At 43.4% G+C, this 575,280-nt stretch overlaps 13 protein-coding genes, 3 long non-coding RNA genes, 2 other non-coding genes and 2 pseudogenes across 52 annotated transcripts; 6 read left to right on the top strand and 14 right to left on the bottom strand.

Moving 5' to 3' along the window:
- Window positions 1–26,518: 26,518 nt before the first annotated feature.
- Window positions 26,519–43,635, top strand: ZFP3 (ZFP3 zinc finger protein). The gene is made up of 2 exons (XM_008997263.5): window positions 26,519–26,637; window positions 38,455–43,635. The coding sequence occupies exon 2, from the start codon at window positions 38,463–38,465 to the stop codon at window positions 39,972–39,974; it is 1,512 nt and encodes a 503-aa protein (XP_008995511.1). The 5' UTR covers window positions 26,519–26,637; window positions 38,455–38,462; the 3' UTR covers window positions 39,975–43,635.
- A 1,399-nt stretch (window positions 43,636–45,034) lies between these two features.
- Window positions 45,035–60,628, bottom strand: ZNF232 (zinc finger protein 232). Of its 8 annotated transcripts, XR_004743420.3 has the most exons (6): window positions 57,274–60,628; window positions 54,553–54,927; window positions 54,143–54,269; window positions 51,400–51,880; window positions 48,367–48,494; window positions 45,035–47,510 (listed from the first exon to the last, which is right to left on the bottom strand). XR_004743420.3 is itself a non-coding variant. In XM_035301077.3 (5 exons), exons 1-5 carry the CDS (start codon window positions 57,694–57,696, stop codon window positions 48,452–48,454), a joined length of 1,449 nt encoding a protein of 482 aa, XP_035156968.1. In that variant the 5' UTR covers window positions 57,697–60,628; the 3' UTR covers window positions 45,035–48,451. The 8 variants fall into 8 exon arrangements, 7 of the variants coding, with proteins under 7 accessions (XP_035156968.1, XP_035156967.3, XP_035156965.1 ...); XM_035301077.3 differs by having other exon boundaries at window positions 45,035–48,494; XM_035301076.3 differs by lacking the exons at window positions 45,035–47,510; window positions 48,367–48,494 and having other exon boundaries at window positions 51,084–51,844; window positions 57,274–60,625.
- Window positions 60,629–64,595: 3,967 nt separating this feature from the next.
- On the bottom strand, window positions 64,596–87,651 carry ZNF594 (zinc finger protein 594). The gene is given in 5 exon segments (XM_078374083.1): window positions 64,596–66,449; window positions 66,452–66,829; window positions 66,831–68,575; window positions 71,086–71,373; window positions 72,436–87,651. Coding segments are annotated over 4 exon segments (2,433 nt in total). The 5' UTR covers window positions 71,363–71,373; window positions 72,436–87,651; the 3' UTR covers window positions 64,596–66,416.
- A 12,709-nt stretch (window positions 87,652–100,360) lies between these two features.
- Window positions 100,361–125,178, bottom strand: SCIMP (SLP adaptor and CSK interacting membrane protein). Its single transcript, XM_008997266.5, has 5 exons — window positions 125,072–125,178; window positions 114,658–114,781; window positions 112,243–112,306; window positions 108,268–108,341; window positions 100,361–104,199 (listed from the first exon to the last, which is right to left on the bottom strand). Exons 2-5 carry the CDS (start codon window positions 114,767–114,769, stop codon window positions 104,015–104,017), a joined length of 435 nt encoding a protein of 144 aa, XP_008995514.3. The 5' UTR covers window positions 114,770–114,781; window positions 125,072–125,178; the 3' UTR covers window positions 100,361–104,014.
- Window positions 125,179–136,760: 11,582 nt separating this feature from the next.
- LOC118153818 (uncharacterized) lies at window positions 136,761–164,198 on the top strand. Of its 2 annotated transcripts, XR_004743425.3 has the most exons (4): window positions 136,761–136,862; window positions 144,797–145,169; window positions 148,772–148,829; window positions 164,055–164,198. It is a non-coding gene; the product is annotated as an uncharacterized LOC118153818 (long non-coding RNA). The 2 variants fall into 2 exon arrangements; XR_013535836.1 differs by lacking the exon at window positions 164,055–164,198 and having other exon boundaries at window positions 148,772–151,784.
- A 12,244-nt stretch (window positions 164,199–176,442) lies between these two features.
- On the top strand, window positions 176,443–302,872 carry RABEP1 (rabaptin, RAB GTPase binding effector protein 1). Of its 4 annotated transcripts, XM_035301082.3 has the most exons (18): window positions 176,443–176,679; window positions 220,907–221,035; window positions 247,884–248,087; window positions 250,835–250,995; window positions 253,418–253,537; window positions 262,119–262,254; window positions 267,087–267,265; window positions 270,914–271,045; window positions 277,303–277,770; window positions 278,977–279,081; window positions 280,876–280,992; window positions 286,868–286,966; window positions 291,006–291,146; window positions 294,853–295,042; window positions 295,647–295,702; window positions 297,754–297,852; window positions 298,744–298,860; window positions 300,127–302,872. In XM_035301082.3, the coding sequence occupies exons 1-18, from the start codon at window positions 176,646–176,648 to the stop codon at window positions 300,226–300,228; spliced, it is 2,589 nt and encodes an 862-aa protein (XP_035156973.1). In that variant the 5' UTR covers window positions 176,443–176,645; the 3' UTR covers window positions 300,229–302,872. The 4 variants fall into 4 exon arrangements, with proteins under 4 accessions (XP_035156973.1, XP_035156974.1, XP_035156975.1 ...); XM_035301083.3 differs by lacking the exon at window positions 278,977–279,081; XM_035301084.3 differs by lacking the exon at window positions 220,907–221,035.
- LOC100397986 (hippocampus abundant transcript 1 protein pseudogene) lies at window positions 241,691–243,398 on the bottom strand (annotated as a pseudogene).
- LOC144582660 (uncharacterized) lies at window positions 274,591–277,908 on the bottom strand. Its single transcript, XR_013535840.1, has 3 exons — window positions 277,780–277,908; window positions 276,077–276,153; window positions 274,591–274,712 (listed from the first exon to the last, which is right to left on the bottom strand). It is a non-coding gene; the product is annotated as an uncharacterized LOC144582660 (long non-coding RNA).
- A 214-nt stretch (window positions 302,873–303,086) lies between the features above and the next one.
- NUP88 (nucleoporin 88) lies at window positions 303,087–337,765 on the bottom strand. 5 transcript variants are annotated; one of them, XM_078374085.1, is made up of 17 exons: window positions 337,668–337,765; window positions 332,563–332,732; window positions 330,632–330,757; window positions 327,218–327,304; window positions 325,656–325,832; window positions 321,772–321,958; window positions 320,823–320,970; window positions 315,317–315,415; window positions 311,688–311,778; window positions 308,425–308,526; window positions 305,549–305,707; window positions 304,828–304,953; window positions 304,654–304,719; window positions 304,436–304,516; window positions 304,034–304,160; window positions 303,759–303,877; window positions 303,087–303,326 (listed from the first exon to the last, which is right to left on the bottom strand). In XM_078374085.1, exons 2-17 carry the CDS (start codon window positions 332,718–332,720, stop codon window positions 303,263–303,265), a joined length of 1,917 nt encoding a protein of 638 aa, XP_078230211.1. In that variant the 5' UTR covers window positions 332,721–332,732; window positions 337,668–337,765; the 3' UTR covers window positions 303,087–303,262. The 5 variants fall into 5 exon arrangements, with proteins under 5 accessions (XP_078230211.1, XP_002748345.1, XP_035156978.1 ...); XM_002748299.7 differs by lacking the exon at window positions 337,668–337,765 and adding an exon at window positions 336,703–337,029; XM_035301087.3 differs by lacking the exons at window positions 325,656–325,832; window positions 337,668–337,765 and adding an exon at window positions 336,703–337,029.
- An 81-nt stretch (window positions 337,766–337,846) lies between these two features.
- On the top strand, window positions 337,847–350,299 carry RPAIN (RPA interacting protein). 9 transcript variants are annotated; one of them, XM_008997267.5, is made up of 7 exons: window positions 337,847–337,948; window positions 338,968–339,138; window positions 340,444–340,504; window positions 343,577–343,688; window positions 343,778–343,898; window positions 345,399–345,539; window positions 349,956–350,299. In XM_008997267.5, the coding sequence occupies exons 1-7, from the start codon at window positions 337,868–337,870 to the stop codon at window positions 349,983–349,985; spliced, it is 717 nt and encodes a 238-aa protein (XP_008995515.1). In that variant the 5' UTR covers window positions 337,847–337,867; the 3' UTR covers window positions 349,986–350,299. The 9 variants fall into 9 exon arrangements, 7 of the variants coding, with proteins under 7 accessions (XP_008995515.1, XP_002748346.1, XP_008995516.1 ...); XM_002748300.7 differs by having other exon boundaries at window positions 343,835–343,898; XR_013535838.1 differs by lacking the exon at window positions 343,577–343,688 and having other exon boundaries at window positions 343,835–343,898.
- On the bottom strand, window positions 350,198–356,742 carry C1QBP (complement C1q binding protein). The gene is made up of 6 exons (XM_002748302.7): window positions 356,409–356,742; window positions 355,704–355,854; window positions 352,827–352,920; window positions 351,091–351,186; window positions 350,712–350,834; window positions 350,198–350,582 (listed from the first exon to the last, which is right to left on the bottom strand). Exons 1-6 carry the CDS (start codon window positions 356,647–356,649, stop codon window positions 350,433–350,435), a joined length of 855 nt encoding a protein of 284 aa, XP_002748348.1. The 5' UTR covers window positions 356,650–356,742; the 3' UTR covers window positions 350,198–350,432.
- A 1,242-nt stretch (window positions 356,743–357,984) lies between these two features.
- DHX33 (DEAH-box helicase 33) lies at window positions 357,985–390,636 on the bottom strand. Of its 2 annotated transcripts, XM_002748303.6 has the most exons (12): window positions 390,275–390,636; window positions 381,633–381,793; window positions 380,686–380,913; window positions 379,708–379,878; window positions 373,638–373,823; window positions 372,803–372,914; window positions 371,465–371,624; window positions 371,226–371,314; window positions 368,040–368,167; window positions 367,132–367,335; window positions 365,261–365,347; window positions 357,985–361,480 (listed from the first exon to the last, which is right to left on the bottom strand). In XM_002748303.6, the coding sequence occupies exons 1-12, from the start codon at window positions 390,561–390,563 to the stop codon at window positions 361,172–361,174; spliced, it is 2,124 nt and encodes a 707-aa protein (XP_002748349.1). In that variant the 5' UTR covers window positions 390,564–390,636; the 3' UTR covers window positions 357,985–361,171. The 2 variants fall into 2 exon arrangements, with proteins under 2 accessions (XP_002748349.1, XP_003733027.1); XM_003732979.6 differs by lacking the exon at window positions 381,633–381,793.
- On the top strand, window positions 360,032–360,091 carry LOC118154329 (U7 small nuclear RNA). Its single transcript, XR_004744198.1, has one exon. It is a non-coding gene; the product is annotated as a U7 small nuclear RNA (small nuclear RNA).
- Window positions 390,637–395,875: 5,239 nt separating the features above from the next.
- Window positions 395,876–408,606, bottom strand: DERL2 (derlin 2). 7 transcript variants are annotated; one of them, XM_017972615.4, is made up of 7 exons: window positions 408,497–408,606; window positions 407,582–407,644; window positions 404,754–404,827; window positions 403,554–403,647; window positions 401,985–402,180; window positions 401,660–401,750; window positions 395,876–396,376 (listed from the first exon to the last, which is right to left on the bottom strand). In XM_017972615.4, the coding sequence occupies exons 1-7, from the start codon at window positions 408,587–408,589 to the stop codon at window positions 396,271–396,273; spliced, it is 717 nt and encodes a 238-aa protein (XP_017828104.1). In that variant the 5' UTR covers window positions 408,590–408,606; the 3' UTR covers window positions 395,876–396,270. The 7 variants fall into 7 exon arrangements, with proteins under 7 accessions (XP_017828104.1, XP_002748350.1, XP_035156986.1 ...); XM_002748304.6 differs by having other exon boundaries at window positions 407,582–407,647; XM_035301094.3 differs by lacking the exon at window positions 395,876–396,376 and adding an exon at window positions 397,827–398,907 and having other exon boundaries at window positions 407,582–407,647.
- Window positions 408,607–408,811: 205 nt separating this feature from the next.
- MIS12 (MIS12 kinetochore complex component) lies at window positions 408,812–414,084 on the top strand. 3 transcript variants are annotated; one of them, XM_008997276.5, is made up of 2 exons: window positions 408,812–408,845; window positions 411,973–414,084. In XM_008997276.5, the coding sequence occupies exon 2, from the start codon at window positions 412,013–412,015 to the stop codon at window positions 412,628–412,630; it is 618 nt and encodes a 205-aa protein (XP_008995524.1). In that variant the 5' UTR covers window positions 408,812–408,845; window positions 411,973–412,012; the 3' UTR covers window positions 412,631–414,084. The 3 variants fall into 3 exon arrangements, with proteins under 3 accessions (XP_008995524.1, XP_035156989.1, XP_002748352.1); XM_035301098.3 differs by lacking the exon at window positions 408,812–408,845 and adding an exon at window positions 408,995–409,199; XM_002748306.7 differs by lacking the exon at window positions 408,812–408,845 and adding an exon at window positions 408,995–409,108.
- A 10,388-nt stretch (window positions 414,085–424,472) lies between these two features.
- Window positions 424,473–426,026, bottom strand: SMIM48 (small integral membrane protein 48). Of its 2 annotated transcripts, XM_035301101.3 has the most exons (3): window positions 425,854–426,026; window positions 425,056–425,137; window positions 424,473–424,975 (listed from the first exon to the last, which is right to left on the bottom strand). In XM_035301101.3, exons 1-3 carry the CDS (start codon window positions 425,973–425,975, stop codon window positions 424,850–424,852), a joined length of 330 nt encoding a protein of 109 aa, XP_035156992.1. In that variant the 5' UTR covers window positions 425,976–426,026; the 3' UTR covers window positions 424,473–424,849. The 2 variants fall into 2 exon arrangements, with proteins under 2 accessions (XP_035156992.1, XP_035156991.1); XM_035301100.3 differs by having other exon boundaries at window positions 425,056–426,026.
- Window positions 426,027–441,659: 15,633 nt separating this feature from the next.
- On the bottom strand, window positions 441,660–443,176 carry LOC144582659 (uncharacterized). The gene is made up of 2 exons (XR_013535839.1): window positions 442,920–443,176; window positions 441,660–441,968 (listed from the first exon to the last, which is right to left on the bottom strand). It is a non-coding gene; the product is annotated as an uncharacterized LOC144582659 (long non-coding RNA).
- A 408-nt stretch (window positions 443,177–443,584) lies between these two features.
- Window positions 443,585–443,647, bottom strand: LOC118154323 (U7 small nuclear RNA). Its single transcript, XR_004744193.1, has one exon. It is a non-coding gene; the product is annotated as a U7 small nuclear RNA (small nuclear RNA).
- NLRP1 (NLR family pyrin domain containing 1) lies at window positions 443,629–503,461 on the bottom strand. The gene is made up of 18 exons (XM_054256217.2): window positions 503,244–503,461; window positions 502,638–502,933; window positions 501,511–501,684; window positions 500,606–500,809; window positions 482,868–484,482; window positions 478,521–478,691; window positions 469,335–469,505; window positions 467,631–467,801; window positions 465,022–465,111; window positions 458,255–458,346; window positions 457,660–457,764; window positions 457,193–457,352; window positions 454,862–455,085; window positions 450,494–450,756; window positions 449,879–450,004; window positions 447,369–447,510; window positions 444,827–444,871; window positions 443,629–444,439 (listed from the first exon to the last, which is right to left on the bottom strand). Exons 2-18 carry the CDS (start codon window positions 502,906–502,908, stop codon window positions 444,120–444,122), a joined length of 4,344 nt encoding a protein of 1,447 aa, XP_054112192.2. The 5' UTR covers window positions 502,909–502,933; window positions 503,244–503,461; the 3' UTR covers window positions 443,629–444,119.
- On the bottom strand, window positions 490,298–491,168 carry LOC103793222 (NEDD4 family-interacting protein 2 pseudogene; annotated as a pseudogene). The gene has a single exon (XR_013535837.1). The product of XR_013535837.1 is annotated as an NEDD4 family-interacting protein 2 pseudogene (transcript).
- Window positions 503,462–575,280: the final 71,819 nt, after the last annotated feature.

A 575,280-nucleotide genomic window follows, 5' to 3' on the forward strand; every position in this document is an offset into this window, starting at 1 on the left:
GTCATTGTTGGATGTGTGCCTGGGGTGATTGTGATTTGTTGGATTATAATAGTGCCTTGTATGGAGCCAGACAAGGTGGCTCATGCCTGTAATCCCAGCACTTTGGGAGGCCGAGGCGGGCAGATCACGAGGTCAGGAGTTCGAGACCAGCCTGGCCAATATGGTCAAACACCATCTCAAAAAATACAAAAATTAGCTGGGCGTGGTGCCACTCGCCTGTAATTCCAGCTACTCACTGCTTTAGCAGTGAGCTGAGATTGTGCCACTGCACTACAGCTTAGGCGACAGCGCGACACTCTGCCTCAAAAAAAAAGTGCCGGTGTGTGGGCCCCACTGAGGGATGGATACTGGAAGTAGAAAGTGGAAGAAGGGGCCGGTCGCGGTGGCTCACGCCTATAATCCCAGCACTTTCAGAGGCCATCGTGGGTGGATCATGAGGTCAAGAGATCAAGAACAGCCTGGCCAACATGGTTAAACCACGTCTGTACTAAAAATACAAAAATTAGCTGGGCATGGTAGCACATGCCTGTAGTTCCAGCTGCTTGGGAGACTGAGGCAGGAGAATCGCTTGAACCCGAGAGGCGGAGTTTGCAGTGAGCTGAAATCAAGCCACTGCTCTCCAGCCTGGGCTACAGAGTGAGACTGTCTCAAAAACAAAAAAAAAAGTGGAAGATTAGTTAATGAAGGAGAACATCACTGGGCACTGCTGTGTCCCTAGATCAAATTTGTTCTTTTTCTTCTTTTTTTTTTTTTTTGAGACAGGGTCTTCCTCTGTCACTCAGACTGGAATGCAGTGGTGCTATCATGTCTCACTGCAGCCTTAAACTCCCAGCCTCAAGTGATCCACCCACCTCAGCTTTCTGAGTAGCTGAGACCACAGGTGTGCACTCCCATACCTGGCTAATTTTTGAATTCTCTGTAGAGACTAGGTCTTGCTAGTTTGCACAGGCTGGTCTCAAACTCCAGGCCTCAAGCAATCCTCTCAGCTTGGCCTCCCAAAGTGTTGAGATTATAGGCGTGAACCACTGTGCCTGGCCCAAATTTGTTCTTGTGTGGGGTGAGAGGGCTAATGCAAATGATAAGATCTATCATTGTGGTTTCAATGGTACATGCTTTAAACCTTAGCTTCACTCAGAATTTTTAGAAAAGAGCAAGAAATAGCCATGGGATGGAGGTGGGGGGCACAGGGAATAACCAAGGGGACCCAAGGTCTAACTTGCCAAGGTATAGAGTCCTTCTCACCTGGAAGATCCCCATGCTCCCTGGCAGATGGGCTCCCTGGTGTGCTCCACTATGGCTACACAGCCCTAAGGCTATTACTTGTTGTCTCAGTTCACCATAACCTTATAGCACCGAACAGCACTTTTTTTTCCCTTTTTTTTGAGTGCAATGGTATGATCTCGGCTCACTGCAACCTCTGCCTCCTGGGCTCAATTGATTCTCCTTTCTCAGCCTCTGGAGTAGCTGGGATTTTTTTTTTTTTTTGAGACAGAGTCTTACTCTGTCTCCCAGGCTGGAGTACGGTGGTGCTAACTTGGCTCATTGCAACCTCTGCCTCCCAGGTTTAAGTGATTCTCCTGCCTCAGCCTCTGGAGTAGCTGGGACTACAGGCGAATGCCACCACACTCGGCTAATTTTTGTATTTTTAGTAGAGACAGGGTTTTGCCATGTTGGCCAGACTGGTCTTGAACTCTTGACCTCAGGTGATCCACCTGCCTCGGCCTGCCAAATTGCTGGGATTACAGGCGTGAGCCACTGTGCCTGGCCCTTCCTTCTCCATATCTTGACAACCTCTGAACGAATAGCTCTTCTTAGATAGGGGCTGAGTTTGAAGGGAGAGGCATAGGCTGTCCCCATTCAGCAGGCAACAAGATGATGAGCCCTCCTACTCACTCATAACAGCCAGTGCAAATGGGTGGGAGGGGCAGGGGTAAGGATTTTCCAAGTCTCCAATCTCCAATTTTTTTTGGTTGTTGTTATTTTTGAGACAGGGTCTCCTTTTGTCACCCAGGCTGGAGTGCAATGGCAAGATCATAGCTTGCTGTGGCGTTGAACTCCTGGGTTCAAGCGATCCTCCAGCTTTGGCCTCTGGCTACCACAGGCGAGTGCCATCATGCCTGGCTAACTTTTTACTTTTATTTTTATTTATTCATTTTTTTGAGATGGCGTCTCGCTGTGTTGCCCAGGCTGGAGTGCAGTGGTGCAATCTCTGCTCACTGCAACCTCCGCCTCCCGGGTTCAAGCGATTCTCCCATCTCAGCCTCCTGAGTAGCTGGGACTACAGGTATATACCACCATGTCCAGCTAATTTTTGTGTTTTTAGTAGAAATGGGGTTTTACTATGTTGGCCAGGCTGGTGTTGAACTCCTGACCTCAAGTGATCCACCCGCCTTGGCCTCCCAAAGTGCTGGGATTACATGCATGAGCCACCACGATCAGCCTGTTTATAAAAATAAGGTCTCACTATGTTCTCCAGACTGGTCTCAAACTTCTGGTCTCAAGCAGTCCTCTTGCCTTGGCCTCTCAAAGTGCTGGTATTACAGTCGTGAGTCACCATGCCCAGCCATCCAGCTTCCAATTTTTCACTCCCTCTATTTCCTTACCCAGAAAGTACCTGGAATCCTAGACAATGGTTAGGATTCCTATTTTGAAGACCTCACAGTAGCATTTAGCATTCTCATGTTGGAGATGGATGGGAGATTGGGCACAGAATCCCCACAGCCTTTGGGGCACTGGGCTGGCCTTACAGTCAGCACCTGAAGGCCTTTCATTCATGAAAGTTGTGCATGGGATAAACTCTTCTTACTGACTTCCTATCAAACCTCCTGTCTTACTTTCTGCGTCTGTATAGAGGAAGGTCTTTGCAGAGGAATGTGCTGTCTTGCTGCATTTGCCTTCTGCTCTGGCAACAGCTCTCCACCCTCTCCTCTATCTCAGGAACACCTGGCCTCAGGGCTCAGAGGAGGCGGTAAACCCAATCAGTCTGAATTCTTATCTTAATCCTTCTGGCTTCAATATGGTTTCTCAGGATCTTGAACTCTTCCCCACCCTGTGGGTGGTTATAAAAGGCCATAGGTTTTTTTCTTTTTTGGGGACCGAGTCTCACTTTGTTGCCCAGTCTAGAGTGCAGTGGCGCGATCTCAGGTCACTGTAAGCTCCACCTCCTAGGTTCAAGCAATTCATTTGCCTTAGCCTCCGGAGTAGCTGGGACTGCAGGCACATGCCGCCAGGCCCAACTAATTTTTTGTATTAAAAGAGACGGGATTTCACCGTGTTGCCTTGGTTTGTCTTGGACTCCTGAGCTCAGGCAATCTGCCCGCCTCGGCCTCCCAAAGTGCTGAGATTACAGGTGTGAGCCACTGCACCCAGTGAAAGGTTATAGTTCTTACCCCTCCAGCATGACTGTCTCTGGGCCTGGCCTGGTTTTGATAGCTCACCTGGTGGGGAGAGAAAACCCAACCAACTGGTATAACTTAAGCCTTTAGGGTGAATTTAAGATTGCCTTGTCTCCTGCCCAAACAGATACTTCTGCAGAGCAAATATTTTGTGAAATAAGCCCATAGATGAGGTTTGATGCTCTTCCATTAAAGACTTGGTCATCTTTGGATCTCAGATCTCAGAGAGGCCTTGAGCGGCAACACTGACTTTTGAGGGCTGGAAAGAACTTTACAGAATAATTTAATCCATCATCTCATTACATTTCTTTCCTGTTTTTTTTTTTTTTTTTTTTTTTTTTTGAGATGGAATCTTGCTCTGTCACCCAGGCTGGAGTGCAGTGGTGGCATGATCTCAGCTCACTGCAGTCTCCACCTCCCGGGTTCAAGTGACTCTTCTGCCTCACCCTTCTGAGTAGCTGGGATTACAGGCATCTGCCACCTCACCCGGCTAATTTTTGTATTTTTAGTAGAGATAGGCTTTCACCATGTTGGCCAGGCTGGTCTCGAACTCCTGACCTCAGGTGTTCTGCCCACCTCGACCTCCCAAAGTGCTGGGATTCTAGGCATGAGCCACCATGCCTGGCCAATCATTGTCTTCATTTTTGAAAGTATTTATGGAAGGCCCACTGTATAGAATGCATTTTGTTATGTATTTGGATGATACAAAGGCATATTATATATATAAGTAAAATCCTGCAAGGCCTGGCCCTTTCCTTCCTCCCCTACCTCCTTTCTAGCACTCTTGGTTTCCCACCAAATTGCTTATGGTTCTTTTCAGACCCCACACTGTGTCCTGCCTTTGTGCCTTTCCTCTTCCTGGAAGATCCTCCACACCTCACAGCCCTCTTCTACTGGCTGGCTCCTACTCACCAGTGAGTCTCAGCTTAGCTGCTGTAGTTCCAGGAAGCCTTGACTCTCTCAGACTGGGTTAAGTAACTTCTTCCTTCTTTCCATCTTTCCTTCTTTTCTTTTCCTTTCCATTCCTTCTTTTTTTTTTTTTTGAGATGGAGTTTTGTTCTTGTTGCCCAGGCTGGAGTGCAATGACGCGATCTCAGCTTACCACAACCTCCACCTCCGGGTTCAAGTAATTCTCCTGCCTCAGCCTCCCATGGGATTATAGGCATGCACCATCACGCCCAACTAATTTTGTATTTTTAGTAGAGAAGGGGTTTTTCCATGTTGGTCAGGCTGGTCTCGAACTCCTGATCTGAGGTGATCCACCTACCTTGGCCTCGAAAAGTTCTGGGATTACAGACATGAGCCACTACACCCGGCCCCTTTCCTTTCTTTCTACAGGGTCTTGCTCTCTTGGCCAGGCTGTAGTTCAGTGGCGCAATCACAGCTCATTGCAGCCTTGATCCCCAAGGCTCAAGCAATCCTCCCACCTCAGCATCCTCAGTAGCTGTGACTACAGGTACATGAAGCTACACTTGGCAAATTTTTTAAATTTTTATTTTTTGGTGGAGACAGGGTCTCACTATGTGTCCCAGTCTGGTCTTGAACTCCTGAGCTCAAGCAGTCCTCCTCCCTAGCCTCCCAAAGTGCAGGGATTACAGGCGTGAGCCACTGTGCCTAGTTCCCTTTAATTTTTAAGCTTACCCTATCACCACACTTACCATATGATCATGAAATTAGAGATTTTGTGCTTGTCATCTCATCTCTTGACCTCTAACTCCTTACCATTAGTGATTGAACCTTATTCACCCTTCTAGTCAGATCCAGATTTTCCTCTATTAGAGACTACAGCCTGGTCAGAGAGAGAAAGCAGCATGATCTTGTAACATGATTCCATCAGTGTGGGTGTGATAGATGCCAGAAGAGCAGTACAAATGAGGAAACTGAGGCTGTGATGACTTGCCTAAAGTCATTCTCAGCTTCTTGGCAGTTGGCCAGGCTGGAAATCTACCTCCAGCTGGAGGCAGTAGCCTCGGAAGGAGTTTGAAACCAACTCAGCCTTTCACCTCAGAGCCCGCAGCCTAAACAAGGGAATGTTCTGGATGACGAGGCAGTAAGAGTAGTGAAAGGAGCATAAGACTGGGCACAAGGAGGCCTGAGTCTTGGTTCATGCTTTGTTCCAGCTGTCCTCTTGCCTTCAATTCACTTCAGTCCATGACCAGAACCCACTGGCCAAATGGGCTTCCCCAAGATGTCACACCTTTTTCTGAGCATAAGGTGACTTTTGTCCTTCCCAAAGTGTTGGGAGCATTTGAGAGCAGGCTTTAAACCTGGCATAAACAGGCCTTAAAGAAACTGGCCATAAACAGAATATCTATAGCACTGTGACATCCTCGTGATGGCAGTGACGCACATTGCTAGAAGTTGTTGGTTTACTGGAGCCAGGGAAAGATCTAACCCGCCCTTGGGCGGAAGACCTATCGAGGGGTTTCTGAACCATAAACAATAGCATGAGTGACACATGCCTTAACTACATGTTCCAGCTGTAATAGATAAGCGAGCCAGAGCCTGTTTCTTGCCACTAAAGAATGCTTTGTTCCCTGCAAAGAATGCTTTTAGTTAAATGATGATTATCACTTGCTTGCTGTCAATAAATGTGTGGGTCAGACTCTGTGCGAGGCTCTCAGCTGGGAATGCTGAGGCCCCCTGTCTATCTCATACCTTTTTGCGCTCTATCTCTGTGTCTGTTTCTAAATTCTCTCAGCATTACCTGGGTTGGGGTCTCTGCAACCGAGCTGGTCTCGACATCCAAGTATCTCCTGGCCAGTAAACTGCCCTTCCTTAAGATCCAGCTCGGCTTCTATCTCTTGAGTGAAGCCTCTTCATTTTCCTCACCAGGTGTGGGCTGAGGTTTTTTCTTCCCTCCTCTGAACTCCCATAGAAAAAATTTATTGGCCAGGTGTGGTGGCTCACATCATAATCCCAGCACTTTGGGAGGGCGAAGCAGGTGGATCACCTGAGGTCAGAAGTTTGACCAGTCTGGCCAACATGGTAAACCCTGTTGCTACTAAAAAAAAAAAAAAAAATAGAAAAATAGACTGGGCCCCTTGGTTCACGCCTGTAATCCCAGCACTTTGAGAGGCTGAGGTGGGCGGATCACCAGGTCAGGAATTTGAGACCAGCCTGACCAACATGGTGAAACCTCATCTCTACTAAAAATACAAAAATTAGCTGGGTGTGGTGGCGTGCACCTGCAATCTCAGCTACTTAGGAGGCTGAGGCAGGATAATCGCTTGAACCTGAGAGGTGGAGGTTGCAGTGAACCAAGATCATGCCCCTGCACTCCAGCCTGGGTGACAGAGTGAGACTCCGTCTCAAAAAAAAAAAATTGATGTTCTCCTCTTAGGAAGCTGAATCTTGTCCTGCTTTACTATTTACTTATGTGCTTATCTTGTTTTCCCCTAGTAATTTACCCCCATTGTGTTTCCCCCTCTTAAGAGCAAAAGCCATATTGATTTGTGTAGGTTCCTTATTACCTAACTTATGCTCAAATATTTGTTGACTAAAAGAATAGTTCCCTCTTATCAGTAAACTGCAGTGGCCAAAGGCGTGGACTCTGAGCCAGTCACTAGTTGTGTTACTTTGGAAAGTCACTTAAGCTTTCTGTGCTGAATGTCCCCAACAGTAATGGGAACAATGGTGCCAACTTCATGAGGCTGTGCTGAGGCATCCACGGGCACCTGGTCCATCCCTGGCACATAGTAAGCACTGCCAGTGTTAGCTCCTAGGCCATTCCTCCTTCCAAATGTGTCAGAGATGCGAAGCTGTCCTTGCTACTGAAATACTGTCGGGGAATGAGACATTTCCCGTTCCTGAGAGGCTTCTTCCCTGACCTCCAAATCTGCTCTGACTAATCCACTGATAAGTGGTGAAATTTTCCGAGGGAGCTTTTCTTGTCCTAGATATTTTTGTGGATTACTTGGTTTGGGTCTGCAGTTTAAAGTAGAGTGTAGATTTACTTTTGAGACAGAATCTTGTTCTGTCACCCAGGTTGGAGTGTAGTGGCACATTCATGGCTCACTATAGCCTTGACCTCCTGGGATCAAGTGATACTCCCACCTCAGTCTCCCAAGTAGCTGGGACCACAGGCATGCACCACCACTCACATCTAATTTTTTTTTTTTTGAGATGGAGTCTCTCTCTGTCGCCCAGGCTCAAGTGCAGTGGCATGATCTTGGCTCACTGCAGCCTCTGCCTCCCAGGTTCAAGCAATTCTCTGCCTCAGCCTCCTGAGTAGCTGGGATTACAGGTGCCCATCATCATTCCTGGGCTAATTTTTGTATTTTTAGTAGAGACAAAGTTTCACCATCTTGGCCAGGCTGGACTTGAAGTCCTGACCTCATAATCCAACCACTTCGGTCTCCCAAACTGCTGGGATTACAGGTGTGAGCCACTGTGCCTGGTCTGGGCTAATTTTAAAATTATTCATAGAGATGAGGTCTCTCTATGCTGCCCAGGCTCATTTCGAACTCCTGGGCTCAAGCAATCCTTCTGTCTTGGCCTCCCAAAGTGCTAAGATTATAGCCATGAGCCATGGTGCCCAGCCTAGGTTTACTTATTTTGTGTGTGTGTGTGTGTGTGTGTGTGTGTTTTACAAGAAGGAATGCCTTTAGATAGCTTCCTGATTTTCAAAGAACCCACAGAGGTTTCGATATTGGTACGAGTTAGTTAGAGCTGGAATAGTAATGCCACTGGAGTTAATGATGATTAGGTCCAGAAGTCAAGTCAGCATCTTAGGATCAACATGGTTAACAACTTCGTGGAACAAAGACAGTATTCCACAACAAATGCTCAAAACAAACATAGATTCTTTTTTTTTTTTTTTTCTGAAACAGAGTTTTGCTCTTGTTGCCCAGGCTGGAGTGCAACAGCTCAGTCTTGGCTCACTGCAACCTCTACCTCCAGGTTCAAGCGATTCTCCTGCCTCAGCCTCCCGAGTAGTTGGGATTACAGGCATGTGCCACCACGCCTGGCTAATTTTTGTATTTTTAGTAGAGACGGGGCTTCTCTGTGTTGGTCAGGTTGGTCTCGAACTCTCAACCTCAGTTGATTGGCCTGCCTTGGTCTTCCAAAGTGCTGAGATTACAGGTGTGAGCCACCAGGCCCGGCCCTCAAACAGATGTAGATTCTTGTAGCAAACATGCAGACTCAAGGTTTCAAGGTTACAAAGTAACAATTCTCACAATTATGAAAATGACCTTTCTAATATGAAGGAAAAGCTCTTTGCCCCTTATAGAAAACCAAAAGAAACTGAAACACAGTTTTAGCAGGCCAAGATACAGAATAAGTAAAGATTTAACACAAAGGCTAATAACTCACCCAGGGCCTTGCATTCTCTAACCATTTCAGTCTGCATCCAAAGTATTTGGCTTAAAGGTTTCTAAGTCCATAGGGTGAAGTGGATTTTCTCTCTCTCCCCCGACCCCACCCCATGCTCTCCACTTGCTCTGTCGCAAGGCTGGAGTGCAGTGGAGCCATCTCGGCTCACTGCAACCTCTGCCTCCCAGGTTCAAGCAATTCTCCTGCCTCAGCCTTCTGAGTAGTTGAGACTATAGGCACACGCCACCATGCCCAGCTAATTTTTGTATTTTTAGTAGAGACGGGGCTTCACCATGTTGGTCAGAATGGTCTCAATCTCTTAAACTTGTGATCCGCCCATCTCAATTTTTGAAGTGCTGGGATTATAAGCATGAGCCACCGCGCCCGGCCATGACATGGATTTTCTTAGGATGAAGGAGACTGAGGTGCTGAAGTGGGAGGAGGTGAGATAACACTTGAAGTGGAGTGAAAGCGGGCTACAACTCAGTGGAGTGAAAACGAACATATTCCCCTGGACCATGGTTTTCCACCGGGCATGGTGGCTCATGAACACTGGAAGGCTGCGGAGGGAGGATCGCTTTGAGCCTAGGAGTTCGAGGCTAGCCTAGGCAACATGGTGAAATCCCACCTCTATGAAAAAAATACAAAAATTAGCGGGGTGTGGTAGTGCATGCCTGTAGTCCCAGCTACTCAGGAGGCTGAAGCAGGAGAATCACTTGAGCCCAGGAGGCAGAGGTTGCCGTTAGCCCAGATGGCACCATTGCCCTCCACTCTGAGCAACACCTTGTCAAAAAAAAAAAAAAAGAAAAAAGAAAAAGAAATAAACATGTTTGTTTCCAGTTGTCTATTAGCCACACTGAAGCCCTGAAGCTGAAAGCAGCTAATTCTTTGCCTGTTTTTCCTCTCCTACACCACTAATAATTTCTGTTATAGAAACTTTGACTATTTTAAGGCTCCTGATTGTAGCTGTGCTTCTTTTCACAGAGCCTACATCTGGCACCAGACAGAGGCCTGCAGGAAAAGTGAGCCTTCTCAACAAGCCCTGCATTCTTTCAAAGAGGGAACAAACAACAGACACCCATTTTGGGTGTCTTCCCAGGCACGGGCGCTGAAATTACCCTCCGTTCTGGTGTGGGGCAAGGGTGGGATTGGAGGAGGCTGCCGGGGCAAGCATGGTCCTCCTCATGCTGTTGCTTGTCACCTTTTAAGGGCATTTATTTTGTTTCTGTTCTGATAAACAAATGAAATTTTCTGTGGAGGACTGGAGAGATCTTAAAATATGTTTGACTGATTTTTACTAGGCTCCTCTAGTGGATTCAAATTTCATTTGAGGCTACTGAGTCTAGCAGGGGTCAGCAATCCTTTTGTCCCTTAGGGAACTCTAAACCTATGATTTTCAGCACAGAACTTCACCAGTTTAACAAAAGAAATAAAAAAAGACAACAAACCTTCTAGGAAGAAGAAAAAGTTGAGAGGAAGAGAGAAATAAGAGTAGAAGTGGGAAAGAAACACAGGAAGACCAGAAATGGCTGAAGGGCAAAGCAGCAGGTGCATATGGTAAGGAGGGCCGCAGCCCCCAAAGGCAGGTCAGGGATAGTTCAGAGTGCTGAATCCACAGGCTGCCTACACTGAGAACTTCTTTGTTGTAAATAATCATCACTGCTTTATCCTTTGTTCAGTCCTGCCATTCCCCGCATTGATGTATCTTGTGATGGCCCAATATTCCTTCCTCCAGCACAAGTTTCCGAGTCTGTTGAGGACACAGGCTGTCCTGCCCTGTTGGTTTCCACTTTGGAAGCCATAGTGTTCTCAGGAACCACTTTTTTTTTTTTTTTTTCTTGAGACAGGGTCTTGCTCTGTTGCCCAGGCTGTAGTGCAATGGCACAGTCTTGGCTCACTGCAACCTCTGCCTCCTGGGCTCAAGTGATCCTCTCACCTCAGCCTCCTTAGTAGCTGGGAGCACAGGCAAGCACCGCCACGCCCCACTAATGCTTGTATTTTTGTTTGTGTGGAAACAGGGTTTCACCATGTTGCCCCGGCTGGTCTGAAATTCCTGGACTCGGGATCCACCTGCCTCAGCCTGGGGATTACAGGCATGAGCTACCCTGGCTGTTAATCCATTTTATGGATGTATCTTAGTTAAAACACTTCCCTCTGGATACATTAAAAGTGTTTCAGACTGTTTGGTATTATGAACAATGTTGCACCAAATAACTTTGTACACATGTAAATTTACAGACAATTAAGTGTATCTGTAGAATGCATTTGCAAAAGTGGAATTGCTCAAAGGGTGCATGACTATTTGGAAAGATTTTCTTTCCCTGTAATTTGCACCAATTTGCACTCCTTAACAATGAATGAGTGCTCTTACCTCCCACCCCGCCCCCAACAAAGTTGTATCATTAAAAAAAAAAATCTTTACCAGTGAGCTAGGTGAAAACGTGACACGTGACAAACAAAATTAACACCATATGTATCAGTTTGTTCAGGCTGCATAATGAAATACCACAGACTGGGTGGCTTAAACCACAGACATTTATTTTCTCACAGTTGTGGAGGCTAGAAGTCCAATATCGAGGTTCCAGCCAATTTGGTTTCTGGGAAAGGCTCTCAGCTTGGCTTGCAGATGGCTGCCTTCTCCTATGTCCTCACATGGCCTTTCCTTCGTGCAAGTGTGCAGGTTTGGGGGAGGTGGGGGGATGGTGGGGTTAGGGGAGTGCTGGGGAAAGGGAGAGAGAAAGGGAGAGGATAAGAGAGCTCTCTGGTGTAGCTGTCTCTTTTTCCCCTCCCTCCCTCCCTCCCTCCCTTCTTTCCTTCCCTCCTTTCTTCCTTCTTCTTTTGAAGACAGGGTCTCACCCTCTCATCCAGGCTGGAGTGCATTAGCCCAGTGATCATGGCTCACTGTAGCCTCAACCTTCTGGGCTCAAGGGATCCTCCCACCTCAGCTTCCTGAGTAGCTGGGACCACAATCAAGCAGCACCACCATGCCCAGCTGTTTTTTTTAACTTTTTGTAGAGATGGCATCTTACTATGTTGCCCAGACTGATCTCAAGTTCCATAGCTCAAGCCATCCTCCCGTCTTGACCTCTCAAAGTGCTGGGATTACAGGGGTCTGAGCCACTGCTTCTGGCCAGGGCCTCAAATTTCTGACTTCTTTTTTTTCGACAGAAGGAGTCTCACTCTGTCATCAGGCTGGAGTGCAGTGGCGTGATCTCAGCTCACTGTAACCTTCCGCCTCCCAGGTTCAAGCAATTCTCCTGCCTCAGCTCCCTGAGTAGCTGGGACTACAGTGCCTGCCACCATGCCCAGCATTTTTAGTAGAGATGTGGTTTCATCATGTTGACCAGGATGGTCTCTAACTCCTGACCTTGTGATCTGCCCACCTCAGCCTCCCAAAGTGTTATTACAGGTGTGAGCCACCACTCCCGGCCATGATTTTATTTAACCTTAATTACTTTCAATTAATTGTTCCAAATACAGCCACGCTGGGAGTTGGGTCTTCAACGTATGACTTTTTCGGGGACACATATGTTCAGTCCATAACAGTATAATCAGAGAATTCATATCGTAGAAGAATTATATAAACATAGTAGATGTGAGAGCCCTTTCAAAGGGAAGTTCAAGCTCATTAGATATTGTTGAATTCATAGTAGAAAGAAACCTTATAAATGTAATAAATGTGGAAATTTTTTTTGAGACAGAGTTTCGCTCTGTTGCCTAAGCTGGAGTAAAGTGGCATGAGCATGGCTCACTGCAGCCTAAACCTCTCAGGTGCAAGCAATCCTCCCACCTCAGACTCCCGAGTAGCTGGGACTACAGGTCCATGCCACCATGCCCAGCTAATTGTTTTAGTTTTTGTAGAGAGAGAGTTTTCCTATGCGGTCTAGGCTGGTCTGGAAATTCTGGACTCAAGTAATCCTCCTGCCTCCCAGAGTACTGGGATTACCAGCAAGAACCACCACCCCTGGCTGGAAAATATTTTAAATGGTGATCTCAACTTGTTCAACATCAGATAATTCATTTGGGTGGAAAACCCTGTAAGCACATGAATGTGGAACAGCCTTCAGCTGTAGCTTAGGTCTTATTGAACATCACCATATTCACATTGAGAAAAAAACCCTGTGAAAGTAAGGAGTGTAGGCTGAGCACAGTGGCTCATGCCTGTAATCCCAGCACTTCGGGAAGCTGAGGTGAGTGGATCACCTGAAGTGAGGGGTTTGAGACCAGCCTGGCCAACATAGTGAAACTACTCCCAGCTACTTGGGAGGCTGAAGCAGGAGAATTGCTTGAACCTGGGAGGTAAAGGTTGCAGTGAGCTGAGATCGCGCCATCGCACTCCAGCCTGGGTAACAAGAGCAAAACTTCATCTCAAAAAAAAAAAAAAAAAAAAAAAGTAAGGAGTGTGGGGAAATATTTAGCTATAATTTAGCCTTACTGGAGACTTCATGTTAGAAGAGAAATCCTTTGAATGTAATGACTGCAGGAAAGCTTTTCCTCAGAGTCCTCATCTTATTCTACATCACTGAATTTACTAAGGAGACAAATCCCATAATTTATTGAATGTGGTAAACCTTTAATCAGAGCTCAAATCTTAGTCCACATCAAAGAATTACCTCTGGGGAGAAAACCTGTGAGTATCATAAATATTGGGAGTCCTGCAATTATAGTTCACGCCTTACTATACCCCAGAGAATTCATACTGGAGAGAAACTGTTTGGATGTAATAGATGTGTAAATGCTGTCTGGCCTAGGTCAATCTTTATGACAATATCAAATAATTCATTTCAGGGAATAATCCTATGACTTCAGTGAAAAAGAAGACCTTCAGGCAGTCTAAAAAAAAAAAAACCAAAAACACAGAGTATGCATGTTTACACATGTCCCTTGATATAAAAATAATTAGAAAAAATCTAGAGGAGGTGGATTAGTTCACATATTGAATTTCATGTGTTCACTGAAATTTAGACACCTGATTTAAGATACTCCATCCATACAAAATGGCAGCTACAGCCGAGCATGGTGGCTCACGCCTGTAATCCCAACACTTTGGGAGGCTGAGGCAGGTGGATCACAAGGTCAGAAGTTTGACACCAACCTGACCAACATGGTGAAACCCTGGCTCTACTAAAAATAATAATAAAAAAAATTAGCTGGGCGTGGTGGCACATGCACCTGTAATCCCAGCTACTCAGGAGGTTGAGGCAGGAGAATTGCTTGAACCCAGGAGGCTGAGGTTGCAGTGAACCCAGATTGAGCCACTACACTCCAGCCTGGGCGACAGAGTAAGACTCCGTCTCAAAAAGCAAACAAACAAACAAAACAAAGGTGGCAGCTGCATCAGGAGTCCTGGGACTCAACCTCTGTCTTCATGACACTTTCCCAGCTACAGTTGAAATTCTTGTTTGTAGGTACCTAGCGCCACCTGATGCCCAGCAAGAAAACTGTCTCTTTATTCCCAAGCAGGGAAGAGGACACCTAAACCTGTAAACGTTACCTCTTTTTCTTTTCTTTTCTTTCCTTTTTTTTTTTTTTTTTTGAGACAGAGTCTCATTCTGTCACCCAGGCTGGACTGCAGTGATGTGATCTCTGCTCCCTGCAATCTCCGCCTTCTGGGTTCAAGCCATTCTCCAGCCTCAGCCTCCTGAGTAGATGGTAGTTTTTAGTAGAGATGGGGTTTCACCATGTTGACCAAGCTGGTCTCAAAACTCCTGACCTCAGGTGATCCTCGTGCCTCAGTCTCCCAAAGTGCTGGGATTACAGGCATGAGCCATCATGCCTGGCCAACCCTGGAGAATTCTTTTTTTTTTTTTTTTTTTTTAGGAGGAGTTTCACTCTTGTTGCCCAGGCTGGAGTGCAATGGCACGATCTCAGCTCACTGCAACCTTTACCTCCCAGGTTCAAGCAATTCTTCTGCCTCAGCCTCCTGAGTAGCTGGGACTACAGGTATGCACCACCACGCCCAGATAATTTTGCATTTTTAGTAGATACAGGGTTTCACCATCTTGGCCAGGATGGTCTTGATCTGCTGACCTTGTGATCTGCCCGCCTTGGCCTCCCAAAGTGCTGGGATTACAGGCGTGTGCCACCATGCCTGGCCTGGAGAACTCTTTTAAAAGTAGTTAAGAGAACTCCAATGCTAGCTGGGCACAGTGGCTAATGCTTGTAATCCCAGCACTTTGGGAGGTCAAGGTGGGCAGACTACTTGAGCCCAGGAGCTCCAGACCAGCTTGGGCAGCATAGTGGCACCCCCATATCTACAAAAAAATTTTTTTTTTTTAAAATTAGCTGAGCATGATGGTGCATGGCTGTGGTCTCAGCTAAGCAGGTGGGAGGGTCACTTGAACCCAGGAGGCAGAGAGCTGTGATCACACCACTGTGATTCCAGTCTGGGCAACATTGTGAAGCTGTGTCTCAAAAAAAAAGGAAACAACCCAGGATTGGAGCTCTCGTTGAATCCGCAAACAGGGACATGGATGAATCTGGAGAACGTCATCCTCAGCAAACTGACACAAGAACAGAAAATGAAACACCACATGTTCTCACTCATAGGTGGGTGATGAAAAATGAGAACACATGGACACAGAAAGGGGAGTACTAAACACTGGGGTCTATTGGGGGGAAAAGGGGAGGGCCAGTGGGAGGGGGAGGTGGGGAGGGATAGCCTGGGGAGAAATGCCAAATGTGGGTGAAGGGGAGAAGGAAAGAAAAGCACACTGCCATGTGTGTTCCTACGCAACTGTCTTACATGCTCTGCTCATGTACCCCAAAACCTAAAATCCAATAAAAAATTAAAAAAAAAAAAAGGAAAGAAAAGGTACCAATGCTTGCCCTCCTCCTCCAAATTTTAATTGATCTGGGGTGAGGCATGGTGTTACAGACTTAACTGCATTCCCCCAAAATTTATATGTTGAAGCCTTAATCCTAAATGTGACTGTATTTGGAGATAAGGCTTATAAGGAGGTAATTGAGGTTAAAAAAGGTTGTAAGGGTGGGAATCCCTATCCAATATGATGGGTGTCCTTATAAGAAAAGGAAGAGACACCAGGAGTATGCACACACAGAGGAAAGGCCACATGAGAACACAGAGAAGAAAGAGGCCATCTGCAAGTCAAGAAGAGAAGCCTCAGGAGAAACCAAACCTGGACATTTTCATCTTGGACTCTTAGCTTCCAAACTGTGAGAAAATAAATTTTCTGTTAAGTCACCAGTCTGTGGTACTTTGCTATGGGAGCCCTAGCAGACTAACACAGGGACATCAATTTATTTATTTATTTATTTTTTAGATTGAGTTTCACTCTGCTGCCCAGGCTGGAGTGCAGTGGCACCATCTGGGCTTACTGCAACCTTTGCCTCTTGGGTTCAAGCGATTCTCCTGCCTCAGCCTCCCAAGTAGCTGGGACTACTGGTGTATGCCACCATGCCCGGCTGAATTTTTTGAATTTTTAGTAGAAACAGGGTTTCACCATGTTGGCCAGGTTGGTCTCGAACTCCTTTCTGCAGGTGATCCGCCCACCTCAGCCTCTCAAAGTGCTGGGATTACAGGCACGAGACACTGTACCTGGCTGGGACATCAATTTCTTTACACTCTCCAGGTAATTCTAAGGTGCACCTACAATGATAATCAGGGCATATCTAAGCACCACTTAAACATGGTGGTGAGCCAAAGATATAAACCTAAAGGAGAACAGCCTTGGGCTGGGCGCAGTGGCTCACACCTGTAATCCCAGCGGTTTGGGAGGCTGAGAGTGAATCACAAGGTCAGGAGTTCGAGACTAGCCTGACCAACATGGTGAAACCCTGTCTCTACTAAAACTACAAAAAATTAGCTGGGAATAGTGGCAGGCACCTGTATTCCCAGCTACTTGGGAATCTGAGGCAGGAGAATCTCTTGAACCTGGGAGGCAGAGGTTGCAGTGAGCCGAGATTGGGTCACTGCACTCCAGCCTGGGTGACAGAGTGAGACTCTGTCACAAAAAACAAACAAAAACACAGCCTTGTATTCTAGGCAGAAAATGGGCTAAAAACATTGAGAACTCTTCAAATACTGCAGAAGGCTGGGTGTGATGGCTCATGCCCTTAATCCCAGCACTTTGGGAGTCCGAGGCAGGTGGATCACCTGAGGTCAGGAGTTCGAGACTAGCAAACTCTACTACATGGCAAAATGCCATCTCCACTAAGAATACAAAAATTAGCTGGGTGTGGCGGTGAGTGTCTGTAATTCCAGCCACTTGGGAGGCTGAGGCATGAGAATTGCTTGAACTCTGGAGGTGGAGGTTGCAGTGAGTCGAGATTGTGCCACTGCACTCTAACCTGGGTGATAGAGAAAGACCCTGTCTCAAAAACAAAAACAAACCAAAACACACAATATATCAATATTGGTTTAGTAGCTGCAACTAATGTACCATAGTGGTGTAGGATGTTAACAAATGTACATAGAGAAACTTGGGTGTAGGGTGTATGGGATTCTCTGTATTACAATTGCAATTTTTCTGCAAATCTAAAAATATTCTAAAATTGGCTGGACGTGGTGGCTCATGCCTATAATCCCAGCACTTTGGGAGCCTGAGACAGGCAGATCATGAGGTCAGGAGTTCAAAACCAGCCTGCTCAACATGGCGAAATCCCGTCTCTACTAAAAATTCACCAAATCTCGTGGCAGGTAGCTGTAATCCCAGCTACTCAGGAGGCTGAGGCAGGAGAATTGCTGGAACCTGGAAGGCGGAGGTTGCAGTTAGCCTATATTGCGCCACTGCACTCCGGCCTGGGCAAAAGATTGAGACTCCAACTAAAGAAAAAAGAAAAAAAGAAAAAAATTCTGAAATTAGAAGTTTATTTAAAATAAATAATTACAAAGATGGCAAAGGTGTACTGTTACAATTTTTAATGTTTTATATGCTATAACATTGCCCTTGTGTTTAGGAATGGTACGAATGTTAACACTGAAAACGTGCACATAAAAATCTCTCCTTTTTTTTTAAATGGAGACAGGGTCTTACTATGTTGCCCAAGCCGGCCTCAAACTCTTGGGCTCAAGCAGTCCTTCTGCCTTGGCCTCCCAAAGTGCTGGGATTACAGGCATGAGCCACTGCTCCTGGCCAGTAAAAATCTTTCTTTAAAATGAAAGTTGGAAAGATCACCTAAGCCTGGGAGGTAGAGGTTACAGTGAGCCATGATCACACCACTGCACTCCAGCCTGGGTGATAGACACCCTGTCTCAAAATAAAGAAATAAATAGGCCAGGCGTAGTGGCTCATGCCTGTAATCCAAGCACTTTGGAGGCCAAGGTGGGCAGATCACCTGAGGTTGGGAGTTCAAGACCAGCCTGACCACCATGGTGAAACCCCGTCTTAAAAAATAATAATAAAATAAAATAAAAATAAAAAATAAATAAACAAAATAAAATAGAAGTAAGATTTCTGCAGGATTGTCTGAGAGAAAAAAAGAGAGACAGAGGAAGAGAAATGGGAGTAAGATATAATCAACTCCTACAAACATGTTTCAATGACTACCATGATACTTGGTAGTACAAACAATTAAGGAGTGAGCACCTTGTGAAATCTCAGAGATAATGAGCACAGCCATAAGGCAAGATGAGTACATTGCAGGTTTATGGCCCATGTGATGTCATCACCTCACCTGATCTTTATTACTGTTGGGGAAATTGTCTTTTTTTTTGCGGGGAATTATCTTAAACTATGTGATGACTTCAGAAATGCATTTCTCGTTTCTAGCATAAAACTGACAGCTCTGTACTTGGTGGTCTTTGTATCAAGCATGTCATAGGAAGATGTGGTAGACCCTATTCCCATTTTCTTTCTTCACTTTTTTTTTTTTTTTGAGACAGAGTCTCACTCTGTCACCGAGGCTGGAGTGTAGTGGTGCAATCTTGGCTCACTGCAACCTCCACCCACCAGGTTCAAGTGATTGTCCTGTCTCAGCCTCACGAATTGCTGAATAGCTGGGAATACAGGTGCCCACCATCATGACTGGCTAATTTTTGTATTTTTAGTAGAGACGGGATTTCATCATATTGGTCAGGTGAAACTCTTGACCTTAGATGATCCACCCACCTTGGCCTCCCAAAGTGCTGGGATTATAGGTGTGAGCCACTGTGCTCAGCCCCCATTTTCAATAAGGGAACCAAGAGGTTAAGCAACTTAATGAAGGTCTCAGAAATAGTATAGGGCAGAGGCACAATCAGAATCCAGATCTTGTGATGCTTACTCCAATACTGTTTCCACCCTCTTGATGGCAGGCCCTGTTGCAGGCAGTAGAACTGGTCCTTAACCCTTAAAGGGTATGCTGGCCTCCCTTTCCCCCTTCTTAGCAGAACTCCACATTTACTCAGAGTTACTATGCCTTGTCTGTTTTCTGGAGCACATGAACTCCAGAAAAGCTGGTTTGGTCCAGCTCTAGGTGGTTCCTCAATAGTCTAACCAGGGTTACTCAGCTCTGCAGCACATTGGAATGACCTCGTTTTGCCTCTAGAAATTCCAAAATATTTGGTCTAGAAAGCAGCCTTGGAATTCCCACACCTTCCCTGCCCTGGCCCAAGACTGTGTTATGTTGATGTTTAACGTTGCTACCAAAGAACAGAAAAGGATTTGCCCATTCAATCTGCCTCAGATAAGGTCACGGAGCTTTGACTGGATATAATTTTTGCTGACCTTATCCGGAGAAGTCAGGATGCTTTCTCCTTTGAAGCAGAATGCTTGGCTTTGAGCAAAGCCCTTTGAGTCTTCTCCTCAACAAGGTAGAAGTTCTAGATCTTAGAATATAAAAAATAATTCATGTGTTAGATGATTTTAGGGCAGATGGCCAGTCATACAAGCTGAAGGCTGAAACAAAGTAATAGGTGAATGTTGGGTGCAATTGTTTTGAGTAGGGACTAAAGGGGCAGAATTGTTCTTTGTTCTATGAGAAGGCTGAAATGTCCACTGCATTGCATAATTTAACACTTAATCCTTGTCAAGAGAAAGGAATTCCCATGATTTTGAAAAGTCTTAATACAATTATTTATATCCATCTCCACACTGCCCATCACCTCTGGGTTCAGCCACTGTCTCCTATGAGTCTTACAACCCACATTCCATATTAAGCAGTGATTATTTGGATGATGGGAGATGTCACCTACTTACCCTGTTTGGACATGTTTGTCCATCTCTGCTAGTAATGCTATTTTTCCCCTTGTGGGCTCTGGTGACTTTCAACAGTTGCCCATTAGTGCTGGAAATGGGCCCAGATTCTTCCAACATTTTGGCACCAAAGACACTGCCAAGAACAATCTAACCCTCCTTGGGTCCAGCACTAATAGGTCAAATTACATACTCAATCACAAGTGGAGAAGAGTCTAGTTTTGAGCATCTGTTGAATATAACTACAAAACTGCTGTGGTCCTATGGAAAAATAAGGAAAGACCAAATAGAGTTTAAAAGGTACGTGTAGTGAGACAAGAAAGATGAAAAGGAGCAGAAACCCAAATGGATTTGAAATATCTGTAGGCTTATCATGGTGACTCACGCCTGTAATCCTGGCATTTTGGGAGGCAGAGGCAGGAGGATTGCTTGAGCCCAGGGGTTTGAGGTCAGCTTGGGCAACACAGGGAGACCCCACCTCTACAAAAAATACAAAACATTAGCCGAGCATAGTGGTACACACCTGTAGCTCCAGCTACTCAGTAGGCGGTGGCAGGAGGATCACTTGAGCCTGGGAGTTGAAGACTGCAGTGAACCCATACCATGGCACTGTACTGTAGCCTGGGCAACAGTGTGAGACTCTGTCTCAAAAATAAAAATAAAAGAAATATCTGCAAACATCAGCTCCTTACACTGGTTGCACACTTACTTCACCTCAATTCCATTTGAGAATCTTCCCCGTATTTTAAGTTTTCTAATATCCCCAGTCCAAGATCCACCAATCTCATTAGTCAGTTATCTGGTTTCTACATTTTGGTTCCCTGACCTTCCAATGTTATATAGAAATTGTGGACTCTAGTGCCAGCTAGTGTTTCTCATTCAGTCCTATAAAAAAGTTGAATTCAAATAACTATTGAGGCCTGGCATGGTGGCTCACGCCTGTGAGCTCATCCCAGCACTTTGGAAGGCTGAGGTGAGTGGATCACATGAGATCAGGAGTTAGAGACCAGCCTGGCCAACATGGTGAAATCTTGTCTGTACTAAAAGTACAAATATTAGCTGGGTGTGGTAGTGCATGCCTGTAATCCCAGCTACTTGGGTGGCTGACAGAGGAGAATTGCTTGAAACCAGGAGATGGAGGTTGCAGTGAGCTGAGTTCACGCCACTGCACTCCAGACTGGGCACAGAGGGAGACTGTCTCAAAAATAGAAAGAAAAAAAAAGCTGGGTGTGGTGGCTCACACCTGTAAGTCCAGCACTTTGGGAGGCTGAAGTGGGTGGATCACCTGAGGTCAGGAGTTCGAGACCAGCCTAACCAACATGGTGAAACTCTGTCTCCACTAAAAATACAAAAATTAGCTGGATGTGGTAGCGGGCGCCTGTAATCCCAGCTACTTTGGAGGTTGAGGAAGGAAAATCACTTGAACTCAGGAGGCAGAGGTTGCAGTGAGCCGAGATTATGCCACTGCACTCTAGTCTGGGCAGCAGAGGGAGGCTCCATCTCAAAACAAAACAAACAAACAAACAAAAAACCTATTCATCTAATGTGATGTGAGGGTCTCTGAAGTCAGCTGGCTGCCTTTGCTCTCTTGACCACTTTACCCTGTGCATAAAATTCCTGCCACTAGTTTTCACTTTACCCTGTGCATAAAATTCCTGCCACAGTTTTAGACTTATGCAGTAAGGTACTGTTTCTTGAAGATCACTGTTAACATCGGAAGACTTTCCATATAAGCTTTTGCTTTTTTTTTTTGAGACAGAGTCTCACTCTGTTGCCTAGGCTGGAGTGTAGTGGCATGATTACTGCTCACTGCAACCTCTGCCTCCTGGGTTCAAGCAATTCTTCTGCCTCAGCATCCTGAGTAGCTGGGACTACAGGTGCGTGCCATCACACCCGGATAATTTTTATATTATTAGCAGAGACAGGGTTTCATCATATTGGCCAGGCTGGTCTCGAACCCCTGACCTTGTGATCTGCCTGCCTCCGCCTCCCAAAGTGCTGGGATTACAGGCGTGAGCCACTGCACGCAGGCTTTTTTTTAAAGATGGAATTTCACGCTTGTCTCCCAGGCTGGAGTGCAATGGCGTGATCTTGGCTCACTGCAACTTCCACCTCCCAGGTTCAAGCAATTCTCCTGCCTCAGCCTCCTAGGTAGCTGAGATTACATGCCTGTGGCACCACGCCCAGCTAATTTTTGTATTTTTAGTAGAGACAGGGTTTCACTATGTTGGCCAGCCTGGTGTTGAACTCTTGACCTCAAGTGATCCACCCACATTGGCCTCCCAAAGTGCTGAGTGGAGTGAGCCACTGCCTCTGGCCCCATATAAGTATTTGTCAGTCAACATGTACAAACCATCTCTGGTTAGCTATGTGCTACAGGTGCAATGACTCCTGGCAGAGAACTGAATAGGGAGATGGAAAATACTCTTACAATGGCCAGGCATGGTGGCTCATGCCTGTAATCCCAGCACTTTGAGAGGTTGAGGTGGGCAGATCACTTGAGGTCAGGAGTTCGAGACCAGCCTGACCAACATGGAGAAACTCCGTCTCTACTAAACATACAAAAATTAGCTGGAAGTAGTGGTACGCACCTGTAGTCCCACCTACTCTGGAGGCTGAGGCAGAATTGCTTGAACCCAGGAGTAGAAATTGCAGTGAGCTGAGATGGCGCCACTGCACTCCAGCTTGGGCAACAGGGCAAGATTATCTCAAAAAAAAAAAAAAAAAAAGAAAAAAAAAAGAACATATTCTTACAAGACAACACAAGCTACAACAAGTCAACTTAACTCAAATACTAAGAGTCAAGAAGGGCAGTAGAGAAGTGGTGAGAGTGAGAGGAGAGGACTCGGGCTTTGTGCATGTTCTTGTTTTGAATGAGGTCTTGAAGTAACCCAAACACCATCATTGTACAGGGTTTTATTTTGGTAGAAAGGGGATGCTTTATGCACATGTTAGGCAAATGTGGATTTGCTGAATGTTAAATTTGAAATTTCCTGTTTTGACCATTAGCTGACTATGAGAAAGATTTAATCATAAAGAAGGGATCTTGAGCTAGGCATGGTGGCTTACACCTGTAATTCACTGAGGTGGGTGGATTACCTGAGGTTGGGAGTTAGAGACCAGCCTGACCAACATAGAGAAAACCCTTCTCTACTAAAAATACAAAATTAGCTGGGCGTGATGGTGCTGCCTATAATCCCAGCTACATGGGAGGCTGAGGCAGGAGAATCGCTTGAATCCGGGAGGTGGAGGTTGCAGTGAGCTGAGATTGCTCCATTGCACTCCAGCCTGGGCAAGACTTTATCTCAAAAAACAAAACAAAAAAAAAAAAAAAAACAAAAACAAAAAGAGAGAGAGAGAGAGATGGAGTTTTGCTCTTGTTGCCCAGTCTGGAGCATAATCTTGGCTCACTGCAACCTTTGCTTCTTGGGTTCAAGCAATTCTCTGTCTCAGCTGCCCGAGTAGCTGAGATTACATGCATGCACCACCATGCCCAGCTAATTTTGTATTTTTAGTAGAGATGGGGTTTCTCCATGTTGGTCAGGCTGGTCTCAAACTTTTGATCTCAGGTGATCCACCCACCTAGGCTTCCCAAAGTGCTGGGATTACAGGTGTGAGCCGCCGCGCCTGGCCTTGATCTAAGCAAACTTTGACACGTCATTAAACTCTTTCTGGTCTCCCTCACCTATAAATAAGTTTTCTACAGTTGCCATAGACATTCTAACCTTCTAGAGACTCTCACCATGGCTAATATATATGAGAGGATTTTGTAAACTATGTTGGCTATGTATAGAGTTTGGATTTTTTTGTGATTGTTGTTTTAAACCAAAGCCTAAATTTTGCTCACCTGTGTAAGATCTATACATCATTATTTCTTATATGGCATTGAAATAGTGAAGTCAAAAAGGATGGTTTAATGACTTACTACTGCAAAGGGTAGTGAGTTTGAATGATCCCAAGATTTTTCCAGAGAGAGAATCTGCAAGTGTTGGCAGCAGAATTAAGCCCCAGAAACAAAGAGACCCTTTATTTGAGAGAGGTCCTAAGGTAGCAACACAATTATAGTTTGTAGTTGCAGTGGGAATGAGGGCAGCATCATTGGCAGGTGTGTGGCCTAAGGGAAAACAACAGTATGAAGAGGAACCTGAGCGTGCAGGATGGCTAACAGACTGTTTAGCCCAAGGACAAAGGTGCATCATTGAGAAGGAATCTTGTTGGTGGACTGAGTATTAGTTCACTGAAGATTATTTTATATTTTATTTTTTGAGATGGAGTCTTACTTTGTCGCCCAGGCTGGAGTGCAGTGGTGTGATCTTGGCTTGCTGCAACCTTCCCTTCCCGAGTTCAAGCAATTCTCCTGACAGCCTCCTGAGTAGATGGGATTACAGGAGCCCGCCACCATGCCCAGCTAATTTTTGTACTTTTGGTAGAGACAGGGTTTCACCGAGTTAGCCAGGCTGGTCTTGAGCTCCTGATGTCAGGTGATCTGCCTGCCTCAGCTTCCCAAAGTGCTGGGATAACAGGCGTGAGCCACCGTGCCTGGCCATAATTTTTTAGATATTATTCTAGAAGAACAGCCAACACAAGTGAAAAGAGACAAATGGGATTACATAAAATTAAAAACCATAACCAAGGAAACAACATAGTGAAGAGACAATCTATGTAATAGGGGAAAATATCTGTAAACTATGTATTTTATAAAGGATTAATATGGAGAATACATAAGGAAAATGCAAGCAACTCAAATGGCAAAATAATAATAACAACCTGATTTTAAAATGGAAAAAGAACTTGGATAGACATTTCTGAAAAGAAGACATACAAATACTCAACAGGTATATAAAAAACACTCAAGATCACTGATCAGAGGCAGGAGTTGAAGACCAGCCTGGACCACAAAGTGAGACCCTGTCAAGCCCGTAATCCCAGCACTTTGGGAGGCCGAGGCAGGTGGATCAAGAGGTCAAGAGATGGAGACCATCCTGGTCAACATGGTGAAACCCCGTCTCTACTAGAAATACAAAAAATTAGCTGGGCATGGTGGTGCGTGTCTGTAATCCCGGCTACTCAGGAGGCTGAGGCAGGAGAATTGCCTGAACCCAGGAGGCAGAGGTTGTGGTGAGCCGAGATCACACCATTGCACTCCAGCCTGGGTAACAAGAGCGAAACTCCGTCTCAAAAATAAATACATAAATAAAATATTAGTGGAGCATGGTGGTACATGCCTCTAGTCCCAGCTACTTGGGAGATTGAGGTGGGAAGATCAGTTGAGCCTGGGAGGTCAAGACTGCAATTAGCTATGATGGTGCCCTAGCACTCCAGCCTGGGTAACAGAGACAGATCCTGTCTCAAAAAAAAAAATAAATAAAAAAATAACTCATCATAATGGAAATGCAAATTAAAGTTAAAATGAGATATAACCTCACCCTAGTTAAAATGGCTATTATCAAAAGACAAAAGATAAGTGTTGGTGAGGATGTGGAGGTTGCGCCACTGCACTCCAGCCTGGGCGACAAGAGGGAAACATCTCAAAAAAACAAAGAACAACAACAAAAAACAAGCTGGCTGTGCAAAATTACAGGGTTAGTAACAACGTTCTGAGGTGACCGGGTGCAGTGGTTCACGCTTGTAATCCTATCATTTTGGGAGGCCGAGGCGGGCAGATCACCTGAGATCAGGAGTTTGAGACCAGCCTGACCAACATGGTGAAACCTCGTCTCTACTAAAAATACAAAATCAGCCGGGCGTGGTGGCGGATGCCTGTAATCCCAGCTATTTGGGAGGCTGAGGCAGGAGAATCGCTTGAATCAGGGAGGCGGAGGTTGCAGTGAGCTGAAATCACGCCACTGCACTCCAGCCTGGACAACAAGAGTGAAACTCAGTCTCCAAAAAAAAAAAAAAAAAAAAAAAGAAAGAAAAAAAAGGTTCTTAGGTGAGAATGGGCCAAGCTGCAAAGCTTGCTCAGGAAACCCAGGAAGGCTAGCTGCAGAATGCTGTTTTCGTGGCGGGAGCGGCTTAACCTAGGCCTCCTAATTTAGGTAATTCCCAATCTTGAGATTTCAGCCCAAATGTCACTCCTGCAAGGCCTCCCGGAACTCAAAGCAGGTCTCCCTTCGCTCCCGCCGAGGAACGGCCAGTTCCCAGCATCTATAGCCCTGTGTTTTTCAGACTCACCGAGTCTGGGCAAGGGAAGGACGGGATAAGAGCAATGCGGGTTGGGAAAGTTAAAGGGTCAGGAGTTCAAGACCAGTCTGACCAACATGGTGAAAAAAAAAAAGTAAAAATAAAAATAAAGTTAAAGGGATCCCGCAAACAGTCCCCGCCGGAATGGAAAAAGGATTCCGGAGTTCTTCAGCCCTGAGCGATGCTTGGGGAGGGACATCAGGGCGCAGAGCAGCCGATCGCGGAGCGGAAGTTTATCCCTGGAGCCCTTCTAGGAAACCCGGAGGACTCAGCTCGTCAATGATCCCGGGGCTGAAGCCGGCATCGACGGGTGCACGTTGCTGTTCCAGGGAGTCGGCTCGGCAGGCGGCGGCGATATTGAGCTTGGGCTAGGGCAAGAACCGGCGAAAAGCAAAGCCGGAAAAGGCAATGGGGCGTTGGTGCGCTGACCACCTGTTCCTCCAGGGGAGTGCGACGCGCGCTGATTGGCTGGAGTGCCGCCCGGGTACCGGAAGTGGCTCATGCCTGTCGCCAGTGACACCGGGACAACAGCTGTGGGCTCTGTGCGAGTGGCCCAGCAGCACCGAGCCTGAGAGGAGTGAGCGAGCGCGGGGCGGTAGCGGCCTGCGGTGAGACCTCATTCCGTCACGGCTGTGGGGGGAGGCGGCGGCTGGGCTCCCAACTCCCTAGAGAGCCGAGCGGAAACCCTACGTTTAGGCCCTATCTGACCGGGGTTCGCTGTGTGACCTTGAACTTTGTGCCTTCCCGTTCCCCCCGCCCTCAGACCTTCATTTCCACCTGCACACAGAGAGGGTAGAGGGTGCCTGGACACCGCCAGGGACCGTCCCAGCTCTTTGGTGCCTGTCAACCGTGGAGACGGAAGCAGCAGGGCCACTCCCTTCTGTCCCGACGTGGGGACCCGTGGGAGCTGTGGTTTTCTCAGACATTCCACCCCCAAGTAAACCGCTAGGACAAACTGGCAGGCAGTGCCCAAAACTTAAGGCCTCAGTGGCAGATTGTGCCCTGTGCTGCCAGACCAGGATATTGGCTTATGAGGAGTGTTTGTGAAAAGGAGACAGGTTTGAGCTGCAAAGATAGAGCCTTGTTGATTATGGGTACCAGGGGGAGAACAGAGGAAAGGAAGATAACAGTGCCATAAATTAAATTATCACCCAGACTGGGAGAAGGAACTTATTTTTACAGTTATTGACATCAGCTATGTGTCAGACATTATCCTAGGCTCTTTAGATACAATGATTAATGAAATATCCAGGTAGCCATCAAGAGTATTGGAGAGGCTGGATGAGGTGACTCATGCCTGTAATCCCAGCACTTTGGGAGGCCTAGGTGGGAGGATTACTTGAGCCCAGGAGTTCAAGACCAGCATGGGCAACATAGTGAGACACCTTCTGTACAAAAAATAAAGAAATTAGTTGGGTAGTTGGGTGTGGTGGCGCATGCTTGTAGTCCCAGCTACTTGGGAGGCTGTGGTAGGAGGATTTTCTTGAGCCTGGGAGGTTGAACCTGCAGTGAGCCTGGGCATTAGAGCCAAGACCCTGCCTCAGAAAAAAGGGAGGTGTTGCAGATTCATTATATATATGAGACAGTTACACAAATTCACTTAACATTTACCAGGTATCTGAAATATACTAGGCACTGGGAATACCAAGATAAATGGAACAGCATTCTTGCTTATGGTCTAGAGAAGAAAATAGGTATGAAAATTAATAATGCGGCCAGGTGCAGTGGCTCATGCCTCTCATCCCAGCACTTTGGGAGGCCTAGGTGGGCGGATCACAAGGATAAGAAATCAAGACCATCCTGAACAACATAGTGAAACCACATCTCCACTAAAAATACAAAAGTTAGCTGGGCATGGTGGTGTACGCCTGTAGTTCCAGCTACTCGGGAGGCTGAGGCAGGAGAATTGCTTGAACCCAGGAGGCAGAGGTTGCAGTGAGCCGAGATTGCATGCGCCACTGTACTCCAGCATCGGTGACAGAGTGAGACTCTGTCTCAAAAAAAAAAAAAAAAATGTAATAATGCAGTGAGGTAGCTGCTACAAGGTGAAGGAGTAGCTGCCTGCCTTGGGGGTCTGGGAAGAAAATGGAGGGGTTGGCCAGGCGCAGTGGCTCATGCCTGTAATCCCAGCACTTTGGTAGACCAAGCAGGTGGATCACCTGAGGTCAGGAGTTGGAGACCAGCCTGGCCAAAATAGTGAAACCCCGTCTCTACTAAAAATACAAAAATTAGCTGGGCATGGTAGCACATACCTGTAATCCCAGCTACTTAGGAGGCTGAGGCAGGAGAATTGCTTGAACCTGGGAGGCAGAGGTTGCAGTGAGCCAAGGTCGCACCACTGCACTCCAGACTGGGTAACAAGAGTGAGACTCCCTCTCAAAAAAAAAAAAAAATGGAGTGGTCTGCCCATGCTTGTGAAGTGCACAAAGTAGGCAGTAGATTAGGAAGTGGGAATAACTTGTTCTCAAAGGCAAAGAAGCTTTAAAGAATAGAAAATGTTTGATTTGCAGGATACTGAGCATGACTGCAGCTTCCAACAGTTATTGGAGGGTGTAGGACAGTAGATGAGGAAGGGAAATGGGTTTCCTTGGAGGGATGTTATGAGTCATGGGAAGAAGTTTTTATTCTGTAGGCTTTGGGGTACAATAAACAGGAAGTGTCTTGATAACTATAGTACAATGAACGAGAGAAAAGGGCCAATGAAATGTTGGCTCAGAGGACCAAGAGAGAACCTCTTTCCTGCAGATGTTAATGAAGACTTTGAGAAGGAGGTTATCCTTGTACTAGATAGGGAATATTTGGTAGGATCTGGTCTTTCAGAGGTTAAGGAAAATCATTTGCATCAGTTAAAATGCTTTTGTCTGTAAGTAACAGAATCTAACTCAAGCTGGCTTTAAAAGATGCAAGTATACAGGGTCTCATAATTGGAATTCAACAGGTATAGGCCAGGCATGGTGGCTCACACCTGTAATCCTAGCACTTTGGGAGGCTGAAGTGGGTGGATCACCTGAGGTCAGGAGTGCAGGACCAGCCTGGCCAACATGGTGAAACCCCTTCTCTACTAAAAATATAAAATTAGCTGGGCATGGTGGCAGATGCTTGTAATCCCAGCTACTGGGGAGGCAGAGGTGGGAAAATCGCCTGAGCTTGGGAGGTGGAGGTTGCAGTGAGCCGAGATTGCACCACTGCATTCCAGCCTGGGTGACAGAGTGAGACTCTGTCTCAAAAGAAAAAGAAAAAAAGAGGTGTAGTGGTTTTAGGACTGATTTAATCCAGTGGCCCAGGCAGCATTTCCCTTGTTTTTCTTAGCTGTAGCTGCCCTCATCCACAAGCTGGTAGGGAGATAGCAGCAGCAGGTACAGGCAACAATATATAGAATTATTTTCCTATGGTTCTCTCAGAATGGCAGGAAACTATTCCCAGAAGCTCCCAGCAAACTTCCTCAAAATACTGACCCAGATGAAGGTGGTTGTCCATTTCTGAACCAGGAATTCCTGCATCCTTACTGTTTCAGAACCAGTCCCTTGCAAGAAGTAGGGCATTTATTTAACTGGGTTAACTCAGTTGGAGTTTACTGCTGGAGCTCTTGGATGAGGTTAGATTTCTGGCAAAGAAAACAAAGCCACTGCAAATAGTTTTGCTTACATACCCCGTAAAATAATTTTGGAAGGTTTGTATCTCTTTATACATTTGCACATTGACATCTAAAACATTTTCATTTTTCATCATAAATTTTAATGAGTTTTAAAGGATATTACTTTTGAGGTATTAAAATTTTTGACATTTCAAAATAGAACCTCATCCCAGTTTCGCATAAACTTTCCCTTGGTTATGTTCCCTTGGTTACCTTCCCTTGGAGCACAAAGAATGTGCTCATCACATCCTTCACTCTCTCTGAAGTCTCCGTCTGTTAGCATCTCACTCCTCCCTGTCCACCTTCATTTGCATCCCTATGTCACTCAGTCATCTTAACTCCGTTCTGACTAAACTCCCTAGGCCTCACCTCCTCAGTCTTCCACCACACACCTCCCTGGATTCTCAGGCTGCCAGCACTGTCACTGAAAGAAGTCAGGAGACCATAGTGATTGGCCCCTTCTTCACTCTGATGCTCTCCAGCATGCTTGTTTCATCAGGAGGTGGTGAGGGTTCATGTCTGTAAATTGCTTTGCACATAGTAAGAGCTTATCATTATTCTCCCCATCAAAATGTCAGTGCTTCCCTGCTCATCTTCCCTCCTTCCATATTTATCCCAACCTTGTACATTCTACACTGAAATTCAAATGTTTTTTCTGTTTCTTTTCTTACTCACCCTCACCCTATACTTCCTGGCCTCTTGCTTGCCCACTTTCTGCCCAGAATGCTATAGTGCAGTAGTCTTCAAATGGAAATATAGGGAGGGGGTGCAGAGACACTTTCTGTAACATCTATGGGCACATAGATTGTTGAATGGAAATCAACTTCTAGATCTTTGACTTTATTTTATATCCTTGCCTATGACTGATTTGCTTAAGAATGGCCCTATTGGCTGGGCATGGTGGCTCATACCTGTAATCCCAGCACTCTGGGAGGCTGAGGCAGGCAGATCACAAGGTCAGGAGTTTGATACCAGCCTGGCCATCATAGTGAAACCCCATCTCTACTAAAAATACAAAAATTAGCTGGGCATGGTGGCGTGCACCTCTAGTCCCAGCTACTTGGGAAGCTGAGACAGGAGAACGACTTGAACCTGGGAGATGAAGGTTGTAGTGAGCCAAGATCACGCCACTGCACTCCAGCCTGGGCAATAAGAGCAAAACATCGTCTAAAAAAAAAAGACCGCATGTGGTGGCTCATGCCTGTAATTCCAGTACTTTGAGAGGCTGAGGTGGGTGGATCACAAGGTCAGGAGTTCAAGACCAGCATGGCCAAGATGGTAAAACCCCGTCCCTACTAATAATACAAAAAATTAGCCAGGTGTGGTTGTAGGCACCTGTAATCCCATCTACTCGGGAGGCTGAGGCAAAGAATTGCTTGAACTCAGGAGGTGGAGGTTGCAGTGAGCCAAGATCGTGCCATTGCACTCCAGCCTGGGTGACAGAGTGAGACTCTGTCTCAAAAAAAAAAAAAAGAAAAGAAAAATGGGCCTGTAACCTGTAGGTTTCTCTTTTCTCACTTTTTTTTTTTTTTTTTTTTTTTTTTTAATAATTATTCTTTTCTTCCTTTAGGCCCGACTGGGCACAGTGGCCTATGCCTGTAATCCCAGCACTTTGGGAGGCTGAGGTGAGTGGATCATTTGAGATCAGGAGTTTAAGACCAGCCTGGCCAACATGGTGAAATCCTGCCTCTACTAAAAATACAAAAATTAGCCAGCCTGTGGGAGGCTAAGGCAGGAAAATTTCTTGAAACCAGGAGGTGGAGGTTGCAGTGAGCGGAGATTGCACCACTACACTCCAGCCTGGGTGACAGAGTAAAACTCTGTCTCAAAAAAAAAAAAAAAAAAAAAAAAAAGAAATAAAATCAAGACACCACTCATCCATCTCCTTAATGTTATTATGGTACATCACTCTGGGGTGGAAAATCCTCTAGAATGCCACAGTCAATGTGTTGAAGAAGTGAGTTTTGTGGACCTTTTATAATACAATTTCCAGTCTTTGCTTTCAACAAAATTTTACTTTATTTTTTGAGACAGGGTCTCTTCTTATTCTGTTACCCAGGCTGGAGTGCAATGGCGTGATCACAGCTCACTGCAGCCTTGATTTCCCAGCCTCAGGTGATCCTCCCAACTCAGCCACCCAGGTAGCTTGGGACTATAGACATGTACCACCATACCTGGCTAATTTTTTGTAATTTTTGTAGAGACAGGTTCGCCATGTTGGCCAGGCTGGTCTCAAACTCCTGGGCTTAAGTGATGTGCCCACTTTAGCCTCTCAGAGTGCTGGGATTATAGGTGTGCCTAGCCCTGACAAAATTTTTAAACGATATAATCAGGTTGTCAGTCAGCTGACAGATTATGTAGTAGTTTTTACTATAAATCACAGTGTGATGTTTTGGCAGGTAAGTTAAAAAAAATTGCGATATTGTTATCGCAACAAAGTGCCATAAATGTAGATTTATGCTGTTTGGGCAAATTCAGGTCTGCCAAGTTGCGGATCCTATTCTGAGCTATAGAGACCCAATAGAGGTCTGCCTGTCATCCCCAAACCGAGGACCAATGGTCAACCTCTGCTCTTTTAGTAGCACCTCTATCTTATCTCTTTTCAGAAACATTTAATTTCAGATTTAGAAAAGTGAGGAAGTGAGAAACAGAAAGATAGAAAGTGCTTGGGAATTTGAATTTAGGCTATGAGAAGTGGAGTATTTCCATATGAGTCTGAGGCCTAATATATGGCTGTGCCTTTGGAAAAAGCAACGAAATGGAGATTGGCTTTGGTTTGTATTTGAGAAGATACCCATAAAGCAGTAATTAAGAAATGACATTGATATCGTACTGGCGGAGTGTAAAGTAAAAGAATGGTCAGAACAGGTAAGATTTAGTTGGAGGGCCGGGCAAGGTGGCTCATACCTGTAATCCCAGCACTTTGGGAGGCTGAGGCAGATGGATCACCTGAGGTTGGGAGTTTGAGACCAGCCTGACCAACATGGAGAAACCCCATCTCTACTAAAAAAAAAAATTAGCCAGGCCTGGTGGCACATGCCTGTAACCCCAGCTACTTGGGAGGCTGAGTCAGGAGAATCGCTTGAACCTGGGAGGCAGAGGTTGTGTTGAGCCAAGATCGTCCCATTGCACTCCAGCCTGGGCAACAGAGTGCAACTCTGTCTCGGAAAAAAAAAAAAAAAAAAAAAGATTTAACTGGGGAAGACTTTCTCTGTGTTTTTTTGAGATGGAATCTTGCTCTGTCGCCGAGGCTGGAGTGCAGTGGGGCAATCTTGGCTCACTGCAACCTCTGCCTCCTGGGCTCAAGCGATTCTCCTGCCTCAGCCTTTCGAGTAGCTGGGATTACAGGCACGTACCACCCTGCCCAGCTAATTTATTTTTGTATTTTTAGTAGAGATGGGGTTTCACCATGTTGGCCAGGCTGGTATTGATCTCCCAACTTCAGGTGGTCTGCCTGTCTTGGCCTCCCAAAGTGCTAGGATTACAGGCATCAGCCATGGCACCCTGCCAGGGGAGACTTTCTGAATTTGAGTTTTAAAATAGGTTCCGGTTACTTGACTGGGGATAGAGACATACCTAACTTCTGTTGTATCTTGTTTTACTGTGAAAAAGTGATTTCTACTATAATTGAATATCTGAGATTGAGTTAAAAAAAAAGAAAAAAGTAATTTCCAGCCAGACGTGGCGGCTCATGCTTGTAATCCCAGCACTTTGAGAGGCTGAGGCAGGCAGATCACCTGAGGTCGGGAATTTGAGACCATCCTGACCAACATAGAGAAACCCCACATCTACTAAAAATACAAAATTAGCTGGGCGTAGTGGTGCATGCTATTTGGGAGGCTGTAATCCCAGCTACTCTGGAGGCTGAGGCAGGAGAATAGCTTGAACCCAGGAGGTGGAGGTTGCAGTGAGCCAAGATTGGGCCTTTGCACTCCAGCCTGGGCAACAAGAGTGAAACTTCATCTCAAAAAAAAAAAAAAAAGTGATTTCCATTTGTTGTGGTACACATGTCAGTTCTATGAATGCTGATTTTGTAAAGAACTAGATGATGGAAAAGAAGCAACTATAGGAGGCATGAAGATGAAAAGGAAAGGTCAGAGAAGGAGTTGAAAGCAACTGGAGACTGAAATGCCAGCTTCTAGAACTTGCTCTTGGGTAGGGATTAGAGAGAAATTTATTTAAGACAGTACATCCCAGCTCAGGTGGCACCATGGAGGAAGGCGATAGCTAAATTCTCTACAATAGCTTCTTACAGTTGTATAGATATACGTACTTATAATTTTCAAAGATTTCAACAGAAAGGAGAAGTACAGTTTTTAGATGCCTTCTCTTCATGGGAAAAATAGAGAAGATGCTTGGGGAAAGTTGAAGAAAGTTCCATCTCATTTTCAGGTGTAGCACAAAGAGCTTTGGAGACTTCAGGATTCCAGTAGATCAGGTTCCTTTCAGGTGTCTGGGGAGGGGACATTGCCAGGGCTGCTCTGATGAATGACTAGAGATGCCCGGGTCTGATGGTATTAGTAACCTAGTTACCAACATCCTGTGGATAATGGGAGGCTGGGCAGAGAAAAGGGCAGTCCAGAGTCACCCACCAAATCTCCACCTTTCCCCTTCCCTTACCAAACAACTCCAGCCTCCACTGCTGCTCAGGGTCTTTGTTTGTTCAGTAATCTCATCTTTTCTTCGCTCTTAACCCATCTCTCTGCTGAAACTACTCTATTCCTTCTAATGTAAACGTGTTCGTATCTCTTCCATCAGAGAAAAGCCTTGATCTATAGCACTGTCCATCTTGGTCTTCTCTTTTCATCCACTTTTTTTTTTTTCTGAAGCAGCAAATGCATTACTCAGTCCACTACCACCTGGCTTCTGCTTCTGTCATTCCACTGAATCTGTGCTTACAGTTCATTTGTGACTGTCTATTGTCCCAGTAGACATTTTCCAATTCTTATCCTACTGAATCTCTCAACTGCATTTGACTTTTTTTTTCTTTCGAGACAGTCTCACTCTGTTGCCCAGGCTGGAGTACAGTGGCTCAGTCATAGCTTACTGCATCCTCTACCTTCCAGGCTCAAGTGATCTTCCCACCTCAGCTTCCCAAGTAGCTGGGACTGTAGGCACATGCCACTATGCCTAGCTAATTTTTAAATTTTTAGTTTGTAGAGATGGGGTCTTGCTATGTTTCCCAGGCTGGTTTCAAACTCCTGGGCTCAAGTAATCCTCTCACCTACTCCTCCCAAAGTACTGGCATTAAAGGCATGAACCACCATGCCTAGCCTTTGTTTGATATTTTTTAATTTTCTCTGCCATTGCCTAAGTGACTTCTGTGATACAGTGTTCCAGTTTTTCAGCTCCACTACCATTCTTTATCTTCTTGGCTAATTCTCTTTCTTTACTTACCCCTTTATTAACAGGGTCTGAACAGGAAACAGCTCATTCAAATTACAACAATTTGAGGAGAGTTTATTTGCAAAGAGGTTAATTAGGAATGACCTAGGTGAAGAACCAGGGGCTGGCAATAATAGAGTAGTCACTAGCCCTGAGCCTGAAGAGACAGGAGGGAGCAGAGGTTACTGGAACCCAGGCAGTGAGACTATTGAGTAGGATAAACTTGAGAGGAGTAGGGACCTCAGGTGAGGGACAACACCAGCCCAAGGCGACCTCACAGGCAGGAACTGGAAGAATAAATACCCTGACCCCTTTCTCCACCCCGCCCTTTCCTCCCTGCTTCCAGACCCCTGCTGGGGCTCCTCATTGATGGAACACAGCTGGAAGTCAGAGGGCCTGTTGATGTGTTCCATACAGGTTAGGCTTCTGGGGCAAAGAGGACAGGGAGAAAGGTGTAAAGAAGATCTAGAGGGGAAAATCAAGATAACTAGAGTACTTGTGACTGTTAGCTTTGACTCCTAGGTTTCGGCTTGCAGTCTCTAATAGCTCTCACCTATACTCATGCTGAGTACTCTCAAGTCTGTATCTCTAGTCCTGACTAAGCTTTAGACCAACATATTTTGACTGGTTCTTTGACACCTCTCTATGGATATCTTGAAACTCATTTTGTCCAAACCAAAGCTCATTCATCATCTTTACTGCTCTACTAACTCCTCCTCCAGTATTCTCAGTATCGTAGCACCACCATCCATCTAATTACTATCTCTCAAATTGAGTGAGATCTGGGCACCATCTTTGACTCCTCCCTCCTTACACCTATATCCAGTCACACAGGAAGTCTTGCAGAATTTGACCTCTTCAGTATCTTTACAGTCTGTCTCTTCTTCCCCACTGCTACTAGTGCTCTAGTTAGATCACATCGCCTTTGCCTTGATGACTGTATCAGCCTCCTGGCTGATCTTGCTGTGTTCAGGCCTGCTGTTTTCTGCTTCAGCCAGTGTGCATCTGTGTGTAATATTAATCTGCACAGGGACTTTGTCACTCCTTGGTCTAAAAACCATCCCATAGTCTGCATTGTCTAAAGGATGAAGTTACATACAGGCCCATGTCCCCTCAGAATTGCCTTCCACAGTGAACACTTTTACTGATGGGAGGATTGTATTCCTCACTTTTACTGTAATGCACAAATGCACTGCCCTCAGCAAAAGGCCACTTTAATATTAGTTCCAGGTTGTTTACCATCTGAACAAAGGTCAGGCTTATTCTCCTGGCATTTGGACCCGTTGTCTGTGGTGGATATAGCTAAATACCTAGGGCAATTATATTAGGAATAGGTTTGGTCTCGTAAAATAACAACAACAACAAAAACCCCAATGGCTTAAGCATGGCAAAAGCTTATTTCTCTTTTAGATAAATGAAGCCCAGTGGCTGGCATTCCAGGAAAGGTATGGCAGTGCCATGGAGTCATCAGGGACCCAGATTCCTTCCAGCTCTGATCCTCAGTCCTAGGGTATGCCATTATACTCATGGTTCAAGATGGTGTCTAGCTATCACATCATGCTCTGGGAACAGCATGGAAGACAGGATGGAAGAAATGTATCCCCTCATCCTTTAGGAGATTTCCTAGTAGTCTCCATGTACTTTCATTTGCATTTCAGTGTTTCATTGGCTAGAATATTATCATGTGGCCAATCCCAACTGCAAAATTTAAAAAGCTGGGAATGTATTTTTTTTTAACTAGGCTAATTGCCACACTACATAAATTTATTATTCTGTTAAAAGGCAATGGAGAAAAATAGATCTTGGGGTAGACAACTAAAATTTTTGCTACAACTAAAAATTTTCATAAAGGTTTTAAAAACGTACTCTTTTTTTTCTCTCTCTCTCCTAAGAAACAAGGTCTCTTGCCCTATTGCCCAGGCTGGAGTGCAGTGACACAATCCTGGCTCACTGCAGCCTTGACCTCCTGGGCACAAGTGACCCTCCTACCTCAGTCTCCCCAGTAGCTGAGACTACAGCCTGGGTAACATAGGTGGTACTTCTGTGCTAGTTATAGCTAAGACACATTACCCTTTTGAATGGGTAAGCCCTATAAATCTCATCTCCTACTCTATAGAGCTGATAACTACCAGAGAACAGAACTAAGAATAGTTCTCTTGTTACTCATTTTGCAGTTACTTCCCCTGTACACCCAAAAGTTATTTCTATTAACTTGCCCTTTTTTTTTTTTTTTTTTTTTTTGAGATTTACTGGGTGAGTCTTACTCTGTCACCCAGGCTGGAGTGCAGTGGCAGAATCTTGACTCACTGCAACTTCCCCCTTCCTGGTTCAAGCGATTGTCCTGTCTCAGCCCCCTGCAAGAAGCTGGGACTATAAGTATATGCCACCAGGCACAGCTAATTTTTGTATTTTTAGTGGACAGGGTTTCACCATGTTGCCCAGATTGGTCTCAAACTCCTGAGCTCAACTCAGCCTCCCAAAGTGCTAGGATTACAGGCTTGAACCACCATGTCTGGCCTTGCCTTGTCATTTTTGTCCCTTCTTTCAACATTTATCATATACCTATCTATTAATATGGGGCCACCATTTTCCCTAGATGTTTTCTTTATTACCTTCAGGTTCCAACCCAACTCACCATTAATAGTATGGATCTTTTTCTTTTCTCTCTCTCTTTTTTTTTCAGGTATGTCTTAGTAGTGTGAAAATGGGAATAGTGTGGATCTTTTTATCAGCATCTCTTTACCATCCATTTCTTACTTTTCTCTTTAAATCTTTTCTCACTCCTTTTAGTCAGCACCCACTGTTTAGCATGTCCACCATAATCCTAAATCTTTATTTTCTCTTTGGCAGCATTCTGTCATTTTCCAGACACCAAGACTGTTTTTGTTTTGTTTTGTTTTTTGTTTGTTTTTGTTTTGAGACAGGGTCTTGCTCTGTCACCCAGGCTGGAGTGCAGTGGTGCATTTCAGCTCACTGCAGCCTTGACCTCCCCAGGCTCAAGCAATCCTCCTACCTCAGCCATTCCCCTCCCCTGACAAAGACTGTTCTCCTCTAGTGTTATCTTTATTTAAATATGGCCGGGCGCGGTGGCTTAAGCCTGTAATCCCAGCACTTTGGGAGGCCGAGGCGGGTGGATCACGAGGTCAAGAGATCGAGTCCATCCTGGTCAACATGGTGAAACCCTGTCTCTACTAAAAATATGAAAAAATTATCTGGGCATGGTGGCATGTGCCTGTAATCCTAGCTACTCAGGAGGCTGAGGCAGGAGAATTGCCTGAACCCAGGAGGCGGAGGTTGCGGTGAGCCGAGATTGCACCATTGCACTCCAGCCTGGGTAACAAGAGTGAAACTCTGTCTCAAAAAAAAAAAAAGATACGGTCCCTTCACATACTTACTCTCATTTCAGATTGTGATATGGGGACTGAGAACAAGGAGGTGATTCCCAAGGAAGAAATTTCTGAAGAATCTGAGCCACCTGGGTCAATGTTAGAAAAATTTCCAAGAGTGGTTTACCAAGGTCATGAGTTTGGAGCAGGATGTGAAGAAGACATGTCGGAGAGACATTCGAGAGAGTCCATGGAAGAGATTATGGAGCAGATGTCTCCTCAGGAGAGAGACTTTACATCAGGGTTGATGATCTTTAAAAAATCACCCTCAAGTGAGAAAGACCGGGAGAATAATGAGGGCAAGAGAGGCTGCAGTCCCAGCCCAAATCTGGTTACACATCAGGGAGATACTACAACAGAGGGAGTGAGTGCATTTGCTACCTCTGGCCAAAACTTCATAGAGATTTTAGAACCTAACAAAACACAGAGAAGTTCTGTTGGAGAAAAGCCTCATACATGTAAAGAATGTGGGAAAGCCTTTAACCAGAACTCACATCTCATCCAGCATATGAGAGTTCATAGTGGAGAAAAACCTTTTGAATGCAAAGAATGTGGAAAGACATTTGGAACTAATTCAAGCCTTCGACGGCACCTGAGAATTCATGCTGGAGAGAAACCCTTTGCTTGCAATGAATGTGGAAAGGCATTCATTCAGAGTTCGCATCTTATCCACCATCATAGAATTCATACTGGAGAGAGGCCCTATAAATGTGAAGAATGTGGTAAAGCCTTCAGTCAAAATTCAGCCCTTATTCTACACCAGAGAATCCATACTGGAGAGAAACCATATGAATGTAATGAATGTGGGAAGACCTTCAGGGTTAGTTCACAGCTTATTCAGCATCAGAGAATTCATACCGAAGAAAGATACCATGAATGCAATGAGTGTGGCAAAGCCTTCAAGCATAGCTCAGGCCTTATTAGACACCAGAAAATTCATACTGGAGAAAAACCATATCTGTGTAATGAATGTGGGAAAGGCTTTGGACAGAGTTCTGAGCTTATCCGGCATCAGAGAATTCATACAGGGGACAAACCCTATGAATGTAATGAATGTGGGAAAACTTTTGGCCAGAATTCAGAGATTGTTAGACATATTAGAATTCATACTGGTGAGAAGCCCTATGTATGTAAGGAATGTGGGAAGGCCTTCAGGGGAAACTCAGAACTTCTTAGACATGAGAGAATTCACACTGGAGAGAAGCCCTATGAATGCTTTGAGTGTGGAAAGGCTTTCAGGCGGACCTCTCACCTTATTGTCCACCAGAGAATTCATACTGGAGAGAAACCACATCAATGTAATGAATGTGCAAGAACTTTTTGGGATAATTCTGAGCTGCTTCTCCACCAGAAAATTCATGTTGGAGAGAAACCGTATGAATGTAGCGAGTGTGAGAAAACATTTAGCCAGCATTCCCAACTTATCATACATCAGAGAATTCACACTGGAGAGAAGCCTTATGAGTGCCAAGAATGTCAGAAAACTTTTAGTCGGAGCTCTCACCTCCTCCGACATCAAAGTGTTCACTGTATGGAGTAATCTGCAAAATAGGAAAGCTTTTAGTGGGAAAGCTAAAGTCCAACTTATTCATTTGTTCATAATATGCACCCCACATATTCAAATCAAATGAATGGACAGAACCTCCCCTGTCCTTTCACTGATTATTTAAACAGTTGGTTGAAGAAGATGAGGCACCTTTTTTTTTTTTTTTAAGACTTGGGGTCTTGCTCTGTCGCCCAGGCTGGAATGCAGTGATGCAGTCATAACTCACTGCTTCCTTGAACTCCTGGGCTCAAGCAGTCCTCCTGTGTCAGCCTTCCAAGTGGCTAGGACTGCAGGCACTACTGAGAAACTTTTATGAATTAGTCATTCAGAAGTTTCAATGTATTGAGTTAAATTATAAAAGCTATTTCAGGCCTTAATTTCCCCTCTGTCCTTCCCTTCCCTTCCTTTCTCCTTCCCCAGTGAATCACATAACATGAAGGGTCAGTACCAGCCATCCTAAATTACTTTTCAGCAAAATTGTGAGAACAGGATTCTACCACCTCCTAAGAATGACAGAGTTGACTCATTGAATGTTACCCCCTGAAATATTAGAAAGTCATAAATTAGAAGACACACCTCATTCTACTGTCTACTGTTTAGCATTGGAATAATTTAGTAAGCTTTTATTAGCTTCAAAATCTTTCAGCCATGCTGTCAAGTTAGAAGATGGCAGCATTAATGAAGAGAAGCAGGAAGTGGTCATTTCACATCTGTTAGGCTTCCTTATTCATCCGAAGAGGCTGCCATGATGGAGGAACTGACAGGCAATTTACAACAGTATTGTAAGTGAAGGCCTTAGCATCCAGAGGGGCTGATTAGGCAACACTAGGGGGTAAACAATTGAAGTCAGACTATTCAGCATGGGCAGAAGCAGCTCTTCAGGAGCTGTCCAAAGTTCAGGGGTGCTCAGACTGCTCGCAAGAATTCTGCTGCATTCATTGTCGGCCCCAGCTCCTACTACTGCTGACAGATACTGTGACAGGAAGTAGCAAAGAGGACTGTGGCTTCACCTCTACCAGGCACCTGGCTACAGTGATGAGCCAGTTCACCTGATAACAAACCAGGGTCTGGCCTTGCCAAAGCACTTAAGTTCTCATGACCTGGACCCCACTGGAGGCACTGCCTTGGTCAGAATGTGGTAGCCTTTTCTTGGTTTTGCCCCTTGGCCTTGAAATTCTTTTTTCTTAAATAACTTTTAAAAAATAGAGCTAAGATCTTGCTGTGTTGCCCAAGCTGGTCTTGAACTCCTGGGCTCCAGCGATCTTTTTGCTTCAGCTTCTCAAAATACTGGGATTGCCGGTGTGAGCTACCGTGCCCGGCCTTAAAATTCCTCCTTCACCATTTTTGCTTGTTTTTCGTGTTCTCCTATATCTTATTTCTTTTTTAAGGAAAACACAGCTTCCATTTTTCATGTGTCTGTGTTTCTATGGCAGTGGTGTTAGTGGGTATTGCACTAATGCCTGGGATCTGGTCTTAGTGCTGGACCTTGAATAAGGCACTTCACCTGCTGGTCTCCAATTTTCTCATCTGTAAAATGGAGGAGTTGAACTAAATGATCTCTGAAGTTTCAACCAGCCCAGTAATTCCTTAAATCTTTAAAAATTTAACTTTATATCTCTTTATTGTTCTTTGATCTTGTCTTTGTTACACTAATATTAGTCACTAATATTTATTGAGTGTTTACTACATGACAGGTAGAGTGCCAGTTTACATTTTAATTTTCACATCATTTCTATGATGTGAGTCCTCATTTTTTAAAAGCTTTATAAAAGTATAATTTATATACCATAAAATTCAGCTGTTTTAAGTGTTCAGTTGAATGATTTTTAATTTACATAGTTACACAACCATCAATGATGTGGGTATTCTTACCCCAATTTAAAAGGAGGGGCAGAAGGGGCAATGTTAAGTGATTTACCCATGATTACACAGCTATTAAGTGCTAGAGCCAAGACTCCAAACCTGGTTGATGCTCTTAACCACTGTGCTGTGCTGCAGATAGGCAGATTCATCACTGCCTTATGTGAAATCCTGTGCACATTTTCTATTACTAATTTCTACATAGATTTGAATATAGTGAATTTAAATAATGTCCTTGGTAGCGGAACTGACCACAGCCAAAAAAAAAAAAAAAAAAATCCACCAAATGGTTTATTCTGTACTCCAACAGGTGTCTCGCAGGCTTATATCCTTGGTATCCTTGGTTTGAGAAAAGAGTTGTACAAATAGATGACTGCACAGCTTCCACATCCTTCCAGATACCTCTGCCTCTAACAGTCACACTCCAATAGGGAAAGTTCTTTGATTTACTTCTTCCCTTAGGATGATTACAAGTGTGTGCTCTCATTCCTTTTTTCATTGCTGGAGCACAAACTGAATTGCGCCCAGGCTATATCTTTCTCACATGAAACCTGGATCTCACCTGTCCCATGCCTGATTCCTGTGTTTGCATTTTTTTTTTTTTTTTTTTGTCTCTCCCTGTCCCCTGGGCTGGAGTGCAATGCCACAATCTTGGCTCACTGCAACCTCCACCTCCCAGGTTCTAGCAATTCTTCTGCCTCAGCCTCCTGAGTAGGTGGGATTACAGGCACATGCCACCACGCCTGGCTAATTTTTGTATTTTTAGGAGAGATGGGGTTTCACCATGTTGGTCAGGCAGGTCTCAAACTCCTGACCTCAGGTGATCCTCCGCCTCAGCCTTCCAAAGTGCTGTGATTACAGGCATGGGCCACCGCACCAGGCTGTTTGCATATTTTATTTCCATATTTACCTCTTGTCAGCCCTGATAGAGAATGTGGCGCCCCTTCAAGCTTCTCCTAAAAAGTCTATTCACACAAACATCCCCGAGCAATATGTACTTCACTGAAGATACTGTGTAAGAAGCGGAGAAGAGTTCACACTGCATTCTATTAGACGCTTGGTTCTCAGAAGTACCTTATTGGCCAAACCACCAATGTTTTTTCTGTTTGTCCTCCCCTCTCAAGGCTCAGCCACCTCACCTCCTGTTTTGCCTACCAGATATCCAATCCATCCCCTCACCTCCCCTGGGCCTAGCTCAATTACCTTCTTAAACCCATCACTGCTCAGCAAAATGTCTAGTTAACCATTCATTTAAACATTAGGAGGCAATTTAGTGACCTGTTGCACCTGAGCAGGTTCTTCAGGGGGATGTCTCATGACTCATTTCCAGAAAAATCTACCATACATAGATATACCCCTGCCCCAGAGATTTCTGGTGAATGAAATTACCTGCATCTTGTTATGTACACTATATGCAAATCCTGTAACCTCAATTCCCTGTCTTCTTAACACATCTTACCCAGAGATCTCAGGAAGATTCCTCTTTTCCTTCTGTTTGCCTCCCTCCCTCTTCAACTTACTTGGGAGTCAGCATCTGACCATAATCGTGACTGGTGATGATTTGTGCAAACACAATACTATCAAGGAAAATACATGAATTGTCTTAATTTTAGACCTTTTTTTAAAAAAAAAAAAAACCGCACAGGCCTCACAATCTTAAAAGTTCTACCTAAATACCCAGAAATATCCTTCAGAATTTTTGAAGCTATGCCCGTGTACATTTTTTTCTTCCCGAATTTTAATGGTATACTAACACCTTAGGTAAATAAAATATTTCTTTACAATGTTATTGATATAATGCCTTTGTAATGTTTGTTATTCCAAGTTGCATTATGTTTCATTATGGTTTTTTAATAGGACTTAACCAGTTTTGTCCCCACCTTGTAAGTTTCATCTTACCTAAGTACCCCAATATGCTTGTTACCTTCTGGTTTTGCCTACAATGTACATTATGTGTCCTTGATCATCTGCTTTGCTTGGTGAGATCCTTCATCTTAAATAACAGGACAAGTGTTACCTACTGTGTGTGCGTTGGTATACACATTTTACTTCATTATTAGCAACTTAATGTAAGATATTTTCAGACCATTTGTATGGCCTTTAAAAAAATCACCTTATTACTGAAATGTCAGGGTGGCAGTGGGTGCTGCTGATTGTTTACCATTCAATTTTTACAAGTGTTCTGATTCCTGGCGGATGTCAGGTTCTTAATGCTGTTACATCAATAATCTCCTTTGAGAACCAGGAAAGCTCTGCCAGGCAGTTTCAGAGAATTCATGGATCTTCTGAAACCCGTCCTCTGACCCCCTGTTCCCGAAATTAAACCTTTATCTTAAAAAAAAAAAAAAAAAAGGCTGGGCGCGGTAGCTCGTGCCTGTAATCCCAGCACTTTGGGAGGCCAAGGTGGGCAGATTATGAGGTCAGGAGTTCAAGACCATCCTGGCCAACATGGTGAAACCCCATCTCAAAATAAAAATTAAAAATTAAAAAAAAAAGGGGTCCAAAGTGGCTCCCGCCGGAGGTCATGGCGCTCTCGAAGGCGAGGTCATCAGTTCAAGGCTAACCTGAGCAACCTCATAAGCTTAAACTGATTGGCAAAAAAAGAAGAAAAAAAAAAAATTAAAAAAAAAAAAAAAAAGACAAGTCACTTCCACAGTAACTTCCTCTTCGCGGCACCCCTCAGCTTTTGGAATGAATCTATGTCAAAAAGACTTGCCCGGGTGAACCCCTGGAAATGGAGGTCGGCAGGACCCCAGTAAAAGCCCAGTGAGAAGGGGCGGGGACGATTCTGGCGATCACATGAGAAAGGGAGCAGCCTCAGCAGGGCAGGTGGACACAGTCGTCGGCCACTCGCTGGCCACCTGGGACGTGAAGCACCTGCACTGGGCGCGGCGCCTCAATTAGTCCAACGGAGTCAGCGCTGCGGAACAGGAGAGAGCTTGGTGTCTGAAACGCAGGGCGGCCATGCAGCCTGGCGCCCACCTCTCCCTCTCCCCGAAGCGCTGAGCCAGCACGAATGCACAGAAGGGAAGGATGAAGGTGGCTTGAGGGCAGAGGCCGACCGGACGGTGGAAGCCCATTTCAGGAGCCCCGGGACCCGAGTTCGAGCCCCTTCCCAAGCCCCCGGGCGTCTTTCCCACGCCGTGGTCTCCCAGCCCTGGGAATTGACGGTCACTCCACTCTCCACAGTACTGCGGACGAGAACACCAGTTGTTTTTAATAGTTGATAATACGCTTTACAGCAGGTGTCTTCTGCTAGACCCAATTCTGTTAGTACTCATGGTCTCCAAAAAGTCCCCCAAATGCGCTCGTCGGCCAGCCTGTCTGGTATCCGAGAGGTAGAAGCCTCAGCGGTGCAGGCGGAAGCGTGTCTGTCGCGGGGCTGGGAGGACCGCTCGTTAGCGCAGGACCTCGGCGGCCGGAGGCGGGACTCGAGGGCTGAGGGGCGGAGACCAGGGGGTCGGAAGCTGAGGGCTGAGGGACCGCCGGGCGGGCTCACGGCCGCGTGCGCGGTCTGTGGGGCGTCCGCTAAGACTCCCACGTGCGTGTGCTAGTGGGGTGGGGTGGCAGTTGGGGGCAAATCAGTGGGCCTGTGCTTTTGTCTCTCCGCCTTCTGGTATTTGCAGTTTGTGAGAGCATTTCACATCCCACGGATATTTACAGAGTCCCTCCCGTGGCCCAGGCTTTTCTGGGCACCAAGACAGGCCTAGTATAACTATTTAATATCTAATTATTACAATTAAACATTCGCAGTAGGAAAGTATAGACTCAAAACACGAAAGGCGGGGTTGGCTTTGGTAAGAAGTCATTGAAGTCACTAAGACTGTTGGAGGGGCTAAGAAGATAGGTATGAAAGTTAGGAGTGTCAGAGACAGTGGAGTTGATTATTTGAGGCCTTTTGCTAAGAGGGACGGTGGTTATGCGCTGAGAGTGGGCAGAGGTCTGGGAGGCTTTCGGGGCAGTTTAACCAGAGAATCAAGAAAGGAGCAAATCTAGGCTAGGCACGTGGCTCACGCCTGTAATCCTAGCACTTTGGGAGGCTGAGGTGGGCGGATCATATGTGGTCAGGAGTTTGAGACCAGCCTGGTCAACATAGCGAAACCCTGTCTCTACTAAAATTACAAAATTAGCTGGGCATGGTGGTGTGTGCCTGTAATCCCAGCTACTCGGGAGGCTGAGGCAGGAGAATCGCTTGAACCCGGGAGGTGGAGGTTGCAGTAAGCCGAGATCATGCCACTGCCCTCCAGCCTGGGCGACAGAGAGGGACTCTCTCAAAAAAAGCAGCCGGGCACGGTGGCTCACACCTGTAATCCCAGCACTTTGGGAGGCTGAGGCAGGTGGATCAGGAGGTCAACAGATCGAGACCATCCTGGACAACATGGTAAAACCCCGTCTCTACTAAAAAATACAAAAAGTAGCTGGGTGTGGTGGCGCGTGCCTGTAGTCCCAGCTACTTTGGAGGCTGAGGAAGGAGCATTGCTTGAATCTGGGAGGCGGAGGTTGCAGTGGGCCGAGCTTGCCACTGCACTCCAGCCTGGTGCCTGACAACAGAGAAAAACTGTCTAAAAAAAAAAAAAAAAGAAAGAAAAGAAAGAAAGAAAGAAAAGAAAAAGTAAAACAAAAGCAGCAAATGCTTCTATGCCTTTGGTCATTTGGGTATGTTGAGCATTCTCCAAGCTGTACATAAACAGCTTGGAGATAGATGGGGGTGCGGAGGCACATTAGTTGGAGTAGGCACTATAAATCTAGGTTCCAGTCCACTGACTCTGAAGTCGGGGGAACCCCAGGAGTGCCCTGAATGTGGGAAGGACCTGGGAGAGCTTGATGCCTTCAGGTGGGGATGGGAGATTCCTTGGCATTCAAGTTCACGCTGGTGAGAAACACTACTATGTAGAGTATGGGAAAGCCTTGAGATGGAATTTTCACCTTGGAGTTCATCGGGAAATTCACACTGGAGAGGACCTTTGATGCCAGTGTGGAAAAGACCAGCCCAGTTCTTATCAACTTCAGCATCTGAGCATGCACAGTGGCCAGGGATATGGGGACTTAACTCACTGTAGGACACTTTCATTCTAACATGAAATTTTAATCTTGCCTCTTCTTCATTTCTGGCAGTAATTTTGCTTTGCTCCTTGAGGACAGGGCTAACTCTTGTAGAAGAGTGTTCACCCCAGGGTTGTCAATCATTAATAAATGAATGAATTAATAAATAAGTGGCAGTAAATTATCTTATTTTTCTATGATGTGGGCAAGTACACTGTTCAACAGGTGAACCAAAACCTTTCTTTCGTTGGAATTGATCATAGCATTTACCCAAAAACAAGATAGCCCCAGGTTGCTTTAAACACATCCCTGCTGGGCTTGGTGGCTCACACCTGTAATCCCAGCATTTTGGGAGGCCGAAGTAGGTGGATCACCTGGGGTCGGGAGGTCGAGATCAGCCTGACCAACATGGAGAAATCCTATCTCTACTAAAAACACAAAGTTAGCCAGGCGTGGTGGCGCATGCCTGTAATCCCAGCTACTCGGGAGGCTGAGGCAGGAGAATCGCTTGAACCCGGGAGGCAGAGGTTGCAGTGAGCCGAGATGGTACCACTGCACTCCAGCCTGGGCAGCAAGAGCAAAACTCCATCTCAAAAAAAAAATCCCTTTTACTTGCAACCTTCAGTCCTGAAAAACAAAGGAAGAGGAAGTCATATCTTTTGCCTGTATCATCCTCAAAAATATTTCTTCCATACTCCATGCCAGCCTCCTGCCCATCCTCCCCATGCTTTGGAAATCACAGCTCTCATCATACCACTTATTTCTCAGGACTGTTCTCCCCACACCCAACCTGTCCCTGGAGCCCAAGGCATCCCGGTCCCAGAACCTCCCATCCCAGCACTGGCACCGGCACCATGCACCAGCGACCCTGATCTACTTGTACTCACATATACCCAGCACTTTGATGCCTCCTTGCCTTTACAGACTCCATCCCTCCTCCCAGGGCCACTGTCTATTTAACACCCATCCCCACCCTTGTTTACCTCCAGCTTCAAGGACCATTGCAATGGATTTGTCCTCTGAGGCCTTCCCTGACTCTCCTCCAATCCTCCTGGGAGTAGCAGTTTCCTGCCACCATACCCAGCTAATTTTTTGTATTTTTAGTATAGACAGGGTTTTACCATGTTGGCCAGACTAGTCTTGAACTCCTGCCCTCAGGTGATCTACCCACCTTGGCCTCCCAAAGTGCTGGGATTACAGGCATGAGCCACCGTGCCAGTCTGATTATATTTAATTTTAAATTTAATTAATTAAATTTTACATTGGTTCCTGGGCAGCAGAGATAGTCTCATTACTGGGACCAAGCACTCATCTGTCTGGGAAGTGTTGCTGACTAGGACAGTGCATTTGGTTTTCTCTGCTCCACAATTCAAGTTGGAAATGCAAAAGTCCCACTTTTCTTCCTTGCAGCTCTGAGTAAAGGATGCCATGTGTGCAGACTCTGAAATCATATTTAGATTCAGATCTTGGCCGTGCTACTTACCAATTATGTGGCCTTGGACAAATTATTTCATCTATTTTAGTTTTCTTCATCTGTAACTTTGCAATATAAAGCCTCCTTCTGAAGTTTAGTAGTATAGTTGAAGCACTGCTTCAGTAATGTTCAGGTGCCTGGAAGAGAAAACTGACTCCTTTAACCCTAAGCCCAAAGCTTCCCCGTTTCCACGTGCTCCCTGGCCTACAGCTCTCCTCCCTCACCCCCAGGGCTTATGGCCACACTGTCTGTAAGACAGCCACTCTGTCTGTCACCTGTGGCCTTGGGGTCCTCATGGGTATGTGCAGAGGTAGGTGCCTAAGAAAGGCCTGTAGGATGGGGTTCCCCAACAGAGCCTAAGGCTCTTGGGAGGAAAATGTGGACCCACCTGCACTGTTTGGCTTGAAGCATAAATTGAGCTAGAGTCTAGAGGGAGGGTAGGCTGTTTTCTTCCTGGCAGTCAGATCGATCCCCAAAAGTCCTGATCTTACCCCCTTCATACTTTTCAAGTCTGTCTCCTTTTCTACATCCACATGGCCACTCCCTCAGTTTAGGTAGTAGTATTACTTGGAGGTTACAAGTCTCCTAGTGAGTCTGTTTTCAATTTTCCACACTGTAGATGATCTTTCTCAAGTGCCTGAGTAACTGATGGTGTCACTCCCTAGTAATGGCTTCCCACTGCTCTTAAATCCAAAATCCCTTATGTGGCTTAAAAGGGCTAAATAGCTGCTAAATTTCATTTCTCCAGCCTCATCTAATGCATTTGTCCCTTGCACTCTATACAAGTACACTAAAAAATATTAATTTTTTTGAGATAGAATTTTGCTATGTTGCCCAGGCTAGACCACCTCAGCCTCCTACGTAGCTAGGACTGTAGGCACCTGCTACTGTGCCTGGCTTGTGTTGGTAAATATTTAACAACTAGCTAACAGCTAGTTCAAAACCAAAATAAAAAGTCTCTCATTTACTGTGTATGCTGATTTCCATAGTGTGAATACTCCCATCATGGTTAATTTCAATGCAGATTTGAGAAGTGATGTGCAAAATTGGCTCTTGCCAGCCTTTATAGACCAGCTCTAGCACAACACTGGAATAGCCACACCCTAATCAATAAGGTCTGAATTTCGATATTGTTCAGGGGGATGGGGGCTCTTCTAAGTTTACTTCTTGAGAATTCTCTCTCAGCCCTAGAGGTAGTAGTAGTAGCTGTTCCCTTTTCTGCTATTTCTGTATCTTTTAACACAGGGTCTCACTCCGTCACACAGGCTGGGGTGCAGTGGTATGATCATGACTTATTGCAGCCTCAACCTCCTGGGCTCAGGTGATTCTCCCACCTCAGCCTCCCAAGTAGCTGGGACTACAGGCACACACCACCACACCTGGCTAATTTTTTGTCTTTTTGAAAAGATGGAGTTTCATCATGTTGCTTGCTCAGGGTGGTCTTGAACTCCTGGGCTCAAGTGATCTGCCCACCTCAGCCTCTCAAAGGCTGGGATTACAGGAGTGAGCCATCATGCTTGTCCTATTCCTATATTCTTTTTGTTGAGATGGAGTCTTGCTCTGTCACCCAGGCTGGAGTGCAGTGGCATGATCTTGGCTCACTGCAATCTCTGCCTCCCAGGTTCAAGCTATTCTTCTACTTCAGCCACCCAAGTAGCTGGGATTAAAGGCACACATCGCCATGCCGGCTATTTTTTTTTAAACATATTTTTAGTAGAGATGGGATTACACCATGTTGGCCAGACTAGTCTCAAACTCCTGACCTCAAGTGATTCTCCTGCCTCGGTCTCTCAAAGTGTTGGGATTACAGGCATGAGCCACCACACCCAGCCCTTAAATTCTTTAGAGATTTATTTATTCCCTTTAGCAGCTAATCCCTTTTTGCTAATACTTCTTTAAAGTTTCTTCAAATTTTCTGTCCCCTGACCGACACTTGCAGATGTGACCCTGTCTGAGCAGGCAGACTAGTATGGGTCTGAGCACTGCGGCTCATGCCTGTAATCCCCATACTTTGGAAAGCCAAAGTAGGAGGATTCCTTGAGGCTAGGAGTTTGACACAGCTTGGGCAACATAGTGAGACTCCATCTCTACCAAAAAATAAACAAACAAAAAAACCTGGACCAAAGACCCATTCACAATAAATACCAATATAACTAACACTTCCCAAGCAGCTGCTCAGTGCCAGGTTAAAAATTCTAATGAAGTAGGACAGGGACAGTGGCTCACACCTTTAATCTCAGCATTCTGAGAGACTGAGGTGGGGAGATTACCAGGTCAGGAGTTCCAGACCAGCCTGGCCAATATGGTGAAACCTCCATCTCTACTAAAAATACAAAAATTAGCTGGGCATGGTGGCGCACACCTGTAGCCCCAGATACTTGGAAGGCTGAGGCAGAAGAATCGCTTGAACCCGGGAGGCGGAGGTTGCAGTGAGCTGAGATTGTGCCACTGCGTTCCAGCCAGGGCAACAGATCAAGACTCCATCTGAAAAAAAAAAAAAAAAAACAAATTCTAATGAAGTAGATGTTATTGGTGGGCAAACTGGGCAGTTCAGAATCTCGCCCAAGATCATGCTAGAAAGGAGAAGCAAAACAACTTGGCTATTACTTGCAGCCAGTGGCATTGTAATTGATATCGGTATCTTAATCAAAGGACATGAAGGGATGATCTACAGGTGGAACTAAGTAAACAGTTTTTCCTAAATTAAGAAAGACACAGGAAAAATCTTAAGAAGCTTATAACTTTTATGGGATCCAGTCCTAAAGTAGATTAGAGCGACACAAAATTCTGTCTGGAGCATTCTCCCCTTCAATTCAATGCAAAGGCTCTTTTCTGGCATGAACTCTCCGATGTCTAATGAGCTCTGAGCACCATCCATAAGCTTTCCCACATTCTTTACAAATAAAAGGTTTCTCTCCACTGTGAATTCTCCGATGCTGACTTAGATATGAGCTTTGACTAAAGGCCTTCCCACACTCATTACACTCATAGGGCTTCTCTCCTGAATGAATCCTTTGATGCTGAACAAGATGAGCACCCCACCTGAAGGCCTTCCCACATTCAGGACATTCGAAGGGTTTCTCTCCTGTATGAATCCTCTGATGCTGACCGAGGTTTGAGCTCTGTTTGAAAGTTTTCCCACAGTCACTACACTTATAGGGTTTCTCTCCAGAATGAACTCTCTGGTGGACAACAAGATGTGAGTTATAAATGAAGGTTTTACCACATTCACTACATTCATGGTCTTTCTTCCCTGTGGGAATTTCCTTATCGGTGACAACCATCTGTCTGAAACTTTTCCCCTGGGCAGGGGACCACCTCAGTCTCTCTGCTTTGGGATTTCTCTGCTGCAGTTCTAAGGTACCCTCAGAGGTAGCTTCAAATGTAGAGGTGTCAGTAGCAAGTCTTTCTGAGAACACCTGTGATTCCACTTCGGTAACAGGTGGTTGTGGCAATGATTCTTTGTCCTTGGGCTCTGGGCCATCTTCTGTAACAACTGACAGAAAATGTAAATATACCTGTTCTGAATGTATGAAGAAACAACACTTAGATTAAAATTTACAGTTCTGGAATAAAAACAAATGCTTAAAAACTACTATATATGAGACAAAGATGGGAAGAATATTTACTTAGCTATTACCAACAGTTATCTCTTGGTGATGGGACTACACAGAGGAGTGGGTTTCTTCTTTTTAATTTCTCCCATTTATTTGCCTTTTTCCCCTAATTTTTCCATAGTGAAACACTAGAGAAGTTTTATTGAAAAAATAAAAGCAGCCTGGCATGGTGGCTCCTGCCTGTAATCCAAGCACTTTGGAGGCCAAGCTGGGCGGATCACCTGAGGTCAGGAGATCAAGACCAGCCTGACCAACATGGTGAAACCCTGTCTTAAAAAAAAAAAAAAAAAAGAAAAAGAAAAAAGAAAAGCAATTATGATGCACAGTCCTTTTAGGATTTCCCATATTTTCAAGAAATTAGGGAGTGGTCAACTGATGTGTGAAGGAAGAAGAATCATTAGGGTTAGGAAAAAGGATGTTTCTAAAGGCAGAAAAACTGCCCTTCCTGGATCTGTAACCTTCACCTCTTCCCTTCCATTTCCCAGCTGCATAAATCTATAGCCTCTTTAGAGGAAGCTCAAATAGCTGCCTCCTTTATCAAAAGGAAGACTTCCAGCTCCCTGCCTCCTGTTTGATGCTCTCTGCCTTTCTCTTCCTTAAAAAAAAAAAAAAAAAATGAAGAGTGCATTGCCTTTTTTGTTTTTAAATGTCCATGGCACATTTTATGTTTTATCTGTTGTAGTGTTCTCTATTGCCTAAAGAGAACAGAAACTAATTGTTTTAAGATAACTCAAGATCATTTGATTTTTTTCTTTTTCTTTTTTTCCAATAATGGCTATAAGCAATTTTTTTTTTTTTTTTTTTTTTTTTAAGACAGAGTCTTGTTCTGTTGCCCAGGTTGGAGTGCAGTGGGATGATCTCTGTTCACCACAACCTCTGCTTTCCTGGTTCAAGTAATTCTCGTGCCTCCTCCTCCCCAGTAGCTGGGATTACAGGCATGTACCACCACACCAGGCTAGTTTTTGTATTTTTAGTAGAGACGGGGTTTCACCATGTTTGCCAGGCTGGTCTTGAACTCCTGACCCCAAGTGATTCACTGACCTCAGCCTCCCAAAGTGCTGGGATTACAGGTGTGACCCACTGTGCCCAGCCAAGAACATTTGAGTAAAAAAAAAAAAATCATTTTTTCAGGTTAAATGCTATGGTTTAAAACAATCTGAAATATGCTTGCTATAAAAAAACAACAGAATAGCTAGCTTCATTTTGAAAGTAAAGTAATAAAATTGATAAATGAATAGAGGCTTACTAAACAGAAGTAAAGGAGACAAGAAAAAGTCTGGAAAAAAGGCAAGGAAGAAAGAAGAGCTAAGAAGTAGAAACATACTTTTGGGACAGAGTCTAATTAATCTCCATTTCTATTTTTTCCCACTGTGTAACTAATAAGAATTTGATTTTTCAAATGCTTTGGTTTGGTGATAATCATAGGGAGGTTATGGTATAAAACCAAATATCAAGTAGACTCTTCTTATTTAGCAACAGATTCACAAAATGGTCAAGATGCTGCAGAGGCCAGCAAGGACAGTTCACACTCCTGAGGCTGTAAGTCTAGTGTTTGCCACTGGGAGAGAGGAGAGGTTGTTTGTGGGTATATATGCAGGCCAAGAAGGAAGTTTTTGTAGTGAATCTGAGGGGTAGAAGGTAAGGGCACATATAAGAGTTTCAAATATGGCTGTTTACCTGAGGAAGAGGTGTTAGATAAAGGTGATGACAGGCTGCATCTCACATAGGAGTGCTTTATGGCTTAAAAAGTATGTTTTGCAAGGCCTCAGGAAGTGAAAAAAAAAAAGATCTCAAGGCTGGCCTTTAGCTCAGGGCAGAGTTATTATAGACTAAGAGTTAAGTGCAGTGGAGATGATAAGGCATATGTGAATGAATTATTTTCCTGGTCCTGATTTAGGGCTCTCTAAAGTTAAGAGATGCTGGCCAGGCTTTATATCCAGATATGACACCAGTTCAACTTAATCCTCAGAGATATTTTATGAGGTAGGTTATTCTTACTCCTAATTTTATGAGTGATGAAATGGGCAAAGTCTCTCACCTAAGAGATAAGAAGAGTAAGGCTGTGATGATGATACCAAACATTTGAACACCTACTACTATTTACCCTTTATAGGTACTAGCTACTGTGCCCTTTCTCTTCTCCCTCCCCACAGAAACCTGCTCCTCACCAGTCTTTGGGAAAGGCTGGGTCTCCTTAGGCTGGAGCTGGATGCTCACTGCTTCCTGGGCCGCTCCCCGAGATTCCTTCTTCTCCCATGGCTCTTCCTGTGCAAGTCCATGTGCAGGGCCTGGGACCTGGAGGTGATCAGGCACCGCTCAGTTGATATGGGACCAAAGCTTCCAAGGAGACTTTAGAGAGCCTCCTCGGAGTCAGCACAGGGGAAGGAAGAGGAGCTAGAGTCAGTCTCTTTCTCATTCAGGGCTTGAGGGCAGAACAGACAGACACAGAAACACATACTAACTGCTCTACTTGGCCCAAGAGAGGTTTGAACTTGGCAACTCCCCCTACTGCTGCCCCTCTCTTCAGCCTGAAGGTCATTGATCTGGCTCCCATAACAGACCAAATCCCCCTTCCCACCTGCAGCTCTGGTTCAAGTCCTTTCTCTAAATCCTCCAGCACAGTCACAGCCTCCTCTCCACTCTTAGGGTGATGTCCGCGCACCCAGGATTGGAGCTCCTCAGGCAGGATGGTCAAGAATTGTTCGAGCACCAGTAACTCCAGGATCTGCTCCTTGGTGTGTTTCTCTGGCCTCAGCCACTCAGAGCAGAGTACCTGTAGTTGGCTCAAGGCCTCCCGGGGACCAGGAGTCTCCTGGTAGCGGAGTTGCCTGAAGCGTTGGCGGAAGATCTCTTGACTGGCAGAGTAGTTCCCAGGTAGCCTGGTCTCATACTCACAAGACTGTTCCTCTTCCTTTGGTTCCATCATCATAATCTTCTCTTGTCCTTGTATACCCTGAAGGGCCAGAGTTTCAGCTGCTGTTAGTGATATAGCCATTCTAGTCCGGACTAGCTCTGCAGAAGGCTCATACCAGCTGGAATCTTGCAAGATCCCCCTGTAACATAAGAATAAATCATTCCTCTTCTTTTTTTTCTTTTCTTTTTTTTTTTTTTTTTTTTTTTGAGACAGAGTCTTGCTCTGTCACCCAGGCTGGAATGCACAATCCACAATGGCACAATCTCAGCTCACTGCAACCTCCACCCCCAGGGTTCTAGTGATTCTCCTACCTCAGCCTCCCAAGTAGCTGGGATTACAGGCACTAGCCACCACACCTGGCTTATTTTTTAGCATTTTTAGTAGAGATGGGGTTTCGCCATGTTGACCAGGCTGGTCTTCAATTCCTGACCTCAGGTGATCAACCTGCCTTAGTCTCCCAGAGTGCTGGGATTACAGGCGTGAGCCACCGTGCTCAGGCTCCTCTTCTTTTTTTCATTCATTAAACATACACTCAGCACCACAAAAAGGCAAACCCTGTACCATACTCTTTACTCCTGGTTTCTCTTCCACTCCTCCCCAGAATTCTGCTGCACTAAGTCAATTTTTTTTGAGAAACTTGCAGTATGGTAGAGATGGAGATATAAAGTGGTTTTCTCCAATACAACTAAATGAATGCCATTAACAGGAAAAAAACGTCAAGAAAAAAAAAAGTTCTGGGGCCAATGGGAAGAGATGACTACTGGGGAGAAACTAGTTTGAAGCAAAACTCAAGTTTCCAGATGCAGAGCCCAGAGCCAAGCAGCTTTCAGTGCAAGGTGGGATGTGTTGGGGAGGCAGCCTTCTCTGAGATGGCTTCTCCCACTTTAAAAAATTTCTGAAGTGGCCAGTCACAGTGGCTCATGCCTGTATTCCCAGCACTTTGGAAGGCTGACAAGGGGGGATCACCTGAGGTTGGGAGTTCGAGACCAGCCTCACCAACATGGAGAAACCCGGTCTCTACTTAAAATACAAAATTAGCCAGGTGTGGTGGTGCATGCCTATAATCCCAGCAACTCTGGAGGCTGAGGCAGGAGAATCACTTGAACCCAGGAGGTGGAGGTTTCGGTGAGCCGAGAAACCAGCCTGGGCAACAAGAGTGAAACTCCACCTTAAAAAAAAAAAAAAATTCTGAAGTAGTAGCAGCAGCAAAAGAAGAATATAAGTCCCCTCTAAGGAGTTGGATCTCATTCAAATGCTGAAGATTTGTACCAGGGCCCAATTAAGGGGCAGCTATGAAAAAGTCTTGGATACAGTGACCTGCGTCAAGGAAATCTGCCAGGTGTAAACCAAGAAAGCATCTGAGATAGGTCTCAACCAATTTAGTGGTTATTTTGCTAAGGTTGAGGATGTACCCAGGAAAAAGACACACAGACCATAGTAGGATCTGTGGCCTGCCCTTTTTCCAAAGAGGGTTTTGAGGGCTTCAATATTTAAAGGAGAGAAAGCTGGCAGGAGGGGAAGAAGGAGAGAAGAGGAGGGAGGGTAGGTAATGAGATAAGTGGCCACATTCTTGTGAGGATTTGATTAGAGTTCACTGAATCCACATGTTGCACGTGCAAAGAGGAAGTCAATTATGAATTTGTCTCGTGCATAAAACAAAGTAGACATAGAGGAAGAAGTCAAATATGCTTTGTCTCTGGGTGGGTGGAGGGAGATTTCTAGTCTTGTCTGGTGAAGATGGGCTCTTCTTTCCATTGCCAGGTCATCTAGGGGGTTATGTGGCTTTCTATCTTGCAGTTATCGGTTTAGGAACAAAAGGAAAAGCAGTTTTTTGTTTTTGTTTTTTCGTGACTCAGTTTCCAAGCTTAACTTTTCCCTTGGCATAGTAAGTTTGGGGTCCCGAGATTTTATTTTCCTTTCACACGGGGAGGAGGTGGAAGGCACCAGAGGCCACGAAAGGAGCACAAAGGGGGACTGCTGGCAGAAGACAAAGGAGGCGCAAAGAAAAACGCAGAGCCGGAGTCTCCCGGGTGATGCCTGGAGACGCTGGCCCCAGCAGCAGAACTTCTCTATCCCAGCCTCCGGCAGTTGCCCTCCCAGGAGCCTGGGAAGGGGGCTGTCGTCCATGTCAGGTACAACTCACTCTCCCACCCTTCACTCCTTTAGCCAGGGATCTCGAGAAAAGAGAAGAGGGACATCAAGACCCCCCTCCACGGCACGTGACGCAACGCGGGCAGCGCAGCGTGGGCACTGTGGGCGACCCAAACCCCTCTCTACACACACCCGCGGAGCTACCTGCCAGGCCTGCTCACTGCAGAGCCGCTGCGGGACGGGCAAAAGCCAGAACGCGAGGTGGACCTCTGGCAAGCCGCCGCCAACACTCACCTCACAGGACCAGGAGGTTCCATCGGGGCGCTGCCACGAACCGCGCCACTTCCAGCCCTCACCCCAGCTGTGGGTTTGCGCCTGCGCAGGTCTCAGCCTCGGCCTCCATCTCCCAGAAGCCTCCGCGCCGCCGACTCTCGCTAGCGGACTCGGACCCGGGCGCGTGGGCGCTGCAGAGGGGTTGGGAGGCCGGGAACCGGTTCCTGGACGTGAGCGGAGCAGGAAAGAGCGCGCCGCCTGCACGTCTGGACTTGGCGCGGCTGGGTGCCCTGGAGGCCCCTGGGAATTGCAGTCCTTGCGCAGGTGGAGAGCGAGCCCTTGTAAGCGGGTGACTCCACCAAGTTTGGCGAGTCTCTTGTGGAATTGTACCTTTAACGGGCAGTGCTGGCGGACAGAAGTCAGAGAAATTCTGGCCTTGTACATGGCCTGTGGTAACGCTTCTGTATGTTCTGTTTTTCAGTTACCTCTTCCCAGACCTGATGAGCGGGGTCACAACTGTGGAAGACGGTCCCCTCCACGAAAAAATATTCCCTAACCATTGGCCTATACAATTCCTCGGGCGTAGTGGGAGGGGAGGAGAAAAAAAGAATTCCAAGGTTTCATTTTATTGGGATGGGGGAAATAGGGATTGATTTTTTTTATTTATTATTATTATTATTTTTTTGAGAGATGGTGGCCAACCTGGTGAAACCCTGTCTCTACTAAATATACAAAAAAGTGAGCTGGGCATGGTGGGGGGCGCCTGTAGTTCCCAGCTACTCGGGAGGCTAAGGCAGAAGAATCGTTTGAATCTGGGAGGCAGAGGTTGAAGTGAGCTGAGATCGTGCCACTGCACTCCAGCCTGGGCGACAGAGCGAGACTCCGTGTCAAAAAAAAAAAAGTTTAATTAAAAATAAAAATAAATGAATCCATCTCACTATCAAATTTGCAGGGTATTTATTGATCCAGTCTCTCAATACTTTTATTTTTATTTTTATTTATTTTTATTTTTTTTGAGACGGAGTTTCGCTCTTGTTACCCAGGCTGGAGTGCAATGGCGCGATCTCGGCTCACAGCAACCTCCGCCCCCTGGGTTCAGGCAATTCTCCTGCCTCAGCCTCCTGAGTAGCTGGGATTACAGGCACGTGCCACCGTGCCCAGCTAATTTTTTGTAATTTTTAGTAGAGACGTGGTTTCACCATGTTGACCAGGATGGTCTCGATCTGTTGACCTCGTGATCCACCCGCCTCGGCCTCCCAAAGTGCTGGGATTACAGGCTTGAGCCACCGCGCCCGGCCTCTCAATACTTTTATAAAACAGCTTAATTCTAGTCTCTCCAAGAAAAATTGTTATTCAACTATGTTGTATCATAGTAACAGTTCTCAGATTATTAAATTTGTTTCTCCAAGATACAGTATCCTTGAAAATGCGTATAGATCCTTCCCCTTTTTCTTCCAAATCCTTGCAATTTACTTATACTGGGCCAAGTCCCTTCTGACTTCAAGTAGGATCAGGAAGTGCAGAATCTGGTAATCCTAAGGTCATGGTTGGGGGATATATTATCTTTTTTCCTTCAAAGTGCCATTGATTATCAGGTAATTCACTATTTACCTATCTCTCGCCACAATGAAAGTTCTTTTTTTGTTTTTTTTGAGATGGAATTTCACTCTTGTTGCCCAGACTGGAGTGCAGTGGCGGGATCTCAGCTCACTGCAACCTTCACCTTCAGGGTTCAAGTGATTCTCCTGCCTCAGCTTCCCAAGTAGCTGGGATCATAGGTGCCTGCCACTCCGCCCAGACAATTTTTGCATTTTTAGTAGAGACAGGGTTTCACCATGTTGGTCAGGCTAGTCTCAAACTCCTGACCTCATGATCCACCCACCTCAGTCTCCCAAAGTATTGGGATTACAGGTGTGAGCCACTGTGGCTGGCAAAAGTACTTTTTCTTATTAATATTGTGTCACTGGTTGCGGTGGCTCACACCTGTAATCCCAACACTTTGTAAGGCCAAGGCAGGAGGATTGCTTGAGCTTAGGAGTTTGAGACCAGCCTGGGCAAAATAGCGAAACCCTGTCTCTACAAAAAAGACAAAAATTAGCTGCATGTGGGGGTGCATGCCTGTAGTTCAAGCTACTTGGGAGACTGAGGCAGGGAGATTGCTTGAACCAGGGAGATCAAGGCTGCAGTAAGCTGTGATCATGCCACTGTACTCCAGTCTGGGTGAAAGAGCAAGACACTGTCTCAAAACCAAACAAAAACAAAATTAATATTTTGTGTCTCTAAAGCAAAAATATTCTGGATTCTGGAAGTAGTCTAAGATCTAAGCCTCCAGCTATAATGAATGATAGCTCTTTTATCACATAATTTAGATTGGTACTCAAGTCAGCACTGTTATCAGTTACGTGCAGGCATCGATCACTGTGTTCCCTAGACTTCTGACCCTGGAGTTAAAGGGAAGAGGAGGAGAGTGAAGATGTAGATTGAAGAGCATGAAAAGGGGGGAATTTTTATGCTACAGGAATAAACAAATTAAAAAAAAAAAAGAAAAGGGGGGAAGGCAGAGTTGGTCCCAGAGAACTGAGAAAAATTAACTAGATCTAGGCTCTTGCTATAGCCAGCTGCCAACCCTTAATTCCTGCATCACAGCCAAGCCTAAGCACACCAGGCTAGTAGATCCCAGATTGCAGCTGAGCCTTACTGTATGAACCATGCCTTTGCACAGAGCATTTCAGTCCTATATGCAAAAAGGAGGGAGACAAAGAGGATTTTTAGGGCAGAAACTAATCTGTTTGATATTTCAATCGTGGGTACATGTCATTATACATTTGTTCAAATCCATAGAATGTGTAACACCAAGCATGAACCCTAATGTAAACTATGGACTTTGGGTGATTATGATGTCCCAGTGTAGGTTTGTCCACTGTAATAAATGAACTACTGTTGTGGGGGATGTTATAATGGGGGAGGCTATGCATGTGTGGGGCCAGGAGATATATGAGAAATCTCTGTGTACCTTCCTTTCAATTTTGCTGTGAACCTAAAACTGCTCTTAAAAAAAAAAAAAATGAAGTCTTTAAAATAAAATAAGGCTGGGCAAGGTAGCTCACACCTGTAATCACAGTACTTTGGGAGGCAGAGGACGGTGGACTGCTTGAGGCCAGGAGTTCCAGACCAGCCTAGGCAATACAGTGAAACCCCGTCTCTACTATGAATGCTAAAATTAGCCAGGTGTGATACATGCCTGTAATCTCACCTACTTGGGAGGTTGAGGTGGGAGGATAACTTGACCCCAGGAGTTTGAGGCTTCAGTGAACTAAGATTAGGCCACTGCACTCCAGCCTGGGCAATCAGAGTGAGACCCTGTCTCAAATAAATAAATAAATAAAAATAAAAATAATAACTAGAATAAAGGGAATGCTATGGACTGAACTGCATCCCTCCCAAATTTACAGACTGAAGCCCTAACCCCTAATGTGATGATAACTGGAGATGGATCCTTTGGGAGAGAATTAATTAGATGAAGTCATGATGGCAGGGCCCTCCCAAGATGTGATTAGTGCTTGATTAAAAAGAGACACCGGAGGGCTTTGGGTTGGGTCTGTCTCTCACTGCCATGTGAGGACCCTGCGAGAAGACAGCCAGGGAGGTCTCACCAGAACCTGACCATGCTAGCACCCTAATCACAGCTTTGCAGCCCTCAAAATTGTGAGAAAATAAATTTCTGTTGTCTGGCATACAGTCTATGGTATTTTGTTATAGCAGCCCAAGCTAAGACAGAGGAAACCTAGGGGTTGATGTGGGAGCGGGGACTTCAGGTAGAAGGATCCCGTGTCAAAAGGCAAAGCCAAAAATTCTGGAAGGAGCCAGGAAGGCATCAGGATGTCTCATTTTCTTTGCTAGAGGCATCTTTTGGGGGTTGGGGTGGTGGGTGGGTAGAAGGAAGGAGACGTGGCCAGTGAACCTCTGACTTTTAACTGAAGTTATTTCAAAACAGGGAACCAGAGGGTCGGATGTGGTAGCTCACGCCTGTAATCCCAGCTCTTTGGGAGGTAGAGGTGGGCCGATCACCTGAGGTCAGGAGTTCAAGACTATTCTGGCCAACATGGTGAAACCCCATCTCTACTAAAAATACAAAATTAGCTGGACGTAGTGGCGCCCCCAGCTACTTGGGAGGCTGAGGCAGGAGAATCGCTTGAACTCTGGGGGGTGAAAGTTGCACTGAACTGAGATCGTGCCACTGCACTCCAGCCTGGACAAGAGAGAGACTCCGTCTCAAAAAAAAAAAAAAAAAAAAAAAGCAAAACCCCAAAACAACAGAATAGAGACAGTTTTTGTTTTTTGTTTTTGTTTTTGAGATGGAGTTTCGTTCTTGTTTCATAAGCTGGAGTACAGTGGTGTGATCTCGGCTCCGCCTTCTGGGTTGAAGCAATTCTCCTGCCTCGGCCTTCCGAGTAGCTGGGATTACAGGTCCCACCACCACGCCCGGCTAATTTTGTATTTTTAGTAGAGACGGGGTTTCTCCATGTTGGTCGCGGCTGGTCTGGAACTCCCAATCTCAGGTGATCCGCCTGCCTTGGCCTCAAAGTGCTGAGATTACAGGCATGAACCACTGCTTCTGGCCCAAGAACAGGGACAGTTCTGTATCCCAGAGGGATTTATTTGTGTTGCCTGCTCAAGACTCAACAAGCCACCACCCTATAATACTCATCCAGCCCCGGAGAAATTTCGTTTTTTAGACTGTCAGAAGGTCCCATGAATAACCGTGCAGTCACTGAATGAGCTTCTTACTCACAAGCCCAGGTCTCTCTTGCACTCGGGCCTCGCAGATGGCCTCGTGCGTGGACTGGCGGTCCAGCCTACTGGGAACACTGCCCGGGCGCACCCCGCGCCACTTTTGGCCACTGAGGCCCGGGTCCTCTAGGCGCCGGGCTAGGGAGTCTCCTGGCTATCAAGGCTGTGGCAGCGTCGGGGGACCGGGGCGGGTTGCGTGCGCCGGGGGGCCTAGAAGCTGCAGGGCTGGACGCCGCTAGTGGGCGCCAGGCACGGAGACCCCTGAGGCGGAAGGGACAGGTAACGGCTCGGCGGGACTAGCTGGCCCCCGGCGCCCAGCGTCCCATGCGTGGCCGCTGCGGGAGCTTGTCTGCAGGCGGCCATCAGTCTTCGCCTCACTCGGCGCTACCTCGGTGGCCGCGCCCATGCTGCCCCCGCCACAACTAGTCACGAGGAGCCGCGGGCCGCGCTCTAGATGCTCACTGCGAGGACTTCCCGCGTGCATGCTCTCTGTCCGCCGCCACCCACGGCCCAGCTCCGGGCGGCCCTACCCACCCCTCCCGGCTTCCTGGGGTTGGGGCGCACCATCAAGTCGAACCGAATCCTCCTTTTTTCCTAGACAAGCCAGGGCTGGAGGAAGGGGCCGCACTTCCGGCCCACGGGAGCCGACGTCGTGTGTGGCGTCTGAGGGTCGGGCGTCTACCTGGAGTCACTGAGCCGACCAAAAGGAAAAGGTTAGTCCCTGTCCAGGAAGAGCACAGCCTAGTGGGGCGGGCGACAGGTTACAGTTGCTACCTTACAATGGCCGCGACCCGTGGAGGTACTAGACCTTCACCAGGGGTCTGTCAGGAAACGCGAGGCCTGCACAGGAAGGAATTGGGAGACCCAAGACTGTACCGACAAAACTGCTTTGGAGTCGGGCAGACCTGGATTTGAATTTGTTTCTTCACTTACTAGTTGTGGGACTTTGGGCAAATTTGCCTTTTTTTCTTTTTCTTTTGAGACGGAGTCTTGCTCTGTCGCCAGGCTGGAGTGCAGTGGCGCTATCTCGGCTCACTGCAACCTCCACCTCCCGGGTTCAAGCGATTCTCCTACCTCAGCCTCCTGAGTAGCTGGGATTACAGGCGTCCATGAACACGCCAGGCTAATTTTTGTAATAGAGACGGAGTTTCACCATGTTGGCCAGGATGGCCTTGATCTCCTGACCTTGTGATTCACCTGCCTCGTCCTCCCAAAGTGTTGGGAATACAGGCGTGAGCCACACTGTGCCCGGCTTGCAAATTTGCCTTTCTAGGCCATAGTTTCTTATTTATAAAACAGGGTTAACGTACACTCACTGAGGTAAATAAAAGAGAAAATTTATGTTAAGTGCTTATCTTGGCACCCAACATGTACCAAGTTCTAAAAAATAATGGAGCTAGGTAAAGAGGGAACAATCTTGACAGAAGGAACAGCTCATGGAAAGGCCACAGTTCAAGAGGGCGGTGCCTACATTCTTGGGAAACTGCAGAGAGTTCATGGGTAAATAATGGGTTAGGAAGTAAACTCATTTGCAGAAATCTCGAGTCTGATCTAGTTGGGGAAGGCTTTCTGCAATTTTGCATTTTTAGTAGAGACAGCGTTTCTCCATGTTGGTCAGGCTCGTCTTGAACTCCTGAACTCAGGTGATTTGCTTGCCTTGGCCTCACAAAGTGGGGAAACCCCACTATAGTATCATATGCCTCTCCTTTCTGGTACTTACTATGGTTGTAACTTTATTAATGATTCTAATCTTCTACCATTATAAGCTCCATCAGGGCAGAGACTGTTGTCCATTTATGCTCACCCTGCTTTGTAGCACCCGATACTTAACACATACTAAAAGCTCAATAAGGCCTGGCATGGTGGCTCACGCCTGTAATCCTAGCATGTTGGGAGGCTGAGGCTGGCATATCACGAGGTCAGGAGTTCAAGACCAGCCTGACCAATATGGTGAAACCCCGTCTCTACTAAAAATACAAAAATTTAGCTGGGTGTTGGCATGTGCCTATAATCCCAGCTTCAGGAAGTTGAGGCAGGAGAATGGCTTGAACCCAGAAGGCAGAGGTTGCAGTGAGCGGAGATCGCACCACTGCACTCCAGCCTGGGTGACAGAGCTAGATTCTATCTCAAAAAGAAAAAAAAAAGCTCAATAAATATTTATGGCACAAGTGGATACCCCTCTTCCCCAAGGAGATTATCAGACTCTGACTTTTCCTCAGTTTTGGTTTTCCTGGAGTTTGGTTCTTTAGCTGTTTAAAATCTTACGAAGGCAAACTTTGATCATTTAGGCTCTTTTTTCAGAGTTCCAAAGTAGACTGCTCCCTAACAGGTTTTATTCTGCAGAATTCAGGTTTACACAATGGACACTATTACATTAACTTCTGCTACCTATAAAAACTTTGGGCTTTTATTTCATAAATTATCCAATTATCTAAAGATTAACTATTGTTCTCCTTCAGTCCCCACTGGCCTGTAAATTCCTTGAACAATGACTATCCTTCTTTGGCCCGGATCTACTTATGGCCCCTGGCACATACTAAACAGTCACTAAGTAATTCTTAAATAACTTTTATTTCAACATTCAGTTGAAAACATTCCATACTGTAACAAAAGTTTCAATCTCCTTTCAGAAGCTCAGTACCCTTAGTTTGATTCAAGCTGTATCAGAGATGAATAGGTTAGTCTGCAATCTGGAGTTTGTAAGTAATAGTTAATATTTGAAAAAGATCATATATTTGCCCCCAAAAGGGATAAAAAGACTAATGTTAAAAAAAGTAATAAAAATGTTAAATGTTAAATTTGCTTTTGGCTGTAATTTTAGTACCTAGGTCTGCCTACATGGTGCCAGTCAGAAGCATAATTTGTGTTGTAGATGCCTTTATATAATAAAAAAAATTTAATAAATGCAGTTTCAGAAACATAATTTTTTAATCTTTTAAAACACAGGACATGGGGAGAATAAAAAGAGGGCCTTGGTGGTTAAAAAGTTGGAAACCACTGCAATAAATTACCTTCAAATCCCTTTAAGTATTCTGCTTATCCTTATAAACATTAGCTCTCACTGTACAGCACTGTAAAGACAAGTAAAAGACTTTGACTTTTTTTTTTTTTTTTGAGATGAAGTTTTGCTCTTGTTGCCTCAGGCTGGAGTGCAGTGGTACAATCTCAGCTCACCACAACCTTTGCCTCCCAGGTTCAAGCAATTCTCCTGCCTCAGCCTCCCGAGTAGCTGGGACTACAGGTGCACCCCACCATGCCCGGCCACTTTTTGTATTTTTAGTAGAGACAGGGTTTCACTATGTTGGCCAGGCTGGTCTCGAACTCCTGACTTTGTGATCTGCCCACTTTGGCCTCCCAAAGTGCTGGGATTACAGGTGTGAGCCACCATGCCTGGCCTACACTCCTTACTTTCACAGCGTTTTTTTTCTTTTGTTTTGTTTTTTCTTTTCTTTCTTTTTTTTTTTCCCTCTGAATAAACCAATGCTTTGACAAAAACACAGGGTTTTTTTTTCCCCCCCAGATTTAAACTTGTCACTGGACTAGGAAGACAAGATTGAAATGGCTCTTTCCATGAAAAATTTAGTTTTGTGGTTGTTGCCAAAGTGATTTATAATGATTTTAACAATGATAGACATCCCCTAAAACATTCTCAAGTAATTATACCCTTGGGGTGGTGCAGTGGCTCATGCCTGTAATCTCAACACTTTGGGAGGCTGAGGAGGGAGGACTGCTTGAGCCCAGCAGTTTGACACCAGCCTGGGCAACAGAGTGAGACTTGCCTCTTTGCATTTATACAAATAAATAAATAATTTAAAAAGTTACATCCTTGGGACCATATTCTAGTGTCAACTCTGAGACAGAAAAAAAAAAGGCAATTATGTCCAACAGCTTTTAGCTTTTCCACTTGATTCTACTTACATGTTTTTCATCCAGTAGGACTTTTCTCTACTTTCCCACCTTCATATGAATTTTCTAATGATAAAACTCATTTGTAGTGCAATAAGATGTAGTCTCCATCAGGCTTTTCCTAGTTTTACCACATTCATAAGGTTGCTGCTACCTATTAGAATAGGTCCTGTTTGTAGACTCTTACTGTCCTCAAATTCCTTTCAATGTGAAGTTTCTGGTGTTTAAGAAAAGCTGTCCACCCACTGAAGGCCTTACCACAGTTGCTACATTCAAAGGGTTTCTCTCTGGTATGAATTCTTTGATGACTAACAAGGTGTGAATTCTGACTAAAGGCCTTCCCACATTCAGGGCATTCATAGGGTTTCTCTCCAGTATGAACACAATGGTGTCAAATAAGATCTGAGCCGCCCCTAAAAGATTTTCCACATTTGTTGCATACATAAGGATTTTCTCCACTGTGAATTCTATGATGTCTTACAAGGTCTCAGCTCTGATTGAAAGTTTTCCCATATTCTTTACATTCATATGGTTTCTCTCCTGTATGAGTTACCTGATGTCTGATAAGTTCTGAGCTGCCCTGGAAATTCTTACCACACTGATTACACCAATAAGCTTTCTCTTCCTGGCGAATTCTCTGCTCTTCCCTAAGCTCCTCATCCTTGCTGAAGGTTTTCTCACATTCTTCAAGTTTCTCTCCAGCATGAAGTTTCTGATGTTTGAGGAAAGCTGTGCGCCACATGAAGAGTTTCTCACATTCCTTACATTCATAGGGCTTCTCACCACTATGAATTCTCTGATGTTGAATAAGGAGGGAATGCTGCCTGAAGGCTTTGCCACATCCAGTGCACTGAAAGGGCTTCTCTCCAGTATGGATTTTTCTGGTGTGTAACAAGGTGTGACCTCTGGCTAAACACTTTCCCACATTCACTACATTCATGAGGTTTCTCTCCAGTATGAACACGATGGTGTTTAATAAGATCTGAGCTGCTCCTAAAAGATTTCTCACATTTGTTGCATACATAAGGTTTTTCTCCACTGTGGATTCTATGATGTCTTACAAGGTCTCAGCTCTGATTGAAAGTTTTCCCACGTTCTTTACATTCATATTGTTTCTCTCCTGTATGAGTTACCTGATGTCTGATGAGGGTTGAGCTGTCCTGGAAGGTCCTACCACACTTACACCAATAAGCTTTTTCTTCCTGGTGAATTCTCTGCTCTTCCCTAAGCTCCTCATCCTTGCTGAAAGTTTTCTCACAATCTTCAAGTTTCTCTCTAGCATGCAGTCTCTGATGTTTGAGGAAACCTGTATGCCACATGAAGAGTTTTTCACATTCCTTACATTCATAGGGCTTCTCACCACTATGAATTCTCCGATGCTGAATAAGGAGGGAATGCCGCCTGAAGGCATTCCCACATTCATTGCATTGATAGGGCTTCTCTCCAGTATGGATTTTCTGGTGTGTAACAAGATGTGACCTCTGGCTAAAGGCTTTCCCACATTCACTACATTCATAGGGTTTCTCTCCAGTATGAATACGATGGTGTCTAATAAGATCTGAGCTGCCCCTAAAAGATTTCCCACATTTGCTACATACACAAGGTTTTTCTCCACTGTGAATTCTATGATGTCTCATAAGGTCTGAGCTCTGATTGAAAGTTTTCCCACATTCTTTACATTCATATGGTTTCTCTCCTGTATGAGTTACCTGATGTCTATTGAGGTCTGAGCTGCCCTTGAAATGCCTACCACACTGATTACACCAATAAGCTTTCTCTTCCTGGTGAATTTTCGGCTCTTCCCTAAGCTCCTCATCCTTGCTGAAGGTTTTTTCACATTCTTTAAATTTCTCTCCAGCATATAGTCTCTGATGTTTGAGAAAGGCTGTGCACCCACTGAAGGTCTTCCCACATTTGTGACATTCATAGGGTTTCTCTCCACTGTGAAGTCTCTGGTGTTTAGTAAGACAAGAAGGCTGCCTAAAAGCTTTTTCACATTCATTACACTTGAAGGATTTCTCTCCAGTGTGAATTCTCTGATGTGTGACAAGGTGTGAACTTTGCTGGAACATCTGTCCACAATCATAATATTCACAGGGTTTCTCTCCAGTGTGAATTCTGTGATGTATAGTAAGATCTGAACTTTGACTGAAGGCCTTCCCACATTTATTGCATAAATATGGCTTCCCCTCACTGTGGATTCTCTGGTTTAGGATGAGGTTTGAGCTTCCCTTAAAAGCCTTCCCACACTCTTTACACTCATAGGGATTCTCACCACTGTGAATTTGCTTATGTCTGACCAGATTAGAGCTCTGATTGAGGTCTTTTCCACATTCATGACATATGTAAGTTTTCTTTCCTTTATGAATTCTCTGATATATAATAGGATTTGAACTTTGATTAGAGTCTTTCCCACATTCATTACACACATATGGTTTATTTCCAGTATGAATTATCTGATGTATGATCAGGTTTGAGCTCCTGCTTAAGGTTTTTCCACATTGCTTACATTCATAGGTCTTATTTATACTACAGATTTTCTGATGTTCAGTTAATCCTGACTTCTGTTTGAAGTTTTGGCCACAGACATCATATCTATGGGAGCTTTGTCCTGCAGAAAGTATTTCTTCGAGGGAGAGATCCAAGATGGCCGATCGCTAACATCCCGGGATTGCAGCTCTCAGGGAAGGCGCGGAGAACTAGAGGACGCCACACTTTCAGACAAATTCTGGTCGCTCACGGAGCAGGAGATCCCCCAGTGGAGGAAACACGGGTGGCCAGCGCGACCCTCGTGGCCAGTGCAGCAGTTCCGCCGGCACCTTGGCACAGCAGCTCTCGGAGCAAAGTAAACAGGTTCGGAGGACTGGCACCGGCCCCCAGCATGACACCAGAGCCCGGCGCAGCCGCTGTGATGGCACCTCGGCGGGAGAGCGCTCGGCGCAGAGTAAACAGGACCGGTTTCCCTTCTGACTGAGGTTTGGAGCCCCGGGAAGGCAGAGTCACCTACTACGGACACAAGAAGGAAGCCAGACAGGAGAATCCTGGGCAGAAAAGCACCATCAGTTTTAACGCTGCTGCTCTGGCCCTGGGAACTAACAACCTGGACGCCCACTCAAGAGACCTAATCTGAAAGTTGGTAATTTCAAAGAGACAGGAGGATAAATTTACAATGATGGGAAGAAACCAGCGTAAAAAAGCTGAGAATACTCAAAATCAGAACGCCTCTCCCTCTAAAGATGATCACAGTTCCACATCAACAATGGAACAAGGCTTGATGGAGAATGAGCGCATCCCAATGACAGAATCACTCTTCAAGGAATGGATAATAAGAAACTTCGGTGAGTTAAAAGACCATGTTGTAGCCCAACGTAAAGAAACTAGGAACTTTGAAAAAAGGTTTGATGAAATCCTATTGAGAATAGACAACTTAGAGCAGAGTATGAGTGAATTAATGGAACTAAAGAATACAATACAGGAACTCCGAGAAGTATGCACAGGTTTAAACACTCGAATTGTTCAAGCAGAAGAAGGGATATCAGAGGTCAAAGTCCAACTTAATGAAATAAAACGTGAAGAAAAGATTAGAGAAAAAAGGATAAAAAGGAATGAGCAAAGTCTCCAAGAAATGTGGGACTATGTGAAAAGACCAAATTTACGTTTGATAGGTGTACCTGAATGCGACGGAGAGAATGAATCCAAGCTGGAAAATACCCTTCAGGATATTATTCAGGAAAATTTTCCTAAACTAGCAAAGCAGGTCAACATTCAACCCCAGGAAATACAGAGAACACCACAAAGATATTCCTCAAGAAGAGCAACCCCAAGGCACATAATCGTTAGATTCACCAGGGTTGAAACGAAGGAGATAATACTAAGGGCAGCCAGAGAGAAAGGTCATGTTACCCACAAAGGCAAGCTTATCAGACTTACAGCAGATCTCTCAGCAGAAACTCTACAAGCCAGAAGAGAGTGGGGGCCAATATTCAACATTCTCAAAGAACAGAACCTTCAGCCCAGAATTTCATATCCAGCCAAACTAAGCTTCACAACTGAAGGAAAAAGAAAATCTTTTACGAACAAGCAAGAACTCAGAGATTTTATTACCACCAGGCCTGCTTTACAAGAGCTTCTGAAAGAAGCATTACACACAGAAAGAAACAACCAGTATTAGCCTTTCTAAAAATACCCCAAAAAGTAAAGAGCACCAACATAAAGAAGAATTTACACCAACGAATGGATAAAACAGCCAGTTAACATCAAATGGCAGTAACCCTAAATTTAAATTGACTAAATCCCCCAATCAAAAGACACAGCCAAAACCCAATGGCATGTTACATCCAGACCTGTTTCACATGCAAGGATACACAAAGACTCAAAACAAAGGGATGGAGAAAGATTTACCAACCAAATGGAGAGCAAAAATAAATAATAATAAATAAAAAGCAGGAGTTGCAATTCTCGTATCGGAGAAAATAGATTTTAAAGCAACAAAGATATAGTGGTAAAAGGATCAATGCAACAACAAGAGCTAATGATCCTAACACCCAGATATGAGACTTAGATTCAATGAGACAGAAAGTTAATAAGGATATCAAGGACTCGAACTCAGATCCAGAACAAGTAAACTTAATAAATATTCATAGAGCTCTCCACTTCAAATACACAAAATATACATTCTTGTCAATACCACATCACACCTACCCATAAGTTTAAATGAAACATTGATTGGCCATTATTAATACTCAATTTTTTTCAAAATAAAGCAATATTTCCATTTACTCTCCCTCTTTCTCTTCCTCTTTCTTCCTCTCCTTTACTTATTTTTTTTTTCTTTCCTTCTCTCAAAAAAAAAAAAAAGAAATCAACTTGTAAACCTCTAGATCCAGGTCGGCAATGTCTCTCTCATTGCTTGATTTCCTTCCTTCCCTTCCCTCCCTCCCTCCCTCCCTCCCCGCTTCCTCCCTTCCTTCCTTCCTTCCTTCATCCCTTTCTTCCTCCCTACCGTCCTTCTTCCCTCCCTCCCCGCTTCCTCCCTCCCTTCCTTCCTTCATCCCTTCCTTCCTCCCTACCGTCCTTCTTCCCTCCCTTCCTGCCTTCCTCCCCCCCCAAAAAAAAAAAAAAAAAAAGAAAGTATTTTTTCTCCTTCATTACATCCATGGCCGATCTCTCCTACAATGGCTTTCTCAGGGATAATATGCATTTCCCTAATATCTCTCTCTTGGGAAGGGGGATGTCTCACTGCATCCTTTAAAGGGTTTACCCAGTGCTTTAATAATCTGTCCTCAGAATTACTGGTTTCAACTAACTCACTTTTCTGGATCATCTGTCTTTGGAATTTTTCAGATGCAGTCCTCACTGACTTCTTTTCTTCAGAAATTTCCATCTTTGATTTCCATTCCTTCATCTTATTCATGGTTTCAGAATCTGAAATGATAAGTATATCATTCTATAATTCCTAAAATACAAATATCACCTCTTCACTATACTGGGCTGTCTAAGAGGGAGGAACAAAGAACTTAGAAGACCTTTCCCTGCCAGAGCTGAGATGTGGACTTCACTAGAGACACTGCGGCTATCATAGGAACCTGTGCTACCACATACCCTGTTGGTGAAGAAACCTGCTGGAGCTGGGCTGTGGGAGTGGCCTAATTCACTGGGGAAGGAGGACATTCTGGAGTTAGTCCACAGGAAGTGGCCTGTTGGATGGAGAAGGAACTTGCTGGATGGTGTGGCTGGGCCTGAACTGGTTCACAGGAAGCAGCCCACTAAGGTAAGTGCCACCAGGCCTCCCACAAGTTGATCTGCTAGCAGCCACATCAGCAAATAAATAAATAAATACATACACAAATAAATAAATAGAACAGCACACCGGTACCAAGAAGCAAAGTTAGTTTCTCTTCCTGTGGGCATGCATTGTCCCTCCAGTATCCTCTGTTGACAAAGTCTAAATCTTTTTTTTTTTTTTTTAAGACAGGGTTTCACCATGTTGGTCAGGCTGGTCTTGAACTCCTGACATCAGGTGATCTGCCCGCCTTGGCCTCCAAAGTGCTTGGATTACAGGCATGAGCAACCACGCCCGGCCCAAAGTCTAAATCCTGTACCAACTGGCACAGGAGAAATGTTTATAGGATCCAGCTTCGTAGCATAAGTAAACAAAGATGGGTGAATTTAGAGTTGAGAGTCAATAAATTAATAACCAGCTCACTGCCCATTCCTCCCAATATACCATGATAGTTAAGCAGATCTGTACTATGCCTCAGAATAAAAACATTTGGCTCTCATTTCAACAGAAGTCAATTATCCTTTTTCCAGACCTCACATTTTTCTTTTTGATATTCTGTGGAATTGCTTCCTTTTGTATGGCAATTTTATTTCTTCTCCTGAAATTACAAGATAGATGAGCTTATTGCTTTTGGTTGTCTATGTTATCAAATCCCTGACCTTGCCCAGTATATTAGTCCATTCATGCTGCTGGTAAAGACATACCTGAGACTGGGAAGAAAAAGAGGTCTTTACTTTTTTTCTTTTATATTTTTTCTGTTGCTGAAACAGAATAAGAAAAAGAGGTTTAATTGGACTTACAGTTCCACATGGCAGAGGAGGCCTCAGAATTATGGCAGGAGGTGAAAGGCACATCTTACATAGCAGTGGCAAGAGAAAATGAGGAAGACGCAAAAGTGGAAACCCCTGATAAAACCATCAGATCTCATGAGACTTATCCACTACCATGAAAATGGTATGGGAAAAACCACCCCCATGTTTCAAATTATCTTCCACCATGTCCCTCTCACAACATGTGGGAATTTAGGAGTACAATTCAAGATGAGATTTGGGTGGGGACACAGAGCCAAACCATTTCATTCTGCCCCTGGCCCCTCCAAATATCATATCCTCACATTTCAAAAACCAGTCATGCCTTCCCAACAGTCCCCCTAAGTCTTAACTCATTTTAGCATTAACCCAAAAGTCCACAGTTCAAAGTCTCATCAGAGACAAGGCAAGTCCCTTCTGCCTATGAGCCTGTAAAATCAAAAGCCAGCTAGTTACTTCCTAGATACAATGGGGGTACTGGTACTGGGTAAATATTGCCATTCCAAATGAGAGAAATTGGCCAAAACAAAGGGGTTATTCAAGGGCCTATTCAAGTCCAAAATCCAGTGGGTTAGTCAAATTTTAAACCTCTAAAATTATCTCCTTTGACGCCAAGTCTAACATCCAAGTCATGCTGATGCAACAGGTGGGTTCCCATGGTCTTGGGTAACTCCACCCCTTTGGCTCTGCAGGGCCTGGTCTTGGGTAACCACCTCCTGGCTGCTTTCATTGGCTGGTGTTGAGTGTCTGTGGCTTTTCCAGGTGCATGGTGCAAAGTGTAGGTGTATCTACCATTCTGGGGTCTGGAGGATGGTGGCCCTCTACTCACAGCTCCACTAGGCAGTGCCCCAGTAGGGACTCTGTATGGGGGCTCTGACCCCACATTTCCCTTCTGCACTGCCCTAGTAGAGGTTCACCATGAGAGCCCTGCCCCTGCAGCAAACTTCTGCCTGGGTATCCAGGCATTGCTATACATCTTCTGAAATACAGGTGGAGGTTCCCAAACCCCAGTTCTTGACGTCTGTGTACCCACAGACTCAACACCATGTGGAAGCTGCCAAGGCTTGGGGCTTGCAACCTCTGAATCCATGGCTCAAGCTCTACATTGGCCCCTTTCAGCCATGGCCAGAGTGGCTGGGATGCAGGGCACCAAGTCCCTAGGCTGCACACAGCATGCGGACCCTGGGCCTAACCTGCAAAACCATTTTCTCCTAGGCCTCCACGCCTGTGATGGAAGGGGCTGCTGTGAAGACCTCTGACATGCTCTGGAGACATTTTCCCCATTGTCTTGGGGATTAACATTCAGCTCCTTGTTACTTATGCAAATTTCTGCAGCCTGATTGAATTACTCCTTGGAAAATGGGTTTTTCTTTTCTATGGTATTGTCAGGCTGCGAATTTTCTGAACTTTAATGCTCTGCTCCCCTTATAAAACTGAATGCCTTTAACAGCACCCAAGTCACCTCTTGAATGCTTTGCTGCTTAGAAATTTCTTCCATCAGATACCCTAAATCATCTCTCTCAAGTTCAAAGTTCCACAAATCTCTAGGGCAGGGGCAAAATGCCACCAGTCCCTTTGCTAAAACATAACAAGAGTCACCTTTGCTTCAGTTCCTGACACGTTCCTCATTTCCATCTGAGACCACCTCAGCCTAGACCTTATTGTCCATATCACTATCAGATTTTTGGTCAAAGCCATTCAACAAGTCTCTAGGAAGTTCCAAACTTTCCCACATTTTCCTGTCTTCTTCTGAGCCCTCCAAACTGTTCGGCCTCTGTCTGTTGGTACCCAGCTCCAAAATTTCTTACACATTCTCAGGTGTCTTTTGAGCAGCACCCCACTCCTGGAACCAATTTACTGTATTAGTCTATTTTCACACTGTTGATAAAGATACCTGAGATTGGGAAGAAAAAGAGGTTTAATTGGACTTACAGTTCCACATGGGTGGGGAGGCCTCAGAATTACGGCGGGAGGCCTCAGAATTACGGCAGGAGGCGAAAAGCAATTCTTTTGAGACTGAGTTTTGCTCTTGTTACACAGGCTGGAGTGCAGTGGCGCGACCTCGGCTCACTGCAACCTCCGCCTCCTGGGTTCAGGCAATTCTCCTGCCTCAGCCTCCAGAGCAGCTGGGATTACAGGCACGCGCCACTATGCCCAGCTAATGTTTTGTATTTTTAGTAGAGACGGGGTTTCACCATGTTAACCAGGTTGATCTCGATCTCTTGACCTCGTGATCCACCTGCCTCGGCCTCCCAAAGTGCTGGGATTACAGGCTTGAGCCACCGTGCCCAGCCTGAAATTCTTATATGATGGTGGCAAGAGAAAATTGAGATGCAAAAGTGGAAACCCCTAATAAAACTACCAGATACCGTGAGGCTTATTCACTACCATAAGAATAGTATGGGGGCGGGAAAGAATAGTATGGAGGAAACCATCCCCATGATTCAAGTTATCTCCCAGCGGGTCCCTCCCACAACATTTGGGAATTACGGAAGTACAATTCAAGATGAGAGCTGGGTGGGGACACAGCCAAACCATGTCACCCTGTCACAAAAACACATTACTGAGCTCCTTGGGAGAGTCATTTCATGTTGGTCCTGCTGTAGAGACTCTAGTCATTAATCTTCTTGCAATGAATAGCAGCAACATGGCACACTGATTAAGAGCACGGACTGCAGGGCAAACTGCCTGAGTCTGAATCCTCGCTCCACCACTTAATTATGGTGAGACCTCAGGCAAATCACTGGAGCTCTCAGTGCCCTAGTGTCCACATCTATAAAACTGAGATAATAATAGTATTTACCTCCTAGAGTTGTTGCAAATCAAATATATATAAATATATGTAAAACATTTAGAACAGTGCTTTGCATACAGAAAGCACTATGTGTCAGCTGCTGTTATTATTACTATTATTAATAACCCTTTAAATACTAAGTAATGTGTCCCTAGCACAACCCTCCATAGTAAGGCTGGATTCATTAATTAATTTTTTTTTTTTTGAGATGGAGTCTCACTCTGCCATCCAGGCTGGAGTGCACTGGCGCTATCTCCACTCTCTGCAACCTCTGCCTCCCGGGTTCAAGTGATTCTCCTGCCTCAGCCTCCCGAGTAGCTGGGACTACAGCTATGCACCACCACGCCCAGCTAATTTTTGTATTTTTAGTAGAGACAGAGTTTCACCATGTTGGCCAGTATGCTCTTGATCTCTTGACCTCGTGATCTGCCTGCCTTGGCCTCCCAAAGTGTTGGGATTACACGTGTGAGCCTGGCCTTTTTTTTTTTTTTTTTTTTTTTTTAGAGATATGGTCTCATCATGTTGCCCAGGCTGGTCTCACACTCCTGGGCTCAGTCAATCCAATCCTCCTACCCTGGACTCCCAAAGTGCTGGGATTGCAGGTATGAGGCACAGCACCTGGCCTTGGATTTAATTTAAATACCATACCTTCTCCTGCAATTGAAAAACAGTGGGCTTATTTCTTTCGGGTGTCCATATTATCCAATCCCTGACCTTTATTATTGGAAAGAATTGGCTTTGGCATAATTTTCCCTTAAAGTGTTTATTTCTTTTGGTTTGACATATATTGTTCAAAATTCAGAAACAGATTACTATTTCAAAGACAGTAGAATAAAGGCTGTTGAATTTGTTTTTTCTTTTTTACAAAATCTTGTGATCTGAAGGGCTTTATTGTGTCATACTGAACTCTTGAAAATCAAAAGCTGAGGAAAAGTATGCATCTAGATTAGATGAGGTATTTGTGGCAGCAAATTTGTATGAAGGCTTTGAAGTGCCTGGGCTCAATTTCCTCTGCTTCTTCCCATAGTCCTTTTTAATAAAGAGCCTGCTTCATTCATTATTAAGTAGTAATTGTTAAGATAAATTTGTGGGATGTATGCTTAAAATAAAATTTTTTTTTGCCGGGTGCAATGGTGTGTGCCTGTAGTCCCAGCTAATCGGGAGGCTGAGGTGGGAGGAATGCTTGAGCCCAGGAATTCTGGGCTGTAGTGCTTGATATGCCAGTCGGGTGTCTGCACTAAGTTTGGCATCAGTATGGTGATCTCCTGGGAGCGGGGGACCACCAGGTTGCCTAAGGAGGGGTGAACTGGCTCAGGTCAGAAACGGAGCAGATCAAAACTCCTGTGCTGATCAGTAGTGGGATCGTGCCTGTGAATAGCCACTGCACTCCAGCCTGGGCAACATAACGAGACCCCATCTCTTAAAAAAAAAAAATTTTTTTTCAAGGAAGAATAAAGGAAAGAAAGGAACATAAGTAACAGATTAGAAACATACATCCATGGGAATACAAAGAAATTAATAGGAAACATTCAGCAGAGAGTTCTCCATGATCTCAAAGAAATTATAGACAAAATAACTTATTTAAATAAAAACCTAAAGAAGAGATATAAGGGTTTAAAACAGATTACACATTTAAAATTTTCACATTTTTAACTTTTTAAAAATAATATTGAGCCATGTAGCCAAAAAATAAGAAATGAAAAAGGAAAAAATAGCAATGGGGACTCAGTTTACTGCCTAGGCTGGTCTTGAACTCCTGGCTTAAAGTGATCCTCCTACCTTGGCCTTCCAAAGTGCTGGGATTATAGGTGTGAGCCACTGTGCCAGAACTTTTATTTTTGGGACAGGGTCTCACACTACACCCAGGCTGGAGTGCAGTGGTGTAATCACGACTCACTGCAGCCTTTACCTCCTGGGCTGTGGTGATCCACCTCAGGCTCCCAAGTAGCTGGGATTATAGGCATGCTCCACCACACATGGCTAATTTTTTGTAGAGGTTGGGCTTGCTATGTTGCCCAGGGTGTTCTGGAACTCCTGGGCTCAAGGAATCTTCCTGCCTCAGCCTCCCAAAGTGCTAGGATTACAGGTGTGAGCCACTGTACCCAGCTTGTTTTTTAAGATGAGTTTTGCTCTTGTTGCCCAGGCTGGAATGCAATGGCACAATCTCAGTTCACCACAACCTCCACCTAGGTTCAAGTGATTCTCCTGCCTCAGCCTCCTAAGTAGCTGGGATTGCAGGCCCACACCACCATGCCCAGATAATTTTGTATTTTTAGTAGAGATGGGGTTTCTCCATGTTGACCAGACTGGTCTCAAACTCCTGACCTCAAGTCATCCACCTGCCTCGGCCTCCCAATGTGCTGGGATTATAGGTGCGAGCCACCATGCCCAGCCTGTTTTGTTTTTAATACATGCTCTCATTCTGTCACTCAGGATGGAGTGCAGTAGTGCAATCATAGCTCACTGCAACCTCAAACTCCTGGGTTCAAGCAATCCTCACACTTCAGCTTGAAACCATAGGCACACACCACCATACCTAGCTAGTTTTAAACAATTTTTTTTTTGTGGAGAAAAGGTCTCACTATGTTGCCCAGGCTGGTCTCAAACTCCTGGCCTCATGTGATCCTTCGGTCTCCCAAAGTGCTGAGATTAGTGACATGAGCCACTGTGTCTGGCCAAAAACAAATTAGATTAGAAAACAACAAAAAGTAGTAAGAAGTGATTTGGTAAAGCTGAGGAAAGAAATGGAAGGGCAAATGAAAAGCATTATGTAGATGAAATCACGTAAGGAACCACATAAATAATCACTACAAGGTCACAATGAGACCCAGAGAAATAATAAAAAATGAAATGAATGCAAATGTGATTACAGAGAAAACCAATGACTAAAGAAAGATAATGAAATACATATAATTAGTGTTCCTAAAAAAGCAAACATAAAAAAATTCAATATGTAGCAGAAGAAAGTGTTGCTGAAATAAAGACTTAAAATCTATTGGAAGGGTACACTGTGGCTCATAAAAAGTAGACAGAACAGTCAAAACTGAGACATGTCCTGGTGAAGTAACTAAATTTCAGGAATAAATGAGTAAATGGGCACCTAGGCAGAAAAGGAAGTCATGTGCAAGGCAGAATTTCAGGTTGACTTTGCCCTTCCCCACAGCTACACTCCACACCAGAATTAATAATGCCTATATAAATCCAAGGAGAAACAAAGTGTGAGCCAGTAATTTTTTTACCCAGCAAAGTGTTCTCTCACATTAAAAGCAACAGGCAAACATTTCCAGTTATGTAAAAACTCAGGGAGTATGACACTTATAAGCTCTTTTTGAAAATAACTATTGCAATGAGATATAGCCAATAAAGAAGTGAATTAAAATAAATACTCAGGAATTAGGAGGGCATTGTAAAAAAAATGAATGGTCTAATGAAAAAAAAAAGAACAGTTTTCCTTTTGTCCTTACACCACAATCAATCAACACAGAAGACTTCTGTAACCAAATGTTTATTTTAATTATTTTTATTTTTACAGATGGGGTCTTACTGTCACCCAGGCTGGAGTGTAGTGGTGCCATCATAGCTCACTGCAGCCTGAATTCCTGGCCTCACATCATCCTCCTGCCTCAGCATCCTGAATCGCTGGGATTACAGGCAAGATCTGAAACTACCTTTGCAAAATTATAATTGAGGAAATTATGACAGTGAAAGAGATCAGACCTAACCAACCCCATCTTCCTTCTAACCTCTAAACTGTCTTTGTTCATTCTTGGTATGGTAGGTCAAACTAGCCCTGGGAAGGAATTTAGTTTTATAGATTAAACTCTGAAACAAAATTGATAATAGCTCTTTCCTAAAAAAACCCCTTTTTGCCTGGGGACCAGTTTGCCTTTGTAAGACTAGCGAATTAGCTACCAGATGAGAAGTTATGATTTAGGAACCATATAGCCTCTGGCTGGAAGAGTTTGAACCTCCCCAGATTGCTCCTGGGAATAACATCACCATTACAAAACCTAAGATTAGTGCTTGAGATATTTTGCAGACCCTGCATTCCCATGCAGCAAATGACACCACCCAGACAGATAATCTGGCCCAACCAGTTCTGTAATCCCACCCAGGAATGTAAATCAGCAAGTAGAACTCACTTCAGCCCCCTATGATTTCATCTTTAACCCGACCAATCAGCACTCCCCACTTTCCGAGCCCATATGAGCCATGTTATCCTTAAAAATTCCGAGCCCTGAATGCTTGGGGAGAAATAATAAAACTCCAGTCTCCCACATAGCCAACTCTGTGTGAATCACTCTTTCTCCTTTGCAATTCCCCTGTCTTGATAAATTCCCGTGTCCTGATAAATTGGCTCTGTCTAGGCAGTGGGCAAGGTGAACCCTGGGTGGTTACAGAGCCACCATACTCTCTGACCAAATGTTCTGGGGTTTTCCTACACACACCAAGCAAGCAATCAATTCTGCAGCAACACCAGCTAGGTGTTCTCTAACTGAGTTCAATTTGGACACTATCTACCTGGAGATGGGGTCAGATCCCACAGGTTGAGGACTCAATTCACCAGACTGCACCACACTTCTGATGCCAATCACAAGTCCCAGGTTGTTTTACCTGTGCTTCTGACCAACCAGGTATAAATTCAGGGATCCCAAGCTCTCTTCTTGGGTTAAATTATTTACTAGAGTGGTAAACTCTGCCACTGAACTCAGGGAAGCATGTTCTTACATTTACCAGTTTATTATAAAGGATATTACGAAAGATACAGATGAAGAGATGCATAAGGCAAGGTGAGTAGGAGAAGGAGGAGCAGAGAGCTTCCATGCCCTCTGTGGGCACACCATTGTCCAGGAAGCTCCATGTGTCAAGCTATCTGGAAGGGCTCCAAACTACATCCTTTGGGGTTTTAACTGAGGCTTCATTAAGTAGGCAAAATTGATTAAACCATCGGCCAATGGTGATCAATGTAACCTTCAGTCCTTCTCTCCTCCCCAAAGCTTGGGGGTGGGGCTATTGCAACTCGAATCCGGAAGCTATCTTGTTCCCTTCCCACAGCAGTCAACTCATTAGCATATAAAAAGATATTACTTTGGAGACTTTAAATATTTCAAGATTTTAAAGATTTTAAGGACACCAGGAAATGGTGACATAGACCAACTATTTATTTCACAGTATTACAGATGGTAAGCACTGAATCAATTTAAATGTAGAAGAAGTAAGATTAACTAGGAATTATGGTTGTAGAAGAGAAAATAAATGCTTTAAACCATGACAATGTAAAAATAATTATATTACAAAAATTGGGCTGTGAGGAATAGTAAGTGTAAGGTTCGAATGAGGCAACTGAGGCCAGTTATTGAAATAAATTTAATCGGCTCCTGGGCGAGGTTCTATGGTCCGGGAAAAGGGGACCAGAGAAGTACACTGACTTCCTGGGGCAGGGGCAGGGGTTATGGCTATGAGGAACGAGCAACAGCTGGGTGTTCTGATTGGCTCCAGGGGAGCGGGATTGGGACGGGGCGGGCGGCCATTGGTTGGCGGGTTTTCCGGTGCGAGAGACGGCTAGGGTTGCATCAGCTGGCGTCTTTTAGAGAAGCCATGTGGCAGAGCCTGGTGCCGGGTGCAGAGTCATGTGCTGAGTGCAGAGGTGGGTGTGTCCCGCCTCCCGGCAAGGCAACCGGCCTTATAGTAAGTATAATCGTAGTGGGACTAAGTATAAATTGTGCTAATTTACCTGTCTTTCACGATGGAATCAATGGATACCATCTAAAGTAGAAATGTTAAACAAGGGACATTTAATAAATATTTTACATAATTTAAAAAAATGACTCCAAATTCTTAATGTCTTTTGTAATCTTTTTTCCCTTAATTTTAGAGGAGGGATCTTTTAAAATTTCAGAGGAACACTTTTTCCATAACATATTTTTACCACAAAAATTCGACATGCTTACTGTCAGGCCGGTAGCCTCGCCCAGAAGGCTCCGTGATAACCGCTCCCCTGCCTTTCCGCCGCTGTATGCTCTGCCCAGGAACACTCCAAGCCAACCACGCCCTGGCTGATGCAATCTTTGCACCAGAAAGCCCGCCCAGCCACCCCGTTACCCAACAACGGCCCGTTCTGTTCTAATCCGGTTCCCTCAGGGCCAAATAGAGGGCCTTGCTGTTGCTCGTTCCCCATGCCATAAAAAACCCCACACACCGGAAAGACAGCGCGACTTCTCTGGCCCCTTGTGTCGGAACACAGAACCTTGCCCAGGAGCCGATTACATTTCTTTATTTCAGTAACTGGCCTCAGTTTTCCAACAGAGTAAAGCACAGAAAATAATCACCCATATTCCACCACCCTAAGATAATTACTGCTCATGTTTTGTTGTATTGGTATATATTCTTCCAGTCTTATTTCTTGGCAATTTTTTTTTCTAATACAGTATGTTTTTCTAATACACTTCTCAATTTTTTCCTCTAATTCCATAGATGAAAAGGATTTATTTCTTTAAGGAAATCCTCCCCTCAAAAGAAGTCAAGAGCAGAAAGGGACAGCATCTGAAACATAGGCCTTATCAGAGGAGAGTCCTCCTTTATAATGTAACTCAGCCGAACTCAGTTTCTGGGAAAAGGGCTGCAGTGTTTCATCTCATTCACTGATATTTTTTTTTTGAGATAAAGTCTTGTTCTGTTGCCCAGGCTGGAGTGCAGTGGAATGATTTTGGCTCATTGCAGCCTCCGCCTCCTGGGTTCAGGTGACTCTCCTGCTTTAGCGTCCTGAGTTGGCTGGGACTACAAGTGCATGCCACCATGCCCAGCTAATATTTATAATTTTGTAGAGACAAGGTTTTGCCATGTAGGCCAGGCTGGAACTCCTGACCTCAGATGATCCACCCACCTCAGCCTCCCAAAGTGCTGGGATTACAGGTGTGAGCCACCACACCGGGCCCTGATTTTTTTTTTTTTTTGAGACAGAGTCTCGCTCTGTTGTCCAGGCTGGAGTAGAGTGGTGCAATCTTGGCTCACTGCATCCTCCACCTCCTGGATTCAAGCAATTCTCCCTGCCTCAGTCTCTTGAGTAGCTGGGATTACAGTTTTTGTTTGTTTGTTTTGTATTTTTAGTAGAGACAGGGTTTCGCCATGTTGGTCAGCCTGGTCTTGAACTCCTGACATTGTGATCCGCCTGCCTTGGCCTCCCAAAGTGCTGGGATTACAGGTGTGAGCCACTGCGCCTGATTCATTCATTGATTTTTTTTTCATCTAACAGTCATTAACTGAGCACCTACCTTGTTCCAGACATTGTACTAGATGTTGGGTATACAAAGATGAAAGTAAGATGGAGGGGAGATGTATGTGTAAGTGGATAGTAACATACTGTGACTAGTGCTATCAATGAGGTTAGCACTGTCTGCTACGGGAGAACCTAGAATTAACAGAATACCGTAACTGCCTGTGAGGGAAAGAGGGGTCAGTTTTCTGACTTAGGCAATGGTGGGACATGGTGCTGTTAATGAAGACAAGGTCAGAGGTAGAAGAGTAGGGGTTTTTTTGTTTGTTTTTTGAGATGGAGCCTCGCTCTGTTGCCCAGGCTGGAGTTCAGTGGCATAGTCTCAGCTCACTGCAACTTCTGCCTTCCAGGTTCAAGCGATTCTCCTGCCTTGGCCTCGTGAGTAGCTGGGATTACAGGTGCCGACCACTTGTATTTTTGGTAGAGACAGAGTTTTACCATGTTGGCCAGGCGGTCTCGAACGCCTGACCTCAAGTGATCTGCCTGTCTCATCCTCCCAAAGTGCTAGGATTATAGGCATGAGGCACCGCACCCAGCCACAAGAGTACATTTGCAGGTCTGAAGATGAGTTTAGTTAGTTTTGGTCAACTCTTAGTTTCTAATCGGACTAGAAAGGCAGAGATAGTGCAAGCTCAGGGAGGGTCAAGGAGGTATCAATTTCCAGTTATACAGATTGGGCTAAATATCTTTCAACAAAGAGCAAAAACATCTTGTCTCCAATAGTCAAAGCAATTGGGAATCTCTAAGTCAACTGAGTTCTTGAAAAACTTCTCTAGTTTTTTGTTTTTCTTTTTTTTTTTAATGTTCAGACATCTTTGAGGTATAGAAGAAATAGTTTTTTGTTTTTTCAACCAAAATTCAGAGAACTCAGAGTACATGGATTCTAAGTTAGGGTTCAGTGCCTTTACCCAGCGAGGCCAGCTCTGCCTCCTTATCTAGTGTCTCTTCTTTGTAGAGATCCCAGAGTACAGGCCTGGAGCCCAGCATCCTTTTGTGATTCATTCACAGCCATATCCTGCAGCATCTTGAATTTCTGAAATAGAAATTGCTGCTCAATAACCACCAAATAGAAAGTTAATAACAGATGCTGATACCTTCTTTTCTCTCTTTAAATCTCTATGACTTCTCATATAAACTTGGTCTCAGTAGATGGTCTTGCCTCTAACTTTAAAATGTGAGAACATGTGGTGAAAATCACCTTACACTATCCTATCTTTTCAATGATTCTTTTTGTTTACTGTAGTTCCGCTCTTCCATTTTCTAGTATTTACTTCTTCTTTAACTGAATCCCTGCTATGAGTCAGCAATTATACTAGGTGGTTAAAATACCATAATGAGGATGACAGTCTCTGTCCTTGAAGAGTCTGTGGTGGCAATTACAGACAATGCCAATTAAATGGGTTAAATGCTCAGTAAGGGTAAGCACAGGGTGCTGTGGAACCTCACAGGAATGGGGTGAGCATGGCAATTTCCTAAAGGAGGTAGCTTCTAAGCTGAGGCCTAAAAGGTAATTGGTAATAACTGGACTAAAAGAAAAAGGACTTTTCAGACTGAGGTTACAGCATATACAAAGGCCAGGAGGTGAGAGAGCCTATGATGAACTTATGAATGTTCCATGTAACTGAAGCCCAGAGTTCAAGACTGTAAAAGAGAAAGTTGGTGCTGTAATGGTTTAATTATGGACTTCCTTGTCAACCAGGCCAAGGGATTAAGACTTTTTCATGAATGCAGAGGGCCACTGAAAGGGTTAAAGTATAATCTGACCTAATTAGATTCATCTTTTTAAAAGATTGTTCTGGGAACACATCTCCTTAGGACCTCCCGAGGCTGTGTCACAGAAAAAACTAAAATAAAAGAGTGTTCTGGTGCTCAATTATTAAAAAAAAACTGTTGAATAAATGAAGAGTAGGTTAGTGCTCTTCCCTCTTTCCTTTGACTAAATATCCCTGAAAATCTTTTCTTTTCGTGCCTTTTTTTTTTTTGAGACAGAATCTTGCTCTGTGGCCCAGGCTGGAGTGCAATTGTACCATCTCGACTCACTGCAAATTCTGCCTCCCAGGTTCAAGTGATTCTCCTGCCTCAGCCTACTGAGTATCTGGGATTACAGGCGCCTACCACCACACCTGGCTAATTGTTGTATTTTTAGTAGAGATGGGGTTTCACCATGTTGGCTAGGCTGTCAAACTTCTGACCTCAGGTGATCTGTCTGCCTCAGCCTCCCAAAGGATTGGGATTATGGGCGTGAGCCGCCATGTCTGGCCCTCTTATTATCTATTTCTATCCATATGACCAGTTTTCATTTAACAAATAGATATCATGAATTTACTGGTGTAGACTGAATGTTTGTTATCCCCTGAAAATTTATATGTTGAAGCCTAATCTGAGATGTGATGTTATTAGGAGGTAGAGCCTTTGGCAGGTGGGAGAGCCCTCATGAATGGGATTAATGCCCTCATAAAAGAGGTCTAGAGAGCTCCCTGCCCTGTCGGCCATGTGAAGACACAATAAAAAGATGGCCTTCTATGAACCAAGCCCTCAACCAAACATAAAATCTGCTAGTACCTTGATCCTCAGATTCTCATCCTGCAGAACTGTGAGGAACAAATTTCTGTTGTTTATAGACCACTCAGTCTATGGTACACTTATAGCAGCCTGAACAGATTAAGATACCTACAATGTCCAGACACTGTTCTGGGCCCTTGGATACACTGGTGAACAATATAATCCCTGCCCTCACTGGGCTTGTAATCTAGATTTTTAAAGACAGACATACAATAGATTAGTGCTACCTAAAATGTGATCTAGCTAGGCATGGTGGCTCACACCTGTAATTTCAGTACTGGGAGGCCGAGGTAGGAGCATCACTTGAGCCCAGGTGTTTGAGACCACCTTGGGCAACATAGTGAGACCTCGTCTCTTAAAAACAAAAAATTAGCCAGATGTAGTGGCATGTATTGGCTGGGGAGTCTGAGATGGGAGGATCACTTGAGCCTGGGAGGTCAAGGCTGCAGTGAGCCATGATCTCACCTCTGCTCTGTAGCCTGGGTGACAGAGCAAGACTCTATCTAAAAAAAAAATAATAATAATAAAATTAAATGAAGTAAAATAAAACGTGTTCAACACACCAGCAACATCAGCATCACCCAGGATCTTGGTAAAAATATGATTTTCAAGCACTATCCCAGACCTTCTGAGTCGGAGTACCTCAGGGTAGGGTCCAGCAATTTGTGTTTAACAAACTCCAGGTGATTTTTATGGATGCTAAAATTTGAGACGCTCTGCTCTAGTCAACATACCTTTTTTGAGGGACACAGTTCAACCCATAATAGCCATGTGTTATGTACTGTTCACCTAAGAACAAATCTATGCTTTGGTATCCTCCATTCCCTTCCCATATGCTATGCTGCTTCTATTCTGTACCTTTGGTCATGACTCTTTATTTGTAATGCCCTTACTAGTCTTCACCTATGTCTGGATTCAAAAACTCAAACAGTTGCAAGAGACCAGGCAGTTAAGCATAATGAGTGAAGTAAACTAGATGATAAATGATAACTTATACTTTGCCTCAGTGTCAGGGAGACAATGGAGATTAGTGGGGACTGGGGACTCCGAGTGTGAAGGAAGGAGCTGCTACTCACCTTCTGCTAATTACATCATACAAGTATGTGGGCCCTGGCTGCCCAGATCTTCTGATTTTTTTAAGATATTGGAAGTCTAGATTTTGTCTGAGTGTGTGTGAGAAATTTCCTAATTTAAAAATGTTGGCCATGGCCGAGAGCAGTGGCTCTCGCCTGTAATCTCAGCACTTTGGGAGGCCAAGGCGGGTGGATCACAAGGTCAGGATATCCAAACCAGCCTGGCCAACATGGTGGAAAATTAGCCAGGCGTGGTGGTGTAATCCCAGCTACTTGGCAGGCTGAAGCAGGAGAATCGCTTGAACCTGGGAGACAAAGGTTGCAGTGAGCCAAGATCGCGCCACTGCACTCCAGCCTGAGCAGCAGAGTGAGACTGTCTCAAAAAAAGAAAAAAAAAAACCTGTCCACTAATTGAAATAAAAACAAACAGCATAAGCCCCCCCCCCAAAAAAAGTGTACACTCAAAGCTAGCCCAGGGGCCACCATTTTTTAGCTTAAGAAATACCACTATTTCATGCCCAGTTCTTAGTATCTTTTAACTATGTCAGTCCTTTTTAATTCACATTCATGGGCATGCATTAGGTGATGCTAAACAAAGAGCCTATGCCTACAGGAAGACTCACACACGAAACAAGGTAGTAAGAGCCTATGAATTAGATGCTAAAAGTGCTTCGGTGGCAATCCGGGAAGGTTTCTCAAACGAAATGACTTCTGAAGCTGCTCCTAAAAGGAATGTAGAACCTTACAAAGAGACCAGCCCACCTAAATCCCTCCCTTAGACTGAGTAGTAGAACATATCTGAGCCATATATACAGTTCATTCCTGTGGCTTAGTCTAGTCTCCACAGCGGGGCTCTGTCACTCCTGGGATGCAGAAACCAGGATTGGGTTACATATACAAATGTACCTGGCACAGCGTTGGGCGAGGAATAGGATCAATTTATGTCTCACGGTGAATTCTGGGCCTGGGGGCGATTCCGTTTGTGGTACCGACAGGAGGGAACTGGAACAGGCAAGATTAAGGGGACGCGCCAGGGGGCGGGGCAAGCCGAGACCGAGAAACCGGCCCAGGGCAAGGAAGGTCCAGTCATTCGCACCGGCGCCTACGTCCTCCTGAGGTCCCCCAGGCTTTTCCCCATCCAGAGGAAGCAGGAGTCTAGGGTCTGAATACAGGGCTCTGCTCCATTCCTCGCCTCCTGGAAGACGCAGGCGCCGGGGCCCCCAGCTCTGTGAACACAGCGGGGTCTCACCTCCAGGCCACCCTCAGCCTTCCGCTCGGTCGTGGCGGGGGCGGGGGGGGGCCCTCCACGGATGCTATCACGTGGTTCCGGGTCCTAGTGCCACCATCTTAGACAGCGCGCCGGGGCCTGGCGAGCACTTCCGGCGCGCTGCTCCCGGGAACTGCAGTCTACCTGCCAGCGCCCTGCGCAGCCCATCCCCTGGCTGCTCCAACCAATCCACGCGAGCTCCCCTGGCCGCCTCCCACCGGCTCCGGTGTCTCCTCTGCGCAGACTCCCTCAGGACGCCGTTATGTAATTTATTCAGTCTACAAATATGTATGGGCTCTGTGCCAGGCACTGGTGTTACAATGAATGTTGAGCAAAACCCAAGGCATTCTCAGAGAACTTGAAGTCATGTGGCGGATACATTGAAACAATTGCATTAATAAATTTAAAATGATAACTTGTGAATGTCACACTGGAGAGTGCATGGCACCCTGATTGCGTATGAAGAAAGATTTGACCCACACAGGAAGATCTGTAAAGGCTTTTCGGAATTCAGTTATCCTTGGAGAGAAAGGTGGATGAAGGACAATGAAGTAATAGAAACCCAACTCTAACTTTGGCATCACTTGGCTCAAATAGCAGGAAAGGCTTCAGAAAAGGCTAGAGTTCAGGGATTGAAACACCATCAACAGGATTCCTTTTGTTCTCTCCATCTTTCAGTTGTGCTTTTCTCTGTGTTGACTTCATAGAGTTTTCCATCTGGAGAAAGGTTTCAGTCCTCAAGATTAAAGGAGACTATAGCAATTACAGAATAAAAAGTGACTCTGATTGGTTCTGCTGAGATCACATGCTCAACCCTAGACCAAACACTGTATCCAATGGATGAGGTACTTTGATTGGTAAGGTTGAATTACATATTGGGTTAGAAGAGAGCCAGGTTAGTAAAGTCATCAGGTGAGAGAGGTGTCGTTTCTGGAAAGAAGATATTTTATTAGTTTTTGTTCTTACCAGAAAAATGAGACAGCTCTTTGGAGAGGTATAGGGATAGGAAAACCAATGTGTTTACACTTTAATTTAAAAATCCTGATAAAAAGCCACTTCGGGAGGCTGAGGCAGGCAGATCACGAGGTCAGGCGTTTGAGACCTGCCTGGCCAATATGGTGAAACCCCGTCTCTACTAAAAATACACAAACTAATTGGGCCTGGTGGCACGCGTCTGTAAACCCAGCTACTTTGGAGGCTGAGGCAGGAGAATCGCTTGAATCCAGGAAGCAGAGATTGCAGTGAGCCGAGATCGTGCCACTGCACGCAGAGTGAGACTCCGTCTCAACAACACACAAAAATTAGCCAGGGATGATGGTGGGTGCCTGTAGTCACAGCTACTCGGGAGGCTAAGGTGGGAGGGTCGCTTGAACCCAGGAGGCAGAGGTTGCAGTGAGCAGAGATCGTGCCACTGTTCTCCAACTTGGGTGACAGAATGAGACTCCATCTCAAAACAAAAACAAACTCAAAAAACAGTAAAGGGCATTTTGCCCATAATGTGTGAATGTGTGAACAACTTCTCCTCCTCCCTCCCCCTCCCCTCTCGTCCCCTCCCCTCCCCCTCCCCCTCCCCTCTCGTCCCCTCCCCTCCCCCCCTCCCCTCTCCTCCCCTCCCCTCCCCCTCCCCTCTCCTCCCCTCCCCTCCCCCTCCCCTTCCCCCCTCCCCCTCCTCCTCAGCATGGTCTCACTCTGTCACCCAGGTTGTAGTGCAGTGGCATGATCTTGGCTCACTGAAACCTCCCAGGCTCAGGTGATTCTCCCACCTCAGCCCCCGGAGTAGCTGGGACCACAGGCGTGCACCACCATGCCTGGCTAATTTTTCTCTTAAAATTAGAGATGGGATTTCACCATGTTGCCCAGGCTGGTCTCAAACTGCTGAGCTCAAGTGATCCACTGTCCTTGACCTCCCTGAGTGCTGGGATTTCAGGTGTGAGCCAATGGCACCTAATCCCATGTATGAACTTTTTATTTATTTATTTTTATTTTTAGGTTTTTTTTTTTTTTTGTAAACTTTTCCTTCCTTCCTTCCTTCCTTCTTTCCTTCCCTCTCTCTCTCTTTCTTTCTTCCTTTCTTCTTTCTTTCTTTTACACTAAGTCTTGTTCTTTCACCCAGGCTGTAGGAAAGTAGTGTGATCTTGGCTCTTTGCAACCTCCACCTCCCGGGTTCAAGCAATTCTCCTGCCTCAGCCTCCCAAATATCTGGGATTACAGGCACATGCCACCACAGGAGGCCAGTGTTTGTATTGTTATGGAGATGGGGTTTCGCCATGTTGGCCAGGCTGGTCTCGAACTGCTGATCTTAAGTAATCAACCTGCTTTAGACTCCTAAATTGCTGGAATTACAGGCGTGAGCCACCACATCCGACCCCATGTGTGCTTATTTTTTTCTTAATTGAGATGAAGTCTTGCTCTGTTGCCCAGGCTGGAGTGCAGTGGCATGATCTCAGCTCACTGCAGCAACCTCTGCCTCCCAGGTTCACACAATTCTCCTGCCTCAGTCTCCCGAATAGCTGGGATTCCAGGCACCCACCACCATACCCGGCTAATTTTTGTATTTTTAGTAGAGATGGGATTTGGGTATGTTGACCAGGCTGGTCTCAAACTCCTGACCTTAAGTGATCTGCTCACCTTGGCCTCCCAAAATGCTGGGATGACAGGCCTGAGTCACTGTGCCAGGCCCCCATGTGTGAACTTCTTAGTACGCCACTAGGTGGCAGTGATTTGCAGCCCCTGGTTGTATTAAACAGACATCTTAAATACACCTTTAGTTTTAGACAATAGAAAAATGTGCTTCCTATTAAGCAAAAGTCCTATGGCCTTCATGCATTCCTGTAACTAAGAGTCTAAATCTGTGAAAAGATGCCCATGAGACACAGTTAAATTGAAATAGCAGGTTGCAGAACAATATTTGTATCTCCTTACTTTCTTTTTTTCTGCCTCTCTCCCTTCCTTCTCTCCTTCCACAGAAGTTGACTGAGCACCTAGTGTGTGCTAATATGTGCTAAGTTACTGGAAATACAATGGTGAGCAAAGCAACACCAATGCAGTGCCCATGGATTTTTTTTTTTTTTTTTTTTAAGATGGGGTTTCACCATGATGGCCAGGCTGGTCTTGAACTCCTGACCTCAGGTGATCCACCCACCTCGGCCTCTCAAAGTGCTAGCTAGGATTACAGTCATGAGCCATCGTGCCCGGCCGTGCCCATGGATCTTATGGTCCCTTACTGATGATAGGTTGGTTCCACCTTCTCATTATAACAATGCTACAAAGAACATTTCATACGTGCACTTGAGTTCTCTAGGGCAGTGGTTCTCAAAGAGTTTTCTGGGCCATGAGACCAAAACTATTTTCATAATAATATTAAGATGGTATTTACCCTTTTTCATGCTTACTCTTCTCATAACTGTTCAGTGGACCTTTCCATGAGGCTCCATGACATGTGATATTGCAACAGATTGACAGCAGAATCAGATATGAGAATCCAGGTGTTTTCTGTTAAGCCAGACATGAAAGAGATTTGGAAAAAATGTAACATACACAGTGACACTTTTCTCACTAATATTTTTTGTTTGGGAAAATATAGTTAGTTAGTTAATTAATTAATTTTTTTGAGATAGGGTCTCACTCTGTTGCCAAGGCTGGAGTTCAGTGGCATGATCATAGCTCACTGCAGCCTCAAACTCTTGGGCTCAAGTTATCCTCCTGCCTCAGCCTACCAAGTAGCTGGGACTACAGGTGCTCACCACTATGCCTGGCTAATTTTTTTATATTTAGTTTTCGTAGAGATAGAGTCTTGCTATGTTACAGGCTGGCCTCTCACTCCTGGGCTCAAGCAATCCACCCACCTTAACCTCCCAAGTATGTGTGTCTACAAGCTCTTGCCACTGAGCCTGGCTCCCTCCATCTTTTTTTTTTTCTTTTTTGAGATTGAGTTTTGCTCTTGTTGCCTGGGCTGGAGTACAGTGGCATGATCTCGGCTCACTTAAACCTTTGGGTTCAGGCGATTCTCCTGCTTCAGCTTCACGAGTAGCTGGGATTACAGGCATGTGCCACCACGCCTAGCTAATTTTGTATTTTTGGTAGAGATAGGGTTTCTCCACGTTTGTCAGGCTGGTCTTGAACTGCTGACCTTGTGATTCACCTGCCTCAGCAGCTCCCAAAGTGCTAGGATTACAGGCGTGAGACACCATGCCTGGCTCACAGTTTCAGTTTTACTAGAGGTTGCCAAATTGCTAGCTGGGATTACACCACCACACCTGGCTAATTTTTTGTATTTCAGTAGAGACGGGGTTTCACCATGTTGTCCAGGCTAATCTCAAATTCTTGACCTCAGCCTCAGCCTCAGCCTCCCAAAATGCTGGGATTATAGGCATGAGCCACCACGTGTGGCCTTTTTTTTTTTTAAGAAAGAATCTCACTTCATCACCCAGGCTGGAGTGCAGTGATGCAATCTTGGCTCATTGCAACTTCTGCCTGTCAGGTTCAAGTGATTCTCCTGTCTCAGCCTCCCGAGTAGCTGGGATTACAGGCATGAACCACCACACCTGGCTAATTTTTATATATTTAGTAGAGACAGGGTTTCATCATGTTGGCCAGGCTGGTCTCCAACTTCTGACCTCAAGCCATCTGGCTTCTCAAAGTGCTGGGATTACAGGCATGAACCACCTTGTCTGGCCAAAAGCTAACCTAAACCAAAACAACAACAACAAAAACAAAACTCCACCCAACCAGCCAAACAAAAACACTGGATAAGGAGGGCAGATCACTTGAGTCTAGGAATCTGAGACCAGCCTGGGCAACATGATGAAAACCCGCCTCTACAAAAAATAATTTTAAAAAATTAGTTGGAAGCCTTTACTGACTTAGAAAAAAAAATTAGCCAGACATGGCGGTACATGCCTGTAGTCCCAGTTACTTAGGAAGTTGAGGTGGGAGGATGGCTTCAGCCTGGGAGGCAGCGGTTGCAGTTAGCTGAGATTGTGCCACTGCACTCCAACCTGGGTGACAGAGCAAGACCTGTCTCAAAAAAACAAAAGCCAAAAAAACAAAAAAAAAAAGCAGAAAAAGAAAGAATGAAAGGAAAGACATCTATGTATTCTTTGTGTTTTTGTTGTTATTGTTTTTACAAAATCTCAAATTGTAAAGAATTGTGAAATTATTTTTATTTTTATTTTTTTGAGACAGAGTATGGCACTGTTGCCCAGGCTGGAGTGCAGTGGTACGATCTCTGCTCACTGCAATCTCTGCCTCCCAGGTTCAAGCGATTCTCCAGCCTCAGCCTCCAGAGTAGCTGGGATTACAGGTACCCAGCACCACACCCGGCTAATTTTTTGTTTTTTAATTAGAGACGGGGTTTCACTATGTTGGCCAGGCTTGTCTTGAACTCTTGAGCTCATGATCCTCTCACCTCAGCCTCCCGAAGTACTGGGATTACAGGCATGAGCCACCACACCCAGCCAAGAATTGTGAAATTATTAAAGCAGGCTAGTAAAAGAAAAATAAAGTAGGCTACTGATACAACAGTGAGTTGGTCATTATCTTTTCTAAACAATACTATGAAAACCAAGGTGATTTTATCTTAAATGTTCTCAGAGGAAGTTTTTCTTGGTCACCAAGAATAGCTTTGTAGAATCAACATTACATATATCGGAAAATTTATTTTTGCTTGGTGGCTCATGGGGGGGGTAAAAGTGTATAATTTATGCAAATAAATCTTTTTTAACATCAGGGGAATTTCATTATTCTTAAATACGACCTTCTGCGATTTTTGTTAAAACCATTTTTCACTAACGCCTAATTTGTAAAAAAAAAAAAATATGGAGGCATCTAATGTTAAAAAACTCAAAGACTGTTTGTAGCTCACTTATAAATGAGAGTTTATTTTAACCAATTTAGGGCTATTCTTTTTTTTTTTAATAAAAAAGATGGGGTTTCACCATGTTGGTCAGGCTGGTCTTGAACTCCCAACCTCAGGTGATCCACCCGCCTTGGCCTCCAAAGTGCTTGGATTACAGGCGTGAGCCACCATGCCCAGCCTAGGGCTGTTTTTTGATTGTTCATAGAATATTTAAATTGTTCAAGTGTAGCTGATCTAAAACTTTAGTGGCATTAATTTTATTTATTATTATTATTTTTTTTAAGACGGGGTTTCACCATGTTGGTCAGGCTGGTCTTGAACCCCCGACCTCAGGTCATCCACCTGCCTTGGCCTCCAAAGTGCCTGGATTACAGGCGTGAGCCACTACACCTGGCCTATTATTATTATTTTTTAAAGATGGGGTTTCACCATGATGGCCAGGCTGGTCTTGAACACCTGACCTCAGGTGATCCACCTTGGCCTCCCAAAGTGCTAGGATTACAGGCGTGAGCCACCGCGCCCAGCCCAAGGCATTAAATTTTGGCAATGAAATATGTTGAGCAGGCCAGGTGCGGCAAGGCCAGGCTCACACCTGTAATCTTAGCACTTTGAGAAGCCGAGATGGGTAGATCACCTGAGGTCAGGAGTTGGAGACCAGCCTGGCCAATATGGCGAAACTCCATCTGTACTAAAAATACAAAAATTAGCCGGGTATATTGGTGGGTGCCTATAATCCCAGCTACTAGGGAGACTGAGGCAGAAGAATCACTTAAACCGGGCGGAGGGATCGTGGGTTGCAGTGAGCGAAGATTACACCACTTCACTCCAGCCTGAGCAAAAAAGTGAAACTCCATCTCAAAAAAGAAAAATGTTGATCAATATGAGAGGTTGAGTTTTACAGTTAAGGGGCAAATGCGGTGATATTAATTGACTGTTTCTGACAGTAGTTTGGCACATAGTTAAGTGCACACTCTCCTCTAGTAAAGTGTAATTCGACCACAGTCAACAGTTACCTGTGTATTTATGCTGGAGGGTGCAACCAACTGTTAATTTAAGTGAGGTTCCATTCTGCCACTTAGCCATGGCAGAGCACACAAATGTGCACTCAGGGAAAGCAGATGGTATAGGTTACACACAGAAGCACACTCCAATTCAGGAGACATGTCAACACAGAAATAATACTATGATGCAACATACATCACAAAAACAGATGGAAATTGTTTCATTTTTGTTTGTTTGAGATGTAGTCGTGCTCTGTCACCAGGCTGGAGTACACTGGTGCAATCTCAGCTCATGGCAACTTCTGCCTCTCAGGTTCAAGCGATCCTTCTGCTTCAGCCTCCTGAGTAGTTAGGATTACAGGTGCATGTCACCACTCCCGGCTGATTTTTGTATTTTTAGTAGAGACAGGATTTTGCCATGTTGGCCAGGATGGTCTCAATTTCTTGACCTCATGATCTTCCTGCCTTGGCCTCCCAAAGTTCTGGGATTATAGGCATGAGCCACCAAGCCTGACTGGAAAATTTTTTTTAATCTGTCTTTAGGGAATTATCTAGCTATTAGTGGGGTTACTTGAGGGAACTATATCCTTGGCAGAAAAGATGGTTCACTGTATTCATTTGTCATAATAACCAGACTCCTGCCAGTTAGTGGGTTCTAAAGTTGTTGATACAGACATGAATAGGTTTGAATGTAGAGTTCTGTATGGAGGGTCCTTTCAACAGAAAGATAAACCAAAATTGTTGGTCTTAGCCTTTTGGATTACCGACTTTATCTGAATCTCTTTAAAGAGATTCAGATAAAGATTCAAAATTGGCAGATTCAAAATTGGCTGAGCGTGGTGGCTCACACCTATAATCCCAGCACTTTGGGAGGTCAAGGCAGGTGGATGGCTTGAGGTCAGAAGTTCAAGACCAGCCTGGCCAACATGGTGAAATCCCGTCTCTACTAAAATACAAAAATTAGGCTGGGCATGGTGGCTCACGCCTGTAATCCAAGCACTGTAGAGGCCAAGGCAGGTGGATCACCTGAGGTCAGGAGTTCAAGACCAGCCTGACCAACATGGTGAAACCCCGTCTTTAAAAAATATATATATACAAAAATTAGCTGGGCATGGTGGTGGTGGGTGCCTGTAATCCCAGCTACTTGGGAGCCTGAGGTAGGAGAATAGCTGGAACCTGGGAGGTGGAGGTTGCAGCCACTACACTCCAGCCTGGGAGACAGGGTGAGACTCCGTCTCAAAAAAAAAAAAGAAACAGTCAAAACTTAGAAATCATCCAACTCAACTGTTTATTTGATAGAGTTATATGGGAGCTAGAGAGGATCACTTATTCATTCATGCATTCATTTGACAACTGTTTACCATTCATATATTCATTTGACGTGAAGACACTGTCCTAATTGTGAAGAAGTAAGACGAACATATAATTTATCATCCAAATCAGGACACTTTTGAGAGTGAAAAAGAGTGCTATTAATGATACTGAGACATCAAACAAAAGCCAAAAGTGTCTGGAGGCAAACTGAATGCAGAGTTACCCTATGACTAAGACATAATCCTATCCCTGAAGAACCCCAGTGTCTAATGGGAAAGAGAAAGGTGTAATCACAAGATAGTGATAATTTTGCATTATGGGCTGGGTGCAGTGGCTCATGCCTGTAATCCCAGAACTTTTAGGGGCTGAGGTGGGAGGATCAATTGAGCCCAGGAGTTCGGGACCAGCCTGGGCAACATAGTGAGACCCCCATCTCTTAAAAAACCCACAAAAATTAGCCAGGCATGGTGCCATGTGCCTGTAGTCCCCAGCTAGTGGGGAGGCTGAAGTGAGGATTGCTTAAGCCCAGGAGATTGAGGCTGCAGTGAGCTGTGATCACACCACTACACTCCAGACTGGGTGAGAGAGCAAAAAAAACCCCCACAAAAATCAGCCAGGCAAGTTGACATGTGCCTGTAGTCCCCAGCTACTAGGGAGGCTGAAGTGAGGATTGCTTAAGCCCAGGAGGTTGAGGCTGTGTGAGCTGTGATTGCACCACTACACTCTAGACTGGGTGAGAGAGCAAGACCCTGTCTCAAAAAAAAAAAAACAAAAGATAAAAAACAAAAAAACAAAAGGAATAAAGGAGGGAGGGGAGGGGAGGGGAAGGGAGAGAAGGGGAGGGGAGGGCAGGGCAGGGCAGGGTGGGGAGGGGATAGGAGGGGATGATGCTTCACTTGGGTTCTTTTTTTTTTTTTTGAGGCAGAATTTTGCTCTTTTTGCCCAGGCTGGAGTGCAACAGTGCAATCTTGGCTTATTGTAATCTTCGCCTCCTGGGTTCAAGCAATTCTCCTGCCTCAGCCTCCCAAGTAGCTGGGATTGCAGGTGCCCACCACCATGCCCAGCTAATTTTTTCTATTTTTAGTAGAGATAGGGTTTCACCCATGTTGGCCAAGCTGGTCCCAAACTCCTGACCTCAGGTGATCCACCCGCCTTGACCTCCCAAAGTGCTGGGATTACAGGTGTGAGCCACACACTTGTCTGCTTCAGTTGGGTTCTAAGGAGTGAGTTGGAGTTTACTGGGTGGAGATGGAGGGGGAGGGCATTCCAAGCAGAAAGAGGAGAATGTATAAATCCATAGTTTTCAAGGAACTGCCAGTCATTTCTCGAGGTCAGGGCATAGTGGAAGAAGAGGTGCTTAAACGGGGCTAGTGGGGCCAGATTAGCAGGGCCTTGATGGTGAGCTAAGGAGTTTGGACTTAATCCTTGTACATAAAAGGGACTGAAGGATTTCAAACATGATCATACCTTCATCAGATGTGTGTTTTAGAAAGTTTACTCTGACACCAAACGGGAGATGCATTGGAGGAGAAGAGACTAGTAAAGAGGCTTTTTTTTTTTTGAAACAGGGTCTCAATCTGTTACCCAGGCCGGGTACTGCAATGCAATCATGGCTCACTGCAGCCTAAAACCCCTGGGCTTGCTATGTTGCCCAGGCTGGCCTTGAACGCTTGGTCTCTTACCTTGGCTTCCCAAGTACTGAGATGAGAGGTGTGAACTACCATGCCCAGTCCAGTAAAGAGGCTTTTCCTGGAGCTCCAGCTCCAAGAGGCTTTTAACATAGTAAGACTCCCATCTCTACAAAAAATAAAAAATTAGCCAGGTATGGTGGTACACACCTACCATCCCAACTACGTAGGGGGCTAAGGTGGGAGGATCGCCTGAACTCAAGAGTTTGAGTCCAGGGGTTTTAGGCTGCAGTGAGCCATGATTGCACCACAGCACCCCAGCCTGGGTAACAGAGTGAGACCCTGTCTCAAAAATAAAAAGTCTCTTTTTGTTGTCCAGGCTGGAGTGCAGTAGGTCACTACTGCTTGATCACAGGTCACTGCAGCCTTGGCCTCCTGGGCTCAAGTGATCCTTACACCTCAGCCTCCTGAGTAGCTGGGACTATGGGCATGTGCCACCATGCTTGGCTTATTTTAAAATTTATTATTTATTATGTATTGTGTGTGTCCATAGGAATCAATATTTTAAAAATTTTCTCTAAAAAATTTGAAGAGCGCATGTGTGGGCTGGCTCCTTCCTTTTATCTTGTGATCTTGAGAGCAAGATGGGTCACCAGCAGCTGTACTGGAGCCACCCGCAAAAGTTTGGCCAGGGTTCTCGCTCTTGTCGCATCTGTTCACACCAGCATGGTCTGATCCAGAAATATGGCCTCAATATGTGCCGCCAGTGTTTCTGTCAGTATGCTAAAGATACAAACCAGTTTCATTATGTTGGATTAAATGATCTTCCTTTAAAGGATTATCTAAGGCATCTACCATGAAAACCATGATAATTCTTTATACATAAAATAAACATTAAAAATTTTTTTCTGTAGAGACAGGGTCTCCCTATGTTGCTCAGACTGGTCTTGAATTCCTGGGCTCGAGCGACCCTCCCCCTTCGGCCTCCCAAAGTGCTGGGATTACAGATATGAACCACTGTACCTGGTCACCTTTGATATTCTACCTGAAAAAATAACAATAATGAATAGTGTATTTGTAATGCTGAACTGACTCAGAGAGATGGCAGGTTGCCTATCTAGCCATTCTTTCCTCCATTTCTCTTGATGGCAAAGCCCACCTCCAGCCAGAAAAATGGGACATACCCAGCTTTCACTTCCCACCCTCTCCTATAGCTGGGCTCTACAGTCTGAATATTTGTTCCTTCAGAATTCATATGTTGAAATTAATCTGCAAGATGGTGGTATTCAGAGGTGGAGCCATTGGGAAGTGTTTAGGTCACAAGGGTCCTGCCCTCATCAATGGGATTAATGCCCTTATAAAAGAAGTCCCAGAGGCTGCCCTCTCTTTTGCCATGTGAGGACACAGCAAGAAGGCACCATCTTTGAAGCAGAGTGAGTCCTTGCCAGTCACCAAATCTGCTGGCTCGGTGATCTTGGACTCCCAGGTTCCAGAACTGTCAGCAATACATTTCTTTCCTTTTTTTTTTTTTTGAGTCAGAGTTTTACTCTTCTTGCCCAGGCTGGAGTGCCATGGCATGATCTCAGCTCACTGCAACCTCTGCTTCCCTGGTTCAAACGATTGTCCTGCCTCAGCCTCCCGTGTAGCTGGGACTACGGGCATGAGCCACCACACCTGGCTAATTTTTGCATTTTTAGTAGAGATGAAGTTTCACCATTTTGTCCAGGCTGGTCTCAGACTCCTCACCTCATGATCTGCCCTCCTTGGCCTCCCAAAGTACTGGGATTACAGTTATAAGCCACCGTGCCTGGCCTATGCATTTTTGTTCTTTATAAATTACCCAGTTTAAGGCACTTTTTTTCTTTTTTTGTCTTTTTTTTTTTTTTTTTTTTGAGATAGAGTTTTGCTCTGTTGCCTAGGCTGGAGTAGTGCAGTGATGCAATCCTGGGTCACTGCAAACTCTGCCCCCTGGGTTCAAGCAATTCTTGTGCCTCAGCCTCCCGAGTAGCTGGGATTGCAGATACGCGCCACCTGCCTAGCTAATTTTTGTATTTTCAATAGAGAGAGGGTCTCATCATGTTAGGCAGGCTGGTCTCAAACTCCTGACCTTAAGTGAGACACCCACCTCAGCTTCCCAAAGTGCTAAGATTGCAGGTGTGAGCCACTGCACCTGGCCTAAGGTATTTTTGTTTTAGCTGTCCTGATAAAGGCAGAAATCGGTGCTGAGAACTGGGTGCTGTAATAACAAACATCTAAAAATTTGGGGGTGGCTTTGGAACTAAGTAATGGGTAGAGGCTGAGTTTTGAAGTGCATGCTAGAAAAAGCCTGTATTGGCTGGGCGCAGTGGCTCATGCCTGTAATCCAAGCACTTTGGGAGGCTGAGGTGGGCAGATCACTTGAGATCAGGAGCTTGAGACCAGCCTGGCCAAAAGGGTGAGAGCTGATCTCTACTAAAAATACAAAAATTAGCCAGGTATGGTGATGCACCCTTATAATCCCGGCTACTTGGGAGGCTGAGGCATGAGAATCGCTTGAACCTGGGAGGTGGAGGTTGCAGTGAGCCAAGATCGAGCCACTACACTCCAGCCTGGGTGACAAAATGAGACTCTGTCTCTCACACACAAAAAGGCCTGCATTGTTGTAAACAGATTATGAAGGGTGATTCTGGTAAGGGCTCAGAAGAGGAGAGCTACAGAGAAAGCCTCAATTTTCTTAGAGATCACCTAAGAGGTTGTAACAGAATGTCTGTAAAAGTATGGATGTTAAAGGCCATTCTGATGAGGTCTCAGATAAAAATGAAGAACATGTTATTGGGAACTGGAGGAAAAATTATCCTATAAAGTGGCAAAGAATGTGGCTGAATTGTGTGTCCTAGTATTTTATGGAAGGTAGAAATTCTGAGTGATAAAATAGGATATTTGGTGGAAAAAATATCTGAGTAAAGTGTTGAGAGTGTGGCAAAGCTTCTATTGAATGCCTAGTAAAATGCTAGCAGAGAGAAACCAATTAAAGATGTTATTTATTTATTTTTTGAGACGGAATTTCACTCTTTTAGCCCAGGCTGGAGTGCAGTGGTGCAATATCAGCTCACTGCAACCTCTTCCTCCTGGGTTCAAGTGATTCTCCTGCCTCAGTCTCCCCAGTAGCTGGGATTACAGGTGTGCATCATGATGCCCAGCTAATTTTGTATTTTTAGTAGAGGTAGGGTTTAACCATTGTTGGCCAGGCTGGTCTCGAACTCCTGACCTCAGGTGGTCCACCTGTCTTGGCCTCCCAAAGGGCTGGGATTAGAGGCATGAACCACCACACCTGGCCAAAGATGTTATTTATAATACAAAAAAAAAAAAGCAGAATTTAAAAATTTAGAAATTTACCAACCTGCTCGTGTTGTAAAGAATGAAAAAGCTGTTTAAGAGAAAACACCAAGAATGTGACCGAGGAAACTTTTGATAAGGAGATTAGTATGAGTAGATGGAAGCCAGATGCTCAGCATCACAGTGGAAGAATGATTCTGAAAGCATTCTGAAGATCTTCAGAGGCTACCCTGCCCATCATAGGCCCAGAAAGCTAGGACCTTGAAGGCAAAGCGATTTCAAGGCTCTGCTCCCTGCATGTTGGCACAGGGTTCCTGAGATATCCTAGCTATGGCTCAAGTGGGCCCAAGTGTGGCTCAGGCTATCCCTCTGGAAGGCATAGACAGTAAAGCATGGTGGTGTTAAAGCAGTTCCATCTCCACAGGTGCACAAAGTACACGGGCTGTGAGGGCATTGCTACCTCTACTTAGATTTCAAAGGATTCCTGAGGGAAGCTTGAGGCCCAGACAGAGTACAGCCAAAGGGGCAGGGCCACTGTAGAGAGCCCCCACCAGGACAATGCCCAGCACAGCCATGGGGACAGGTCTGCCTCCAAGACCCCAGAGTGGTAGGGCCACCAGTGTGCAGCTCCAGCCTGGAAAAGCTGCAGGCCAGAGACTCCAACTCATGAAAGCTGCAGAGTAGTCTGTGCCCAGCAAAGCCGTGGAGGTAGGGCTGCCCCGAGCCTTGGGGGCCCAACCCCCATGCCAATATCTGGGGGCTAGGACATCAAGTCAAGAATTATTCTCAAACCTTAAGACTTAATGTTGTTTGCCCTGTTAAGGTTCAGACTTGCTTGGGACCCATTACCCCTTTCTTCTTTCCTATTTTTCCCTTTTAGAATGGAAATGTCTATCCCATGTCAGTCCCACCATTGTGTTTTGGAAGCACACAAGTAGTTTGATTTCATAGGCTCATAATTGGAGAGCAGTTTGCCTCAGGATGAATCATATCTTGATTTTTGCCCATAGTTGGAATGAGTCAACATTTAGTTGAGATGTTGACTTAGACTTCAAAGCTGATGTTGGAATGAGTTAAGACTTTTAGGGCTATTGGGATAGAATAAATGTATTTTGCATATGAGAAGGACATAGATTTTGTGGGGTCAGTGGCAGAATGCTATGGTCTATGTTTGTGTCCCCCAGAATTCACATGTCACCCCAAGATGATGTTATTAAGAGGCAGGCCCTTTGGGGTGATTAATCCTGAGGGCCCTGCCCTCATGAATGGGATTAATGCCCTTATAAAAGAGGCCCCACGCCAGTGCAGTGGCTCATACCTATAATCCCAGCATTTAGGGAGGCTGAGACAAAAGGATCATTTGAATCCAGTAGTTTGAAACCAGCCTGGTTATGGAGTGAGACTCCATCTTTACAAAAAAATAAATAAATAAATAAAAAATAAAAAGACGGAAAAAGAATAGCTGGGCATGGTGGCATGTGCCTGTAGTTCCAGCTACTCAGGAGGCTCAGGTGAGAGGATTGATCACCTGAGCCCAGGAGTTTGAGGCTACAGTGAGCTATGATTGTGCCACTGCACTCCAGCCTGGGTGACAAAGTAAGACTCTGTCTCAAAAAATAAAATAAAAGAGTCCCAAGAGAGCTGCCTTCCCCTTCTATCAAGTGAGGACATAGTGAAAAGATGTGAGGCAGAGAGTGAGCCCTCACCAAACACCAAATCTGCTGGCGCCTTCATCTTGGACTCCCCAGCCTCCAGAACTGTGAGCAGCATTTCTGTTTTTAAAAAATTATCCAGTCTAAGGAATTTTGTTATAGTAGACCAAATGGACTAAGATCACGGGTATGTGGACCACTCCAGGCCAATGAGACATTAGGGAAAGTTGCTGGGTGCTGTTGGGACAGGAGACCCTGGGGTTTACTGGGGTCTCCTAAGACCCTGGGTATGTGGACCATTCCAGGTCAGCAGCCCACTTCTCTGGCATCTCATTGGCTGCAGCACATCACACCGGGCCTTGTGACTCTTCCTAGATGCCCAGGGATGGTGTTCTTGAGGGAAGGGGCTTGAGGCTGTTTTCATAGATCTTGAGGAAGTGATGATGAAAATGATGAGCAGGGGATTTTAAGCCCCCTCCACTCTCATCTTGAATATGCCATTGTTACATGCCCTCTTTCTTTCCTGTTCCCCATAATTTTTCCTGTAGCACCCCCAACACATCTATTGCTAAATGATGCTTCTAGGTGTAAATCAGAAGGTAACTTTTGTCCTTTGTCCATTGTTACGGTACAACCTGTACTTGCTTAGAAACCAGCATCTTGTGGGCATGGGGAAGAAACCTAGGTGAAAACTCGAATCTTTATGGTCAATTTGGCCTACATCATTTATTTATTTATTTATTTATTTATTTAAGATGGAGTTTTGTTCCTGTTGCCCAGGCTGGAGTGCAATGGCACAATCTCAGCTCACCATAACCTCTGCCTCCTGGGTTCAAGCAGTTCTCCTGTCTCAGCATCCTGAGTAGCTGGGATTACAGGCATGCACCACCATGCCCAGCTAATTTTGTATTTTTAATAGATATGGGGTTTCTCCATGTTGGTCAGGCTGATCTTGAACTCCTGACCTCAGGTGATCCACCTGCTTCAGACTCCCAAAGTGCTGGGATTACAGATGGGAGCCCGGCCTTGGCCTACATCATAAAAAGGCAGTGGGGTTTGCAGGGTGTATAGGTAGGGAGGGTTCACAAGAACAAAAAGTACTCCCTGCCCTTGCAAACTTGCAAGATATGGTGTGGGGACTTTGGCACAAGAGCACTCAGCTATAACTCACCCACAGCCTCACAGTGCAGGAGGTGGGTAGAGTGGAAGGGGTAAAGACTGGCATGCTTGGTGAAGGCCTTGCTGGGGATGGCAGCCTGGGAGGGTCTGTACCACTGAATGCTGACATTTAAGATCACTCAGAACCATGCAAACCAAGGGAATGAAGAGGGAAAGAGTACCAAGAAATGAGTAGTTTCTCATAGGGGGAGCTATGAACTCATAGCTCACTGTAGAGTTTGAGACCAGCCTGGCCAACGTGGTAAAACCTCATCTCTACAAAAATACAAAAATTAGCTGGCCATGATGGTGGGTGCCTGTAATCCCAGCAACTCGAGCCCATGGTCGTCCCCATGGAAACTTCCCTCAACAGCACAAAGCTGACCCCTCTGAGTCCTCAGAGCTGAGCATCTGTGTCCTCTGGCTGTAGTCATCTGATCTCAGGGGTGTCTTCATCTAAGGTTTGGGAAGTGCTTTATCTTATAGAGCTTCATAAAATCACCACTGGCTTTCAAGGCCCAGAGACCTCCTGAAGTTCAACCATTCTTGATTGTTTTAAAATAAATCATGTGAACCCTCTTCAGCTTTGCCAAAAAGAAGAAATGGTTGTTTCAAAATGATGCTTTTCAGTATTTGCAGGGATTTCAACATCGTCATAGTCATCTTCAGGTTCAATGTAGCTCGAGATGGAAACAGTCTTCTTATTTTTAACTTTATTTACCAATGAGTATGTAGCTAGTGGCTGACCTGGGGTTTCCTGTGGAGCTAGAATACAGAAAAAGATCCTTAGATGCAAAGCTATCATGTGTTTTTATATTTTTGACCAAGTGACTCAGTGTGATTTTTACGTTTCAGCGATCTTCCCACTTCTGGTGGACCAGATCCCCATTTTATAGAGGAAATGTAAATGTGGACATGACACAGTTCAGGATCACCCAAGTGAGTAAATGGAAAATATTTTTCAGACACCTTGACGCCCATGTCTCTCTGCCTAAGACTGCACTGCCTGGAAACCATGAAGCAAAAGCTTAGAAAAGAAACAGGCCAGATGCAGGGGCTCACACCTGTAATCCCAGTACTCTGGGAGGCCAAGATGGGAGTATCACTTGAGCCCAGGAGTTCCAGACCAGCTTGGGCAACATAGGGAGACCCACATCTCTACAGAAAATTTTAAAAATTAGCTGGGTGTGGTAATGCATGCCTATAGTTCCAGCTACTTTGGAGGTTGAGGCAAGAGGATCTCCTGAGCCCAGAAGGTTGAGGCTACAATGAGCCGTGATCACGCCACTGCACTTCAGCCTGGGCAACATAGTAAGACCCTGTCTCAAAAAAAAAAAAAAAAAAAAAGAATGGATGAAAAGAAACAGACCAGAGCCCAGTAGTCATATGAGTGCTGTTATGTTACAGATCCTGATTTTCACAAGGAAATGAAACTAATCATATTGCCTTTTGGCACACTACTCCCAGTAAATTACTCTATTTTCTAGGACTCTCTGTGATTGCTTATGTACAAATCTTTCTGCCAAGAAGAGAAGTTATGGTGTTGTTTTCAAAAAGTGAAATTAGTACAGAACAAATCCATAGAAGGCTGGGCACGGTGGCTCATGCCTGTAATCCCAGCACTTTGGGAGGCCAAAGAGGGCGGATCACCTGAGATCAGGAGTTCGAGACCAGCCTGGCCAATGTGGTAAAACCTCGTCTCTACAAAAATACAAAAATTAGCTTGGCATGATGGTGGGTGCCTGTAATCCCAGCCAGTTGGGAGGCTGAGACAGGAGAATTGCTTGAACCCAGGAGGCAAAAGTTGGGGTGACCCAATATCGCACCATTGCACTCTAGCCTGGGTGACAGAGCGAGACTCTGTCTCAAAAAAGAAGGAAGGTGCACTGGAACCAAATCATTTTCTGAGTGCCAAAAAAAAAAAAAAAAAAAAGAAATAAAAAAAGAAAAGGAAGGCAGGCAGGGAGGGAGGGAGGGAAAGAAAAGAGAGAAAGAGAGAGTAAGGAAAGAGAAAGAAAGAAAGAAAGAAAGAAAGAAAGAAAGAAAGAAAGAAAGAAAGAAAGAAAGAAAGAAAGAAAGAAAGAAAGAGGAAAGAAAAGTACAGGTCCATAGGTAATAGAAAGATGATGAAACAGCTCAGCTCCGTCTTTGATGAGGATTGGAACTGCTTCTCCCACAGTCTCATCTTTTCCTTAAAAAACCTGAAATGCGGCCAGGCACGTTGACTCACACCTGTAATCCCAGCATTTTGGGAGGCCGAGGTGGGTAGATCACAAGGTCAAGAGATCGAGACCATTCTAGCCAATTTGGTGAAACCCCATCTCTACTAAAAATACAAATATTAGCTGGGTGAGGTGGCGCGCACCTGTAGTTGCAGCTATTTGGGAGGCTGAAGCAGGAGAATCACTTGAACCCAGAAGGCGAAGGTTGCAGTGAGCCCACTGTGCTCCAGCCTGGTGACAGAGGGAGACTCCATCTCAAAAAAAAAAAAAAAAAAAAAAAAAAAAGATAAAAAACAAAAACAAACCTGAAATGCCACTGCTTGCAGAACTCTACAGTTTGACAGATCTGAGTTTATGTTCAGATTCTAGCAGTCATTAGCTGTCTCCCCTCCCCTCCCCTCCCCTTCCCTTTCCTGCCCTCCCCTCCCCTCCCCTCCTCTTCTTCTCCTCCCCCTTTCCATAGGTAAGTCACTTCTCTGTGCCTCAGTGTCCTCATCTATCAAAGGGGAATGAAAATGTACCTGCCTCATAGAGTTGTGAGGATTGAATGAGCTGAACCTGTAAAGTGCTTAGTGTGGGACCTGAAACACTGTGCATGTTCAGTAAATGTCATCTAATATTTATCTATCCAATCAAAATATTTTTCTTTTTTTTTTTTGAGACAGATTTTCGATCTTGTTGCCCAGACTGGAGTGCAATGGCGCGATTTCTTCTCACCACAATTTCCACCTCCTAGGTTCAAGCAATTCTTCTGCCTCAGCCTCCTGAATAGCTGGGATTACAGGCCTGCACCACCACACCCAGCTAATTTTTGTATTTTTAGTAGATATGGGGCTTCTCCATGTTGGTCAGGCTGGTCTTGAACTCCCACCCTCGGGCAATCCACCCTCCTTGGCCTCCCAAAGTGTTGGGATTAAAGGCGTGAGCCACTGCACCCTGCTTAAAATATTTTTCTTAAGTATCGACTAAGTCCCACGCCCCATTCTAGGTAGTGGGTAAATATTAATAGTGGTGGACAAGAAAGGTTCCTGTTTTTCTGAAGTTTATACTTCAGTGGAGGAAATAGTACACAAATGAACAATAAGTAAATAAGACAATTTTGGATAACTGTCAGTTTCATAAAGGAAATTAGCAGGACTACTTTAGGTTGAGTGGTCAGAAAGGGCCTCTTTGAGGTGGTGACTTTTGAGCTGACATCTGAAGGATGAGGAAAAGCCAGCTATGCAAAGAGCTTAAGGAAGAACATTCCAGTCAAAGGAACCAGGCAGAGTTTTTCTGATAGGAAGTGAGAGGCCCAGTGACACCCCATGTTTCTTTCTGTTTATGTTCCAAGCTAGGATTTGAACATTAATTTACGCATTTATATCAGGATATTGGGTGCATTGGTACTTATTCTGCCTCCTTTTCGCTTTTTCATTCCTTTTTTTGTTTTGAGACAGGGTCTCACTCTATTGTCCAAGATGAGACCTCCCAGGCTCAAGCGATCCCCCAAACTCAGCTGTCCAAGGACCTGGGACTATAGGTGTGCACCACCATGCCCAGCTAATTTTTGTAGAGACAGGGTTTTGCCATGTTGCCCAGACTGTTCTCAGACTTTTGAGCTCAAGTGATCTGCCCATCCTGGCCTCCCAAAGTGTTGGGATTACAAGCAGGTGCCACCGTGCCTGGCCTCTGGCTGTTTCTTTTAAACAGGATGCTGGCTGGGTGTGGTGGCTCAAGCCTATAATACCAGCACTTTTGGAGGTTGAGGTGGGTGGATCACTTGAGGTCAGGAGTTCATGACCAGCCTGGCCAATATGGTGAAACCCCATCTCTACTCAATATACAAAAAATTACTGGGTGTAGTGGTGTGTGCCTATAATCCCAGTTACTCAGGAGGCTGAGGCAAGAAAATAGCTTGAACCCAGGAGGTGGAGATTTCAGTGAGGTGAAATCTCACCACTGTACTCCAGCCTGGGTGAGAGAGCAAGACTCTGCTTCAAAAATAAAAAAATCAGGGCCGGGAGCGGTGGCTCATGCCTGTAATCCCAGCACTTTGGGAGGCTGAGGTGGGTGGATCACCTGAGGTCAGGAGTTCAAGACCAGCGTGGCCAACATGGTGAAACCCTATCTCAAAAATAAATAAATAAATGAAAGTAAAGTAAAATAATCAGAATGCTGCATCTATACATCCTAGTGTTATAGACTGAATGTTTGTGTTCCCCCAAAATTCACATGTTCAAGGCTTAACCCCCAGTGTGGCTATATTTGGCCATAGGGATGAGGCCTTGATACAACAGGATTAGTGTCTTTGTAAGATGAAACACCAGAAATCGGGCTCTCTGACACTATTCTCCAGCTTGAATGCACCAAGGAAAGCCCATCTGTGGGGACATAGCAAGAAGGCAGCTGTCTGCAAACCAGGAGGAGAGCCCTCACCAGAAACCTCACAGAAATTGGCCAGCAACCTAATCTCAGACTTATAGCCTCAGAAAAATGAGAAAGTAGATTTCTGTTACATAAGCACCCCAGTCATGGTATTTTTATTACAGCAGCTTGAGCTTTCTAAGACATCTTGATAAACTTGTTATCCTAACTGTAAATGAAACTGCTACCAGTAAAATATACTTACAAGAGTCTTCTAGAGAAGGCCAATTCCTCGGTGGCAGAGGCGGTAACTGACCTGGAGAATCATTAAGAACATTCCTAGACAGAGAGAAAGGGAATCAGTGTTTGGTTTGGGCCATGCCTGCTCTCAGCAGATTTAAGATAAAATGTCAAGGAAAATGAATGGATTGAACATTCAAATCTTGGACTGAACAAATTGGAAGCATTTACTTTCCTTTCTAGGTCCTGGATCCCATTGTAATTGGCACCCTAATGAAACCATTTTCTCTAGCCCAGGAAATGGCTGAAACCAAGGAGAGGGAAATAAAAGTGCTATGACTCAGAGCATGGAGCACATGGTTCACCTGAGCTGGATTAGGAGCGGTAGGCACTAGATGTATTTCTATTCACAAAACAGATAAGCCAGGCATGGTGGCGCACGCCTGTAATCCCAGCATTTTGGGAGGCCAAGGTGGGCGGATCACCTGAGGTCAGGAGTTTGAGACCAGCCTGGCCAACATGGTGAAATCCCATCTCTACTAAAAAATATAAAAATTAGCTGGGCATGATGATGCACACCTGTAATCCCAGCTACTTGGGAGGCTGAGGCAGGAGACTCACTTGAACCAGGGAGGCAGAGGTTACAGTGAGCCAAGATCATGCCACTGCACTCCAGCCTGGGTGACATAACAAGACTCTGTCTCAAAACAAACCAACAAAAAACAAAAAACGGGTGAACTCCTAAAGCTGAATGTACATACACCTTGAGACAGCATTTCCACTGCTGGGTCTACAGCCTATCGAAAGCATTTCCCAGCAGTGGAAATGCTGTTCACCAAAACATGCATTAGAATGTTCAGAGCAACACTATTCATAACAGCTCCAAATTGGACACTACCTGTGTTAGTCTGGGTTCTCCAGAGAAACAGAGACACATAAAATTTGGCATCACACTACCAAAATGCCTATCAGTAGTAGAATGCATAGATTAATTATGGTATAGAGACTGGGCAAGGTGGTTCACATCTGTTGTAATCCCAGCACTTTGGGAGGCAAAAGAGGGAAGATGGCCAGGAGTTTGAGGGCAATATAGGGAGATCCTGGGCAACACAGGGAGACCCTATCTCTATAAAAAAATCAAAATAATTAGCTAGGTGTGGTGGCATACACCTGTAGTCCCAGCTACTCAGGAGACTGAAGCAGGAGGATCACTTGAGCCCAGGAGTTTGAGGTTACAGTGAGCTATGATTGCACCACTGCACTTCAGCCTGGTTGACACAGTGAGACCCTGTCTCAAAATAAATACATAAGTAAGTGTAGTGTAATCCCACAGTGGAATATTCTGTGAACAAGAATTGAACAAGAATGAACAATCTACAACTACATAAAATGAATCTCATAAAAATGATGTTGAGCAAAAAAGCCAAGCACCAAAGAATACATACTATATGATTTCATTAATAGAATGCATAAAAACCAAAAAGTTAATTTATGCTATCACAGACAGTGATTACCTTTGGGATGTAACAGCTGAAATGCTGTATAAAATAAGCCTCTGAAGTGCCAGTAATATCCTGTTTTCTTGATCTGGGTGCCAGTTACCTGGGTCTATTCTGTTTGTGGAAATTCATCAGGTTGTACACTTACTATGTCCATTTTTCTGTATTTATATTTTACTTTGGTAAGAAGTTTTAACTAAAGGATAAACTCTAAGAAAGTGTCCTTACTTGGGCCTCCATCTCCCTAGGTACACTAATTTGATTCCTATATGCTATAAAGTCCCCCTGGGAATGAATAAACATTTTTAGGTTATTGGGGTGAGTGCAGGTGGAGACACCATCCCTCTGTAGCTCTTCCTAAGAGAAGAAAGCAATTCATCTGACTGCTAAATTTGGGGAAAGTCTGGCTCCTCTCACTTTCTCCTCTAGTGCTGGCCTGACTGTAGAAATCACAGATCGTGCTCCCATCTTTGCCATTCAGAGAAAGGGGTCTGCTCAGTGGGGGAGACCTGAGGTTTTCTGGAGCTGCCTGTGAACTGGGCAGGAAAGTCACCCAGTTCCAAATTAGGAAACTCACTAGTTCACAGAAAAGAACCACGTTCTGCAATCCCAGTTTTATTCTTTTTTTGTTTGCTTGTGTTTTGTTTTTTTGAGACAGGGTCTTCCTTTGACACCCAGGCTGGAGAGCAGTGGCACCATCACAGCTCATGGCTGCCTCAACCTCATGGGTTCAAGTGATCCTCCCACCTTAACCTCCCAAGTGGCTGAGACTACAAGCAGATGCCACCATACCTGGATAATTTTGGTATTTTTTTCAATGGGGCTTCTCTATGTTGTCCAGGCTGGTCTCAAACTCCTGGCCTCAAGCCATCCTCCCAGTTTGGTCTCCCAAAGTGCTGGGATTATAGGCATGAACCACTGCCCTTAGCCAATCCCAGTTTGTTTGTTTTTTTTTTTTTGCTTTTTTTTTTGAGATGGAGTTTCACTTGTCGCCCAGGCTGGAGTGCAGTGGCATGATCTTGGCTCACTGCAACCTCCGCCTCCTGGGTTCAAGCAATTCTCCTGCCTCAGCCTCCCAAATAGCTGGGATTACAGGCACACACCACCATACCTGGCTAATTTCTGTATTTTTAGTAGAGACGGGGTTTCTACTAAACCTCTGTTGGCCAGGCTGGTCTCAAACTCCTGACCTCAGGTGATTCGCCTGCCTCAGCCTCCCAAAGTCCGGGATTACAGGTGTGAGCCACTGCACCCTGCCCAATTTTTATTTGTAATAAAGGCAATATTTTAGCCACCTGGCTGCCTGACACATTTATCTTATTTCTGAAGGGGATCAGAACTGATGGAGGCAGGGGGGATCTTATTTGCTGGACCCCCGAAGCTACAACAAAAACCATTTCAGAAAAGTATAGATTTTGCCAGGCATGGTGGCTCATGCCTGTTGTAATCCAAGCACTTTGGAGGCCAAGGCGGGCAGATCACCTGAGGTTGGGAGTTCAAGACCAGCCTGACCAACATGGTGAGACCCCCTCTTTATTTTATTTATTTATTCATTTATTTTTTTGAGATGGAGTTTTGCTCTTGTTACCCAGGCTGGAGTGCAATGGCGCGATCTCGGCTCACAGCAACCTCCGCCTCCTGGGTTCAGGCAATTCTCCTGCCTCAGCCTCCTGAGTAGCTGGGATTACAGGCACGCACCACCATGCCCAACTGATTTTTTGTATTTTTAGTAGAGGCGGGGTTTCACCATGTTGACCAGGATGGTCTCGATCTCTCGTGATCCACCTGCCTCGGCCTCCCAAAGTGCTGGGATTACGGGCTTGAGCCACCGCGCCCAGCCTTCCCCTCTTTATTAAAGAAAAAAAATAAAAAGAAAAAAAGAAAAGCATAGATTAAAAAATGTTTTGTAGACAGGGTCTCACTATATTGTCCAGGCTGGTTTTGAACGCCTGGCCTCAAGTGATCCTCCCACCTTGGCCTTTCAAAGTGCTGAGATTACAGGCATGAACCACTGCACCTCACTCCAAGCATAGGTTTTGTTTTAGATAGTGTGTATATTCCAAAGAAAGGATTGGCTCTTGACTGACTCGTGGGAAATAATCTCTAAACCCTTGGACTATCCTGCCTAATAAGAGTGTCTGCAGGAGAATCACTAGAACTGGGGAGGTGGAGGTTGCAGGGAGCCGAGATTGCTTCATTGCACTCAAGTGTGGGTAACAACAAGACTCCATCTTGGAAAAAACGAGAGAGAGAGAGATAGAGAGAGAGAGAGAGAGAGAGAGAGAGAGAGAGAGAGAGAGAGAGAGGAGGGAGGACCTACCCTACATTCACAATGTTCTTCCTGAGTCTCTGCCCATATGTGGAGAGATTTGGCAGGTGTGAGGTTTCACCAACTCTACAGGAAATGTGATGTCATTCTGTTTCAGTAGCGGAGGTGCAAGAGTGGAAGTGAGCAGGCAGATCTCAAAAGTAAAAAGCCGAAGGATTTCCCCACCACTTACTCATACATCTTTTCTTCATCTGCTTGGTTGTGTTTCAAGGGCTTGGCAATTTCCCATTTCTTGCCTAAGAGGGGGAAAAGCATATTCATTTAAGAAGAATTAGCAAAAGTTGTGATTTTTGAATTTAGCTTGGAGAAGTCACACTTAGGGACACAGAGTTAATAAATGATAGAGCTGGACTTTGAATCCAGGCCGTCTGACCACAGAGCCTGTGCACTAACCCAGTGTGGGTGGTGGTTTATTTCCTCTATGCCTGGCACTTAGGCAGCACCCAGAAATGTTGGTTGAATGAATAATTAAAAGTGTGGTTGGGAGGAAATCAGATAAAGAATCAGAAAAGCAGTTTGTAAACTGTGATGTGCTGGACATATAAGTTGTTATTAATTATAGTCTACTTGTTAATGGGAGTGGTTGAGGACAAAAGGAAAGTAAGTAAAGTTTTTGTTCAGGGTCATTCTTTTGTTCCTATTTGAGAATGGAAACTTTTTCCCCCCTAGATGGAGTCTCGCTCTTGTTGCCCAGGCTGGAATACAGTGGCACAATCTCAGCTCACTGCATCTTCTATCTCCCAGGTTCAAGCAATTCTCCTGCCTCAGCCTCCCCAGTAGCTGGGACTACAGGTGTCTGGCACCACGCCCAGCTAATTTTTGTATTTTTAGTAGAGATGAGGTTTCATCATGTTGGCCAGACTGATCTCAAACTCCTAACCTCAAGTGATTCACCCACCTTAGCCTCCGAAAGTGCTGAGATTACAGGTGTGAACCACTGCACTCAGCAAGCATGAAAACTTTTTTAAAAGGCTGAGCACAGTGGCTCATGCCTGTAATCCCAGCACTTTGGGAGGCCAAGGCAGGTGGATCATTTGAGGTTGGGAGTTTGAGACCAGCCTGGCCAACGTGGTGAAACCCCGTCTCTACTAAAAATACAAAAATTAGCCGGGTGTCGTGGTGCATGCCTGTAATTCCACCTGCTTGGGAGGCTGAGGCAGGAGAATCAGCTGAACCTGGGAGGTGGAGATTGCAGTGAGCTGAGATCACTCCACTGCACTGCAGCCTGGATGACAGAGTAAGACTCTGTCTGAAAAAAAAAAAAAAAAAAAAGACAAAAAGATAGAGGACTGTAAGGGTCCCAGGATACAGTTTTTTTGTATTAAAAATTTAATTACAATAGAGGAGAAAGAACACTGAACTGGAAGCCCGGCAGACCTGAATTCTGGTCCCAACTCTGCCACCAGTTCCTGTGGCATCTCAGTTAAGCTCCCATCTTCTTTTGAACCTTAATTTTTTTATCTCTAAAGAGAGATTGAGAAGAATGACAAAAAGATTTCACTTCTTGTGTATCCCTGACCTTTTAGCACTTGGCTGAGCAGGAATTTTGAGGCTGTGTTTAGATTCAGTGAGTGGATAGTGGCTTGATCATTGAGGGATGCCTGTGCAGGGAAGGTGGCTGTACCTCTCAGTATGCTTACCATCCCCAGGTGTACTCCCTGCTTAGGTCATTATTTAAAGGGACGAGATGTCAAGATAACACACCATTGAATCAAGGCTTTCGTGTTTCTGGAGATGAACAGGAAAGTTGAAACCCCACTTACAGATAATCTAAAGTTAGTGTTAATTCTCAGGCCACTTATTTATGTCTGAGGGTACCAAGAGGTTTCTGGTCTAGGTGGGGATAATACCAGAAAATTCAGAGTATGGTCTCAGAGAAGGCAATCATGGTGGCCAAACGTGTTGGCTGTGGGTTGAGTCCACATTTTATTCCTCAAGACAGTTATTTATTTATTTGGAGTTGGAGTCTTGCTCTTGTCGCCCAGGCTGGAGTGCAGTGGCACGATCCCACTCCAACTTCTGCCTCTTGGGTTCAAGTGGTTCTCCTGCCTCAGCCTCCTGAGTAGCTGGGATTACAGGTGCCTGTCACCACATCCAGCTAATTTTTGTATTTTTAGTAGAGACAGGGTCTCACTATTTTGGTCAGGCTGGTCTCGAACTCCTGACCTCGGGTGATCCCCTTCCTGGGCCTCCTAAAGTATTGTCACCATGCCCAGTCAAGACAGTTCTTAATATTCCATATACTTGTGTTCTTGCAAGATGCTGTTATCAGTAGCCACATAGGAAAGAGAAAGCACTTGAGTGTACTGTGCCTTGAAACAGATTCTGCTTTCACTCAGATGATTAGGGCTGGAGGGCTCTTGGAGATTAGTTGATGTCCCTCCCTTCACTATGCAGATGAGGAAACTGAGGCCACCAAACCACAATGTAGGTGGCAGGGCTAGGACTCAAACTCAGAAAGCAAGATGCTTAATCCCAAATTCAGCCCATTCAGGCCCAGAATTAATTTTCTTGCCCTAAAGGAGCTCTACTGTACTGATAACCACCTGGCTCCCCAATCCAGTTGTCCAGGTAAGATGGCCATTACCTTGTCTAAGCTGCCACCTACAGACACAGTACAGGATGAGGCCCAGGCCCACAGAAACAATGATGATGGCCACAGCTAAGATGATCCAGAAATTGTTCCTCCACCAACTCATTGCAGTGGAATCCTGAGAAAAATGAAGAGAGAAGAGGAGGCATAAATTAAAGATGTCCTGGTGTGGGATGGAGTGGGGCAGTTATCTACTGTGTGTTTTTTGTTTTGTTTTGTTTTGTTTTGTTTTTTGAGTCAGAGTCTCACTCCGTCACTCAGGCTGGAGTGCAATGACGCAATCTCAGCTCACTGCAACCTCTACTTCCTGGGTTCAAGTTATTCTCCTACTTCAGCCTCCAGAGTAGCCAGGACTACAGGCACCCACCACCACTCCCGGCTAATTTTTTGTATTTTTAGTAGAGACAGAGTTTCACCATGTTGTCCAGACTGGTCTGAAACTCCTGAGCTCAGATGATCCACCTGCCTCAGCCTCCCAAAGTGCTGGGCTTACAGAAGTGAGCCACTGTACCAGGCCAATCTTACAGTGTTGTGTAGAGATGCAGACATCTGCTTAGGAATCAGGCACTGGTTCACAGTCATACCCTACTAATTAGCAGCTGGGGGAACTCAGGCAAGTCATCTGTGAGCCTCATCTGTAATATGAGAATGATACCTCATACTTCACCGAGGTTTGTGAGGACTGGAGATCAAGCATTTACCTTCTGGGCACTCTAGAAATGGTAGACATCACTGCTCTTTCAAACATGTGGCAGAAGGGGGAAGGTGCCATTTAAAGCAATAATTGACTGCAGTTGTTTTTAATCACAAGGACAAGACATAGCAGGGGAGAGATTTTTGAGAGCTTTTGTTTGAGGTGAGGGTTACAAAAATACCTGGAGAGGTCTTTTTGAGTGAGATATGGTCAGAAGGGTGAAGCTGAAGATATAGAGCAAACTGAGTTGGTCTGCATAAGAGAAGTAACAGGAATTTGGGGGCTGGAGGCTGACAGACCAGAGAGGGGGAAAGTCTTGGAAAAGGTTAGCAGCAGAGGGAGAGGTCAAGAAGAGAGCGGCAAGTTAGAGCCTGGTTAGGAAGTTCCTGTAGTGGCAAATGACCAAGGTGTTTCTAGGACAGTTATGTCTCATGTTCAGCCTTAAATTGCTACCTAGGTTATGCTATGATGTCGCCTTTTGTTACCATCAAACCTCCAATAAAACTGTATAACATGGCTGGGTGCGATGGCTCATGCCTGTAATCCCAGGACTTTGGGAGGCAGAGGCAGGCAGATCACTTCAGGTGAGGAGTTTAAGACCAGCCCGTCCAACATGGCAAAACCCTGTCTCTATTAAAAATACAAAAATTAGCCAGGTGTGGTGGCTTGCACCTGTAGTCTCAGCTACTTGGGAAGCTGAGATGGGAGAATTGCTTAAAGCCAGGAGGCGGAGGTTGCACTGAGCTGAGATCATGCCACTAAATTCCAGCCTGGATGACAGAGCAAGACTACATCTCAAAACTAAAACAAAGGCCAGGCATAGTGGCTCAAACCTGTAATCCTAGCACTTTAGGAGGCTGAGGTGGGCAGATCACTTGAGGTCAGGACTTTTGAAACCAGCTTGGTCATCATGGTGAAACCCCATCTCTACTAAAAATACAAAAAATTAGCTGGGCAGGGTGCTGTGTGCCTGTAATCCTAGCTACTCGGGAGGCTCAAGAATCACTAGAATTCAGGAGGCAGAGGTTGCAGTGAGCTGAGATCATGCCACCACACTCCAGCCTGGGTGAGAGAACAAAACTCTGTCTCAAAAAACAAAAACAAAAATAAAAAAACTGTGTGACACACAAGCTTGTGTGAGTAGAGCCTAGGAGGAATGACATGTGTGCATAATTTTCCAAGCCACAGGTGACCTGTGGACAATGAGCCAGAACAGCAGCTGATAAGCTCCCAGTGACAGTGGGGTGCAGGCTGCAGGATGGACTAATAGGAGTAGCCTCCAGGAATTCACGGAGATCCTGGGGAGGGGTTGGGTTCCCTTCATCCATGGAATGGGCACTTGGCCATTTCATTTGCATATTATAGTAAAAATGATCCTTGAGAGATCATTGGGAGATATTCAGGAATGCTGGTTACAGGAGAATCAATTTCCTGTGTTATGGTTTAGTTAGTGGAAACACCATGCATGTTTACACAGTACTATTTCAGATTCATGCTTCTGAGTACTATTAATGATGTAACAAGGTGCCAAGGCAGGTGGCAGAATTAGGCTGCTATAAAGCCACTCTTACTACAAAGACTAATTTGGCTGAAAATTTTAAAATGTGTTTAAAATAATACAAATGTGTTTGTATTATTGGTATAGTATCTTTGTTAAGTTGTTATATTATGGTTTGGATTTTCAGTTGCAAACTGAAGTCCCAGCTACTCTGGAGGCTAAGGTGGGAGGCTGGCTTGAGCCCAGGAGGTGAAGGTTATATTGAGCTGAATTTGCACAACTGCATTCCAGACAGAGCAAGACTCTGTCTCAAAAAAAAAAAAAGGTGCTTGCATGAAAGGATGCTGAGATCCAGTGCAAAGATGCAGCCATGTCTCTCAGGAACCACAAGAGACCTCTCAAGTGTCAAGGGTTGAGTCCTTCATCAATGGGCCAGTTGGAAGCCCCTACCCCACCATACAAACTAGACCAGTAGTAATGGCTCACTGATGGATACTTCCAATGGAAAATTCTTTGTCCCCCTCAGTCCAATGCTGAGAAACTTAATGCAAGGAAGTGGGTGTTGAGAGCTGAGCAGCCTCCACCCCTCTTTCTGCTCACCTCAGTGGGGCAAAGGGGAGAGCTTTGAGTCAAATATAAGACTCAAATTTCAAAATAAGCATGACTAAAATTTAAAAACTGAAATGAAGCCAGGCGTGGTGGTGCACACCTGTAACCCCAGCCCTTTGAGAGGCTGAGTCGAGCAGATCACTTGAGCCCAGGAGTTCAAGACCAGCCTGGGCAACATGGTGAAACCCGTCTCTACAAAAATTACAAAAGTTAGCCGGGCGTGGTGCTGCACACCTGTGTTCCCAGCTACTTGGGAGGCCAAGGAGGGAGGATCAATTGAGCCCAGGAGTTTGAGGCTTCAGTGAGCCCTGATTGCACCACTGCACTCCAGCCTTCAGTGATAGAGTGAGACCCTATATCAAACAAACAAACTGAAATAAATCCACTTAGTAATCTTTTTTTATTTTTGAGACAGTCTTGCTCTGTCACCCAGGCTGGAGTGCAGTGGTGTGATCTTGGCTCACTGCAACCTTCACCTCCTGGGTTCAAGCAATTCTCCTACGTTAGCCTCCTGAGTAGCTGGGATCACAGCTGCCCGTCACCACACCCAGATAATTTTTTTTTGTATTTTTAGTAGAGACAAGGTTTCACCATATTGGGTAGGCTGGTCTTGAACTCCTAACTTCAAGTGATCCACCCACCTTGGTCTCTGAAAGTGCTGGGATTACAGGTGTGAGCCACTGTGCCAGCCCAGAATGAATTTTCAAAAGGGAACAAGGATTAGAGAGGGGAGTGACACGGAATAGAACTAGAGAGAAGGGGCTTGGAGGCAGGCAGTTGAGAGCTCACATCTAAGTTTCCATTTCCTCTGAAGTGGGAGGCAAAGTCAACAGCCTGGGGACTGAGGTGAGAGTAGTCCAACAGCACATACCAACTCCTCCACCTTCCAGCTTAGCCCCCATTCCCCATTCCCATGGCACTTCACAATTTCATTTGGTGAAGCCTTCCTCATGAGGCTGTCCTTCCTCCTTGGCTGCCAGCTCCTAAGTAGAACTCCTCAGCTACTTGAAGGGATGTTGCTATCCCTGCAATAAGTATATGTGAAATGTGTTGGGTGCGGTTGTTCATGCCAGTAATCCCAGAACTTTGAGATGGGAGGATGTCTTGAGCCCAGGAGTTCAAGACCAGCCTGGGCAACAAAGTGTGACCCTCATTTCTACAAAAAACTTTTAAAAAATTTGGGCCGGACATGGTGGCTCACGCCTGTAATCCCAGCACTCTGGGAGGCCGAGGTGAGAGGATCATAAGGACAGGAGTTAGAGACCAGCCTGGCCAACATGGTGAGCAGATCACTTGAGCCCAGGAGTTCAAGACCAGCCTGGGTAAGACGGTGAAACCTGTCTCTACAAAAATTGCAAAAGTTAGCTGGGTGAAACCCATCTCTACTAAAATACAAAAATTAGCCAGACATGGTGGTGTACACCTGTAATCCCAGCTACTCAGGAGGCTGAGGCAGGAGAATTGCTTGATCCTGGAAGGCAGAGTTTGCAATGAGCTGAGATTGCACCACTGCACTCCAGCCTGGGCGACAGAGCTAGACTCCTTCTCAAAAAAAAAAAAAAAAAATAGATTGGGCATGGTGGCATGTACCTGTGGTCCCAATTACATGGGAGGTTGAGGTGGAATGATTGTTAGAGCGCAGGATGTCAAGGCTGTAGTGAGCTGCGCATGACACTGCACTGCAGCCTGGGTTACAGAGCAAAATCCTGTCTCAAAAAAAAAAAATTGAAATACATTGAGCACAGTGGCTCACACCTGTAATCTCAACACTTTTGGAGGCTGAGGCAGGAGGATCACCTGAGACCAGGAGTTAGAGACCAGCCTGGGCAACCTAGCAAGAACTTGTCTCTACAAAAAAAATTAAAAATTTGCCAGGTGAGGTGGGTGCATGCCCCCAGCTACTCAAGAAGTTTAGGTGAGAGGATTGCTGGAGCCCAGGAGTTCAAGGCTACATTGGGCCATGACTGTGCCACTGCACTCCAGCCTGAGTGACAGAACAAGACCCTGTCTCAAAAAAAAAAAAGTGAAATGTATTTTTCTTCCAACTGAGCCTGTTATAGTGACAGTTGTCTCCTGGTATATTTGTTCTCTTGGTTTATTTGTTCCTTGTCTGTCTCCCACACTGATGGGTAAGCACCATAAGAGCAGGGGCTTTGCCTCTAATTACCTCTGTGTTTCTAATGCCTAGAACATCACCTGGGATAGGACATTCCATATGTATCTGTGAATGTATGAATGAATGGATGATGCCCCAGTCTCTTTCCCCTGTTATAGATGGACTTCCCCTCTGCTGATGCAGGCAGAAGACACTTTGGGTCCAGTATCTGAAATTCCTGTGCTGTGCAGTCTAATTCCAAAGCCTCATCTGGACACACGACCCTGGGCAGGCTTTCTGTCCTCTATTGGCCATTGGCTACTGGCATCAAGAGTCTGGCTGGGAAGCAATGGCCGTACAATGTTGGGGAGGTGCAGTTCCAGCTTCCCCTTTGTTTCTCCCCATTCCTCTAGTTGTCCACGATGACATTTTTAAGGAACATGAGTGAGCCTGTTGCAATTCTGGGTAGTTTCAGCAGAAAGGATTGAGTAAGACATTACACAGGAAAGAAAGCAGATGGGTGAGAGAGCCGCTGAAGGTAGTCACCACATCAGTTTCATTTTCACTTCTCCAAAGGGCCTTTATAGGGAATCAGGGACATAAATCACATTCCTTCCCCAGGAATTTCTGAGACTGTGGGTTTATTTAGCTTTTTTTTTTTTTAGATGGAGTCTCGCTCTGTCACCTAGGCTGGAGTGCAGTGGCACGATCTCAGCTCACTGCAACCTCCATCTCCCAGGTTAAAGCAATTCTCCTGTCTCAGCCTCCCTAGTAGCTGAGACTACAGTCCCAAGCCTCCACACCTGGCTAATTTTGTATTTTTAGTAGAGATGGGGTTTCACCATATTGATCAGGCTGGTCTCAAACTCCTGACCTCAGGTGATCCACCCACCTAGGCCTTCCAAACTGCTGGGGTACAGGCATGAGCTGCTGCTTCCTGCCTATTTAGCAGTTTTAAAAAAAGATCTTCAGCAAGAAATATAGTTTACATTATGAAAGGTATACACGTTTTCACATAAATGAAACACTGAAGGGCCCCTAGGCTGGCTATCAAGGGAACAAGTTTCTTTTCTTTTCTCTTTATGTAGAGGCAAAAAAATGTTGTAGAGACAAAAAAATGTTGCCTAGGCTGTTCTCAAACTTCTGGCCCCAAGTGATCCTCCGCCCCAGCTTCCCAAAGTGCTGGGATTACAGGCGTGAGCCACTGCACCTGGCCAGGGGTAATAGGTTTCCTGTTTGTTCCCACTTGGCTGGGCACTAGCTGTTGCACTTGGAACAAGACCCTTAATATCTCATCTACCTCCTTGAAGTCTTCTGAAAAGCTTCCAAGAGATGATGCATACAAAACAGCTCTGTGTGCAAAATATCACCAAGTATGAGGCATTATTAAGGGCAAACCAACAAAGTTCTATTTACAGTTGCCAGTGTCCTCTAAGAAGGGCAGCCGCTGACAAGGAGAATCCCCTATTCTCCCTGCAGAGCATCTTCAGATCTGCAAAGCTGGCTAGGCTAGGAATAAGTTTGCTGGTAGGAACTGGGGAATGTTGAATTCCTCTGGGTTATAGAAGGGGAGAATTTGGAGTTCCAGGAGAGAAGGTGATGAGAAAAAGGGATGGAAGGATGAGAAGAAGGGATGGAAAGATGAGAAGAAGGGATGGAAGTATGAGAAGAAGGGGAGCCAGCAGGGTGTTGCAAAGGTAGGAGTGAACCCGAGGGCTAGATTAGCCTTGCAGAACTTAACCTACCTTACCTGATTTTAGTCACTTGCTTCTAGTTGATCTCAAAACCTATATAGCTGCTGGGGGCAACGGCTCATGCCTGTAATCCTAGCACTGTGGGAAGTCGAGGCTGGAGGATTACTTGAGCCCAGGAGTTGAAGACCAGCATAGGAAACATGGCAAGACCCTGTCTCTACTAAAAATGGGGTAGGGGGGAAAGCCAGGCACAGTGACTCAATACCTGTAATCCCAGCACTGTGGTAGGCCAAGGCAGGTGGACCACCTGAAGTTAGCAGTTCAAGACCAGCCTGACCAACATGGAGAAACCCTGTCTCTACTAAAAATACAAAATTAGCCAGGCATGGTGGTGCGTGCCTGTAATCTCAGCTACTTGGGAGGCTGAGGCAGGAGAATCACTTGAACCTGGGAGGCAGAGGTTTCAGTGAGCCAAGATCGTGCTGCTACACTCCAGCCTGGGCAACAAGAGCAAAACTCCAACTCAAAAAAAAAAAAAAAAAAGAAAAAGAAAAAAAAATAGCCACATGTGGCAGCGTGTGCCTGTAGTCCCAGATACTCAGGAGGCGGAGGTGGGAGGATGGCTTGACTCTAGGAGACTGAGGCTGCAGTGAGCTGTGATCACCACCAATGCACTCTAGCCTGGGTTATAGAGTAAGACCTTGTCTTAAACAAAACCAAACCAAACCTGTAGAGCTAAAAGTCATGTAGCTAAGCAATGTTTAACTGGATTTCCACTGGCTTCTTTACAGATAACATCTCTGATGTATAGGTCATCATAGTAATGGTTAAGTTGTTTTTCAGGGGCCAGGCATGGTGGCTCACACCTGTAATCCCAGCATTTTGGGAGGCCAAGACAGATGGATCACCTGAGGTCAGGAGTTCGAGACCAGCCTGGCCAACATGGTGAAACCCCGTCTCTACTAAAAATACAAAAATTAGCTGGGTATAGTGGTGGGCACCTGTAATCCCAGCTACTCAGGAGGCTGAGGCAGGAGAATTGTTTGAACCTGGGAGGCAGAGGTTACAGTGAGCCGAGATCATGCCATTGCACTCCAGCCTGGGTGACGAGAGTGGAACTCCATCTCAAAAAAAAAGAGATGTTTTTCAGGAACTTGGGGTCAGCTATTATCCAGTTCAATCCTTCAACTTGCTCTGTATGGGTGTCCAGTAGGTAATCTTTGATGTCAGAACACCACGAACTCCATCCTCGATCCTGCTAGTGCCACCATTTTGTGAACCTGCATCCTATGAAGAAACCACGAGGCTTGACTAGGCTTGCACTGATCGCTGATTTCCTACTTTTTCTTGCCTCCAATCACCTTCCCCACACCTTAGGCCACCTACTGCTTTGTTCTATCAATGCCTCTAAACCCCATCTTTGAGGAAGTGGATTTGAGACCTGTTTTCTTGCCTCCTCACTTGGCTGCCTCATGAATAAACCCATTAGCTGCTGCAAAACTGGTCATCTCAGTGATTGGCTTACTGTGTGATGAGCAGAATGGGCTTCATTTGGTATCAAGAGAAGAAACTGATGGAAAGTGCTCAGAGATGGGGTGGCAAAGACATTTTATGTTCTGTGTGCAGCTGTTTGCACTGATGTGTTGTAACCCCCTCTGGCTGCCCCCTCCTTAGTCTTTAGTAAAGCCTGCTGCATCTGCCAGTGCTTTTGTGAGCACATGTATTCTGGCAGTCTGGGGAACTAAGAAAGGCGTGTAGTTTCACCCCTGGGTCAGTGCAGTATAAACAGTTTTACCCACAGAGGCTGCAGTCTGACGCTGACTGTGGAAAAAGAGGTGGCCTCCTAGGGAGTCCACAGAAGTCCTGGGGCCCTTTGGACTTCAGCAGGCCTGGAATGAGGGTTTGAGCTGATCTCAGCCTAGATCTCAAGGGTCTGAGAGGCTGTAGAGAATATTTAGGTTGGTTGGCATGAGCAGTTCTTGCCCCAGTTCACCTCTAGTTTCCAGATTTCCTGATCGTTGCTATTCATGCTTCATGCTCAGTGAGCTCTTGTTCCCACTCGTCCTTCTTCTTCTTCTTCTTCTTCTTCTTCTTCTTCTTTTTTTTTTTTTGAGATGGAGTCTTACTCTGTCACCCAGGCTAGAGTGCAGTGGTGCGATTCGGCTCACTGCAACCTCTACCTCACGGTTCAAGCGATTCTCCTGCCTCAGCCTCCTGAGTAGCTGGGATTACAGGCACGTACCACCATTCCCAGCTAATTTTTCTGTATTTTTAGTAGAGATGGGGTTTCACCATGTTGGCCAGGCTGGTCTGGAACTCCTGACCTCAAGCGATTCACCCACCTTGACCTCCCAAAGTGCTGGGATTACAGGTATTGAGCCACTGTGCCCGGCCCCACTCATCCTTCTCGCTGATGACAGCATCAGAAATGGCCATGTGGATAGTCACTGGCAACTTAAAACCCAAGTGTACACAAGGAAGTACAGGGCAGGGTAATTAAAAGGAGTCTAGCCCCTCTTCTCCCCCTCTCTATCTTTTCATTTCTGGGAAAGATGGGAAGCCTTGCCTCACTCCTCTTTCTCCTATGGCCCCATCCCCACCCACTTCAGCCAGTCAGCCTCCAAATTTCATCCAAGTCCTTGTCATGTCTGTATCTGGACCATTCCATTTTTGCTGGTCCCCAGCTGCCATCTGGCTCCCCACTGGCTGCCAAATACCAGTGTGAGCCTGTCCCTTCCCTTCCCTGCTTTAAGCCTCTCAGTAGTGACTTATTGAAGCAGAGTGAAGCCTGCGCTCTGCATTGCTTCATGGCCAAGACCTCAAGGACAAGTGGATACATAGGGCAGTGGGAGTGGATATGGCAAAGCCAAACCCACATCTCTTCTCGAAATAATTTTCCAGAGGGCAAAAGTAGATGGCTCCACCAAGAACTCACGCCAACCAACACACTTTGATCTTGAGGCCTCTGGAAGGGAAGGTGCCTAGTGAACTGCTGAAAGCCAGAGATGCAATGACAAAGGTACCAAGACTAGTGATGTTCCATGTCTTTCATCTAAGAGACCTAAGATGTAGTCTAAATTCACACCACTGTAATCCCAGCACTTTGGGAGGCTGAGGCAGATGGATCACCTGTGGTCAGGCAGGAGTTTGAGACCAGCCTGGCAACATGGCGAAACTTTACCTCTACTAAAAACACAGAAATTAGCCAGGTGTGGTGGCACATGCCTGTAGTCCCAGCTATTCTAGAGGCTGAGACAGGAGAATCACTTGAACCTGGGAGGCAGAGGCTGCAGTGAGCTGAGATTCAGCCTTGCACTCCAGCCTAGGTGACAAAGCGAGACTCCATCTCAAATCAATTAATTAATTAATTAAAATAAATTTACACAGTTAGTGCTTCGATCCCACCCCTATCTACAGCATAGCACCATGAGAGCCTTCTCACATCAAGTCCAAAAACACACTCTCAGCATCTAGAGAATGAGAATAACTCATTACAGTTTACACTGCTCACTCCCAGTCATTATCTCATTTCAACCCGAGAGGTAGACTTCTTCATCGCCCCAACATATACGTGAGGAAAAGGCCCAGAGAGGTGAAGTGATGCCTCCGGTCACTCAGCCAGTTACCGGCAGAGTAGATTCTTTAACGCAAGTTTTTCTCCAACCCCACCCAGCGGTTGTACCGGGGCTCCAGGCTGCAATCCCCCGGCCCTGTGCCCATGAAGTGGCTCCCATGGACACGTGCCCTGATGCCAGCACTGGCAGATGTCTGCCGTGAAGAAAGCAGGAAGCTTTCCCTTGGAAAGCCAAGACGCTAACCTGAACTGTGAAGGTTTCCAGATGTGAGCAGCTGCAGAGACAGCAGTGGCCGGAGTGCTGTGGCTCAGGCACAGCTGGTGAGAGGCATTCCTCATTCACAGGACCTCATCCACCGCTAGAGACAGTTTGAGCCCTATCCTGACCACTTCCTCTTTCTTGTCAGCCCACAAGGGAGAGACCTGTGCATCATCTTTAGGCAACCATTCCTTTTCCAGGGAAGCTGACGAGGCTGTCCAAAAGCCAGAATCTTCTCACTGCCCTGTGTCACTCCCACAGGGCCCACCAGAGGACCCTCATGGTGTGGGAGAGGGTCCTGGTAGGGGCCAGGGGCCAGGGTGGAGACTTGGCAGTGGGGGTGGGTGAGGTGTCCCCACAGACGTGTTTGCCCTGAGCATTACTGGATGTAGCAGCCTCAGTGTCAAGAAGAGCGACAGGATGCCGACTCCCATGCAGAGACAAACCCAGGTAAGAAACCAGCTCATGTGTGACAAACTCACCATCTCACAATGAGGGCGACTCTTGAAAACTTCTGTGCACCCTGGAACTGCTGACACAGCTACTGCTTAGAGGAGGCAAGGGACAGGCTTCCTTTTTCTAAGGGTATGTGAGTGGCGGCATTGAGAAATGTGTCCAGTGGAGCATTTTGACTGAGTTGGGTACCCTTATGCAAGATTGTGAGACAGAACTCTCAGTGAGGCTCATGGCCTCTGATCATGGGGGCTGGGGTGGGGAAACCAAGTAGCCATTTTGTTGAACTGGCAGGTTCTGACTCAAATGAGCAGTCACAGTAGTAAAAATAGGCAAATGGATGTGCATTGTGTTTGCCCAGAGCAAATGAGTTATCACTTTCAGTAATGATGATAACCTGATATGTCTGGTAAGTAAGTGTTTAACAAACATCTGGCTGTGGCCCGCATGGTGGCTGACCCCTGTAATCCCAGCAGTTTGGGAGGCTGAGGAGAGCCGATCATCTGAGGTCAGTAGTTCGAGACCAGGCTGGTCAACATGGTGAAACCCTGTCTGTACTAAAAATACAAAAATTAGCCAGGTGTGGTGGTGCACACCTGTAGTCCCAGCTACTTGGGAGGCTGATGCAGAATTGCTTGAACCCAGGAGGTGGAGGTTGCAGTGAGCCGAGATTGCGCCATTGCACTCCAGCCTGAGCGACAGAACAAGACTCCATCTCAAACAAAACAAAACAAAAAAATCTGGCTCAGAAGATTCCTGATTTAGTCTTTGCTTATTTATTTATTTTTGCAGCCCAGATTTTATGTTACCTGTGAGGTTTCTTTTCTCTTTCTTTCTTTTTTTTTTTTTTTAGGGAAAAAGAGAAAAAGAAGGGGGAAAAAAAAAGAAAAAGAGGGAAAAAGGAATATTATTTCATTCCTAAAATGGGTTTCAAGAATGGCCGATCAATATTTTGAGTGTTTAAAGTGGTTAATGCATATTTTATGTGTTTAAAATGGAGGCCTCTATTGTGTTTATTTGTTCTGGCTCTGAATTCAAGTCCTGGATATCGTTATCAATTTGTTGTCTCGTTGAATCTAAATCTCATTATGTGTCTTATGTATCTGGGTGTTAAGATCTCTTATTGTTGCATTAATCCTTTTACCCTTGCATCCTTGTAGCTTTGAAATCTATTTTATTAAGTGTGAGAATTGCAACTCCTGCTTTTTATTTATTTATTTTCGCTCTCCATTTGGTTGGTGAGTTTTTTTCCATCCCCTTGTTTTGAGTCTTTGTATATCTTTAGATATATCATTAGATTTTGTGGATAATGTATATTTTGTGTGTTTAAAATGGAGAGCTCTATTGAGTTTATTTGTTCTAGATTTAAGTTCCAGCCCCGGATATCGTTATCAATTTTCTGTCTCGTTGAATCTAAATCTCATTATGGGTCTTATGTATCTGGGTGTTAAGATCTCTTATTATTACATTAATCCTTTTACCCTTGTATCCTTGTAGCTTTGAAATCTATTTTGTCAAATGTGAAAATTGCAACTCCTGCTTTTTATTTATTTATTTTTGCTCTCCATTTGGTTGGTACGTTTTTTTTTTTCTAACCCTTTATTTTGAGTCTATGTATATCTTTGGATATACCGTTAGATTTTGTCTGTATTTTTTGATTGGGAGATTTGGTCGATTTAAATTTAGGGTTGCTGCCATTTGATATTAACTGGCTATTTTGTCCTTTCGTTGATAAAAATTATTCTCTATGTTAATGCTCTTTACTTTTTGGTGTATTTTTAGAAAGGGTCATACTGGTTGTTCCTTTCTGTGTATAATGCTTCTTTTAGAAGTTCTTGTAAAGCAGGCCTGGTAGTAATAAAATCTCTGAGTACTTGCTTGTTCCTAAAAGATTTTATTTTTCCTTCAAATGTAAAGCTTAAATTGGCAGGATATGAAATTCTGGGCTGAAAGTTCTGTTGATTAAGTATATTGAATATTGGCCCCCACTCTCTTCTAGCTTGTAGGGTTTCCGTTGAGAGATCTGCTGTAAGCCTAATAGGCTTCCCTTTATGGGTAACTTGATCTTTCTCTCTGGCTGCCCTTAATATTTTCTCCTTCGTTTCGATCTTGGTGAATCTAACGATTATGTGCCTTGGGGTTGGTCTTCTTGAGGAATATCTTTGTGGTGTTCTCTGTATTGCCTGGGGTTGAATAGTGTCCTGCTTTGCTAAATTAGGAAGATTTTCCTGGATAATGTCCTGGAGAGTATTTTCCAGCTTGAATTCATTCTCTCCGTCACATTCAGGTACACCAATCAAGCGTATATTAGGTCTTTTCACATAGTCCCATATTGCTTGGAGACTTTGCTCATTCCTTTTTATCCTTTTTTCTCTATTCTTGTCTTGTCATTTTGTTTCATTAAGTTGATCTTCGACCTCTGATACCCTTTCTTCTGCTTGATCCATTTGGCTGTTTAAGCTTGTACATATTTCACTAAGTTCTCGTGTTGTATTTTTCAACTCCATAAGTTCATTTGTATTCCTCTCTGTATTGTCTATTCTTTTCAACGTTTCATCTAACCTTTTTTCCAAGTTCTTAGTTTCTTTACATTGGGTTAGAACAAGTTCCTTTAACTCCCAGAAGTTTCTTATCATCCACCTGTTAAAGCCTACTTCAGATAATGGAACACAGTCCTTTTCCATCAGGGCTTGTTCCGTTACTGATGAGTCCTTTTCCATCAGGGCTTGTTCCATTGCTGATGGGTTCTGATTTTGAGTATACTCGGCCTTCTTAGGCTGTTTATTTCCCTTCATTGTAGATGAACCGCCTTTCTAATTAGGTTTCTGAGTCGACGTCCAACTTATTGATTCCCAGTGCTGGGATCCGAGCAACCCACTGTGGCAGCCTAAATAGCAGCGATAAGACTGATGGTGCTCTTCTGCCTGGGAATCTCTGGTCTGGCTTCCCTCTTGAGTTCGCAACAAGCGGCTCTGACTTCCCGGAGCTCCAAACTCGGGTCAGTAGGGGAAGCAGTCCCGTTGGCGCTGCATGAAGAGCTGCTGCACCGAGATGCCGGCAAAACCGCTGCAGTGGCCACAAGAGTCGCGCTGGCGACCCGTGGGGCTCCTCCACTGGGAATCGGCTGATCGGTGAGTGATGAAAATTCATCTAAAAGTGTGGCGTCGTCTCGTTCTCTGGGCTTTCACTGGGAGCTACAATCCTGAGCTGTTAGTGGTCGGCCATCTTGGATCGATCTCTCTATTTATTTATTTTTTTATTGAGATGTAGTCTCCTTCTCATGGCTTCCATGGGCCTGTCTGGGCCAGTTCCAGCATGCCACTGAATTGATAGATCCCATTGTTGAGCATCTGCTGGGACTAAGCCTGAAACTAGTGTTTTTCATCCCTTATCTCACATCTTACCTCTCCTTCACTGACTCAGAAGATTATCATCTCCATTTTACAGGTGAGAACATGCTCAGGGAGGCTGCATCACTGAATCAACTTTGCACAGCCAAGAAGAGGACTTTAAACTGAGGTTGTGAGGTAGGGGGAGGTTGAGACAAGGTCTCTCTCTGTCACCTAGGCTGGAGTGCAATGGCATGATCACAGCTCACTGCAGCCTCCAACTCCTGGGCTTAGGTAATCCTCCAGCCTCAGCCTCCCAAGTAGCTGGACAACCTGTATATACTACCATGCCTGGCTTTTTTTTTTTTTGAGTTGGAGTCTCACCCTGTCACCCGGGGTAGAGTTCAGTGGTGAAATCTGAGCTCACTGCAAACTCCGCTTCCTTGCTTCAAGCAATTATTCCTCAGCCTCCTGAGCAGCTGAGACTACAGGCACTCACCACCACACCCAGCTTAATATTTTTGTATTTTTAGTAGAGATGGGGTTTCACCATGTTGGCCAGGCTGGTCTCAAACTCCTGACCTCAAGTGATCTCCCTGCCTCGGCCTCCCAAAGTGCTGAGATTATAGGTATGAGCCACCATGCCTGGCCCCTGCCTAATTTTTATTTATTTATTTATTTTTGTAGAGATGAAGTCTCCCTGTGTTACCCAGGCTGGTCTCAAACTCTGGGGCTCAAGTGATCCTCCCACGTCAGCCTCCCGGAGTACTGGGATTATAGGCATGAGCCACCATGCCTGGCCTGTGCTCCTGTGAGATCCTCACCTCCAAAATTGAGGATCAAATTTCAACATGAGATTTGGAGGAGACAAACATCCAAAGTATATCATATCAGCCTGGGCACAGAGGCTCATGCCTGTTGTCTCAGCACTTTGGGAGGCCAAGGAGGGTGGATCACTTGAGCTCAGGAGTTCAAGACCAGCCTGGGAAACATGGCAAAACCATGTCTTTACCAAAAAAAAAAAAATTAGCTGGGCATGATGGTGCACGCCTGTAGTCCCAGCTACTTGGGAGGCTGAGATGAGAAGATCGCTTGAGCCTGGGAGGCAGAGTTTGCAGTGAGCCAAGATCATGCCACTGCACTCTAGCCTGGGCAACAGAGCCAGACTCTGTCTCACACACACACACACACACACACACTCACTCACACACACACTTGCATGAAACTAGAGAATTTTAAGCTGATAACAACTTGAATTCAATTGCATACAAAAACTATACTTTTACTCCCCACCTGCCATTTTAAGTTTTTGATGACACAATTCACTTCTTTTTATATTGTGCATCCATTAACAAATTATTTTAGCTATGGTTATTTCTAATACACTTGTCTTTTAACCTTCGTACCAAAGTTAAAGGTGATTTGCACTCCACCATTAAACTACTAGAGTATTCTGACTATATACCTTTACTGGTGAATTTTATACTTTCATGTTTTCATGTTACTAATGACCATACTTTCATTTCAGCTTGAAGAACTCCATTTAGCATTTCTTGTAAGGCAGAGATTATAGTGATGAACTCCCTCAGCTTTTGTTTGTCTGGGAAATTCTTTATCTCTTCTTCATGTTTGAAGGACATGTTTTTTGGAGTCAAGTATTCTTGGTTGGCAGTTTATTTCTCTGAGCACTTTGACTATCTCATCCCACTATCTCCTGGCCTGCAAGGTTTCTGCTGAGAAATCTGCTGATAGTCCAATAGGGGTTCCTGTGTAATTTGATTAATTTCTTTGCTTTTGCTTTCAAAATTCTCCCTCTGATGATTTCTTCCTCCTTCTCATCTGCTGCTGCTTCCTCGTCCTCTTCCTCCAGTACTTCTCCTTCTTATTCTTCTTCCTCTTCTTTTCTTTTCTTTTTGAGACAGGGTCTCCTTCACCCAGGCTGGAGTGTAGTGGTACAATCAGAGCTCACTGCAGCCTTGACCTTCTGGGCTCAAGTGTTCCTCCTACCTCAGCCTCCCAAGTAGTTGGGACTATAGGTAGATGCCACCATGCCTGGCTAATTTTAAATTTTTTGTACAGGCAGGGTCCCACTGTGTTGCACAGGCTGGTCTCAAACTCCTGGGCTCAATGATTCTCCCACCTTGGCCTCCTAAAGTGCTGGAATTACAGGCATGAGCCATCATTCTCAGCCCCTCTGACTTTGATTTTTGACAACTGGATTATAATATGTCTCAGTGAAGTCATCTTACATTAAATCTGTTTGGGGACCTTTAAGCCTCATAAACCTAGATGTCCATATCACTCCCAAAATTTGGAATGTTTTTAGTCTTTCTTTCTCTCTCTCTCTTTCTTTCTTTCCTTTTTTTTTTGAGGAGGAGTTTCACTCTTGTTGCCCAGGCTGGAGTGCAATGGTGTGATCTTGGCTCACTACAACCTCTGCCTCCCAGGTTCAAGCGATTTTCCTGCCTCAGCCTCCTGAGTAGCTGGAATTACAGGTGTGTACCACCACACCCTGCTAATTTTGTATTTTTAGTAGAGATGGGGTTTATCCATGTTGATCAGGCTGGTCTCGAACTCCTGACCTCAGGTGATCCACCTGCCTTGGCCTCCCAAAATGATGGGATTACAGACTTGAGCCACTGCACCTGGCCACTCCGTCATTATTTCTTTAAATAAACTTTCTTCTCCTTTTGACTTTCTTCTCCTTCTATAGCTTACCTAATCTGTATATTATTTCTATTGATTGTGTACCATAAATCCCTTGTTTTTTAAATTTTTATTTGTTTTTTTTCTTCTGACTGGATAACTTCTAATAATCTATATTCTAGTTTGCAAATTCTTTTTTTTTCTGCCTGATCAGGTCTGCTGTTTAGCTCTATACTGCATTTTTCACTTCATTTATTGTATCTTCAGCTCAGAATTTTAGAAAAATTTTATCTCTTTGTTGAACATCTCCTTTTTTAAGGAGATGTATTGGTTTCCTAATTTTTGTTGAGTTGTCTGTGTTCTGCTGTAGCTTGCTGTGTTCCCTTAAAACAATTATTTTGAATTTCTTGTCAGGAAATTTTTAGATCTCTACTTCTTTGGGGTTGGTTACTGTAAAATCATTGTATTCCTTTCAGGGTATCATGCCTCCTTGGTTTGCATATTGCTTGAAGTCTTACATTACTGTCTTTGTATTTATTTGAAACAGTCACTTCTTCCTGTCTTTAGTAACTGGCTTTGGGAGGAAAACACCTTCACTAGTTAGCCAGGCTAGGGATTTTGAGGCTATCTTGGACTTTTACTATGGATGCACCTACTCCACTCCTCTCGTTCTCTCTTGGGTATTCCTAAGATGATATGCCTTCTATTGATACTGCAAAGCCAGGCCAAGCATGGAGAGTCTCCCATTTGTTTTCCATGGGGCAGTGTCCTGAAATGCTGATTTGTGTGCCTTCTCCCAATCACGCAGTGTCAAACCTGTTAAATGCATGTATTTGCAAACCATCTGTAAAGCCCCACACTTGCTGTCCAGGGTACACCTGTAGGGGTCCAGCCATGGGGTACTGAGAGGGGTGAAGCACATAGAGTATTTGGGGTGTCCATGGGCCAGTTTGGGAGTCTGCAGGTAAGGCATCCCAAGCAGTTTATGGACAGGCCCCTGATGGAGTCTGTGAAGCAGCTAGTAAGATATGTGGCCCTTTGTTGAGTTTTACACTCGGATTCCTGTGAGTCTCCTGCCTCTCTTCCTTCCTCCCACATTCTCCCAGCTACTTGTTCATGTGGATCCCTTCAGTATTCTGGGTGGAATGAGAAAGAGGTAGGACTCTTGGGAAGCATCCTTCACAGCTGGGGAAATCAAGTGTTCACTCATACTCTTCCATTTCCCTGTGGGAGTTACTGTGGGCTGAGGGGGTCTGTCTTGTCACAGAGCTAGCTATACTGCCTATGGGGAGGGGTGATGCAGGTAAAGAGAAACTGTTCTTTTTATTCTCTTCAATCTTCCTATGTTTAGATTTTTTGCTCCAATGGTGTTCTAGAACTTCTTCCCTGGACTCCCATGGTTGTGAAAACCAGCGCACTGTGGAGGAGATAAAATAGTAGGAAACTCCTCTTCCACCGTCTGGCTCTCTCTGCCTTCTTCATATTTACTGTTATTATCTGATCTCCCAGCTGGAAAACTCCTGGAGGACTGAACACCTTCTCAAGTACCATCAGAGTGGACAAAACATAAACTGCTTTTCCTCTGATCTCATACCACCATCAACACAGAAGACTTCTATGAAATGTGTGGAAATGTATCCCTACCAACAAACAAGCAATCACTTCTGCATTCAACACCTTACAGGTGTTCTCCAATTCAGTTTCAGCACTACCAACGTGGAGATAGCATCAGATCACACAGATTGAGGGCTCAGTACCACAAGACTTCCTGTCACTTCTGACATCAATCATAAGCACCAGGATATTTTATCCATGCTTCTGACCTACTGGCTACAAACTGGGGTTCCCATGACTTCCTCCTTTGGGTTGATTAATTTTCTAGAGTGGCTCACTGAACTCAGGGAAACATTTATGCTTACCAGTTTATTATAAAGGATATTACAAAGGCTACAGATGAAGGGTTGCACAGGGAAAGGTATGGAAGAAGAGGCACAGAGCTTCCATGTCCTCCAAGGATGCACAGCCTTGCAGGAACCTCCACATGGTGGGCTACCCAGAAACTCTCTAAACTCTGTCCTTTGTGGTTTGTATGGAGGCTTCATTATGTAGGCTTGATTGACAAGACCATCGACCATTGGTGATCAGGTTTAATTTTCAGCCTCTTTCACCTCCTGGGAGGTGGAGCTAAATGTGCCAATTTCTCTAATCCTTTCTGGGTCTCTTCAGTGATCAGTGCCCATCCTGAAGCCTAATATGAGCTGCCAGCCATAAGTCAACTCATTAGCTTACAAAAATATATCACTCTGAAGATTCTAAGGATTTTTTTTTTTGAGACAGGATCTTACTCTGTCATCCAGACTGGAGTTCAGTGGCATGATCTTGGCTCACCGCAGCCTCCACCTCCAGTTCAATCTGTTCTCCTGCCTCACCCTCCCAAGTAGCTGGGATTACAGGCAGGTGCCACCACTTCTGGCTGATTTTTTGTATTTTTAGTAGAGGTGGGATTTCACCATGTTGGCCAGGCTGGTCTCAGATTCCTAGATTCAGGTGATCCACGCACCTTGGCCTTCCAAAGTGCTGGGATTATAGGCGTGAGCCACCGTGCCTGGCCGGATTCTAAGGATTTTAAGAGTTGTATGACAGGAAATGGGGACAAAGACCAACTATGTATTTCTGGTGCCTAGATTGGACCAGAGCAGTTGGACCAGAGCACGTCCAGGGGAATGAAGCGCAACCTCTAGTGGTCATCCGTGGTGCTTTCTCCTTCTCAGGATTCTGGTCCCCACTGACCTCCCAAGAGGGATGGCTGGACACACAAGATGTTCACCTCTTAAAGCGGCAGAGACCATCAGGCTAGAGGACACTCAGAAAGGATTCTAGTCCACTCTTCATTCCATGACTCAATTTTTGTCAACATCCAGGTGGCACTCAGCTTTTGCTGTTTTGTTTCTTCTCACTCAGTCATCCAAGTCATGTGTAAAATGAGGATGTTATCCTTTGTGCCACTCACAAGTGTCAATTAATCCCCATCATGAGAAAAAAAACTGAAGAAAGGGAAACTATAAAATAGCACATTAATAGGTTTTATTACAGGTTTTTTGTTGTTGTTCTTTGTTTTTTTGCCCGGACACAGTGGCTCACACCTATAATCCCAACACTTTAGGAGGCTGAGGCAGGTACCATCACCTGAAGTCGAGAGTTTGAGACCAGCCTCACCAACATGGAGAAACCCCATCTCTGCTAAAAATGCAAAATTAGCTAGGCGTGATGGCACATGCCTGTAATCCCACTTTGGGAGGCTGAGGCAGGAAAATCACTTGAACCTGGGAGGTGGAGGTTGCAGTGAGCTGAAACTGCGCCATTGCACTCCAGCCTGAGCAACAGAGTGTGACTCCACCTCAAAAAATAAATGAATAAAATAAAATAAAGTTTATTTAATTTTTTTTTTGAGATGGAATTTCGCTCTTGTTACCCAAGCTGGAATGCAATGGTATGATCTTGCACAGCCATCACTCATCATTAACTATCACAGAAAACATATGAAAAGTTATTACACATCACCAGTATAAAAATATAAGATAAAGAGTTTATTGTGGTGAGATTTTAAGCTGACATAGTCCTTCTAGGGGGTAGTTTGGCATTGTGTAATTGTATCTGTTTGCTAAGGATGCTATAACAAACTATCACAATCTGGGTGGCTTAAAACAAACAAAATTATTGTATTGGCTGGGTGCAGTGGCTGACGCCTATAATCCCAGCACTTTGGGAGGCCAAGCCGGGTGGATTACTTGAGGTCAGAAGTTCGAGACCAGCCTGACTAATATGGTGAAACCCCGTCACTACTGAAAATACAAAAATTACCCAGGTATGGTGGCTGGTGCCTGCAATCCCAGCTACTCAGGAGTCTGAGGCAGGAGAATTGCTTGAACCAGGAGGTAGAGGCTGCAGTGAACCAAGATGGTGCCACTGCACTCCAGCCTGGATGACAGAGTGAGACTCTGTCTCAAAAAAAAAAAAAAAAAAAAAAAGAGCAAATTTTTGTCTCACAGTCCTGGAAGCTTGAAATCTGATTGAAATCTGAAACTGAGGTGTCAGCAGAACTATGTTCTCTCTGAGACTCTGGATAAAATTCTTCCTTGCCTCTTCCCAGCTTCTGGTGATGGCCGGCAACCCTTGGCTTACAGCTGCATTCACCCAATATCTGCCTCTGTCATTGTGTGACTGTCTTCACATTGTCTTCCCTCCCTGCATGTCTGTGTCTGTGTTCACACTTCTCCTTTATAAAAGGACCCCGGTCATATTGGATTATTGGACTCATCCTAAATTGATCACCTGCAAAGACTCTGTTTCCAAATAAGGTCACATTTACAATTGCTAGGTATTACAACTTCAACTTCTTTTGGGGGAAGAAACAATTTAACCCATAAGAGTATCCAAATGTAGAACGAATGTACTTTTGACTCATCACCCCAAGTTTTAGAAATGTACCCTAAGGAGATACCTAGACAAATAGCAAAGAGGTTTAGGGTAGTCTTGTTTATAATAGTGAAAAATTAGAAGTAACTTAGTAGTGCATTGTATACTAGCTAAATATGTTATTTGATACAATACAATGGAACCAAAAATTGGAGATGTAATCCTATATTGATTGCCATAGAAAGATAATCACAACATATTATTGAGTGAATGGAGCAGATCATAAAACACCGTGCATAATGGTTTATAAATGTATATTCTTAAATCTATGTCAGGAAAGTTGCAGCTAGGTGCAGTGGCTCACACCTGTAATCCCAGCACTTTGAGGGTGAGGCAGGCGGATCACAAGGTCAGGAGATCAAAACCATGCTGACTAACATGGTGAAACCCTGTTTCTACTAAAAATACAAAAAATTAGCTGGGCATGGTGGTGTGCACCTGTAGTCCCAGCTACTCAGGAGGCTGAGACAGGAGAACATGGCGGAGGTTGCATTGAACCAAGATCGCACCACTGGACTCCAGCTTGGGTGACATCTCCAGACTTCGTCTCAAAAAACAAAACAAAACAAAACAAAAAACAGTGAGTTGGTGGGATGTTCAGATATTTAAATTTTCTTCTTTTTAATGTTTCAGGATATCCAGGTATGTTTGTAAATCACAAAAACAAGAACTCATCTTTAAAGAGCTCTGAGAGCAGCATGTGAGGCCAAAGCATTCAGGTGGAACCGGAAGTCATCACTAAGCAACCCTGGCTGCTTTTTTTGTCCTCTGTAATAGCCAAGTAGGTGCTGCAGCTCCTCTGCCTTTCCTGATCTCAGCCTCCATGTCATTGATGTGGGGCCTTTCCAGCTCAGATGGAAAAAGGCAAGTGTGTAAGTATTTGGGGGTGTGACAGGGGGCAGCCATCTCTTGTGTATGAAGGGAGTCCCTGGCCACTTCTCCCCATTTCTGGAGGTAAAAATTCCCATGAAAGGTACTAAGAGCATTGGGCCCCTAATCCCCAGAACTCATGAATATGTTATTTTATATGGTGAAAGGGACTTTGCAGATATGACTAAGGATTTTGAAGTGGGGAAGTCATGCTGGATTATCCATGTGGACCTCATGGAATCACAGGGTCCTTCTGAGAGGGATGCAGAAGAGTCAGGGTCAGTGGCAGGGGATGTGCTGGCAGAGGCAAGAGACTGGGGAGATCTGAAGAAGGGGTCTCCAGCCAAGAAATGCAGGTAGTGTTGAGGAGCTGATAAAGGCTGGGCATTGTATTTTCTCCCGGGACAGGGATGCAGAGACAGTAATGATTTCAGCTCTCACCCTTGAACCTTCTCTCCTCTTCATTCCCAAACATAAGTCCACTAGCCCCACTACCGTTCAAATGACTGGGAGCCACATCAACCATAACTCTTGTGATTTACCAGTTGTAATAATTATTTTCTGTGGCCTGGCTATTTATTTATTTATTCATCTATTTTTGAGACAGTCTTACCCTGTCACTCAGGCTGGAGTGCAGTGATGTAATCATGGCCCAGTGCAGCCTCAAACTCCTGGGCTCAAGCGATCCTCAGCCTCCTGAGTAGCTGAGACCACAGGCATGCACCACCACGTCAGGCGTGTGTATGTGTGTGTGTGTGTTTTCTGTAGAGATAGGGTTTTGCCATGTCTCCTAGGCTGGTCTCAATCGATCCTCCTGCCTAGGCCTCCCAAAGTGCTGGGATTACAGGTGTGAACTACCTCACCTGGCCTATAAATGTATTTCTTAAGGAGAATAAACAGGGACAAATCTAAGTCATTTTTTTCAGCTCTATTTTTTTAATTGCATTTTAGGTTTTGGGGTACACGTGAAGAACATGCAAGATAGTTGCATAGGTACACACATGGCAGTGTGATTTGCTGCCTTCCTCCCCTTCACCTATATCTGGCATTTCTCCCCATGCTATCTCTCCCCAACTCCCCACCCCCGCTGTCCCTCCCCTATTCCCCCTAACAGACCCCAGTGTGTAGTTCTCCCCTCCCTGTGTCCATGTGTCCTCATTGTTCAACACCCGCCTATGAGTGAGAACATGTGGTATTTCATTTTCTGTTCTTGTGTCAGTTTGCTGAGAATGATGATCTCCAGGTTCATCCATGTCCCTACAAAGGACACGAACTCATCATTTTTGATTGCTGCATAATATTCCATGTGTATATGTGCCACATTTTCCCAATCCAGTCTATCATCGATGGGCATTTGGGTTGCTTCCAGGTCTTTGCTATTGTAAACAGTGCTGCAATGACATTCGTGTGCATGTGTCCTTATAGTAGAACGATTTATAATCCTTTGGATATATACCCAGTAATGGGATTGCTAGGTCACATGGAATTTCTATTTCTAGGTCCTTGAGGAATCGCCACACTGTCTTCCACAATGGTTGAACTAATTTACACTCCCACCAGCAGTGTAAAAGTGTTCCTATTTCACCACATCCTCTCCAGCATCCGTTGTCTCCAGATTTTTTAATGATCGCCATTCTAATTGGCATGAGATGGTCTCTCAATGTAGTTTTGATTTGCATTTCTCTAATGACCAGTGATGATGAGCATTTTTTCATATGTTTGTTGGCCTCATGTATGTCTTCTTTTGTAAAGTGTCTGTTCATATCGTTTGCCCACTTTTGAATGGGCTTGTTTGTTTTTTTTCTTGTAAATTTGTTTTAGTTCTTTGTAGATTCTGGATATCAGCCCTTTGTCAGATGGGTAAACTGCAAAAATTTTTTCCCATTCTGTTGGTTGCTGATTCACTCTAATGACTGGTTTTTTTTTTTTTTTTTTTTTTTTTTTTTTTGCCGTGCAGAAGCTGTGGAGTTTGATTAGGTCCCATTTGTCTATTTTGGCTTTTGGTGTTTTGGTCATGAAGTCCTTGCCTACCCCTATGTCCTGAATGGTTTTGCCTAGATTGTCTTCTAGGGTTTTTATGGTGTTAGATCTTATGTTTAAGTCTTTAATCCATCTGGAGTTAATTTTAGTGTAAGGTGTCAGGAAGGGGTCCAGTTTCTGCTTTCTGCACATAGCTAGCCAGTTTTCCCAACACCATTTATTAAATGGGGAATCCTTTCCCCATTGCTTGTTTTTGTCAGGTTTATCCAAGATTGTATGGTTGTAGATATGTTGTGTTGCCTCCAATGCCTCTGTTCTGTTCCATTGGTCTATATCTCTGTTTTGGTACCAGTACCATGCTGTTTTGATTATTGTAGCCTTGTAGTATAGTTTGAAGTCTAGTAGTGTGATGCCTCCCACTGTGTTCTTTTTACTTAGAATTGACTTGGCTATGCGGGCTCTCTTTTGGTTCCATATGAAGTTTAAGTTGGCTTTTTCCAGTTCTGTGAAGAAGGTCATTGGTAGCTTGATGGGGATAGCATTGAATCTGTAAATTACTTTGGGCAGTATGGCCATGTTCACGATATTGATTCTTCCTAACCATGAACATGGAATGTTTTTCCATCTGTTTGTGTCCTCTCTTATTTCGTTGAGCAGTGGTTCGTAGTTCTCCTTGAAGAGGTCCTATACATTCCTTGTTAGTTGTATTCCTAGGTATTTTATTCTCTTTGTAGCAATTGTGAATGGCAGTTCGTTCTTGATTTGGCTCTCTTTAAGTCTGTTATTGGTGTATAGGAATGCTTGTGATTTTTTGCACATTGATCTTGTATCCTGAGACTTTGCTAAAGTTGCTGATCAGTTTCAGGAGATTTTGGGCTGAGATGCTGGGGTCTTCTAGATATACTATTATGTCATCTGCAAATAGAGACAGTTTGTCTTCCTTCTTTCCTATTTGAATACCCTTTATTTCTTTTTCTTGCCTGATTGCTCTGGCTAGAAGTTCCAGTACTATATTGAATAGGAGTGGTGAGAGAGGGCATCCTTGTCTAGTGCCAAATTTCAAAGGGAATGCTTCCAGTTTTTGCCCATTCAGTATGATGTTGGTTGTTGGTTTGTCGCAAGTAGCTTTTATTATTTTGAGGTACGTTCTGTCAATACCGAGTTTATTGAGGGTTTTTAGCATAAAGGGCTGTTGAATTTTGTCAAAGGTCTTCTCTGCATCCATTGAGATAATCATGTGGTTTTTGTTTTGGTTCTGTTGATGTGGTGAATTACGTTTATAGACTTGTGTATGTTGAACCAGCCTTGCATCCCCGGAATGAATCCTACTTGATCATGGTGGATAAGCTTTTTGATGTGCTGTTGCAATCGGCTTGCCAGTATTTTATTGAAGATTTTTGCGTCTATGTTCATCATGGATACTGGCCTGAAGTTTTCTTTTCTTGTTGAGTCTCTGCCGGGTTTTGGTATCAGGATGATGTTGGTCTCATAAAATGATTTGGGAAGGATTCCCTCTTTTTGGATTATTTGGAATAGTTTCAGAAGGAGTGGTACCAGCTCCTCTTTGAGTGTCTGGTAGAATTCGGCTGTGAACCCATCTGGACCCAGGCTTTTTTTGTGTGGTAGGCTCTTAATTGCTGCCTCGACTTCAGACCTTGTTATTGGTCTATTCATAGTTTTGGCTTCCTCCTGGTTTAGGCTTGGGAGGATGCAAGTGTCCAGGAATTTATCCATTTCTTCCAGGTTTACTAGTTTATGTGCATAGAGTTGTTTGTAATATTCTCCGATGATGGTTTGAATTTCTGTGGAATCTGTGGTGATTTCCCCTTTATCGTTTTTTATTGCATCTATTTGGTTATTCTCTGTTTTTTTTTGTTTTTTTTTTTTTAAATTAATCTGGCTAGTGGTCTGTCTATTTTGTTGATCTTTTCGAAAAGCCAGCTCCTGGATTTATTGATTTTTTTTTAAATTTTTTATTGCATTTTAGGTTTTGGGGTACATGTGCAGAACATGCAAGACAGTTGCATAGGTACACACATGGCAGTGTGTTTTGCTTCCTTTCTCCCCTTCACCCACATTTGGCATTTCTCCCCAGGCTATCCCTCCTCAGCTCCCCCCCCCCACCGCTGGCCCTCCCCTTTCCCCCCCAATAGACCCCAGTGTTTAGTACTCCCCTCTGTGTGTCCATTTTAGTACTCCCCTCCGTGTGTCCATGTGTTCTTATTTTTCGTCACCTGCCTATGAGTGAGAATATGTGGTATTTCGTTTTCTGTTCTTGTGTCAGTTTGCTGAGAATGATGTTCTCCAGATTCATCCACGTCCCTACAAACGACACTAACTCATCATTTCTGATTGCTGCATAATATTCCATGGTGTATATGTGCCACATTTTCCCAATCCAGTCTATCATCAGTGGGCATTTGGGTTGATTCCAGGTCTTTGCTATTGTAAACAGTGCTGCAATGAACATTCGTGTGCATGTGTTTATTGATTTTTTTGAAGGGTTTTTTTGTGTCTCTATCTCCTTCAGTTCTGCTTTGATCTTAGTTATTTCTTGTCTTCTGCTAGGTTTTGAGTTTTTTTTTTTTTTATCTTGCTCCTCTAGCTCTTTCAATTTTGACGATAGGGTGTCAATTTTGGATCTCTCCACTCTTCTTATGTGGGCACTTATTGCTATATATTTTCCTCTGGAGACTGCTTTAAATGTGTCCCAGAGATTTTGGTATGTTGTGTCTTCGTTTTCATTGGTTTTGAAGAACTTCTTTATTTCTGCCTTCATTTCATTGTTTATCCAGTTAACCTTCAAGAGCCAGTTGTTCAGTTTCCATGAAGCTGTGCGGTTCCGAGTGTTTCTGAATTCTGAGTTCTAACTTGATTGCACTGTGGTCTGAGAGACTGTTTGTTATAATTTCTGTTCTTTTGCATTTGCTGAGGAATGATTTACTTCCAATTATGTGGTCAATTATAGAGTAGGTGTGATGTGGTACTGAGAAGAATGTATATTCTGTGGTTTTGGGGTGGAGAGTTCTGTAAATGTCTATCAGGTTTGCTTGTTCCAGGTCTGAGTTCAGGTCCTGGATATCCTTGTTAATTTTCTGTCTGGTTGATCTGTGTAATATTGACAGTGGAGTGTTAAAGTCTCCCACTATTATTGTGTAGGAGTCTAAGTCTCTTTGTAAGTCATTAAGAACTTGCCTCATGTATCTGGGTGCTCCTGTATTGGGTCCGTATATATTTAGGATTGTTAGCTCTTCTTGTTGTATTGATCCTTTTACCATTATGTAATATCCTTCTTTGTCTCTTTTGATCTTTGTTGCTTTAAAGTCTATTTTATCAGGGCCGGGCGCAGTGGCTCATGCCTGTAATCCCAGCACTTTGGGAGGCCAAGGTGGGTAGATCATGAGGTCAAGAGATCAAGACCATCCTGGTCAACATGGTGAAACCCCGTCTCTACTAAAAATACAAAAAATTAACTCGGCATGGTGACACGTGCCTGTAATCCCAGCTACTCAGGAGGTTGAGGCAGGAGAATTGCCTGAACCCAGGAGGCGGAGGTTGTGGTGAGCTGAGATTGAGCCATTGCACTCCAGCCTGGGTAACAAGAGCGAAACTCTGTCTCAAAAAAAAAAAAAAAGAAAGAAAACAAAAGTCTATTTTATCAGAGATGAGAATTGCAACTCCTGCTTTTTTTTGCTCTCCATTTGCTTGGTAAATTTCCCCCATCCCTTTATTTTGAGCCTTTGTGTATCCTTACATGTGAGATAGGTTTCCTGGATACAGCACACCGATGGGTTTTGGCTTTTTATCCAATTTGCCAGTCTGTGTCTTTTGATTGGTGCATTTAGCCCATTTACATTTAGGGTTAATATTGTTATGTGTGAATTTGATCCTGCCATTTTGATGCTAGCTGGCTGTTTTGCCCATTCGTTGATGCAGATTCTTCATTTTGTTGATGCTCTTTACCATTTGGTATGTTTTTGGAGTGGCTGGTACTGGTTGTTCCTTTCTATGCGTAGTGCCTCTTTCAGGAGCTCTTGTAAAGCAGGCCTGGTGGTGTCAAAATCTGAGTACTTGCTTGTTTGCAAAGGATTTTATTTTTCCTTCACTTATGAAGCTCAGTTTGGCTGGATATGAAATTCTGGGTTGAAAGTTCTTTTTTTTAAGGATGTTGAATATTGGCCCTCACTCTCTTCTGGCTTGTAGGGTTTCTGCCGAGAGATCTGCTGTGAGTCTGATGGGCTTCCCTTTGTGGGTAATCCGATCTTTCTCTCTGGCTGCCCTTAGCATTTTCTCCTTCATTTCAACCCTGGTGAATCTGACAATTATGTGCCTTGGGGTTGCTCTTCTTGAGGAATATCTTTGTGGTGTTCTCTGTATTTCCTGGAATTGAATATTGGCCTGCCTTGCTAGGTTGGGGAAGTTTTCCTGGATAATATCTTGAAGAGTATTTTCCAGCTTGGATTCATTCTCTTCATCACATTCAGGTACACCTATCAAACATAGATTAGGTCTCTTCACATAGTTCCACATTTCTTGGAGACTTTGTTTATTCCTTTTTGTGCTTTTTTCTCTAATCCTGCCTTCTTGTTTTATTTCATTGAGTTGATCTTCGACCTCTGATATCCTTTCTTCTGCTTGGTCAGTTTGGCTGTTGAAACTTGTGCATGCTTCGTGAAGTTCTCATGTTATGTTTTTCAGCTCCATCAATTCACTAATATTCCTCTCTAAGTTGTCCATTTTTGTTATCATTTCTCAAATCTTTTTTCAAGGTTCTTAGTTTCTTTGCATTGAGTTAGAACATGTTCTCTTAGCTCACAGAAGTTTCTCATTACCCACCTTCTGAATTTTGATTCTGTCATTTCATCACATTCATTGTCCATCCAGCTTTGTTCCCTTGCTGGTGAGGAGTTGTGATCCCTGGTGTTCTGGTTTCGGGTGTTTTCCTCCTTTTTGCACTGGTTTCTTCCCATCTTTGTGGATTTATCCACCTGTCGTCTGTGTAGTTGCTGATTTTCAGATTGGGTCTCTGAGTGGATGTCCAGGTTGTTGATGATGAAGTTATTTTTGTTTCTTAGTTTTCCTTCTAACAATCTGGCCCCTCTGCTGTAGGACTGCTGAGGTCCACTCCAGGCCCTGCTTGCCTGGGGATCACCTGCAGCAGCTGCAGAACAGTAAGGGTTGCTACCAGTTTTTCTTCTGCTATCTTTGTCCCAGAATGATGCCTGCCAAATGTCAGTCAGATCAGTCTTTTGTGAGGTGACTGTTTGGATATATGGGGTTCAGGGAGCTGCTTGAGGAGACAGTCTGTTCTTTTTAGGAGCTCAAGTGTTGAGCTGTGAGCTCCATTGTTCTTTCAGAGCTGCTAGGCAGGTACGTTTAAGTCTGCTGCAGCAGAACTCATAAACTGCCTTTTTTTCCCCAGGTGCTCTGTCCTGGGGAGTTAGGGCTTTATTTATGAGTGTCCGTTGTGCTGCTGCCTTTTTTTTTTTTCAGGGCTGCCCTGCCCAGCAAGGAGGCAGCCTAGTCACTGTCTGCCTGCAGAGGCTTTGCTGAGCTCCGCCCTGCTGCCGTTGAGCTTCCCTGTAGTCCTGTTTATATGGGTGTGGTTAGAACTGCCTCAGCAATGGTGGCCTACCTCTGTAACGGCGGGCTCTCTCTGTTGTGGCGGGTTGCCTCGGCAACAGCAGGTTGCCTTGGCAGCAAGCTGCCTCAGCAATGGTGGACTACCTTCATAGGAGTAGAGTGCCTTGATAATGGCAGACGCCCCTCCCCCACCGAGCTGCACCGTCCTGGGTTCAGCTGTGCTTGCCGTGAAACTCTCAACCCTGAGCGTTTTCAATTGCTGTTTTTTTTTTGCTTGTTTTTGTGGGGGTGGGACCCGCCAAGCCTGATCACCTGGCTCCATGCCTCACAGCCTTTTTTTTTTTTTTTAAGTTGAACGGTTGATCTCTTCTAGGTGTTCCAGTTGCCTGCTGAAAGGGCACCAGGATCTGTGTGATTTCCCATGTGGCGACCCACTGCACTGGCTGAAACAACGGTGCTGCCCAGGAATCTCCTGGCCAGCTTAAAAGGGCAACCAGACCAGTGTATTTTGTATGGAGAGCCGCTGCACCGTGGCGCCAGCAATATAGCTGTGCCGCTAAAACAGCCGCGCTGGCCAAAACAGCCGCGCTGGCAACCTGTAGGGCTCCTCCCCCTTGGAATCACCTGGTCTGTGGGCAATAAAGATCCATCTCGAAATGCGGCATCCACTCACCCTCTGCACTTTCACTGGGAGATGCAATCCTGAGCTGCTCCTAAAAGGGCCATCTTCTTTTTAAGCTTTAGAGGTTAGTACCTCCTCATTCTTCCACTTGGGTAGGAAACTGGATTTTCTGGGAGTGCTGGTAGCTGCTGGCAGTGGATAGGGAGTTCTCCGTGAGCAGATGGAGCTTGATCCAAGTGCTCACAAGCACAGCACCCGGCCTGGGCCCTCCTTGGCACTGTGCAGAACAAGTAACTAGGAGTATAGGCATGCACCACCATGCCTGGCTAATATTTAAATTTTTTGTAGAGATGAGGTTTCATTGTGTTTCCCAAGCTGGTCTCAAATGCCTGGCTTCAAGAGATTTTACTGCCTCCACGGAATGTAGGGGAAAGGAAACTGCTTAACTTTTGAGGATGCAAAGTTATGCAGCTTCTACTTTGTCCTCTTAAGACTCCCACTCAGTGGGCAAGGGGAAGCCAGCCACTGCATAAGAGGCCCAGCTACTCCGAGACCCTGCCATGCTGGAGAGGCCACGTAGAGCCCTGGGTTGGCAGCCCCAGCTGAGCTACAAGGCCACAGCCAATGTAAGCAGCCAGCCATGTGAGTGAGCCAGCTTGGACGTCCAGCCCTGTTGGGCCTTCAGATGACATCTGAGCAGCTGCTAGGGAAATGCTGAGTGAGAATTGCCTGGCTCAGTCCTTTGCAAATTCCTGGCCCACAACATCATGAGTAAACCAAGTGGCTATTTTAAGTCAACAAGATTTGGAGTAACTTGTTACACATCCGTACTGGTTAGAACAACTTTTTCACTACCCTCCTGCTCCACTTCCACAGCTCCAGGGGCAAAGCCTAATGCCCATCTTGCTGCAAACAGTGTAACTGGTCGGCCTCTCTATCACAGCTGAGTGCACACCTGTTTTCTCTTCCCAAGCCCTCACTCCTTCAATGAATAACAATCCTTTCTTTTGAGAAAATGTCCCCCATAGCCCACCTTCTTTATCAATCACTTTTTTTTTTTGTTTTGGTCAGAGCTGCCATATTCCTGTTTTCACTTCCCACTCCCACATGGGAATGCAGGCGGCCTCTAGGAGGTAAAGAAGGCAAGAAAATAACTTCTTCCCTAGAACCTGCAGAAAGAACCTGTATTTCACATTTCAGACTGCTAAACCTTAGCACCTCCAGATCTGTAAGAGAATATCAAACGTGTGATATTTTGCTGCAGCAGAAACAGGAAGTGGATACACCCTTAACACCTGCAGGAACCTCCCAGTACTTTTTTTTTTTTTTTGAGACAGACTCTCACTTTCTCACCCAGGCTGGAGTGCAGTGGTGTGATCTCGGCTCACTGTAGCTCCCCCTTCCTGGGTTCAAGCGATTCTCCAGCCTCAGCCTTCTGAGTAGCTGGGACCACAGGCATGTGCCACAAGGCATGGCTAATTTTTGTAGTTTTTAGCAGAGACAGAATTTCACCATGTTGGCAGGCTGGTCTTGAACTCCCGACCTCAGATGATCCACCTGCCTCGGCCTCCCAAAGTGCTGGTATTACAGATGTGAGCCACCGCGTCTGGCCTCAGTACTTTCTTGTTTATGTCTAAGCCAATTCAAGGAAGGCTGCCATCATTTGCTACCAAAACAATCCTTATACAACAATAGCAAATATCCTTCCATCTCCTCCATTCTGGTCCTTGAAGCCTTATCCAAGGTGAGGTCACAGTCATTGTTTGTTGTTTGATTGAGAACTAAGAGGGTAGAGTAGGAGGAAAGAAGTTTATTTTTTAAAATCATGCATACTAAAAAAGGTTCAGGCCCTGAGAACCTGTGAAATCTTGCCTAACTTTGGCTTTCCCCACAGAAACCCACCAGAAAAGTATTCAAAGTTGTATACAGCACCCTTGAAAAAACTAACTCGATCTTAGAAAAACACTCCCTTTTATATTTCATACAGCACTTTGCCAACTAGGATAAGATGTTTTGCTTAACAAACAAACAAAAAACTGCATCCAACCAGATGAAGATACCAACAAGCACACTCTTCCACCATCAGTTCTCATCAGAGGACTCTGTAACTATAAAAGATCAGGCCTCGGCCAGGTGCAGTGTCTCACACCTGTAATCACAGCACTTTGGCGGAGGCAGGCGGATCATGAGGTCAAGAGTTTGAGTCCAGACTGACCAACAGGGTGAAACCTCGTCTCTACTAAAAATACAAAAAAAGTTAGCTGGGCGTGGTGATGGGCACCTGTAATCACAGCTACTTAGGAAGCTGAGGCAGGAGAATCACTTGAACCCAGGAGGCAGTGATTGCAGTGAGCCGAGATCACACCATTGCACTTCAGCCTGGGTGACAAAGCAAGACCCCTCTGTCTCAAAAACAAACAAACAAACAAACACCAAGGAGGGTAGAGAGAGGAGATGTTTTGTTACCTATGTCTCCGAGTTGTTTTTTAGAAACATGGACACCCACCAAATGGATCTGCTGGCCCAGAGACTTTAGATAAGGGCAGCTGAGAACTGAACTCTGACTTCTGGTCTTTGTTCTAAATTTCTTCCTGAGGGGCCTGGAGGAAGTCATGCCCAGGAGCCAGAGCTGACATTCTTTTCTGCTGACCCCAAATTTTTAGACAAAGCTTTGCTTCCTGAATCAATTGCAAATGAGAAAATCTTTGAACACACCTATGACCTGTGGCCCCCTCCCTTTGAGATGCCCTGCGTTTTTAGGTAAAATCAATATATAGCCTGCATGTATTGATTTACAACTTTGCCTATAACTTCTGCCTTTAAAAATCCTTGCCTGGCTGGCTGTGGTGGCTCACTCCTATAATCCCAGAACTTTGGGAGGCTGAGGCAGGTGGATCACCTGAGGTCAGGAGTCTAAGATCAGCCTGGCCAATGTGGTGAAACTCCATCTCTACTAAAAATATAGAAATTAGTGTGGTGATACATGCCTATAACCTCAGCTACTTGGGAGGTTGAGGCAGAAGAATTGCTTGAACCCAGGAGGTGGAGGTTGCAGTGAGCCAAGATCACACCACTGCACTCCAGCCTGGGTGACAGAGCAAGACCCTGACTCAAAAATAAATAAACAAACAAAATTAAAAATAAAAACCCTTGTCTGTAAGCCATCGGAGAGTTCAGGTTTTAAGCATGAGCTGCCAGATTCTCTTTGCTTGGCTCCCTATAATAAATGCCCCACTTTCTCTGGCTGCAATCCTCATGTCAGTGGTTAGCTTTGTTGCTTCAGGCAGACTGACCGAAGTTCATTTTAGTAATAGGATGAGCAAATATAAGCAAACGGGGTTGGGGAAGAAAGTCAAAGCAACTTCTACACGACAGGGCAGAATATCCACATCTATAAACAAGAATTATTTTTGCATTGCAATCAGTTATCCATACTTTACAGAGAATTGGGATCAGATAACCTAGAAAGACATCCTCTAGAACATGGGTCCGGTCTGTGGCCTGTTAGGAACTGGGTTGCACAGAGAAGCCTCATCCGTATTTACAGCCACTCCCCATCGTTCTCATGACTGCCTGAGCTCCACCTCCTGTCAGATCAGCAGTGGCATTAGATTCTCATAGCAGTGCAAACCCCATTGTGAACTGTACATGTAAGGGATCTAGGTTGCACACTCCTTATGAGAATCTAATGCCTGATGATCTGTCACTGTCCCCCACCACCCCCAGATGCAACTGTCTAGTTGATGGAAGACAAGTTCGGAGCTCCCACTGATTCTATGTTATGGTGAGTTGTATAATTATTTCATTATAATGACAATGTAATAATAATAGAAATAAACAGCACATTAAATGTAATGTGCCTGAATCATCCTGAAACCATACCCTACTGCCCTGCCCCCTGGTCCATGAAAAAATTGTCTTCCATGAAATCAGTCCTGGTGACACAAAACCAGTCCCCAGTGCTGCTCTAGAGTTTATATAATGCACAGCCTTTTGATGAAACCCAAACTTCTCTCTATATGAGAGATGGCTGAGGCTGAGAAATTCAAAAGAAGAGTCAGTAGAATTCTTTTTTTTTTTTTGAGATGGAGTCTCGCTCTGTCACCAGGCTGGAGTGCAGTGACGTGATCTTGGCTCACTGCAACCTCCACCTCCCGGGTTCAAACGATTCTCCTGTCTCAGCCTCCCAAATGGCCAGGACTACAGGTGTGTGCCACCATGCCCAGCTAAGTTTTTTGTATTTTTAGTAGAGACAGGGTTTCACCCTGTTGGCCAGGATGGTCTTGATCTCCTGACCTCGTGATCCACCCGCCTCAGTCTCCCATAGTGCTGGGATTATAGGCGCGAGCCATGTGCGCCTGGCTTTTTTTTTTTTTTGAGATGATTTCACTCTGTTGCCCAGGCTGGAGTGCAGTGGCATGATCACGGCTCACTGCAGCTTCGAACTCCTGGCCTCAAACGAGCCTCCCACCATAGCCTCCCAGTAGCTGGGACTACAGCCATGAGGCACTATGCCTGGCCAGGTCAGCAGAACTTCTGAGAGAGAAAGGGCATCAGGAGCAGTTTGTAGACCAAGAACAAGAGCCCTCAGATTTCTGAGAGATACTGGAGCTTCCACTGTTAAATTGTTACCTATAATCTGGGTTTCCTGCTGAATTTTGCAATGAACTTCTTTGATATGAGAGATCTCAGGGCTTGTTTCAGGGACAGCCAGGAAGGGAGAAGTCAGAAAGCAAGGCTGGATCCCAGAGATTGTGGGCAGGGCGCCTCTCAGTTTTTGAGATGAAGGCAAAGCTACAAGGGAGGGCCCCCTGGAGCGGGAGCAGCCTTTGATATTCTCCAGGCCAGGGAGAATATCAGTTGTGCTTCCCACAACTGAAGCCAGAAAAGACAAGGTTACCTCAAAGGAGTCCCAGGGATTCCCTAAAAAAGGACTCTGGGGAGTCTGTGAGGGAATTCCTGCTGGGTAGGGACCTCTTAGAGCCCTTATGAACATAGGTGTGGGAAGCTCTGCCCACAGTCTCTGCCTTGTCACTCCCAAAGTTGAGTGGGGAGAATAACTCACTTCGGAACCCCCTGAACTGAAGAGAGTCTCAAAAAGTTACAGCCTGGCTGGTGTTGCCAAACCCTGCCTCTACCCTCATCCAGACTCCTCCTGGGGTGCTCCATAAAAATTATAAATTGTCAAAAGTTTGGAAACATTCTCACTTCTACCACCAGATGGTGACCATCATCCCTTCATGGGCTATTTTTTTTTTTTTTTTTTTTTACACGGAGTCTCGTTCTGTCACCCAGGCTGAAGTGCAGTGGCTCCATCTTGACTCACTGCAACCTCTACCTCCCGGGTTCAAGCAATTCTCCTGCCTCAGTCTTCCCAGTAGCTGGGATTACAGGTGCCCACCACCACGCCCAGATACATTTTTGTGTTTTTATTAGAGATTGGGTTACACCGTGTTGGCCAGGATGATCTTAATCTCTTGCCTCGGCCTCCCAAAATGCTGGGATTATAGCCGTGAGCCATTGTGCTCTGCCTGGCTAATTGTTAAACCAGACAAAACAAGAAGTCCTTACACCCATATCTCACACCCATTAGGATGGCTACTTCTCTCTCTCTCTCTCTCTTTCTCTCTCTCTCTCTCACACACACACACACACACACACACACAGAGAGAGAGAGAGAGCGAGAGAGAGAGAGAAAGAATCTGCCTGTGCACTCTTGGTGTGCACGTAAGATGGCACAACTGCTATGGAAAACAGTATGGAAGTTCCTCAAAAAAATAGGGTTCCATATGATCCAGCAGCAATTCCACTTCTGGGTCTATATTCCAAAGAACTGGAAGCAGGATCTCAAAGAGATACTTGTACATCCATGTTCATAGCAGTGTTATTCACAATAGCCAAAATATGGAAGCAACCCAAGAATCCATCAATGAATGAATGGATACAAAAAATGTGGTTATAGAAATACAATGGAGGCTGGGCGCAGTGGCTCATGCCTGTATAATTCCAGCACTTTGGGAAGCCGAGGCAGGTGGATCACTTGAGGTCAGGAGTTCGAGATCACCCTGGCCAACATGGTGAAACCTTGTATCTACCAAAAATACAAAAATTTTCTGAGCATGGTGGTGTGCATCTGTAGTCCAGCTACTCGGGAGGCTGAGGCAGGAGAATTGCTTGAGCCCAGGAAACAGGGTTTCGGTGAGCTGAGATCATGCCACTGCACTGCAGTCTGGGCAACAGAGTGAGACTCCATCTCTAAATAAATAGATAAATAAATAAATAAATACAATGGAATGTTATTCAGCCTTATAAGAAAGTAAATTCTGACACATTCTATAACAGAAATGAATCTTGAAGATGTTATGCTAAAGCGAAGTAAGCCAGACATAAAAAATAAACATTGTGGCTGAGTGTGGTGGCTCATGTCTGTAATCCCAGCACTTTGGGAAATTAAGGTGGGCAGAGCACTGAAGGTCAGGAGTTCGAGACCAGCCTGGCCAACATGGTAAAACCCCCATCTCTACTAAAAATACAAAAATGAGCCAGGTGTGATGGTAATGCCTGTAATCCCAGCTACTCGGGAGGCTGAGGCAGGAGAATCACTTGAACCCAGGAGATGGAGGTTGCTTTGAGTCAAGATCATGCCATGGCACTCCAGCCTGAGTGACAGAGTGAAACTCCATCTCAAAAAAAAAAAAAAAAAAATTTCCAAAAGCAGCAAACTAATTCCAGTGACAGAAAGCAGATCTGTGGTTGTTGTAGGAGGTTGGAGGTGAGGGTCTGGGGGGGAACTGGGAAGACGGGATTACAAAGATTATATCACTGCATTCTAGCCTGGCCGACAGAGCAAGACTCTGTCTCAAAAACAAAAAACATTATATAATTCCACTTATATTAAGGTACCTAAAACAGGCAAATTCATACAAACAGAAAGTAGAATGGTGGTTGCCAGGCACTGGAGCAAGGGGGAAAAATTCACTGGTAAAATTGGAATCATACTTAACACATCAAAACTAATTCCAAACAGATTTTAGTTAAGATTTAAATGTGAAAAATAAAACAAATATTCTTAAATATTCATGTCATGAATAGTAAATATAATTTGTCTTTGTTACGATTTTCTTTTTTCTTTCTTTTTTTTTTTTGAAATGGAGTTTCACTCTTGTTACCCAAGCTGGAGTGTAATGGCGCAATCTCGGCTCCCTGCAACCTCTGCCTCCTGGGTTCAAGTGATTCTGCCTCAGCCCCCCAAGTCACTTGGGACTACAGGCACATGCCACCAAGCTCAGCTAATTTTTGTATTTTTAGTAGAGATGAGGTTTCATCATGTTGGCCAGGATGGTCTGGATTTCTTGACCTTGTGGTCTGCCTGCCTCGGCCTCCCAAAGTGCTGGGATTACAAGCATGCACCACTGTGCCCAGCTGGCCTTTTCTTTTTTTTTTTTTTGAGATGGAGTCTTGCTGTGTTGCCCAGGGTGGAGTACAGTGGCACAATCTTATAGATAATAGACCCACACGACAAGCTCAGTTTACCCAAAGCACAAGAATCATGAAGAACACCATATCAAAGTGCATCTTAATCAGGCTACTTACCACCAGCAATAAAGAGAAAATATAATAGCAGCAAGAAACAAATATAAAAATGACAACAAGCTTCTCGTTGGGAGTTAATGGGATACAGAAGACACTAAAGCAACATTTAAAAAGTACTAAAAGGGCTGGACAAGGTGGCTCATGCCTGTAATTCCAGCATTTTGGGAGGCCAAGTTAGGGGGATCATTTGAGGTCAGTTTGAGACCAGCCTGACTAACATGGTGAAACCTGTCTCTACTAAAAATTACAAAAATTAGCCAGGTGTGGTGGCAGGTGCCTGTAATCCCAGCAATTTGGGAAGCTGAGGCAGGAGAATTGCTTGAACCCCGGAGGCAGAGGTTGTAGTGGGCTGAGATTGCACTACTGCACTCCAGCCCAGGCAGAGTTCCCAGACAGAGCAAGACTGTGTCTCAAAAAAAAAAAAAAAAAAAACCTAAAGAAAATCAAAATGAAAGCTATATTATATTCATGGATCAGAAGACTCAGTAAGATTTCAGTTCTCCTCAAATTGATCTACAAAATCAGCACAGTTCCAATCAAAACCTTGGTGGGTTTCATTTGGTAGAATGAGCTGATTCTAAAATTTATATAGAAATGCAAAGGAGCTAGCATAGCCAAAATAACTTTGAAGAAGAATAAGTGGGAGGACTTACTACTTGATTCAAGAATTCTTATAAAGCTACAGTAATAAAAACAATGTATTATTGTTGAAGGTAATAAATGAATAGATCCATGAAACAGAACAGAAAGTCCAGCAATAAACCTGCACATATATGGTCAGTTGATTTTCAACAAAGGCGCAAAGGCAATTCACTGGAAAAAGGATAGTTTTCAATTATCTAAATAGGTCATTGAAACAGAATTGTCAATGTAAAACTAAATTGCAGGCTGGGCACAGTGAAATAGTTCTAAATATATATATATATATATAGTCAATTGATTTTCAACAAAGGTGTAAAGTCAATTCAGTGGAGAAAGAATAGTCTTTTTAAAAAATAATGCTGAAATCATAGGACATCCATATGCAAGACTCCCCCCAAAAAATAAACAAAAATCATAGAACTAAATGCTAAATGTAAAACTTAAAACTATAAAACTTCTAGAAGAAAACACAGGAGAAAATCTTCATGCCCTTAAGTTTAGCAAGGATTCCTTAGATACTATTTCAAAAGCACTATTTATAAAGGGAAAAACACTATTTCAAAAGCACAATTTATAAAGGGAAAAAAATCAATAAATTGAGCTTCATCAAAAGTAGAAACTTCTCTTCAAAAGACACTGTTAAGAGAATAAAAAGACAAGGCACAGACTAGAAGAAAATTTTTGAAAATCACATATCTGATAAGGATTTGTGTACAGAATTTATAAAAGACTCAAAATTCAATAAGGAAAATAATCTACATAAAAATGGGGAAAATAAGCCAGGCACGGTGGCTCACATGTGTAATCCCAGCACTTTGGGATGCTGAGGCGGGTGGATCATGATGTCATCAGTTCAAGAATAGCCTGGGCAGGATGGTGAAACCCCATGTCTACTAAAAATACAAAAATCAGCTGGGCGTGATGGTGGGTGCCTATAATCCCAGCTACTTGGGTGGCTGAAGCAGAGAACTGCTTGAACCCGGGAGGTGGAAGTTGCAATGAGCTAAGATTGTGCCACTGCACTCCAGCCTGGGCAACAGAGCGAGACTCCATCTCAAGAAAAAAAAAAAAGAAAGAAAAAGGAAAATGGGGAAAGTATTTGAACAGACACTTCACCAAAGGCACACACATGGCAAACAAGCACACATAAACATACTGAACATTGTTAGTCATAGATTGGTAGTCATGAGTTGCAGTACATTCGTACAATGAAATACCACTCAGCAATAAGAAGAAATGAACCACTGATACACAGAACAGCATGAACAAATCTCAGGATAATAATGCTGACTGGAAGAAGCCAGAAAAAACAGAGCACATATTGTATGATTCCATTTCTATAGAAAACTCCAAAAGCAGGCTGGGTGGAGTGGCTAACGCCTATAATCCCAGCACTTTTCTAGATTGAGGCAGGCAGCTCACCTGAGTTTGGGAGTTCGAGACCAGCCTAGCCAACAAGGTGAAACCCTGACTCTACTGAAAATATAAAAATCATCCAGGCGTGGTGGCAGGCACTTGCAATCCCAGGTACTCAGGAGGCTGAGGCAGGAGAATTGCTTGAACCCAGGAGGCGGAGATTGCAGTGAGTGAAGATCATGCCCTGGCACTCCAGCCTCAGTGACAGAGTGAAACTCCGTCTCAAAAAATAAAAAACTTTGAAAGCTGCAAACTAATCCCAGTGACAGAAAGCAGATCAGTGGTTGTTGTAGGAGGTTGGGGGTGAGGGTCTGGGGGGAACTGGGAAGACAGGATTACAAAGGCACAGGAAGAAACTTTTGGGGTGAAGGGTATGTTCTTTGTTGTGATTGTGGTGATGATTCTATGGGTATATACAGATATCAAGACTTCAAATTGTACACATTAAATGTGTGCAATGTATTTCATGTCAATCATAACTCAATAAAGCTGTCAAAAAAAATATAAAGAAATAAAGATGAATTTGGAATTGGGAAGGGTGAGTGTCAGAACACAAAGGACTCAGAAGCCAGACCAAGGGGTGTAGAACATCCCCCAGTGATGGGCCAGCACCCGAGCGTTTCAGACAGGAGTGAGTTGTGGGAAGCCAACACTGTCAGCAGGATCTGGAATGGACTGGAGGCCAAAGCAAGGAGTGTGGGCAATGGACCCACTAGAGTGGTGGAGGTGGATTCTAGAGATAAAAGAAGGGGGTCATTCAGAAATGAAGGAGAGGTTAGAAACAGAAGAGGGAGAAGCAGCTGGATCCATGACAATTTAGGGCCCATCCCCCAGCTCCCAAAGCAGTCATTTGATGAACCAAATTGAGGGCAAAGAAGGTTCTTGGAAGCTTGAAAAAAAAATTCCTGCTATTTCTGCTGCTTTCTGGTTTCTCCCCTGAGAATGGGGTCCTGTGACCACAGCTCTTTCTGCTGACCGCAGCTGGGTGTTCCTGCTTATGGAAAAGAACCACTCAGTCAGTCCCGCTCACTCAGCAAAGGGGCCTGTGATCATGGTCCTGCACCGGACTGGCCTTCAGGACTGCAAGAGGCCCCAAGGGGCCAGGTCTTCCTGCTGATCTCAGGGGCACCACCTTTACCCTGCCCAAGCCAAGAACTATTTTCTCTCTCAAGTCAAGTTCCTCCTTTGGTCTGCCTTCTATCTCTCTAGTTATGATACAAGCCATGAATATTCTTCCTGCCCTGTGACTTATTTAAGAGCCTAGGCCAGTCGCAGTAATCTCAGCACTTTGGGAGGCCGAGGTGAGCGGATCACCTGAGGTCAGGAGTTTGAGACCAGCCTGGCTAACATGGTGAACCGCATTTCTACTGAAAATATGCAAAATTAGTCAGGCGTGGTAGTAATCTCAGCTACTCAGGAGGCTGAGGCAGGAGAATCACTTGAACCTGGGAGGCAGAGGTTGTAGTGAGCCGAGCTTGTGCCATTGCACTCCAGCTTGGGCAACAACAGTGAAACTCTGTCTCAAAAAAATAAAAAATACTTTTTAAATTAGCTTATTTAAAATGATCTAGTTTACTGAAATTCACACAGTTCTATTTGTAAGCTACTATTCATTACTTAAGCATTGGTTTAAATTAGAAATAAGCCCCCTATTCATCAGTAGGGTGATAGATAATAGAAAGTATAATACATTATACACTAAAATACTACACAAATGAGTTAGATACATAAGTACTGAATGAAAATGTCAATTAATGTATATGTTTAATTAAAATGCAATTTACAGGCTGGGCATGGTGGCTCATGCCCGTAATCTCAATGGCTTTAGGGAGGCCAAGGCAGGCAGATTGCTTGAGGCCAAGGAGGCAGATCACTTGAGCCCAGGAGTTCCAGACCAACATGGCAAAACCGCATTTCTACTAAAAATACAAAAATTAGCCAGGTGGCGCATGCCTATAAAATCAGCTACTCGGGAAGCTGAGGCATGAGAATCACTTGAACCCAGGAGGCAGAGGTTGCAGTGAGCAGAAATCACATCACTGCACTCCAGCCTGGGTGACAGAGGAAGACTATCTCAAAAAAGAGCAATTTACTGCTAAATTTAATATAAAGTACGTTCCCATTTTTCTGGAAGATATGACTTTAATCTTATATTTTTAGCCATTCATTTTTATGATATTTGAATCTTTTGCCAAAATAAAACATTTTTTGATATAAAAAGTGATTTTAAAAGCTTGTTTTTTTTCAAAGCTCAATTAACAACTTTTTCTTACTAATTTATTATTGAATTTAATTGAAGGTCTGTCCTCATTGGCTAAGTGATTTACATTATGTAAACACAGAAAAATTTCTTATAGCTGGGTGTGGTGGCTCCCGCCTATAATCCCAGCACTTTGGTAGGCTGAGGTGGATGAATCGTCTGTGGTTGGGAGTTCGAGACCAGCTTGACCAGCATGGCGAAACCCCCAACTCTACTAAAAATACAAAAATTAGGCAGGTGTGGTAGCAGGCACATGTAATCCAAGCTACCCGGGAAGCTGAGGCAGGAGAATCATGGAACCCAGGAGGTGGAGGTTGCAGTGAGCTGAGATGGCGCCATTACATACTCCAGACTGGGCAACAGAGCAAAACTCCATCTCAAAAAAAAGAAAAAGTCATTACTGCCTTGTAGGAATTTAGATCAGAAGAAAAACCAAATTCACAGAATGCAGCAGCAGCAGAATATTCTGAAAAAGGTTTGGACTTGCTGCCACAAAATTTTGGTTATAGACTTGGCAGTCACTAATAAGCTGCGTCCAGTCTTTGACTTCTGGAGGCTGGCATTCTTCATGTGCAAAATGGAGATTAGAAAAAAAAAAAAAAACAACACTAATGTATGAGGTTTGAAGAACAAAGGTGGGATTGCTGAGGGTGAAGCGAAGAATAATGAGCCGAGGTAAGCAAAATGAGAGGTTAGACTAAGTGTACACATCAGATTCCACCTGCTTTACCCTCTCCCATAGTCCAAAACTATAGCTATGCTAGAGAATGGATTTACACTGGTCACTGAAGGAAAAGCTCAATTGCATGACTGAAAGGATAACCACAATAATCTCACCTCTACAATTCAATAATGATCTTAAGTTACTATCATATGCAATGAGACAAGGAAAAGAAACAAGAGGTACACTTACAAGAAATATAGACTCAAAATTATAAGACTCAAAACTTTAAACCTGCTTTAAAACAACAACAGCAATGATTGTTCGCAATAATATTTGATGAGAAGCCTGGACAGGAAACATATTTTTGCCAAAATTGTTTGAGAATGTTTGAAAATTAGCTGGACAGGCCGGGCGCAGTGGCTCACACCTGTAATCCTAGCACTTTGGGAGGCCGAGGTGGGTGGATCACCTGAGGTCAGGAGTTCAAGTCTAGCCTGGCCATCATGGTGAAACCACATCTTTTTTTTTTTTTTTTTTGAGACGGAGTTTCGCTCTTGTTACCCAGGCTGGAGTGCAATGGCGCAATCTCGGCTCACCGCAACCTCCGCCTCCTGGGTTCAGGCAATTCTCCTGCCTCAGCCTCCTGAGTAGCTGGGATTACAGGCACGCGCCACCATGCCCAGCTAATTTTTTTGTACCTTTAGTAGAGACGGGGTTTCACCATGTTGACCAGGATGGTCTCGATATCTTGACCTTGTGATCCATCCGCCTCGGCTTCCCAAAGGGCTGGGATTACAGGCTTGAGCCACCGTGCCCGGCCTGAAACCCCATCTTAAAAAAAAAAATTAGCTGGACATTTTGGTATGCACCAGTTACTCAGTAGGCTACTATAATCCCAGCTACTTGGGAAGCTGAGGCAGGAGAATCACTTGAACCCAGAGATGGACGTTGCATTGAGCTGAGATTGTGCCATTACATACTCCAGCCTGGGCAACAGAGCGAGATGCAAAGAGAGAAAAAGAAAGAAAGGAAGAGAGAGAGAGAGAAAGAAAGAAGGAAGGAAGGAAAGAAAGAGAGAAGGAAAGAGAGAGAAGAAAGAAAGAAAGAAAAGAAAGAAAAACAACAGAAAGAAAAGAAAGAAAGAAGAGAATACCGCCTTGTAGGAATAATACAAGCTGGAAGGGATAGTTGTTCATTGAACCTGGCAAACTGCAGTGAACCATAATTGTGCCACTGTACTCCAGCCTGAGCAACAGAACAAAACTGTGTCTCAAAAGAAAGAAGAAGAAATGTTAGCACTCTTAGGGATTAGCCAGGTGTCACCAAAGATCTAATTTATGATTAAACTATATTTGCTTGCTTCCTTGTCACTGTGATGACAGTTCCTCTCAGCGTGTTTACTGGTATTCAGGGAGAAGGGAGTAAAGAGGCTCCAAGAGATATTAATCTGTTGGAGTACAAAAGGTTTTTTGTTTTTGTTTAATCTCACAGGAATGCAAGCTTTAACCACAAGTTTGGGAATCATAAAACTTGTAAAATTTATTTCTTATGACAAATTGTATTTGCTCATTTAGGCCCCAAAATATGCTTGTAAAAAATTGAACTTGCCCACTTAATTTGTAAATGAATCCAGTGGATTTATGATAATTCATGTATCATTTTATAATGATGTATTTACATTACGTAGACATTGATTGGCTCAATGAATTGCTGGTATAGCTGGAGAACCAGGTTTGAGGTTATGTAGTAAAAACCACAACCAAAATTATGGCATAGAAATGTCTGGTGAGGATACCTCTGCTGCATTCCAGGGGGTAGGAGCTGGAATGATGCTGCTGCTGGCACTGGGAACTGGAAGCCACTGCTGGCATTGTTGCCGCTACTGCCACCATCTCTACCACTGCCAGTGGAGGTGTTCCACTGCTCCTATTTATTCCTTAGCTTCAAGTACAAAATTTAAGATAGTGCATCTGGGCTGGACACGGTGGCTCACGCCTGTAATACAAGCACTTTGGGAGGACAAGATGGGCAGATAACAAGGTCATGAGATCAAGACCATCCTGGCCAACATAGTAAAACCCCTGTCTGTACTAAAAATACCAAAATTAGCTGGGCATGATGGTGCATGCCTGTAATCCCAGCTACTTGGGAGGCTGAGGGAGGACAATCACTTGAACCAGGGAGTTGGAGGTTGCAGTGAGCTGAGATGGCACCACTGCACTCCAGCAGACCTGGCAACAGAGGAAGGCTTCGTCTCAAAAAAAAACAAAAAACCTAGTGCATCTGATTAGATGCACCTAGGTCATCTGCTTAGTCCTAGCTGCAAAGAGGGTTGGGAAAGTAGGTATCTTGCAGTTTCAGCATTGATGTTGGGAGGAGGGTTATGCCATTCACCAGGGCTGTTAGGATGGGCAAAAGGGTTCCAATACCTAAGAAAAGGGGTTCTGAGTCTGAGCAGCCAGTAAGAATGATTCAAGTCCAATATATCTGGTTAAGCCCAACTATCCTGTTACTCTGTACCTGGGCCCCAACAAGTAAATGCTGTAAGCAAAATCACTTCACCATGCAGATTAAATCACTTTTAATTTATGGCCTCAAGTCTCAAATGAACTTGCAACACAGCCAGACTATTCTATTTCTATCCACTTTCTAATACATTCATTTTTCTATACACTATTTCATATTATTCTTCCCACAAATCTCTAACATCTCCTCCTCATTTCAATGGTGTCTTTGTTAGTGATCCCTAGAGAAAACAGATGCAATCAGAGGATGTCTATTGATCTTCTCTTGCTACAAATGCAACCTTTCCACTAGTGCTCTGAATCCCATCCCCTCTCATCAACTCAGAGTTTGCTCCTGTAATCTTCCCTCTTTATTTTATTTTTATATATCAGAGACAGAGTCTTGCTCTGTTGCCCAGGCTGGAGTGCAGTGCCACAATCTGGGCTCACTGCAACTTCCACCTCCCAGGTTCAAGCGATTCTCCTGTCTCAGCCATCCGAGTAGCTGGGACTACAGGTGCATGCCACTACGCCCAGCTAATTTTTTTATTTTTTAGGAGAGACAGGATTTCACCATATTGGTCAGGCTTGTATCAAACTCCTGACCTTAGGTGATCCACTGACCTTGGCCTCCCAAAGTGCTGGGATTACAGGCATAAACCACCACTCCCAGCCTTTTTTTTTTTTTTTTTGAGACGGAGTCTTGCTCTGTCACCCAGGCTAGAGTGCAATGGTGTAATCTCAGCTCACCACATCCTCTGCCTCCCCAATTGAAGTGACTCTCCTGCCTCAGCCTCTTGAGTAGCTGGGATTACAGGCACATGCCACCATGCTTGGCTAATTTTTCTATTTTTAGTAGAGATGGGGTTTCGCTATGTTGGCCAGACTGGTCTCGAACTCCTGACCTCGTGATCTGCCCACCTTAGCCTCCCAAAGTGCTGGGATTACAGGCATGAGCCACCATGCCTGGTCAATCTTCCCTCTCTCATACTCCAGTGGATCATTCCCATTGGTATAGAAACATATCTTGGCCGTAGCTCACGCCTGTAATCTCAGAACTTTGGGAGGCCAAGTCAGGAGGATCACTTGAGCCCAGGAGATCGAGACCAGCCTGGCCAATGTGGTGAAACCCTATTTCTACAAAAACTACAAACATTAGCCAGGTGTGGTTGTGTGTGTCTGTAGTGTCAGCTACTTGGGAGGTTGCAGTGGGAGGATTGTTTGCGTCCAGAAGTTTGAGGCTGTAGTGCAGTGGCACGCTCACTGCATTACAATGAGCCATGAGCGTTCTACTGCACTACAGCCTGGACAACAGAGTGAGATCCTGTCTCAAAAAACAAAAAAATCAAAGAACAACAAAAAGATGTTTTAATATTACTCATCTCCAAAGACATAAACAAAACAAGACAAAACCCTGCTTCAAGCCCATGTCCTCTCTCAACTCTTGACTCTGTTCTCTTTCCAAAGAAACCTCATCATTACAGTGGTCTATTCTTGTGCTCATTCTTCTCATCTGCAACTTTTTCTCAAGCCACTTTATTTGGGCTCTTGTTCTCACTATTTAATCAAGGTCATTAATGACCTACGCCTTGCCAAAACCAAAGTTTGGTTGTTTGATTTTTCTGTTGGCATCTTATTGAACTTAGCAGCATTTGAAGCAGTTGAAAACTTTGTTCTTCATGAAATACATTATTTTTGTCTTTGTCAATCTACTTGGCTGACTCTATCCTTAGCAACCTTCCCTCCTCTATCTACATTCACTCCCCAAGTGATTTCCAGCCCCTTTGCTTAATTAATTTTTCCATGAATTTTATCATATTTCTCCTTTATCATATTTCTCTTCTTATTTAAAAAAAATCTCAAGCTAGGCCAAGCTCAGTGTCTACCCCTGTAATCCCAGCATTTTGGGAGGCAGAGGAGGGTGGATCACCTGAGGTCAGGAGTTTGAGACCAGCCTGACCAACACGGAGAAACCCCCATCTCTACTAAAAATACAAAATTAGCTGGGCGTGCTGACGCTATGTACTCAGGAGGCTGAAGGAGGAGAATTGCTTGAACCCAGGAGGTGGAGGTTGCAGTGAGTTGAGATCGCGCCATTGCACTCCAGACTAAGCAACAAAAGCAAAATCTGTCTCAAAAACAAGAAAAGAGAAAAATCTCAAGTTCACCAAAAGGTAAGAAGAATAATAACTATGAACACTCACATATTCTTCAATAAAATTCATAAATTGGTAATTTGCCAACATTTGTGCACATCCTCTTTCTTCCTTTTTTCCTCACCTCTTTCCCTTTTCCCATAGAGTTTATTTTTTGCTGAGACATTTGAAATCAAGTTAGTTGGTATTTTGTTTGTTTTTTGTTTTTGAGACAACTTCTTACTCTGTCACCCAGGCTGGAGTGCAGTGGCGTGATCTTGGCTCACTGCAAGCTCTACCTCCTAGGTTCAAGCGATTCTCCTGCCTCAGCCTACCAAGTAGCTGGGATTACAGGTGCCCACCACCATGCCTGGCTTATTTTTATTTACTTATTTTTATTTTTAGTAGAGACAAGATTTCACCATGTTGGCCAGGCGGTCTGGAACTCCTGACCTCAGGTGATCTGCCCACCTTGTAATCCCAAAGTGCTGGGATTACAAGCATGAGCCACCACTTTTGGCCTGAAAGCAAGTTTTAATCATCATGATATTTCTCCCTTAAATACCTTAGCACGTACATTCCAAGACTGGAGTAAGGGTTTTCCTAAATAACTATAATACTATTAATACATCTAAGAAAATTAACAATAAATTAGCATAATCTAATATACAGTTCATCATCAAATTTCCCTACATCTCTAAACTAAACTATTATGTTTATAAAAATTTTTCTTTTATCCATATCCAGAGTAACCATTCCAGTAACAAAAAAAAGGAAAAAAATAAAATAAAATGAATAAAAATTTTTCTTTTAAATTCAAGATCCAATCAAGATTTACCTTTTACATTTGGTCATTATGTTTCTACTCTCTTTTATTGTAGAACAGATACCCCCACATACTGATTTTTTTTTCCTTCACAAAATTGACTTTTTTTTTTTTTAAATAAAGACAGGGTTTCACCATGTTGGTCAGGCTGGTCTTGAACTCCTGACCTCAGGTGATCCACCCGCCTTGGCCTCCAAAGTGCTTGGATTACAGGCGTGAGCCACTGCACCTGGCCAAAATTGACTTTTTTAAAGAACCCATTCTTGTAGAATGCATTATAGATCAGTGATTCTCAACTGAGGTGATTTTGCCTCCTAGAAGACATTTAGCAATGTCTGAAGGTTTTTTTTTTTTTTGAGACAGTCTCACTCTGTCTCCCAGGCTGGAGTGCAGTGGTGCAATATTGTCTCACCACATTCAAGCAATTCTCCTGCCTCAGCCTCCTGAGTAGCTGGGACTACAAGCACGTGCCATCACATCCGGCTAGATTTTGTATTTTTAGTAAATATGGGGTTTTGCCATGTTGGCCAGGCTGGTCTCAAACTGATCTCAGGTGATCTTCCCGCCTTGGTCTCTCAAAGTGCTGGGATTACAGGCATGAGCCACTGCACCTGGCCTTATTTTGTTTTTGAGATAGAATCTCGTTCTGTCCACTTTTACACTGTTGGTGGGAGTGTAAATTAGCTCAACCATTGTGGAAGACAGTGTGGCGATTCCTCAAGGCCTTAGAAATAGAAATTCCATTTGACCCAGCAATCCCATTACTGGGTATATATCCAAAAGACTATAAATCGTTCTACTACAAGGACACATGTACACGAATGTTCATTGCAGCACTGTTTACAATAGCAAAGACCTGGAATCAACCCAAATGCCCATTGATAATAGACTGGATTGGAAAAATGTGGCACATATACACCATGGAATATTATGCAGCAATCAGAAATGATGAGTTTGTGTCGTTTGTAGGGATATGGATGAATCTGGAGAACGTCATCCTCAGCAAACTGACACAAGAACAGAAAATGAAACACCGCATATTCTCACTCATAGGCGGGTGATGAAAAATGAGAACACATGGACACAGAAAGGGGAGTACTAAACACTGGGGTCTATTGGGAGGAAAAGGGGAGGGCCAGTGGGAGGGGGAGGTGGGGAGGGATAGCCTGGGGAGAAATGCCAAATGTGGGTGAAGGGGAGAAGGAAAGAAAAGCACACTGCCATGTGTGTTCCTACGCAACTGTCTTGCATGCTCTGCTCATGTACCCCAAAACCTAAAATCCAATAAAAAATTTAAAAAAAAAAAAAAAAAAAGAATCTCGTTCTGTCACCCAGACTAGAGTGCAGTGGTGCAATCTTGGCTCACTGCAACCTCGACCTCCCAGGCTCGAGAGATCCTCCCACTTCAGCTTCCCCAGTAGCTGGTACTACAGATGCTCGCCACCATGCCCACAAAAAAAAAATTTTTTGTGTTTTTGGTAGAGACAAGTTTTCGGCATGTTGTCCAGGCTGGTCTGGAATTCCTGGCTCAGGTGATCTTCCCACTTCAGCCTCCCAAAGTGCTGGGATTATAGGCCTGTGCCAACATGTTCAGCCTGAAGACACTTTTAGTTGTCACAACTGGAAGGGTGCTACTGGCATCCAGTGGGCAGGAGCCAGGGATACTGCTAAACATCCTACAAAGCACAGGACAGTTCCTACCACAAAGAATGACTCAGTCCAAAATGTCAGTAGTGCTGAGGTTGGGAAACCCTAGTCCAGATTTATTTGATTGTTTGTTCACGATTAGATTCAGGTTCAATGTTTTTGGTTGAGAAAGCTACTCAAATGATGTTATGGTTTTTCGTTTTTTGTTTGTTTTTTTTTTCTTTTGAGACAGAGTCTCACTCTGGGTTCAAACGATTTTACTGCTTCAGCTCCCAAGTAGCTGGGACTATAGGCATGTGCCACTGTGCCTGGCTTCTTTTCTTTTTGGTATTTTTAGCAGAGACAGGGTTTCACTGTGTTAGCCAGGATTGTCTCAATCTCCTGACCTCATGATCCATCTGCCTTGGCCTCCCAAAGTGCTGGGATTACAGGTGTGAGCCACCGCACCCGGCCAATATTACGGTTTTTTAGTGAATCTCATTAGGAGGCCCTGCCTGTCAGTGCTTCCTCTTGGTAGTCTTCATTTCTGATGACTTAGTTAAGCTAAGACTGCTGTTGTAGATTTGTAGACACCAGGTCATTAAAAATCAAAAACAACAACAAAAAAAGACAGCCGGGTGCAGTGGCTCACACCTGTAATCCCAGCACTTTGAAAGGCCCAGGTGGGCAGATTACTTGAGGTAGTTCGAGACCAGCCTGGCCAACATGGTGAAACTCCATCTCTTCTAAAAATACAAAAAGTAGCCAGTTGTGGTGGTGCATGCATGTAATTCCACCTACTCAGGAGGCTGAGGCAGGAGAATTGCTTGAACCCGGGCAGTGGAGGTTGCAGTGAGCTGAGATCGTGCCACTGCACCCCAGCCTGGCAACAGCCCAGGCTGGGGTGCAGTGGCTCACGCCTGTAATCTCAGCACTTTGGGAAGCCAAGGCAGGCAGATCACATGAGGCCAGAAGTTCGAGACCAGCCTGACCAACATAGTGAAACCCCGTCTCTGCTAAAAACACAAAATTAGCTGGGTGTGGTGTCAGGTGCCTGTAATCCCAGCTACTTGGGAGGCTGAGGCTTGAATCTGGGAGGCAGAGGTTGCAGTCAGCCCAGATTGTGCCATTACACTCCAGCCTGGGCAACAAGAGTGAAACTCCGTCTCAAAAAAGAAAAAAAAAATCCCAGCTACTCTAGAGGTTGAGGTAGGAGAATCACCTGAACACTCAAAAAAAAAAAAAAAAAAAAAAGGCAACAGCTTAGCAGCCACTGGAGGGCATAGTGAGAGGTGAGAGAGACTGGTGCCTTCTTGGGTCTTTCTTGGGCATGTGCACAGCCCTACCCAGGCATGTATCCTTCCAGAGTCCCAAGAATAAATCAGAGATTATCAAACAACTAATGCAGACAATTGTCACTATTTGATCTATCTGGCAGCTCCCTGAAAATCTCTACTCCCAGGGCTTGTCTTTATTTGAACAGACTCAGAGTTCACTCCATGCAAACAGTCCTATCCTATGGCATTTCTTGAAAAAAAAAAAAAAAAAAAAATCAGCTGCAATTGCTTAACATTGCAGCTACCCTAGGTGGTAATGCCAGCTAGGGCTAAAAAGAAGATGATCAAAGAGTTTAAAAGGAAAAACTGGGGAATGAGATGTCCATAGAGGGCTTTGATAATCTCTGACTTTTTCTCTTTTTTTTTTTGAGATCGAGTGTTGCTCTGTTGCCAGGCTGGCGTGGTGCAATCTCAGCTCACTGCAACCTCTGCCTCCCAGGTTCAAGCAATTTTCCTGCCTCAGCCTCCTGAGTAGCTAAGACTACAGGCAAGCGCCACCATGCCCAGCTAATTTTTGTTATTTTTTAGTAGAGACGGGGTTTCACCATGTTGGCCAGGCCGGTCTGGATCTCTTGGCCTCATGATCCACCTGCCTTGGCCTCCCAAAGTTCTGGGATTACAGGCATGAACCACCATGCCTGGCCAATCTCTGACTTATTCTCAGGACTCTAGAAGGGTACATGTACATGCAGGGCTGCGTATATGCCCAAGAAAGACCTGAGAAGGCCTCAGATCTTATCTCTGGTTGACCTTGAGGCTATGCACAAACAGGAAGTGAGGGATAAGGGAGAGTTATAAACTGTCTCCTGGAGCATCGCAGGTGTGATTCGACATACACACTGAGCCGCTTGGCAAAAGCTGTGAAGCTTATTGATTCAAGGCAATTAAGCAAATTTGAGCGGGTGAGGTGGCTCACGAATGTAATCCCAGCACTTTGGTAGGCCGAGGCAGGGAGATCACCTGAGGTCGGGAGTTCGAGACCAGCCTGACCAACATGGAGAAACCCCATCTCTACTAAAAACACAAAAATTTAGCCAAGCGTGGTGGTGCATGCCTGTAATCCCAGCTACTTGGGAGGCTGAGGCAGGAGAATCACTTGAACCTGGGAAATGGAGGTTGTGGTAAGCCGAGATCGCGACATTTCTCTCCAGCCTAGGCCACAAGAATGAAACTTTGTCTCAAAAAAAAAAAAAAAAAGAAAATCTGTCCAGTTATTACCTCACTATTAATGTAGCTGAGTAGAAACTTCAGTAGCTACATAGACAGAAAATACAGACTTCAGAATTAGCTCAGGAGAGGCCAGGTGCAGTGGCTTACACCTGTAATCCCAGCATGTTGGGAGGCCGAGGTAGGAGAATCCCTTGATTAGAGGAGTTTGAGGCCAGCCTGAGCAACATAGCAAGACCTCATCTCTACTAAAACAAACAAACAAAATAATTAGTTCAGGAGGGGTATTAAGAAACAAACAGGCTGGGCACAATTGCTCATGCCTGTAATCCCAGCACTTTGGGAGGCTGAGGTGGGTGGATTACCTGAAGTCAGGAGTTCAAGACCAGCCTGACCAACATGGAGAAACCCCGTCTCTACTCAAGGTACAAAATTAGCTGGGTGTGATGGCACATGCCTATAATCCCAGCTACTCCAGAAGCTGAGGCAGGCGAATTGCTTGAACCCAGGAGGCAGAGGTTGCAGTGAGCCGAGATAGTGCCACTGCACTCCAGCCTGGGCAATAAGAGCAAAACTCTGTCTCAAAAAAAAGAAAAGAAAAGAAATAAATAGCAACAGCAGCTGAATAAGCTGAAAAAATGACAAGTCCTGGGGATAGGCAGATCTGATTTCCAGAGTTGCTTTATGATTTAGCATGTTCCATTTTCAAGAAAAAAATATGAGATACACAAAGAAACATGAACATATGGGTGAGATGCGGTGGTTCACGCCTGTAATCCCAGCACTTTGGGAGGCCAACGCAGGTGGAACACGAAGTCAGGAGTTCAAGATAGTGACCAACATAGTGAAACCCTGTCTCTACTAAAAAAATACAAAAATTACCCAGGCGGATGGCAGGTGCCTGTAATTCCAGCTACTCTGGAGGCTGAGCCAGAGAATTGCTTGAACCTGGGAGGTGGAGGTTGCAGCTAGCCAAGATCATGCCACTGCACTCCAGCCTGGGCAACAGAGCAAGAGTCTGTCTCAAAAAGAAGAAAAAAAGATTTTCAGGTAATCTGACAACCTGAAAAACTGTTTTTAGTGATATATATGTATGAAATCCTATATTTAGTGTTACACGGTGTATGTGCTGCTATATTTAGTGATTTATGTGTGTGATAGTGTCTAATGGTGCTTGTGTATTCTCTTGTGTGAAATACTGTTTTTAGTCATGTATATAGTACGTGTACTGCTGGGTTTAGTGATGTGGGCATAAAATACGGTATGTATAGGCATGTAATATGTGTGCAATTGCAATATATTTAGTGATAAATGTATGAGACACTGTGTTTACATGTGTGTGGTGTGTGTCCTAATGTATATGGTGACATATGTGCTAAGTGGTTCATGGTATCTATGCTGCCACTATGTATTTAGTGAAATATGTGTAAGATATTATGCTTAATGGCACATCATGTGTTTTTTATTAAGTAATATATGTATGAGATACTGTGTTTAGTGGTGCATGGTGGGTGTGCTATTTTATAAAAAAATAAAAGCTTTCCCTGTAAGATCAAGAACAATACAAAGATGACTACTCTCACAGCTTCTCAACAATATCAGACTGGAAGTTCTAACTTCCAGTTCTTGACAATTAGGCAAGAAAATAAAATAAAAGGCATTCAGGGGAAGAAAGAGGTAAAACTATTTTTATTCTCAGATGATGTGATATGGTATACAGAAAATCCTAAGAAATCTATTAAAAAACTGTTATAACTAATAAATCAGTTTAGCAAGGGTGCAGGATACAAGATTAACATACAAAAATCCATTGTATTTTCTAGCCTGGGCAGCCTGGTAAAAATCCCATCTCTACAAAAAATACAAAAATTAGCCTGGTGTAGTGGCGCATACCTGTAGTCCCAGCTACTTAGGTGGCTGAGGTAGGAGGGTTGCTTGAGCCCAAGAGATCAAGGCTGCAGTAAGCTGAGGTCACACTGCTGCACTCCAGCCTGGGCAACAGAGAAAGACTCTGTCTTTTAAAAAATTGTTTTTTGGCCAAATGTGGTGGCTCACACCTGTAATCCCAACACTTTGGGAGGCTGAGGTGGTGGATCACCTGAGGTCAGGAGTTCAAGATCAGCCTGACCAACATGATGAAACTCTGACTCTACTAAAAAATACAAAAATTAGCCGCCTGTAATCCCAGCTACTTGGGAGGCTGAGGCAAGAGAATTGCTTGAACCCAGGAGGTAGAGGTTGCAGTGAGCTGAGATTGTGTCACTGCACTCCAGCCTGGGCGACAGAGCGAGACTTTCCATCTCAAAAACAAAAAAGAAAAGAAAAGATATACAAATGGATAATAAGTACATGAAGAACTATTCTACCAGGCACAGTGGCTAATGCCTGTAATTCCAGCACTTTGGGAGGCCGAGGTGGGCGGATCATGAGCTCAGGAGCTCCAGGCCACCCTAGCCAACATAGTGAAACCCCATATCTACTAAAAATACAAAAAATTAGCTGACTGTGGTGGGCACCTGTAATCCCAGCTACTTGGGAGGCTGAGGCAGGAGAATTGCTTGAACCCAGGAGGCAGAGGTTGCAGTAAGCCGAGATCCTGCCATTGTACTCCAGCCTGGGTGACAGTGCAAGACTCTGTCTCAAATAAATAAATAAATAAAGTGTAATAAATAAATAAATAAATAAAATGTAGACAGTAGTCCAGGCACGGTGGCTCACATCTGAAATCTCAGCACTTTGGGAGGCTGAGGCAGGTGGATAACCTGAGGTCAGGATTTTGAGGCCAGCCTGGCCAAAATGGCACAATTGCATCTCTACTGAAAATACAAAAGTTAGCTGGACCTGGTGACAAGTGCCTGTAATTCCAGCCACTCAAGAGGCTGAGGTGGGAGAATTGATTGAACTCAGGAGGCAGAGGTTGCATTGAGCTGAGGTTGTGCCATTACATACCAGCCTGGGTGACAAGAGCGAAACTCTGTCTCAAAAAAAAAAAAAAAGTAGACAATAAATAACAAGTGTTGGCAAAGAGGTAGAGAATTTGGAACCCTCAAACATTGCTGATACAATCATCAAATGGTGCAGCTACTTTAAAAAACCGTTTAGCAGTTTTTCAAAATGCTAAACATAGAGTCACCATATGACCCAGCAATTCTACTCCTGGTTATATAGCCGAGCAAAATGAAAACATATGTCTACATAAAAACTGCACACACATGTTCACAGCAATGTTATCTGAAAATAATAACTCAAATGTTCCTCAACTGATGAATGAATAATCAAATGTGGGACAGCCACACGATAAAACATTATTTGGTCACAAAGGGAAATAAAATATTGATAGGTGCTATGAGACAGGTGCCTTGAAGACAAACTTGGTGAAAGAAGCCAGACGTAAAAGCCAACATATTGTGTGATACCATTCATATAAAATGTCCACAATAGGAAAATCCATCTGCATGGAAAACAATTAGTAGCTAGTTGCCAGCGTCTGTCGGAAAAGGAGACTGGGGAGTGACTTTAATGGGTATAGGGTTTCTTTTTATAGTATTGAAACTTCTAAAATTGTGGCGATGATTGCTTATGTTTGTGAATATACTACTTCAGTGGATGATTTCAAAGGGTAGATTTTGAAATTTGAGTTATATCTCGATAAAGCTATCATTTAAAAAGTTGTTGGGCCAGGCGTGGTGGCTCAAGCCTGTAATCCCAGGACTTTGGGAGGCCAACGCGGGTGGATCACGAGGTCAAGAGATCGAGACCATCTTGGTCAACATGGTGAAACCCCGTCTCTACTAAAAATATGAAAAAATTAGCTGGGCACGGTGGAGCGTGCCTGTAATCCCAGCTACTCAGGAGGCTGAGGCAGGAGAATTGCCTGAACCCAGGAGGCGGAGGTTGCATTGAGCCGAGATCGCGCCATTGCACTCCAGCCTGGGTAACAAGAGCGAAACTCCGTCTCAAAAAAAAAAAAAACACCAAAAAACCACAAACACACACACACACAAAATAAGCCAGGTGTGGTGGCACACTCCTGTAGTCCCAGCTATTTGGGAAGCTGAGCCACGAGAATTGCTTGAACCCGGAGGTAGAGGTTGCAGTGAGCTGAGATTGGGCACTGCACTCTAGCCTGGGTGATGGAGCAAGACTCTGTCTCAAAACAACAAAAAATAAAACAAAAAAAAGTTTCTCAGCTTTGGCGGGGCATGATGGCTCAATGCCTGTAATCCCAGCACTTTGGGAGGCCGAGGTGGGCAGATCACCTGAAGTCAGGATTTTGAGATCAGCCTTGGCCAACGTGGCCAAACCGCATCTCTACTAAGACAGAAAAATTAGCTGGGTGGCATGCACCTGTAATCCCAGCTACTTGGGAGGCTGAGGTAGAAGAATAGCTTGAATCTGGGAAGGGGAGGTTGCAGGGAGCTGAGCTCGAGCCACTGCACTCCAGCCTGGGCCACAGGGCAAGACTCCATCTCAAAAAAATAAAAAATTAGCTGGGCGTGGTGGCTCACACCTGTAATCCCAGCACTTTGGGAGGCTGAAGCAGGTGGATCACCTGAGGTCAAGAGTTCAAGACCAACTGACCAACAAAAAAGAAAAGAAAAGAAAAAAAAATAAACCAAATAAACCATTCTGCCTCTATGAATAGACAACAGGTCTCCCCCAACCTGTATCTTTATCATATTGTTCTTAAAAGGATTACATCAGTCAACACAAGATTAAAGCACTTTGCCTGCTACATGGCACATGATCTACACTAGTAAATGTCAGCCATTTTTATTTCCAGGCAATTATGCCACTGTGTGGTTGATGTTACAAAAGAATTCTGTGAGAAGGGTGCATCTACCAGCTCTGAAGATATTGTATCTAGCAAACTACATATATCAAGTAATAATGGGCCAGGTATGGTCGCTCACACCTATAATCCCAGCACTTTGGGAGGCTGAAGTGGGCAAGTCACTCGAGGTCAGGAGTTCAAGACCAGCTGGGCCAACATGGTAGAACCCTCTCTCTACCAAGAAAACAAAAAAACGACAAAAAATTAGCCAGATGTTGGGGTGTGCCTGTAGTTCCAGCTAACTTGGGAGGCTAAGGAAGGGGAATCACTTTAACCTGGGAGACAGAGGCTGCAATGAGCTGAGATCACACCACTGCGATCCAGCCTGGACAACACAGCTAGACTCCATCTCAAAAAACAAAACAAAACAAAAAGTAAAAATGGATCCCTCTTTGTATTATTAATCAACAATTAATTTCAATTAGAACTGGAATAAGAACAGGCTGGGCAAGGTGGTCTGTGCCTATAATCCCAGCACTTTGGGGAGGCTGAGGCGGGCAGATCACCTGATGTCAGGAGTTCAAGACCAGCCCAGCCAACATGGCGAAACACCGTCTCCACTAAAAAATGCAAAAACAAGTAGTCTGGTGTGGTGGCACGCACCTGTATTTCCAGCGACTCAGGAGGCTGAAGTAGAATTGCTTGAACCCGGGCAGTGGAGGTTGCAGTGAGCCACGATTAGGCCACTGCACTCCAGCCTGGATGACAGAGGGAGACTCCATCTCAATAAAAATAAAATAAAATAACTGGAATAAGAACTTTTAATAAGGGCAGGGCACGGTGGCTCACGCCTTTAATCCCAGCACTTTGGGAGACCACGGCGGGCAGATCACCTGAGGTCAGAGGTTCAAGACCAGCCTGGCAAACATGGTGAAAACCCAGTCTCTGCAAAAATACAAAAATTAGCCAGGCATAATGTCAGCTGCCTGTAATTCCAGCTATTTGAGTCTGAGGCAGGAGAATCAGTTGAACCCAGGAGGAGGAGGTTGCAGTGAGTCAAGATCGAGCTACTATACCCCAGCCTGGCTACAGAGTAAGACTGCCTCAAAAAAAAAAAAAAAAAAATCACACCTTTTATACTTAATAAAGACTTTGAGCATACATTTTTTTTTCTTTTCTTTCTTTTTTTTTGAGATGGAGTTTCATTCTTGTTTCCCGGGTCGGAGTCCAGTGGTGCAATCTTGGCTCACCACAACCTCCACCTCCCAGGTTCAGCGATTCTCCTGTCTAGCTGGGATTACAGGCATGCCACCACGGCCAGCTAATTCTATATTTTTAGTAGAGACAGGTTTTCTCCATGTTGGTCAGGCTGGTCTCAAACTCCTGACTTCAGGTGATCTGTCCACCTCGGCCTCCCAAAGTGCTGGGATTACAGGCATAAGTCACTGCACCCGGCCAGAAGCCTCTTCTATAGAGGACATCAGCATCTGCTATCTTTATGGCTTATGCCTTGTGTTAGTCATCACAACACAGAGGATGCACTGGCTGCCCTATCCTGGTCAAAGATCTCCCTGCTAAGCATGGATTTGCACACCCAGGAAAATCATTTATCGGGGGCTGGGCAGGGTGTTGGGGGGACCCTGCTTGCTCTCCCAAATTCACACCAGCCATTTGGGGGATATTAACTGCTCAGAAATCTAGAGTCTGTAGATAGGCTCTCCCCTCATGTTGGCAGGACCTGGGGCAAAAGTACAAACATATACCTAAATTATTAAAATTACAAACCGGGTTGGGTGTGGTGGCTTACACCTGTATTCCCAGAACTTTGGAGGCAGAGGTGGGCAGATCTCTTGAGGTCAGGAGGTCAGTAGCCTGGCCAACATGGTAAAACCCCGTCTCTACTAAAATTACAAAAGTTAGCTGGGTGTGGTGGCGCATGCCTGTAATCCCAGCTACTCAGGAGGCTGAGGCAGGAGAATTACTTGAACCTGGGAGGCAGAGGTTGCAGTGAGCTGAGATGGTACCACTGCCCTCCAGCCTGGGCAATAGAGTGAGACTCTGTCTCCTAAATAAATAAATAATAAAATAAAATTACAAACCAACTAACTGCTAACCTTAATATAGTCTATTCTTCTATTGACAAATACACATTTTTAAGACCCGGAAGACCAGGTTTAAATTTAGAATTCCTGGACTCCTGGAATTATGCACATGAATGAGGTGGCGAAGGCAGCACAGGCCCTGGCCCAACTATTGTCTCATGGCCTACTTGGCTTCCTTTCTTACCTCTGTCCTGAACTATGTGGGATCTGTGGACATAGGAGCTCAAATGCCCAAGTGTCATGTCACCCCTTCAAGCAAAGCTGCCCTGTAGCCCCCTTTTTTTAGATGAGAAATAATCATTTTAAGTATATCTTATTTAAAACAAACAAATGATTTAATTAAAGCAGAAACTGATTCTAAGTAGTGGATTTTCTGATTATCATTTTATTATTCTTATTATTATTTGAGACAGAGTTTCACTCTATGGCCCAGGTTGGAGTGCAATGGCAAGATCTCTGCTCACTGTAACCTCCACCTCCTGGGTTCAAGCAATTCTCCTGCCTCAGACTCCCAAGTAACTTGGATTACAGGCATGTGCCACCACACCTGGCTAATTTTGTATTTTTGTTTTCACTGATGACATCTGAGAATTATAAGCTAATTTTGTATTTTTTTGTAGTAGAGATGGGGTTTCTCCATGTTGGTCAGGCTAGTCTTGAACTCCTGATCTCATGTGATCTGCCCACCTCATTTTCCCAAAGTGCTGGGATTATAGGTGTGAGCCACCGCACCTGGCTTATTATTATTTTTTATTTTAAGTTCTGGGATACATGTGCTGAATGTGTAGGTTTGTTACATAGGTATACATTTGCCATGGTGGTTTGCTGCACCTATCAACATGTCATCTAGGTTTTATGCCTCATGTTAGTCATTACAACATAGAGGATGCATTAGGTATTTGTCCCAATGATCTCCCTCCCCTTGCCCCCCAACAGGCCCCAGTGTGCGATGTTTCCCTCCCTGTGTCCATCTGTTGTCATTGTTCAGTTCCCACTTATGAGTGAGAATACAGAGTGTTTGTTTTTCTGTTCCTGTGTTAGTTTGCTGAGAATGATGGTTTCCAGCTTCATCCACGTCCCTGCAAAGTACATGCTCATTCTTTTTTATGGCTGCACTTTAGCCCCTTTTAGGGATGCCTAGATTCTGCCCTAGAGAGAATGCATCTGGGTGGGAAAGGGGCCACAGCTTCAGCCATCTGGGAGGGGAATTCTGGGCCCATGGGTATTCAGAATTTCATCCTGAAGTGCCAAACCCTGTGGACTCCCTCACTCTGGCGTGGGATTGCATTAGGGTTTTCCTAAAAATATGAAAATGTACATAATTCCTCATGCTCCTATCTGATTTAAAAATAGATTTTTAGGCCAGGCGCAGTGGCACACATCTGTAATCCCAACACTTTGGGAGGCCAAGGTGGATGGATCACCTGAGGTCAAGAGTTCCAGACCAGCCTGGCCAACATGGCAAAACCCGGTCTCTACTAAAAATACAAAAATTAACCAGGCATGATGGCATGATGGTGGGTTCCTGTAATCCCAGCTACTCAGGAGGCTGAGGCGGGAGAATCTCTTGAACCCAGGAGGTGGAGGTTGCAGTGAGCCAAGACTGTGCCACTGCACTCCAGCCTGGGTGGCAGAGTGAGACGCCGTCTCAAAAAACAAAAACAAAAACTTTTAAAACTACCTGGCATGGGGTGCTTCAGGTGCCAAAACCAGATGGGGAAGGGTGATCAGAGGCAATTTCCTAATGTATGAGACCCAGGGCATGTTCTCCTGCCCCGTAGAAGGGCCAAACTTGTATCAGTTCTCTCCTGCCATGAGAGCAGGGTCTGTACCTGGCCGTATCCCCAGCATCTATCGCCACTGAAAAGTCAAACATATTTGCTTAATGGATGGCATACTGGCCTATGCATCAGAAGACCTGGGGGGTCCAGGCCCAGTACTGTTGGAAACAGTTCGTCATACTTTATTACCTCATTTAAACTTCTCTTAGCCATTATATTGATAAAAGTTCCAAGAGGTGAAGTGACTCTCCCAAGGTCACACGGATAGAAGAGGTAGAGGCTGGAACTGCACCGCGCCATCTGTCCTCCTTTCTTCTTAGTTTTTTTCCTCTGTGCCGGGATGGAGAACCGGGACCAGCCCCTTCGAGAGGCCGGGCCTTTCCTCTTGCCCCTGTACTCCAGCTTCTCTCCGTACTCAGCCTCCCTGGGCCGCTGGATCAGGCGCCCACCTCTGCCCGGACGCTCCCCTCCCGCGGCTCTCCGTCTGCCTCCCGAGGCCCCGCCCCTCCCCTCGGCCAGCGTCACGTGCCGCCCCATCCCCCCGCGCCTGCGCACTGCTTATTTCCCGCTGTCAGGATGAGGAGGCGGAGGTCGGCGGTCGGGTCCGTCTCTGCCCGCGGCTGTGGCGGCGCCGGCAGCTCCAGCCTTAGTGGTTCCTTCCTGGGCGGCGGCGGCGGCGGCTCGGTCGACGCCTCCTCCGCCAGCTGAGCCCGCGGAAGCCCGGGACGCCGCTTCCCCCCGCATCCCCGCTCTTCGAGGCCGGCCGCCTGGTCATGGCGCAGCCGGGCCCGGCTTCCCAGCCTGACGGTGAGGCGCCCACCATGGCAGAGCGGCGGGCGCGGCCTGCCCGGCGTGGGCGTCGCGGGAGGACGTCGGGGCGGGCGGCGGGAAGGGCGCGCGCAGGCCCGGGGGGTGACCCCGCCGGGCGGAGGTGGGAGCGCGCGGGTGCGGCGCGCGAGGGCGACAGTCGCTGGGAAGGGGGCGGGAGGCGCCGGTGCTGCGCTTGCGGGAGGACGGAGGGAAGGGCGTGGGGAGGCTGCTGGGTAGCGTGGGGGAGTGTGGGGAGGGAGCGGTTCTGGGTAGCCGGGGGATCGGCACGTGGGTTCTGCCCGTGGGAGAGGATGGAAATCGGGAACATGTGCTGTATTCGTTAAAGGAAAAAAAATCTTTGCTTAGGTAGTGTGCCCTCCCCGCTACCCCAGTCCTTGCTCTAGAGCTCTTTGCATCCACTTACTGTATTGGGTACAGTAACTGGATTTAGTAGCATTCCCTGAGTGACAATTGTGGCTTAATTGTAAGTGTTGGGGCCTGGGAGTCTAAAGGACCTGGTTTCTTAACCAGCAAGCTCAGGGCTCATTTTTTAGCCTCGTTAATCCCCTCAGTATTCTCACCCACTAATTAACCAAGAGGTTAATTCATGCCTTTATATTTTATCTATAAAAATAGCAACACGAATGGATATAAAACGATAGTATTATTATGGAGGTGTTAGGAATAATGAGAATGGTATTTGATAATGCTGAGGCCTACTTGCACTACTTGAAGATTGTGGAACAACAACAACAACAAAAAATGAAGTTGAAGAAATCTTTCATTTATGGCGTTTGTATTCTTGGAAGGAAAAAAGGGCCCCATCCTAAATAATGAAAGTTGGTTGTCAGAGCCCTTCATGACCTTCTGGGAAATTGGACTAAGCTGTGCTTCACAGATTGACAGATTGACTACATCGTTCCAGGTTTTACCACCTAGAATTGATGTTTGAAAATAATGTGCTTGGTCTTTATTTAACAAGATCCTACTGTCTCTAGTTGTGAAAGTTCATTCTGGTGTATTTCTGTAATCAGCGTGTGTACTTAGCATCTTTAAGTGTGAGTGGAGTAGAATGTTGGGAAAAGGTGCTTGGTAAGGAATAGGTACTTTAAAACTTGCCTTTGCTTGGGTTGTCTCAAAATAACCTTTCATGAAACCCTTACTCTTTATTCTTGCCTTTGGGGAACTTGAAACCATGTTATCAGATTTTAAGGTTCTGGCCGCTCTCTGGGAAGTGTGCTCCAAAGCCTGTTAGCCTGTAGTTTTGGGTGTTGTTAGTTGCCTAAGGGGAGATGTCCAGTAAGCACTTGCACCTTTATAAGAACCTGCCTACTCTTTCTGTTCTAGTAGAAGGGAAGGGAAACATTTTTGGTGGGCTGTCAGAGGAAACTGGGATATTTTCAGGCTACATTTTAATGATCACCTTTTGCATTTGGTATCAGGCAAGAAAACTTTGTTCCTCCGCATCCACTTTGTTACTGCACACAGGCAGGATACAGAGAGAGCTTGTGGTTCTGATCAGGAGTGGTAGGTATGCATAGCTGGCTGCTGTGTTCTCTTGAGTTGCATGGAAACAAACGTCTGGGCAGCTCAGGTGACATGGCAGTCTGGAATCAAAATTCCCTGCCTCTTTCAAGATATGAAATGGTCTTCCTTGTAAATAGGCAGAAGTGACTAAGCACTTGAAAGAGGCTAATTAGCTTTAGGAAATCTTGTATTCTTCCTATTTTAGTTCCGGTTTATTTCCTATATTTCAAATCTTGTGACTCTAGGATGAGATTTAGTTCTCATATATTGCAATTTTTATTTTAAATTTATTATTATTATTTTTTACAGTAAGAGAGAGATACTTTGGTACATTTGAGTGCCTGTGTCAGTGTCTTAGAAGTTCACCTGGGGTTTAATTTTTTTTTTTTTTTTTTTGAGACAGTATCTCACTCTGTTGCCCAGGCTAGAGTGCAGTGGCATCATCTTGGCTCACTTTGACCTCCTGGGGTCAAAGCAGTCCTCCCACCTCAGCCTTCTGTGTAGCTGTGACTACAGTTGCCCAGCTGATTTTTATATTTTTGTCAATATGGTGTTTTGCCATGTTGCCCAGGCTGGTCTCAAACTCCTGAACTCAAGGGGTCTACCTGCTTAGGCCTCCCACAGTGCTAGGATTATAGGTGTGAGCCCCTGAGCCTGGCTTTTGGGGATTTAATTTTTATCTTTAGCTGAACTCATGTAGAAGCTTTGGGCATACTTGAATTTCCTAGTCCTGCCGATTAAAAAAAAAAATCGCCAGAATTCTTTTGTGTCAAACTGATGGTGAAAGATAACTAACTGCTTAGTCTTGACTTTATCTCGTTTTATGCTATTGCAGAAGTGATTGTCTTTTATGACTTAAAAAAAAATGTAACTTGTCTGTTTTTCATGGCCATATGGTAGATTAAGAAAATAGATATGTAAAAACAAAAAACAAAAACAAAAAGATAAAAAAGAAGAAAATAGACTTGTGTGTAAATTGAAGGAATGAAATGTAATCATTTTATTCATTCATTTTAATTACTTATTTTGTAAATTAAAAGTTTTGGATTACAGTGCTTGGATTACAGGCATGAGCCACTACGCCCGGCCAAATGTGAACACTTTCAAATTTTAATGTTTATTTTAGGTCGGGCATGGTGGCTCACACCTGTAATCCCAGAACATTGGGTGGCCCAGGTGGGCAGATTACCTGAGGTTAGGAGTTCGAGACCAGCCTGGCCAACATGGCGAAACCCCATCTCTACTAAAAATACAAAACTTAGCTGGGTGTAGTGGCAGGTGCCTGTAATCCCAGCTCCTCAGGCTGAGGCAGGAGAATCGCTTGAACCGGGGAGACGGAGGTTGCAGTGAGCCAGGAATGTCATTGCACTCCAGTCTGGGCGACAAGAGCAAGACTCCATCTTAACAATACAAAAAAATTTAAGGTCAACTATATCTTTGAATATCTTTGAAGCATTTCCTCTGATTTTTTTTTTTCTTTTTTATTAAGATGGGGTTTCACCATGATGGCCAGGCTGGTCTTGAACTCCTGGACTAAGGTGATCCACCCACCTTGGCCTCCCAAAGTGCTAGGATTACAGGCATGAGCCACCGTGCCTGGCCTTTTCTTTTCTTTTTCTTTTTCTTTTGTAGAGAAGGTCTCACCTTGTTGCCCAGTCTGGTCTTGAAGTCCTGGGCTCAAGCGATTCTCCCATCTTGGCCTCCCAGTGTTGGGATTACAGGCATGAACAACTGCACCCAGCCTACTTCATTATTTTTTATTCTTGCCCTGTTGACCAGCCTGGATTCCTGAGTCTTTCGTGTTACAGACATGCTACCTTTTACCCCTGAAAGATATGCTTTGCATACATACTTCTGCAACTTCCCTCTCTCACTTAATAAATATTGGTTATCATATTATATATTTATACATGATCTTATGGCCATGTAATAATGTTCTGTAAACACTACAGGCATTATCTTAGGAAATCTTCATAGCAATGAGGTGAATACTATTGAAATAGTATTGCTTCTAATTTATTGATGAGGAAACTGAAGCACAGAGAAGTTAAAGAAACATGCCTGGTGTTACACAGCTCCTAAGTAGGGGAGCAGGATTCAAATCCAGGCCATCTGGCTTAGGTACTAGATCATGGACTACTTTCCAGGTCAGTGTTGTAGATTTCCTCATTCTTGTTACAGACGATCTCTCTCTCTCTCTTTTTTGTTTTTTTTTAAATCCCCTTTTTGTCTTTCACCCCCAAGACAACCTCATCATATGCATGTATCATGCATGATTTATTGCCTATTTCTCTATTGTGGGGCAAGTAGATTGTTTCCAATTTTTAATTATGTTACAAGCAGTGTTATAATCGATGTCCTTGTGCATATTTTTTAGGTACTCTTTTACTTCTGTAAGACTAGTGAATTAAAGAGCATGAGTTCTCAGTGGTTTAAATTTTAATACCTGTTGCTAGCTTACTCTTGAAGGGATCAGTTTACATAGTTGCCAACAACATATGGCAGGTGGATTTTCCCTGTAATCTTACAAGCTCTGGATGATGTCATTTGTTTTAAATTTGTGTCTTTTGATAGATCAAAAAAAGAGGTATTGTTTGGCCAGGTGTGGTGGCTCACACCTGTAATCCCAGCACTTTGGGGAGGCTGAGGTGGGTGGATCACAAGGTCAGGAGTTTGAGACCAGCCTGGCCAACATGGTGAAACCCTGTCTCTACTAAAAATACAAAAATTAACTGGGTGTGGTGGTATTTGCCTGTAGTCCCAGCTACCTGGGAGGCTGAGGCAGAAGAATCACTTGAACTCAGGAGGTGGAAGTTGCAGTGAGCCGAGATTGTGCTACTGCACTCCAGCCTGAGTGACAGAGTGAGACTCCATCTCAAAAAAAAAAAAGTGGTATTGTTCAATTGATAAGTGTTTGTGTGCCTATTCTATGCCAAATCCTATGCTAGGATCTAGGAAATGCAGTGATGAATAAAAACAGACCTAGTCCTTATGCCTAGGTAGTGAATCATTCAACCATTAATTAGACAATCCTACAGACAAATACAAAGTTATTTATTCAACTAATATGAATGTATACTATTTGTAAGACACAATTCTAGGTATTTGGAATATATCAGTAGGCAATGTGGATAATAAATAATCCTGCCCTAGTATGGGAGAAACAGATACTAAACAACAAAGTAAGCAAATGATATGGATTGTTAGATGATAAGTGCAGGGGAAAAGAGAGTAGGATAAAGGGGCTGGGCACAGTGGCTCAAGCCTGTAATCCCAGCACTTTGGGAGGCCGAGGCGGGTGGATCACGAGGTCAAGAGATCGAGACCATCCTGGTCAACATGGTGAAAGCCCATCTCTGCTAAAGATACAAAAAATTAGCTGGGCATGGTGGCGTGTGCCTGTAATCCCAGCTACTCAGGAGGCTGAGGCAGGAGAATTGCCTGAACCCCAGGAGGCGGAGGTTGTGGTGAGCCGAGATCGTGCCATTGCACTCCAGGCTGGATAACAAGAGCGAAACTCCATCTCAAAAAAAAAAAAAAAAAAAAGAGTAGGATAAAGGGAACAGGGCGAGACTGGTTTTAAATAGGCTGGTCAGGCAGCTTTATTGAGAAGATGACATCTGTGCAAAGACTTGAAGTAGAGAAGTTAGCCTTGCGGATATCTGGTGGAAGGGTGTTCTAGACAGGGATCTGTTTTTGCATATGCCTTCAGGGAGGAAGCATGTCTGGCATGTTTGAGAAATGGCATGGAGGTCAGTGTGGCTGGAATGATTTTTCGGGGCCTAGGGGAAGAGTGTAGTAGGATATGAGGTCAGAGACATAATGAGGTGGAGGCAGATCTTGGTGGGCCCTAGAGGCATTGCAAGGATTGGCTTTCACTATGGGGAACCATTGAAAAGCTTTAACAGAGGAGCGATGTGATCTGACTTAGGTTTTAAAAAAATCACTCTGGGCTGGGCTTGGTGGCTCACACCTGTAATCCCAGCACTTTGGGAGGAGGAGGCAGGCAGATCACCTGAGGTTGCGAGTTCCAGATCAGCCTGGCCAAATGGTGAAACCCAGTCTCTGCTAAAAATAGAAAAATCAGTCGGCTTGGTGGCGCATGGCTGTAATCCCAGCTACTTGGGAGGCTAAGGCAGGAGAATTGCTTGAACCCAGGAGGTGGAGGTTGCAGTGAGCTGAGATCATGCCACGATGCTCTAGCCTGGGCAACAGAGAGATTGTCTCAAAAAAAAAAAACAAAAACAGAAACAAAAAACCACTCTGGCTGGTCATGGTGTGTCTCACACCTGTAATCTCAGCACTTTGGGAGGCTTAGGCGAGTGGATTGCTTGAGCCCAGGAGTTTGAGACTAGCCTGGACAATATGGCAAAACCCCTTCTCTACAAAAAATACAATTAGGCGGGTGTGATGGTGTGTGCCTCTAGTCCCAGCTACTCAGGTGGCTGAGGTGGGAGGATCACCTAAACCTGGGAGGTCAACACTGCAGTGAGCCATGATCTTGCTATTACACTCCTGCGTAGGTGACAGAGTAAGTCCCTGTTTCACTCTGGCTGCTGGATTGGCAGTGGAGTAATAGGGAGGAGTGAATCTAGGAAAAAAGATGAAGTTTGGACCAGGATGTATCCATGGAGGTTATATTTTGAAAGTATGGCTAACAGGATTTGCCGATGGTTTGAATATGGGATGCAAAGTAAAATGAGTAGTTAAGAATTACTCACAGGTTTTTGATCTGAGCAACTAGATGGACACATGCTATGAATGGCTGTAATTGACTTATATGACCTATTTACAGAGGTCAGGAAGGGTTTTGAGGAAGTAGTCTTGGAGCTGGGATCTGATGGATGGGCAAGAGTCCCATTTTTGGAGGAAGCAGAATGAGTAAGATAACTGAAGAAAGGTCACTGTGCCTGGGTAGAGGAGTAGGTATGGGCTGGCCTGAGGGGTCTTTTTCCTTAGAGCTGTAGGGGAAGTCTTTGAAGGGTTTTAAGCAAGTTGATGTGTGGCTCGATGTATCTCTCTCTCTCTCTCTTTTCTTTCTTTCATTTTTTTTTTTTTTTGATGGAGTCTTGCTTTGTTGTCCAGGCTGGAGTACAGTGGTAAGGTCCTGGCTCACTGCACCCATCGCCTCGGGTTCAAGTGATTCTCCTGCCTGAGGCTTCTGAGTAGCTGGGATTGGTACATGCCACCACGCCTGGCTAATTTTTGTTGTTTGTTTGTTTTTTAAGATGGGGTTTCACCATGTTGGTCAGGCTGGTCTTGAACTCCCGACCTCAGGTGATCCGCCCACCTTGGCCTCCAAAGTGCTTGGATTACATGTATGAGCCACCACGCTCGGCCTAATTTTTGTATTTTTAGTAGAGATGAGGTTTCACCATGTTGGTCAGGCTGGTCTCAAACTCCTGACCTCGTGATCCACCCACCTCAGCTTCCCAAAGTGCTGGGATTACAGGCATGAGCCCCGTGTCCAGCTTATATTCTTCCTTTCCTTTCTCATTTTCCTTTCCTTCTTTGTGTGTTCTCTCTCTCTCTCTCTCTCTCTCTCTCTCTCTCTCTCTCTCTCTCTCTCTCTCTCTCTGTTAGAGTCTCACTTCTGTCATGCAGGCTGGAGTGCAGTGGCGTGATCTTGGCTCATTGCAACCTCCACCTCCAAGGTTCAGGTGATTCTCCTTTCTGAGCCTTCTGGGTAGCTAGGAATACAGGTATGAGCCACTGTGCCTGGCTCGCTCGCTCTTTCTTCCTTTCCCTTTCCCTTTTTTCCTTTTTCCTTTTCCCTTTTTCCCTTTCCCTTTCCTTTTCTTTCCCTTTTTGTCTTTTTCTTTCTCTTTCTATTCTTTTCTTCCTTTCCCCCCCTCCCTCCCTCTCTTCCTTCCTTCCTTTTTTTCCTTTCTTCCTTCCCTTTCTTGATGGAGTTTCACTCTGTTGCCCAAGCAAGAGTACGATCTCGGCTCACCGCAACCCCCATCTCCTGGGTTCCAGCCATTCTCCTGCCTCAACCTCCCAAATAGCTGGGATGACAGGCATGGGCCATCATGATTGTCTAATTTTGTATTTTTAGTAGAGACGAGGATTTGCCATGTTGATCAGGCTGGTCTCGAACTCCTGACCTCAGGTAATCCACCTGTCTTGTCCTCCCAAAGTGTTGAGATTACAGGCGTGAGCCACCATGCCCGGCCTATTTCATTTCTCTTATTTTTTTGAGACAGAGTCTTGCTCTCTTGCCCAGGCTGGAGTGCGGTGGCATTATCTCTGCTCACTGTAACCTCTGCCTCCCAGGTTCAAGTGATTCTTGTGCCTTAGCCCCTAGAGTAGCTGGGATAACAGGTGCCTGGATAATTTTTTGTATTTTTATTTTTATTTTATTTATTTTTTTTTTTTTGAGGCGGAGTTTTGCTCTTGTTACTCAGGCTGGAGTGCAATGGCATGATCTCGGCTCACCGCAACCTCCACCTCCTGGGTTCAGGCAGTTCTCCTGCCTCAACCTCCTGAGTAGCTGGGACTACAGGTATGCGCCACCATGCCCAGCTAATTTTTTGTATTTTTAGTAGAGACAGGGTTTCACCATGTTGACCAGGATGGTCTCGATCTCTTGACCTTGTGATCCACCCGCCTCGGCCTCCCAAAGTGCTGGGATTATACAGGCATGAGCCACTGCGCCCAGCAATTTTTGTATTTTTAGTGGAGACTGGGTTTCACCATGTTTGCCAGGCCGCTCTCGATCTCCTGGCCTCAAGTGATCTACCCTCCTTGGCCTCCCATGGTGCTGGGATTACTGGAGTGAGCCACTGTGCCTCGTCGACATTTGGCTTTTTAATTTTTATTTCCTGGTTAGGAATTATATTAATTATGGCTTTTTTTTTGTTTATTGGCTTTGTTTCTTTTTTTTCTTTCATTGTTTCTTCTTTTCTGGCTTGCTTGCTTTCCTCCCTCTCCCTCTTCCCCCTCCCTTTCTCCCTTCCCCTCTTTCTCCCTTCCCCCTTCCCCCTCCCCCCTTTTTTCTTCCCCCTTTTTCCTTCCCCCTTTCCCCCCTCCCCCTTCTCCCTCCCCCTTCTCCCTTCCCTCTTCTCCCTCCCCTCCCTCCTTTCTTCCTCCCTTCCCTCCTTTCTCTCTTCCCTCCCTCCTTTCTCCCTCCCTTCCCCCCTTCTCCCTCCCTTCCCTCCTTTCTCTCTCCCCTCCCTCCTTTCTCCCTCCCTTCCCCCTTCTCCCTCCCTTCCCCCCTTTCTCCCTCCCTTCCCTCCCTTCTCCCTCCTTCCCTCCCTTTCTCCCTCCTCTCTTCCTTTCTCCCTCTTTTCCTCCCTTCTCTTCTCATCCTTTTCATCCTTCTTTTGTACTTTGAGTTGCTGTTTCACAACTTTGATTTGTGAATGTTTATATCCGTTTCCCATTTTTCCATAGGGTTGTCTTTTTCTCAGTAATTTGGAGGAGCTCTTTGTAAATTATATTAGCCCTTTGGTATGTATTGCACATTTTGGTCTCACAGTTTGTAATTTACCTGTTTTAAATTTTTTTTATTATGCAGAAAGCTTTAATTTTTCTTCTTTAAAGATGGGGTTTGGCTAGGTGTGGTGGCTCATGCCTGTAATCTAAGCACTTTGGAGGCCAAGGTGGGCGGATCACCTGAGGTTGGGGGTTCAAGACCAGTCTGACCAACATGGTGAAACCCCGTCTTTAAAAAAAAAAAAAAAAAAAAAAAGCGGGGAGGGTTTCACCATATTGGCTAGGTTGGTCTTGAACTCCTGACCTCAAGTGATTTGCCCACCTTAGCCTCCCAGAGTGCTGGGATTACAGGCCTGAGCCACCATGTCCAGCCAGAAAGCTTTAATTTTTATGTAGACCTGACCTTTTTTAAATTTGTAGTTTCTGGGTTTTTTATTTTGCTGAGGAAGACCTCCCCAACTCTCATGTTTGTTTAAAGAAAAAAAACCTTTAATTTTTATTTCCTGGTTAGGAATTATATTAATTATGGCTTCTTTTTGTTTATTGGCTTTGTTTCTTTTTTTTCTTTCATTGTTTCTTCTTTTCTGGCTTGCTTGCTTTCCTCCCTCTCCCTCTTCCCCCTCCCTTTAATTGCCTGTAATTCCAGCAATTTGGAGTGTGAGGCGGGTGGATCACAAGGTCAGATTTTGAGACCAGCGTGGCCAAGATGGTGAATTACAAATTGCCTGTAATTCCAGCAATTTGGAGTGTGAGGCGGGTGGATCACAAGGTCAGATTTTGAGACCAGCGTGGCCAAGATGGTGAAAACCTGTCTCTACTAAAAATACCAAAAATTAACAGGCATGGTGGTGTGTGCCTGTAATTCCAGCTACTCGGGAGGCTGGGGCAAAAGAATTGCTTGAACCTGGGAGGCAGAGGTTGCAGTGAGCCTTGATCTCGCTATTGCACTCCAGTCTGGGCAATAGAGTGAGACTCTGTCTCAAAAAAAAAAAACCCACAAAAAACCCCTGAAGTTGTTTTTTATGTTTTGTAGTTTAATACATCTGTAATTTATTTATGTTTAAATTAGGGAAGTTTAATGTAAAGAATTTTTTTTTTAATTGCATTTTAGGTTTTGGGGTACAATAATTTTTTTTTGAGACGGAGTCTTACACTGTTGACTGGGCTGGAATGCAATGCGTGATCTTAACCCACTGCAACCTCCGCCTCCTGGGTTCATGCAGTCCTCCTGCCTCAGCCTCCTGAGTAGCTGGGATTAAAGGAGTCCCGCCACCGTGCCTGGCTTATTTTTTGTATTTTTAGTAGAGATGGGGTTTCACTATGTTGGCCAGACAGGTCTCGAACTCCTAACCTCATGATCCACCTTCTTGGCCTCCCAAAGTGCTGGGATTACAGGCATGAGCTACCGATCCCGGCCTAATATAAAGAATTATTAACTAAACTGGAGATTACCCACTAAGACAAAAGAAAGCCCTAAAGAATACAGGATTAGTAGACATAAGGAACAGTCATTGCTTCCAGGGCTGAGGCAGAGCACCCTTTATTTTTTTTCTAAGTAGATAGGTAGTTGTCTTAACGTTTATTCAATAACTTATGTGTTTGGTTTGTAAATTATAACTTGGTAAATCTCGCAACCTTTGCGCTAGCAGAGATAGTTAATCTGAAAAAATAAAAGCCCTGCACTTACCCATAGCTTTTGTCATTCTGATATCCCAACCTTGAATTAGTTAATGGACTTTAGTTTTCTTGTCTTACCTGGCTTTCTGTGGAGATAATTGCTCTCCACAGATTGCTTTTGAATCTTAACTCTTAATTTCTAAAATATCTCCATTTGTCATACACTAGGTTTTTATCCACTGAAGTTTGATGTATTCTTCCTGTATAGTCATTAATTTGAATATTGTCTTTATAGAAGTATTTAGTAAATGTTGTTTAATTTTGTGTGGTACAATTGTGCCAGGTAATGTGAGGGGGAGAAATATAGAAATGAATGATACATAGTTCCTTTAAGAATTTTATGATCTAGTAGAGGAGTGGGCCTTAGGAATGTAGACTGAGAAGTGCCCAGTGGGAAAGCAGGTAGAGTTGGTGCTGTTGGATCACAGAAGAAGCCATTACTCTAAGTAAAATTACAGAAAGAGCTATGAAGGAAGTTATATTGGATCAGTTTTCTTATCAGATAACTGACTCCATTTCATTCCTTCTGGGGAGAAGGAACTTACCACCTCATAGTTTTGACTAGTTCTGATGTTTTATTTATGTCCTTCCTATATATTCTCTTTATTTCTCTTATCATATGTCTTGAATCTACCTAACTTTCTTAAATTATTATTTAATTTTTTTTTAGACTAATCAAGTGCAGTAGTGAGAAGGGAAGAAAGAGTAGAACAGGGAGTTCGATCTATAACTGACTGTAAACAATCAATTGAGATAACTCACTACCTTTGGGCTAGCCAAATTATTTTTAAAGTAGAGGTAAGCTCTGTCTACACTGCCTAGGCTGGTCTCGAACTCCTGGGCCCAAATAATCCTCCTGCCTCAGCGGTGTGAGCCACCATGCCCAGCTTACTTAACATTCTTTTGATTTTCTTTCAGATTCGGGTTATTAATGACCTTCAGTAGTACCTGATATTTTCTAGATGTATGTAACCTGTACAAAGTGGATAAAAAGTCATATAACTGAAAGGAATCCTAGAGAATAGTTATTTCCCTCAGTTTACAGATCAGGAAACTAAAGACTAAAGGTAAAAGTGACCTGCACTGTAGCAGAGCCAATACTAGAATTTAGGATTAGATTTGGGGCTGTTACCTCTCTTCTGGTGACTGCGTTTTATGTGGAATGAGCTTTCTCTAGAAGCCTCATTATGATGTTGCCTGGTAAGAATCATAGAATTGATGTAGCTTGATTATTGTCAGAATGTGTAAGATTTCCTTGGTAATCAGACCTTTTTCTTTAGTATGTTAATGCTTTTTTTTTTTTTTTAGAGGAAGTTTTGCTTTTGTCGTTCAGGCTGGAATGCCATGGTGCGATCTCGGCTCACGGCCATCTCTGCCTCCCAGGTTCAAGTGATTGGCCTGCCTTAGCTTCCTGAGTAACTGGGATTACAGGCATGTGCCACCAAGCCCGGCTAATTTTGTACTTTTTTTTTTTTTTTTCCTGAGATGGAGTCTCACTCTGCTGCCCAGGCTAGAGTCCAGTGGCTCGATCTCAGCTCACTGTAGCCTCCACCCCCCCCAGGTTGAAGTGATTCTCCTGCCTCAGCCTCCTGAGTAGCTGGAGGTATTAGAGACAGTGAAACCCCGTCTCTACTAAAAATACAAAAAATTAGCTGCATGCCATCTCACCTGGCTAATTTTTTGTATTTTTAGTAGAGATGGGGTTTCACTGTGTTAGCCAGGATGGAATTGATCTCCTGACCTTGTGATCTGCCTGCCTTGGCTTCCCAAAGTGCTAAGATTACAGGTGTGAGCCACCACACCCGGCCAATTTTGTATTTTTTAGTAGAGACAGGGTTTCTCCATGTTTTTCAGGCTGGTCTCTAACTCCTGACCTCAGGTGATCTGCCTGCCTTTGCCTCCCAAAGTGTTGGGATTACAGGTGTGAGCCACAGCATCTGGCTAGTATGTTAATTCTTTAAACAAGTATTTATTGTTTATGCTTATTGATGATGGGCTTTGTGTTTGGGCTATTGTAGCAAAATAAAAATGTTCCTTTCCCATAACCCAGAAAGGGATTTTGGCAAAAACAGCCCCAGCGACTATGATAGAGCCTGTGGCATGGCAAAAAGAGAGAAATCTTTCTTATCTTAATGGGTTTTAAAAGTCTAGTGGTAAATACAGACATATACCATGAGTAGAGGGTAATTTGTCTGACTGATAATGGTATCCTCAGGATAGTACTTGTCAGAGAATAAAAATATGGGTAATAGATTGAAAGATGGACAACAATATGCAGTTGTTAAAATATTATAGTTCTTCCTCATTCACTATATTTTGGTAACACATGGCAGAGACATCATATTCCGAAAGTTAATGTAGGACCCTTCCTCCACTTCTCCTCCACTGCACCTCCAGTTATATTGGAGAAAGTAGCATTTTGGTTAAAGCCTTGAGAGTTGCGTAGAAATTTTGACCAACGGAAATGGAAATGGTGCTTTGGAGAGAGCAGTTAGAGGAGGGGGATAATCTTTGCAGGGTAGGGGTGCAGAATGTGTAGTATGAGGTGTGTGAATAATCTGGTGTCCTGGGAGTGTGAGACCTACTCAGAGACAGGTTTGAAAATGGGGAGCCCAAAAAAAGAAAAAAAGAATAGAAAAAGGGGAGTCTGAAAGGTGGAAAGCTTTGCTGCCAGCCAAGGAGTTCGGATTTTTCTAGATGATGTGGCTGGAACCATATGTTTTGATAGAGTAATACTGTGATCCATACTGTGCTGTAGGAAGCTTGCTCTGAAGATTAATCAGAAGATAGACCATAAGGCAGATGACTGGTTAAGGAGATGGATTGGGCTATTGCTCTGGTCTAAGAGGGAGATGATGGAGTTATAATGTATGTCAATAGGAACAGAGAGAAGGAAATAATAGGTGTGGGAATTAACTGTGGTAAAGTAACACCTTGATGAACATTTGATTTGAAATTTGGGCAGGAGAGAAATTGAAGAGGATTCTGAGATGTAAATACTGTCTACCCATCTCGGCAACCAGTGGAAGGGCACATGTAATAGTAAAAAGCGACAAATTTTGGTTTTTTAGATATGTTGATCTGGAATACTGGTGAGGCAGCCATGCAGAAATAGCTGGTAGATAGCTGGAAATCTAGGCCTGTTTGCTCAGGGAAGACTTCAGGGATGTAGATGTCAAATTCCTAGGAGTCATGAAGGATGAAGGATGAATATTGCTCAGGGAGAAAAGTATAGGCTATTTAGAAGGCCACAGAAAAATAACAGATTGGGAGCGGGAAGGGAAACCAGCGAACCTTATAAAAAAGGAGAGCTGGGCCGGGCGCGATGGCTCACACCTGTAATCCCAGCACTTTGGGAGGCCGAGGCGGGTGGATCACAAGGTCAAGAGATCGAGACCATCCTGGTCAACATGGTGAAACCCCGTCTCTACTAAAAATACAAAAAATTAGCTGGGCATGGTGGCGTGTGCCTGTAATCCCAGCTACTCAGGAGGCTGAGGCAGGAGAATTGCCTCAACCCACGAGGTGGAGGTTGCGGTGAGCCGAGATTGCGCCATTGCACTCCAGCCTGGGTAACAAGAGGGAAACCCCATCTCAAAAAAAAAAAAAAAAAAAAAAAAAAGGAGAGCTAGGATGATTAGTGTTAGAAGTCAGTATTGGAGAAAGTTTGAAGAGGGGGATGGTCAACGGTACAAAGTGCTTCAGAAAAGTCAGATGAAGGCAGAAGTGGTCACTGAAATCAGCAGTTAAGTGGTCATCAGGACCTCTAAGAGAAGAGTTTCAGTTAGGAAGGTGTAAATACATAAAGGTAGCATGTATAGACTAAATTTTGAAAGTATGGTGATATATGTTAGTGGGACAGTTACTTGAGGGAGTAGTAGGACTGTGGCAAGGAGTGTGTGTTTTAAGAATAGAGATTTAAATAATTGTAGATGATGAAGGACTGCCAGTGGAAAGGGAGAAACTGCCTAAAGATGTAAGATCAAGGAGATAATAGATGGAGCTGGGTCTCAGGGTAATTGAATGCAGTTGAAATAGGACAAGAGCATCTAAGTTTAAAGAAGGAAGACAGGAACTTCATTCTCCAAAATGGAAAGGAAAAAGGGATAAAGGGAAGGAAAAGGTAGAAAAAACTCTGAGATAGAAGAGAGAAACTGACTAAATATATGGGGCCTCCATTCTTTTATCCATTTATTCAAATATATATGATTTGAACATAACATGTACTATGAACAAGGCAGACACGGTGCCTGTATTCATGGAGGGTACAGTTTTAAGACCTTTATTTCAGTCAAGTAGATTAGGTTGTTTATACCCTCCTGGGTTTTCTTACCCAAATAATACAGAAAATAATTTGGCTCTTTTCTCAGTTGTCTCAAAGGTGATATAACAAGTACTATTCTAGATGCAGAGGAGAGCATTTTGGGAGGCTGAGGTGGGTGAATCACCTGAGGTCAGGAGTTCAAGATAAGCCTGGCCAACGTATGAAACCCCGTCTCTACAAAAATACGATAATTAGCTGGGCATTGTGGTGTGCTGAGAGGTGGAGGTTGCAGTGAACTGAGATCAAGCCACTGCACTCCAGCGTGGGTGACAGAGGGAGACCCCTTCTCAAAAAAAAAAAAAAAATGCAGAAGAGGGAAGTTACTAAATTATATGCATTGAATGCCTTGGGCATTGGGCCTTACTTAATTCTTTGATGGACCCTGGGTTGAGAAAGGCTGGTAATAAATACAGGATAAGATTGGGTCCTTATGGTGGGAAATTTGATGGATTGAGGGGAGCAAACCATGATGTGGACTGTCATTGCTTTGTTAAGGCTATCAAAATTTAAAACAATGTTTTTTAGCCATTCAATCCCCAGTTGATATCTACCTTCTCAACTCCTGCTACATTTATTGTATAAATAAACTGCTGACCCCATCTAGATGTGATCTTCCTACTGTTCTTAGTTAAGAACAGAAGTTTTCTAGCTGGGCATGGTTATGCACACCTGTACTATCAGCTGCTTGAGCGGCTGAGACAGGAGGATTGCTTGAGCCGAGGAATTTAAGGCTGTAGTGTACGGTGGTCATGAATAGCCACTGGTCTGTAGCCTGGACAACATATCGAGACCTCTGGTTCTTAAGAAAAGCAGAATGTTTCTGAAAATAATTCTGTTCTTCATTTTGTGAACGTAGTAGGGCTCTGTAGAGAGTAATGGAAGGATATTAACAACTTAGGTCTGACACTGCAAAAAATTGTTTTGGATTTATGCCTAACAGATGGAAATCTAATGTCTTTTGAACACTGCCACTTTTGGTAGTATCTGTAAGCATTAGAAAATTCTTAATTTTGGGGGTCCAAATTATTTCCCTTTTGGACTTTGGTTCTGATCTCTTGAGCAAATCAGAATTAGGCTATTTTCTCTTGTACAGGAAAGGTTATCAAATATTTAAAGAGCTTTCTTCCATGTTGGCAGCTCCTGATAGGAGGGTCCTATGCCTTCATTATTTTTGTGTGGCATCCTCTGGTAGGCTAGCCAAATGTTCTAATGCCAAGTAGTTTGATAATGCTCTTTTTAAAAGTGAACCTAGAATTGGTGAAAATATTTCAGACACAGTATCTGTGTGACTTGTGCAAAGAACAGGAAAACGTTCTCTTTTGATCAGTACTCTTAACTCTCTCTTTAATATAGGCTAACATTTCCTCAATTTATGTTTTAATATTAGCAATTCCCAAATGACATGATATTGAACATCTTTTCGTATTTTTGCCATATATATATATATATCTTCTCTGGTGAGGTGTCTGTTCGGGTTTTTGCCCATTTTTTAATTGGGTTGTTCATTTTCTTATTGTTGAGGGTTTTCTTTGGTAGGGTGGTGTGGCTTGGTAAGTAAGCACTAATCGTTGAGTTTTTTTATGTGTGAATTTTGGATAACAGTTCTTTATCAGCTATTTTATTTGCAACTTTTTTCCTAGTCTATGGCTTGTCTTATTCCCATGATAGTTCTTTTGCATAGCAGATGTTTTGAATTTTAATGAAGTCCAACTTACCAATAATAGTTGACTCTTGAACAACATGGGTTTGAACTGTGTGGGTCCTCTTATATGCAAATTTTTTCAATAAATATATTGGAAAATATTTTGGAAATTTTCAACAACTTACAGCATAGCCTAGAAATATAAAAAAATTAAGAAAAAGTTATGTCATGAATGCATAAAACATACGTAGATACCAGTCTTTTATAATTTGCTACCATAAAACGTACACAAATATGTTATCAAAAGTTAAAATTTATCAAAACTTACACAAATACACTGTGCATGAGGCAGATGATTGGTTCATGGTGCCGTTTGTAGTGGAGAGAAATGTAAACAAAATGCAGTATTAAATCATAACTGCATAAAATTAACTGTAGTAGATACTGTAGTAGTGTAGTAATTTTGTAGCCACCTCCTGTTGCTATGTACTGGAATCTTGCATGTACCTACTTAAAATGCTCATCAGTCAGGCAGGGTGGCTCACAGCTGAAATCCCAGTGCTTTGGGAGACTGAGGCAGGTGGATCGCTTGTGCTCAGGAGTTTCAGACCAGCATGGGCAATATGGTGAAACCCCATCTCCACAAAAAATAAAAAAATTAGCCAGGCATGGTCCTGTGCACGCCTATAGTCCCAGATACTCAGGAGGCTGAGGCTGGAAGATCCCCTGAATCCTCCAGGAGGTGGAGGTTGCAGTGAGCCGAGATTGTGCCACTGCATTTCAGCCTGGATGGCAGAGCAAGACCTTGTTTCAAAAAGAAAGAAAAAAACCTAATTACCTCTTCAGTAAATTGCGTGTCACAGTAAAAAGCAATCTCTTGTGGTTCTCAACTATTTTTTATCATGTCGTATTATAAACCTTGAGACCCATACAGAATGCCACTAATGATACTAGAAGTGCTCCCAAAAAGCAGAGAAAAGTCATGATACTACAAGAAAAAGTTGAATTGCTTCATAGGTACCATAGATTGAGGTCTGCAGCTGTGGTTGCCCACCATTTCAAGATAAATAAATCCAGCATAAGGACCGTTGTCAAAAAAAAGAAAAAGGAAATTTGTGAAGCTGTTGATGCAGCTAAGCCAGCAGGTATGCCTTGTACTTTTTGCGAAATACCTTTTAATGTCATATTGAAATTGCAACTCTTAGTTGGTGCAGGATTGCTGTAAGACATACTTATAGGCTCTAATAAGAATTGAGAAAAAGTGAAGTCATTATATGACAACTTAAAGTACAGGAAGGTGAAGGGTCTAAAGCTGGAGAATTTAATGCCAGCAAAGGACAGTTCGATGACTTTAGAAAGAGGTCTGGCACATTAGCTGGGCGTGGTGGCGGGTGCCTGTAGTCCCAACTACTAAGGAGGCCGAGGCAGGAGAATCCCTTGAACTGGGATGGCAAAGGTTGCAGTGAGCCGAGATTGTGCCACTGCACTCCAGCCTGGTGACAGAGGGAGCCTCTATCTGACAAAAAAAAAAAAAAAGGTTTGGCATAAAATATGTCAAGATAACAGTAGAAGCAGCTTCTGCTGACCAAGAAGCAGCAAACAGATTCCCAGATGCCATTAAGAAAATCACAGAGGGTTGGGCACTGTGGCTCCCACCTGTAATCCCAGCACTTTGGGAGGCTAAGGCAGGTGGATCACAAGGTCAAGAGATGAAGACCATCTTGGCCAACATGGTGAAACCCTGTCTCCACCAGAAATAAAAAAATTAGCTGGGTGTGGTGGTGGGCACCTGTAATCCTAGCTACTGGGGAGGCTGAAGGAGAATCGCTTGAACCCGGGAGGTGGAGGTTGCAGTGAGCTGAGATCGCACTCAAGCCTGGCAACGGAGCAAGACTTCATCTCAAAAAAAAAACATATATATACTCGTGATAAAACAATTTGTAAATGTATAATATAAAAGAAAAGTTGATATGAACTAGTTAAGATCATCCCTTAGAAACATGTAATGTCCTGTGAATATTTTTTTCAGTTTTTAAAAAATGTGTTTTATGGTGATTTAAAAATGGAATCAGGGGAGGTGCTATGGCTCATGCCTGTAATGCTAGCACTTTGGGAGGCCGAGGCAGGCAGATCACCTGAGGTCGGGATTTCGAGACCAGCCTGACTAACATGGAGAAAACCTGTCTCTACTAAAGATACAAAATTAGCCGGGCGTGGTGGCACATGCCTGTAATCCCAGCTACTCGGGAGGCTGAGGCAGGAGAATCGCTTGAACCGGGAGGTGGAGGTTGTGGTTAGGTGAGATTATGCCATTATACTCCAGCCTGGGCAGCAAGAGTGAAACGTGAAACTCTGTTTCAAAAACAAACAAACAAAAAAGGTAGAATTATGGCTGGACACAGTGGCCCATGCCTATAATTCTGCACTTTGGGAGGCTGAGGCAGGAGGATTACTTGAGGCCAAGAGTTTGAGACCAGCCTGGACAACAGAGTGAGACCCCTGTCTCTACAAAAAATAAAAATAAATTATACAGGTGTTGTGGTACTCATCTGTAGTCCTAGCCTCTTGTGAGGTTGAGGAGGGGGAGGATCATTTGAGCCCAAGAGGTTGAGGCTGCAGTGAGCTATAATTACATCACTGCATTTCCAGCCTGGGCAGCAGAGCAAGACTTCATCTCTTAAAGAAGGCCTGGCATGGTGGCTCATGCCTGTAATCTCAGCACTTTGGGAGGCCTGGGCAATGGATCACCTGGGTCAGGAGTTCGAGACTAGCCTGGCCAACGTGGTGAAACCCCATCTGTACTAACAATACAGATATTAGCTGGGCATGGTGGTGGCTGCCTGTAATCACAGCTACTTGGGAGGCTGAGGCAGGAGAATCGTTTGAACCTGGGAGGCAGAGGTTGCAGTGAGCTGAGATTGTGCCATTGCACTCTAGCCTGGGCAACAAGCAAAATTCCATCTCATTTAAATAAAAAAAAAAAGGTGGAGTGGGGAATCATGCTACAAATGCTGTTCTCAAACTATATTACTTTTGAAGTTAGTTATTGTTTTCATGTTTGCAAAATACAGATTTATTATAATTTTTAGTTGTATTTCTCTCATTGATGAATATTCGTGCCATTCCAATAATGCTACAGTGGATGTTTTTGTACGTATCTTTGCACATTCCTGTGTTTTCACAGGATTAATTCCTTGAACTGAAATTACTGAGTCCAGAGAATGTGAATATTTAAAAATTTAATTTGAAGTGCTAAATTCTCTTTTGAAAAGGTTTGGCAATTTCCAGGCTGATTAAGGTATATAAGACCAGTATATACGGCTGGTCACAGTGGCTCACGCATGTAATCTCAGCACTTTGGGAGGGGCGAGGTGGGTAGATCTCTTAAGGCTAGAAGTTCAAGACCAGTCTGGCCAATATGGCAAAACCTCCCTCTCTTCTAAAAATACAAAATTAGTCAGACATGTTGGTGTGTGCCTATAGTCACAGCTACTGGGGTTGCTGTGGCATGAGAATTGCTTGAATCTGGGAAGCAGAGGTTGCAATGAGTTGACATCACACCATTGCACTCTAGCCTGGTTGACAGAGTGAGAATCTGTCTGGAAAAAAAAAAAGGCTCATAGTCCCTTAATTTAACAAGTTCTTTGCATATACAGAAGTTGACCTTTGCCTTTTTTTACCCAATTTATTTTTTAACTTTGAGATGTTTTGGCACATGGAAGTATTTTAATTTTTTTGTGTGATTTGGTTATCAGTTTTTTTCCTTTATGATTTCTAGGTTTATGTTCTACCTCTTGTGTTATCATCTAGTATTTACTTTCAATGTTGGATCCTTATTTATTTATTTGTTTGTTTATTTTTTAAAGACGTGGTTTCACCATGTTGGTCAGGCTGGTCTTGAACTCCCAGCCTCAGGTGATCCGCCCGTCTTGGCCTCCAAAGTGCTTGGATTACAGGCGTGAGTCACCACGCCCAGCCTGGATCACTTTTTATTTTGGAGTTTATTTTGCTGTCAGGACTGAGATAAGCATTCACCTTTTACTACTTATTATTAGTATTTTTTTTTTGTTAATCAATGAGAGCTTCTTATGTTGCTCAGGTTGGCCTTGAACTCATAGCCTTGCCTCCTCAAGCGCCAGGACAACTGGCCAGAGCCACCGTGGCTCCCTACTTGTTCTCTTTTTAAAAAACTATTATTATTTTTTGAGATGGAGTCTTGCTCTGTCACCCAGGCTGGAGTGCAGTGGTGTGATCTTGGCTCACTGCAGCCTCCACCTCCTGGGTTCAGGAGGCCTCAGCCTCCTGAGTAGCTGGATCTACAGGCAGGTGCCACCATGCCCAGCTAATTTTTGTATTTTTAGTAGAGATAGGTAGTTTTGCTATGTTGGCCAGGCTGGTTTCAAAATCCTCCCCTCAGGTGATCCACCCACCTTGGCCTTCCAGAGTGCTGGGATTACAGGTGTGAGCCACTGTGCCTGGCCTTACAACTTATTTTCAGATGTCTAGCCAGTTGTTCTTGTACCATGTAGTGTCTAATCCATTTTTCTTCATTGATTTTGAAATACCACTATTTATCATATGCTAAACTTTCAGGAATGTTTGAGTTCATTTCTAAACTATATTCTGTTCAATTGATTTACCTATTCTGCTGTCATACCACATGGTTAGAATTACTGTTCCATTCTAGTCTTCAGTGTTTTAATATTTTATTTTAGATGGAGTTTTGCTCTTGTCACGCAGGCTGGAATTGCAGCTCACTGCAACCTCTACCTCCCAGGTTGAAGCAATTCTTCTGCCTCAACCTCCTGAGTAGCTGGGATTACAGGCACCCGCCATACCACGCCTGGCTAATTTTTTGTATTTTTTGTATTTTTTTTTTTTTTTTTTTTTTTTTAGTAGAGATGGGGTTTCATCATGTTTGGCAGGCTGGTCTCAAACTCCTGACCTTAGGTGATCCACCAACCTCTGCCTCCCAAAGTGCTGGATTATAGGTGTGAGCCATTGTGCCCGGCCTGTTTTAATATTTTAAAGAGCCAGGCACCCTTCATTATTTACTATAATGTTCTTGATTCTTAAGCATTCAGATAAAATTTGGAATGAGCACATTAAGTCCACCCACTGTGTTTCCCTCTCTTGTTTTACGAAAAGGACTTAAAACATATCTGTTGCATTTATAAGCTCAAGAGAGCATACATTGTTAAACATCTTTACAATTAAGGTAAATTAATGCATTAATTTAAGTGCATCAATTATATTTATTATTATTGTTTTTTGAGATAGTCTTTCTCTGTTACCCAGGCTGAAGTGCAGTGGCGCGATCTTAGCTGCCTGCAACCTTGGCCTCCTGGGTTCATCTGATCCTCCCAATTCAGCCTCTGGGGTAGCTGGGATTACAGGTGCTGATGACCAAGCCTGGCTAATTTTTGTATTTTTAGTGGAGAGCGGGTTTTGTCATGTTGTCGAGGCTGGTCTTGAACTCCTGGCCTCAAGTGATCTGTCAACATTGGCCTCCCAAAGTGCTGGGATTATAGGTGTGAGCCACTATCCTCGGCTGCATTAATTATATTTTTTAATTCTTCTAATTTTTTAAAGGTAGTATTGACACTATTTCACAATTTAGGCTATACAAGTTTAATAACTTGCCTAGAATCCAGGTTGCCATGACTATGTTCATTCTACCTATCCCTCAGGTCAGTTTTAGTTATTAACTTAGGTCATTTTTTAAAAGACAAAATTAAAGCTCCAATTTTCTTATAAAGTACAAAGAAAGTAAAGATAACTAGACTTACACATAATTCTGTCCTTTAATTTTTTCTATACTTTAATTTTTATATCTACAAATAAAAATACTTAAAAACAATTGATCATATTGCACATGTGGTTTTGCATTCTGCCATTTTCATTTAATTATGATGTGAATGCTTCTCTGTGTTGTAAATTTTTTTTGAGACGGAGTTTCACTCTGGTTGCCCAGGCTGGAGTGCAATGGCATGATCTCGGCTCATCGCAACCTCCCATCTCCTGGATTCAAGCATTTCTCTTGCCTCTGTCTCCCAAGTAGCTGGGATTACAATCGTGAGCCACTGCACCTGTTTGTTTTTTTTTAGTAGTGGTTTTGGCCTGTCACGATGGCTGTGCCTGTAATCTCAGCTCTTTGGTAGTCCGAGGCGGGTGGATCACTTGAGGTCAGGAGTTTGAGACCAGCCTGGACAACATGGCAAAACCCCATTTCAACTAAAAATACAAAAATTAGCCAGGCATGGTGTGTGCCTATAATCACAACTTTTTTTATTTCTCTGCTTTTCTATTATACAAGTTGTTTACAGAAACTTCAAATTAAAAAATTACACTGTCATTTGCAGTCCTTAAAATAAATTAAAAGTTCTCAATATTTTTTTTTGCTAAACATTTTTTTAAAGTATGAGTCCTTGTTTAAAAATAAAAGATTTTCTATAAATAATACATGTATTTTGGTTTTAGTGCTCTCGCCCTAAGGTTTGAAGTTTACTTTTTCCAGTACCTTTTTCCTCCATGATGACCTTTTTTTCTCTTTTTCCCTCTCCCACTCGTGCACATGTGGGGGTTTCTGGGAGAATTGGCCTTGCTGTACTGTGATTGGCGAAGACGTGAAACTTTTAACTTAAATTATTTCTTTTGTTTCGTTTGTGTATTTGAAGTTTTAGTTATCTTCAGACTCCTTGCTGCACTGTGATTGGTGAAGACGTGAAACTTAAAAAAAAATACTTAAATTGCTTCTTTTGTTTCGTTTTGTGTATTTGAAGTTTTAGTTATCTTCAGACTCCTCTTCGGCTTCCCTTCCAGCAGCCACATGAAGAATGCCGTGACTGCACCTGGGAGTTGGGGTTTGCAGTGAGCTGAGATTGAGCCACTGCACTCTTAAAATGAAAGAACATTACAAGTCTAATTTATTATAGAAATGTATAATTTTCCTATTACTGCAATTTTGATCATTTATAAATTGTTCCTATTAATTATATAGGAAACAACATTCTTGTACATTAATCTTGGATCTCATCTTTATTTCTTAAGAGTGTTCTGGATCTGAAGTGTGACAATTTGATCTATATTGTCAAATATAGATGTCTGTATTCTTGTCAACATGAAATGTAGAAATAAAATGTTGTTATTTTATTTCTGTTATCCTTGTCTGTTATCTTTGTCAACATGAAATGTAGAAATAAAATGTTGCCAACAGGTAAGGCATACAAATGGTATCTTACTGATTTTAGTTGCGGTTTGTTTTTTCTTTTACACACATCCTCACGGAAAACGTAGTTGCAGTTTTAGTATGATTGGCTTTTGTTCATTTTTTTCCTTTTTTGTTTTTTATTGTTTTTAAGGCGGAGTTTTACTCTTGTTGCCCAGACTGGAGTGCAGTACCGTGATCTTGGCTCACTGAACCTCTGCCTCCTGGGTTCCAGCAGTTCTGCCTCAGCCTCCTGAGTAACTTGGATTACAAACCACCATGCCTGGCTACCTTTGTATTTTTAGTAGAGACAGTTTCACCATGATGGTCAGGCTGCTCTTGAACTCCTGACCTCATGTGATCCACCCACCTTGGCCTCCCAAAGTGCTGGGATTACAGGTGAGAGCCACTGTGCCTGGCCTTTATTTATTTACTTTTGAAACAGGGTCTTGCTCTGTAGCTCAGGCTGGAATGCAGTGGCATGTTGTGATCTTGGCTGATTGTAATCTCTGCTTCCTGGGTTCAAGTGATCCTCCTACCTCAGCCTTTGGAGTTGCTGGGACTACAGGCATGTACCATCATGCCTCACTAGTTTTTGTATTTTTAGATACAAGGTTTTCCATGTTGCCCAGGCTGATCTTGAACTCCTGGGCTCAAGCTATCTGCCTGCCTTGGCCTCTGAAAGTGCTGGGATTACAGGCGTGAGCCACCATGCCTTGTCCATTTTCTTATCAATTTATAAATACTGGCCAGGCACGGTGGCTCATGCCTATAATCCCAGCACTTTGGGAGGCTGAGGCAGGTGGATCCCTTGAGGTCTGAAGTTTGAGACCAGCCTGACCAATGTGAAGAAACCCTGTCTCTACTAAACGTAAAATTAGCCAGATGTGGTGGTGCCTGCCTGTAATTTCAGCTACTTGGGAGGCTGAGGCATGAGAATCGCTTGAACTCTGGAGGCAGAGGTTGCAGTGAGCCGAGATCTCACCTTTGCACTCCAGCCTGGGCAACAAGAGCAAAATTCCATCTCAAATAAATAATGTATAATTATCTTCATAGATATTGGCCTTTGTTTTTTATTTGTCACAGATATTTTCCAAGTTTGTCCTTTGTCTTATTTTGGCTTTTGGGGGTCATTTTTTTTTTCTGAGACAGGGTCTCACCCTGTCACCCACGCTGGAGTGCAGTGTTGTGTGATCATGGCTCACTGTAAGCTTGACCTCTTACCTCAGCCTTCTCAGGCCCCTGTAGTAACATGCCACCATGCCTGGGTAAGTTTTGTATTTTTTGTAGAGATGGAATCTCCCTCTGTTGCCCCGACTGGTCTCAAACTCCTGGGCTCAAGGGATCCACTTTCCTCAGTTTCCTGAAGTTCTGGGATTACAGGCGTGAGCCACTGCACCTGGCCACTGGGATAATTTTTGATATAAAGAAATCTAAAATTTTACTTGGACAAACTTAGTTGGTAATAATTTGACATTTTAAAAGATGTTCTCCGTCTCAAAATCAATTAGATAGCCACTCATAATTTATGTTGTTCTATGTTTAAATTTCTTTTTAAACAGTGGCTAGTTTTTTTCTACATCATTTCAATTATTAAGTTGTTTCTATGTGAGCTCTTAGTCAAGTTAGATCTTCCACATCTTGCATTTGTCACTAATTTTCTTTCTGTATTTTAAAATTACAGATAAACTTTATATTGCCCATTGCAGACAATTAAGAAAATGCAAAAAATTGTAAAGTGAGCAGTCAGCAAAGACAGTTTATTAACACTTTGGTATACAGTCAGCCCTCTGTATCTGTGGGTTCCACATTGACAGATTCAATCATCTGGGGATTGAAAATTAAAAAAAAATAAAACAATAAAAATACAAATTAAAAATGCAATATAACAACTATTTACATAGCACTTACATTGTATTAGGTATTATAAGTTATTTAGAGGTGATTTAAAATACATGAGAGAATGTGCATAAGTTATATGTGAATACTATACCATTTTATATAAGGCACTTGAATATCATCAGCTTTTGGTATCCAAGAGGTCCTGGAACCAATTTCCCTCAGATATTGAGGGAAAACTGTTTTGTCTTTGTAGTTTTCATATGTGTAAAATCTGTGAAAAAACAACTTAAAAATTTGGTAGAAAATTACAATACTTTATTTTTTTTGAGACAGAATCTTGCTCTGTTGCCCAGGCTGGAATGCAGTGGTGTGATCTTGGCTCAACCTCCACCTCCTGGTTTCAAGCGATTCTCCTGACTCAGCCTCCTGAGTAGCTGGGACTACAGGCGTATACCACTGTGCCCAGCCAGTTTTTGTATTTTTAGTAGAGATGGGGTTTCACCATTTTGGCCAGATGGTCTTGATCTCTTGACCTGGTGATCTGCCTACCTTAGCCTCCCAAAGTGCTGAGATTACAGGTGTGAGCCACTGTACCTGGCCACAATACTTTAATAGCATTTTTTTTTCCCACTTGAGAGATGTTCAAGATGTATTATTAAATAATAGTTTTAAGGCTGAGGGTGTGGTGGCTCACACCTGTAATCCCAGCACTTTGGGAGGCCAAGGTGGGCCGATCACCTGAGGTCGGGAGTTCAAGACCAGCCTGGCCAACATGGTGAAACCTCATTTCTACTTTAAAAAAAAAAAAAGCCAGGTATGGCGGCATGCACCTGTAATCCTAACTACTTGGGAGGCTTGGGAAGGAGAATCGCTTGATCTCAGAAGGTAGAGGATGCAGTGAGCTGAGATCACACTACTACAATCCAGCCTGGGTGACAGAGCAGGACTCTATCTCAAAATAAGAAAAGTTTTTTAAAAATGGTATGTAATAGTAGTATTCTAATATATGGATTCCATAATATGTTTAGTTAGTCCTCTATTGGTAAATATTTTTATTTATTTTTCTATTGCAAATGATACTGTGTCAAATATCCTGATACATGTCTCTAAATATTTATTCAAATATTTCCCTCTGCTAAATCCCTGTTGTGTCAAAGGTTACATACATTTAAAATTTGACACTTTTGATACATTTAAGTTTTTATATGTTCCTTTGCATCAGTTAGGAATAGCTCTACTATCAGACCAGTTGGAAAGCCAACCCCTAATAGATTCAAAAGTGAAGGGTTCAGTTTTTCTCTGTGAAACGTTCACAAGTAGAGCATTCTAAATTTGGTTCAACTGCTTAAGGATGTCAAAGATCCTGAGTTTCTTCTGTTTTCTGCTTTCTTCATCTGTGGGCCTGTTTGCCACATCATTATTTTTTGTAGATTTAGTTCTGATTTCCTTTTGGGAATATTTATTCATTTAAATCTTCTGTTTTCTTTTTTTTGGTGGGGATGAGTTTTGTTCTTGTTGCCCAGGCTGGAGTGGAATGGCAAGATCTTGTCTCACCACAACCTCTGTCTCCTTGGTTCAAGCGATTCTCCTGCCTCGGCCTCCTGAGTAGCTGGGATTAAGGCATGTACCACTACACCCAGCTAATTTTGTATTTTTTAGCAGAGACGGGGTTTCTCTGTGTTGGTCAAGCTGGTCTCGAACTCTCGGCCTCCCAAAATGCTGGGATTACAGGCGTGAGGCACTTTGCCCAGCTCTCCTTCTGTTTTTTTTTTTCCAGTTATATTTATAGGGTTCTCTAGGCACATGGATCATCCTTATATTGGTTAGTGTTTGTTTCTCATAGCTGTTTCCTCTCTAATTGGCTTACGTTTCTTTATAATTCACTGAGATTATCTCAAGTCTTTTTGATCTGTTTAACAAAATGGATTGCATTAATGGATTTCTGAATGTTAGTTTTTGCACACTTCTGATAAACTGAACTTGGTTTTGATGGATTGGTTTTTTTTGAGACGGAGTTTTGCTCTTGTTATCCAGGCTGGAGTGCAAAGGTGCGATCTCGGCTCATCGCAACTTCCGCCTCCTGGGTTCAGGCAATTCTCCTGCCTCAGCCTCCTGAGTAGCTGGGATTACAGGCACACGCCACCATGCCCAGCTAATTTTTTGTATTTTTAGTAGAAACAGGGTTTCACCATGTTGACCAGGATGGTCTCGATCTCTTGACCTCGTGATCCACCCGCCTCGGCCTCCCAAAGTGCTGTGAGCCACCGCGCCCGGCGGATTATTATTCTAGTATGTAGCTAGATCTGATTTGCTAAGATTCGAGAATGTTTGCAGTTAAATTCATTCATAAATGTGATTGGCTTATAGTTTTTCATTTTAGTACCTCATTGGGTTTTGGTACCTTGATGTTACTAGCTTGGTAAAATGGGGAACATTTCATCTTTTACTATACTGAGGACAGTTTACATAGTATAGAAAATACTCTCTGATCATTTGATAGAATTTATGTTCTCTTTCAAGATTCCCTCTTGAGGCCGGGCATGGTGGCTCACGCCTGTAATCCCAGCACTTTGGATGGCCAGGGTGGGTGGATCACCTGAGATCAGGAGTTCAAGACCAGCCTGACCAACATGGAGAAACCACCGTCTCTACTAAAAATACCAAAAAAAAAAAAAAAAAAAAAAAAGCCATTGCACTACAGCCTGGGCAACAAGGGGGAAAAAGACTCATCTTGAAACTTGTATAGCTATTGCAAAATTTATTTTGTCAATTTTCTTTTTTTTTTTTTTTTTTTGTGGGAGTAAGGTCTCATGCTGTAGCTCCAGCTAAAGTGCACTGTTGCAATCATGGCTCACTATAGGCTTGACCCCCCTGGGGTAATTGATCCTCAACCTCCTGAGTGGCTGGGACTATAGGTGTGTACCACCACACCTGGCTAATTTTTTTTTTTTTTTTTTTGGTAGAGACGAGGTTTCACCATGTTGCTCAGACTAGTCTCGAACTCTGGGCTCAAATGATCTGCCTGCCTCAGCTTCCTTGAGTGCTGGGATTACAGGCATGAGCCACTGTGCCTGGCTTTTTGTTTTCTATTTTTAGATATTGACTTTACCAATGTTTTGGAATTTTCACTGATACTGCAGTCAGTATTCTTGAAATTATGTTTTTGTACATGTCTATGATTATTTCCTTAGGATAAATTCCTGGTGGTGAAATTGTAAATCACCCCTAGTTGAGAACCACTGGTTTAGGACAAAATGCTTTAGGATACTGCCTTTACCAATCTGATAATAAAATTATACACAAGACTTTAAAAAAAAAAAACCCCAAAAACTTAGTAGCATATTGCCTTTATTGTAAAGGAAAATAATTTGTAATAAGTAATGTAGATTGCTTTCAGATTTCAACATGTAAATGAGCAGTGCGACTACATAAAAGAAGAACATTCGTAGGAAGTTTTACACCTGTTTACAATTTCTGCTCATGTGACTCATGAGTCTCCTGTGTTAAACACCTGTAATTATGGGGAAATCTACCTAGGCCTTGGAGCCAGGCAGGTCAGTGTTTGAATCCAGCTCTGCTACTTACTAGCTGTGTATCAGTAGATTAGCTTAATCCCAGAATGTTTCTTCATCTATAACTGGGGTAATGTCTATTTTATGGTTTGGTTTGAAAATTTAATAAGCCAGCATGCAAAATAACTTGGCTGATACTCCATGAAGAGCTATATGTGAATTATTTAATCCTTATTACAATGCTAGAAGATGGTCCTATTCTTAGTCCCCATTTTTACAGGTCGAGAGAAGGAACCAATTTGGTGGGAGGGCTGGGATTAAAACCCTAGTTTAATTCCAGAGCTTGTGCTCTCAGCTGTTATGGTCTATGGCTTCTCATAGAATAGTTGATAAATTGGCAATAGATACTTGATTGTTAGCTCCTGTTACTACATATTGCATTTTCTGTAGCTTTAATAAAGACTTCTCCCCCAAGTATTAACCACAGCATTCTTTCCTTAAGTCTTCTCTTACCTCTTGGTTCTTGTGTTCCCTTCCTGAGACATACAATTAATCTCCTTCAGCCATATGTAGGCAGATAGCTGTTTTTCAAAAATTCTGTTCCCTCTCTGTGTGACCTTGATGTGTCGGAAAAGCTCATAAATAATGCAGCCAACTTTCCTTGTAAATAAAATATAACCCCGTGTTTTTATTATTTATTTATGAAGACCTTTTCATCTGGTAAGTAACCCCCACTGTAGAGTTTATAGCTAGTGTAGCCATTTTATAACAAAAGTACAGGGAGATAAGGAATTACATCTATATTTAAAAATTTTCTGCATTACAGTCAAGGGCAGGGTGTATATAGGGAATTTGATTTGTTTTACAGTATAATTAAATATGGTTCTAAGAGGTATCTTATGTTGCTTTAGGCTTTTTTCCTGTAAATGATAAAAATCTTAAGAACATTCTGCATCAGTTACTATTTATATTAGAGGAATTGGTAATAACCAGAGATAATGATATTCATTATTAATAGTTCTCCATTGTGAATTATGTGTGTATGTGTGTAATGCCTCGTTATGTCTTCATACGGAACTTCTTTAACACTTAAAAAGATTGGTATGTAGAGCCACCAACTTCCATGTGTCATGATTATTAATATATGGCTAGTCTCACCTATAACCCCCAACTGTCCTCCAGGATTTTAAAATAGCAATCTGATTTCATTTGGAAACATTAACAATGTATTTGTAAACCTACCACAATACTATTATAACACCTAAAACTAGTTAGCAACAGTTAACAATATCGCCAAATAGCCATTCTATATTCACATAATCCCCAGTTGTCACGTACACGTGTGTGTGTGTGTGTGTGTGTGTGTGTGTGTGTGTGTGGTGGGGGAGGGGTTGTGGGAGGAGGATGTTTTAACCTACCACACTGATATCCAAACTATCCCATTTTTGGGCCAGTGTATGGCCTCTTTAAATTGACTCCTAAATCTTTTTATATAAAACCCTAACAGACAAAGATGTTCCAGGCTTATCTTGCATACTTCCTGCCCTGGACTTGCAGTTGGTCCTTTTTCCTAAGGGTCCCTAGTTCCATTTACTGGGAAATGGCAATTGGAGAACACAGTCTGGGTGCTAGGCATATAGCATATATTTTTCTTATCAATTTTTCTTAAATAAATCACTATTGTCATCGTTATTATCCTTAAACAGAGAACACTAGGCATCATTGAATCTTTTTTTGTTGACTTAGTATTATGGAAGTTAGTTTTGGTACTGAGCAGTAAGCTGATGAGTCCCTGGAGCCACTGAAGTTTCTTTTGAGTTAGTTTTGTTTGCCTTTATATTAAGTGGTTCTGAATTCCAGTTCATTTTTAGTCATGGTTTTATTTTTGCCATTCCTCCCTCCTGTCCTTTGGGTTTGTTTCTCATTTACAGAGCAGCTATTCAACCTGCTATCTGCATTCATTTCTAAACTGCTTTCTCTCTGACTGGATTCCAGGCAAAACTGAGGGTTATTAGGAGATACGTTCGGGTCTTACAGAGTATAATATGCAGTTAGATGGGAAGGCAAATCAACTCAGCTAAGGATTCAAGTTCATGAGTTTTTCATTTCTTTTAAGCTTGAAGGCTTGTTTTGGGGTGGGGACAGTGTGGTGGTGATGGTGTATGGAGGGATATTTGTTCTTTGCTGGGTGGTCAACATTGCTAGACCTCTGTGGACTGCTTTAATAAAGGTATTCTCAATTTTAGGAGCTGGGAAATTAAAAAAAAAAAGTATTTATTTCCATTTAAAAACCGTTTAAAGTGTAATCAGCTTTTTTTTTTTTTTTAAAGCTTCATTTTAGAATCGTACAGAAAAGTTGGGAAGACAGTACAGTTTTCATATACTGCACTTCCACTATTAATAGCATCATATAGAGGTACATTTATCAAAATTAATGAACTCATATTGACACAGTATTCCTAACTTAAAGTTTGTCATTTATCAGATTTCCTTAGTTTTTACCTTAGGTCCTTTTTCTGTTCTGGATCCTGTCCAGCTGTTATATTACATTTGTTGCCAGTCCTCCTTAGGCCCCTCTAGACTATGACAGTTTCCGTCATTTTGGTTTGATGGTCTTGCCAGTTTTAAGAAGTACTGGTCAGGTATTTTGTAGATTGTCCCTCAATTGGGATCTGTGTGATATTTTTCTCATTAGACTGACATAGCATCTTGGGAGGAAGAGCACAAGGGTAAAGGGTCGTTTTCTTTGTGTCACATCAGTGGTACATACATGGCTTATCAGTGATGTGTAGCCTTGACCACCCCTACTGAGGTAGTACTGGTCAAGTTTCTCTCTCTCTCGGGGTGCAAGCGGGGATACCTTTCTATATTGTACTCTTTAGAAGGAAGTCAGTATGTGCTCCTCCATCCCCATATAAGTTATGAAATCAACCAGCTTGATTGTAAGCAGATATTTCAAGTGTTTTCTGTCTTGTAACTCATGTTAATTCCCTGTAGATTTGTTGCTGTTGTTTTTAAATCATTGCTTAGCACCCTATGAGCAGTCTTTAAGAGTATGGTGGTGGGAGTGACAGTGTATTATGTTTTACTCAAGCTTCTTGGTTGCAAACAAAAGTTTGTTCTGTCTGGTCTAAACAGAAAAGGTATTTTTGAGAAGATAGGAGGTTGCTTACAGAATCATTGGGAAGGCCAGGAGAGAGATTCTAGATCATTCGCAAACTTTAGCCTGGGTCTAAAAAAGGCTTTTTTTTTTTTTTTTGTGACCAAGTTTTGTTCTTGTTGTCAAGGCTGGAGTGCAATGGCACAATGTCAGCTCACCACAACCGCTGACTCCCAGGTTCAAGCGATTCTCCTACCTCTGCCTCTTGAGTAGATGGGATTACAGGCGTCTACCACCACGCCTGCCTAATTTTGTATTTTTAGTAGAGAGGGGATTTCTCCATGTTGGTCAGGCTGGTCTCAAACTTCTGACCTCAGGTGATCCTTCTGCCTTGTCCTCCCATAGTGCTGGGATTACAGGCATGAGTCATCGTGCCCAGCCCGAAAAGAGCTTGTTAAAGCATATTGCTTGGGCCCTATCTCCAGAGTTTCTGATTCAAGGAAGTCTGTGATGGGGCCTGAGAACTTGCATTTCTCACAAGTTTCCAGATGATAGTGATGTTGTGGTCCCAGAGCTACACTTGCAGAATCACACTTCTATACTAAACTTTAAGGAATACCCAAAAGCTGCTATAGAACTGACCTTACAGGAAATTTGCATCTGGTGTCGTTGGCCTATAGAAATTCACTTTAATACTATTGTCACTGCTGCTTGGACTGATACCATTTCTTATTCAGGAGCTAGACCTGTACCCCTGGGACACGACTAAAAGTCTTACAGCAATGAAAATGGAACCTTGTTTCTTTACACTGCTCTATTGTGAATTGAGGTTACTTTTGGATGTGTTTGATTGGAGAAGTCTAGGTCACATGTCTGGATTCTGGTTTTAAGGGAGATTGGGGTTTTGTGTGACTTATATTTTGGGAAGCGGAAACTCATAAAATGGAAATTTCTTTAAATGTAAGACTATTCAAAAGATGATAGCCATGTATGTGGCGATTGTCAGCTATACCAGCGCTACTGAAAGTAACCTGTTCACAAATAGTTTTTAATGGTCTTCGAGGAGAGAAGGAACTTAGACCAGAATATAAATCCATGTACTGCTTTCTTCACTGAAAAATATCAGTAGAACTAAGCAATGTGCTTAGTGTCTTCGTTTGTTTTACATTGTGGCACAAACTACTTGTCTTAATTTTAGAACAGTAAACAAACAGTTTGCATACCAAACTTAGATTAGCACTGCGCTGCTGGAAAGAATAAGGGAGAAGGGAATCTAGGGTGGTATTGAGGTGGCTGACATTGGTGTTTAGATTGTTTGCAAAGTATGGCAATACTTGAAGCAGGATGATGAATTGGGAAAAATAGAGAAGGGAAAGTGAATTAGAGGTAAAAAAATGAAAACTCTAAATATCCAGGCTATTTATTTATTTATCTATCCAATAATCCCTTGGAGATGTGATAAGAGCCAAAGAATATAATTTAAAATTTTTTAGTAGCCACATTTACAAAGTTAAAAACAAAACAAAAAAACCCTGGTCAGGTGTGGTAGCTCATGCCTGTAATCCCAGCACTTTGGGAGGCTGAGGTGGGAGGATCACTTGAGGCCAGGAGTTAGAGATCAGCCTGAGCAGCCAAGCAAGACTTTGTGGCTACAAAAAAAAAAAAAAAAAAAGTAAAAAACCTAAACAACCCCAAACAGAAAAACAGGAGTATACAGTGGCATTTCATTGTGGATTTGTAGAGACTGGGTTTTGTTATGTTGCCCAGGCTGGTCTCGAATTCCTGGGCTCCAGTGATCCATGATCTATCCCCCTCAGCCTCTCAAAGTGCTGGGATTACAGGTGTGAGACACTGAGCCCAGCCTCTTTTCAAATTTTAATGTATTCTGGGTACTAGTCTTTTATCAGGTATATGTTTGCACATACTTTCTCCTAGTCTGACTTACCTTTTAGTTTTCTTTTTTAAACCTCTATATACTTAATAATTTTCTTAACAGGTTTTTTGGAAAAGGGAAAGTTCTTAATTTTGATGAAGTCTAATTTACCAGTTTTTTTCTTTTATGTTTTATGCTGTATGTGTTCTATCTAGGCAATCTTTGCCTATCCCACGTTAACAATTAAAAATATTTTTTTCTTCCTTGAAGTTTTATACTTTCAGTTCTTCCGTTTTAGTCTGTGGATTCATTTTTTCCTCTGTACATGGTAATATGGATTCATTTAGACTTAATTTTGGTTATGTGGTGTGAGGCTCTTTTATGTTTGTTCTTTTTTCTTCCTTTTTTTTTTTGTATTTTGATAGCCATTTCTAGCTACAGTTACTGAAAAGACTGCATTCTCCCCATTGAATTACTTTTGCTCATTTATTTAAAAAAATTGATTAAACATATTGGTGTGAACCTATTCCTGGATTCCAGTCTTTTCCATGCGTATGTGTGCGTGTGTGTGTCCTCTCAGTACTGTTGGCTTTATAGTAAGTTTCAAACTTGGATAATGTAAGTCTTCCAACTTTGTTATTTTTCAGAATGTTTTAGCTATTTGTAATTTGCATTGTAGTATAAATTTTAGAATCAACTTCTACAAAATCAGTTTCTACAAAAGGTGCATGCTGGAATTTTGATGAGGGTTGTATTGAATCTATAAATCAATCTGGAGAGAATTGACATTGTGTGTGTGTGTGTGTGTGTGTGTGTGTATGTGGTGGAGTCTCATTCTATCACCCACAGTGCAGTAGAGTTGCACAGTCTTGGCTCATAGCAACCTCCGTCTCCCAGATTCAAGATGGTGAAACCCTGTCTCTAGTAAAAATACAAAAAAAGTTAGCTGGGTGTGGTGGCAGGTGCCTGTAATCCTAGGTACTCAGGAGGCTGAGGCAGAAGAATTGCTTGAACCCGGGAGACAGAGGTTGCAGGAAGCCAATATGGCACCACTGCACTCCAGCCTGGCTGACGGAGTGAGACTCCGTCTCAAAAAAAAAAAAAAATTGATTTAATAGTAATAATATAAGAACTTTACAAATTTTTAGTACTAAAATTCAAGCACAAAGGTTTAACGTCATTGTGAGTGAATTTTAAGAGTCCCAATCCAGATTCCAAATTGGCATGATATATTATAGCTCTATTTTGAATACCAGTAGAGTTATAGGCAGAAAACTATTATTAATTTTTTGAGACAGAGTTTGGCTCTTGTTGTCCAGGCTGAAGTTCAATGGCGCGGTCTCACTGCAACCTCTGCCTCCAAGGTTCAAGCAATTCTCCTGTCAGCCTCCAGAGTAGCTGGGATTACAGGCATATCCCACCATGCCTAGCTAATTTTGTATTTTTAGTAGAGATGGGGTTTTTCCATGTTGGTCAGACTGGTCTTGAACTCCTGACCTCAGCTGATCCGCCCCCTTGGCCTCCCAAAGTGCTGGGATTGCAGGCATGAGCCACCATGCCCGGCCTGGCAGAAAACTAAATCTTTTGACTGAGTACTTACCTAAGCCTGGTATTTTTTGGAATATATGTCTGTCTGGTAAGTGAGGAACTAAAATATTTGAATATCCTAATAGAGACTATATCTACTGTTCAGTCCAGTGATGTTCATGCTTTTTCATCTGGCTTGACATTATCTGGTGTTTGAAATACTTGAGAAGTAGGATAAAACCAGATTGTACAAATTAAATAGACAACAGACCATTTTTATTCATACATAGTTATATCAGCTGTTGAACACCAGCTTTTAGACAGTTATAATGATTGGACTCTATAAATCAGAAATTAAGATGATTTTAAAACTATCTGGTAAAATTCATGTAATAGTGGTTGAACTGTAGTGTAAATTGACTAGTATTGGAAAAAAAAAATCCAGGCTGGGCATGGTGGCTCCCGCCTGTAGTCCCAACACTTTGGGAGGCCTAGGCGGGTGGATCACGAGGTCAAGAGATCGAGACCATCCTGGCCAGCATGGTGAAACCCCATCTGTACTAAAAATACAAAAAATTAGCCGGGCATGGTGATACATGCCTGTAAACCCAGCTACTTGGGTGGCTGAGGCAGGAGAATCGCTTGAACCCAGGAGGCAGAGGTTGCGGTGAGCCAAGATTGCGCCATTGCACTCCAGCCTGGGCAACAAGAGCAAAAAAACTCCGTCTCGGGAAAAAAAAAAAAAAATCCATAGCTTATTTCAACTGTGTAATTGAGAAGTTGCTTGATTCTGAGGTAATCATTAGTTGGCAACCATTGGAGACTTTTCCATGGTTCACATTGTTATTATTTATTGCATTTGGGAGTACATAGTGGAATATAGTTATATAGCATTATAATAATACAGGAATAGACCCTGGAATGTAGTTTATACTGCATTATCAATTTATTGAACATTCACTCACATCCAGTGATCCCCAAATACTTGACACTTGTTTATAGCCCCTCTTTCTTGCTGTCCCTCTGTCTTTTATTTTATTTCTTATATTTTCTTTTTAAAAGCTTTTTTTTTTTTTATTATAGAGACGGGGTTTCACCATGGCCAAGATGGTCTCGATCTCTTGACCTCATGATCCACCTGCCTTGGCCTCCCAAAGTGCTGGGATTACAGGCGTGAGCCACCGTGCCTGGCCTCCTCTGTCTATTAATAAAAGAGCAAGAAAGAGGGACAGCAAGAAAGAGGGGCTATAAACTCTCTTGTCCAGGCTAGAATATAGTGGCACTATTACAGCTCACTGGAACCTCAAGTTCCTGGGCTCAAGTGATACACCCACCTCAGTTTCCCTTGTAGCTGGGACTACAGGTGTGCACCTGGAATGCCTGGGTAATTTTTCAATTTTTTTTGTAGTGATGAGGTCTCACTCTGTTTCCAAGGCTGGTTTCAGTTTTGTTTTGTTCTTTTTAAGATGGTGATCATGTAACCACTCCCTCGGAAAGGTTGTAGCTCACCCTGAGGCTCGTTTCAAATCCCTGAACTCAAGATCCTCCTGTCTGAGCCTTCCAAAGCCACTGAGATCCCTCTCCTCTACCTTTTTTTTGGGGGCAACTGACTTTTATTATGCTCCCATTTCCCTTCTGAATTTTCTGTGTACTACTAGAAATTCCTGTACTTTTGTTTACAGTTACTTTTGTTCTGTATTTTTCTTAAGGTTTTGTTTACCTGCTTAATTTGTAGCTTTGTGTGAATATAATTTCTAAAACATTCAAAAAATTATAGAATAAGTGGCTTATGAACATTTTAGAAAATTAAGTGATACAGTTATCACTAGAAAGGTATATCTAGAACAAATTTGACCAAATAAACATCTTCGCTTTTTCCAGCAGAAGGATAAACCCGGAACTATGAAATCCTGAAACTGTTAGTAAGTAGCTGTCATTTGAGTACCTGTTTTCTGGAGCTACTTTTATATGATGCTGTATCTGATTCTTACAGCATGTAATACTCTGCAAAATGGGTACCATCTTCATTTTAATAATGATATTTGGGAAAGATTAAACTCTTTGCTCCAGTTCATATAATGAAACCTTGGGTTTGGGGTGAAACAAGTTTCTCTGACCTCAAAATTTTTGATAGCTTACCTTTGGATTTTAGTAAGGCATTTGCCTACACTGTTCATGAAATAATGGATAAGGTGAAGAAATGTGCTTTGATACTAAGAATGGTTGGAGTGAATTTATAACTAATAAAACAGTCTTTCTAATAAGTCAGTATCAACCTCCACCAAGATTTCAGGTGGTGTACCAAAGATCTGTTAGTCCTAACCAATAACTTTGTGTAAAATAAAAAATAAATCAACTACCGGTGCTTTGGTGAAAACTGCATTAGCTTTAGGTTGTAAGAGGAGCCTTGGTTTAATAGCAGTTCAAGTGGAAAGGGTTTAAGGACAGTGTTGGATTACATTAATCTATGGGATAACAATGACAATGTGGGGTTGTGGCCAAAGAAAGAGTAGATTTACTGTAGGTTGTTAAGGGCATGGTTCCCTGAAAAAAGGAGACAATGTTTATTTTAGACTCTATGCTGGTATTATGTTTAGATCAGACTGTCATATTGTATGTGGAATTTTGGCTAAGTTTAGTTTGCAACTTGGGTGAGCAACTTGGATAACGAAGCATTTAGAAATCGCGATTAGGAGAATTTTCATCTGGAGAAGAAAACAGGGTGGGTGTGCAATGTCAGATACTAGGAAATCTATTTTCTAATTCTGGAGAGCAGAACCAAAATCTCTAAGGAGGCAGATTTAGGGGAATGTTACTAAAAACAGCTTTTTTTTTTTTTTTTTTTTTTTTTTTTGAGATGAAGTCTCACTCTGTTGCCCAGGCTGGAGGGCAGTTGCGCTCTCTTGGCTCACTGTAGCCTCCTCCTCCCCAGTTAAAGTGATTCTCAAGCCTCAGCCTCCGCCTCCCAAGTAGCTGGGACTACAGGTGCCTGCCACCATGCCCAGCTAATTTTTGTTTTGCTTTGTTTTGTTTTTAAGTAGAGATGGGGTTTCACCATATTTGTCAGGCCGGTCTTGAACTCCTTACCTCAGGCAATCTGCCCGCCTCTGTCTCCCAAAGTGCTGGGATTACAGGTGTGAGCCACCATGCCTGGCAGGTTTACCTTAGTTTATAAAGTTACTTTATAAACTTTTAAATTTTTTAGACTTCTTTTTCAGAGTGCAATGGTCCCAACATGGCTTACTGCAGCCTCGACCTCCCAGGTGCAAGTGACAGGTGCATGCAACCACGCCTGGCTAATTTTTGTATTTTTAGTAGAGATGGTCTCAATCTGTTACCCAGACTGGTCTCAAATTCCTGGCCTCAAGCAGTCCTCCCACCTTGGACTCCCAAAGTGCTTGGATTATAGGTGTGAGCCACTGGGCCTGGCTGGGAAAATCTTATGTTCAGTTTAAAAAATGATTAGTTGGGACGGGGGCGGGGGAGGGGAAGATTAGTTTGTAAACTGTGAGTTTCTTAAAAGCAAAATGTAAAAAAATGATTTTTTTATGTTAAAATATTTTAAGACCATTAAATTATGTATACATTTTATTGAGCAAAGAGAATGAGACAGAGCAATAAAATAACAATTATTAAAAAAGATAAAGCATCTCATTACCTTTTGATTTAAATGTCATCAACATATTTTATTCTGAATGCCATTTGAGATATTCATTCCAGTCTTTTTTTCTATATAATTTTTGGATATCTTAAACTGTGCTATATGTAAGTTTGTGAATTCTTTTTATTTAATATAAATTTTTCTGGCTTGGAATTTGTTTTACTGAATGGATGTACCTACCATACTTAATAGTTTTATTTTATTTTACTTTAATTTATTCTTTTAGAGACATGGTCTCATTCTGTCACCCAGACGGGAATGCAGTGGTGCAGTCTTAGCTCACTGCACCCTCCACCTCCCGGGTTCAAGCAATTTTCTTGCCTTAGCCTCCTGAGTAGCTGAGATTACAGGTGCGTACCACCATGCCTGGCTGATTTTTGTAGTTTTGGTAGAGACAGTGTTTTGCCACTTTGGCCAGGTTGGTCTTGAACTCCTGTTCTCAAGACATCTGCCTGCTGGCTGGGTGCAGTGGCTTATGCCTGTAATCCCTGAACTTTGGGAGGCCGAGGCAGGCGGATCCACGGGGTCAGGAGTTTGAGACCAGCCTGACCAATGTGGAAACTCCGTCTGTACTAAAAATACAAAAATTAGCTAGGCGTGGTGGCGTGCACCTGTAATCCCATGTACTCATGAGGCTGAGTTGGGAGAGTCACTTGAACCCGGGAGGTAGATGTTATAGTCTCGCCACTGCACTCCAGGCTGGTCGACAGAACAGGACTCCATCTTAAAAAAAAAAAAAAATCACCTGCCTTGGCCACCCAAAGTGCTAGGATTACAGGCATGAGCCACTGCGCCTGGCCAGTAGTTCTGTTTCAAAATCCATTGATACACAAGTTAAGACATTTGAGTTTCAGGAACTTTTCAGAGTCTTTGATCCCACTGGAGTTGTTGTTGTTATTATTATTTTTTTGTAAATTGCTTGAAATAGGTGTTTTCTTGGATTTTGAATATCATTAAACAAAAAGGTTTTGGTTGTAGTAAATTTCACACTGCTTATATCTTTATCAAATTTAGTATAATGAGGCCAGATGTGGTGGCTCACGCCTGTAATCCCAGCACTTTGGGAGGCCCAGGTGAGTGGCTCACTTGAGGTTAGGAATTTGAGAGCTGTCTGTCAATATGGTGAGACCTCTTCTCTACTAAAAATACAAAAATTAGCTGGGAGTGGTGGCGGGCACCTATAATCTCAGCTTCTTGGGAGGCTAAGGCAGGAGAATCTCTTGAATCCAGGAGGCAGAGGTTGCAGTGAGTCAAGATTGTGCCATTGCACTCCAGCCTGGGTGACAAAGTGAGACTCTGTCTAAAAAAAAAGATACATGGTAATGGGAAGGGTATGAGGTAGAAGTCTTAGCATGGAACTGAGTCAGACTCATGAGGTTAGCAGTGACTTCTGGTCTTTTCTGGCTACAAAGTCATTTGATCACTGCTTTTTATCTTTATTCATTAAATAAATAGCACCAATTTAATAATGACAGCTAACATCAAGTTTGTTCTATATGTCACACTAAGTACTTCTTATATGAAGTATTAGCTAATGATTGTGACCCATTAGTCACCATGTCATAAAAAATAATACAGCATTTTGTGTGGTGAGAGCTATTTTCTGCTTGATTTGTGATTGGTTGCTCATGTATTAGGATATGCTTATTTGTAAACTTTCTCATATTCAGGATGAACTGATTTTTCGAGATGTCATAGTAAAGTCATTCTTGTCAAAAGCAGTGTTTTTGGTCTTTCTATATTGTAGAAGTGTAGTATGTTAGCAGCACTTGAAGTGGATGATCACTTCTTAAAAAAATAAGACAATTACTTGGTATACTCTCAAAGGAATCATGATTTCTAGAACTGAACACTCCTGAAGCCTGGAGAGAGCTAGACTTTGCGGGTATAGAGTGGATTTAAACTGTGGGTCCCAGCCATGAGAGGGTTGGGAGTAATGGAAACATACTTAATCTTGGCTGCATCTTTAACGACTGTATTTTTGTTTTGTTGATTAATTAGCCTTCCTAAATATAAATATATGAATGTTGAGAGGTATGAGTGTGTTGGTTATGTGTACATTTTGGTAGAAGGTAGGGATAGGAGGGGATACATCTTACTAGGAAAAAATAAAGACAAAGGGATTTTGGTTTTTCTCTTTTCTTGATGCCCCAGAGCCCTTTGTTACCTGTGTACTAATCAGTAGCTACCATTAATAGTAAAGTGTTAAGTGGAAAAGTTGTTTAACTTATTAAACATTGTGGATTTAACAATAAAAATACCAGCAGAATTAGCACAGAGAACAAATATCTTTCATGATTTCAAATGGTAAGATGAGAGAACTGCGCATTATTTCCTTCCAGTGGATTCCTCATCTGTCTTTTTCTCAAAGTTATCAAACCTTCAGTCGACCAGAAGTCATTGCTTTGACTTAGAGACCCTACATGTTCCTTTTTCAAGATAATTACCTTTAATGACATGGAACTCACAGCAGCAGTCATCCTCTTCCTTCGAGGGATTGCACTTACACTATTAAGTCTATAGTGAGGCCAGTTTAAAGGTCTCATGGGAATGAATAAAGAGGCTTTTCAACTTGCCATGGGCTATATCCTGTTATAAATTGGAAATATCTTAAGTCTAAATGGGTTTAATACGCCTAACTTAGGGATCCTCATAGCTTAGCCTAGCCTATCTTAAATATGCTCAGAACTCTTAGATTAGCCTACAGATCTAACCAAGATCATCTAGCAGAAAGCCTATTGTTGACAAAGGCTGGCGAACTTATATTCTCAGCCTTCTTAGTTTCAGGAGGTTTAATATTGTTGAAGGCTGGCATTACAGCAGTTAGTTTGTTCATGTTGCTATGAAGATACATGTCAGGCCAGGCGTGGTGGCTCATGCCTGTAATCCCATCACTTAGAGAGGCTGGGGCAGGTGGATAACGAGGTCAAGAGGTGGAGACCATCCTGGCCAACATGGTGAAACGCTGTCTACTAAAAGTACAAAAATTAGCTGGGCGTGGTGGCACATGCCTGTAGTCCCTTCTACTTGGGAGGCTGAGGCAGGAGAATCACTTGAATCTGGGAGATGGAGGTTACAGTGAGCCGAGATCGGGCCACTGCACTCCAGCCTGGTGACAGAGCAAGACTCCATCTCAAAAAAAAAAAAAAAAAAACGATACATGGTAATGGGAAGGGTATAAGCTGGAAGTCTAAGCATGGAACTGAGAATCAGGAGCTTGGAAATGGCTTCTGATTTTTTCTGGCTAATACAAGGTCATTTGATTACTACTATTTATTCATTAAATATACTGCCAATTTAATAATGACAGCTAATATCAAGTTACAATAAAATATTGTATATCTCTTGTAATTTATTGAATTCTGTAGTGAAAGTTGAAGGTGAAAAAGAAAATGGTTGTATGAGTGCCATAATAAAGTGGAAAAATTGTAAGTGAAACCATCTGTATGCTTAAGTCTGAACTATCTGTATTGGTTTTAGTTCACTGTCAAAGGAATACATATCTGCATAGAAGAGAACTTAGAAAATCATCTGGAAGGCCAGGTGTGGTGGCTCACGCCTGTAATCCCAGCACTTTGGGAGGCTGAGGCAGGCCGATCTTTTGAGGTCAGCAGTTCAAGTCCAGCCTGACCAACATGTGAAACCCAGTCTCTACTAAAAATGTAGAAATTAGCCAGGCTTGGTGGTGCATGGCTGTAGTCCCAGCTACTCGGGAGGCTGAGGCAGGAAAATTGCATGAACCTGGGAGGTGGAAGTTGCAGTGAACTGAGATGGCACCACTGCACTTCATCCTGGGCGACAGAGTGAGACTCTGTTAAAAAAAAAAAAAAAAAAAAAAATTCATGTGGAAGAAATTAATGAGACATAATTCTATTACTCATAAATCATTGGTACATTTTTTCAGTCTTTTTTTCTATGCATTTGAAAATTAGCTCTTAGTTAAATTGAGTGGTTAGGAAAGGGATAGCCTTCAAAGATAATCTCAGATCTTGGTTAAAATTATAGGCAAATCATCATTATTTGGAGTGGCTTGTAGTCGGGAACTTGGATCTCTGCTGGCCTAGGTAGTTAGTGGTTGATTAGTACTGATTGATATCCCCTAAAGTGGTCACGGTCATAGTTTTAAGGCGAGATCCTGTTGGCAAAAGACATCAGGTGTTTGGACAGCTGGACCTCCTGTCTTAAGCTTCAATCAAAAGAACCCCTGGGTTTGGTCAGGGAAGGCAATTATTTAACCAGCTGTGTCCAAATTTTAGCACCCTTAAAGTAAAAAACAGTCTGCTAATCCCTGCATACCATGATCAATATTAAAAACATGGAAGAAAACCAGATTATCTCCCAGTAAATGAGAGTTTATACAGAATGTACAGTTCTGTATCCTGTCTCTCTGAATGGGTTTATTATAATCTCAGTGTAATGGTAATGGATCATTTTGAAGTTGGAAGAATAGTTCAGTCTGGTATGACTACACTAGTTAGGGAACCTATTAGATTTTGCTTGTGACACTTGAGAGAAACAGGAAATATCAAGATTGTCAGTGGATACATTTATGGGATAAATAGTTCAAATAATCCAACATTTAACTGTTCTAAAATTGAATTGCTATTCATTTTCACAAAGGAACTTCAGAAGCTCCTTTTTTGTGGGGAAATTGGTCTTATGTGATTCTCTTTATATTTGCGGTTTCACTTTACATGACTCATTTATAGTTGTGTATTAAGTCTAATAGGCGTGTCTTAACATTAGAATTTCCTAGCATATGGTGGATTTTTGGAAGAAGCTTGACTACTTGTTTTGTATATAGCAATGTGCAGGTGGAATACTAATTTAGTGTTTTAACTTAATTTATAAATAATAAAAGTTATTACTTGTTAACTAGTATTTTTTTCCCCCAGTTTCTCTTCAGCAACGGGTAGCAGAATTGGAAAAAATTAATGCAGAATTTTTACGTGCACAACAGCAGCTTGAGCAAGAATTTAATCAAAAGAGAGCAAAATTTAAGGAGTTATATTTGGCTAAAGAGGGTAAGTTCATAAGTCTCGCACCAACTTCAACGCAACTAAAGTGTTTCATTTCTTGGTAGTAGTGTTAATTTTATCATGGAATAAACCTTGATTTTATTTGTACTTGCATAAAAAAAGAATACTGTTTAAAGGCTAGAGTTAAGAATGGGATTGAAAAACAAATTGAAAAATGCCTTTTTCAGATTTTTCCTTGTTTTTTGATCTTACTGTTGATACTTAGGTTGCATAGCCCTGAGATAAGAGACTATCAGTACTCTTAATACTTGAGGTACAGTCATGGGCAAACTAGGATTGTTGGCATTCTAATAACAGCTTTCACTGTGTTGTGTTTAATTTTATGAAATGTCAGTTTTATCCAACAAATGTTCAGTTATTCACCAATAAATACTTGTTTAATACCTACTGTGAGGCAGACATTGTACTTATGTGTTAGGTATAGAGAAGGAGCAAAATTCATGTTGTTCTTTATTATTTATTTATTTTATTTTTTTTGGAAGGGAGGAAGGGGAGGAAAGCAGGAAGGGAGGGAGGGAGGGAGGGAGAGAAGGGAAGGAAGGAAATCAGGCAATGAGAGAGACATCGCCGACCTGGATCTAGAGGTCTACAAGTTGATTTCTTTCTTTTTTTGAGAGAAGGAAAGAAAAAAAAGGAGTGAAGGAGAGGAAGAAAGAGGAAGAAAAAGAGAGAACAGAAATGTTGCTTTATTCTAAAAAAAAAAAATGGGTATTAATAGTGGCCAATCAGTATTTCATTTAAACCTATGAGTAGGTGTGATGTGGTATTGACAAGAATGTATATTTTGTGTATTTAAAGTGGAGAGCTCTATAAATATTTATTAAGTTTACTTGTTGCGGATATCCAGTTCGAGTCCTGGATATCCTTATTAATTTTCTGTCTCATTGAGTCTAAGTCTTTATGTATCTGGGTGTTAGGATCGTTAGCTCTTGTTGTTGCATTGATCCTTTTACCACTATATCTTTGTTGCTTTAAAATCTATTTTATCAGATATGAGAATTGCAACTCCTGCTTTTTATTTATTTATTTTTGCTCTCCATTTGGTTGGTAAATCTTTCTCCATCCCTTTGTTTTGAGTCTTTGTGTATCCTTGCATGTGAAATGGGTCTGGATGTAGCATACCACTGGGTTTTGGCTGTATCTTTTGATTGGGGGATTTAGTAGATTTAAATTTAGGATTACCGTCATTTGATGTTAACTGGCTGTTTTATTCATTCGTTGATGTATAAATTCTTCTTTATATTGATGCTCTTTACTTTTTGGCATATTTTTAGTAAGGCTAATACTGGTGGTTGCTTTCTATGTGTAATGCTTCTTTCAGAAGCTCTTGTAAAGAAAGCAGGCCTGGTGGTAATAAAATCTCTGAGTACTTGCTTGTTCATAGAAGATTTTATTTTTCCTTCAGTTGTGAAGCTTAGTTTGGTTGGATATGAAATTCTGGGCTGAAAGTTCTGTTCTTTAAGGATGTTGAATATTGGCCCCCACTCTCTTCTGGCTTGTAGAGTTTCTGCTGAGAGATCTGCTGTAAGTCTGATAGGCTTCCCTTTGTGGGTAACCTGACCTTTCTCTCTGGCTGCCCTTAGTATTTTCTCCTTCATTTCAACCCTGGTGAATCTAATGATTATGTGCCTTGGGGTTGCTCTTCTTGAGGAATATCTTTGTGGTGTTCTCTGTATTACCTGGGGTTGAATATTGTCCTGCTTTGCTAGTTTAGGAAAATTTTCCTGAATAATATCCTGAAGAATATTTTCCAGCTTGGATTCATTCTCTCCGTCGCATTCAGGTACACCTATCAAACGTAAATTTGGTCTTTTCACATAGTCCCACATTTCTTGGAGACTTTGCTCATTCCTTTTTATCCTTTTTTCTCTAATCTTGTCTTCTCGTTTTATTTCATTAAGTTGGACTTTGACCTCTGATATCCTTTTTTCTGCTTGAACAATTCGAGTGTTTAAACCTGTGCATACTTCTCAGAGTTCCTGTATTGTATTCTTCAGTTAATTCACTTATATTCCTCTCTAAGTTGTCTGTTCTCATTAGGATTTTGTCAAACCTTTTTTCAAAGTTCTTAGTTTCTTTACATTGGGCTACAACATGTTCTTTTAACTCACAGAAGTTTCTTATTATCCATCTTCTGAAGCCTGATTCTGTTAATGGGATGCTCTCCTTCTCCATCAAGCCTTGTTCCCTTGTTGATGAGGAACTGTGATCCTCTTTAGAGGGAGAGGCATTCTGATTTTGAGTATTCTCAGCCTTTTTACGCTGGTTTCTTCCCATCATTGTAAATTTATCCACCTGTCGTCTTTGTAATTACCAACTTTCAAATTAGGTCTCTGAGTGGACATCCAAGTTGTTAATTCCCAGGGCCGAACTATGAGCACCCACTGCGCCAGCCAAAACGGCAGCATTAAGACTGGTGGTGCTTTTCTGCCTGGGAATCTCCAGTCTGGCTTCTTTCTTGAGTCCGTAATAGGCGACTCCGCCTTCCCAGAGCTCCAAACCTCGGTCAGAAGGGAATTCAGTCCCGTTTACTCTGCACCAAGAGCTGCCATGCCGAGGTGGCAGGAAAACCGCTGCGCTGGCCACAAGAGTTGCGGTGGCGACCCGTGCGGCTCCTCCAAACCTCAGTCAGAAGGGGAACCAGTCGCATTTACTCTGCACCAAGAGCTGCCGCCGGCAAAACTGCTGTGCCGGCCACTAGAGTCGCTCTGGCGACCTGTGCAGTTCCTCCACTGGGAATCTTCTGCTCCGTGAGCGACCAAAATTTGTCTGAAAGTGTGGCGTCCTCTCGTTCTCTGCGGTTTCACTGGGAGCTGCAATCCCGAGCTGTTAGTGATCAGCCATCTTGGATCGTCCCATGTTGTTCTTTAACTTAGTTGAACTTAATGAGGAAAACAGATGTTGAGTAATTGTGTGATGAGTTGTTAAAACGGAAACTGTCGGCTCAGAGCATTGGCTCACACATGCAATCCCAGCACTTTGAAAGGCCCAGGTGGGGCCAGGCGCAGTGGCTTACACCTGTAATCCCAGCACGTTGGAGGTTGAGGTGGGCTGATCACAAGGTCAGGAGTTCAAGACCAACCTGGCCAACATGCTGAAATCCCGCCTTTACTAAAAGTACTGGTAGATAATACATTTTGCACAGTATCAAAAATTAGCTGGGTGTGGTGGCTTACACCTGTAGTCCCAGCTTATTCTGGAGGCTGAGGCAGAACCTGGGAGGCGGAGGTTACAGTGAGCCAAGATCATGCCACTGCCTTCTAGCCTGGTGACAGAGTGAGACTCTATCTCAAAAAAAAGAAAAGAAAATATAGAAATTATTGGAAATGCAGCTCTTTTGAGATATATTGGTCTCATTAAATCACTAATCTCTGGATGAATATTACTGCTAGAAAAAGATAGCTTTTCAGCATCAATTCTATTGCAATAATTTTTTTTAAAGATATAAATGCCAGGAACTCTTGGTCTCATAAGTAGGTAGATAGAAATAGGGTGTTATTAAAGCAGTTATTCACTTCTCTTAGCTCTTTCTGAATTATGTTAAATTACATCATTCTTTAGCATCGAAAAGTTTTTATTCTATCAGCTAACAACTGAGCTAGGTCTTCCTTCAGTTTTGTTGAAAGAAGTATTAGCGGTCAGGTGCAGTGGCTCATGCTTGTAATCCCAGCATTTTGGGAGGCCAGGGTGGGCGGATCATGAGGTCAGAAGATCAAGACCATCCTAGCCAACATGGTGAAACCCCGACTCTACTAAAAATACAATAAAATTAGCTGGGCATGGTGTTGCACGCCTGTAGTCTCAGTTACTCAGTAGGCTGAGGCAGGAGAATTGCTTGAACCCAGGAGGCAGAGGTTGCAGTGAGCTGAGATTGCGCCACTGCACTCCAGCCTGGGCGACAGAGAGAGACTGTCTCAATAAGTTCTCTCTGGTTATTCAGTATGTTCACAGGAATTTATCCTCTCCCTTTAAAAATTTGTTTATGCTTTTGAATTAACCACGTACCACCGTCCACTTTGCAATGGTATATTGTCAAGATGACCTGTAATACATTTGATGTATATATAAAAGGTTGTGGTAGTGTTTTATCTGATGATTAGTTGAAACCCAGTATGATGCTGGCTAATGATACCAGTTTTCTCCTATACCTCTTATACCAAAACCTCTGTAGCTTGTTTATCCTATCTACAGTTAATTGAAGTCAATTGTTTCTAAACCTTGTTTGTTTTGCTGTTTTTCTTTCTCCCCGAATACAGCTGTTAGGGTTCCTTTGTTTTCTTAATTTTCTTTGAAATTATAAAATTGACTTTCCCCCAAAATTTTGAAGAAATGAAAATGACCAAGAACCTCCCATTTCTGAAATGCATTATCAACTGCAGTTTTAGATCTGTGAATTAAAAAGCTTGTAACATGAGTTGGTTCAAAAAAACATGCTCGGTTAAGATTGTATGGATGACATCTAGACCCAATAAATAATTTTTTTGTATACGATTGTATCTTTACTGTCCAAAGTGTTCAATTAACTTAGCTGGCCATAGTGAACAATTGGGGTAAATTTTTACAAGAGTTCAAAATAAATACTGTGATCCCTTTTGAGAGTGTTTGGTGGCATTCCTAAAGAAAATGCATAGTATAATAAAAGGTCAATGCTGATTACTTAGTTTTTGTCTTGGCGTTAGCCTATATCATAATAACAATTAAATGTGAAGATTTCCCGAGACAGAGGCTTACATTGTATCTACTGTGAAGTCTAAATCTAGTCTTTAATGATTGCCACAGGTGTTTACAATATAAACCAGGATTTTGATATGCACAGCAGTCTTTGTTTTGTCTTTTAGGAAAACCAGGTCAAGGTAACCCTGAAAGTCCAAACATTGTTTTTTCCCCAATAGGTTCAGCTTTTGCTTTAGTGTTGTAATAGTTGTGTTTGTGCTTGTTTCGAGAATAGCTGAAATATAAGTGCAAATAGTAATGAGAAATGCTAATAAAAGAGATTATTACCTTTTTTACTTCTTTTATTGCCTGTTCTTTTCTTAGTACACATTCTTTTTTTTTTTTTGGGAAGGAGTCTCACTCTGTCACCCAGGCTGGAATGCAGTGGCACCATCTTGGCTCACTGCAACTCTGCTTCCCAGGTTTAAGCGATTCTCCTGCCTCAGCCTCTTGAGTAGCTGGGACTACAGGCATGTGCCACCATACCCGGTTAATTTTTATAGTTGAGATGGGGTTTCACCATGTTGGCCAGGCTGGTGTTAGTACCCATTCTTTTCCAAGACGACTTAAACTGGGAATGTTACAAATATTTCTGAAAGTTTTGTTGCATTTCTGTTGAACTTGAAATATTTTCTGATTAAGCTTTCCTAAACCTCAGAACTTGGCACTATAGCAGTGTTTGTTTTGTGCTTTGGAAATAACGTAGTTTTGGGCAATGAGTAAGAGACTGAAATATGAAATACCAAACAAAAAGCCATATAGTTCTCAATTGGAGGAAAAATAGTAGAAATAGAGCTCAAAGCTAATCACCAGAAGACCTTGAAATTTTCTAGTGGTGTTCAAAAGGTCTTTATACGTAGTTATAATTTATATAAAGCTGTTATGCTAACTGGTCAGACTTCAATAGTGAAAAGTTAGATTTAAGAAGCTATCTGTAGTTCCAGTGCCATAAACCTGCCCTTAGATATGGAAATGAAAAGAGAGTAAATAAAATTAACAATTAAAACTCATTAGTAATATTGTAAACAAAAGATTAGAAATTAAAATAGTGTTTGTTAATTATTTGTTTAACCAGCAGAGAAGACACAGAGGTTTTAGTAAAGTAGAAAATAGTACTGAGGAGTTCTCCCTCCTAGTGAGGCAAAGAGGGAAATATGAAAGAACATAACAAAGACATAGAGGATGAATTGAGAGCCTTCAACATACATCTGAAAAGAGTTGTAGGGGAAGAGAATTGAAGGAATAGTCAAGAATATTTGAAGAGATAACTTAGATTTTTACTAGTAAAAAATGTGAGTTCTTAACATAAATACTGAATACCAAACAGGTTAAATAGTCAGTTCATTCTTTGACACATCTTTTATATGGTAGAACATCAAGAATGAAAAGAAAATGTGGGCCAGGCATGTTTGGGAAGCTGAGGTGGGTACATCACCTGAGGTTGGGAGTTTGAGACCAGCCTGACCAAACATGGAGAAACCCCATCTCTACAAAAAACACAGCATTAGCCAGGTGTGGTGGCAATGCCTATAATCTAAAGTACTGGGGAGGTTGAGGCAGGAGCATTGCTTGAATCCAGGAGGTGGAGGTTGTGGCTAGTTGAGATCGCACCATTGCACTCCAGCCTGTGCAAGAAGAGTGAAGTTCTGTCTTGGGAGGGGTGGGGGGGGGAGAAAAATGTGAAAATCTACCAGAGAAAAACAATTACAATGGCAAGAAATACTTCATAAACACCATAGATTCCAGAAGGCAATGAAATAAGATCTCCAAAATGTAGAGAAAAAATAATTGTCAACATAAAACTTTATATGTTGCTAAATTATTTAATAGTAAGGGCAAAATAGATACTTTAGACATATAAAAACTGAGAGCAATTAGTCATCTACATAACCACTAAAAGAACTGCTAGTAGGCCAGGCTTGGTGGCTCATGCCTGTAATCCCAGCACTTTGGGAAGCCTAGGTGGGCGGATCACCTGAGGTCGGGAGTTCAAGACCAGCCTGACCAACATAGAGAAACCCATCTCTACTGAAAATACAAAATTAGTCTGACGTGGTGGCTTGAGCCTATAATCCCAGCTACTCAGGAGGCTGAAGTAGGAGAATGGCTTGAACCTAGGAGGTGGCAGCCTGGGCAACAAGAGTGAAACTCCATCTCAAAAAAACAAAAAAACAAAAACTAGTATAGATAGACATTTGCAAAAAGAAAACATAGAGAAAATGTAGTATGGGATATAAGAAACAGTATAGGCTGGGTGCAGTGGCTAATGCTTATAATCCCAGCACTTTGGGAGCCCCAGGTGGGTGGATTGCCCAAGGTCAGGAGTTTGTGACCAGCCTGGCCAATGTGGGGAAACCCTGTCTCTACTAAAAATACAAAAATTAGCTGGGTGTGGTGACGGGCACCTGTAAGCCCAGCTACTTGGGAGGCTGAGGTAGGAGAATTGCTTGAACCCAAGAGACGAAGTTTGCAGTGAGCTGAGATAGTGCCACTGCACTCCAGCCAAAAAGAAAAGTATAAGAAACAATACAAAATACAAATTGATAAATATATTTTATTTTTACTTTTTGAGATGGAATCTTGCTTTGTTGCCCTGGCTGGAGTGCAATGATCTTGGCTGACTGCAACCTCTGCTTCGCAGGTTTAATCAATTCTCCTCCCTTAGCCTTTTCAGGAGCTGGAATTATGGGCATCTGCCATCACAGCTGGCTAAGTTTTGGAGGTGACTCCTCCTCGCTTATTCTTTGAGGCTAGTATTATTCTGACATCAAAACCAAGGAAGACATCACAAGAAACTTAGCCTATTATTTATTAGGAATACAGATGCAAAAAGTCTTGCACAAGAATCAGCAAATCAAATTAAGCTACAGGTAAAAAGAACCACACAGCATGAAAAGTGGGATTTATCCCAGGGATGCAAGGCTGGTGCAACACCTGGAAATCAGTAGGATAAAAAACAGACACACAATCATCTCAGTAGACACAGAAAAAGTATTTGACAAAATCTATCACTGTTTCATGATAAAAACACTAAAATAGGAATAGAAGCGAACTTCAACTTGTCAACCTGAAAATGGACTTTTACAATAAACTCACAGCTAACATCATACTTAATGTTTAAAGACCAAATGCTTTTCCTGTATAATCCGAAACAGGACAGTTATGTATATTCTGACCAATTTTATTCAACATTGGAAATGAGGATCTATCTAGGCCATTTAAACAAAGAAAAAGGAATCCAGATTGAAAAATAAGAAGTAAAACTATCTAATGTTCTCTGATGGCATCCTCTTTCACATACAAGAGGATTCACTAAAAAACTATTTAGCAGTAATAAGTTCAGTAAAATTCAGGATACATGATCAATATAAAAATATCAGCTGTATATCTGAAAATGGCATTTACAACAGCATCAAAATGAATAATGTCTTTAGGAAACATTTAACAAAACAGACTCAAAACTTGTACTCTGAAATCTTCACTATTAAAAGAAATTAAAGGAGATCTAGGCTGGGCGTGGTGGCTCATGCCTGTAATCTCAGCACTTCAGGAGGCTGAGGCGAGTGGATCACTTGAGGCCACTTGAGGTTCAAGATCAGCCTGGCCAACATGATGAAACCAAGTCTCTACTAAAAATACAAAAATTAGCTGGGTGTGGTGGCATGTACCTGTAGTCCCTGCTACTTGGGAGACTGAGGCGGGAGAATTGCTTGAACCTGAAAGGTGGAGGTTGCAGTGAGCTGAGATTGCACCAGTGCACTCCAGCCTGGCAACACAGCGAGACTCAGTCTCAAAAAAAAAAAAAAGTTTATATGGAGTTTCAAAAGACCCAGAGTGGCCAACTCAGTATTGAAAGAAAAGGAAAAAGTCTGAGGATTGACACCTGACCTTTAAGACTTAATGTAAAGCTTCAATAATCAAGATAGTGTGGTGTCTTGTAGTGATTTATTTGTTACTAATAGACAAATGACAAATAGATCAATGGAATGGAAAGGATAGCCCAGAAATAGACCCACATAAATACAGTCAACCAATCTTTAACTAAGATAATAAAGTGGAATAAAGATAGTCTTTTCAATAAATTATGTGGGAACAATGAAACATCCACATGTAAAACAATCTAGACAGAGACCTTATACCCTTTACAATCAACTCAAAATGAATCAGAGTTACCTATATGTAAACAGCAGAAGTGTAACTCTAGAAGATAACATAGAAGAAAATCTGGATAACCTCGGGTATGGCAAGGAATTTTAGGTGCAAAACCCAAGGCATAATCCATGAAAGAAACAGTTCATAAACTGGACTTGATTAAAATGAAATTTTTTTCCTCTGAAAAACTTAAGAAAATGAGATGATACGGATGTGAAGGCGATGTGGCTGCGACATCTGTCACCCCATTGATCACCAGGGTTGATTTGGCTGATCTGGCTGGCTAGGCGGGTATCCCCTTCCTCCCTCACTACTCCATATGCGTCCCTCCCGAAGACGCGTGCTTGGTCAAAGAGGACGACCATCCCCAATAGAGGAGAACTGGTCTTCGGTCAAGGGTATATGAGTAGCTGTGCTTCCCTGCTAGAACCTCCAAACAAGCTCTCAAGAAAATGAGATGATAAGCCACAGGATGGGAGAAAATATTTGGGGACAAAAAAAACCCAAAACATGTGGTAAAGGACTGTTAACCAAAATATACAAAGAAATCTTAAAATTCAACAGTGAAGAATTCTAGGGGAGTTCCAGTTCTAAAATGGTGAAGAAACAGGCTGACTTCACTTCTCCCAACAATAAACCAACAATGCTACAATGCTGACATCATCACCAGAGATATCCCAGAACTCAAATATGAAGATGAGACTATTTTTGGGGCCACAGATAAGTGAAAAAACTGAGCAGACTTTAACAGAATTGGACTTTAACAACTGTGATGCCCCTTACCCCATTCTACCCCCCACCAAGCACGTGGAAAAATGTCCCCCCACTCAGTGTTCCTACACCAGAAAAAGATCAAGTGAGGACATCCAACTTCCCTGCCATCTTGGTTTCTCTGGAAGGTGTGTCCCTGCCTTAACCCATGGGAAGCAGTGTGTGTTACTGAAGGGAGATATATCTGTGGGGAGGCAGGACTACCATCCCCAGCCCTGGAAACTCATCCAAATGAGATGCCAAGTCAGAGTTCAAAAGTGCTACACAATAGGAGATTAATCCTTCAGGTCTCCTGGCATGAACTCCCAGCCAGCCTTCCTACACTGCTGGGACCTCCCCTTTGGGACTTCCCGATTTGGGATGAGGTGTGCTTTGACCATTTGAGCCAAAGTGAAGCTGGGGGTAAGGTGCCACTTTGAGCTGAAAAGGAGGTGGTAACCTAGAGGTAAAGAACCTCTAAGCAAATACATCCAATAAAAACCAAGCCAATCAGAAGAGACTAGAATAACTGATTCATCCTTGAATGAAAAGACAGACATACATCCATAAGAAACATCAGCAAATGGAGACCCACGATCTTCCAAGTGGACAAAGCAAGGAATGACTGCAAAGAAAATAGCAAAATGTGAGCTCTGATCAGGAATTCAAAATAGTAGCCATACACGATTCCTCATGGCCATAATTCCAGCTCCTCAGGAATCTGAGGCAGGAGGATTTTTTTGAGGCTAAGAGTTTAAGACCAGCCTCGGTAACAAAGCAATACTCCATTTCTAAAAAAGTTAGTTGGGTGTGGTGGTGTGCACCTGTAGCCTACTGTCCCCCTCCCCAAGAAAAGAATTAAAAATAATAATTGTAAGGAACACAGTGATCTCCAAGCTAACACAGAAAAACAATTCAGAAATTTACATTTTTTTGAGATAGAGTCTCTATTGCTGAAGCTGGAGTGCAGTGGCTCAGTCTTGGCTTGCTGCAACCTCTGCCTCCCAGGTTCAAGTGATTCTCCTGCTTCAGCCTCACCAGTAGCTGGGATTATAGGCACGCGCCACCACGCCTGGCTAATTTTTCTATTTTTAGTAGAGATGGGGTTTCACCATGTTGGCCAGGCTGTTCTCAAACTCTTGACCTCAGTCTGCCCACCTTGGCCTCCCAAGGTGTTGAGGTTACAGGCCTGAGCCACTGTGCCCAGACTACCAGAAAAATTTAACGAGGACATTGAAATAATTAAAAAATTAAACAGAAGTCTTGGAACTGGTAAATATATTTTCTCAACTGAAAAATTCATTAAAGGCTCTCAATAGCTTCTTTGCTCAAGCAGAAGAAAGAAGCAGTGACCTTGAAGACAGGCTATTTGAAAATAGAGAAGAAAGAAAAACAATGAATATGACCTACGGAAAGTAGAAAATTATTTCAAAAGACCAAATCTAAGAATTACTGGTCTTCAAGCAGGAGTTGAGCAAGAGCAAGAGTAGAAAGCTTATTCAAAGAAATAGCAGAAAACTCTCCAAAACTTGAGAAGGATATAAATATCCATGTGCAGGAAGGCCACAGAACACCAAAGAGATTTGACCCAAATAAAACTACCCCCAAGGCATATAATAACCAAATCTAAATGGTCAAGGACAAAGAGAGGATCCTAAAAGTAGCAAGAGAAAAGGAGCAAATAACTCTTACTGGAGCTTCAGTTAGTGTGTCAACAGACTTCTCAGTATAAACCATAAAGGTAAGGAAGGAGTGAAATGACATCTTCAATGTGCTGAAAGAAAAAAAAAAGTGACATCTAAGACTAGTATATCCAACAAAGTTATCCTTCAAATATGAAGGAGAGATACATTCTTTCCCAGATAAAAGTTGAGAGAATTCACTGCTACCAGACCCATCCCACAAGAAATGCTAAAGGGAGTTCTTCAATTTGAAATTTAAAAAACACTAACACACCAAAAAAAAAAAAAAAAGTATAAAACTCCCTGGTAAAATTAAGTACATGAACAGACTTATACTCTAATGCTACAGTTGATAACTCTAGTATAAAGCCCAAGAGTGAAATCTATGAAGAACAATAATAGCTGTAGCAGCCTGTTCAGAGATAGGTAATTTAGAAATATTTAAGATGAGACAACTAGAATTCAGAATGGGAAAGTGGAGCTAAGGTATAGAAGTTTTTTTTCCCATTATTTGTTTGTTTCTATAAGGTAAGTTGTCTTCTCTTTAACGTAACTTGTTATCTACAAGATTTTTTTGTATAAGCCTTGTGATAAAACAAAAATCTGTAATAGAGTCACTAAAAATAAAAAGCAATGAATTAAGACATACTACCAGAAAAAATTATCCCCAAAGGAAGACAGTGATAAAGGAAGAGAGTAAACAAAAACAACCAGAAAACAAGCAATAAAACGGCAGTAGTAAGTCCTTACTTGTAGATAGTAATACTGAATGGACTCAGTTCTCCAATTTAAAGCCCGAGTGGTTGAATGGTTTAAGAAACAAGCCCCAACTATATGCTGCCTACAAGAAACCACTTTGACTGGGTGCAGTGGCTCATGCCTTTAATTCCAACATTTTGGGAGGTTGAGGTGGGAGGATCACTTTAGGAATTTGAGACCAGCCTGGGCAGCAAAGTGAGACCCTGGCTCTACAAAAAATAAAACTGGCCAAGTGTATTGTTCGCATCTGTAATTCTAGCTCTTTGGGAGGGCAAGGTGGGAGGAATGCTTGAGCCCAGCCTGGGCAACATAGTGAGACCCCAACTGTACTAAAAAATACAAAAAGCCAGATGTGGTGGCATGTGCCTGTAGTCCCAGCTACTTGGGAGCCTGAGGTGAGAGGATCACTTAAGCCCAGGAAGTCAAGGCTGGTGAGACTGACTCACCAGCCTGGGTGTGTCTCAAAGCAAAAATTAGCTGCTCATGCTGGCATGTGCCTGTGGTTCCAGCTCCACAGGAGGCTGAGGCAGGAGGATTGCTTGAGCCTGAGAGGTTGAGACTGCAGTGAGTCATATTAGTACCACTGTACTCCAGCCTGGGTAGCAGAGTATGACCTTGTCTCAAAAAAATAACCCAAAAAAGAAACCCACTTTACCTGTAAAGATAAATATAAAATGAAAGTGAAGAGCCATAAAAAGATTTTATGCAACTGGAAACAAACAAAATTGGAGTAACTATACCTATGTCAGATTAAAATAGACTACAAATCTAAGACTTAAGAGCTAGGTGCAGTGACTCATACCTCTAATCTCATTGCTTTGGGAGGCCTAGGTGGGAAGATTACCTGAAGCCAGGTGTTTGTGAGTAGCATGAGCAATCCTGTCTCTCAAACAAAATTTAAAATTTAGAATTTAAAAATCAGCCAGGAGGCCCTGTGTAGTGGCTCACACCTATAAACCCAACACTTTGGGAGGCCGAGGTGGGTGGATCACCTGAGGTCAAGAGTTAAAGTCCAGCCTGGCCAACATGGTGAAACCCCTTCTCTACTAGAAATAAAAAAATTAGGAATGGTGGCAGATGCCTGTAATCCCAGATACTTGGGAGGCTGAGGCAGGAGAATCGCTTGAACCCAGGAGGCAGAGGTCGCACCATTGCACTCCAGCCTGGGCAACAAAAGTGAAACTCTGTCTAAAGGAAAAAGCCAGGCATGGTTATACATGCTTGTAATCTCAGGTACTTGGGAGGTTGAGGTGGGAGAATTCCTTGAGCCCAGAAGTTTGAGGTTGCAGTAAGCTATAATTGTGCCATTCTGCACGCCAAGTCTGGGTGACAGTGAGACTGTCTCAAAAAAAAAAAAAAAAACCTGACTGTAAAAAGAGGCCAAAAAAAAGGTCATATAGTAATAAAGAGGTCAGTTCAGCAAGAGAACAATTATAAGTATGCACCTAACACTGGTACTTTCAAGTACATATAAAATAACCAGTCTAAAGGGTGAGAGAGACTGCAGTGCAATAGGAAGAAGACTTTATCACTCCCCTCTTAGTAATGGACAGATTATCCAGGCAGCAAATCAAAGAGACATCAGAATTAAACTACACACTAGATACTGAAATCCTTGAAAAAATATTTGCAAACTGAATTCAACAACATATTAAGAAGATCAGTCACCATGATCAAGTGGATTCCTCCTGAGGATGTAAGGATGCTTCAATAATAAATGAATGGGATATATCATATTAACATAACCAAGAACAAAAGCCATATGGTTGGTCAGGTGTGGTGGCTCACACCTATAATCCCAGTACTTTGGGAGGCTGATGCTCGTGGATGACTTGAGGCCAGGAGTTCACAATCAGCCTAGCCAACACCGTGAAACCCCGTCTTTACAAAAAATGCAAAAAATTAGCTGGGAATGGTGGTGCACACCTGTAATCCCAGCTACTTGGGAGGCTGAGGCATGAGAATTGCTTGAACCTGGAAGGTAGAGGTTGCAGTGAGCTGAGATCATGCCACTGCACTCCAGCCTGGGCGGCAGAGTGAGACTCTGTCTCAAACAACAACTGTTTGGTTATTTAAATAGATGCTGCAGACGCATTGGGTAAAAACTGACATCTTGGTCTAGTGTGGTGGTTCATGCCTGTAATCCCAGCACTTTGGGAGGCCAAAGTGGGTAGATTACCTGAGGTTGGGAGTTTGAGACCAGCCTGATCAACATGGAAGAAACCCTATCTCTACTAAAAATAAAAAATAAGCTGGGCATGGTGGTACATGCCTATAATCCCAGCTACTCTGGAGGCTGAGGCAGTTGGATTGCTTGAACCCGGGTGGCAGAGGTTGCAATGAGCTGAGATCATGCCATTGCACTCCAGCCTGGGCAACAAGAGCAAAACTCTCTTTCTCTCTCTCTTTTTCTTTCTTGCTCTCTCTCCTTTCTTTTCTATTTGTTTCTTTTTCTGTTTTTTGTTCTATTTTTATTTTTAAACTCCAAAGAAACCAACATCTCTTTATGATATAAATCCTCCTCAAATTGTTTGTAGAAGGAACATAACTCAAAAAAGGCCATCCATGACAAACCCACAACTAACATCATATTGGATGGAGAGGGAAGAGTTGAAAGCCTTTCCTTTGAGATCTGGAACAAGATAAGGACGCCCACGTTAGCCAGTTTTATTTAATGTAATACTGGAAATTGTGGCCAGAGCAATTAGGCAAGAGAAATAAAGGGCATCCAAATCAGAGAGCATGAAGTTAAATTTAAGATGACACAATCTTATACTTAGAAAAACTTAAAGACACTGCAAAAAAAAAAAAAAAAAAGGTTAAAACTGGTAAATGCAGTAAAGTCACAGGGCAGAAAATCAATACACAAAAATTATTACCATTAGTATACACCAGTGAACAAACTGAAAAAGAAAAGCAATCTCATTTATAATGGCTACAACACACACACACACACGAGCCTGTCTGTGCATCAATTTAACCAAAGAAGTGAAAGATCTTTATAGAAAGCCATGTAGAAAGATCTGTAGAACACTGATGAAAGAAATTGAAGAGGACACACACACACAAATGGAAAGATATTCCATGGTCTGGATTTAGGAGAATTAATATTGTTGAAATGATAGTACCATCCAAAGCAATTTACAGATTCAATATGATCCCTTATCAAAATACTAATGGTATTCTTCACAGAAACAGAAAAAGAAATCTTACAATTTATATGGAACCATGAAAGACCCTGAAGAGCCATAGCAATATTAGCAAAAATAACAAAGTTGGAGGCATCACACTATGTGACAATCAAAATTTACTACAAAGCTATAGGACCCAGTCAGCATGGCACTGGCCTAAAACCTTCCACATAGACTAATGGAACAGAATAGAGCACCCAGAAGTAAATCCATGCATTTGCAGTCAACTCATCTGCAACAAAGGCACCAAGAACATTCAGTGAGGAAAGGACAGTCTCTTCAATAAATGGTGGTAGGAAGATTGGGTAACCATTTTCAGAAGAATGAAATTAGGCCACATCTCTGTCCATACCCAACAATCAAAATAGATTAAGGACTTAAATCTAAGACCTGAAACTGAAACCACTAGAGGGAAACTTTCGGGAAATACATTGGTCTGGGCAAAGATCTGTGTGTGTGTAAGACCTCAAAAGCATTGGCAAAAATAGACAAATGGGATTACATCAAGCTAAGAAGCCTCTGTACAATAAAGGAAATGATCAACAAAGTGAAGAGCCACAGAATGGGAGAAAATATTTGCAAACTGCCTGTCTCATAAGGGATTAATAATTACAATATATGAAGAAGTCAGTAGCAAAAAAGCAAATCTTATTTAAACACAAGCAAAAGATTTGAATAGGCATTTTTCAAAAGACAAATGGCCAAGAGGGCTGTGAAAAGATGCTGAAGATCACTAATCATCAGAGAAATGTGAAGCAAAACTACAATGGGATATCATGTCACTGCATTCAAAATGGCTTTTATCAAACGGGTTCATTCACTGCTGGTGGGAATGTAAATTAGTATAACCACTGTGGAGAATAGTATGGAGGTTCCTCAAAAAACTAAAAGCTGAGTTGCTATGTGATCCGGCAATTCCACTGTTGGGTATATAGCCAAAAGAAAGGAAATTGCCAGGTGCGGTGGCTCAGTCTTATAATCCTAGCACTTTGGGAAGCCGAGGCAGGTGGATTGCCTGAGCTCAGAAGTTGAGTCAAGCCTTGGCAACATGGCAAAACCCTGTCTCTACTAAAAACAAGTTAGCCAGGCATGGTGGTACGTGCCTGTAATCTTAGCTACTTGGGAGTCTGAGGCAGGAGAATCACTTGACCTTGGGAGGCGGAAGTTGAAGTTGAGCTGAGATCATGCCGCTGCACTCCAGCCTGGACAGAGTGAGACTGTCTCAAAAGAAAGTAAAAGGAAATGAATATATCAAAAAGACATCTGCACTTCTGTGTTTATTGCAGCATTATTGACGATACCAAACTATAGAGTTATCTATGTTCCCATTAATGGATGAATGGATAAAGAAAATGTATACATACTCAACAGAATATGATTCAGCCTTAAGAAAGAATGAAATCCTATCATTTGCAGCAACATGGATGGAACTAGAAGTCATTATGTTAAATGGAACAAGCCAAGTACAGAAAGACAAGTATCACATGTTCTCACTTGTAGAAGCTGAAAAAGTGGATCTTGGCTAGGCGTGATGGCTCATGCCTGTAATCCCAGCACTGTGGGACGCTGTGGTGGGCGGATCACAAAGTCAGGAGATTGAAACCATCCTGGTCAACATGGTGAAACCCCTTCTCTAAAAATACCAAAAAAAAAAAAAGTTAGTTGGGCATGGTGGCGTAAGCCTGTAATCCTAGCTACTTCCTGAGGCAGGAGAATCGCTTGAACCCAGGAGGCAGAGGTTGCAGTAAGCCAAGACCATGCTACTGCACTTCAGCCTGGCAACAGAGCAAGACTCTGTCTAAAAAAAAAAAAAATCTCATGAATGAGAAGATGAGGAAGAGTTGGGGTGGGGGAGATGAAGAGAAGTTGATTAATGGGTATGAATTATGAATATATGCTTTGGCAGAAGAAATAAGATCTAGTGTTAAATAGACTAATAGGATGACTCTTGTTTTCAGGAGTCCATTGTAGATTTCAAAATAGAAGAATTCGAATGGTTCTAGTGTAAGTAAAAGACAACCCCTGGTGTCCATGGTGATGAAAGAAAAAATATTTAGGGTGATACTCCAACTACACCGGTTTGATCTTTACAACTTACATTAATATATTATCACCTGTACTTTGCACTATGTACATCTATTATACATGAATAAAAATAAAATGCAACAGTAAGAAAATGAGCAAAAGACCTAAACACCACCCTAAAGAATATATACAGATGGCAATTAAGTATATGAAAAGATTATTAGACTATTAGAATGTCCCAAATCCAAAATACTGCCAATACCAAAACATGCTGGTGGGGATGTGGAGCAACAACAACATTCATTGCCGGTGGGAATGCAAAATGACGTAGCCACTTTGGGATATAGTTTGGTGCTTTCTTACAAAACTAAGCATACTCTTATCTTTTGAATCAGCAGCCATGTTCCTTGGTATGTAATTAAATGACTTGAGAAGCTTTGTCCCAAAACTTGCAGAAATATATTTATAACAGTTTTATTCATAATTTTCACAACTTGGAACCGTGCGAGATGTCCTTCAGTACATTAATGGAATACAATGGAGTGTGATTCCATACTAAAAAGAAATGAGCTATTAAGTCATGAACAGACATGGAGGAATGTTAATGCATACTAATAAGTGAAAGAAGGCAATTTGAAAAGGCCATACAGTTTGATTCCAAGCATACGACATTCTGGAAGAGGCAAAACTATGGCGACAAAAAAAAAAGTCAGTGGTTGCCAGGGGTAGGAGGAAGAGGGGATAAGAGAGAATTTTTAGAGCAGTGAAACTATTTTATATGATATTACAGTGGTGGAAACATGTCATTATACATTTGTTAAAACCCACAGAATGCACCACATTAAGTGGAAGCCCTAATGTAAACTAAGTGGGTGGTGATAATGTACCAGTGTAGATTCATTAGTTATATCAAATGTGCCACTCTGGTGAGGGTACCTCTAGTAGAGGAGTGTGGCTGTAGAGGGGTGTGGTGTATATGAGAAACCTCTGTATTTTCTGCTCAGTTTTGCTGAAAGCCTAAAACTGCTAAATAATAAGTTTAAAAAATAAGAAAATACAGTTATGGCTGGGTGCAGTGGCTTATGCCTGTAATCCCAGCACTTTGGGAAGCTGAGGCAGGCAGATCACAAGGGTCACGAGTTTGAGATCTGCCTGGCCAATATGGTGAAAACAGAAAAAATGAGATGGGTGTGGTGGCATGTGCCTGTAGTCCCAGCTACTTGGGAGGCTGAGGCAGAAGAATTGCTTGAATCCGGGAGGCGGAGGTTGCAGTGAGTGGAGATTGCACCACTGCACTTCAGGCTGGGTGATGGAGCAAGACTCCATCTCAAAAAAAAAAAAAAAAAAAAGTTATAGTGATGATGATACACTCTCAGAAGTGCTTATTTGGTGATTTTATCCTTGTGTGAACATCATGGACTGTATTGACAAAAACCTAGTTGGTATAGCCTGTTGTTACTAAACTGAAAAGCTGTACAGCACATTACTGAATACTGTAAGCAGTTATAATAGTGGTATTTTTGTATTAAACATAACTAAACAGGCTGGGTGCAGTGGCTCATGGCTGTAATCCCAGCGCTTTGGGAGGCTGAGGTGGTCGGATCACCTGAGGTCAGGAGCTCAAGACCAGCCTGGGCAACATGGCGAAACCCTGTCTTTACCAAAAAAAATTAGTCCGATGTGGTGGTATCCACCTGTAATCCCAGCTACTCGGGAGGTTGAGGCAGGAGAATTGCTTGAACTTGGGAGTTGGAGGTTGCAATGAGCCAAGATTGTGCCACTGCACTCCAGCCTGGTGACAGAGCGAGACTCTGTCTCAAAAAACAACGAACATAGCTACTCATAGACAAGATGTGTGGCACTATGACGTTACCATGGCTAGATATCACTAGGCAATAGGAATGTTTCAGCCCCTGTACTCTCATGTGACCATTGTCAGATAGGTTTTTTTGTTGACTAAAACGTCATTATTTTGCATATGACTATATGTCTAAGATTTGTCTCAAAAATATATTCGGAGTACATACAGATGGATTAGGGATGATTTGTATGGTTACTGTTGCTGGCTGGTGCATACATGAAATTTATAATAATTTTTGATATCTGATAGGGCACATTTCCCCACTTAAGATGATCATGGCCTTTTTGTTAAACTTTTTCTTTTTAAACTATATAGTACTTTAGGTACAATTTTTACAAAGTAACACTATTTTAAGTAATATAACTGGACATAAAAATATACACTTTAGAGAAATTCACATCAGTAATTGTATAAAGCTCTCCTCTAGGGTCCTGAAAATTTAGGACAAACATTAGCTCTGTAAATAAAGTGTTACTGTGACAGTCCTGAAAGGCCACTATATATATTTATCTACATATAGCTATCACATTTAGTTTTTCAAGGCTATCAGCTTTACTATATAATTTTCAGATTATGTATTCAAGTGTTGAGGTGCTTATGATTATGCAAACATTAAAAGAATAGTGGTATAAGAAGTAGCTGGGGAACAAATTTGAGGCAGCATTTAGATTTACAGGCTCTGAACACCCCAATTTAAATTCTAAATGGCTGATACTTTCTCACTTCCAAAACAGTAGTGAATAATGTTTAAAAGTACTGCAAACAAGCTTGAAACATGATTCAGATTTAGTACAGTTATCTTGAGTTTTTTTTTTTTTTAATGCAAACAATTCATTTACTATTTCTTTGTTTTACTGCATCTGCATTAAGGCTTTGAATTATTTGACCCAAGATTTTACAATATTAAAATCTGACTCAAAATTTTACCATGTTAAAACAAATAGGTCCACAACCATACTACCTACTCTGTCTCACTGAGTTCGCATAGAGTTAAAGCTCAACACCTTAAGGAAATGGTAGCAGAGACATTTGCTATTATCTAAGAAGTTACATATATAGCTTTTAATTAAAGGATGTATAATAAAACAAACAGCTTAGTGGCAAGAAATTGGTGCTAATAAACCAAAGGTTTCTTTTCAAAAGAAATTGTAAAATCTTTGGAAAACTGTCTGGTTATTTAAGTTCCCACTTCCTTTAGTTCCCATGGAGTTCATGCAGATACATCTCTTTTTTTTTTCTTTTTTTTTGAGACGGAGTTTCACTTTTGTTACCCAGGCTGGAGTGCAATGGTGCGATCTCAGCTTACTGCACCCTCCGCCTCCTGGGTTCAGGCAGTTCTCCTGCCTCAGCCTCTTGAGTAGCTGGGATTACAGGCACACGCCACCGTGCCCAGCTAATTTTTTGTATTTTTAGTAGAGACAGGGGTTTCACCATGTTGACCAGGATGGTCTCGATCTCTTGACCTCGTGATCCACCCGCTTCGGCCTCCCAAAGTGCTGGGATTACAGGCGTGAGCCACTGTGCCTGGCCACATTTCTTCAGACAATCTTAAAGTATACTGGTGGATGGAAGTGGAATGTACATCCAGAACTAGAGGTGAAAACTTAAGACCTGGGTGCTGGTAGAAAAATCTTCCTGATTTCGGACGTCACACATTTGTGTCCTGGAGTAAGGTTCTTTGGCCTCTTCTGGCGCTTGTGTACTATGAGGATGGCTGTGACTGCAACAGTGCTTTCTCCAACTGCTGGACCTTAAGCTTAAATTGGTATGTTCTGGAATAAACAAGGCAACAAGCAGAGCCAGCAGTACTGAACAGGCTCCAAACAGGAAGGGAGGGCCAGGGATGATGGAATTCTTCTGTTCAAAATGGTGCTGAGGGCTTGTGTTTGTTCCCAAGTCTGTTCCTGTTATTGGCAGTTCTTTAAGTTCCACATGGAATATGTAGAAAATGAATCCATAGAGGGCAGGTCCCAGACCATTGCATAATCCTCGAATTCCTGTTATCATTCCTTGAACGACACCCTGTTGATCAGCATCAGCAGTTTGTAAAACAAGTGCACTGACAGCTGGAAAGGTGATGCTAGACATGGCTGCTACTGCCCCACCAGCCCACATCATCCAAGGTTCTGAACCAAAGCCATGCCATGCCAATTGTAATATTTGAAATCCTAGACCCAGTAAAATGGTGTTCTTATTTCCAATTGACCTCATAAGTAAACTGAAAACTATGGTCTGTGCAATAATGGAAAGAATGCCAAGGACTGTTATAAATGCTGCAACACTTTCTGGAGAAAATTTCACTATCTGTCTGAGGTATAAAAGAAAGCTGGAATATTGGCCTGCCTCCTGGTAGGTAAGAGAGAAACACCGTAATGCAGATCAGCAGCACTTTGGAATTTCGGCCCACTTTTTTTAAGGAGGCAAAAGGGTCAGCTTGTTCCCAGGAAATGGGGACTCCCCAGGATGCTGGCCGCCTTTTCTCAGGCACCGGCTCTGCCACAGCAACAAGGATAAAACAGATATCCATCAAAGCTATTGCTGTAGCTAAGACTACCACCAAGCTGTCCCCATACACTTGTCCAAGGTAAGCTCCAATTGCAGGACGGTGACTAAACTTGCAGCAAATGTTGCTGAAACCAGTCCATAAGCCATACTTCTTTCATGCTCCTGGGTTATATCTGCTACGTATGCAAATACCACAGAGAAAGTCACTGCAAAAACCCCAGAAACAAAGATAACAGCAAAGTACCACCATGGGCTGATCTTCATGAAAGGAATTGGGGCACATGTGAAAAATACTGTTAGCAGCAAGAAGGATTTTCGGCCCCAAACATCAGAAAGAGCACCAATAAGCGGGGCACTGAGGAATGACAACAAACCCTTCACTCCTTGAATTAAGCCATTCATCAGAAATGTATGTTTAGGGAAGGTTTCATGTAATACCACCAAAGTGGGTGCTGTTAACAGTCCCCAAGCAAAAAAACTCCAAAAAGATGACGATAACTGCATGATAAACACTAGGAGAACCTATTCCTTGAGGCGTGCCTCCGCCCTTAACGATCATCTTCTTGGCCAGCATGATACCACGGTTCGCGGCCCGTTTCTTTTTCTTCCTCTGGGTCATGTTACCATCCTCGATTCCTGGTGCTGCGGCAGCCACTCCCGGCTGAGCCGCTCCGGGCGCCTGCTGCCATCTTGAGGGCCCCGCCAGCCGCGGCGCGCGTCACAATCGTGCGATCACGTTAAACTCTTATGTAAACATTTAAAAATAGACTAAGCAAAACAGTATAAAGCTGTGTTAGCTTAGACAGTGTATAAAGTATTGGCATGAAAATAGAACATTTTTATAGAACAGAGTTTCCAAAATCAGACCCTCACAAATGTGCAAATTTGAAATATGACAAAGATGGCATTATCAAAATGGGAAAAGACTGGGGCAGTGGGCGTGGAACAGAGTGCCTATATAGATAAAGCAGGTTTCTGTTTCACACCTGAATACCTGTCAGCACAATATGTGATGTGAGACTGTGATATTCTAATTAATAAGTGACATAGTTAACAACAATGTTGAGGGCTAAGAAGTAACTGCAAAAGAACATTAAGGTTTTAAAACCTGCAATATAAGTAAAGGTGTAACATATATACACTGTAATGCTAAACCCAAATTCTTGACAGTTGTTACCTCAGAGGAATGTAGTGTATTTGTGATGTTTTGTTTCCTGAAGTTAAAAAGAAATGGAGGGAGATAGAGCAAAATATTGAAAATTGATGGATCTAGGTGATGGGAAATAGATGTCCATGATAGAATTTTTTCTCTCTGCCCCCCAGAATTTTTTATATTGTTTCTATGCTTGAAATAGTTTATAATGCTTTATAGCGTTAGTATATAGGCTAGGCATAGTGGCTCATGCCTATAATCCCAGCACTTTGGGAGGCTGAGGCATGAGGCAGGCAGATCACTTGAGCCTAGGAGTTGGAGACCAGCCTGGGCAACATGACAAAATCCCTCTCTATAGAAAATACAAAAATTAGCTGGGTGTATTGGCGCATGCCTGTAGTCCCAGCTGCTTTGGAGGCTGAGGTGAGAGGATCACTTTAGCCTGGGAGGCAGAGATGGCAGTGAGCTGAGGTCATGCTGCTGCACTCCAGTCTGGGCAACAGAGTGAGACACTGTCTTAAAAAAACAAACACTGGTATAACCAAATGAAGTACTTGAATCTTGTTTTGTTCTTAATTTAAATAGTCAGAAAGATTTTTTTTTTTTTGGTCACTTGCAGAAGTTTTACCAGAGGTTAGGTATTAGATATCAGGAAGTTGTTAATTTTGTATTATGTGATGGTGGCAGTTGTTTATATAAGAAAATATATTTTTAGGGCTGCATGTGTACAGTAGATTAGATAATGTAATATTTCTGGGGCTTACTTTAAAATACTACAGGAAAGAATAAGGATAGTTTAAATAAGCATGACAGGCTAGGTGTGGCAGCTCATGCCTGTAATCCTAGCACTTTGGGAGACTGAGGCAGGTGGATCACCTGAGGTCAGGAGTTTAAGACAAGCCTGGCCAACAAGGTGAAACCCCATCTCTACTAAAAATACAAAAATTATCTGGGTGTGGTGGCATGCACCTGTAATCCCAGCTATTCAGAAGGCTGAGGCAGGAGAATTGCTTGAACACAGGAGGTGGAGGTTGCAATGAGCCAAGATCTCGCCACTGCACTCCAGCTTGGGCAACAGAGCGAGACTCTGTCTCAATAAATAAGTAAATAAATAAGCATGGCAAAATCTTGATACCTGTTGAAACTTGGTAAAGCTATGTAAAGGATTGTAGTATACCCTCAACTTCTGAGTATGTTTGAAAATTTTTATCATTCCGTATACAGCAGTAAAAGCAATAAATGAATGTTAGAACTCCTACTATTGGCAAACATAATGTTCTACAAAAAAAATTAAGATTTTCTAACTTTATTTTAAACTTGTTTGTCTCCTTTTTTTTTGTATTTATATATAAATATAACATTCATATATAGTATATATTCCTATATATATAAATAAAGTTAATGTTGACTAAGTCTTTCTCCAGGCTATTTCACTTTTACTTGCCAAAAATTGATATTTGGGTTTGGTATTTACAGTTTTTTTGTTCATAATTACAGCATGGTAGTGAATAGCTCCAGCAATCCCCAACAAATCAGAAGTACTCAGGTAATTAGCATGAGGATGTGTTAAATATATAAACTTGCACCTTGATAAAATTGTACCCAGGTTGGGTATGGTGGCTCATGCCTGTAATACCAGCACTTTGGGAGGCTGAGGTGAGCAAAGTTCAGGAGTTTGCTCACAAGTTCAGGAGTTTGAGACCAGCCTTAGCTTACATGGTGAAACCCTGTCTCTAATAAAAAACATAGAAAAATTGACTGGGCATGGTGGTGTGCCCCTGTAATCCCAGCTCCTCAGGAGGCTGAGGCAGGAGAATCGCTTGAACCCAAAAGGCAGAGGTTGCAGTGAGCTAGGATAGCGCCACTGCACTCTAGCCTGGGCAACAGAGCAAGACTCCATCTCAAAAATAAAAATAAAAAAATTGTAGTACCCAAAAATGAATAAAATATCCCAGAAAATAATGCTTTTTCTTTTTTTTCCACATTTTATGAAGCAGTTTAACATTCAGAATATAGAGTTGACATACATACACTTTTCCTTTGTGGTTTGATGTGTGTATATCTTTCTGGGTCAGTCCTAGTTGCATGCCTACCATGACTTTCTAGGTATCTGTCTTTAAGAGACTTTAGACAATTACTTTTTGTAATTAATGTTCTTAAAACTGGCTTTGGCTAGAGATTGAAAATATTTTAATGGTGATGGGAAACTGATGTTGAGAGAGTAAAGATTTCAAACAACTTAGCAAGACTAGGTATTTTCCTCTATGACTTAGACTACCAAATCATTAACTCCTGTGATTGATTACAATGTTTCATAACTTTTAAAAGTTCTTTTACTACTGGATTTTTATAAATAGTTAGAAATTTGTGCAGGAACATATTGCCAGTATCCTCATGAGGAAACTGAGGCTTGAGAGTCTTGTGATAGAGCTGGTGAGTGGTGAAGTTAGATCTTAAGTTGGTTTATTTTCATGGTCAGTTTGGCTTAGTTATTGTGTTTTGGAAAGGAAATTGATGATTTTATAGAGCTCAACAATTTTTCTTCATAAATATGTTACAACTTCAGATGCTAAAACGTACTTTGGGAGGCTGAGGTGGGAGGATCATTTCAGCCCAGGAGGCCAAGACCAGCCTGGGTAGCATAGTGAAACTTGTCTCTACAAGAAATTTTAGTGGCTGGGTGCAGTTTGGGAGGCAGAGGTGGGCGAATCACCTGAGGTCGGGAGTTTGAGACCTGCCTGACCAACATGAAGAAACTCTCTCTCTATTAAAAACACAGTCAGGCATGGTGGCACATGCCTGTAATCCTAGCTTCTTGGGAGGCTGAGGCAGGTGAATTACTTGAACCTGGATGGTGGAGGTTGTGGTAAGCCCAGATCGTGCCATTGTACTCCATCCTGGGCAATAAGTGTGAACTCTGTCTTAAAAAAAAAAAAAAAAAGGAAAAAAAAAAGAAAAAAAGAAATTTCAAAAATTAGTCAGGTGTGATTGTGTGTGCCTGCGGTCCTAGTTACTCAGGAGGCTGAGTGGGAGATCGGTTGAGGAATTTGAGGTTATAATGATCTATGATTGCATCACTACTCCAGCCTGGGTGACAGTTGAGACCCTATCTCTTAGAAAAAAGAAACACACACACACACACACACACACAAAGAAAAAAGAAGCACAGCAACAGACTGGGAGAACTTTTGTAAGAGAAAACAGATTTAATATCCAGACTATTTAAAATGCTGTTGCAGATCAGAAGGAAAATTATTTGTTAGAGGCAAATGTAAAGAATATCACCAAAGAGGAAATGAGTCACTAATATGTGAAAAGATGCTCAAACTCCTTACTAACAGGGAAAATGTAGATTAAGATGACCATTTTCTACCCATGATATTTACAAGAATTTTTAAAAGATGGGAAATAGTGACTGTGGTTAAGGGTATGGGAAAACAGGTACACATCTCTATGTACCGTTAATAGGTTCATCTTTTTTTTTGAAGTCAGTTTGGCCAAACCTACGTTCTACCTAGGCTTCAATCTTGTAGTAGACACATTACATCAACTTAGTTTTTAAGATATGGTAAGAGGGAGGTGAGAAATTAATGCTAACTTTAAAGAACATAGGTCTAGTAACTGCCATGTGCTCTGGTTTGCTTTTCTCTTTTATTAAATATTTCTTGAATATTTGTGGAAGGTACTGTATTAATTAGCATTTCCAGTAAATTATCATTACAACAACCTTGTAAGGTAGCTGTTTTTAACTTCATTTTGCAGATGTGGAAACTTAGACCAGAGAGATTAAATAACATGACACAGTTCATTTAGTCAGCAGATAGAAATGCATAAATTGAGCTCTAAAACCATGACCTTACCCACTGAATCATTAGATAGATAGTAATATCTTGTGATACCCAGCATACCTTAAATCTCACCTCTATTAAAAGGGGTTGTTTTGTTTATATTTTAAAATTTAATACCTTATTTCTTTATTAGAATGCCAGTCTGATCAAAGTGAACCCCTCATTAATTGAATGCGTTTTACTTTTCTCTCCAGAGGATCTGAAGAGGCAAAATGCAGTATTACAGGCTGCACAAGATGATTTGGGACACCTTCGAACCCAGCTGTGGGAAGCTCAAGCAGAGATGGAGAATATTAAGGCGATTGCCACAGTCTCTGAGAACACCAAGCAAGAAGCTATAGATGAAGTGAAAAGACAGTGGAGAGAAGAAGTTGCTTCACTTCAGGCTGTTATGAAAGGTAAAGACAAAAAAGATAAAGTTTATGATTTTCTAAGGTAACCTGATTCAGAGAATCTTAAAATATATCCAGAGTTTCATTTGTGGTTGTATGTACTGTCATCATCAAGATTTACTTTCAGATGAAAGGGAAGTCACTGATACTATAAATGGATATATCAATCATATCTAACTAATTTAATAATGGAGAGTTGTAATAGAAATGTTATAGAGGTAATGCATTGAGGACTAGAGTTCATTGTGAGGCTTAAAAGTCTATTTCTTTTAAGAGATAGGCTAGTAATGTCAATGAATAAAACTGTATGGGCACAGGGAATGTGCTGGATGAGAGAGCTGCCATGCAAAGGGTAAAGTAACTGTTTACATTGATGAGCTTCAGCTAGTTATTGCCCTTCCAATGTAGTCTGGCCATGTGGTTTAGATTTTTTTTGGAGATGGAGTCTTGCTCTGTTGCCCAGGCTGGACTGCAGTGGCACGATCTTGGCTCACTGCAACCTCTGCCTCCCAAGTCCAAGTGATTCTCCTGCTTCAGCCTCCTGAATAGCTGGGATTACAACCATGCACAAAATTAGCCTAGCTAATTTTGTGATTTTAGTAGAGACGGGGTTTTGCCATGTTGGTCAGGCTGGAGTTGAACTCCTGACCTCAGGTGATCCACCCGTCTTACCCTCCCAAAGTGCTGGGATTACAGGTGTGAGTCACTGTGCCTGGCCTGATTTAGGTTTTTTTTGAAAAACTTTGTGTGTGAAATCTTTACTGCACTCTCAGGGGTAGAACGGTTGATGGGCTAGGGTGGGCTTTATGAGCTGCCAGCTTATGACCTTTGCTCTAAAAGAAGAGATGTAGTTTAGTCTCTGACTCCTTTTGGCACTAGTGCTTAATTACTTTCCAGATTTCTGAGAAGATGATGCTGAAATGAAGTAAGTTGTCACTGAATCTTTGGGTTACTGGAATTAGTTAATATTCTAAATGTGAAATATTGATGACTTTTTCCACCATTTTGCAATTGTGTGTCATTTTGTGCCTTAATGCTTCTTATAAAAAGGCAGATGAGGCTAGCCCTATTTCTGAGTGTGTAACTATGGCTTAGAGATTACTCTAGGCTTCCTGTAACAAACCTGATTACAGTGGCTTACCAAAATAAGAGTTCATTTTTCTCCCAGAACATGAAATCCAGAGGTAGATAATCTAGGCCTGGTTGCATTGGTTCCATGATGTCACCAGTGCCTGAAACTCCTTCATCCCTTCTGTTCTTTCATCCCTAGCGTATGGCTTTCAGTTTCATCTTTGCCTCAGCTGAAAAATAGTTGCTTCTCCTTCAGTCTGCATCAGAAAAGCAGAAATTTTCTAGAACTTTCTACCATATCCCTTTCACTTTGTTGACCAAGTGTGTGGTCACTCATAACTACAAGGGAAACTGGACAATGTAGTTTCAAAATTGTACGGTTTGACTTCCTAAAAAAAATTGGAGTCTTACTAGTAAGGAAGAAGGAGTAGAAATTAATGGGTAATCAGCAGGATCTGTCACATAATGTTTTAAGATTTTTTTTTTTTTTTTTTAATACCTAGGCTTGAGTGCAGTCGCACGACCTCAGCTCAATGCAACCTCTACCTCCTGGGTTCACACCACAGACATGTGCCACCACACCCAGCTAATTTTTCTTTTCTTTTTTTTGTTTTGAGACAAAGTCTTACTCTGTTGCTCAGGCTGGTGTGCAGTGGCACGATCTAGGCTTACTGCAACCTCTACTTCCCGTGTTCAAGCTGTCCTTCTGCCTCAGCCTCCTCAGTAGCTGGGATTACAGGTGCCTGTCACCATGCCTGCTAATCTTTGTAATTTTAGTAGAGATGGGATTTCACCATGTTGACCAAAATGGTCTCAAACTCCTGACCTTAAGCGATCTGCCTGCCTCTGCCTCCCAAAGTGCTGGAATTAATTTTTCTATCTTTGGTAGAGATGGGGTTTTGCTATGTTAACCAGGCTGGTCTCGAAATCTTGGCCTCAAGTGATCTACCCAACTCGGCCTCCCATAGTGCTGGAATTAGAGGTGTATGTGAGCCACTGTGCCTGGCCTTGTTAATAAGATTATATTAAAGATAAAGCCATTTTTTTAATTTTTAATTTTTTTTTTTTTTTTAATAAGACCGGGTTTCACCATGTTGGTCAGGCTGGTCTTGAACTGCTGACCTCAGGTGATCTGCCTCCCTTGGCCTCCAAAGTGCTTGGATTACAGGCGTGAGCCACCATTCCCGGCCGATAAAGCCATTTTTTTAAAGAAGTCATAGAATTTGCCTCAGCTTACAATCTTGGGTTCTAGTAACTTATTCCAGAAACATATCCCTTTTCTCACACTTTGAGGTAGTAGGATTGGGGCAACATGTATGTTTGCCTTGGGAGCCATAGTATAGTGTCTAAGAACATAGATTTTGGAGTTGGCCTTAAGCTTGAATTCTAGTTTTGCTTCATTCTGTGTATGAAACATTGACCACACTATTTAATCTTTCCTAAGGTTTCCTCATTCATAAAATAATATGTGACACAGGTTTATTGTGAGATTAGAAGTGATGATTTAAAGCCCTTATTTCTGTATATAGTAAGAACTAGAACTACTTTTGGTTTTTTTTTTAGTGAATTAAACATTTTCCAGAAATTAGGCATAAGCTTTTTATGTAACTTTAAAAATTTTAGTGTGTCAGGATTTTTTTTTCATAATGCTTAGATGTGAAATATGTGGTGATGTTTTGTAGAAACAGTTCGTGACTATGAGCACCAGTTCCACCTTAGGCTGGAGCAGGAGCGAACACAGTGGGCACAGTATAGAGAATCTGCAGAGAGGGAAATAGCTGATTTAAGAAGAAGGCTGTCTGAAGGTCAAGAGGAGGAAAATTTAGAAAATGAAATGAAAAAGGTATGAAGGAATGTGTTCATCTGTAGAAATATTTGAATTCAAATGCAAATTGCTTTACTGATATTGTTGTGTAATAGAAAGTAATAGAAGTACTTTGATATTTTCTGTGAGAGTAATTATTTGGACACCGACCTAAACACAGTACTAAATGATGTGATACCCTTCGCCAGTTATATCTATGGCTAACTCACATTCTTCAAATTTTTGATCAAATGTCACTACTTTATGGGGTTTATCCTGACCACCTACCACCATTTAACATCACAACCTGCCAACTTCCCTCTGCCACTGCTCTCATCTCCTTTATCCTTCTCTAGTGTTTTCTTTCCATCACACATATTTCCTTATAATACTACACAGAGTTCACCTATTGTTTACTGTCTTTCTTTTCTTGCTAAAATATAAGCTCTGTGAAGGCAGGAATTTCTCTCTTTGTCTCTCTCTCTCTCTCTCTCTTTTTTTTTTTTGTTGATTCAGGGTACATGTGCTTGTTTTTTATTTGTATATCCTAAATGCCTAGCATAGTGTCCAGGAGATAGGTGCTCAAACTCCTAAATATTAGTTGAATGGGTGTCATTGTTTGATGATTGTGTCTAAAGCAAAGTTTTAGAATAGATGTTAGTTTTCCTTCTTTCTCAGTGTCCTTTGCTTTCTGTGTACCACATATTATGTACTACATATGCATGAACATAATACCATATAATACTTGAACATAGGGCAACTAAATGTAAAGTGAGACATTTTATCATTGAGAAAATATTAAAAGCTTTTTAGGCAGTTTAATTAAATGAACTTTTACATTATCATTTTATATGCATATACATATTTAAAATCACGTTATATAAAGTGATTAGTAATTGATTTTTCAGTTGAATTTGTCATGCCTTTTTGGTTCCTCATCCATAGTTCATTCTTCAAATGTACGTGTATTTTCATTTTTTAGAACTGTTTTTGATTACTTGAAAAATTGCAAAGATAGTACATAGTTCCCATGAATTCCATATACCTAGTTTCCCCTGTTGTTAATGTTTTACATCATTATGGTACATTTGTCACAGTTAATAAGCCTGTATCAGTTTATTTTTATTAACTCAAGTCCATTTTTGTATTCAGATTGCATTCATTTTTACCTCATGTCCTTTTTTTCTGTTCTAGGATCCCATCCAGGATACCACATTGCATTTAGTCATGTCTCTTCAGGTTCCTCTCAGCTGTGACAGTTTCTCAGATTTTTCTTGTTTTTAATGACCTTTCTGTCATTTTTTAAAGTGCTCTTTAAAGATTTTCATTTATGACAACATTCCATACTTGGAATTGTGAAGTCATACTTATATTAATAAATAGCTTGATTTGTGATCAATTCTTTGCTTTCTCCCTCCTTTTTTTTCCTGTTGTTTCTTATCAGATGACCTTTGTAAGCAGCCTAAACTAGCCTTGACTATTTTAACCTAATTTGTCTTTTCCAAATAGTATTCAAAATAACATAAATGATGACTTTGTAAGGACCTGAAAACAAAGTGAATCTGAACCCCTGTTTTTTGAGGGAGATGTTTTTTGGGGAAAATCCCCCTCACGTTTGGGCATTTATGATATTTTTCCTTATCATGAACAACTTAGGATAAATTTGCGCTCATTTAAATTTAGTGAATTAGGTTAACTTTCAGTTTCTCTAGAAGGAAAAAAGCCAACTTTTTGTCTGCCTTTGTTTCTCTTTCTCTCTCTCTCTCTCTCTCTCTCTGTGTGTGTGTGTGTGTGTGTGTGTGTGTGTGTAAGAAGTTTCCAGTTTACTAGTTTACGTAAGTTTGTTCCTTTTAATCCATGTTTCTGAGAATGGACTTTGGAAAACAATGATAGTTTAAGGGTCATTATTTGAGTTTGTTTTGTATAGATGGTAAAAGTAAAATAATATTTAAAGTACTCTGCTTAATTGGATTGAAGCCTTTTTATAGCAACATAATTTTCTAACATTTTAAAAAACACATTATTCTATTTTGTGTGTTTAAAATCAGCCCTTTAAATATTAATAAGAAATTATTGTCTCATGAACTTAGTAACCCAGGAATTTAAAAAATAACCAGGAGTTTAAAAAATTATTCATTTAAAAAAATTATTTATTAAGTGTATTTTCTTTTATATATGGGGTATTTTCTTAATTGATTAAGAAGTCAAATTTGTTATAGTGAATTCATTTTCCCGTTTATTCCCAAATTCTAAATGGAATATTTGGGAAAACTTTGATTATGACTTGACGTTCAAAGTAATGCGCTATTTGAAAGTTAGACATGAATTCAGTTTTGTGAATGTTAATATAGTGCCTGGTCGAGTTACTTGTTGTACTAATTTTTAGCAAATGGAAGGGTCAGAGTTTCCTAGAAAAGCAGTAAATGAATAAGTCGTAGCATTTAATTCTTTTTAACCATAGGCCCAAGAGGATGCTGAGAAACTTCGGTCTGTTGTGATGCCTATGGAAAAGGAGATTGCAACTTTGAAGGATAAACTGACAGAGGCGGAAGACAAAATTAAAGAGCTGGAGGCCTCAAAGGTTGTGAAACATTGTAATCCATTTGCTTGAAACCTAAGAGTCTGCCCCAATGCCATGAACAAAATTAGAATCAGTAATAGGGGAAAAAAACTATAATTTAGACTATGCATCTTAAGAATCTTTCTTTAAAATGCAAAAAACTGCTTTGAGATAGTTTTGCTCTTATGGACGTTTAAAATAATCACAATAAGGGTGTCTTATCACAGGTGGCTACTTTGTCACAAAGTTAGTGTTCGTTTTCTTAAGAAAATGAGACCCTGTCTCATTCATTTTCCTGTTAAGGAAAATAAACTACTCAAAGTTGACCTTCTTTTCTGATGCCAGCTCCAGCATTGATCTTATAGAGATAATGTGGCTATAGTATTGGTGAATTTGTTGGCCATAAAGACACAGCAAAGGGATTAAAATAGATACAGGCCAGGTGTGGTGGCTCATGCCTGTAATCCCAATACTTTAGGAAGCCGAGGCAGAATTGCTTGCACCCAGGAATTTAAGACCAGCCTGGGGAACATAGTGTGTTCCTGTCTCTACAGAAATGTTTTTTAAAATTAGCCAGACATGGTGGTGCATGTCTGTTGTCCTACCTACTTGAGAGACTGAGATGGGAGGATTGCTTGAGCCCAGGAGTTTGAGACTGCAGTGAACTAGTAGCACTCCAGATTGGGTAACAGAGTGAGACCCTGTCTCAAAAAAAAAAAAAAAAGGAACAAAAGAAGCAATGAAAAAAATAAAAGCAGTATAAAAATAAATGGGAATTTGTTGATAATCTTGGTAAATGTAAACTGATGCCTATGTTTAAAAGATATTATCACATTGGATTGTAAAAATCTAACTTTATGTTACTTATAAGAGCTATGCCTGAAATTAAACCACAAGGTAAGATTGAAAATATTAGCTGGGCATGGTGGTGTATGCTTGTGGTCTCAGCTACTTGAGAGGCTGAGATGGGAGAATTACTTAAACCCAAAAGGCTGAGGTTGCAGTGAGCCGTGATCATGCTGCTGCACTCCAGCCTAGGTGATACAGTGAGACTCTGTCTTAAGGAAAAAAAAAAAAAAAAAGAAGAAGACTGGGCACAGTGGCACATATGTATAATCCCAGCACTTTGGGATGCCTAGGCGGATGGATCATCTGAGGTCAGGAGTTTGAGACCAACCTGGCCAACATGGCGAAGCCCCGTCTCTACTAAAAATACAGAAATTAGCCCGGTGTGGTAGCACGTGTCTGTAGTCCCAGCTACTCGAGAGGCTGAGACAGGAGAATCACTTGAACCCGGAGGTGGAGGTTGCAGTGAGCTGAGATTGCGTCACTGTACTCCAGCTTGAGTGACAGAGCGAGACTCCATCTAACATAATGATAAAAGAAAAAAGATTGAAAATAAAGGGATAAAAATATACAATGTCAATTCTAACCAAAAGAGAGCTGATATAGCAAGTGTAGTATCACAAAGATAGGATAAGGGGAAAAAATCACTAATAAAGAACGATCCTATCTAATGAACAGTTCATCAATAAGATATAATATTCATGAACTTGAATGCACCTTACATAATCATGAAATGCGTGAACCAGAAATGACAATTATAAGGAGAAACTGGCTTTCACAAATCTAGTAGCAGATTGAAATTGACCTTTAGGGAATGCAATCAGAAAAAATTTAAAATTAGACCTGTAGGCATTTTGAACTATCAGGTTAATAATTTAAATGTAGTAGACACACAGAACTCTGTACTCAAGAAGGAGATGGTATCTTATACAGTACTAGAACATAATAGTTAAGAAGCTCAGCATTTAGTAGCCTCTGTTACATTGGGCAAATTACTTAATCATACTATGCTTTGATTTTCTCAACTGTAAAATGGGGATAATAAGCCCAACTACCTTATGCAGCTATTATGAGGAACATATAAATTAATACCTATAAACATTTAGGATGGTACATGTGACAAGCTATAGTTATTTTTAGATACATTATCTTATAATCGAGGTTATACAGACCCAGTTCTGTAACTACGGGTTATTCAGTTATTTACATTACAATGATAGTTAAAATGCCTGGACATGAAAAAAATACTCATGAAAAAAGTAATTACAAAATATGTAGAATGATGTGAATGTCTAAGGCCAGATCTTTAAAAAAACAAGTACAAATTAAAAATAAATGGAAAGTAATAATAATAGCAGAAGCTTGTGAAATAGAAAAGCAAAAGAATAATAGAGACTATCAACATAATGAATTAATGGAACAACTAATGCTACAGACAAATCTCTAGTAAGACTGGTCAGGAAAAATGAAAACAAAAAAAGGCAAGTCAGAAGTGAGGCCAAGTGTGGAGGCTCATGCCTGTAATCCTATCACTTTGGGAGGCTGAGGCAAGAGCCCAGGAGGCCAGGAGGTTGAGGCTGTGGTGAGCCATGATGGCACCACTGCACGCCAGCCAGGGCAAGGGAGCCTGTTTCAAAAAGGAAAAAAAAAAAAAAGCAAAAAACAGACACATAACTACAAATCAGTAGAAATTAAAAAAATAACAAATGCTGTGAGCAGTCATACAAATAAATTTGAAAATAGATGAAATGAAAAAGAATTCTAATAAAAAGGTAGTCAAAATTGTTCCAAAACAGGAAAGCTAAGGTATTAAAGTGGATATACAGTTAAAAATCTTACTGTCTCTTGTCTCCTCTCACCAAAAGACATTAAACTGTTGGTTTTGCAGGTAAGTTTTTCCAGACTTTCTGGAAAGAAAGAATTCTTATATTTTACAAACTGTCAGGGAATAGAAAAAGAGAGAAAGCTCTCCAGCTCATTTTAGGAGACTAGCTGATCTTCACTACAAATGAACAAACACATAGGTAGTAGGCAAAAAAATTATAGATCTGTCTCAGGAATACAGAAGCTAAAATTTTCAACATTGTAGCTAAAATAAAGGGGGAGAAATACATCATGACCAAGTAGGATGTATTCCCAGGAATTTATCAAAAAAATCTGTTATTGCAATGTACACATAAAATGATTGTAGAGGAGGTGTATTCATCTTGGATTCAGAAAGGTATTTGAGAAATTTAACCACAAAATAACTTAGTTAAAGGGCAGTTTATCAAACCTTTAGCAAACACAGTTAAGGATGAATATTTAGCAGCCTTACCATTAATGATGGGAACATTATGGGGCAGACCCATGCTCAGTAATTCAGAAATGAGGCATAAGAACTGGAAAGAAAGCAGTGAGACTGATTTTATTGCCTAAAGAAACCAGAGTGTACAACAGATTGTTAGACCTATTGAGAGCTTAACAATTTGAAAGTTATTCCAGCAAAATTAGCTGTTTTTCTATGCCCCAGTAATACCCAGTTGAAGAATGTAGTGGGAGAAAAGATTGATTCTGTTCACAACGGTTAAAAAAAACAAAACTAGTTTCTACCAATACAGCTAAACAAAGATGGGCAGAGTCCTTATAGACTACATTATAAATGAAGACCTGAATCTATGTATTTTCCTGAATGAAAAGATAAGAGCATTGGGCCAGGCACAGTGGCTCATACCTTTAATCCCAGCACTTTGGGAGGCCAAGGCAGGCAGATCACCTGAGGTTAGGAGTTTGAGATGAGCCTGGCCAGCATGGCGAAACCCCATCTCTACTAAAAGTAAAAAATTAGCCGGGTGTGGTGGTGGAAGCCTGTAATCCCAGCTACTCAGGAGGCTGAGGCAGGAGAATCACTTTAACCCAGGAGGTAGATGTTGCAGTGAGCCAAAGTCATGCCATTGCACTCCAGTCTGGGTGAGACTCCATCTCAAAAAAATAAAAAAGAGCATTATAGCCTAGACATTATATCCCCAAATTAATCTTTAAATTTCACTCAGAAGTCAACAGTGTTTAGTAAGGAAATTGATAATTCAGTTCTAGAAGTAGACTTCATATAGAGAAGTAAAGGAACAGAAATATACTTAGCAAAATTTTAAAGACAAGATGTGGAGTCTTGGCCTACCTATCAGATGGTAGGACTGCAGTAAAGCTACTATAATTAAGATAGTTTGTTATTGGTTTAGGGATAAACAAATGGGCCAATAAAACAGAATAGAAAGCCCAGAAATAGACCCATATGTATGTGTAAATTTGATATATGACAGGTGGCATTACAAATCAGTGGGGGAAGAATGGATTGTTAAAAAATACCCTTTTTGGCTGGGTGTGGTGGCTCATGTCTGTAATCCCAGCACTTTGGGAGGCCAAGGCAGGTGGATCACCTGAGGTCAGGAATTAGAGACCAGACTGGCCAACATGGTGAAACCCTGTCTCTACTAAAAATACAAAAATTAGCTGGGCGTGGTGGTGGGTGCCTGTAATCCCACCTACTTGGGAGGCTGAGGCAGGAGAATCACTTGAACCTGGGAGGCAGAGGTTGCAGTGAGCCAAGATTGCACTCTATTGCACTCTAGCCTGGACAACTAGAGCAAAACTCCATCTCAAAAAAAAAAAATATTTTCTGGCCAGGTGTGGCTATGATTCCAGTACTTTGGGAGGCTGAGATGGGCAGATTGCTTGAGCTTAGGGGTTCAAGATCAGCCTGCACAACATAGTGAAACACTTTCTCTGCAAAAAATACAAAAATTAGCCAGGTGTGGTGGTATATGCCTGTAGTCCAAGCTATTCAGGTGACTGAGGCACAAGAATCACTTGAACCCAGGAGGTGGAAGTTGCAATGAGCCAAGATTACGCCAGTGCACTCCAGCCTGGGTGACAGGTTTATTCCTAAACCAGTAACAAGCTGTTTTAATTATAGTAGCTTTATTGTAAGTCTTAACTTACAATAGGTAGTAAGTCTTACTTACAATAGGTAGTCTGATAGGTAGGCCAAGTCTCTCCACCTTGTCATCCTCAAAAAGATTTCTTTCTTTTTTTTGAGACGGAGTCTTGCTCTGTCATCCAGGCTGGAGTGCAGTGGTGTGATCTCGGCAACCTCCTCTTCCCAGGTTCAAGTGACTCTCCTGCCCCAGCCTCCTGAGTAGCTGGGATTACAGGCACCCACCACCATGCCTAGCTAATTTTTATATTTTTAGTAGAGACAGGGTTTTGCCATGTTGGCCAGGCTGGTCTCAAACTTCTGACCTCAGTTGATCTACCCACCTCAGCCTCCCGTTGCTGGGATTACAGGAGTGAGCCACTGCGCCTGGCCCCAGGTATCTTAAATAAGACAAAAATATTGACTGTGAAAGGAAAACTGGCAAATTTAGCTACATTATAATATAAATGTCTTTGTTAAAAGATGCTATTAATACAAAAAGTTGAAAAGAGAAGCTACAGACTATGAGAAGATATCTGTACCTTATACCTGACAAAGTGTTAATATCTAAAATAATGAAAAATTGCTAAATTGGCTGGATGTGGTGGCTCACACCTGTAATCCCAGCACTTTGGGAGGCCAAGGCAGGCAGATTGCTTGAGACCAGGAGTTTGACACCAGCCTGGGTAACAGGGAGAAACCCTGTCTCTACTAAAAATACAAAAATTAGGCAGATGTGGTGGTTCATGCCTTATAATCCCAGGTAGTTGGGAGGCTGAGGCACAAGAATTGCTTTAACCCGGGAGACGGAGGCTGCAGTGAGCTAAGACTCAGTGGCAAAAACAATTGCCAAGTCCACAAGTGACAAATAATTCTAAAGATAAACAGGGAAGGTATAGCCAGGTGTCATGGTGCATGCCTGTAATCCCAGCTATTTGAGAGGCTGAGGCACAAGAATTGCTTGAACCCAGCAGGCGGAGGTTGAGGTTGCAGTAAGCTGAAATTGCGCCACTGCACTCCAGCCTGGGCGACAGGGTGAGACTGTCTCAAAAAAAAAAAAAAAAAGGAAAAACTGATAAAGTGTATGAACAATCAATTCACAAAAGAGGAAATCAGAATAGTTAAGGAATGAGAAAAGATATTCAACCATACTTGAAATTGGGGAACTGTAAATCAAAGTGGGACATCATTTTACCCTAACCAGGTTGTAAGTGTAACAGACAAATTTGTCACATTCACCCTCTGTTGGTGTATGTGAAACTCTTCCGTTTAAGCCACTGTTGTCAAATTGTACCCCCAGTTGAGTGTTTTTGTTTTCTCATGACCTTTGTTGTTCTCTGTACTTTCTCCTGCATAGATCCTGATACCACGTACATTTTTCTGAATAGGTAGCTTTCAGTGGTTTGTTTGTACCCTCTCCTTGTCACCTGGCTTTTTGTAGATGTCCATTTGTTTTTGGTTTGGGTCATTACAGGGTATGGAACTCAAGGTAATTCAAATACTATGTCATTACTGCCATCATCTTCCCAGATGATGCAATCTCCGCTCACTGCAACCTCCACCTCCCAGATTTAAGTGACTCTCCTGCCTCAGCCTCCCGAGTAGCTGGGATTACAGGCACCAGCCATCATGCCCAGCTAATTTTTGTATTTTTAGTAGAGACGCAATTTCGCCATGTTGGCCAGGCTGGTCTCAAACTCCTGATGTCAGGTGATCCACCTGGCTCGGCCTACCAAAGTGCTGGGATCACAGGTATGAGGCCTGGCCCAAGATTTCTTAAATAAGACAAAAATATTGACTGTGAAAGGAAAACTCGCAAATTTGGCTACATTTAGTGCAGTGGTGCAGTCTTGACTCACTGCAGCTTCTGTTTCCCAGGTTCAAGCAATTCTTGTGCCTCAGCTTTCCAAGTAGCTGGGATTACAGGCATGCACCACCATGCCTGCCGAGTTTTTGTATTTTTAGTAGAGACAAGGTTTTTCCATGTTGCCCAGGCTGGTCTCAAGTAATCTATTTAGTAGTTTTCAAATATTAGAAATTCATTATTAATTAAAACAAATGTTAATTCCAAAAAGTAATTACTGGTAGAATTAGTGGGTTATATACCACCATTTTAAATCTGCCATATGGACTCTTTGACCATCAGCTGAATGACTCCTGTCTTCAGATATTAGAGAAAGTATTTCACAATAGTTGGCACTTTGTTCATATCACGTGCTAGATTGACAACCTTCAGTGAAGCATCAAATGATTGCTTAAGTAGTCACTTAAATCTTTGACTATTACTGCATGATGGCCTGGAAGTAAAGATAACTGAAAACAGATAAACTATTTTAAATTTGAAGAAGTAGAAATACAAATGGCATGAAAAGGACCTCAAATGTGATACTAGATATAACCATTTGAAAAAGTTGAAAATTAAAGTATTAGAATTTAGAATGAACAATTGATATGACAGTCTAAAGTGACACAGTCCTTGATTTTCTAGGGAAGAGTTGCATTATTATTATTATTTTTGAAACAGAGTCTCCTTCTGTCATCCAGGCTGGAGTGCAGTGGTGCCATCTTGACTCACTGCAACCTCTGCCTCCCTGGTTCAAGCGATTCTCCTGCCTCAGACTCTTGAGTAGCTAGGATTACTGGTTATCGCACCCGACTAATTAAAAAAATTTTTTTTTATTTTTAGTAGAGATGTGGTTTCACCATGTTATCCAGGATGGTCTCAATCTCCTGACCTTGTGATCCACCTGCCTCAGCCTCCCAAAGTGCTGGGATTACAGGCATGAGCCACCGCGCCTGGCCTGCAATTTTTTTTTTTTTTGGTTATAACTTTCCTCTATTAGACAGTATTGTTAATATTTTGAGTATTAATCGATCAAAAGAAATAAAGCATTTTTAAAAAGATGTGATTTTATTTTATTTTTTGGAAACAGTATCTTGCTCTGTCTCCCAGGCTGGAGTGCAGCAGTGCAGTCATGGCTCACTGCAGCCTCAACCTCCTCTGCTCAAGTAATCCTCCCACATCAGCCTCTGGAGTAGCTGGGATTGGAGGTGTACTCCATGATGCCTAGCTAATTTTTAAGTTTTTTGTAGAGACGGGATTTCTCCATGTTTCCCAGGGTGGTCTCAAACTCCTGATCTCAAGCGTTCTGCTCACCTTTACCTCCCAAAGTGTTGGGATTACAGGCGTGAGCCACCATGCCTGGGCAAGATGTGATTTTAAAATGTGTTCTGCGCTTACCTTTAAGTCATTACAGTGTGAGACTAGTTATTTGTTCCATCATAACTTTCTCTTTTTTATTTCCATGAATATATGTATCTGTGAAAATGTCTTCTTTTTTTGCATTTAATGCATTTGGAATTCCCTCATCAGAAATCAAAGGAAAGCTAACTTAGAAGTGTATATCATTTTTGTCCTTAAAAATTAACTACCAATTTAAAAAACCAAACATACCTTGTGTTACTGTTATAGGTAAAACAGACACATGCATATGGGAATACAAATTAGAATTACCTTTTTGAAAAACAAGGGGCAAAACTGTCATGTGTAATTTCAATTGTATATTTTATTCTGGTGGTATAATTATGGATAACATCTATTAATTATGATATTTTCCCAGTTTTCTATAATAAGTATATGTTTTTATAATTAAAAATTATAAATATTAACTTATGTAGATGTAACATGTAGACATAAAAGTAAGTGTAAATTTTATTAAGGCATAGCCAGAACTTACCATCACTTTGTGTCTAAGATAGAAACTGTTACAAATTTCAATTTAATAGAATTGCATCTTCTTTCAGGTTAAAGAACTGAATCATTATCTGGAAGCTGAGAAATCTTGTAGGACTGATCTAGAGATGTATGTAGCTGTTTTGAATACTCAGAAATCTGTTCTACAGGAAGATGCTGAGAAACTGCGGAAAGAACTGCATGAAGGTAAATATATGTTCTGTATATTTTTATCTTAATCTCTAAGAACCATATAAGTTAAATTGATGTTGACTAATAACAATGACAGATCTTAAAATAACAGTGCAATGCATTAGTGATTCAGTTTAAGCTTTGTAGTTGGTTTAAATGTACTCACAAAAACCTGAAATTATGGGGTTTTTTTGCTTCATGACCTCAGTAATAACTTCATAAGGCAGCTGGGTGCAGTGGTGCTCACTTCTATAATCCCAGCACTTTGGGAGTTCTAGGCTGGAGGATCACCTGAGGTCAGGAGTTCCAGACCAGCCTGGCCAACATGGTGAAAGCTTGTCTCTACTAAAAAAACAAAAATTATCCAAGCATGGTGTCACATGCCTGTTATCCCAGATGCTTGGGAGTTTGAGGCATGAGAATTGCTTGAACCCAGGAGGTGGAGGTTGTAACACTCAGGTGAGATCACACCACTGCACTCCAGCCTGGGGGATATAGGGAAAGTTTGTCTCAAAAATAACAAAAACAAAAAACAAACCCATCAACCTCACAAGGTATGAGCTCTGGAAGAAAGATAATAAAGCTAGGAATTTCTGCTTAAACTGCTTTACCCCCTCCACTCATTTCGATGGAGGTGTATTAGCAAAAGGGAGAATGGAAGAGGACAGAGAGTGTATTCTGGTGGCCCTATGTTACGGACTGTTTTTCTCTTTTTCTTTTTAATCGCTACCTCAGGTATTTTACTTGGTAAGTTACATACTGTTTTTAAGGGACAATTTTGATTTCACTAGTCTGGTAGCAGAATGATACACAAATTTACTCTATTTTCCAGGGGTACATTCTTTCCCCACTAAAATAAACTATACTTTTGGCTGGGTGCAGTGGCTTACACATGTAATTCAAGCACTATGGGAAGCCGAGGTAGGCACATCACTTGAGGCCAGGAGTTTGAGACCACCCTGGCCAACATTGTGAAACCCCATCTCTACTAAAAATACAAAAATTCGCTGGGCATGGTGGTACACACCTGTAGTCCCAACTACTCAGGAGGCTGAGGCAGAAGAATCACTTGAATTAGGGAGGTAAAGGTTGCAGTGAGCTGAGATCACACCACTGCACTCCAGCCTGGGCGACAGAGTGAGAGACTGTCTTAAAAAAACAAACAAAAAAACTATATATATAGATACACACACACAGACACCCACACACACAGACACAACACTTCTATCTTCAGTTCTCCTAGTGATTTCTATATGCCTGGAGCTCTTAACCTTTTTATGTCATAAATTCCTTTGGCAATCTTGTGAAACCCTCTTACAGTAATGTTTTAAATACATAAAATATATAAGATTACAAAAAAACCCAATTTATTATAAAATTTACCAAGATGTAAAAAACGTCAAGCTTACAGTAATAAATGTGCTAGTTCATTAAATACATTAAATAAGATCTAGCAGCAGGTTTAATAACTACTGTCATTTTAAAGTGGTGATAAGCATAAATAACATTAAAATATCTGTAACTGAAATGAAATATGAAAATATCTGATTTCCATTAGTGACCAAGTCATAGGTATTGTTAAGCTGCTGTGGCTTTTTGCCTACATTTTATAATTAAAGCAAATGATAAATTTCAGTTAGAGGATAGTAAAAATAAAGACCTAGCTTTTTTTCCTATCCAAATTTATGGACTCCTTGAATTCTTACTGCTGCTACAGGTTGTAGTAGTAAAACATATTTTAATATGCAGGATTAGGACTGTGGTGATCGAGTCCTACTATGAATACTTTTAAGTATATCAAATACTGTGGGAAATATAGCTATAAATAATTCAAATTTGCATATGAGTTATTTTCCAAATAGTGGAAAGCTGAAATGATACAAGCCTATGGAATTAGAATTACTTCATAAAATATTATGAAAATAACCCAAACCACCTGAAGTTTTGGCCTTCAGGAAGCAGTTTCCAAATGTGCTATTGCAGAAAAAAGACACTCATGTTCTTTTTTTTTTTTTTTTTTGAGGCAGAGTTTCGCTTTTATTGTCCAGTCTGGAGTGCAATGGCATGATCTTGGCTCACTGCAACCTCCGCCTCCTGGGTTCAAGTGACTCTTCTGCCTCAGCCTCCCAAATAGCTGGGATTACAGGCATGTGCCACCATGCCCAACTAATATTTTGTATTTTTAATAGAGATAGGGTTTCTCCATGTTGGTCAGGCTGATCTTGAACTCCTGACCTCAGGTGATCCTGATCTGCCCACCTTGGCCTCCCACAGTTCTGGGATTACAGGCGTGAGCCACCGTGCCCAGCCGACACTCATATTCTTAAAGGTGTCCAAAATAACTAGTTCAGTTTAAATTATGTCCCTCCAACACTTAGTTATTGAGACTACCAAACCTTCTTAATAAACCTTGAAAAGTATCTGAGAAGATTAATTAAAATGAGGAAGGAGACTGGGTAATTTCCATACTGAAACACTCACACCAGACAATAGTCTTGAAATGAAAAGAAAACATAAAAACCCAGCAGTGGCTGGGCACAGTGGCTCATGCCACCGTGGGAGGTTGAGGTGGGCAGATCACCTGAGGTCGGGAGTTCAAGACTAGCCTGACCCAGACTGGAGTGCAGTGGCACGATCTTGGCTCACCGCAACCTCCGCCTCTGGGTTCAAGCAATTCTCCTGCCTCAGCCTCCCGAGTAGCTGGGACTACAGGCGCGCACCACCATGCCCAGCTAATTTTTTTTGTATTTTTAGTAGAGACAGGGTTTCACCTCGTTGACCAGGATGGTCTCGGTCTCTTGACCTCGTGATCCACCCGCCTTGGTCTCCCAAAGTGCTGGGATGATAGGTGTGAGCCACCCCGCTCCAGTCTGGGTAACAACAGTGAAACTCCATCTCAAAAAAACACTAGCCTGACCAACATGGAGAAACCCTGTCTCTACTAAAAATAGAAAATTAGCTGGGTGTGGTGGTGCATGCCTGTAAACTCAGCTACTCGGGAGGTTGAGGCAGGAAAAATTACTTGAACCTGGGAGGCGGATAATTGTATACTCATTAAAGTATACAATTCAGTAGTTTTTTTTTTTCTTTTTGAGACAGAGTTTCACCCTTGTTGCCCAGGCTGCAGTGCAGTGGCACAATCTTGGCTCGCTGCAACCTCCGGGTTCAAGTGATTATCCTGCCTCAGCCTCCTGAGTAACTGCGACTACAAGCATGCACCACCACGCCTGGTTAAGTTTTGTATTTTTAGTTTCACCATGTTAGCCAGGCTGGTCTTGAACTCCTGACCTCAGGTGATCTGCCCTCCTCAGCTTCCTAAAGTGCTGGGATTACAGGTGTGAGCCACCGCACCTGGCCTAGTAGTTTTTAATATATTTACAAAATTGTGCTTCATCATCACTGTCTAATTCCAAAACAGTTTCATTACCTCAAAAAGAAATCTGGTACCCATTTACAGTCACTTCCTGTGTCTCTGCCTCCAGCCCTTGGCAACCACTAATCTACTTTTTTTTTTCTTTTGAGATGGAGTCTTGCTCTGTTGCCCAGGCTGGAGTGCAGTGATGTGATCTCAGCTCACTGCAACCTCCGTCTCCTGGGTTCAAGCAATTCTCTGCTTTAGCCTCTTGAGTAGCTGGTATTACAGACACCTGCCACCATGCCTGGCAAGTTTTGTATTTTTAGTAGAGATGGGATTTCACCGTCTTGGCCAGGCTGGTCTTGAACTCCTGACCTCAGGCGATTCACCCACCTGGGCCTCCCAAAATATTGGGATTACAGGTCGGAGCCACTGCATCTGACCTCTGCTTTCTATCTCTGTGGACTTGCCTATTCTGGACTTTGATATGAATGGGATTTTATAGTATGTGCCTTTTTGCATCTGGCTTGAGTAAAGGGTTTTAGACTGGAGAGTGGAGTATAAGTTTTGCATTTTAGAAAGTTCAATCTAATAGCACTGTGGTGAATAGAATAGGGAGGGCAAGACTGAGGGCAAAAGAATAATAAAGGGACCTCTGTTGTAGTTAAGTCATAAGCGCGAATCTAAGGCAGAAGCCAGAAGATAGATGTATCATATTGCAGAGGAGGCCGAATTAGCAGATCTCTGTTGTAGTTGAATATGTTGGGGTAAGGAAAAGTCAGAAGTACGAGTTGTCTCAGGTTTCTGGCTTGGGTGGCTTGGTAGATGGGTGGATAGATCATCTCTTTTTAGTAGTAGATGGCTGACCTGATGAGTATCAACAATGCATGCATTTTACAAAGATTCCTTGACTTGTCTTAAGAAGTCTTTATTAACCGGACCCAACGAGGATTTCTGGATAATAAATTTATCAGAATGTATTAAATACAATTAGGAGTGGTTATTCCCCCTTTGGCCTTTGGAGCAGTGTTTCCCAAAGTATATTCCCTAGAATACTTGTTATTTGAGTGGTACTGTGGAAATTTTTTTCTTTTGTCAAATAAATTTGGGAAAGCTGTATTACATATCGCCTTCCAAGAAAACATAGATATAATTAAGACCCCGAGTTCAAAGTCCTGCAATAAAAAAATCTTTAAACATTTATTTAATTATGGAAGAGCCTTTGCAAAATAATAATAAATTTCTCCCTTTAACTTGAAGTTTCTGAGACTTACTAAGCACAGAAATCTTTCTTTACTGTGTTCCTAGGAGTACACTTTGGGAGACTCTGCTTTAAAGAGATGGTGTGGGGATAGGTTGCCCCTTGGTCCAGCCAAGGACAGAATCCTAGACAGGTGGGCCATTGGCCAGACCTAGACAATTTCTGTGCTAAAGAAATTGCCTACCATTAAAATTCAGTGTTTTTGATTTGTGGTGGGGGGTTCCTAAACAGTTTGCCATCTCTTGGAGCAAGAGCGACAACAACACAACCAGTTAAAACATACGTGGCAGAAGGCCAATGACCAGTTTCTGGAATCTCAGCGTTTACTGATGAGAGACATGCAGCGAATGGAGATTGTGCTAACTTCAGAACAGCTCCGACAAGTTGAAGAACTGAAGAAGAAAGATCAGGTGAATAGAAGTTTTATGGGACTGATTTGCTTTGTTAGTAATGTCCCCCACCACATGTGACTGCATTACCTTATGTGTATTAGAGATTGACTTAAGCTGAAACAAGGGTGATGTATGCCACTTTTAAAAACATAATAGCTATATTTGAGGGGTTTGGTTTTCATTTTTAGAAATGGCCTTCTCTGGGAGGAAAAACTGATTTAGAAATTATCTTCAGTGACTACAGGATGCAGCAGTGCATATTTCTGAGAAAAACTTTCTCTACTGTGCTGACCAGTTCTCCTAGTGCTCCTGAATGTTGTCAGTCCAGGCCGAGTGTTTGGTGACATTTCTCTAAAACAAGCTTATCCAGCCTGCAGCCCTTGTCTTTGAATGCAGCCGAACACAAATTTGTAAACTTTCTTAAAACATTTGCAATCTTTTTTTTTTTAACCTTATCAGCTATCACTAGTGTTAGTGTATTTTGTGTGTAGCCAAGACAACTATTCTTCAATGTGGCCTAGGGAAGCCAACAGATTGGACACCCTGCTCTAAAAGCTCTACTAGGTGGCATGATACGGATGAGAGGCTGAGTAATAGGAAATGGCAGGTGTTCAGAGTGCTGCATATTCAAGTTCCTGTTTCCTCCTTATCTTTTAGTTATTTAAATTGCATAAGTAATACACACACACATTCTCACAATATTTTTATTTTAAATACAAAGTAAAAAAAAATATATAAAGTGATCAAGTGTAAAATTGTCCTTAATATCTCCACACCTCCCTGTCTCAGAAGATTGCCTTTACCATTTGGTAGAGAGTCTTCTAAACCAGTTCTATGTATTCATTCCTCTTATACAACTATAGTTATAAGTATTTATTCTAGGCAGGACGTGGTGGCTCACATCTGTAATCCCAACACTTTGGGAGGCTGAGACAGGAGGATTGCTTGAGCCCAGAAGGTCAAGACCAGCCTGGGTCATATAGTGAGACTCTGTTTCTACAAAAAATTTTAAAAAATTAGCTGGGCATGGTGGTATGTGCCTGTAGTTCCAGCTACTTGGGAGGCTGAGGTGGGAGGATCCACTTAATCTGGGAGGCAGAGGCTGCAGTGAGCTGTGATCACACCACTGCAGTTCAGCTGTGGGTGACAGAGCAGGACCCTGTCTCAAAAAAAAGTATGTACATTTCCTATAAGCATTATCCGGGACATATTTTCATGTCAAAGTTGTATTTTGTGCTTGACTTTAGCATGGTCATACCATATTGATTTGCCCTTTCTCCTCGTAGTGAGCATGTAGGTATTCCCCCCTTTTTTATCATCTCAAATAGTGTTACAGCTAAATCTTGGACCATATTGTGTATGTGTACAGACATTTCCCTAGGATAGCTATGTAAAAGTATTCACTGCCTTTCTAAGTATCTTGTGAAACATTTCAAATTGCTTTATGTGACTTAGGTTAGATTTTGTTTTGCAAAGTTTCTTCTTTTTAAAATTTCCTTTTTGTCCCTTAATTTGGACTCATTCATTTTGTGTGTGTGTTTTTTTCTTTTTTGAGACAGGGTTTCACTCCAGTCACCCAGGCTGGAGTGCAGTGGCACAATCTCAGCTCACTACAACCTCTGCCCCTGGGCTCAAGCGATTCTCCTATCTCAGCCTCCCAAGTAGCTGGGACCACAGGCGTGTGCCACCATGCCTGGCTAATTTTTGTATTTTTAGTTGACACAGGGTTTCACCATGTTGGCCAGGCTGGTCTCAAACTCCTGACCTCAAGTGATTCGCCTGTCTTGGCCTCCCAAAGTGCTGGGATTATATAGGTGTGAGCCATCGTGACCCATCGACATAAAAATTTAGATTCTGAAGTACAGATCTTATCCTGCCTACTCTGATGCCCATTAAAAGAGTCTAAACTTGACCTGGCATGGTAGCTTACACCTGTAATCTCAGCACTTTGGGAGGCCGAGGCAGGTGGATCACCTGAGGTCAGGAGTTTGAGACCAGCCTGGCCAACATGGCAAAACCTCGTCTCTACTAAAAATACAAAAATTAGCTGGGCGTGGTGGCACATGCTTGTAGTCCCAGCTACTTGGGAGGCTAAGGCAGGAGACTTGCCTGAGGCGGAGGTTGCAGCGAGCCGAGATCGCACCACTGCACTCCAGCCTGGGTGACCAAGTGAGATTGTCTCAAAAAAAAAAAAAAAAAAAAAAGAGTCTAAACTTTACTAAGATGATCATTTAAACCCTTTGAGCTCTTACTATGTGCTAGCATTGTGCTAAGGCTTTATGTATAAATCTTTATCTCAGTTGGTTATCAAAAAACAACTCTCCATAAATGGTAAGGACTACAATTATACAGTTCCTGTGTCCTAGAAGAGTAAACAGGCTGAGAGGTCATGCATGGCCCATCTGAGGCTTGAACAGTCTCTGATTCCAGAGTCTAGGTGCTTACTCACCACCTCTTTCTCCATGTCCTTTACTTCTCATGTGCCTGCCCATTTTTCATTTATATCAAATTAAACAGAATTCCCCCATAGGGCTGCTTTTCCATGTTTCTGTCTTTTGTATGCACTTCCTTTCTCCCTAGAACCCTTAATTGTCTCTTCTCATGCAACTGGCAAACTGATCTTAGTGATCTTTCACAATTCAGCTGAAGTGTTACCTCTTTTGGGCCCCCTTTGCTGGCTCCTTCAGTGTTTTTCTCCTTTTTTAGAACCTTGTACATATTTGTAATTGTTTGTCTCTCCTCACTAGGTTGTTTTAGGGTACATTGAAGGTATAAGGTATTTTACTCATCTTTGTTGAGTGAATTATTATAACTCTCTAATTATTCCTTTTGTACTCATACATTTGTTAATGTTTCTAATGTATGTGTAACATTATAAAGACTTTTTCAGGCGGGCTGTGGTGTGTCATGCCTATAATCCCAGCACTTTGGGAGGCCAAGGTGGGAGGATCACTTGAGCCTGGGGGTTTGAGACCAGCCAGGACAACAGTGTGAGACCTCATCTGTACCAAAAAAACCCTAAAAATTAGCCAGGCATGGTGGTGCATGCTTGTGATCCCAGCTACATGAGAGGCTGAGGCGGGAGGATTGCTTGAGCCCAGGAGTTCAAGACCAGCCTGGGCAACAAAGTGAAACCCTGTCACTACAAAAAATAAAAAGATTAGGCTATGATCCCAGCTACATAAAAGGATGAGGTAGAAGAATTGCTTGTGCCGTGGAGGCTGCAGTGAGCCATGTTTGCATCACTGCTTTCCAACTTGAGTGTCAGAGCAAGACCTTGTCTCAAAAACAAACAAAAAAAACTTTTTCATATTTATTTTCTACAGTAATCACAAGGAATGGTCTATGTAAATTTTTTCATGGATCATTTAAAGTGGTTTTGCTTTCTTTTGTTTTGCCTTACTTTATGTAGTATACTTTTTTTGGAAGCTGCTTCCTGAGTTGTTCTTTATACCGGGGTTCTTAGTTTGCGCTTATAGTATTAAAATATTTTGTCATGGCCAGAGGCCCTTAGTTGGGATTACAAAACAAAGAAGCTTAAGTGTCCAGTTTTCTCTTATCATAATGCTCTATTCTTTCTTATTTGTTTTGAATGGTTAAAGAACTGTGTTGCTTATTAAATAGGTTACTTGGGTAATATGTATTTTTTTTCTTTCTAACTTTTAGGAGGATGATGAAGAACAAAGACTCAATAAGAGAAAGGTTCACAAAAAAACAGATGTTGAAGAAGAAATAAAAATACCAGTAGTGTGTGCTTTAACTCAAGAAGAATCTTCAGCCCAGTTGTCAAATGAAGAGGTATAGTGAATCTATAATTAAAGTCATTATTTACACAATGTCAACAATTTTAGCTTACTCATACATTAGTTAATTACATTGGTCATATGAGACTTGAGAAGTGCATAGCTACTAGTTGAAAATTAGATGAAAAATGACAGTATTTATTTTCATTTGTTTTTATGGCATTATAGGTGGCACTATCTGAAACATGTTGCAGCTTCATTGCCATCTGGAATAATTAGATGTTTATAATAATCTTTTTTCCAGTATTTTCAAAATTTAATACATTAGAATAAATCTTTAAATAATGTTTACAAAATCTTTTTTGATGTGAATAGTACATGTTGCTAATACTTGTCCTTTTTGTTTAAAAGAGATTATCTAAAGCTCTGAAATGCTAAACTCCCTATAGCATGTATATGAGTATTGCCCAGTATTAGATTTTAATCCCTGATAACAGTGGGTGAGGTTTGGCACCCAGGGTAAAACAACACCACAGGATAAAAGTTTCAGTTTCTAGGAATGAGTAGAGTAGAGACACCTGAAAGTGTTAGGTGTTCTGTGGCCTTGTCACCTCTCACCCACAGTGTGGCAAGGGCCTTCTCATTGGGTTTCTTGTCTCAATCTGCCCCATTCCACTGCATTACTGTCGAATTCATTTTCTTAAGTGCAGCTGCAGTCAGGCCACTCCCCCACTCAAAAATTACTTTTGAGTCCCATTACCTATATAATTAAACACAAATTCCTCACTCAGACAATTAAGGCCCTTCATCATCTGGATTGCATTTTAGCTACAGCGGTCATAATCTTGGGCTGTACTTATACCTAGTCTGTTGGTTTCTTCATTTGGAGTACTTTCCTCCCATTGCCATTCTGAGTATTGAAATCCTTCTGCTCATCTTTCAGAGCCCGTGTGGGTTATCTTGTTTTCAAGGAAGGAAATGCTTCTATTATGGCCTTTAGATCCCTAGCTTGGCATACAAAGGCATTCACAGTTGAATGGCCCTGCTGGCCTCACTCACTGCTCTCCACTTTTCTCTAGCCATTACTGTTCATGTATATGTGCCCTGTCCCTGCTGTTTAGGATCATGTTCACTTCCTTCCCCACATCTTCTTTCCTAGCCTGATAAATGAATTTCAGTTATATTGGATAAGGATCTTTTCTTTACTTTCAGGGGTATCATGTTTCTGTTTACTTTGCAGATTTACTTTGAGACATATATAATCTACTACCTGGTGGTTTATATGCCCATGTTTACAGATTGTTTGATGTTTAAGAAAAACTTAAAAAAAATTTTAGTAGACACTAAAAAGTGATGTATATTGTAGTTATTTTGTTCATTCTTTGTTTTGGGACATAGACTGAGAACCACTTGTTCTAATTCTGCTGTGCCTTTTTAAAAATATTTAGACTCCCAAGAGAATGTCCTAATTTTTGGGTACAGCCAATGATTACATAGTGTTTTCATCATGCGGTAATCTATCCAGGAAAGTCTGAAAAGCAGGAAAACAGAAAAGGAACATTTGTTGTGATTTACAGAGACGTACTTTTATTTTTGATTGTCTCTTAACAGATCTGTAGACTTACAGAGCTGGTGTTTTGCAACTTGAATGTTGAATATAATTGTTTTATATTGAGAATCATGACACAACTCTTGGTTTAGAGTTAGTCTGAAGCCTGGCTAACATGGTGAAACCCCATCTCTACTAAAAATACACAAATTGACTGGACAAGGTGGCATATGCCTATAATCCCAGCTACTCAGGTGACTGAGGCATGAGAATCGTTTGAACCTAGGAGGCAGAGGTTGCAGTGAGCTGAGACTTCACCACTGCACTCCAGCCTGGGTGACAGAGTGAGACCCTGACTCACACACAAAACAAGTTAATCTGAGATGCTTTGGAGAGTTAGATTTATGGCTAAAGATATTTGAAATTTGCAGATGTCACATTTTCTTTAACTTGATGCTTAGAATATGCTTTGTTGTCTACAAAATGTTCATTATGGAAAATTTGGGAAGTATAGAAAAGGCCATAATACAAAATAAGAATAACTGGTAGATCATCCTACTCAGAGATAACAACTAATATTTTGGTATATATCTCTTTCTTCCTTTTGTTTTCTTTTCCAGAGATGATATATATGTTAATAAATGTGTTTCTTTTTTTTCTTTTAAATTTGAGACAAGGTCTCACTCTCACTCAGGCTGGAGTGCAGTGGCGCAATCTTGGCTCACTGTAGCCTTGACCTCCCAGGCTCAAGTGATCTTCCTGCTTCATCCTCCTGAGTAGCTGGGACAGGTGCCTGCCATCAAACCCAGCTAATTTTTTGTAGAGTCTGTGTATCAACATGTTACCCAGGCTGGAACACATGTTTCTATTTGGCCTTTAAAAAAATTTTTAGACAGGGTCTCACTCTCAGGCTAGAGTGTAGTGACGTGATCTCAGCTCACTGCAACCTCCGCCTCTCATGTTCAAGCGATTCTCCTGCCTTAGCCTCCTGAATAGCTGGGATTACAGGCACGCACCACCATGCCAGGCTAATTTTTGTGTTTTTAGTAGAGACGGAGTTTCACCATTTTGGCCAGGCTGATCTTGAACTGATCTCGTTATCCGCCCACCTTGGCCTCCCAAAGTGCTGGGATTACAGGCTTGAGCTACCATGCCCAGCTCTATTTGCACTTTTAAAACATAGATTGTAACTACATAATGTTTTGTGTAATTTTTTTCTCCTACTTAAATCTACTTTTAAGGTTTTGGCACATCATTAAATGTTTTTCCCCAAAATGGTATTAGTGGCTGGCAGAATTTTAGCATGTAAATGTACCATAATTCTTTTAACCAATTCCCTACTAATCACTTTTTAAATTTTTGCCTTTTTTTGTTTTTTTGAGACAATCTTATTCTGTCACCCAGGCTGGAGTGCTATGGTGTGATCTTGGCTCACTGTAGCCTCCACGGTTCGAGTGATTTTTGTGTCTCAGTCTCCCGAGTAGCTGGGACTACAGGCACACACCACTACGCCCAGCTAATTTTTGTCTTTTTAGTAGAGAGAGGGCTTCACCATGTTGGCCAGGGTGGTGACAAACTCCTGAACTCAAGTGATCTGCCCACCTCGGCCTCCCAAAGTGCTGGGATGACAGGTGTGAGACTGCACCCAGCTTGTGCCTGGTTTTTAATTCATAATGGTGACTGAGTGATGACATAGGGAGGTCAATGCCATTGAAAAAAGTTTTGTGGGCCGGGCACGGTGGCTCACGCCTGTAATCCCAGCACTTTGGGAGGCCGAGGCGGGTGGATCACAAGGTCAAGAGATTGAGACCATCCTGGTCAACATGGTGAAACCCCGTCTCTACTAAAAATACAAAAAATTAGCTGGGCATGGTGGTGCACACCTGTAGTCCCAGATACTCAGGAGGCTGAGGCAGGAGAATTGCCTGAACCCAGGAGGCGGAGGTTGTGGTGAGCCGAGATTGCACCATTGCACTCCAGCCTGGGTAGCAAGAGCAAAACTCCGTCTCAAAAAAAAAAAAAAAGAAAAAAGTTTTGTGTTACTCACAGTTCTCCTAGAAGCAGAGACATAGCACTTCATGCATGGCCACAGCTGGGAAGCACCAGAGCTGGGCAGGAGGCAGGAGCAGGAGCAAGAAAAAAAGCATGGGCCATGGCTGTTACTGTGGTTTCTCTGGGAAAAGCAAAGTAGAGCAGAGCAGAGAGTTTAGGACTGGCTAGTAATTAATTCTGGCAGCCTTTGGGGTATAGGGTCTGCTCTTAGTTGTTTGGAATTGGCCCTGGGTTAATTTAGGGCAGGGCAGATACTGGCTTGGTGTGTGACTTAGGTAAAGGAGGTAGTTGGTTTGAGATTGAATGGTTTGTATATGAAAAGTGTGTTTACAGTCATGTGAGTTGTTTATTATCTCTAGAATAATTAGCTAGTCCTGTGAAGCAGTTTCTTCCCAGCCAGCAAGGCCTCCACTAAGTCAAAACAGTATGAAATATAGAAAATGAAAAGCACGATTAACACACTGATAGTCAAGTCGGTTTCATTTTTTACTACTATACAATTTTTCATTATTATAAGTAATGTCATAATGTTATATATAATTTTTCCTTGTACAAAAATCATGAATGCATCTGATTTTTTTATTTTTCTTTTTTTTGTATAAGTGCTTAAGAAAAGAACACCTGACAGGACATGGTGGCTCATGACTGTAATCACAGTACTTTTGGAGGCTGAGACAGGCGGATCGCTTGAGGCCAGGAGTATCAACCAGCCTGGCCAGCATGGCGAAACCTTGTCTCTACTAAAAATACAGAAGTTAGCCAGGCATGGTGTCTGGTGCATGTGGTACCAGGTATTCAGATGGCTGAGGCATGAGAATCCCTTAAGCCCAGGAGGTGGAGGTTGCAGAGGGCTGATACTGCTCTACTGCACTCTAGCCTGGGTAACAGCAAGACTCTGTCTCCAGGGAAAAAAAAAAAAAAAAAAGAACTGCTGAATTCAAGGATGTAAACATTTTAAAGATACTATTGCCAATGCAGGGTGTGATGTGGGGTTTTTTGTTTTGTGTTTTTTGAGACAGGCTCTCGTTCTTGCCACCCAGGCTGGCTAGAGTACAGTGGCGTCATCAAAGCTCACTACAGCCTCAATCTCCTGGGCTCAAGCAATCCTCCCGCCTCAGCCTCCTGAGTAGCTGAGACTGCGAGTGTGTGCTGCCATACCTGGCTTATTTTTAAATTTTTTCATAGAAATGAAGTCTCCTTATGTTGCCCAGGCTGGTCTTGTACTCCTGGGCTCAACCTCAGGAGTTGAGGTCTTGTACTCCTGTCCTCCTACCTCAGCCTCCCAAAGTGCTGGATTTACAGGCCTGAGCCACTGCACCAGGCCTGTAGTCAAATGTTTTTCAAATGGTTCTCACAACTATTCTATCCCTAGTCCCTTCCCTTTTCAGTATCACAGCAGCACTGTATGTGATACGTAGCAGTGGGTGTTAGGTTTATTTGTAAACTAACAGGATGGCTTAGTTCAGTTTTTATTAGGATACTTACTTGGGATCTTTGCCATAGTAAGCTTAATATGTACAAGATTTGTGTTCGCAGCCATTGGAGTTGAGATGAGTAAAAATCTTTAAAAGGAAATAGAGGAATTAACTCAAAAATTTGTCACCTTTTTATTACACTAAGTATATTTTTATAGCATTTTAAAAAATTGGTGATATGAGCTTGTCAGTAACAACTGTATTCCACAGTCTCTTCTGGTTCATTTAAAAAAGAGCATTTAACAACAAAAAGTATAAAGGATATTATCTTAAAATATTGTCATTTAAATGGAATAAATTTAGTTGAAAGGGGCTGGGCATGGTGGCTCAAGCCTGTAATCCCAGCACTTTGGGAGGCTGAGGTGGGCGAATCACGAGGTCAGGAATTCAAGACCAGCCTGGCCAACATGGTGAAACACCGTCTCTACTAAAAATAAAAAATTAGCTGGGTGTGGTGGTGGGCGCCTGTAATCCCATCTCCTTGGGAGGCTGAGGCAGGAGAATTGATTGAACCCGGGAGGTAGAGGTTACAGTGAGCCGAGATTGTGCCATTGCACTCCAGCCTGGGCAGAACAAGACTCTGTCTCAAAAAAAAAAAAAAAAATTTGGAAAACTTACTATATTTTCCTTCAAACTAAGTCATTTTTCTTACATCACCACTAACTGTGCAACTGCTTCATGTAATGGCATTGGTTTGCTTTTTGCCTTTGGGAATGTGCTGTACCATGTTGTTTGAAAACTGAGGTCAAATTCACCCGGGTACGGTGGCTCATGCCTATAATCCCAGCACTTTGGGAGGCCTTGGTAGGCAGATTGCCTGAGCTCAGGAGTTCCAGACCAGCCTGGGCAACATGGTGAAACCCTGTCTTTACTAAAATACAAAAAATTAGCTGGGCATGGCAATGTGCGCCTGTAGTCCTAGCTATTTGGGAGACTGAGGCAGGAGAATTGCAAGAACCCAGGAGGTGGAGGTTGCAGTGAGCAGAGATCGTCCCATTGCACTCCAGCCTGGGTGACCAAAGCAAGAGACTGTCTCAAAAAAAAAAAAATTGAGATGAAATTCATATAATGTAAAATGAACCATTTAAAGTGTACAGTTCAATGGCATTGCATATATACATAAATGTTTTTAGTTTGAAAACATTTTTATCATTCCCAAAGGAGACCCCATACCCATTAGAGCTTTGAAAATGAAGAGAACTGTCTAATTTGGCAATATTTATTTTCATATTTCAGGAGCATTTAGAGAGCACCCATGGTTCAGTCCATTCCTTAGATGCAGACTTATTGTTGCCATCTGGAGATCCTTTCAGTAAATCGGACAATGACATGTTTAAAGATGGACTCAGGAGAGCACAGTCTACAGACAGCTTGGGAACCTCGGGCTCATTGCAATCCAAAGCTTTAGGCCATAACTACAAAGCAAAATCTGCTGGAAACCTGGACGAGTCAGATTTTGGACCACTGGTAGGAGCAGATTCAGTGTCTGAGAACTTTGATACTGCATCCCTTGGGTCACTCCAGATGCCAAGTGGGTTTATGTTAACCAAAGATCAGGAAAGAGCAATCAAGGCGATGACACCAGAACAAGAAGAGACGGCGTCCCTCCTCTCCAGTGTTACCCACGGCATGGAGAGTGCCTATGTGTCCCCCAGTGGTTATCGTTTAGTTAGTGAGACAGAATGGAATCTCTTGCAGAAAGAGGTGAGTTACCATTCTCATGTTTTTCTTCTTGCTCACTCTGAGGCACACTGGGAAGTTATGGGATTTATCGTTCATTTAGCAGATGGTTCCTGGAGTCTGCAGGTACATTTTGCCAGTGAGTGGGTGTTAACCTGTGTCACCTGACCCTTGTCATAGCCTGCTTTGGCTATTCCAGGTAATTGTGACAGAGAAAGGAGCTAGCTAGCTAATCACAGTGAATGTGAGCTTCCCCACCTGAACTCCCAACTCTCAGGTGGAGCAATCTGTCTGACTAGCATTACTGAATTGAAGTTAGCATAACCTGAATTTGGTTTGCTTTGCAGTTTTCTTATAATCTCAGTGTATTCTAGGATTCAGGCTTTTATGTTTCCTTTAGGCCAAAGCGCAATTGCCTGTCTGCTGCTGATGCTGAGAGTGGGTTTAAAGAGAGATTGGGAATATGGGAGAGAAAAGGCAATCTTTAATGAGGTTAATTTTCCTCCTTAGAGAATTTGTAAATTCACAGATAAGATTAGGAGATAAATACTTAGATATTTGCATAATGCTTTATGGATTACAAAACTCTTTAACATACCTGATCACTTTAAGCTTTATGAGGCAATTGGGGCATGGTTATTCCCCATTTACTGGTGAGAAAAATGGCTAGGAAAGATGAAGTGAGTTGCTGAAGTATCCCTTTGACTTAGTAGCAAAACCAACTTCTGGTGCTTTCCTTGACTCAGGCTGCTTCCCTTTTAAAGAAGCCATTGGTCGATAAGAGGAACAGTTACTAACCCTGAAGGAAGCTATTCTCAATGGTCTCAAAACATATGTGAGAAGGTGCTACTTACTAGTTTCATACCTATTTTATAATTGGAGCTGGCAAAATGATGATTTAGCACTGTTTTTGTTTGTTTTTCCTTCCCATTGGTTGGTTAGTATTAACTGTGAGTTCCAAGGTCTAGTACCTTTTGGCTGCTTTGTGTTTTCCTCAGATGTGATGTTTTGTGCCTCTTGGTGATAAATTATGTCTATCATACTTGTACTGGAGAGTTTGACTTTTTAGTATGTGACCCTATATTGTAACTGTTTGCCGTAAGGCCCTGAAGAAAGTGTTTACTTCATGTTCTACTTTGAGTACCATTGGTGAGACTATCTACGTGTACCTCAAGTACCTGATGTGGAATTATTTTGTTTTGCCTAAGAGGTAATTTTGGTGCCCTTCAGGTGCATAATGCTGGAAATAAACTTGGTAGACGTTGTGATATGTGTTCCAATTATGAAAAACAGTTACAAGGAATTCAGATTCAGGAGGCGGAAACAAGAGACCAGGTGAGTGTCTTCTGGATATGCCAAATTGTTATCTATTGGAGTTTTCATTGGAGGTGCAGAGTTAATTGCCTCCCCCTCGGCCCCCAGCCCCATTTACATCATGAAGCATATCCATCTTGTCAAGTTATGAAATAACTTGGTACATGCAGTGGCGGTTACATTTTTAGTGAGAGCTGGCTAGGACTCTGCTTTTGTGTATCTGCACAGGTCAGCCCAGCTCTTAAAGAGACACTGCCTCATCTCTTCTATCCTGTCGCTTCTGCCTAAGGCCTAAAAGTGATTTTATACACATGGAAAGTACTGTATGATATGGAGATCTAAGGGAGATAAAAGGTTGATTATTGCCTCTTACAGAATAAAAGCTTAATTGAATATTATATTAATCAGAATTTGTGTCCTTCATTGCTGATTGCTCACTTCTTGTCATAAATTTGTTTAATAAGTTCCCAGAAATTAAGCTTTGGGAGATTTGGTATGCGAGATTGATAAATCTTCGGTACCTTTTCAAATGCAATGTTTGATAATGGGGTACCTTGATGGCGTTTAGGAAATAATGTAGAAATTCATGAGAGTAGGTTTGTAAAAGTATATGAAAGAAAGATACTTTTTTCCTTATATTTCCAAATTGTTCTTTGGTTGTTATGAAGATGATTCCCTTGGTCTTCAAAATAACTTTAAGCAGATAAGAATGATGGTTTCATATTTTCAAATGTCACTGCTATTGAGTTCCTTCATACACTGTGTGCTTTACTCATAGATGTTTCAAAGATAAAGTTCTAAAGCTATTTGCAAAACTAATGTAGTGGGCCCCTGATAGTGTGGTGTGGAAATGATTTCCATACACATTTCAGTAGACTGTTTTAAAGCCTGGCTAAAAATTAGTCATAAAAAGAAGTGGGGAAAGGATGTCCAAGGAGAGAAAAGATTATACAAAGAACAAGAGTTAGGGAAGAAAATGATGTATTCTAGGAAGTATGAGTAGTTAGGTGGCTGGGCACAGCAGGTGATTGTTACAAAATAATGGGAGAGTAAGCTACAAAAGAAGGCCATGATGACATCACTTAAGGAGGGGTGATGATTGAAGGGATTTAAATTTTACCCTGAAGCTGGGCGCAGTGGCTCTTGCCTATAATCCTAGCACTTGAGGAGGCCAAGAGAGGCGATCACCTGTGGTTTGGTCAGGAGTTTGAGACCAGCCTTGACCAACATGGTGAAACCACACCTTTACTAAAAATACAAAAATTAGCTGGGGATGGTGGTGTAAGCCTTTAATCCCAGCTACTTGGGAGGCTGAGGCAGGAGAATCTCTTGAACCTGGGAGGCAGAGGTTGCAGTGAGCCAAAATCGTGCCATTGCACTCCAGCCTGGGCAACAAGAACAAAACCAGGTCTCAAAAACAAAAACAAAACAAAACAAAACAAAACATTAAGGCATTTATGGATTTTAAGTAGGGAAATTATGTGATTTCACTTTTACAAAATTTATTGTGTTAGTGTGGATTGTAGATTGGAGACAGAGGATAGATTTCTAGTCAGGAAAAACAGTGTCATAGCCTAGAGGATCTGGGGAAGAAGCAAATGTTTTCAGATGGGAAGAGTGTAAAAAATGATTTGTTAACTGTAAAGCACAGTACAGTTGTCTCTTGAGGTCATTTATCTCATTTCTGTCTGAATTGAAAGATCTATGGTGTTTCCTAGAAAAAGAGAAGATATTCTAAAAAATTCTGTAGATTTTTAAAAAAATTTATAAAAGGATTCTGGTTTTTATTTCTGATTGACTTTTAAAATGATATAGGTGAAAAAACTACAGCTGATGCTAAGACAAGCTAATGACCAGTTAGAGAAGACAATGAAAGATAAGCAGGAGCTAGAAGACTTCATAAAGCAAAGCACTGAAGATTCCAGTCACCAGGTAAGTGAGGGATGACTGGGTTATTCAAATAAAAGATTTAAAAAATACAGTCATGTTTCTTTTGCCTTGAAGATTTGGCAGTTTAATTTTTCCCCAAGTAAAAAGATTTCTTACTGATCATTCTGTGATACCTGTTTTACATATCTTTAAAAAATAACTTTTGATATAATTGGTCAGTAAATGGCAGGAGGTTCTGATTCTCCTTTCTTTTTTTTGGTATTAGTTAGGTTTTCCTGCTGCAGTAGAAACTTGCTGACAGAGATACTAATTATTTAAAACTTTTTAAAAGTATAGCAACATGAAAAACCAAAACATATGCATATACACCAAACATAGCAGAAGTAATATCTGTGTAACCACCATTGAGATCAAGCAGTAGAATATTAGGCAGTATAGCCAGTACCCCAGAAGCCCTCACTTTCCCCTGCACGTACAACCCCTCACGACAGGCAGCCACTGTCCTACCTTCTAATATCATTAGGTTAGTCTGTGCTTTAACTTTAGAAAACGAAGTCATATTTCATTTTCTGTTCTTTTGTGTCTGTCTTCCTCTATTCAGCAGTGTAGTATTCCTACTTACGATGCATGGAGTAAGTTTGTTCATTTCCATTGTTGAATAGTCATACCATTATACAGATATACCACAATTTATCCATATTAATGCTGATGGATATTTTAGTTGTTTCCAGTTCTCGGATATTATGAATAATGTTCCTTTGAAATTTTTGAATAGGGCGTGGTGGACATGTTTCTGCAGGATATATAACTAGGAGTGGAATGCTTGGGTACAAATAATGCCAGATAGTTTTCAAAGTGGTTATACCAGTTTATACCTCTACTAGCAATGTATGACAGTTCCTGTGGTTCCAAGGTCTTGAAAAATGTCATTTTGTTACTTTAATTATAGCCATTTTGGTGGGCGTGTAATAGTATTTCATTGTGGCTTAGTTTGCATTTCTCTAATGACCATTGAAGTTATTTAGCATTTTTCATGTTTCTTGGCCATTGGGCTATTGTGTGTGTGAGAGATTCCTTCTCAGGTCGTATACTCGTCTTTCTATTGTGTCTATTTTACTTTTTTTGGTCTTTAAAAACTGATTTGTTAGGTGTCCTTTATGTAATCTTGTTAGAATCTTTTGGTGATAAGTGTTGCAGATGACTTTTACTTGGTAGCTTATATTTTTTGTTTTGTTTTTGAGATGGACTCTCACTCTGTCACCCAGGCCAGAGTGCAGTGGTGTGATCTCTGCTGACTGCAAACTCTGCCTCCCGGGTTCAAGTGGTTTTCCTGCTTCAGCCCCCTGAGTAGCTAGGACTACAAGCAGTCACCACCACACCTGGCTAATTTTTGTATTCTCCTGCCTCAGCATCCTGAGTAGCTGGGAATAGAGGCGCCTGCCATCACGCCCAGCTAATTTTTTTATTTTTAGTAGAGATGCACTTTCATCAGGCTGGCCTCAAACTCCTGACCTCAGTTAACCTGCCTGCCTTGGCCTCCCAAAGTGCTGGGATTATAGTCATGAAGCACTGCGCTCTGCCCAGAGTTACCTTTTTTTTGAGATGGAGTCTCTTGTCACTCTGTGGCCGAGGCTGGAGTGCAGTGGCACAACCTCACCTCACTGCAGCCTCTGCCTCTCCAGTTCAAGTGATTGTCCTGCCTCAGCCTCCTGAGTAGCTGTGTTTGGAGATGCCCGCGACCACACCCAGCTAATTTTTTGTTTTGTTTTGTTTTTTTCAGACGAAGTCTCATTCTGTGCCCCAGGCTGGAGTGCAGTGGAGAAATCTCAGCTTATTGTAACCTCTACATCCCAGGTTCAAGCGATTTTCCTGCAATAGGCTCCTGAGTAGCTGGGATTGTAGGCACCTGCCACCACGCCCTGCTAAATTTTGTATTTTTAATAGAGACAAGGTTTCACCACCAGCCCGGCTAACAGCGAAACTCTGTCTCTAATAAAAAATTAAAAAATTAGCCAGGTTTGGTGGCGGGCGCCTGTAATCTGAGCTACTCAGGAAGCTGAGGCAGGAGAATCATTTGAACCCGGGAGGCAGAGGTTGCAGTGAGCCGAGACTGTGCCACCGCACTCCAGTCTGAGTGACAAGAGTGAGACTCTGTCTCAAAAATAAATAAATAAAAATAAAGACTTAAAAAAAATGATGGAGATGGTGTCTTGCTATGTTACCCAGGCTGGTCTTGAACTTCTGGGCACAAGTGATCCTCTCACTTTAGCCTGCTGAAGTTCTGCGATTAGAGGTGTGAGCCATTGTGCCCAACCTAAAGATTTTGCGTGGGTGTGTATCTTTTGTTTTTAGCAATTTCACTCTGCTATTACTAGGTGTATTTTTCTTCATACTTTCCCTGTTTAGGCTTCATAGGGATTCTCGAATCTTTGAATTGACGTCTTATATCATAATTGGAAAATTCTTAGCCATTATGTGTCTGAAAAACTTGAGCTGGGTACAGTGGCTTATGCCTGTAATCCCAGTACTTTGGGAGGCTGAGGTGGGAGGATTGCTTGAGGACAGAAGTTTGGGGCCAGCCTAGGCAACATAGCGAGACTCCATCTCTACTAAAAAATTCAAATAAAATTAGCCAGGCATGGTGGCTTGTGTGTGTAGTCCTAGCTACTTGGGAGGCTGAGGCAAGGAGATAGAGGTTGCAGTGAGCTGTGATCACTCCATTGTACTCCAGCCTGGGCAATAGAGCAAGAACCTGTCTCTAAACAAAAGAGAAAACAAAAACTTGTATTTCTTACAGTAAAGTGCACAAAGCTCAAGTATACAATATGATAAATTTTAATATATGAAAAATGTTACCAAGGTAGTCTTCATCCAGATCAAGATACAGAACATTTCTAATATAGCCATGCCTTTTCCTAGTCAATAAATACTCTACCTACCTGTGCATAGAGATTGCTACTATGCTGACTTTAACACTATATTTTAGCATTTTAGTTCTTAAATGTCATATAAATGGAATCATACAGTATGTAGCCTTTCATGTCTAGTCTTGGCCATCATTAGGTCGGTGAGATTCATCCATAGTATTTGGCATATCAGTAGATATTTTTTCATGGTTTGAATATTCTTTTACTAGGATATACAATTGTTTATTCAACTACAGTTGAGGGACATTTAGGTTGTTTCTAGTTTATGGCTATTGTATGTTTTCTTTGAATATTCTTGTACATGTCTTTTGATGGACATGGAGACTAATTTCCTTTGAGAAGGTGTGAAATTAGGAGGTTGTTGCACAGGCTTATTTTTCAGTTCTATTAGATATTTCCATTGGCCATTCTTTAGATAGCTTATATGTTACACCTTTTTTACCTTTTTTTTTTTTTTTGATTTGGAGTCTTGCTCTGTTGCCAGGCTGGAGTGCAGTGGCGAGATCTTGGTTCGCTGTAATCTCCACCTCTCGGGTTCAAGCGATTGTTCTGCCTCAGCCTCCCGAGTGGCTGGGATTACTGGTACATGCCACCATGCCCAGCTAATTTTTGTATTTTTAGTAGAGATGAGGTTTCACCATGTTGGCCAGAATGGTCTCTATCTCTTGACCTTGTGATCCACCCACCTTGGCCTTCCAAAGTGCTGGGATTACAGGCATGAGCCACCGCACCCAGCCCGTATTACACCTTCTTACTGCATCTGCATGTCTCTTAGCCTCTCTTCTATACTTTCCATCTTTTTGTCTTTGTTTACTTTTTTCAAATCTTTCACTTCAACTGATTTATTTTTTCTTCACATGGATCTTATCTGTAAATCTGTCCATTGAATTTTTAATTTTGGTAATTGATTTTTTTCAGTTCATTGTTTCCGTTTGGTTATTTGTCATCATTTCTAGTTCTCTGTCAACTTTACATTTTGGAACATGCCAGGTATCTAATAACTCACATATCTGGATTCATGGTAGACCTGTTTCTATTGTCTGTTTTTCTGTCTTATTTTATATTTCCTTGCACATTTTAAGTGTTGGGCGTTGTATGTAAAAAATAGTTGAAATAATATAAATTCTAGTATGATGCCATTTTCCTTGAGAGGTGGGCAAATATTGGTACTAACAATCTTGAATCACTTTAATCCAGTTATAGGAATTGAGATGATATAAAGTTATAAAGATTGGATTTTTTTTTTTTTTTTTTTTTTTTGACAGAGTCCTGCTTTGTTGCCCAGGTTGGAGTGCAATGGCTCAATCTTGGCTCACTGCAACTTGCAGTTTCTGGGTTAAAGTGATTCTTGTGCTTCAGCCTCCTGAGTAGCTGGGACTATGGGCATGTACCACCATGCCTGGCTAATTTTGTTTTTTTTTTTAGTTGAGACGGGGTTTCACCATGTTGGCCAGGCTGGTCTTGAACTCCTGGGCTCAGGTGATCCTCCCACCTCGGCCTCCCAAAGTGCTGGGATTACAGGCATAAACCACTGTGCCCCAACAAAGATTGGATTATTTAAAATTCTTCCCTTCCCCTAGGGTGTGGCCCTTTTGGGGGATCCAAGCCGAAGGGCAGGATGTTTACCAGGGATCCCTTTGCTAGGTAGGACCTGAACTCTTCACTTATGCCACCTCATCCTGGGGCTCTCCAGCACTCTCCTGGGCTTCTCAGTGTCAGGTTTGTCACACCTGTTACTTAGAAGTGTGGCACATTCTTCTAGAAGACTGTTCCACTCTTCATGTGTCCTTGTCCTGGTCCTTTTCTCTGTGATTCTTTTTGCTTTGTTAGTTCTCCAGTGCCTTCAAGTAGATATATATTCATACAGTTTTTCTAATTCTCAATAGGAAGGCTGATTAATATTACCTAATCCACCACTATTAGAAGCAGAATTCTTTAATTTTTTTTATTTTTGGAAGCAGAATTCTGACAATATTTTTAAAATGTCTAAAATCATTTCCACTTATAATTTTTATGTATGATTCATCAATTTTCAAATAAACCCCTCCTTAGGAACATTGAAACTAATTCAAGGGAGTTTATAATTCATTGATATTACTCATGTATAAATTGCTTGAATTGTAGCAAGTTAAAGATTGCAACTAGTTCAGAAAAGATTTCATTTATCCTTTAAATATGTGATGTTTTGTGGGCCTGATTTCATATATATATGAATATATGTTTTTTTTTAAAAGATGGGGTTTCACCATATTGGTCAGGCTGGTCTCGAATTCCTGACCTCTGGTGATCTGCCTGCCTTAGCCTCCCAAAGTGCTAGGATTACAGGCATGAGCCACAGTGGATTTCACATTTTTATTAATTTTTTTTTTTTTTTTTTTGAGATGGAGTTTAACTCTTGTCACCTAGGCTGGAGTGCAGTGGCACAATCTTGGCTCATTGCAACCTCTACTTCCCGGGTTCAAGCAGTTCTCCTGCCTCAGCCTCAGAGTAGCTGGGATTACAGGCACCTGCCACCATGCCCAGCTAATTTTTGTACTTTTAATAGATGTGGGATTTCACTGTGTTGACCAGGATGGTCTTGAACTTCTGACCTCAGGTGATCCACCCGCCTCAGTCTCCCAGAGTGTTGGGATTATAGGTGTGAACCACTGTGCCCAGCCTGATTTTTTTTTAAAGAACATCTTTAAAAATAGCTACAACTACGTCACATGAGTTAATATCTTTTTTGACACCAGTAGAATGCCCTTTGTTAATGTATGGCTACATGTGACTCAGGGGCTTTGGCATTGCCTTGTGTTATCTGAAAGGACAAGGCTTTGCATACAGCAGACCTGCACATAGCTGTTGAATGGTGGTGAGTGGTTACCATGAAGTAATATATTATTAGCTCCGGACGCTAAATAATGGAAGATGGAAGAGTTAGTTTCAGAATAACCAATTTCCTAACTATATTTCTATGTATGTGTCTTTTTTTTTTTTTTTTTTAAAAGATCTCTGCACTTGTCCTAAGAGCCCAAGCATCCGAGATCTTACTTGAAGAGTTACAACAGGGGTTTTCCCAGGCAAAGAGGGATGTTCAGGAACAGATGGTAAGTTAACACTTTAAGTACATGATAACTGTGTTACATATATTCCTTTTTTGTTCTATTTTGACATCATCTTTCATATGACTTTGTCATCCTGTCCAAAGTAGTTACTATTGTGTTCTCCAGGGACTGTAGAACATTAGTAATGGACAAAATATTCTAAAGACAGTATTCCTTTTAAACCTACTTTCTAATCAAACAAAATTTTTTTCTCATTGTTTAACTTATTTTTCTGATTTGGGAAACCTAAACAGAATAAACTATGGACATGCATTTAATTTTGAATTCTAAATAAAAGCTAAAAAATTGAAATATTTGAGAGCCATAGCTGGTGCAGCTTTTGATCAGTCATTTTGTGATTTTCCTGGATGGCTAATTTATTTAGAATAAACTTATTAGGGCCAGGCATGGTGGCTCACACCGTTAATCCCAGCACTTTGGGATGCTGAGATGGGCGGATCACGAGGTCAGGAGATCGAGACCATCTTGGCTAACATGGTGAAATTCCATCTCCACTAAAAATACAAAAAATTACAGCTGGGCGCTCTGGCTCATGCCTGTAATCCCAGCGCTTTGGGAGTCTGAGGTGGGTGGATCACCTGATGTTGGGAGTTCAAGATCAGCATGACTAACATGGAGAAACCACACCTCTGCTAAACATGCAAAAAATTAGCCAGGTATGGTGGCACGCACCTATATTCCCAGCTACTCAGGAGGCTGAGGTAGGAGAATTGCTTGAACTTGGGAGGTGGAGGTTGCAGTGAGCCAAGATGGTGCCACTGCACTCCAGGCTGGGCGACAAAAAAAAAAAAATAATTTTATTTTCTTGTGAAAAAAATTTTTTTTTTTTATAGCTCATAAGCTATCATTCGTGTTAGTGTATGTGTGTGTATTTTTTTTTTTTTTTGAGACAACAGGATTTCTCCATTTGGTCAGGCTGATCTCGAACCTCTGACCTTAGGTGATCCACCCGCCTTGGCCTCCCAAAGTGCTGGGATTACAGGCATGAACCACTGTGCCCGGCCAAGAATAACCTTATTAGTTTCACAGGGGTTATGAAAAAAACATGTAACTGTTGTGATGCTGGGGAACTTCCAGAAGGCCATCCTGCAAGGGATGGGGACAGAGTCTTATTAGCAAGGGCTGGCTGGAACCTTTCTAGATAGTTCCCCAGGCTTGGGCCTCCATCCTCACCATTCTGGCTGCATTTGCTTTATTTTTCTCAAAGTTGGAGCTTACATCTGATGGCTTCAACTAAACTATAGTAGAGATGGCCCTGCTGGGATGATTCTACAAAGCTGCTTACCCGGGGATGACAGGTTTAAAAAAAAAAAGCCTTGGGTGGAATGGTAATTGTACATTTTAAATTGTTATTAGGTGAGTATCTGAATGGCTTTTGAGCTGATCCCTAAATCCTAGACCTGTTCTGTTGGAGAGAATCTCATCCTAATCAGTGACCCATAGTTTCATATGTTTTCTCTCTTTTTTTTTTCTTTTGAGACAGAGTCTTGCTCTGTCGCCAAGCTGGAATGCAGTGGTGCGATCTCAGTTCAGTGCAGCCTCCACCTCTCAGTTCAAGCAGTTCTCCTGTCTCAGCGTCCCAAGTAGCTGGGATTATAGGCATGAGCTACCATGCCCAGCTAAGTTTTGTATTTTTAGCATAGACAGGGTTTTACCATGTTGACCATGCTTGTCTCGAGCTCCTGACCTCATGATCCACCCCTCGTCCTCCCAAAATGCTGGGATTACAGGTGTGAGCCACCGCACCGTGCCTTATATGTTTTCTCTAATTAGACAATACAAAATAATAACACTGGTGTAACAACCACTGTTAAATACTGACAACTTCATAGTGGTGAGCTGCCTACACTCCTTTGTCCTCTTGCATCTTTTTCCTTCTTGTCTTTTAAGGCCCATCTGCCTTTTCAGACACTTTTCAAGCTGGTTTCACTTGAAATGAGTGTTTGCGACACTGGAGAATTGTTGAAATTAAGGTTGAGGTCCTGTGAACTCGAATACATGACCATTTTGTTGAAATTAACATGAGTAAGAGAAACTCACGTTAGTGCATGCTTGCCCTTGTTCTCAGACTCTCTGTGTATGTCTGTGGGTATATGATGTATATGTATGTATGTTTTGGTTTGTTTTTCCTGGACTGTTTGGAGTTGTAGACATGACAGTCATAAATATTTTAGTATGTATTTCCTAAAACAAAGAGTTGTTCTGCATCGCTGCAATACTATTATTACATCCTTAAAATTTAACCAGTTGTCCTAGTAAGTCCTTGATTACTTTTCAGTGGTGGTTTTCCTTTTTATATTTTCTATATTTTGATTCAGGAACCAATCAGTGATCACATATTGCACCTTGTTGTCATGTCACTTTAGTCACTTTAAATCTGGATCTTTTTTTTTTTTTAAATAATCCAGGCCAGTTGCTTTGTTTTAGGCCAGCTGTCTTGTAGAATTTATTTGTCTGATTATCTCCTTGTGATTTGATTCAGGTTAGACATTTTGGCAAGAATAGTGCATAAATGAAATGACTCAGTGGGAGGTTCATAACATCATGAGGCACATTAATGATGGGTGGTTCCATACTGGGGATGTTAAATTTGATCGCTTGGTTAAGGTAGGGACAAAATATTTTGAGTGACTACCTCAATATTGCTACCAACACCAAATCTACTAAGTGAAGGTCGGCATTTCTTTGTAGTTCTTTCTTCCCTTAGACTGTATCTCAGCTAAGGGTTTACAGTTTAAGTACTATGTTCAAAAGTTATTTTTTTTCCTCTGTGCTTGTATTATGAATTTGATATGTAGTTAGCTCCATTTGTTTCTCTTTGTATTTTCAGATTTGATTTTTCTTTTTCGATTTATATTTTGTATAAGGAACATGGTTCATAAATCAAAAGTATAAAAGTAAATGCTAGCTCCATTTCCATTCCCTATCCTTTTCACCCCATTTCCACTCACTTTCATAAGTGATCATTTAAATTTATTTTTGGCTTAACCTTCTGTTTTTCTCTTTACAAAATAACCAAATATATACATATTCTTCTTTCCCTTATTTCATATCCAAAAGGTGGTGTGATGCTAAGATTTTGTTGTAAATGGGTTGAAAGTGATCATAAAACACAGCTAATTCTAGTCTGAAGAAATAAGAGCCAGTGGGGTTTAGCCAAAGCATTTGCATGACCTTGACTCCCTGTCTCTAGGCTCTGTGTCCTTCAGGATGCACCTAAGTCATAGCCTCCTTTGGGAAGTGTTCTCTAACCCTCTCCCCAATTTCCTGCCCTAAATTAGGTACCCTTTTGTCTTTTTATCACTGCAGTACCCAGTCTCTGTCATAACACTTTATGGTACTGTAGAGTAGTTTTTGGTTTACTTGTCTTTCTCCTCTGTTGGACTATGAGCTTTTCCTGGGCAAAGTCTTTGTCTTTTCTCTCTGTATTTCCTGTGGGCAACAAAATAGCATGTAGAAGCTGCAAAACAAATTTTGTATGAAAGCATAATTTACATTTATGAGTACCCTTAAGGTAAGTGACTTAGTATTACAGATTAGCAGGAGTCACATGCTTTTGTAGAACTTCTACTTGGATTTGCTGTAATAACTTTTATATTGATACAGATAATATGAAATACCTAAAATTGTTTTACACATCAACAAGCAGAAGTGGGATCATGTCCCATTTTAAGAATAAGCTTCTCAAGTGCCCTGTGGTTCCTGAGCTTAGATCCTCCTGATGACTTCCAGTTTGGGGCTGCTGGGCCATTGATAGTGATCCGAGCTTGAACAAATGTATAGGTAATGGGAAATGAAGACATTGCTTTTTGTTTCTCCCTGCTTTCCGTTGAATGCATGCCATGAGGAAATAGGAGTTGTCTTAGAGTACATGCTCTGTGCTGCTTTTTCTAACTCTAGCAGAACTTTCTCATATACCCCTCCATCCTTAGCACTCCTTTAGTTTGGTCTTTTCCTGGTGTAGTTATCATCAGACTGGATTTACCTTTCTGGCTGTGATTAGTATCTACTTCTATTTTAGGCAGTGCTGATGCAGTCACGGGAACAGGTTTCAGAAGAGCTGGTGAGGTTACAGAAAGATAATGACAGTCTCCAGGGAAAGCATAGCTTGCATGTGTCATTACAGCAAGCAGAAGACTTCATCCTCCCAGACACTATAGAGGTAACTTAATTTCCACATGATAAAACATGTAAACAAGTGTATTTTCTGAAATGACCATATGTTTTTTATGTAAACAGCTTTATTCAGATACCAGATATCAGATATCATTCACATGCCAATTCACCCATTTAAAGTGTGCCATTCCGTGGTTTTTGCTGTACTCACGGATATGTGCAAACATTGTCACAATCAGTTTTAGACATTCTTTTTTTTTTTTTTTTTTGAGACAGAGTCTTGCTCTGTTGCCCAGGCTGGAGTGTAGAGGTGTGATCTTGGCTCACTGCAAACTCCACCTCCTGGGTTCAAGAGATTCTCCTGCCTCAGCCTCCTGATTAGCTGGGATTATAGGTGCGTACCACCATGCCTGGCTAATTTTTTGTATTTTTAGTAAAGACAGGGTTTCACCGTGTTAGCCAGGATGGTCTCCATCATCTGACTTTGTGATTTGCCCGCCTTCGTCTCTTAAACTGCTGGGATTACAGGCGTGAGTCACCATGCCCAGCCTAGAACATTTTCGTCACCTCAAAAAGTAACTCCTTGTGACCCGAGTACACACACACACACACACACACTCGAAAAGTAACACTTCACCCTTTAGCTACCATCCTTATTTCCCCTCCTCCCTTAACGTTAAGCAACTACTAATTTAATTCTGCCTGTATAGCTGTCCCTATGCCGGACTTCCCTGTGAATAGAATCATATGATATGTGGTCTTTTGTGTCCATCTTCTTTCACATAGCCTAATGTTTTAAAGATCTGTAAGTTATTTTTGTGGGACGAGATTGAGAGTGTGCCAGAAATTAAATGTTTGAAGGGGTTACCATGCTGGCTGCTTATGATGTTTTTGTGTCTATTACTTGAAAGGTTACCCACCATCATTCTGTCCATAAAGATGAGACTTTTGTTTTGAGACAGATAATATTTTATCTGTCTGAAATATATTATCTGTCACCCAGGCTGGAGTGCAGTGGTGGGTTCTTTAACTCTGCTCACTGCAACCTCTACCTCCCCGGTTCGAACAGTTCTCCTGCCTCAGCCTCCTAAGTAGCTGGGATTACAGGCACCCACCACCATGCCTAGCTAATGTTTTGTATTTATAGTATGGACGGGGTTTCACCATGTTGGCCAGGCTGGTCTCAAACTCCTGACCTCAAGTGAACCACGTTGCCTAACCAAAGATGACACTTTTGGTTACTTACATTCTTCTCTGGTTGGGTAAACCTGGGCTACAAAACTGGTTTCCCAGAGAGATTCATAATTATCTCCTTAACTTTATCCAAGCTTTATTTTTAATTTTTAGTTTTTGAGACACAGTTTCACTATGTTGCCCAGGCTGGAGTGCAGTAGAGTGCAATCTTGGCTCACTGCAATCTCTGCCTCCTGAGTTCAAGTGATTCTCCTGCCTCAGCCTCTTGAATAGCTGGGATTACAGGCATGTGCCAGCATGCTGGGCTAATTTTTTTTTGTATTTTTAGTAGGGACAGGGTTTCGACTTGTTGGCCAGGCTGGTCTCAAAGCCCTGATCTCAAGTGATCAGCCCGCCTCAGTCTCCCAAAGTGCTGGGATTGCAGGTGTGAGTCACCATGCCCGTCCTATCCAACCTTCGTATCTGTTTTTTTTTTTTTTTTTTTCCCTTTTTAAGGAAATACTAGTAGAAGTTTTCCAGATCCAGCCTCTACAATTTGGACCTCATTCTTTTTTCCTATATATGTATTAACACGACTGTTTTTTATTTCATCATTTACAGAAAACCACTTGTCTACCTTGCCATTAGCTCCTTGCTGTGTCCCGCCTTTCCCCAACTTCTTGTCACCTCAGCTCATGTTACAGGCACTCTTGGGAGAGCTGCCTTTTCTTTCTGAATTGGTGACTGCTCTCATCAAAAGAGAGTATGGTGACTCAGGCCTGCAATCCCAGCACTTTGGGAGGCCAAGGCAGGTGGATTGCTTGAGCTCAGGAGTTCAACAGCAGCCTGGGCAACATGGCAAAACCCTGACACTACTGAAACAAAAAAAGAAATTAGCCAGGCACGTTGGCACACACTTGTAGTAGTCCCAGCTACAACTACTTGGGAGGCTGAGATGGGAGGGATTGCCTGAGCCCAGGAGGTCAAAGCTGCAGTGAGCTGAGATCGTGTCACTGCCCTCCAGCCTGGATGACAGTGAGACCCTGTCCAAATTAAAAAAAAAAAAAAAAAGGTATCGGGCGCCTATCTACTTTTGCTATCAGCTGAAAATCACTGTTTTACCATCTTCCACCTCTGTTAGATTTTTCTCTCTTGGCAGAAAAAAATGCTGTCTTCTATGTTCTTTAGAGACTTTTTATTCCTAGATTTTACTTATTTATTTTGAGACAGAGTTTTGCTCTGTCAACCATGCTGGAGTGCGGTGGTGCAATCTCAGCTTATTGCAACCTCCGCCTCCCGGGTTCAAGTGATTCTCCTGCCTCAGCCTCCTGAGTAGCTGGGACTACAGGTGTGTGCCACCACATCCAGCTAATTTTTGTATTTTTAGTAGAGACAGGGTTTCACCATTTTGGCCAGGCTGGTTTCGAATTCCTGACCTCAAGTGATCTTCCAGTGTTGGCCTCCCAAAGTGCTGGGATTACAGCCATGAGCCACTGCACTTGGCTAGTCCTAGATTTTAAAATGTTCAAGAATCCAGGTGTGGGGCACAGTGGTGCTTGCTTGCCTGTAATCTCAGCACATTGGGTGCTTGAAGTGGGAGGACCGCTTGAGCCCAGGAGATTGAGACTAACCTGGGCAACACAGTGAGACTGTTTCTACAAAAAAATAAGAAAACTTATCTGGGCATGGTGGCATGTACCTATAATCCTAGCTACCTGGGAGGCTGAGGCAGGAAGATGGCTTGAGCCTAGAAGTTTGAGTCTGTGGTGAGATATGATTATGCCGTTGGCACTCCATACTCCAGTCTGGGTGACAGAGGAAGATCCCGTCTCAAGAAAAAGAAAAAAAAAGTTCCAAGAATCATTTAAGAATGTAGTCAGTCTTGTAAGCCTTGATTCTTGGAGCTGCCTCAGTAATAAATCTTATGGAACTTAAAAAACTGTTTAATTTATATGCATTGTTATTTGAGAATCCTGTTTTTATGTTAGAGTTGCTTTAGGCTATAACTGGAATGATTTCTAAAAGACAAAACTAAAATTTGGGAAGAAAAATAAAATTTTATACAGCTTACCATCATAGGAAGTCATCTTTCCATTATTTTCCTCTGGCCTAAGGTCATACTTTGCTCGTGGTAGATGTTCAGTAAATGTTTGAATGAATGAATAAGTGAATAAGTAAATAAATGTTATCCTCTTAGTTGACACTTGCTACTAAGTTTGTCTTTTTTTGTCTTCATTTACTCCCAAATTTCTGCAAGTAATAGTAGAGGGTTCTAAGGTATTATTTCTATTGAATGGCTTATTGTAAGTCACTTAACCTTTTTTTTTCTTATGAAAGAGTTTTGTGAGCCACATATTCTTCCCTCAAGATACTACTGGGCCCAAAATGTCTCCTTTCTACAACCTACTGAATGTTAACCTGACATGCCACCTGCCCTGAAGCTCTAAGTGGCTTAATGGTCAAAGTCTTAATTTTTGAACATTGAAATAACATCTGAAATTCTGGTTATAGAAAATCTTTTGTTTGTTTATTTTCTTTCACTCTCACAAACCCAATCATCATTTATTTGTTGAATCCAGGCACTGCGGGAATTGGTATTAAAATACCGTGAGGACATCATTAATGTGCGGACAGCAGCAGACCACGTGGAAGAAAAGCTGAAGGCTGAGATACTTTTCCTAAAAGAGCAGATACAAGCAGAACAGTGTTTAAAAGAAAATCTTGAAGAAACTCTGCAGCTAGAAATAGAAAACTGCAAAGAGGAAATAGGTGAAGATAATACTGATGTCGTTTAGAATAAGAGTCATTAAGTAAAACTGTATTAGAGAAGTAATATGTGACTGTGGAGTCTGGAACACAGAAAAGCATAGGAAAGAATTTAGTAAGGACTCAGTCCATTTTTTGTAATTTTTAATACAAAAATTAGCCACCACGCCCAGCTAATTTTGTATTTTTAGTAGTTATGGGGTTTCTCCATGTTGGTCAGGCTTGTCTCCAACTCCTGATCTCAGGTGATCCATCTGCACCCAGCCAAAAACTTGTCTGTTTATGAGTTCTGTGGCCTTTTTGGCAATTATTCATATATAGGAGACTCAGTACTTGAACCCAGACCCAGCGGAACATGATTTGATGGGTGGCAGTTCCCTGCAGAGATGTGATACATGATCTAGAAGTAGTTTATGACACAGTAGCCATTTGCATGAAACTGAGCCTAAGTATGTTGACTGCTTGGTGATAATTTTGAGAAGGCAGTCCCACAACCCGTGTTCAGTATGTGTTTGCATCCTTTGGAGGTGTCTAAACTTTTAAAACAATTTTCATGAATAATAATAATAGATGAAAGCTAATATGTCTCAATTTTTTTTTCTTCTAGCTTCCATTTCTAGCTTAAAAGCTGAATTAGAAAGAATAAAGGTAGAAAAAGGACAGGTAAGTCGTGAGTTTCAAATTAATTATTTCAGCAACCAGTGGTTATTTATTGACTTCTATGCTAGACACAACAAACAAAAAATAGTTAAGGCATGGGCCCTGTCTTAAGGAACTTCTGTCTTGTGGGGGAAAGACAATGGGGTAAGGGTGATGTGACTGAGAATGCCTCGTGTGTCAGGCCACGTTAAACTGAGGAGGTGAGGCTAACGTGTCTGTAGCCTGGAGTTGCCTAGCGTAGTGCGAAGATAGACCAGGCATAGTCATAACATGGCACATATGCTTAGAGGTACAGTAGAAATATGTATGAAAACATTACATGTTTTCTAGCTGGTTTAGTCCTCTTAGACATCATCATTACCTTTCATAGTAATCCCATTCAACTTCTTGACCTCATCGTTCCTTGATTTAGAGATTTTGACCTCCACTCTGCCCTCCCTTCCCATACACTGGGCTGAAATTTGCCCAACTGTGTCATCTCACTGCAGCCTAGTTCCTTGACCACAATCTGCCATCCTTCCAGCTCTTCATCCTACAGGCCTGTCCCTCTGAGTATCTCATCCAGACCTCCAATTTTTTCCCTTTTATCCTGGTTGTAACAGCTTCATGGCTTGCTTGCTTTCCCCTAGGATGCATCTTACTGGCTTGCTTCTTCCCCTCATCTCCCACCACACCTGCCCCCCTCTTTGACTCCTTGTCCTGCTGCTGCCCTCACTTGACTACTGCTGAACCCTGGACTAGTCCTGCTGTCCCTAGCTGGTGATGCCACTAGGTGACATCATGCTCATGCTGCCAGATAGGCCTCCAGTGTTTCTCATGCAGCCTTTCATGTGTCCTCAATTTTATCTCTTCCATTCTTCAGAGTGGCAATTTCAGTCACTTTTACGTCAGCCCCGTTGGTCAGCAGATGCTGGCCTCACTCCTCAGGCATGAGGCAGGGCCACCTTCAGCTACTGGACTCCTCAGTTACAGGTTCTCCTTTTATTCCCAGCCTTGACCTGCTTCTGACCACAGTGCCTCATTGCATAGGTGCTTTGACTGACTATCTCTGGACTTCTTCAGATGTCCCCTCACAGCTCTGGTCTTTTCCATGATGCATGAACAGGCTCAGGTGTCTCCCATTCAGAGAGAAAAAGTTTCTCTTTGCACTCCTCTCCCAGTATACCAGTCTTTCTTCTTTCCTCTGTTGCCATTCTTGATCATCTCCACTGCCTGACTTCCCAGTCACCCCGTTACCTGCTGCAGTCTGCTTCTGCCTCCACTTTCCTACTGAGATTGCACCAGAAGAAATGACCAGTGCTCTAAATACATCGCATCCTTTCCACTCCAGCTGCCACTCTTTTGAGTTGACTTCACTCTCACCTGGCTTATTATAACATCCTAACTTCCTTGCCTCCAAAATCTGTACCCTTCTAATTCATCTCCATATTGAAATCAAGATTATCTTTCAAAATTATAAACTTGATCATGTCCCAGTCTAGTGGAAAGCCCTGCAGTGGTTCTCTTTATGTACAGGATCATGTCTATATCCTTGGCCCAGCAAGAGCTCTCCTGCCTCACAGCACCTCTCCGCCTCATGTTGGGAGTCTGTGGCTCTCAACATACTTGCTGTGCTTGTAGGCAAGCCGAATATACCACTGTTCCTGCATGCATCTTTAATGCATGCCCTCCATTCCCTCTTACTAGAGTATCTCTCCGCATCTTCTCCTCCGTGTCACCCTCGTCTTTCCTCTGTAAAAATATAGGAGTCAAATGTCCTCTCCTCAGTCCTTTGTAACTTTTCTGGCAGAATTAAATGCTTCTTCCTTCATCCTTTCCATGTCCGTTTTCCCTGTTCTCCATCTTGAGGCCTTAGAATATAGTAAGTGCCTAATAATGGCTAATGAAAGAATAGTTCAGGAAGAATACATAGGAGATCCACAGTGATGAAAGAGAGTAATATTCCAAATGTAGCCTGAGTCTCGGTGTAATTCTCCAGGCTGTAGGCTCTTTTAGGCAGTATACTGGGGCCCTAAGGGAGTTTCTGTGAGTTTCAGCTTTTTCCTTTTTCACAGTTGGAGTCCACATTAAGAGAAAAGTCTCAACAGCTTGACAGTCTTCAGGAAATAAGGATCGGTTTGGAAGAACAGTTAAAGAAAGAGACTGCTGCTAAGGTAGTATTTTTCTTGGTCATTTAATTTTAAAAAGCAGGACTAAGAATGTAGGATCACATCTTATGTGTTTAAGAAAAAAATATTGGTGCTTTTTAAAAAGTGACAACAGCTTGTGAAAAGAAAAAATATAAACAAATTGATCTATTACAGCTGGGTTAAATCTTTCTGCTAGCCCTGAAGGCATGTGTCATTGGCTCACTTCAGATAGTAGGCAATCAGGACCATTGACCAAGCTTGGGTGCTACCTAGTTAGAAGCACTGATTTGAAAATGTTATTCCATTTGACGGATATATCAAATCCAAGGAGAGATTGCATCAAACCAGATTTGCTGCCTAAATTTTGGCTAGTTCTGTTAGAATAAATATGCATGTTGTGGGGGTACTTTCCTAGAAATGGTCTTAGTGAGCTGCGTGGACAGTGTTGTTAACTGTTTTCAGAAAGGCTCCCACACATCTTTCTCAAGTTTTCTGTTAGAGAGATTGGGGATAGCTGGAGCTGCCTGGGGCATATTCACTGTTTCTTGGTGGATGGTTGACTATTGAGATTATCAGAGGAAATCCTGTTTGTATCCCTGTTACTGTGACAGACACTGATCTTAGCAGCTGTTTTGATGATTATAGCCAGTCACCAGCCACTGGGGGTGGGGGGCAGCACTTTAATCTATTTCTTCCTCTGGCTTTCATACCCAGTTAATCTTAGGACCTAGAACAAATATTCTAGACGGCTTGCACCCTTGCCTTATAGATGGAAGAGACTGGTAGTATATAGGAGTGTGATGGATACCCACCCACCTTTCTGCTCTAGTAGTAGGTAACTACAAGTTACTAGATTTCCTGATTCTGACCTTTGCTCTTTGGCATTAATCTTCATTCAAAACTTGTATTTTTTAGGCCACCGTTGAACAACTAATGTTTGAAGAGAAGAACAAAGCTCAGAGATTACAGACAGAATTAGATGTCAGTGAGCAAGTCCAGAGAGATTTTGTAAAGCTTTCACAGACCCTTCAGGTGAGGCATTTGGGGAACCACAGAGCATGAAGGCAGTTTTAGGGGACAGAACCTTGCTGATCCCTGACTTGACCACTGGCAGTAGCTAGAGTTTTAGAGACTATGGCTGCTTCTATCTCCACCCCAAATGTCTGCCTCATCATTCAAGCCAGAAACCTGGTGTGTTCTTCAGACTTGGCCCCCTTTTTTCCTCTATACCTGCTAATTTTGCCTCCTTATGAGTAAAGTATAAACTCCTTAGCATACCATGTAAGACTCTTCCCAGCCAGGCCTACCCCAGTGTTTTGCTTATCTCTCTGTCTTGTTTTATACTCTCACGTTTAACTACTTATGGTTCCTTGCCCACAGCGTGGTGTTCAATCTGGTAAGCATCTGTCTCATCCCCTCCTGACTCCTTCCTTTCAAGCTCAGCAGCTCAGCATAGGTGTGTCCTCTCCATGGAGCCCTTCAAGGTCCCTGAGCTGGGCTAAAGTGTCTCCTTCTCTCTGCCATGCTCCCTTGGTACTCTATGAATACCTGTAATGAGATAATGACATTTAGAATATTGTCCTCAAACTCTTTAAGTTGTTTCCCAATGGAACTGTAGATGCTTAAGGGTCAGGAGTCAGGTCTCAACAAGGTACACTTTAAAATCCTAATCTGGGCTGGGCACGGGTGGCTCACACCTGTAATCCCAGCACTTTGGGAGGCTGAGGTGGGAGTTAAGGACCAGCCTCGCCAACATGGAGAAACCTTGTCTCTACTAAAAATATAAAATATAAAAATTAAAATATAAAGTATAAAAATATAAAAATTACAGGCTCACTCACGCCTGTAATCCCAGTACTTTGGCAGGTGGATCACCTGAGGTCAGGAGTTCGAGACCAGCCTGACCAATATGGTGTAACCCCGTCTCTACTAAAAATACAAAAATTAGCCAGGTGTGATGACACATGCCTGTAGACCCAGTTAGTTGGGAGGCTGAGACAGGAGAATCACTTGAACCCAGGAGGTGGAAGTTGCAGTGAGCCGAGGTCACATCATTGCACTCCGGCCTGGGTGAAAATAGCAAAACTGTCTCACAGAAAAATAAATAAAAAATAAATCCCAGTCTGTTACACAGTAACTTCGGGGAATTATTTTAAAAATTTAGATTGTTCTTGTTGTCTCCCTTTGACGTGACTACTACTTTGGTAAGTTAAATCTGCTGCATCTCAGCTAAACCAGTCAAAGTTCAGAAAATCTAGGCAGGAGCCACCTGTACTCATCTCACCGTTGTTTCTTCAGGTGCAGTTAGAACGGATCCGGCAAGCGGACTCCTTGGAGAGAATTCGGGCAATTCTGAATGATACTAAACTGACGGACATTAACCAGCTCCCTGAGACATGACACCCTGATGGCAGGATTCTAGCCTGCACTTTGGGTTTTTAACTCATCTTTAGAGCAACATTAATTGTTATTTAACTCCTACCTGAAGAAAGAGAAGTCACAACAAAAGGAAGACTGGAGAAACGCTTACTTCTAGAGGGAGAAGACTGTGCAGCACAGGAAACAGCAAACAGTGGGGCGATGGGCAGCCAAGAGACCTTCAAATGGGAACACTAATGAGATTCCAGGCTTGACTCCAGCAGGCGTGGGATCAGATTTGGTAATGGAAAAAGTGCTGTTTCCTTGCCTGCTTTCTCCCATAGATTTTTGGAACACATTTCCCTCCCCTAAAGCGACATCCCAGTAGTGTTTGGAATTTTTTGTTCATAGATATTGGAAGAGAGAATTTGCTTTATCTGTTGTCTAGAGCTCATCAGTAACAGCATTCAATTAGCAGACAGAGGTGTGTAGTATGCTGTATTAATATTTTATATTAAAATACGAAGGTTTGAGAGCAGGCCATCGGCTACTGACTGTATTTCCCTTGCTCAGTATATGTGTGTTTTCCTTTTACCATTTTATCTTGTTTTGGAGGATCTTAAATGCTACTGAAACTTACCTGAGAACCATAGGACTGTGGCAGACAAAACCAATTCAGGAAGTGAATTAAGTATGAGGATCTGAAAACTTGGTTGGGGCCATATATATATAGAAAGTTGAACGTTAAAGGAAAAGCACAAGAAACTTTGGAAGCACTTTTTCTGCAAACTTAGATGATCTTCATGGCCCACAGGTACCAGGATAAAGCCAAATTGGTACCATCTACTCTTTAGAAGTGTTTTAGTCTAGTCATTGGATCAGTGAAAAACATTAATAAAACAAGCTTTGTCTGACAACCTCTAGTATACATTTACAAATCTGCTTATTTTTCGAACTTGGATCATTAGGCCTAAGTACTACTTGTTTCAAATGTGTCAAAAACAAAAATGGTAACTAGGTTGACAGATATTTTGTATTTTCTTTTAAATTCAGATCTGCAGTATAAGTAACAATGCTTCTAGAAAGCCAGTTAGAATATTGATCAATCTGGAAATCTGCCTTGTCGTTTTACAAGAGGTTAGATTCCTTTCCTGTGTGAAGAAAAACTCAATGAAACAGGTCTTTGCCATAACTTGACGATTGAGTGCTACAGAAAGCACAAAGAACTGATTCATGTTTACCAATACCTGCCGAGTACTGTCCCAGGAATATCCAGTGGATGGATGGCTACACTGTTTAATTCATCATCCAGATGGTTCAAAGTAAAATGATTTTCAAATAATTTGAGATTGGTTGCATCACAGCAGGGTACCTGAAAGAGGCTTCTGGGAGTTAATTAGGTAGATTGTTTTGTTCACATAAAGCCACCATCCACCGTCAACTTCAACTGTCTTTGTTATAAATAAGGTCACTACGGACTTGCCCTAAAGATCTTCTGTACTTCTGTCTTCCATAGGACAAATGATAAGTACTACATACCTCATCTCTTGGGTTATTACTGTAGTCTTGCATTCATGATTATGAACTTAAAAATAAATGCTAATTATGGAAATAGTACTAAAGGCTTGCTGCGCATGAAACATTATTTTGATTGGTTTAAAGTCCCTTTATACGAATGCTACATGGTTTAGATAAAGGAAACACATAACTATTGAGCTACAGGGGATTTTATTAATTATAAAATGTAATCAATCAATTTAAATTACATAGCTTTAAGACTAGTCCCTTGGATAACCCCCAAGCAAATTTATCTTCAGATTATTAAAATTAGTGCTGTAAATCAGGGTGGGCAATTCACAGCCTTTCTGAACTGACTGAACTATAGCTTGCAGTGAAATGTTCTGCTGAGATTGAGCACCTTACAGATATTTTTTTCTAGAATATGGTACTGGGTAATAAAATCATCACCATTTAGGGAACAGTTAGTGGTTTCTACTGTGGCAAATGCAAACTATTGGAATTCACTTTATTGAGAAAAATATTGTAGAAAAACCCAAACTGAGACTCTAGATTTTGTTTAACAATGCGTTTCTGGTATGAAACAAACTACTATGACCCTGTAGAGGCAGGAAACAATTCTTTCAACTGGGTTTTCAGCATAAATGGGAACTGACTGAGAAGGCAGGATTTAGCCCTTCTAAGCAAAAGAAAAGATCAGTTGGGTTTCACGAGTGTTCTGTGCTTATATTCAGTCTGTGCATACATGTTCTCACGCATGTCTAACCTGATTTACCTCTTACCTGTAATCTATGTGGTTTTAATTGGCAGTCACTCAGCCATTTCTAAGCAGGTATAGTACTACCTTTCAGAACTCATTGGCAAGTATGAAAAAAAGACTTAGAGAACTGAGAACAAAGTCACATTCTGCATCCTAATCTGTTTTTTTTCTCCCTTTAAGGTGCTAAACTTGCACCTCATGCCCACTCAACAAGTATTGTGACATAGAGCACAGCCTCACTCAGCTCTGAAAGGTAATACTGCCTGTGAGGAAGTGAGCCAGCAGTGGCCTTTGCAGTTGTAGATCTTGAGCTTTGCTCTCAGCAGACTTCAGGTGTAACCATTTGTTAACTGTACTGAAGGCCTGTCCTTAAGAAAGTGTTCAAATTAAAAAAGCTGCTGCCGAGTACACTGTGTGGTCTTTTCCTTTGAATCCTAGGGTTCTAACCCTCTTCAGAGTCTTATTTCTGGTGCTACTTGAGAACACAGCTCTTATTCTTGCTCAGATCTGGAGAAAACTCACTCACCAGGGCTCAGAGAGGTTCTGGCAGTGTAGAGTGAAATAATCCTGAGTCCTTGCTGAATATCACTTTAGGCTCGAGTTATAAAACACATTCCTCCAATTTTAAATAAAAGCATTTATTGCTAATTATAAAACAAAATATTTAAAAAGATGAAAAACCACACCAAAGGTCATCCAAAATGCCTTTTTATAAATGAGATAATAGTCCCTGTTTTACAATATGGGTTTAAGTCTTCACTGGTGTTCACTTCAGGTGTTACTTGACTCCTGGTGGCGTCAGAAGTTAACATGATTGCGGATATCATTGATTTGCTTCACCATTTCCCTTATGTGTTCACCCCTGTAAAATCGTAGTCACTTACTTTTGGAAATAGAATAAACCATTTGTATGGATTCTTAAGAATCGAAACGGGTAATGTTGAAATATCTAAGAACTGCTTTGCCAAAATTAACAGCTGAAGGGTTCAGATGGATAGCAATAGTGTTCACTATTCATTTAAGATGGCAGTGATGCTAGTACTGGAAATATTTTTTAACATAATTGTAAAATGCCTTTGGCCACACAACAAAATCATGTTATTGGAAGGTCATAATTTTCAGTTCTCCCACGATAGTTATTTCTTAAGTCCCTATGTATCATGTGGCTCTCGTCCCAGTAATTACATGACATGCAAATACCAAGATTCAGGTTTCTATTAAGACAGAGGTTGATTGTGGTATACTGTAAAGGAAAAACGATCTCAGTGATAGCTGATTGGAAGTATTTACTTACTCTTCCTTCAGGACGGACTGAATGCACTTTCGCTGGTAGGCACTGAGAGTAATGGTGGGTTTTTGAAGACTCAACACCTTCTCCATCTTTCGCTGTTGATAGTCTTTTTTCATAGTAACCTTAAGTATCAAAAATAGATATTCTGGCAATGGTTTGCCACACATTTTCACACTGTCTTTTTGAATCTGCTCTTTTTACATTTTTGTAAGATTTTCTGTAGAATAAGCGCTTTAAAAAAAAATCACCAAATTTAGCTACTTTGCATCTATTCCTACCTCTTTTATGGTGTTGCCCAAATGTCGAAGTTGATCAGGTATTAGCTGTAATTCTTTCTTCATGTCTCGCTCACTATCAGAGAGAACTGGGAGCTGAGAGTGAAAACTGTGAAGTACTTTCTTCATCCTTCAGAAAAGGCAAGGACACATCTCAACTTAAGGTCTCTGCTAATTAGGAGAAATATAATCACAAACCTCATAATTCATGAATCTGGTGTCTGGGAAGTAGGCCCCATAGGAAGGGCTAGGGGAGAGTGTCATGTTTTCCCCAACATGTAATTCAGAGGAAAGGTAGGGGGATCGATTCAATCTTGCAGGTATGTAAACACCTGCCAATGCCCATTTTCTTAAACATCACTGTTAGTACTGAGTAGGTAACTAAATGTTACACAGCCCACTGACCTGTTCATGATATCCTCTTGTTTTTCCTTGGCTTCCTCATATTTGTCAGCTAAACGCTCAGCCATTTCCCGCAGACTTTTCCTAATGACATAAGAAACAAGAGACTCCTGGGGTCCACACCTTGATGTTGAAACCAACTAATGTGGCTCAGAACCTTAGGGTGAGAATATGGTTCCAGTCTTACTTACTGTTTTCATCTCCTTATTTTTGACACTTACCTCTCCTCTCGACAGTAATTGAGATCTTCTAGTTGTTTCTTTTTTTGTTCACATAATAATTTGACCCTTCAAGAACAAAAAGAAATAGAGTTTAATCAGAAGCCAGGTCTAGGCTATGACATAGCATCGGCTACCAGTGAGGGATTAGTGGTTTCTGAACAAAGGACATCATACCTCCGCTGAATCTCCTCCTTTGCCAAGTCCTGTTTAAGAATGTACTGTTCTCTGAACACCTGGGTGGCTCTGCTGATGAGCTGAAGACATTCTTCAGGAGGAGGGGCTATGTCCTTTTCAGAAGATCTTAAAAACAAAGTTTCTACCTTTATTTTCCTTAGCTGAGTAAAACAACTGAAAACGGACTCAAGTCACAGGTGCTTTTCAAACTTTTCATATTTTTTCTTTCTTTGAGATGGAGTCTCATTCTGTTGCCCAGACTAGAATGCAGTGGTACGATCTCAGCTCACTGCAACCTCTGCCTCCCAGGTTCAAGTGATTTTCCTGCCTCAGCCTTCCCAGTAGCTGGGATTACAGGTGCCCACCGCCATGCCTGGCTAATTTTTGTATTTTTAGTAGAGATGGGGTTTCACCATGTTGGCCAGCCTGGTCTTGAACTTTTGACCTCAGGTGATTGGCCACCTTGGTCTCCCAAAGTGCTGGGATTACAGGTATGAGCCACTACGCCTGGCATTACTTATTTTTAAACACTTCCTATTTATCATTCTCAGGTGCCACTTTCCCCTACCCCATTCATTAACTGATTAAATATATATCCAGTTTCTTCCAAATCCATCATAGTAAAAAGTAGATGAAACAGATGAGGACAGAAAGGATGCACAGTAATTATGAAGACAGAAGAGAAACCATTCATAAAACTGCTATGCCAAAGGTTGCATACTTTAAAAATGCTGGATTGGCAACATTACGTTGCAAAATGCTTCTAATATGCTTTTCAAAGGAATCTGGGGTTTCAGCCAGAATACGGAGGGGAGACTCTGCCACTTCAACATCTTCTCGAGTACAAAGCAGAGGAGGAGACACTGGATGCACTGTATTTCTGCAAAATATAAGTAAATTGAAGTCTACCGTGGAGTGATTTATTGAATTATAGAAAAGCAGAAACCACACTGATCTAGAACTTTCAGAATATAAAAATAAGGTGTTATTTTTGTAAAAGTGTAAGAATGCATGTTTTCCACCTTGAAAAGGTCACTTTGGGAAGCTACACCCTTACTCTTCCAATGCCCCCATCTGTCAAAGCATTTCTGATTGCCATTTCAAGTTATTTTTTTAAAAGATCAAGGCAGCACAAAAACATAAACCCATCATGGATTCTGGCAAAGGACTTAAGAGCCAGTTTATAAGCCTGAGCCACAAACATAAATCACTTACCTGTTAAGTTTAGAGTTGACCAAAACCAATATTAAGCCTGGTAACTGCTGTATATACCATATTGGTTCTATATAATTTGATTTTTTAAAAACTATTCACTCAAGTGCAAATACTCAAAAACACTTCAGAAAGAGCTTAAAAGATCTCCCAAACTTTGGCAGCATGTTAAGTAACTTACTCTGAAGGCAGCAATTCAAATGTGAAAGTTTGGTCAGGCGTGGTGGCTCAAGCCTGTAATCATAGCACTTTGGGAGGCCGAGGTGGGTGAATCACTTGCAATCAGGCATTTGAGACCAGCCTGGCCAATGTGGTGAAACCCCGTCTCTTTTAAAAATACAAAAATTAGCTGGGTGTGGTGGCGCACATCTGTAATCTCAGCTACTTGGGTGGCTGAGGGATAAGAATTGCTTGAACCCAGGAGGCGGAGGTTGCAATGAACTGAGATCAAACCACTGCACTCCAGTCTGGGTGACAGAGTGAAATGGTCTATTAAAAAAAAAAAAAAAAAAAAAAAAACAGTGAAAGTTTGTTAAATAGCATTACTTTATAGACAACTTGTATTTCAGGGAGTCGGCAGAAATATTATTTCAAAGTATCCAGATAATTGGCTGGGCGTGGTAGCACACGCCTGTAATCCCAGTTGGATCATCTGAGGTCAGGAGTTCGAGACCAGCCTAACATGGCGAAACCCCATTCCTACTTAAAAATACAAAATTAGCTGGGCATGGTGGCAGGCACCTGTAATCCCAGCTACTAGGGAGGCTGAGGCAGGAGAACTGCTTGAACCTGGGAGGCGGAGGTGGCAGTGAGCCAAGATCACACCACTGCACTCCAGCCTGGGCAATGGCACAAGACTCTGTCTCAAAAAAAAAAAAGTATTCAGATAATTAATATTTATTTTTCCCCTTTGGGATTCATATTTATTCTGAAGTAACTTAGTGTGAGTAGGTTTTATTTTACTAAATGTACTTGGGGTCTTTAGAAAGTATGCTGAGGCAACTGGCAAGTAGGCAGTTTTTTCTCCAGTGATTATTTTTGTTTGGTCTTGCTAGTTTTTAGTGCCTTTAGTATAAATAACACAAAACTATTTATTTCTTTTTGCATCCAAATAGTATAACTTATCAACCTTCAAAGAGTATGGAAGATCCTCTAAGAATGGTAAACTACTGCCAGTACTTGGCATTTATGTCAGCATCTACATGCTTTGAATAGTCAGGCGGTTGGAGCAGTGTCTAATGTCTGAAGTTCCAGTGACTTTTGTTTTTGGTACTCCTATTCCTGCATTTATATAACTCAGAATGACCTTCCAGGGCTGTTGGAAAAGGAATATAGTGATTATAGCTTAATTATCTGAGTTTCTTAAAAGAGGAAGGACTAAGAGTTCAGCTTTTTTTTTTTTTTTTTTTGAGATGGAGTCTTGCTCTGTCACCCAGGCTAGAGTGTAGTGGCGTGATCTCGGCTCACTGCCACCTCCGCCTCCTGGGTTCAAGCAATTCTCCTGCCTCAGCCTCTCGAGTAGCTGGGATTACAGGCACCCACCCGTGTTCAGCTACTTTTTGTATTTTTAGTAGAGATGGGGTTCGATTATGGCTCACTGCAGCCTAAAACTCCTGGGGTTAAGCAATCCTCTCACATCCGCTTCCTGAGTAGTTAGGACTACAGGTGTGGACCACCATATCTGGCTAATTTTTTTTGTTTTTTTTGTAGAGAGAGGGGTCTCACTATTTTGCCCATGCTGGTCTCAAACTCTGGGCCTACCAAGTATTGGGATTACAGGTGTGAACCACCACTGCACCCAGCCTGAGTTCAGCTTTACTTCAATTTACATATTCTACAATGTCCCTCAGGCTGTAAGAGATAGATAAATTAAAAAGTATGAATATGGACTTATGAGTCAATCGGAGCTGCATCTGTATTCCAGCTCTATTTGTTACCTGTGAATTGAGCATTTACTAACCTCTCAATCCCTGTTTCCACTTTTATACAATGGAATTAACAGTGCCTTCCTCATAAGGCTACCCGGATGATTCCAGGAGGCAGTGCAGGTACCTGGCTTACTTCTGAGCTTGGCAGATAGTCAGAACTTGGTAATTATTACTCATATTGATAACGGAATTTGGTATTCAATTTTAGTATTTTTTTCCCACATGCTGAAGAAAAGCTCCTGACTCTCAGCTAGGTGCAGATGCCAGAAACCATACCTAACATGAAACCTTACAGAGATGAGGAACAACAGAAATACCCATTCTTCCAACCCTCAAGTCAGAAGCCAAAGCATAAACCACGTATGTTTAGCTTCAAATTGGTCACTGAGTGCATTTTCCCAGCTTAGATACTGCAGAATTAACAAGAGCTATGTGAAGAATATAAAGTGGGACATACAATAAAGGCCTTATGAGGCATTCATAGGTACTGGTGATGCAGATCATCGTGGGTCCCAGAATGTCAGGGACAATCCAAAATCCTTGAATTGGAGCTGGCTGCCTGGAAAAACAGAGTCATAGTTAAATTACAAAGCATCACATGCAATGGAACCGAAAGCAAAGACATGACCGGTCCATGCCCTTCTCAGGGCTGGGACATCCTATCAGTACTGCAACCTGGGAGAGGTTGCCTGAGACATCCTATCGGTACTGTAACCTCAAAAGTGGTGGCTTGAAAACCTTTCATACAGCTGTCCACTTGTCTAGAGCCCATGTGACTAAGTCACTCAGGAATCTCTAACTGTACAGTGGTGCTCACTGTAATCTTGAAAGTTACATGTTATACTGATGATCGTTGGTTACATGTCTGTTTCTCCAACTCGCACATAAGCCCCAGCTATCTTTGTTTGCCTAGCCCAGTGTCTAACAAATTAAGTGCTTAGAAACTGCTGAATGAACAGAACTTCCGAGTTTCTCTCAGTTAGGCTCAACATCGGTGTCACAGGAAATCATTTAGCATGCGCAGCATGCATCTCTCTCAATCTTCCTTCCAACTTCAGTGAAGACACTGGAAACTGTGGCCCTCAGATGGGAACTGTCATTCTGCCAACATGCTTTCCTAGAGGCTCCCATGTCCATCCCACCTGCACATCAACACACAACTGCCCCGAATGCTGATGCTGCCTCCTCTCACACTTTCTGAAAATTGCACCATCAACTGTGTCGTTTCAAAATCTATTATCTACTTTCCCTCAGCTTACAAACTCATGTCTCTTCCATTTAAAACACTTTTTTTTTTCTTTTTTAGAGACAGGGTCTTGCTCTGTTGCCCAGGCTGGAGAACAGGGGCATGATCTCGGCTCACTACAACCTCTGCCTCCCAGGTTCCAGCAATTCTCCTGCCTCAGCCTCCCAAGTAGCTGGGATTACAGGCTGATTTTTGTGTTTTTAGTAGAGACAGGGTTTCACCATCTTGGCCAGGCTGGTCTTGAGCTCCTGACCTCATGATCCACCCATCTCAGCCTCCCAAAGTGCTGGGAGGGTTGAGCCACCATGCTAGGCCAGAACCAGCAGTCTTTCAACAGCAGTCAACACTAGTTCCCTTTCCGTAGCTCCCATTTACTTTTTTGGAGGAGACATGGAGACAGTATCTGGAAGGTTATAAACTTTTACTTTTTATTAACAGTGTGAAATCTACACACCACTGGGCTATAGACTATGTAACCAGTAACTAGGTCAAAAATCAGGACACTGGAGGGGGGCTCAGAGTTCCCATGTGACCCTCCCAGGTCATAGCCTTTAACTCCCCAGAGAAGTAACCAGTACTCTGACATTCAGAATATCGTGTCTTTGCTTTGCTTTACAGTTTTCCTATCTGTGTATTCATTCCTAGGCAAGACTGTTTAATTTTACCAGTTTCTGAAATTGACACAAATGGGATTTGGGGTTTTTGAGACTGGGTCTCACTCTGCCCAGGCTGGAGTGCAGTGGCATGATCACGACTCACTGCAGCCTTGACCTTGTAGGCTCAAGCAATCCTTCCACCTCAGCCTCCTGAGTAGCTGGGACTACAGGTACATGCTGCCACACTTGGCTAATTTTGTTTTTCGTTTTTTGTTTTTTTTGAGATGCAGTCTTGCTCTGTGGCCAGGCTGGAGTGCAGTGGTGTGATCTCAGCTCACTGCAACCTCTGCCGCCTGGGTTCAAGTAATTCTCCTGTGTCAACCTCCCAAGCAGCTGTTACTACAGGTGTGTGCCACCACGCCCAGCTAATTTTTGTATTTTTAGTAGAGACAGCGTGTCAACACGTTGGCCAGAATGATCTCGATCTCTTGACCTCATGATCCGCTTGCCTCAGCCTCCCAAAGTGCTGGGATTAAGGCGTGAGCCACAATGCCTGGCCTCACCTGGCTAATTTTTTAAATTTTTTTGTAGAGAAAGGGTCTCGCTATGTTGCCCAAGATGGTCTCAAACTCCTGGCCTCAAGTGATCCTCCTGCCTCAGCCCCACCAAAGTGCTGGGATGACAGGTGAGTTACCACGCCCGACCTACATGGGATTTTATTATGTATTTTCTCTGTTCACTTTTTAACCTTGTACAGTTTGCTATCCTTCCCCTGCCCACCAAATGTTTCCTCCATGGTCCTCTATTGCCAAACCTAGACTATGTCTATTTCTTACTGGATGCTATTTGCCTCATGTCTGTGTACACTCAATGTCTAACAGAGTGCTTAGCAGATATCCAGTAACTGATGAACAGAATAAAGAGAGGTATCTAGGATACCTTCCAGGTTTCTACTGGGGATAAGTGGGTCGATATGGCACCCTTCAGAAAAATGGGACATAGGAGACAGAGTAGCTTTTAGGAAGACAGAAGACTAGTTAAGGGGACATCTGGAGTTTTATGTTCCTATAGGATATCCAAGTGGAGGAGCCCAATAGGCAGCTGGATATGTGGATCTGGAGTTCAGAGTGGTCTGGGCTAGGGTAATATGGATGTGGGAACTGTCAGCCCTGAAGACAGGATCATGGCAGAAGTTACTCAGGAAAGGACCTAGAAAGAACCGAAAAGACCCAAGGAAAGAGTGGTGAGCAACACTTACATGCAATGAGTAGAGAGAGAGGAACCACCCCAAGAAGAAAACTTGAGAAAAGGGCCGCTGGAGGGACTGAAGGAGAACCTGGGCGGACAGATATCAAGGATGCCAAGGAGAGTGTATTTCAAAGAGGAGACATGGGCAAACACATGAAATAAACACAGCAGTGCAGTGAAGGGCACACATAGTCTCTGCTCTCATGGAACATATACATTCCAGTAGTGGTGACAGACATTAAACAAATACAAATATAAATGGTATAATATGTGCTACAAAGGAAAAGAGAATAGGAGAACGCTAAGTTAGATTGGGGAGTCAACGGTGTTCTCTGTGAAGAAGTGACATTAAGGTCAGAAAGAAGAGTAAGAGTCAAGAGAAGACAGCAAGCTGGGGCTGAGGTTGGGGAAATACCTTCCAGACAGGAAACAATATGTGGAGTAATCATGGGGCAGGACAAAGCTTCTGATGAGCAGGATACTCTTAGAGGAGAAGTAACATGTCTGCAACTCACTTTCAAGTGATTCAGCAATAAATACTGTGAATTTGAGTGTAACGTATACATAGATATCTGAATTACTGAAATAAACAATTGTTTTGTGTGTATAAAAGGGAGGGAAAGTCCTTACCTGCATGGCAATGGCTTTGTACAAAGAATGTGTTCAACAAAGCATTTCTGTTCCATAGAGAGTTCCTGTAAACTATCCTTATCTTCTTCATCTACAATGGAAGACATTATATAAATTAACTGATGCTTAGACAAGTCTCTGAATTAAAATGCTAATGATACCTGGTTAAATGCGATGAGGTTCTTGTCTGAAACACTGCTTCTCAAGTACTATGCTTTTCTGACATAGGCATATCCTTTTTCCCAGGGGGTCTAGATTTCTGCCCCAAGAAGAAAAGTAGGATTTTCCTTGGTAATGTCTCTAAATGCAGAAATGTTTCACTAAGAACAGTCCCAGAAATCATTCTCTTCTAGGCTGTTTCTTACCTACACTGATTTTATTTTCATACAGGTTGAGTACCCTTTATCTAAAATGCCTGGGATCAGAAGTGTTTCAGATTTCATATTTTTTTTTTGGAATTTGGAATATGTGCATTATATAGTAGTTGAACATCTGTTATCTGAAAATCTAAAATCCTAAATGTGCCAATGAGAATTTCTGTTGAGTCTCCTGACAGCCCTTAGAAATTTTTGCAGCTTAGTCAAGTTCAAGGATGGAAAAAAACCAGTTTTTTAACATTTTGGATTTCAAATTTTCAGAGTAGGGATACTCAATCTGTAACAGCTTTTTTTTGGAGACGGAGTCTCCCTCTGTTGCCCAGGATGGAGTGCAGTGGCCCGATCTCTGCTCAGTGCAACCTGTACCTTCTGGGTTCAAGTGATTCTCCTGGCTCAGCCTCCTGAGACCTGGGACTACAGGCACAAGCTACCACGCCTGGATAATTTTTGTATTTTCAGTAGAGACAGGGTTTCACCATGTTGGCCAGGCTGGTCTCAAACTCCTGAACTCAGGTCATCTGCCTGCCTCGGCATCTCAAAGTGCTGGGACTGCAGGCATGAGCCACTGCCCCTGGCTTATAACAGCTTTTTGAAACATAATTCACAGTACCATACAAGTCATCCATTTTAAAGTATACCCATTAAAATATACAATTCAGTAAGTTTTAGTATAAGAATTATATACCTATCATAACAATTTGGAATATTTTCATTTCCCAAAAAGAAACCCACATAGCCATTAGTAATCACTCCTCAGTTTCCACCAAACTTCCAGACCTAGGCAACTAATCTACTTTCTGTCTCTGCAGATTTGTCTATTCTGGACATCTCATATAAACAGCCATACAGTTGTCACTAGCTTCTTTCACTTAGCATCTGTTCGTGGTTCATCTATATTGCAGCATGTATCAGTACTTCATTCCTTTTTATTGCTGACTAATATTCTGTTGTATAGACACACATTTTATCCACTCATCCGCTTATGGACACTTGGGTAAGTGGTTTTTGGGCTATGATGAATAATGTTGCTATGAACATTCATGTACCAGTATTTGTGTGGATATAGGTCTTTATTTCTCTTGGAAATATACTCAGGACTGGAACTATTAGGTATATGGTAACTCTATGAGTAATCATTTGAGGAACTCCCAGACTGTTTTCCAAAATGACTGTACCATTTTACATTTCGATAAGCACTGTATAAGGGCCCCCATTTTTCCATATCCTCAACACTTGTTAATGTCCATCTTTTGCATTTTAGCTATACTAGTGGATGTGATGTTATACCTCATTGTGGTTTTGTGGTGTTTTATTTCCGTAATGACTAATGATGTTGGATATCTTTTTACATACATACTATTTGCCCTACTGTATGTATCAAATGCTAAGGGTTCTTTCAGAGGCTGAGGCGGGTGGATCACTTGAGCCCAGGAGTTCGAGACCAGCCTGGGCAACATGGTAAAAGCCCATCTCTACAAAAAACACAAAAATTAGCTGGGCATGGTGGCTCACGCCTGTAGTCCCAGATACTTTAGGGGCTGAGGCAGGAGGATTACTTGAGCCCAGGAGTTCAAGACTATGTAGTAAGCTATGACTGTACTACTGCACTCCTGCCCGGACAATAGAGTGAGACCTCTGTCTCTTAAAAGATTTTTTTTTTTAAATAGGGACATTTTTTTGGTTTATCTGGGCAGACTCAATGTTACAAGGTTTTAAAAAAGTGAAACAGGCAGAGTGAAACATGAGAAGGACTCAACCCATCCCACTGTTGCTGGCTGGCTTTGAAGACAGAGGACAACTACAAGCCAAGGAATGTGGTAGGCGCTGAAAAAGGGTAGGAAATGCATTCTACCCTAGAGCCTCCAGAAAGGAAAACTGCTCTGCCAACTAAAGCCCAGTGAGACCCATGTAGAACTTCTAACCTACAAAACTGAAAGACAGTAAGTTTTGTAATGTTTTAAGCCACTAAGTATGTGATGATTTACTACATTAACAGTAGGAAGCCAATACAGAAAGGATTCAGTCTTTTTACCATTAAGCATTGTGTTGGTTGCAAGTTTTTCCATACATAAAAAGTTTCCTCATTAGTTTGAGGAAGTTCCTTTCTATTACTAGTTTGTTATTTTTAACATGAAAGCCTGCTAGATTTTGTTTTTGAGACTCCTCTTGCTCTGTGAAGAACTGGTAATAATTCTTTTTAAAAAAATTTTAAAAATTTTATTACTTTTTTTTGAGACGGAGTCTCTCTCTCTCTCACCCAGGCTGGAGTGCAGTGGCACAATCTCAGCTCACTACAGTCTCTACCTCCCAGGTTCAAGCGATTCTCCTGTCTGAGCATCCTGAGTAGCTGGGATTACAGCCAATGAGCCACCACACTTGGCTAATTTTTTTTAGTAGAGACAGGGTTTCACCATTTTGGTCAGGTTGGTCTTGAACACCTAACCTCAAGTAATCTGCCTGCCTCGGCCTCCAAAGTGCTGAGATTACAGGTGTAAACCACTGTGCCCGGCTGGTATTAGTTCTTTAAATGTGAATCCATATGGTCCTTGGCTTTTCTTTTTGGTTAGTTTTGATTACTAACCAATCTCTCTGAATCAGTTTTTGTTTTGTTTTGTTTTTTTTAAGACAGAGTCTTGCTCTGTCATCCAGGCTGGCTGCAGTACAGCAGCAGAATCTCGGCTCACTACAACCTCTGCCTCCTGGGTTTAAGCAATTCTCCTGCCCCAGTTTTCGGAATAGCTGGGATTATAGGTGCATGCTACCACACCTGGCTAATTTTTGTATGTCTAGTAGAGATGGGGTTTCACCATGTTGGCCACACTGTTCTCGAACTCCCAACCTCAGATGGTCCACCTGCCTCAGCCTCCCTAAGTGGCACGAGCCACCGTGCCTGGCCTAGTTTCTATTTTTTTTAAAGCGCATTCTCCCAGACCCTGAATTCAATTTTGGTAGTTTGGGTTTTTTCTTGGAATTTGTCCATTCCATCTAGATTATCTAAATGGCAAACATTTGTTCATAGTATTCACTTAAAATCTTTTATATCTCTAAGGTCAGTAGTAATATCCCCGCTTTTATTCCTGATTACAGTCAGTCTAGCTAAAGGCTATTCAAATGTGGTTGATCTTTTCAAAGAACCCTCTGGTTTCACTGATTTTCTCTATTGTTTTTCCATTCCAAAATACTTTTCTGAAATCTATTAAATCTATTTTTCCTCTGAATTCTATTAAAAGTACAGAAAGTTAGTGAACTCACCTGATTCAAGAAATTTGTGAAGTTTATGAATCCAGGTTAGACCGACACTATGTACACCAGCTTCATGAGTACAGTGATATCTTGAAGGACACTTGGGATCTGCAAATGGAATGATTAATGATGTAAAGGCAGCCATTAGATATCTAAAAGAATTTACTTCAAATTTGTTGGCTACCCCATAATAGCTTACAAACACATTTGCTGATGGAAGGTGTTATAGGACTTTCATATTATTAGGGGTTTTGAAATGTTAAAATTTGAATTCAAATTTCAGATAGATTTTAAGTACAGGTATACTTCAGAGATACTGTGGGTTTGTTTCCAAATCATTGCAATAAAGTGAATACAGAAATAAAGTGAGTCACACAAATCTTTTGGTTTCCCAGTTCAAATGAAAGTTATGTTTACACTATGCAGAAAGTTATGTTTATACTAGTAGGTATGCAGTAACATTATGTCAAAAAATATGTACATACCTTAATAATTTTTTATTGCTAAAAAATGCTGACATAGGAACAGAGTGAGCACATGCTGTTTGAAAAATGGTGCTGACAGACTCGCTTGATGCAGGGTTGCCACACCTTTAATTTGTTAAAAAAAACAAAAAAACTCACTATCTGTAAGCCACAATAAAATGATAAAATGAGGTATAGTGTATTTTAAAGTATAAAAAAACACAATCCAAATGTTATTTTCTAAATATGAACACAATGAGGTTCACCAAAATATAAATATGTCAAGTAACTCATTTATGCTTTTCTCTGTGCATTTATTTAGTTATTCAAAAGAAAATGATGGTTAAAATAGCAGCTCTGTAGAAAACCTATGCTTGCACACATCAACTTAAATAAAATTGTTGAAGCACATGTGCTCCTACATCACAGGTATTACAAAAGACTTAAGCACAATGGCTCAGGGAATAGTTCTATCACAGTGTAGTAAGGTGTGAAATGAGAAGCAAAGTTTTGTATGTCTTCATAATGTTGACTTATGATAGTTTTAAAGGTTATTTTCAGTTTTGGATTTTTTTTTTTTTTTTTTTTTTAAAGAGAAAAAGAAGGGGAAAAAAAGAAAAAGAGGGGAAAAAGGAATATTCCTTCATTCCTAAAATGGGTTTCAATAATGGCCGATCAATATTTTGAGTGTTTAAAGTGGTTAATGCATATTTTATGTGTTTAAAATGGAGGCCTCTATTGTGTTTATTTGTTCTGGCTCTGAGTTCAAGTCCTGGATATCGTTATCAATTTGTTGTCTCGTTGAATCTAAATCTCATTATGGGTCTTATGTATCTGGGTGTTAAGATCTCTTATTGTTGCATTAATCCTTTTACCCTTGCATCCTTATAGCTTTGAAATCTATTTTGTCAAATGTGAAAATTGCAACTCCTGCTTTTTATTTATTTATTTTTGCTCTCCATTTGGTTGGTACGTTTTTTTTTTTCTAACCCTTTATTTTGAGTCTATGTATATCTTTGGATATACCGTTAGATTTTTGTCTGTATCTTTTGATTGGGAGATTTGGTCGATTTAAATTTAGGGTTGCTGCCGTTTGATATTAACTGGCTATTTTGTCCTTTCGTTGATAAAAATTCTTCTTTATGTTAATGCTCTTTACTTTTTGGTGTATTTTTAGAAAGGGTCATACTGGTTGTTCCTTTCTGTGTATAATGCTTCTTTTAGAAGTTCTTGTAAAGCAGGCCTGGTGGTAATAAAATCTCTGAGTGCTTGCTTGTTCCTAAAAGATTTTATTTTTCCTTCAAATGTAAACCTTAAATTGGCAGGATATGAAATTCTGGGCTGAAAGTTCTGTTGATTAAGTATATTGAATATTGGCCCCCACTCTCTTCTAGCTTGTAGGGTTTCCGTTGAGAGATCTGCTGTAAGCCTAATAGGCTTCCCTTTATGGGTAACTTGATCTTTCTCTCTGGCTGCCCTTAATATTTTCTCCTTCGTTTCGATCTTGGTGAATCTAACGATTATGTGCCTTGGGGTTGGTCTTCTTGAGGAATATCTTTGTGGTGTTCTCTGTATTGCCTGGGGTTGAATAGTGTCCTGCTTTGCTAAATTAGGAAGATTTCCCTGGATAATGTCCTGGAGAGTATTTTCCAGCTTGAATTCATTCTCTCCGTCACATTCAGGTACGCCAATCAAGCGTATATTAGGTTTTTTCACATAGTCCCATATTGCTTGGAGACTTTGCTCATTCCTTTTTATCCTTTTTTCTCTATTCTTGTCTTATTGTTTTGTTTCATTAAGTTGATCTTCGACCTCTGGTACCCTTTCTTCTGCTTGATCCATTCGGCTGTTTAAGCTTGTACATATTTCACTAAGTTCTCGTGTTGTATTTTTCAACTCCATAAGTTCATTTGTATTCCTCTCTATATTGTCTATTCTTTTCAACATTTCATCTAGCCTTTTTTCCAAGTTCTTAGTTTCTTTACATTGGGTTAGAACAAGTTCCTTTAACTCCCAGAAGTTTCTTATCATCCACCTTTTAAAGCCTACTTCAGATAATGGAACACAGTCCTTTTCCATCAGGGCTTGTTCCGTTGCTGATGGGTTCTGATTTTGAGTATACTCGGCCGTCTTAGGCTGTTTTTTTCCCTTCATTGTAGATGAACCGCCTTTCTAATTAGGTTTCTGAGTCGACGTCCAACTTATTGATTCCCAGTGCTGGGATCCGAGCAACCCACTGTGGCAGCCTAAATAGCAGCGATAAGACTGATGGTGCTCTTCTGCCTGGGAATCTCTGGTCTGGCTTCCCTCTTGAGTCCGCAACAAGCGGCTCTGACTTCCCGGAGCTCCAAACTCGGGTCAGTAGGGGAAGCAGTCCCGTTGGCTCTGCATGAAGAGCTGCTGCGCCAAGATGCCGGCAAAACCGCTGCGGCCGCCACAAGAGTTGCGCTGGCGACCCGTGGGGCTCCTCCACTGGGAATCGGCTGATCGGTGAGTGACGAAAATTCGTCTAAAAGTGTGGCATCGTCTCGTTCTCTGGGCTTTCACTGGGAGCTACAATCCTGAGCTGTTAGTGGTCGGCCATCTTGGATCGATCTCTCTGGATGTTCTTTTTGTGTGATGATCATTTATAACTAAGAAGCATGAGTAGTTGTTATACAATTTTAAGTAACTGGGTCTGAAACAAAAATTTCTGTTCTTTAAGCCCTAGTATCAGTAAGACAATCTTCAGACTAAAAGATAAACTACTGAATACCTATTTTATGTCAATGCATTTATCTCTATAACTCAGAATTTTTACTACTAACATTAATCTTACTAAACTAAAACAAAATACAGATAAGGTATATATTAAAGCTGATAAAATGGCAAGTTACCCATAAAACCCCTAAATTAAATTTTTCTTTTATCTAATAGTCTTTGTTATTAGAGACTTTATCATAAATTAATGTTCTAAACCTAATATATTATTTTTCTGTCTTATATACAGAGGTTTCATAAAACATCTTAGAAAACAGCATTCTGCTATAAAAAGTTTTAAAACCCCTCGCCTATGGGAACCATCCGTTTGAGTAATTAAAATAGTAAAAATTTTCATTTACCCGTATTTAAGACTTAAGGCTCAAATCATCTCATTAAATCTAGCATTATTAAAATGACTTTTCAAAATCTTTAGTGCTAACATCAACAGAAAAATCTTAATTTTGGGGTGGAAAACAAATTACTAGAGTCAACATTTAGTTAACAGAAAATTTGTTAGACACCACTCTATGTTATACTGTAGCTATTTCACTTTGTCACTAACAAATCCGGTGTGCCTCAGTGATAATATGCCTTGTTTAGCACATTATGAAGAAGCCAAAAATTTCTTAGTTTCACATATGAAAATGTTACTCTCGTTAGAAGTAAAAGAAAAAGCTCGGCACGGTGGCTCACGCCTCACATCCCAGCACTGTGGGAAGCCAAGGCGGACAGATCAGGAGTTCGAGACCAGCCTGACCAACATGGTGAAACCCCATCTGTACTAAAAATACAAAAATTAGCCAGGCGTGATGCATGCCTGTAATCCCAGGTACCTGGGAGGCTGAGTCAGGAGAATTGCTTGAACCTGGGAGGTGGAGGTTGCAGTGAGCTGAGATCGATGTCTACACCTAAGATTTCCCAAAGATATATGTATCCATATAAGGAAACCAATTAGTTTATGTCACTTCATTTGGTCTGTTTCGTCATCTATAAAATTCTTAGACTTAATATAAATCTCAAAATACAAACCCACTGTACTCTGTTTCCTGGTTTGTTATGTTAGGAATTCTGCTCCCTTAAATATTTTGACTACACTTTAGTACAGAGTTGAGGCTATTATTACCAAAACTAGGCAAACTGGCTAAGAAGAGTTCTTCTTAGCCAGTTTGCCTAGTTTTGGTAATAATAGCCTCAACTATTGTTGTGGTGAATCACTGGATTTCATTCTTTTTTAAAGCCAAATGGGGCTAGGCATGGTGGTTCACACCTGTGGACCAGCACTTTAAGAGGACGAGGTAGGAGGATCACTTGAGCTCAGAAGTTTGGGACCAGCTTGTTCAACGTGGCAAAACCCTGTGTCTACAAAAAATATAAAAATTAGGTGTGGTGGTACACATCTGTAGTCCCACCTACTCCAGAGGCTGAGGAAGGAGGATCACTTGAGCCTGGGAGGCAAAGGTTACAGTGAGCTGAGATCACACCACTGTACTCCAGCCTAGGTGACGCAGTGTATCACGGGAAAAAAAAAAAAAAAAAAAAAAAGGTGAATGGTATTCCATTGTGTGTGTATATATATATATACCACATTTTAAAAATCCATTTGGGGCCAGGTGTGGTGACTCACATTTGTTATCCCAGCACTTTGGAAGGCCGAGGCAGGTGGACTCCTTGAGGTCAGGAGTTTGAGACCAAGCCTGGCCAACATGGTAAAACTCTACCTCTGCTAAAATTACAAAAATTAGCTGGACGTGGTGGTGAGTACCTGTAATCTCAGCTACTTGGGAGGCTGAGGCAAAATAATCACTTGAACCTGGGAGTGGAGGTTGCAGTGAGTTGAAATTGTGCCACTAAACTCCAGCTTGGGTGACAGAGCCAGACACCATCTCAAAAAAAAAAAAAAAATCTATTTGGTTTGTTGATGGACACTTAGATTGATTCAGTATCTTAGCTATTGTGAATAACACTGCAATGGCATGGGAGTGCAGGCATCCTTCAACCTATTATTTCCTTTCCTTTTGACATGCCCAGTGGTGGAACTGCTAATATGGTAGTTCCATTTTTGATAGGATCAGGAAAAGTTCACTATTAGGAATCTGGGTGGATCTGGACCAAAGACCACTATTTTAAAACTTGGGAAATTTGCTCAGTCTGCCTTAGACAGAAAGCATACTGTAGTGACTAAAAGACAAAACAAAAACAAAAACAAAAAACCTAGTAAACTTTTTAAAGGCTGGAACCACAGAACAAATAAATTACACAGGACTATTCTATGATAGTCTTAGTATAAAAACCATGGGAAGCAGGCTTACCTTTATGAAGTCTGATTGGACAAGAAAAGTCAGAATCAAAAGGATCATCCTCTCCAGATGCCAGTTTCAGAGCAAGCTCCAGCTCAACACATTCAAACACATACAGAGAAGGAGTGAGGTCAATCCTGGAATCCCAGGACTTTTCTGACTGTAAAAAAAGTGTTGTAATTTTGATCTTGCATGTTAATTTGAAAATGTACACAATTAAAAATAGAAGCAAAAACCTGGGTCAGGGCCACCTGTGGTGGCTCATGCCTGAAATCCCAGCACTTTGGGAGGCTGAGGTGGGTGGATCATCTGAGTTCAGGAGTTCAAGACCCACCTGGCCAACACAGTGAAACCCTGTCTCTGTTAAAAATATAAAAAATTAGCTGGGCCCAGTGGTGGTGGATGCCTGTAATCCCAGCTACTCAGGAGGCTGAGGCAGGAGAATTGCTTGAACCAGGGACGGGGAGGCTGCAGTGAGCTGAGATCGTGCCACTGCACTCCAGCCTAGGCAACAGGAGCAAAACTCCAGCTCAAAAAATAAAAATTAAAAAAAAAGGCGGGGGGGGGCTAAACATTGCTTTCAAATTCTTAATTCCACCTCTATCCTAAGAGAGCACTGTTATTCTGAAGAGAAAACATCTCTCTTCCTTTAGGAAGATGTTTGTGAAAAAGCCAATTCAGTGATTCCAAGGCTCTTTCTTTATATCTGTCCCTGAAGATTGCAATATGGAGATCAGACAGTAACATGCAGACTGGTGGACCAAGTAAGTTGAGCAAACTTCTAAGTTTTCACTTAGATTAAGTATGCTGCAGCTACTTTTTTTAACTGTTTAATTTCCAAAATATCAGAAGTTCCATATATAAGCTAAAATTCCTCCTCATATATTAAGCATTCATATTGGGTCAGAAACCATACTAGGTGCTGAAGATACAAAACATATCCATGGTAGCCTGCACTTACTGTTTGGTCATCTTCTTCTTCCCCTTCCAGCACAACACAGTGATACAGCATTCCTGATTCAGTAGCAATCACTAAGATATTGGGGACACAAGGTAGGCAGAGTATAGCACAAGCATCATAACCATAGTTATCTTCGGCCGCAGGATGCATGGGCAACGGACCCAACAGCTTTCCAATATTTCCAGGGCTAAAGAAGAAGTGAAAACATATTTGGGAAATGTTGACAACAACCATGCTCATCTCTTAAAGCCATTCTTTGACTTTGTTTTCCTCTAGCTATCAACCCTCATTATAAATATAGTATACTCCCAACACTCCATCTTCTTGCTTTCCCACTCAGATTCTTCCATTCTGACGTTTCTCAACCAGAGATAATTTTGCCAGAGAGGACAGTGGCAATGTCTGAAGACATTTTGGCTTTTCACAACTGGGTGTCACAGTGTAGGGTGAGGTACTGGCATCTAGTGGTTAGAGGCTAGAGGCTGCTGAACATTCCCCCACAGCACCTCTAAAACAAACAATAATTCAGACTAAAATGTCAATAGTACAGACGTTGAAAACCTTTGTCCTAAATGTATTATGGTTTATGCTTTTCACCACTCCACTGAAGGTACTGTGGCAAAGGCCACCTGTGAGATTTACTAACTCCAAAAGGCACTTAACCTTTTGCTGCATTTATCACGGGTTAACAATTACTGCTACTCAATACCCTTAACAACTCTAACAGTTCTTTCTTTTAGTTCTCTCTTCCTACTTCTTTAAATACAATTTTCTAATGTCCTGTTCTAACTTTTGTCTCTTAAATATTGGTATTCTCCAAGGTTCTACTGTATGCATTTGACTTTTTTCAAAATAAATGCATAAATGAGAGCCTATTAAACTATGCCTGGTTTTAACTACCATTTATATTCCCAGACTACCAAATCCTTTCTTCTGAGATGTAACTTCTCTTCAGGGCTTTGGGCCCCATATTAAATTTGATTAGACAAATACTTATAATTGAGTGCTAGATGATGCTCCCAGTGAATGATGGTTTAGTTGATGAGGCAGACATTTAACCAGAATTACTATAACATGTGATAAGTGCAACAAAAGAGGATTTATGGTGTACAAAAAAAAAATGACAAAAAGATACAAAGATAATGAAGAAAGCTATCAAAAATAAGAAAAACAGAGAAAAAATGGTTTCTGGGAAGGCGGTCGTTGAGCATTCCAAGCTAGAGAGCAGTTTATGCAAAGTCCTGTAAGCATGAAAGACAAGGAACTAAGAAGGAAACTTATTTAGTATGATGGGAGGCAAAGCACATGTCTAAGACAATAGCAAAATGGCTAGACAGACATTCAGGACTGGCTTATGAAGTACACAGACTTGCATGCTATGTTAAAACTATTTGAAATCTATCTGCTGGGTACAGTATATCGGGTTTAAATCAAGTGATATAACTTCACTTCATAAATCAATCTGGTATTAGGAAGACATGGAAGGGTCCAAAATGGGATTCATGGAAACTATTTAATAACCTAGGCAGATGATAAAGTTCTGAAGCAGGGACAAAGGAATGGAGAGAAGGGTGTATATAACTAGGGTGTCCAATCTTTTGGCTTCCCAGGGCCACCTTGGAAGAATTGTCTTGAGCCACACATAAAATACACTAACAACAGGTGATGAGCTTAAAAAAGAGAGAGAGAGAAAAAAAAAGAAAATTGCAAACAAATCTCATAATGTTTTAAGAAAGTTTACAAATTTGTGGTGGGCCACATTCAAGGCCATCCTGGGCTGCATGCAGCCTGTGAGTTGGACAAGTGTGGTATATACCTCCCCAAAATTTTAATCACAAAATCAATAGAAATTTGGGACTGACAGAATGTAAGGATGAAGCTCACACCTATAATCCAAGCACTCTGGTAGGCCAAGGCAGGCAGATCACGAAGTCAGGAGTTCAAAATAGTGAAACCCCATCTCTACTAAAGATACAAAAAATTAGCTGGGCATGGTGGTGGGCACCTGTAATCCCAACTACTTGGAGAATTGCTTGAGCCGAGGAGGTGGAGGTTGCAGTGAGCTGAGATCGCGCCACTGCACTCCAGCCCAGGTGAGAGTGCAAGACTGTGTCTCAAAAAAAAAAAGATAACTTCTGGGTTTTGGACTAAGGTACTAGGTAGATCACGGTTTGGACAAATGAAGGCTCAGCAGTAAGAGGAGAAAGGGTAAGGGAAGGTACTAATGTTAACACAAAATCCTCCTGAGAGAGATCATGTGTGAAAGGCAGAGAACATTTCTGTCAGTGAAAATGTACTCAATAGTGAATCCTTACCATTCTGTAACCTGTTGAGCTCTTTCATCTTTCTAATCTTTATGGTTTTTGAGTATTCTCTTCTCTCTCCTGTAACCACTTCCGATTTTGTCTAATGAATCCTTCAAGTCCAAGCTTTTGTAATAGCATTTCCTCAAAGTCTTCCAAGATGAGCAGGCCTACTCATTTACTCTATCACACTCTCATAGAACCCTGTGATGCCCTGAGCACATGACACTGTTCTATAGTTATTGGTTTAGTTGTATGCCCTTCTGGTAGGTAAGGAACCACACAGCAGGAACCTTGCTTTCAATCTTGTATTTCCATCTTCTGCCACATAGTGGGGCCCTGAATAGGTACTATTAAGTAGATTTATAAGTAAATAAACTCTAATGCTTAGCCCTTAGCCTTATGCCTCTGTAGTTTCCTGATAAATTCTTAACCTGTAGACTCTCTCACCATGACGGATGATTCTCATGCCTCTATTTTAATTCTTCATTGTCTCTCATCATCCTGTATTTCCAAATGTCCACAGAGTATTTCCATTTTACTGGGCCAAAACTATGTTACACTGATCTATTTAAAAATAAATCTTCTCCCCCAATTAGCTGCCTTTACTGACCTGTTTCTGTTCATGGAATACTCCTTATCCAAATAGTAACTAAGTCTTATTTATCCCTCCTTTGTTGTTAACTACATTTCATTTACCTCCATACTACTACCATCCAAGTTTTATAAACTATAAGCTCGATTTTGCAAAAATTCTTTAAAAGTCTCTCTGTCCCAGTCCTTTCCCTAACCAACTGTTTTGTCCTTCTGCTCAGAAACCATCACCGGCTTCATACTACTCTATTCCTACGGAAAAAAAAATCCACACTCACTCTTTATCGAGGTGTTTTTAATACCCGCAAATTTTCTCTGGGCAGATACTTCTAATCATTTAATGCTCCCTACATGAATCCTCAGCTGTAGCCCAGAATGTCTAACAACTGAACCTTGAATGAAACTTGCTTATTTTCATACTTTACTTTATGCTGCCCTTGATAGAAATGGTCTTACCCTTCCTTGATACTTCATCTAATCCTGAATGAGACCTTTAAGGCACACATGACCTCACTACTTCTCTGTGAAAATTTCCTTAACCTCCTAGTCAGAATGATCTCTTCTTCCTCTGGGTTCTTACTGTCTGCGTACCAATAATGTGGTATGGATAAGTATTTTTTCATGTGTATATATGTCTTTCTCCCCACAACTGGGGCATAAGATAGAGAATGCTATGTATAACCATCCCCATGGTGCCTTATTCATATAAGATAAACAATAAGCACTTGTTCAGTTAACTAGAATTTGTGAACAGAAATCCAGGCCTATCATAAGTGATTATCCAAGAATTCTATACAACTTACCCAAATAATATGAAGAAATGAAAGGCAAAATGATCTGTACTAACTCTCAAAAATATGCAAGCCAAGCATCTGAAGACTGCAACACTTCCAAACTCAAAAACATGGCTCCCAAGTCCAATGTCAACAATCTCTACTGGAGCACAAGCTGAGTTTTCATTTCAGGTGGGTTACCACCTCAACCTACCTGTGTAACAGACTAACATATGTTAGGAAAGTCTCTCCATTCTCATATAAGATGTACAATGGGTATGCCACTACTTCATCTTTGCCTTTTTGTCCAAATATATTCCTTGGGACTGCTGCCAATGGCCCAAAGTCAAATGCAACTGCTGTCTCTCCTAGAGATGCGGTATATGCCCTTCTGGAAAGAGATGTAAAAACCAACTTGTTAAAAACAAAAACAACAAAAAGTAAAAAGAAGAAAAAAAAACAAAACAAAATGTCTAATAATAGGAGGTGGGTACGTATGGAATTTGTAATTAACGGACTGAAAAGACAAAAAATGATTATGAAGAATGTTAACATTTAAAAATTCTCATGAAATTAAGTGGAAAAAGCTGGCCATAAAATTATTTGGTGCTACTCTCACCTTAAATAGTTTATACATACACACACATAACTGCAAAAAGGAAATAGGAAAACACATGAAAAGTTGTCTCTGAGCAGCAGAATCTGTAAGTTCTACCAATACATACAAAGCACCTACTCTGCCACACACTTTTCTAGAGCCTGGGAATATATCAGTGAATTAAACAAATGCCCTACCCTTTAGAAAGAGACATACCACAAAAAGAGAAGAAATAAAGATGGAATATAAACTCAGAAAACGTTAGAAAGTAGGGTAAGAGGATACTGATGGAGGTGCTACTTTAGTTGGTATGGGAAAGACTCTGATAAGATATTTGAGCAAAGATCTGAAGGAAGGAAGAAAGCAAGTCTGTGGTTCACTAAGGAAGGAGCAATTGAGGTGAAGAGCAAAGCCTCTAAGGTAGAAGATGCTTGATGTCTGTGGAATGGCAAGGAGGCCAAGGTTACCAGAGCTTAGAGAGTTGGGGCACATGGGAGGAATCAAGGTGGAGAGGCAATCAGGTGGCATACCTGTTGGCCCTTTATAGGTAAGGACTCTGGGAAATCAATGGGGTGTGGAGAACAGGGAAGTAGAATGATCTGATTAAACTGAAAGGATCACTTTGGCTGCTGTATTGAGACAGGCTATAGGAGATTACAAAAAGATTTTCATTTTCTTAATACTTTGATTTATTTTTCTCAATTTTCTATAGCAAATATACATTACATGTATATCAAGAAGACAAATCATAAAACCATGCTGTTTTTATATTTTACAATTTAGTGTAATTAGTTATTCAGGAAGATTCTAGTTCAATACAAGGCTAACAAATACAGTTAAAATGAAATCACAATTTCATATAGTAGAGAGAGTAAACATCAGTGCAAGATATTATCTTAGTTTCTTTATCACATAGGTGATATAGAAGTGAACAATGGCTTGGGCCTGCAATTCCAGCACTTTGGGAGGCTGAGATGAGCAGATCACTTGGGCCCAGGAGTTCCAGACTAGCCTGGTCAACATGACAAAACCCTGTTTCTATTAAAAATAAACTTATTTCTTACATTACCAAAAGCACATTAGCCACCTCTAAAAAACCTTGCAATCTGTTAAAACTGCATTTATAATCCCAATAAACTAATTTAAAAAAACATTTCATGACTCAAATAAAAACTTACCCTTTATTGAGTACTAGACTTTCCTCTTCGGCTTCTGAAAGTATAATCACCTTAGTGGGTGTCTGGGGTTCACGCAGAGAGTAAATTCTAGCAACCAAAAGAGAAGAAAACTAGCACTTAAAATTCTCTTTCATTTCCCAAAAGTGTACTTTCCTCTCCATCTAGTCAGTTTTTTCTTAATAGTTTTTCTACCACTTGTCACAACTATTTCTTTGCAAAGATCTTGCTGTTGCTAAGTAGCCTACTTCATTTATTCTGTAACTACATAAGGGAGGTTTCATAGGGACCTGAGGAAATGTTCTCTATCCTTACCAATATTCTTTAACAGCCTATTCCATACTATTGCACCTCTGTCACTCTCTTCCTGAGCCCTTAGCTATACCTGCCTTGTCTAGTTATCTATTGCCCTAAGCTTGCCAGTTTTCCTTCAACTACACACATCTAACTCTGCCTATAAGACCAAATCCTACCAGAGAAAGAACCATATCTTATTCATTATATGCCAACTGGCTAATAATGAATAAGATAAGAGTGAGTGATATTTAGCCTGAAAATCTATTTATGTAAGACCCAATATTGCCCAGGTGTGGTGGCTCACACCTGTAATCCTAGCACTTTGGTAGGCCGAGGTGGGCGGATAACTTGAGGTCAGGAATTTGTGACGAGTCTGGCCAACATAGTGAAACCCCGTCTCTACTAAAAATACAAAAATTATTTGGGCATCATGGTGCGCAACTGTAATCTCAGCTACTAGGGAGGCTGAGGCAGGAGAATCGCTTGAACCTGGGAGGCGGAGGTTGCACTGAGCTGAGATCATGCCACTGCAATCCAGCCTGGGCAACAGAGTGAGACTCCATTTAAAAAAAAAAAAAAAAAAAAAGATCCAATATCATGTCATCTCTATTTTCTCAAGGGAAAGAAAAATACTGAATTTTTTTTAGCCAAAATTATTTTAATTTAAAGTAATCTATATTTCACCGCTTCTTGGCCTTTTGGCTAAGATCAAGTGTAAAGTAACCTATATTTCACAGCATACATGGCTATTGTGAAAAAGTGAAAGAATTTTCAAAAGGCTAGTAATGCCATTTTAGAAATCTAGTGTCTCTTATAAAGTCTTTTTATATTAGTCACTTATTTTGTCTGATGCCACTAAGAATTTTTAAACTTGGTTTCTTCCAATATCAGCAAAATGCCACATAAGCATTTAATAAATGTTTTTAATGATAATTTGATCCATTTGCTTACACATTTATTACAGTCTTCCTAGGTTCCTATAAGCATTCCTAACTTCAAAATACACATAAATACTAGACAATAATATTGTACTGGGGAACAGTGAAAGAAAAAGTGCTACAGGGCATTCAGTGAAAATTTTCTTTTGCTCTGAAATTGCCAAAAAGCTCCAAAGCTTAGGAAAACAGAAGTGTTAAGTACCATATATTTTTAAAAATAACCTTCAGTATTTGGGGCCAGATACTTCCTTTGAGGTTTAAGAATTGTACCTATGCTATCTTCCCACCATCTCCGTTTCCATCATAGTATATAAAGCAAGACTACGAAGAGAGGATGTCAAAGAGTCCTTAGGAGTACAGTATAATGTTTGTAATGGGAAGATTTTCCCTCCCCTCTTTCTCTGCCTGGAACTCCAAAGCCAAATGAGTGGGCAGAGAAGGCTCTAGGAAATAGCCAGATGTGGAGCTACCAATAATAAGGGAGACTGGTGCCACTTCCTAGCTGAACAGCCCTTAGTCACTTAGTAGCTGTCTCAGTTATTAGATTGAAAAACATTGCAATGTACGCATCACGTTCAATACTATCTACGGTTTCAGGCCTTCACTGGGAGGTCTTGGAACCCTGTAGATAAGGTGTACTATACCCCATCCTGAGAAATGATTCAGGGCATAAAGAACTGATGGAGGCCAATGGGAGCCAGAGCTTCTCAGTGATGGAGAGAGCTGGAAATTAAACACTGCTCTCGGACATACACACATACACACACCCCATCTATGCAGAGACTACCACTACATTAACAGAGTTCATTAGTGACAGATAGAACTAGATTAAAACAAAATCAGGCATACTTCCCCATCACTCACAGGCTACCAGTTAGGTAAGATCTCTACCTCACCTATCCCACTCCCCTACCCCACACTGAAGGAGATAGATTTGAAGGAAGGAGGAGGCAACCCTACTCCTTACACTTCACCCCATACCCTAAAGGGCTGGGATAGGAGGAAGAATGAAAGAATAGACCGCACATTCTCTGATCACTTCTGATCCCACAAAACACAGGTCTGACCTATAAAAGACCCAGGACATAGTTGTGAAATAGATTTGAGATCAAACAGCTTTTGAAATTTTTATTTTCTTTAGAGAGGGTCTCACTGTCACCCAGGCTGGAGTGCAGTGGTACAATCATGGCTCACTGCAGCCTCAAACTCCTGGGCTCAAGCAACCCTCCTACCTCAGTCTCCTGAGTAGCTGGGACTACTGGCACATGCCATTATGCCCAGCTAATTTTTTGTAGAGACAGGATCTCACTGTGTTGCCCAGATTGGGTCTTGAACTCAGAGGCTCAAGTAATCCTCCCATCTCAGCCTCCCAAAATACTGGGATTATAGGTGTGAGCCGATGCAACTGGCCATGATCAAGAGTTTTAAACTGGACACACTGTTTTCATAACTAGAAGTAACCAGAAAGCTACGGGGATCTGTATAAGATACCATTAAGGGGTCAGCCATTCAGCAGTGAAGGAAGATTTAGTAGAGCACAGTTAAAGCAGTGATTAAGAAAAATAAAACTGGGGGGTAGGGTGGTGGGGAAAAAAAAAAAGAAAAAGAAAACTGGAGGTATCTGTACCTCTGCTGAGTCCTCCCAATAACTTTTTACATAAGGCCAATCTAGAAAGTTCAGCGATAATATAGAAATCTACGTAGGATCAGGGCATTTAATCACCGAGTGCAAAGCGTGGAAGGGGCTTTAAAAACTACTGAATCAATCTGCTCAACTTAAAAGACTGGAAATTGAGCCCCTACCCCTAAAAAGAAGTTCAAGATCTCAAAGATAACAGACAAGAAGGTGGGATAAGAATTTAGATCTCTCAATTTATACTTATATCCTCCTTCCTTTACGCTACATTATCACCAAAAGGAAGAGTTTTGGAAAGTTTATTCTAACGGATTAAACTAAGAGATACTTGGAGGCAAGAAAACCAGTTGAGAAGAAATAGCAGTAATTAAGTCGTTAGGTTAGGCCAGTTAAGCAATTTTTATGATTGAGAATGGGTTACAACAGCCATCAAATAAAAGCACTGATTCAATGACTCATTTCGTTCTATGTTGAGCTGTTACTTGGCAAACAGGAACAGAGCTTTCCCACTCATAAGGCTTCAAGAGAGATAAGAATAGAATTTACCTTATTACGTTGTCTGATGTTAACAGCACTATGTGGGGATCCAGTATTTCACTAGGATACCATGCAGCATGCTTTAGAGTCAGAGAGGTAGAACTGGTGAAAAATCTCTCAGCAACTGGAGTAGTACTAAAATAAAGATAATAATTTCCAAAACTTTTTGTACAACTTGGATGAAAAATCTTCTAAAGGAACTTTTTTTTTGAGACAGAGTTTCGCTTGTTGCCTAGGCTGGAGTGCAATGGTGTGATCTCAGCTCACCGAAACCTCCTCTTCCAGGGTTCAAGCGATTCTCCTGCCTCAGCCTCCTGAGTATAGGTGCGTGCCACCATGCCCAGCTATTTTTTATATTTTATTAGAGATGGACTTTCACTATGTTGCCCAGGATGGTCTCAAACTCCTGAGCACAGGGAATCCATCTGCCTTGCCTTGGCCTTGCAAAGTGCTGGGATTACAGGTGTGAGCCACCATGCCTAGCCCAAAATTATAGTATATTTTATACATATACGTACATTTTAGGATGGTTTGACTTAGGATTTTTGATACATATTTCCTACAGTACAAGTGTTTTCAGATACAGTATCTTATTTGATCCTTTTACTAACCCTATAAGGAAATTACAATGGCAGATATTATCAATCCTATTTTTAAAATAAGGAAACGGAGATTTAGAAAATAAAAAGTTTAAGGGGATTCAACTTATAAGTTGTGGAGCTAAAGTTAGGTTTCTACTTTATATAGATGATCCCCAACTTTACAATGGGTTTATCAGGACATAACCCATCATAAATCAAGGAGCTCATCATAATGTTGAAAAATACCAAGTCGAACTATTCTAAATCAGGGATCATCTGCTGTGTTGTCAACAATAAATGCATTTTCAGTGTACACTGGGTTTATCGGGATATAACCCAATCATAAGTTGAAAAGCATCTGTACTCTTTTCAGTAGATCTTTCAGACTCACTTTTTTGGATTTGTTGAAAAAGAAATTATATAAAAATAGGCCAGGCGTGGTGGCTCACGCCTGTGATCCTAGCACTCTGGGAGGCTGAGTTAGGTAGATCACACGAGGTCAGGAGTTCAAGACCAGCCTGGCCAACATGGTCAAATTCCGTCTCTACTGAAAATAAAAAAATTAGCTGGGCATGGTAGTGCTCGCCTGTAATCCCAGTTACTCGGGAGGCTGAGGCATGGGAATTGCTTGAACCTAGGAGGCGGAGGTTTCAGTGAACTGGATTGTGCCACTGAGCCACTGAACTCCAGCCTGGGTGACAGAGCAAGGCTCCATCTCAAAAAGAAAAAAAAATTATATATGTATATAAAATAAACTTATATGCCAGCAAATTTCTGGCTGACAGTAACTACATTTACAAAATTTTACTTCTACCTAATTAAAAGAATGGTTTAGCCCCCAAAGAGACAGCAATGTGATAATTAAGGTAGAATAAAAGTACAATCACACACATACTATAAACATTGATAACGTAAGAAGCCAGTCTGCAGACCATGAGGAATGCTCTAATGTTTCAAGAGTAGTATACTAAATATGCTTTAAGAATCACTGGTCTTGGCCGGGCGCGGTGGCTCAAGCCTATAATCCCAGCACTTTGGGAGGCCGAGGCGGGCGGATCACTAGGTCAAGAGATCGAGACCATCCTGGTCAACATGGTGAAAGCCCATCTCTACTAAAAATACAAAAAATCAGCTGGGCATGGTGGCGCGTGCCTGTAATCCCAGCTACTCGGGAGGCTGAGGCAGGAGAATTGCCTGAACCCAGGAGGCGGAGGTTGTGGTGAGCGGAGATCGCGCCATTGCACTCCAGCCTGGGTAACATGAGCGAAACTCCGTCTCAAAAAAAAAAAAAGAATCACTGGTCTTGAACAATTTTCCGTATATATCATAAAAAATACAAATAAATATTATACAACTTACCTACAATTCACTGTTGATTTTCCACCTTCAAATTCAGAATTCTTCCCCCATCTTTTAGGTAATTGTAATACCATAAGTCCTTTTATTCCTATAAGTGCTACATGATGTTGTGTTGGACTTAACAAGACTTGATAGATTTCAAACAGGGGTGGATTCATGCAAAGCAATCTCTGAAAATTAAAGCAAACCAGTCAATACAGTTAATTTTAATATGAATATAGATGGAAGTTACTTGAAACCACAGTAATACTTTACTACAATTATAGGATAATAAAACTCTAGATAAGTACTCACACTTGTACCATTAACTTTTTTTTTTTTTTTGAGACTGAGCCTCGCTCTGTCGCCAGACTGGAGTACAGTGGCGCAATCTTAACTCACTGCAACCTCAGCCTCCTCAGTTCAAGGGATTCTTCTGACTCAGTCTCCCGAGTAGCTGGGACTACAGGCATGCACCACCAGGTAATTTTTGCATTTTTAGCAGAGATGGGGTTTCATCATGTTGGCCAGAATGGTCTCCAACTCGGGACCTCAGGTGATCAGCTCGCCTTGGCCTCCCAAAGTGCTGGGATTACAGGTGTGAGCCACCATGCCCAGTCATGAAATATTTTCAGTCATTTAGATTGGAATGTTAGGTAATATGCATCAGATTTCCTTACCTTAATAAATAGAGACTATTACACATAATGATCTATCTTATTGTTAGGGTCAAGCTGCCTCAGAAAACCCCCTCCAAGCAAGCTGACCCCACCCCCAATCTGACTGCTCTGCAGCTGCATTCCTGAACTCCTATCTAGGTGCTACAATTAAGCAAAGCTTGATTACAGCCAACTGGTCAGCTTTGGGGAGGACAGGGTAAACAAATGTTTGTTATCCATATTTGTGAATTCCTGTTTTACACATACCTGTAAAATCCTGTTTTTTTTAAAACCACTGCCACAGAACAAAAGTCACAGGATGATGTATTCTGTCTGTCACAAACTATCTCTGTGCCTATTACAAGCTGATAGATTAGATTATCTGAGGCCTGAAACTCCAGTAGGCCCCTCTCATCCCATATAAATCCCTGGTTTTATAAGCTCGGGGCTGTCTCCTCTGACTGTTAAGGGGCAGCCTGGCAGGTTAGTAAAACTTGCTTGTCTGACTTTCAGTCTATCCTTCTTTCTCTGGGGCAGACCAGCGGATTAATAAAACTTGCTTGCCTGACTTTGGGTTTATTCTTTTTTCTCTCAGCCAACCTTACACTTATAATCAAGCTGCACCCTACCACTCCCCTGCTTGTACTTCACATTCCAAACAGAATAATTTGTATTTCTGGGATATTATCCTTCTTTGCCATGCCTCTGTGTCCTTGTACAATTGTTTGTTTTCTTGAAATGCTCTTGTTTTTCAACTGCTAATGTCTGTAAGCCTGGTTTTGTTTTTTAGTTGCCCTGATGATTCTAACCAAATTGTTTTTCCTCAGTTTTCCTTCTTTCCCTATACTCAACACCCATTCTCCTTTCTGCTTGATTTTTCTAGTCAAACTCACACCAAACAGAGGCCACCTTTCTTTTGCTACATAGACAATTCAATCACTTTAGTTCATTCATGATAGTCATACTATTTAGGCTGCTGTTGTTGTTTTAAAGTCACTATTCATGCTTTCTTTTTTTGGGGGGACAGAATTTTGATTGTGCCCAGGCTGGACTGCAGTGGCAGCCCACTGCAGCCTTTATTTGGGGGCTCAGATGTTCCTCCTACCTCACCCTCCCGAGGAGCTGGGACTACAGGCAGGTGCCAACACTCCCAGCTAATTAAAATGTTTTGTTTTTTTTTTTGTAGAGATGGGGGTTTCATCATGTTGCTCAGGCTAGGCTCGAACACTTGTCCCTGTGCTCACACGATCCACCCACCTCAGCCTCGGCCTCCTAAAGTGCTCAAATTATAGGCTAGAGCTACCATGCCCGGCTTACTCTTGCTTTTTTTTTTTTTTTTTTTAACATCCAAAGTTATAACTCACAATAAGCTGCTTTCTTCCTCATCCCTAAGGTTTTGAGATTTCTGGAGGAGTGAATGCTATTGAGATAGTCACCAGTATTTACTGAGAGCTTATAAATTCTGGGCACTCCAGCATTTTTGCATGCTGGACATATAAAAATGAGTAAATTGCCAAGCATGGTGGCATTTGCCTATAGTTCAGCTACTCCCGGAGGCTGAAGTGAGAGGATCACTTGACCTCTGACAGTAGAGGCTGCAGTGAGCTGTGATCACACCACTGCACTCTAGCCTGGACAACATAGAAAGACTCAAAAATAAAACATAAAATAAATTTTGTAAAAATGAGAAGGGCAGACTCAGCCCTTGCCTTGGGCTTATAGTCTAGAAAAGACAACAGAGGCAGAGTGCTATGGCTCAAGGCTGGAATCACAGCACTTTGGGAGGATGAGGCCAGTGGATCACCTGAGGCCAGTAGTTCCAGATCAGCCTGATCAACATGGCGAAACCCTGTCTCTACTAAAAATACAAAAAGCAGACAGGTATTGTGCGGAGGCCTATAATCCAGGCTACTTGAGAGGCTGAGACAGAAGAATCGCTTGAATCCAGGAGGTGGTAGTCGCAGTGAGCAGAGATTGTACCACTGCACTCCAGCCTGGGCAACAAGCGAGACCGTCTTTAAAACAAAACAAAAAAAGACAGAAAATAATTAAAAATAATTATGATTGTGTCAAATGCAACAAAGAAGTATAGAATATTATTAGAATACTGCGTGATGAACATTTGGTAATTATTACTATCATTTTTTGAGACAGAGTCTTGCTCTGTCCCCCAGGCTGGAGTGCAGTGACAAGACCTCCACTCACTGCAACCTCTGCCTCCCAGGTTCAAGCGATTCTCCTGCCTCTGCCTCCTGAGCAGCTGGGATTACAGGTGCGCGCCACCACACCTGGATAACTTTTGTGTTTTTAGTAGAGACAGGGTTTCACCACTTTGGCCAGGCTGGTCTTGAACTCCTCCTAACTTCAGGTGATCCACCCACCTCGGCCTCCCAAAGTGCTGGGATTACAGGCGTGAGCCACCGCGCCCGGCCTTGATGTTTGTTTTTTTTTTGAGACGGAGTTTCGCTCTTGTTACCCAGGCTGGAGTGCAATGGCGCGATCTCGGCTCACCGAAACCTCCGCCTCCTGGGTTTAAGCAATTCTCCTGCCTCAGCCTCCTGAGTAGCTGGGACTACAGGCGCACGCCACCATGCCCAGCTAATTTTTGTATTTTTAGTAGAGACAAGGTTTCACCATGTTGACCAGGATGGTCTCGATATCTTGACCTCGTGATCCACCCGCCTCGGCCTCCCAAAGTGCTGGGATTATAGGCGTGAGCCACCGCGCCCGGCCGATAATTATTTTTAACTGAAATTTTATATAAGACTGCAGACTCTTGTCCTATTTTCAAAACTGCAGAAGCACTGCTAGCATCTTATTAAAATGAAATCACTTCTCGGTAGCAAGAACTGGACCGGGTTCACAACAGATGTCATACTTTAGACTGGGTACCCAAGCTCTTTACTTTGCAATCTTTAAAGGAGGAGAATCTATGTATTACAAATAAACATTTCCATAAACCAATCTTTGATCACAACAAGTCTGTAATACTTTCTGGATCACACCCACTTTCACAAAAATCCCAATTTTGGGTATGGCTTTATTTTCTAAAGCGATGTGGCGGGGGAGGCGGAGAATTAACAAAGACTTCCTCCTCCATGTCAAGCACGAAACGTGGTGCTTTGAAATCTACTATCTGACTTGCAGTGCAGAACGCAAGAGAAAGTTACGATTTATACGTATTATGAGCAACACATCATGAAATAGGTTTCTCCCGACCAAACTAAAAATAGTAACTCCGCCCACTCGTTCTCCGTCCCTTTAGCTTGCTTGCTTTTTGGCCAGGGCACTCAACCCTCACTAGTATTTTCATTATTCCATGGCCCTTTCCCTGTTCCCAGACTCCCAGGCCGTAAGCATATAAAGAGCCTTAGTCCCCGCGACCGCGACTGGCAGTGTTGGAGTCAATCCGCTGGAACGCCTGCCACGAGATGAAAGGAACAACGAAAAAAACTACTTCAGATCCCGGTGAGGGTCACTTCCAAGAAAGGCTCGGCAGTACCTGGTACTGCGACAGGGCGGGCTCTTCACCGCCGCCGTTGGGGCCCCGAAGGCGAACGACTAAGAAGGAGCTGTCTTCTCGGTCCCACAGGAAGAGCTCTCCGCCAAGGCCAAAGACCATGTTTCTTGTCAGCAACTGCGACGGCGGCGATGAAGGTAATGACGAAGAAGCTGGTTTCTCAGCTTCGGCTGGGCTCTGGTTTTTCAGTCCCTCCCGGAGCCGCAAAAACACTACATGGTTAGGAAGCCAGGTCTGCCACAGGTCGCCGTCGCCCACAGGGCCCTCAACGGCCGCCATCTTAGCCCAGCTGCTCCCCTCGCTCCAGTCGCTCAACCCGCTGATGAGCGCAGCCAGTCCGCGGCCGTCCAGTCACTGCTTCGGCCAATCACCGAGCAGCTGGCCCGGAAGCTCGAGAGGCTCGTGTCAGAGGAGGGGTGAAAGCGAGGCCAAGCCCATCAGGCAGCGGGGTCGCCAAGGGAAAGCCAATCACCAGCCCAGAATTATTTCTGAAGCCCAAGGGGGCGGGACGAGAAATCAACGGAATAGTGGTGTTGCTCGAGGTTTCGCACCTGGGGAGAGACAGACTTGTGTATCTAATTGCCTATTTGAAACCTCCATCTGGGTAAACCCAGGCATCCAGAAGTTTCCCTCAAGACTTGGGCCGGGCGCATTGGCTCACGCATGTAATCCCAGCACTTTGGGAGGCCACGGCGGGTGGATCACGAAGTCAGGAGTTCAAGACAAGCTTGGCTAAGACGGTGAAACCCCGTCTCTACTAAAAATACAAAAAATCAGCCGGGCATGGTGGCAGACGCCTGTGATCCCAGCCACTCGGGAGGCGGAGGCAGAGAACTGCCTGAACCCGAGAGGCGGGGGTTGCAGTGAGCCGAGAACGCGCCACTGTACTCCAGCCTGGGAGACAGAGCGAATCTTAAAAAAAAAAAAAGAAAAGAAAAAAGACTTACCTCCTCCACTGCAGGTTGGGCTAGCCTCACACGTTTCGCTTGGATACTTAAATGTGTATCCACGTGGAGCCGGCCTGTAAGACAACACTTCCCAGAATACCCTGCGATCCAATCGCGGTCGACGCCCAAAAGCTACAACTCCCAGGGGTCTGTGTGCCGCCAGGGGCGGGGCTTGCGCCGTTGTCACCCGAGAAGAGGCGATGGCGGAGTCGATGAGGTCTCCGCGCCGCTCCCTGTATAAACTGGTGGGCTCGCCGCCTTGGAAAGAGGCTTTTCGGCAGGTGGGTGTTTGGGCCGTGAACACTACCCCAGTCTGGCCCGGCTACCCCCGTCTTCTCTGCCTTTGCCTTAGTCCTGTCCTGTGGAGCAGGCGCCGGAGCGCCTGGCGGCTAATGGAAGCGGATCTCAAACCCAGGCCTCCTGACTGTGGAGTGTGGTATTAGCCTGGGTCAGCCCAGTGCTAGAAAGCCTTAGTTTCGGATTCAGTTTTGTTTTAAATTTGAGTGTGGTCATGACATCACCCTTTGCACCTCTGCAATAAGACTATCTACTGTTGCTGCGGAGGTGACCACGGAGAGAGGTGCTTTGTATACGTTCGTCTTGTGAGGTACAGATGATTTCTACTCTAGAGAGTAGTAAACTGAGGCTTAGAAGAACGCTCCACCTCAGTTCTGGCCTCTCCTGAACACAGTATGGTTGCTAGTAAGTAATATTATCCAAGCAAGTAAGCCAACACAAGAAAGATAGCAGATACAGCAGACTTTCGCAGCTTTGACAATGGACATTTTGAGGGAGATGTTTACTTGTTGTGGAGGGCTGTTTAAGCCACATCTCTAGCCTCTACCCACTAGATGCTAATAGGCCTACAACTAGAATTGTGACAACCAAAAATGTCTCCAAGCATTGCCAAATGTTCCTTGGGGGACAAAACCTCCCTGAGTTCAGAAACGCTGTTGTGCAGGAAGGCCGTTACCACGGCCACATCTAGAGTAGCAAGAATTTGGAAGGAATGTAAATGTTCTGTAATAGGACATTGGATGCTGAGATACTATGCACATGACCATTAAGGAAACTGGCACTGAAGATAAAATAAAAAATATGGTTATATGTAAATACATGTACAAAGCATTGTAATTGTATGTATCTCTACAGAGGAAAATGCAAAAATAACACTAGTTAATAGTATGGTTGACATTTTGTGTCTGTAAACTTTCTTTACTATTTTCCCAACTAATGTAAGAGTGTTTTTTAAAAGTAGAAATGCTTTTTTTTTTTTCTTCTCATCTTGCTCTTTTTCAAGAGATGCCTGGAGAGAATGAGAAACAGCCGGGACAGGGTCCTAAACAGGTACCGCCAGGCTGGAAGCAGTATGCCTGGGAAGGCTCAGAACACCTTTCTAGTGCAAGAGGTGATGGAAGAAGAGTGGAATGCTTTGCAGTCAGTGGAGAATTGTCCAGAAGACTTGGCTCAGGTCAGGCTGGGCTGTTTTCAGGGAGGGGGACTACACTACCAAGAACTGCTAGGGTCCTCTTTTTTACTTGTTTACTTGAGTCCTCTAAATCCACCACCCCCCTACCCCCATTTAGAATTTGACAGCCTTTAACCCAGGCTTTTCTTAATATTAGAAAACTACCCTTAATATTAGACTTGTCTAGATGAATTGTTATGAAATACCAGACTGTAGACCTGCTCATCACTGCAACATCATCATCTATGAAACTAAAAAGAAAGAAATTTCACTTCTTGCCTCTACCCTTGGGCATAGACAGGAATATCTTTCCTTTTCTTTTCTTTTTTTTTTTTTGTTTTTTGTTTTTTGTCTTGCTCTGTCGCCCAGGCTGGAGTGCCATGGCATGATCTTGGCTCACTACAACTTCTGCTTCTCTGATTCAAGCAATTCTCCTGCCTCAGCCTCCCAAGTAGCTGGGATTACAAATGTGTGTCAACATGCCTGGCTAATTTTTTTTCTATTTTTAGCAGGGAAGGGGTGTCACTGTGTTGGCCAGGCGGGTCACAAACAGCTGACCTGAAGTGATCTGCCCACCTCAGGACTCTCTTTCTAAAAAGGTCTCCAGAAACTTTCTGATTCTAATCTCAGCCAGCATTGAGAGCCATGTGTGGAAAGGAAACCATTTATAGTGTTTGAGGAAGAGCACTGGACTGGAAGTCAGGAGTTCCAGAATTCAAATCCTGGTTTGGCTATGACTCTTAACTTCAATCTGCCTCTTTGAGGTTTAGTTTTCACATTTATAAAATGGAGAAGATAATGTTGTCAGCATTGTAAAAGACTATGTAAGAAAATGTGGGCAACTATTTGAAATCATCAATGCACTGTGTAATAATGATGCATTATTCAGTGGCTTTTATGTGTTCTACAATACACCAATGTTTGCCATATTAGCACTGCAATTAGTACTCACAGTAACCCTTTCAGATAGATTTTATTCCCAATTTATAGAGGCCAAAACTGAGATTTGCAGAGACTAGAAACTTTTCCTGTGGTTATATGGCCTTGGAAGAATATGTACTTAACTTCTACCCTATATCATCTCTCCAAAATTGGGTACCATTATTTTGTCACTGGGTAGTTGGATCATTTGTTGATGACTTCTCAGCATGACAGCATTACCCCACTGTCAGCATATTCTGCAGGAGGACTGGACTGATTTTGTCCAGCAAATCTAGGTTCTTCAAGCCAGCTTCCAAGTATGAATCTCTGTGGGGCTTAGTTGGTTATTAATACTTCAACTTCTGATTCCTCCACTTTCTCTTCCAGTTGGAGGAGCTGATAGACATGGCTGTGCTGGAGGAAATCCAACAGGAGCTGATCGAGCAAGGTAACCCCTAAGAGTAGTCCTTCCTTACCTAAATTTAGCTACCAGAATGCTGTGACCTTTCCTCCAGTCAGGATTGGTTCATAAGTCCCCTTGTCTACTTCCATCAATCAAGTATCCAAAAGGCTTCTTTTGTACTCTGATGTCTTGGGTGTCTATCTTCCCAATAATAAGGGTCTCCAGGGTGCTAGGCTTTGTGCTATAAACTTCTCATTTAATGACACTTTTCTCCATGTGACTATCCAGGAATAACATAGTAGTATTAGAATAGAAGGTGGTGTTCTCATGCAGATCATACAGCTAGTAAGTGGAGGAGATGGGAAGCAAAATGAGTTGTGTGAATCCAGTTCTCATGTTTATTCTACCATCCTGCCTCTTTATTAATGGGTTAATAGTTTGCTGACAGTGGTGGCTTATGCCTGTAATCCCAGCACTTTGAGAGGCTGAGGCAGGAGTATTGCTTGAGGCCACTTCAAGACCACCATGAGCAATGTAACAAGACCCTGTCTCTACAAAAATAAAAAAAATCAGCTGGGTGTGATAGCACATACTACTTGTAGCCTCCTTCAGCCAGAAGGCTTAGGCAGGAGATCACTCGAGCCCAAGAGTTTAAGGTTACAGTCAGCTATAATTGTATCACCTCACTCCAGCCTGGCTGACAAAGTGAGATCCTGTCTCTTAAAAAAAAAAAAGGCAACTTGCCACCTTACAAGATACAGTGACAGTGCATGGTCAGATCCCTTGACCTGTTCATTTTAAGTGCTGCATTCTCTATTAACTCCTCAGGGCCTTGTGAGCATTGACTCCTTGAGGTAGGTGTCCATAGCACTGTGTAGATAGCCTTATATAGTTAAGACGTTTATTCCATGTAGCCCGGATTTGAATAGGCTTTGTTTTTTTGTTTTTCGAGACAGGGTCTCTGCCCAGGCTAGAGTGCAGTGGCGAGATCACGGCCCATGGCAGCCTTGACCTCCTGGGCTCAAGTGATTTTCCCACCTCAGCCTTCTGAATAGCTGGGATCAGAGGCATGTGGCACCACCCCTGGCTAATTTTTTTTTTTAGCTAAAGATGGTAAAAATGAGACAAAAAATTATTTTTTATATTTTTTTGAGACAAGTTCTTGCTGTGTTGCCCAGGCTGGAGTACAGTGGTGTGATCATGGCTCATTGTGGCTTCATCCTCCTAGGCTCAACCAATCCTCCCATCTTAGCCTCCTGAGTAGCTGGGACTGCAGGTGTGCACCACCGTGACCAGCTAACTTTTTTATTTTTTGTAGAAACAAGGTCTCACTCTGTTGCCCAGGCTGGTCACAAACTCCTCCCTGGTCTCAAGTGATACTTCCCATCTCAGCCTCCCAGAGTGTTGAGATGACAGGCGTGAGCCAACATGCCTAGCCTAATTTTTTTTTTTTTTTTTGTAGAGACAGGTCTCACTGTGTTGTGCAGGCTGGTCTTGAACACCTGGACTCAAATGATCCTCCTACCTCAGCCTCCCAAACTATTGGGATTAAAGACATGAACCATGGCCCCCAGCCTTAGGCTTCCTTTTGATGACCTGTACAATGGAGATAATACCCTCTAAGTTTGTTGTAAGGCTTAAACAACGAAGACTTAGTGCATTGCCTGGCACATAGAGAGCTTTCAGTAATCAACAGCTTAATAGCTAGTGAGGCAAGAGCACATACTGTTGAGTCATACCTCTAAGACTGACTTGGCTTTACCACTTTAATTTGTGTGGGACTGAGCAAAGCACTTAATTTCCCTGTGCCTCAGTTTCTTCACCTTTGAAATAAGGATAATAATAGTGAAGAAGTTAACATATGTAAGGGACTTAAAATAGCATTTGACACATAAAGTGCCATGCAAGTGTTACTTGTTATGACTGTTGCTATTGATTCCAGTTAGACTATAAATTCTTTAAGTTATCATCTTTTTAAATTGATTTTCCCTTTCCCCCACCTACAAAATCTATCTTAGTGGTGAAACATAAGACTCACCAAATGTTTATTTGGGGGCATATTTAACTGTTAAATCTGAAGTGACAAGGATTTACTGTGTTGTGCTTACTCAGCCATAAGGAACATTCTAAAGCAGAGGTTGACAGACTTTTTGTGAAGAGCCAGATAGCAAATATTTTACTTTACAGACCATGTGATGGTCTCTGGCACAACTTCTCAACTCTTCAGTTCCAGTGGAAAAGCAGTTACAGTGACTACATAAACAAATAAGCGTGGCTGTAGTTTTTTTACTCCTTCCCTAATATCTAGACTGTCAGCTCAAGAACAGGTCAGTCTTTTTCATCTTTGTGCCCCCTGTGACTAGCACATACTAGGTACTGTTGAATGTTTGCTGAGTGAATGAGCACACAGATTCTGAACTACACAGATTTCAAGTATGTGGACATACTTGGAAAACAGATCACTTTTGATTCAGCAGGGTTGTCCTGGCATCAGAAATCAGTTCTCTCTCTCTTTTTTTTTTAACACATAGTCTTGCTCTGTTGCCCAGGTGGAAGTACTGTAGCGCAATCTCTGCTCACTGCAACCTCCGCCTCCCGGGTTTAAGCATTCCTCCTGCCTCAGCCTCCCGAGTAGCTGGGATTACAGGTGTGCACCACCATGCCCTGCTAATTTTTTGTATTTTTTAGTAGAGATGAGGTTTCAACCAGGCTGGTTTGGAACTCCTGGCCTCAAGTGATTTGCCTGCCTTGGCCTCCCAAAGTGCTAGGATTACAGGCGTGAGCTACGGCGCCTGGCCAGCCATCAGTTCTCTTTGTCAGCTTTCTTTAGTTCCCTGTGGGACCCTGATATTGCATATGCTCCTATGGCCTCTGGAGATGTGTGTGAAAATTGTCTTCTTGTGTCTTAGCCTACTTCTTGTGCTCACAAAAAGGGGACAGAGAGGAGGGAGAGGGATTCAACAATCCAGCCTGAGAGCGGTAAAAACCAGTGACTGGTATTGTGTTACTGCCCAAATATTTCCCTTGTGTGATGGAAGCCTTTGGAAGTGAAGCTTAGAATTAAATACAGGGCAACCTGAAGCATGGTGAAGCACTCCAATTGCCTTTGCCTTGCAGAGCAGTCCATCATCAGCGAGTATGAGAAGAGCTTGCAGTTTGATGAAAAGTGTCTCAGTGTCATGCTGGCTGAGTGGGAGGCAAACCCTCTCATCTGTCCTGTATGTACAAAGTAAGAGTTAAAACCTTTTCAGCATTATTCATTCCCATTCCCCACTCTTAAGTGAGTGGCATTTTCCCCCACATTTGTTGCCTGAAAAGGTTTGAAGATCCAGGTCTGGTGGCCATGATGCTCTGGGATCCTAATTCTGCTTCTAGGTACAACCTGAGAATCACAGGCGGTGTGGTCGTGTGTCAGTGTGGCCTGTCCATCCCATCTCATGTGAGTGTTCCACGCAGATTTTGTGACACTTCTTCCCACATATATCACTTCCTTGAAGATCCTCCATTGCTGGCTTAGAGCCCATTGTGTATATTTCTTCCCAAGTTTATGTTCAGTGGTGTCACATTGATAGCTGCAAATCAGCCATGGTGAGAATATATATGGCATGAAAATTGGCAAACAGTACACATCAGGGCTTTTTGGGCCCTGGAGAGCCACCACTGCCTAAGTTTTTTATGGAGACCTCAGCTTGGAATTGGAAATGCCTGTATCTGACGTTCCATAAAAATTTTCTATATATGAAGCCATACACAATTCAGAATTTAAGCTTCAGTAATCTTAAAATACAGAAGGAGCCCTTTTATCTGGCAGGATGTGGACTGAAGTACAAATTTGCCAGTTAATTGAGCAGTTGGTTAAAGAGCCAAATTATAAAAATAAAATGTTTTAGGAAAGTTTCAAACACATAAATTTATTTGACAGTCTTTGAGTGTGGTTCTGCTGGTTGGAGAGCTGAGTCACCTGTTTTTATTTTATTTGAGACAGAGTCTCACTCTGTTGCCCAGGATGGAGTGCAGTGGTGCAGTCTTGGCTTACTGCAACCTCCGCCTCCTGAGTTAAAGCAAATTTCCTGTCTCAGCCTCCTGAGTAGCTGGGATTACAAGTGTGTGCCACCACACCTGGCTAATTTTTGTATTTTTTTTCTTTTTCTTTTTTTCTTTGTTTCTTAATTTTTGTATTTTTAATAGAGATGGAGTTTCACCAATACAAACTACTGACTCAGGTGATCCACCTGCCTCAGCCGCACAAAGTGCTGGGATTACAGGTGTGAGCCACCAAGCCTGGCTGAGTCACATTTTTTACATAACCAACTCCTATAATGTATAGTCCAGAGTTTCCAGTTTTAATTCCATAAAGTGGATCAAGCAGCTGAGTATACAGCTTTGGAATTTTTCCTCCCCATCATTTACCTAATTCTATAGCTCTTTTTCTTTTTTTAAAAGCAGCTCATCTTTTAGAGTGTTTCCTAAACTTCCCACTTATTCTTATAAAAATAAAACTTCATTATCATTTCCCTGTATCATTGATTTACATAATAAGTAATGTTACTGAGTTATAGTAGCAAATTCAAGTAACACAAGCAGATCTGGGAGCAAATACTAATAGTTGTTGGTAAGGATGCACTCAGCTCGGAAGGGCAGAGGCAGAGGGAGGCTGGAAAGTAGTCTGCAATCTCTGAGTGTTCTTCCTGCCATGAGTGGCTGTCAGTGTGTTTTACAGCAGGAGTAGAGGGCATTGGTTAATTTGGAGAGGCAGTTAAATGGAGATTGGTTAAGAGATCTTCTTGGTACAGTCATGGACCCAAGAGTATCCTTAAGCCTCCAAAGAATCAAGCCATCACGGTGAGCCACAGTTAGATTGGTTGGCCTAAGGAGTGAGGATTTTCAATCTGTTGGCTATCAAGTCACTAAGATGAGGTTGAACTTTTTTATTTTGTAGTCTTCTGAGTTGACAGAGCAGAAGCTTCGTGCCTGTTTAGAGGGTAGTATAAATGAGCACAGTGCACATTGTCCCCACACACCTGAATTTTCAGTCACTGGAGGAACAGAAGAAAAGTCCAGTCTTCTCATGAGCTGTCTGGTAAGCCTCTCATGGGACCCAGACTGTGGTAAGAGGGGGTCTGTGGTTGGTTTTATTTCCACCTTGATAGAAGTAAAGGCCTAGAAACAGGTAATTGTTTAATGCAGTTTATTCTCTAAGGAATTTACTTGCATAGAAAAGTGAAGGTAACAAGTCATTTCAACTCAAAGCCCAATCATTCTCTGAAAGGAGAAGGGAAGATGCAGCGTAGGATCATGATAAGAGGATTGGTCTGGAAGTTAAGACGCCTGGCTCCACACCTGCTCGTTAGATCAGCAGTAGTCATTTTTGATTCAGCTGGTAATTTTATAGTCAGAAGACCTAGATAGGCCATACTGGCACTACTTTTGCCGAAGGAAACAGGGCAGAAAGCATAGCAGGGCAGCATTAGGTTTGGCTGTCAGCTGAGTTTTCACAGAGGTCTAAGGGCTAGTCACTAGCCTGAGTGACAGCTGAGGTGTGAGGGACAGGAAGACAAGTGGGTATGGGAACCACCTGTCTTAGAAGTCTTAAGCATGCTATAGGAACCAGTATCTCTTATAATCATGTAACATATATGTATAATGTATGTGTATATATATCCACACAAACATAAAATCAATAGGATATATATTATTATTGTTTTTTCGTCCCTGGGGAATTTTGGGATTAGGATAATGCTGTACTTTAGGAAGTTTACAGCCATGGCCTTCTACTGGATATTTAGAATTCCTTCATGGCCCTCTCATTCCAAATGCAATTAACCTATAGAGGTCATTTTTATTATAAGGAGCATTGCCTAGTAACACAGCCATTTCACCTTTATCAAGTTTCTTCCATAGGTATTTAATTTTACTCATTCCTTAAAAAAACAATTAACTGAGGACTTATTAAAATTCAGAAATACACATCTCTCACAGCGCTCAAGAGAACAGAATAAACAGGCAGTACCCCTGGAGAGCTGTAGAGGGAGGGCTAATGGGAGTTCAGAGGAGGGTAATGTCACTTATGGTGACACCTTCCTGCAGGAGGCATTTAACTTGGCCTTAAAGCATGGAATCAATCTGGACAGACATGGAGATCTGGCGAGTTGTAGGGGTAGAGCTTAAGTGGAAGATCCCTACAAGAACAAGGCAGAGAAGCAGGAAACTGGAGTGTATACAAAGAGCATCTTGTTCTGTTTAGCTGGAGCATTAGGTTCATAAGGGAGAGGGTAGTTCCTGTTAGGAATAGGAAACAGATTCAGAGGAGTGAAGTAATCTGGCCACAATTTTACTACTAAGTGATAGAGCTGGTATTAGACCCCCGATCTTTCTGGTTCCAGTGTCCCTGCTGTTTCCTGCTCCAGGCTCCGGCCTTGGTGGAAGGATGCCGTTTTCCATCAGCTTGTATGGAAAGAAATATAGTACATGAAAGTTCAAATGAAACCCCTTACTACTTCCTGTTAACTACAGGCATGTGTTCTCCTCTGTCCCAGCCAGCCAGCACTGGTTGCAGATGCTCGAATATGCAGGTGCTTTTAGGCTTCTGTGCTGTTTATTCTGTTCTGTCTGAATGCCGTTGACTCCTCCCTCTCCATTTAAGGATTATTTGCACAGATATTTATTGAGCACTACAATATGCCATGTACTTCATTCAGCCTGATTCCTCACATGGAATTGGCCAGTCTTGGCGGCTTGGCTATAATCCCAGCACTTTGGGAGGCCAAGGTGGGCAGATCCCTTGAGGTCAGGAGTTCAAGACCAGCCTGGCCAACATGGTGAAACCCCATCTCTACTAAAAATACAAAAATTAGCTGGGTGTGGCGGTGGGTGCCTGTAATCCCAGCTACTTGGGAGGCTGAGGCAGGAGAATTGCTTGAACCTGGAAGGTGGAGGTTGCAGTGAGCTGAGACCACACCACTGCACTCCAGCCTGGGTGACAGAGTGAGACTGTGTCTCAAAAACAAAACCGATGGCCAGGTGCGGTGGCTCATGCCTGTAATCCCCATGTTTTGAGAGGCCGAGGTGGGTGGATCATCTGAGGTCAGGAGTTTGAGACCAGCCTGGCCAACACTACAAAAAATTAGCCAGGCATGGTGGCATGCACCTGTAATCCCAGCTACGTGGGAGGCTGAGGCAGGAGAATCACTTGAACCCGGAAAGCACTGAGTGGATATCTCACCATTGTACTCCAGTCTGGGCAGCAAGAGCGACACCCTATTTTTTTTTTTTTTTTTTTTTTTAAATGGCCAGTTCAGGAGTCCATTCCTTTGGAGTCTGTTACCATTTTCAGTAAACCTAACGAGGGCTGGCAGAGGGGAATTGGCTGGTCTCTCTTTGGGCTTCCACTGTACCTCATGCTGTGTCACCTATAAGTGTTGCAGTTACTGCTCATCTTTGTCCTTGAGGGTAAGGTCCGTATCTTTATTTTTACTCCCTGTGCTTGGCATATATTAATAAATAGGTGCTTAACATGCTTGTACAAATGAGTTAAGAGGGAGGAGAGCTGAAGAGGCACAAGTCAGGTGGCTTTGGCTTCTGCCTTCTTGGTAAGGTGAACAAGTGAGTCATCCACACAGATTATAATGGTGTCTGGAGCTCTTTAAATATGAAAGTCCAAATGCTGGGGGGTATGAGAAGGGCAATTAGAGTAAGCGGAAGACTGCCTAGTTGCTTAGTGTACAGCTTCAACTCAGCATATACCAGTTATCTACTCACCTAACCGTTAGTGCTGTGGCTCAGAGCAGCAGTGAAGCCAAGTGGGTAGTGAGGTTTGGGAGGTGAGTGCTATGCAGCAGTCCTGGAGATCGTAGTTGGCAGTGTGGGCTCTGGGGTGGGAAGGGAGACCATTGTTGGGTAAGTCGGGGGAGGTGAGGGTCACAGCAAACACAAGAAGCACAGCCAGGTGCTGTGGCTCATGCCTGTAATCCCAGCACTTAGGAAGGCTGAGGTGGGTGGATCACTTGAGGCTAGGGATTCAAGACCCATCTGGGCAACATGATGAAACCCCATCTCTATTAAAAATACAAAAATTAGCCAGGCATGGTGGCTCACACCTGTACTCCCAGCTACTCATGAGGGTGAAGTGGGAGGATGGCTTGAGCTCAGGAGGCAGAGGTTGCAGTGAACGGAGATGATGGTATTGCGCTCCAGCCTGGGCGACAGGGAAATTATGCCTAAAAAATAAAAAAACAAGAAACAGGGGGGTAAAAGACAAAATTGTATTCTGTAGGTTCCGAGTTCAACGTTTGGAACGCTCTAGTTCCAGTGTGCCACTCAACCTTTGGTTTTCACTTAAGGGGGAATCAAGGACCATTGGGTTAGAATTCAGTGAGGTCAAGGTGTAGCGTAGATCAGCATAGATGCTGAGGATGTGTTGGAAGATAGATGGGGAGGGTTGCAGACGATGGTGATATAAGGACTAGGAATATTTCAGATGTGAAGGTGCTCAGGTGGTGGTCATGGGGATGGAATATGCTAAACCACCTATTAGCAGGGCTATAGTGCCTTTTAGAGAAAGCCAGACATATTACCTGTGGAAGTGGTAAGAAACAAGGGTAACTGAGCTGGGCGTGGTGGCTCATGCCTGTAATCCCAGCACCTTGGGAGGCTGAGGCGGGTGGATCATGAGGTCAAGAGATTGAGACCATCCTAGTCAACGTGCTGAAACCCCGTCTCTACTAAAAATACAAAAAATTAGCTGGGCATGGTGGCGCATGCCTGTAATCCCAGCTACTCAGGAGGCTGAGGCAGGAGAATTGCCTGAACCCAGGAGGCGGAGGTTGTGGTGAGCTGAGATCGTGCCATTGCACTCCAGCCTGGGTAACAAGTGCGAAACTGTCTCAAGAAAAAAAGGGTAACCTATTTATGCCTAGTGTTCCATTATTGGAACACTAAACCTGTGGGAGTTATTGATGCCCTACTGCTCAAGGTCATCCCCAAGTTCTATTTTTCACACAAAAAATTTGCATAAATAGATTAAGGACAAACTGGATTCCTCAGCATATTGGTAGGCTGAGCCATCAGGGAACTGGGAGCCAGTTTTACACTCAGGTGCTTACAAATCAAGGGGAAGACAGTTTTCTGCCTATACTGATCATGCATGGTTTGTACCTCCCCTATGATACATACCTGCATCAATCTTGTGTAGATTTGGAGTCTCATCTTCCTGCTGGGCTTTAAAGGCCCCAGGCTATCAAGAGTTTGAATACAGTCTTTCTGGTCACTGGCTTCCTGAGGGTAAGGGTGTTTGATTAGTTCATCTACAGGATTTAATCTTAGCTTGAAGACTATATTGATGCTGAAGGTTTCCAAGACAGTTGTTTGAAGGCTGCAGGGCAGAGGCCCAGCAAAGCAAGAGGGGCAGTCATCAGTGACCTCCTTGACAAATTACACTAGTGATAACTGTCATGACTAGAATACAATTTAAGCTAATTATTTTCCTGTTTAAACCTAGGCTTGTGATACTTGGGCTGTAATCCTCTAGAGCCAGCTTGGAGTCACATCATTCTATCCAGTTGAAGACAACTCATTCCCTCTGAGGAGCCTTGTACATATAAGTCTTTTATTTCTAACTTATTTTATATTGAAATTTTTCAACGATACTGAATGAAAAAAAAAAGAAAACCTTTCCCAGTATCTGTTTTTGTTTTTTTGTGACGCAGGTTTAAGGGGGAGGAATAGAAAAGACAAACTGCCTTGGAGGAGATAAACCAATTTTATTGTCTATTATGTTATACAAAAATCTACAAATAATAGATTTGTACAGAAAAAAATGGTAATAAATGAGAGCGTAAAACATATAATTTAAATTTGATGTTTTTTTCCCATGATATTAGGATAATAATTTCAAAGCACGTGTCTAGCTTCTGACTTGGATTTGTTTAATGGCCAAAGCCTGCCATAAAACTATGGCTTTCAGTGTCTGTCTGCTCTACTTGCTCTTGACAAAACTTTTGAGGTCTTCAAGAAAAGTAATGTACTCCTGGTGCTCCAGGGCTGTGCTGAGCTCCACCAACTCATCTGCAAAAGTGTTGTCCACCCCTCGGTCCGCAAGGAAATCCATTAGGTGGTCATACAAGGCCTGCAAAGAACAACATTTACTAGTTAAAAAAAAAATCTCTAATTTCCATTAAAATTCTTCTTTCTCTCCTTGAACTAGGACCCTCCCTTGCAAGGTCCGAAAGATTCCCCCATCTTATCAAGCACTCACCCAGTCCAGGGAATCTGTGTTGAGTGTGTAATTAGTATCCTTCCATTCAGAGTTGCCAGTGGACTGAAAGCTAACTTCCCTGATAGAGAAGATGTCACTCTCAGCCTCATCCTCTTGTCCAACCTGAGAAGAAACAGTATCTGGGGAAACTGAAGAGTTTTCCAGGACAAGCCAGACTCATACAAAGAAAGGGGGTCACTGACAGCATATCACTCATTAGGTTTTAATACTCTTCCCTCACTTCATACCTCTCCCTCCCCTGGCTTTGCTGGTCTAAGCTAGAAAATCTTTAAATGTCTACTAAAAGGGACAGGAAGTTCCCAAGAGACACGCTGTGTTCCCCAGGGGTACCAAGGGGCTAGCACTCCATCCTGCTTACCTCATCTTCTGGATAATGACAGTCCAGCACAAGGGCCTTCTTGCCATCATTCTTTATAACTTCAACCACGAAATTGGGAGTTGATGTCAATTCAGGCTGGGAAAAGAAACAAGAAGTCAGTACATGCCATTGCTGGAAGGAGATGGATGCCTGGATCAGGGATCTCAGACAGTTCAGAGTGTCTGATGGCCACCACTGCTAGGATACAATGTAGCCATTTTAATAGTCTTATGCCATACTGTTCCCAAATGGAGAGCTTTATCTCTTCACAGCTCAGGCCTATAATCCCAACACTTTGGGAGGCTGAGGAGGGTGGTACACCTGAGGTCGGTAGTTCAAGACCAGTCTGGCCAACATGGTAAAACCCTATCTCTACTAAAAATACAAAAATTAGCCAGGTGTGGTGGTAAGCGCCTGTAATCTCAGCTACTCAGGAGGCTGAGGCAGGAGAATCGGTGGAAACTGGGAGGCGGAGGTTGCAGTGAGCCATGATCTTGCCATTACACTCCAGCCCAGGCTGACGACAGCGAGACTGTCTCCAAAAGAAAAAATAAATAAAAGGATACCAGCCTCAGCCATGTGCCAATTAACTGAGTTTCTATCAGTCCCTTAACATTCCAAGCCTTTTTCTCCACCCATATACTGCAGAAAGTTTCAAGATCTCTTTCCAGCTTGACTGTTCCAAGAGTCTTCATAAGGGACCAGGGTCAAAGGCTGGGGAACCTGGTTAAATGGCCATCCTTATGGCTGAATGACAGCACCAACTTTTACTGATGGTGAGCTCTGGGAGCAGACTAGGTCCAATGTCAGGGAAATGATAGTTGGGGTGGCTGGGAAAGAAGCATACCAGAGAGCTATGCTGACCATACCAGGTCATGAAACAACACTGTACTGATGGCTGCTTTGGCAGAAGCTCTAGGGACTCTGGCTCTCATACTGGCTGGCTACTAGGCCGGGCACAGCACTTCTTAAAATGTTGGAAGAGGCTGGGCATTGGTGGCTCACGTCTGTAATCCCAGCACTTTGGGAGGCGCAGGTGGGCGGATCACTTGAGGTCAGGAGTTCAAGGCCAGTCTGGCAAACATGGTGAAACCCCATCTGTACTAAAAATACAAATATTAGCTGGTTGTGGTGGTGCATGCCTGTAATCCCAGGTACTCGGGAGGCTGAGGCTGGGGAATCACTTGAACCTGAGAGGCGAAAGTTGCAGTGAGCAGAGATTGCACCACTGCACTCTAGGCTGGGCAATGGAGTGAGACCGTCTCAAAAAAAAAAGTCTCCCTATCATGGGAAAGGTTGAGACTGTTTCATATCCTTTCCATTAAGAGAACACTGTCCTCACTTCATCTACTTGACTGTAAGCAACATATTCGGTCCCTGGGAAAGAAAAGGGAGCCACAGTGCTGCTAAAGCTGGTCAGAAACCACTGATTCCTCCTGCCTCAGTCTCCTGCATAGCTGGAACCACAGTCATGTGCCACCATGCCCAGTTAATTTTTTTTTTTAAATGTTCGTAGAAGCAGGGTCTTGCCATGTTCCTCAGGCTGGTCTCAAACTCCTGGCCTCAAGGGATCTTTCCAGCTTGGCCTCCCAAAGGGCTGGGATTATAGGTGGGAGCCATGGGCCTAGCCTTAGAGGATTTTTTTTTTTAATGAACAAAGAAAAATGCTCCTCCTCTCAGCCCCAGTGACAGCCTGTCAGAACTTAGGTAAAAGCTGATTACAGTGTTAAGCTTACCTCCTGTTCTTCAACCTTCTGCCCTTTCGAGGGTTCCTCCTCACCATCAAATGTTGGTGGGATGCTGTTGTTAATATTGAAAGTGACAGTGATTCTAAAAGGGCAAGAGACAACAGACAAGGCGGAGTTTTAACTGAGTAGGTTAACACATATACATGGAGGTCTGCTACAGTTAAAAAGGCCTATTGAAACAATGTCTCTATCCTGGCTGGCTGAGTTTCATGCAGAACTTCAAACAAGGTTGGCTGCCTACCTCCAATCCCCAGTGACTCAGCAGGTCTGAAGTGTGCCTACCATGTGACAGCTGCTGGAAGCCAAAGCTGGCCTCAGTTTATCTCAGCCAAACAAATCATGCATGAGTTACTCCCAACAGGCCAGTATCCCAGGGCTCACTACCGTGTGTTGACTGGGCATCTCATGTCCATAGTTGGCAGACCCTGCTCACCCTGGTCTTTCCAGGGAATGCTTGGTAAAAGTAGGGACCTGAGAAGCTGGTGAGATGGACCAGAAGCCCCTTTAAGAGCCTTCCCCATCAGAAAATCTGCCCTGCAAGGAAAGGAAGGAGCAATGGAGGGTGAGAGCATCCTGGCCCCAGGAGTGGGGATGCCTCACAAAGAACAAAGGCTGTAGTAAAGTCATTCTTCAGAGTACTTATGGGAAGTTTTATCATCACAAAGCAGGCCCGAAAAACCAACTAATGACAATTTTAAGGTGCAAGAATCCACACATGACAAATCATATTCCAAAGTTTGAGTCAAAATTCCTGAGGTTCAGAACATGAGGTTTAGAACTAGACCTGCTGGACTACGCAACTTGGGCAGGTACTATTCAAGAATACATTAAGTGCTGCCCCCTCGACTTGTGCTAACTAGCTGCTGTGCCATGAAGTCACTTTTCCATAATAACAGTGGCAGTCTGAAGTTGACAGAAATCTATTTAATTCTAACTGTGCTGACCAAGCTGAGCTCCTGCAATGATGTTCGTCACTGTTATTTTTAATGGCCCTCAAATAGCTGTGAAAAGCTTGTGCAAATGGTTTTTAAATGATGACACAACTGACCTGTGTATGGGAAAAAACACGCTATGCAATAGGCAAAGCGAATCAGGACCTTACTTTACACCATACTCAAAATGGATCGGAGACCTAAACTAAGAGCTAAAACTAGAAAACGCTTTGAAAAAAATAAGGCATCAATCTTCACAACCTTGGATTAGGCAGTGGTTTCTTGGATGTGACACTAAAAAAGCACAAGTTGCACTTGGTGAATCAAAAGCAAAGTAAAAAGTAAAAAAGCGCAAGTGACCCAAAAAAAAAAAAACAGGTTAAAATGAACTTCATCAAAATAAATAACTTTTGTGTCAGAGGACATTACCAAGAATGAAAAGAAAACCCACAAAATGGGAAGTAATACATGCAAATCATTAATGTGATAAGAGAATTATACCCAGAATAAACTAAAGAACTCTTAAAACCCAACAATTAAAAAGGTAAATAGGCTGGGCAGCGTGGCTCACACCTGTAATTGGAGCACTCTGGGAGACCTAGGCAGGTAGATCATGAGGTCAGGAGTTCAAGACCAGCCTGGCCAACACTACAACACAGAAATTAGCCAGGCATGCGCCTATAATCCCAGCTACTCAGGAGGCGGAGGCAGGAGAATTGCTTGAACCCAGGAGGCAGAGGTTGCAGTGAGCCGAGATCCTGCCACTGCACTCCAGCCTGTATGACAGAGCAAGACTCCATGGGGTAGGGAGAAAGCTGCATATTGTAGGACTCTGTTTATATGAAATGACCAAAAGAGGCAATCTATAGAGAAAGTAGATTAGTGATTGCCTGCAGTGGCTAGATGGAGGAATCAGGAGTGACTGCTAATGGTATTCTTTGGAGATGACAATAATGTTCTAGAATTAGTTAGTGGTATCTGATGCATAATTTTATGAGGACTAAGAAACAATTTAATAAGCTTCAATAAATGGGTAAATTTTATGGTATATAAATTAAATCTCATTAAAGCTGTCACTTAAAAAAATAATTAAAGGCTGGGTGAGGTGGCTCACACCTGTAATCCCAGCACTTTGGGAGGCCAAGGTGGGCGGATCATGAGGTCAGGAGATCAAGACCATTCTGACCAACGTGGCAAAACCCTGTCTCTACTAAAAATACAAAACTAGCTGGGTGTGGTGGCGCATGCCTGTAATCCCAACTAACTCAGGAGGCTGAGGCAGGAGAATCGCTTGAACCTGGGAGGCAGAGGGTGCATTGAGCTGAGATCATGCCATTGCACTCCAGCCTGGGCAACAGGAACCAAACTCCTCTCAAAAAAAAAAAGTTATATATACATCATAAGGTCTATTATAAAATAATTCAATTTTAAAAACCTGGAAGATACTAAGTGTTTATCTGTGTAATAAGATTATGGATGACTATAATGCAAAAAAATTGTAAACACTTCAACAGTTAGCTTAGAAGGTGGGAGAGCTGCCTTAGGTCACAAACTCCCAACCTCTGATGGCAGCCCTGACTACAGTGTAACCCCATTCTGTTACACAGAAGTTACATGTTGCATTTTCACCCACTCTGGACATTAAGAGACCAGGGTCCTACTTTACTGGCGCTGTAAACCAGAGATCAATCTGATTCTGCCAGTACTTTTTTGTGTTCATTTTTGTCTCCTTAGTAATCAGCCCACAGCAAATTTGTGTTCAGTGAATCAACTATCTGGAACTTATAAATTTGTCCAAATGAATCCTTCACTCGCTTGAAAACCATTTATCAAAGAATCCACACCTGAACTCAAGGCTCTTCTGGGGATGATCCACGACGGGTCTTGCAGGGTAATGGAGTTGGTGCCCTGGAATCCCCAGACCAGTACTTACGTTTCCCCAGCAACTTTCTGCACTAATTTAGCTTCTGTCCCATTCAGTTCCAGCTCCCAACCTCCAGACATCTTAGGGAGGGTTTTATGCTTCTGGATTTTTCTTTCCTCCTTAATTTCATCACTCAGGAAATCAACAAAAGCTTTGTCTCCTAGAAATCCAGATACATTAAAAGGGAAGCCAGTTAGTCTAAAACATAAAATTATTACCCAAGTTATTGTAGCCAGAAATCTGGCCTGTTTCTAATCTCTGCTATTATGCTTACTCTGGAAGCCTCAGTTTCCTTATCTGTAAAAATAACACAATAGTATTGCGAAGCTAAGGACGTCCAACAGCGAACGCATTGCCACCTTCTGTTGTAAAGCAGAAGAACTTCCAGGCATCCTCTTCCACTGCCAAACGATTTAACTATGCTATTTTCAATCACGACCTTGGGCTTTCCCAAAGGTCCACTTTTGAGAGACTAAAGCTAAGGATAGAGGTACCCTCTAGTATTTATCTACCCCGTTCCAACAGAAAATGAAACTTGTGGAAAGGCGAGGTGGGGAAATATGATCACACGTGGGTTTAACCCGCTGGTTGCCAATCAATGGAATAATGTCCCAGATCTCGGAGGTCGGTTGCAGGCGCCACTCCTGGTCTACGTTTTTCTTTCGTAGACCGCAAACCCCAACAACAGCCCTGGCCCACGAGCATGAACCTCACCTTCGGTGTGCAGCGCGCCGCAGCCACAGCCGCAGGCGCAGGGCCCGCGAGGCCGCAGGAGGCCCGGCCGCTGCTCGGAACCTGCGCGCACGCTGAGCAGCCCGAAGGGCCGGGCGCAGAGCTGGGGCGCCGGCTGCAGGAGCTGCCGGAATGGCGAAGCAGGCGAGGCGGGAGCCGCGGCGCGGAGGCCGGCAACGGAGGAGCCCAGTACACGGGGCACGCAGCGTAGCAGAGGCAGCATCGCGGAGAGGACTAGGAACACGTGCAGACGCAAAGGACTACCCAACTCTAGGCTCCCCGCGACCTAGCCCGCTGCCGGAAGCCCCGCCCCGTCAGGAAGCGCTTCCCGCGCCGGCGCTCTGAAGACCTAAGGCCAGTGGGAGGAATCGCGCCCTCTGCTGGAGACCTCCGGTATAGCCCGGGAAGCCTCGAATTTTTTCCGCGAGCTTTCTTGCTGCGTTAGCCTGAGGCCGCTGTCCGAAGCTGTTTAATTCCCTTCGGTGGCTGCTTAGACATTTTCCATCTACTGGTCTCAAGCCACACCGTTTTTGGGCTGCGTGGAATGCACTCTTGTCTCCCCTCAGCTCTTACCAGACCCTTACACGGTCACTTTCCTCTAGGAGGCTGTGGTGTTTCTGTGTGTGTGTGTACAGGTTTTCATCCACAGTTCCTGGCTGTGGTGTTACAGTGTGTGTGTGTGTGTGTGTGTGTAGGTTTTCATCCATAGTTCCTGGGAGGCTGTGGTGTCACGGTGTGTGTATAGGTTTTCATCCAGTGTGTGTGTGTGTGTGTAGGTTTTCATCCACAGTTCCTGGGAGGCTGTGGTGTCACGGTGTGTGTATAGGTTTTCATCCAGTGTGTGTGTGTGTGTGTGTATAGGTTTTCATCCACTGTGTGTGTGTGTGTGTGTGTGTATAGGTTTTCATCCACAGTTCCTGGCTCTTAACTCTCACAGCCCTTGTTACAGTGTTCTGTGATAATGTTGGGTGTGTTAGGCCTCAGAGAATAGAATCTCTCTCCCCTCCTCCTCCCCTTTCACAGGCCCCATAGCGGGACTCTCATCTCCCCCCACATTTCTGATTGTGGGTCTTAAGTCCCTCCCCAGAGAAGGTCCCACCCTATACCTTGGGGAAAGAGATGCTGAAGTTTGGAAGCTTCCATAAAAACCCAAGAGGACAGGGTTTGGAGAGCCTCTGAGAGCTAAACACTTGGAGGTTCCTGGAGGGCTGTAGCCCTGGGAGGGGAGCTCATCTCCTTATCCGCATCCTCGGTCATATCCTTTACATTAAACCAGTAAATGTGTTTCCCTGAGTTCTGTGAGAGGCTCAAGTAAATTCATATAACCCAAAGAGGGGGTTCAGATTTAGATTAAGAACCAAGAATCCCACCTTCTCAGGATACACAGGACATATAAGCTACCAAGAAGGTATGGCTTACTAACTCATGATAAGACTAACACTTAATATCTTCTGAACACTCCTGAGTCACAGGACACCTTTATAAGAAAAGAAAAGCTATTTTCTAAACAATTTTCAATGAATAACGGAAAGGAGATTCAGAAAACGAGCCACACACATCATGTAAGATTAGTTTTTAATGGATTTGATCATCGGGTGCAAACTTGAGCATTATGTACAAGAGCTTTCTGTAGTTATTTCTACACAAACAAAAGCCTGAACCTACTTGATTTTTTTCCTCCTCCCTCTAGTTACCAAGGAATGCTATCTTAGATGCATGGCCTATTATCACACTGGTCTTTAAAAAAAAAAAAAAAATGCATGGCCACAGTTCCAGGCAGTTCCTGGTAGCTGGATTTAGGATTTATATATCACAGTACAGTACATAATCAGTTTTACCCACAGTGCAAAACTTGCTTCCATTCAGGCATCTCTTTGCAACTGGCAGCAATGCAGCATTAGGGTTTTTATCCAGGACATGGTGTTTGCAGTCCTGCCCCTTGTAGTAAAATATGTGTTACTCTGGGTGCTGCACACTCCATGATTACTAGAAGGCAAACACCTGAGGCATGCAATCTGGGTGGAGTGCATCTATTTACAAGAAGCAAAGAGGTATCACATCATCAGAGATTTTACCAATGGAAAAAGAGTAGCTGAGGATTATATTGCAGTGTTATTGTGAAACGTTTAACTTTCCTAAGTTTAAAGTGTACTATCCCCTGCAGCTCAATATAAACAACGATTTATTTCTTTGTAGGAATATGTGGAGTCAGATGGGTTTTCCAATCTGATTTAATCCCTGAGCAGCTATGTTAAAAGTTCACTTTTTAAAAAAAGTATTTAAAAACTAAATACTGTATTAAAACTCTACCACAATGTTACAGTGATAAACATATTTCTGTACAGAAACATTAAAGCTACTTAGAAGCTGTTTATATCCTTTACCTCTCAGGAAAAAAAAATATACATTTCTGGAAGCTGTTCAGATACTTAAGCTGGACATAAATTACCCCAAGTTGTTTTTTTTTTTTTGAGACGCAGTATGGCACTGTGGGTCAAGCTGGAGTGCAGTGGAGTGATCTTGGCTCACTGAACACTCTGCCTCCCAAGTTCAAGCAATTCTTGTACCTCAGCCTCCCTGGTAGCTGGGATTACAGGTGTTTACCACCATGCCCAGCTAAGTTTTGTATTTTTAGTAGAGACAGTGTTTTGCCATGTTGGCCAGGCTGGTCTCAAACTTCTCAAGCAATCCACCCACCTCAGCCTCCCATCCCAGTGCTGGGATTACAGGCATGAGGTTATCTGCCAATATTGGCCTCCCAAAGTTCTGGGATTACAGGTGTGAGCCACTGCGCCTGACCACCCCTAATTATTTTTACCAGTGCTATGAATGATTTATTAAAAATATAATACTTTTTCTTACCAAGTCAGACTAAACATTCTAGACCCCTACTGAAAAAAAAAAAAAAAAAAAACCTTTGTGGAAAACTTTTCAGAAAGTCAGCAATGATAACAAGTCAGTAAGTGGAAGAACTCGTTCAAAGTTTAAGAATTCAGTAAGATAAGGTATACAGGAGCTGTCAGATCTTATTTCACCCACATATAACCATTTCTGGCAGACAGTCCTAAACAAGTCAAGCTGAGAGCTTGCCTGCACAGGACCATGGCTAGCGTTGGAAATAAAGACTGAGCTGGACTGGACACACACAACCCTGGACAGATGAGACCCTGGAATGGGGGTGCTCCGCCAGGCCACAGCTTCCAGAGATGGACCGTCCATGAGCTCTGAAGAGCCTCATGGGCAGTTTGGCCCATTTATAAACTATGATTCGTTCAGGAAGAAACGACAAAACACTGTACAGATGTATTTGGACCAAGTAAGCACAATAAAAGAGCTAAATCTCGGCTTCTTCTAGTGCAAAACATCATCTGGGGAAAGACGATTTGCTTTTGAATATCAAATAGCTAAGGGGAACCGTCAGTGCCTTTTCTCTGCTCAGAATATCATAACAGGAAGAGACTGTGGAGATCCTAATTCCTTCTGACAATGAGGGTTAGAGAGAGGTGCCTAGCAGTTAGAAAGCAGCAAAGCCAGATTGTCCCCAAGTCCCTATGAAGAAGGAAAAAATATCACAGAAAATTACTAAGATGCAAGAATAAGTGTTCCAGCACTAGCTCTTTTAGAATTTGTCCGGCAGGTCTTCAAGTCTTCCCTGAACTGCCCCCCGACCCCTCAAAAAAGATAAAGAATATACGACCAGATGTGGTGTGGTGTCTGGCATAAGCCAATGCTCTCTGGGTTCTCACTATGTACCCTTCTCCCCTGACCCACCCCCACCATCTCTGATGAGGGGCCCTGACCGAAAAGAAACAGCCGAAATGGTCCACGGAGTCACTCATGCTCACATGTTCACTGGTGCCTAGAGAAAAACATGGCAACTATGTATGTGGGAGTCACCTACACACGCCAAATACTGAAAGGTCAGTTTCCCATGTCTACACATGACATGATTCAGAAGGTGCAAATCAACCTTCATCCAGGAAGCTTACATGACTCCTGAAAGCAGCTACAGGGACACGCACCGAGGACCAGGAGGATCTTTTACTGGCCTCTGCTTGGAGAAAGACACAGAGCGGTCCACCCACTGAGACATAACTATTCATTAGGGACTGCTATCCCAGGAGGTAAGAGATAATAGCACATCCCTCTGGAAACTTCTATAGAAGTCAGTTGTTGTTCTCCTCCTTTAAAACTGCGTACAGACAGATATTAAACAAGAACCAAGGACAACATCTAAGCTCTGCAACCTCCTGTGGCCCTTCCAGAAAATCCTCCTCAGTCACGAGAACCTGGGAGGTTGCTGTAGTTAATTCGCATCACATGGAAAGCAGGAACATTAAGCATAATGGCTACCAACTCATTGCATGTGTGTCGCGCTCCAGGCACAGTTCTGGGTACTTTCCATTCATTTTCTCTGAACTTTATGAACCCAGTTTTGTAAGTATTATTAATATGATTACTCCCATTTGGCAGATGAGAAAACTGAGGCTGAGGTGTTAATTAAGTCAAAGTCACCCAGTAAGAACCAAAAGCATAATTTTGACGTTTCCAGGTACAAATGATATGTTCATGTCTACATGGTTCAGTCCTTGTCATTGAAGCAAAGATGCTTTCAAGCTCCTGGAAGTCAGGCATGGTCAGCTGATTCCAAGACTTCTCTAAGTGCCAACCTGGAAGCCTGCTGTGAGGACAACTGTAGTCCAGACTCCCAGAGACCAGCAATTCTGGTGGCATCCTGGGGTGGCTCAGTTTCTGGCGGTTCTCAGCTTCCTCCTAAAGTACTCAGGGGCAGCCTCGTACAGCCACTCTGCATCCACGACGCAGAGGTCCCGCATGTAGCACTTGTTGGTATAGAGCAGCTCAGTGTACACGACACAGGCTGGCTTGCAGTGGAAGAGGACAGATGACGGGTGGATGGCCACTGGCTGGTGGGTGTCCGTGGTGGCATAGGTACCATCTGGCTGAAGCTCGGCAGTGTTCATGAAGAGGCTGTGAGCCAGGCAGTGGCGGACACTCTCCATGTCTCCTCGGGATGACATGATAGGCATTGACATCTGTTTCAGAAGAAAGTGAGGAATGGAGCAGACCCCAAATGTAAACCCTGTTCAGGATTACACAGTGTGTTGGGGCAACTGGAACAACTGGGGCAAATGCAGCCCACACTGCGAGCATAACAAAGTGGATTCTGATATTCAGGGTGGTTACCAAGGATCAGCAAGGTCAGGGGAAGAAGGCCCAGCTAGAGGAGGCTGGACCACAAACAGTGGGAGGTAGGGCTGGGAGGGAAATGCTCATATCAGCCACCAGACCACAGGCAAGGTGGGTGACCCACCCCTCACCTACATTCCATCAAGACAGCCCAGAAAGGAAAAGCCCTTCCTTCCCTCTCACTTTGACCATGTCACCATCTCCTCATTCCAATTCACCTTACATGCTGCTGCCAAGCTCAACTTCCTGAAGTGCAACTCGAGTCACTCTACTTCCACTCAAAAACCTTCACTAATGTTGCTACTGCTCCTTGCAAAACAATGCAAACTTCCCATGGTGAAGCCATGAAGGAGCCACCCTGAGCCGGCTCACCTGTCTTTCCTCTCACCGCTCTTCTTTTTCTTTTTTTTTTGTCTCACTCTGTCACCCAGGCTGGAGTGCAGTGGTGCGACGTCAGCTCACTGCAAACTCTACCTCCCAGGTTCAAGCTTTTCTCTGCCTTAGTCTCCCAAGTAGCTGAGATTACAGGCATCTGCCACCATGCCCAGCTAATTTTTGTATTTTTAGTAGAAGCAGGGTTTCACCATGTTGGCCAGCTGGTCTTGAACTCCTGACCTTTAGTAATCTTCCCACCTTGGCCTCCCAAAGTGCTGGGATTATAGGCGTGAGCCTCTGTGCCTGGCCTCACTGCTCTTCTTTAGACACTCCATGATCCCCCATAGTTGGTGCCTTCTCTTTCCTAGCCCTGTTTTGTGATTCCTATCTCTGTGCCTTCACATTTGCTGCTCTTAGTAGAAACGCTGCCTTTGACTCATCAGGGGAAATGTCAGTCACCAGTCAATGTCCTTGCTCTACCGCTCTTGATGAGTAAGTCATGTAATCTTATGTCCCTGGGCACAGATGAGCAGACCAGTTGTGCATACTCTCTTGACCTAAGCTGGCCAGCTTCTCTCTTCTAGGCATCTTTTAGATATGAAACTGGAAACCTGTCAGTCAACTAGGCTCTTAAGTAGAGAGGCCAAGCACAGCAATCACTTGCATGTGGGGAGGTAAAGGTGAGAAGACAAAGGAGACTCGTCGAGGGTACCCAAAGTGAGAGAACCAGCAGGTCCAGAGAAAGCAGCTGCCCTGGCTCGTGCAGGCTTTTTCTAGTTCTTGTGACTCTATTTACTGCCTACAGGTTCTCAGAGATACCTTTTCATCCTTGGAAAAATCTTTCTTTGTCCTTTATGATGGCTGAGGGGTTTTTGTTGCTGACAATCAGCTGATCTATGCCTGAAGAAGATATGATTTTTTTTTTAAGAGACAGGGTCTCGCTCTGTTGCTCAGGCTGGAGTGCAATGGCAAAATGTCAGTTCACTGCAACCTCTGCCTCCCGTGTTCAGGAGATTCTTGTGCCTCAGCCTCCTGAGTAGCTGGGATTACAGGCATGTACCACTATGCCCAGCTTATTTTTTTTATTTTTAGCAGAGATAAGGTTTCCTCCTGTTGGCCAGGCTGGTCTGGAACTCCTGACCTCGTGATCCACCCACTTCCCAAAGTGCTGGGGATTACAGGCCTGAGCCACCATAACCAGCTGGAAGATACTCTTATCTCTTATCTGTCAAGATTTAGCTCAGTTGTCACTGCCTCCAGGAAGCCTCAAAGGCTAACTGGTGGTCTCTCCTTTCAGACTATCAGCTTTACCATTGCTGGCTGAGTGATTTCGGCAAATTATTTAACCCGATTAGGCTCAGTTTCATCATTTGTAAAATGATGTAACAGAATTAATTTTAATGAGGATTTTATCCTTTGGGTCAAGGTCTGAGTTAAAAAAGAAATGAGGAGTTTAAATAAGGGAATCACATATAAAGTATTCAGAACAGTGCCTGAACAAATGCCTCATAAATGACAGTGATTAATTATGACTGCCTCCTGGCAGGGGTCTATGTATTCAGGTCACTGTCTAGATTACCACTTAGTTACTGCGGAGGCAGGAGTGTAAAGTCTCAGGACCTTGACCAGTGCCTGGCATATAATGAGAGGTATCCCCAGCCACTACAGAGTCCTCAATTCAGAAATAGAGAAGTACCATTTCTTCTATTAATAAAAAATTGAGAAAACTTATGAAGCCAAGAGACAGACTGGCAGGAAACTCTTCAAATACAAAAGCAGTTTAAACAAATGTGTAAAAGACAGAACACAACAGGCTACTAAGAGGAAAAACAGCTCTATTGCTAACTATAGGCCGCTGGCATCAGACACAGGCCTGGGTTCCGGCTGTGACTGTCTCCCAGGAGCGTCTGTACTGAGGGGCACAAGACAGAGTTGCTTATGACGGCAAAACCATGGGCACTGTCTCCATGATCAACAGCAAAAGAACACTTGAACTACCCTCTGCCTCTGACATAAAATGTATTATACAAGCATTAATTTATACCATGACAGGTCTTTAAAGCATCATGTATTCTAAGAGGGAATAAAAAGCTAATATAAAACTTTGCGGTGGACACTTTGGCAACATCTAACAAAATCTAAATTCCCCCATTGAGAAATTCATTCTGTGTGCACCACAGCACATATGGAAGAGGATGGTCATTATAATAGAACCAAAATGACATTAGAGGCTTAAATAAATTGCAGTGAATACAATGAAATGCTATGAAGTCACCAAAACGAATGAGACAGACACATGCAGCACTGAAAGCCCAGCCACAGGAAGTGTTCAAGAAATATGTCGCGTGAGGCTGGGTGCTGTGGCTCATGCCTGGAATCCCAGCACTTTGCGAGGCCAAGGCAGGAGGATCGCCTGAGGTCAGGAGTTTGAGACCAGCCTGGCCAACATGGTGAAACCCCATCTCTATTAAAGATACAAAAATTAGCCAGGCGTGGTGGCGCATATCTGCAATCCCAGCTACTCGGGAGGCTGAGGAAGGAGAACTGCTTTTCACTGGGAGGCAGAGGTTGCAGTGAGCCAAGATCGTGCCTCTGCACTCCAGCCTGGAGTGCAGGCTATTATTGTGACTCCATCACAAATAATAAAAAGAAAAAAAGAAATGTGTCACGCGGAAAAAAGCAAGTTGTGGAACATGTACATCATATACACATATCCATGTGTTTGTGTAGTCACACACAGGCACACACACATATGCACAAAAACATACAAACAGAAACAAATTCTAGAAGGATCTGCCTCAAACTGTTAACAGCAGTTATCTCTGGAGGAGCAGGATTATGGGAGACTTTTAAACTCTCTACATTATAAATTACTATTTTCTGCATTGTGTCAGTATTTAACAACTAAGCACTGCTTTTGTAATCTCAAAGAAAATAATGGCGATATTCCCACTAAAAAAAATTCTTATAAAGAATTCTAACTCTGGAAAATGCTTATGAAGATTATAAAACCAAATATAAATTATACATATCATGTAATTTACTATGTAAAAACATGCAATAAAAAACAGGCTATCAGGAAACAGACTAAACTACTGAGATGTGGAATTGTGGGTAACTTTTTTCCTTCTTTGTGAAATTTTCTACAATGAGAATTCCTTTTATAATCACTAGCAATAAGCACTTTAAAAATTCTACCTTGAACAAAGTGACAGCTATGTCACCCAAAGAACACTAGGAACAGATAATACCTTTAAGCAGATGTCCCTCAGCTGTGCTCGGACTTCAGTTACCAGCATCATATTCTTGCTGTTGACAAAATTCTCTTTGCACCAATCCTGAATAGGAGAAAGGGTGATAGTACAACCCATTCATTCACTATTTATTTGTTTATAGAGCTAGCATCTTGCTCTGTTGCCTAGACTAGAGTGCAGTGATACAATCTTACCTCACTGCAAACCCATCTTCCCACCTCAGCCTCCCAAACAACTTGAACTATCTGCAGCCACAACCATGCCCAGCCAACAATCCTCTCATCTCTATGGAGAGAACATAATGACGTTTTTAGAACACAGTTGAATTCAGAGGAAAAACTTCAGGTGCCAAAAAAGGAATGTAGGAAAATATCTTTATATCAAAAAACATGAATTATAAGGAAAAGTATTAATTTAAACTAAAGAAAAACTTCAAGTTTCCCAGATTGGAATATTTGTATCATCATATCCAATGAAAGATTAGAATCTCCAGAATAGATCTTTTTTTTTTTTTTAAGAGACAGGGTTTCACCATCTGGTCTCGAACTCTTCACCAAGCTGGTCTCAAACTCCTGACCTCAGGTGATCTACCCACCTCGGCCTCCCAAAGTGCTAGGATTACAGGTGTGAGCCACCACACCTGGTGAGAATAAATCTTAAAAGCTCTACAAGTCATTAAGAAAAAGATCAACAACCCAGTAGAAAAATAGACAAAGGATATGAACAGACACAGAAAAGGAAATATAAATGCCCAATCAATTTATATAAGGCTTCTTTTTCCCTCCCTTCCCCTCCTTCCTTCCTTTTTTTTTTTTGAGTTGGAGATTCACTCTTGTTGCCCAGGCTGGAATGCAATGGCACGATCTCAACTCACCTCCGCCTTCTGGGTTCAAGTGATTCTCCTGCCTCAGCCTCGAAAGTAGCTGGGATTACAGGCATGCAACACCATGCCCAGCTAATTTTTGTATTTTTAGTAGAGATGGGGTTTCTCTATGTTGGTCAGGCTGGTCTTGAACTTCCGACCTCAGGTGATCCGCCTGCCTCGGCCTCCCACAGTGTTGGGATTACAGGCGTTAGCCATCATGCCCATAATCATCTTTTTTCTTTTTTTGGAGACAGAGTCTCACTCTGTCACCTAGGCTGGAGTGGCAAGGTTTCAGCTCATTGCAACCTCTGCCTCCCAGGTTCAAATGATTCTCGTGCCTCAGCCTCCTGAGTAGCTAGAATTACAGGTGTGTACAACCATGCCTGGCTAAATTTTGTATTTTTAGTAGACATGGGGTTTTGCCATGTTGGCCACGCTGGTCTGGAACTCCTGGGCTCAAGTGATCCACCTGCCTTGGCCTCCCAAAGTGCTGGGATTACAAGCTTGAGAAACTGCCTGGCCCTGGGCAAGTTTTTCAACTACACAAAGCTTCATTTCCATGACTATATGTTTCATGAATATAAAAACTAGTAACAGTGCTCATTTCTTAGGATTATTATACTAAATGAGATAATACATTAAAAAGTGCTTCGCATGGGGCTTGGCACAGAATAAGCACTCATTAATTGGTATGCACTCTCATTATTAGACATATTTACTTTATTAAGCTCCAATTAAATTTTGATGGGTTGGGAGTCACTTAAGTCTTGCTGAATTAAACACATTCAAAACAAAGACCGGAATGACACATCTTCCTTGGTAATTGCCCAGTATTCAGACATTTCTAAAATGATGTCTGGCTTTCGTTTTGTGATTCTTTAGATAATTCAGCTAAAAAGGGAAAACGTAGTATGTATACGCCTTCAGTACAAAAAGGGAATCACATACCAGCGAAGAAGGGAAAGCAGCTGTCACTGGAGAAAAGGAACAAGACAAGGCTCACCTTATTTCCACCTATGTTTTTGAAGGTCCGATAGATGTTGAGCAGGGTAAAGTGATCCCCTTCACTGGATGTGAACTTCTTCCGGACCCCTTGTACTTCATCCCGCCGGGAAGGAGGGTTGTGGAGGATGCTGTCCACAGACAGCAGGGAGACAATGGTTAGGATCTCCTCTGTACAGTGGAATTTGGGGGACAGAAGGATGGTCTGCAAACCAAAATTTAAAATTGTGTAAACTTTCTCCCAGCTTTAGAATACACTATCTCTGCATATTGCTTTTGCAGGTTCCTTTCTAAGGAGTTAAAGGGCAGGTATTTCTGAAACCATGGCTATGTACATTAGTGTTATTTTACTCTTTAATATGAAATAAAACAGATGACTGCCTTCCCTACAGAGTTCCAAATATTTTTCCTTTTTTTCTGAGAGCCTTGATCTGTCACCCAACTTGGAGTGCGGTGGCATGATCTCGGCTCACTGCAACCACCACCTCCCGGGTTCAAGTGATTCTCCTGCCTCAGCCTCCTGAGTAGCTGGGATTACAGGTGCGTGCTACTGCGCCTGGCTAATTTTTTTGTAATTTTTAGTAGAGATGGGGTTTCACCATCTTGGCCAGGCTGGTCTTGAACTCCTGACCTCGTGATCCACCCGCCTCAGCTACCCAAAGAGCTGGGATTATAGGCATGAGCTACTGTGCCTGGCCCAGAGTTCCAAATTTCTTATGGGTAGGACTCTTGACTTGGTATCATTGAATCCCACACTGAACATATATCAGGGTTATATGCAAACTAGGGGTTGGTAATTATTTAAGAGAAAAAGTGAGATTAATCTAGAAGCACTGGGTTAATGGTTCTACTTTGGGATGGCTAACCTGTAATGTACAGAAAGGGGACTGAGGAGAGGGTATCATTTACTTTGGCAAATTTGGGTTCTAAAGGAAATGCTGCCATCTTTCTTCCAATTGGAGTCAGGGTAAGCTGGTCATCCTTATGTTCAAGAGCACCTAACAGGTCCAGTTGGGCAATGGCCGCCTGAATGTGATCTAAAGAAACAGAGACATAAAAAGGAGCCGAAAATCCAGAAAGGATAAAGTTGCAGCTAGTTCAGTATTTCTGGGAGCTTTTGATAACTCTACATCAAACAATAGCAAAACTTGCAACCACCACTACCCCCCGATGCACGTGTTGAAGAATGACATCACTGTCTTCAGTTCAATTCCCTTTTCTTTTTTTGAGACAGAGTCTTGCTCTGTAGCCCAGGCTGAAGTACAATGGGGTGATCCTGGCTCATTGCAGCCTCCACCTCCCAGGTTCCAGCGATTCTCTTGCCTCAGCCTCCTGTGTAGCTGGGACCACTGGCGCACACTACCACGCCTGGGTAATTTTTGTATTTTTAGTAGAAACAGGGTTTCACCATGTTGGCCGGGCTGGTCTTGAACTCTGGACCCCAGGGTATCTGCCTGCCTCAGCCTTCCAGTGTTAGGATTACAGGCGTAAGCCACCATGCCCTTTTTAAGTGACCTGTAATTTGGCGATATGTATGTAGAGTTTGAATATATACATCCATTGACCCATCAGTGTTACACTTATGAGTTTCACCTGTAGATTTACTCATACATTGCACAGAGACCATATTGCCAGAACCAAACACAAAACAATGGAAATACCAGTTGTGTCAGAGGCCAGCTGGGAGGCTGGGAGACAAGAAGGTGAGAAGGACATTATTACTATTTACTATTTTATATTTTTTAAACTTTGAACCTTGTATATATATTATCTATTAGAGAATAAAAAAGCATTTTTAAAGATGTAGTAAATATATATATCCCAATAAGGAATGATCTGTAAAGTGTATTAAATGAAAAAAAGCAATGTGCTTTTCACTGTTTTTTTAAAGCAATTTTGTCAATAGGAGGATGGATAAATGCATTTTCGTTTATTCACAGAATGGAATAGCACTTAGTGTGTAAAAGCATCAACACAAACTGTACAGAACATACTGAGTGAAAACAGCTTAATAAGGAATGAATTACATAAACTTACAACCTGAAACAACAGGTGGTTTAGGGATACATATGCATATAGTAAAATAAAGAAAAGCAAGGCAATTACAAACACGATGTGGGGGAGTGGTTACCCCAAGGGAGTGAAAGGAGGTGAGGGCAGCCAGGGAGGGGTCCTCAGGGCTTCGACTGGGTATACAGGTGTTGGATTTTAATCATTCCTTACCCCTCTGTATCTTATTCTTTTGTTTGTCAGGATTTAGCAATGAAAAAAAAATCAAGCATGGAACAGTGCTCAATGTGTGTTGCTATTTGTGTTTTAAAACATACTACATGCTGAACATGGTGGCTCATGACTGTAATCCCAGCCCTTGGGAGGCTGAAGCGGGAGGACCACCTGATGTCAGGAGTTCAAGACCAGCCTGGCCAACGTGGTGAAACCCTGTCTCTATTAAAAAATACAAAAATTAGCCAGGTGTGGCAGTGCACACCTGTAGTCCCAGCTACTTGGGAGGCTGAGGCAGGAGAATCACTTGAATCCAGTAGGTGGAGACTGCAGTGAGCTGGGATGGCACCACTGCACTCCAGCCTGGGCGACAGAGTGACGACACTCTGTCTCAAAAAAAAAAAAAAACCAGAGAAACAAAACAAAAACATACTACAGGGTGGCTTGGTGGCTCACACCTGTAGTCCCAGCTACTCGGGAAGCTGATGTGGGAGGTTGAGGCTGCAGTGAGCCAAGAAGGAGCCATTGCACTCTAGCCTGGAAAACCAGAGTGAAACCCTGTCTCAAAAATAAATAAATTAAACACACTACATATACTCACATATGCATACATTGCTCTAGAAGTCTACTAAAAAATGGTTCCAGTGGTTGTTCTAGGGGAAAAAACTATGAACCTGAGGATCAGGGCAGGACCCTTGTATACCCATCAATGGGTTACTTCGTGTTTTTCCTTTCTCCCAGCCTCCCCTCCCTTGCTCCCCTCCCCTCCCGCTCCCCTTCCCCTTCCTTCCTTCCCTTCCTTCCTCCTTCCCTCCGTCCGCTCCCCCCTCTCCCCCCACTTCCCCTTTCCCTTCCCTTCCTCTCTGTTTTTATTTTTGTCACCCAGGCTGAAGTGCAGTTGTGCCATCTCGGCTCACTGCAACCTCCACATCCCAGGTTCAAGCAATTATCCTGCTTCAGCCTCCTGAGTAGCTGGGACTACAGGCCCCCACCACCCTGCCTGGCTAATTTTTGTATTTTTGTAGAGATGAAGTTTCATCCTGGGGTTCAAACATGGGGTTTCATGTTGGCCAGGCTGGTCTTGAACCCCTGAGATCAGGAGTTCCTCCTTTGGGAGGCTGAGGTGGGTGGATCACCTCAGCCTTCCAAAGTGCTGGGATTATAGATAGGTGTGAGCCACTGCACCTGGCCTCCTTTTTCTTTTTAAACCAATTGCATTTCTTAAGAAAAGGGTGGGGGTGGGAGGAAAAGGAAAATGATGCACTGATGAGAGGCCAGGTACCAAAGCTACTCTCATAAAGAATTCCAGTTATTTTCTTCCTCTATAGAGAAATTACTAATGAACAGAAGAGACTGATCAAATTCCAGTGAAAAGCAAAGAAATGTGATCTCTGCAGTCCCTGTGCTGATAAAAGTACAATTTCATTAAATTTCTGCAGTACCCCAAGAACTCACATGATGACCTTCACTTGTTCTAGAGGTCAAGGAACCTTATGGATGGTGCTGATAGTACAGAATCTATAATTTCACAGCTAGGAGCATTGACACATGCCTGTGGCCCCAGCTACTTGGGAGGCTGAGGTGGTAGGATCACTGGAGCCCAGGAGTTGGAGGCTGTAGTGCACTATGATGGAACCTGTGAATAGACACTGTACTCCCACCTGGGCCACACAGTGAGACCCTGTCTCTTTAAAGTCAATCAACTTATCTATCTACGATTTCATGATTTTAAGATGCTTCTCAAATAGTTAATGTTGTTATCCACAAAATTAAATAAACAAAAGGGGATGACCAAAATATTTTATTTTTGGACACGTCCATTTGTTGTTTTTCTCTTCACCCACCTTCTGCAAAACTGTGGATTTCACTTACCTGGAGATGGCTTGGACATGAAGTCAAAGGTGAGCACATTTGGGACTTTCATTGCTAGAAGCTGAAGCATGACACTGGCCAGGTTACACCTGTGAAGAGCGTGAGACCAGGGTCATGACCTGATCCCTCTACCAGTGAGTCAGAACCACTCGACAAGGAGTGTGAGTAAAAGCGGCAGCTCTGGGCAAGCGGGAGAGACATGGGGACAAACAGCAGCAGTGCAGGAGCCTAGTGCCTACCTCTGGATCTCTGGCACAGTCATCTTATCAAACTTCTCAAACTCCTCCTCCGTGTAGAGCCGGTAACAAATGCCACTGTCCTCTCGGCCAGCCCTCCCTGTGCGCTGCCAGGCCTGGGTCTTCGATACCCGCTGCACTGCTAACACCTCAAGACCACTGTCTGGATGGAGAGTGAGCCCCATTAGTGCTTTATCACATGAACAAACTCTTTCTAGTGTTGAAAAAAGTACACCCGTGGTTCTTTCAGCAACACTGGGGTTCAGAAAATCTCAACACTAGCACATTGGATAGCGCAAAACCAGGTTGCTCCGCAGTGGTTTGGCCCTAGTGAAATAAGGCTTTGCAAAAAGCCCGGTGTGAAATCTGTTCCAAACACATCAGAAAAACCTCATGCATGCAGCAAGGGGCCAGAAGCATAGTTTCCGAGGTCTTGGCTTAGATGGCAGGATGGCCAACCCCTCCAGTTTGCTTGGGACAGAGGGTTTCCTGGGATGTGGGATTTGGGGTGCTAAAACCGGGACAGTTCCAACAAACTAGGATGGTGGTCATAGATCATACTATCAGTGACTCAGAAATTAAATGTCTCAAATCACTTGTGTGCTTTATCCTCCCTCCCAGTTCTGTTTTAAGATGGAAATACTGTGATGTCTGTTTTCCAGCAGTAAATGAGGTTCATTTCCTTGATAAAGGTGTATTCTGTGCCAGGCAATGGAGACTCAAGCTCTTTCATCTATGTCATCTCAAAAAGACACATGAGTGAAGTCAGGACCCTCGAATGTTTACTACAGCATTTCAGTTCAATAACTGGGAACAACAAATGCAGTGGCCTTAAATCCTCTGTGGAATTAAGCAAAGTATAAAACAGATACAAGTAAAGATGACCTTAAGTTAGCTTTCCACTGCACCTTCTCAGGAGAAGCCAGTGCTTCACCTTCCATGCCTCACCCCAGCCGGCGGGTCTGATTCCTTCCTGGGAAACCTGGGAGATCAAACCAGCCATATATATACTTTCTGATGAGAGCCTTCGATTGTTACCCAGCTGTCCCTGGTCTTACAGCAACTTCTGATAGGGTACCAGACCCTCTGCCCAGGTCCCTGACCCTGTCTTCCCACATAAGCTAAACCTGGGTTCTTTTCTGCCTCTACTTCCTGTCTCACATACCTGCCTCAGGACTCCTTTGTGGACTCAGATTGTAGATTATCTCACCCGTGGTGCCTGCCACCCGAATCTGTTCGTTACAAACATCAAACACTCACTCAGGGGAACACTGTGGGACTACAGTTTCAGTGGTTGCTCACTAGTCACAGGAGAGACATTCATGAACTACGAATTCTCACCAGGGTTATACTTCTTTGCTTTAACCATGCCCGTGTCAACTACATATTTTATTCCTGTAATGGTTATGGAGGTTTCAGCGATGTTGGTTGAAATGATCACTTTGCGATAGCCCTAAAAGGAGGAAGAAAACCAAAAAGCCGTATGACACACAGATGATTCAGAAGTGTTCAAACATATTCTCACCATTAATTTCCACAATTCGCTCATGACCAAGAAAAGATGACTTCATTATTAATGGCAGTCATTAATATCAATGGTTGGTCATTAAACTGGGCGGGGGAAGGGGACGTTGCAGTCTTAAAGGTAAATGTGAGGCAATGAGATGTGGTGGAACAAGCATGGGAATCAGAAGCAAGTAGATGTGGGTTGGAATCGTGGCCCTGTCAGTGACTTACTATGTGGCCCCCTGAGCAATTTACTTCCCCTCTTGGGGCCTTGGGACCCCCATGGGATCATAACCTGCCTTGCTGGTTCCCACAAGGATGAGAGACAGTGGATATAAATGCTAGCACAGTGCCTGGCATGGCAAAGGCACACAATAAATAGCACTATGGACAAATGCAATTTATGCTGGTTCTCAGAAGTCACTCATTTACCTTCCAGCTTTTGTTATACTCTCCCTCATCCCAACAACTGTCTCCCTGCTCCTGTCATAGGAACGCTGTATCTGTCTCTGTGCATTGTATCCCTGCACCTTCTCAATGAGCTGATCTGGTACCTGGGCATCCCATCCCATACACCTCATCTGGAGCCTGGTAATAGGTACACACACCTCACTGGTGGATCCGTCTGGGTGCCCAGAATGGGGCTGGACAGAAGAGGTGGTGTACTCACCTTTGGGGCCCCTTGGAAGACTCGGAGCTGCTGTGCATAGGGCAGGGAGGCATACAGAGGAAGGACCAGCATCGCAGGGCAGCTGTCTGGGAGGTGCTTTGCAATGTCGCGGCAGGTTTTGCTCATGGCCTCAATCTCCTCCTGACCAGTGAGGAACACCAGGATGTCCTGTGAAGAAGGGGCTTCCTATAAAAAAGGTGGAGTGGGATTACTAGGCATTGACAGAATTGTAGCTTGCATAGAAAAAGACAATGGTGATTGATGATGTTTCTCAGAGTTCTTTTTCTTATGAAAATAAACATGAGCCTAAAAGTTGATGTTTCCCTTGGAGAAAACCCTTAACCAGCAGTGCATAAAACGATTAACAGGCTAGGTGTGATGGCTCATGCCTGTAAACCCAGCACTTTGGGAGGCCAAGGCAGGAGGATCGTTAGCGGCCAGAAGTTTGTGACCAGCCTGGGAAACACAGCAAGACCCCATCTCTACAAGACGTTTTTTTTTTTTTTTGAGACGGCGTTTCGCTCTTGTTACCCAGGCTGGAGTGCAATGGCGCAATCTCGGCTCACCGCACCCTCCGCCTCCTGGGTTCAGGCAATTCTCCTGCCTCAGCCTCCCGAGTAGCTGGGATTACAGGCACGCGCCACCACACCCAGCTAATTTTTTGTATTTTTAGTAGAGATGGGATTTCACCATGTTGACTGGGATGGTCTTGATCTCTTGACCTCGTGATCCACCCGCCTCAGCCTCCCAAAGCGCTGGGATTACAGGCTTGAGCCACCGCGCCCGGTCCTGATATATTTTTTTTTAATTGGTCAGGGGTGGTGGCACATGCCTAGAGTTCCAGCTGCTTGCCACTGCACTCCAGCCAGGATGACAGAACAAGACCCTGTCTCAGAAACACAAAAACCAAAACTATAAAAATACAAGAGTTAGCCAGCTATGTTTAAAAGCCAAGTGATGAAATTATGAAGGAAAATCATCAGATTGTTTTTTCTAACAAGAACAACACCATGAAAAGCATAATCAGGGAAGCAAATAAAATCTGCATGAAGCTTCCTTACTTTTATAAGCATCTTGAAGACGAAGTTGAATAAACAGAAGGCAACTTGGGGAAATCCTAACAAACAGAAATGAACAGATGCAGTCAAGCTGGAAAAGGAGCCTTTAATGAATGATGCCATCAAAAGCACTTTCACACGTCCAAAAAAATACACTATACTGGGACAACTGCTTGAGATACTGAGGTTAATGGGGTTCCTCACTTTCTTTCATTCTTTTTTTTTTTCTTTTTGAGACAGTCTCACACTGTTGTGCAGGCTGGAGTGCAGTGGTGCAATCTCAGCTCACTGCAACCTCCACGTCTAGGTTCAAGCAGTTCTCCTGCCTCAGCCGTCTAAGCATCTGGGATTACAGGCACCCGCCACCATGCCCAGCTGACTTTTTTGTATTTTTTTAGTAGAGATGGGGTTTCACTATGTTGGCCAGGATGGTCTCAAATTCCTGACTTCCTGATCTGCCTGCCTCGGCCTTCCAAAGTTCTGGGATTACAGGTGTCAGCCACCGTGACCAACCAGGATTCCTCATTTTCAAAGGTAAAAACACCCAAGTGTGAATGACATACCTAATGTGCTGATTTTTCTTTGATTTCTGATCATATATATTAATTTGGTTGAAGTAAAGTGCTTGACACTTTGGAAGGCTGAGGTCGGTGAATAACCTGAGGTCAGGAGTTCAAGACCAGCTTGACCAACATGGTGAAACCCTGTCTCTATTAAAAATACAAAAATTGGCCGGGCGCGGTGGCTCATGCCTATAATCCCAGCACTTTGGGAGGCCCAGGCGGGTAGATCATGAGGTCAAGAGATTGAGACCATCCTGGTCAACAAGGTGAAACCCTGTCTCTACTAAAACTACAAAAATTAGCTGGGCATGGTGGTGCACACTTGTAGTCACAGCTACTTGGGAGGCAGGAGAATTGCTTGAACCCAGGAGGCGGAGGTTGCAGTGAGCTGAGATCATGCCATTGCACTCCAGTCTGGGTAACAACAGTGAAACTACGTCTAAAAAAAGAAAAATACAAAAATTAACCAGGCATGGTGGTGAGCACCTGTAATCCCAGCTACTCGGGAGTCTGAGACAGAAGAATTGCTTGAACCTAGGAGGCGGAGGTTGCAGTGAGCCGAGATGGTGCCACTGCACTCCAGCCTGGGCAACAGAGCAAGACTTTGTCACAAAATAAATGAAATGAAATAAAATAAAATAAGGCCAGGAGCAGTGGCTCACGCCTGTAAGCTCAGCACTTTGGGAGGCCGAGGCGGGTGGATCATGAGGTCAGGAGATCAATACCATCCTGGCTAACACAGTGAAACGCTGTCTCTACTACAAATACAAAAAATTAGCTGGGCATGGTGGTGCTTGCCTGTAGTCTCAGCAACTCAGGAGGCTGAGGCATGAGAATCGCTTGAACCTGGGAGGGGGAGGTTGCAGTGAGCCGAGACTGCACCACTGCACTCCAGCGTGGGCGACAGAGCAAGACTGTTTCAAAAAAATAATAATATACTGGGAAGCCATGGGGTGCAGTAATGAGCTTCACCACAGGAAAATGGTGACAAAGGGAAGAGTAAAGATGACAACTGCACAAAGGCCTAGGAGAGCCACATGTCCCAACTGGAAAAGTAGCATAAAATAGAACTATTCATGATTGGCATATGAGAGATGTTGGAACATTTGGGAAAAAGCCAGAGCTACTTAAAAACAACTGTTGTTCAAGAAAAAGGTGTAGGGATGGTGTGCTGCCAGCGATGTGCTCATAATATTGTTAATATTGATACTAGACTTAGAAAACATCTAACAGGCCAGACACAGGGGTGCAAGCATCTAGTCCTCGCTATTCCCAAAGCTGAGGCGGGAGGATTGATTGAGCCCAGGAGTTCACGTCCAGCCTGGGCAACATAGCAAGATCCTGTCTTAAAAAGAAAAACCTAAACAATATCATGATAGAACTGTTAAGAAGTTGAAAATAAAGGGGGTAGGGGAGGGGCATTTCAAACTCTTATCACCATGTTAAGAAATTAGCATATGATGCCTGACACCCATAACTCAAGAAACAGCAGTAAAAGCAAGGTAGCTTAGAAATATGAAAGCAGGGCCAGGCACGGTGGCTCATGCCTGTAATCCCAGCACTTTGGGAGGCCGAGGCGGGTGGATCATGAGGTCAAGAGATTGAGACCATCCTGGTCAACATGGTGAAACCCTTTCTCTACTAAAAATACAAAAAATTAGCTGGGCATGGTGGCGCATGCGTGTAATCCCAGCTACTCAGGAGGCTGAGGCAGGAGAATTGCCTGAACCCAGGAGGCGGAGGTTGCGGTGAGCCGAGATCGCGCCATTGCACTCCAGCCTGGGTTACTCCGTCTCAAAAAAAAAAAAAAAGAAATATGAAAGCAAGGCTGGGTGTGGTGGCTCACGCCTGTAATCCAAGCACTTTGGAGGCCAAGGCTGAGGTCGGGAGTTCAAGACCAGCCTGACCAACATGGTGAAACCCTGTCTTTAATACAAAAAAAAAACAGAAAAAGAAATATGAAAGCAATATCTAGAGATTGAAAGTAGGTCCCCTAAACAGCAGAAACCTGGGATGATGAAGTAAAAACAACTGCTATTCTTTTATTATGAGCCTTTTACTATAAACTACTTGACTTTTTAAAACTTTAAGCCCCATATGCATCACTTATTTATTTTTTTGGGGATGGAGTTTCGCTCTTGTTGCCCAGGCTGGAGTGCAGTGGCCCAATCTTGGCTCATTGCAACCTCCACCTCCCGGGTTCAAGCAATTCTGTCTCAGCCTCCTGAGTAGCTGGGATTACAGGCACCCACCATCATGCCCAGCTAATTTTTATATTTTTTTTTAGTAGAGATGGGGCTTCACCTGGTCCTGAATTCCTGATCTCAAGCAATTCACCCAGCTCGATCTCCCAAAGTGCTGCGATTACAGGCATAGGCCACTGCGCCTGACCTGCATCACTTATTTTAAAATATAAAATGGGCTGGGCACGGTGGCTCAAGCCTGTAATCCCAGCACTTTGGGAGGCCGAGGCGGGTGGATCACGAGGTCAAGAGATCGAGACCATTCTGGTCAACATGGTGAAACCCCGTCTCTACTAAAAAATACAAAAAATTAGCTGGGCACGGTAGCGCGTGCCTGTAATCCCAGCTACTCAGGAGGCTGAGGCAGGAGAATTGCCTGAACCCAGGAGGCGGAGGTTGCGGTGAGCCAAGATTGCACCATTGCACTCCAGCCTGGGTAACAAGAGCGAAACTCCGTCTCAAAAAAAAAAAAATGACTGAGCATGGTTTCTCACATCTGTAATCCCAGAGCTTTGAAAGGCTGAGTTGGGAAATTCAGATGAGACCAGGAGTTTGAGACCAGCTTGGGAAACATAACAAGACCCTGTCTCTACAAAACATAAAAAAAAAAAAATGAGCATGGTATAGTGGTGTGTGCCTATAGTTCCAACTACCCAGGAGGCAAAGGCAGGAGGACTGCTTGAGTCCCAGGGGATCAAGGATGTAGCGAGCTATGATTATGCCACTGTTCTCCAGCCTGGGTGACAGAATGAGACCCTGCCTCTAAATAAGTAAATTAATTAATTAAATAAAAATTAATTTAAAAAGTTTGCTTCTGGATTTTCTCAGAAAGTTAATAGGAAGGTAATAACATTATATTTTATACAAGTTAAACAAAAGTGATTTAATGATTCAAATTTTTGAAGTAAATGTTTAATAAAATTTGAGAAAATAGTTATAAATATTCTCCTGATATAGTTTTAAAAAAACCAAAAACCCTAAGTTACAACCTATTATTGGGCTAATGTCAACTTTCTTGTTTTCTTTTATTGAGATGGGATGTTGCTCTGTCTCCCAGGCTGGAGTGGAGTGAGCATAGTTCACTGCAGCCTTAATCTTCCAGGCTGAAGTGATTCTCCTACCTCAGCCTCCCAACTAGGTGGGACTATAGGTGCGCATCACCACGCCTGGCTGATTTTTTTTTATTTTCAGTAGAGACAAGGTCTTGCTATGTTGCCCACGGTGGTCTCAAATTCCTAAACTCAAGCAACTCTACCCATCTCTGCCTCCCAAAGTGCTAGGATTACAAGTATGAGCCACTGTGCCCGGACAGCTTTTTCTTTAAGTGAGGCACAAAATATCAGAGCACCCCACATGTAGTAAAAGAGGCAGTGTTTCTTCTTTAAAAACATTTTTAATTTTTTTATAGTGACAGGGTTTTGCTATGTTGTCATACTGGTCTTGAACTCCTGGAGTCAAGTGATCTTCCTGCCTTGGTCTCCTAAAGCATTGGGATTACAGGTGTGAGCCACCATGCCTGGCCAGAAGCAGTGTTTCATAGACTTATTTCAGTTATAGGTATAGCATATTGGGTTGTAAAATAAAAAGTACTTCTTAATGGGTGATATAATCAAGAAAAGTTGGTAAGCTACTGCTCTAACATATGGAAATTTTCTGGCTCAGTGTAAGAAAGTTGCTGGTCAGAGCTGAATTATTTTTCTTTTCAGAGAAAATTAGAGATACTATAAATAAAGGATAAAAATGCAGACAAAGCAAATGAACTCCTTATCCATCATTTTCTTTTTTTTTTTTTTTGAGACAGATTCTCCCTCTGTCACCCAGACTAGAGTGTAATGGCACGATCTCTGCTCACTGCAACTTCTGCCTCCCAGGTTCAAGCAATTCTAACATGTCAGCATCCCGAGTAGCTGGGATTACAGGCACCTGCCATCACTCCCGGCTAATTTCTGTATTTTTATAGAGATGGGGTTTCATCATGTTGGACAGGTTGGTCTTGAACTCCTAACGTCAGGTGATCTGCCTGCCCTGGCCTCCCAAAGTGCTGGGATTACAGGTGTGAGCCAATGTGCCCAGCCTCCTTATTCATCTTAATGACACAACTCACAAAGCTGTTTTATTCGGTAGCTTTTCTTTTCAAGGCTCATTGTTCTCACTACAACCACAAGATAAAAGAGAGCTTTTCGGGAATTTGCACCCCATACCATACCTGGTGGATCTGGAAGACTGAGACAAGCGCAGCGTGCAGGTAATCATTCTGAGGCTGTTTGGTGTAAAACACCTGGATCGGATGCTGCCGACCCTCTAGGTAGAGGACAGGGGCGCCATTGAAATACTGAGAGAACAGGTCCACGTCCATTGTAGCTGACATCACAATCACCTGCATTAGAGAATGAAGAGGAGGATCAAAAACAAACATTGGGACAGGCTTTCTGTGTCCCTTTCCAGCCCCAAAAGCAGATGATTGAGGCCTGCGCCACCCCATCATAGTTAGCTTTCTTCCAAGGCTCTGAGCAGAACAGACAGAAGAAAACACCCTGCCAAAGCACACAGGTCTGTTTCCTTTTTTTTTTATTGAGACGGAGTTTTGCTCTTGTTATCCAGGCTGGAGTCCAATGGCACGATCTCGGCTCACCACAACCTCCACTTCCTGGGTTCAGGCAATTCTCCTGCCTCAGCCTCCTGAGTAGCTGGGATTACAGGCACGCGCCACCATGCCCAGCTAATTTTTTTTTTTATTTTTAGTAGAGATGGGGTTTCACCACGTTGACCAGGATGGTCTCGATCTCTTGACCTCGTGATCCACCCGCCTCAGCCTCCCAAAGTGCTGGGATTACAGGTGTGAGCCACCATGCCCGGCCCCCCCCTTTTTTTTGAGATGAAGTTTCACTCTTGTCACCTAGGCTAGAGTGCAGTAGCACAATCTCGGCTCACTGCAACCTCCGCCTCCTGGGTTTAAGCGATCTTCCTGCCTCAGCCTCCCAAGTAGCTAGAACCACAGGCATGTACCACCACGCCTGGCTAATTTTTTGTGTTTTTAGTAGAGACAGGGTTTCACCATGTTAGCCAGGCTGGTCTACAACTCCTGACCTCAGGTGATCCACCTGCCTCGGCCTCCCAAAGTGCTGAGACTACAGGCGTGACCCAGTGCGCCCGGCCAGGCCTATGTCCTGTGTGTGATGCATACTTTCAGAGGCAGTCTCCCCAGTTCCTTTCTCCTCTTCTGTGCAGCTTTCACCACGCCAAAGAGCACATCTGTGTGGATAGTCCGTTCGTGAGCTTCATCCAGAATGACACAGCTGTACTTCCGAAGCAAGGAGTCTGAAATTGCTTCCCGCAGAAGCATGCCATCTGTTAGAAACTTGATTCTGGTGTCTTCTGAGGTGACATCATCAAAGCGCACTGTATAGCCAACCTGTGGGGAGAAACAACTTATTCAGTCATCAAACATTTCTTGAGCGCCCACTGTGTCCAGAGTAAGTTGGGTACTTGTACCACCACAGTGAACAAGACCAACACCAACCCCTTCTACTCCCTAGGGAGGCATGCAATCTCGCTGGGGAGAGAGACGATGGTCAAGTTTCCTTTAACTGCAATTATGATAAGTATTACAAAGAATATTTAAAATCAACCTTCAAATTCAAGCTATTTAATAGTTTCATGTGAAGTTATGTATAGATATGAAGATTTCTGAGATATTTTTAAGTGAAATGAGTACATGCACACACAAATCTGTCTTAGAAAAAAAAAGAAAAAGAAAAATGAAATAAAAAAAGAAACAAAAAAACAAATCTGTCTTATATACAGTTCTGAGACTCATTCTCAATACTCACATATAACTAGCGTAATGCTTACAATTTTTCTAGAAAGACAGATAAGAGATTTAACAGAGGTTACTGAAGGCTTAAAGATGTTCAAGGAAAACAACTAATTTGTCCAACTTGACAATAGATTTAGAAAACAAAGCACATGGAACGTAAAGAACTCTGAAATAGGCCTCGATGACTGGAAGAATAGGCAAGAAAGCGGCTCACTATGTAAAGGAAGTCTTGTTTGGAAAAGTAAGAGGCAGCAGGCATGGTGGGAGAACTGTTTAGTTAAGAAGTACTGATAGTAAAGAAGGAAACCAGGTACCAGCTTCCCGAGTTCAGTTCTCTTCTCATCTGACACTCTAGTAGCAAGAGAGATGGCAGCCACTCGCCGAGGCTGGGTCACAGCAATGATGCCCTGGCGGCTGATCCCGCCTTCATAGAGGTACTGAGGGATCTGAGTTGTCTTCCCAGAGCCAGTTTCTCCTAGGAAAGAGGGAAAAGAAGTCTCACTGAAATGCAAATTGGGGCTGGGCATCAGGGCTGGCATCTATAATCTCAGCACTTTGGGAGGCTGAGGCAGGAGGATGTCTTGAGCCCAGGAGTTCAAGACCAGCCTGGGCAACAAAGCAAGACCCTGTCTCAACAACAAGAGCAACAACAATTAGCCAGGTGTGGTTGGTGTAGTCCCAGCTACTAGGGAGGCTGAGGCTGAAGGATCATGAGGCCCCAGGAGTTCAAGGTTACAGGAAGCTATGATTGCACCACTGCATGCCAACCTGGGAGATAGTGTGAGATTTTGTCTCAAAAAAAAAAAAACAAAATGCAAATTGGCTGGGCACAATGGCTCATGCCTGTAATCCTAGCACATGAGGAGGCCAAGGTAGGAGGATCACTTGAGCCCAGGAGTTGCTCCTGGGCAACACAGGGAGATACTGTCTCTACAAAATATACAAAAATTAGTTGGTCATGGTGGTGCACGCCTGTGGTCCAAGCTACTCTGAAGGCTGAGGTGAGCGTATTGCTTGAGCCTGGGAGGTCGAGGCTGCAGTGAGCCACAGTCACGCCACTACACTCCAGCATGGGCAACAGAATGAGACCCCGTCTGAGAAAAACAACAACAAAAAGTAAATTGACATAAATTTCACCAAACACACAGCTCAAAGTCAGAAGTAAGATAAAATACTCTGAGTTGGTAAAGCCTCAGGAGAATGGGCACTCAGGTATGTACACTGCTGGCGGAGTTAATTGGTTAACTGGTATTGTTTCTCTGGAGGCCAAATTATGGCTTTTAAATCTTTAAAATGTTCTTATCCTTTGACTCACAATTCTATTTGCAGAAATTGATTCTAAGAAAATAAAGACATAGCTTCAAAGAGGTTTTATTGAATTTTGCTCCTGGCAGAAAAAAAAAATTGGAAACAATATAAATGTTCAACAAGTAACTTGCATAGTTAAAATATAAACTAAAATACAACTCTTACATAGATGCATACTGAGTGACATGAAGAGACATTCATTCATGCACTGCTGCCTTAAACTCCTGGCTGCCCCCAGCCTGCTGCCTTTCTTCAAACCCTCTGCCTCTGCCCACACTATGGGCAGAACACCTGCTCTCACACTGCCTGCCTGGCAAACTCTAAGATGAGTCAGGCCTCCAACACGCTCCCCTGGCAGCACGGGTGGCCCACCTCTGGGCTCCGTGGTGGCTTGTTCATCTCTCTTCCAGCACTGACCATCCTACATTGCACAAAAGTGTTTAAATGTGTGTGTCCCCCTCCAACACCAGAAGCTCCTGGAGGGCAGTGCTCTGAATGTCCCTGGTGTGTACTTAAATATTTTGCATACAATAAACACCCAGTAAATGTTATTTCCTACCCTGTGTGAGTTCCTTTAACAGCGCCTGATTAGCGCAAAGAACTCAGTAAACGAGCGAGGGCATCCTTCTCCTCCCTCTAGCTACCACATCTCTCTGACCTCAGAGTCCTCCAGTCCCATTATTTGTGGGTTTATTTCTTGTCAGTTTGTCAGCCCCCTCTAACTGCTTTTCCTTCCTGACCCAGACAAGAATCAGACTAAGAATCTGATTATTCTGCAATCTTCTTGCTGAATCCACCAGGCAAAACCCCAAACTTGGATCAAGGTTTCCCTGTCCCTTCTATACCAGGGCAACTAAGTGTTACCGAAGTAAAATACAAAATGCTTGGAACCAGAAGTGGTTTGAACTTTGGAGGATTCTTTCAAATTTTGGAATATTTGCATTATACTTACTGGTTGAGCATTTTAAGTGTGAAAATCTGAAGTCCTAAATGCTCCCAAATCTGAAACTTTTTGAGCACTCGACATGATGCTCAAAGGAAATGTTCCTTGGAGCCCATTCTGGATTTCGGATTTTCAGATTTGGGATGTTCAACCTATAATCTGGCTGTGCAGAAGCAAACCTGAGCTTATAGTGTAGCCAGAATGCACCTAGGCACCAACACCAACATCGATCTTTTTCTTGTTTTTGCAGCCTGTCTTGTCTCCATCCTTCCCAAGGGCCCACTTGAAGACCAGTGACTCCCATTCTGAGCAGAGCTCCTGAACGGGTCTCACAGAAGGGACGTTCTAAAATGTGATCTCTCTCTACTTGCCCCTTCAAGCCCTTCTGCATTTGCACCATCCTTACATCCCTTCTCTAGCCCCACAGCCTCTTAGCCTTCCTCCTCTTCCAGACCAGCCCTGCATCTAGCCCTGGTTGCCAAGGTCCCCCGGCCCCACGCCTCCTGATCTTTGCTCGGTTAGCTTGATTCTATCTTCAGCCTCCCTCCCTGAGTTCTTCCCCTTGACCTCTGAATACAGACGGTCCCTGACTTAGAACCTTTCAACTTCAAGACGGAGTGAAAGTCAAAACCGTAAAAACTGTACTTTTGAGTACCCACACAACTGTTCGTCATTTTCAATATGGTTTTCAACAAATTACATGAAATATTCAAGACTTTATTATAAAATAGGCTTCATGTTAGATGATATCACCGAACCATAGGCTAATGTATATGTTCCGAGCACACTGAAGGTAGGCTGAGCATATTAAATGCATTTGCAACTTAGGATATTTTCAACTTACGAGGATGGATGGGTTCATCCACACATAACCCCATCCTAAATCAAGCAGCATCTGTAGTTAAAGTTCCTCTTGGCTTCCCTCCTTTTTCTCAAAACAGAAGCCCGCTCCCCCGTGCTTTCATCCTTCAGCTCAATGACAAATCGGCTCTTACCCACACAGCTTTGTTGAAATAGCTCTAGATGGGATCCACAATCAATAGTGCCAGAGACTGCCTGTAAAAGTCGTGAAATTTTTATTTATGCAAGAAATGATTTACAGTTTAAAAGTGATTAGGCCAGGCGCGGTGGCTCATGCCTATAATCCCAGCACTTTGGGAGGCCGAGGCGGGTGGATCACGAGGTCAAGAGATCAAGACCATCCTGGTCAACAAGGTGAAACACCGTCTCTACTAAAAATACAAAAATTAGCTGGGCATGGTGGCGCGCACCTGTAGTCCCAGCTACTCGGGAGGCTGAGGCAGAAGAATTGCTTGAACCCAGGAGGCGGAGGTTGCAGTGAGCTGAGATCATGCCACTGCACTCCAGCCTGCGTAACAAGAGCGAAACTCCGTCTCAAAACAAAAAACAAAAACAAACAAACAAACAAAAAGTGATTAGGTCTCCTGAATGCTTTATAAAACGTCACGGTAACTCTTAACTATATAACTTGCCTGCTTTGCAGTTAGGTAAAACCTAGGCCACATGGAGTTAAATGCTGGAATAAGCCAGACCTTATCTGCACTTCTGTCTAGGTCCTAGGCTCTGCACCCAGTACATAATTAAAATCCCAAACTTACCAAGGTTTTCAACAAAGGTAAAGGCTGCTAAAAGTTAACAGTGTAACATGTATTTAAACTATGGAAGGAACAGTTTATGTGCAAGGTGTGTAAGGAAAGTAAAATATACTCTTGGTAAAAAGATTATAAGGTGGCATAAGAATGTGAATTTTTACCTACATTAAAAGGTTGAAGAATTGTTTTGAAGGTTTAAGCAAGTTTTGGAAGGTTAACTGTAAAAAAATTCTGTATGCAAACACATTAGCTAAAACTAAAGGGGTATCATCCAGTTTTTCTGTAAATTGAGCATTAAAATAAAAGCACAATGGGTTTCTCTTAAAGCACTAACCTGCTCTTAACAAAAATTATAATAGATTAAACAAAGGTCTATAAAAATCTTACCTTAGAAAACCAAACACCTGGCTGGGTGCGGTGGCTCACGCCTGTAATCCCAGTACTTTGGGAAGCCGAGGTGGGCAGATCATGAGGTCAAGAAGTGGAGACCAGCCTAGCCAACATGGTGAAACCCCATCTCTACTAAAAATACAAAAATTAGCTGGGTGTGGTGGTACATGCCTGTAGTCCCAGCTACTCGGGAGGCCGAGACAGGAGAATTGCTTGAACCCGGGAAGGGGAGGCTACGGTGAGCAGAGATCTCGACACTGCACTCCAGCCTGGTGACAGAGCAAGACTCCGTCTCAAAAAAAAAAAAAAAAAGAGAAAACCAAACACTGCATGTTCTCACTCATAAATGGGAGTTGAACAATGAGAACACGTGGACACAGGGAGGGGAACATCACACACCCGGGCCTGTCGGGGGGTGGGGGAGTACGCATTCTGCACATGTATCCCAGAACTTAAAGCATAATAAAAATAAAAAATCTTACCTTATAGTTAAACACTAAAATTGGGTAAATGCATCTACAAGGTTATTTTTAGAAATTGAGTTTAACATTAATAACACACTAATATAAAGGTAAAATTTGGCTTATTTGGTATAAAATCATACAGGAAGCATTATCAAATATAAAATGGCATTTGGCTTTCTTTGTATAAATATGTTATTAGTCTGTGCCCCAAAGTTATGGATGACTCCTATAATTCTGATACAGCTTAGTGCATGTTATCAGTAATAAATATAATTGTTATAATTATTGTGTACCATCCTTGTTAATTGTGTCTTTAACAATGCCAACCCTAAAACTTTTGTCATCCATAAATAACTGTTGTCTTGTTTTGGTCCTCTTTAAAAGGTGGTTTTATCATCAGCTATAAAGCTCTAACATGTGCACTTGAATGCAGGTTTCTGATAACTTTACAGATTGTAACAACAGAATAGAGGAAAAACATTCAGGATTCTTGAAGGGCTAAAATGTTCATTAATATCAAGCAGGACAGGAATGAACCGCATGAACTAAACTAATAGGAAACTGGAGTGATCTTTTCGATCTGTTCTGTTTAAAATATTGCTAATCCTTTGTTTTGCTTTTCAATGTCAAAGAAATTTTTCTTTTGAGATATTAACAGCTTTCAACAATTTAGTATACTCCCATAAACAAAATTTGGAGCATGCTTGTTTCTCTCTACCTGATTTTCTCCAGAATTTGGAAACTCTATTTTCAAGTTGTGGCAATACAGTTATTTGAATAACTGCAATAAGAATCTGTGTTCTTTTGTAATAGGACACAATGGGAGAAACTGGCTTTAATTGGAATGATATGCTTTCCTTCGAGGAATCAAACTTGCCTTATGAAGCCAAGAAGGCCCTTGGAAACTGGTTTCATATTCTGGCTACACAGTCCCTGTACAGGGATTCTGATCTGTAGTAAGTAAAGACTGTCACTTTCTAGCAGGCCAGGAACCCAAGTTACGCTGGAACTTCAAGAGGAGAGAAATTCACCAACTCATAGGTATTTGATGGTACAAATCCATGGCTGGGCTTCTTCAAAAGGTCTTATCTCATTTTCCTTCTGTGAAACAAAGTTCCAACAAAACTAGTTTAAAAGTCCTATATAACAAATAATTATTCTTACTGTACCATATACAAATGATTATGCAAATAATAATAAAGCAAACCAGTCCTGCCACGATTTTTCTTTTAATAAAAATCGTAAACTGGAGAGAGAAAATTATGTTTCAAAAACTATAGCACACCTGTTGTTAAATTCTAGTGTTGTCTAATATTTTACAATTTTTATTATTTTCTACTGTTTAAACTAAACTCTGATTTTTCTGGCTAAATGTTTCCAAAATAAAGCTGTGCTTTCCTTTTTTTTTTTTTTTTGAGACAGAGTTTCACTCTTGTTGGCCAGGCTGGAGTGCAATGGCTCCATCTCGGCTCATGGCAACCTCCATCTCCCAGGTTCAAGGGATTATCCTGCATCATCCTCCTGAGTAGCTGGGATTAAATGGGCCATCACGACAGGCTAATTTTGTATTTTTAGTAGAGACGGGGTTTCTCAATGTTGGTCAGGCTGGTCTGAAACTCCTGACCTCTGGTGATCCCTCCACCTTGGCCTCCCAAAGTGCAGGGATTATAAGGTGTGAGCCACCTCGCCCGGCAGCTGTGCTTTCTTAAAGTCCTATACACTGAAAACTAAATGTTTCAGCAGGCGCTGTCTCTAAGCCCCCTGACCATCACAGGAGGAAATCTCTTTACTGCTGGTGCTGACAACTAATAACTGAGGGTGCCCGGAATCTTTCGTCCCCATGTCTAGTGAGTCCATGGAACCCAGGGTAATTAAAATGGTATCTGTTACAGAAATCAATTCCTAAATACATCACACTCAAGTCAAAGCCTGGAAAGCTGAGGAGGAAACCTCTGACAGATCAACAAACATCCTAAATATCAATATTAAAAAAAAAGCAAATCTTAAGCTGAAACACATAAAAGAAAAGCAACTAGGTGAGAACTACTCATCTTACTCAGTCTCACCCCTACCTCACCAAATATTTCTGTTATTCCCACCTCTCCTTTTAAGGCAAATATTAAAACTTTTTAATGGAAATTATTTACTATGCCACCCTTGTGGGAATTGCTTTACTCTACTATTTGCAGTAGAACTAGATACTGCAGTATCTAGTGGAGTATCAAACAGAAAATCTCAAATTACTATAGAATTTTGCTTAATTATTATCCTCATAGCAGGAATAACGGTTACTAACAAAAAATTTCTAAACACGCACTTCTGCCTCTCATTAGATAAGAAATGTTGTTTCTATATTAACCAATCGGGCCTAGTAAAAAGCACTGCTAAAAAACTTAAAGAAAAGGCTAAAAAGCTAAGGCAGTACCAGAACAACCACATAGACTCTTGGTTTGAAAAGAAAATCTTAACATGGGTCATCCCATTCCTGGGCCCTCTCCTAATAATATTCCTGGGATTAATGCTCTTACCCTGCCTAATTCAAAGATTTTTTAACTGACATACTGCAGATGGCATTTCTCCTACAGTCAACCTGAGACCAGAAAACTCTCCATCCTAGTCACCAGAAGTAGCCAGAAAGAACATGCCATCCTATTCCTTTTTATGACTACAGGGTCTGGATTGACAGAGCAAGAGCACTGCCATCTTGGACAAGCCCCTCATTCAAATGTTCACCAATTCCCACAAGGGTGGCATAGCAAATAATCCTCCATTAAAAAGTTTTAATATTTGGCTTAAAAGGAGAGGTGAGGGCCGGGCGCGGTGGCTGACGCCTGTGATCCCAGCACTTTGGGAGGCCGAGGTGGATCACGAGGTCAAGTGATCGAGACCATCCTGGTCAACATGGTGAAACCCCGTCTCTACTAAAAATACAAAAAATTAGCTGGGCACGGTGGCGCATGCCTGTAATCCCAGCTACTCAGGAGGCTGAGGCAGGAGAATTGCTTGAACCCAAGAGGCGGAGGTTGCGGTGAGCCGAGATCGCGCCACTGCACTCCAGCCTGGGTAACAAGAGCGAAACTCCGTCTAAAAAAAAAAAAAAAAAAAGGAGAGGTGAGAATGACAGAAGTATTTGGTGAGGTAGGAGTGAGACTGAGTAAGATGAGTAGTTCTCACCTCGTTGCTTATCTTTTATGAGTTTCAGCTTAAGATTTGCTTTTTTTTTTTAACATTAAAAAAAATACAAACGGTATTAGCCTAATAGCTAAGGTCGGCACGACCACAGACCACAAATAACATCTCCAATCCCAAATATTCCAAACTCCTTCCAGACCAGAGACATGCTAGCCCCCAGATAACCCCTCTCCGGGCCGGAAAGACATCTGCCCCAAGATAACCTCCTCACCTCCCAGATCGATTCCAACCCCACCATAAACTTCTCCACACACATAAACATTCCAAGCTTGTGATACAATATATACTCTTAGTCTGTAAGAGAAAGGGTTCCTGACCGGGTCAGGAGCACCTCTCAGGTTTTAACTAAAGAAAACCTGTCTCTAACTACCAGCCGCTTTTCGTGTTTCTTTCCTCTATAACTCTTAACTAACAGCTCACATCCAAATCCAGTGGGCAGCACATCCAAGTCCAGAATAACTGGACTTCGCGGCTGCATCTGATAACCATTCCTCTGACTAGCAGCATTCCTGGGGATCCTTCCCCTTTGGATCCTCATCCTTTCTGTCCTTCAGTATCTCCTCTAGCACGTTGGGGGATCAAAGCCCCCTGAAATCAGTCCCTGCCCCACAACCCTGCCTTTTTTCATGCACCAGCAACTACACCTTCCCGCTCGACCGGAATGTGTTCAGGTTCCCGTCTCTCAGGCAGGGTTTCCCACCTGCCTGGAATGTCCTCCCTCCCACACGACCTCCCCAGCCGCCTCCTCATAAACGGAGTCAGATCTACTCTTCTAAGCTCCGCAAGTCCCCGGTACGTCTCTCTACCCTTTTACACGGAAGGTGAGTCTTTGCCTACACACGTCGGTCACTCTCACCGGGCTGTCAGCGCCTCCAGGGCAGGGCTGCCGGACCCTTCTTCGAGACCCCTCTCCATGTCTGGCCCAGAAAAGGTACTTAGGTTTGTTGAAGCCCACGAACGAAAGGAGTGATTGTCGTGTAAGCAAAACTGCTCTCGCTAAGCTACGGACGAAGAGCAAGGAAGAGCTCGCCGGCGCGGCCACTCACCGATGAGGACCGCGTTGTCCAGGTTTCGGAGCTGGGCCAGCAGTTGCCCCCGCGCCTGGAAGATGGGCAGACTCCGGCGCTGCAGCTCCACAGCTTCAGGGTAGGGACTGGCCGAGGGCTGGGCCAGGGGCGGCTGCTGCCTCCGGCCTCCTCCTCCACCTCTGCCGCCGCTGCCCGCCGTCAGCAGCATCACCACTCGCCTCCCGGGAGGGAAGGACCCAGCGCGGCTCGGAGGCCCAGTGCCCGGCCGGAATCTCTTGGCCGGCGGGAAGCCCGCCTCCTCCGGCATGTCGGGAGGACACCGCAGCGGGAGGCGCAAGCGCCGCGCCGTCAGCTCCGGCCCTCTCCCAGATGCCAACAGCGGGCGCGCACCGCCCTTTCCTCGCCACGTGCTGGAGGTTCCTGGCGACCACCGATGACCTCACGGCCGCCCCAGCCTTTAGAAAAGGGACTGCAACTCCCAGCATGCATTGGGGGCTTGGGATGGCTTTCAGTTCCTGGCGGTGGGAAAAGCAGGGCCTGAGGTGCAACCAGGTAAAGTACCGGTGCCACAACAGCGAAAAACAAGGTGTACGGTTCCGTAGGACTGTAGTCTCGGTTAACGAGGTTTTTCTCATTGTTTTGTTTTAGTAGTATTACGTCTTTCCAGTAAACACGCGTTTCCCCCTTCTCTGCAGGAATAAGTCACTCTTCAAGGAAAGTACTTACTTCTGTAAAAATCAATGAGAAGCACAAACGTGTATTATCTAATCCTCTAAGCAACTTATAGGGTTATCTAATCCTTTAAACCTCTTAATTCTACCGCAAATTATGTGGTAGATACTGGTTGTTAAATTATCCTTAATTTACAGATAAAGAAGCTGAGTCTTCTGAGATTAGTCATTCAGATGTTCCCAAATCATCCTGTGTTACAGAAGAGGAAAACAAATTCTATGATATACATGAATTAAACTCAGAAAATGACTACTCCAGCGGATGTGGTCGCCTCCAGTAATACAAGCAGAGAAAGGAGGGAGTTCGATGAAACTAAAATTGTATTTTATCTTTCCTTTTCATGGGGAAAAGGAAAAGTTCTCTACATGGCTGTCCAACCCCATCATAGACACTTCAATCAATGAAAAGATTCAGAACTGCAGCAGAAAAAAATAGGATGTAACGAGTTCCTCCTTCCGCTCCTAAAAGTTCTTAGATGATTTGCTAATTTACCACGGAGAATGGCAAGCAGCTGTTTGCTCTTACAGGAAATGTCATTTCCAGAGAATATACTGTAAACTTCAACTCATGCGAAGGACATCTGAAGCTCGTTTCCATGAAACTCGCCCTGTATGTGAACCTGTTAAAAATCTCCCCATCATTCGTGAAAGAACAAGTATAAAACAAAAAACTTCCCCTTTCCTCCAGGTCAGAGAGAATTTTCCTCTAGTTGCTGACAGTTTGGTGACCAGGCATTGCCGAAAATGTTCATGTTGAACGAGCAGTAGATGTGTGTTTAAGAATAAACTGACAATTAAAAAAATAAAATGACAAATTTTCACTTCCTGTCCTGAAATACTAATTTAGAAAGGCAAGCGAAAACTACGAGATAATAAATGTTGACCACGCCAGGAGCGGTGGCTCACGCGTTTAATCCCAGCACTTTGGGGAGCCGAAGCGGGCGGATCACGAGGTCAGGAAATCGAGACCATCCAGGCCAACATGGTGAAACCCCATCTCCACTAAAAATACAAAAAAATTAGCTGGGCGTGGTGGCGCACGCCTACAGTCCCAGCTACTCGGGAGACTGAGGCAGGAGAATTGCTTGAACCCAGGAGGTGGAGGTTGCAGTGAGCCGAAATGGCACCAGTGCACTACAACCTGGGCGACAGTGCGATACTCCAGGTCTCAAAAAAAAAAAAAAAAAAAATTAAAAATAAATGTTAACTTTCAAATTATGGACCTTAAGGCATCTCAGTCCTTTTTCCCAGTGTGCTTTCCAGAGTAATTTAATGTAGGAGTCCTACATTCCAAATGATTACAACAATTTAGGTAATATAAATGGGTGGACTTATTTCTTGATGGAGCACATGTCACCTCTGGATGCAGTCACTAATTTCCAGGCAATGGCTGTCATGCAGACCGATTACTGCCAAATCTTCTAATTTTCTCAAGAAAAGCCAAAAGTGAAGATTTTCATGTCAATGTTAAATACAAGCTTTTTTTTTTTTTTTTTTTTAAAAAAGGTAACCAGTCTGTAGGTAACTCATCCATAATCTCTGGCCTAATGACCTGGCGGCTATTCTGTAACCTCAAAGCCAAGAGGACCAAAGAGTTGAAAAATTAAGTCCTATGTATACATCAAGCCATGTTGCCCACATTTCTCCTACTGGTAGACTGAAATCTGCTGTTTCTCCTAAAGAAGTCTCTTGCAGTTCAGCCTCCTTCATATGTGGATACTAACAAGCTAATAACTATTCGAAGAATCCTGGTTCTTTCTCCAAAAGATGAAGTGTCAGACACATTTCATTCCCAACTTGTCTAGGATGGTTTGTGGACTTAACTGGTCTGATCATGACCATACCAGCTGGCAGTCACCTCTGCTTTTCTGACCACCAAATCACTGCCCTTGTTCATGTTGTTTTGCTCCATCCCACTTTCAGAGACAAACACAAGCTTCAGCAATGAGGCCCAAGCTTGCATGCATACACTTTAATCCCTCTATAATTAAAAATACCAGATAATACTTTGCTGATCAATAAACAAAAGTATTTATTCAGCACCCATGTGCCAAGCACTGTGCTAGGCACTATGGTGGATACAAAAATTAAGACATGGTCCCTGCCCTTAAGGAGCTTACATTCTCATGAGGGAGACAAGACTAATATACATGTACCAGCTAGGAACAATACAAGACAATATATAATCTGGCGTAAGAATATGTCATACAGACTTGAAGCTTTATAGGGATTCAGAGACAGACAATAAAATAGGCCTTAGAGTCAAGATTTTTGGAGGAATCAGGAACAAGGCCAGGCCTTGAAGAACTGAAGATACTTAAGTTGAGGTCCCTGTTAGGTAGAAGTGGGAGTCAATTAAGAAAAAAAAAAACAAGGATGCATATGATAGAGGGGCTTACTAAGAAGTCACTGTGGATTTCTGAGAAGTGACTTGATCATACAAGATTCAACAATTTTATTGCAAACTCATAAAATATGTTTAAGCAGCCTGGTGACATCCTACAGAACACAGAAAACAATGGCAGGATCATGACTAACATAGCTGGAACTCACCTGTCAAAGAAAAACAGCCACAACATAAAACATCGTCAGGATAAATGACAATAATTCTAGGAAGCCTATTACTAAACATGGTAATAGCTCCAATTTGTCCTTATTTTCAGAGGCCCCGGACACACCTCTGCCTGCTTCTAAAGACTACACAAGAAGTATGAAAGACATGAGGACATACAAGAGTGACACAGAAAAAAACAAGTGGAAGAGAGAAATAGAAATCCATAGTGAAAAAAACGCACCAAAATGTATAAAAATGTATCTCCTAGGGAGATGCAATTTGTACGTCCATTTATTTTAAATTGAACGTATACTGTATTTCCATAACAGCAACAACAACAAAAAACCCTATGCTTAAGTCAAGTGTGCTTTTCAGTATTACTGGAAGAATCCAGGAATCCCTCATTATGTGTAAGGTTAGTTGGTCACAAAATTCCATATATCAAATCTCACTTTTAGTTTATTTGCATTGTGAAAAGGAAGTGTGTTCTGGAAGAATCAAGATTTAGAGGCAAATTGAGGGGGAAGTAAGGACTTTTCCGTATGTCCATTCAAGCACAGGAATCCTGTCAAGCAACACAGGCCTAGGAATCATGGTAGTAGGGCTGGCCGAACTGAGGAGAGGTGATTGAAATTACCACTGCTCAGGACACAGTGTAGTCACACCGCATGTCATCCTGCCACTAGGAACTTGCACCCCATAAAATCAGAGAAACCAAAAATCCTGTTAACTGCCTGCCTTTAGGCTATACATTCAAAACACATTTCCTGTTTTACCCAGTCATTAATGTATACAGATATTCCCTACTTAAATGAAAAGTGAGTGAATAGATTTTAGAATTAGCATTTTACCACAAAAATGCTACTACTTGGATAACTCAAAGTTAACTCAGGGAGAACAAATAAAACTAGAGAAACCCATCTCTAGCCCGAAAACAATAAAAAAAAAAACACAAAAACTAACAAACATTTCTTTGTTAGTTAAAGCTTTCTTGAGCAAAAACAAGATATGATAAAATTTAAGAATCTCATAAGGAGTATACACTTTAAGACTGGCTTTTAAACTTTAAAAAGCTTTCTAAAACCACTTAAAGAAAAAGCAGTCCCATAGACCCAGGTTGCATAAAATTGCAGCAATGATATTCAAAGTTACTAGCAACACGTAAAATACTTAAATTCCATTAGTTATGCAATTCCATTTAAAGACATTAAAACACTTTTCACTTCAAAAACAATCTGAAAATTCCTATTTAGGATGTACGTTATGTTTGAGCCTATGTCTAACCTTCTGAGGACAATCGCCCGTTCTGGAAAGCTACCCCTTAAGAAAGGTTGAACTACTACTAACAATCCACTTTTGGGAAAGGGACCTGTGTTTACACACTGTTAATGATAGCTGTTTGGAATCATCTCTTTCCTAGGAGTGCTCTTAAGACTCTTCCAGGTCTGTGAGTTACTTAAGCAGTGTGAATGCAAACCTGCTGAGACTCAGGGAAAACTGAATATTTGGGGCAAGTATTTATTGAGCCACAGCATTATTTATCTAATTCTGTGGACCCTGTCTAATTTCTACCTGATTGGGAAGGTAGTCCAAGTACTTGGCTCTGAAAAGGTTTTTGGATTTTCATGAAGCAAATGACTAATGTTAACTAGCCGAAGACCCTGGAGAAACATAGGCCTAACTGGTATCTGTTCATCTGGCTCCAAAGTCAATATTCTAACTTGTTTTCCAAATCTAATGAAAATCTGACACCCTGTCTCTAATTAAAAAAAAAACAAAAACAAAAACTTTTTTTTTTTTTTTTTTAGTAAAAGAGGAAGACCTCATATAAAACCAAAAAAATTTTTTAACAAAAAAGGGAAAAAAAAGCTGGGCATGGTGGCTCATGTCTGTAATCCCAGCAGTTTGGGAGGCTGAGGTGGGAGGATTGCTTGAGTCTGGGAGTTCAAGACCAGCCTGGGCAACATAGTGAGACCCCAACTCTATTTAAAAAGATTTTTTTTTCCCTACAGCTGACTTTCCTACAGCTGAATTCCTACTGCTACAAGAACCACCCTCCCTCCTTTTTTTCCATGTTGTCTGACAAAGTTTTGCAAAACCCAGATAGAGAACAATTTATCCAGGTGATGGAATCTTCCTGCTGAATCTTGCATTCTGAATCAGTAAGATTTATACAACCACAGCATAACAGCCAAATATTTCCAATCCTGAAATGAAATCCAGTGAAAAGTTGTGAAGACACAGGAAGAGCAGCCGTGAAAACTGTTCTGAACTCAGATCTATGCAGGAGAGCTACATCATCATAATTTAAAAGATCACACACAAAAGCTTTAATACAGTGAGAGAAAAATGGAATTCGGTTTTATTTTGTCCTCTCTGAAACTTCCATTTACACCATGGCCTCATCTATGAAGAAGAGGAGGAAAAAGCCCTGCCTTCTACCATAAAAATCAAGTACTCATGTACTTGTTACAGATGGCAGGATATTTGTTTCTACAGTTTTCTGGCTCCAAGAAATTACACTTTCAGTACCAGTGTAGTGAGGAACCACTGGCAGACTGCTGGAAATGTCTTCTGCATTAGTCAGTGTACCATTTCATAAAGTGCTTCTGGAGTTAAAATCTGCCAGGTTGTCAAAAGCATCCACACTTTTGCAACCAAGGATAAAAGAATCCCAATGGGTATCACTGAGTCCTTCCCAGCTGGGTCTCATTATTGGCACTGCTGCTTTAACCTCCGAGGCGCTGGCCCTCACCCCAGGCAAAGCCTCCTGGCCGTTCTTCAGGTAGTGGATTGTAATTTGGATCCTCATCTGGTGTATCAAAAATAGCTTTCCTAAAAGACAGGCAACAGATATAATTTGGTCCCAGAGTCATCTCAGGTCCTAGGTAATACAAGGTCAGTTCAGCTCCCACAGGGGTCCACCAATAGGTAAGTATTATACCTGCCTGCCAATTAAACAGTTAACATATTGTAAGAGCATCTATAATTATTAACATTTACATTAGTTTTTATCTTTTGCTGGTTTTTACCACAAAATGATAATAATTATAGAGAAGGAGGAAATACAGATGAACAATATGTCCTAAATTTCCAGAGGTAATTATTGTCCATGTTTTAGTTTTTCTTCAGGAACTTTTATATGACCTAATTTTACAAAAGTTAAATCACACTACATCTGTTTTGTAACCTGACTTTCACATATTTATCATTTTACAATGTCTCCCCATAATCAAGGTATCACCATGTCCATCAATAGATGAATGAACAAAATATGGTAGGTATGTACATGTAATTTTTTTTTTTTTTTTGAGATGGAATCTCACTCTGTCACCAGGCTAGAGTGCTGGGTTCAAGTGATTCTCCTGCCTCAGCCTCCCGAGTAGCTGGTATTACAGCTGTACCACTCAGGCTCAGCTGAGATCACTGCACCCAGTCTAATACAATGTTATTCAGCCTTAAAAAGGAAGGAAATGGGCTGGGCACAATGACTCACACTTGTAATCCCAGCACTTTGGGACACTGAGGCAGGTGGATCTCTCGAAGCCAAGAGTTCGAGAACAACCTGGCAAACATGGCAAAACCCTCATCTCCACCAAAAATAAAATTAGCCTGGCATGTTGGCACATGTCTATAATCCCAGTTACTACACAGGCGGCTGAGGCAGGAGAATCACTTAAACTTGGGAGGCACAGATTACAGTGAGCTGAGATTGCTCCATTGCACTCCAGCCTGGGCAATACAGCAAGACTGTCTCAAAAAAAGGAAGAAAATTCAGAAACATGGTACAACATGGATGAACCTTGAGGATTTTAAATGAAGTATGAAATAAGCCAGACAAAAAAGAAAAAATACTGTGTGATTACACTTATGAGGTAACAAGAGTAGTCAAATTCAGAAAAGCGAAATAGAATGGTGGTAGCTGGGGTAGGGTGGGGAGTTGTTTAATGAGAGTTTCAGTTCTGCAGGATGAAGAGTTCTATGGATGGTGGTGACGGAAGCAAAACAGTATGAATACACTTAATGACACTGAACATTTAAAATTAGTTAAGATGGTGAATTTTATGTTAGGTATTATTTTACCACAATTAAAATTTTTAAAAAATTAACAACGCATCCCAAGAAAAATTACTGCAGAACACAGGAGGGGATAGTAAATATCCAAAAGACTCTTTAAGTACTATGATGTAAGTATACTGAAAAATGAGTTTTTAAAATTCTTACAAATTAACAATGAAAACAAACATACCAATAGAAAAAATGGGCAAAGAGAACAAGAAATTCATTTTGTTTTTTGTTTATTTCTTTTATTCAACAAGCAATTCAAAAAGGAAATCCATGTGGTCAATAAACATGAGAATGTTGGCTCTCACAATAATCAAAGGATTAAAAACTGAGATCCCAGCCGGGTATGGTGGCTCATACCTGTAATCCCAGCACTTTGGGAGGCCAAGGCAGTTGGATCACCTGAGGTCAGGAGTTCAAGACCAGCCTGACGAACACGGCGAAACCCCATCTCTACTAAAAATACAAAATTAGCTGTGGCGCATGCCTGTAATCCCAGCTACTCGGGAGGCTGATGCAGGAGAGTCACTTAAACCTGGGAGGTGGAGGTTGCAGTGAGCCGAGATTGAGCCACTGCACTCAAGCCTGGGTGACAATGCCAGAATGCATTTCAAAAACAACAACAAAAACAAAACTGAGCTACCTTCTACTGCTCAAACATTAGCAGGATGGGGGTGGGGGCACAGCCTGGTACAGGGAGTCAAGAGCCCATCAGACCATGCGTACATGGAAGTGGTCTGACAAGATGTTAGCCTGAGCAGGACAGGGAGTGAATCCCCATAAGAGGACAGCCTGGTCTGGGGAATCTGAGGGTGAGTGAGATGAACAAGGCATCCATACTGGGGAGGTGGAGACTATGATGAAACACTGGTTACATATGGGGGTAATTAGGTAGGTAAAAACAATCATTAAGAATCAGGTTAGGACAATTGGAAAGGGCAGATGGAAAGAAGTGGTACATTCTTATAATCAAATAATACTCAGCAATAAAAAGGAACAAATTACAAAAACATACAAGAACAGGCCGGGTGCGGTGGCTCACACCTGTAATCCCAGCACTTTGGGAGGCTGAGGTGGGTGGATCACGAGGTCAAGAGATTGAGACCATCCTGGTCAACATGGTGAAACCCAGTCTCTACTAAAAATGCAAAAAATTAGCTGGGCATGGTGGCGCGTGCCTGTAATCCCAGCTATTCAGGAGGCTGAGGCTGGAGAATTGCCTGAACCCAGGAAGCAGAGGTTGCGGTGAGCCAAGATCGCACTATTGCACTCCAGCCTGGATAACGAGAGCGAAACTCCGTCTCAAAAAAAAGAAAAAAAAAAGACATATAAGAACATAGATGAGTCTCAAAAACATTATGTTGAATTAAAAAAAAGACTTTTTTTTTTTTTGAGATGGAGTCTTGCTCTGTCACCCAGGCTGGAGTGTAATGGCGTGATCTTGGCTCACTGCAACCTCTGCCTCCCAAGTAGCTGGGATTACAGGCATACACCAAGTCGGCTAATTTTTTGGTATTTTTAGTAGCGACAAGGGTTTCACTTTATTGGTCAGGCTGGTCTCAAACTCCTGACCTTGTGATCCGCCAACCTTAGCCTCCCGAAGTGCTGGGATTACAGGCATGAGCCACCGCACTCTGCCTGAAAAAAACCTTATACAAAGGAGTACATACACACTGTACGATTCTACTCATGAAGTTGCAGAACATGAAAAACTAATCTACAGAGGACAAAATCAGAATAGCGATTGCTTCTTGGGGGACAGGTGCAATGACTAACAGGGAAAGACATCAGGGAACTTTCTGGTTGATGGTAATTTTCTGCCTTGATATATACACGTGTGTGCATTTATAAACATTCATTAGTTGACACACTAAATATCTGTGTATTTTGTTGCACATAATTACCAAACTCTAGTTAATGATATATATACTAAAGTATACAAGGAATTAAGTATACATATGATGGCACATATGTTTTGGACAGGAAAGCTAGATGGAGGGATAGGTGTGCAAAAAGAATAGGGAACTATCAGGCCGGGCATGGTGGCTCACACCTGTAATCATAGCACTTTGGGAGGCCAAGGCCAAGGCCAAGGCCAGCAGATCACCTGAGGGAGTTCAAGACCAGCCTGAGTAACATGGAGAAACCACATCTCTACTAAAAATACAAAATTAGCATGGTAGCACATGTCTGTAATCCCAGCTACTTGGGAGGCTGGAGGAAAATTGCTTGAACCTGAGAGGCAGAGGTTGTGGTGAGCCAAGAATACGCCATTGCACTCCAGCCTGGGCAAAAAGAGAAACTTCACCTCAAAAAAAAAAAAAAAAAAAAAAAAAAGAACAGGCAACTATTGATTACAGAATTTATGTGGTGCCTAAATGAAGCTCACATTTTTTTTCTGATTTCCTATAAGTTTAGAAATTTTCATAATAAAATATGGGAGGAAACAAATAGAAAGGAAAAAAGCTAGTATGAACCATGGGGTAGTACTAGAAATGATAGCATAAACCCGTGTTTTTGAAAATCTACAGATCTAAAAATATACATGTGTATACATTATCATACATAGATATAATTCCACTGCTCTGTTCACTGAGAGGATCTGGGAATAGCAACACTTCAATAGCAATGAGCACATATAGCACCCAGATCCTGGCTTCTAAATACCATTCTCCACTTTAAAGGAACCAGGGCTCCTTGAAGAAACAGCTGATTCCAGGACCGGATCAAGGAGAGCACAACATGAGCCTGGTATATCTTGTTGAGCCAGAAAACAATTGCAAAAAAAAAAAAAAAAAAAAAAAAGTGGGGTGTGGTGGCTCACACCTGTAATCCCAATGCTTTGGGAGGCCAAGAGACAGGAGGATCACCTGAGGATAGGAGTTCAAGACTAGCCTGAGCAACACAGAGAGACCACATTTCCACACACAAAATTTTTTTTTTAAATTAGCAGAGCCTGGTGGTGTGTACCTGTAGTCCCAGCTACTTGGGAGGCTGAGGTGGGAGGGTCACTTGAGCCCAGGGGTTTGAGTTAAGAGTGAGCTACGATCATACCACTGCACTGAGCTCAAGTGATCTGTCTGCCTTCACCTCCCAAAGTACCGGGATTACAGGCATATGTTATGTTGTCCAGGCTGGAATGCAGTGGCTATTTTAAAAGGCCTGGCCAAAGAATAGCAGTGGCTATTCACAGGCGCAATCATAGTGCACAACAGCCTTGACTGGCTCAGCATTTAAAAAAAAGTACACAGATAGCAAAGTCTGAAGAATACAAAAAGAAAAGTTAACAATAGCAGCCCCTGCTACATCCAAGTGTCAGGATCATGGACAATTTTACTTTCTTGCTTAAATATTCTACAACAAACATTTTATAACAAAAACTCACATTTTATTTCTCAAGTGAGCCCTTTTTAATATGGTATCTCCCAAGGACACCAAATTCCAGAGTAGAAAGAGGTCTCATAAATCAAAAGTTCTACTGCACTCCAGCCTAGGTGACAGAGCAAGACCCCATGTCCAAAAAAAAAAAAAGAAATCAAAGTTCTATTGTTCTATTTCAGGAAACTGAAGTTCAAAAAAGGAGGGACTTGCTATACAACTGGTCAGTAGGACAGCTATACCTGGTTTCCAGTCCAAAGCTACTTCCACTCTGCTTCACTGCTTATCTCAACCACCTGCTTGGCAGGTCAGAAAGTCCACCATTAGAAACTTTCATCAGTTTTGCTCATTTTGCTACCTTACTTCACTAAACGTGGACAGCAGCTTTCATAAAAACAGTAGACTCCTCCTGGAACATGAAGTTCTAGTGGTCATCTGGAACAACAATTACCAGGTTACTCAACAAGATATCCTGAGCCTGTTAACCTTGCTCTGGCCACAACCCTGGCACTGTCGGTTACTACCCAATCCAAGTGCTCTTCAACTGCAGCCAGCTTGCTCAATCTGTAAATAGTTACTGACCTCAACTATGTGTACTAGGAGCTAGGAGAGCCCAAGAAAACACAGATCATGACCCCCATCCTAGTTTGCCTGTAAGAGTATGTAAATACTCACAAGATAGATGGTGTTTTCAGAATTCTTATTCCACCAGGCTGATTAGGAAATACATCTTCCAAGAAAAAATATATGTGTCCAACTGCAATACCTAAAGTCAAGCAGAAATAAAGGATGAGGGAGACAATGAAAATTTGGATTGCAGGCATACCTACCAACATAAATTGCCTATATTTAGGATGAATGGCAGCATAATTATTAATGAACGAATATTGTAGTCTTTTACAATACTTATACATGAAAGCCAAACAGAATATACAGGAAAAATAGTGACAAAATACATTTACAGGTAAAAGAATTTAAAAAATAGTGAGAAAAGCCTTACCCAAAAGGTCCACAATGATCGAGTTCCCCAACAACAAGGAAAACCCCATGAGCACCCAGGGCAGAAAGGGGGCCTGGAAGTTGAGAAGGCCGAAGAAGTTCATGCGGACATAGGGGTTCCTTCGGCTCCACACGTAGACGAGCATTATTGTAAAGGCCTGGCCCAAGAAAACTAAGCTCACAAACAAACCAAAAAGCTAGCAGATAGCATTAAGGAAAATGTCAACATTAAAAGTTTAATAGGGAAGACTGAGCAGGAGGACTAACAATTGTGTTCTAACAAACGTTTGAGCTGGAAAAGTCAAGTTGTTATATCTTTAGAATAGAAGGAAAAAAAAAAAACAGAAAATAATTACCCAGAGCAATCATGCAAAAATCTGCTTAGGCTAAATTACTGAGATTGCAGCTACTTCAAACAAATACTCTGCTTTCGTGAAGTTCTTGCCTCTTTGGAAAATCTGTTAATTCTTTGGTCAGTAATTATATTAAAGCTTGCTCATGGTTAACACCTTTTCAGAGGTGAATAAAGCTAGCTGGAACAAGTCCATCTTGTCCAACAGTAGCATATCTAAGACTATTGTATAGATGAAAATTTTTTCTTTTTTTGAGACGGAGTTTTGCTCTTGTTATACAGGCTGGAGTGCAATGATGCGATCTCGGCTCACTGCAACCTCCGCCTCCTGGGTTCAGGCAATTCTCCTGTCTCAGCCTTCTGAGTAGCTGGGATTACAGGCATGCGCCACCATGCCCAGCTAATTTTTTGTATTTTTAGTAGAGACAGGGTTTCACCTTGTTGACGAGGATGGTCTCGATCTCTTTACCTCGTGATCCACCCACCTCGGCCTCCCAAAGTGCTGGGATTACAGGCGTGAGCCACCACACCCGGCCTGAAAATTCTTTTTCTAAAAAATAATTTATTGGTTTTGATAGCCACCAAGTAAATGTCTTACCAACTTAGTTTAAAAGTGAAGTACACCAAGCAGCAATGATATAACTGAGACACTTAATAGTAACCCACCTGGGTTAAAAGCTCCTTTGATTTGTTCATCCTGTTCAACCTCTAGGCTTGGAAACTTGTCACAGAAAATGTGCTGTAAAATAAATGATGGTGGGCTGGGTACGGTGGCTCATGCCTATAATCCCAGCACTTTGGGAGGCCAAGGCGGGAGGATCCTCTGAGGTCGGGAGTTTGAGACCAGCCTTACCGACATGGAAAAGAAACCCTGTCTCTACTAAAAATACAATATTAGCTGAGTGTGGTGGTGCATGCCTGTAATCCCAGTTACTTGGGAGGCTGAGGCAGGAGAATCGCTTGAACCTGGGAGGCATAGGTTGCAGTGAGCTGAGATTGCACCATTGCACTCCAGCCTGGGCAACAAGAGCAAGACTCCATCTCAGAAAAATAAAGTAATAAACAAATGATAGTGCCCTGAAGCTAAAATCTGGAGCTCTACTTTTATCTGTTTCTTCAGAATATCTAGTGAATTATGGGAGACAGATGACAAGCTTTGGGAAGAAACAGGGTGTTCTTTAACATTTTCCTGTATGTGTTCTATTTGTTGAAGGATACGGTCATTAAGAATCCACCAAAAAGGAACATAAATACAAAGTCTGCTGTCCGACCCCGGAAAGAGCCTTCTTCTAGCATTCGACAGTAACGATATCTTAAGTTCCAAGTTAAGAAAATATTAAGCACATGAATATGAACAAGGTAAAATTTAATGTTATGTAAGTACACTTGGATTCCATATTATTTGTAAGAAGTCAAGTCTTCATTTGTGTAAGAATGTTTGAGTGGTAATGTGTCATTACCCTTCTTTTACCAAGTGTTTTAGAAACGGTCAAGACCAGCACCATATTTTACAAACTGTCCCTAGCTAGGAACTAATCCACATAACGTACAGAAGTGCTTCCAGTATCCTACTAAACCTTTAAAAAATTGTATAGTCTTTCCTGTGCTGCACCTTAATCTGTACCATCTTTGCTTTTCTACAACTTAACTTGGAAGTAATCTGTAGCAAGAAGCCTTGTGTGCTAAACCACGTTTCCAGACCTGGTGTGAGCACCTCAGTCAATAAAGATGAATTATGATGAGAAAAAATTTTATTGGAAACTTACCAGAATGATATCCTAAATAGGATTTAAAATGGATTCCTGCCATCTTCAGGAAGGAATGCAGCTGCAGATGAGTTGAACTGTAACTCCCTCTTAACAGAGAGGGCAGGGGTGGAGGAGGAATGCCGTGTTCCATGGCCCCAACTGCCATTGATCAGAGCTGGGGTTTCCCTTTCTTTCAACAAATTGGAACTTGACAAGACCAGCAGACACATCACTGTCTTTCAGCCAGTAGTTCCCGCAACCAGGACCGAAGGAGATCACAAGTTCCCACTCTCCATGAACCCACTCTAAAACTTATGCCCAAATTCTGCTAAATTATCATTGTATTCAGGTTGTTTTACCACTTTGTACCTGTTGATGTCACTGTGGAAATATATCTCAGTTAAATCACTTCTCCCCTCCCTTGATCAGATTTGTAAGCAACTAAAAAGTAGAAGTGGTATCTTTTTATGGTTAAAACCTCTCATTTGAACAGTGACCTACAAACCTTTTCAAAACATTACTACCTAACCAACTACTTTATGTTCCACTGATCCAGAAATTATAGCTAAGATGGTACCAGAAACAAATAACAGGATTAAAAGTTTCAACTTAATCTTTTACTTCCTAAGAAAACAAAGTTTTGATGCTGACCCCATTTAATAAAGGATACAGAAAAATCATGTTAAATAAAAAATTGAATCCAACTGGCCCAAAAAATAAGAAATTGGTGATTAATCTCCATATCTGTTTAAAAAAAAATCAAGAGAAAGATATATTAAGTCAAATAAATTACCAGGAAACAGTTCCATATGAATACAAAAGACACATCCTATGACTATGATGGTTGAGAAGCCTTGGACAGAGTGATATTCTGTTCTGAAACAAAATGAGGGCATATAATCCGATGTTAGATTTTTGCTGCTTTTAGTTAAAAGTTTGAAAGACATCATTGGGACTGTGAGATTTACAATAGCACAGAAAATTTTAAATTGTGATTGTCTTATGGAGAAAGTTTGGTAGAAAGACTAGGTTAATTTGCTGAACAGAAAACAGTGCTTTCATATGTAGTATTATCATATAATAAATAGATCTGACATACCAGAGAAAAACTTCAGGGTCTAATATAAATTGCTGAGAAATGTTTACATTAGGCAGTCAGAAACATCTCAAAGAAAATTCTTTTTTAATTAAAAAATTTTTAACGTATCCAAGACTGAGTAATCTATAAAGAGGAAAAAAAAACCATTTTTTAAAAACAGAGACAGGTTCTCACTATGTTGCCCAAGCTGACTCAAACTCCTGGCCTCAAGGGATTATCCACCTTGGCCTCCCCAAAGTTTTGGGATTATAGGCCTGAGCCACTGCACCTGGCCAGAAAGGAAAATTCTAAAGAAAAAACCCAAGTTCTAGTCTGAACAAATGGCCAACTCCCTGCAAGAATGAATGCTATAATAATTATAGTCTACTTGGGAGATAAAGAACACTCATTTTCTTTTCTTTTTTTTTTTTTTTTGAGACAGAGTCTTGCTCTGTCGCCCCATCTGGAGTGCAGTGGCATGATCTTGGCTTATAGCAACCTCTGCCTCCCAGATTCAAATGATTCTCCTACCTCAGCTTCCTGAGTAGCTGTTACAGGTGTCACCAGACCTGGCTAATTTTTGTATTTTTAGTAGAGGTAGGGTTTCACCATGTTGGCCAGGCTAGTCTTAAACTCCTGACCTCAAATGATCCGTCCACCTTGGCCCCGCAAAGTGCTGGGATTATAGGCGTGAGCCACTGTGCCCGGCTAAACACTCATTTTCTTGTTGGAAACTCTGATACAGCCTTCCCTGCCCAACATCTCCACACCCACAGTATCCACTCACAATGGTAGAGTATTTTTAACATTTAAAAATTTCTACTACCTCTTGTGATCTTAATAATCCTATGAGACAAGCAGGCTACCCCCATTTCACAGATAGGAAACTAAAAGACTTACTGAAACTGACTGAGTAACTAGCTAGTTATTCAACTAAAAGGTGAACTTTTAAATGTCCTGACCAAGGACCCACAGGTTGTAGAGGGAGACTCTGCTGGCAAATCTGGAACTCCTAACTCCAAATGCACAGTGTCATCAAGAGTTTAACCCCAGGCAAAGTAAAGCCAAGCAAGCCAAGTAGGAAGTAAGACTTACTTGGATGGAACTACAGCTCCATGTGAGTATTGTGGGAACACAGTGACAAGAGATGACAGGACTGCTTTACAAATCACTAAATTCTTGAGAACTGGTAACTATTAATGTTGAAACAATTAGTTCTACATATCAATTATCCAGATTTTAGAGCCCTCATCCTAGTGAGGAGACAAGCATATAAATAACTGCAAAGTAAAGGTGAGAGATGCTCTAAAACAAAGGAGGATGAGTACATAAAGGTTACACAAAAGCTGCATTTTGAAAGGCAAGCTAGAGCTCAACAGGTATAAAGTGAATGAAATACATTTGAGACAGAGGGTACAGCATGGGTAGAGGCACAATTATTGGCTTTTGGGTCTCTCCCCTACTCCAACTATGGTCTGTAATATCATCCTGGAACAGGAAATACCATCTCTCTTTTAGCATTTTATTTTGAGACAGAGTTTTGCTCATCTCCCGGGCTGGAGTGCAATGGCACAATCTCTGCTCACTGCAACCTCCATCTCCCGGCTTCAAGTGATTCTCCTGTCTCAGCTTCCCCAGTAGCTAGGATTACAGGCATGCATCACTAGGCCTGGCTAATTTTTGTATTTTTCGTAGAGTCGGGGTTTCACCATGTTGACTAGGCTGGTCTCAAACTCCCGACTTCTGGTGATCTGCCTGCCTCAGTCTCCCAAAGTGCTGGGATTACAGGCGTGAGCCACCACGCCTGGCTGCTGTTAGCATTTTAATCACTGGAGAGGACTATCTCCCACTGTAATCTAATAAACCACCATGTTGCTTTAGATGTTGGTCTTTTGGAATTTTGTTAATATGATCTGATCCCTGCAAGACAGATCACAATTTAAAAGTACTAACAGAACTGAGTTTCTGGACCATGGTGATAACACCAAGGTGGTGGGTGTGCCTAGGTGGTGAATGGACAAAATAAGGCCATCCCTTTGAGACAACCCCTAAGCAGCCACCTGGTCAGTCTCCTCTCAAACTACAACATTAACTCTAAACCAGTGATATCCAACTACAGGAATTGGGCATATCAAAACGATGCAGGGAACTTTTAAAAATAAAACATAGATTTTAATTCCTACCCTTGCAAATTCTGACTTGGTATTTGTTGAGGAATTTGAGAATCTCTTCAAAGTTCCCTAAGGGATTCTCAAGTCCAACCAGGTTGCAGAATCACTGCTTTATATCCTGACAAAGCAATTATAATCAAAGGTCCCCACTGGGTTCTTTTTTAGGCTAGTATGTAACAGGATTTGCTACTAAACTGTAAGAAAAGGAATAAACTGAAGCATTAATCACTATTGTGATGAACCACTTACTTGAAAGTGTTTAAAGATTAATTCAGGATTGAAGTACAACTGAAAAGGTGTGATCAATTCCAACTGCTGAAATAGAAAAAGAGCTTCTTAAAGCAAATCAACCAAGAGACAAAATTTCATCATTTACAACAAAGGATTAGTAGGTCTAGCAATTTCCAACTATCAGTCACTTAGACTGATTTCCTTTAAGCCTTTCTTCTTAGGCCAGAGGAAAAGGTTGGTAAAGAAATCTCTAGAATTGGTAGAATTCTTTGTATTCTCACTACCTAACAAAAAGTTTGTTGTATGTTGCAATAGTTGAGGCTGACATGAAGAAATGAGAGGCAGACAGGTGGTGATATTTTAGACACAGGACAAGTAAAAACAGCTGCTATGACTACCCCACCACATGGGCACCACCTGGAACAGCTGTGTCAAACAACAAAACTCAATTGAAATAACGGAGACTCGAGACCCTGCCACCATTAGGGCTGGGTACCTCCAGCCAGCCCCTTATTATCCAAAGACCTCTTTATTATAAGCTGTTCCCCTCTCGACAGTTTCCAGCTTGCTTTCCTCATTCCTGTTTCTTCCCTAAGCGGACCTTCCTCTCACTACTCACCACGGTACCACCTGGCCATCACCAGAGCTCTCGGACACATTTCTTGGGTGGGAGGCTCCCGCAACCCTAACCCACTACAGGTCCGGCCCTCATCTCTGAGAAACTGACCAGATCCCCGATGAAGCAGCACTCCCTTCTCAGGTCACTGGATACGCTTTCTCGGCGCCAACTCGAACCCCAGAATAATCCCTGTATGCCTCCACCCATCACCGGGACCAGCCCCTTTGGACTTCCCCAACGTCCAAACCCCAGTTTCCTGAAGACCCAGTCATATCCAGCCCAGATAACGGGAAGGTGGCGCTGAGGCTGCTCACCACGGCTGCGGTGGTGAGGACGCAGGCAGTGGTGTAGGCGCGGCTGACCGGTGGGATCTGCAGGTATTCCAGCCGCAGGCTCTGATACGCCATCTTCCCCACCGTCGCCCGCCCTCCCACTTCCCCTTCCGCCAGCAGATCCCGGCGGCGGGGCGGGCCCAAAGCACCCCCGCCCCTCCCCACTAAGCCTTCCTGTGGCTGCCCAATCAGCGCCAAGCAACCGGCCAGCCACCAATCGTAGAGCCCCAAGTAAGGCACACCCGCCAATCACGAGTTGCTTCGCCTCAATGCCCCAGCGCCTCAGCGCCCCAGCCTGGCTTCTCCACCAGCCAACGTCCGGGAGAAACGAGTAAGTATCGGTTCCTTCTGCCAATCCCCGCCGGCCACAGCTAACTTTCCCGCCCGGCCCCTTTCTGTCAGTAATTGAGATGTCCCCAACCAGCCAATCAGGAGAGCGAGAGCATCCCGCGTTTGCTTTCGTTCGCCGAGGCGCGTATCAGTCGGAATTTTGGGGACCCAACCGCTCCGTCTGTCCTTGGCATGCCAGCGGCGGTTTAGAGGAGGTGGCGGGAAGCCTGTGTGCTCGAATTCGTCACCCTCATGGTCGCTCCAGTAAGTGCTGCGGAGCAGCATTTTTCCTGAGGAGCGGGTACTGGCGGGACTAGTTTAGGCGTCATCGCTGAGGAGCGCGGCAGCCTGCTGGGTAGGCCTCGCCGCCGGTTCCGAACCGAAGGTCCCGGCATGCAGCGCGGGCGCGGGGCCCGACGGGAGCCCGGAGCCGGCCGGAAGCAGTTCCTGGGCCTTTCCTTCTGGGTCCTGTTCAGCGCAATCTTGGGCTCTTGGCTCAGTTCGCCGAGATGGCCTGGGCACTTAGGCGTGGAATCGGCAAATGATGAGGCCGCACTCATTTCTCTACTAGGAAATCCAAGTCTAGCAGAGAAGATGAGGCGGTAGTTTATCTGTCAGTGCCCGAAGAGAGGTCCTAATGGGAATGCAAAGGAAGGATTTAATCAAGGAAGTGTATTTTTTTGTTATTTGAGATAGAGTCTCACTCTGTCGCCTAGACTGGAGTGCACAGTGCAATGGGGCGATCTCGACTCACTGCAACTTTGAGAGATTCTCCTGCTTCAGCCTCCCGAGTAGCTGGGTTTACAGGCACCTGTCACCATGCTGGCTGATTTCTGTATTTTTAGCAGAGAAAGGGGTTCCATCATCTTGGCCAGGCTGGTCTCGATCTCCTGACTTCAAGTGATCCACTTGGCCTCCCAAAGTGCTGGGATTACAGGCGTGAGCCACCGAGCGCGGCCAAGGAAGTGTATTTCAATGTTGAGTGACATTTAGCTCAGGCATCCCTCCTTGAGGGAAAGAAAATAACTGGTTTGGTTGGAGCAGAGTAGCCAGTTCATGGTAGGAGAGGTTAGCATCATGCTTTATTCATGCGTTATGAGGAAGCACTAAAGATTTTTGGAATGATGGGAGTGACCATCAAGTCTGGTAGTTTATAAGGTAGGCTGAAAAGAGTGGTATTTTAAAAAGGATGTGAATGGCCAGGCGCGCCGGCTCACGCCTGTTATCCCAGCACTTTGGGGAGGATGAGGCAGGTGTTTCACGAGGTCCGGAGATCAAAACTATCCTGGCTAACACAGTGAAACCCCACCTCTACTAAAAATACAAAAAATTAGCCGGGTGTGGTGGTGGATGCCTGTAATTCCAGCTACTTAGGAGGCTGAGGCAGGAGAATTGTTTGAACCCGGGAGGCAGAGGTTGCAGTGAGCCAAGATCGTGCCACTGCATTTCAGCCTGGGTGACAGAGCAAGATTCCATCTCCAAAAAAAATACAAAAAATTAGCCGGGCGTAGTGGCGCGCGCCTGTAATCCCAACTACTCAGGAGCCTGAGACAGGAGAATCACTTGAACCCAGGAGGAGGACGTTGCAGTGAGCAGAGATTGCGCCATTGCACTCCAGCCTGGGTGACAGAGTGAAGCTCCATCTCAAAAAAAATAATAACAAAAACTTAAAAAGATAAGAATAATTGGCAGAAGGAGAAATGTCACCCAAATATCACCCTGACAACCTGTTGATAAAACAACTCATGGTTTAAGCCAGGCAGGGTGGTGCACACCTGTAGTCCAGCTACTGCTAAGGCAGGAGGACCTCTTTAGTCCAGGAGTTCAAGTCCAGCCTCTGCAACAGCGAGACAGTTTCTTTTCTTTCCTTTTTTTTTTTTGAGATGGAGTCTTGCTCTGTTGCCTAGGCTGGAGTGCAACAGTCGATCTTGGTTCACTGCAACCTCCGCTTTCCAGGTTCAAGTGATTATCCCACCTCAGCCTCCCAAGTAGCTGGGACTACAGGTGGGCACTATCATGCCCAGCTTATTTTTGTATTTTTAGTAGAGATGAGGTTTCACCATGTTGGCCAGGCTGGTGTTGAACTCCTGGCAGGTGATCTGCCCGTCTTGGCCTCCCAAAGTGCTGGGATTACAGGCATGAGCTATTGTACTCGGCCTACAAACATAAACTGTTAAGATTAGCAGCATTTTGTCTTCCCATAAGATTTGACTGCACTGCTTACTGCAAATTATTTCATAAAGTGCATCCTCAATTCACCTGATATTTGAAGTAGCAGTTTATTTTAGCTAATTGTGTTTATCTGAAGGAATAATAAAACTTCTCTTTTCTCTATGACAAGCATATCATTTCATCTCAGGAAAAGATGCCTAGGTTGAACTCCCACAATGACAAGGAGATAAGCGTTTTATTTTCCTAGATGTTTATATTTGAGAGGAATTACTCCCAGACCCTTGAAAAAACATGCAGGGTTATAAAGCTGACAAGGGACTTGTTCATCTTCTAATTGCGTTTTTTTCAGGTGGCTTGTCTGGAGGACAAGCAAATTGAAGACATTGGCAATGAAGTGATCAAAATGATAGGTCATGGGGCCTAAAATGAATAGGGAAAAGAAGTGAAGTGGGAAAGGCTGAGAACAAGAAAGAGAGGGTTAGGGGCTGTAAATCTTGAAGATTAGGGTATAATGTGAGTCTGTGAGTAAGAGTTGAAAGAATTGTACGAGGTAGTGGTGAAAAAGTAGGAGCAGTTTGGAAGAGTAGTTACAAATATCAAGAGCCAGTTGGCTCAGAAGTGGAGGTGCAGATCATTGAATCTCAAGAAACTAAGTCTCTAGGGCATTGGTTAAGCCAGCTGTCTAGACTTCAAAGTTGTCTAGGATGATAACAATTCAGAAGACTGGTCTGTGCCAAAGTCACAGGTAAGGAAAATGAACAATGAGGAGGGGAAAAGAGAGGGTATAGGCTAATGGAAGGAGCCTCAGAGAGGCAAGAATTTATATCCTGTTGTGGAAGTGGCATCAGGCATAAAGGAACAAAAACTCTTTTTATTTGCTTCCTTGTTGTGATATGTTACTTCCCGCAGAAGATTTTTTTTTTTCCAAGTGAATTATTTTATTTTTCCATTTGCAGATTTTTCACAATTGAAAATAACATAGCAAAATAAGCCAAGATGTCTGTGGATCCAATGACCTATGAGGCCCAGTTTTTTGGCTTCACGCCACAAACATGCATGCTTCGGATCTACATTGCATTTCAAGACTACCTATTTGAAGTGATGCAGGCCGTTGAACAGGTTATTCTGAAGAAGCTGGATGGCATCCCAGACTGTGACCTTAGCCCAGTGCAGATTCGCAAATGCACAGAAAAGTTTCTTTGCTTCATGAAAGGACGTTTTGATAACCTTTTTAGCAAAATGGAGGAACTGTTTTTGCAGCTGATTTTACGTATTCCCTCAAACATCTTGCTTCCTGAAGATAAATGTAAGGAGACACCTTATAGTGAGGAAGATTTTCAGCATCTCCAGAAAGAAATTGAACAGTTACAGGAGAAGTATAAGACTGAATTATGTACTAAGCAGGCCCTTCTTGCAGAATTAGAAGAGCAAAAAATTGTTCAGGCCAAACTCAAACAGACATTGACTTTCTTTGATGAGCTTCAAATTGCTGGCAGAGATCATGGGACTAGTGATTTTAGGGGGAGTTTAGTGTCCCTGGTTCACAACTCCAGAAAACTTCAAAACATTAGAGACAATGTGGAAAAGGAATCGAAACGATTGAAAATATCTTAGTTGCTGAATAGTCAAAAGGAGGAGTCTGTCAAAAAGTAGAATCACAAGGAATTTATACCAGTGACTGTTCAAACCAACCATACTTTTTTTAGATTTGCTTTGTCAACTCTGTTGCATTCTGTGTCTTCCTCTTTTTTGGTCCACTTTCCTGAGGTATGTGTGTACTGCTTTGAACTAGGCTGAAGCATCTGTTCCTTAGAATCTTAAAAGTAGGAAGGGATCAAACAAATGAAGCCATGGCCAGTTAAAGATTATTAGCAGAGTTATATACTGGTCGTAAGTTCTTTGTGACCTTGATTATTTTGACTTATTTTTTGGATGAGACCAGGTGAGAAAGGGATTGAACTGGTGGCTCTTTTATTATTTTTTTGAGACAGGGTCCCATTCTGTTACCCAAGTTGGAGTAGAGTGCAGTGGTGCAATCTTGGTTCACTGCAATCCCTGTGTCCCGGGCTCAAGTGATCCTCCTGCCTCAGCCTCCCAGGAGGGTCTGTGCCACCATGCTTTGCTAATTAAAAAAATTTTTTTTGTAGAGATGATGCTTCACTATATAGCCCAAGCTGAGTGGCTCTTTTATTAACCAGTCTTTACACTGCGGGACAGCCAACACAGAGTACTTGTTTTGCTCTGTAAATTTTCTTACATGAGGGAGTCAATATATAGTTGAAAGAAGCATGTAGCAAAAAAGACAACCTTGATCTTTAATAAAGAAGAAAGAAGTTGGGCCGGGCGCGGTGGCTCACGCCTGTAATCCAAGCACTTTGGAGGCCAAGGCGGGCGGATGACCTGAGGTCGGGAGTTCAAGACCAGCCTGACCAACATGGTGAAGCCCTGTCTTTAAAAAAAAAAAAAAAAAAGAAAGAAAGAAGTTGGTTTTGTTTCTAAAATAAATCCTTCCCCTGACAAAAACCCTGGTGCTGTTAAGCAGTATTCTATTCTGTTAAGCAGAAGACCTTAGATTAAAAAATGCAGAGCCCACTGAACTAGAAAAGGAAACATATTAGCATACCTAGTAGTGAAATTTCATTTTACTGTTAGGTATTTATGCCAATTTCTTTTCATACTGCATTTGGTTTTGGAATCTCTCTTATATGTAATTAATTATTCACACTTATAAGCATCAAATATTTAATGCCCTCAGTGGGAAATTTTAGCTGTGTCTTGTATTTAAACTCAATGGAATCTAATATTTCTTTATGTAATTAGTCCTTGTAAAATGTTAGGTCACCCAAGGAAATGGGAGAAATAGCAGTGGTTTCTTCTAAGGTAATGCTTGCCCTCCATGTCTTTGTAAAGAGCAGGACTTGGAGTTTCTCCTTTATATAGAGAAGAAGTAACTTAGGTGTATTTTAATGAAATATTCATAGATATAGAAAGCTTATATATACATGAAATATGTTTATTATCAAGAAGTCCTTTTTCTAGTTCTGTACATTAAATATATGTGTTTTAAAGGGTTTGGTTTTTTTCTGTTGTCTATAATGCCATGGTATATTTTCCTTCCAGTATGACTTTTTACTCAAGTGAAAACACTGTTGTTTTCACATTGGTAGCTTATTCAGAATCTATTGTAGTGGGTCGAACAGTGTTCCCTCAAAAGATAGGTCCATGTCCTAATTCCTAGAACATGTGAATGTTGACTTATTTGGAAAAGGGGTCTTTGCAGATATAATTAAGGATATGGAGATAAGGAGATCATCCTGAATTATTTGGGTGGACCCTAAGTCCAATGAAAAGTGTCCTTACAAGAGAAAGGCAGAGGGAAATTTGAGACAGAAAAGGAGGGGTTATTATGACCTCAAAGGCAGGTTGGGGCCTGGTACAGTGGGTCACACCTGTAATCCCAGCACTTTGGGAGGCCTAGGCAGGTGGATCACTTGAGGTCAGGAGTTCACAAGCCTGGCCAGCATGGTAAAACCCTGTCTCTACCAAAAATATAAAAAATAATCTGGGTGTGGTGGCACATACCTGTAATCCTAGCTACTCAGGAGGCTGAGGCAGGAGAATTGCTTGAACCTGAGAGGTGGAGGTTACACTGAGCCTAGATCGTGCCAGTGCACTCTAGCCTGGGCGACAGAGCAAGATTTCGTGTCAAAAAACAAAACAAAAATGTTTGGAGTAATGCAGCCCCTACAAGCTGGAAGAGATTCTCCCTTAGAGCCAACAGGTGGGTTGTATTTCTGGCTTCTGGAACTGTGAGATAATTTTTTTTTTTTTCTTGAGATCCAGTTTTGGCTCTTGTTGTCCAGGCTGGAGTGCAATGGTGTGATCTCTGCTCACTGCAAACCTTCGCCTTCCATGTTCAAGCAATTCTCCCACCTCCACCTTCCGAGTAGCTGTGATTACAGGATGCACCACCACACTCAGCTAATTTTTGTATTGTTAGTAGAGACTGAGTTTCTCCATGTTTGTTGGGCTGGTCTTGAACTCCTGACCTCAGGTGTTCCACCTGCCTCGGCCTCCCAAAGTCCTGGGATTACAGGTGTGAGCCACCGTGTCCAACCAAGAGGATGTATTTCTGTTGTTTTAAGTCATCAGTTTGTTACAGCAGTCACAGGAAACTTATTAGCATGTCAGTGAAATCAGAATATTGATATGTTCATGAGCATATAAGCTGTTTGTTAAGGAAACAGCTGAGACTTCGTCATTATACATGCAGTAATACAGTTTATTAGAATACAGTTGAATATGGTCATGACCTGGATAGAAGAGTGAATACAGTGTTTGAAGTCAGGGGTCCATTTCATGTTGAGTACATGCTTAATAATTGTTGGACATTACTTTTGCTGTTTGTCATGGTAGTGTCTCTGCAGAAATAATATAGTTGGCCCTATTGTCCTCTAATAACTAAATTCTCCCTTCAAAAATTTAGGAATAAATCAGAGTTATATACAGCTGGTTACCCATTCTCTGATTCTCTGGAATACAAAGTTGTTTTAACATGTGAAAATGAATCAATAGAATAGAATAAACAGAACCATAGTAAAATAAAGGATTAAAAATTGTCCCGTCTTCCATCCAGCATCAGTCTCACTCAATTTCTTACTCTTCCTCCTGCCCCAATACTACATCCTGTTCTGTAATATCAAACCTTCCCTGGTTTTATTTATTCTCTACTGTTGTGCCTATTCACCACTATATAGTGGATGTAAATGCAAAAAAAAAAAAAAAAAAAAAAAATCCTCAACGTAGCTGGATGCTGTGGCTTGTGTCTGTAATTCCAGCACTTTGAGGGATTACCTGAGCTCAGAGATTGCCTGAGCTCAGAAGTTCAAGACTAGCCTGGGCACCATGGTGAAACCCTGTAAAAATTAGCCAGGTGTGGTGGCGCACGCCTGGAATCCCAGCTACTCAGGAGGCTGAGGCTCGAGAATTGCTTGAACCTGGGAGGCGGAGGTTGCAGTGAGCCGAGATCATGCCACTGCACTCCAGCCTGGGTGATAGAGCAAGACTCTGTCTCAAAAAACAAAACAAAAGGTGTGGCTTCTGGAACTGTGAGATAATTTTTTTTTAGCCTGGCATGCACCTGTAATCCCAGCTACTCAGGAGGCTGAGGCATGAGAATCGCTTGAACCTGGGAAGCAGAGGTTGCAATATGAGACAGGGTCCTGCCACTGCACTCTAGCCCTGCAACAGAATGAGCCTCTGTCTTAAAAAAAAAAAAAAAAAAAAAAAAGCCAGGTATGGTGGCTCACACCTTTAATCCCAGCACTTTGGGAAACTTGAGATGGGAGGATTGTTTGAGCACAGGAGTTCAAGACCAGCCTAAGCAACATAGTGCGACCCCCTCATCTCTACAAACACTAGAAAAAATTAGCCAGGCATGGTGGTGCATGCCTGTAGTCCCAGCTACCTGGGAGTCTGAGGTGGGAGGACTGCTCAAGCCTGGGAAGTTGAGGCTACAGTTAGCCATGATTATGAACACTGTACTCCAGCCTGGGTAACAGAGTGAGACGTTGTCTCCAAAAAGAAAAAAAAAAAAGTCCTCATCAAAATATACGTAAATCCAATCCAGTAGTATATAAAAATGGTTATACATGATGACCAAGTGGGGTTTATCCCAGGAATATAGGATTGGCTTAACTTCTGAAAATGAATTAATGAAATACACCACCTCAATAAAATAAAGAACAAAAATCCTATGATAACCTCAATAGACACATAAAAACAATTGACAAAATTCAACACCCCTTCATGACAAAAACACTCAACAAACTAGGAACAGAAGGAGTTTCCTCAACCTGATAAAGCGCATCTATGAAAAACTCAAAGCTAACATCATACTTAATGGTGAAAGACTGAATATCAGGAAAGAAAGAAAAGGTTGTCCACTTTCACTATCCTATTCAGCATTGTGCTGAAGATTCTATTCAGCACAGTTACACAAGAAGAAGAAATAAAAGGAATTCAGATTGGAAAGAAGGATGATAACTGCAGATGTTGTCATGTTAAACTATTAGAACTAGTAGTTATAGTGATTAGAACAAATAAATGAGTTTCAGCAAGGATTCAGAATATAATATCAATGTTAAAAAAGCAATTGTTGCCGGGTACGGTGGCTCACACCTGTAATCCCAGCTCTTTGGGGAGGCTGAGGTGGGTGGATCATCTGAGGTTAGGAGTTTGAGTGACCAATATGGTGAAACCCCATATTTAAAAAAAAAAAAAAGAAATTGTTTTTCTCTTTTTGAGATGAGGTCTTGCTCTGTTGCCCTGGCTGGAGTGCACTGCTAAGATCTCAGCTCATTGCAGCCTCAACCACCCAGGCTCAAGTGATCCTCCCAATTCAGCCTCCTGGGTAGCTGAGACCACAATGAGCTTGCCACTATGCCTGACTAATTTTTTAAGTTATTAGTAGAGATGAGGTCCTGCTGTGTTGCCCAGGCTGGTCTCAAAGTCCTGGGCTCAAGTGATTTTCCTACCTCAGTCTCCCAAAGTGCTGGAATTACAGGCATGAGTCACCGTACCCAGCCTTAATTATTTTTCTATGCACTAGCAATGAGCAAACAAAATGAAATTAAGAAAATAATTCCATTTATGAAGATATCAAAAGTAAAATCCTTTGAAGAAATTTAACATGTGGAAAACTAATTATATTAGTCCATTTTCATAATGCTGATAAAGACACAATCCCTATCAAAATTCTAGTTGACTTTTTTGTAGAAATTGACAAGCTGTTCTTGAAATGTATATAGAAATTCAAAAAGACTTAGACTAGCAAAAGCAATTTTGACAAAGAATAACAAAGTTGGAGAATTCATACTTTCCAATTTCAAAATTTACTGCAAAGCTATAATTATCAGGACTGTGTATTAATAGAATATGGATAGACATATAGATAAATAGAATAGAATTAAGAATCCAGGCTAGGCGAAGTAGCTCACTCCTGTATTCCCAGCACTTTAAGAGACCAAGGCAGGCGGATCACTTAAAATCAGGAGTTCAAGACCAGCCTGGCCAACTTGGCAAAACCCCGTCTCTACTAAAAAGAAAAAATACAAAAATTAGCCAGGTGTGGTGGCATGAGCCTTTAATCCCAGCTACTTGGGAGGCTGAGGCAGGAGAATCGCTGGAACCTGGGAGGTGGAGGTTGCAGTGAGCTGAGATCACGCCACTGCACTCCAGCATGGGGGACAGAGCGCCGCTCCGTCTCAAAAAAAAAAAAAAAAATCCAGAAATTAACCCTCACACACACAAAAATAGTTTTTAAAAAAGAACAGGCCGGGCGCGGTGGCTCACGCCTGTAATCCCAGCACTTTGGGAGGCCGAGGCGGGTGGATCACGAGGTCAAGGGATCAAGACCATCCCGGCCAACATGGTGAAACCCCATCTCTACTAAAAATACAAAAAATTAGCTGGGCATGGTGGCGCGTGCCTGTAGTCCCACCTAGTCAGGAGGCTGAGGCAGGAGAATTGCCTGAACCCAGGAGGCGGAGGTTGCGGTGAGCCGAGATTGCGCCATTGCACTCCAGCCTGGGTAACAAGAGCGAAATTCCATCTCAAAAAAAAAAGAACAAAATCCAGAAATTAACCCTCATATTTAGAGTCAAATGATTTGGATAAGGGTGCTGGGATAATTCAATGGGGAAAGAAGAGTCTTCTCAACAGATGGTATTGGGACAACTGAATACCCTCCTACTAAAGAATGAAGTTGGATCCTACTGCACATCATGTACAAAAATGAACTCAGAATGGATCAAAGACCTAAATTTAAGAGCTAAAACTATAAAACTCTTAAAAGAAAACACATTAGGTTTAAGTCTTCATAATCTTGGTGAGTCAATAGTTTCTTAGCTATGCCACCAAAAACATAAGCAACAAAGAAAATAAACGATATTATCAAAATTTCAAACTTTTGCGTTTCAAAAACACAACCACAAATGTGAAAAGACAACCGACAGAGTGGGAGAATAAACTGTAAATCATTTAATAATGGACTGATATCTAAAATATATAAAGAACCCTTAAAGGTCAGGCACAGTGGCTCACCCCTGTAATCTCAGCATTTTGGGAGGCTGAGGGGGCGGATTGCCTGAGCAACATATTTTAGTGGAAATGAAACCCCATTTGTACTAAAATACAAAAAATTAGCTGGGCGTGGTGACATGCACCTGTCATCCCAGCTACTGGGGAGGCTGAGGCAGGGGAATCCCTTGAACCCAGGAGGCAGAGGTTGCAGTTAGCCGAGATTATGCCACTGCACTCCAGCCTGGGCGATAGAGCAAGACTCCATCTAAACAAAAAACAAAAAACACCTTAGAATTCAATAATAAAGAGAGACAAAGAGCCTAATTTTAAAGTGGGTAAGAAATGTGCATAGACATTTCTACAAAGATATGCAATGTCCAGTAAACACAAGAAAAGATACTCAACAGCATTAGCCATTAGGAAATGCAAATGAAAACCACAATGAGATACTATTTAACACTCACTAAGAGGAATATAATAAAAAGATAGATCAATTTTGGTAAAAGGAAGTAAAGAAACACATTCTTACACAGTGCCAGTGGGAATGGAAAAAATGGTGTCATCACTTTTGGAAAACAGTCTGGTGGTTTCTCAAATGATTAAACAGAATTGCCATGTAATCCAGCAATTCCATTCTTAGAGAACTGAAAACATGTCCACATAAACATTTATACATAAATGTTCATAGCAGCATTTTTTTCTAATAGACAAAAAGTAAAAATAACCCAAACATCCAACTGATGAATGGATAAATAAAATGTGATATGTCCATACAATGGAATGTTATTTAGCAATAGAAATGAAACACTGATTGATACATGCTGTAACATGGATGAACCTTGAAAACTTGCTCAGTGAAAGAAACCAGTCACAAAGGACCACATATTATATAATTTCATTTACATGAAATATGCAGAATAGGAAAATCTATAGAGACAACAAAGCTGATGATTGGTTGCTTAGGGTGTTGGAGGGAATTGGGTTAGGAGTGTGAGGTTTCATTTTAAGGTGATGTATAATGAATGTTCCAATATCAGGCTGGGCATGTTGGCTCATGCCTGTAATCCCAGCACTTTGGGAGACCAAGGTGGATGATACTTGAGCCCAGGAAGTTGAGACCAGCCTGGGCAACATGGCAAAACCCCATCTCTACAAAAAATACAAATATTAGCCGGGCATGGTGGCATTCACCTGTAGTTCAAGCTACTTAGGAGACTGAGGTGGGAGAATGGCTGGAGCCCAGAAGGTGAAGGTGGCAGTGAGACAAGATTGCGTCACTGCACTCCAGCCTGACAGAGCCAGACCCTGTCTCAAAAAAACAAACAAAAGAAACAAAAAAGTCCCACTATCAATTGTAATGGTTGCACAACTCTGTGAGTATACTAAAAGCCATTGAATTGTATCCTTTAAATGAATGAGTTGTGAGTTATATGTATTATTAGTTTTTTTAAACCGGAACCTCCCAAGCATGAATGAATTATTTCTTAATATAGCTGATAAAACCTGGGCTCGGTGGCTCACGCCTGTAATCCTAGCACTTTGGGAGACTGAGATGGGTGGATCACCTGAGGTCAGGAGTTCAAGACCAGCCTGGCCATCATGGTGAAACCCCACCTTTAAAAAAAAAAAAATATATATATATATATATATAATATATACAATATATATAAATATTATATATCAGATATATAATATATATAAATAAATTATATAATATATAATATATTGTATATATCTGATATATATATCAGATATAGATATATCTATCTGATATATATATCAGATATAGATATATATATATCTGTCAGATATATATATATATATCTATATCTGATAAAGAGAATAATACACCTGTCAGAAAGAATGCCTGAGTTCAAAATCTTGCTGTGCTGTGACCTTTGGAAAACCATTTCACCTATGCCTGTTTCCTCATCTGCCAAATGGGAAGAATAACAGAACCTACCTCATATGATTGTGAGAACTCAATGAATTGTAAAACACAAAGCCTGCCACATGGTCAGTTCCATCATTAACAAAGTGAGCTTCATGAAGGCAAGGGTTGTCTCTGATTTGCTGATAATCATCTCCAGTGCTTGGATCCTAACAAGCAATGACATAGTTAAAAAATTAATCCATTCTCCCAGTATCAGTTTCCACTGTTTCAAATCACTAAATGGCAACTGTTTCCCAACAACTTACTACTGTTCCATGATATTCAGAAACTGCTGCTCACTTCACCGTCTCCATATATTGACCTACCACTGACAACCAACATTGCCCGAAACAGTTGGCTTTGCCTTCATCCTGTGTTACTTACTGAAAGTCAGTTTACTGGATATCTGATATTTTCACCTGCCTAGCATCCATGGCTCTTTAGTTTTCCTCTGTGAACTATTTCTTTCCTATTGCATGCTATTTTCACAAAATTGCCTGTTAAGATGAGTCTCCTGCCTTTTAGCTGAAGATGGGGATGTGACTGACCTTAGCCAGGTGAATAAAACTCTAGAATTTGCTTCTAATTTGATTTTTGAGCAACACGGCACAAGGAACCCCAAAACAGGTCCTTGTTTGTTTGTTTTATTTGGAGATGGGGTCTCTGCTATGTTGCCTAGCTGGTTTCAAATGTCTGGCATCAAGGAATCCTCCTGCATCAGACTCCCAAGTAGCTTGGACTACAGGTGCACACCATGGCACCTGGCTTGGGGGCCCATTTGTTTTTACATTTTAAAAGGCTGTCCATGTTTACTGAGCAGACAGGGAAAGGCTTGATATTTTGGACAAAGGAAACTCTTACTGAAAGCCCAGAAATTGGAGAACAGTTGCAAGCTCAATACAGGTAAGCAGTAACTGTGAAATTAGGTGGGCATTAGGGAGCTATGTGATCACATATTCCTGGGATACCTAAACTATATCTCAAGCTATATAAGAGGAAAATTGGCCAGGTTAGATGCATGATGATACTAAAGGTACACACTTATTATGTGTACACATTAGAGTGTACAAATTAAGTGTACACTTAATACTTAGTATTAAGTGGTATATCATTGTGTGGATAATGTGAGAGTAATGGAAATTTAATATTGATTAGAAAATACAGCCCAGGCCAGGTGTGATGGCTTATGCCTGTAATCCTACCACTTTGGGAGGCTGAGGTGGGCGGATTGCCTGTGCTTAGGAGTTCAAGACCAGCCTGGGCAACACAGTGAAATCCCGTCTCTACTAAAATACAAAAAAATTAGCTGGGCATGGGGCATGCACTTGTAGTCCCAGTTACTCGGGAGGCTGAAGCAAGGGAATTGTTTGAACTCAGGAGGCTGAGGTTGCAGTGAGCCGAGATCACACCACTACTCTCCAGCTTGGGTGACAGAGTGAAACTCTGTCTCAAAAAAGAAAAGAAAAGAAAATACAGGCCGCACACCGGCGCTCTGTGGAACCAGGAATTTGAAGGAGAGTGAAATGGGGAAGAGTATGGAGAATAGTGATGGGCTGATAGGAGAGAAAATGGGGGTATGGGAAGAAAATGAATTTGGGGGCTGGAATGAGTTTAATATTGGAGACAGCTGTGATGGGGTGAATGTCAGGGAAGAGTGGAGTACAATATTGAGACAGTAATCAAGTATTTGGGGAACAACGCAATGAATACTGAAATAAGGCAATCAAATGGAGCTGGATATTTAGGAGAATATTGAAGCCAATATTAAGACTGTCACTGGGGTCTATTGGGGGGAAGAGGGGAGGGACAGCGGGCGGGGGAGCTGGGGAGGGATAGCCTGGGGAGAAATGCCAAATGTGGGAGAAGGGGAGGAAGGCAGCAAAACACACTGCCATGTGTGTATCTATGCAAATGTCTTGCATGTTCTGCACATGTACCCCAAAACCTAAAATGCAATTAAAAAAAAAAAAGACTGTAGAGAAAATAGGATCTAATAACAGTATAGTCATGGGAACCAGATGTTGGAATTTGGGGTAGAAAATGGAGGCCCAGACCAGGAGCAGTGGTTCACGCCTGTAATCCCAGCACTTTAGGAGGCTGAGGCAGGTGGATCACTTGAGGTCAGAAGTTCAAGACGAGCCTGGTCAACATGGTGAAACCTCATCTCTACTAAAAGTACAAAAAACTTAGCTGGGTATGGTGGCACGTGCCTGTAATCCCAGCTACTTGGGAGACTGAGGCAGGACAACTGTTTGAACCCAGGAGGAAGACGTTGCAGTGAGCCAAGATCAGGTCACTGCACTCCAGTCTGGGCCATAGAGTGAGCTTCAGTCTTTAAAAAAAAAAAAAAAAAGCTGGGCATGGTGCCATGCACCTGTAGTCCCAGTGAGTTGGGAGGCTGAGGTACGAGAATCACTTGAACATGGGAGGCAGAGGTTGCCATGGGCCAAGATGGTGCCACTACACTCCAGCCTGGGCCACAGAGACTTCGTCTCAAAAATAAAAAAAAGAAAAGAAAAGAAAATGGAGGCCCAGATTTGGTGGCACAGAGGGCCATGATATTGTGGAACAATGATCAAATGTCAAGGAACAGAGAACTTTGGTTTGGGGAAGCAGGGAGGAGTCTACTCTACTATGTACTCTACTATCAGGAGATTGGCTGAGGAAAGGAAGCTGGGGGATCATATCCTGAGTAGTCATCGAAGGGCTGTATGAGATAATAGGGGTGTGAAAGGAAAACAGTGAGATCAAATGTTTGGAGAGCACTGGGCTATATATTGAGAGTCAGTGAGCAGTCGGCACTGAGAGGTAGTAGAAGATAGAATATCCAAGATCGAAAGCTGGAAAATAATGAGCGAGAAATGTTGTGGTACTTTGCAGACATAATTTTGGGAAATAGTGCCACCGATTGCTGTGGGGGAATTGTTGTAGGAAAGTGTGATTGTAAAGCACAGGCTAATACTGGGGAACAGTGGCTGTCATACTTGTGGCACTCAAGTGTCTTGGGGCAAGATATCAAGGCACATAGTGATCTGGGATAATGGGAAGTCAGAATTAAGAAACGGCAAGGCCCTGATATTGGAAATAGGGAGTTTGTAAAGACCCAGGGGGCAAATTCCAGAGCTTAGTTGGGGGGCTGTACTCAGTCTTAATAATGGAGGCAAGTGGAGACTAAATACTGAGGGGCAGTAGGTAATGCCACAGTGGGATAGTGGCTGATCTGCCATAAGGGATGATAGACTCAAACACTGGCATGTTGTGAGGACCTGATATGGAGAAAGATGCCATTGTAGCTATTTAACGGAGGGAGAGGCTGTATTTTGGAATGCTGAGTCAGGGGATTAGGTCTGTTTTGGAGGGACAGTAGGGATGCTGTGGAGCAGGCCACAGGAAGCTTGGCAGGACCCACTGCAGAATTGGCAATTAATGAAGAACTGAATATAGAGGAGGCTGAAAAAGAGATAATTTATTCCACCAGAGGGCTCACAATTACAGACATTTGCAAGTAAGGAATATGCAGGGTTAGAGCGCTGTGTTTTGACATTTAACATTCTTGAGTAAACAGAGATGGCCGGTGGGTAAATAGCTTGCCAAGGTGGTTTCTGGTATTAAGCCTTTTGAGTCTAAGATGACAAACCCCTAGGGGTCAGGTGGTTTTCCGCACGAACTCTTGTCAGTGACAAATCCCTCAGCCCCTTTTGTCTTGGGTCCCACAGCTGCAGGAGGGCTCTGGGCCAGAACGAAGTCATCCTAGAGTCCCCAAGGACAGCCCTCCCGTGGACCCCTAAGGCCCCCAGAGCCTCATCCTGGGGAGTGCGTCAGCGTCCCAGTGGGGTCTGCAGCCACAGGTCCCATGAGTCCTGGACACTTCCAAAGCGTAGTCTCCTGGTAAGACAGCTCCTCCAGCTATGAGTCTCGACTCCTCCGGGCGGCCACAACAAAGTCTAAGACAGGAAAAACGCACAGTGGAGGTCAGCCAGAGCCCCTGCGGGCGCAGCACGATATTCCGGCAAACGCCACTTACCGAGTCCCACGTTCCAGCTACGCCTGCGGCGCGCTCTCCTCCTCTCTCGGCGGGGCCAACTCCGGGACACAGCTGGCTCCTCCTGGGGGCAATGCAGCATCACAGGGCTCCGGCCCACACCGGGCCAGGGCGCCGACCCTCCCAGCCGGGCCCTCACTAGAAGGCCGTGGGTCTGGGTCTGGCTCATGCCTTAAAGAATCCAAGGTTGGGCGCACTCTGAGCTCCCCAAACACAAAATGATGGGATCCCTGTGCGTGCCCCCACATCACAGAGTGGTGGGGGTTCAGGGACACTCTCCTAATTATAAACGGGGTTTAATCACACCCCAGAATTCTAAACGCCGCTACCCCTCACCTGCAGGTGCAAATAGCACCCTTATTTCATTGCCGGCAGCTACTTTGTACCTTCCTACTGACAGACAAAGATAGTGACAACAAAGAAAGAAACAAGCATGGAAAACTACATGAAGGGGGTGCGGCGCTGTTTCAAAAAATGCTGAGCCCTGTTTTCTCTTTCCCTCCCTGCTCGGCCCTGCACCCATCACGTCCCGCGCTGGCCACTTAGGCAAGCTGTAAATGGATATAGGTAAAGATGCAGGAGGTGATGGAGAAGGCGATGGCCGCGTAGATGAAGATGGAGAGGTGCGGAAAATGGTCGAGATAGCAGCCCTCGTCCAGTGGAGGCGCCTCCTCCTTGAGCTGGGGGCGCGCTGCGGCCTTCGGGGGCTGCCCGGCGCGGCCCCCTTGCGCCCTCCCGCCCGCGCGCCGACCAGCCTTCTTGCCAGCAGCCGACGCGGACCTGGGCGCGCGGGCAGCGGGAGGGTCCTCCGGGGGAGGCTTGTCAAACAGGCCTTCGGACTTGGCGTCCGGGCGAATCTGCTCCGGACCCCAGGGTCTGCGCTGAAAGAGTCCGTCAGCCATGGGCAGGAGAGCAGGGAGGTGGGTCAGCTGGGTCTGGGTCGTAGCGCAGTGGGCGGTGGTCTCGGCTGCGGCAGTATTTCTACCGCCCTGGGTGGGGGCGGAGCCAGAGGGGCAGGGGGCCTCTGCAGGGTCCGCCGGGCCTCTCAGCGGAGACACAGCTCCCCCTGGCTCCTCCTTCCGCCCCCAGTCTGTTGCAGAAGCTGACTCCCTAGGTTCCAGTTCCCACACCGGCGGTTCGGTAGTCTAGCACAGCAAGGTTTATCTCCTTGGCAACCAGGCTGGCGGTGTGAGGGAGAGGATGCGCGAGCCGCTGGCTGGGACCCGGGACAGGAGCAGGCTTGGCACCTAAGAAGCCGAAATGCAGCCAGCCAGGCTCTCAGCTGCGTGGGGAGCGTCCCTTTTCTCCTTTTAAAAGTAATATTTATTGTGGGGTCTGTTTTAAATTTTAATTTGAATACGTGAAAAAGCTAACACACCATCTTTGTAGGAAACTAGAAATTGAGAAAACAGTTAAGGCCAAATCAGTAGTAAAATAAAGCCTCCCACAATCCCAGGGTCCAGAGATAACAGCGCTAAAGAATTGGTGCATTTCTCTGCTTTCTTCCCTTTTCCTCTATCTCTCCATCTCCATCTATATCTGTGCAACCTGTTTTCTCTTCTTGCTCTTTACCTGCAAAAGCAGGATTCCAGGCTTTTGAGCATCTCACATGACTAAGAACAAATCCTTCAAAGACCTGCCTCACCTAAGCCCATTTCTCGGGCCCACCTGAGGTCTCCCCAGGCCTCCTTGTCATCCACCAAGCCCTCTCGTTTCATCGGTACTGCCACAGGCTGCTGGGTACTTGCATATCCTGGCATCTCTGTTGCACCTGCGGTTCCAAGGCTGGCTGCTGTTCCCTCCCGGAATGGAGGGAGAACAATCACTTGGATTTATTTGAGTCCCAGTAGATTGGAGGCGTCCACTGGTCAGCTCTGTTAGTTGCAGCAAATCCAACTCAAACTGCCATCATGAGAACTCCCTGCCTCCTGCAAATGAAAGGCCCAAGGTGAACCAAGACCAGGGTGCCGAAACACTGTAACCAGGGTGCTGCCTCTCTCTGTCTTTCAGTGTTGCCAGGGAGTTCTTGCATGGCCAGCGCATACTAGGTAGTGGTAGGTACTCAGGATTTTGCTGAATGAATGATGCAGTGAATAATGGCAGCAGCAAACTCATGTCCTCACAGCTTAACCACCTCAGCTAAAAGGGCTTCCAGGGGTGCAGTGGTTCACACCCATAATCCCAGCACTTTGAGAGGCCGAGGTGGGCCATGAGGTCAGGAGATCGAGACCATCCTGGATAACATGGTGAGACCCCATCTCTACTAAAAATATGAAAAATTAGCCGGGTGTGGTGGCACGTGCCTGTAGTCCCAGCTACTCAATAGGCTGAGGCAGGAGAATAGCTTGAAACTGGGAGGTGGAGGTTGCAGAGAGCTGAGATCGCACCACTGCAGTCCAGCCTGGGCAACAAGAGTGAGACTCCATCTCAAAAAAAGGGTGGGGGGGGCTTCCAGTTGGCTAGGATGAGGAGAAGATGGAACCCTCATCTGTGATGTTGAGAATGTAAAATGGTACACCTACTTTTGAAAACAGCTTGGCACTTTCATAAAAAGTTAAGTATACTCTGACCATCCAACCCAGCAATCCCACTCCTAAGTTTCTACCCAAGAGAAATGAAAACGTGTGTCTGCATAGAGACAAGTGCATGAATGTCCATAGCAGGATCATTGGTAACAGCTGAAAACTGAGAACAATCCAAATGTTCGTATAATAGTGAGTGGATCAACTAAATGTAGATTATCTATGCAACTGATTACTATTCAGCCATAAAGAGTGAATACTGACCAAGTGCTGTGGCAAAAGCCTGTAATCCTAGCACTTTAAGAGACCAAGCCAGGAGGCTAAAATGGAAGGATGTGACTGTTGGATTGGAAGAATGTGAAGAAACAGAGTGGTATGAGGGATGGACGGAAGGATATGAAGGGTGAAAGTGAAAGATGTGGAGAGTGGAATGGAAGGATTTGAAAGATGAAATGGAAAAGTGTGTAAGGTGGAATGAAATGGCATGAAGGATGGATAGAAGTTTATGTTTTGGAGATGGAATCTTGTTCCGTTGCCCAATCTCGGCTTACTGCAACCTCTTCCTCCTGGGTTCAAGGGATCCTCCTGCCTCGGCCTCTGAGTAGCTGGGATTACAGGGGCACACCATCATGCCTGGCTAATTTGTAGAAGAGACAGGGTTTCACCACGTTGGCCAGGCTGATCTCGAACTTCCTGACCTCATGTGATCCGCCCGCTTCGGCTTCCCAAAGTGCTGGGATTATAGGTGTGAGCCACCACTCCTGGCTGGATAGAAGTATATGAAGGGTAAAATTAAAAGGCGTGGAGGGGGCATGAAAGGACATTTTAGGTGTAGTGAAAGAATGTGAAGAATGAAATGGAAGGTTGCGAAAGGTGGAATGGAAGGACATAGAAGGACCACAGTGTGAAAAGTGGAATAGGAGGATGATTAGGGTGGAATGAAGAGTTTAAAGGATGTCATGGAAGGGTGTGAAGAGTGGAACTGAAGGGCGTGAAGGGTGAACTGGGAGGATGCTTAAGGTGGAATGAAAGATGTGAAGGATGGAATGGAAGGACGTGAAGAGAGAAATGGAAGGACGTGTAGTGGACTGGAAGAGTCTCAAAGGGTGTGTAAGGTGGAGTGGAAGAATGTGAAGGTTGTAATGGAATGGGGTGAAGAACGGAATGGAAGGGTATGTAGGGTGAAATGGAATTGTGTGATGGATGAATGGAAGGGTGTGAGGGTAGAATGAAAGGGTGTGTAGGGTGCAATGGGAGGGTTTTCAGGGTGTAATGGAAGGATGTATAGAGTGGGATGGAAGAGCTACGTGTAGGGCTGTGGCTTTGAGAAAGTCACACAAACCTACCTATGGGGTTTAGGTGGGAGTACATAGTGGGGAAGTCTCAGTAACCAAGAAAGTCTTGGGCAGAACCATGCAAAGGCTTACTGGGAGGAGCTGGGTGTAAGTGAGGAGTGCAGGCGTTACAAGTGCTTTAGCAACTGCAGAGTCCATTGCATATTAAGAAGGTGGGAGGCTAAATCTGGAGCTCCGACAGCAGAGGCCCAGGTGTCTCCAGGACACCTTGTTATTTTTTACCTGGTCTATCTGTATAGAAATGAATATATTGCAAAATAGTACTGGTCCCAGCCCAGGTGACCCTTGGGGGCTCTATCTTCCAGGAATTGAGAGAGCTTGGCTGACTCCATGGCCTCACCCTGGTGCAAGCTATGCCTGTACCCAGCAATGAGAGCTAACTTTGTCCCAGACCAGGGACTTTAGGACCCTTAGACATCTGACAGTACAGACACTGGAAGGTCCCAAGCTACAACTTCCCTCTCTGCTTGGCACCAGAGTGTCCCAGGAAAAACCTTATGAGTCCAAGGCCTGGAGCCAGAATCCACCAAAAGACGCTGAATGGACAAAGACTGCCTTTAGCTCCTGTTTCTGGGACCTGCCCAGAGTCCATATGCCTCTTAGAGGTGACAGAGAGCCCTCTTCTAGGAGGATCTTTGCTTCTGGGCTTTACTTTGATAGGTTTCCTTCATCTTTGTGGGGTATTTGTCCCTGGAAGAAGGATACACTGTTTGAGTCAATAGGAATCAGGAGTTTCAGTCTGCCAGGCCAAAGCCTGGATCTGGACAGTGGCCAGTTAACCATGTTGGTGACCCCTAGGACACACATGGATGATAGCAGCAGCAGCCGCCGCCGCCGCCAATCACTGTGCACTGACTGTGTGCTAGGAACTGTGCCCAACATTTCTGCAGAGATGGTCTCACTTAATTTCCATGACCCCATAAATTAGGCACCAGTAGTTCCTCGAAAGTTCCAATGAGAAAACTGAGGCTGAGTGTCGGGGTCCGGCACGTCTGCCGGGGGACTACCGACCTGCGGGAGTCCCCGAGACCGCCAACGTAGATGTCTCGTTCAACCTGAGAGAGAGAGTGCGCGGAAAAGAAGGAATATAGAAAAGTAGAGTCTGGAGGGCTGCGTGAAGATTATGGCCAAAACGCAGCAAATTTATTTTTGTGGGTTACAGCTTTTATACCTTTTGTCTTGTTTACATTTACCTCATCTCAGCAGAAAGAAACAAAGGGGAAAACAGAAAGGAAACAAACTCCATAAAATAGATATCCGGGGCTTGTGATATCCTGCTTAGGAAGCAGTTTAAGGGGGCTAGTGGTAGCAGTTTACATTTCAATGATTTTACATTCCAAAGATACAATGGCACCCTTAAGGTGGCTGGTTAAACCTGTTTTTCATCAGGAGCTAAAACAAAGGCTTGGCTCCAGGGAAAATATGGGCAGAGGTCTCTGCTCCTCTTAGACATTTCAATTGCAGCAAGTTTATTGCTTACACAGAGACTGAAGGGGGACATGGAAGCAGACAGCACAATGTTCTCATAAACTGCAGGCCGTTGCTTTGCATCCTGTTGTTGCTTTTAGTGAGTCAGCTTACGGCCCTGTCTCACTCGACAGCCCTCGAGGTGAGGAAATGCAGTACAGGTCCAGCAGCCAAACTGAGGCAAGTCAACTGTCTCGAGCCTTTGGCGCGAACACCACAGCTGAGAGGTGAAGGAATCTGTCTAAAATCTGCCACTAATACTGACTACTAGGGGCTGGGTGTGGTGGCTCACATCTGTAATCCCAGTACTTTGGGAGGCTGAGGTGGGTGGATCACCTGAGGTCAGGTATTCAAAACCAGTCTGGCCAACAGGGCCAAACCCCTCTCTACTAAAAATACAAAAATTAGCTGGGCATGGTGGCATGCACTTGTAATTCCTGAGGTGCATGCCACCATGCCCAGCTGAGGAGGCTGAGGCAGGAGAATACTTGAACCCGGGAGGCGGAGGTTGCAGTGAGCTGAGATCACACCACTGCAATCCAGCCTGGGTGATAGACCGAGACTGTGTCTCAGAGAAATATAAAATAGAATAGAATAACATAAAATAAAATACTGACTGCTGGGGTTCTAACCCACGTCCCTCTGACCCAAGGGTAAGAGGTATACCTCCCAATCCCCACCCCCTCAGCTACCCATCCTAGGCTTGTTCACCTTCAAAGACTGTGTCCTGTTAGCCTTTCCCAGGCCACATCCTGGGCACACTGCAGCAAAACAGACTTGTTCTCTTTAGAATGTGTACACAAAGCAAGAGGCAAAATTCGCAAAGGCCACTTTTAGCTCAAAGTGTTCATGCCCAGCTGAGGAAATAAGCTTTGGTGGTGGTGGTGGTGTGTATGTGTCAGTGGGTAGGTGGGTGGGAGAAAGGACCTTCCGGGAATCTCTGTTGCCTGGACTGCAGCTGTTTGTTATCCTGGAAACCATGGCTGCTTTGAAACTGGTTGCTGAATTCCTTTTCCTGCCAACAGGAAATACATCTATGTGTATGCCCTGGCTGGGGGAAGGGAACCCAAGCCAGGAATCTCTCCTTTCCATAGGTCCACTACCCAAACCCACAGTACATGGGAAACCTCCAAGTGTATGGCAACCTTTACACTAGGATGTCCCTGGATAGGCCTAGTCACCTGCTGAAGGTGCTGTGGCACTTCCAGCCTAGTGTAGGGTCAGCTGCTGCCATGTCTTACCTCAGCCTGAGAGGCTTCAGGGAGCTCACATTCAATCCTGATCATCCCCATGCTCCATCCAGTCCCCTACTGGGGATAGGGGTAGCAGTGGTTGCTGAGCAAGGCAGGGAAGGGGAGGCTAGGCAAAGCCTGGGGCTCCAAGGGGCAGAGAGCAGGAAGCCAACCTGTCTGGGGGCTGTGGGGTGGCACCTGGGAGGTGGGATTCCACAGGAGCTGTGGCTCCAAGCCTCCCTACCCTCCCTTCCTGCCCCTATGCATGCTCATGGTCCCATCAGACTTCACTTACAAAGCACAAATTCAAAGATATAATCATTAAGAATTTTACGGCTGGGTGTGGCGGCTCATACCAGTAATACCAGCACTTTGGGAGGTTGAGGTGGGTGAATCATGAGGTCAGGAGTTTGAGACCAGCTTGGCCAACATGGTGAAACCCCATCTCTACTAAAAACACAAAGAATTAGCTGGGCATGGTGGCAGGTGCCTGTAGTCCCAGCTACTCAGGAGACTGAGGCAGGAAAATTGCTTAAATCCGGGAGGCAGAGGTTGCAGCGAACTGAGATCACACCACTGCACTCCAGCCTGGGAAACAGAGCAAGACTCCATTTTAGAAAAAAAAAAAAAAAGCCGGGTATGGTGGTGCACACCTGTAATCCCAGCTACTCAGATGGCTGAGGCAGGAGAATAACTTGAACCTGGGAGGCAGAGGTTGCAGTGAGCTGAGATTGTGCTATTGCACTCCAGCCTGGGTGACAGAGCAAGACTCTATCCCAAGATAAAAATAAAAAATAAGGCTGGGTGCAGTGATTCACGCCTGTAATCCCAGCACTTTGGGAGGCCGAGACGGGTGGATCATGAGGTCAAGAGATCGAGATCATCCTGGTCAACATGGTGAAACCCCGTCTCTACTAAAAAAAAATACAAAAACTTAGCTGGGCATGGTGGCGTGTGCCTATAATCCCAGCTACTCAGGAGGCTGAGGCAGGAGAAGTGTCTGAACCCAGGAGGCGGAGGTTGCGGTGAGCCGAGATTGCACCATTGCACTCCAGCCTGGGTAACAAGAGCGAAACTCCGTCTCAAAATTAATAAATAAATAAATAAATTTAAAAAAATGTGTTTTGTAGAGACAGAGTCTTGCTATATTGCCTAGGCTGGTCTTGAACTCCTGGCCTCAAGTGATCCTCCTCCTTGGCCTCACAAAGTGTTAGAGGCATGAGCCTGTAATAGGCCTGCCTGTAACACTGAATGAAGATTACAGGTATGAGCCACTGCACCCAAGCATGAGGGAAGTTATTGCACAATATAGAAAGTCATGAAACTATTCATGTCCTTTGACACAATCATCCTTTCCCTTAGTGTTGATTTCAAGACAGTCATCCAAAGAATAAAGAAAAGCTCTCTGCAGAAGGATGTGTACTGCAGGATTGCTTATCATGGCAAAAAAGTGGAAGCAAACTCAATGTCAGAACAAGAGGAGAATAGTTAATTAAATGATGTATGTATCTACTGCAAGGAGTTATGCAGTCATCAGGGGAAGATTAACCTGAAAACTCTTTTGAGGGATGCTTGTGATGATCTAAATCAAAGTCAAAAAAACAAGATTTAAAACCAAATGTACTAGGATGGTAACAAGATGAAAATGTGTTCCTGCAGAGAAAGACTGGAATGGAAAGAATAAAGACAGAATTTTTATATTGTTTGGATAATGAGATCATGGGGTGACTTCTTTCTCATTTTACCAGACCTTGTGTACCATAGTTATATTCGTTTCTGTGCAACAAAGACAATTAATAGATGAAAAAAATCAAAGTAAGGGACCCAGTGGCCATTTTCAGGATTAACAATACCCTGTGATGGTCTGATTGGTGTCCATGCAGACAAAGGTCCTTACCTGCCTGCTTGGATGGCTTCACATTGCCTAGCAACTACCTGCTTATCAGCAGTTGCTAGGAAACCAAGGACACAGCTGGACTCCTGACCAATAGCACAGTGTCCATACTACTGCCAGCCTTTCCTTCAAGTTCTCTCCAGTAGTCATGCTCCTGTCTGGCCATTCCTCTTCTCCTGCTCTCCTCCTTCACATTCCTATCTGCCTGGGGCTAACCTGTGAGTAGCACTCAATAGGGTCCCCACAATCATACAACCTGACACAACACGGGTAATCACCAGTTCCACAGGACCCTCTTCCTTCCCTTGGTTCCTCTGCTTCCTTCTTGCTCCAGGACTGAGGCCTGAACCAGAGTGTGTAGATGGCTCAAAGTTAAAATCTGTAGTTATCCCATCATTGAGACAAGTATTGCCCACAGCCTCCATTGGGTTCTAGGACCTGAAAATTCTACTCCTTGGGAGAATGATTCCTTCAGGAAAGGCACTGAGCTCAGCCCAGGGCTCCCATCATAGTGCCTAGTGGAAGCAAATCCATGATTCCTTTTTTTTTTTTTTTTTTTTTTTTGAGGTGGAGTCTCACTCTTGTCACCCAGGCTGGAGTGCAATGGCGTGATCTCGGCTCACTGCATGAGCCACCACACCCAGCTAATTTGTTTTTATTTTTAGTAAAGATGGGATTTTGCCATGTTGCCCAGGCTGGTCTCAAACTCCTAACCTCAGGTGATCCACCTGCCTCGGCCTCCCAAAGTGTTGAGATTACAGGGGTGAGCCACCTCACCCGGCCAACCCGTGATTCTTGAATGCATTCTTTGACAGGGGTCATGTGGACATCTCCCTGTTTCAAGTGGCCCACTTTAAAGAGAAAGAAAACTTCATCTAGGGCGGATTAATCTGAACACAACGATCCTGGGAGACTCCAGTTTTCCACCATTATTAAGAATTATCCTCACTGCTCTGCATTTCTCATTCCCTTCATCTCCATTTGTTGTTCCACTGTCTCCTCCATGCTGAGGAAGTTGCCATGTATCTCTATTCAAAAGGATCTTTCTCCTCCTCCTCCTCCTCCTTCCTCTTCCTCTTCCTCTTCCTCTTCTTGACACAGGGTCTCACTATGTTGGCCAGGCTGGTCTCAAACTCCTGAACTCAAGCAATTCACCAGCCTCAGCTTCCCAAAGTGCTAGGATTATAGGCAAAAACCCAGCCAATTATTTTTTTTACAGACAGGATCTTGCTCTGTCACCAGGGCTGGAGTGTGGTGGCATGATTATGGCTCACTGCAGCCTGGGCTCAAGGGATCCTTCTGCCTCAGCCTCCAGAGTATCTGGGAATTCAGGCATGTGAAATGACGCCTAGCTAATTAAAAAAAAATTTTTTTTTGAGGTGGAGTCTTGGCTGGGTGTGGTGGCTCACTCCTGTAATCCTAGCACTTTGGGAGGCCAAGATGGGCGGATCACCTGAGGTCAGGAGTTTGAAACCAGCCTGGCCAACATGATGAAACCCCATCTTTAAAAAAAAAAAAAAAAAAAAGGAGATGGGGTCTTGCTCTGTTGCCCAGGCTGGAGGGCAGTGGTGAGATCTCGGCTTACTACAACCTCCACCTCCTGGGTTCAAGTGATTCTCCTGCCTCAGCCTCCTGAGTAGCTGGGATTACAGGCACCTGCCATCATACTCAGCTAATTTTTGTATTTTTGTAGCAAACGGGTTTAACCATGCTGGCCAGGCTGGTGTTGAACTCTTGACCTTACGTGATCTGTCTGCCTTGGCCTCCCAAAGTGCTGGGATTACAGACGTGGGTGTGTATTTCATATCTCCTTGCCACTGGAATATAAATTGCTCCAGAGCAGATACTCTGTGCTTCTGTTATCACTGGCACCTACGACAGCCTCAGGCTCAAAGAAGCTAAGGTTTACGGCCCGCCTACTGTTGTGTACAGCTTGCCCAGAACAACTTCCCACTCATGAGCTCACCTAATCAAAGAACTCTTTGACGCTGGCTTTATGATTCCCTTCTTACACATCTGAAAAGCTGTTTCAAGATCACACACCTAATGGGTGCTAGAGCCAAGGATTTGATTCCCAGCTCACTCCCTGTTCCTCAGAATCCTAGCTGTTGCTATTAGAATCCAGATCCAGGCCGGGCATGGTGGCTCATGCTTGTCATCCCAGCACTTTAGGAGGCCAAGGCAGGAGGATCACTTGAGGTCAGGAAGTTCGGGACCAGTCTGGCCAACATGGTGAAACCGCATCTCTACTAAAAATACAAAAAATTAGCTGGGTGTGGTGGCACCGCCTGTAATCCCAGCTACTCAGGAGATTGAGGCAGGAAAATCACTTGAACCCGGGAGGGAGCCTAGATTGCACCTGTGAACTCCAGTCTGGGCAACAAGAGTGAAACTACCTCTAAAAAAGAAAAAGAAAAAAAAAAAAGGCTAAGAGCAGTGGCTCATGCCTGTAATCCCAGCACTTTGGGAGGCTGCGGCGGGTGGATCACGAGGTTAGGAGTTCAAGACTAGCCTTGCCAAGGTGGCGAAACCCTGTCTCTACTAAAAATACAAAAAAATTAGCCGGGTGTGGTGCTGGGGGCCTGTAATCCCAGCTACTCAGGAGGCTGATGTGGGAGGATCCCTTGAACCCAGGAGGCAGAGGTTGCAGTGAGCTGAGATGGCATCACTGCACTCCAGCCTGGACAACAGTTTGAGACTCCATCTCAACAAAAAAAAAGAATCCGGATCCAAAGAGGACATGCATCTGTGTCTCTCCCACCCCCACACACTTGTTTGTGTCTGGCCTCACTCGACCTCGGGCCTCTCTGCCATGGAGACGACTCAAGATTTAGGAATAGGCGGCAACTAAGGCAAGGACCTGCAGGGATGAGGGAGGGAAACTGCGGAAGGGGGCGGGACATGCGAGGCTTAGTGGGTTGGCTGAGCTCATCCTCGCGTCGGTCCCCTTGGTCTCTCCGATCCTGTGCGCCCCCGTGTGCCCAGCACGCTGCGCCCACGTGAGTCCACGGAGCCCATCCTGCGCCCCCGCACTCGGGCTAAGGCTTCTGCCCCGATTCACCCGGGGCTTAGTTCTGGAAGGTCCCGAGCCACCGGGCCGGCCGTCCTCTTCAATACCTTGCATCAATGTTTTCGTTTTCCTTGTGGAGATCTTTCACTTCTTTAATTCCTAGGTATTTTGTTTTATTTGTAGTTATTGTAAGCAGGATTACTTTCCTGATTTCTTTTTCAGCTTGTTCACTGTGGACACATAGAAATGCTAATGGCCGGGCAGGCGGTAGCTCACGCCTGTAATCTCAGCACTTTGGGACGCTGAGGCGGGCGGATCACCTGAGGTCAGAAGTTTGAGACCAGCCTGGCCAACATGGTGAAACCCCGTCTCCACTAAAAATACAAAAACTAGCCAGGCATGGGGGCATGTGCCTGTAATCCCAGCTACTAGCAGGGCTGAGGCAGGAGGATCGCTTGAACCTGAAGTGGAGATTGCAGTGAGCAGAGATTGTGCCACTGCACTCCAGCCTGGGCAACAGAGCAAGACTCCATCTCAAAAAAAAAAAAGAAAGAAAGAAATGCTACTAATTTTTGTATGTTGATTTTGTATCCTGAAACTTTACTGAATTTATCAGTTGTAATCGTTTTTTGGTAGAGTCATTAGGTTTTTCCAAATATAAAATCATGTCATGTGTAAACAAGGATAATTTGACTTTTTCCTTTGTAATTTGGATGCCCTTTATTTCTTTTTCTTACCTGACTGCTCTAGCTAGGACTCCCAGTACTATGTTGAATAACAGTGGCATCCTTGCTCTGTTTCCAATCTTAGAGGAAAGGCTTTCAATGTTTCCCATTCAGTATGATACTAGCTGCGGGTCTGTCACATATGGATTTTATTATGTTGAAGTATGTTCCTTCTATATCGTTTTTTGAGTTTTTTTTTTAATCATGAAGAGATGTTGAATTGTATCAAATGCTTTTTCAGCATCCATTGAAATTATCATATGGTTTTTGTCCTCATTCTGTTGTTATATGATATTGATTGATTTGCATTATGTTGAACCATCCTTGCATCCCTGAGATAAGCCCCATTTGGTCATGATGAATGATTTTTTTTTTTCTTTTCTGAGATTGAGTTTCACTCTTATTGCCCAGGCTAAAGTGCAATGGTGCGATCTCAGCTCACCGCAACTTCCACTTCCTGGGTTCAAGGGATTCTCCTACCTCAGCCTCCCAAGTAGCTGGGATTACAGGCATGTGCCACCACACCCGGCTAATTTTGTATTTTTAGTAGAGATGCGTTTCTCCATGTTGGTTAGGTTGGTCTCGAATTCCTGACTTCAGGTGATCTGCCCACCTCGACCTCCCAAAGTGCTGGGATTGCAGGTGTGTGCCACCGTGCCTGGCTGAGGAATGATTTTTTTTAATGTGTTGTTGGATTCGGTTTGCTACGATTTTGTTGAGGATTTTGCATCAATGTTGGCCTGTAGTTTTCATGGTTTGATGCATCTTTGGTTTTGGTGTCAGGATAATACCGGCCTCAGAGAATGAGTTTGGAGGTATTCCCTTCTCTTATTTCAGAATAGTTTGAGTAGGATTGGTATTAATTCTTTTTTTTTTTCTTTAGAAATCAGCAGTGAAGCCATCAGGTCCTGGGCTTTTCTTTGCTGGGAGACATTTTATTACAGCTTACATCTTGTTCCTTATTATCGGTCTGTTCAGATTTTGGGTTTCTTCATGGTTCAATCTTGATAGGTTGATTGACTGTACTTAAGAATTTATCCATTTCTTTTAGATTTTCCAGTTTATTGGCATATAGTTGCTCAGAGTAATCACCAAGGATTCTTTGAAATTCTGCAGTATCAGTTGTAATGTTTCCTTTTGAATCTCTGATTTCATTTATTTGGTTCTTTTCTTTTTTTCTTAGTCTGTTAATCTGACTAAGGTTTTGTCAATTTGTTTATCTTTTCAAAACAACAACTTTTTGTTCTGTTGATCGTTTGTACTTTCTTTGTTTGAATTTTATTTCTGCTCTTTATTATTTCTTTACTAATTTTGGGTTTGGTTTGCTCTTGCTTTTTTGTTCTTTAAGATGTGTTATTAGCTTATTTATTTGATGTTTTTCTTTTTTTGCTGTAGATGCTTATAGCTGTAAAATTCTCTTTTAGTATTGTGTTTGCCATATCCCATAGATTTGGTATGTTGTGTTTCCATTATCATTGGCTTCAAGAAAATTTTTAACTCCCTTCTTAATCTCATCATTTACCCACTGGTCATTCAGGGTCATATCATTTAATTTTTTAATGTGTACCGTTTCCAAAATTCCTCTTGTTACAAAAAAATTTCTAGTTTTATTCAAGATTAACATTTAAATTGGTGGACATTTTTTTTTGAGACAGAGTCTCATTCTGTCACTCAGGCTGGAGTTGGAGTGCAGTGGCGCCATCTCAGCTCACTGTAACCTCTGACTCCCTGGTTCAAGCGATTCTCCTGCCTCAGCCTCCCGAGTAGCTGGGATTACAGGCACACACCCCATGCCTTGCTAATTTTTGTATTTTTAGTAGAGACGAGGTTTTACCATATTGGCCAGGATGGTCTCCATCTCCTGAGCTGGTGATCTTCCTGCCTCGGCCTCCCAAAGTGCTAGGATTACAGGTGTGAGCCACTGTGCCCAGCCACAAATTGGTGGACTTTGAGTAGAGTGAATTGCCCTTTTCAGTGTGGGTGGGCTTCATCCAAACAGTTGAAGGCTTCAGAGAATTCTTCCAGCTTTTCTAAGGCTTTTGGGCTTGAACTGCAGCATCAGCTTTTCCCTGGGTCTTCAGCCTGCCAGCCTATTCTATAGATTTTGGACTTGCCAGCCTATATAATCATGTCAGCCAGTTCCTAAAAATAAATGTCTCAATATGTATAGACATCCTATCGGTTCTTTTTCTCTGGAGAACCCTGACTAATACAGTGTTGCCCTTAGGGTTAATGAGTGAATATACTGAACACCTTTAGAACAAGGAAGGCCCTGAAGGCCATACTAGCAGGCTATCACTTAAGTGTTCACACATGTCTCCGTTCAGCTTCAAGGATGCCTGCGCTCTCTCGATCCCTGACTACCCACCCCCTCAGTGCATTAAAAATACCCCCATGCCCTCAGCAAAGGAGGGCCATTTGAGTCTCCCCACAAAAAGTTGGGCACTCCTTAGAGGTGGTACGGTGGGAAGTTGGAGGCAACCCCCATGTACCCTGTCTGCAACGATTCTCAGTGTTGTGGCCCCACCAATCATTTCACCTCCAGCTGGGAGCTAAAACTTGGTGGACAGTTCCTTGGGAAGGCCCTGAGCTACCAGAATGTACTTGCAACTTCCTGATCACAGGAGAGAATCAGAGCTTCCTCTAGAGAGATCCAGGGTTTTATCTTGAGAATGGAATAAGCTAGAGTCAACTAATTGCACTATACTGTGCAACGTGATGTGCAGTGCAGGTAACAGAAGCAAATAGTTTAGTCCTAGGAGGACTCCCCCATGCTTCTGAGGGACTCCATTGAGGAGCCTTGGCTACTTGGAGAAGAAAGAAGGTCTAAAACAAATAGGGTATTTTTTTTTTCTCTCTTAAGAGAGCTGAGGACATCAAATTCAGATGCAGGTTGTACACCTGCCACATTTAGCAGAAAACTGCTGACCCAGGCAGCTGACCTGAAATCCATTCAAATCAGCAAGTTCGTTATGCATAACTTTCTTGTTTTTGAAATGAAAACCCAGGGTCTTGGCCTAAATTGGTTTTCTCTCTCTCTTTCTCTCTCTTTCTTTTTCGAGATAGAGTTTCACCCTTGTTGCACAGGCTGGAGTGCAATGGCACAATCATGGCTCACTGCAACCTCTGCCTCCCAGGTTCATTGATTCTCCTGCCTCAGCCTCCTGGGTAGCTGGGATTATAGGCACAGGCCACCACACCTGGCTAATTTTTGTATTTTTAGTAGAGATGGGGTTTCTCCATGTTGGCCAGGCTGGTCTCGAACTCCTAACCTCAGGTGATCCACTCACCTTGGCCTCCCAAAGTGCTGGTATTAAAGGCATCAGCCACTGTTCCTGGCCTTGTTTATGCTTTCTACATAAGCTTATCCTACCTGAGACCAGAGAAAAGGCACAGTTACCTGGATCTTAGGTAAGGAATATTTTTCTCAAAGTGTGGGTATCCTGCTAGACTCCACTTTTATTACAAGAGCTGAGATACAAAAGTTCAGGAACACTTTGATCTCTAGAGGAAGATTCCCACAGTCAGCCACATTACTGAACATGCTGGCAATGTGATGTAAGCAAAAAGGTCAGAAGGTCCAGAAGGTGGATAGGATCCCTATGTCCCTTTACCCCTGCTTTCTTTCTGTGACTTGACTGAAAATCACAGAGTGCCTTAACTATGCTATGACCCAGCCAGATGCAGGTTTTTCCCAGCAGGCTTGAACCAAACCCAGGCCTTGAACATTCTCAGACACTGACAAAGGTATCTAGGTTGTTGCCCAAAACACTGAAGGAAGCTGGTTGTAGCCCCAGGCCTCCTATAAACTCCATACCTGACCCTCTTGCTGCAGAAATATCTACATAGAATCCCTTTTCTCTTGCTGTTAGTCTCAGAGATACACTGTACTCCACTCTCTGTGTCAGCTCCCCTATTAAAGGCTTTGAACTGATCACCCTGAATTTAGTGCTTCTGGTTTTGGAATCCCAGCCAGCCCCCATCTTGGTATGGTTTGAAGTAGTCCCTTGTGGGAATTCCCCGCATGCTGCTTCTGGGGTGGCTGGACAGAATAACAAGTGAAAACTAAATTTCTCCCTCTGCCTCCATTCATAAGCCATCCAGATCTCACAAGGACACATGTTCATTTCCATTTTCTGTCTCCAGCCAGAGGCAAAGGGTCCCATGTCCCTCCTATTCCTCCTTGCATCTGCCAGGAGGCAGTGTTATTCTTCCCAGGATTTGAGTTCCCACAGCTGATATGCGAGGTATTCCAGTGCTGTGAAGGTCAGGATGAGACCATTTATAATATATATAAAGTGTTCAGTATGTTAACTCATTAACCCTAAGGGCAACATTGTATTAGTCAGGGTTCTCCAGAGAAAAAGAACCAATAAGATGTGTATATATATTGAGACATTTATGTTTAAGAATTGGCTGACATGATTATATAGGCTGGCAAGTCCAAAAACCCATCTTCAGTTTTGCCGGCTCCTTCTCCAGTTTCCCCAAAGTCGGTAAAGGTGGTACTGTCCACTGAACACGCATCCTGATGAATAGGATCAGTGCCTTTATAAAAAGACTCAAGGGAGCTTGTTTGCTCCTTTGCCCTGTAAAGGCACAGCTAGAAGATGACATCTATGAGGAAGAGGACCCTGACTAGACATTGAATCTGCCAGCACCTTGTTCTTGGTCTGAATACTCTCAAGAACTGTAAGAAATAAACAAATAAACATTTGTAAATCATAAGCCACCCAGTTAATGGTATTTTCTTATAGGCGCCTGAATGGACTAAGACACCCAGTATGGGGAAGGGGATATGCTTGGGCCTGGGGCCTTTGGAGGTTGTGAGAAATTCTATAAGGTGGCTGCATCTCAGGAACTCCCTTAAGTCAAACTCATACACGGGCCCAGCCCCTGGCCCTGGAGCTGGGAAAGATATAGAAACTTTGGTTGCCTGTGCTGCTGTGGATTCTGTAACTCTGAGAGACCATTGGATGATGCTGGCAGGTTTGACTCTGGGCAGGTAGAGAACAAGGAGGAGGAAGGGGCAGGATCAAGAGTAGCCTACATTGGTCAGGTGTTTGGCCTCCCACTATTCAAACTCTTCTTTTCAGGATGAACCTCGTTGTCCAGCACTGTGTGGGTGCTTTGGCCTCCCAAAGTGCTGGGATTACAGGCCTGAGCCACTGTGCCCAGCCTAATACACTTACATTGTGCCAGGGCTTATGGATGTAGCTGTGAACAGGGAAGATGTGGATACTGCAATTTCAGAGTGCATAGCCCAATAGAGAAGACAGGCAATGAATAGAAAAATGGCTCAAAGCATCACTAGTGCTCTGCAATGAAAGCCCATCAGCTCCTTCGTCCTTTCTCAGCCACATGCCCAGTGCCGGCCTTGGGACATTGCTGCCTGGGGACTCTCCCTCCTTTAGATGCTGCCCTTGGGCCTGTGGCCTGATGCCTGGCCCTGCCCTCTCTGCTGAGTGTGTTGTCAGCACCTTCCAGGCTCATGTGAGCTGCTGAGGGGCACAGTGACTCTCCTGCTGAAGCAGGGACAGTGGCACCCACATCACATAAAGGTGGGGCACTAGAGAGTCATCTAGGAGAGCAGCTAAATGATCTGGACTGCCCGGTTTTGACTCCCAGCAAGGGCTCTTACCAAATGTGGGACTCTGAGCAGATTACTTGACCTGCGTGTGCATTATCTGTAAAGTGGGCTGATAACAGCATCTCCTCCTGGTGTCCCTGTGCAGATTGACTGGGTTTGTGTCTATAGAGCACTGGGGATAGCAGAGGCCTCCTGCTGGTATTATGGATAAAATGCAGCTTGATCAAGTGCATCTTCATTTGGGTGTGTGGTTCTTTCTGTTTCTTCCTTAAACAACTTGGCTCAGTCCTCCTGATAACCCTTGGGGTCTGGAAAGAAAAAGGTAGTAAGATCTTTTGAAGATGCATTTTGCTGAATCTGAGTTTTGGGACTGTCTATTGTTGTGTGGTTCAGAAGGTGTTGGTTCCAGGGAACCCACAGTTTGGGGCCTGTGGAATATCACTGTGGTTTTCAGCAATCTAGTCCAGGTGAGTTCCTGGCTGGATGGGGATGGGGAGAGGGTGGGGCTGGGTAGTGACCCCACCCAGGTGTCTGTGTGAAGTGTCCTAATTTTCCATGGGCAGCACAAGGAGGAGCAAGTGTGAAAAATGAGGGAACTCACTTCTTCTTGGAGGGAGGGTTGTGTGGAGAGCAGAGGTCTGTGTGTGCTAAAGGAGATGGGTGGGTGAGGCATGAAGGACCCGAAGGACAAGGCCAGCCTGATGGGTGTGTGGCCTGAAGGTTTTTCTGGTAAGAAGTGGAAAGCCTGCTAGACAAATTCTAAAAGAGCTGTAACACTCCTTTATTTTCTTAATAAACGTCCTTCCACTTTTCTGTTGGCTTGCTCTTGTATATCTTCCTGTGCGAAGCCAGTAATCCACGTGGCCTCCCATGCTGAACCCCAGTTTTGGGACTCATCCTGTGACATAGCCAGAGGCAAACGTTTCCATGTCTCTCCTATTCCTCCTTGCATCTGGATGGGATCCGAAGGGCTCTAGGCTTGGCTGCTGTGGCCACCAGATGCAGCTCTATGAGGTCTGCAGGGGTCCTGCCAGCTCCAGATGGACATTCCCTGAGATGCTGTTAGGCCACCTGGGCTGGGGCCCCATGTGGTATCCCTGGCATGGACACATAATGCCCAGCAAAGGCATCATCAAAGTTCCACTACTTTAGTGCTGGAAGGCAAATCAGATGGCAACTTGTTTGCAGAGAAAGAAACAGACCCAAAGAAGGGTCAGGCAAAGCCAGGACTCAAGGGCTGGTGTTCATACCTCAGATGCTGAGTGGCAGGAGTCCCTTTTTGCTGCCCTTCTCCCATAGTTCCATAATGAGGTAAGGATGGGTGTCCTTCAGGGCTTGGTAGAGTCGATCTTTGCAGCTTCTGTCCCAGGACCGGCTGAAGCTGAACAGCTTCCGCATCTTGCTGGGCCTGGTGTCCTCAGCCAGCACCCTCTCGTACTGCTCCTGGCTCAGCACATGTCCAAGCAGGTTGTCCAAGACAGGTTCCACTGATGTCACTCGGGCTACCAGCTGCTCTCGATACTGGTCCACGAAGTGCAGCAACCCCGGGGCATCCAGAGGGGAAGGTAAGGCTGGCAATGAACAAAGACGGGCTCTGACCACAGCCTCCACCTCCACTCCCCATGTTCCATGCTTTTCTCTCTCTTTTCTGCATCCCTTGCTTCCTTTTGTCTCCAGAAATGCACCTCTATCTTCTTTCATGTCAGCATCTAGCCTGGCATTCTGTTAGAGTGGGGACTGGAAGTGGGGTTCCTGATGGGGGCACTAGAGGCTCTCAGGTGTGGAGTTCTAGGGCCTCTGTGGATAGGACAAGGGGATAGAGGGAGGGACCATGCACCGCTCTCCAGAGCCTGATCCCTTGTGAGGTCTGCATTGATGAGTCCCTTCCTTTCTCTCTTCCTTTCCCCCCAGAACCAGACTGCCACTGCCTCCTGTGGTCTCTGAGAGCTGTTACTGACCTTTGGGGGCTGGAGGGACCAGAGTAGTTGCCGGTGTGAGATCTCCTGGAGGAAAACAGAGACGAAGATGCATCTGTAGTAGTGCTAAGTTATTAACACATGATACACCTCCAAACTCCCAATCACTTCTGACATTTTTTTTTTTAGAGAGTCTCACTCTTCACCTAGGCTGGAGTGCAATGGTGCAATCCCAGCTCACTGCAACCTCTGCTCCCCAAGGTTCAAGCGATTGTACTGCCTCAGCCTCCCAAGTAGCTGGGATTACAGGCATGTGCCACCACACCTGGCTAATTTTTTATATTTTCAGTAGAGACGGGATTTCACTATGTTGGCCAGGCTGCTCTTGAACTCCTGAGGTTGTGATCCACCCACCTCAGCCTCCCAAATTGCTAGGATTACAAGCGTGGGCCACTGCACCTGGCTGAGATTCTTTGATTTAGAAGAAAGCTACAGACAAATTCTGATAGAATCTGGAGTAAGGGCTGGAAGGGTCCTTAGAAGTTATCTAGGTGAACCCCTTCCTTATGCATATGGGGAAACTGAGACCCAGAAATTGTGATCATAGAGTAATAGAGAGAAGGCATCCAAATGAGCAATAGCAATTTCTCCTACAACATCCCAGATTTGGTTTGATCCAGTGTTGGTCTGAACTGTATCCCTGGTGAACTAACCAAGCCCCTTGCTAGATGGCTTGAACTATTTAGCACCTCCTTGTTCTAGCGGAAATCTATTTCCTTGTTCTTTGTTTTAGCCTTCTAGACTGGCACCAACCAAAGGTGTATGTTCTGCATTTGGATGTCAGAATCTAGAATCAACATCAAGCAATTTTCAGACACGGGAATAACAAATGAATTTTAACAGAAAAAACCAGATAACAAAAATGGAGGTACTTAAAAATTGCTTTGCAAAGGAGAGAAAGGGGAAGTTCATAGCAGCTCATATGTGCAAGGCCTGAGAGTTTGAGCAGGCTCCAAGTTCAGTATGATCTCATGGTGCAGGAGGTGGGTACAGGGGAGGGAGTTCAGGTTGTGATACCAGAAACACCAGATCGATGTGGGTGGAGAAAAGAGGGTGTTTCACATCCTTTCTGCTGCCTGGACAGTCTAGGGTCAATTCTGACTCATTCCCACATCAGAGCATCTACTGAGAAACATGACTAGATGGCAAAGAATTTACAAACTGGCCAGGCACAGTGGCTCACACCTGAAATCCCAGCACTTTGGGAGGCCGAGGTGGGCAGATCATGAGGTCAAGAGTTCAAGACCAGCCTGACCAATAAGGTGAAACCCCGTCTCTACTAAAAATAGAAAAAAAAAAGTTAGCTGGGCGTGGTAGTGCACACCTGTAGTCCCAGCTACTCAGGAAGCTGAGGCAGGAGAATTGCTTGAACCCAGGAGGCAGAGGTTGCAGTGAGTCGAGATTGCACCACTGCACTCCAGTGTGGACAACAGAGGAAGACTTTGTCTAAAAAAAAAAAAAAAAAAAAGGAATTTACAAACCAAAATGGAATTGGAATGTTGGAAGCAATTGGAGATGTCTAACTTGTACAACAAGAGTCATCAGGAAGGCTATCAGTACAGTCTCCAAGATTCTCAATGGCTTTCTCATGGGGAAGGAGATAAACTTTTTCTGAGTTCCAAGGGACAGAATTAAGACTGATAAGAGGCAGAGATTGGCCTAACATGAGGAAATAGATAATATTGCTATGATTTGTTGAGGATTATTGCATGAGGCATGTATAGACATCGCTTTATTTAATCTTTCCAACATTTCTACAAATTAGTCATTATGATCATCATTTTACAGAAGAGGGACTCAAATGAATTAAGTAATTTTCCCAAGGTCACCCAGCAAGTAAGTGCCAGAGTGGGATTTGAACCCAGGTCTGAAGTTGGGGCAGGCTAGTTCTCCATTGGTGGTTGCACCCAAGGCCACGACTCAGTAACGCCCACCCTCTTTCCACTACACTGCGAAGCCAGCTTGTTGTAGCTCAGAATGGATTCGCCATTTTTTGACAGCTGACTAGGGCTGGTTGTCCTAGAAGGACTGTTTAGGGGGTTTAGATTCTTAGGGTGTTAGTACTAGACTAAAAGTCTATAAGTTTTCTCCATCCCAGAAAATTTATTATTTGATTTCCTCTTGTCTACCTTGAAAATACTGAGCGATACAGGGGAGAGTATCTGAAATTGTCAAATCAGCGTAATCCATACAACCATATAAGTATCTAGGTCTTATTCTTTCACCTCACATCCCAACTATCATGAGAAACTTAGCCAAAAGCTTTGTGGATGTTGACATTGTTCATTCAAGGGCACTGTGAAGACACCATTGTGCATGGGAGAGAGCACACATTTTAGAGGGTCAGATGGACTCATTTAAATTCTAGTCATAACAACCGTTACATAACTTGAAAAAGCCACCTACCTCCTGGGGGCTACTTCTTCTCATCAATAAATTGTGATAATGCCCCCCCCCATACACACTTTCATTGACTTTCTTTCTCCTCCCAACTCTGAGCTCTCTGGACGTGTCCTGGTTTTACCTGGTTTCACCAAGGCCTCCCACACCAAAGTCTCATCTGTCTTGTTTTTCATTTGCAGCCTGATCCCTGATCCCAAGTGGCCAACATAGAACTCAGAGAACAGCTGGGGTTCTCCAGGGCTTCGATAGCAGAGCTCCAGTTCCTGAAGAGGCAAAGAGTTGAGTTGCCACCCTGTTCATCTTGCATGGGAGGCCTTTCACCACCTGATACCTTCTTGGCCCTGCTTGGCTCCATAGGGACACTTCGATGATCCCTTTATTGAAATCAATCACCACCTTCAGACACTGCTCTTTTCCCAATTTTCTCCAGAAGGATGAGGACACAACTGGGTACTATATGGGTGAGTCAGGGCTTGTCCTTAAAAGTAGTGCTCATCATCCTAAGTCAGATCCTTCTTCCTCAACCTCCCCCATCTTGAATCTAAATCCTAATTTCTGCAGCCCAAAGCCTGTCTTTCCAAAAGATCCTAAACTCGGCCCACTTTCAATTGACAAAAATTTATATCCATCCCCTTTCCTAAATCATACCTAAGACAGAACTCTTGATTCCCCACTGTCTTCCAAATATGCTCCCTTTCCAGTTTCCTCAAACTCAGTAAAGGATAGGACCATCCACTGAACATGCAGGCTCCAAACTAGGAATCATTCTTAACTCCTTCCCTACACGGGCAATCCAGCAGGTCCTGTTGGCTCTACCTTCAAAATCAACCTTGAATTCACAAACTTTTCTCCATCTCCCTCGCTACCTTCCTAGTCAAGTGACCTTCAACTGTAGCTTGCAGTATTGCAACAGCCTTTTCCTTTTTTTTTCTTCTCTCTCTCTCCTTTTTTAAAGTGAGATGGGGTTTTTCCATGTTGCCTAGGCTGGACTTGAACTCCTGGGCTCAAGCAATCTTCTTGCCTCAGCCTCCTAAGTAGCTGGGACTACAGGTGTGTGCCACCATACCTATCTTATTCTTTCATTTTTCATAGAAATGAGTTCTCCCTACATGGCTCAGGCTGGACTTAAACTCCTGGTCTCAAGCAATTCTCCCATCTTGGCCTCCCAAAGTGTTGGAATTACAGGTGTGAGTCACTGTACCCAACCACTACAGCCTTTTGTTTGTTTGTTTTGGAGACAGGGTCTTGCTCTGTGGCCCAAGCTAGAGTGCAGTGGTGTGATCTCAGCTCACTGCAACCTCCGCCTCCTGGGTTCAAGCAATTCTTCTGCCTCAACCGCCTGAGTAGCTGGGTTTACAGGTGCCTGCCACCATGCCTAGCTAATTTCTGCATTTTTATTAGAGACTAGGTTTTACCATGTTGGCCAGGCTGGTCCTGAACTCCTGACCTCAGGTGATCCACCTGCCTCAGCCTCCCAAAGGGCTGGGACTACAGGCATGAGCCACCACGCCTGGCCCATAACAGCCTTTTGACTTGTCTCTCTCGTTTCACTCTTGCCTGCATACTTTTCCTTCATTCTCACCCAGCAGCCAGAGGCATCTTTATGAAAGCAAATCAGGTCTCTCTTTTTTTTTTTTTTTTTTTTTTTGAGACAGAGTCTTGCTCTGTCACCTAGGCTGGAGTGCAGTGGTGAAATCTTGGCTCACTGCAACCTCTGCCACCCAGGTTCAAGTGATTCTCCTTCCTCAGCCACCTGAGTAGCTGGCATTACAGGGATATCGCCACACTCAGCTAATTTTGCACTTTTAGTAGAGACAGGGTTTCACCATGTTGGCCAGGCTGGTTTTGAACTCCTGACCTCAAGTGATCCTCCCATCTTGGTACCCAAAGTGCTGGGATTACAGGCCTGAGCCATTGTGCTTGGCTATAAATCACGTCTTGTTTTACCATGTTTACAAGCCACAAGAGCTTACCATTGCACTTAGAACAAAGTTCAAACTGCACACCAGGTCCAACAGGGCAAATGAGGCCTGGGAAGACTCTGCCTCTGATCTGACTCATCTCTTGTTATACTGACCTCTTTTTGTCATCTGGAGGTGTCAGGCTTGCTCCCAACTCTATGCCTCTCACACATTCCTTCTGCCTGAAATGCTCTTCCACAAATCTCCATGTGGCCTGAACCAAGAGCCAATCTAAAGAAAATCTTTGTTTCCTTAGATCTTCCTCCAATGTATGCAACCAAGGCCCAAATCCTATAGCAGATGATAACACCCTCTACTGAGACATCTCATGGTTCCCTTAATATGTGTTCTGCCGCTGCAATGAGTAATAAACACAGTGTGTTCAACTACAGGTGTGTCCCTGGTGGTCTTGACTGGCGAACATTGACGACCTATAGCCCAAACAGTTCCCAGTGCCCCCAAGTCAAACCCCACTATCTTCTTATCCTGTATGTGATCCTCCCTTCTCTGAACTTTCAGTCTTGGAAGCATTCCCACTTTCCCTAAATCCCACTCACTTTCTGTTCAACCTCAATTTATCCTGTCCCTGGGAAAGCCCTGAGACCTGCCCCACAGGCATTCCAAGTAGGACTTGCGTTCACAGTGAAGAGGCAGACACTGGGCTGCTCACCTCGGGGATTATTTCCAGCTCCTCTGAACCAGACACAGCATAACGAGAGCCCATATAAAGTGGGGTCAGCGGGGGTGGCTTGTGTAGTCGCACAAACTGGAACTTCATTTCTTCATCATCTATGGCCTATGGAACATAGGGAACAATGATTAGGGGAGGCTTCTGCCCAATGAAATGTTGTCTGAGTAGGTGGGATGGTGCATTGGTGTATTTGGGTGGGTAGAGTGGGGCCTGCCTCCCTCCCCACATGCACTGCCTCCCTCCTCACATGCACTGCTACCGAGACAGCCCACACTTGGTCTTTGTTATCTTCAGGATGGGAATAGGGTTGTTAGAGAAGTTAGAATGGGGAAAGGTTTAGGCATGGAGGTCTCCAATCCTTTGATTCCTGGAGAGGGGCTGCAAGAAACCGTCCAAAGTTCTGGGGGAGACCTCGGGGAGGCAGGAGACCAGTCCATGGCTGAGAAGGGATGGATTGTTCACCCACTTCAAGGTTCTCATGTACAAGAGGCTTATCCTTAGTCCCAGTTGAAGACACTCTAGGGGGCTCTCTGGCTGCATTTTGTGTTTACCATCAACCCACCGTGGCCCAGCCTTTCTGGTTCTTAGTGTCACCTTCCGAATGGAGCAGTCACTTGGGATCAGGTACAGGTGGAAGGTGACTTCCTCAGGATGGATGCGGTGGTAGAGCAGCACCATGGAGGTGATGGGAAAGATGCGAAGGGCATTATGGATCACTCTTAGGAGGACTCCGATGGGGGAGAAGCTGGGGTCTTCCAGAACTATGTGATGCAGCTCCACCTTGGCTGGCTTCTCCAGGAGCATCCCCTCTTCTTTAAAGTGGGCCACTTGGAATAGGGATGTATCCATGTGGCCCCCTGTCAAAGAATGGATTCAAGAGGTACAGATGTATTTTTATTTATTTATTTTTGAGACAGAGTTTCTTGTCACCAAGCCTGGAGTGCAATAGCACGATCTTGACTCACTATAACCTCCACCTCCTGGGTTCAAGTGATTCTCCTGCCTCAGCCTCCTGAGAAGCTGGCATTACAGGTGCCTGCCACCATGCCCAGCTAATTTTTGTAGTTTTAATAGAGACGAGGTTTCACTATGTTGGCCAGGTTGGTCGCGAACTCCTGACCTCAGGTGATCCACCTGCCTCAGCCTCCCAAAGTGCTGGGATTATAGGTGTGAGCTACCACGCCCATTCTAAGAGGCACAGATTTAGTGTTGTCACTGAGTCAGGATTTGCTGGCATCACAGGATCCCAGGGCTTAGGCTCAGGCATCTTCTTGGGGGAGCCCAGTGCTATGGTCTTGAATATCTGTATCCCTCTACAATACATATGTTGAAATTCTAACCCCCAAGGTGATGGTATTAAAAGGTGAAGCTTTTATGGGAGGTGATTAGGTCATGGGGGTGGAATTCTCATGATTGTGATTAGTGCCCTTATAAAAGAGACTCATGGGAGCTTGCTTGCCCCTTCCACCCTGTGAGGACACAGCTAGAAGGCTCCATCTATGAGGAAGAGGGCCTTCACCAATACTGAATCTGTGGGTGCCTTGATCTTGGACTTACCAGGCTCCAGAACTGTGAGAAACAAATTTATGTTATTTATAAGCTACCTAGTTTATGGTATTTTGTTACAGCAGTCTGAACAGATTAGAACACCCAGCATGGGGAAGAATATTTCTAGGCCTGGGGTGTTTGGAGGCTGCGGGAAATTTAGCCAGTACGTGGGAGCACTTAGGAGTGCTGAGCTCCTGAGAGGGAGCTCAAAGAATACCCTTGACCCAAACTTGCACGCAATCCCAGCCCCTGGCCCGGAAGCTGAGAAAGATATCGAACCTTTGGTTGCCTGTGCTGGTGTGGATTCGCTATGAGAGACCATTGGGTGATGCTGGCAGGTTTGACTCTAGGCAGGTAAAGAACAAGGAGGAGGAAGGGGCAGTGGGAAAATGGGATGACCAGGAGTAGCCTATATTGGTCAGGTGTTTGGCCTCCCACCATTCAAACTCTTCCTTTTAGAAAGAGCCTCCTCACCCTAGCACTGTGTGGGTCTTGGCAGGAGGCGAGCTGAGCCTCCCACTCAGGAAGCTGCTGCTCCTTGGCAGTAAAGACACAGATGTTTGGCTATAACTTGACTAAGTGGCTGTCCCTAACTGGGACCTCAAGTCTACAGGATGAAACACAGATGCAGAGATAGTTATAATTTTGGCAGTAGCAGTTGGGTAAAGAGTCCACTGGGAGCCAGATGTGGTGGTGCACACTTAGAATTCTAGCTACTTAGGAGGCTGAGGTGGGCAGATTACTTGAACCCAGGATTTCAAGGTTGCAGTGAGCTATGATTGTGCTGCTACTGGGTGACAGAGACCCTATCTCAAAAGAAAGAAAGAGAGAAAGAGAAAGAAAGAGAGAGAGAGAGAGAAAGAGAGTAAGTGAGCCCAGTGGCTCCTGGGCAGGAGGGTCCTACAGTAGCTGTGTCTGCAGCATGTCTCCATGCTCACTGCCAAAAGTATTTCAGTAGTTTAACCTGGGCAGCAGTACTGGGGCATCTCTCTATAGGCCAGCCCTGACTTTCCCTTCTTCTGAAATATACCAAGACTTTAGAATCCTTTAGCATTCTTATTTGTTATTAGTGTTGGTATTTACATAGTTGTTTCTCTCTTTTAAATCCCCACATGAGTCCTTAATATTGTTGCTTTATCCAGTTAATGTTTTGTTAGATTTACCCATATGTCTCAGTATCTTTTTATTCCTTTTTCTTTAAAAATTTTTTTTTCTATTTTTAATTTTTTTTTTAAGATGGGGTTTGACCATGATGGCCAGGCTGGTCTTGAACTCCTGACCTCAGGTGATCCACCCACCTCGGCCTCCCAAAGTGCTAGGATTACAGGCATGAGCCACAGTGCCCAGACTCTTTTTAAAATTTTTATATATGACAGCAAAGAAATATCTTAGTATCTTTGCTTATCATTCTATCTTGCACTCAGACCTTGCATATGGGATCATTTTCTTTTGCCTGAAGTGTATCTTTATTATTGCTTCTATTTATTTTTCACCTCACCAGTGTGCTAATCTTTTTTTTTTTGAGATGGAGTTTTGTTCTTGTTGCCCATGCTGGAGTGCAATGGAGCGATCTTGGCTCACTGCAACCTCCGCCTCCTGGGTTCTAGCTATTCTCCTGCTTCAACCTCCTGAGTAGCTGGGATTACAGGCATGCACCACCATGATTGGCTAATTTTGTATTTTTAGTAGAGATGGGGTTTCTCCATGTTGGTCAGCCTGGTCTCAAACTCCTGACCTCAGGTGATCGGCCCACCTTGGCCTCCCAAAGTCTGGGGTTACAGGCATGAGCTACTGTGCCTGGTTATCTGAAATGCATTTTTCAGATTTTTTTTCAGCAAGCATTTGTTTGCAGAAAGCATTCTTGGCTTTAGTGGTTTTAGTTCTCTGCAAACTTTAAAAAAAATTTTTGTATTTTTTTTGAGTCAGGGTCTCACTTTGTCTCCCAGGCTGGAGTGCAGTGGTGCAATCACAGATCACTGCAGCCTCGATCTCTTAGGCTCAAGCAATCCTCCCACTTTAGCCTCCATGTAGCTGGGACCACAGGCATGTTCCACCATTCCTGGTTATTTTTAAAATTTTTTTGTAGAGATGAGGTTTTACCATTTTGCCCAGGCTGGTCTTGAACTCCTGGCTCAAGTGATCTTCCCACCTCAGCCTTCTAAAGTGCTAGGATCACAAGTGTGAGGCACTGAGCTGGCCTTGTTTACAATGTTTGATTGACGGTTTTTAGTACATCGAAGAAATCATTCCATTGTCTTCTGTCTTCCATTGTTGCAGTTCAAAAATCAGTCATCAGCCTGATTGTGGCAACTTTCTAGGTAATCTATCTTTCTGGCTGCTGTCGACTTTCCCTCATACTTTGTTATTCTGTAGTTTCACAATAATGAGACTAATGTTGATTTTTTTTATCTCTCTTCTCTCTCTCTCTTTCTTTCATTGCATTCTTTGGGATTTCTCATCTTGAGGTCTTGTATGTCTCAATACTTCTAGAAATGTATTTGCAATTGTCTTGTTGGATACTCCTTTTTTTCCCTTTTATCATATCTTTCTGGAATTTGATTTAGATATATATTAGGACTTATCATGATATCCTACAAGTTACTTGATTGTTTTCCTGTTTTTTTCATTTTTTTGGTCAATTTAGTTTCCAACTTTGATATGTCATTTTTAATGGTTCATTATTTTTGCTGATAATTTTAAGGGTACTTTTTTTTGGTCATATTATATACACTTATGTTCTGTTTCTGATAATTTCGACATCTGAAGGATTTAAGGAACTGATTCTGGTATCTAGTTTCTGCTGGTTCTTACTTCTTGTGCCTTATTTCTCCTTTGTGAGATTTTTGACTGTTAGCTGATATTTCTTGGAACTCTATCTGTGGGAAGTCTTTGGAGGTGACAGAGGTCAGGATACTTTGTGATTACGATGTTCTGTTGGGAAGCCCCTCTTTCATGGCTCCAGCTCTCAGATGGAGTCTGATGACACTGTTTCTTTTCCCTGCCTGTAGGAGTAGTGATGGCTTCTTATTGTGCTAGTGCCCCAACATTTCTTGTTAGTTCACTTAGCCTTACTTTGTGAATGGTCTGGTCTTTGAAAAGCTTCTTCAAAAATCCGAAGTGAACATATCATCTCTTTTCTGCTGGGACCCTGAGTGATGGGAACTATATAAATAACACTTAATAAAAACCTTCAAGTAAGTTTAGGCAGACATATTTATGAGGCTGGGAGACGTGTTTCAAAAAGATGTCCAGAGAAGAGTGGAATGCAGGAAAATCTTAATTGCCATCTCCTTAACCCTCCCTCAGCTCCTCTAAGGAAGCCACAACACCCTTTCCCAGGATATCATTGTCCTATACTCCCTTTCAGACCCATAATTACCACCACCTTCCTCTCCATCCTTCCCTCTTGTTTACCTTGGAGAGACACAAAGTGAGGGAGGTGCACAGCTTTGATGGCTTCAGGCTCAGCCTTGATGTCCAACAGAGGCCCTGCCACCATCCAGCTTTGCTGTTGGTTGATCTCACCCAGGAGCTTATCCCACACACAGAATTCAATTTCAGTGGTAACAGCTTCTCTCACCACAAAGCAGAGACCCATGTTGGGCCAGCGGTAGGTGCCAGCCACAGGGAAGTGAACTCTGAGAAGAAGAGAGAGAGGCAGACACTTATTGAACAAATTCACTGAGCACCAGCTGGATGCCAGACCCCATGTGCATACGGTACAGTGGCTTCAAGCCCAAATTTCATTCAGAATTCAGATGGACTTGCATTTTAGTCCTGGCCCTTCTGTTCTTGACTGTGGATCCTGGAGCAAGTCATTTGACTTTCTCGTTTTTGGTTTCCTCATCTATAAGTAGGAATAATCATAGCTCCCATCTCTTAGTTGTGAGAATAAGTGACCTAATATGCTCACAGCTTGGTACATACCTGGGAGCAGTTAACTGTTTCTATTATGTTGATGATGGCAATGATGGTGATGATGAAATAATAAGTGTTCGTATATGTAAAGCGTCTATTTACCAATAATCAACAACAATATATGTGCTAAGATATATATCTATCTATCTATGTATCTTTTATCTATCTAATCATGCATGTATGTATGTATGTATGTATGCATGCATGTATCTATGTCCAGAGAAGAGTGGAATGCAGGAAAATATCGATATTTGGAAATATGGTCTCACTCTGTTGCCCAGGCTGGAGTGCAGTGGCCTGATCTCAGCCCACTACAGCCTTGAATTCCCCGGCTTGGGCAATTCTCCCACCTCAGTTCCCTGAGTAGCTGGGACTACAGGCACACGCCACCACATTCAGCTAATTTTTTTGGTAATTTTTGTAGACACAGGGTTTCACCATGTTGCCCAGGCTGGCCTTGAACTCCTGGACTCAAGTGATTCTCCTGCCTTGGTCTCTTAAACTGCTGGGATTATACGCATGAGACACCATGCCTGGCCATATGTGCTAATATTAATGCTAAACTCTTAGAACGGAAAAGAACGCTTTACAGAGATCGGAAGTGATTTTCCCAAGGCTCCCCATGTGGGTTAATAGTGGGTCCCAGGATACCCCAGCTTCTGTAGGTGTGAGTTGGGAGTGATGCTATCTCCTGGCTGACATAATGTCTGTGGCAGTGTTTGGTGAGCAGTAATACGTTATATAAGAGATCATGAGTATGACTACAGACAATGATTACTAATGCAACTTATAAGCCCTGGGAGGGCAGGGCTGCTATATTCATCTCAGGGTTCTCAGCTACTAGTACAATCCTTAGCTCATTGGTGGCTGTTAATAAAACAGGAACATATAGATTAAAAGAGAGTTAAGTGAGATTTAAGAAACATCAAACAAAATAAAATGAGGTTGGACCTTGTTTGGATCCTGGTAAGAACACACCAACTGGCTGGGCACAGTGGCTCATGCCTGTAATCCCAGCACTTTGGGAGGCCTACGTGAGTGGAATGGATCACAAGAGGTCAGGAGTTTGAGACCAGCCTGTCCAATATGGTGAAACCCCATCTCTACTAAAAATACAAAAATAAACCAGCCGTGGTGGCATACAAGTGGAGTCCCAGCTACTAGGGAGGCTGAGGCAGGAGAATCGCTTGAACCAGGAGGTGGAGGTTGCAGTGATCCATGATTGTGCCACTGCACTCTAGCCTGGACAACAGAGTAAGACTGTCTCAAAAATAAATAAATAAATAAAATAAAAGAACACATCAACTCCAAGAACATGTTTTAGACAATTGAACAATTTGAATATGAATTGGGGATTAGATGAAATGAAAGACTTATTGTCAGCTTTGTTAGATGTGATATTGGTATTGTAGTTATGTTATGGAAGAAGAGGTTTTAATTTTTGTTTTTTGAGATGCATAATGAAATATTTAAGGGTAAAATCACCTGACGTCTTGGATTTAAAATACTGTAACAATAACAAAGGAGGGAAAGTGAACAGTTGAAACAAATTTGGCAAAACAGTGCCTAAAGCTGGGTAATCGGTACATGGAAGCTCCTTGTACTCTCTATTTTTGTATATGTTTGAAAATTTAAAGTTTCATAAGAAAACATCTTTTGCATCATGATAAGCACATACCCAGTGTCTCAGTCCTGTCCTTGCCTGTTTTCTTGGCAAGGGGAGGGGACCCAATGGCCAGTGTGAGTTGGGGGGCACTGACTGTGGGGACCGAGGATGGGCAGTGGGGTGGGGGAGGCCAGCCTGGGACCAGCAGAGCCCTCACTCACCGGTACAGGCTCCTTTCTTTGTCAACTACCTCAGTAGCCACAGGCCCTGTGGGGCCCCAGAAGTCATCATCATTCCCCAAAGGTTTCGTATGCAGGTCCTCCTGAGAGGCAGGAGATGGCAAGTAGGCGAGTTCCTGCTGTGCTATCCTTGGGACGCTCTCTGAAACAGCAAGGCAGTGGTCAGCTCCACATTCTTCCACCTGGCCTCCCCCAGCCCCTATGGCTGCACTGTAAGGGGCCTTCACAAGGCTGGCCTGCCTGGACCATGGCAGGGAATATGTCTGCAGCTTCTGCTCCTGCTCCTTGGCTGCCTGCCTGCTGTCTGGGTAGGCCCACTCCACTGCCTCCAGCCCAGCCTCTGCCTATCTCCCCTTGCACACTGGAACAGAAGGAGCACTCTTCCCAGTATGTCCAGTTGGGCAGGTTGAGAGAGGAACATGTTTCAAAAGATGAAGGGGGCCAGGCACCGTGGCTCTTGCTCGTCATCCCAGCACTGTGAAAGGCCTTAGCGGGAGGATTGCTCCAGTCCAAGGGTTTGAGATCAGCCTGAGCAACATAGGAAGACTCCGTCTCTACAGAAAAAAGAAAAATATCAGCCAGGCATGGTGGTGTGCGTCTGCAGTCCCAGTTCTACTCAGGAGGCTGAGGTGGGAGGATTGTTTGAGCTCGGAGGTTAAGGCTGCAGTGAGCTATGAACATGCCACTGCATTCCAGCCTAAGCGGTAAAATGAGACCCTGTTTTTCTTTTCTTTTTTTCTTTTTTTTAAAGATGGCAGGGAAAATTCCTGGTTCCCAGGCCTTGGCAGCCAAGAATGGGAGGCTGGACCCTTGTTCAGGGTTTGATACATGTCACAGATTTTCTGGGGAAAGGTAGCACCAGCCCCTGAGCCTAGGAGAGAGGGAAGCAGAAATGTAGCCAGTTCTTAGGAGTGGGAGTTCTTTCGTAGGGGTAGGGAACCCGCCCTGTCCCACATCAGGGGCAGAGGGCTGGAGGGAATGACCTCCCATAGCTGGCCTCCCCCAAGCCATCATGATGCTCCCAGCTTCGCGCCTTCTAACTACCTGATCTGAGTCTCTGTCGCTTGAGTGAGGATGTGCTGTTACTCATGTCTCCTATATCCAGGCCCTCATTAGGGATCATCGCACTTGGTTTCCTGGAGAAAGAATTGTTCGTTCTTCCTAAAATCTTGGAGAAAGTGAGGGCTGTCTACATGACATCCCCACTTAAAATTCAACTCATCCTCGGGCTTAGTGCAGTGGCTCACATCTGTAATCTTAGCACTTTGGGAGGTCGAGATAGGTGGATGGCTTGAGCTCAGTAGTTTGAGACCAGCCTGGGTAACATAGTGAGACCTTCCACCTCATATCTGCCCAAAATACAAAAATTATCTGGGCATGGTGGCAGGCACCTGTAATCCCACCTATTTGGAAGGCTGAAATGGGAGGATCATTTGAGCCCAGGAGGCAGAGGTTGCAGTGAGCTGAGAAGTATGCAGCTTCACTCCAGTATGGACGATAGAGCCAGACGCTGCATTAAAAACAAACAAATAAACCTGGCCAACATGGTGAAAACCCCTCTCTATTAAAAATACAAAAAATTACTGGGCTTGGTGGCACACATCTGTAATTCCAGCTACTGGCCCAGATCGTGCCACTGTACTCCAGCCTGGGTGACAGAGCCAGACTGTATCTCAAAAAAAAAAAAAAAAAAAGATTAAAAACATACAAAACCTTATCTAGGTTTGATATCATGAGTGTGACTACAGGCAATTATTACTAATGCAACTATAAGCCCTGGGAGGGCAGGGCTGCCATAGTCATCTCAGGGTTCCCAACCGCTAGAACAGTCCTTAGCTCATGGGTGGCTGTTAATAAAACAGAAGCACATAAATTAAAAGAGAGTTAAGTGAGATTTACAAAGCATAATAAATAAAATAAAATGAGTGGAGCTTGTTTGGATCCTGATAAGAACAAACCAACTGGCTGGGCACGGTGGCTCACGCTTGTAATCCCAGCACTAGGGAGGCCTAGGTGAGTGGATCACCTGAGGTCAGGAGTTCAAGACCAGACTGTCCAATATGGTGAAATCCCGTCTGTACTAAAAATACAAAAATTAGCTGGGCGTGGTGGTATGCGAGTTTAGTCCCAGCTACTCCGGAGGCTGAGGCAGGAGAATCGCTTGAACCCAGAAGGCGGAGGTTGCAGTGATCCATGATTGTGCCACTGCACTCTAGCCTGGATGACAGAGCGAGACTCGGTCTCAAAAAAAAAAAAAAAACACACCAACTCCAAGAACATGTTTTAGACAACTGAACAATTTGAATATGAATTGGGGATTAGATGAAATGAAAGACTTATTGTCAGCTTTGTTAGATGTGATATTGGTATTGTAGTTATGTTATGGAAGAAAAGGTTTTAATTTTTGTTTTTTGAGATGCATAATGAAATATTTAAGGGTAAAATCACCTGACGTCTTGGATTTAAAATACTGTAACAATAACAAAGCAGGGAAGTGAACAGCTGAAACAAATTTGGCAAAACAGTGCCTAAAGCTGGGTAATGGGTACATGGAAGCTCCTTGTACTCTCTATTTTTGTGTATGTTTGAAAATTTAAAGTTTCATAAGAAAACATCTTTTGCATCATGATAAGCACATACCCAGTGTCTCAGTCCTGTCCTTGCCTGTTTTTTTGGCAAGGGGAGGGGACCCAATGGCCAGTGTGAGTTGGGGGGCACTGACTGTGGGGACCGAGGATGGGCAGTGGGGTGGGGGAGGCCAGCCTGGGACCAGCAGAGCCCTCACTCACCAGTATAGGCTCCTTTCTTTGTCAACTACCTCAGTAGCCACAGGCCCTGTGGGGCCCCAGAAGTCATCATCAGTCCCTAAAGGTTTCGTATGCAGGTCCTCCTGAGAGGCAGGAGAAGGCAAGTAGGCGAGTTCCTGCTGTGCTACCGCTGGGGCACAGCAGGTAGATGGGTGGCTGGCTTGAGCTTAGGAGTTCAAGATCAGCCTGAGTTAACATAGTGAGACCTCCCCACCTCATCGTTGCCAAAAATATGAAAACTAGCTGGGCATGGTGGCATCATGCACCTGAATTCCCAGGTACTTGGAAGGCAGTGGGAGGATCACTTGAGCTCAGGAGGCAGAGGTTGCAGTGAGCTGAGGTTGTGCCACTGCACTCCAGTCTAGGCAATACAGCCAGACACGGTCACCAAACCAAACCAAATCAAACCAAACCTCATCTGAATTTGAACTCAATTTTGTGCTTCTTTTGTGGTCCCTGTCTCTGTAAGTGGCCTCCATCCACTCATGCATCCAGGAGAGCTGGGGCATCATCCCAACTCTTTGCTCACCAACCCTAAGAGCCGATCACCTTGACAACACCTCCTAAATAGCTCTTTTTTCTATTCTCTTCTCTGCATTTCCATGACCTCCACCCGAGTCCCGGGCCCTGGACTCTGTGGCCTGTACCACTGCAGCATCCTCAAAAGGTTTCCCTGCTTCTGCTCAGGTCCCTCTGCTGCCCATTTTCTGCATAGCAGCAGATGTTAAAATAGGAACTTGACCCATCACTTGGCTGCCGCAGCCCTGTAATGTCTTTCCATTGCTTCTAGGGGAAAATGGTAAGTTTTAAACATGGTCCAAAAGGGCTTGCTGGGGCCTCTGTCACCCTCCAGTGTCAACTGGGGCATGTTCTTCCTGCTCACTGACCTCTAGTTCTCAAACTCAGTATGCTTAACAATCACCTGGAAGGCTGGTTAAGACACAGACTCAGCTGGGCACAGTGGCTCACGCCTGTAATCCCAGCACTTTTGGAGGCCGAGGTGGGTGGATAACAAGGTCAAGAATTTGAGATCAGCCTGGCCAATACAATAAAACCTTGTATCTACTAAAAATACAAAAATTAGCCAGGCATGGTGTTATGTGCCTATAATCCCAGCTACTTGGTTGGCTGAGGCAGAATAATCACTTGAACTGGAGAGGCAGAGGTTGCAGTCAGCCAAGATCACTCCATTGCACTCCAGCCTGGGTGACAGAGAAAGACTCTGTTTCAAAAAAAGAAAAAGAAAAAAAAAAAAAAAAGACACAGATTCCTGGGCCCCACCCCAGAGATCCTGATTCAGCAGGTCTGGAGTGGGGCCTGAGAATTTTCATTTCTAGCAAGCTCCTGGTAAAGGTGATACTGATGCTGCTGGTCCACGGATCACACTTTGAGCAGCGGCTCCTGATGCCTGGCCTCCCATTCCTCGCAGAGGCTAAACTCTTTTCTCCCTCAGAGCCTCTACTTCTGCCTGGAATCCACCCCTTCATGGGCCCAGCCAACTCGTCCTATCTTTCAGAGCTTAGCTCAGCTCCTCTTGTCCAGGTCAAACAGGCCCATCAGTGTACTCACACTGACCCCAGGTGTAATTGCAGACACTCGTGGGATAACCTGTGCATGTCTACCTGTTGGACTAAGCTCGTGGAGGTTGAGCCATATCTTTCTTGTTCATTGTGTCCTCAGATCCCAACATAGTGCCCGACACACTGTGGGTCTGCAGGGAATGTTCGTTCAATGAATGAATGGCTCCTCTTAAGCCTAGGAGCTCTTTTCCTTCCATTTCAGGTGAGACACAGCAGCCAGGAACCTGGGGACAGATATGCTTCGTGGTCAGGTGGAAATGCACCCAACTGGGAGAACACAAGGGCTGCAGCTGATTCCTTGGGGAGTGAAAGATGGACTTTCCTGTCCCTGGGCTTCCCCTCAAGTGAGGGGTGGGTGTGGTGGTGGTGGTGAGGGTGGTGGATGACAGTGATGGCGAGGGTGGTATTTTTCCCAAGGCACAGGCTCTTCTGTCTTTGTCTCCCTCTTGTGATCATTGCTTTCATTGTTCCAAACCTTCTCTGTTCTTCACCAAAGGATTCCTGAACAAGGGGCCATTTGGTATCAAGCTGTGCTGGGTCTAGGGGATTCGCTGGTTCACTGACTTTTTCTTTTCTTTTCCTTTTTTTGAGATGCAGTCTCGGTCTGTTGCCAAGGCTGGAGTGCAGTGGCACGATCTTGGCTCACTGCAGCTTCCGCCTTCCTGGTTCAAGTGATTCTCATGTCTCAGCCTCCCCAGTGGCTGGCACTACAGGAACCTGCCACCACACCCAGCTAGTTTTTTAGCCCACTTACTTTTTCAAGTTCTCTCCTTGCCTGCCTATGGAAGAGTTTAAGCTGGGGGCGGGGGGTTGATTCACTTTGCACTGACAAGGGCTCCTTACTCTGCCTGCTGTGGTTTCTTGGTTTCCTCCTGGCTGTGTTTATCTCTCACCCAAGACTCTTTCCCTGTCTCCTGATCAGCCCTGGGCCTGGATCAGCCAGAGGGAGTTCTGGCGCTCCTCCTTACCGTCATATGAGAAAGATCTGAATCCGAGGCTTCTGCACTAGGGCCTTCTGCTTCTACCTGATTTCATTGCTCAGAGCTGTTGGAAATGCCTGAAAGCATAAAGGTAGCTGGGTCCTCCTGGGAACCCCCATGTGGTTCGGAGGTCCTCAGGATCCAGAATCTGGGAAACTGCCACCTTCTGAAAGAGTGGCTGCAGGGTGGGTTCCCTGGGAACGGGGCTCTGAGGAGCAGGGTATAGTGAGGAGATTCACTTGGGTGTGTTCTTGGGTCAACGCCAGGGCAAGAGAAGGGAGGCAATCCCCCGACATGGGCTGTGAGTCAGTCTCCATGGAGGCCTCAGTCGACTCTGTGGGATGATTCTGTAGAGCTGTTTAAAGGAGTTGGCATGGGGGTCTGGGCCTTTATACACCAACATCGGCCAGGTATTGGATGCGGGCCTCCCCAGGAAGGAGATGTGGCCTTGGGTGAGATAGCTCTCACTGGCAGAGGGTGTCTCTGTAACCAGTTGCCAGGGACATTCCCCATGGCCTGAAAATGACCACCTGAGGCCTGGGTCCTGGGATTTTCTTCCCAGAGGTCGTAAGTTTTGCTGGGAAGAGAGTCCTGGTTCCATTCTCCCAGGCCTTGTGCTCTGGGTTTTCTGCCAGATGTGGGATGCTGATTGTCTTCTCTGGGTCTCTGTGTCCTCAATCTACCCTGTGGGGTGAATCACTCCTGTCCTGCCTATTCTGAGGCACAGACAAGGAGGAGGTGAAAAGACCCTGCCTTCTGTGAAGGGCTCTGCAGGGCTCTGCATTCGTGCCCCTCCTGCTGTCAGAGCTGTTCTGTCCCTGTGGAGGAGGGCAGCCCTTCAAGTAGAAGCTTATTCTTCTCAACTAAGTCCTGGCTCCAGGAGGGAAGGCGGTGGAAACCTTCTTGGGACTCTAGAGAGCAAAACCCCTTGGAGGCAGCCCAGGTTTGACAGGTAAGTGTTGAGCTGGGGCCTGAAGGTGTGTCTGCCGTGTCTGCCCACAGTGGACATGCTCTGGGGAGAGGCTCTTCAACATAGGGGAGGTGATGATAGCCAAAAATACTGAGTGGGGAGCAGCAGGCTGGGGTGCAAAGGTACTGCCCCTTTGGGATGGAGTTCCTATGGTTGTAAATGGCTAGCTCAGCTACAGGAGAACCCAAATGTAGACTATTTCTGTTTCTCTGCCTTGACCACTTGTTTTGGTTTGGGAGGCCTTGCCGAAGAAAGCCTGAGGCCCAGGTTTCTCGGACCCCCTCTGAGAAGGCTCTGGAAGTGGGAGTTTGGAGCCCCTGTCTGCTCCTTGAGCATGTAGCAGGGGCCCTAGCAGGAGCCATACTTAAGTGTTAACACAGAAGCGGCCCATAAGATTGTTCCCAGAGAGTAGAGGGGAGCAGAAGTGGCCCAGAGATAGCGTGGGGGTGCCTGCTCGGGGAAGGGCAAGAATCTCTGGGGCCCACAGGATGGAAATGAGGGCTGGAAGCACGCTCCACTCCAGCTGCTCAGGGTTCTTCAGCTCTCCGGGGCGCCAGTGCCTCTTTGTTCCAGGCATTTTGCCACGCCATCCCTTGGCCTGGACTACCCTCCCCAACTTGGCCTGGGTACCTCTTCCTCCTTCAGACCTCAGCCTGATGTCACTTTCTCAGGGAAGTCGTCCCTGGCCCTTTGATCCAATTTCTTCCTCCCCCAATATCACATTCTAATAATACCCTGTTCTTTCCTTTCATAGCACTCCACAGAGCCCATACATATATACTTGTACATTTACAGGTAGACAACGTCCGTCTCTTCTGCACTAGAGTGTAAACTTCAGGTGGGCAGAGTCCACGTCTGTTTGCTCTCTATTATACCCCAGGGCCCACCATAGTGCTTGCCCATCGAAGGCACTCAGTGAATGAATGAATGTGTAAATGAATGAATGAACTGCTGTGCTGGCGTGAAGGGAACCTGGGAGTCCCTTAGAATGTGCTACTTCATTAACAGTTATCATTTGGTCATGCCCGACTCTTTCCCCAGCATTGTCTTGGTTTTCATTAAATTAATTAATTAATTAATTAGTTAACTTTACAGAGCCAGTCTCACTCTGTTGCCCAGGCTGGAGTGCAATGCTGCAATCTTGGCCCACTGCAGCCTCTGCCTGCCCGGTTCAAGCAATTCTTGTGCCTCCGCCTCCTGAGTAGCTGGGACTACAAGCATGTGCCACCACGCCCGGCGAATTTTTTAGCCTACTTACTTTTTCATGTTTTCCTTTCCTTGTTTGTCTTGCGCAAGAGTTGAAGTATGGGGAGATTTCATTTTATTTGCACTGACAAGTGCATCTCACTCTGGGTGCTGCAGCTTCTTGGTTTCTCCCTGGCCAGGTTTGTCTCTCACCCCAAGGCTCTTTCCCTGTCTCCTGCTCAGCCCTGGGCTTGAATCAGTCAGAGGGAGTTCTGGGGCTACCCCTTACCGTGTGTAGAACAAGAGCAGCTGGGACTTCTCCTGCTCCAGGGCTCTCAGCTCCTGCCTGGTCTCATTGCTCAGAGTTGTCTGGTCCAGCCTAAAAGCACAAAGGGAGTGAGGTCCTCCTGGGATACCCCATGTAGTTCCCAGGTCTTCCAGGCCCAGAATTCCCAGACTTATCACCTTCTGAAGGAGTGGCTTCCTTCTGAAGGGTGGGTTCCCTAAGAGCCTGGTTCTGAGGATGAGGCTCTTAGGGAACCCAAGAGGAGGTATAGTGAGGAGATTCACTTGGGTGTGTTCTTGGGTCAACGCCAGGGCAAGAGAAGGGAGGCAATCCCCCGACATGGGCTGTGAGTCAGTCTCCATGGAGGCCTCAGCCTACTCTGTGGGATGATTCTGTAGAGCTGTTTAAAGGAGTTGGCATGGGGGTCTGGGCCTTTATACACCAACATCGGCCAGGTATCGGATGCGGGCCTCCCCAGGAAGGAGATGTGGCCTTGGGTGAGATAGCTCTCACTGGCAGAGGGTGTCTCTGTAACCAGTTGCCAGGGACATTCCCCATGGCCTGAAAATGACCACCTGAGGCCTGGGTCCTGGGATTTTCTTCCCAGAGGTCATAAGTTTTGCTGGGAAGAGAGTCCTGGTTCCATTCTCCCAGGCCTTGTGCTCTGGGTTTTCTGCCAGATGTGGGATGCTGATTGTCTTCTCTGGGTCTCTGTGTCCTCAATCTACCCTGTGGGGTGAATCACTCCTGTCCTGCCTATTCTGAGGCACAGACAAGGAGGAGGTGAAAAGACCCTGCCTTCTGTGAAGGCCTCTGCAGGGCTCTGCATTCGTGCCCCTCCTGCTGTCAGAGCTGTTCTGTCCCTGTGGAGGAGGGCAGCCCTTCAAGTAGAAGCTTATTCTTCTCAACTAAGTCCTGGCTCCAGGAGGGAAGGCGGTGGAAACCTTCTTGGGACTCTAGAGAGCAAAACCCCTTGGAGGCAGCCCAGGTTTGACAGGTAAGTGTTGAGCTGGGGCCTGAAGGTGTGTCTGCCGTGTCTGCCCACAGTGGACATGCTCTGGGGAGAGGCTCTTCAACATAGGGGAGGTGATGATAGCCAAAAATACTGAGTGGGGAGCAGCAGGCTGGGGTGCAAAGGTACTGCCCCTTTGGGATGGAGTTCCTATGGTTGTAAATGGCTAGCTCAGCTACAGGAGAACCCAAATATAGACTATTTCTGTTTCTCTGCCTTGACCACTTGTTTTGGTTTGGGAGGCCTTGCCGAAGAAAGCCTGAGGCCCAGGTTTCTCGGACCCCCTCTGAGAAGGCTCTGGAAGTGGGAGTTTGGAGCCCCTGTCTGCTCCTTGAGCATGTAGCAGGGGCCCTAGCAGGAGCCATACTTAAGTGTTAACACAGAAGCGGCCCAGGAGCAGAAGTGGCCCAGAGATAGCGTGGGGGTGGCTGCTCGGGGAAGGGCAAGAATCTCTGGGGCCCACCAGATAGAAATAAGGGCTGGGGGCTTGCTCCACTCCAGCCTCTCAGTGTCCTTCATCTCTCTGGGGTCAAGCGCCTCTCTGTTCCAGGCCTTTCCCTATTCCATCTCCTTGCCTGGGCTACTCTCCCCAGCTTGGCCTGGGTAACTCTTCCTCCTTTAGACCTCAGCCTGATGTCACTTTCTCAGGGAAGTCGTCCCTGGTCCTTTGATCCAATTCCACCCTCCCCCAATTTCACATTCTCATAATACCCTGTTCTTTCCTTTCGTAGCACTCCACAGAGCCCATACATATATACTTGTGCATTTACAAGTGAACAAGTGACCAGTGTTCATCTGTTCCTCACTAGAGTGTAAGCTTCAGGAGGGCAGGGCCCATGTCTGTTTGGTCACTATTGTACCCCAGGGCCCAGCCTGGTGCTTGCACATTGGAGGCAGTCAGTGAATGAATGAATGAGTAACTAAATGAATGAAGCACTGCCCTGGAGTAAAGGGAATCTGGGAGTTGCCTATAACATGTAGCCTCAGTAACAGTTATCATTTGATCATGCCCAACTCTTCCCAGTAATGTCCTTGTTTTTATTTTATTGTATTTAATTATTAATTAATTAATTTATTTTTGAGACTGAGTCTCACTCTTTCACCCAGTCTGGAGTGCAGTGGTGCCATCTTGGCTTACTGAAACCTTAACCTCTGGGTTCAAGTGATTTTCCTGCGTCAGCCTCCGGAGTAGCTGGGATTACTAGTGCCCACCACCATGCCCAGCTAATTTTTGTATTTTTAGTAGAAATGAGTTTCACCAAGTTGGCCAGGCTGGTCTCAAACTCCTGACCCCTCCTTGATCCACTCACCTTTGCCTCCCAAAGTGCTGGGATTACAGGTGTGAGCCACCACATCTTTCCTGTCCTTGTTTTTATATATATTACAATCCATGAGGTGGGTATGGTATTCCCATTTCATAGATGAAGAAAGAATCACAGAGAATTTGGTGACTTGTCCAAGTCACACAGTGTGTAAGTGGTAGAGTTGGTAAGAAATGTGTGCTGATTATGAATTTATCAGTCCCTTTTCCTTCCCTGTCTGACATCCCCCACAATCATCTTCTCTGCCCTCTGCCTAGAAGGGACCCACAGGGCCTTACCCCAGGCGTGTGAGTTTGCAGGTAGGACGCCTGAGTCCCTTACAGAGCAGCTGCACGCCGACATCATCCAGGTCATTCTGCTGCAGGTCTAGGTCCGTCAGGCTGGGGCTGGCGCTAAGCACAGATGCCAGGGCTCGGCAGCAGCCAGACGTGAGGCCACAGCTGACCAGCCTACAGGAAAGATACACACCAGTCCAGGTCACTGTCCTGAGGGCAGGCTCTTCTGATCTTCCTTCCTAGCATGTGTAGCCTTTTAGGGGTCTGGGGTGACATGCTGAGAAGATACAAACTTTCCTGGTTTGCAGTAACCTGAGAGATTTTCACTTTCCTCTTGCAGCCACAGAACCCCTCAGGATGCTGGCACCCACCCTTTCTCAATCCTGTGTGATTCCCACTGATCCTATCCCTTCACTCTGTCTACATCGATGAGTAACTTACTCAATGTCCCACTTGTAAACCTGGGTCTAATTGTTTTCTCTTTCTTTTCTTTTCTTTTCTTTTCTTTTCTTTCTTTCTTTCTTTCTTTCTTTCTTTCTTTCTTTCTTTCTTTCTTTCTTTCTTTTCTTTTCTTTCTTTCTTTCTTTCTTTTTTGAGAAGAAGTCTGACTCTGTGGCCAAGGCTGGACTGTAGTAGCGCAATCTCAAGTTTATTGCAACCCCACCTCCCAGGTTTAAGTGATTCTCCTGCCTTAGCCTCCTGAGTAGCTGGGATTACAGGCGTGCATCACTATGGCTGGCCAATTTTTGTATTTTTAATAGAGACGTGGTTTCACCATGTTGGCCAGGTTGGTCTTGAACCTCTCGCCTCAGGTGATTCACCTGCCTTGGCCTCCCAAAGTGCTGGAATTACAGGCATGAGCCACCACGACCAGCCAACCTTGCTCCCCTCCCCTCTCGTTTCCTTCCTTTTTGAGGAGTCTTGCTCTGCTGCCCAAACAATGGTGTGATTGTTTGCCCAGTGCAATAGTGTGATCTTGGCTCACTGCAACCTCCACCTTCTGGGTTCAAGCGATTGTCCTACCTTAGCCTCCCTCAGTAGCTGGGATTATAGTCTTCCTCAGTAGCTGGGATTATAAGTGCCCAGCTAATTTTTATATTTTTAGTAGAGGTAGGGTTTCACCATGTTGGCCAGGCTGTTCTCGAACTGACCTCAAATCTGCCCACCTCGACCACCTGAAGTGCTGGGATTACAGGCATGAACCACATTGCCTGGCCTTGTTTCTACATGGTAAGGGGCATGGCTCTATCCTTTCGAATGAGATAGAATATTGAATTAAGTGGACACCAGTGATTTTAGCTCTCCATGGCAGAGCCTCATGCCAAGTGAGAGGACCTGTTACTAGGTAGATCACAGCTGGTGGGAACAGGAGAGGAATAGAAAAACACTGCTGCTTTATGAAGTTGGTACTATTATCATCATCCTCTGTGGTAGTCTGAAAATAGCCACAAATTCTGCCCCTTGTCCCCACCTTGCATCCATGCCCCTTGACTCGACTTGGTTTCTCTTGCTCCAGAGCCTGGAGGCCCCCTCCCTCTGTCCAGGGGTGGGTGAGCTTCCTCCTGAGCCTCTACTGCTTCGCTGAGATCCAGTAGGCTCCTCCCACTCCCACAAAGCAGGTCTCACCTTCTCTCTGCCTGTCCCCTCCGTCTGCCTCATGGTGGCAGGCAGCTCCCCCCACCTCCCCTGCACACCAGGAGCAATTACTGCAGTCGCTGTAGCTTGCAGGTTGGCCATCTCAGTCCCTGGCAAAGGTGTTTGGCTCCAGCATCTGTGAGCACATTGAAGCTCAGCTCCACCTCGGTCAGGGTCTGGTTTGTTCTCAGCCCAGAGGCAAGGTCCTTGCAGCCCTCAGCCGTGAGGCCACAGCCGGCCAACCTGTGGAAGACACAAACCCATGGCCTTGAGCTTACTCACCTGTTGATTCAACAAACACCCATAAGCACCCACTGATCACCTACTATGTGGGCCAGGCAGAGGTCTAGAAAACCCAGGCCCCAGAAATGCACAGGCTACTTGGAGATAGACATAGAAACAAATAATAGTTTTTTTTTCTTTTTTTTTTTTAACCTTTTTTGATTAACATTCTCCAACGTTTTCCCATGTGACTCAGAGTACAAGTCAAGGTCCTTTTCCTGGTCTACAGGGCCCTGGGGACTTGGATTCTCATCATCTCTGTCCTCATCTCTAATATCTTTGAGCTCCATCCTCACTGGCCTTCTCTCTGTTCCTCACACACCCCAGGCACAGTTCTACCTGAGGCTTCTGTACCTGCTGCTTCTGCTTCTGCTTCTGCCCGGAGCAGTCTTCTGGAGCTGGTATCTCATGGTTTGTTTCTCCGTTTGCATCAGGTCTTTGCTCTGAAGGAAGTCACTTTGGGGACTTCTTGCCTCATCTTTCCACTTAAAATTGCACATCCACCCCCAGGCTCCCTGCTCCTTTCTGCTTTACTTTTTCTATAGCTTATGTCACTCACAATATATTTTACTTATTTATTTGGCTTCTTGTCCTCCTTCCCAACTAGAATGTAAGCTCCTTTAGGAAGGAATCTTTCCCATTTTCTTTCTTTTTGTTTGAGATGGAGTCTTGCTCTTTCGCCCAGGCTGGAGTGCAGTGCCGCAATCTCGGCTCACTGCAACCCCGCCCTCTGGGTTCAAGTGATTCTCCTGCCTCAGCTTCCCGAGTAGCTGGGATTATAGGCATGTGCCACCTGGCCCAACTAATTTTTGTATTTTTAGTAGAGACGAGGTTTCGCCACGTTGGCCAGGCTGGCCTTTAAGTTCTGACTTCAGGGGTCCACCCACCTCGGCCTCCCAAAGTGTTAGGATTACAGGCATGAGCCACCATGCCAGGCCTCATTTTCTAGTCATATCCCAGTGTCCAGAGCAGGATCTAGCATACAGTAGGTGCTTAGTAAGTATGTAGTAAATAAATGAATGAAACAGCCACAAAAGAGGGGCAACTCAGGTACAGCTGAAGGCAGAGGAATGAGTGATTGCCAAGGCAGGGAGGAAAAGGTGAGCCTTATACGAGTAGTTCACTGAAGTGAGGGCAGAGGCAGGGGTGTGGTGTGTATGGCTGGTAGGGAAGATGTAAAATCACAGCATGCAGTCAGTGTAGTGATGTTGGCATAAAGGTTACCCAGGTAGAGAGAAAGTTTGAGGGTAAAGCTAGAAAATATCACAATGGTGGTAGGTCTTGGATGCCATTATAAGATGTTGAAACCTATTTCCCCAGGGCAGTGATGAGCCCATAAGAGTTTTTGAGGACACCAGTGATGTGGTCTCTGCATTGCTTTAGAAAAGTCTTTGAAGGAGGTTGCAGTGAGCTGAGATTATGCCACTGGACTCCAGCATGGGCGACAGAGCAGGACTCCATCTCCAAAAAAAAAAAAAAAAAAACAAGAAAGATCTCTGAGGGGGCTGGATAGGGAGATGCAGAAGGCAGGGGGTCTGGGTGGGAGGATGAACAACTGGGTCAGAGCGGTGACTTTTGGGAGATGCTTCAAGTAGACCCTGTGTTACTCAGCGGAGTCCGAGGAGGCTTCTAGATTGGATTCAGAGTAGAAGCTGCTGTCACTTACTGAGAAAGTAGATGTGAGAAGAGTATCAGTTTCATTGCTGTACAACCAGGGCAGCTGCACAGGGCCCCGCACTCAGAAGGACCTGCAGTTGGCAAGGGTGTGAGGAGGACCCTTCTAGATTGAGGTTTAATGCTCTATGGACACCATCTTGAATTTCTTAATAATTTTGTCTTTGAATTTGTGTTTTGTAGGTGAAGTCTGATGGGACCATGGAGCCTCAGCTCATAGGTGATCCCATCAGTGAGCTAGAATTAATCAAGCCCTGGCTTACCTGATACAGAGGAGGTAGGTGTTGCTGGGTCACCCCCTCACTGAGTCGTGTCCCGTTCTCCCATTGCTAACTATGTGAATTTGGCAAGTCGTTAATTTTCCTGAGCCTCTTAGGACAACTTAGGCACTAAGTACATAGCATACGTGATCCTAAGTACATAGCATACATGTCCTAAGTACATAGCATACATGTCCTAAGTACATAGCATACATATCCTAAGTACATATCATACATGTCCTAAGTATATAGCATACATATCCTAAGTACATAGCATACATGTCCTAAGTACATAGCATACATGTCTTAAGTACATAGCATGCATGTCCTAAGTACATAGCATGCATGATCTCCTTTGACTTTGTAGCCACCTTGTACAATAGACATGGTGAATCCATGTTTTTAACGAGTAAATCAAACTGAAACTTGATAAAGAAACCTACCTATAGTTTTCAATTTGTAACTGATAGAGGCAAGATTCGAACCTGTGCATGTCTGGCTTCAGGGAAAGAGCTCCAGGATGGTCGTTCCCCAGTCCATTTCTTCATATATGGAAAATAGAAATAATTGTTCCTGCTTTGCCATTTTTGCATATTGTTTTTTGTTTTTTTGGAAGGCCCAAGGAATTAATGGATATGAAGGTGTTTGCATTTGAGATTGTAAAGTTCTATGCCAATGTCATAAAGAGTACACTGAAGATTGGTGTCTTCCTACTGGGGTGTGAAGTTTGAGGTAGAACCAGGATTCCTGAGTCCTACTCAAAAACATTTTTACTGGACTCTGGTGGTTCTCCTTGGGTGGGTTTTAGGGGTGGGTAGAGCAGCCTCATATGGATATCAAAAATCCCAGCACAAGGCTAGGCTTGCCTCCTTACTCTGCATGCTCAACTTCTCCCACTGTAAAAATTCCTTTTCAATGAGCAACCTCTTGGTTGCTTTCCTTTCTTGCCATCTCCTTTCTCTCAATCTCTTAGCACTTTCTTTTCTTCACTTTCCTTGGAATGTAGCTTAGCTTCCATGATCCTTCACTGGCAGTGAATTTCTTACCCTCTGACCTTCCATCACATCCCCCTGGCTAACCCCAAACTCTACTATCTTCCCACTCCCCACCCCAAGTCCCGCCTGTGCAATAGAGTAGGTGGCTGCCATCTTGAATCATGACCACAACCCTCACATGGGTTACAGCAATGCCTGACAGGCAGAGATCTCATGCTCTCCTCCAGCCATTTGAAGATCTTCTCTTTTTCAAACCTCCAGCACCTCAATCCTCACACTCACTCCTAGGAAACAACTCAAAATTCCTATTTATCAGAGAAAAATCATGCCATCAGTGGGAACCTCTCAGCTTCTATCCTTATCTTCCCTGTCCTTATCTCCCCTCCTGTTACAGTAGAGAAACATTTCCTTCCTCTTTCAAGGCCAATCTTTCTCCTACTCGCTTCCCCTGAGGATAGAGAGCCATCAATAACTCCTTCTCCTTCTTGTATATTTTATCACTCCTCCTCCACTGATACTCAAACTGAGATTATTCCTTCTTAAATGCAAGTAAGCAGATGAACACACACATTTACTCAGCCCACCATCCCCTCTGCTTTAGTTCTTTCCTCCTTTTCACTACCAAAGCCTTTGAAGAAAGTATATTTGTGGTCTCATTTTTTACCCTCTCTCCCTCTTTAATCCATTCCAGTCTGTATTCCAGCCTCTTCATGTTACATAAGCTACTTCTGCTGAGGTTATTCATGACTTTTCTATCTCTAACCCAGGGGACAAATTTCAGTCCTTATCTTACTTGACCTCCCAGCAGCAGTAGCCCCCGCTGACCTCCTTGAGACCCTCTGTTCTGTTGGGTTCCATGACACCACTCTCTCCTGGTGTCCCTTTCATCTCTGTGTCCCCTCCTTCTCAGGCTTGTTTGTTGACTCTTCTTTGTCGGGCCACTAAAGACAGGGCTTGAGGTGTTCTCCAGGCTCGACATGCAATCTTATTTTTGCCCATGAATTTTTGAATCAGCTTGTCCATTTCTTCAATAATGGCAGCTGGAATTCTGATAGGGATTGTATTGAATCTGTAAATCAGTTTGGAGGGTATTGCCATTTTAATAATATCAAGTCTTCCAATCTATGAACATGGGACATCTTTTCATTTATTTAGGTCTTATATAATTTCTTTCAACCATTTTTGTTTTGTAGTTTCCAGTGTACAAGTTTTCTTTTGTTAAATGTATTGTTTTTCTATTTTAATTTTTGGATTATTCACTGCTGGTGTATAGAAGTACACCTAATTTTTGTATATTGTTCTTGTTTCCTGAAACCTTGCTGAAATCGTTAGCTTTTTTTTTTTTTAACAGGGTCTCCCTCTGTCACCCAGGTTGGAGTGCAGTGGCATAATCTCAGCTCACTGCTACCTCTGCCTACAAGGCTGAAGCAATTCTCCCACCTCAGCCTCCTGGGTAGCTGGGACTGCAGGCATGTGCCACAATACCCAGCTAATTTTTTGTATTTTTGATAGAGACAGGGTTTTGCCATATTGCCCAGGCTGGTCTTGAACTCCTGAACTCAAGGAATCCACCCATCTCAGCCTCCCAAAGTGCTGGGATTACAGGCATGAGCCACCATGCCTGGCCCTAATTTTAATATTTTAGATTCCTTAGGATTTTCTACATACACCATCATGTCACCTGCAAATAATAGTTTAATTACTTTCTTTTCAATCTAGAAGCCATTAATTTCATTTTATTGCTTTTGTCCTGGATGGAACCTTGAGTACAATGTTGAATAGAAATGGCAAGAACAGACATCTTTGTCTTATTCCTAATCTTACGGGGAAAGCACTCAGTCATCCACCATTAAGTATAATGTTAGCTGTGGGTTTTTCACTGCTAACAACTTTATCGGGTTGATAATGTTTCCTTTTATTTCTAGTTTGCTGAGTGTTATCAATGTGAAAGGTGTTGGATTTTTGTCAAATGCTTTTTTTTTGTCTTTGAGATAATCATTAGTTTGTGTTCTTTATTCTATTAACATGTTGCATTACATTGATCAATTTTCCTAGGTTAAACCCAGTTTGCATTCTTGGCATAAATTTCACTTGATCATGGTCTACAATCCTTTTTATATGTTGCCAGTATTTTGTTATGGAATTTCACATATATATATTCATAAGGGAAGTTGACCTGTAGATTTTTTTTTCTCTTGTGATGCTTTTGATTTAGTCTAATTTTGGTATCAGGGTAATATTGATCTCATAGAACGAATTGGCACATGTTCTCTTTTCTGATATTTTTGGAAGAGTTTGAAAAGATAAGTGTTAATTCTTCTTTAAATATTTGGGAGAATTCACCAGTAAAACCATCTGGGTTTGGGCTTTGTTTCATAGAAACTTTTTTACTTACTAATTCAATATCTGTATTTGTTATAGGTCTATTAAGATTTTGTATTTGTTCTTTAAGTCAGTTTAGGTATTTGTGTTTTTCTGGAAGTTGGCCCATTTCATCTGGGTTATCTAATTCGTTGGCTTACAATATTTCATAATATTCCCTTTTAATTCTTTTATTCCTGTAAGTTCAGTTGTGACGTCCTATCTTTTATTTCTGCATTTAGTAATCTGAATCTTCTTACTTTTAATTTTAGTTAGCTCAGCTAAAAGCTGTCAATTTTGTTGGTGTTTTTAAAGAATTAACTCTTAGTTTCATGGATTTTCTGAATTGTTTCTATTCTCTGTTTAATTTATCTCTACTCTCTAGTCTTTATTATTTCTTTTCCCCTGCTTGCTTTTGGTTTTGTTTGCTTTTTTTTTTAAAAAAAATTTCTTTACTAACACGAAAGATCTAAGGAAAAAAATTGTTAAAGTGTAAGTTTAGGTTACTGATTTGAGATTCTTCCTCTTATTCCTCTCTTTCGTTTTCTTTAATAGACTTTATTTTTTAGAGTAGTTTTAGATTCACAGTAAAATTGAGCAAAAAGTACAGAGAGTTCCCATATACTCCCTGTCCTCACATCTCTCATACAATCTTTCCCACTACTGACATGCTGTACATTAGTACATTGCAGTGAAATTTGTTACAATTGATAAACTGACATGGACACATCATCACCCAAAGTCCATAGTTTACATTAGGGCTCACTCTTGGTATGCATTCTGTGGATCTTGACAGCTGTATAATAATACATACTAACTCTAACCCTAACCTTAATCCTAACCCTAACCCATGATTATAGTAGATACAGTAGTTTCACTGCCCTAAAACTCTTCTGTGCTCTATGAATTCCTCCTTTCCCTCAAGCCCTGGAAACCACTAACCTTTTAATTATCTCCTTGGTTTTGCCTTTTCCAGAATTTCATATAGTTGGAATCATACAGCCTGTAGCCTTTTCAGATTGGCTTCTTTTGGTAACATGCATTTAAAATTTCTCCATATCTTTTTGCAGCTTGATAGTTTATTTCTTTTTAGCATTGAATAATCGTCCATTGTCTGTTTGTATCTCAATTTATTTGTCCATTCACTTCCTGAAGTACATCTTGCTTCCAAGTTTTGGCAATTATGAACAAAGCCGTCATAAACATGCATGTGCAGGTTTTGTGTGGACAGAGGTTTTCAATTCATTTGGGTAAATATCAAGGAGTGCAATGGCTGGATTATATGGTGAGAGTATATTTTGTTTTGTAGAAAACTGCCAAACTGTATTCTAAAGTGGCTGTATCATTTTCCATCCCCACTAGCAATGAATGAGATTTCCTGTTGTTCTACATCCTCACCAGCATTTGGTGCTGTCAGCGTTTTGGATTTTAGCCATTCTAATAGGTGTGTATTGGTATCTTTTCTTTTTCTTCATTAATTTTTAAAACATTTTGAGTATTTTTTTTTAGAGATAAAGTCTGTCTCTGTTGCCCAGCTTGGAGAGTGCAGTGGCATAATCATATCTCACTGTAATATTGAGCTCCTGGGCTCAAGTGAATCCTCCACCTCAGCCTCCCAAGTAACTAGAACAACAGGCACATATCATCATTCTCAACGAATTTTTTATTTTATGTTTTTGTAGAGACAGGGTCTCTCTATGTTGCCCAGGTTGGTCTCAAACTCCTGACCTAAGGCAATTGTCCTGCCTTGGCCTTCCAGACCTTTGGGATTATAGGCATGAGCCACCATGTCTGACCCTATCTTTCCTTTTTTTTTTTTGTTTTAAATAGAGGCATTTATAACTATAAATTTCCCTTTAAGCACTGCATTAGCTACATTCAATGCATTTTGGCATGTTGTATTTTTGTTTTCATCCCTTTCAAAGTATTTTCTAATGTCCTTTGTAATTTATCCTTTGACCTTTCATTATTTAGAAGTATGTTGTTTAATTTCAGTGTATTTATGAACTCCTCAAATTTCCTTCTATTGTTGATTTCTAATTTCATTTTATCACGGTCAGAGAATATGCTTTGTATGATTTCAGTCCTTTCAAATTTGTTGGGATTTGTTTTATAGAGCTTTATTTGATACCTGCTTGGCATGTTCACTTGGATACCTTGAAAAGATCCTGAAACCAGCAAACATGAGATCACACTCATGAAACTCCATCCCCCCACAATCACTTTTCTTTTAGTATTCCCCATTGTAATGTAGGTGCCACTATCTCAAGAGTTGCTTTGGTCAGAAACCTAAAATCATCCTTGATATCTTCCTCTTCATTTTTCCCTAATTTCAATCCATTACTCAGCCCAGTTGATTTTACTTTTAAAGATCTCTTATATCTAGTCACTTTGTTCCATAACCATTGCCAATACCATAGTCTAAGCTATGGCTGCCTGTTACAAAAACTGCTGTAATTTTCCTTAGTCCAAGCTATCACCATCTTTGCAAGAACTACTGCAATTTTCTTACTCATTGGTTTCCCAACCTCTACTTTTGCACTCTTCCAATCCATTGTCCATGTTGCAGCCAGTTTCTATTTTGAAAATATACTGATCATGTCAATCTTCTGCTTAAAATCCCACTCCATCAGGAAAAAACCCCAAATCCAACATGGCATACAAAGCTTGCATAATGTGGTTGTCGTTGGTATCTGAAGCCTTATCTCCCTCCTTTGCTATCTGCCCTCCAGCCACACTGGCCTGCTTTTAATTTCTTTTTTTTTCTTCAATTTCTTATTTATTTATTTATTTATTTATTTTTATTGCATTTTAGGTTTTGGGGTACATGTGCAGAACATGCAAGATAGTTGCATAGGTACACACATGGCAGTGTGTTTTGCTGCCTTCCTCCCCTTCACCCACATTTGGCATTTCTCCCCAGGCTATCCCTCCCCAGCTCCCCCACCACCGCTTTCCCTCCTCTATTCCCCCCAGTAGACCCCAGTGTGTAGTACTCCCTTCCCTGTGTCCATGTGTTCTCATTTTTCATCACCCGCTTATGAGTGAGAATATGCGGTATTTCATTTTCTGTTCTTGTGTCAGTTTGCTGAGAATGATGTTCTCCAGATTCATCCATGTCCCCACAAAGGACATGAACTCATCATTTTTGATTGCTGCATTATATTCCATGGTGTATATGTGCCACATTTTCCCAGTCCAGTCTATCATCAATGGGCATTTGGGTTGGTTCCAGGTCTTTGCTATTGTAAACAGTGCTGCAATGAACATTCATGTGCGTGTGTCCTTACAGTAGAACGATTTATAGTCTTTTGGATATATACCCAGTAATGGGATTGCTGGGTCAAATGGAATTTTTTTCAATTTCTTGACTGCCTCTTCCTGCCTTCTGCACAGAGCCTTTGTACATGCTATTCTTTTTGCCTGAAACTTTTTCCCTCCTGCTTCACTTAGTTCAAACCTCTGTATTCTTCAGACCTCCCTCAAGCTTCACTTCATGAGAGAATTTTGTGTGTGTGTGTGAGCAAAACATCCTGTCTGTGTTTGTTTAGCAAAGTCACACTGGCCAGAGAGGGCCTTAACGAATATCTGATGAATACAAGGGCAAATCCCTCAGGCCAGACTCAGCTTCTGCCTTGGATCTCCTCCCCATCCTTGCTTCAGAACAGAACCCAAGCCAGACTCACCGTAGGGTCTCCAGGAGGCAGCGAGGGTATTTCAGGGTCTCACAAAGACTCTGCACTGCAGAGAGGCTAAGCAAGTTTCCACTTAGGTCCAGCTCCTTCAGGCTTCTGGTGACCTTGAGAACGGAGAAGAGAATCTGCCAATAGGCATCTGTGGCTGGGACCCACCTGAACCTGAGGGAGAGAGAGGAGGACAGGATAGATGTGTTGTGTTGAGGGGGTTTGAGGTACCCAGCCCTGCACAACACAGTTGAGCTCTGTCCCCCTGAGCACCAGACCACAGCAGGCAGTGCCATCCCCAGTACTGACCAGCCTCCCTATCTGCTCCTGTCACCCAGAGCTAGATCCCTCTCCTCCATGTGACTCCTCATTCTACAGCCCTTACCATAGGACACTGAAGTGTTCATTTTTTGTGTCTGTTTCTCCCACAGTCTGAGAGTTCCTTGAGGGCAGACACAGATACTTGTCTTTTGTTTTTTTTTAATCTTCAGTGCTCAGTATAGGTCCTGGCCTCTCGCTGTGCAGGGGCAAGGAGCTGCCTGCACATGGGCTCTGCATCTCTGTGCCTCACTCCGTCTCCTTGCCTGTAAAAACAGGACAGCAATAGCATCTGCTGCAGAGGGGTGTGTGAGGATTAACAACTACTACGAAGTATCCCAAAAGTCCTAGAGCAGTTTAAGTTTTAATAATTGTGGAAGTACAAGTAGTACAAACATATAGAAAAAGCCAGCTGAGTGCAGTGGCTCATGCCTATAATCCCAGTACTTTAGGAGGTAGAGGCAGGAAGATCGATTGAGCTCAGGAGTTTGAGACCAGCCTGGGCAAATAGTAAGATCCTGTTTTCACACACACAAAAAAAATAAATAAAAAATAGCCAATGTGGTGGTGTGCACCTGTAGTCCCAGCTACTCAGGAGGCTGAGGTGGCAGAATGGCTTGAACCCGGAAGGCCAATGTTGCACAGTGAGGTATGGTCATGCCACTGCAGTATTCCTAGGAGACACAGCGAGATTCCATCTCAAACACACACACACACACACACACACGCGCACGTGCGCGCACGCGCACACACACACACGTGCGCGCACGCGCACACACACACACACACACACACACAGAGGAGAAAAAAAGCCATAAATGAGGCTGGATGTGGTAGCTCATGCTTGTAATCCCAGCACTTTGGGAGGCCGAGGCAGGCGGATCACCTGAGGTCAGGGGTTCGAGACCAGCCTGGCCAACATGGTGAAACCCCATCTCTACTAAAATACAAAAATTAGCCAGCTGGCGGTGGTAGCAGGCGCCTGTAATCCTAGCTACTCGGGATGCTGAGGCAGGAGAATTGCTTGAACCCAGGAGGCGGAGGTTGCAGTGAGCTGAGATCATGCCATTGCCCTCCAGCCAGGGCAACAAGGGCGAGACTTACCTATAAACAAAACCAAAAAAAAAAAAAAAAAAAAAAAGAGCCATAAATGAAAGTTGATTTGAATTTCTTTTACATTTGCTTAGTTTTGTGAAACTTGAAAAATACATTTAAAATTTTTTATTTCTGTCAGCATTTGCCATCTGTAATCAAGAGGACTGGAAAAAAAATTAAGTTTATATTGAAATACACAATGCTTAATCACAACCTGAAACCTCTCATCTTGCCATCTTCATTTCCTTAATATCTCAGGTTGGTTCTCCTCTTCCTTCCCACAGCCCTTGGCCAACCTCCACCCTTTCTTCCTGAACTTTCACTTTGTTGTTTATAGTAGTCTCCTTACTCTTCTCTCTGCCTTGCCTAGCTGACTCACTTCCTTTACAATTTCCCCTCCCACTTGCAACTGAAGCCTCTGACTTTCCCATGGCATTCTCTTAAGGCTCTACTTGCTCCCACCTATCCCAAACTGTTTTCTCTGGTCTGGTGTTCCTGGTTCCCCTTACCCATCCCAGTACCCACCCCCGGCCAGCCACCATCTGGCCTCTGCCTCTGGCTGCTTGAAACTCTTCTGAAGGTCTCCCATTGGTCCACTGCCACTTGGAATACCTGTATCTAGATCCTTTAAGGCCTATCTCACATTTATAATTATGAACAACTAGAAACAGTTTACAATGGCCAAGAATAGGAGAATGGTCAAATCAGCCATGGCACTCCCCTGTGGAATGGCATGTGGTCATTCAAAATGGTGTTGTATCAGACTACTTAAAAATGTAAGAAGGGCTGGGCATGGTGGCTTATGCCTGTAATCCCAGAACATTGGAAGGTTGAGGCAGGTGGATCATTTGAGGTCAGGAAATAGAGACCAGCCTGGCCAATGTCGTGAAACCCCATCTCTATTTAAAAAACAAAAAAAATTAGCTGGGTGTGGTGGTGCACACCTGTAATCCCAGCTACTTGGGAGGCTGAGGAACGAGAATTGCTTGAACTTGAGAGGCAAAGGTTGCAGTGAGCAGAGAGCACGCCACTGCACTCCATCCTGGGTGACAGAGCAAGATTCTGTCTAAAAAAAAAAAAAATATATATATATATATATATATATATATATATATATATTTATATATATGTATATATATATATATTTATATATATGTTTTAATGAACATGAGTTTTATTGTGAGAAAAAGTTTTAAAAATATGAATATAAAGATCCACATCAAATATTTCTCCCTCTGAGAATCTTTTCTTTTTTGTCCACTCATGTGATCACTCCCTTCCTTGGGCCACACCACAGTACCTTGTCCATATCTCTACTGTTGTAGGCATCACACCCTGTTGTCAGTATTAAATGAATGTTTGTCTTCTCTCCTATTTTTTTTTGAGTGCCTTAGGGCAGGGATTGTGCTCTTTTTTGGTGTGTTTTTGTTTCTGTTTCTAAGATGGAGTCTCGCTCTGTTGCCAGGCTGGAGTGGCAGTGGCAAGAGTTCAGCTTATTACAATCTTCAAGATATTCTCCTGCCTCAGCCTCTGGAATTGCTGGAACTATAGGCATGAGCCACCACGCCCAGCTAATTTTTGCATTTTTTTCATTTATTTATTGAGTTGGAATATTGCTCTTGTCTAGACTGGAGTGCAATGGCATAATCTTGGCTCACTGAAACCTCCGCCTCCCAGGTTCAAGTGATTTCCTGTCTCAGCATCCCGAGTAGCTGGAATTACAGGTGCCTGCCACCATGCCTGGCTAATTTTTGTACTTTTAGTAGACACGGGGTTTCTCCATGTTGGCCAGGATGGTCTCAATCTCTTGACCTTGTGATCCTCCCACCTTGGCCTCCTAAAGTGCTGGGATTATAGGTGTGGGCCACCATGCCCAGCCAGGATTGTGCTTTTTAATCTGTGATCTGTAGGGCCTGGCAGAGAATCAGTGCTTAATAAATATGGAATGAATCATCTAAAACAGGACACAGACACATACCAATACCATGTGATCTATACTGCGGCAGAGGTGGAGGAACCCGGATGGGGAAGTTATGAGTGTTGCTGGGCTGGAGAATGCCTAGAGGAAGCTGCTCTTGCGAAACCAGAGAGCAGGTTTCATGCTGAGTGCCTGGGGCAACAGTGGCACCACAGTCACAAATAATTATGAAGTCAGTTTTGCGGGGAAAAATAGCAAACTTTTTTTTTTTTGAGACAGAGTCACTGTCACCCAGGCTGGAGTGCAATGGCGCAATCTCAGCTCCTGGGTTCAAGCAATTCTCCTGCAGCCTCCTAAGTAGGTGGGACTACAGGTGCCCACAACCACACCCAGATAATTTCTGTATTTTTAGTAGAGATGGAGTTTCACCATGTTGGCCAAGATTGCCTCGATCCCTTGACCTCATGATCTGCCTGCCTCAGCCTCTGAAAGTGCTGGGATTACAAGTATGAGCCACAGTGCCTGGCCAGGAAACTCTTTTTGAGAGCTGATGGGGAAGATCTCAGGGCCAATGTCATTGTCTTCGAGAGCGTTTCTGAAGCAGCTGGAGGAGCAATTTCTTTGAGAGAATGAATGGCCAGAGAGAGGGGCAGGGGTGGGGGGGGCTGCCTGATCCTTGGGGAGTGTGGGGGTAGCTAAGGTCAGCTGGAAGCTAGGAACAGATCCAGGAGAGAAGATGGGCAGTCATTCTAAGGGTAGGAGGAGAGGTGGCAGCATAAGGCGGGGCCCAGTGGCCTCTCCAGAAGCAAGCAGGGTCTGCCCCACAGTTGGACACTACAGAGGAGCTCAGGTGGACAGAGCGTGGTGGTCAGATTGGGCAGTTAGAAGTCACTGGTGACCCTGATTCTTTAGCCACCCCTGTCCCCCAGCCAGGCTCAGTGAGCATGCCTCTGGTGTTCAGGACACTTGGGCTTATGGACTGACAGAGGAGCTGGAGACACGGTGGGTAGAGTACTCACAGGACTACCCTGTCAAGGCTCCTTGCTGGTCCATGCTGCCTGCCCTCAATCAGTTGAAGCTTCTTCACGTTGTGGCAGAATTTAATGCAGAAAGTGCACACCAGGAGCTCCATGTCTGTTTCCACACACATGCACACTTCTTGGAAATGGGCCATCATTTGTGTCAGGAAACTTTTGTCCTGAGTCTCATATAAACAGTGGAGGAACTCCAGAGAGTGTGACTGCAGTGGGGGCTGCAGGAACTGGGCGCACTGCAGAAGCCTCTTCTTTCTCTCCCGAGACAGCCGGCAGTCGAAGATGTTCTCCATCTCTCTTGCCCCCTGTTCACTTAACAGGCCCAATAGGAAACGTGTGGTTGGTGCCCTCAACAGGTCATGTGTTCCATATGCTTCTAGCAACTTTCCCAAACCCATGATGTGATTAGAATGTTCACCTCTCCCCTTCTTATCCTCCAAGGCACAGGACATTGCTGCAAAGAACTCCTGGAAACAGAGGTGAATGAAGCTGTAGCTCAGAGGGATGGGGTGCTCTTGAAGAATATCCATCTTCAAGAGGGAGGAGATGATGGCCCCATCTAACCCATGCTTCTTGAGGTCATCTGGACTGAAGAGGGTCTTTCTTTGCCAGGTGCCCTCAGCAGCCAGGGAGCAGAAGCCCTGGAGCTGGGACCCCAATGGCTGAGCTTGGAGAGCCTGGGAAAAGTAATGCAGACAGAGGGTCGTGGTGGTCTTGGAGGTCAGTGTGAGTTCTTCCTTCTGCTTCATCTGCTGCATCAGGCAAGTGCAGGCCAGCCAGGACACCCAGGGCACAAGACACAGGGCCCAGAGTTCTTTGTTCGATTTGACCAACCTAAAGGCTCTACTTGCTTGCATTTCATCTGTGAAATATTTGTAGAAATATTCCTTCCTGCTGGACTCAGAGAACCCCAGGACCTCTACCCAACGTGCCTGCTCCAAAGAAGGAATGAGATGCTGCAGAGCTGTGGTCCGAGCAGTAATCAGGAAGGATGCCTTGGGAAGTATGGTTTTCCCCAGCAAACTCCCCAGCAGTGCATCTGCTGGCTGCGGCTGGCTCCAATGCAGACAGAGCTCGGAACTCTGCTCCTCCAAGACCCATTTTGGCTCATCCACACCATCGAGGATGAAGAGCAGCCGCTCTGGCCTAGACAGGATCTGTCTAATGGGAGCCTGAGTGGCTGTCCAGTCTTTTTCAATGAGCTCAGCAAGACTCAGCACCTTGGACTGGGCCAGCTCTCTGCAGCTGAAGTAGAAGACATGTTGGAAGCAATCCCTATACAGCTGGCCTCTCCCCCAGGCCTCCCTCACCCGCCTGGCCAGTGTTGACTTCCCAATTCCAGCAGCCCCCTGCAGTATGACTATATGAGGTTCCTGGGTATCCAGGCCTGGGCCAAATAAATCTCCGATCTCAATTAAATGTCCTTGATTCTCCTCCACATTATGAAGCAATCTTCCCCCGACCAGGCACTCATGGCTTCTGGGGTGAGGCCTTTGTAGAAGTAGCAGCTGTGTAAATTTTTGGTTCAAATCCTCATTTTTCCAGGACCATGTGGAACAGGGACTCTCCCTCCACAGGCTCTGGTCTCTTTCTCTGATTCCTAAGGGAGGGAAAGAAGGAACATAAAGGTAGAGAATAGAATAATTAATTAAAAACTATTTTAGGCACCTACTCCAAGCCACACAATGCACTGGCTGCAGACACTGGTATGTTCTCGCCATGTGGTAGAAAGAACACGTGCTTTGGGGTAGAAGATCCCCGTTCAAGTCTTGACTCAACCAAGTCATACTCCCTGAATGAATTTTCATCACTGAATATTTATTAAGTGCTTACTATGTGCCAGGTGCTGCTGTAGGGGTTGGGGATAAAGAGTGAACAAAACAGACATAACTCTGTCCTCACTAAGCTCATGATGCTGGCCATTAGCTCCTATGAGCCTCAGTTTTCTCATCCATAAGCTGGGGGTTGTAGGAGGTCACGAAGGAGTGGAGGAGATAGTGGAGTGTGTAGCAGATGCTGACAGCATCCCCTGAGCACCCGCTGTTGCAGTACCTGCCAACAGTGTCCCTTGGCAGCAGCTTTGGTCATCTGTCTGAGGGCTTGTTTTCCGCCTGTCAGCCAGGAGGGCCAGAAATACTGGGGGATAGTACTGTAGTCCAGGAGATGCCCTTAGTGGACAACAGATGGGGGTCCCTTGCCCCCAGGGCAGATAACACTCAGGCTTGTTCTCACTGTCTCCCAGACATCCGCAGCAGCATGGAATTTCAGTTGCTTGCAAGGTAACCTGCTCCATAATCTACCTTTCTTGGGCTTCCCTGCCTTACTTCTCTTCTTGATGTTTTTAAGCAACCACCACCCCAATAAACCACCTGCAAGCAAATCTGGTTTCAGGCTTCTGGGTGAGCCCAACCTGAGACAGATGGAAGATGCCTCCTGACCTGTGAGGAGCTGAGCTCACGTATGTGATTGTTTCCCAGGGAGGGACCTCAGGCTCCTGTCTTAGTTAGACTCCAAATAGAACAGCAGTCACAACTTCTGTTTTTCACAATATTTTGAGTGCCTCTTCCTTTTCTCCTTAGGTGAATTTTATTTTATTTATTTTTTTGAGACGGAGTTTTACTCTTGTCACCCAGGCTGGAGTGCAGTGGCATGATCTCAGCTCACTGCAACCTCTGTCTCCCAGGTTTAAGCGATTCTCTTGCATCAGCCTCCTGAGTAGCTGGGATTACAGGCAACTGCCATCATGCCTGCCTAATTTTTGTATTTTCGTTTCACCATGTTGGCCATGTTGGTCTCAAACTCCTGACATCAAGTGATCCACTCATCTTGGCTTCCCAAAGCGCTGGGATTACAGGCGTAAGCCACTGTGCCTGGTCTCTTAGGTGAATTTTAGAGAGGATGCAGGTGACTCATCCTGCATCCAGGGATGAAGCCCTGGCCATTCTAGAAACCTGCTGGGGCTCCAAAGTTCAAGGTTACCTGGCTTGCATCTGCAGGTGTGCCGAGGAAATCTGGGGAGAGTGGGGCCAATTCACACTGTTAGCACTGGTGAGACTGGTGAGGGTGTGGTGTTCAGAAAGCTACCCCACCTCTGAAGTAATTATCTATAGACCTGCTTTTCCTGTCTCCTGTGGGATCATTTCCAGCAATGTGAAAACCTACAAACCTCAGGATGACCACCCAGGGTCACGGCCATGGCCCTCCCCACTGAGAATGTGCCTGTCTGAGGTGCCACAGGAGGGCTTTGCTCTTCTAGATGCCACCTTCTCCAGAACCTCCTGGTTTTCATGGCTCTGTTACCATGCTGTGTAGCTAAATCCTCTTGAAAAGCCAGACTAAAAATTGTACCCTTACCCTTGGTACCTCTAACAAGTTTCATTTTAATGTTATGCTCCTGGCCAAAGTGTTGGCAAACTCTTGTCAAATCCACAAAAACAGGTGGCTGGCTGGATTTAGCTGGTTTGCCAACCCAAGCCAGCCACCTGTTTTTGTACAGCCTGTGAGTTAAGAATGATTGTTACATTTTTAAATGGTTGGGAAAAAAATCAAAAGAAAAATAATATTTTATGCATGTGAAAATAACATATATAAAATTTATTGTTCCTGAGTATAGTTTTATTGGAATACAGCCATGCCCACTTGTTTATGTCCATGGCTGCCTTCAGGCTATGAGGGCAGACCTGAGTACTTACAACAGAGACCCTATGGCCTACAAACACTAAAACATTTACTATCTTGTCTTTTTTTTATTTTTTATTTTTTGATGGAGTCTCACTTTGTAGCCCAGGCTGGAGTGAGTGGCATGATCTTGACTCACTGCAACCTCCATCTCCCACGTTCAAGCAATTCTTTTGTCTCAGCCTCCTGAGTAGCTGGGATTACAGACATATGCCACCACATGCGGCTAATTTTCATATTTTTAGTAGAGCTAGGGTTTTGCCATGTTAGCCAGGCTGGTCTCAAACTCCTGACCTCAAGTGATCTGCCCGCCTCGCCCTCCTAAAATGCTGGGATTATAGGCATGAGCCATCATGCCTGACCTACTATCTTGTCTGTTGCCCAAATTTTCTTACCTTTTCTCTTAATAGATTAAAAAGCATACCATGTAGTTTTTATACTTGCCATGAAACTGTTCTTCAGGTTATTTTGTTCAGGTTCCCCACTTGGACAGCAGTGGGGGTGACTCTGCTCACCCCTGCCACTGGTCGCCAGGCAGGCAACGTCTGCTAGCAGTCCTGCTTCTGTCTAAACTCAGCCAGCAGAGGCAAACTCCTGGTGCCCCGGGAAACACTCTGAAGGCAGGGTGGGTGACTCCACCCACCACCACCTCACCTAGCCAGACAGGCCATGTCTGCTAGAGCTTCCAGCCCAGCCGGTCCTCCTTCTGTCTAAATCCAGCTGAGGGGTGCAGCCTCCTATTGCTGCCCTTGCTGCGCAGAAGCTTTTTAACTTGATGTGATCCTGTTTGTCTATGTTTGCTTTGGTTGCCTATGCTTGTAGGGTATTGCTCAAGAAATCTTTGCAGACCAGTGTCTGGGAGATTTTCCTTGATGGTTTTTTGTAGCAGTTTCGTAGTTTGAGGTCTTAGATTTAAGTTTTTAGTCAAATTTTTGATGTGTTTTTGTCTGGTTTTGGTATCGCAGTAATATTGGCCTCAGAGAATGGGTCTGGTAATATTCCTTCCTCCTCTATTTTTTGGAATAGTTTCAGTAGAAATGGTATTAGTTCTTTTTTTTTTTTTTTTTTTTTTTTGAGACAGAGTCTCACTCCAATGCCAGGCTGGAGTGCAGTGGCTTGATCTTGGCTCACTGCAACCTCCGCCTCCTGGGTTCAAGCAATTCTCCTGCCTCAGCCTCCCGAGTAGCTGGAACTTCAGGCACGCGCCACCACACCCAGCTAATTTTTGTATTTTTAGTAGAGGCAGGGTTTCACCGTGTTGGCCAGGATGGTCTCAATCTCTTGACCTCGTGATCTGCCCGCCTTGGCTTCCCAAAGTGCTGGGATCACAGGTGTGAGCCACTGTGCCTGGCCATGGTATTAGTTCTTCTTAAATGTTGGGTAGAATTCAGCAGTGAAGCCATCTGGTCCTTGGCTTTTCTTTATTGGAGGACTTTTTATTATGGCTTCTACCTTCTTACTTGTTATTGGTCTGTTTAGGTTTTGGATTTCTTCCTGGTTCAGTCTTGGTAGGTTGCATATATCTAGAAATTTGTCCGTTTCTTCTAGATTTTCCAATTTATTAGCATATAATTGCTCATAGCAGCCACTAATGATCCTTTGATTTTCTGCAGTATCAGTTGTAATGTCTCCTTTTTCATTTCCGATGTTATTTATTTAGCTTTTCTCTCTTTTTTTCTTGGCCTGGCTAAAGGTTTGTTGATTTTAACTTTTCAAAAACTCAACTTGTTTCATTGATCTTTTGTATTTTTTCAATTTCATTTATTTTAGCTCTGATCTTTATTATTTCTTTTCATCTACTAATAGTAGGTTTGGTTTGTTCTTGCTTTTCTGGTTCTTTAAGATGCATCATTACATTGTTTATTTGAAGTTTTCCCTCTTTTTTGATGTAGGCATTTATAGCTATAAACTTCTCTCTTAATATATCCCATAGGTTTTGGTGTATTGTGTTTCCATGATCATTTGTTTCAAGAAATTTTTCTTTATTTTATTCTTAATTTCTTCACTGACCCAGGAGCACATTGTTTAATTTTCTTCTATTTGTTTAGTTTTCTAAATTCCTTTTATTACTAATTTCTAATCTTATTGCATTGTGGTCAGAGAAGATGCTTGAAATTATTTCAATTTTTTGAATGTTTTAAGACTTGTTTTGTGAGCTAATATATGGTGTATCCTTGAGAATTATCCATGTGCTGAGGAATAGAATGGGTATTCTGCAGTTCTTGGAATGTTCTGTAAATATATATTAGATCCATTTGGTCTATAATGCAGATTGAGTTTGATGTTTCTTTGCTGATTTTCTGTCTGGAAGATCTGTCCAATGCTAAAAGTGGGGTGTTAAAGTCTCCAGCTATTATTGTATTGAGGCCTATCTCTCTCTTTAGCTCTAGTAATATTTTCTTTACACATCTGGGTGACTGATCATGTGTTAGATGCATCTATATTTAAAAGTGTTATATCCTTTTGCTGAATTGACCCTATTGTCATTATATAGTGATTTCCTTGTCTTTTCTTATAGTTTTTGTTTTGAAATGTATTTTGTCTGATACAAATATAGTAACTTTTGCTCTTTTTTGGTTTCCATTGGCATGGAATATCTTTTTCCATCACTTTATTTTCTGTTTATGTGTGTCTTTAAAGGTGAAATGTGTTTCTTGTAGGGAACAGATCAATGGTTCTTGTTTCTTCATTCAGCCAGTCTATGTCTTTTGATTAGATAGCTTAGTCCATTTACATTTAATGTTATTATTGATAAGTAAGGACTTACTTCTGTCATTTTTATTTTTTTGTTTTCTGATTGTTTTGTGGTCTTCTCTTCTTTCTTTCTTTTATTCCTGTCTTCCTCTAGTGAAGATAATTTTTTCTGGTGATACAATTTAGTTTCTTGATTTTTATTTTTTGTGTATTCATTTTATGTTTTTTGGTTTGAGGTTACCATGAGGCTTGCAAATACCATCTTATAACTCATTATTTTAACCTGATAATATTATTTGCATAAACAAAGAAATAAGTAGAAAGAAAACTAATAAAAACTCACCTGAACATCATCTCCCTGCTTTTTAAACTTTTTGTTGTTTCTATTTATATCTTATTGTACTGTGTCTTGAAAAGTTGTTGTAGCTGTTACTTTTGATTGGTTCATCATTTAGTCTGCCTACTTAGGATAAGAGAGGTTATACACCATAGTTACAGTGTTAAAATATTCTGTGTTTTTCTGTGTTGTTCTGAGTGAGTTTTGTAGCTCCAGGTGATGATTGCTCACTAATATTCTTCTCTTTCTAATTGAAGTACTCTTTTTAGCATTTCTTGTAGGATGGGTCTGGTATTGATGAAATCCTTTAGCTTTTGTTTGGGAAAATCTTTATTTTTCCTTCATGTTTGAAGGATATTTTCTGTTCTTTCTTTTTTTTCATGGTTAATAATCTCATTTTTATTATACTAAATGTCGAGTCAAAAGTCAATGGCATTTACATGCTGGAAGACTGTTTATCACTCACCTCTTTCAATTATATCAAACACTGATTAACCAAATATGACTGGACTCAAGTGCTACAACTTTCAATTATATCAAACACTGATTAACCAAATATGACTGGACTCAAGTGCTACAACTTTATGATTTCTTTAAAGTATATGCAAATCCCTTAAGTGGGCACATATGCATATGTGCAAAACAAACGAAATATAGATACTTAAAGAATGAACAGAAGTGGCCTGTAAACATAAACCACCCTGCCATTTAATTTCAAAGCTCTGTCTTTTCTTCACTAATTTGTCTTCTGCTATTAGTAGTCTTCTATCCTATTAAAGTTGTAGGTTTACTGATGATCTGGAAATTTCACATTGGTATAAGAAAGGAATGTTGGGTTGATGCAGTCTCTATAAGAAGAAGAAATACGTTGTTCTATGAGCAGCTGCCATACTTTCAGACATGTTTCTGACTTTTAGATAATTAACGAATCCTCTGAAGAAAAGGAGCAGGCCAAGTACAAGAAATATCCACCAAAGCCAATACTGTCCATTGAAATATCCAGTAAAATAATCAGAAAACCTGACAATAAGGATCCATTTGATCAAGGAAAGGCCAAATCCGCAGATAGCACCATACTGTCCAGCTATGGTATTGGTGATACAGAAAAATAAACAAAATCCAAGCCAGTTGAAAATAAATGCCATGAAAAATGCCAGCATGAAAATGCCATTATTCCCCACTCTGAGCTGGTCTGCATCACTGAAGTCATCTCTTGGTGGACACTCTTTCTCCTGAATTCTTTGAGATGTTTCTGCTGCATCTGCCACTGCAGCAGCTTTAGCCTTCTCAGCTTCATCGTATGTAGGAAGAGAGGCAGCAACACTATAGAGAGATGGCACAGGATAAGACTCACCATAAACTTCTGTATCTGAAGTTGTAGGTACTTCCACAGTAATACTACTATACGGTGGAGGTGAAGAGTCAGTTTCAAGTGCTGGTGCTGAAGAGGCAGCCTGCACAATCTGTGTTGCTGGGTTTGAAGTAGATGGCTGCTCTATGGCCAATGATTCTAAGTTATCCTCTTCATTAAGAAGCACCCGGTAGCGCCCAGTCCCCGGCTGGTGGTGATCCATCCTGCCTGGCTCCGGATCCAGCTTCCGAGTGGGCGAGTCCCCTCAGTGCTCAGCTCCCTTGGCCACCCCCGCTGACAACGCTGTCGCTGCAGGACCCCTTCTGCCTCTGTTCCTGCTGCCGCTGAAGGATATTTTCATGAGTTATACTATTTAGGGTAAAAGTTTTCTTTCCTTCAGCATTTTAAATGTCATGCCACTCTCTTCTGGCCTATAAGGTTGTCATTGAAAAGTCTACTGCCAGACGTACTGGAACTCCGTGGTATGTTATTTGTTTTTTTCTCTTGCTACTTTTAAGAACCTTTCTTTATCCTTGACCTTTGGGAGTTTGATTATTAAATGCCTTGAAGTAGTCTTCTTTAAGTTAAATGTACTTGGTGTTCTGTAACCTTCTTGTACTTGGATATCTTTCTTTAGGTTTGTGAAGTTCTCTGTTATCTCTTTGAATAAACTTTCTACTCCTAGCTCTTTCACTACCTCCTCTTTAAGGCCAATAACTCTTAGATTTGTCATCTTGAGGCTGTTCTCTAGATCCTGCAGGTGTGTTTCATTGTTTTTTATTCTTTTTCCTTTTGTCTCTTCTGTGTATTTTCAAATAGTCTGTCTTCAGGCTCACTAATTCTTTATTCGGCTTGATCTATTCTGCTATTAAAGAACTCTGATGCATTTTTCAGTATTCCAATTGAATTTTTTCAGATTCAGAATTTCTGTTTGATTCTTTTTAATCATTTCAATCTGTTTATTAATCTGCTAGAATTCTGAATTTTTTCTCTGTGCCATTTGAATTTCTTTGTTTCCTCAACACAGCTATTTTGAATTCTGTCTGAAAGGTCACATATCTCTCTTTCTCCAGGATTGGTCCCTGGTACCTTAGTTAGTTCATTTGGTGAAGTCATGTTTTTCTGGATGGTATTAATGCTAGTAGATGTTCTTCAGTGTCTGGGCATTGAAGAGCTGAGTATTTATTGTAGTCTTCACTGTCCGGGCTTATTTATAGCCAGCCTTTTTGGGAGGGCTTTCCAGGTCTGAAAGGACTTGAGTTTTGTGATCTGTTTTAGAGGGCACCCTAAGCCCAGTAGGTGTAGTTCTTTCAGAGTCATAGAGGTACCACCTTAATAGTCTTTGAAAAAAGTTCTTAGAGACTGAAGAGACTTAGATAACTAGACAGTAATAATGGGAGACTTCAACACTCATCAACAGAATTGAACAAATCATCGAGGCAGAATACTAGCAAAGATATTTGGGACCTAAATTTAACACTTGACCAAATGGGCCTAACAGACAATCTATAGAACTCTCCGTCCTAAACAACAGAATATATATTCTTCTCATTTGCACATGATATATACTGCAAAATCAACCACACAATCTACCATAAAAAGTTCTCAGGAAAGGATTCCACCAAGACGGCCAATAGAAGCAGCTGTGGAGCACAGTTCCCAGCAACAGAGTTGCAGAAGGTGAGTGATCTCCACATTTCCAAACAAGGTACCAGGTTCATTTCAATGGGACTGGTTGGAGAGTGGATATAACCCAAGCAAGGCAAACTGAGGCAGGGTGGGGTGCTGTCCCACCTGGGAAATGCATCTAACTGGAGGATTGGGGTCTTTCTCCCCTCCAGCCCTCTGGTTCAGATACTGTGCTTCTCCCATGGCCCTTGCAACCCACAGACCAGGAGACCTGTGCTGGACTGAAAAGCCCTGCGAGTTATCTGCACAGGGAGAGAGGTGATACTGCTGGGTGGCAGCAATTGAGCCTACCACACAAAAAAAGCCTGGGTCCAGATGGGTTCACAGCTGAATTCTACCAGACACACAAAGAGGAGCTGGTACCACTCCTTCTGAAACTATTCCAAATAATCCAAAAAGAGAGAATCCTTCCCAAATCATTTTATGAGACCAACATCATCCTGATACCAAAACCTAGCAGAGACTCAACTAAAAAAGAACACTTCAGGCCAATATCCATGATGAACGTTGATACAAAAATCTTCAATAAAATACTAGCAAACTGAATGCAACAGCACATCAAAAAGCTTATATACCACGATCAAGTTGGCTTCATTCTGGGGATGCAAGGCTGGTTCAACAGGCGCAAATCTATAAATGTAATCCACCTCACATAAACAGAACAAAAGACAAGAACCACATGATCATCTCCATAGATGCAGAGAAGGCCTTTGACAAAATTCAACAGCCCTTCATGCTAAAAACTCTCAATAAACTAGATATCAATGAAATGTATCTAAAAATAACAAAAGCTATTTACAACAAACCCACAGTCAATATCATACTGAAGAGGCAAAAACTGGAAGCATTCCCTTTGAAAAATGGCACTAGACAAGGATGCCCTCTCTCACCATTCCTATTCAATATTGTATTGGAAGTTCTAGCCAGAGCAATCAGGCAAGAAAAAGGAATAAAGAGTATTCAGTTAGGAAAAGAGGAAGTCAAACTGTCATCATCTCAATCGAAAATCTCCTTAAGCTGATCAGCAACTTCAGCAAAGTCTCAGGATACAAAATCAATGTGCAGAAATCACAAGCATTCCTATACTCCAATAACAGACAGAGAGCCAAATCAAGAGTGAACTCCCATTCACAATTGCTACAAAGAGAATAAAGTACCTAGGACTACAACTAACAAAGGATGTGAAGGACCTCTTCAAGGAGAACTACAAACCATTGCTCAAGGAAATAAGAGAGGACACAAACAGATGGAAAAACATTCCATGCTCATGGTTAGGAAGAATCAATATCATGAAAATGGCCATACTGCCCAAAGTAATTTATAGATTCAACACTATCCCCATCAAGCTACCACTGACCTTCTTCAAAGAACTGAAAAAAACCACTATAAACTTCATATTGAACCAAAAGAGAGCCTGCATAGCCAAGACAGTCTTAAGCCAAAAGACAAAACTGGAGGCATCACACTACCTGACTTCACACTATACTACAAGGCTACTATAATCAGAACAGCATGGTACTGGTATCAAAACAGAGATATAGACCAATGGAACAGAACAGAGGCGTTGGAAGTAACGCCACACATCTACAACCATCTGATCTTTGAAAAACCTGACAAAAACAAGCAACGGGGAAAGATTCCCTGTTTAATAAATGGTGTTGGGAAAACTGGCTAGCTATGTGCAGAAAGCTAAAACTGGACCCCTTCCTTATACCTTACACTAAAATTAACTCCAGATGGATTAATGATTTAAACATAAAACCCAACACCATAAAAATGCTAGAAAAAAACCTAGGTAAAACCATTCAGGACATAGGCATAGACAAGGACTTCATGACAAAACACCAAGAACAATGGCAACAAAAGCCAAAATAGACAAATGGGATCTAATTAAACTTAAGAGTTTCTGCACAGCAAAAGAAACAATCATTAGAGTGAACTGGCAACCAAGAGAATAGGAAAAAATTTTTGCAATCTGCCCATCTGACAAAGGGCTAATATCCGGAATCTGCAAAGAACTAAAGCAGATTTACAAGAAAAAACAAACAAACCCATTCAAAAGTGGGTGAAAGATATGAACAGACACTTCTCAAAAGAAGACATTTATGAGGCCAACAAACATATGAAAAAATGCTCATCATCACTGGTCATTAGAGAAATGCAAATCAAAGCCACATTGAGATACCATCTCACACCAGTTAGAATAGTGATCAGTGAAAAATCAGGAGACGACAGATGCTGGAGTGGATGTGAAGAAATAGGAACACTCTTTCACTGTTGGTGGGAGTGTAAATTAGTTCAACCATTGTGGAAGACAGTGTGGCAATTCCTCAAGGATCTAGAAATAGAAATTCAATTTGACCCAGCTATCCCATTATTAGGTATATGCCCAAAGGATTATAAATCATTATATTATAAAGACACATGCATACGTATGTTCATTGCAGCACTGTTTACAATAGCAAAGACCTGGAAGCAACCCAAATGCCCATCAATGATAGACTGGACAAAAAAAAAAACAAAAAAAAACGTGGCACATATACACCATGGAATACTATGCAGCCATAAAAAAGGATGAATTCATGTTCTTTGTAGGGACATGGATGAACCTGAAAGCCATCATCCTCAGCAAACTGACAAAAGAACAGAAAACCAAACACTGTATGTTCTCATTCATAGGTGGGTGATGAACAATGAGAACACATGGGCCCAGGGAGGGGAGCATCACACACTGGGATCTGTCGGTGGGGTAGGGGAGGAACAACGGGGGTGGGGAGGTTTGGGAGGGATAACATGGGGAGAAATGCCAGATGTAAATGACAGGGGTATGGAGACAGCAAACCACCTTGGCATGTATGTACCTATGCAACAATGCTGCATGATCTGCACATGTGCCCCAGAACCTAAAGTACAAAAAAAAGAGTTCTCAGCAAATTTAAAACAAAACAAGAACAAATGATATCAGCCACACTCTTGGACTACTGCATAATAAAAAAATAAATACTAAGAAGATAGTTCAAAACCATACAATTCATGAAAATTAACCTGTTCCTGAGTGACTTTTGGGTAAACAATGAAACTGAGGCAGAAATCAAAACATTATTTGAAACAATGAGAACAAAGATATAATATACCAAATCTCTGAGATACAGGTAAAGCAGTGTTAAGAGGTAAGTTTATAGCAGTAAATGCCCATATCAGAAAGTTAGAGAAATCTCAAATTAGCAACTTAACATCACAAATAGATTTAGAAAAACAAGAGCAAATCAATCCCAAAGCTAGCAGAAGACAAGAAATAACCAAAATGAGATGAATTGAATGAAATTGAGATGAAAATAAAACACATAAAAGATCAACAAAATCAAAAGTTTGTTTTGTGGAAGAATAAATCAATTGAGAGACCACTAACCAGACTCATAAAGAAAAATAAAAAAAAAGACAGAAGATCCAAATAAACACAACAAGAAATGACAAAGAGGACATTACCACTGACCCCATAGAAATACGAAAAATCCTCAGAGACGATTGTGAACATCTCTATTCACACAAACTAGAAAAACCTACAAGAAATAGATAAATTCCTAAGACTGAACCAGGAAGAAATTAAAACCCTAACAGAGCAATAACAAATTCTAAAATGGAATCAGTAATAAGAATTCTAGCAACCAGAAAAAGGCCAGGACCAGATAGATTCACAGCTGAATTCTACCAGACATATTAAGAAGAGCTGGCACCATTTCTACTGAAACTATTCAAAAAAATTGAGGAGGAGGGACTCATTCTATGAGTTAGGTATCATTCTGATACCAAAACCTGGCAGAGATACAACAAAAAAAGAAAACTTAAGGACAACAACTGTGATGAACATAGGTGCAAAAATCCTCAACAAAATACTAGCAAATTGAATCCAGCAGCACATCAAAAAGTGCATTCACCAAAACCAAGTAGGTTTTATCACTGGAATGCATGTTTGATTCAACATGTGCAAATCAATAAATATGATCCATCACATAAACAGAAGTAAAAAAGCCCCCACAGGATCATCTCAAGGCATTTGGTAAAATTCAACATCCTTTTATGTTAAAACCCTCAACAAACTAGACATTGAAGCATATCTCAAATAATAAGAGCCATTTAGGACAAAACCACAGCCAACATCATACTTAATGGGCAAAACATGGAAGTATTTCCCTTGAACCAGAACAAGACAAGGATGCTCATTCTCACCATTTGTTCAACATAGTACTGGAAGTCCTAACCAGAGCAATTAGGTAAGAGAAAGAAGTAAAAGACATCCAAATAGGAAGAGAGGAAGTCAAAGTATCTCTGTTTGCAGATTATACGGTTTAATACCTAGAAAATCCCCCAGGGTCATCCCCAAATCTGCTAGATCTGATAAACAACTTCAGCAAAGTTTCAGGATAAAAAAATCAAGTTACTATATTGGGTAAAAAGTAATATGTGATGTTGTGCAATGTTGGTGCATTTCCAAACACCAACAACATCCAAGCTGAGCACCAAATCAGGAATGCTCAGCACCAAACCACTCACAATAGCTGCCCCCCACACAAATACCTAGGAATACATCTAACCAGGAATGTGAAAGATCTCTATAGTAAGAACTACAAAACACTGCTGAGAGAAATCAGAGATGACACACACAAATGGAACACATTCCATGTTCATGAATAGGAAGAACTGATATTGTCAAAATGGCCATACTATTCCAAGCAATTTACAGATTCAGTGCTATTCCTATCAAACGACCAATGACATTCTTCAGATAATTAGAAAAAATATTCTAAAATTAATATGAAACCAAAAAAGAGCCCAAATAACCAAAGCAATTCTAAGCAAAAAAATAACAAATCTGGAGCCATCATATTACCCAACTTTAAACTATACTACAAGGCTAAAGTAACCAAAACAGCATGCTACTGGTACGAAAACAGACACAGACCAACAGAACAGAATAAAATGCCCAGAAATAAAGCTGCATACCTATAACCATCTGATCTTTGATAATATTAACAAAAACAAGCCACGGGGAAAGGATTCCCTACTGGATGCTGACATAACTGGCTAGCCATAGGCAGAAGACTGAAACTGGACCCCTTCCTTATACCATATACATAGATCAATGGAAGATGGATGAAAGACTTAAATGTAAAACCCAGAACTTTAAAAAATCTTGAAGAAAATCTAGGAAATACCATTCTGAACATAGGTTCTGGCAAAAATTTCATGAGGAAGATGCCAAAAGCAATTGCAATGAAATAAAAAATGGACAACTGGGACCTAATTAAAGAACTTCTGCACAGCAAAAGAAACTACCCATAAAGTAAACAGACAACCCACAAAATGGGAGAAAATATTTGCAACCTATCCATCTGAAAATGTTTGAATATCCAGAATCTATAAGGAACTTAAACATATTAACAAGACAAAAACAATCCCATTAAAAAGTGGACAAATGGCTGGGCGAGGTGGCCCATGCCTGTAACCCTAGCACTTTGGGAAGCTGAGATGGTAAGATCACTTGAGGTCAAGAATTTGCGACCAGCCTAGCTAATGGGCCATCTCTACAAAAATTAGCCAGATGTGGTGGTACACGCCTGTAATCCCAGCTTACTCAGGAGGCTGAGGCAGGAGAATTGCTTGATCCCAGGAGGCGGAGGTTGCACTGAGCTGAGATTGCACCATTGCACTCCAACTTGGATGGCAGTGTGAGACTCTGTCTCAAAAAAAAAAGTGGACAAAAGACACCAATAGACACTTCAAAAGAAGACATACAAATGGCAGACAGCGTATGAAAAAATGCTCAACATCACTTATTATTAGAAAAATGTAAATCAAACCCACAGTGAGATACTATCCCATACCAGTTAGAAAGGCTACAATTAAAAAGTCAAAAAATAACAGATGTTGGTGAGATTGCAGAGAAACAAGAATGCTTATACACTGCTAGTAAGAATGTAAATTAGTTCAGCCACTGTGGAAAGCAATTTGGCGATTTCCCAAAAAACTTTGAACTACCATTCAATCCAGCAATCCCATTATTGGGTATATACCCAAAGGAATGTAAATCAGTCTATCATAAAGATGCATGCACATGTATGTTCATTCCAGCACTAGTCACAGTTGCAACAGCATGGAATCAACCAAAGACTGGTTAAAGAAAATGTGGTATATTTACACATGGAGTACTACACAGACATAAAAAAGAAAGAGATCATGCCTTTTGCAGCAACTCAGATGGAGCTGGAGACCATTATCCTAAGCAAACTAACACAGGAATAGAAAACCAAATACCACATGTTTTCACTTATAAATGAGAGCTAAACATTGAGTACACATGGACACAGAAAGGGAACAACAGACACTGGGGCCTCTTGAGGGTAAAGAGTGGGAGGACAGTAAGGATTAAAAAACTACCTAGGCTTATTACCTGGGCAACGAGATAATCTGTACACCAAACACTTGTGACACGTAATTTACCTAGAGAACAAACCTGCACATGTGCTTCTGAAACTAAAAGGTTTTTTTTTTTTTTTAAAGTTCCTTATTTGAAGAATTCCCTTAGAATTTAGAAAAATGTACTTCTCTTGCATTGGTCTTTTCTATTGAGTAACAGGTATTGTGTAACCCACTATATTTCCAGTGGGTATTGTGTAACCTACGATGTTGCTAGATTCCCCAAAACCAATGGAACCATTATTTATAGCAATGTGTAAGTCTTCATGGTTTTCACACTTGTTTTTTTCTCTTTTAGGGTTATTGCATTACTATGCTTCTACAGATGGCTCTGATCTGTCTTTATATTCTTCCTTTCTGTTTTTCAGTTTTAATTGTCTTTATTGTTTGGGTTTTATAGTTCACAAAATAATTCTGAGAAAAAGTTATCTTTGTGATTCTCAGATATAAAAAGAAAGAACTTAAAGTATTAGAATCTTCCTTTCTTGACTTCTGTTTTCCTTAGTTTAACCTGAATGTTGATCTTTCCTTATATGCCCTATCAAAGTTTTAAAAATATGAGTTTGTTTACTTTTTATTGTAGACTCTGGTGGTATATGTGCGGGTTTATTACATGGCTGCTGGCTTTTTTTTTTTTTTTTTTGAATGGCAAGAGGTGTGAATAATTAAGTAAACTGATACACTTTGAGCCTAGGACATATTTTAGGACCATGAAATCTACAAGTTTACTCCTAGGTAGGGGGCAGAAGAAATCCTTTTAACTTAACATCTCTCAGATTTCAAAGGAGGCATCCTTTGGCATTGAGAGGCAGTGTAGTTTAGTGGTTAAGGAGCCTGTGGCATCAGGGGTCTCTGAACCTGTGGCTTTAGCATGACTGTCTTCATTGTCCAGATGAGAGCGCTCCCTGTGTAAGTTAAAGGTGTGGACTGCTGTGTGAGAGAGTGAAGGCTGAATCCCATCTTCGCTAGTGCTGACTGTGAGAATATCTTTTTGATCCTTGGTTTTCTCATCTCCAAGTTGTGATGATAGCAATATTTATCTCATGGAGTGGTTGTAAAATTTAAGTTCAACGTACAGGTGAAGCCCTGGACATGGTCTGACTCACAGAGTGTCCAGTGAGCACTTGTGGGCATGGGACTCACTGTAGGCCACTTGTGGGGTAAGGAGCTCAGTCGAAACTGAACGCAGTTTTCCTGACCTCAGGCCAGTGCCCTGTCCAGTAAACCAGGTGATGTGTAACTCTATCTTGGCTCCGCCATCCTTGCTCTGTTGTCCCCCAGATGTGCTGGGTAACACATCTGTATTTTAATGCCCAGGAGCTTCCTGGTAGCAGTGCCTTGGACCAGTGGAGAGGCTCCAAGGGTGGGATTTCCTGAGAGAAATTTCAGATGTTTTCCAGAACCTCTACTCAGCCTGCCAACCTGGTCCCCAGGGGATTCTTTGTCCCTGCATTTGCCTCTCCCACCCACCACCCCACCAGGAGCTCAGTAGGGTCTCACCTGTGTAGTAATTTCCCAACGTTTCATCCAGAGGCCACTGGGTACCAGGAGCCTCCTGCTCTCTGGGCACTGGGCTGGGCTGAAGTGGGGATATCCAGCTCCCCAGCTCTGCTGTAGATATGGGGGCACTGGGTGACTCATAGCTTGGAGACCCATAGTCTGGAGAGCTTAAAGGAGCTTGGTAAAGGAGTGAGGAAGTGATTTCTAGGGGGAAGTGAAAGGAAAAAATGACAATTTACTGAACATCTATTTTCTTTTAGTTGCATATATTTTAAGCTCTCACAAGCTGTCTCTTCGAGGTCCTCTTTTTCCTTCAGGGGCCAACCAGATCCAGCCCCTGCTGATCTCCAAAGCTCCGGGCCCACTATGGGTGGGGCTGTGAACCCCTAAAGCCAGCCCAGGGAACCTGGGGCTGAGAGATGGGTCTTAATAATATTATTTTAAAAACCAGTGCAAAGTAGAGACACAATTTTATTCTTTTAGTAGTGAATAGAGAAGTCATGTGAGGGAGCTAGCTTGGGCTGAGGACTAAGCCTAGCCTCATCTTGGGGTCTGTCTGGAAAGCAGAGTCCTCCTTGGAACTTCTGGACCGCCCTGACCCTAAGGATCTTCAAAGTCCATCAATATTATGAGCTGAGCTCTCCTGGGGCAAGACTCACTTCCTGACCCACATGGGTCTCAGCTTCCTCATCTGTCAAATGGGGAGGGGTGCAATCTCAGCCCTGGAAAGTCCCTGAAAGATAATTTCTAGGCCTACTCCTCTTATCCCATCCTGGCTCCCCTGTCTTTCCTCTGCTCTCTCTACCATGCCAGGTCCCCATGCACAGACATGATCACCTGGGTGGGGCCTGCCTTCTGACTCACAGTCCCACCCAGAGCTGTCAGCCCCACTCAGCAAGCCTCACCTCTCCATTGGTGTCCAGACGTGTCAGGTAGGCGTCTCAAAACGCTTCTCTCTGAGCGCTGGGTGCACCCATGCAATTCAGGGATCTGGGACCTCAGCACTGTGGTGGAGGTGGGTTGGTTGGGAGACCCCATGCTGGGTTCACTTAGGCTGTAGTGGAATGAGAGAGAGTGGCCTACAGGAAGGAGACAAAGAGGAACTGAGCTTGGGTTCTTCATATTAAGCTGGTTGCCTGTTTCAACCAAGAAAGGTCAGGAGACACCAGGGAACCTACTGCAGTCCTCTACAACCCCCTCTAGAAGTTTATCTGAAGAATGATGCTCTTATAGATACTGATAGACAAAAAGTCCTGATCTGGGATCAGGAAATTTGCTTATCTGTCCTGGTCCTGACTACCTCCCTGTGCAAATCACTGCTCCTTCTAAGCCTCAGCTGTGCCATACTGGGCTAACAGCATCTGCTACTCAGGGTGGCTAGCAGTGCTAATAACAGAAGCAGCAGCAGTAACAGCAATGAGAGATCTTATTTATTGAGCACTTAATATATATCAGACTCTGTGCTAAATGTTTAACATGGATGAGCTCTTTTAACTCTCACACAGCCCAGGGAGGCGGGCTCTCACTCTCCCATTTTGCAGACAGAGAAACAGGTGGAGAGCAGTGAAGTGATTTGCCCAGGGCCATAGTACCAGGACTGGTGATAGTGCCTGACTCCCAAGTCTGTGCTCATAACTATAATGCCAGGCAAGTGCCCCACTTGGGAGCTTGATCTAAAACCCATGCCCACCCTTGCCGGTGTCCTTCTGAATGTCAACCTCTCTCTCCCTTCTTGGGCCCTTTGGGCGCTCCCTCCCAGGTACTATGGGGACCACATGAGGTCCTAGGAATGCACTTGAATAAAAGAGGGAAGGTGTGGGGCTCTGAGGTGCAGCAAGGACCCCCCAGCAAGCCTTCGGGCTCGAGCCTAGTCTGGGGCATGAATCTCCCTTTGACAGGGCAGTTCCATGTCACTGTCCAGAGGAAGGCCTGGCAGGGAGGGTTCAGTGGTGATGCTGGGGTCCCAAGAGGGAAGGGGAGGAGTGGGGGTCAGGAGCTCTCCAGTAGGCAGAGGTGTCCTTTGTCTACTCACCTGCCTCTTCCTGAGCCTGGGCACACAGTGACCTCAGGCCCATCTGTTCCCAGATATGGATGGCCAGGTCCCAGGCCTGCTGCTCCCCATACTGAGCCACCAGGTGTGAGGCCACCTGCATGCCACTTGTCTTCTCTGGTTGAGCAGGTGTCTCACCTGAAGAGCCCCTGGAGTGCACTTTATTGGTCAGCAGAAACTGGAACTTCTTCAGCTCCTCCTTCTCCAGGAGCTCCAAGTAACAGGCCAGGCGGCCCCAGGCTCCACCAGCCATCTCTGTCCCAGAGTTAAGGGGGTATCTGGGGGATGTTTACGGGTGGTGAGGGTATCAGGCAGGCAAAGAACAGTGCTCTCCTTTGCCTTGGCTCTTACTGTCTCTTATTCAGCATTCAGAACCCAGTTTTATAAACCCCAGGGCACCTGCAGATAGATGCCGATAGAAGGGGAGTGGTAGGAAAAGTCAGAGGAGGGAGGAGCCCAGAGGGTCCTGCGGGACATTGGAAGAAGTCAGCTGATACTGAGGTGCTGGGATGGGGCCTAGGGCCAGGCAAGGAGGGTGAGGGTGAAGGGAGATGTGGTGATGGAGTATGGGGTGTGGGCAATGCTCACTGTTCTGTGTTCCTCAGAGTCTTCCTTCTCCTGGGTCCTGGACTCCTTAGATCAACACTTGAGCTGCAAGGCTGAGAAGAGGTGGGGTGGGAAGAGCTGCAGAGCAGGGAATGGGCTTTCAGAACTCAGAGCTGAGTCCAGGGCTGCTTGTTCTCAGGTCTCTTCAGACCTCTCCTGGTCCTGGGATACCAACCAGCAGGAACAGTCCCCAGTCAGCCAGAGCAGGAAGGAAAAGTCATCCAGAGGAAACCCGCAAGGGGCGTGGCCAGGGGGTGGGGTCAAAACAGGCCTGGGTAGACCAGGCTCAGAGCCAAATATCCAGATGGGCCGCATGGTGTCTATAGGCGGACCAAGGGTAGAGGCCTAGACTAGCTGATGCTGCAGCAGGTACAGGCCCATACTACACACAGTGCGTGCATCTCCAGGCGGGTACTCTGCCAGTTATCACCTAGAGCCTGTCTGCAGAGCCAGGAGGCAGACTCTCCAGGCAGTTGTGTTTGCAGCTCAGGCCCAGACTCTCAGGATGAGTGGGCCTCCCTGTTTCTGCCAGGGCAGCTCCTTACTGGGAAACACTAGAGCTGGGCCAGGGAGCACTTTCCCTCAGCCTCTCATGTTTTTGGGGGCTTCTTGAGTTGTACTGAATGTCCTGCCATGCTACCGGTGGCATCCCAGGCCTAGGGGGCTGTTTGCCTCGTGGGCAGCCCAGCACTTAGCTGGTGAATATTCTCACTGGAAAGCAGAATAGCCTCTTCCTCATTTTTATAAGCAGGCCTCAGGGAGCTAGGTGCAGACTTCTTTTTTTTTTTTAAATTTTTTATTGCATTTTAGGTTGTGGGGTACATGTGCAGAACATGCAAGACAGTTGCATAGGTACACACATGGCAGTGTGTTTTGCTTCCTTTCTCCCCTTCACCCACATTTGGCATTTCTCCCCAGGCTATCCCTCCCCACCTCCCCCTCCCACTGGCCCTCCCCTTTTCCCCCCAATAGACCCCAGTGTTTAGTACTCCCCTCCCTGTGTCCATGTGTTATCATTTTTCATCATCCGCCTATGAGTGAGAATATGCGGTGTTTCATTTTCTGTTCTTGTGTCAGTTTGCTGAGAATGATGTTCTCCAGATTCATCCATGTCCCTACAAACAACACAAACTCATCATTCCTGATTGCTGCATAATATTCCATGGTGTATATGTGCCACATTTTCCCAATCCAGTCTATCATCGATGGGCATTTGGGTTGATTCCAGGTCTTTGCTATTGTAAACAGTGCTGCAATGAACATTCGTGTGCATGTGTCCTTATAGTAGTACGATTTATAGTCTTTTGGATATATACCCAGTAATGGGATTGCTGGGTCAAATGGAATTTCTATTTCTAAGGCCTTGAGGAATCGCCACACTGTCTTCCACAATGGTTGAACTAATTTACACTCCCACCAACAGTGTAAAAGTGTTCCTTTTTCTCCACATCCTCTCCAGCATCTGTTGTCTCCAGATTTTTTAATGATCGCCATTCTAACTGGCGTGAGATGGTATCTCAATGTGGTTTTGATTTGCATCTCTCTGATGACCAGTGACGATGAGCATTTTTTCATATGATTGTTGGCCTCATATATGTCTTCTTTCGTAAAGTGTCTGTTCATATCCTTTGCCCACTTTTGAATGGGCTTGTTTGTTTTTTTCCTGTAAATCTGTTTGAGTTCTTTGTAAATTCTGGATATCAGCCCTTTGTCAGATGGGTAAACTGCAAAAATTTTTTCCCATTCTGTTGGCTGCCGATTCATTCTAGTGACTGTTTCTTTTGCCTTGCAGAAGCTGTGGAGTTTCATTAGGTCCCGTTTGTCTATTTTGGCCTTTGTTGCCAATGCTTTTGGTGTTTTGTTCATGAAGTTCTTGCCTACTCCTATGTCTTGGATGGTTTTGCCTAGATTTTCCTCTAGGGTTTTTATGGTGCCAGGTCTTATGTTTAAGTCTTTAATCCATCTGGAGTTAATTTTGGTGTAAGGTGTCAGGAAGGGGTCCAGTTTCTGCTTTCTGCACACGGCTAGCCAGTTTCCCCAACACCATTTGTTGAACAGGGAATCCTTTCCCCATTGCTTGTTTTTGTCGGGTTTATCAAAGATTGTATGGTTGTAGATATGTTGTGTTGCCTCCGATGCCTCTGTTCTGTTCCATTGGTCTATATCTCTGTTTTGGTACCAGTACCATGCTGTTTTGATTACTGTAGCCTTGTAGTATAGTTTGAAATCCGGTAGTGTGATGCCCCTCGCTGTGTTCTTTTTGCTTAGAATTGACTTGGCTATGCGGGCTCTCTTTTGGTTCCATGTGAAGTTCATGGTGGTTTTTTCCAGTTCTGTGAAGAAAGTCAGTGGTAGCTTGATGGGTATAGCATTGATTCTGTAAGTTACTTTGGGCAGTATAGCCATTTTTATGATATTAATTCTTCCTAACCATGAACATGGAATGTTTCTCCATCTGTTTGTGTCCTCTCTGATTTCGTTGAGCAGTGGTTTGTAGTTTTCCTTGAAGAGGTCCCTTACATTCCTTGTGAGTTGTATTCCAAGGTATTTTATTCTTTTTGTAGCAATTGTGAATGGCAGTTCCTTCTTGATTTGGCTTTCTTTAAGTCTGTTGTTGGTGTAGAGGAAGGCTTGTGATTTTTGCACATTGATTTTATATCCTGAGACTTTGCTGAAGTTGCTTATCAGTTTCAGGAGTTTTTGGGCTGAGGCGATGGGGTCTTCTAGGTATACTATCATGTCGTCTGCAAATAGAGACAATTTGGCTTCCACCTTTCCTATTTGAATACCCTTTATTTCTTTTTCTTGCCTGATTGCTGTGGCTAGAACTTCCAGTACTATATTGAATAGGAGTGGTGAGAGAGGGCATCCTTGTCTAGTGCTGGATTTCAAAGGGAATGCTTCCAGTTTTTGCCCATTCAGTATGATATTGGCTGTTGGTTTGTCGTAAATAGCTTTTATTACTTTGAGATACGTTCCATCAATACCGAGTTTATTGAGGGTTTTTAGCATAAAGGGCTGTTGAATTTTGTCAAATGCCTTCTCTGCATCAATTGAGATAATCATGTGGTTTTTGTTTTTGGTTCTGTTTATGTGGTGAATTACGTTGATAGACTTGCGTATGTTGAACCAGCCTTGCATCCCCGGGATGAATCCTACTTGATCATGATGAATAAGTTTTTTGATTTGCTGTTGCAATCGGCTTGCCAATATTTTATTGAAAATTTTTGCATCTATGTTCATCATGGATATTGGCCGGAAGTTTTCTTTTCTTGTTGGGTCTCTGCCGGGTTTTGGTATCAGGATGATATTGGTCTCATAGAATGATTTGGGAAGGATTCCTTCTTTTTGGATTATTTGGAATAGTTTCAGAAGGAATGGTACCAGCTCCTCTTTGTGTGTCTGGTAGAATTCGGCTGTGAATCCGTCTGGACCTGGGCTTTTTTGTGTGGTAGGCTCTTAATTGCTGCCTCGACTTCAGACCTTGTTATTGGTCTATTCATAGTTTCAGCTTTCTCCTGGTTCAGGCTTGGGAGGACACATGAGTCCAGGAATTTATCCATTTCTTCCAGGTTTACTAGTTTATGTGCATAGAGTTGTTTGTAATATTCTCTGATGATGGTTTGAATTTCTGTGAAATCTGTGGTGATTTCCCCTTTATCATTTTTTATTCCATCTATTTGGTTGTTCTCTCTTTTCTTTTTAATCAATCTGGCTAGTGGTCTGTCTATTTTGTTGATCTTTTCAAAAAACCAGCTCTTGGATTTGATTTTTTTGGAGGGTTTTTCGTGTCTCAATCTCCTTCAGATCAGCTCTGATCTTAGTTATTTCTTGTCTTCTGCTGGGTTTTGAGTTTTTTTGATTTTGCTCCTCTAGCTCTTTCAATTTTGACGATAGGGTGTCAATTTTGGATCTCTCCATTCTTCTCATATGGGCACTTATTGCTATATACTTTCCTCTAGAGACTGCTTTAAATGTGTCCCAGAGGTTCTGGCATGTTGTGTCTTCGTTCTCATTGGTTTCGAAGAACTTCTTTATTTCTGCCTTCAGTTCATTGTTTATCCAGTCAACATTCAAGAGCCAGTTGTTCAGTTTCCATGAAGCAGTGCGGTTCTGGGTTGGGTTCTGAATTCTGAGTCCTAACTTGATTGCACTATGGTCTGAGAGGCTGTTTGTTATGATTTCAGTTGTTTTGCATTTGCTGAGCAGTGCTTTACTTCCAATTATGTGGTCAATTTTAGAGTAGGTGTGATGTGGTGCTTAGAAGAATGTATATTCTGTGGATTTGGGGTGGAGAGTTCTGTAAATGTCTATCAGGTTTGCTTGCTCCAGGTCTGAGTTCAAGCCCTGGATATCCTTGTTGATTTTCTGTCTGGTTGATCTGTCTAATATTGACAGTGGAGTGTTAAAGTCTCCCACTATTATTGTGTGGGAGTCTAAGTCTCTTTGTAAGTCGTTAAGAACTTGCCTTATGTATCTGGGTGCTCCTGTATTGGGTCCATATATGTTTAGGATCGTTAGCTCTTCTTGTTGTATCGATCCTTTTACCATTATGTAATGGCCTTCTTTATCTCTTTTGATCTTTGTTGCTTTAAAGTCTATTTTATCAGAGATGAGAATTGCAACTCCTGCTTTTTTTTGCTCTCCATTTGCTTGGTAAATCTTCCTCCATCCCTTTATTTTGAGCCTTTGTGTATCCTTGCATGTGAGATGGGTTTCCTGGATACAGCACACTGATGGGTTTTGGATTTTTACCCAATTTGCCAGTCTGTGTCTTTTGATTGGTGCATTTAGCCCATTTACATTTAGGGTTAATATTGTTATGTGTGAATTTGATACTGCCATTTTGATGCTAGCTGGCTGTTTTGCCCGTTAGTTGTTGTAGATTCTTCATTATGTTGATGCTCTTTAGCATTTAGTGTGATTTTGGAATGACTGGTACTGGTTGTTCCTTTCTATGTGTAGTGCCTCTTTTAGGAGCTCTTGTAAAGCAGGCCTGGTGGTGACAAAATCTCTGAGTACTTGCTTGTTCGCAAAGGATTTTATTTTTCCTTCACTTCTGAAGCTCAGTTTGGCTGGATTTGAAATTCTGGGTTGAAAGTTATTTTCTTTAAGGATGTTGAATATTGGCCCCCACTCTCTTCTGGCTTGTAGAGTTTCTGTTGAGAGATCTGCTGTGAATCTGATGGGCTTCCCTTTGTGGGTGACCCGACCTTTCTCTCTGGCTGCCCTTAGTATTTTCTCCTTTATTTCAACCTTGTTGAATCTGACGATTATGTGCCTTGGGGTTGCTCTTCTTGCGGAATATCTTTTTGGTGTTCTCTGTATTTCCTCCAATTGAGTGTTGGCCTGTCTTGCTAGGTGGGGGAAATTTTCCTGGATAATGTCCTGAAGAGTATTTTCCAGCTTGGATTCATTTTATTCGTCACATTCTGGTACACCTATCAAACGTAGGTTAGGTCTCTTCACATAGTCCCACATTTCTTGGAGACTTTGTTCATTCCTTTTTGCACTTTTTTCTCTAATCTTGGTTTCTCGTTTTATTTCATTGAGTTGATTTTCGACTTCTGATAGTCTTTCTTCTGCTTGGTCAATTCGGCTATTGAAACTTGTGCATGCTTCACGAAGTTCTCGTATTGTGTTTTTCAGCTCCTTTAATTCATTCATATTCCTCTCTAAGTTATCCATTCTTGTTATCATTTCCTCGAATCTTTTTTCATATCTTTTTTCAAGGTTCTTAGTTTCTTTGCATTGATTTAAAACATGTTCTTTTAGCTCACAAAAGTTTCTCATTATCCACCTTCTGAAGTCTAATTCCGTCATTTCGTCACAGTCATTCTCCGTCCAGCTTTGTTCCCTTGCTGGCGAGGAGTTTTGGTCCTTTCTAGGAGGCGAGGTGTTCTGGTTTTGGGTGTTTTCCTCCTTTTTGCACTGGTTTCTTCCCATCTTTGTGGATTTATCCACCTGTTATCTGTGTAGTTGCTGACTTTTCGATTGGGTCTCTGAGTGGACACCCAGATTGTTGATTATGAAGTATTTCTGTTACTTGGTTTTCCTTCTACCAGTCTAGCCCCTTCACTGTACGACTGCTGAGGTCCACTCTAGGCCCTGCTTGTCTGGGGTGCACCTATAGCAGCTGTGGAACAGTGAGGGATGCTACCAGTTTCTTTTTCTGCTATCTTTGTCCCAGAATGATGCCTGCCAAATGTCAGTCTTTTGGATATAGAGGGGTCAGGGAGCTGCTTGAGGAGACAGTCTGTACTTTATAGGAGCTCAAGTGCTGAGCTGTGAGCTCTGTTGTTCATTCAGGGCTGTTAGGCTGCTATGTTTAATTCTGCTGCAACATAACTCATAAAAAAACCCTTTTTTTTCTCAGATGCTCTGTCTGTGGGGGGTTGGGGCTTTCCTTGTGAGTGTCCGCCGCACTGTCCTGCCCAGCTAGGAGGCAGTCTAGTCACTATTTGACTGCTGAGGCTCCGCCCTGCTGGTGTGAGGTTCGCCCTGTTGCTGCAGGCTCTGCCCTTCTGCTGCGGTCTCTGCCCTGCTGCCACGGGCTACGCCCTGTGGTGGAGTCTCTCTGTTGTAGCAGGTTGCCTTGGCAACGGCAGGCTGTGTCAGCAATGGGCGTGTACCTCAGTAGGGGCGGTTTGCCTTGGTAATGGCGGACGCCCCTCCCCCACGGAGCTGAGGCCTCAGGGAACCCCTCCACGGGGAGTGTTTGGAATCGCTGTTTTGTTTGTCCCACTGTGCTACCCCAAACGCTGTCACCCTGGAATCTCCTGGGCTGGCTCCCTGTCCAAGTCCCATTCAGTCTCAAGTTCAGCCCTCCCAAGTCTCAGGTTGCCGGCCCAACAGGGCACCCGGACGAGCGCGCTTTGTGTGGAGCACTGTGTGCTCCACCACAGCGCGGGCCGCCGCCACACCAGCCGTCGGCTGCGCCAGCCAAAACCTCTGCCTGGCGTCCCGCGTCTCCTCTATATCTAGGAATTTCCCCGTTCTGTGGGCAACAAAGATCCGTCTGGAAATGTGGCCCTGACTCACCCCATCCACGCATTGACCGCGAGCTTCAATCCTGGGTTGTTCTCACAGTGCCATCTTCCAGACTTCTTCTTTTCTTGAATCTGCAAGATCCTGCTGATTCCAGGTTGAGTAATGACATTACCCAACTCATTTGCTGATGTAACACACCACCAGGAATTTCTGGAGATGCTTTGGTTTCACCTGGACTGGCAGAGCCCAGGCTTCAGCCCACAGCTTACTTGAACAAGGGCTCCTTTGAATAAATTCAAAGATTTATATCTTTGAGCCTCAGTTTGCTCATCTATTAAATGGGACATCATAGGTTTACTAAGAGGCTTCGATTCAGCAAAAGGGCTTAGTAACATATATATATATATAATTTATTTATTTATTTTTGAGACAGAGACCCTCTCTATCACCTAGGCCGGAGTGCAGTGGCAAGATCTTGGCTCATTGCAACCTTTCCTCCACCTTTTGTGTTCCAGCGATTCTCCTGTCTTGGCCTCTTGGGCAGCTAGGATTACAGGCACTTGCCACTACGCCTGGCTAATTTTTTTGTATTTTTAGTAGAGATAAGGTTTCACCATGTTAGCCAGGCTGGGCTCCAACTCTTGGCCTCAGGTGATCTGCCCACCTCGGCCTCTCAAAGTGTTGGGATTACATTTATACAATTATAAGTTATTATATTTATGCAATACAAAGCCTCTGTGCCTGGCCTAAATATATTATATAAATGTTAGCTTTAAAAAATGGCTAATAAGTACATTGTAGGGCATTCAAACATTAGACTGACTGGAAGTGGAAAAGCACTGTGCTAAAAGTGGGATGATGTGATTGGGGGGCGAAGGGGCGGGTCTGAGCACTCCGTTAAGGACCCTGAGACCCCCTGTGGTGGGAGGAATGGCCTGGAGCCTGGAGGGCTGTGTGGGGTTTTTTTCCTCCTCACACCAGCCAATTTTGACACCAACTGGTTTTCTGCAGTGCAATTCTATATACTAACTGCCTGGAGTCAGCATCAAACACCATAGGTTTAGGGGCTCAGTGAAGAGTTGGCCTCATAGCAGATGCCAGTTACAAATGGGACTCCCAGACCACTGGCACCTCTCTGTCTGACTTGGTGACAAATTTGAGGGTTCCCACAGCCCCCGGCAGGTTCAATAATTTGTTGAAATAACTCACGGGACTGAGAAATGCACTTTATCTATTATTACTGATTCATGATGAAGTATACAGCTCAGGAATAGCCCAATGGAAGAGATGCTGAGGTCAAGGTGTGGGTGGGGAAGGGCACAGCAATACCTTGCCCTCCTGGGACTTCACTCTCCCCACCCCTCCCTGCTTCACTAACCTGGGAGCTCTCCAAACCCCAAACAAACAAAACTGTGGGGTTTTCTTTTTTTGGAGGTTTCACGTCATAGGCATAATTGATTAAATCACTGGCCACTGGAGATCCACTCAACCTATTAAATAGATCAGAAGTCTCACCCTTCTCACCATGTCCATGGGGGCTGCTGGTCCAGCCCTCCATTGTCTCTTACTGGGATCATTGTGCTAGCCTCCCAAGTCTCCCCCATTCATGCTGATGCTGTCATTTTACTGTCTACTCTCAGTCCAGCAGCCACAATTATCCACTTAAAACATAAATTAGGTCAGGTCACCTCTCAGCTCAAGACTTTCCCATACTCACATCTCACTTTGAATAAAAACCAAAGTCCAACCAAAGGCATGATGACTCATGCCTATAATCCCAGAACTTTGGGAGGCCAAGGTGGGAGGATCACTTGAGGCCAGGAGTTCAAGACCAGCCTGGGCAACACAGCAAAACCCTGTCCCTATAAAATAATACTAAAAAGCTTCCCAAATCTGGCTGGGCACTGTGGCTCATGCCTGTAATCCCAGCACTTTGAGAGGCCAAAGTGGGTGGATCACTTGAGTTCAGGAGTTTGAGACTAGCCTGGCCAACATGGTAAAACCCTATCTTAACTAATAATACAAATAATTAGCTTGCATGGTGGCAGGCACCTGTAATCCCGGCTACTCAGGAGGATGAGGGAGGAGAATTGCTTGAACCTCGGAGGGCAGATATTTCAGTGAGCCAAGATCAGGCCATTGTACTCCAGCTAGGGTGACAAGAGCGAAACTCAGTCTAAAAAAACCCCTAAAAAAAAAACCAACTTCCCAACTCCCCTGAAGTCCTCCCAGTGGCTCCCGGGGGTTGCATGATGTAGCCCCTGATTTGTCTCCAGCATTATCTCCTACCCTGTCCCCCTCCCTTACTCTGCTCTGGGTTCTCTTAGTCTCTTCCCTGTTCTTTGAATACACCAATAATATTCTCACTCCAGGGCCTCTGTGTGGTTTCCATTGCCTTGGAATGGTTTCACCAGATATTCAGAGAAGCAATACTCCTCCATTCCCTGCTTCATTTTTTTTTTAAGACAAAGTCTCACTCTGTTGTCAGGCTGGAGTGCAGTGGCACAATCTTAGCTTACTACAACCTCCGCCTCCTGGGTTCAAGTGATTCTCATGCCTCTCAGCCTCCTGAGTAGCTGGGATTACAGGCATGCACTACCATACCCAGCTAATTTTTGTATTTTTTTTTTTTTTTTAGTAGAGACGGGGTTTCACTATGTTGACCAGGATGGTCTTGATCTCCTGACCTCGTGATCCCCTCACCTCGGCCTCCCAAAGTGCTGGGATTACAGGCATTAGTCACCACACCCAGACCCTGCTCCATTTTTCTGCATGACACTTATTACCGACTGATATTATAGACTTGTTTATTTGTTTACCTTCTGTCACCCCCTCCTGCTAATAGAATGTTAAGGTCCCTGGAGACAGGACTTAGTTTGTTTTGTTCACTGTTGTATCCCCATGCCTAAATCAGTGCCTGGCCCATGTCAGCACAACAAATACTACAGATCGTCTTTCGAACACTTTCCGTTTTATCCTTTCTAAACAGCTACTCACTCTGGCCACTCGATGGCACTCAAGTACTTTCTGTGCATTGAAGCAGCCTCTTGGGTTTGGTGGAGAGGACTCACTGGCACTCTCAGCCTGAATTTTTAAGGTTATTCCTATTTCTGGTGCTTTGAGTCTTTGTTTCCTTTCCCGGAGGCATTTTAGGAACACATTAAATCTTACTTTTACTCAAGTCAAGCTATTTTCAATTAAAACTTAACTCATGAGGAATATCCGTATGGCCAATGCTCCAGCAGAGAAGTCAGACTTTCTCTCTATGTTCAAATTATTATGACTTGAATCCAGATCTGGATAACTTCTGGAAATCAGCCTCCTTGAAATTCCCCTCCTCCCACCTATTTCTACGTGTGTCCCAGGCATTACCTCATGGGGTTCTGAAGTCAGTCCTTGGTTTCCCTCTGACCAAGTGGCCTTTACTGCCTTGCTGTCATCCCCTTGGTCTCAGACCCCATTTCTATCCTCCTGAAGTTAATTCACCAATTATTAACATTTACTATTGTTTTATTTTTTATTGATGTTTGCTGATTATTAAAAGTAAGTTGCAGATATCATAACATTTACTTATTTTTTTATTTTTGAGAGTCTTGCATTGTTGTTCAGGCTGAAGTGCACTGACTCCATCTTGGCTTACTGCAACCTCTGCCTCCCAGGTTCAAGTGGTTCTCCTGCTTCAGCCTCCCTAGTATCTGGGATTACAGGTGTCTGCCACCATGCCTGGCTAATTTTTGTATTTTTAGTAGAGATGAGGTTTCACCATATTGGCCAGGCTGGTCTCGAACTTCTGACCTCAGGTGATCTACCCACCTTGGCCTCCCAAAGTGCAAGGATTACAGGCATGAGCCACCACGGATGGCCCATAACATTTACCTCTAAGAACTTTGGCAATATCTACTAAGAATCAGGAGGTTTTCTTATATGCCACTGTACAATGATAAAATTCAGGAAGTTTAAAATGTTAATGTAATACTACTATCCAGTTACATGTAACTTTTAAAATGACATTTTAAGCTTGTTCTTTAGATTATTAGGATCATAAAAATATAATACAGAAATATATAGGGGAAAAAGTGAAAATGTTTTTTGACTTTCTGCACCATCATATCTACTTCCCAAGAATAGCCAATGTTACATGAATGTTTCAGTGCTCCATGAAAGAAAACAGTTTTATATGGTCACAGTTACTTTTCTATGTGCCAAATATACAGGACCTAAGTTTTTTCAGAGTGAATTTTTTTCCTCTTAAAATATTTTGCAGATCCCCCCATGTTAGTACATAGGGATCTTAGTTGTTCTTGCTTTTTTTTTTGTAACTGTTGAGTTTTTCATAGCTTGGATCTACTATAATTTATTTGATTAGTCAAATTTGATGGAAATCTAGCTGGCTTTCATTTGCATTTTCCTCTTACCAGCCATGCTGTCATAATCAACTTTGTACACATGTGTATCTTGTCACATTCATGTGAGTACCTCTAAGGGATAGAGTCCTAGTAAAGAAATTTCTGGGTTGAAGAGATCACACATTTAAAAATTTAGGTTTAGAAATGTGCTTCTCTTGAGAGTTCATTATTTTTGTTTTTTGACCACGGCACCAAGCAACTAGACACACATCTTTGGTTTGTCTTCTGGGAGGCTTTCAAGTCAGAGGTTTGGCCCATCTCTTAAAAATGTACATGCAGGCCGAGGCGGGTGGATCATGAGGTCTAGAGATCGAGACCATCCTGGTCAACATGGTGAAACCCCGTCTCTACTAAAAATACAAAAAATTAGCCGGGCATGGTGGCGCGTGCCTGTAATCCCAGCTACTCAGGAGGCTGAGGCAGGAGAATCGCCTGAACCCAGGAGGCGGAGGTGGCGGTGAGCCCAGATTGCACCATTGCACTCAAGCCTGGGTAACAAGAGGAAAACTGCGTCTCAAAAAAAAAAAAAAATTGTACATGCAAAGTTCAATCTTAAAGCACATGATTTGTCCACAGTGTTAACTCCTGGTTTCATCTTATTTTCTCCCTACTCTCATTTAATTTTACTTGCTGTACATACTAATGTAATAAAAATTTAATTTTATCATATATCTTTTTTTTTTTTTTGAGACGGCATTTCGTTGCTGTTACCCAGGCTGGAGTGCAATGGCGCGATCTTGGCTCACCGCAACCGCTGCCTCCTGGGTTCAGGTGATTCTCCTTCCTCAGCCTCCTGAGTAGCTGGGATTACAGGCATGCGCCACCATGCCTGGCTAATTTTTTGTATTTTTAGTAGAGACGGGGTTTCACCATGTTGACCAGGATGGTCTCGATCTGTTGACCTCGTGATCCACCTGCCTCGGCCTCCCAAAGTGCTGGGATTACAGGTATCATATATCTTTATATGTAAATTTGTGTTCTGAGTCCAGAACAATATGTGCTGTGAGTACATGAAATGGTTGAATTGAGTTTTGTTTTGTTTTGTTTTTTTTTGAGACAAAGTCTCACCCTGTCTCCTAAACTAGAGTGCAGTGGCACAATCTCAGCTCACTGCAACCTCTGTCTCCCAGGTTCAGGTGATTCTTGTGCCTCAGTCTCCCAAGTAACTGGGATTATAGGCAGTGCCACCACACCCAGATAATTAAAAAAATTTTTTTTAGTAGAGACAAGGTTTCATCATGTTGGCCAGACTGGTCCTTAATTCCTGACCTCAGATGATCTGCCCACCTAGGTCTCCCAAAGTACTAGGATTATAGGTGTGAACCACTGTGCCTGGCCTGAATTGAATTTTCTTAATGACAGTCCTGGGAGTGGGAAGAGGAGCAGATGACAACGTCTATTGAGTGGGATCTGTTTCATTCCAGGCACTTTGTAAAGCCAGCTCATTTCATCTTCCCAACTCTCTTTTAAGATTAAAATTATCATACCTATTTTGTAGACAAGAACCAGATCTATAAGACCCCAAAGCCTCCTCCTTCCCATGCATCACAATACCTCTAATGTACTGAGAGGTGTGCTCTCCGAGTGGCTGCCAGCGTATCCCTCTCCAACAGGCTTGTCCTCCTGTCACTCCTGAAGCTGCTTTAAGCTTGCTCTGCACTTGCTTTGGCCCTCACACAGAGGAAGCCCAAACCTCTCGGAACATATCTGTGTCCATTGCCTTAAGTGGATTGTTGCCTACCCTTCCCTATGGAGGTTTCTGAGCCTGAAAATACAGAAGTCAGATGATGGCCACTGAGTGTATCCAGCTCCATGGATGACAATCAAAGCAAGGGGCCTTTAACTGCAGCAGGAGAAACTGGGATTAGCTCTAGGGTAGGAATTCTGCCCAGTGAGAGATGCTAAGTTGTAGGAATGAGTTAGGGGAGGTAAGCATGGAATTTCTTTCAAGAAGTCTTTAAGAATAAGCTAAATTTCCAACCGTCTGGGGCTTACTGTGGAGAATTAATGAGGCCCCTTGTGACAGCCCTGCTAAGCCTCCCTAGAAAACTACAAATCCATGATGTCAACTGGTCTTTAAACTCCATTACTCGTCTGTCTTTTCTTGACGAAGTTTAATTTAGGCCAGTAGGTGGCGATAATTCAACAGAAATAGGGCCAGGCATGGCTTCTTTGAACCACAAGAGAACGCATTAAAAGCAGTCTGGAAGGTTCCTTTTGGGAACAAGAAGAGGAACCTTTCTGTGAATCCAGTGCTGGTTGAGGTGCAATTAGCAGATGCACTAATAGGATGCCTCTCCTGACTCTTAAGGATCTCCTAGGCTCCCACTGTGATCACTTTAAAATATTTTAAAATATTTTAATTTTTTTGAGTCATGGTCTGAACTCTCTCACCAGGGCTGGAATGCAGTGATGTGATAACGGCTCACTGCAGCCTTGATCTCCCAGGCTCAAGTGATCCTCCCACCTCAGCTCCCCGAGTAGCTGGGACTACAGATGTGAGCCACCACACCTGGCTTTTTTTTCCCCCCACTTTTTTTGTAGAGACAGGGTCTCATTATGTTATGAAGGCTGGACTCAAACTTCTAGGCTCAAGCAATCCTCCCACATTAGTTTTCCAAAGCGCTGGGATTACAGGTGTGAGGCACTGTGCATGACCCTAAGACTCTGCTGCCCAGTGAATCTTGGGCATATGAAACGAGTCCCCCTATTCAAGGAGGTGTGGCCTGGAACATTCAGACCAAGGCCCATCTGCAGTTTTCCACAGACAAAGGGAGCTCTCTCAGGCTGCGTGGGAGATGCCACTGATTCTTGATGTGTTCTTGCCTGTTTCCTACACTATAAGTTTTTTGAGGGCAGGGATTATGTCCATTTTGCACTCCACCATACCCCCGGCACCTGATGCAGTGTAGCAGCTCACTATGTGTTTGTTGAATAAAGGAATGAATAAATGGCAGGACAAGAGCTGGCCTTCATGGAGCTGTCCAGGGTTCTCACCAGCACCTGGCTTCTTTCGGTAGATTGGTCTGTTGCTTTCTTGCCTTCCTCCCAGATCTTTGCTGCAACACTGCACAAAACCTGTTCCTAGTATGTATATACTGAATTATGTACTTCCTTGACAGTCTTACTGTGCCCATGGTGGCCCCCAAACAGCCTGCTGAGTTAGGTCCAAGTAGTTCTCTCTGCATAGAACCACATGAGTTAAATGCCTCATTCTTCATGTGTCTATGGAGTTTTTATTTCTCAGTCCCAGTCCTTCCATGTCACTATGGTTGAAGGATGTGTGGTGGGAAGTGGCAGGAGAGGGTGCTGGAGGAGCAAGCTGGGGCTAGACTGCAGGGGCTTAAGGTGTGAATTTATGGGGCAGGGAGTGTGCCTTGTCCATCCCTGAGTGCTCAGTGTCCTGCACAATTCCAGGCACAAAGTCAGCTCTCAATAAAAGGTGCATAACTTCTCATTGTGCAGGACTGTGCAAAGATATGACAAATGTAGACCTGGCTCTAAACTCATCCCCGTGAAATGTCTCAGTTGATATTTTCTGGGGAGTAGAAGATGAAGGATTGCTGTTTACATTTATTTCTTCTTTGTATTTGTTTACTCACATCTGAATGGGCTAAAAAAATCCAATTCTTGATTCTTCCATCTTGCTTCTTGGTATCTTAGACTGTCATATAATACAAGATAGGGAGGAGGGAGGGGAAGAATTGGGGAAAAAAGGTGAAACTAGGGGAGTGAACTTAAGACTAGAGATTTCAGTCTTTCAAACAGGCTCTGGGGAACCTAAGTTTCTGCTCTAGAGCTCAGAAATCAGTGGGCAAAGAGAGAAAATTTCAGAGCCATCAAAATAGATGAACCAAGAGGTGGATACAGGGAGTGATTTGGGAAAATGACTCAAACCTTGTTTGGTATGAGTCAGGGAACTCTGATGTCAGTGCCCAATGTACAACTGCAGCAAAAAGAGTCCCCAAGGCCTGGCACGACCAGGCACATCCTTAGGGCTCTGGGCTCAGTCTTTCTCTTTGCTCATCCTCAGGGCTCTGGGCTCAGCTCTGATCTCAGCATCACCTTGGAAATGCAAAGCCCAGCGTCAGGCCATATATCAGGCGCCTGCTGCCTGCATCCCTCATCCTCCCTCACAGTGCTCTGTCCCTAAGACAGCTCATTTCCTGCCTCTGGTTCTCCTCTCCATCCCCTCTGCTCATCATCATTTCTTCCATGTATTACTCTGTAGTCACCTCTCAAATTCTTTTCCCTGCCTCTGATCCCACCCCTTCCAACACATCCTCCACGTAGACAGCCAGAGAGACCTTTCTGGAACTCGCACCTCATCACGACACCCCTTGATAAACCCCTTCCATTACTCCCCACTTGCTGTCTGGTGCTCCAGGTCCTTTAGCACTGGCCCTCCACATAGGTAGCCAGAGACACCTTTTTGGAACTTGCACTTCCATCACATCACAGCCCTTGGTAAACTCCTTCCATGACTTCTCACTACTGTGTGGCACTCCAGGTCCTTCAGTCCTCATCCAAGCTTCAGGCCTTGTCTGTATCTTTCTCCCCATGTGGTCTCCATGCCAGCCTTGCCTTCTTGGTATCCCCAGAACCATTCTCCCACCCACTGGGTGCCTTTGGGGAGACTGCTCCCTCAATCTGGGAGGTGAACTCCTCCTCCTCTACTCCAGTTCAGTTATCATCTCTTGCGAGAAGCCTTCTCCCATGACCCCAGGCACAGTTCCTTCACTGACCACACATAAATTATTTACTTCTTGTTATAGAGCACTGAGCACCATCTGATACTCCATCCTCCAGACCACGAGCGCTTTCCAAACAAGAGTGATAGCTTATTTCTTTCAGCATTCCCTTCCCCCCTTGCCCAGCAGAGTGCCTGGCACATATTTGATGCATAGTATTTGAAGAATTGTGAAATTAATTGAGCCCATAGGATGGACACAGAAGACTGCCTTGTGGGGAAAACTCTTCAATCTAGAAGGACGGAAGCTGAGAAAAGGCACAACAAAATGCTATAAAATGCTAAGGAGGACAGAGAAGGACACATGAACTATGGATGTCTGTTTGTCCAGTGGTCCCTTGGCTGGTCATTGCCCCTGGCTTTTAGATCCATTCCCTCTCTTTCTTCTGCAAACTGTGTTTCCCAGGTACCCTTGCCATGGGTGTTTGTCTAGATTTGGCAGGAGATGGGAGCATGAGAGGAAGGGAGAGGTCAGGCCATTTCTCCTTTTCTCTCTGCTCTGGCCATGGCTGCATCTACACAGCTGTTTCAGGTCCCTGCTAGATAGGCCCTCCCACCATGGTCTCAGGTTTTCCTGGCAACCTCTGCTATGGTTCTAAGCTCGGGCTGGATGGCCCTAGCATCTGGGTTTTGGTAATATTGTCATTCCCCCGTGTCCTGCAGCTATTGCAGGGGACACTAGCCCCTGCTGTTGCTCATATTTGGGTTGCTTTACCATCCCCGTGTGGCTTCTTAGTCTTTTTATCCTCACTGTGGCCCATCCTCCCTATTAAATTTCCTGTGATTGAAATACTAGAGTGGTTTCAGTTTTCCTGACTAGATCCTTATCATCACAGTTCCATAAATCAACTGAAGGTTCAGTCCTGGGGTTCCTGGACCAGCCTCTGCCCTGGGTTCTACCCACAGGGGTCTCTTGTCTTGGCCACAGTGTCCCTGCAAGCCAGCCATTGGTGGCCCTTGTAAGCACCAGCATTGTCTCCTACTGCTATTTGCCTTATGATTCCCTTTCAGTGATTTTGGTGATCTGGATCCCTGGTTGAATCAATGCTTCCATGCTCACTGGTTCTCATGAAGAAGGATCCTGAATCCTGGCAGAGCAGGGTAGGAGGCTTGGTGCAAGACCACAATCCACATGTGGCCACTACTTCCAGGATACTAATTACCTTCTGTGCCTTGACACTTGGAAGAAGCCTGTTTGAAACACATTCAGAGGCTAGAAAACTCCAGCAATTCATTATGCCAAGAGCTGGTGCCAATAGGAAATACAAAACTTTTCCTGAGAGGCTTGGCTGAACTCAACAATTGATCAGTGTAGGATTATTAAGGGAAATGAGTCTGTCATGCAGCCACCCCCCCCACTATGGAGCAGTGATAATGTGTCTTAGGGGACCTGACTGGAGCCAGAACCTGGGCTGAGTGAACCCGAGTCTGACCCCTAGGTGGCTCTCACATCCCTTTGCAGGATGGCAGGAGCGGGGGTGAAGGGACTCCCCAACACCTGGTGGAGTTAAAGGCATAGGGATTGAGGTGAGGGAACCGGGGCTGGTCAGGAGATGGATGGGTTACTCCAAGGAAGTGGATGGGACCCGGTGAAACCTTTCCCAAGAGTGGAGAAATAAAAATGCTTAAAGCTTCAGTTTGACAAGTACATATGATAGAGGAGAAGAGAAAAAGCTAAGAGAGGCTGGGCACCGTGGCTCATGCCTGTAATCCCAGCACTTTGGAAGGCCAAGGAGGGTGGATCATGAGGTCAGGAGTTCGAGACCAGTCTGGCCTCTATAGTGAAACCTCATCTCTACTAAAAAAACAAAAATTAGCCAGGCGTGGTGGCATGCACCTGTAGCTCCAGCTACTTGGGAGGCTGAGGCAGGCTGAGGCAGGAGAATCGCTTGAACCTGGTAGGTGGAGGTTGCAGTGAACCAAGATCGTGCCACTGCACTCAAGTCTGGGTGACAGGGTGAGATTGTCTCAAAAAACAAGAAAAGAAAAAAAAGAAAGAGAAAGAAAGAAAGAGAGAGAGAGAGAGAGGGGGGCTAAGAGCAAGGAAGAGAGATCTGGGCACCAGAAAAAGGTTGGACATTTCTATAAAGGTCATTGAGGGGGTAGGATGGCAGGAAAGACAGGAATTCAACATGCAGGGCACCAAGGCCCATTCCACAAGACAGGACCCTGTGGCTTCATTTATCTAGTGCCTCCATGTGCCAGGTACATGGAAATGCAGAGGTGAAAAAGACACAGTGCCCACTCTGGGTGCTCATGCTGTAGATGCAGAGTCTGAGAATAAAGGAGATGACCATGATTCAGTGTGGCACGTACTCAGGTATAGAGACACACTTATTGCTGTGGGGTTTAAAAGAGGAACACCTAAGTTAAGCAAACTTGGGAGGCCAGGTAAGGGTTATAGGAGATTTCTGCATGGAGTCTTGAAGGAGGAACTGTAGTTATGCTGGAAAAGGAAGCACAGGAGCTGGTGAAGGCATCACAGCATCTGAAGAGTGGTACACAAAGGCCTGTAGTGAGGGAAAGCCGGGTGTGTTTTGTGAGCTGGATGGGTGATGATGTGAGGAGAGGCTGGAGAGGGAAGTGGTAATGGAGGGTACCCTGGGAGGTCTGATGATACTAGGAGTTTGGACTGGTCTCCTGTGAGCCATGTGGAGCTGCTGAAACAATATGGTAGAGGAGTGATCAATGAGATTTATAGTTTAGAAATGAGATTTATAGTTCAGAAAGATTACCCTGGCTGCAACGGTGAAACATGATCAGAGAGGGGCAAGACCGAGGCAGAAAGACTACACAGGTGGCTGTTGTGATGACTCATGTGATAACTGCTTCCTGCCAGTCCAGAGTATGCTGTGACTCCAGACAGTCCCGTTATAACAGCTGGGCAGACAGAGCTTGCCTGTCCCACCCCTGCCTAGGATCTGTCAGCCCTAATGAGGCTTTCGCTGGCATGGAGAGAGGGATCTTGGAGAGCTGCTTTGGGAGCAGAAGTGGTAGGGAAGTCAGCTGGCCAGGCTCTGAGATGTGCCCTGTCTTCTGCAGCTGACCACAGGGCCAATGTAGCTTGACTCAGTGGGGTCAGTGCTTTGCAGATGGAGGCAGAGATTTAATGGCTGCTGCTGATGAGTTGTAAGAGTGAGGGTTTTTCGGGAATGTATGTGAAGGAGGCATCTCTATACAGCTAAATTCCTTTATTAACTTAATGAGTTTGGCTGCTTTCCTGAAAATGCAAGTGCCATTTGGCACCATCGCTGCTACTTCAGAAAGGGTGTCATTACACTAAGAATCTGTAGGAATGCACAATAGTGATAAACGAAGCTGCTTGGGAGATTACACAGCATCACGCAGACTTTGCAAGGACCTTCAGAAGGGAGAATGCTTTCACTCTGAGGTCAGTACCCAGTTAGGGGCTGGGAGTAGAGGTAGTGAAGATAATCACTCCAGTAATCATCTAGATAATCCAATCAATGCAGGTAATGCTGGCTATTAAAAGGGAGAATATTAGAATATTAAAGACATTTTAAAGTTGATATATAAACGTTAAAGGGGTCAAAACACCTCCTAGCCCTTCTCTGTCCCCCTGTGCTGAGCACCCTTAAGTCCAGGGTTCTAAAGGCAGGACCCTAGTCTAAAAGCTTTGTTCTTTCCATGTTGCAGCTTTGCATCAGATTGTCCAGGTGGTTCCCAGACCCACCGACAGGGAAACTCAAGGCAAATGATTTCTTCCAAACACCCGACTAGATTTGGAACACCAAGGGTGAGACTAGATCACTGGGTAAAGTGGCAACAGAAATCTCTCTTTCCCTCCCTTTTGTTCGTTGGAATGAGAGGAGCCTTGAAGCTAGGAGGAGACTTGGGAAGTTATTGGGCTTTTGAGATCATAATATCATTGTGAAATCCTCTTTCTCTGAATTGAGTTTGGAGCTGAGAGTTGGATGCAAACCCTGTGTGACAATAAAATCTTCCCAGATGATGTCAGCTAGCAGACTTAATCTTTATTCATGTGATGCTAAGTCCCCTGGAGCCATAGCTGCAGAGAGGATGGGGAACAAGTAGCCTTCAACAAGCTCCTCTTCCTGATCACCTGCTGTGGGTCAATCATTCTCTTTAATCCTCATAGCAAGCCTGTAATGGTGGCATTAGTTTTTTGCAGCTGCAAAGTGGAGGCTCAGAGAGGTTAAGGCATTTGTCAAAGCCCACCCAGCTGGTAGGTGGAAAAGGTGGAACTGAACTCAGATTGTCTTAGGCCCAAATGAGTGCCTTTCCCCACACACCTCTCCTTGCCGATGAGGAAGGTGTTTATTGGGGATCTGTGGATTTGAGCTTAGCCTAGCTGGGAAAAGTGTCTGTGGTCCCTCCACCCACTCTTGGCTCCTATCCCAGGCAAGGATTCCACACGGTTGGGTGCTTTTATAAAATTTTTATTTTTCAATTACATGCTCATTGTAACAAATCCAAACAAAGGAGGCAGAAGAGGGACGGTCCTCCCCATTCCAGTTTGAGGCCTTTTTCTTTGCTTCTGACACGTGGAGTTGAAAGGGCAGGCTCAGGGGCCGGATGGGCCGGCTCAGTTCTGGGCTCCACCACTTGCTAATTCTACAACCCTGGGAAAATTACTTAACTTCTCAGTGCCTCAGTTTCCTCATCTACAAAATGGCATAATAGTACTTATCTCAAGGGTTGCTGTAAGGGTAAAATATTTAAATAACTAATAAGCATTGAATAAACCATAGTGATTTTTATTAAATATGGCTTTTAAAATCCAAAATGAGTATTAACACTGTACATATTGTGTGGCAACTTCCTTTTTCACTTTCCAATATGTTATAGACTTCTTTCCAAGTCTATACATATGGTACCTTTTAAATGGTTGTGTAGAATTTTATTTGTAGGGATATACTATAATTTATTCATTCAGATATGAATGCATATTTAAATTATTTTGACTTTTTTTTTTTCTTACCATTACAACCAATGTTACACTTTGTGCTTCACATGGTCCTACTAGTATTTCTATAAGATAGAGTTCTGGAGCAAGAGCATAAGATTTTAGGGTTTTTATATTTTAAATTTGATTATATAAATACAATTTGACAGCATAATAAAAAAGCCTGTTTCCTCAACCTTAACCAACACCAGATTCATTCACCTTACAGCTGCTGGATTATAGAAATATCCAAAAAACTTCACATATGAAGATATTTATACAAAGGAAAGTTAAGTTCCTACTTTACACCACAGATGTGCAGACATGATAGAAACGAAAAGGCCAGGTGCAGTGGCTCATGCCTGTAATCTCAGCACTTTGGGAGGCCGAGGTGGGCTGACCCCAAGGACAGGAGTTCAGGAGCAGCCTGGTTAGCATGGAGAAACCCCATCTCTACTAAAAATACAAAAAATTAGCCAGGCATGGTGGCAGGTGCCTGTAATCCCAGCTGCTCAGGAGCCTGAGGCAGGAGAATTGCTTGAACCTGGGAGGCAGAGGTTGCAGTTGCAGTGAGCTGAGATTGTGCCACTGCACTCCAGCCTGGGTGACAGAGCAAGACTCCATCACACACACACACACACACACACACACACCAAAAACCCAAAGAAAATGATGGCAAAAGACATAAAGCCCCTTCAGCACAATTTTGAACTAAAGATGAGTGTGGTTAGGGAGTACTCCAAACATTCTTTAATCCTTATGACATCTACTCATCATCACCCCCACTTCAGAGGTGAGAAAACTGAGGCACAGAGAGATTAAGTAGTTTGCCTAAGATCATGCAGCTGGTGCATGGCATAACCTCCCTCACATCAGGTCCTGCTCTCTGTTCAGCCATACAACCTTCCTGTAGAGGTCCACACATGCTTTGGATTGAAGAAATTGAAGAGGCCTCAAGAAGTGGAAACTTCATTAGCTAAGGTGCAGAGCTCTGAGTGGTTCCATGCATTCTGCTTGGCTTTTGATGATTTTCCCATCTGTGATACAGAGGGGCTGAGATGTAATAGGGAATCACTGGGGTGGATAGAGAGCATCTTGTCCCTCTCTGCCCATTGAGATGGAGAGACTGGGAGGCAGGCAGCAAGACAGTTCCTCTGCAGTTGGACTGCATTAGCATTCCCATGTATTTATACAAATAGCCCCCTGCTCATTTTCCGTATGTGCCTATCAGTGTAGTAAATCCTGAGCACTTAAAAAAAACAAAACAAAAAAAAACCAAAATAGAATCAGAGCCTTTTGTGTTCAAAAGCTAAGTGTCTATAAATCAGCACTCCTTGAATGAGAAGATGTATGTGGATTCATGAAGACAGGGCTTTGAATTATTTATCAAGAAGTGGTGCTACTTGGAACCTCAGGCACACTCAGCTCCGCAACAAAACGGAGTCATCTTCTCAAGATGTCTTTGTGGACATGATGGAGGATGACATGGATGTAAAGAATTAATTAGACATGAGGCTTCTTAGTGTCTGGTACCTGCCCACATTTCCAATCCCCCTATTCCCCAAGCTGCAGCCTCACCCAGGCACTCACAGATTCCCAAAATATCATATTCACACACACGGTTTTCTCCCCTTGGATGTTCCTTTCCTCTTAGCCACCCTGCAAACTCCTATGCATCTGCCAAGAGCTAGCTTAAATGTCCACCGCCCTTTTTTTTTTTTTTTTTTTTTTTTTTGCAGAAATATTTCCTGACTTACTGTGTCAGGGTTAGTAGCATCCTTCTTTGTAATTGTCTCTAGATACTAAATAATTCAAGAGCAGAGTTGGTTATGTCTACTGATCTATCACCAGGACAGTGTCAAGCACATAGTCAAAATTAGGGTTGTTGAATGAGGGAAACATTTGACATCGGTGGGGAGACAACCCTTTTTGGTCAGCACCATGTGTCTGGCACGTGATAATTTAATTTCAAACACAATGTGTCTAATACTTCTGTGAGTGGCTTGATCAAGATGCTAGAGAAGATGCTTTACTGACTTTGCAGGTAATGCAAACCTGGAAGTGATAATAAACACACTGAATGGTTATTCAGTATTTTAAACAATATGGATAGTTTGGCAGACTTGATTGAAATTCACAAGATACCACTGAAAATGGATAAACTGGAGGTGTTCCCAATATAAAGGTCTGTGAATCAATGGCTGTTGGAAGCTGGTGTGGGGGAGAAGATTCACAAGTGTCCAGGGTATTAAATATTCCTCCACAGATGCCATGGTCTTTCATACCCATTGGTGAGGGGAAGCTTAGGGGTTTGTCTGGAAAAAGGCAGGGACAGGCAGAGTTTGATCCACTGAATCTTCTGTGTTTGTAATAATGTCTTCCACCTAGATATTTGAATTATGAATGGCCACTTTGTGTTTACTTTCTGCTTGGAGTATCATTGGCCTCCAATTTCTTTTTCCTTTTTGAGACAGAGTCTCATGCTGTTGCCCAGGCTGGAGTACAGTGGCACAATCTTGGCTCACTGCAACCTCCACTTCCTGGGTTCAGGCGATTCTCCTGTGTAATCTTAGCCTCATGAGTAGCTAAGATTACAGGTGTGTGCCACCATGCATGGCTAATTTTTGTATTTTAATAGAGGCGGGATTTTACCATATTGGCCAGGCTGGTCTTGAACTCCTGACCTCAGGTGATCCACCTGCCTCTGCCTCCCAAAGTGCTGGGATTACATCATGAGCCACTGCGTCCAGCTCAAATTCTTACTAGTCCTTCAAAACTGAACTCAGAAGTTACCAACTCTAGGGTACTTTTTTTTTTTTTTTTGAGACGGAGTTTTGCTCTTGTTACCCAGGCGGGAGTGCAATGGCATGATCTCGGCTCGCCGCAACCTCCGCCTCCTGCGTTCAGGAAATTCTCCTGCCTCAGCCTCCTGAGTAGCTGGGATTACAGGCACGAGCCACCATGCCCAGCTAATTTTTTGTATTTTTAGTAGAGATGGGGTTTCACCATGTTGACCAGGATGGTCTCGATCTCTTGACCTCATCATCCACCCGCCTCGGCCTCCCAAAGTGTTGGGAGTACAGGCGTGAGCCACCGTGCCCGGCTCTAGGGTACTTTCTCTAGTGGCTACTTCCTCACTGGGCTATTATAATACTCTGGTTTAAAAAACAGGACTTAATATACTGTGTGAATGTTTATAGTCCAATAGTATCGATCCCCCATTAGACTGAGAGCTTGGCAAAAGCAGGGGTTGGGTTTAATTAATCTCTGATCAACCAGTGAACTCTGTATCATTGGTGCTCAATGTCTGTGGACTGAAATGACTGAGAAGTTCTGGAACATGATGCATATTTAATTTCCCTCAGAGCTCAGTGGTCTGAAAATTAGAGACAGGTCAAAAGACAGGGTCTTTGACTATAGAGGACAAGACTGCAGGGCATGCATTTAAGGGATCTCAGGGTGTCACTAAGAGCAGCACTTGGTCCAGAATGTGTAGGGAGATGAGTGTCACTCTACTGCCCAGACTGGAGTGCAGTGGCATGATCTCAGCTCACTGCAACCTCTGCCTCGCAGGTTCAAGTGATTCTCCTGCCTCGGCCTCCTGAGTAGCTGGGACTACAGGCGCGTACCACGATGCCTGGCTAATTTTTGTATTTGTAGTACAGAAGGGGTTTCACCATGTTGGCCAGGCTGGTCTCAAAGTCCTGACCTCAGGTAGTCTACCTGCCTTGGCCTCCCAAAGTGCTGGGAATATAGGTGTGAATCACTGTGCCTGGCTGAAAATAGATAAGTGATTTCCAAGCTTCAATCATCCTTCAAGAGCTTGGATGTGGAGTCAGGTCTTCTGACTAGATCTGTGCATTGGGTATGGCATCACAGGTGTGTCTGAGACACTGGAGGTGGAAGAGTTCAGAGTTATGGCAGGGTGTCTGGCCTGGGGGCAGTGGAATAGAGGAGATTGTTGCTGGAGTTGAGGAGGCTGGAGAACTGTAAGACCAGGATGCTGGAGGGGCATCATCTTATGTTGAGTTCATCAAAGATGATATCAGGGGATAGGGAGTAGAGCACGTTTTAAAGATCATTTCAGACTGAAAGTTACAGAATGGTCCAACCTCAAAAACACTTTAGTAAGAGAAGGATAATTTGTTGGCTTTGAGTATCTTAGGAAGGATAGATTAGTCAAGCTATGGGGCAGTCAGGGAAGCAACTGGGTCTCGAGAACTACTGGAACCAGGAATTTGAGTGCCAACAGGTCTTCCTCTCTCTGTGTGTCTCTGTCCTTTTCTCTGTCCATATCTTGCTTCTTGGACATGTTTGTTTCATTTGCTGTTTCCATAATGAACCACTTTCTTCATGTGGCAGGATACAAAACAGTTCTGAGGCTTACTTCTCATAGCTTTAATCACCAAAGAGACTGACCTTCCAGGACACACATTTTTAAAATTCCCAGGGAACAGATCCATTATCTCAGAGGAAGTGAGGTGCTCATTCCTTGATTAGGGCCCTCAATTTGTCAACAGGTAGGTTGGGGGAAGAGCTTGCAGTGTGGAGAAGTTATCGTGGGAAGTGTAGTCACTTAACAGACATTTATTCTTCATTTTATTATAGGAGATATAGCAATTGGGATGACTTTGGCTGCAAATAGGAGAAAACCTTACTCACACTGGTTTAAATAAGGAAATTTATTGGCTCATATAACGTGAAGCCCATGTGTAAAATGGTCTTAGGGTTAGCTTAATCCAAAGGCCCCACTGTCCTTTTTTCTGCAATGCCTTCATCTGTGCCGTCTTTTTGCTTGGTCTTTGTCTTCAGACTGCTTCCTTTATGAGGGCAAAAAGGAGGCAGCAGTTTCTGGCTCCACATACACACATAAAATCCAGAGGAAGAGAAATTGTCTGAAAGATTTTTCATAATACAGAAAGCTTTATTCTCAAGAGTTTTCCCCACAAGCCTCTCTCTGGTTTTACTGGCTTGAACTAGATCCCATGCTCTTTCCTGAACAAGTTGGTGGCTGGTGGATCCCGTTTGCTGATTGGCTCAATTCCATTCATCCTGGAGCCTGAGGCAAGGAGACTGGGATTATCCTGATTGGATTAGACTAATTCGAGGTCATCTAAAACACCTGGGTGCCGCTCTGTAGGCATGGGTGTATCAATTAGCTTTCTATTTGTTTTTGTCTGTTGAGATGGAGTCTTGCTCTGTTGCCCAGGCTGGAGGGCAGTGGCAGGATCTTGGCTCATTGCAACTTCCACCTCCTGTGTTCCATCGATTCTCCTGCCTCAGCCTCCCGAGTAGCTGGGATTATAGGTGCCTGACACCACCCCTGGCTGATTTTTGTATTTTTAGTAGGGACAGGGTTTCACCATGTTGGTCAGGCTGGTCTCAAACTCCTAACGTCAGGTGATCCGCCCACCTTGACCTCCCAAAATGCTTGGATTACAGGCGTGAGCCACCGCGCCCGGCCTCAGTTAGCTTTTGTTGTGTAACCAACCACCTACATTTTAGTTATTCAAACTATCATTTGTTAATTAAGTTCAGATGTTGTAGGTGAACAATTTGAGCTGTGTTTACCTTCTCTTGGGCCTGGATCTCTCCAGCAATTTTGGTCAGCTGATGGGTCAGCTGGGGTTGTGGGGTTTATGACATCTTTGCTAAGATGGCTCGGATGACTATAGACTCTTCCTCTGATTGTCTCAGGGTTCCAAGAGCCACAGGAGAGAACAAACCCCAGGGCACAAACACATTTCAAGTATCTTCTTGCCTTACATTGCTATTAATCCATTGGCTGAAGCAAGTCACACAGCAAGTACAGAATCAGGTAGGGGGAAGATAACTCAAGGGGATGGATATGAGAAAGGGCTGGGTATGGTAGCTCACACCTGTAATCCCAGCACTTTGGGGGCGGAGGGGCCAGATCACTTGAGGCCAGGAGTTCGAGACCAAACTAGGCAACAGAACAAAATCCCATCTCGGTGGGGGAAGTGGGGAAGGAAGATCTCCTGAGCCTTGGAGGTCAAAGCTGCAGTGAGCCGTGATTGTGCCTCTGCACTCCAGTCTGGGTGACAGAGTGAGACCCTGTCTCAAAAAAAGAAAAAAGAAGAATGAACAAAGTTGGAGCCATAAACACAACAATCTACCCCAATGAGGAGAGCTGAGGTTGGGGGAGAGCCACTGTTTCTACCCTAAGATGCAAATGGAAAGAGTGGTTCTAGAGAAGATGCAGAATGCAGGAGACTTTGACTCCAATACAACATGAGCCACAGGGCATACTGCATTGGAAGAAGCATTTGGGCACAGTATACATCTGGAGAGAAGGCAGAGAGAAAGAGTTTTGCATTTAGGACTGAAAGTAAGGATGGAGGGAACAGTTCAGTTGGAAACAGTGCCAGGCTCTAGACTAGGCATGCTGCATGCTATGCCTCATTTGATCCTACAGTTGCAGGTGAGAAAATGGGCTTAGAGAGGTTAAGCCACTTGCCCAAGGTCGAGGTCACACAGTAAGTGTGGATTTAAGCCCAATTTTCAGTGGATCTCAGGTGTGAAGGAAACAGGACTTGGCTGAAGATGGCAGTGGAAGAGGAGGAGGGGAATGGGGTAAAAGAGTGCTTAAGTGCAGGGATCTGTAGCCCCAGCTCACCCCAATGTTGAGCAGAGTGAGCTTGGATGAAGATGCCTCTTTGCCAGCATGGAGTTCTGGACTGGGAGCTCCTGTGGCAGGGACCTCACTCCTGCTCTAGTTCTCCTGCCCACAGCATCTGGCAGAGTTCTGAGACTTAGCACTGAGGGGTGCATCCCATGTGCCCAGTGCTTCACCGTCATTGTCTCACAGCCCTCCTAACAGCACAGATGTGGCATGTGATGCTATGATCCCCATTCTACACACGTGACAACTGTGGTCTGGAGAACGAAGTCACATCTTTGTGTTCACTTTGCAGAGTTAGTAAGTGGAGAAGCCAGGGCTTGAAGGTGGGGCATGGAGCCCACAGTTCATAGTCTGAAGTGCTGGCTAGGCTGCCTCAGGGAGGGAGCAGTGCGAGAAAGGAAAGGGAGGTGGGAGGGGGAGAGCCTGGACATGGAGACCCTCATGGTGAGGGGTTTGACAGGTCACCACTGAAAACATGTGAGGGCTTATTATGACTCACCACGATTGAACTGTTTTCTGTTTTTGGGGGTGGGGGAAAGAGTCTCGCTCTGTCGCCCAGGCTGGAGTGCAATGGCGCGATCTCAGCTCACTGCAACCTCTACTTCCTGGGTTCAAGTGATTCTCCTAGTTGGGATTACAGGCATGCGCCACCATGCCCAGTTAATCTTGTAGTTTTAGTAGAGACGGGATCTCACAGTATTGGCCAGGCTGATCTTAAACTTCTGACCTCGTGGCCCGCTCAGCCTCCCAAAGTGCTGGGATTACAGGTGTGAGCCACTGAGCCCGGCCTGGACTAAATGTTTTTTATATCTTATTTAACCCTTAAAAAGTACTTGGGGGCTTAGCACTGTGGCTCAGCCCTGAAATCCTAGCACTTTGGGAGGCCAAGTTAGGAAGATCACTTGAAGCCAGGAGTTAGAGATCAGTCTGGGCAACATGATAGACCCCCTGTTTCTACAGAAGGTAGAAAAAATTAGCCAGGCATGGTGGCTTGTGTCTGTGGTCCTGGCTACTTAGGAGGCTGAGGCTGGAGGACTGCTTAAGCCTAGGAGTTTGAGGCTGCAGTGAACTATGATCATGCCACTGCACACAGTCTGGGTGAAAGAACGAGACTGTCTCAAAAAAAAAAAAAAAAAAAGAAGTACTTGAGGATACATATTATTCCCATTTAAGAGGTGAAAAAAATGAGGATCAGTGAGGTGGGCTCATTTGCCAAAAACACACTAGCATTAAGAATAGACAAAGCTGCAGGCAGACCTGGTCAGGGCTAACCCTCAAAGCCCACGCTTAACCACTGCACCATCCAGCACTTTGCTATCCAGTACCACACTATCCAACACTGAGCTGCTGTCCAGGACCATGCTATCTAACACTGAGCTGCTGTCCAGGACCATGCTTTCAAACAATGAACGAATCAGTCCTGCACTATCTGGGCCCATGTGGGGTGCAGGAGGAGGCTGAAAAGGTAGGAGGTATTTGTAGGATGCGCTGCAAACCTTGATTACCTAGAAGACTCCTGGGAGAAGGAGGGTCAGACTTTTTTGTTGCTACTTAGGATTGAATTTTTGGAACACTGGTGAGAGTTGAGAATTTGGTACAGAGTGAGCACCCCAAAAATGATTGCTGTATTGAATCAAATTATGGCTCTTCCTGGAAAGTGACACTTCCAGCCAGAAGCCTGGTGTGCACAAGAACAGCAATGCCCCAGACCTCCAAGGACTCAGGACCTAAAGTAGTGCAAGAAGCCCAGATGCAGGAGGGGCACAGTGAGCTCCAGGCCTCCACATCTGAACGGAGAGCTTCCATCAGCTTGGATGAGCCAGATCAGGTCCCTCTGTGCATGATGGCTTCCTCCTTTTCAAGCCATTCTATAAACTCCCAGTGCTGCAGCCAACCAAACAGGCAGGGGTGGAGCAAGAACCATGTCCTCCCTTCGAATCAAACACTTCCCACAAACCTTTTTCTCCCCAAAGTCATTAATAACAATCTACATCCCCACAGCATCTGTTAACAATTTATTATTACACAGGTAGTATAACATTTTCATACCTACACCATTTTTCATTCTAGGTGGAGTTAATTGCAAATGACTCACAAGCAAATAACATTTCCTCCAGCAATCCACTGCAAACAATGGAGCTCTGATTTCTCCCACCAAATCCTGCCGCCTTGCCCCAGCTTCCATGACCTTCCCTCATTTATCACCATTGCTCTAAATGAGTCACACATACCAATACAAAAGGCCCTCAAACTGTTGACTCAGTGGCTCCTTTCTGCTAAAAGTGGCTTCTAAAAGCATGTGGACGCTTCTTGAAAATTGAATTCTAGTTTCTCATCAAATGGAAAAATAACTTTTCCTCAGGATACAAAAATCATTCATTGATTGAACCAACTTCAGATTCTTTTAGTGGTGGCCACATGGTATACTTTCTGGAGATTAATTCTGAGTTAAAAGCTCAGAGGAAAAGGTGGCTTGATCTATTTTTGAGTCTGCCACAGGCCTTGGAGGGGGAGCAGTGAAAGTTACATCAGATATCTGACATTCTAGTCCCACTTTTTTCTTTTCTTTTTTTTTTTTTTTTTTTTTTGAGACAGGGTCTGACTATGTTGCCAAGGCTGGAGTACAGTGGCACAATCTCAGCTTACTGCAACCTGGCTCAAGCAATCCTCCCACCTCAGCCTTACTTGTAACTGGGACTACCATGCCACCATACCCGGCTAATTTTTGTATTTTTTTGTAGAGACGAGGTCTCGCTATGTTTCCCAGGCTGGTCTTGAACTCTTGGGCTCAAGAAATATACCCATCTTGGCCTCCCATAGTGCTCAGATTACAGGTGTGAGCCACTGCACTCGGCCTCCTCACTTTTTACATGAGAAAACCAAGGCCTAGAGAGGTTAAGTGACTTCTGTAAGTCTCCTGGTGAGGTAATGGTGGAATTGGGGTTAGAAACCAGTTCTGCATACTTACTATCGAATATCACTGTATGAGGAATTGGCAGAATAGCTAACAATGGCTGACATTTCTTAAAAAATCACTATATCCTTGCTATGTGTGGTAGATTAAATTATTGTTTATAACTCATTTCTTCCCCCAGAATCTCCAATCCACAGGCAAATGAGAAGTATGTGCTTGTTGTATGACACTGAGCTTTTGTGGTTGTCACGCAGCAATAGCTGACTAAGACAGTAATTGGTATCTGAAGTGGAATGCTTTCATAACCAAAACCTGAAATATGCGGCACTGGCTTTGAGACTGGGTGGCAGGTGGTGAGGGAAGTGTTGTAGGAGGCTAGTAAAATGGCACTCACATTATGTAATGGCAAAACATTTGGTAAAGCTGTCACTTGCAATAGCCTGGAAGGTAAAGAATGTGCCTGAAGCATTTGTCAAATTGGATGAAGAGACTCTGGGGCAGGCTGGTGAAAGTATGAGCTGACTACTGCTAATTGCATTAAACTCAAGGAGGAATTGGCCGGCTTGCAAGCAGAGAACTTCAAGGAACTATAAAGAGGCCAGAAATTGCGAGGTGGGAAAACAAAACAATGCCTTACCAGACAAGAGGTGTGGCCACTACAACATAGCCTCAGGAGATGAAATTTAGCAGTTTCATCTGTAAAATTTTTGTGGGTTGTTTTGCAGCCATAGCTGTCTGATGGGTACTCTACCTGTCACTTTGCATGCATTATCTCATTTAACCATTATAGTAATCCCAGAATGTAGATGTTATTATTTCCATTTTACAGATGTTGAAACTGAGGCGTAGAGAGGTTTTGAAACAGGCCCAGGGTCACACAGCTGTGTGAGGCAAACCCAGAGTTAGAACTCAGTGGTGGAGGCTAGGCATGGTGGCTCACACCTGTAATCCCAGCACCATGGGAAGCTGAGGCAGGTGGGTCATCTGAGGTCAGGAGTTTGAGACCAGCCTGGCCAACATGGTGAAATGCTGTCTATACTAAAAATACAAAAATTAGCCGGGCATGGTGGTGGGCACCTGTGATCCCAGCTACTTGGGAGGCTAAGGCTGGAGAATTGCTTGAACCCAGAAGGCGGAGGTGCAGTGAGCCGAGATCATGCCACGGTACTCCAGCCCGAATAACAGAGAGAGACTCCATCTCAAAAAATAAAAAAAGCAAAACAAACAAAAAAGCTCAATGGTGAATCTGACTCTAAAATCCATTTCTCGTCAGCAAGCTTTTCTGCCTGTCATCCTGCAAATGTTGCCGTGCTCTTTACTGTTAACGTGTGTGAGTGTGATAGGTAGAATGGACCTCCAAATATGTCCCCATCTCAGTCCCTGATATTGACTAAGAGGAATTCAGGTTGCAGTTGGAATTAAGGTTGCTAATCATCCGACCTTCAGAAGGGGAGATTATCCTGGATGATCTGGGTGGGCCCAACGTAAACACAAGGGTCCTTATAAATAGAAGAGGGGGATCACAGAGACCTTTGAATTGCTACACTGCTGACCTTGAAGACAGAGGAAGGGGCCATAAGCCAAAGAATGCACACAGCCTTCAGAAGCTGGAAAAGGCAAAGACACGAATTCTCCCCTAAAGCTTTCAGAAGGAACACAGCCTTGTCAATTTTACTGTGATTTTAACCTATAGTCTCATTTTGGAGTTCTGACCTCCAGAACTCCAAGATGACAAATTTATGTTGTTTTAAGTCACGAAGTTTGTGGTAGTTGGTTATAAACAACAATAGGAAACTAATACAATGACTACTCCTAAATGTGTGCTTTATGTGTATGTACATGACTTTCTTCTTATTTGAGACAGAGTCTCACCTGTTGCTCAGGCTGGCATGCAGTGGCACGATCCCGGCTCACTGCAACCTCCACCTCCTGGGTTCAAGTGAGTCTCCTGCCTCAGCCTCGGGAGTAGCTGGGATCACAGGCATGCAGCACCACATCCAGCTGACTTTTGTATTTTTGCTAGAGACAGGGTTTCACCATGTTGGTCAGGCTGATCTCGAACTCCTGACCTCAGGTGATCGGCCTGCCACGGCTTCCCAAAGGGCTCGGATTACGGGCGTGAGCCACCACTCCTGGCCCAATGTGACTTTCTAAGTGTGTATCTCTCCATGAAAGTCTATATGTCTTGGGTGAGGGTCGCCCTTTTGGTGGCCAAATAGGGGTGAAGAAGCCAGCAGATTCCTGGGAGGGCTGCAGGCTTCATCTATTCCTTTATTAGTTGGCCACAACCAAACACAGCACTGTAATTAAATTCAGCAAGCATGATATGCTGAGGACCTACAGGTCAGTATCTATGTGAGTGGGTGCAGCCATCTGTGTTCAGGTACTCACACACTTGTGAATGTTCACATGTGCACCTGTGTGAGTGAACATGTCATCTCTGCTCATGCACGTGTGTACAGATGTGTCTATGTATATGACTATGTGCAGGCATGTGTGTACATGAACCTGTGTGTTATGTGTATTGTATGCACATGCATATACCCTGGATTCATTTGGGGATTTTGGGCCAGAGATCAGAACCCACCATTTAACTGGTGCCTTCCTAAGCAAGGCCCTGGGTAGAGACATAGCACAGGAGCCCTTGACAGGAACCATTACTTTGCTCTTTTATCCCTGGGGCTGGAGTAAAATGAAGCTTGTTTTCCATTTCTACACAATGAGAAGAAGTGTATCGATTTTTCCTCACTTGTGATTGTTCACATTAGGGGCTTGTTTCTAAATAATTGACACTAGGATCATTCGTTTTACTGCACAAACATATTTTATGGGTCACTTTTCGCTTTGAGACATAGTTCTGGGCGGACCCGAAACAAGTCCATTTTGTAGATTGGTGTTTCTCTGCAGGGAGAACATCCTTCAAAGAGCAGGTTCAGCTGCTCTGGTGGCCCCCTTTCAATTGTGTATTTCCTCACCCATTAATTTGTCCACAAGATTCCACTGAGTGCCAGTGCTGTGTGCACAGAATCTAGGCACTAGGCGTGGGCTGTGGTAGAGGGGCACTAGTGGGTCCTTGCTTTCTGACCCAATCAGTCTGAGTCTGAAGTGCTAGCCTCAGAAGAAGCCTTCCACCCATCCACCTGTCCACCTGTCCGCCTTAGGAAGCAGTAAGGAAATTCAAGGGCTCAGGGAAAAGCAGCAGGAAGAGGGAGGGATGAAGAGTCAAAGCCCCCAGTTGTCAAGGTCCCCTCTCCTAGCTTTGCTCATGCCACCCTGACTTTTCAAAGGATGCTGCCCCACTGTCCACTGCCAATCATCCTCATGCTTGAAAAATAGCTTACCCCCCCTCAGGATTCTCTGAGCCCCCAAACTGGAAGGACATCTCCCTCCTCAGTCCATGTCCCTCTGGGTCAGCATCTGAACCTCCTTCCTCACATCCTGACTTGGGTTTCAATGTGAGTTCCTTGGAATGTAATTTCTTTGAGGTCAGAAGCTACCCCTGCCTCACCATCTCTTCAGCTTCCCCAGGAGGTTTTCAATGCTATTACCCACACACTTGGATCACCCTCATTCCTTGGACTTGTGAAATTCCGAGAGAAGCAGCTGGGATGGAAACTGGTGACCACCACTCCCAGTCCTGCTGACTGTTTTTCTGGACTTCTAGTACTGATCCTCCATGCCCACCCCTGGGTTGCCGTGGTCTCTCTAAAGTCTTCTCAGTGTGACTCTAGGCTAATTTTCCTTTTCGAATGTGGTGCTGAGAACAGCAGTTTCTTCTCTTGTATGAGTGACCTCCTCATGGAGAGCTCAGGTTTCTAAGCTTCAATGCCACATCCTGCAACCCAGTGAGGAGGAAAGAGGAAGGTCCAGACCGAAAGGCTTACAGCTTCCCACTGACCCTGCAGGGCAGGCTCCTTTCTGCCTGCCTGTGGGCCCCTCAGCAACTGGGTCAGCCTTGTCTGCTCAGGGGAGGGTTGCTCCTGGTTCTTGCAGGAGGCCTCAGCTGGTGCAACAGCAGTGGCAGGTTTTGGGGGACATCTCCTATTTCTTTATATCGTCTCAGAGAGAAAGTCATGGGACTTTATTATACAGGCTGAAGCCAGGAATGCTAGTTGCCTCCCTAATATCCATTCTCTTCTTTGTTCTTCATAACAGAACCCCAATTCTATTTCTTGTGGCAATGGGTCTAACTAAAGGACCAAGTGTTCCAGCTTCTCTTGCAGCTAGAGGTGACCAACAGGTTGGGAGCAGAAGTGTTACAAAAGTGGGTACAGCTTCTGAGAAACTGCTTTAACAAAGGGCAGGCAATGGTATATGACTTCTGCCCCCCTCACCCCTCCACCCCACCCCTTTCTCTAATGCTAACTTTCTGCCTAGAACTCAGGCATAAAAACTGGAGCCGCAAAAGTCATCGTGAAGTGACCTTGAGGATGAAAGCCATTTTTCTATAAGGATGATAGAGCATAGGGATGGATGATTCTGGCTCCTATTCGCTACACAATACTTTCTTCTGTTTATCCCAGGACTTCTTGTATAAGAGAGAAATAAATTATTACCATTTTCTGTTACTAGTTTCTTAATGCAACTCCTGATATATGAGACTGTATGGTTATAGCTCTTACTGAGAATAGCCAAGTGTTCAAGAGCTGGGTAACCCATCACAAGTGATCTACCAGTCTTTTAAAATTCTATTACTAAAACCCAAACATGCTCTTTCATATTTCCAGCATAACACTGGGTCTAAATTTAGACTGGTACATCCTGATGCTGCACCAGCCTGCTCTTAATTTAAGGCATATAGGCATCTTGCTAATTTGGGGATAGTTATGTGAATAGGGGAGAAAGTGGCAGATGTAAGGGGAGCCCAGGCTTTAAAGGGAATTTTCCCAGAGACTCCTGCCATATAGATATCCAGAGTAAAGTAGCTAACAGCGCAGGCTAAAGATTCCAGGCTCGGCCAAGCAGCTAGGTAGCGCAACCCAGCAGAGCTCATTCCACTTTGTAGAGGCTGCATGTATATGTGCAGGCTGTCAGTATTTGTTTGACTGGATGGGTTATTAAGGTCAATGTTTATTCTGATTGGTCAGTGCCTATGCCTATACCAGTTAACTATTCTGTATAGGAACCCTGCATAGTACAAGGTTTTTAAAACCTGACAACCTCCTTGCTTGATGATGTACTACTTCATCTCCAGGTCCACCCAAGGACTGTGGAATGCACTAGAGTTCAAACTGTATGTTCAAACAGTAAATGATTAATTCTACACATGTGCAACTCTGTAATACTGGAAAGAGGAGGTTAATGAGTATGTGTATTAAACGACAACAGAGGCCTTTCCTCTAAGTGGATCATCCTCAAACTTTTTTTGTTGTTTTCTTCAATTTATCTGATTGTCTTTTGATCAGTACAGACATACCTTGATTGGGAATTAATCATATTCCACCTGCACAGCCACCTTTTTCTCTGTGTCAAAAATGACAAGCTCTTTACCATTCCAACATAGCCACCTATTAGATGGTGTTGTGTTCTTCAGTCAGTGTTCTGCCTTCTGAAATAGATACCCACTCAGCACGTGCAAGTACCAGCCCTTGGGCCTTTGCCAGTCTGCTCCCTCCCTTAGCAGTTAACCTAGTGGTGCTCAGCCCACCAGGGGCATGACATGGCTCCTGCTACTTGCGGTTCTTATTCTTCATCACACTGTCATGGTGCCTGCTCTCCTGGGAGCTCAGGACATTATTCTTTCTCTAAGCCCTTTGGGACGATCACTCAGGGGTCTAACTAAAGGTGAGTTCAGGCCCCCCCACCACTGCCTCTTCCCTGAAGTGGTTTTGGGGCATGGGTACTTTGATGTTCTTTTACTAGCTCATCTTGGGTGGACATGGAAGTTCCTGTCTTTTCTAATACTGAGCTGTGCTACTCATCCCTTCTGCTCCACCTGGCTCTTACAGATCCTATTCCCTTCCCCTCAGCCCAGAGAAGGAATGCAATTCAAGGTCATATGATGATGAGGAGACCCTGGAATTTTATTCAAGAGGTAGCAGAGATTGGAGACCTGTTTGTGTTCATGAGAGTTTAAAGCTCTTCCTGGAGGACTTTCTATTCAAGATGCTGCACTGAGCATATTATAGCCCCTCCTTCCACTAAAATGACAGTAAAGGAATACAATAGTATAGTCCTCTAACAAGGAAGACAAGGGGAGGGTCATTGGATGAGGGATTTTAACAGATTTCTGGAAGAGAGGAAGTGTATGAAGAAATGCTGGTTGGAAAGCAGAGTGGAGAAACTCGCGGCGTGGAATACATGCAAAGGGGACATGCTTAGTTGAGCGAAGAGAAAGCTGCAGTCATAGAGATGACGGATACTTTAGGCTGACCTAGGACGAGAGTGTGAGGCTGAAAATAGGAGGAATAATTGAAGATGTGTACAAAAACAGTTGACCTTCACAACCCTCTCTCTTTTTCCCAAAATGCAGGCTAGATGACAGTGCGGGATTTACCCCTAGGACAAAACACTTGTGGCTATTTAAATGCAAATTTAGATTAAACAGAATGATTATTTCTTAAGAAATTCCACAAATGTCTGGGAAGAATTTGGGCAGTGAGTGTGAACTGGTGTCTGAGAGTAAGGTCCTCTGCCTTCTGGCATTTGAGGGGGGAAGGTGTGGTGTAATTGACTTTCTGATCATTCATGTGGCATGAAGCCCACCAGCAGTCAGCTCCGCCCTTGGATACAGAGCTCCTGGTCAGAGCAGTTCATTCATAAACATGAATGAATGGCCAAGGATCCCCAAACATTTGAGGAGAATCTGAATTAATCAAGGGACAAATTAAGGTAAATGAGACCTTGGTTGCAGAAGAAACAGGATGATTAAGGAACAGAACTTCTAAAACAACTCCTGTCTCCAAAGCAGTCACCCTCTCCCTGAACACATCAGACTCCCTGAGTGGTCCTGTTGAAGGTCCTCACTCCTGGCTCAAAGTGGAAAATTTAAACATCTTGTTTTGGCATCTTACTAAATCTATGCTGTAATGTCCAAAATGGTAGCTATTAGCCACTTGTGGCTATTTAAATGTAAGTTTAAATTAATTAAAACGAAGCAACAAATTTAGTTCCTTAGTTGCATTAGCCACTCAAGTGCGATTTCAAGTGCTCAATAGCTGCATGTGGCTAGTTCCTACCATACTGGACAGTGCAGATACAGAAGGTTTACATCACCAAAGAAAATTCTATTGGACAATGTTGATCTATAGCAACAGGTTACAGTTGAAAGTTGCATTTTATCATCATTACATAGATTTATACACACACATCAATCACTTCCATTTACAATTTAATTTGTTTTTATATATTTTTAAGTTGAAGCATAATTTATATATAGTAAAATGCACAAATCTTAAGTGTACAGGTCAATAAATTTTTAATATGTATACACCAGTGTGATTACCACTCAAATCAATATATGGAACATTTCCATCACTTCAGGATACTCTTTTGAGACAGTATTTTGTCTCACCCTCTCCCATCTCCCCCAGGTAACCACTGATCTGAAATCTATCACCATAGATTAGTTTTGTCTGTTCTTGAATTCATAAATGAGGTCACACAGTATGTATCTTATGTATCTAGTTTTTTCCCTCAGCATAATGCTTTTGAGATTCATTCATGGTGTGCATACATTGTGCATACGATATTTGTATTATTTTGTTGCTGAGTCATCTTCCATTGTATAAAATACCACAATTGGTTTCTCCATTCACCTGTTGATGGACATTTGGATTTTCTCCAGTTTTGCCTATTATAAATAAATATACTATGAACATTTAAGTTTTTTTTTGTGTGTGCGTGGAGTAGATTCACTGAAGGCTGAAAAATGCATTCATGTCTTGGATGTTGCTTTTGGCAACACTATTTATTTCATAGGTTTCCATGTAAGATCATGGGCTTCACAAAAGCTAGGCAGGGGAGGACGGTTGGGTCCCTGGAAGTCCTTGGGAATGAAAAATGTGTTGCTGGACGCCAGGGAGGGGAAATGTTTCTTCTTCAGCCCTTCTTCCGTTACCTAGAGTGGAGTTCAGTGAGAAGACTCTGACAGGCAACACCTGAAATCAGACGTGTAGCATTCTGATTTGTGTGGGACCCTCGAGGGAGGGCTGGTGAGCAACTAGAGGGCATAAGAGACAAATAAATAATAGACCTGACCGGGCTTGGTGGCTCACTCCTGTAATCCCAGCACTTTGGGAGGCCGAGACGGGGAGCGGGGGGGTGTATTTTTTTTTTGAGATGGAGTTTCACTCTTTCGCCCAGGCTGGAGTGCAATGGCGCGATGTGGGCTCACTGCAACCTCCGCCTTCCGGTTTCGAGCAATTCTCCTGCCTCAGCCACCTGAGTAGCTTGGATTACAGGCGCCTGCCACCACGCCCAGCTAATTTTTGCATTTTTAGTAGAGACGGGATTTGACCAAGTTGGTCAAGCTGGTCTCGAACTCGAACTCCTGACCTTGTGATCCGCCCGCCTCGGCCTCCCAAAGTGCTGGGATTACAGGCGTGAGCCACCGAGCCCAGCCGGGTCTATTGTTTACTAGCCTGTTATGCCCTCTAGTTCCTAGCCAGCCCTCCCTCCAGGGCCCCACACAATTTAGAATACTACATGTTTGCTTTCAGGTGTTGTCTGTCAGAGTCTTCTCACAGAACCCCACTCTAGATAACAGTAAGAAGGGCTGAAGAAGCAGCATTAATTTTTTCCTGTGTGGGTGAATTCAGCTGCCTTTTTGGCCCCTATCCCTCATGACGCCGGCCATGATGGCAGCCACAGCATAAGCTCCCAGACGCTAGGTCTGTTCTCACACCGCTATAAAGAACCGCCCGAGACTGGGTAATTTATAAAGGAAAGGTTTAACCGACTCACAGTTCAGCATGGAAGGCCTCAGGAAACACAAGCATGACAGCGGGGGAAGCAAACACACCGTCAGTGAAGAGGCAGGTGCGAGAGCGAAATGCCGAGTGAATGGGGAATTCCCTTATAAAACCATCAGATCTCGTGAGAACTCACTATCACCAGAACAGCATGCGGAAACCTCCCCCCATGACTCAATTAGTTCCACCTGGTCCCGCCCTTGACACGTGGGGATTATTACAATTCAAAGGTGAGATTTGGATGGGGACACAGAACCAAACAATTTCAGGGTGATTCCTAGAGTCTTCCCAGACTCAGCTTCCTGCTGCTTAGCCTGGGGTCTCTGGCGATGCCCTAGATTAAGCCTTGTCCTTTCTCACCTGACCCGTGAATCAGCCTTCTTAATGATCCCTCGGGCTGGGTATGGTGATCTTTCTTTCTTTCTTTCTTTCTTTTTTTTCTTTTGAGACAGAGTCTTGCTCTGTTGCCCAGGATGTAGTGCAGTGGCATGATCTTGGCTCACGGCATCTTCTGCCGCCAGGGTTCAAGCGATTCCCCTGCCTCAGCCTCCCGAGTAGCTGGGACTACAAGTGCAGGCCACCATGCCCGGCTAATTTTTTTGCATTTTAGTAGAGACGGGGTTTCAACCATGTTGGCCGGGATGGTCTCGATCTCCTGACCTCGTGATCCGCCTGCCTCGGCCTCCCAAAGTGCTGGGATTACAGGTGTGAGCCACCGCCCTCAGCCAGTAGGGTGATCTTTCTAAGACACAAGTCTGACCCTGCCCCTTTCTTCATTAAAATACTTCAGTGGCTCCCCATTGCTCACAGGATAAATCTAAGCTCCTTATCATGGCCTAGAAAGCCTCCTGTGCCTTGGCCCAAAGTCTCCTTCTCAGTGCCCTTTCATCTGATTTTCCCACATTCACCCCTGACTCCAGCTAGTGCAGGGGGCTGTCATAGCTCTTTGCTTTACCTCTGGGGCAAGGAGGCCCTTGCCACAGGTGTCAAAAAAACTTATAAACAAGATTTTAAATCAATATTTTAAAAAATCAAAATGAACTCAAAAAACCCACAACGAATATAATATCAAGATTTCATGTAAAGACAGGCTTTGACAGTGCTATGCTGCATGTTGTTTGAAGCCTGAGGCAAGGGGAAAATGCATCCTTACAAGGTTTATGTATTTTAACGGGTTAATTTAAACATCGCAAAACAGAAAACTAGATGTATCAACCCTCACAACGTTAAGTTCAAATATTTTATTTTTTCCCAGACCAGAATTTATCACAATTTCACATTCCTGGCTTAAGTAGAAGCAAGTGCATCAGTCATATTTTTAAAATCTAGTTTTGAAAAAGGGCAGACTTTGAGTCTGGGTTCACAATGGCTTCACATGGTGCTGATGTGATGATGTCCTTTTTACTTGGGATACCACTTCTCCTGTCTTGGTGGTGTGGGGTGCTGGTGAAGAACAAGACCTTAAAACTGGACAAGCCAGGGCGTGGTGGCTCATGCCTTGTAATCCCAACGCTTGGGGGATAGAGGTGGGCAGATCACTTGAGGCCAGGAGTTTGAGACCAGGCTGGGCAATATAGCAAAACCCATCTCTGTTAAAAAATACAAAAATCAGCTGCGTGTGGTGGTGTGCACCTGTAGTTCCAGCTACTCAGTAGGCTGAGGTGGGAGAATTACCTGAGTTGGGAGGTGGAGGCTGCAGTGAGCCATAATCATACAATTGCACCCCAGCCTGGGTGACAGAGTGAGACCCTGTCTCAAAACAAACAAAAACAAAACTGGGCCATCTCAGTTCTACATCCTGGTACCATTATTCACCAGCTATGTGATTCAGGGCAAATTATTTAACATCTCCCTCTGTATCTCAGTTTCTTTGCTGGTGGAAAAGATATAACAGAAGCTCACTATTAGGGTGGCCGTGAAGAGCAAATGAGGTAGTTCTTGTAAAGAACTTTGACAAATGTGAGGTCCAGAATACGTTCTCAAAACAATAAAAAGTCCCTAGATACAGTCTTACTCATCCTTTAAGACCCAGCTTAAGCCTGAGGAGCTGCATATAACTAACTAATCTAGGAAGTCAGTATTTCCCCTTTCCCTGGGCTCCCTCAACCCCAGAGCTTCCCCTGACATCTCCCTGACCACATGGCATAGTTCTCATGTGTGTATCGTCTGTCTCCTCCACTGACTGTGAGCAGCCCTAAGGCAGTAACCACAGGACATCTTCTGCAAAACCAAGGCTGAACTTGCTATGCCAGCCCGGGTTTCCAGGCCATGCTTGGCACTCAACTCTGGTCTTGCTCTGCTGAGAAGAGAGAAGATAAGGTTTCTGCCAGAAAGGGCACAGTCTGGGGCAAGAGTTGACTGGCATGAAGACTGGTGACTCAAAATTGCAGGTTAGTTTGAACTTCAGTCCCCTGCTGGCAGGAAGAGGAGTAACTAAGGGTCAGGAAGGCTCAGAGTGTTCTGGAGGAGGGTCCAGTCCTGCCATGTTGCAAGGTCCTTGGTGTTTTTTTGACTGTGTAGAACAAGTAATTCTAAGGAGTCCTGAGCCTCTGAGAGTGATCCCTGGCATCTGAGTAACACTTTAGGCTATATGTGGGGGATGATGGGATGGCGCTAGACACCCACATTATGGGTATTCTCATCTCATGAAAGAAGAGGGTGTTCACTGCTTCTATGTTGGGGTTTCCCACAACCTCACCTAAGGAAGCTCCCACACCACTGGTTCTGTGTCCAGTGCCTATTCTAGGACCCAGCTGCTGCCTCTCCTCTTCTTTCCCTATATCAGTCAGATTCCAACAGAGGCAGAAAACAGCAGGATTCACAGGCACACAGACGTGCATGTGTGTATGTATATGCATGTGTATGTGTATATATATGTACATACATGTGTCATATATCATATGTATATGTATATCTATCTGTATGCTTGCATGGAATTGGTTTATGCATTTTGGGAAATGGGGGCTGGGCTGGCCATCAGGAAGGGCAGCAGGAACTCTTAGGCAGAGCAGAAGCTTCTGTCCACAGGTAGAATTTCTTCTTCTTTATGGAAGCATCTGCTCTTATGGCCTTTGCCTAATTGAATCAGGTCCTCCCAGAGTATCCAGGATAAAGGATACTTTACTTAAAGTCAACTTATTATAAACATTAATTATATATACAAATACCCTCATAGCAACATCTAGATTAGTGTTTGATTGAATAGCTGGGGGTTGTGCCCTAGAGAAGTTGGCACACGAAACTGACTGTTACATTCTCCAAATTTACTTCTTGGATCTATGGAGGAAGAAGAAACCAACTTAGCCTCTTTGTGCCTGTGTAAAGCAAGAAGCAAGAGTTAAAAGGGATCCCCATGGGTTGGAACCCATATATCTGATCAAAAGGGAGGAGGTGACTACAGACTCCCCTCAATAGCTCAAGCAGAGACCACACTCCTGCAAAACCAGTGTGGACATTCTCAGTCTCCACAAGAACAAGTGTCTCCTTCAGGTGATGGGAAAAGGTTAGGTGGGGCAAAAAGGAGAGAAAGCATCCATTTCCCGGGCACCAGACACTGACAGAGAACAGATTCTAAAAAAGCCTCATCCCCAGAGCTTGTCTAGTGAGTGATACATCCTTCTAACGGTCACATGTGGGAGCTCTCATGTCACCTTCATTCACTTTCTTCTCTCCCCCCAACCATCCACCCACTTACCCAATCATCGACTTATATATGCATCCATCCACCCACATATCCATCCATCTACCCACTTACCCATCTATCCATCCTCCACTCACTTACCTATCCCATCTACCCACCCACCTCTTCATCCACTCACCCACCCATCCATCCACCCCCATATCCATCAATCTACCCACCTACCCATCTATCCATCACGCTCTACATATCTGTCTGTCCATCCACCCACCCACTCATCCATGCACCCACATATCGATTTATCTACTCAGTATCTATCCATCCATCCACCCATATATCCATCAGTTTACTCACATATCTGCCCATCTACCCACTTACCCATATATCCATCCTCCATTCAACTTCCTATTCCATCTACCCACCCACCCCTTCATCCACCCACCTACCCATCCATTCACCCACAAATCCATCAATCCACCCACCTACCCATCTATCCATCACTCTCTACTTACCTATCTGTTCATCCACCCGCCCACCCATCCTTCCCCCCCACATATTCATTCATCTACTCTCATATCTATCCATCCACCTCCCCACCTATCTATCCATCACTCTCTACTTACCTATCTATCCATCCACTCACCCACCCATCCATCCACCCACGTATTCATCCATCTACTCACATATCTGTCCATCTACCCACTTACCCATCTATCCACCCTCCACTCACTTACATATTCCATCTACCCACCTACCTCTTCATCCACCCACCTGCCTATCTATCCATCCCCATATCCATTCATCCACTTACCTACCCATCTATTCATCACTCTCACTTACTTATCTATCCACTCACCTACCTATCCATCCACTCACCTATCCGAAGAGTGACTCTTCACTCACCTATCCACCCTTGCAGTATTTATACATCCACACATCCACATATCCACACATCCACATACCCATGTATCTGCCCTTTACCTATCTATCCATCCTCCAACTATATATAAACATGCACCCACCTACTGATGCTGATGCATCTACACACCTGCCACTCATCTATCTATTCATCTACTCACCTACCTATTTATCCGTGTGCCCTCCTATCTGTCCATCTACCCATCTGTTCATCTATCCAGCAGATATTTACCGATATTTACTAAATGCCTACCATGATGCAGCCACTATGCTTGGTGCTGAAAGGGCAATGACAAGAAAAATAGAAACAGTTATTTCCCTGAGGGAGCTTACTATGTAGGAGGTAGACATTAACACAGACAGATGCCAAATTGCAATGGAGAAAATTGGTATCAAGGAGAGATACATAGTGGCATGAAAACCTGTAATGGGAGATTGAACCTAGTCAGGGAGGCAAGGAAGACTTCTCAGCTGAGATCTAGAAGAAGAGGCATGGACTTGGTGAAAGCAGAGAGAGAGAAACAATAAATTCACAGAATGAATAGCAGCTGGTGTGGCTGAAGTACTCTCCAGGGGAGATCAGCCTCTCCAAGGGGAGATGGGAAGGATGGTAATGGCCATCTGTTGGGAAATTTTACTATTTTTCTTAAACCAATCAAATCATTTTAGAAAGGAAGTAAATGATCAAATCTGTGTTTTGAAAAGATGATTAGGGAGGAGGAGAACGGCGAGGTGGGAAGACAATATAGGAGGCTGGTATAGTTAGCTGTCCTATAGTGTTTTGTTACAAATTTGGTATTGAATTTTTGGGACAAATATTTTTCCTTATGCAAATATCAACCACAAATATTGTACTGAGAGATACTTCATGTTCTAGGAATTTTGAGTACTAAACACGGAGGTGTTGAATAAGGGCATTTTCCCTGGGGAGAAGTTTTGCAGTGCTTGGTTTTCCATTTGCTCCTTGAGGCAGGGATTCATTCCCCCTTCTCACCCCAGGCCCACTATAGATACCTGATGACTTTGGCTAACCAAGAAATGAATGAAGGGTTTAGAAGACTGTATGGGCTCTGGGTCTGTTTGCTCTCAGATCCATCCCCTAGCTTTCTGTGCCTTGCTCTGTATGGAAGGGGACTGACTTCTGCAGGCAGCATTCCCAACCTTCAGTCAACAGAAGCCAGTGGGAGGCTCTGGCAGAGGGCGGGGGTAGCAGGGAAAAGGGAGAAACCAAGATATTTCTCCTTCCTTGTCTGCTTTGGGTAGAGTCTTCAGTAGCTGCTGTACCTCCTTTATAGTTCCAGCTTCTTCAGGGTGACTCTGGGCTCCTCCTGGGCAGGCTTCCTTTCTCTGTCTTGTGGCCTGGGAGTGGTAGTAGCTTCCGGCTGTTGCTAACATTTGGTTGCCTCACTATCCTGCTGGGCTTCTGAGCTTTTTCATCAATCATGTAACCAATTCCTTGCATTCAAGTTCCTCTGCCTTAAACAATCTGGTGGTTTCCTCTTTCCTGCTTGGATTCTGATTAATGCAGACTCAGTTGTGGATGTGGCTTCTCTGTCCTGGGACCTCAGAGCTTCTGGGAAATTCCCCACCTACATACCAGCTGCCTTGAGAAACTCCTTTGAACACAAATGATGGGGGATGCCATTTGCAGTTAAAAGAAGATACTGCTCCCTTTCTAAGGAACAAAAGTATAAACAAACACATTAAGGAGAGGGAGTAAGATGAGGGAGTAAGTTTTGGGGGAAGAAGTAACTATTACAATAACAACTTTCAATTATTAGATCTTTGAAATGTGATGCCTTGCATACATTCTCAAGAATGCTACAAAGAAGTCATATTGTTCTCATTTTGCAGATGAGCAAATTGAGGCTAGTAGATGGCAGAGCTAAGGCTTGAACCTCTGGTCCCACTCCCTCCAGAACCTATGACCATTCTGTGGAGCACACATAGAGAGAAGAACCCTCTCCAAGAAGTAGTGATATTTCTATTAGTTATATATGCATTTATATATATATATGCAAACACACACTTAATACACTGGAAATATATATTAATAAGCTGCAAAGAATCTTATTAAACCAGGTCTTGCTACTTAATATGGAAATGTCAAATCCTCAGTGTCCAAATCACTTTAATGATGTCTATGATGCCAAATGCCCAGAGAAGGGTTGAGACATCAGCTAACATAACCAGCAGCCAGTGTGACATCCCTGGACACACAGATATCACACCACTCTTACTTTAACAATGACATAAAACTGCATTTCCAGGGGGACCTGCAGCAACAAAATCCCAGGCTTGATTATCCAGAAAACTATATCTTCCGCACAGGTCACAGAGAAAACACTGTAAGAACCAAACAAATTACAAGATAGATGAGGCATCAAAGGAGGAATGGGGTCCTTGCAGTGTATGATATAAAAACCAGATAGCAGAGGCCGGGTGCAGAGGCTCACACCTGTAATCCCAGCACTTTGGGAGGCTGAGGCTGGTGGATCACGAAGACAGGAAATTGAGACCATCCTGGCCAACACGGTGAAACCCATCTCTACTAAAAATACAAAAATTATCTGGGCGTGGTGATGGGTGCCTGTAGTCCCAACTACTTGGGAGGCTGAGGCAGGAGAATGACTTGAACCCGGGAGGCAAAGGTTGCAGTGAGCCAAGATCACAACACTGCACTCCAGCCTGGGTGACAGAGCTAGACTCCATCTCCAAAAACCAACCAACCAACCAACCAACCAACCAACCAAACAAACAAACAAACAAACAAAAAACACCAAAAACCATATAGCAAAACAACAACAACAAACAACAAAAAAACAAACAACAAAAGAAAACCATATAGCAGAAGCCGAGAAAGTGAGGCTTATTTAACCCTTCCTTCGGGGAACTCAGTACAGAAGTCTACCCATAGGCTTTAATTTTTTTTTTAAGGCTATTTGTCAAATGTACAGGACAGAGCAGAGAACGCTTATCAAGAGTGAGTTGGGGCTGAACAGAGGCAGTCAGGAAGTTGCCATGGTCGTTTTAAAAAAACTGTTTTTGCTTATTAGTTTTCAGAGTTCTATTTCTACAGGATCCTCCTTGGGTTGTAATGATGACATGCACTTTGTACATGAAGGTAGCTATTTCTTCAGCAGTGGTGAGTGGGTAACTCAACCCTTACTGTTTCTTTTCTGATAATTCTTGCCCTCAACAAACCCTCAGTGGGTTTATAGGTTAATCTTGGGCCAAGGAATAGTGAGTAAGACCTTGGGTACTCATACAGGGTTAGACTTGTCCCTGTGCTCAGTGGCCCCCATCATTGCCATCTGCAAGCCTTTGCCAAGCTGTTTCACCTGCAAGGCAGGCTCCTCGGCTGCTCTCCAACTCTGTGCTCCCCACTTCTCATTTCTTACTCTGGATTCAACTGTCCTAGGAAGGCTCTGTGGGCAACCGTGTGCAGTGTTCCTTCAACTCCCTAAGCACTGAGATGCAGGCCATCATATATACTTGGCCATCATAGATTTGCTCCCATTTTTCCTTGTCTCCAAATTGTCCTACATACTACTCCCAGATTTTTTTCCTAAAACATAGCTCAGACCCTGTCATTATCGGATGCAAAGTCTCCAGTGGCCGCAAGGATCATGGGTTGATTATTTTTCCCTCCTTGAGACACTTTTCCCTCTTGGTATTCAGGATACACATTCATCTATATGTTCTCTTATCTCACCAATGGATCTGTCTTAATCTCCTTTGTTGTCTGTTCTTCATCTCCCAGACTTTGAAATGTTGGGGTGCCCCGGGGCTCAGGCCCTGTTCCTCTTTACTTCCCTGCCTATGCTCACATTCTTGATGATCTCATCCTTCCTGGTGTCCTAAAACAACATATACTTATTGAGGACCCCCAGATTTCTGCTTCTAACCCAGACCTCTTCCCTAATCCTAGGCTTATACATCCAATTTTCTTGGGGAAAGAAGTTGAACAAATCCAGTCTGTTGCATTGGCCTTTCCAAAGAACTAAATGTGGCAGATTGTGTTTTTCAAGGTTAGTTACAACAATATCTTCCTTTTTTCATGATCTTTTTTTTTTTTTTTTTTTTTGAGACAGGGTCTCATTCTGTTGCCCAGGCTGGAGTGCAGTGGTGTGATCTCAGTTCACTGCAGCCTTGACTTCCCAGGCTTAAGCAATCTTCCCACCTCAGCCTCCAAAGTAGCTGCAACTACAGGAGTGCACCACTACATCAGGCTAATTTTCTTGATTTTTTTTTTTTTATTTTGAGAGACGGGGTCTTGCTATGTTGCCCAGGCTGGTCTAGAACTCCTGGGCTCAAGCAATCCTCCTGCCTTGGCCTCTCAAAGTGCTGGGATTATAAGAGTAAGCTATCAGGCTTGGCCTTTCATGACTGTCTTCCAGTGTGTCCTTGACATTCCTCCTGTGGAATCTAAGTTATTTCCCCTTGAACCTGGGAAGACCTCTGTGACTGTTGTGACTGATAGAGTATGGCTGAAGTGATGCTATGTCATTTCCAAGGCTCGATCATCAATATGGCATGCAATCTGTCCTGATCTCTTGAGATACTCACTCTTGGAAGCTAGCCAGCACGCTATGAGGAGGCCCAAATAAGGCCACATGGAGACACCATATGGAGAGGCCACTTGTGAATATTCTGGCCAACAGCCCAGCTGGGTTCCAGCTGACAGCCGGCTTCAGCCACTGGACATGGGAGTAAAGACACCTCCAGATGATCCTAGACCCTAGCCATTGGGTCACCCCCAACTGACACACTTTCCCAAATGAAGCTCCAGACATTGAGATAAGAGTCATATTGTCCCTGCTGTGCCCTGTCTGAACTCTTGACTCATAGAGTTCATGAGCAGAATAAAATAGCTGACACTAAGTTTCATGGGTTGTTATGTAGCAGTAGACCTAGTAAGAGTACTAGGTCTGCCTTAGGCCTATGCCTACCCTCCAGTTTCAGACTCAGGGAGGCCTGCTCCTCCTCTACAGCTCCTTTTATAGAGTTTGCTTTAAGACATGATCTTCCTAACTGTGTATTCTTTTTTTTGTTTTGTTTTGAGAGAAGGTCTCACTCTGTTGCCCAGGCTGGAGTACAGTGGTGCTATCTCAGCTCACTGCTGCCTCTGCCTCCGAGGTTCAAGTGATTCTCTGCTTCAGCCTCCTAAGTAGCTGGGATTACAGGTGCCCACCACCACATCTGGCTAATTTTGTATTTTTAGTGAAGACAGGCTTTCTCCTTGTTGGTCAGGTTGGTCTCGAACTCCTGACCTCAGGTGATCGACCTGCCTCGGCCTCCCAAAGTGCTGGGATTACAGGCATGAGCCTCTGCACCTGGCCTATAGAAAGAATTTTATAATACTGGGCATGTAGCTGTGGACTCCCCAATGGCAAGGTTGGCCCTTGTGCTCCCCACTTCTGTAACCCCAGTGCTTAGCATGGGGCCTGATGCTTGACAGGCTGAGGAGGCTGTTTGTTCAGTCAGTACCATGGTCTCTGCAGCCCTGGTCTCTGACATGAAAGTTCAGATGCTGCCTTCCACATTTTCCCCGCAGTGTCAGCCCCAACTGTCTCTGAGCCCTGCCTCCTTCCTCATGATGTTGCCCCTCTCATCTTCTCCAGGCTATGCGGCTCTGAATCAGCTCTCCACACTCTTAAAAGCTTCCCCTTCCCGGTCTCCCTGCCACACTCCTGTTAGGAGCCTGGGCTAGTCAAAAGCCCTTCTGTTTCTAGTGTGTAAATCTCCTCAGAGATGGGTGCCTCTCCAAGCCTGTTGTTTTAGCTGAAGCAGGACGCTTACAGCTGATTATCGCATTACCGCAGGGCTGATGTGCAGTGCGGATCTGCAAGTTAGATTGCACAACACTGAGAAAATTAGTGCTTCGGAAGAAGTTGTCTGCAGTGTTATGGATGCTCCAGCATCAACAGTGTTCCAATATTCTTTCTGGAGGAGCTGACGACGCTGACAAAATACATGAAACTGCTGTTCTCATCCACACATTCAGATAAAAGGCAGTGTGTCTTGATGCAGGGCACATCATTTGGTGATGGCAAACATTATCTTTTCTTTATGAATAATAGAAGGCATTCGGCTTGTTCATAATCTTTTAAAAACTGTAGTCATAGTAACACGTGTCTTGCCCGTTAATACAAGAATTTATTCTGCCTCTTAAAGACAACAGCCTATTTTACAGTGTGTTCTTAGCCCCCCAACAGAGCAATATCCATTTGATTTGCAACTTGACCAAAGTCAGATATAGAAAGGAAAGATTGTCTTTGCTACCTGCGAGATTCTTAGCTATTACCCCCATGGGGTGATGATTCGTTTTGGTGAGAAATTGTAGTTTAGAACAAAAGAGCAAAGTCTCTGATGAAAAAAATCATCAGGGATAATGCACAAGTTAGGGGGAATGGTCTGCCTACCACATGCTCTTTTCCAAAGGAAAGAACTCAGGTTTCAGAAGTGACCAAAACGGAAGAATAATTCCAAGTGTGTCCAAACCCAAGGGGTCCTTGTTTCTAGCACCTAGGTGGCCCCGTAGGTGGTTGTGGTGGTGACATAAAGGGGTGTTACATAAACATGGGACATAAATATGTCCCATATCTCTTTTTGTAATTGATGCACTTCAAGAGGGGCATGGGGGATTTTGTAAAAGCAAGCAGGAAGATGTGGATGTTCAATGTTTGCAGGTTGAAGAAAGTAAAGTTGATTAGATTGGAGAGGGCAGCAGATGGCTCTCAGGAGACATGATGACCAATTTCAAATATCTGAGAGTCTATTGGGGGTGAAGGGATTTGACTTGTTTTCTGTGGCCCTGAGGGAAAGAACTGTTGGCTATGAATGGGAGGACACCATAGGGAAGCATATTTCAGATCGGTGTGAGGAAGTGCTTTCTTCTCATTGTTGCTGTCCAGATAAAGGATAGAAGGCATGAATAACTATGGTGGCTTAGGTTGGGTTCCCTGGCACATAGCTCTGAGACGAATCTCTGAATGCACAAAGTTTATCAGGAAGTGCCTCCATGATCAATATCTGGTAAAGGAAGCATGACTGGGCAGAGGAAGGAGTTGAGCTATGACAAAACTGCAGAAGAGCTTCAGCTGCTCCCATGGGGAGCCCTGGAGTCGGGACAGCCCTCTGCATTGAATTGAGGCTGGAGAGTCAGCCCTTTGGAACCTTTCACTGACCAGTCATCAGATGCAGCTGTCCCCCAAGGAAGTGGGAGGAGGGATCTTGGATGAGGCAGCTCTTCAGTGGAAGAAATTCCAGGAAAGCAACTCAGCTGGGAGTCATCAGCCACCAACATTTCTAGGAGCTGGAGAGATGAGTGCCTTGGGCCTAACGGGGGATCTGGGCAGCATCACACAGCATCCATTAGAGATGACTGCTTAATGGAGATGCTGTGACACCCCTGCCCCTTGTGTGACTTCTCATGATCCAGTGTTCACATTCTATAATGAAATACCATAAGGTCTAGAGAAGACCCAATTTATTGACTGTTTCCCCATGAGGCCTCCAGTATGGGGTCCTGGATGGAGTCAGAGGCAGGGCTCACTTATTTTCTAGCTTAAAGCTCTTGGCTCCTGGGAAGCATCCTACCAGTACTCCTTGGTCCAGGTAGAAGAGTTCATTCATTCAATTTCATTCAGTAATATTAATTGAGTGCCTTCTTTTAGGAGCTAGAAATGCAACTATGAAGAAGAGAAAATCGTACCCCTGATGGGGCTTATATTCTCATGGGAGAGATAGAAAACAATACACAGATAAAATAATCCTGGTAAGGAGAGGTAGAGCGATCATATGTATATGTGATATTTGTATTGGGAATTCAGGGAAGACCTCTCTGGGGAGTGACACTGCAGCAGATTCGAATGATATGAAGTAGCGATGTCTGAAGACCTGGGGAACAGGTTTACAGGCAAGAGGAATAGCAAGTGTGAAAGTCTTGAGGCAGGGACAGCCCTGATGTTTTCTAGCTTCTTTTAACTAAGTAGAGTATGGGAAGATTAACCCCAGTTTTTAGGGAGAACCTGCTTCAGTAAAGAGGCAGCTGCATTTGGGGATGTAAAAGACATTTTCAATGTTAGTAGCCAAAAAACATGCATGGTTCTCAGGAGAGAAGATGCTCGTTCTGTTGTTGAGCATTGGCATGAGACTGCCCTTGGCAGTGGAAACCCAGCTGACTATGATTTGTTTTCTCATTTGGAAAATCAAGATTATATTAATATCCACTCTGAAGGGCTGTGGGGAGGATCAAAGGCTATGATGTGTGGAGGTCCTTAACTTAGTGCCTGGCTCATGATAAGTGCTTGTTACATATTAGCTTTTATTTGTGTGGTTTAACTGAGAGAGCTAAAGAGCTGGTGCTTGAATCTAGGATTTAAATTCTATCAAAGTCCTTGCTTTGTGTAGTGTTGCTCTTCCTCTTAGTCTTAGTTCGTTTCTCTCTCTCTTAGTCTCTGTATCTCTGTCTCTACGTCTGTCTCTGTATCTATCTTGATGACTGCTGTGCTCCATCTCCACTTGTCTATCTGTTTCTGTGCTTCACTCCTCTATCACCCTCTCCCTCTCCAGCTTTCACTTTATCTGTTCTTTCTTTCTCTGTTCCCTGTCTCTGCTTCCTTTCTTCCAGACTGAGAGCCCTACAGTCTTCTATAGGCCCAGGAGCAGGCAACTCTCCATGGTGCTGACGAGGTGTGTAGGTCCAAGGCTTCCATCCCTCATTAGGAAACAAGAATGGATGGCAGTGATTTTCCTCGAGCAGCCAGTCAGCAGGGACTCTCCATCTCCTGGTTCAAGTAGAGCAACTTTCCTTAATGGGACCAGCTTTCCTAGAGCATGTAGGACCTTTCTGGTCATGAAGCAGCTGTCTTTCTGCGCCCTTCCCACAAAAACACTTAATCCTGCATTGTATATGCCCGTATGGCCTCCACAGGTGCTGGAGAAGCAGGCTCTTCCTGGTCTCTGGACTGCAGCAAAACAGATTAGAAGGGGATTTATTTCTCCTGCTCCAATGGCTTATAGCAGCTCCCCAGTGAGGGAGCTGGGGGCTGGCCCTTCTGGAGACACAGGCACTTTCTCCATGGAAACCCTTGTCAAGGAGAATGGTAGCAAAATGTGATGCCACTTTATCCTTCAAAGAAGCTTTCTTTAATATCACCTAAAGTGAATTAAATGATGAGGGCCTTGAGATTTCATCTCTCCTGATCCCTTTCAGCAGTGATGGACGGCAGCAGGGAGGGCTCAAAGCTTGGGGAAAAGGGGAAGGTGCTCTGAGGAGGTAAAATGTGATCACAGAACTTAAAGCAGCCAGGCATAAGTTTCAGTCCTGGCCCCATCACTAACTCTGTGTCATCTTAGGCAAAGGATTGATCAGTTTCTTCATCTGAAGCCTAGGGCAAACATCTGCTCCAGCTTCCTTGTAGAGTTGTTGTGAGGGTCAAACAGAAAGTGGGATGAGAGAATTTGGAAACTAGGTGTAGTGCATATTCCAACAGCTTACATTTTTTGAGTGCTTTCTAAGGCCAGCTTCTGTGCTAGGCATTCTATGTGTATCATCTCATGGAATCCTTAATATCCTCATAAGGTAGACATTATTATTGTCTCATTTAAGGGATAGGAAAACAGACCTCAGAGGAGTGATGTGTCTTTAGCTTGTGTGTATGTGTGTGTGTGTGTGTGTGTGCGTGTGTGTGTGCATGTGTGTGTGTGTGTGTGTGAGAGAGAGAGAGAGAGAGAGAGAGAGAGACAGAGAGACAGAGAGAGAAAGCATGCTTGGAAATTAACTCTGGTCTGTTTGACTCCGAAGTTCTTCTCTCTTCCTTTGTGCCCTACTCCCATCTCTGTCTTGCAGGACAGGCTGTCACTGGTGTCCCTGCAGCCCAGTGGTCCTGATGGACTCACTGAGACACAGGCAGATAGCAGGTCTTGAGTTGTCAGATACATCCTGCGTTGTCCAAGAGGCTCACCTTGAACATACCAGCTGACACTTGGAGAAACAGGATTTTTGAGATTTTTATCTTAGAGAAGGGACCATCTGCTCTCTGCTCTTTAAGATCGGTGACCTCCAGAATCTGTGACTTTCGGGTAGCAGAGATTCAGGAGACCAGGTGTCTGCTGCTTTATTTATCCAGTGACAGCAGAACTGTGCTTCTCAGGTCCAGGAGACTCCTCTCATTGGCAACAAGAGCCCAGTCTGAGGAATTTGCAAACAGCTGGAGCTCCCTCTCTCTCTGCCTTCTTGTATCTACATCCTCAACTTTTAGCTCCAAGTCACATTCATGAACTGATGGCCCTTCTTTCTGTTTTGACGAAACCAAAACTGCTTTTTTTTTTTTTTGAGATGGAGTTCTGCTCTTGTTACCCAGGCTGGAGTGCAATGGCGCGAACTCGGCTCACCGCAACCTCCGCGTCCTGGGTTCAAGCAATTCTCCTGCCTCAGCCTCCTGAGTAGCTGGGATTACAGGCACGCACCACCATGCCCAGCTGATTTTTGTATTTTTAGTAGAGACGGGGTGTCACCTTGTTGACCAGGATGGTCTCGATCTCTTGACCTCGTGATCCACCCGCCTCGGCTTCCCAAAGTGCTGGGATCACAGGCGTGAGCCACCGTGCCCGGCCCAAATCTGCTTTTAAAGTCCTGGGTTCAGAACTCTAAGCACAGCCTCTCTGGGATACACCAGTAAGTTGGTGAGAAGAATCAGGGGAACAATTCTGAAGTGAGCTGAGTTTCTGCAACTAAACTATCCAGCTCCATTAAGAGGGAATTTGGTCACCTTTTATATTTTTGAATAAAAATAGCCTACGCCCCTTACTTTGCCATATTTAAAAAAAAAATCTCAGGAAATCTCTTGGGGCTTTTAGATTATTTAAAAAAAAATAAAAACCCCATTAATGTGCATTCAGTCCTAAGTGGTCAGTCTGGTTTCCACATGCTTGTGCTAGTAAAACTGGGAAATATGACTAGTCCACCAGCAGGCAGGCTGGCCTCAGCTGCCTTCAGTGCTGCTGCCGCCACATGGGATGGTTGTTGAAAACTGATTCAGCACAGCATGGTGCTCTCCCATCCCTGGCTGTGAAAATGTGCTTGGTGGTTCACATCCTTGCACTGACCAGGTTGCTATTTTTTAATCGATTCATTATTTATTTTTTGAGATGGAGTCTCTCTCTGTTGTCCAGGCTGGAGTGCAGTGGCACGATCTCAGCTCACTGCAACCTCTGCCTCCCAGGTTCAAGTGATTCTCCTGCCTCAGCCTTGCAAATAGCTGGGATCACAGGTGCCTGCCACTGTGCCCAGCTAATTTTTGTATTTTTAGTAGAGATAGGGTTTTACCATGTTGACCATCCTGGTCTCAACTACTGATCCCAGGTGGTACACATCCCAAAGTGCGGGGATTACAGGCGTGAGTCACTGCGCCCAGCCCAAGCTGCTATTAGAGATCAGGGATCCTCTTTCCTCAGTGTTTCCCTTGGCACAGGGTGCTGCACACTGGGATTCCCAAACAAATAGCTCCCTGATTCACAAGCACATTCCCAGCCAACCCCAATCATGTGATGGAGAAGCCACGGGGGTTCTGCCAGCCTCAGCACACAGGTCCTCAAGACCAGCTCTCTCTTGAGATTAGCCTGGGTCCCCTTTTCAGATTTCCCCTCCCGTTAGGGTGAGTCTTACCCCCCACCCTTGAGAGATCTTTTCCTGCTGATGGTTCTCAGTCGGGTTCCTAATAATGCCCTAGCAATTCTAATAGGTTGGAACTTGACAATGGCAGAGGGCAACATTGGCATATTTGCTGAGAAGCTGCCAGAGGACCCAATCTCCTCCTCCCAACACCTCTTCTGCTCTCCAAGGAGTATCAGCAGGAGCAGCCAATACATTGGCCAGGAAAATGTACAGTTGCAGCTCTCCCCTGCAAGGCACTGGGGGGCTGTTTGTCATTCTATGTAAGGACCAGGTGAGGTTTTCTAGAACAATCCATCTATGAAATAAATTAGCTGCAACATTTAGATGACAGTTTATAAATTCCCTATAAATGTTTAAATTCTGTCTAACCAGGTATCTCTTTGTATTTATAAGAAGCAAAGAAGAGGCCTGGGAGCTTCATTGTCTTGGAGGACCGCCATTAGAATACAAAGACCTTTCTGACAAACCCTGGTGCTTCTGTCTGACCAAGTTGACGTTCTCACTGGGGCCAGCAGGGGCTCATTCCTCACACAATGGTGGGGGCAGGTAGGGGGTGAATACCCTTTAAGAAGGAAAAGAACATTTTTTTTTTTAATGTACAGCTGCTTTGGGCTGCAACACTGGCTGCAATTTCCTTCCTTCACTCTTTCCTTCCTCTGTCATCTCTCCTTTTCTCCATGATGCAGTTATGGTGAGGTTGGGATACTATGAGATGGCATTACAGTCAGAGGAGTCAGGAGCTTCATTCTGTCCTTAAGGTTCCCAAGGCCAATGGAAGGCTCATTCACTCATATGTCTGTGGTTGCTGCTGGGTGTTGGTTGGGGTGTTCACTTTCTCCCCACGTAGTCTCTCTGTGTGGGCTAGTTTGAGCTTCCTCTTAGCATGATGGTTGGCTTCTCCAGAGTAAGAGTCCCTAAAACAGTATGACCCAGGTGGAAGAGCCATGCTTTCTGTGACCTAGCCTCGGACGGTGCATAGCATCACTTCTGATGAGCTCTCCTGGTTGGGGTGATCCCAAGCCTGACCAGTTTCATGGAGAGGGAGCAGAGATCCCACTTCTCAGCTGGAGGAGTGTTGAAGTCACCTTGCACCAGAGGCATGTAACATGAGGGATATTGCTGCATCATGTAGGAAAATACCATCTGCCACAGAGGCAAAGTAATCTTTAAAAAAAATAGCTGAGGTTTTGATGCCCAAACTTAATGTAGAATTCAAGTGAACTGGTTGCACCATGTGAACAGCTTCTTTCTTCTACACTACTTAAGCCTAAATAGCTTTAGGCCCAAGGCCAGGAAGTTCACCCTTTTTGGTTTCACCTCCTCCTGCTCAAATCCAGTTCTTATATCTTATTGTTTGCAATGCAAGGAAAAGCCAACTCGAGGGGGAATGGATCTACGGAGGAAGAGAAAGAGCGTTTTCTCTAAGGCCTAGGGCATAATTGTCCCTGGCTGTCTTCCCCCTGCCCTTCTAGACCTAGGCAGTATCCCTGGGCCTGGCTACTTGTATTTGTTGGGGTTCTCCAGAGATCGAGAGTCAAGATTTACGGTAAGAAATTGGCTTTTGTGATCATGGATGCTGACAAGTCCCAAGGTCTTCAGGGTGAGTTGACAAGCTAGAAACCTGGGAGAGCTGGAGAAGTGGCTCCAGTCCAAGTTCGAAGACCTGAGCACCAGGAGAGAACCAGGAGAGCCAATGGTGCAGCTCCAGTCTGAAGACTGGAAAGCTCAAGGCCCAGGAGGAGCTGATGTTTGAGTCTGTGTACAAAGGTAGAGAAAGCTCCAGTTGGAAGGCTGTCTGGTAGGACGAATCCTCTCTTAATTGGAGGAGGGTCACCCTTTTGTTTTATTCAGGCCCACCTGGTTGGATGATCCCCACCCATTATAGGGAGGGCAATCTACTTTACTCAGTATGTGGGTTTAAATGATAATGTCACAAACAGAAACACCCAGAATAGTGTTTAATCAAATATCTAGGCACACACCATGGCTTAACATGTCCCAGTCAAATTGACACATAAAATTAACTGTCACATTACAGTGTAGGAGAGAGGGTTTAAAGAGCAGAAGCAAGCTGGCCACCATAAAAAAGAAGCTTTTCCATCCACTGAAAATTTCTGCCCCCTACAAACATCAGTCCTATCAGTGCAGTCCAACTAACCAGACCGTGCCTCTTTCCCCTTACAGAGTGAACATCCTTCTTCTTCACCCTGGATTCCAATTCATCCTTGTGTGCAGAGAAGGATGAAGAAAGAGGAGCTTCAGGTCTTCTGGGAGCCAGCGTCCATTCATTCATGGAGTACCGAGCCAGGCCACATGCCAGGCACTGGGACCATGAGATGACTCTTACCAGTCCTCGTCTTCAAGGAGTTCACAACCTATAGAGGAAGAGAGGTGAGACTGGGAACGAGGAGGAGATAGTGGCCTCCAGGCTTCTCCATCCAGACAGGTGATGTTACCCTACCATACTGCTCCAGAGACAGCAGTGGCTCCCCACAACAGCCCAGCTCCTTTGCACAGAGATTAAGTTTCTCACTTTGGCTCCTAGCCTCCTGCTCGTAGGTGTCCCTCCACCTGTCCTGTGATCTCCTGCTCTGCTCTGTCCTCTAAGGCCTGAGATGCTGATGTATCCCCCCAGCCTAGCACGTCCCTTCAGCTCTTCTCCCTACTGAAGTTCCCTCATTCTTCCAGTTCTCCTTCCAGTGCAACCGCTGGCATGAGACCCCACGTTCATGGCAAAGCAATCACCCTCTTTGTGGTTCACTTCCACGTCCTATGGCATGTAGCTTTCTTTAATATTGTCAGTGACATGCGTGTTGATGGACATGTGCAGAGAACAAAGCATGTGTCAGGCACTATGCCAAGCTCTTTACAGGCATCACCTCCATTCGATCCTTTCACAAGCCCTGGGAGCAGGTGTTTCCCTGGTCTTTCTACAGATGGGAAATGGAAGCTAAGAAAGGTTCACCATGATGTTCCCAGGGGCACACAGCTAGTATGTGGCAGAGCTGGAATTAAAAAAATTTTTTTATGGGTACATAATAATGATACATATTTATGGGTCCATGTGATATGTTGATTCATGCATACTATTTTTACTGATCAAATCAAGGTATTTGGGCTATGCGTTAACTTAAACATTTATTATTTCTTTGTGTTGGGAACATTCCAAATCCACTCCTCTAGCTATTTTGAAATATAAATAAGTGATTGTTAATGATAGTGACTCTAGGTAGTGTTGAACACTAGATCTTATGCTCCTATCTAGCTGTGTTTTTGTACCATTACCCGACCCCTCTTTATCCACCATCCCCACGCCTCTTCCGAGCTTCTGGTAACTATCATTCTACTCTCTACCTCCATGGGGTCAATTTTTTTAATCTGTCACATATGAGTGAGATTTGAATTTGAGCTAGGGCTGCTCTTAACCTCTACGATCCATGGCCCACCTGTTTAGCATAAGGCAGGGAGCATAAATGCAAGTTCCTTGGGCCAAGACCTGAGAGCAAATAGGTGAGCTGGGGAGTCTATGGGGCTGTGTGCAGATGGCTGTTTTTCAGGGGGTGGTAGGATGATAGCTCTCTGGACTGCAGGGCCCCCAGAGAGGGCTGGGTCCTGCTGGGGTGCAATGAACCAGAAGGCTGCCCAGCTGAACAGTAAACGGGGCCTGCCCCAGCTGTGGAAAGAAATCAGGCCCTGCATTGGGGTGGAAATGGCTCCCGGGCACAACTACGCCTCCCTCCTCCTCAACCTCAGGCAGGAAGGCTGTCAGCCTTGCTTGTCATGTCTGATTGAATGACAGCAATGACATAGTGTAGGAGGTGCGAAAGCAGGGGATCCCTTAATAGATCGGGTGCCTCTCAGCCCTGAGGCTTGATATCCACTTTTTCGGGGGACAGCGTCAGGGCATAAGAATTGATGAATTCCTGCAGGACCAGGATTGGGGCGAGGCAAGTGAGGCACCCACGAAATTCAAAGGGGCACCGGAAAACTCAGTAATCGAGATAAGCGATATTGTAATGATATTTGAAAATCCCAATTAATACGAAATATTCATGATGAAATAATATCAACATTTTAAATCAAGGCAGGATTAGTAGGACAGAAAGGCTTTTCCTGAATTCTGAGGCACAGCTATGTGGTCTAATGAACAGGTGAGCTGGCCTCCTAAAACTCTGAGCCTACAGGGAACTATGACATTCTGCTGTGTTTGTCCTTGACTACATGGAACCAAACTGTATTTTATTCATTCATTCAGTCACTCAGTCACTCACTCAGTTCCTGAGCATCTGTTAAGTATTTTTAATGAGGATAAGCATATCATTTGAAAATAATGACAAATTTGTATTTAATAATATTATTTGAGAAGAATGACAAATTTGTATTTAATAGCTTTCCAGTCTTTTTAAAGTTAAAATGTTAATTAATTAATTTTTATAAAACCCAGATCCTCCACAGTCTTTCCCGTCCTTACTCTCTAGCACAGTAGCCAGACCTCCAGTATAATTTTAAATAGTACCGCCAATAGCAGACGCTTTGTCTTTTTCCTGATTTCATTGGGAAGCAGCCTAAATTTTTATTATTAACTATAATGTTTACTGGACATTTTGGGTGTGTATGCTTTATCAGGTTGTGGAACTGACATTCTACTTGTATTTTGCTAGGAGTTTTCTTCCTTCTTTTAAAAAACCATGAATGTGGTAAATGTTATTGGGTGCTTTTGGCATTTCTTTTGATATGATTCTATAATTTTTCTCCTTGATCTGTAAATATATTGCATTATGTCAACATATTTCCTAATTTTGAGCTACCTTTGCATTTCTGGAATAAGCTCTGTTGGATATAATTATATTTTCTATGCTGCTGGAGAGGATTTGCCACTCTTTTCCTTAAGATTTCTGTATTCCAATTAATAAACTTAAAAGTATGATTTTACTGTTTTATACTGTCCTTGTCCAGTTTGGCAGCAAGATCATAATAGCCTTATAAAATGAGAAGGGTTATTCACCCTATACCTCCCAATTCTGAATAAGCTTTTGTAAAATAAGAATTACACATTTTTTGAGGGTTTGGTAAAACTTGCTTCTGTAACTGTCTGGGCTTGATGTCTTTGGAAAGGGAGATCTTTGACTACCCACTATATTTTGTTTTCTTTCTGCTGGAGAGTCTTGCTCTATTGACTAGGGTAGAGTGCAATCTTCAGTTCACTGCAACCTCTGCCTCCTGAGGTTCCAGCTATTCTCCTGCCTCACCCTCCCGAGTACCTGGGATTACAGGCATGTGCCACCAGGCCTGGCTAATTTTTGTATTTTTAGTAGAGATGGGATTTTGCCATGTTGGCAAGGCTGGTCTCAAACTCCCAACCTCAAGTGATCCACTCGCCTCAGCCTCCCAAAGTGCTGGAATTACAGGGGTGAGCCACTGTGCCTGGCCCCATTACATTTTCTTAACGTTATTGGCTTATTCTTCTATTTATCTTTCAGTTAGCTTTTAGGATTATGTCGTTATAGAAAATTATTCTTATCTCATTGATTTGAAGTTCATATTTTTCTTGTATGGTTTCAAGTGTTTATTGTATCTTTTCTCCTTATTTGAGGTTTGTCTATATTGTGAATCTTTTAAAGAGTCAGTTTTTGGCTAATCCTCTCTAATTTTTTCCTTTTCATTAATTTCTGCTGTCATCTTTATTATTTCCTTTATTCTGCCCTGATTTTCTTTTCCTAGCTTCTTCAGTTGAACAAGGAACTCATTTATTTTTAATCTTTCTTCGTTTTTAATAAATACATTGAAGGCTAAATTTTTCCCCTAGGCAGAGCTTTAATCATGTCCCACAGATTTTACATCAAGTATAATCATTGTCATTTCGTTCTAAATATTTCAGAAGTTTTCATTGTGAATTTCTTTTTAACTTATGTTATTTGGGAGCACAGTTTTTCTTCTCCAAATGCACCTTAAACTACTTTCATTGTTGAATTGTAATAAAAACGAATTGGTTGGAGAACATAGTCAGTGCGACATGGATTCTTTCAAATTTGTTGGTACCGTCTTCGTGACCCAATGCATTGTCAATGTTTATAACATGCTTTGCGTGCCTGAAAAGGATTAATATTCTATGCTTATTGGGAGCAAGATTCCAGATTTATCTGTCATATCAAGACTTTTAATTATGTCGTTCAAATAATCAGTACCTTTACTGGGGAGGTACACTAAACTCTTCCTCTGTGATTGGGTATTTGTCAATGTTTCCTTGGAACTCTACCAGTTTTTGCTTTTTATATTTAAAACAGGGTATTTAGACTCACAGGTGTTTATGGTTGTTGCGTCTCTTTGGTGGAGTGTGTTCCTTTTATCATTATGTTTAATAATGTCTCTTTATTTCTCTTGCAGCTTTTTGCCTCCAATTCTGGCTCATATTAACATTGCTCAAATATTTGCCAAGAATGGATTCTTTTCTGTCCCTTTATTTCAGATTTTCTCTGTCACATGTAAGTAACATATAGTTTTAAAAAATTTAATCCTATCACCTATTCTTTATCAGATTATTTTGATCTATTCACATTTTTTTGATTCTCATTAGCGTATTATGCCTACCATTTTATTATATTTTTCTGCTTCATTTTTTAAGCTGCTGTTAGATTGATAAAGTTTTATCTTTTTCATTTCTCCTGCTGACTCAGGAGCTATACATTATATTAGTCTTCTTTTAGCAATGAGATATATATTTTTAGCATTTCTATTTTACTATTAAGTTTTCTTATAAAGTCAAAGGTTATTCATTATTTATATTCTCCCGCAGGTAAGACTTTCGCATACTTTACCCACAGAACCTGTGAATCTTTTATGTACAATAAAACCTTGAATCTTTCTCATTATTGTTGCCTAGACTTTTGTTCTAGACATTATTATTGTTTAGTAATTATATAGTAATAAAAGAGCACTACTTAGAAATTTATTAAATTTATTAACATTTTACCAATTTGAGTTTACCTTTGTTTCCTGCATGACAGTTTTCCTCTGGTTTCACTTTTCTTTCTACTAAAGAAAAAACTCTTTGCCAATTCTTTCAGTTAGTGTCTCTGGGTGGTAAACAGTTTTAGATCTGAAAATGTCTTATTTTCACTTTCAGTGTTGAATGATAGTTTAGTTGCGGATATTATTCTAGGCTTCCAATTACTTTAATTAATTAATTACTTTTTTTTAAAGACAGGGTCTGGTTCTTTCACCTAGGCTGGACTGCAGTGGCACAAACATGGTTCCCTTCAGCCCGACCTCTTGGGTTCCAGCAATTCTCCTGCCTCAGCCTCTGAGTAGCTGGGACTGCAGGTGCGTGCCACCACACCTAGGTGTTTTTGTATTTTTGTTAGAGATGGGGTTTCACTGTGTTTCCCAGGCTGATCTTGAACTCCTGAGCTCAGGAAACCCTGCCTCAGCCTCCTAAAGTGCTGGGATTACAGGTATAAGCCACCACGCCCCGCCAGCTTCCCGTTATTTTTCTTCAGCCCTTTGAAGATATAACTTCATTGCCTTTTGTCCTGTCTTGTAGTGATGAGAAGCTTACAGTCATTAGATAGTTTTATTTTGCAGATAATCTGTCTGCTTTTTCTTTATCTGATAATTCTTTTAAAATAACTGTTTCTTTACCCCTGATGTTCTATAGATTCACTATGGTATATACTTAGGTGTAGTTTTAAGATATTTATTCCATTTAGTATACATCTTTGAGGATGCACGTTTTTCTTCAATTCTGGAAAATCCTCAGCCCTTACTCCTTTGGACGTTCCTTCCTCATAGCCCCCTCTATTATCTTTTGGAGCTACTACTTCAACACGTATTTGAGCCAAAGAGTTTTTTAAATAGCTCTTTCCTATTTTTCTTTATTTCTCTAAGCTCTGTTTTAGTGATTAAATTAGCACCATTATCCAATGTAGTCATTCTCTCTTGGACTTTATTCTCTAGCATTGATTTCTTCTATTGAAAAGCATTGTAAACAAAATGTCTATTTTGTGTTCAGCACTTACATCTGGTTCTTTTTCTGAATGCTCACCTGACCTTGTCCTGTTTTAGCTTGCTTTTGTTTCACAATTTCTTATTGTTATTATTCATGTTATTTCTTCCCTCATCCATTGTGGGTCCTAAATAATAAAAAATATTTTCTGATTGCTTTATTATTCTACTTGCCCAGAGTGTGTTAACCTTCTGGGTGTGGTTTTGTTGGCTGTTTTTCTTAGCATCAGATTTCCTCATATTCTTCAGCACTTAGCTTCATAGGAAATCATACATAATTATGTATGAATATTAGGGGATTCCAACTCAACTCCCTCAACCCCAAATTCAACTTTCATGGTCATCTCCAACCCAGTCATGAGGCTTCTGTCCAAAGACTGGTCTCATGTTGGTGGTTGGGGGCGCTAGTTCTTTAAGGAGACAGAGGAAGGTGCAGATCCCAGGCCTTGGCTGGTTTGCCTAGAGGCCCTGGCTGGAAGGCTGCACATCCCCATTCCTAGCGTCATCATCACTGAACTACATATAAACCACAGCCCTGGGCCAGATTCATTGCAGTTGGTTTCAAACTCCTTCCCTGACCAGGGAAATCCTATCCCAGGCCCAGGAAGTCTGGCTCAATATCCCTACATTTTTAGTTCCTTGTAGCCCACAAGATAGAGCTCCAGTCACTGCTTCCTGCATCTTGGTCTCAGTCCAGCAGACCTGCAATTCAGTCAGCCTCTTTTTCTTTGTTCTTTTCTACCATTTCTACTACAGAAAGATATTTATCTTGCTTTTGAAGGTGGCTATGTATTCTTAGGTCTCGTTTTTATATTTTATCTATGAGTGCTATGTGTTGGGATCAGAGGGACAGCTTGAAGCATGAACTTACAGTATAATCTTGGCTGGGAGCTTCCATTATTGTTTAAATCATTTTTAGTTAAAAATAATATTGTTACAGCTGGGAGGGGTGGCTCACACCTCTAATTGCAGCACTTTGGTAGGCTGAGGCTGACGGATCACCTGAAGTCAGGAGTTCGAGATCAACCCGGCCAACATGGTGAAACCTCCTCTCTACTAAAAATACAGAAATTAGCCAGATGTGGTGGTGCATGCCTGTAATCTCAGCTACTTGGGAGGCGGAGGCAGGAGAATCGATTGAACCTGGGAGGCAGAGGTTGCAGTGAGCTGAGATCATGCCACTACAGTCCAGCCTGGATGACAGAGTAAGACTCTATCTCAAAAAAAAAAAAAATCTTACGAGCACACCAATAAATATAAATTCACAAAAGATGGTAGCTGTGATTATGAAAAAGCTCTAGAAGCTATTCACAGATTCACAGGAAGACATGCATGAGATCAGGGACTCAGGGCAGGCCTTTCTGGGAGGCGACATTTAAGCTCATGCTTAAATGATGAGAAGCATAAGCCACGCAGAACTTGGTTGTCAGAACAGGCAGATGCATTTCTTTGAATCCTGATGTGTTTCCTACTAACCAGGCAAGGCTTTCGCTATATTACTTCAGGTAGGAGCTTTCTTCTGCCTCAGATTCAGCAGTATCTACAAGATGCCCCCACTGTCTTGGGTTAGAATTTCAGGTGAAATGTATCTGAGCACATGGGATTCCTTCTAACAGTTGTGGAATGAAGAACATTGGCTCTGGGATGATGGTCACAGGGAATCCCCCAATCCTCAGCATATCTCATGAGTCTCTGCTGAAATTTGGGTCTTGTTTGGTTGAAGGAGAAAACTGTGCATTGAGTAGCTGTGGAATAAGGGAAAATCATCTTGGCCCTGGAGGCAGAGAGGTCTGGGCTGGATCTCAGCTCCACCATGGACTAATCTAACAGTCAGCTTGGGCAAATGGCCTTCCTCTTTGAATAAGCTTCCCAACTTGTGAAATGGAGGTCACAATGCCTATCTCATGGAGAAGTTGTGCAGGTTCAGAGAGGTGACAGGTCCTCCACTTCTGTTATATCCAGGACATTTAAATACTATTTGAGTAATTATAATAGTATACTATGATGTGATGCTATTCAAATAATTATTAACCCCATGTAAGCTCAATTTTTATGATGTGGTAAGATGCATTGCCCCCTCCATTATAATGAGTAGGTGTGTGTGTGTGTGTGTGTGTGTGTGTGTGTGTGAGTGAGAGAGAGAGAGAGAGGGGGGGGAGAGAGGGAGAGAGGGAGAGAGGGAGAGAGGGAGAGAGAGAGAGAGGGAGAGAGGGAGAGAGGGAGAGAGGGAGAGAGGGAGAGAGGGAGAGAGGGAGAGAGGGAGAGAGAAAGGGAGAGAGGGAGAGGGAGATTTGAAACAAACATGCCAGTCAGAGTGGTGCCATGCTCTCAGAGAGGGTGTCATTCACAGTGGAAATGGAGAGTCAAATGTTTCTTAGCACAACAACTTGCTGGAATTGTTTCTCTCAAAGAACAAGGTCAGCGTTATCTTAACAGGAGGAATAACCTTTTCTCATGTGGGTAACATGATTACTTGCTCTAATGTGGTATGTTTGGGCCTTACATAAACTCTGAATGTGGAGTCACACTTTCTTCTCGCTCCTGGGACCAGAGTCTGCACCCGACTCTTTGGTTGGTTATTTTATCTTAAAGTAAATGTTTTAGTTTAGATAGTTTAGAGTTCTCGTGTACCCCACACCCAATTTCTCTTATACACACCTTCTACTTTGTGACTCAGCAAGGATGGGGCAGGGGAGAGCCTATGTTAGCACCCAGCCGGAGCATCTTAGCACCCAGCTGGAGCACCTGAACAAAACAGAGGGACTCAATGGAGTCACCAAGAGAAGGGATAGAAGCTGGAAAGAAGCAAGGGTGGAGGAGAAGGGGTAGAGAAGACCCCAACCCCTGGTGCAGGAGGCAGCAACAGGTGCTGAATCTCCTGAATTTTTAGCAAAATTCCCTCTCTCAGCCCCTACCACAAGCAATTAAAAACATATTTGAAACAGAACAGAGGGACTTTGCAACACCCGGAGTAGATTTCTTATTATTTCCAGAGCAGGTGGCGTAGGAAGTACCTATTGCCAAATAAGAGATGCGACAGACAGATAAGGTCAAAGTGCATAAGAAAAAGAACGATTTTAAATGCTGACATCTCAGAGGAAGTGAATATGCACGTTATATTTGTAACTCACTTTTCATAGTCCTGATTTGGGGTGTGGATCTGCCATAAGGGCCTGCCAGTCTTTAGGGGTGCAAGCTCTGCCGTCTTGGGCTGTTTCTTCTTAGACTTTCAGGACAAATATGTAGATGTGATGTTTTTACTTAAGATTACCCATATTTTCCATGTATTATTGTATGGACATGACTTCAGGGTTCCTCTCCCAAACCACAGCGGACCCTGGAGAGAGAGTGAGGTGATCTCCAATATGGCTGGGAGTGGGGGATTGGGCAGGTGGGTTGGTGGCTTTAGAGAGGAAACTTGTTGCCTGAGTGATGTGGGGCAGATGGCCCAATGGTGGATGGAGGAGCAAGGTGATTGATGGCTGCCATCTCTTGTATGATCCTGACTCAAGTTCCTCCTGTTCCTCCCAGGATTGCTATGGAAACCCAGACTGAGTTGTTCTCTCTGTGTCAGGCCTTTCCTGGGTGTTTTTCCTCCTGGTTTCAAAGCTTACAAATCATTCTTTCCTGTGTGCAGATCAGGTGATTCTCCCAGGTCCTGTCTGGGCAGGGTGACTGACAAGTCAATTTGGTCAGACAATTGCTTGGGCTGATTTTTTCCATTGTACTGAGCTTTGGTAAACTGCGTTTGATCTGGGGATGGGAGGTGGAGACTGGGGGTCAGGCAGGCATGGAGGGGATTCCATGGGAGTCTTCTCTCTTTTAAGAGGGGCTGAGAGGGAATGGTGAGAATCCAGAGCCCCCAGGTCTGAGGCAGGGAGCTGGAGGTATGTCAAGATTAGGGGCAGGGGTATCATTCCCACTTTAAAGATGAAGACATTGAATTCAGGGAGCTGAGCTGCTTTACCCAAAGCCACATGACTTATGTGGTGGAATCTGGACTCCACTTGAAGGCATGGTGGTGAGCACAGTGCCCTTTTCACTGCTTAAGTGGAGGGAGAACTGAAAGAAGCCTTTGCCTGATTTTTTGAGTCTCCTTCTTGTGATGGGGAAGAAGTGGCTATTGTTTTTAGGTCTGTGGTTCGTGTTCCCCAAAGAACTGATGACAAGTCTGCCCATAATTTGACCTTGGACTTTGGGCAGTCCTCCACATGCCGCTTCCTGCTGAAGACCCTCCGCACTTGCAGCTGCCCATCTGATGGATGGGAACCTTACCCTAGAAAGGCATGGCTGAAGCAGAGAACAGTGTGATCCTTGAGGCCAGAGACCTGGATGTTTATTTCACTTCTGGTACTTACTAGCTGTGTGACTTTGTGTAAGTCACCTGCCTTCTCTGAGCTTTAGCTCTTGGGCTGAGCAATGCATTGGATAATTATTGCTTGGCCTACTTACCAGAGTTGCTGTGAGGATTTAATGAGATTGGAAGCATGGAAGCTCTTTGTAAGCCCATAAGGTCAAGCCAAGTGTCCATATAAGAGCTATGTGGCTTTGATATTCTTAAGGCCCAGAAGGCAAAGCTGCCCTTCTGAGGCCAAGAGCTGGGGAGGGTGGAGCTGGCTCAGAGTTTGCAGCCATTCAGTGGCCATGTTGGTGATTTTTTTCCTTTTAGGAGGCTTCTGGTCTAGGGGGCCAGCCAGAGATTAGAGAAGAGGATACATGCTTGTCCGTACTTGTCTTGGTGATGCCTCATTACACCTGCCCTCTTTTGTCCCTCACATGTTGGGTGGCAGAAAGATGGGCCATTGGGTGCAGAGCGGACACACTGGAGTGTGGCTATGAAGAGAGGGAGTGGCAGTGCACTCGAAGGCTGGAACTAAAAGGCAACTTGACTTCTTCCACTGGCCATGGCCAAGGTTGTCCATTTGCAGAGTCAGGTTGTGCTTTATGTAACAGCTGCTCAGGGAGAAGGGCTCAGAGATAATAAATGTAGCCAAGTTTGGAAGCAATCAGCTATGAAGAGAGGGAGTGGCAGTGCACTCGAAGGCTGGAACTAAAAGGCAACTTGACTTCTTCCACTGGCCATGGCCAAGGTTGTCCATTTGCAGAGTCAGGTTGTGCTTTATGTAACAGCTGCTCAGGGAGAAGGGCTCAGAGATAATAAATGTAGCCAAGTTTGGAAGCAATCACATCCCCATTCATCACGGAGGGAAGTGGGAGGCAGGGATGTAGCCCCACCCCTAGGCAGCCCTTTCTTCCTCACAGCAACACTGTGAGAACCTCCTCTTTCTGCAGCCAGTCGGGGAGAGGGGTATCAGGCCCAGAAGTAGGCTTGGCTGGAGCCCAGGTGCCAGGAACAAGCCTCACTAGAGGTTGGAGATGTTGAAGAGTTCTAGTCTACCCTTCTGGGCTCAGCATCGGGTACTGTTGTCAGCCTCTCAGCCCCTGATTCTAGGGTCAGTTATGTTAACCAGGCCTTGGCCTCCACCTAGAGCCCCAGCCCCTCCTCTCCTCCCCCCAACTGCAGGGGGTTCCTATTTCTTTCTTCTTTTTTTTGAGACAGAATTTCGTTCTTGTCTCCCAGGCTGGAGTGTAATGGTACAATCTCGGCTCACTGCAAACTCCGCCTCCTGGGTTCAAGTGATTCTTCCACTTCAGCTTTTTAAGTAGCTGGGATTACAGGTGGTTGCCACCACACCCAGCTAATTTTTATATTTTTAGTAGAGGTGGGGTTTCACGTTGGCCAGGCTGGTCTTGAACTCCGGATCTCAGGTGATCCACCTGCCTTGGCCTCCCAAAGTACTGGAATTACAGGCATGAGCCACTGTACCTGGCAAGGAGTTCCCATTTCTAACAGCTGGGGCAATTCCCAGTTCTACTTCTTTCAGTCGATATAAGGCCCTGTTTCCCCCCTTGTCCTTGCTGACTGCCCCTTCTCAGGGATAGTGGCCCATCCTTGGACCCCAGCCCAACATTGGTGCCTCTAAGCTCAGGATAGGAAGCAAAGTTTTGGGTGTTGAGAACCTTTTTTTGCTCCTAGCCCTTTAAACCTAAGACTAGATCAAAGAAGTGGATTCTAATTATTCCCATTTTACAGACCAGGAAACTGAGGCTCAGAAAGGCTAAGCGACTTACCTAAGGTAACATGAATGGTAGAAACAAGATTCCAATCCACATTCACAGGGATTCAAAGTTTGTGCTGGGTCTTGGTGCAGTCACCCACCTGCCTGACGCCCCCAGGGGTCTGGTTCCCAGTGGGGGTTGTATTTCCTGTCCTGGGAATCTCCCGTTTGTGCTGTCTCGCTGAGATCCAGACATTCAGTGCACGCCAGGGTCAGCCACATGACTCCACTTCAGACCAGTTCTTTGACAAAGTTTTAGATGTTCCTTATGGAAAACTTAACCTTGAATCTGCTTCTCTGCCCTGCTCAGTAGTTCTGTGTATTACTTAATGTGAAAGTAAGGCTCAGAGACCATAGCATTTATTAAAAAAAGAAAGAGCTTACTTGTAAAGAAGCTCAAGAGAGTCAGACTTCATAAAGACTCTGGTTTATCAAATAAAACACAACAGGAATTTAAGGAAAAAAGCACGGGGCAAACCTTCCAAGGTCACGGGCTTTATTGTGAGTCTATTCATGGTGGAAAATAGCAATTTCCTCACATCCATAAAGGTTGTGACAAATTTTTAGATATTGGCATTGCCCAAGTCAGAGATAAAGTTTTTTTTTTATGAAGTGAGCCAACTAAGGGAAAGGCTCAAGATTTCATTTGTTTTGGGGAGCCAGAACTAGAGAGTATGATCCACGATCCTCTTATTTTTGGTTTCTTTTTTCCTAGTTGGGAGGCATGGTATGTTCGCTTATTCTTTATTTTTTTAAATTGTTTTGAGATGGGGTCTTGCTATGTTACCCAAGTTGGTCTCAAACTCCTGGGCTCAAGTGATCCTCTTGCCTTGGCCTCCCAAAGTGCTGGGATTACCGGTATGAGATGCCATGCCTGGTTGCAGGCTGTTATTTTGAGTCAGAGTCTCACTCTGTTGCCCAGGCTGGAGTGCGGTGGCTTGATCTCTGCTCACTGCAACCTCTGTCTCCAGGGTTGAAGCGATTCTCTTCCCTCAGCTTCCTGAGTACCTGGGATTACAAGCATGTGCCACCACACCCGGCTAATTTTTGTATTTTCGGTAGAGAGAGGGTTTAGCCATGTTGGCCAGGCTGGTTTCAAACTCCTGACTTTAGGTGATCTGTCCACCCTCAGCCTCCCAAAGTGCTGGGATTACAGGCGTGAGCCACCTTACCTGGCTCCTACTTATTCTTAATGGCAACAGAAACAAGGGTCAGAGTTGTCTCCAGTCCGATAAACACCTCTGCTGCTGATAAAATCCAGAAGGTAGATTCTATTGTTTGCAACTGACTGAAAGCGCCCCAAGGGTCACTGTGTGCAAGTCCTACTTTTTACAGATGAGGAAGCAGCAGCCCAGAGGGGAGAATGTTACTTACCCAAGACCCTTGGGATTTCCCTGCTTCTCTTGTCCAAGTGAGGACACTGTCTCACTCAGGCCTGACCAGAAGGCCTGGGACTGAGCTGCAGTGTTCTAGTCCCTGAGACGGAAAGAGAGAGAGGCTCTGCGGGTGTTTTTGGTCTCCTGTCCTGGTTAACAATGACGTTCATTCTGCAGTGGGAGTGAAATGTTAAATGCACAGCTTGACTTAGCACCCCACAGGCAGAGCCTTCTGAACCCCACTTCAGGCTCAGGTTCGGTCCCAGCTCAGGCGCTAGGACTCTTCCACACCTAGGCAGGAGGGGTAGAAGCACTTCCTGTGTTGCTCTGAGGATTCTGTGGCAAGTTTTCCAGGTTGCTGGTCTGGCCCTGCCCTCATAGTCTAGTATCACAAATACCACTGCTTACTGATGATCGGTCCAAGCATCGTGCTAACAACTTTGTACGTAATATAACATTCATTTCTCTAACAACTATGAGCAGCTGGTTTTATCTCCATTTTGCAGAGTGATAAACTGAGGAACAGAAGAGCTAGGTGACTTGCCTGAAGTTCTAGAACTAGTGAGTATTTACGGAAGCAGGAGCTGAGCCCAGTTTTGTCTGAATACCAAGTTTGTTCTCCCAGCCACATGCACGCTGCCTGACTCGGTGAGCTCCGTTCACACCATTGGGCTGCAGTGCTGTTCCTCTCTGGCCAGTATAGTCCCACTTTGAGCTCCTAGCTGGGTGTGGGATGGTGCAGG

This window comes from Callithrix jacchus, chromosome 5, assembly GCF_049354715.1.
Source record: "Callithrix jacchus isolate 240 chromosome 5, calJac240_pri, whole genome shotgun sequence".
NCBI classification, from domain to species: Eukaryota; Metazoa; Chordata; class Mammalia; order Primates; family Cebidae; genus Callithrix; species Callithrix jacchus.

Excerpts from the sequence above, each read along its gene's own strand:
- ZFP3 (XM_008997263.5), top strand. The coding sequence starts at position 38,463 with ATGGGGACTGAGAACAAGGAGGTGATTCCCAAGGAAGAAATTTCTGAA.
- ZNF232 (XM_035301074.3), bottom strand. The coding sequence starts at position 57,696 with ATGTACAAGGCCAGAATTTCTCTGACTTCTGTCCGCCAGCACTGCCCG. Across the intron at positions 54,928-57,273 it reads GAACCTCCTGGTCCTGTGAG|GGTATACAAGGACAAGAGAA; the intron begins GTGAGTGTTGGC and ends CTGGCCCTTCAG. Across the intron at positions 54,270-54,552 it reads GACTTGAACCAGAGCTGCAG|GTCCCAGGCCCTGCACATGG; the intron begins GTGGGAAGGGGG and ends GATCACCTCCAG.
- SCIMP (XM_008997266.5), bottom strand. The coding sequence starts at position 114,769 with ATGAGTTGGTGGAGGAACAATTTCTGGATCATCTTAGCTGTGGCCATC. Across the intron at positions 112,307-114,657 it reads TAGGTGGCAGCTTAGACAAG|GCAAGAAATGGGAAATTGCC; the intron begins GTAATGGCCATC and ends TCCCCCTCTTAG. Across the intron at positions 108,342-112,242 it reads GATGAAGAAAAGATGTATGA|GAATGTTCTTAATGATTCTC; the intron begins GTAAGTGGTGGG and ends CTCTCTGTCTAG.
- RABEP1 (XM_035301082.3), top strand. The coding sequence starts at position 176,646 with ATGGCGCAGCCGGGCCCGGCTTCCCAGCCTGACG. Across the intron at positions 221,036-247,883 it reads GTTATATTTGGCTAAAGAGG|AGGATCTGAAGAGGCAAAAT; the intron begins GTAAGTTCATAA and ends TTTTCTCTCCAG. Across the intron at positions 253,538-262,118 it reads AAGAGCTGGAGGCCTCAAAG|GTTAAAGAACTGAATCATTA; the intron begins GTTGTGAAACAT and ends ATCTTCTTTCAG.
- NUP88 (XM_002748299.7), bottom strand. The coding sequence starts at position 336,999 with ATGGCGGCCGTTGAGGGCCCTGTGGGCGACGGCGACCTGTGGCAGACC. Across the intron at positions 308,527-311,687 it reads ACAAAGCCATTGCCATGCAG|GCAGCCAGCTCCAATTCAAG; the intron begins GTAAGGACTTTC and ends CTGTTTTTCCAG. Across the intron at positions 305,708-308,424 it reads TGCCTCATAAGGCCTTTATT|AAATACAGTGCATCCAGTGT; the intron begins GTATGTCCCACT and ends TATATTTTGCAG.
- RPAIN (XM_008997267.5), top strand. The coding sequence starts at position 337,868 with ATGGCGGAGTCGATGAGGTCTCCGCGCCGCTCCCTGTATAAACTGGTG. Across the intron at positions 340,505-343,576 it reads ACAGGAGCTGATCGAGCAAG|AGCAGTCCATCATCAGCGAG; the intron begins GTAACCCCTAAG and ends TTTGCCTTGCAG. Across the intron at positions 343,689-343,777 it reads ATCTGTCCTGTATGTACAAA|GTTTGAAGATCCAGGTCTGG; the intron begins GTAAGAGTTAAA and ends TTGCCTGAAAAG.
- C1QBP (XM_002748302.7), bottom strand. The coding sequence starts at position 356,649 with ATGCTGCCTCTGCTACGCTGCGTGCCCCGTGTACTGGGCTCCTCCGTT. Across the intron at positions 355,855-356,408 it reads CGGCGCGCTGCACACCGAAG|GAGACAAAGCTTTTGTTGAT; the intron begins GTGAGGTTCATG and ends CTGGATTTCTAG. Across the intron at positions 351,187-352,826 it reads AGAAGGTTGAAGAACAGGAG|CCTGAATTGACATCAACTCC; the intron begins GTAAGCTTAACA and ends TTCTTTTCCCAG.
- DHX33 (XM_002748303.6), bottom strand. The coding sequence starts at position 390,563 with ATGCCGGAGGAGGCGGGCTTCCCGCCGGCCAAGAGATTCCGGCCGGGC. Across the intron at positions 372,915-373,637 it reads TCTTCCAAGGGGCCCCAAAG|GGCTATCGCAAAGTGATCAT; the intron begins GTGAGTACACCA and ends TCCTCCTTTTAG. Across the intron at positions 368,168-371,225 it reads CATGTCCAAGCCATCTCCAG|ATCACATTCAGGCGGCCATT; the intron begins GTAAGTGAAATC and ends CTGTTTCTTTAG.
- DERL2 (XM_002748304.6), bottom strand. The coding sequence starts at position 408,589 with ATGGCGTATCAGAGCCTGCGGCTGGAATACCTGCAGATCCCACCGGTC. Across the intron at positions 407,648-408,496 it reads TCCTCACCACCGCAGCCGTG|CAGTTGGAATTGATCACACC; the intron begins GTGAGCAGCCTC and ends TTTCTATTTCAG. Across the intron at positions 401,751-401,984 it reads GATCATTGTGGACCTTTTGG|GTATTGCAGTTGGACACATA; the intron begins GTAAGGCTTTTC and ends GCTTGACTTTAG.
- MIS12 (XM_008997276.5), top strand. The coding sequence starts at position 412,013 with ATGTCTGTGGATCCAATGACCTATGAGGCCCAGTTTTTTGGCTTCACG.
- SMIM48 (XM_035301100.3), bottom strand. The coding sequence starts at position 425,975 with ATGGCTGACGGACTCTTTCAGCGCAGACCCTGGGGTCCGGAGCAGATT.
- NLRP1 (XM_054256217.2), bottom strand. The coding sequence starts at position 502,908 with ATGGCTGGTGGAGCCTGGGGCCGCCTGGCCTGTTACTTGGAGCTCCTG. Across the intron at positions 484,483-500,605 it reads GTTGGGAAATTACTACACAG|GAATCAGAGAAAGAGACCAG; the intron begins GTGAGACCCTAC and ends TCCCTCCCTTAG. Across the intron at positions 450,005-450,493 it reads GTGACTGCTCCATTCGGAAG|GCCATAGATGATGAAGAAAT; the intron begins GTGACACTAAGA and ends TATGTTCCATAG.